Here is a 520841-nt window from a genome sequence, read left to right on the forward strand (position 1 = left end):
GTGAAGAAGTGTAGCCCACGAGTTTATTTGCCCAATATTTGAGAATGAGAGCACTTTATGGAAAACTTTAAACGTAGTATCAAACTTTTATTAAACTTTTTGTCGTTGAGAGCCTACACAAAATTACGAAAGTAAAATATTACCCCTTACTAAATCTCCGTAGTTCATGCAATAAAATTGCCACATGAAACATGATATTCTAGTTTAGTACTTCTTTACTACTATCTGTATTCGCAACAGATTCTACAGACAGTAGTCACATATACTGCTGAATGCATCAGCAAAATTAATCATTGCACGACAAATAATTCAAGAGCTATAACGTCGTAAATACTGAAACGCTTGGAAAGTTGCCGCACCATTTATGACGTTCAAATGTATTACTTGTTTGCTACTAACTGTATTCACAAAACATTTCGCAGGTAGTATGCGTATATCTCGCTCAATGTACCTACAAAAATATGTCATTGTACGACACATAGTTCCGGAGATATATCAAATACTGAGATGCGTGAAAAGTTGCCACATCATGCATGAAATTTTAATTCGCTTCTTCTTTAGAACTTACACTGTTCACAAGGAATTTCGCAGATAGTAGCCACCAGTAGATGTACCTGCAGAAATATATCATTGTACGACCCATAGTTCAGGAGGTATGACATCGTAAACGTTGAGCTGCGAGAAAATGAAACTGCAGGGCGGAATTCACTAGAGAGACAGGTCAAATATGTGTACCAATATATATGAAATAAGTTAAATACATGTGAAATATGTGCGTGAGCCGGCAAAGCCAAGGGTAGAAAGCTCATCCTAAACCCCTGGAATGATTTCAACCAAATATTAGTTACGATCTGGAAAGAAATACTGTGGTGTAACAATCACCAAACTCCTATTGAGGTGGAGTGATAATGTGGAGAGAGAAGGGCGATGAGGAGATGCACAGACAGCGAGAGGAAGAAGGAGATAGGCACAGATAGGAGGAGGAGGAGGAGATAGACATAGGGGAGGGAGAAATAGAGAAGAGAGGAGGAGATGGACAGAGAAAGGAAACAGGAGATGGACAAAGGCAGTGGTAGGAAGAGATAGAGAGATGGGAGAGAGGAGATGAACAGACAAATGGAAGAGGAGGAGATGGATAGAGGGAGGAGAAGGTAGGAGATGGACACAGAAAGGAATGTGGAAGAGATGAACAGGGAGAGTGGGTTGGTTGGTGGGTTGTTTGGGGGAAGAGACCAAACAGCGAGGTCATCGGTCTCATCGGATTAGGGAAGGATGGGGAAGGAAGTCGGCCATGCCCTTTCAAAGGAACCATTCCAGCATTTGCCTGGAGAGATTTAGGGAATCATGGAAAACCTAAATCAGGATGGCCGGACGCGGGATTGAACCGTCGTCCTCCAGAATGCGAGTCCAGTGTGCTACCACTGCGCCACCTCACTCGGTGGAGAGTGGGAGAAGGGGAAGGAGAGGGGGAAGTAGCAAATGGACAATGGGAAGGAGCATATTGACAGAGAGAGAGGAGAGGAGAAGACAGACAGAGAGGGAGGAGAAGGTTATGGACAGAGAGTGTGGGTGGAAGAGGTGGACAGAGAGAGGGGAGTGGGAAATGGGCAGAGAGAGGGGTATGGAGGAGATGGACAAAGAAAGGAAAGAGGTGGAAATGGACAGAGATGGGGGGAGGGAGGAAGAGATTAGGCACAAATATATGGGAGGAGGAGATGAATAGACAGAAAGGGGGGGTAGGGAATGGACAGAGAAGGAGGAGAGGAGAAGATGGACAGAAAGAAGGGAGGAAAGGGCACAGATATGAAAGTGGAGGAGATGAATAGGGAGAGGAAATGGATAGAGAGAGGGGGAAGAAGAGATTAGGCACAAAGATATGGGAGGAGGAGATGAACAGACAGAAGGGGTAGTAGGAAATGGACAGAGAAGGGGGAGAGGAGAAGATGGACAGAAAGAGGGGAGGAAAGGGCACAGATATGAAAGTGGAGGACATGAATAGGGAGAGGAAATGGACAGAGAGGCGTGGGAAAATGGACGAAGAGAGGTGGAGGAGGTGATTGACAGAGAGGGTGGAGGAGATTGACAGAGACAGATGAGGGGATGGTATTAAAGGAGTGAGAAAAGAGATGGACAAAAGGGGTGGAGCAAATTGACATAGAGGGGGGGGGGGAGGGAGAGGAGTAGATGGCCTAACAGGAGAATGGGATAAATACATACCAGCGCAACGGCAGGTAGTCGGCTAGTTGCTTTATAAGTAACTGTTTATCTGCGGGTAACACCGTGGGCGCACCTAGTTCAGCGGTATTCTTTTGTTTTGCGTTCTGAATGTATCCCATTCACAGTTCGAGTCGCTAACCTCTACGCTACCCCTTCCAGTCTGTCACGTCGTCGAAGCTGAGGTAGAAGTAATGTCGTCCACCGCAGAAGGACTTGTCCCGTTGTCCTCCCTCCACAAGGCGTCATATACGCAGCGACCCGGAGAAAGGGCTCTAATATTCCAGCAGTGCGCTACTGGTTGCGCTGCGCAGTAGCCTCGCGTGGCTCGGTGTGGCCGGGGCGGATGCGCGGACGGTCCAGCAAAACAACAGCAGGCAACAGAGCAGGCAGAGCGCGAAAGGCGGTCAGTTACATAAGGAGGCTGCGGCGCCGTGGCGCGTGACGGTCGGCCCGCGGGCGGCGAGGCCCACAGACCCAGTCAGTCGGCGCCTGGCCAGCCATGCCGCTGCAGACGCGCTGGCCCGAGGGCGCCGAAGAGGAGGAGGAGGGGCTGGCGCCGCTGGAGCACAAGGGGCTGTGCGTGGCCGCCGGCGCGCGCCCGCGCAGCCTCTACCTGCCGGGGGACGGCTCGCTCGAGGATATATTAGCCTCCGGGCAGTGCGCGCGCCAGTCGCTCGACGACTACACCGGCGTCCGCGCCGTGATGGAGGAACTGTACAGCTACCCCAGGAACCACCACCCCTACCACCGCGCAGAGGCGACGACCGGCGGCGCGAGCAGCGACAGCGACTCGCCACCCGGCGTCGAGGACTCCGATCACCGGAAACTCGGCACCGTGGCCGGCTTCTCCACCTGCTTCGCCGTCGGCAGTCTGTCAGACCCGACAGTGCGCGAGGTCTATCGTGCTGCTGCTCACCCCGGAAGAATCGCAGATGTGTCCGAATACACTCGACCAGCTACTGCCGACTACCGAGAGGCCTACGGCTACAACCTGTACGAGTCGCTGCAGTTTATAGACAAGGACCAGTCGTGGAAAGAAGCTCACGCGTACCCGGCTATAGCCGACGGCCGACGTGGGCCTCACTGCTACCTAGACGCGGCCGTGCAGACTTCCGACGAAGAGGGTTCCGTGCCGTCGGATGACTCGCGCAACCGATCGGACCAATCTTCTTCGAACGGGTCGAACCAGTCACTGGACTTCCCGGAAAACGATCACTCCGGCGACGGTGCTCCTCACGCGCTACGTCCGTGGTTTCCCGACAACCCGATGATGAGCATAATACACGAGGAAGAGGGCGAGTCCAACGAAAATCTCAGTTCAGATTCGAGTCACAGGTCGCACAGTTCTGTCGAAGTACCGGTGGGCGAAAAGCGGGAGACGGTGAAGCATGAGTCCGCTGCGCTGTACGAAGAAGTGAAAAGTCCTCCAATTTACGAGAACAACATGCAATCTGAAACTCCAAACGACGAGAAGAGGTACCCACTACCGCTGGATAAGCTCACATCAACAGGAGATGAGCAAGCTGCCTCCAACGGCCGATACTTCTGCCTGGTGTCCACGCCACCTCCACAGGAACCAGGTAAGGAGTGTCAGTCATGTTCCATCAAGAAATTACGCGCTGTACTTCGAAACATTTTTGAGTGTGTTTTGCCGAGAGCCCAGTAAACGGCGAACTGAAAAAGCAAAAGAGTTACGGTATTTCATAGTTTTGTTCTCTTAAATGATCATTACAGACATGGCAGTGGTAGGTCTACTTGAAGTATTGACTGCTTTCCCTGCATTGTTGTGTCATCGCAAAGTAGCGATTTTTTTTAAAGAGACAATTACGACGGTGTGCTGGCAGGTAGTCCTTGTTTCCGAATTTTTAAAGGTCAAAACTCTGAAAGCTTTTTAAGAAAAACAAACGTTGTTACCATTCTACATCTTTATTCTTCACGTCTACATTTATTTCTCAACGTAGTTACCATGGTAACGAATATAATTCTCCCAACGCGAGGGCAGCTTTTTGATACCCTCACTGTAAAATGTTTGATTTCTTTGACGGAGCGACAACCTGCTCGCACTGCTTCATCACTATCAAAGTGAACTCCACAAAGATGTTCTTTAAGTTTTGGGAACAAATAAAAATCGGATGGTGCCAAGTCGGCACTTTCCGGAGGATGATCGATGACAATGAACCAAAGGTGTCGGATTGTTGCAGACGTTGCATCGCTCGTGTGTGGTCTGGCATTATCATGCTGAAGAACAGGATGGTCCATGCATGGACGAACGTTTTCTGTGGTTAGAAACTCAATTGCAGCACGCTGTTTCTCAAGCGCCGACATAGTTATGCTACACACCGTCATGTTGCACGCTACGATTCGGAGCCATCTAGCGGTAGAGGACTGCTGTAGAAGATTAATAACGCTTGTTTTATTTAAAGAGTTTTTATGTAAAAGATTCGATGGCGTTACTTTTCAGCGTACCCTCGTGCGTTGTCACACAGAAGATGGGCTAATACGTTCAGCTACATATATTGACACTGGTTACGACGCCATGCTATAGTCTCTTTTTCTTTGTTACGATCTAGTTAAGTTTCGTGCATCCTCGGTTTCGAAAAAGAAGGAACGTGACTATGGTTTTATTCAAGTGATCAAGCGTTCAGTTATTAAAAAGTTAAACCATGTTTCTCCTATATCATAAATTCATATTTTCAGATTTCGTCGATACAACTAACAGTGGTGTTTTACCTTGTGTGATGCATATTAGTCTGTACACACATCTTCAGTACCGTACAAATATCATATTAGTCTGCGAGCTTTTTTTGTTGTTGGTTTATCTAAAGCAGTTAGTTTTCCTTTTTTAGATTCTTTAGATTTGGTTTCGTTTCGATTTTGTTAAGCTTTTCTCACCTGTTGGTTACATATAGCTGGCAATGTCATCTGTTTACTCATACTTTCCCGTCACCACTATAATTCTACGTGACTCTTTTGCCATTGCTTCCTTGCAAGGAAGGAATGATAGGTTACCTCCTCACAGTTGTCTAGGCCGCTACACGAAAGCGACGGAGGAAGTCGGCCACTTATTTTTAGGAGGAATCGCCCTCATTAAATTTTCAATGGTGTAAGGAAATTATGCTCAACCTATACGAGAGTAGTCGAACCGTATTTGAAACGAATTTCAACGGAATACGAATTTACTGTTTCAACCATTATTATTTGTGCTGTCAAGTAGCACCAACCATTTAGCGGGTTGTTAGCAGACATAGTTCAAGCACAAGATCAATCAAAACAAGAGGCCGGTGGGTTGAAAGAATTATCAAACCAGCAATAAACCTACGAAAGTATAAGAGATTTTATTTGTCAGTCCGGGATCGCTAGTTTCGTATTCATAATATTCTTGTTGGATGTGTTGCTTAGTAGAAAGATTAGGCTTCTAGATGGAGTTTTAGAAGTCGGAAAGAGATCGGTAATCCCAAAGCGGTAAATACAAACAGTTTTTGACACAGTGGTCGCGGTTCTCCTTCCGACATAAAATGTGTAACTTTTGTAGAAAGTACAAAAAGAGGGACAAGGTGATAAGAGAGAAACACTCCTTGGTAAAAAAAGACTACCAAGTGTTCCCAAGTTTTTGACGAAATACATAGCAATGAAAATTCTGACAAACAGATTATTTTACGAAAGAAACAGTTTGGATTTCTAAGCAAACAACGAAATGGTAAAATTCTTAGGTCTGGAAAATTTTACTCCAATGACACGGGACTTTTATGGTAACAAGAAACAACTGTTGATCGTTGAATCGACAGAAATTGGACAACTAAAATAATGGAAAGCAAAATGCGGATAGAAATCGAACTGTAGGCCATCACAATCCCTTAGACTGCGTGCTGTCTCAGTAACAATGCCCTGGATTTCATATCGCAGAGGCAGATTAGTACACACTGTATCATCTTGCGGTGAAATTTCATTCTCATTGCCGCAGTATTTCATTTATTGAACGACAACATATTTTTCCCTACCGAATCGAAGTCGCTTACCTGACTTTCGAATATTTTAGCAAACTTTTATCTCTAATGCACTGTAAGTTAAATGAATGAAACAAAAACTTCCAGTCTGTCAATTCCGTTTCTAGAAATAACATTGAGTTGCATTTCCTTGTGTGGAAATATTTCATTAAGGGTTGATGTTACTTCTTGCTTCATTACAGAGGATATTGGAGCTCAGATTATAGCATTTCTCCGTGGCTAGATCTACGAGTTCACTTTAGAATATTCTTATCACTCAGATGGACCGTTGTCCTTTTCAAATTTGCTACTTCTAACGTTACAGATCATTCTAAATCTGGCTTTACATTGTGTCTGCTGTTCTATTATGGATGTACAAGAGTATTTCTCTGTTTTGTGCGAAGACACAGTTTCATAATATACTAACTTACTCTTCTAAGGCAGTGACTAAGCATTTCTAAAAGCCCGAAATATCATTTTTATCATCTATCACGCAAGCAAGATAGTGTGAAGTTCTGTTTATACTTCAAGATAACTTTCTCTGCGAGGTTACACTATTCACCTAAGGTAACAAAAGACCAGCGTACTGAAACATTGCTGTCATAAGCCAATGTATCTGCGTGACGTCAAGAGAGAAGTTAATCTCCTTCGTAGGCACACTTTTGTCTCGTGTTCGACATTCTCTTGACCTAGGACGAACATTTCCTGAGCGCAAAGCTCTGAAGTGATTCTTCGTAGCGTATTAAATGCTGCAGAAGCCGATGCATGCGTCGGTTCTGCATCAAAGAATTTGAGTAGCCTCCCTCGTTCACCAGGACTTCACGAACTTAGCCGACACTCTGCGCCCTTCTTACAACTTGACTGCAAGTAGCACTGAGAATTTATGGGTGAAATGTACCGCACCTTCATAAGTTTGAATCACACACTTATCCGAAGAATGGAGTACTCATTTCCGGGGGCGCAATGATTACTACACAGAACTTCTATTTTGCAGAACACCTGTTCAATTCTCCGTCTAATCATGTAGAATTGGGGTTACCGTGCTTGTCCTAGATCGCTGAAGGCAAGTTCCGGAATGGTTCCTTTGAAATGGATGTCCTTCCTCATCTTTATTCTATTACAACTAATGCTCCGTTTCTAACGGTCACGTTGTCTGCGTGGTGTTTAACTTTAATTTTCGATTCTTTCCTACTGGCAGCAAAACTCTTGTTTGTTGAGAAATCTTGGCGATTATTAACCATGGTTGCTCACATTTTTAAACATTACCCCTTTCCAGAGCAGTCTTAGCTTGATTAAAAATAGGACCCACGCTGGAATTGTGCTGAAACTGTCGCAAAGAGGCGTTCCACCCACACACGAACTGGACGAGAGCCCCGCACCCGGTGGTGATTTGTGGGAAGCACGCGTGGATCTACTGTATTTAGGTGAAACACACAGGTGTTTGCGTATTGCAGAATACCATTTACATTTGTGAGCAAGATTTACTACCACAATGATTAAAATGCCCAAAACTAAAACGATAAACGTCTGTTGCTTACTCAAGTAAATTACTTAGGGACTTCAGAAAGTAAGTTGCACATGTTGTCCCAGGCTAAGACCCTTTTGCAAAGAGAATGTCGTAATGCCAGAAGAGAATAGGCCTACATATTCTGTGTTTCGTGCAGACACAGCTGTGCTGCGTTATGAATAATGAATAACAAGTGGTTTACAGTACGGGAGTGAAATGGCATGGCAACTGGAAGCGTACTCCAAAGATGAAGTACGCGGGACAGTACGATTTTTCCGAGCAAAATGTCTGAATAGCGCACAGATTCACTTTGTAGCGGTGCGTGGACCAAATACAGTGTCGGTTTAACCCGTAGTGAATGGTCATTTGAGCAAGGCAGCATAGAAGTGAGCGATGCTAATCGGGAGGGAAGGCCATTGTCACCGACCGCAGACGGCAATGTCCAGATAAGCAGCACGCTGAAAGAAAATCGTGGGGGGGGGGGGGCTTTAAGAGATTTTCAGACGCTGAGAACGTTCACATAGCGGTTGTCGAATGGGACTGTAACCAATGAGTGGATTTCTATCGTCAAGGTACATGGTTTCGACCGCAGATTACAGAGACTTGGCGACTATGATGAAAAACGTGTGATGTATCTGCGTCACTTCGTAGTGTAATGCAGTGTTAAAAAAAAGTTGGTTGGCTTGCCATAATACAGTAATGTGTAACTTACCTAATGAAGTCCGCTCATATATCTTGAGCAACAGTAATTTTCGAAGAATTTTCTTATTAAAAAGAAGTGAAATAAAAATGTGTCAAATGGAGGGTAATATCAAATACTTGGCCAATATTTAATAGTCGGTTAAAAAATAATAAATAAACTACATTTGGTAAAAAAAGATTTAATGAGGCTTAGACAATACACTACTCATAGTACCATGTAATTTTGGTGTTTAGTAAGCCAACCCTGTCTCTTTCATCTGCAAATACCAAAAATATAGTCTTCCTTCATTGTGCCAGTAAAATCGGAATGGGCCTACAGAGAGCAAGCCAAACAGAGCACACAGATATCTCGTCGTTCGAAAAATTCTCCGTCGCAGAAGAGATATTCGGCATAGTTGTCTCACAGTGCAATAGACGATACGATGTGCAAACATCAGAATGGAATGACTCATCACTACCTCTTCAGTCATCCCCCGAAATAAATTGTAATTTATTAAAGAGTTTTATTCCTTCTTTTGTTGAGAGGTTTCTGATTTCTTCCGTTTTAGATTGTAGCCGTTAGAATCCTTGGTGCCTTCGGGTTACTTAGCTCTTAGCCCGATTTCTAATTTGACTCTTCATGGACAACAGATCGGTATAGATGACGTCCCACCTGGACAGCTTCTTTTTCAGCGACAGTTATTGAAAGTGGAATCAAAGTTTTCAGTGCATAAGGAGCGGGCGCATAAGAACAATTAGAAGAAAGAAGAACAGTTGCTTCAGATCTCTTAGATGTTCCATGTAACCCAACATGCTAACTTGTAAAAATGTAAGTTCTGTTGATAAAGAGAAAGTTCCTAGCTAAAAAGTGGCCTCTGCATAATAAACTAATACTCTCTGAATGCGCATTGCACTTAATTATGGGATATAGGTTCCACCTTGTATGCAAAACATTGTTTCTTCTTGTTACCCAAACATATTTCAGTACCTCTGTGCCATCCTCAGTGGGTTTTGTTTATTGGACAACTGTAAAAATGAACAGATTTTAGGTTGTAACTGATCCAACAGAATGATGACTAAGGACAGTTTTTGTTCGTTTTTATTCTTACCTTGAATTACATTATATGGTTTTGCAGGACTATCTGTATGAGTCCTGCACTAATAGCTTATCATCTACAAATCAAAAGATGTATATGTGAATTTTATCAGTGAGTTAACCTAAGCCTTGATATTTTAATAAACGTGATTTCGGTGTGGTAACATGTTTTGTGTACTTATCTGTTATTACTCAAATTTTTTGTGGCTGATCCTTCTTCTTTCTCGTTCAGAGGGCACTGCACACTCATATTACACGTACTTTACGTATTTTCAGTTTTGCAATCGTTTTTCCACTTCGCAAAACACTGTGTACACGATGTTGTTGTGTGTCCTAACCCAGCCAGCGTTCATTTGTACCAATCTGTTATAAAAGATCAGTAATTAAGAATTTATATTTGTAGTTTAAACAGGAATTATTTGTGTGATATGTAATTATAAATAAGAAGTCGTGCGTGTTTCATAAAAATGACAATTACACATGTGTTAATTAGGATATATTTGATGAATTTTACAGTAGGTGTAACGGATATAAGCGAAGATATTTTTATGTATGGTACCTTAATATGTACAAATATCAGTGTGTCGGTATTCCTCTGCATCGAACAGTCTTCTCAGAAACACGTCATAAACTTCATGACATGATGTTTTCTGCATGGCCATAACTGCACCACTAAGTAAACCATGCCTATCAGTATGGAGTAATGGTTTTACTTCCAAGTGTCCACACTTCAGCATCTGACCTGCTGCCTAGGGAAAAATAAGCGTTAATGTCATGCTCTTGCCACAAGTGTTTGGAGATATTAAATAAACTAAAAAGTATGACTTTCAATATCTATAATTACTAGTTTGCAAATGAGATAGATACTGATGTATGTTGTGTAGTGCACTGTCCTCATTCACCAATAAAAATATCGGCACTTACTCCTGTCACCCTGTACTTAAATGACATGGGTTTTCGAACTGAAGGAAAAATAATGACTGAAACGAGACTCGAACCAACAATCCAGTGACTACCAGTCTCGAGCGCTACTGATTTTTTTTGTTTTTTGTGTAATATGCATCATGAAAATACTAGTATAACATGGACCTTTGTTCAAAAATTTGCATTTGCCAGGAATAGAACCCAGACCCTCTACATGGCAGCCGATCACTTTGCCACCTTTCTTTCTCTCTCTCTCTTTCATTTTGTTCGTTGTTGATCGTTGTGTTTGGTCGTTGCTGACGTCACATGACATGCGTTAGAGTTCGTTTGTTGATCCTTTCACTCAGTTTTTTTTATTACAGAGGCCAACCAGGTCTCTAACCGAACACGCTGAGCTACCGTGCCGACGTACCACCCAGCCACGCTACCTGTCGAAATATCAAACTTACCATTGGGCGTTTAAGTCGCCCTAAAAACTTCAAAGTCGATTTTCTCGAGGATTTTTGAGAGGTTCATCGAACTACTTTGTGATATTGATATTTGAGTTCTGATCTTCACATACCGTAAATACACTGTGTAACGGATATGAGTACAAATATTTCTACTGGTGACTGAAGACTGTGTACTGAACAATATTACTTCAGCATTTACGTCATCTGAGACTAATAATTATAACTTTATAAGTCGTTTGTTTTTAGGTTGGTTAGTAGCTTCAAGTAAATATGGCAACGACAACCCATCAACGCTTATTCTCCCCTGGGCATCAGGTTACGTGTTTAAGTGTGCACACGTTGATGCAAATCGATTAGTCTATACTGACAGATGTAGTCCATTTTGTGGTGCAGTTACGACTGTGCAGAAAACATCGGGTAGCAAACTGAGACTTGTATGGGGAAGACTGTTCTACTCAGATGAGTATGCATATTAAGGTACGACGTATAAAAATATATACACTTATACCCGTTACAACCTGTATAAAAATATTACAAAAATCCGATGTGGACTCCTTGTGAGTGCCAATCTCGATGCCCACTTTGTTCTTTGATGTTATTTTGTTTTTCAGAGCTCGTACTGATCTTCTCTGAAACGCACATTCTCTTAGCGGGCTCCTTGTGAGTGCCAGTCTCGATGCCCTCTTTGTCTTTTGATGTTCTTTTGTTTTTCAGAGCTCGTACTGATCTCTGAAACGCACATTCTCTTAGCGTTTACTAGCTATAGCGGCTGTGGTGGCCAGCGACGTTTTAGAGTGCCGGTTCAAACTGTTTGAAACTGAAACCTCCATTCCAATTTATTTCGATGTACTCCGTAACTAAGCTGTCCAAGAAACTTGGCTTTTGCACCATACTGGTGTCCCCCTATTTTTTTGTGGATTGTAGCGTCTACAAATGTCCGATTCACATCCTAGCTCGCTTGTAAAAAGTTCGTTTTGACGTGCGCCCGCGCAGAGGCGTCACGTCTCATGTTGTACTTTGTCCCTAAAACCGGCTTTCTGTTGTCTGTAAAAGGGGTAGATAATTTTCTAAAACCGACAATCTGGTGTCTGTACAAGCTGTAGATAATTAACTTTCTGTTATTTGTATTTTACCCTTGCTACCTTCAGAATTTCACCGTATTTTCCAGTCAACATTGTCAAACGCTTTCTCTACATCTATAAATGCAATAAACGTAAGGTTGCCTTTCTTCAGTCTACTAAGTTATGTCGAAGGGTCAGTATGACATGGCGTGTTCCTACATTTCTCCGGATTCTCCGGAGCGCAAACGGATTTTTCCCCAAGGTCCTACTTGTTTTTCTACCCTTCTGCAAATAATTCATAACAGTATTTTGCAGTAATGACTTATTAAACTAACGGTTCGGTAATATTCACACCTGACAGCACCTGTCTTGTTTATAGGACTTACTACATTCTTCTTGAAATTCGGGGGTATTTCGTCCGTCTGATGTATCTTGCGTAAAAGCTGGAATAGTTTTACCGTGGCTGGCTCTATCAAGGGTCTCAATAATTCTGAGGTAATGTCGTCTACTCCAAAGAACTTGTTTCCACTCAGATCTTTTGGAGCTCTGCAGTATCGTATCTCCCGTCTCATCTTCATTTACTTTCGCTTTTCCTTGTCTAATATTATCTTCAATTTGTATCCCTTATACAGACTATCTATACAGACTACCTAAGTATACGGACCACCACTCATCTATTCATTCTTTCGTTAATACTGTTTTGCCATTTGAGATCTTAATATACGCAGATGCTTCTCTTTCTTCCAAAAGTCTCACTGATTTCCCTGAACTTTGCATCTGTCTTTTTCCCTAGTCATGCATGTTTCTACATCCTTACATTTCTCTTTTCGTCAGTCCTCAGTTTGTCACGTTGCAGTTCCTGTAATTCTGATTTTTAGGCTCTGTATCCCTTTTTGCCTACTTCATTTGCTGGGATTTTATATTGTCTCGTTTCATCTATTAGACTCAATATCTCTTGCTTTATCCAAGGAATTCTCCTTATCTTTTGGCTATTTCAGCTTCTGCTGCCTTCACTATCGCATCTTTCAAGGCTTCCCATTCATCTTTTATTGTGTTCTTTACCCCTGTTTCAGTCAATCGGTGCCTAATACTCCGTTAGAAACTCTCAACAACCTCAACGTATTCGGGACCAGTCTTCTTAATTTTCTAATTTTCCGCAGTTTCTTCAGTTTTAGTCTGTAGCTCATAGCCAATAAGTAATAGCCAGAGTCCACGTCTGACCCTGGAAATGTTTTGAAGTTTAAAATCTGGTTCTGAAATCTTTGTGTTACTATTATGTAAAATATTTAAAATCTTCCTCTGCCTCCAAGTCTCTTTCACGTATACCACATTCTTTCATGAGACTTAAACCAGAAATGATTAAATTGTGCTCGTTGCAGAATTCGACCAGGCGACTTCACCTCTCATTCCTTTCTGCCAGTCGGTGTCTTCCCACTATTTTTCCTTGTCATCATTTTCTTCTTACTGAGTTCCATAGGGTGCCCCCGTCATGAAACCATACAATGGTGCTTCATGTCCCCGGAAAAAATAACGTCTGTAGCTTTCCCTTTTTTTCACTCGTTTGCAAGGCCATGTTGACTAATAAAAGTTACAAGGCCAGAATAATCAATCATCCAGACCAAGGAACCTGTAGTAACTGGGAAGGATCTGACCCCTCTTCGACAGTCTACTCCGACTTCTAGAATGTTATTCTTTATTGGTTGTTCTATCTTTTTCTCGTTGTCACTTCTTGGCAGTCCTTTGCCACACTTTAGACCGGAGGATTAGTCCAGAATATTTAGCTGATGGTGAAATCATTATGACACACACCTGTCCTTGGATATACATTACATGCTTTTAATGCAAAGTTTTCCATTGATTTCTCCTCATTCCGTTGATCACTGCTTATTCTGCCGCCTTTTAGGGCTAGTTTCCTACCCCAAGGACATGGGGATGTCCCGCACCTCTGTCTGTTCCTCCACCCTCCTTGAAAAGGCCGTCATCAGAGCGAAGGTGACACATTACACCAAAAGTCTGCTGCTGCCATTGCCGATGGCTTTATTCACAAATTAAGCAATGACTGATATCGAACCCAGGACCCAAACCGTTTTTATTACGAGTGAAAGACACTACCCTTAGACCCTAGAGAAGATATTGGCTGAAAATGAGAAAATCCATTGAGATAAGCGACTTTGAGAAAGGGCAGATTATTATCACCCAGAGCCTGTGCGCGAGTATTTCGAAAAAGATGAAGCTGGTCGAATGTTCACGTCTCTACTGTCGTGAGCATTTACGAAAATAGGGATATGACAGTGAAACTACCACTAGGCGCTAAACGTTTGGGGCTTGCCTGCTCTATAAAGGAGAATACATGGTGATCTGTGGCATATCTGCCGAAAAAGCGCAGTGCTGGTAGACTCCCAAGTGTTTCGGAGCGCACCGTTCATCATACATTGTTGAACGTGGAGCTCCGCAGTAGACTACCCCTACGTGTTCACATGTTGGACCAACGACATCGTCGATTACGACTGCAGTGGGCTCGGGACCAACGGGATTCGACGGTCGATCAATGGAAACATGTCGGCTCTTGGGGTGAACCATATTTTTGTTACACTAGGTCGATGGTCGCCTCCACAGACGCCATCATCGAGATGAACGGCGGCTCGAAACGTGCAGCGCAGCGCGCCACGGACGAAAGCCGGTGGGAGCAGTATTATGCTGCGGGAGACATTCTCCTGCGCTTGCACGGGGCCTGTGGTAGAAATTAAAGAGACGCTGACTTAACCACCTGCATCCGTTCATCCTTGATGTCTTCCCCGACGGTGATACCATCTTTCAGCAGTATTACTGCCCGTGTCTTGAAGCCGGAACCGTGTTACAGTGGTTTGCGAAGCAATACAGTGAATTCGTGTTGATGTTCCGGCGATTAAATTCAAATGATGTAAATGCCACGGAACCCATCTGGGTCGTTATCACACGCCACCGCAGCGCACTCAAATTAGCGGTCGGCTATTTATGAGAATTACATAACCTGTGTGTAGATACCTAATGCCACATACCTCCACAAACCTACCAACAAACTGTCCGATCCCCGATACGCGGAATCGGTGATGTATTTCGTTCCAAAGACGGACAAACATGCTATTAAGCTGGCTCGTCAGTGTATGTATATAGATAATGACAATAATTTCGTTTGGCTCAATGACCTGGCGCACTTCAACGACTTGCGAGTCACTAACTCATCCCAGTTAACCAACCGGGGAACGGAGGCCTGCAGCTTAACGTGGAATCCGAATCAGGTATTGTATCTGGAGACTTATCGCATCGTTAAGAGGTGAAAGCGAGATTGAAACGAAGTTTGAAAAACCCACGGTCCGACTGGGATTCGATCCCACGCTCTATCGGATGCCAGGCACACCCTTTACCTCTGGACCATCAGACCCGAAATATATATACACAGTTCATCTGTAACAGGGATGCGGCCCATCCCTTTAGCCTTCGTTCTCGTAAAGTGACAAACATTGTGCCAAACGTCACAGCAATTGTACAATAAGTGGAGTGTCATGTCACAAAATAATTGTCTAAATAACGTTTCCGTAATATAAATGTTTGTAACTTCATTTGTTAAATAAAGTAAATATTTGTGAAACAAATAATGTGAACTATTTCTTTCTTTCTTCCTTTCTCTGTTTCTTGCGGCCCTTACATAGCCACAGTGAGGGGTTTGTGACCCGCAGCACTAGAAAGTCTGTACACCCTGACCTATAGGTTCTGATGAGTGAGTTTGCAAGTTCCAAAATATGTGACATACTCGTATATGGTTGTATAAATGGCTCTGAGCACTATGGGACTCAACTTCTCAGGTCATCAGTCCCCTAGAACTTAGAACTACTTAAACCTAACTAACCTAAGGACATCATACACATCCATGCCCGAGGCAGGATTCGAACCTGCGACCGTAGCGGTCGCGCGGTTCCAGACTGTAGCGCCTAGAACCGCTCGGCCACTATGGTCGTATATTTTGATTGCTTTGACTTAGAAGCTGAAATTATTTACTCTACCAAGGAACCATAACCCTCGGAGTTTGACATGAATTTCAAATTCACACCTCTTCCTCTCCCTGGGATAAAGTGTTAACCGTCGGACAGAATGACAAACAGACATCCGAACAACAAAGTGGTCCTAGACGGTTCAGTCACCTAAATGTGACCACCGCGTATGTTCGACGTCAATGTGCAGTAACCACTCACAGACGGCAGGTGACAGCATTATGGTTTTAGGGTTTTAGGGCGGCAGGTACAGCGTTAGCAGTTCAGGGTATACAGGGTATAACAAAAACGTGCGGCGAAAATTGCAGGACACATTCCTCGCACGTAAACGAATCAATTATGCCATGTGCAAATAGGTCAGGAAACGTTTTGTTTCCACGTTAGATCTCATTTTCTCCAACTCATTAATCACGGGAAATTACGCTCGTAAATTTTCACGATCGGCGTATGTAGGCAGACGTCAATCCTCACGCAAGCGTTGAAGCAAGTCATCAACAAAAATTATCTGTCAGTGCTTGGGCCGGCATTGTTGGTGACGGTCTGGTAGGGGCTCACTTATCTTACACCCAGATTCAACGGACAAAATTTTCATAATTTCGTCGAGAATGTTCTACCTGAGCTGTTAGCAGATGTGCCTCTAGCTGTGCAACGAAACATGTACGGTACTTCATGCACGATACAACATCTCCTCATTTTAGTGTTAATATCCGGCGGCTTCTAAATATCAGACACGGTGACAGATGGATAGGTAGACATGGACCAATTGCCTGATCTACACGCTGTCTGCAGCTAAACCCACTGGACATTTATGTCTGGGGGAATTTGAAAGCTTTTGTGTATGGAACCTCAGTACAAGATTCCAAGAAGTTTCAGGTCTCAGCACTAGATGTTCAGAGTCTCCGTGACCGTACCATGTATGGCTACGAAATCATACGCAGTACCCCAGGCATATATCAGCACGTCCTGGATTGACGACGACCTCAGGTTGATGCATGTATCAATACCCACGGATGGCGTATTCAAACCTCCTGTGCAAAAGAGGTGCTTGTGGCAGGCTGATGCGTTCTGATCGTATGTGCTCCCAGAGAGTACGGAGTTGGAGAAAATGAGTTGTAACATGGAATCAAAGCGTTTCCAGACCCATATACATTTAACATAATTTGTTCGTCTACGTATGAGGAATGTGTCGTGCAGTTTGTGCCCTACGTTTTTGTTCCACCTTGTGTCAGGGGACGCGGAAAACAGCGCAGTCTTTGTCTTAATACAGAAGCGGAGCAGATTTATTTGAAGTCTAAAAGGGCATGTTCATTGGCTTTCCGGCCAAGGGTAGAGGCATTTCCGAAATAGCTATGTTTGTAAACTGTTCGTGTGCCGACGTGTTTAAAGTACACTGTGTATGGCAAAATGACGCTATCCAAAACCGGCGCCTTGGCCACTGTGGTGCACCAAGGGCAACAGATAAGGGATGAACGACGGCTGCGAATGTTGTAGGGGCGAATAAGTGAAACTGTTGAGCAATTGGCGGCCCACATGAATCAACGGGCGACCGTCAGTGTCTCCTCAATGACCGTTCAGCGAACGTTGCTGCGTATGGTTCTCCACAATAGGCGCCTAGTTCGTGCATCCATTCTGACTGCTGTTCGTCGGCGACGAAGGCTGGAATTAGCACAGCAATGCAACAGTACGTCTACTGAAGGCAACAAATGGCCTTTCCGTATGAATCACGCTTCGGAAGGTGACCGTTGGTGCGTACGTCGTGAAATACGAGTTTACGGAGTATCGGAGCAGACCTGCGATTGGGATCAAGACTTTCTCACAGGTAGAACTCAACACGTCGCTCTTAACGGAACTAAATCGACAGATGTAAAGGTAATATCCGGAGTACCACGGGGAAGTGTGATTGGACCGTCGCTGTTTGCATTTAGAGGGTGTTTCAAAATGAATATATGGGTTTTACGGCTTTGTAGCGCATGTTACATTCACCTTTCAATTATGAATAATACATCAAATGAAAGAGAAACACAAACAGTTTTTCTTAGAATTATTCAGTGTGAACACCGATCACACATCGAGTCGATAGGCGAGTTGTTCCGAAACCTTGATCAATTGTCAGGAGTAACTTTTGCAATAACACTGTTTCTAAAGTCGGTTGGATCAGCTGGCATCAGAGGCACATACACATGATTGCGTCAGATCGTGTATGAACGTGGAGGTCATGCATAAAACGCTGTGTCAACCGACCCCTTGCACCCAGTCCACGGGTCGGATACAACGTCGTTTAACCAGTCGCGTACTGAGTTATGCCAGTGAGACGGCGCACCATCTTGCTCCCAGATAAAGATGTGTTGTTCAGCTTCTTCCCATTGAGACATGGGCCATAGCTGTAGCACATCAAGATAAGAAACATCAGTTACAGTTGATTCACCGAAAAAGAAAGGCCCATAAACTTTCCGCGGAGATATTTCTTGGGTTTAAGCGTGAAAAACTCGCAATCGTTCAACTCGTTTTTCAGTCACTCTTTGTCATTCCATACTCTTCCCCTTGCGCAAGAGTATAGAAACAAAACAGTTTGAGTTGCTCTTCCATTTGCCGCTCGCGGTTAGCCGAGCGGTATTAGGCGCTGCAGTCATGGACTGTGCGGCTGGTCCCGGCGGAGGTTCGAGTCCTCCCTCGGGCATGGGTGTGTGTGTTTGTCCTTAGGATGATTTAGGTTAAGTAGTGTGTAAGCTTAGGGACTGATGACCTTAGCAGTTAAGTCCCATAAGATTTCACACACATTTGAACATTTGCTCTTTCATTTGGTGTATTATTTACAATTGGAAGTTGAACGTAATAAATGCTACAACGCCTTAAAACCGGTATGTTCATTTTGAAACACCCTGTATATAAATGATGTAGTAGAAGGCATCGGATGCTCGTTAAGACTGTTCGCAGATGATGTAGTTGTCTATACCAAATTAACAACTCCAGAACACAATAAGAATTTGCAGACCGACCTGCAGAGAATTAATGAATGGTGCAGACTCTGGCAGTTGACTCTGAACGTAAATAAATGTAAAATATTGTGCATACATAGGAAAACAAATCCACTACTGTACAGCTACAGTACTGATGAGAAACAACTGGGAGTAACTATCCAGAGCTACCTTATGTGGAATGACCATATAAAACAGATTGTCGGAAAAGCAGACACCAGACTCAGATTCATCGGAAGAATCTTAAGGAAATGTAATTCATCCACGAAAGAAGTGGCTTATAAAGCGCTTGTTCGCCCGATTCTTGAGTGTTGTTCACCTGTCTGGGATTCCTATCAGGTAGGACTGATAGAGGAGACACAGAATATCCAACGAAGAGCGGTGCATTTCGTCACTGGATCGATTAGCTGACGATAGAGCGTTACGGAGATGCTAAACAAACTCCACTGGCAGACGTTACAAGAGAGGCGTTGTGCATCACAGAGAGATTTACTATTGAAATTTCGGGACAGCACTTCTCCGGAGGAATCGGACAACATATTACTTCCCCCTCACATACATATCGAGTATTGACCACGAGGAGAAAATGCGAGAAATTAGACCCAATACAGAGGCTTACCGACAATCATTCTTCCCGCGCACTATTCGCGAGTGGAACAGGGTTGGAGGCATCAGGTACCGCAAGTACCCTCCGCCACTCATCATTAGGTGGCTTGAGGAGTATGATGTACACTCATGCTCATAAATAAAGCATAATGCTGATACATGATGAAACAACGCTCTGGTGGGCAGTTTGCTGGTTTAAATCACCTCGGGGTATGATCATGCGGTGCATTTGACTTGCGGTCGTCGCACTGTGGCGCTGGCAGTAGTCCACATACGCAAAGGTGTGTTGGTGCATGTCAGAGTACGGTGCAGCGAGTAAGTGTGCAGACGTTTTCAGACGTTCTAATGATCACTGTGTGTTGAAAATGGCTCAAAGAACACATACTGATGACGTTATGAGGGGTAGAATACTAGGGTGACTGGAGGCTGATCAAACACAACAGGTCGTAGCATGGGCCCTCCGTGTGCCACAAAGTGTGATCCCAAGATTATGGAAACCATTCAAGCAGGCAGGAAACGTGTCCAGGCGTTACGGTACGGGACGTCTACAGTGTACAACACCACAAGAATACCGATATTTCAACATCAGTGCCTGCTGACGGCCACGGAGTACTGCAGGTAGCCTACTCCGGTTTTTACTGCAGCCACAGGAACAGTTGTTTCCAGACACACAGTCTACAGACGACTGAACAGACATAGCTTATTCGCCCGGAGACCTGCAAGGTGCATTCCACTGACCCCTGATCACAGGAGATCCCGTAAAGCCTGGTGTCAAGAACACAGTACATGGTCACTGGAACAGTGGTCCCAGATTATGTTCACGGACGAGTCCAGGTATAGTCTGAACAGTGATTCTCGCCGGGTTTTCATTTGGCGTGAACCAGGAACCAGATACCAACCCCTTAATGTCCTTGAAAGAGACCTGTATGGGGTCGTGGGTTGATGGTGTGGGGTGGGATTATGATTGGTGCACGTACCCCCCTGCATGTCTTTGACAGAGAAACTGTAATAGGTCAGGTGTAATGGCTCTGAGCACTATGGGACTTAACATCTGTGGTCATAAGTCCCCTAGAACTTAGAACTACTTAAACCTAACCAACCTAAGGACATCACACACATACATGCCCGAGGCAGGATTCGAACCTGCGACCGTAGCGGTCACGCAGGGTCAGGTGTATCAGGACGCCATTTTGCACCAGTATGTCCGCCTTTTGAGGGGTGCAATGGGTCCCATCTTCCTCCTGATGGAGGATAACGCACGCCCCCACCCAGCTGCCATCGTGGAGGAGTACCTTGAAACAGAAGATGTCAGTCGAATGGAGTGGCCTGCCTGTTCTCCAGACCTAAATCCCACCGAGCACGTCTGGGATGCTCGCGATTAACGTATGACTGCACGTCTTCAAACCCGTACGACTCTTCAGGAGCTCCGACAGGCACTGGTGCAAGAATTGGAGACTATACTCCAGCAGCTACTCGACCACCTGATCCAGAGTATGCCAACCCGTTGTGCGGGCTGTGTACGTGTGCATGGTGATCATATTCCATACTGATGTCGGGGTCCATGAGCAGGAAACAGTGGCGTTTTGTAGCACATGTTTCGGGACGGTTTTCTCAACTTATCACCAATACCATGGAATTACAGATCTGTGTCGTGTGTGTTCCCTATGAAGCCTATGCTATTAGTGCCAGTTTTGTGTAGTGCCACGTTGTGTAGCACCACATTCTGCAATTATCCTTAATTTATGAGCATGAGTGTAGATGATATAGATGTATATGAAACGTCTGAAAGCGAACACCCTGCAACAATCGTCATAAAGGTCCAGACTGGACGATGGAGAGGTATGGTCTGTAGAATTTTTTCCCTGAGTGATCTCATCATTCTGAAAAGCACAGTGGATCAAAACAAGTATGCATCTATCCTTGTAGACCACATCGACCCCTACATTCAGTTCGTTTTTACTCGGCTCGATGGCATCCACCAGCAGGACAATGCAAACTCACAGTGTACCTACTTGTTTCAAAGAGCACCAGGATGAGTTTACCGTACTCCTTCGGCGACCAAACTCCCCGGATGTAAACCCATTCGAAAAACTGTTGGACCATCTTGATCGGGCTGTGCGCGCCATGTATTCTCAACCGAGAAACCTAGCACACCTGGCCGCAGCACTGGTGTCCCTATGGCTCCACATCTCTGTCAGTACCTTGCTGCGGCCTGCGCTGCAGAAGGTGGTTATTCAGGCTTCTGACAAGTGGCCACATTAATATGACTGGACGGTGTGCAAGAGTTTCGTTTCTACCGACTGTGGTAAGGAACCATGAAAACAGCCCTCGTATCTTGGCGTAGACAGAGGCAGCTCCCTGCTGGTGGACAAAGGTGTCCCATTCGCGGCTACCCAGCGTAGTGACTGCTGAGGAAGAGCGGAGGCGCCCCAGAGCGGAGCAAAGTGTTGCAACCGGCGCTGAGTGCCGCGCCGCGCACCGACCGCACTTCCTGCACGCGTCCTGTCCTGACACTCTCACCTAGCAGAGCTAACGCTTCCCGTCGGCGCATGTTATTCTGGCACGGCTTCAGGGAAAATGTGGTTCCCCACACAGGCAGTACGAGGTCTACCGCGTGTGCGTCTCGAAACGTAGCATAGTGCAAACGTCCGACAGTGGAAAATGAGATACACTACAGGCAATTAAAATTGCTACACCAAGAAGATATGCAGATGATAAATGGGTATTCATTGCACAAATATATTATACTAGAACTGACATGTGATTACATTTTCACGCAATTTGGGTGCATAGATCCTGAGAAATCAGTACCCAGAACAACCACCTCTCGCCGTAATAAGGGCCTTGATACGCCTGGGCATTGAGTCAAACAGAGCTTGGATGGCGTGTACAGTTCATCAAGAGTAGTGACCGGCGCATTGTGACGAGCCAGTTGCTTGGACACCATTGACCAGACGTTTTCAGTTGGTGAGAGATCTGGAGAATGTGCTGGCCAGGGCAGCAGTCGAACATTTTCTGTATCCAGAAAGGCCCGTACAGGACCTGCAACATGCGATAGTGCATTATCCTGCTGAAATATAGGGTTTCGCAGGGATCGAATGAAGTGTAGAGCCACGGGTCGTAACACATCAGATCCACTGATTAAAGTGCCGTCAATGCGAACAAGAGGTGACCGAGATGTGTAACCAATGGCACCCCATAACATCACGCCGGGTGATACACCAGTATGGCGATGACGAATACACGCTTCCTTGGGGAAGATCAGTTTGGATTCCGTAGAAATATTGGAACACGTGAGGCAATACTGACCTTACGACTTATCTTAGAAGAAAGATTTAGGAAAGGCAAACTTACGTTTCTAGCGTTGGTAGACTTAGAGAAAGCTTTTGACAATGTTGACTGGAATACCCTCTTTCAAATACAAAAGGTGGCAGGGGTAAAATACAGGGAGCTAAAGGCTATTTACAATTTGTACAGAAACCAGACGGCAGTTATAAGTGTCGATGGACATTAAAGGGAAGCATTAGTTGGGAAGGGAGTGAGACAGGGTTGTAGCCTCTCCCCGATCTTATTCAATCTGTATATTGAGCAAGCAGTAAAGGAAACAGCCGGCCGAAGTGGCCGTGCGGTTAAAGGCGCTGCAGTCTGGAACCGCAAGACCGCTACGGTCGCAGGTTCGAATCCTGCCTCGGGCATGGATGTTTGTGATGTCCTTAGGTTAGTTAGGTTTAAGTAGTTCTAAGTTCTAGGGGACTAATGACCTCCGCAGTTGAGTCCCATAGTGCTCAGAGCCATTTGAACCATTTGTGTAAAGGAAACAAAAGAAAAATTCGGAGTAGGTATTAAAATCCATGGAGAAGAAATAAAAACTTTGAGGTTCGCCGATGACATTGTAATTCTGTCAGAGACAGCAAAGGACTTGGAAGAGCAGTTGAACGGAATTGACAGTGTCTTGAAAGGAGGATATAAGATGAACATCAACAAAAGCAAAACGAGGATAATGGAATGTGGCCGAACTAAGTCGGGGGGGAGCAAAATAACTGATGACGGTCGAAGTAGAGAGGATGTAAAATGTAGACTGGCAATGGCAAGGAAAGCGTTTCTGAAGAGAAATTTGTTAACATCGAGTATAGATTTAAGTGTCAGGAAGTCTTTTCTGAAAGTATTTGTATTTAGTGTAGCCATGTATGGAAGTGAAACATGGAGGATAAATAGTTTGGACAAGAAAAGAATCGAAGCTTTCGAAATGTGGTGCTACAGAAGAATGCTGAAGATTAGATGGGTAAATCACATAACTAATGGGGAGGTATTGAATAGAATTGGGGAGAAGAGGAGTTTATGACACAACGTGACAGGAAGAAGGAACCGGTTGGTAGGACATGTTCTGAGGCATCAAGGGATCACAAATTTAGCATTGGAGGGCAGCTTGGAGGGTAAAAATCGTAGAGGGAGATCAAGTGATGAATACACTAAGCAGATTCAGAAGGATGTAGGTTGCAGTAGGTACTGGGAGATGAAGAAGCTTGCACAGGATAGAGTAGCATGGAGAGCTGCATCAAACCAGTCTCAGGACCGAAGACCACAACAACAACAATGTGCGTTAACCGCGATGTTGCCAAACACGGATGCGACCATCATGATGCTGTAAACAGAACCTGGATTCATCGGAAAAAATGATTTTTTGCCATTCGTGCACCCAGGTTCGTCGCTGAGTACACCATCGCAGGCGCTCCTGTCTGTGATGCAGCGTCAAGGGTAACTACAGCCATGGTCTCCGAGCTGATAGTCCATGCTGCTGAAACGTCGTAGAACTGTTCGTGCAGATTGTCGTCGTCTTGCAAACGTCCCCATCTGTTGACTCAGGGATCGAGACGTGGCTGCACGATCTGTTACAGCCATGCGGTTAAGATGCCTGTCATCTCGACTGCTAGTGATACGAGGCCGTTGGGATCCAGCACGGCGTTCCGTATTACCCTCCTGAACCCACCGATTACATATTCTGCTAACAGTCATTGGATCTCGACCAACGCGAGCAGCAATGTCGCGATACGATAAACCGCAATCGCGATAGGCTAAAATCCGACCTTTATCAAAGTCGGAAACGTGATGGTACGCATTTCTCCTCCTTACTCGAGGCATCACAACAACGTTTCACCAGGCAACGCCGGTCAACTGCTGTTTGTGTATGAGAAATCGGTTGGAAACTTTCCTCATGGCAGCACGTTGTAGGTGACGCACCGGCGAAAAACTTGTGTGAATGCTCTGAAAAGCTAATCATTTGCATATCACAGCATCTTCTTCCTGTCGGTTAAATTTCGCGTCTGTAGCACGTCATTTTCGTGGTGTAGCAATTTTAATGGCCAGTACTGCATAAACAGAGTATACCGATCTTCTCACGCAAATGAAGTTTTATTCGCTAATTGACATTGTGCAATTAGTTATTCGTCGGCAGGAAGCCATGGGAATATTACCTCTTGCACGTTTAGTTCATCTTTACTTTTCTACAAATTCTACTAGTTTCTACAACTTTTCCGAAGATTACAAAGTTCTGGTCGTTCTGTCCCGAAGACCATACATAACACAGACTGCTTATGACGTCATTTTACTGAAACCAACATCTAAGTCACGTGACACGGGCACGAAGCCGAGCATGTCATTACGCTTTTATAGCGCACAATTTATGCCATTTTTGTTACAGATCAAATGTTATGTTTTTTCCAGATGCATAAGCAAACACCTTCACGTAAGCACAGTTAAGTCTTGAAACTTCCTGGCAGATTAAAACTGTGAGCCCGACCGAGACTCGAACTCGGGACCTTTGCCTTTCGCGGGCAAGTGCTCTACCAACTGAGCTACCGAAGCACGACTCACGCCTGGTACTCACAGCTTTACTTCTGCCAGTACCTCGTCTCCTACCTTCCAAACTTTACAGAAGCTCTCCTGCGAACCTCGCAGAACTAGCACTCCTGAAAGAAAGGATATTGCGGAGACATGGCTTAGCCACAGCCTGGGGGATGTTTCCAGAATGAGATTTTCACTCTGCAGTGGAGTGTGCGCTGATATGAAACTTCCTGGCAGATTAAAACTGTGAGCCCGACCGAGACTCGGGAGCTTTGCCTTTCGCGGGCAAGTGCTCTACCAACTGAGCTACCGAAGCACGACTCACGCCCGGTACTCACAGCTTTAGGAGACGAGGTACTGGCAGAAGTAAAGCTGTGAGTACCGCGCTCCAATTGGTCGTGGGATTACCCTGTTGCCGTTTGTCAGTTGACGGACAGCGCTATGGTTGTCGGTTCACACATACAAACGTCCCTCGCCCCGTCACTGCCCCACCGTCATACGCTCACGTATCCAATAGGCCTTGCTGTTTGTCTCGACCCAATGTCAGAGGCATTCACACGTAGGCTCCGCTTCGGAGCACACACACTTTACCTGTGATTTAGTCATACAGTAAGCATGGCGGCACAGTATCCGTTTGAAGAACAACGAGATATGGTTTTTGTTTAAGGACCAGCCGACGGTAATGCGCATGAAGCTCGACGGTTGTACGAGGAACTGTACCCAGGGTAAAGCCACCCACGCCCGCAAACGTTTACAGCAATTCACCGGCGACTTGGCGAAACAGGCTCGTTAGCGGGACATCATGATGACGATGGAAAACCTCGAACACGACGGGATGCTGCATTTGAAAAGACTGTTCTCGAGCACTTCGAGGAAGCACCTACAACAAGTACTCGGGTAGTTGGACATGGGGGTCAGTCATCGGAGGTTTTGAGGGTCAGCACCCTTTTAGTTTCCACCCTGTCCAAGAACTAAATCCTGTGGTGGACTATGAACACAGGCTATAGTATTGCCGGTGGTTTCTGCGACGTTTTGCTCGACATCCTGTGTTGTTTACCGACGAGTGCACCTTCCATCGTGATGGCCTTTACAACACTCGAAACGTACATTACTGGACAAGGGGAAATCCTCACGTCACGTACGTCCACGGACACCAGGAACGATTTTCGCTCAACATTTGGACAGGCATTGTGGGTGACCATCTGACTGGGCCGTTTCGTCTACCTCCTCGACTTACCAGGGCAAATTACCTTCACTTTTTGCAAGAAACCCTACCCGGCCTGCTGGAAGATGTTCCCCTGAGCATACGGCTACGCATGTGGTTGCAGGATGATGGGGAGCGCATAACAGTCGTACTGTGCGCGGATATTTAAATGAACTCTTTGACGGCCGGGTAACTGGCAGAGGTGCTCATAGGACATGGCCCCCGCGATCACCAGACCTCGTGCTACCAGACTTTTTCCTGTGCAGATTCTTCAAGATTCTAGTTCACCCACCTGGACGCGAACCACCTAGAAACGAAGAGGAATTAATGGATCGCATTCAACATGCCGCCAATCACATCACGGAAATGCCAGGAACCTTTGAAAGAGCTCGTCAAAACACCATTCGACGTTACCAAACGTATGTTGCCTCAGAGGGTCGCCAGTTCGAGCACCTGCTTTAAGTAAACAATGTCCTAGCTATAAAAAAAGGCCCTTTTCAGGGCCGACACAATTAGTAAAAGACTTTCTGTGCGCGAGCTAACAGCTGTTGACAGGTTTGTTCTCGTTAATTCGTATCAAGAAACTAGAAACTACAATGGATGTGTCGGGACCCCGTCCCCAGACCCCCAAAGTGGAAGGCTGGTGCGCTACCACCGAGCGTGATGGCCGCCTTGGATACATTGCGATATCCGGCAGGCAAAGCATTCGCGGCCATGCGTTGTCCAGAGCATCCAGCAACAGGGCGATCCCGCGACCAATCGGAATGCGTGCCGCCAAGTTTCCATAGTTAAAAAGTTGTGCGTTGTCGACTACACAACATTAGTAATTTTGGTTCCTACTACCAGGAGCTATCCAGGGTTAAAATTTCGTGACACAATTTTTCTCCACCCTGTATATGGCCTATCTTCTCTCCGATTAACAGTGAACATAAATGTGATCTTGACTGATACCAATGATTCTAGTGATTCTAGGAACTAGGGTTTCATCATGTGTATCTCTTCCTTTCGATACTTTTTGTTTATTTTAATTTTTTATTTTTTTATGACAGCGCAGGTTACCACTTCATCTGTACATGCTCTCAGTCATAACTGGAAAATTATAATATTTTATTTATTCCGCAGACGATTTTTCTCCCAATTCAGAAGCATCTTTGAACGTAGCGATTGCCTTATTAGCTACGGTTATCTACTTCGAGCTCTCTGACTTTCTATCTTTGCATTGAGAGTCTGCAAGGAGTTAACACACTAATTCCCACAAATGTGACGTCATTTTGACGCCACGCGGCAATATCAACAACCGCATTATCGGTTATCGACTTTCGTTAGCATTCGATACGGGCCTCTCACAAGATTTCATGCGCGCAGCCTGGAGATTATTTAAAATTTGTCATTCTTGGAATGATTTGTTGTAACTATTGCAGTGATAAAATGTCACGTAGTGATTTATCGACGATTAAAGCCTTCATATAACAGAGCTTTCTTAGGACTAAGTCATTATCGTCAATAATTTACAAATTAACAATAAACATACTTGTTTTATAATTTGCAGTATGCCGCTTCAATGTAATGGAGCATTGAAAATTTATCACAAACGCATCACCATTATCATTAAATATCAATAATACATCAACGATACAAGCCTTCAAGATAACATACGATAACCAAGACCGGAGTCAAACATCGCATGGTTAATGAAGTCCTGGTTTCTGGAGTCGAAAGTTGTTCGTTCGCATCCCGTTACACGCAATTATTTTCTTTCATATTAGCGTCGTTAACATGTTCTGTTACTTTCTTATGAATGTAATAAAAGCATATGCTGCAATGTTAGATGTTATTTACATTCAATCTGATCTGAGAACGAAGTATGAAATAAATATTTGCCGATTTAGGAGTGCGTAGTTAGGCAGGAACCTAAGAGGACAGCTTAAATTTGTGCCACTGAAACGAGCAACAATAAAATTCATATGCTTCCTTCTGACAAATATTTGAGTCTTTACTTCCAAATATGTGCCACCTTGATTGTGTGGCTAGGCAGGAACCTAAGAGGACAGTTTAAATTGCTGTAGGTGAAATGAGGAACATTAACGTTCACATTCTTCTTCTCGCAAACATTTCACAGTTTATTTACGAATGTGTGATGTTTTCCAAGGCTATGGTTAGGAACGAACCTAGCGGTATAGCTTTAAACACTGCGAATAAAACGAGCTGCAATAAAATTTGTAATTTTTCTTCTCACAGATATTTGTATCTTTATTTCCGAATATGTAGCGACTTCCGAGTGTATGGTTAGGCAGCAACCTAAGAGGACAGCTTCAATTGCTCCGAGAGAATCGAGGCGCAATAATATTCATATTCTTTCTTATCATAAAATCGATAGCCGATCACGCCGTCGTCGATACTGCACGTGACGTCAAAATGACGTCAGATTTGCGGAAATTGTTGCGAAACGACCATTACCCTCTGCAAGATCCACCCAAAGATTCTCTTTACCCACGATAGATCAGCTAGAACTACTCAATCAGACTGCTGTAATCTGAACTCGAATTAGTTTGTAACATCAGGACCGCTGAGAGAGGAAACCGTGGACTCTTGCTGCACACAACTCCAGCTACCACGGGCAACGAGCTTTCTTTGTTGGGACCCTGTGGGCTATTGCAAAGAAAAGAGGCATGCAACACGGGAGAATCGGAGAGCATAAACTAAATAACCAAAGGTAAGGAGATCTTCACTGAAGCTGATGGAAATGGGAATTCCGTGTGGCAAGAGCTTCCCGTCGGGTAGACCTTTCGCCTGGTGCAAGTCTTTCGAGTTGACGCCACTTCGGCGATTTGCGTGTCGATGGGGATGAAATGATGATGATAAGGACAAAACTACACCCAGTCCCTGAGCGGAGAAAATCTCCGACCCAGCCAGGAATCGAACCCGGGCCGTTAGGTATGATATTCCATGGCGCTGGCCACTCAGTTACCAGGGGCGTACAGTTAAGCTAATGTTACGTTCAAAGATGCTACTGGACGAGAAGAATTGTTGGTAGAACAAAATACTATTATAATTTTAGTTTCTCGCGTGACCATGAGGGTGTATGGACAAAATGAACAACTTTAACACCTCATTTTCACTCCTGTCCCCAATCCTAGCGATGAAACTTAGTTTTAACTCTCACCAGTTACTGTAGCGACCTGACAACTATGGATTAAACACGCCGGTCTTTCTCGATTATCTATGCTAATCTAGTTCATATCCATTCTCTTATGAAATGTTTCGTGACTGTCACCAATTACTCTCAGTATCCCGAAAACTAAGAGATGCTTATGTCAGTCCTTTTCGAAAGCATTTTGACATACTATGCTTCCTTTTCCACTCCTCACTACCATTCCTGAGAATATCAGGGCTATTCCATCCCTACAGTAATTTATCCCCAAATAGTGAGTTCTATGTACATCAAGTTTATATATTCCTAAATTATTAGAGGTTACCACTTCTCTCTCGCACCTCCGGTCCTAGGAATACTGAAGGCATATTACGATACCTGCTTAGTATTTTTTTTGCGGTTAGTAAATCACAACGTAACACTTGCCTTTCCACTTGAAGTAAGGGGACGTCAGACAGTGCCGCACTAGATATCACGTGACCGGCGGAACACGTCCCTATAAAATGTTCACTGTGCCCTGTACTGGTACGTTGGTAGAAAAGGATTTGACATCATTAAGTCTTTGAGAAAGTCCGGTGGACACTTTAAACGTTCAACGAAGCGTCCAGAATCCCAAACATACGACGCTGTATGGTCCACCGGATGTCTTATCTTATTTGTCAAGTACTTCGCTACGCTTATATCAAATTTGCTCTCATCACTAAACAAAACTTCGTACCGTCCATTGCGTCTGTCTCTATACGATCACAGATGGTTTGCACACTGATGTTTGAGTAAGCTCACCATGCGACACAGTTGCTCGAAGCAAAGCTTCCAATAAATGGTTCCTCATGGCCACAGCTCACACTAAGGTTACGGTACCGCTATAATCTGAGCTTTGGTCTCCTTGCGATCACCAAATGCTGCTCCTCTATGCGGCGGTCCGGCTCCGAGCTGTATGCTGCCTGCATACGAAAACAGGAAGACCAGCATGTGAACCTGACTTCCACTAGCGACACCAACACTGAGATACCTCACGTCGGACGATCTTGGCATTTTTCAGAAGGATCGTACAATCTTGACAAAACCAAACGAATTGTGCTCTCCTATGTCGTCCTGACGTGCGAACAACGGTTCTAAAGTAGTCCATCTCCGCTCAGTTCGTCTGTTTAACTTCCCCACCCACCTCCACTTCGATTTCATTATTATTATTATTATTATTATTATTATTATTATTATTATTACAAACTCAGTTATTATTATACACTCACTTATTACACTAAAGAGCCAAAAAAACTGGTACACCTGCATAATATCGAGTAGGGCTCCCGCGAGCACGCATAAGTGCCGCAACATGACGTGGCATGGACTCGACTAATGTCTGAAGTAATGCTGAAGGAAATTGACGCCATGAATTCTGCAGGGCTTTCTGTAAATCCATAAGAGGACGAGGGGGTGGAGTCTCTTCTGAACAGCACGTTGCAAGGCATTCCAGACATGCTCAATAATGTTCATGACTCGTGAGTTTGGTGCCCAGCTGAAGAATTTAAAATCAGAAGAGTTTTTCCTGGAGCCACGATATGTCAATTTCGAACGTGTGGGGTGTCGCATTGTCCTGCTGGAATTGCCCAAGTCCGTCGGAATGCACAATGATCATGCTTGGATGCAGGTGATCAGATAGGATGCTTACATATGTGTCACCTGTCAGAGTCGTATCTAGTATCAGGGGTCTCATATCACTCCAAATGCACACGCCCCATACCATTACAGAGCCTCCACCCACTTGAACAGCCCCCTGCTGACATACCAGGTTGGTGGCTCTGAGCACTATGCAACTTAACTTCTGAGGTCATCAGTCGCCTAGAACTTAGAACTAATTAAACTTAAATAACCTAAGGACATCACACACATCCATGCCCGAGGCAGGATTCGAACCTGCGACCATAGCAGTCGCTCGGATCTAGACTGTAGCGCCTAGAACCGCACGACCACTCCGGCCGGCTTGACATGCCAGGTCCATGGATTCATGAGTTTGTCTCCATACCCGTACACGTCCATCCGCTCGATACAGTTTGAAACGAGATTCGTCCAATCAGGCAACCTGGTTCCAGTCATCAACAGTCCAACGTCGGTGTTGACGGGTCCAGGCGAGTCGTAAAGCTTTGCGTCTTGCAGTCATCAAGGGTACACGAGTGGACCTTCGGCTCCGAAAGCCCATATCGAAGATGTTTCGTTGAAAGGTTCGCGCGCTGACACTTGTTGACGGCCCAAAATTGAAATCTGCAGCAGTTTGCAGTAGGGTTGCACTTCTCTCACTTTGAACGATTCTCTTCAGTTGTCGTTGTTCCGGTTCTTGCAGGATGTTTCTCCGGCAACATCGATGTCGGAGATTTGAAGTTTTACTGGATTCCTGATATTCACGGTACATTCGTGCAATGGTCGTACGGGAAAATCCCCACTTCATCGCTACCTCGGAGATCATGAGTCCCGTCGCTCGTGTGTCGACTATAACACCACGTTCAAACTCACTTGAATACTGATAACCCGCCATTGTAACAGCAGTTTTATATGTGCAACTACAGAAGAATGTAAAACAATAAATGGCCAAAAAAAATATGTGGGATGAGAAGTGTATCAAAATCTTCCAAATAGAAGAAAATATTGGAGTAAAATGTGTCAAGGCATCGAGGTAATAAGGACTAAGGACTGGAAGAAGCAGCGAATAGTAAAAGTTGTAGAGCAAGACTTTGTTCAAATATATCAAATTTTCAAAGACGCATAACATGTTTTTGTTGTTGTGCTCTTCTTTGCGAAGAATGGTTAAATGCAGCTCTTCAAACTATTCTATACTATTCAGATTTCTTCATCTTTGCATAACTATTGCAGTCCGCATCCACCTGAGCCTGCTCAGTGCAGTCACGCCTTTGTAACTCTATACAGTTTTACATCCCCACACTTTCCTCTATTACCAAATTGACTATCCCTTGATATCTCAGGATGTGTCCCGTCAACTGATTCCTTCTTTTAGTCGTGTCGTAAATATCTTTTCTTCCCAGTTCGATTCGATTACGCATCACTTGATTTGTTATCCGATCTATCCATCTAATCTTCAGCATTCTTCCGTAGGACCACATTTCAATAGCTTCTTTTCTCTTCTTGTCTGAACTATTTACCGTTGCTTCAGGAAAATGCCAGGATAGTTCCTTTGAAAGACCACGGCGGACTTCCTTCCACATCCTTCCTTAACTCGATGGGACCGATGACCTCGGTGTTTGGTCCCCTCCCCCAAATCTACTAACCAACCAACTATTTATCGTCAACATTTCACTTTCATACAAAGACATACTTCATATATATATACCTTCGCAAAAGACTTCGTAACACTTAAATTTATACCAAGTGTGAAAAATTTATCTTTTTCAGAAACTGAGGAGGAGGAGATTAGTGTTTAAAGTCCCGTCGACAACGAGGTCATTAGAGACGGAGCACAAGCTCGGATTAGGGAAGAATGGGGAAGGAAATCGGCTGAGCCCTTTCAAAGGAACCATCCCAGCATTTGCCTGAAGCGATTTAGGAAAATCAGGGAAAACCTAAATCAAGATGGTCGGACGCGGGTTTGAACCGTCGTCCTCCGAATGCGTGTCCAGTGCACTAACCACTGCGCCACCTAACTCGGTTTCAAAAACGGTATTCTTACTATTGTCAACCTGTTTTTCATATCCTCTCTGCTTGGTACATTGTTAGTTATTTTGCTCCCCAAATAACGAAATTTGTCTCCTACTTTTAGTGTCTCATTTCTTAATCTAATTCCCTCAGCACCGCTCGATTTAATTCTACCACGCTCCATTGCCCTTCTTTCACTTTCGTTGATGTCCTCTTATAAAGTCTTTTCAATACACCGTCGATACAGTTCAACTACTATTCCATGTTCTTTGACGTCTTCGGTAAATTTATAATATTCTCCCTGAACATTGGTTCGCTTTAATACTTGCCCAAAGTGGATGACGAATAACATGCGAGATAGGCTGCGGTCCTGTCTCACTCCCTTATTAAGTGCTATCTCCCTTCTATGTCCTGCCGGCCGAAGTGGCCGTGCGGTTAAAGGCGCTGCAGTCTGGAACCGCAAGACCGCTGCGGTCGCAGGTTCGAATCCTGCCTCGGGCATGGATGTTTGTGATGTCCTTAGGTTAGTTAGGTTTAACTAGTTCTCAGTTCTAGGGGACTAATGACCTCAGCAGTTGAGTCCCATAGTGCTCAGAGCCATTTGAACCATTTGAACCTTCTATGTCCGTGAGTTCTAGCAACTGCGGTCTGGTTTCTGTACAAGTTTTAAATAGCCTTTATCTCCCTTAATCTTATCCCTAAGGCCTTCAAAATTTCAAAAAGTGTAATCCAATGAACATTATCAAAAGCTTTTACCTAAATTTATAAATGCTGTAAATTTACGTTGCCTCTCTTCAATCTGACTTCAGATTTACGGCAAGTGTTTCTACTAGTCTCCGGTATCCAAACTGATCTTCCCAAAGTTCAGCCTCTATCAGTCTTTCCGTTCTTCTTAAAATAAGAGATGTTTTGTGTGTGCGGTGCTAGACAGCTTTGATAAAGGTTAAAAATTGCGACGTAGAATACACAGCTGTACTTCATTATTTTTATTGAAGACTATAGATTTCAGGCATGAATCAGACCATCTAGGGATCACAAAAAGTTATTCAGCTATGCACTGCACAACTGAAATGCCCAATGAAACTCTTAAAATATTCCATTCTTAATATAGCAGCCCATGTGTAACAGTTATGTCATGTAAACATTAAACAAGCTTGTGCAGCACTATTTTGTTCAAGGAGATCCTTATTTGGTTCAAGGTGCGTGAAAAGAGCTGGCACAAGCATGTTCAGTGTTTACGTGTCATGTTACACGCATGCAGCTACATTAAGAATGGAATATTTTTATTGTACAATGCTTAGCTGCATACCATTTCGCTGCATACCTTTTTGTGACCCAAGGACGGTCAGATTCGTGACCTAAATCGATGGTCTTTAATAGAAGTAAAAAAGTGCAGCTGTGTATAATACGGTGCAATTTTTAACCTTCAGAAAATAATTCGCGTTAGACAGTCAGTTATTCACAGACGTCTTAATCGCATTTGGTGGGTTTATGACAGTTAATCGGTATGGACTCCAAAGAGTCGTGAAAGTAGCACGTCGTCATCTAGCGCTCACCGTCCTCGGTTAACATCAACTGATTAGTGACGAAAATGAGCGCAAGACGAGTACATGTTACTTTCGTAATAAGATACTCTTTCTGAGGATGACTTATTAGAATCAAAACTAGCCAACTGCCATAAAACTACCAAACACGGTCATTGAAAGGGTGTATTTCAAATAGATCACGTACTCTAGTTTTATGATGTCAAATTTCTTCGGATCATGTTAATATTTTGCAACCATGACCTACTAAATTGTTGAGTAGAAGGTATACAAGACTTATGAATAATGAAAAGCACCGCAGCTGTATTATTAATGAGCAATAAGTAATGAATATTAACACTCTGCTAAAGTGGTTTCCATTAATCGTTAACATTAGTGACAGCTGAAGTGCTCAACGTGGTAGAGGTATAAGAGGGTTATTGTTCTTTCTCTCTCTCTCTCTCTCTCTCTTTTTCCGAGCTCCGATCGGTCGCAAATTTAAGACCACAGTGACAATCCCGTGAAGCTTTGCACAGTAGCGTTGTGCAGTATCTCTACTATGCCCATCGCATAACGTCGCACTTTTCAACCCTGAGCGCACAGTGAGCATGTAAAGATGCCTACAAAATAGTGTCTCCCGAGGAAGTGTGAAGTCGTGCTGACGGATTTCACCTAATTTCCTGCAGACCACGTAACGTACCTACCATGCGTTTCTTTCTTCATGACATTTCTCTGCTGCATAGTGCAGGGGCAACAAAGACGCTACTGCAACGTTTACAGTGGCAACTGTTTCATCACCCACCATACGGCTAGTGCTTGGCACTCTCTGACTTTCATCTCTTCGCTCACATGAACCACAGCCAGTGAGGACAGCATTTTTACCCAGACAACAAGCTGCAGACCAGCGTAAGGAATTGGCGGAAATCACAGGTGGCTGCCTTCCGTGAAAAAGGTGTTGGAAAGTGGGTACCACGCTACAACAGATGTCTAAGTCGGAGCGGCGACTATGTAGGGAAGTAGCCAGAAGGTGTAGCTAAATGCTGTAAATAAAACATTTTTGATTTTCACTACCGGCCGAAGGTTGAAAAAGAAAAAAATAGCCCTCTTGTAATGAAAAAAGTCTATCACTAAACGGAAAAAAGGTGGAAAAACGCATAAAATTTCCCGGAAGATTTGTGGCTATGTATAAGATGGAGTGAGATAATTGCAGCCAACAAACGACAGTGGATTCTAAAAATAAGTTTATAGGTCAGACATACATTAATCATTACCAAGGTGTGCTATTAGGTGCATAATGGCCCACCTACACTCCGATAAGCAGCACCAGATACGGGAAATGAACACAGACCTCTATGTGGGAGTGGTGACGAGGGGCCACCAGTCGTAACCGCTGCATCGCATGTCGCGGGCGCGCCGCGCGACCTTTGCGCCTGCAGCCGCGTGGGTCGATTGCCCCGCATCGCACGCTACAACTCCTACCTGCTGGTTCGACCTCGGTACTGCGCGAGGCACGCCAGCTCGCAGATACACACAGACAGCCAGATAAGACCTGGCGTTGCCCATGCCTTGTATCTGACCCATCGCTAACAACGTGGTGTAAGTTCCAAAAACACGTAATACAAGCAAAGTTCGTTAGCTTCACGTCTGTATGGTTCTTATAGGCGTCGGATGAATTTAGAAAAGCGCGACCATTGCTCAGTTCTTCTTGGCAGGAGAGAAATGCAGCCAGCAGTGCATCACATTTACGGAGAGTCCAAAAAGAATTTATCAACTTGCCGATTAAATAAAAGGATAAAAGGTCACCGGACAAAATATTATTCACCCCATGAAAGAGCTCACTGGTTGTCGTCCTAGTATCGGGTGATCTTCCACTGGCGATGAAAGTCATAGCAATGAAGGAGTGGTGTGTGTGAGACAGTCGGCTGTATGGCGTCAGTGCAGTAAGATGAACCAACATGGCGAGGTGACAACATGCCAGAAACATACACTCCTGGAAATGGAAAAAAGAACACATTGACACCGGTGTGTCAGACCCACCATACTTGCTCCGGACACTGCGAGAGGGCTGTACAAGCAATGATCACACGCACGGCACAGCGGACACACCAGGAACCGCGGTGTTGGCCGTCGAATGGCGCTAGCTGCGCAGCATTTGTGCACCGCCGCCGTCAGTGTCAGCCAGTTCGCCGTGGCATACGGAGCTCCATCGCAGTCTTTAACACTGGTAGCATGCCGCGACAGCGTGGACGTGAACCGTATGTGCAGTTGACGGACTTTGAGCGAGGGCGTATAGCGGGCATGCGGGAGGCCGGGTGGACGTACCGCCGAATTGCTCAACACGTGGGGCGTGAGGTCTCCACAGTACATCGATGTTGTCGCCAGTGGTCGGCGGAAGGTGCACGTGCCCGTCGACCTGGGACCGGACCGCAGCGACGCACGGATGCACGCCAAGACCGTAGGATCCTACGCAGTGCCGTAGGGGACCGCACCGCCACTTCCCAGCAAATTAGGGACACTGTTGCTCCTGGGGTATCGGCGAGGACCATTCGCAACCGTCTCCATGAAGCTGGGCTACGGTCCCGCACACCGTTAGGCCGTCTTCCGCTCACGCCCCAACATCGTGCAGCCCGCCTCCAGTGGTGTCGCGACAGGCGTGAATGGAGGGACGAATGGAGACGTGTCGTCTTCAGCGATGAGAGTCGCTTCTGCCTTGGTGCCAATGATGGTCGTATGCGTGTTTGGCGACGTGCAGGTGAGCGCCACAATCAGGACTGCATACGACCGAGGCACACAGGGCCAACACCCGGCATCATGGTGTGGGGAGCGATCTCCTACACTGGCCGTACACCACTGGTGATCGTCGAGGGGACACTGAATAGTGCACGGTACATCCAAACCGTCATCGAACCCATGGTTCTACCATTCCTAGACCGGCAAGGGAATTTGCTGTTCCAACAGGACAATGCACGTCCGCATGTATCCCGTGCCACCCAACGTGCTGTAGAAGGTGTAAGTCAACTACCCTGGCCAGCAAGATCTCCGGATCTGTCCCCCATTGAGCATGTTTGGGACTGGATGAAGCGTCGTCTCACGCGGTCTGCACGTCAATAAAGTTTCCCCTTCCTGTGACAATGAATTCATGGTGTTCTTATTTCAATTTCCAGGAGTGTATATCGTATTTCGATGGGCCCATGACCACAGCGTGAATAAAGTCGCTCGACTTGTTGGCATATCAACGTGTACATTCTAGCGTGACTACAAGAAATGGTATATCACTCGCAACCACGCCACATGGAGTAAGAACGGTGAGTCGTGTCCTGAGACAGGATAGAGGGAAGACAGGGGCGTTTGAAATCAGTCTTCAATTTCCGAGTGGTGAGGAACAAATGCTGAAAGACAAACTCCCAGTGAAGGCAGGCTGATGACTTGGATCAGCGTCAAACACTGTCATAGGCATCTACGAGAGACGCAGATTCTGGGACTCGACAGCATATTTTCAGTACGAGACTCATGGAATTCAGGGGTCTGATTAACACTATTATTTGCGATCAAACTAACTACTACGCTGAAAGCTAATTCTAAACATTAGAAAAAGCAAAGGAGCCGACTGGTTGCCACAGCAAAGTCAGTGTCTGAAACCAGGTGGGTTGTTGCTAACAGAAGTAGCGAACAGTAGCAGCACGTTCAGTACAAACTTGAGAGCAGCACTCCAAGTGAGAAAAACAGACATGTCGGAGCTTACGGAGCGACACGAAGTCGGCGCCCCAGCGATCTGACTGAGTACTCTCTCTTACTACAAAAATGTGGCTTTTTAAAGAACCGTGGAGGTGCACTATTTCTCCCTTCCTATAGTCGACCCACCAATCCACCGGCACTTAACAAGCTTCGGCCAATCTGGCGAGTCGCTTTGCACCTCAAGGGCGCCTCTGGCCGACCACATTTAGATTTCTCCCCTACTCCTACTCAGCAGGTAGAGATGCTTCTGGATTTTTCATTAACAAACTTCAACTTTGCTATCATCAGCGTTCAGATGGAAACCTATTACGGCCAGCAACAGAAGTATTTTACATCAGTCGGCCCCGTCCTCCCTACTTTTGTGAATGGAGCCTTCTGTAGAGCACTCTAACTTGTGTAAACCCAGTGATGTTGCTGTTTTCAGGAGCAAGTATCATGCTTGCTGCCTCTGCTAAGACGTCCCTTTTCGTGGCCGTCTTCTACTGTGACACCTTACAGCAGCGTTTAGGTGGTGGATGGAGTTACCAGTTAATTCTCTGAAGTGAAACTTCTCCCCTGGGACAGCTGCCTAGAAGGTCTGCAATTTCCAGGGCTCTAATGTTACTATTTAGCTCCGATAACCTAAAAGCTAAAACTTTTGCTGCTCTCTGCATTGTGTCACTGATTTCCTATCGTGAAGCGCCCTTGATGGCTCCCAACAGCCTTACGCGTAACAACGTACAAGTAATTAAGTCGTCAACATTTGAAAGGTGGTGGTAAAAAGAACCTAAGCGACTGTGACTGGAGACGAGTGTCATTCACTGTCAATGACAGTCGGTGTCGATGAATGTGGGTCCCTCTTAACCAGTCTCCGAGCGAACATTACGAATGAAACTGCTTGCCATGGATATCTCGCAACAGGCCATGTCTGACAGCGGTACAGAAAACTGCTCGTCTGTAAAATACACAGAAATTGGCCAGTAGTTGACTGTACGTTTATAGTGCAATCCGATGAGTCTCGATTTTTGCTTCTTTTCAAATCATACAAGCCGCTGAGTGCACCCATTGAGAGTTCAACCCTCTGAGCACACGTGGTTTTTGCCTCAAACCACCATCTTATTATTTTTACTTTGAAATAGAAGTGTCTTTTCCATGAAACCATCGGTGCTGTTGTGAGACAGACACATCTAGAGGTACACTGTGGTACTTCTACGAATGTAGTGCATTGTATCAGTCACTTACCGCCGTTCAAATCAACAGTCGGCGTGGAGATGGTGTTACGTGACTGGAGGATGAGGGTTTCTTTTTTTTATATAGTGAAGAATTTGAGGAGATCATTGGCAGTGAAAGTAAGTACATCTAAAGTTACTATAATGCAAATCTGAATTTATACTTCTGCTTTTATGAGAAGTTTCGAAATGGAATCACTTGGGCAGAATGTAATACGGGTTGCAAAAAGTTTCCATTTCTGCATGTTGCTCTAACGTGTATGCAACGTAGCAAAACTCCGATGCGGGTATATAAGCACCGACATGTGGGTAAGAGATTGGTGAGGTACTTGTGTCTTTCCGATAGGTATGCGGTAAATATGGAAATGTGAACTATGGCGACGCTGTTACCAAATGCGTCCAAACAGGACCAACGTGCTATCAACCTTTTATTTGCTGCCGAAGACAAACACTGGTTGACATCCATCGGGGCATTAAGAAGTTGTATCAAGCAGCATGTCTGTCGAAAATCATTGTTGGGAATGGTGCGTCAAGGTCAGTGATAGCGTACGTTCCCGTATCGCAAATGTCGTAACGCAGAAATTAACGCCAACTCAACTGGGAGACTCTCTAGCACCCTTCCTATAGGCCTGATAGCTTCCCATACGACTTTCACGCCTCTGGTCTCTTAAAAAAAGCCTTGAAGGGTCGGTCATTCCTATCACACGAGAAGGCGCAGCAGGCAGTTACGGACTTATTCCCTAAACATAACACAGTGTTTTATCAAAAGGTTTATCTTCACGGGATGCGGCGGTGGGATAACTTTCTCAATGCTCACGGCGATTTTGTCTGACTCGCATACTGAATCTGGGCTGAACAGCCTTCGAACAGAAACTCTTTGATCGTCCGTTACATTTTTTATATAAATTATTAGATTTTAGAACAACTTTTGTTTGTTATTTAGAACTATAATTTATTTTAGGCATTATGAGTACATGGTAGTTCTGCAATGTAGGATTTCGTCTAGGAAAAATGAGAAATAAATCATTGAAATCATGGCTAGTTGAAAACTGTGTGTCCCAGTACTTCCAAAGTAAAACCACCTCCACAAAGTCCACTCGGTAGCTGCTGGGTCAGTGCGGCAGTTCCCTAACTGGAGGGGTCCGAGTTCGATTCAAAATCGGGGTGAATATTTTCTCTGCTCGGGGAGTGGGTGATGTTTTGTCTTCATTATCAGTGACACACAAGTTGCCTAAATTGCTTCGCGTAGAAAGACTTGCATCCAACAGCGAGGCCGGAATGCTACAGAGAGAAAAAGTGAGAGAGAGCGACCCCTTCCTATAACAACTGATTGTTTTCTTTCTATCACCTTCGTCTTGTAATAGTTCCTACTATGATAATAAAGGTTACATTTGTGAAAAAATTTTAAATTATATTCCAAATTGTAAACACCTCCTTAAAACAATTGTTTACTTTTTGGCGATTTCTTCTTATATTCGTTGTTTACTATGGTGGTAAAGGTTAATCTTGTGAAAAAATTTTAAATTGTATTTTTCCTATTGTTGGCACTCAACGAGTTAACCAGCAATGTATAAAGCGAGTAGTTCAGGGTGTTTCAGTACCACGACCCAGTCCCACTCGTTCAGTTTACCGTGAACGTGAATCATGGTGTATATCTCTACACTCTCGTTGGCCATCTGTTGCCCTTTCTACTGCGTCTTCATGATGAATATTCTGTGGCCACTGCCGCCTGTCAGAATGACAACAGCGGTGTTCAAGAGGATGCACGCTTGACTTGACGAACGAATAGGCTTACGCGTTTCTACCGAAATGTCTCAGGCTGTTTGTAACAGCTACAGCAGCGTAGCAGTCAACATCCACGCAGTCCTGGATATAACCCTCAATAAGTGTGTCCATCTGTCTATGGTATACCTGAACGAAGTTATGGACTCTCTTCCTTACTGAATTGAAGCCATTATCAAGGCTGTTGGGGGTACTACACCGTATTAGCGTGATGTCTGCTGGTACGATAAATTTTGTTCAGTGTGCTTGTAATATGTGTGGAAGAACACGCTCTGGTTGATCTGATGCACCAATTGAAAAGTGTGACTTTTTTTCTTTTTTCTCTCCGCCTTTATATATGCAACTCTTGCAGGACATGCAACATGTAATATTTCTTTCATACTTTCTCGAGATGTTTTCGTCAACTGCGGTGGTGTTGTGGTCTACTTACAGTTTCACTGAAATGGTAGGGAGCTAGGATCTGCGATTGGTAAAGTGCTGAGCATAAAGAAAATAATCTTTCAACATTTTTATTTATTTACCCCAGAAGCCAAATTTTAAATTACAGAGACAACCAACGCTTATTCGCCAATGAGACGAACCATAAGCTCAGAGGAATGCTCCACATAAGTGAGCAAAACTTTAAATAACAGTTTCTATAACAGAACACAATTCCTTTTTTAAATCAAAACCAGGCGAATTCTTTAAACTTTATAAACATTATAAAAAAGTCCCAGATGCATTTACTGAATTAAACAACAGTTTCACAATATGAAAGAAAGATCAATGGACACGAGATAATCGAGTATGTGACGTCTAAAGTTCGAAAGAGTGCAAAGAGAAATCATCATGTGTTACCAATTAAGTATAGAACAACAAAATTCAAGGCAATAAAGGTGTTGAAGCATATGAATCGTCTCGAACTCGGCCAACGCCCCAGGCAGTCGCTCGTTTGTTTCAGGTTCTACACTGAAAAATATACCAAATTTACATTACGTGAATGGGAAATAGCCAGCGGACCCCAAACATAACAGAGGAAATGAGGAGAGACAGCTGAGCCTCTTTTACCTGCAAGTACTTGTGATTAAAAAAGCAGACTTTATGGAACATCATAAATAACACCAAAGACATGGTTTTTTCAACCTTAATTGGCAATGAAAAATATTAAGAAAAACTTAAACCCGAAAACTGTATACACCCGCAGTGCACGTTAACATCAAAGATCTTGCAAAGAGAACACGATAAAATGCAAGCTCACTTACAAATTATTAAATTCTTAACACCGGTACGCCCTTATTACCGGGATGCAGATCCATGTTAAGAGCTCCTACCAAACGAGGGTAAACTGTGAAAGCCAAATTAGCTTACGGCAAGAATATAAAACGAAGTTCGGTAGCAGAGCACAGGGGTTTTCACGAACCGCAAGAGGACATTTAACTGCATGGTGCTCTTCCTGCATCGGGTCCAGAAGAATATGGGACGGTGTATGTAACAACGTCCACCATACAAGGGAACAAGAAACAGAGCTGGTCGAACTCCAGTGGATGGCTCAGCGCCGCACGGACTGAATGGAGCGTCGACTCTCCAGTAGACGTAAGCAAGCAGTCCAAAGGAAACGTCCAAAAAATGGTTCAAATGGCTCTGAGCGCTATGGAACTTAGTCGCCTAGAACTTAGAACTACTTAAACCTAACTAACCTAAGGACATCACACACATCCATGCCCGAAGCAGGATTCGAACCTGCGACCGTAGCTGTCGCGCAGTTCCAGACGGAAGCGCCTAGAACCGCTCGACCACAGCGGCCGGCAAAGAAAACGTTCACGAAGCATACCCGGCGTGTGGATGTCCACGACTAACAACCCCGGTCCGTGGTCCGGCCAGATCCTTCCAAATTACTCAACCCCCAGCAGACAGACTAATGATAGAGTTGCGCGCGCGCTTAAATGCCGCTCAAGGCGACGCAAAGGCGCCATTTCAGGAGCCACCAGAGAAAGTGTAGCTAAGCAACGAACTCCCAAAGAGGTTCCGCATGCGTAGGTGTCGATCACACTCGCTCAGTTGCTTTAAGTGACATTAAATCGGGCACCAGCTGATTACATAGATTGCCAAACTCGACTTCCTTGGATGTACTTACCTTCTTGTCCAGGACTGCAGGTCCGTGGCTTTATAAGTACTTTTGTGGCTTTATATGTATATTTGAGGTGGTCTTTTAACTTTATGAATGACAAAGATAAACTTGGAATAATCTCGGTTTATTATTGTTCTGAACATAAACAATGGAATAGACGCACTGAAATATCTTTTTTCCCGAGTCATTGTTGCCACCGTCACCATAAGAAAATGCAGTGCAGTGCAACCTTGGAAACATAGGCACGTATGTCGCCTGCTAAAGCGTCTGCCAAGACCCTCACGACAATAACCGTCTCATCGAGTAAAACAGAAGTAATATCCGGCGTTCCCCAAGGAAGTATTATAGGCTCTCTATTGTTCCTGATCTATATTAACGACATGGGAGACAATCTGAGTAGCCGTCTTAGATTGTTTACAAATGATTCTGTCATTTACCGTCTTGTAAAGTCATCAGATGATCAAAACGACTTGCAAAATAATTTATATAAGATATCTGTATGGTGTGAAAAGTGGCAATTGACCGTGAATAAGGAAAAGCGTGAAGTTATTCACATGAGTATTAAAATAAATCAGCTAAATTTCGATTACGCGATAAGTCACACAGTTCTGAAGGCTGTAAATTCAACTAAATACTTAGGAATTACAATTACAAATAACCGAAATTGGAACGATGTCATAGATAATTTTGTGGGTAGAGCAAACCAAAGACTGCGATTCATTGGCAGATCACTTAGAAGGTGCAACAGGTCTACTCTCGAGGCTGCTTACACCACGCTTGTCCGCCCTACTCTGGAGTACTGCTGTGCGGTGTGGGATCCGCATCAGGTGGGACTGACGGATGACATCGAACAAGTACAAAGGAGGGTAGCTCCTTTCGTATGATGGCGAAATAGGGGAGACAGTGTCACAGACATGCTACGCGAATTGGAGTGGCAATCATTAAAACAAAGGCGTTTAGCGTTGCGACGGGATCTACTCTTGAAATTTCAATCGCCATTTTTCTCCTCCGATTGCGAAAACATTCTATTGGCACCCACCTACATAGGAGAAATGATCATCACGATAAAATAAGAGAAATCAGGGCTCGCGCAGAAAAATTTAAGTGCAAGTTTTACCCGCGTGGCGTTCGAGAGTGGAACGGTAGAGATACAGCTTGAAGGTGGTTTATTGAACCCTCTGCCAGGCACTTTATTGTGAATAGCAGGGTAATCACGTAGATGTAGATTTAGATGTAGAGACCACATAAGTGCTTCTGCCAAAAAGTGCCCCATTTTAGTCGAGGTTGTAGTTTTTATTCTAGTTGATACTGACGTAATTCCCATGGCGGCAGATAAGCCGTACGTTAGAAGTACGACTTGGCTAGTGATTCAAATGAAGCATTGTGCAATTTTAAGTTATATTGATGGCTAACTACACAGATTGTTCAGCGCATCCAGCTCACATTAGAAGTCCCTTACAAATTGTTGGTTCTGATAATATGCAAATCGGGTTTATAAATAGCTGATTGAGCTATTTTGAAACGCGTGAAAATGGTTAAAAACGTACAAAGCAAAAATCACTACAAAATTTACAAATTAAAAATCAAAATGATAACTGGATGTACGTTAAACGGTTCCGTTTGATCAGAGGATTACAAAGCTGTAATCGAATTTCATATAGGCAAGTTACTGCCATGTCTTTGTTGATTTTTTAATTAAGTAACAGTGATTAAATCATCGCGATTTAAGTGACACTAACTGTCGGAATCGAGGTATTTTGAGTTCATCGCGCCACGGTACCGTATCACTTCGCTAAAGGAGCGAAAACAATTTCGCACTGATCATTGATAAAGCGGAATATAATGCAGTAATTCGAATCCAAATGACTTCTTTAGTCATGCTTTTGTTTTCTCTCCACGAGTAATCAAAAACCTAAAGAGGTCGGACATAGCCAGTAGACACTCGTGATGTCTGCTAAGTTTGAAGAGGACCAGTCCACGGGAGCAGTGGACTGTGACGTCTTTCGGAGAAATCCTACCAGCATTTCGTTTGACGCTTCAACTCCCAGACAGTTGCAGTCTTGACAGCAAGGCGGAGGGAAGACATAGACTAACCTGATCGACAAAATGGCCCGTGCACTGCAATGGATCCTCAAAGGGTTCGGAACACGTGTAGATTAACTAGCACTGTAAGCACACGGAAACAGTTAGCGGCTATGTCTTTAACACACACATTTTATAGTGATGTTTCTGTATTAGAAAATCTTTAGCCTCCGCCGGAACGTTATCTCAGTGGAAAGCAGCTAAAGGAGGTGTACATATCTGCGTTAATGAAGTTCATCAAAGCTGACTTGTCCCAACTTGCAAGCAGTCTCTGCAATAGCGGACGTAGCAGATAGGGTAACATATGCACTCCTTTCCCATAATGACACTATAGATAAAAGTATTTCTCCGTCCTCTTCTGGGAGAATTCTAATGTTAACGAGCGATTAATTTTCGTTACCGCCTGCCCCACGGGTCTAGCTGTCGAGGGCCTTGTGACTTGTAAAGCTCTAGGTTGAATTTTTCACTCTGCAGCGGAGTGTGCGCTGGTATAAAAGTTCCTAGCAGATTAAAACTGTGTGCCGAACCGAGAATCGAACTATGGACCTTTGCCTATCTTTGTAAGGTAGGAGATGAGGTACCGGAGGAAGTAAAGCTGTGAAAACAGTCTTCGTCGTGCTCGGATAGGTTCGAATGTTATTAAAAGGGAAACAGGGGAACCAAGAGCACAGGAAGACTGTATTACCGTCAAACTGAATGAAAAGTTTATTGCCAAAAAGACCGAGGTTGAAAATAATTTTAATAATCATTTTTAAAGGTGGAGGAAATAGGATCAAGCTGTTCATTACAAAAAGCAAAGCTGTGTTTGGAAGAGGCAATGCAATTTGATAAAGTTGAAAATCTACCCACCTCTCTTCAAAATGGTTCAAATGGCTCTGAGCACTATGGGACTCAACTGCTGTGGTCATCAGTCCCCTAGAACGTAGAACTACTTAAACCTAACTAACCTAAGGACATCACACACACACACGCCCGAAGCAGGATTCGAACCTGCGACCGTAGCAGCAGCGCGGCTCCGGACTGGAGCGCCTAGAACCGCACAGCCACCGCGGCCGGCTCTCCTTCTGAAGTTAGGAAAATAATAAACTCAGTCAAAAGTAAAAGCTAGCATAGAACTGATGGAATCTACATCTACAGCTACATAGATACTTCGCAAGCCACTGACGATGTGTGGCGGTGGGTCTCCTTTACCACTACTTGCCATTTCCCCTCCTGTTCCGCTCGCAAATAGAGTGATGGAAAAACGACTGTCTGTACGTCCTTGTGAGGTCTAATTTCTCGTATCTTATCTTCGTAGTCCTTACGCGCGATGTATGTTGCCGGCAGTAGAATCTTACGGCAGTCAGCTTCAAATGCCAGCTCTCTAAATTTTCTCAATAGTATTTCTAGAAAAGAACATCGCCTTCCCTTCAGTTCCCGATGCATCTCCGCAACATTTACTGCTGTTCGAACATACCGGTAGAAAATCTAGCAGCCCGCCTTTGAATTACTTCGATGGAAACTCCAACAAAGTTCCAAAAATTTGTTCCTAACAAATAAGTAGATTCTCAGCCACATATGTAATATCTCACTGAAACAGGACATTTTTCCCGATAGAATGAAATATACTATTGTTAAACCATTGTATAAAAAGGGAGATAGTCTAATGCCAAGAGCTACCACCTACTCTCACTTCTGACAGATTTATCCAAAATTCATGAAAAAGTAATATTTTCAAGAGTAGCTTCACATATTTGTAAAAATAAAGTACTAACAAAATGCTGATTTGGTTTTGAGAAAGGCTTTTCAACATAAAATGCTATCTAGATAGGCTTAAGCATTGTGGTATGAGCGAGACAGTGCACAAATGGCTTAATTCATATTTAACTGGGAGAGTACAGAAAGTTGAAATAAACAGTTCAAATAATGCGAAAAAGTTCAGCAGATTCTTCAGACTAGAGAGGTATCAACAAAGAGTTCCCACAAGCTTTATCTTAGGTCTTAATATATACACTACTGGCCAGTACAACTGCTACACCACGAAGATGACGTGCTACACACGCGAAATTTAACCGACAGGAAGAAGATGCTGTGATATGCAAATGATTAGCTTTTCAGAGCATTCACACAAGTTTTTCGCCGGTGGCGACACCTACAACGTGCTGACATGAGGAAGGTTTCCTACCGATTTCTCATGCACAAACAGCAGTTGACCGGCGTTGTCTGGTGAAACGTTGTTGTGATGCCTTGTGTAAGGAGGAGCAATGCGTACCATCACATTTCCTACTTTGATCAAGGTCGGATTGTAGCCTATCGCGATTGCGATTTATCGTATCGTGACATTGCTGCTCGTGTTGGTCGAGATCCAATGACTGTTAGCAGAATATGGAATCGGCGGGTTCAGGAGGGTAATACGGAACGCCATGCTGGATCCCAACGGTCTCGTATCACTAGCAGTCGAGATGACAGGCATCTTATCCGCATGGCTGTAACGGATCGTGCAGCCACGTCTCGATCCCTGAGTCAACAGATGGGGACGTTTGCAAGACAACAACCATCTGCACGAACATTTGGACGACGTTTGCAGCAGCATGGATTATCAGCTCGGAGACCATGACTGCGGTTACCCTTGACGCTGCATGACAGACAGGAGCCCCTGAGATGGTGTATTCAACGACGAAGCTGGGTGCACCAATGGCAAAACGTCATTTTTTTTCGGATGAATCCAGGTTCTGTTTACAACATCATGATGATCGCATCCGTGTTTGGCGACATCGTGGTGAACGCATATTGGAAGCGTGAATTCGTCATCGCCATATTGGCGTATCACCGGCGTGATGGTATGGGGTGCCATTGGTTACACGTCTCGGTCACCTCTTGTTCGCATCGACGGCACTTTGAACAGTGGACGTTATATTTCAGATGTGTTACGACCCGTGGCTCTACCCTTCATTCGATCCCTGCGAAACCCTACATTTCAGCAGGTCAATGCACGACCGCATGTTGCAGATCCTGTACGGACCTTTCTGGATACAGAAAATGTTCGACTGCTGCCCTGGCCAGCACATTCTCCAGATCTCTCACCAATTGAAAACGTCTGGTCAATGGTGGCCGAGCAACTGGCTCGTCACAATACGCCATTCACTACTCTTGATGAATTGTGGTATCGTGTTGAAGCTGCATGGGCAGCTGTACCTGTACACGTCATCCAAGGTCCGTTTGACTCAATGCCCAGGCGTATCAAGGCCGTTATTACGGCCAGAGGTGGTTGTTCTGCGTGAAAATGTAATCGCATGTCAGTTGTAGTATAATATATTTGTCCAATGAATACCGGTTTATCATCTGCATTTCTTCTTGGTGTAGCAATTTTAATGGCCAGTAGTGTATTAATGAGTTGCCACTCTACAGTTTATTCACGAAGATGTGAAACTAGTTCTTTTTGCTGGTGACACATGTACAGTAATCATACCCAACAAGCAAGAATTAGCTGAGGAAATTGTAAGTAATGTTTTTCAGAATATTATTAAGTGGTTCTCTACAAATGGACTGTCATTAAATTTTGATAAAACACAGTATATACAGCTTTTGCAGTAATAGGCACAACACCATTAATAAATATAGAGTTTGAACAGAAGTCTGTAGCTAAGGCAAAATATTCCAGATTTTTAGGCATGTGCATAGATGAGAGATTGAATTGGAAGGAACACATTGATAATCTGCTGAAACGTTAGAGTTCAGCTAATTATGCTATAATGGTTATTGCAAATTTTGGCAGTAAACATAGAATTAAATTACCTTACTATGCCTGTTTTCATTCACTGCTTTCGTATGGCATCATATTTCGGGGTAATTCCCACTAGGGATATTCATAGTTTCTTCGAAATACGTACATTCACCTATGAAATTTGTTATTAATAACCCCTCCCAAATCAAAAGCAATAGCAATTTGCATAGCTTCAGCACTAGGAGGAAGGCTGATCTTCAGTACTTCGGGTTAAATTTAACTTTGGCACAGAAAGGGGTGAATCATGCTGCCACAAAAACCTTTGGTCACCTACCAAATAGTCTCAAAAGTCTGACAGACAGCCAACATCATAAAAAAACAATTTAAAAGAATTTCTGAATAACGGCTCCTTCTACTCAATAGATGAAGTTTTAGATATAAGTTAGTAACTTTAAAAAGGTAGGATACCAGTGTCGGGTGTATACTGCGTTTCGTTATGGATAATAATAGTATCCTATTTTCCAGTTGAGCTATATAGGTAGGCTGAAGTGCAGGATACTAATGTTAGACGTGTCGTTGTTTTCTACGCACTAGGTAATATATATGTCAATTGAAACAAAGGATGCCAATGTTAGTGGTGTCGTTTTCTCTGCATTAGGAAATATCCGTGTCAACTGAAGTACAGGAGACCAATGTAAGAGTTACAGTTTTATCGCGACAGGTAATTACAGATCTACAGAAAAACATATACCAGTGTTAGGTATGTTGTATCTTCGACGTAGGTAAAACCAGTATTCTGTTTTCCAGTTGACCTACATAGCTCTCATTTACAGACATAAAGACTCAAAATGAGTCCGTGACCGTATTGTGGCACTTTATTTTAAAGGTCCGTCTTGATCTCACAAAGTCGGCCAGGGTGGCTGTGCGGTTCTAAGCGCTACAGTCTGGAACCGAGCTACCGCTCGGTCGCAGGTTCGAATCCTGCCTCGGGCATGGATGTGTGTGATGTCCTTAGGTTAGTTAGGTTTAAATAGTTCTAAGTTCTAGGGGACTGATGACCACAGCAGTTGAGTCCCTTAGTGCTCAGAGCCATTTGAACCATTTTTTCACTATTACCGGTTTCGATTACTGCCTACATAGGTCAACTGAAGTACAGGATACTAATATTAAAGTAGGCGTATGTTATTCATTTCACTGTTGATAATATAATATCCCGTTCAGTTGACCTATGCAGGTCATCTGAAGAAGAGGATACCGATGTTAGGTATGCTGTTCTTTTCGTCATTGGTAATGCCAATGTTTGGTCGGTTGCTTTATCCTTCGTGGGTGACACTGGCATTCCCTTCCTCATTTGAAGAACGGGATATAAATGGATATCAATGTGCGGTTTGTCATAATTTTCGTGTACTGTAATATGTTTTCTTGATACTTTTGTTAGTATTTTCTTTTGTGTTCATGTTTGTGGTTCTGTTTTTTGGTTGAGCCCGCCTGAAACCTCCTAATTCCCAGGCCTGTCTAATTAATTTAGTTTATTTTTTGGACTTCGATAAATCACATTTCCTTATTTTTCCTTTGCATAAGTTCCTTTTACAATTACACTGGCCAACTTCATGAGCCAATTCTTACTAATTTTGGGTCGAGAAAAATGAATATGACAGTGAAAAATTTTCCTTGCTCTAGTTTCTGTGATACACTCTAGGTGGAAGTATTTCATATTAACGGATTAAGAAAAAAAGAAACATATTAATTACTTATGCTAACAACATTGAAAGCGTATTTGAATTTTTCTAAATGGTAATTTACATTTTAAGAGTTCTAATTTGCTGGAAGAAGACCTCGCAGAGGGTTGGATCTGAAGAGAATGATGTGATGGCTGCATGAGAATGTCGTCTTTTAGTTTGCCTCTTGCAACGGAGTTCTGGAGCATTCCTACACAAAGACCAACAGCAGTCCGAAAGCATTGCTTAATTCCAATGGCCCTGATGTCTTTGTTCCATAACAGAAATGTCCTTATGGAATTTTTCTCCATTTTCATCACTGACAGATCCACAACTAGGAGGGAAAAAGTCCAGGTGGGGAGTGGAGAAAATGGATTTCAAGGGACTTGTTGCAGCCACCAACTGAGTGTAGTTATCATCTATTTTGTTGCCTAAACATTCACGAACAACTCCCTTGAAGGCCTCCCAAGCGTCCTTTTTTTAACCCCCAAAACTTTTTCAAATGCAAGATCCGTTACAAGTTCTCGAATTGTGGCCCAATAAAACACCTTCCTTAACTTTTTCATCACTTAATTTCTAAAATTTCTCTCTTATGTACTTAACCCTTTATTTGGCAAATGGTGAAAATAGAAAAAAAATTCAGTGCTTATTTATTATGCTTAAAGAAATACAATTCAGTTAGTTTTAGAAATTTTTGACAAAAATTATGAAAATTATGAAATTTTGCTTACAACATTTATACATATTATAGAAAAAAAGTGTTTGCCAATAACCTCAAGCAAAAGGTTTCCTGTACCCGAATAATTTAATTTATAAATACATTTATGCATTCTTGCTGTGTAATAGAACTGTTTCATTTTCCCTTCTAGTTCTTCTTGCAATTGAATTTTTGAAACAGTTCCTCTTTGGAACGAAGCACAATACTAGATTGCATTTTGAACACATGACTGTGGAATATCCAGATGGACAATAACGACAACGACCTTTGGGGCTGTATACAGGCCAGTGCTCCATATTATCAAATTGGACATATTGTGTAACAGTTGGAGCTGTTGGCTTCCTCCTCTTCTTTTGTGGTGGTGTTATGTCTATTGAGGGCCTTCCTACTTCCCTTTTCCCTGAAAACATCATACCGTTGGCAATATCTGCCCTGAATGACTTCAATGAGGTCCTCTTGTCCAGAGATTCTCTTCGAAATACCAGCCAGGCATTTACAACACTCAGATCTAGCGTAAATCCAAACAATCTCATGTACCAATGCCTAGTTTTCATTGGTACTCTGTAGAGCTCGATCAGCATACCAGCAAGATCAACTCCTCCCATATGCTTGTTGTACTGACGTACAATACTGGGACAGGACACATCAATTCTTCTTTTTTCATTGCTGTCCCATCGTTTTACTGTTGAGAGTGGCTGGACACCACAAAATGAGCTTGCAAGTGCACGATTTTATTGTCTGCCCACCTTACTAAAATGAGGTCTGAGTGACTGTCCTTCATGTAGTCATAGCTGCCGCGTCCTTGTTTCAGTAACTGCTTCTCGTCTTGTAGAGGACAGTTCTTTATTCGGTTCGTCCTTATTGTGCCCATGGACTCAATGTTTTGATTTTTTAAAATATGTTATAAGTTCAAGGCTGCAAAAAAATTGTCAAAATAAACTCTGGGAGAAATATCTCTTGGAATACTTTTGCAAAGTGTAGCCATAACTTGTCCTCCAATTCCAAATACTTTCTCGTCATCAGCAAGATCAGTTATCATCCCCTTGCCAGTATAGGGAAGAAAATCATAGGCAACTCCAGACACACCAGCACGAGCAAAAATCTTAAAACCCCACTTGTGTGGCTTGTTTTGAATATATTGGCGCAAATTACTTGCTCTTGTACCTTTATATGGAACCATCATCTCATCTATAGAAAATTCCGACTCTTGTTTCTGCTCAAGGCAGTTCTTTACAATTGACTCAAGAACAGGTCTTATTTTGAAAAGTCTGTCAGAAGAGTTCACAGCATTCTCATTGTTTGTAAAATGCAGGTATCGGCGGAGTTTCTGAAAGCGCTTCAAACTGAAAATGCTGGTGACTTTTTCACTATTCATTGACTGAGACCAATAGTCAGTGTACGAAGGCATAGAAACAAGAACCATGTATATCAGAACACCGAAAAATTGTTCCATTTCATTTATATTGGTGTTTACTGACGTGGTAGTTCGTTGCACAGAGTATAAGTTCGTTTCCTGCACAGTTTTGTCAGTTAGTTCTGAATCAAAGAATCTTCTGAAATAACCCACATGTAAGTGACTGTTTTTGTAATTTTCTTTTTCCATTGACTGGCACTTGCACTAGAAGGATTCACTGCAGAAGGTCCTTGCACATGTTCAGCTTCTGAGATTTCACTTTCTGAATCAGAATCAGTTTCTGGTATAACTAGGTTATCGAACTGAGATTGACGCTCTGGAATATAGTCTGGATCATCATCACTACAGTCTGCCAAAACTTCGAGTTCACAGTCTTCAGATTCGCTTAGATCAGACAAAGCCGGGTTTTCTGGTGGAACTACTATTCCTCTCGCTTTTTTAATTTCATGAAATATTCTGGAATCCATAGCTAAAAAGTCCCTGAAAATAAAAATGTCTACTCTGTCACACCTAAACATATGTAATATACTTAATGGCACATGTCCCAACTATGGGCAATGTTGCTCACAGGCAACATAAAAGTTTTATACTGTTTCAATAAATCAAAACAATATTGGATTAAAATATTTCTGCTATAAACTCACCTCTGGGTATTTCTTGAAGAAAATCTGCTAAGATTACTGCCAATTTATTGAAATCCACTCTTTCAGAACCAAAATAAGACACCCCTGTTGCTCACACAAGGAGATCTCTGTAACACCACTGCACAAACTGCCATCTCGTGTGGAAAACCTTGAACTATTACAACAACTGGCATTCGTAGTGTGTAAAGGAACGTTGCCTGGAGGCAACAATGCCAGTGAAGGCACTGGGAAATGTTTGTTACCCCATAAGGCCAACGTAAATTTGATGTTGCTTGAGAGCAATACTGCCAAATAAATGGTTAATGGCCCGTCCTTCTAGGTTCGTACCTTTGACAAAATTTTTCAACAAACCCAGCTTGATATGCAGGGGTGGAAGAAGAACATCTTTTGGGTCCACAAGACGCTCGGCAACGACATTTTTCCCGCTAGGTTTAATATAATGAGATTTCCTATCCCTAATGTCCCACATATTTAAGATGCAGCAATATTTCGTGTACCCCAGTTGCATTCGATTTGATTGATTTGATTTGATTTATTATTGGCTCTGTAGATCATACAATTTGTACAGCAAAGCACATCATGATATAGGACAAGTCAATTTGAAAATTATGTTAAGATGGTATATGATGCTTCCCCCATGAACCATGGACCTTGCGTTGGTGGGGAGGCTTGCGTGCCTCAGCGATACAGATGGCCGTACCGTAGGTGCAACCACAACGGAGGGGTATCTGTTAAGAGGCCAGACAAACATGTGGTTCCTGAAGAGGGTCAGCAGCCTTTTCAGTAGTTGCAGGGGCAACAGTCTGGATGATTGACTGATCTGGCCTTGTAACATTAACCAAAACGGCCTTGCTGTGCTGGTACTGCGAACAGCTGAAAGCAAGGGGAAACTACAGCCGTAATTTTTCCCGAGGACATGCAGCTTTACTGTATGATTAAATGATGATGGCGTTCTCTTGGGTAAAATATTCCGGAGGTAAAATAGTCCCCCATTCGGATCTCCGGGCGGGGACTACTCAAGAGGACGTCGTTATCAGGAGAAAGAAAACTGGCATTCTACGGATCGGAGCATGGAATGTCAGATCCCTTAATCGGGCAGGTATGTTAGAAAATTTAAAAAGGGAAATGGATAGGTTAAAGTTAGATATAGTGGGAATTAGTGAAGTTCGGTGGCAGGAGGAACAAGACTTTTGGTCAGGTGATTACAGGGTTATAAATACAAAATCAAATAAGGGTAATGCAGGAGTAGGTTTAATAATGAATAAAAAAAATAGGAGTGCAGGTTAGCTACTACAAACAGCACAGTTAACGCATTATTGTGGCCAAGATAGACACAAAGCCCATGCCTACTACAGTAGTACAAGTTTATATGCCAACTAGCTCTGCAGATGATGAAGAAATTGATGAAATGTATGACGAGATAAAAGAAATTATTCAGGTAGTGAAGGGAGACGAAAATTTAATAGTCATGGGTGACTGGAATTCATCAGTAGGAAAAGGGAGAGAAGTAAACATAGTAGGTGAATATGGATTGGGGGGAAGAAATGAAAGAGGAAGCCGCCTTGTAGAATTTTGCACAGAGCATAACTTAATCATAGCTAACACTTGGTTCAAGAATCATAAAATAAGGTTGTATACCTGGAAGAATCCTGGAGATACTAAAAGGTATCAGATAGATTATATAATGGTAAGAAAGAGATTTAGGAACCAGGTTTTAAATTGTAAGACATTTCCAGGGGCAGATGTGGATTCTGACCACAATCAATTGGTTATGAACTGCAGATTGAAACTGAAGAAACTGCAAAAAGGTGGGAATTTAAGGAGATGGGACCTGGATAAACTGAAATAACCAGAGGTTGTAGAGAGTTTCAGGGAGAGCATAAGGGAACAATTGACAGGAATGGGGGAAAGAAATACAGTAGAAGAAGAATGGGTAGCTCTGAGGGATGAAGTAGTGAAGGCAGCAGAGGATCAAGTAGGTAAAAAGACGAGGGCTAATAGAAATCCTTGGGTAACAGAAGAAATATTGAATTTAATTGATGAAAGGAGAAAATATAAAAATGCAGTAAATGAAGCAGGCAAAAAGGAATACAAACGTCTCAAAAATGAAATCGACAGGAAGTGCAAAATGGCTAAGCAGGGATGGCTAGAGGACAAATGTAAGGATATAGAGGCTTGTCTCACTAGGGGTAAGATAGATACTGCCTACAGGAAAATTAAAGAGACATTTGGAGAGAAGAGAACCACTTGTATGAATATCAAGAGCTCAGATGGCAACCCAGTTCTAAGCAAAGAAGGGAAGGCAGAAAGGTGGAAGGAGTATATAGAGGGTTTATACAAGGACGATGTACTTGAGGACAATATTATGTAAATGGAAGAGGATGTAGATGAAGATGAAATGGGAGATAAGATACTGCGTGAAGAGTTTGACAGAGCACTGAAAGACCTGAGTCGAAACAAGGCCCCAGGAGTAGACAACATTCCATTAGAACTACTGATGGCCTTTGGAGAGCCAGTCATGACAAAACTCTGGTGAGCAAGATGTATGAGACAGGGAAAATACCCACAGACTTCAAGAAGAATATAATAATTCCAATCCCAAAGAAAGCAGGTGTTGACAGATGTGAAAATTACCGAACTATCAGTTTAATAAGTCACAGCTGCAAAATACTAACGCGAATTCTTTACAGACGAATGGAAAAACTGGTAGAAGCAGACCTCGGGGAAGATCAGTTTGGATTCCGTAGAAATGTTGGAACACGTGAGGCAATACTAACCTTACGACCTATCTTAGAAGAAAGATTAAGAAAAGGCAAACCTACGTTTCTAGCATTTGTAGACTTAGAGAAAGCTTTTGACAACGTTAACTGGAATACTCTCTTTCAAATTCTGAAGGCGGCAGGGGTAAAATACAGGGAGCGAAAGGCTATTTACAATTTGTACAGAAACCAGATGGCAGTTATAAGAGTTGAGGGACATGAAAGGGAAGCAGTGGTTGGGAAGGGAGTGAGACAGGGTTGTAGCCTCTCCCTGATGTTATTCAATCTGTATATTGAACAAGCAGTAAAGGAAACAAAAGAAAATTTCGGAGTAGGTATTAAAATTCATGGAGAAGAAGTAAAAACTTTGAGGTTCGCCGATGACATTGTAATTATGTCAGAGACAGCAAAGGATTTGGAAGAGCAGTTGAACGGAATGGACAGTGTCCTGAAAGGAGGATATAAGATGAACATCAACAAAAGCAAAACGAGGATAATGGAATGTAGTCAAATTAAATCGGGTGATGCTGAGGGGATTAGATTAGGAAATGAGACACTTAATGTAGTAAAGGAGTTTTGCTATTTGGGGAGCAAAATAACTGATGATGGTCGAAGTAGAGAGGATATAAAATGTAGACTGGCAATGGCAAGGAAATCGTTTCTGAAGAAGAGAAATTTGTTAACATTGAGTATAGATTTAAGTATCAGGTAGTCGTTTCTGAAAGTATTTGTATGGAGTGTAGGCATGTATGGAAGTGAAACATGGACGATAACCAGTTTGGACAAGAAGAGAATAGAAGCTTTCGAAATGTGGTGCTACAGAAGAATGCTGAAGATAAGGTGGGTAGATCACGTAACTAATGAGGAGGTATTGAATAGGATTGGGGAGAAGAGAAGTTTGTGGCACAACTTGACTAGAAGAAGGGATCGGTTGGTAGGACATGTTTTGAGCCATCAAGGGATCACAAATTTAGCATTGGAGGGCAGCGTGGAGGGTAAAAATCGTAGAGGGAGACCAAGAGATCAATACACTAAGCAGATTCAGAAGGATGTAGGTTGCAGTAGGTACTGGGAGATGAAGAAGCTTGCACAGGATAGAGTAGCATGGAGAGCTGCATCAAACCAGTCTGAGGACTGAAGACCACAACAACGACAACAACGGTATATGATGAGAGATGACAGTAGTGGTACATAACTCACATAGCAGAATACATACAGGATATATAGACAAAATATAAAAAAGGTGGTGTGTGATGAGAGATGACAGTGGTGCATACTGCACATAGCAGAATACATATAAGAGATACAGACAGAATAGGAGTAACAAACAATAATTAAATTATCTTACTAAGTAGAAATATCTACCAGTGAATATACAGCTTATTACTAGTAATTAAAATATTGTGGTATATAGTTCACATAGCAGAATACATATATGAGATACAGACAGAATATGAGTAACAAACAATAGTTAAATTATCTTACTAAGTAGAAATATCTACAAGTGAATATACAGCTTATTACAAGTAATTAATTCCTAAGAGTATGGCAATAACTTTTAGATCACCACAGATTTTCTGTTTGTGTCCATCATATTTGATTCAGTCCGAGAGGGTTGTCGAATCTGCATTATCTCATTCATGTGAAAAGCATGACCAACAGGCTAACAGGATTAGAAGGAAAATGATTGCCATTGTGAAGTAACACAGCTTTCAAACGGTTTATCATTCAGTTGGATCATGGTTCAGAAACAAATATTTCATCAAGCCATTATGCCGCAGCAAACAACAAGATTGTTTTCCTTCTCTAAAAAGGGAAGCAGTTCCATGTGAAGTTTTCTGTACTGTGACACTGTGATATCACTTTCGAGGAGATTCCATTGCCTTAGTCGAGGCCCAAAAATTTCTGCTTTCTCCTTTCAAAAGTCAAGGTCTCTAATGAGACCATTCAATTCCACTTGACTCAGTCTGTGTGGTTTATCATCTTTTTCCTAAAAATCAGAATCACGGGTTGCGGAAGGCTTGTTTGGTTTTTATTCTTCTTCTTTTTCTTGTTCCACTCTGTTCTCATTTTCCACTTCAAACACATAATTTTCCGGTTGAGTAGGAACTGGTAAAGTATCTGAATTCTGAATGGGTCGATTAGCAGATCGAAGATTCGGGTACTGAACTGTTCTCCTTATCTTCATAGGGAATCCAGTTTTTATAGGTGGAGTCAAGCTGAAATAGCAAAAGCCATAGGTCGTTTGTTATTTTTCACCAGTTCTTACAGTGTAACTTGACATGCGTTGCAACATACACTGAAGAATCAAAGAAACAGCTGCACCTGCTTAACATCGTGTAGGACCCCCACGAGCACGCAGAAGTGACTCAACACAACGTGGCATGGACTCGACTAACGTCTGAAGTATTGTTGGAGGGATTTGACACCATGAATCCTGCACGGCTATCCATATATCCATAAAAGTATGAGGGGGTGGAGATATCTTGTGAACAGCGTGTTACAAGGCATCCAAGGTGTTGTATTGTATTGAAGCGAGAACCTAGAAATGATGCAAGGGTTTCGTCCCCACCGTAGCCTCAGTGGTACGCAACCCCACAACAAGAACAAGCTACAGCAGTCCACTCATCCCGCTGCTGCTCCACACCGAACCCAGGGTTATTTTTGCGGTTTGGCCCACATGTCTCACACCAAACGAGTGTAACCCCAATGTTTGCATGATAGGGTAATTATGGTGTATGTGTACATGGAGAAAGTAGGCAGTTGATATGTAGGCATGACTTTTAACATGCTCAGAGCTATGAAGGCTCACTATCTATATAAATACCGCAGGTGCCAGTAATTATCAAAAATCCTTCTTCTTTCCTCTTTGGTAAATTTTTGCCTATGTTTCAGTCTACATTTGTCAGGGCAAGTCTCTTTTAATTCCCTGTCCCTTACTTCTTTCTTAGTTCTGCGGGAAATGTATGGCTTACCAGTATTTGTAACCTTTTAGCTAGAATGAGTTAAGCAATTGTTCTTATTTTTTGTTTTCTTTTTCTCCCTGCTTTTATTGCCGTCGAAGTTTCAATGCTGTTATGATTCCTGTGCCTGAGATTATCAGATTCTGATGAACTTTCATTAGTGCTGCTGTTCTTGTAGTTAGTATCAGCGTCAGTAACATCTGAATTAAATTTTAATTCTTAATGTTCCTCATTTGCCAAGTGTTTATCCAAGTTGCTATTCTTGTTTACTTCTACCTTATTTACTATCACATCCACTGGCCCCACTAAAAATGAAATAAACAATGTTAAAACTATTTGTCACTTTCTGTAAAAATTCAAATAGTTGCTAACAATATAAATATGTGGATATGTGGAAAAAATTATCTTCTGGCATGTCATAATTACATTATTTTAGGCTTAACTATTTAGATGAATTACAGTTACCTGCCAGATTATTTTCACAAACATTTTTCCAGACTTCATTGACCTTTACATTGTCGTCTGGTACATTCTTATTGGAGAGTTTGCAAAGCTTTAATATTAATGGAGCTCTTTCTTGGGAAGACTGCATGCTTTCACTATCAAAATATATAAAACGAAAAATAGTTAATGAATTAAACTCAAATTAATTGTTATATACTGGCACAACTCGAAAATGATTCTAACAAAAGTTTCATTTAATCATTGGTAGAGGCACATTTCAGAATAACATTTTATTAATGATAAAATATGATATAAGAAATAATAGAACTTACCATGAATATCAGTGCAACTTGAAATGTCTTGTTTTCAAAGAAACGAATATAATGCAAACTCGTTGTAACAAGAATTGTGCTATGTTCTAGTGGTACAAGTACCATCTAGTTGCAAACCACAAACAACAGAAATATGACAGTTTACGTGATAAATCTTCGGTATGGAAGTACTTTTTTCCTCATTCTTTAATTTTTTTTATTTTTACAGAAAACACAAAAAGGAGTTTTTTTAAGTTGTGCCACTATCAAAGCAAAGTAGTGAAATGTTGTCTAGCTTCCAGGGACATACTTACTTCATTTTTGTATTTGAATTATACAAAAACAAAATGCAATGGTTGCTATGTTTTTTACTTGTAAATTAGTTTATTTTATTTCAATGTCTGGCATGAGATGTAGTCAATAGAAACTCTGAGCTGCTTCTCAGATATGGAAACTGAAAACTAAATATAGCTGAATATGGCTCATGTACAGTAGTTGTTGGTTGTGACAAAAAATAACTATCATCATGTATTAGGCTCTTGCCACTCTTTGCTCTACACTTAAAAAAGCTGTCTCTGACAGTTCAAAATAGAATTTTATTAAATTCTGATTTTTTTCTAACCATACCTACTGCTCTACATGTACTTCTACATGTATAATAATTGTGTAAATGTACTGATTAGTGCAGCATAACAGCTATGTGATGACCAAAGGTGTCTTATTGGCCGCACTATTTCATACAGAAGATCTCAGAGCATCAAAATATTTGAGGGCTTAGAAGTAAAATTAATGAACTACTTATGTGCATTGATGAATTAGAGTCATCAAGCCCAGTTGATATAATCTGCCTCTCTGAACATCATGTGATCACTGGTATAGATATGTTAAACCTTACAGAATTTAAGTTAGCCTCCTACTTCTGTAGACAAAAGCTGGAGAAAGGAGTAATTGTCACATTTGTTAAAAACAGTTTTAAATATAAGAATATGGACATTAATAAATTTTTGTTAGAGCACCACTTAGAAGCATGTGCAACAGAGATAGATGTTCATAATAAGTACTTTATAATAGTAGCCATATAGTATACCTGTTTATAAATGGTCTTGAAAATTTATTATCTCATCTAAAATTAAAAAACAAAGAACTAGTGGTTGCTGGTGATTTTAATATAGATGTCCTGAAAAACACTGTCAGTGAACAGTTATTGAAATCAGTTACATTGTCATTCAATTTAATTTCTACTGTAAATTTCCCAACTCAGGTATACAAATGTTCTAAGACTGCCATTGATAATATATTTATAGACAATTCGAGGCAACTAAGCTACATTACAAAACCAGTAGTAAATGGGCTATCTGACCATGACATGCAACGCCTAACATTAAATTTTGAAAATTGTCAGGGCAAACATCTATCAGAACTGAGCACAGAAGGCCAATAAAACAGTCAAAAACTGAGAAATTTAGGAGATTGCTCAAAGAAATTAATTGGATGGATGTTTACAGCATCCAAGACACAAATGGAAATTACAAAACATTCATTAATAAAGTTAGCACCTTCTTTGAAAATTGTTTTCCCCTGAAGGTAACTCAAATTAAGCTTAAGTCTAATAAGAAACCATGGATCACACAAGGGATAAAGATATCATGTGAGACAAAAAGGAATCTCTATCTGATATGTAGGGACACCTTTGATACTAGCATTATAGCTCATTACAAAAATTACTGCAAAATATTTAAGAAGGTTACCCAGAATTCTAAACACCTGCATTATGAAAAGAAGATAAATACATCCAGCAGAGACAGGTAGGACCAGAAATGAGAAGGAACAAATAGCTCTAAAAATAAATGAAACCCTGGTAACAAATGCAAGCTGCGTTGCAAACCATTTAAACAAGTATTTTGTGTCTGTTACTGATAGCATGTGGTGTCAGGTTCAGTAAATAATGCAATGGAATATCTGAGATCAGTGCACACAAGCAGTCTCAGTAAAATGGAATTGACATTTACTTCACCCAAAGAAATAGAATCCATCATAAAGTCCTTGAAATTAAAGCATTCTAGTGGTTATGATAACATATCAACAGACTTAATAAAAGAGTGTTCTTGTGAGCTTAGTCATATCTTAAGTTATTTGTGTGATCAATCACTTGTCACAGGAACATTCCCAGACTGGCTTAAATATGCTGAAGTTATACCTCTCCACAAGAAACGGGACAATGAAATGCCATCAAATTAGCAACCAACCTCACTTTTGCCAGCTTTTTCAAAAATCTTTGAAAAGGTTATGTTCAAGTGTCTACTTAAGCACCTTAGTGAAAATAACATACTGTCAAAATCACAGTTTGGGTTTCTTAAGGGTTCTATTTACACCTACTGTGAAAATGTCCTTAATTCATTGGACAAGAAATTATAGGCAACTGGCATATTCTGTGGCCTGTCAAAGGCGTTTGACTGTGTGAATCACAGCATTCTTTTAAGTAAATTAAAATATTATGGCGTCACTGGTAGTGCTGCAAAGTGGTTTCAGTCATATCTTACTAATAGAAAACAAAGGGTGTCATTACGTAACACTTCAGCAGTAGGCAATCAGACATCATCTGACTGGGAAGAAATTACATGTGGTGTTCCCAAAGGTTCCATACTAGGTCCTTCTTGTGTATATTAATGACCTGTCATCTGTTACATTACCAGATGCCAAGTTTGTCTTATTTGCAGATGATACAAACATTGCAATAAATAGTAAATCAAATATAAATTTAGAAAGGGCAGCTAATCAAATTTTTACTGACATTAATAAGTGGTTCATAGCCAATTAACTGTCATTAAACTTTGAAAAGACCCACTATATGCAGTTCAGAACTTCCAAGAGATTTCCTTCTGGTGTGTGTATAAAATATGATGACATGGAAATAGGAGAAGTTGAGAGTGTAAAATTCTTGGGATTTCAACTTGATAATAAATTCAGTTGGGAGCAACATACTAACAAACTGCTAATGTGCCTAAACAAGTCTGTGTTTGCAATGCGAATGATGTCAGACATAGGAGATATAAATATAAAAAACTGGCATATTTTGCTTATTTTCACTCCATTATGTCATATGGTATCACTGGCATATTTTGCTTATTTTCACTCCATTATGTCATATGGTATCATATTTTGGGGTGACTCCACAAACAGAGAAAAAATGTTTAGAGTACAGAAGCCTATAATAAGAGTAATGAGTAGTGTAAATCCAAGAATATCATGTCAAAACCTATTCAAAGAATTGGGCATATTAACCACAGCTTCTCACTATATTTATTCCTTAATGAAGTTTGTTATAAATAATATATCTCTTTTTCCAACTAACTGCTTAGTACACAGTATCAATACTAGGAATAAGAACAATATACATTATGATTTAAAATCACTTACTCTTGCCCAGAAAGGAGTCCACTATTCAGCAACGCATATTTTCAATAAGTTACCAGCAACCATTAAGACTTTAGTTTCAGACAAGGCACAGTTTAAACATAATTTAAAAGAATTTTTGGTGGCCAACTCCTTCTATTCCATCCATGAGTTTCTCAACACGTGCAGTAGACCATGTTAATGAAAATTTATTATAATTTAATTTTTGACAATACTTAGTTGTAACAGCCAAGTAACTACCTGCTGTGTGAATGATGGATGTATGGAAAGCAGATGTAAGTCTTAAGTCTGTAAATAGTGGAAGTTTAATTTTAAATCTAGTACATAATCTGACTGTTTTTAATGAAGGATCACTGAAATGATTAATGTACTTTAATTTTTGACAGTACTTGGTTTGTAATAGACAAGAAACTAGAAAATGTCTGAATGATGGATTTAATGAAAGCAGATGTAAGTATTAAACCTGTAAATATTAGAAGTTTAAATTTAATTCATGTACATAATTTTACTGTTTATTGACTGAGGATCATTAACATTAATGAAACTCAAGTTTTTCTAATTACATTTTTGTAATGTGTTTATGTGACATGTTCCACACTCAGGAGGATTTCCCCTTTTATTGGTCTATGGAATGGATAATTAATCTAATCTAATCTAATCTAATCTCAAGTGTGTGAAACAGTGAGTCTCTTGCTACAGGAATGTTGAAGCAAAACAATGGCAAAATCTGTATAACTATGTCACAGACTGAAAAATAAGTCATGTAGAAATGTACACAGAAAATATTCCAACTGAAATAAGACTGAACAGTGTCCAAACAATAAATTTGGAGGAAGAAGAGAGAATTCTCTTGGAATTAAAGTAACAAACAATTAACAGAAAAGGTGGCACAGAACAAAAAGAAAATGATGATTGACATGTGAAGGTGGGGCAGGTTGCTGCAGGGGAGGGGGGGGGGGGGTTAACATAAGTAAAGTAAAATACTCGAATGGTAATCATCAGAGCTTAAATCAAGAGCTTTCCATAATTGTGCTGCAGGATGTGTGAGTCAGTGTGTAAAAGTTTCTGATGCGAGTGGGTTGAGGGAAGGCTGAAGAGAGATAGGTTGGTTATTTAGTTTCATGTTCGATAGATCATTTGCATGGTAAATGATGTGTTACAAATCATTTTATATTCACATTGTAAATTAATTTGTAAATATCGCTCTAAAAGCACAACAAAGGACAAAACAGATAAGAAGAGAGAAGGCAATAGAAACATAAAGGGTATCCCAGGAATGATGTCCAGTATTGATAGATATGACAGGAATGCTCATTTGAAACAAAAATCTTCATATAGACATATGCCCTATTCTGAATGGTTTCCAGGTAAAACACATTTAATGTCACTTTTGTTCATTTTTCTTGAATAACTTAAAAACCACTTCTAGTGAAAATGTCATATTACAAACTTAGCCTATGTTCAGTTTTCTATGAGAAACGTCCTATTCATTTTTTTCTAGGATTTATAGTTTGCATGAATAGAGTGAGAGAATATTAAAAATCAAACAATGGAAAATCCAGAATCTAATAATCATGATATTATGGAAAGGATAGTTGCTACTCACCGATATAGTGAAGATACTGAGTTGCAGATAGGCACAACAAAAAGACTGTCAAACAAAGCTTTCGACTAAACAGGCCTTCATCAAAATTAGACAACACACACACTGACATAAATGCAACTGCCACACTCATGGCAGCAGTCGCTGGCTGCAAAGGCCAGACTCACTCTTTCCAATGAATGCCTTTTTGACCGAAATCTTACTTGTTTGATCATCTTTTTGTTATGCTACCTGTGACTCGGCACCTCCACTGTATAGTCAGTAGCAACTATCCTTTTCATAATATTGTCAGAATGTTGAAAATCTTATGGGAGGTGCAAGCACTGTAGCTTAGGTAGCTTTTGTAGGCCAGTTTGATGTAGTTTTCTGACTTAATATAACACAAATCTTTTGTATCTACATCTCCACCTACATCAAATTGTACGTCTCAACTTCCTCTACACTAGTGTGGTGTGTTGTAAAGAATGACAGTGTATTGAATAATACAGAAAATAAATGACAATGTACATTAAATGTGTTCCATCTCTGAAAAAATTCAGAATAGGGCATATGTCTATGAAGATTTTTGCTTCAAATGATGATTCTTGTCATACTTCTGAATAATGACCATTCATCCTGGGACACCCTGTCTAGAAAAAAACAACCACTAATCATAGTGACTGAATTCATTCTTATCTGTCAGAACTACTATACATTTTTATTTATTTATTCGCCCTTTGATCACTGTTCAGAGCAATACTGGGTACATCAGCATACATTTGAAATTACAGTTACTGAATATATTACAGTTTTAGCACATATATTATTATTTTACTATAAGTGTACACATATATGTATAGTAATTAATGAAAACATTAGCAAAACAAAACGTTTTATGTTAACTTAATCCACTAGATACAGGTGTGCAAATTTAATTTCTGCTGTGATGAAACACAAGAAAATTTTCATGTTTACTTTTCATTGACGTAGTACATATAGCACAGTTCTCAGGATATTGCTTTATTACTGCAAATTATTTCTAATTCTTTTGGACTAGTATCTGTGTATTATGGTTTAATTTTCATTTTTCTAGCTGTTACTCCATTGCAATCTCAAAATTCATTTACCATTTTTATGTGGGGTTTAACACTCTTCATGACAAATCTTTCAAAAAGATCAAACTTTTAAAGTGTTTAACTGGAACTGGCAGGTTGTTAGAATTCATATTTACCTCCTTAGAAGAAAAATCACTCTTAGAGGATGTGATAAACAGATAGGTACTCTGTCATAATATTCAATAAATTATGTGAAAAAGAAGAGGATAGTTTGCTCATGGGCTTATGAAAATCACTAATATTTAAGAGAAATCTCTGAAAGTGAAGACATAACTTTTTTTCAGCCTGTGGTCCAGAAGACAGCTGTGCAGATGAAGTTTGCACATGTACAGATGAGTCTTTGGATTCAGGTGTTCAAGAAGATCTAACTCCTGTGAGGTAAGAACAATACTTTCAAATTACTTAAATGGTGAAAAATGTAACTATTGTTTGGAAAAATGACAGGTTTTCATCATTAGAAGGTTAATGCCATTTACTGCAATCACCTGGAAGCATTTTAAAATCCATGTGTATTTTCAGCAAATTGCTAAATTCTGACACAAAATTACTAAATTACTTTTACTCAAATAGTTGACAACAACAATATATAGAATAGGCCATAACTAATGATAAATCTGGGTATAAGAAAAGAGTAGTTACAGTAAGTAATGATTGACAGGGCAGACCAGGACTCATTTTTAATGTGAAGTGCTGTGTGTCAAACAGGTAAAATAATATCACAGCTGCTAAGCTTTTAAAATCTCTTTCTGCTACATGCTACAGCAGCGAAGGTGAGGCTCATACTTCTGATTCCATCACTGACACAAGTGATAGCATATGCAGTATGAGTTACTGGAAGACTGCAGAAGATTGTATAAAGCAAGGGAGGAGGTGTATCAAGACAGGGAGATGAGAATACTGTGACAGCTCACAGATATAAATGAAGACACATGAGTATTTTCTGATTGAAGTTTTCTATTTTGATTTCCAATAGTTATTATGTACCTCAGACTTTCAGCTGTCACCAGTTCCTCAGTTAAATATGCAATATACCAACTAGCTAACCTGATAGTTTCAAACTTTGTAAACCTCACTAGTATATACCATCATTTGCTACAATCCACTTTTATGGCTGTTTTTTCTTTATAATTGGGACAATAATGATCATAATAATAACAATTACTAACAGTAATATTGTACACAAGGAATTACTGGTTACTATTTCCTCAATTCCCCCTTTTCTCCATGTTTCTTACTCCTAAATCACATGCCTGCTACCACATAATTTATTTTCTTTTTTGTCTTCACAGGACACAGTTGCAACATGACTGTGGTTCTAGATGACTCAGGTGGCTTCTTGTTCCATTTAACTCTTTCTGAGCAGCTGTGCTATCTTGGCCCTTAATTCCAATGCCACATACTTTCCTAAAATCTTGTCTCATTCTTTATGATGGAGGATTACTAGAAAAATTCACATGTCATGTTTGAATCTCTCCTTTGATAAGAATCTAATTGTTCTGATTCAAAAATGCAGAATTACTGTTAATTATATCCTACAACTTATGTTTGAAGACTGTGATGATACCCGTGCATTTCCTACACCCTGTATGCCTTATGCAAGCTTCTGCCCCTCTTTTCCCATTCTTCACTATTCCTGCCATCTACATCTCCTCATTCTAGATGAATGACAAATACCAGTAATGCAGTGTTATTACAAGTGTGAGTACTGTAAACTTCCTCTTCTGAAGAGCCATGAAAGATTGGAGGAATGATGGTTATCCTTATTTTTTATGCGCCTATTGACCAAACACTATTTTGCCTTGAAAGCAATTGGTGATCTGGCCTTCCAATTATTATTTGCATTATATTGAGAAGTTAACATTTTTGGAGCAGTTATGAAAAATATTCAGTCTAATTTGTATATGTATTGAACAATGGGAAATCCAGGATGGAATATAACAATACCAGAGAAGGAAAGTTGCTACTCACCATATAGCGGAGATGCTGAGTCGCGATAGGCACAATAAAAAGATTCACACAATTAAAGCTTTCGGCCATTAAGGGCTTTGTCAGCAGTAGACACACACACACACACACACACACACACACACACACACACACACACACACACACACACACACACATATAAACGCAACTTGCACACACATCTGCAGTCTCAGAGAGGTCTCAGGTGTGTGTGTGTGTGTGTGTGTGTGTGAGAGAGAGAGTGTGTGTGTGTGTGTGCCTACTGCTGACAAAGGCCTTAATGGCCTAAAGCTTTAACTGTGTGAATCTTTTTATTGTGCTTATCGTGACTCAGCATCTCTGCTATATGATGAGTAGCAACTTCCCTTCTCTGATATTGTTGTATATGTATTGTGTACTTATGGAAATATTTGGGTCTGTGGCAGTAACATACCTACTATTATTATTATTTTTATCGTATTTGTACCCTTCACATATTGACAGTGAAAGTGAAATAAGTTAATATTAAGTACAGGGCGTTTTTAATGACTTTACTAAGTATCTGATCCCCCAAAGCATTTGACTGAAACTGGATAATCTTTTTTTGAAATGACTGTTTACTAAAGCTTTGAACACCCATTTTCACAATTGTCTTGATAGCTATATAAATAAAAATCATCAAAATGCTCCTTGATTTCAGTGGTACATACAACAGGAAGTTGTTGTCATACTCACTATTTAGCACACTTATGGAAAACAATGGCAAACTTGTTTATTTGATCTGTTTTCTTTAATTGAATTAATTCAGATAATACAAATACAAGAAATATTAAAAGAGAACACTTACTGTCAAACTCAAAGTGAAATAATTTGCTGATAGCCAAAGGCTGCTGTGAGGACCATAGTGCTTCACCAGGTATAATCCTATTGTGTGTGTAAAATGCAAATTTTCATAATCAGAAATGGCACCTTGTTAAGATATTCTGGGATGTTATGCTGTGATTAAATGATTTTTCTACAGAAATAAACAGTTTTGTCCTCATCTGCAGAGGACATTTTCAGTGGCAGTTGTAGCATCTGTGAATGTGAGACAAACATCCTGACTCACTATCAACTTAGTTTTCTTCATGCTCTCATGCTTTAACATGATGAAACATGTTTTCAAAACTCTAGAGCAACTTGCTGTTGTTGGTTGCTGTCATCTGCTATTGCTATTGTTCCACATCTGAAAACTGGTGCACATCTACACTCCCTGACAAGAAAAGTGAAGCATCCAGAAGACATGGTCAAATGTCAATATAACTTTGTACACATACACACCAGAGTGCAATAGTGTTGCTCATGTTTTGTGTTGTTACCAGACCTGGTAGGGCATATAAGGGAAATGAACACTGTCAGATACTGAGTGATCACTGTGAAGAATGGGAATAGGCTGTGTTCTACTGTGAAACAGTGTTATCAGCACCTGACAGCATTTCAAAGGGACCTCATTGGGGTCTGCAGTTGGCTAGATGGTCAAATTGTGCAGTATACAGATTTTCAGGGCATTCAGATGTGACAGTGGCCTGATGTTGGACTGCGTAGGAGCCTGAAGGCAGACTCACTTGTACAGGTTCAGGTCGATCATGAATGAGCAACATAGGAGAAGACCGCCATATTGTGCACCAAGCGCCTTCCCATTGGCATCTGCCATCCAAGAATGAGTAGTGGACTCTCTGGAACATTTTGTGTCATCCCACATCACTGTTCAGAGACTAGCAGTAGCCAGACTAAAGAATTATTGTCCCAGGCATAGGCTACCCTTATAACTACAGTACAAATGGCTACATTTGGAGTGATGCCATATCTGTTTTGCTGAAGAATGGCATTGCATTTTGTTCAACAATGAATCAGTCCTGCACTGCCCTGTATGACCTGGAGAGAGAGATCTCATTTAACCAAGGTTTTGCAGAAGCACAATGTTGTTGCTCCTGGCATCATAGTGATGGGAGCCATTTAGTATGACTTCAGGTTACAGGTGGTAGAAATTGAGGGAACTCTGACAGCACAACAATATGTCACAGACATCCTGCTCCCTTATGTATTACAACTCATACAGCAATATCTTGGTACTATGTATGAACAGGACAATGTTTTTTCCCTTGCAACATGTCTCTATGGACTGTCTGTGTGATGTTGAGGTACTCCTGTGGCCAGCAAGATCTCCTGATCCGTCCCCAACAAGAGGTTTCCAAACAGATTGAACATCAACTCCATCCCAGTGCTAGTATCCTGGAAATCAAGAGGTAGTTGCAACAGCTGTGGACCAGCTTGCTTCAGGAGAGGATAAAATGGCTTTATGACATCCTTATTAACTGAATCAATGCTTGCATCCAAGCCAGAGAGGATGCAACATTATACTGATAAGCAGGCTCATACTGCTAATTCGATTTTGTTAGCACGTTAGTAGTATCACATATCCTCTGAACCTGTGTAGCTTGATTCCATTTATTACTCCCCTTATGTATCTTTGCCTTTTTTCCAATCAGTGTATTTCAGCACTGGAGTCCTGATGCCATTCAGCTGTTTTACACCCGCTTCCATTCATGGTAGCCAGATCTTGAGTTTTATCTAATCAAATGTGATGGTCTCCAGGCTGCAAAGCATGTTTCATAACACCTAATCTATTTCTTTTTCCCCTTCTGCAGTCTTCTGTACATTCTCTGGGCATTTTTGAGTGTTCTTTATGTAATGTATGCATCCAGGTTCCCACAACTACATGGTATTTTTGAAAATTCTTGCTTTTCCAGCAGTTTCCAAGTGTCCTTCACCAACCTATCTTTCAGGTAGGTTTGTAGACTGCAGTGATATTCCATTTCTCCAAGATCTACTCTGTCCAGCTAGTAACGTGTTTAATCAGTAGTAGTAAAATCTTTTATTTTGCAATTGACTGTGTGACAAAGCAAGCTGGGCTAATTTTAATTCCCCTCTTATTTTGCCATCTGTCACCTTAAATTCTTTTTATCTTTTTTTTTTTTTTTTTGGTTTAACTAATTACCATTAACATACATGAATATAATTTGCATTTTCATAAAAGAGAAGGATTGGCCCATAGTTTTAAGGAATATAACACCAGATCTAATTTTGTGCTTTTTTTATGTATTTAATTGATTTTCTAATTTTGACTTTTTCTAGGTAGTATCTTTCATTATAGAACAAAATCACTAATTGTTTTGTAACTTCAATTCTATTGTTGATGTATAAACAAATATAAATTCTGTAATAGTTATAAACATTTGGAAGATAAAATGTTAGTAACCTTAAAGTATCTATTTGACTCCCTTAATTAATTCCAAAGTAATTAACAATTTTGTCCAAAGTATTGTTTGTGTAGCTATATATGTTAATTTCATCATTTAAACAAATAATTCGGGCTAAACCTTGTAATAGAAGAAACTGTTAAAAAGATGGAATTTTTCGATGTACGAGGTGCATTCAAGTTCTAAGGCCTCCGATTTTTTTTCTAATTAATTACTCACCTGAAATCGATGAAACTGGCGTTACTTCTCGACGTAATCGCCCTGCAGACGTACGCATTTTTCACAACGCTGACGCCATGATGCCATGGCAGCGGCGAAGGCTTCTTCAGGAGTCTGTTTTGACCACTGGAAAATCGCTGAGGCAATAGCAGCACGGCTGGTGAATGTGCGGCCACGGAGAGTGTCTTTCATTGTTGGAAAAAGCCAAAAGTCACTAGGAGCCAGGTCAGGTGAGTAGGGAGCATGAGGAATCACTTCAAAGTTGTTATCACGAAGAAACTGTTGCGTTACGTTAGCTCGATGTGCGCGTGCGTTGTCTTGGTGAAAAAGCACACGCGCAGCCCTTCCCGGACGTTTTTGTTGCAGTGCAGGAAGGAATTTGTTCTTCAAAACATTTTTGTAGGATGCACCTGTTACCGTAGTGCCCTTTGGAACGCAATGGGTAAGGATTACGGCCTCGCTGTCCCAGAACATGGACACCATCATTTTTTCAGCACTGGTGGTTACCCGAAATTTTTTTGGTGGCGTTGAATCTGTGTGTTTCCATTGAGCTGACTGGCGCTTTGTTTCTGGATTGAAAAATGGCATCCACGTCTCATACATTGTCACAACCGACGAAAAGAAAGTCCCATTCGTGCTGTCGTTGCGTGTCAACATTGCTTGGCAACATGCCACACGGGTAGCCGTGTGGTCATCCGTCAGCATTCGTGGCACCCACCTGGATGACACTTTTCGCATTTTCAGGTTTCATGCAGGATTGTGTGCACAGAACCCACAGAAATGCAAACTCTGGAGGCAATCTGTTAAACAGTCATTCGGCGATCCCCCAAAACAATTCTCTCCACTTTCTCGATCATGTCGTCTGACCGGCTCGTGCGAGCCCGAGGTTGTTTCGGTTTGTTGTCACACGATGTTCTGCCTTCATTAAACTGTCGCACCCACGAACGCACTTTCGACATATCCATAACTCCATCACCACATGTCTCCTTCAACTGTCGATGAATTTCAATTGGTTTCACACCATGCAAATTCAGAAAACGAATGATTGTACGCTGTTCAAGTAAGGAAAACGTCGCCATTTTAAGTATTTAAAACAGTTCTCATTCTCACCGCTGGCAGTAAAATTCCATCTGCCATACGGTGCTGCCATCACTGGGATGTATTGACAATGAACGCGGCCTCGTTTTAAAACAATGCGCATGTTTCTATCTCTTTCCAGTCCGGAGAAAAAAAATAGGAGGCCTTAGAACTTGAATGCACCTCGTATTCAGTTAATTTAATGAGTTTAAGTTTTAAATGTAATTTCTGTAAATTTAACTTCAAACAATTTGTAGTTTCAGTACCTATTATTGTGATGATATATAAGGGCCCAATGTTTGGTCACGAGACAGTCAGTCCAAGGCCGAGTTTCAGACAAGGAATCTGTGTTGCTTAGAATGACAACAATGCATCCACTTAACAGTGAAATTAGTGTTACCCCTTGTAAGCCAAGACAGTTTTAATTATTTTCCAATTCAATTTTTAAAACATTATGTACAAAACTGTAACAGTTAAGCTTTTTATTCTTGTAAATATGCGTTTCTGTATTTGTTTATTCAATTATGTGTACATTGTCACTATGTGTTGCCAATGGCTAAATTGAGTACACACTCAAAGGCCAAATAAAAAAATAATTAAAAAAAAGTTTTACACCAATAGGCTGTGTGTTAAAGCACTGACAGTGTCTGCTCCATATGTACTTTCTATTCTTCAAGAACTATGAACCTTGCAGTTAGGTTTTTACTGCTCGTAGATGTTCAGTAGTAAACTATTGTAGCAGTATGTGGAGGTTTGCCTGAAAACTATTACTGAGGTTTATTGAAAGTTAAACAACAGTGCACTGGCCATATAACTGTGTACTGTTGGGGGGTTGTGAACAGTGAAATTGAAGTACTGTGAAGTGCAACTATGCACCTGTTGGCTACACTTTCAGCCAGCGTAGCAACACAGTATGTCGATACCGAGGAACTCAAATGAAATAAACAAAGCAGGCAGAACCGCTACAACTGTACATCACTGATCTTTTATATGTTTATCGTGAAGCTCTCTTTATTTCGGTGCAATAGACTTCTGCAATGGACTGCTGATATATCCCAATTCAGCATCAAGTGACTCTGGTTCAAAAATGTTTCTCACTCTATCCACTAGCATTTTAATAACACCACACTTTTCCCAAAGTGTGAATCTCAATGTAGATAATAGTCTATAACTGTGATTTTTCAGAGTACTGTGTTGCCGAAGCCACCATTTTCATTTTTGACAACAAGTTCATCCAAAAATGTAATCTGCCACCAACCTCCTCCCCCATCTTCAAATTAAATTTTTGACATGTTCATGAAAATAACCTAGTTCCTCTCTGCCATGGCCCCAAATCATGAACATCCACATAACAGAATCTAATTTTCAGTTGTTTGGTGGAACTTTCTAGTACTTGTTCTTCACATTTTTCCATAAAGAGATTTCCTACCATGGGCTTAAGGAGCTACCCATGGACAAGTGGTTTATCTGTTCTTACCTGAATTATGGTATGTCCATGCAGTGACCCTTAAGCGCAGTGGCATCAAGTTTCTTCATAGCCACTGTTTAGTAAGAGGCACAGTTGTAAATTATCATAGCTGTGTTGGGAAAGTACCAGAGCTCCAAGTGCTAATAGAAAGCACTGATGTTCAAATCGTTATAGGCACTGAAAGCTGGCTAAAGCCGGAGATAAGTTCAGCCAAAATTTTTATGAAGAACCTAACTGTGTTCCAAAAGGATAGGCTAAACATGAACCATGGACCTTGCCATTGGTGGGGAGGCTTGCGTGCCTCAGCGATACAGATGGCCGTACCGTAGGTGCAACCACAACGGAGGGGTATCTGTTAAGAGGCCAGACAAACATGTGGTTCCTGAAGAGGGGCAGCAGCCTTTTCAGTAGTTGCAGGGGCAACAGTCTGGATGATTGACTGATCTGGCCTTGTAACATTAACCAAAACGGCCTCGCTGTGCTGGTACTGCGAACAGCTGAAAGCAAGGGGAAACTACAGCTGTAATTTTTCCCGAGGACATGCAGCTTTACTGTATGATTAAATGATGATAGCGTTCTCTTGGGTAAAATATTCCGGAGGTAAAATAGTCCCCCATTCGGATCTCCGGGCGGGGACTACTCAAGAGGACGTCGTTATCAGGAGAAAGAAAACTGGCGTTCTACGGATCGGAGCATGGAATGTCAGATCCCTTAATCGGGCAGGTATGTTAGAAAATTTAAAAAGGGAAATGGATAGGTTAAAGTTAGATATAGTGGGAATTAGTGAAGTTCGGTGGCAGGAGGAACAAGACTTTTGGTCAGGTGATTACAGGGTTATAAATACAAAATCAAATAAGGATAATGCAGGAGTAGGTTTAATAATGAATAAAAAAAATAGGAGTGCAGGTTAGCTACTACAAACAGCACAGTTAACGCATTATTGTGGCCAAGATAGACACAAAGCCCATGCCTACTACAGTAGTACAAGTTTATATGCCAACTAGCTCTGCAGATGATGAAGAAATTGATGAAATGTATGACGAGATAAAAGAAATTATTCAGGTAGTGAAGGGAGACGAAAATTTAATAGTCATGGGTGACTGGAATTCATCAGTAGGAAAAGGGAGAGAAGTAAACATAGTAGGTGAATATGGATTGGGGGGAAGAAATGAAAGAGGAAGCCGCCTTGTAGAATTTTGCACAGAGCATAACTTAATCATAGCTAACACTTGGTTCAAGAATCATAAAATAAGGTTGTATACCTGGAAGAATCCTGGAGATACTAAAAGGTATCAGATAGATTATATAATGGTAAGAAAGAGATTTAGGAACCAGGTTTTAAATTGTAAGACATTTCCAGGGGCAGATGTGGATTCTGACCACAATCAATTGGTTATGAACTGCAGATTGAAACTGAAGAAACTGCAAAAAGGTGGGAATTTAAGGAGATGGGACCTGGATAAACTGAAATAACCAGAGGTTGTAGAGAGTTTCAGGGAGAGCATAAGGGAACAATTGACAGGAATGGGGGAAAGAAATACAGTAGAAGAAGAATGGGTAGCTCTGAGGGATGAAGTAGTGAAGGCAGCAGAGGATCAAGTAGGTAAAAAGACGAGGGCTAATAGAAATCCTTGGGTAACAGAAGAAATATTGAATTTAATTGATGAAAGGAGAAAATATAAAAATGCAGTAAATGAAGCAGGCAAAAAGGAATACAAACGTCTCAAAAATGAAATCGACAGGAAGTGCAAAATGGCTAAGCAGGGATGGCTAGAGGACAAATGTAAGGATATAGAGGCTTGTCTCACTAGGGGTAAGATAGATACTGCCTACAGGAAAATTAAAGAGACATTTGGAGAGAAGAGAACCACTTGTATGAATATCAAGAGCTCAGATGGCAACCCAGTTCTAAGCAAAGAAGGGAAGGCAGAAAGGTGGAAGGAGTATATAGAGGGTTTATACAAGGACGATGTACTTGAGGACAATATTATGTAAATGGAAGAGGATGTAGATGAAGATGAAATGGGAGATAAGATACTGCGTGAAGAGTTTGACAGAGCACTGAAAGACCTGAGTCGAAACAAGGCCCCAGGAGTAGACAACATTCCATTAGAACTACTGATGGCCTTTGGAGAGCCAGTCATGACAAAACTCTGGTGAGCAAGATGTATGAGACAGGGAAAATACCCACAGACTTCAAGAAGAATATAATAATTCCAATCCCAAAGAAAGCAGGTGTTGACAGATGTGAAAATTACCGAACTATCAGTTTAATAAGTCACAGCTGCAAAATACTAACGTGAATACTTTACAGACGAATGGAAAAACTGGTAGAGGCAGACCTCGGGGAAGATCAGTTTGGATTCCGTAGAAATGTTGGAACACGTGAGGCAATACTAACCTTACGACTTATCTTAGAAGAAAGATTAAGAAAAGGCAAACCTACGTTTCTAGCATTTGTAGACTTAGAGAAAGCTTTTGACAACATTAACTGGAATACTCTCTTTCAAATTCTGAAGGTGGCAGGGGTAAAATACAGGGAGCGAAAGGCTATTTACAATTTGTACAGAAACCAGATGGCAGTTATAAGAGTCGTTGGGCATGAAAGGGAAGCAGTGGTTGGGAAAGGAGTGAGACAGGGTTGTAGCCTCTCCCCGATGTTATTCAATCTGTATATTGAACAAGCAGTAAAGGAAACAAAAGAAAAATTCGGAGTAGGTATTAAAATTCATGGAGAAGAAGTAAAAACTTTGAGGTTCGCCGATGACATTGTAATTCTGTCAGAGACAGCAAAGGACTTGCAAGAGCAGTTGAACGGAATGGACAGTGTCTTGAAAGGAGGATATAAGATGAACATCAACAAAAGCAAAACGAGGATAATCAACATCTACATCTACATTTATACTCCGCAAGCCACCCAACGGTGTGTGGCGGAGGGCACTTTACGTGCCACTGTCATTACCTCCCTTTCCTGTTCCAGTTGCGTATGGTTCGCGGGAAGAACGACTGTCTGAAAGCCTCCATGCATGCTCTAATCTCTCTAATTTTACATTCGTGATCTCCTCGGGAGGTATAAGTAGGGGGAAGCAATATATTCGATACCTCATCCAGAAACGCACCCTCTCGAAACCTGGCGAGAAAGCTACACCGCGATGCAGAGCACCTCTCTTGCAGAGTCTGCCACTTGAGTTTATTAAACATCTCCGTAATGCTATCACGGTTACCAAATAACCCTGTGACGAAACGCGCCGCTCTTCTTTGGATCTTCTCTACCTCCTCCGTCAACCCAATCTGGTACGGATCCCACACTGATGAGCAATACTCAAGTATAGGTCGAACGAGTGTTTTGTAAGCCACCTCCTTTGTTGATGGACTACATTTTCTAAGCACTCTCCCAATGAATCTCAACCTGGTACCCGCCTTACCAACAATTAATTTTATATGATCATTCCACTTCAAATCGTTCCGCACGCAAACTCCCAGATATTTTACAGAAGTAACTGCTACCAGTGTTTGTTCCGCTATCATATAATCATACAATAAAGGATCCTTCTTTCTATGTATTCGCAATACATTACATTTGTCTATGTTAAGGGACAGTTGCCACTCCCTGCACCAAGTGCCTATCTGCTGCAGATCTTCCTGCATTTCGCTACAATTTTCTAATGCTGCAACTTCTCTGTATACTACAGCATCATCCGCGAAAAGCTGCATGGAACTTCCGACACTATCTACTAGGTCATTTACATATATTATGAAAAACAATGGTCCCATGACACTCCCCTGTGGCACGCCAGAGGTTACTTTAACGTCTGTAGACGTCTGTCCATTGATAACAACATGCTGTGTTCTGTTTGCTAAAAACTCTTCAATCCAGCCACACAGCTGGTCTGATATTCCGTAGGCTCTTACTTTGTTTATCAGGTGACAGTGCGGAACTGTATCGAACGCCTTCTGGAAGTCAAGAAAAATAGCATCTACCTGGGAGTCTGTATCTAATATTTTCTGGGTCTCATGAACAAATAAAGCGAGTTGGGTCTCACACGATCGCTGTTTCCGGAATCCATGTTGATTCCTACATAGTAGATTCTGGGTTTCCAAAAATGACATGATACGCGAGCAAAAAACATATTCTAAAATTCTACAACAGATCGACGTCAGAGATATAGGTCTATAGTTTTGCGCATCTGCTCGACGACCCTTCTTGAAGACTGGGACTACCTGTGCTCCTTTCCAATCATTTGGAACCCTCTGTTCCTCTAGAGACTTGCGGTACATGGCTGTTAGAAGGGGGGCAAGTTCTTTCGCGTACTCTGTGTAGAATCGAATTGGTATCCCGTCAGGTCCAGTGGACTTTCCTCTGTTGAGTGATTCCAGTTGCTTTTCTATTCCTTGGACACTTATTTCGATGTGAGCCATTTTTTCGTTTGCGCGAGGATTTAGAGAAGGAACTGCAGTGCGGTCTTCCTCTGTGAAACAGCTTTGGAAAAAGGTGTTTAGTATTTCAGCTTTACGCGTGTCATCCTCTGTTTCAATGCCATCATCATCCCGGAGTGTCTGGATATGCTGTTTTGAGCCACTTACTGATTTAACGTAAGACCAGAACTTCCTAGGATTTTCTGTCAAGTCGGTACATAGAATTTGACTTTCGAATGTAGTCAAATTAAATTGGGTGATGCTGAGGGGATTAGATTAGGAAATGAGACTCTTAAAGTAGTAAAGGAGTTTTGCTATTTAGGGAGTAAAATAACTGATGATGGTCGAAGTAGAGAGGATATAAAATGTAGACTGGCAATGGCAAGGAAATTGTTTCTGAAGAAGAGAAATTTGTTAACATCGAGTATAGATTTAAGTGTCAGGAAGTCGTTTCTGAAAGTATTTGTATGGAGTGTAGCCATGTATGGAAGTGAAACATGCACGATAACCAGTTTGGACAAGAAGAGAATAGAAGCTTTCGAAATGTGGTGCTACAGAAGATGGCTGAAGATAAGGTGGGTAGATCACGTAACTAATGAGGAGGTGTTGAATAGCATTGGGGAGAAGAGAAGTTTGTGGCACAACTTGACTAGAAGAAGGGATCGGTTGGTAGGACATGTTTTGAGGCGTCAAGGGATCACAAATTTAGCATTGGAGGGCAGCGTGGAGGGTAAAAATCATAGAGGGAGACCAAGAGATCAATACACTAAGCAGATTCAGAAGGATGTAAGTTGCAGTAGGTACTGGGAGATGAAGAAGCTTGTACAGGATAGAGTAGCATGGAGAGCTGCATCAAACCAGTCTCAGGACTGAAGACCACAACAACAAACAACAACATGATTGGCGGTGGCGTGTTTGTTGCTGTTAGAAGTAGTTTACCTTGTCATGAAATTGAAGCAGAGAGTTTCTGTGAGTTAGTATGGGCAGTGGTCATTGTCGGAAACTGGGAAAAATAATAACTGGATCCTTTTGCAGGCCTCCCAGTTCAGATGATACAGCTGCTGAAAGGTTCAAAGAATACTTGGGTTTGATTTCAAACACATACCTGACTCATACAATTATAGTTGGTGGTGACTTTAATTTACCCTCGATATGTTGGCAAAAATACATGTTTAATTCTGGAGGTATGCATGAAACATCATCTGAAATTGTACTAAATGCGTTCATTGAAAATTATTTCGAGCAGTTAGTTCATGAGCCCACACGAATAGTAAATGGCTGTGAAAACACACTTGATTTCTTAGCAACAAATAATCCTGAGTTAATGATGAGCATAAAAACGTATACAGGGATTTGTGAACATGGGATTGTAATAGTGAGATTGGGTATTGTAGCCCCCAAATCATCCAAAAATAAATGAAAAATTTACCTGTTCAAAAAAGCAGATAAAAATTCACTTGATGCCTTCCTGAGAGACAATCTCCACTCCTTCCAAACTAATAATGTAAGTGTATAACAGATGTGGCTTGAATACAAAGAAATAGTATCGGCAGCAATTGAGAGATTTATACCAAATAAATTATCAAACAATGGAGCCAATCCGCCTTGGTACACAAAACAGGTCAGAACATTGTTGGAAAAACTACGAAACAAACATGCCAAACTTAAACAGAAGCAAAATCCCCAAGATTGGCAATCTTTAACAGAAGCTCGAAATTTAGCATGGACTTCAATGTGAGATGCTTATAATAGTTTCCACAACAAAATTTTGTCTCGAAACCTGGCAGAAAATCCAAAGAGATTCTAATAGTATGTGAAGTATGTTAGTGGCAAGACACAATCAATGCCTTCTCTGCATGACAGCAATGGAGATACTATCAAGGACAATGCTGCCAAAGCAGAGTTACTAAACATAGCCTTCTAAAATGCCTTCACAAAAGAAGACGAAGTAAATGTTCCAGAATTCGAATCAAGAACAGCTGCCAACATGAGTACCATAGAAGTAAATATCCTAAGAGTAGTGAAACAACTTAAATCACTTAGTAAATGCAAGTCTTCTGGTCCATACAATATACCAATGAGGTTCCTTTCAGAGTATGCTGATGCATTAGCTCCATACTTAACAATCTTATATAATCGTTCATTCAACGAAAGATCTGTACCCAAAGACTGGAAAGTTGCACAGGTCACACCAACTTTCAAGAAAGGTAGTAGGAGTAATCCACTTAATCTTAGACCCATATCATTAATGTCAATATGCAGCAAGATTTTGTAACATACATTGTGTTCGAACATTATGAATTACCTTGAACAAAACGGTCTATTGACACACAATCAACATGGGTTTAGAAAACATCGTTCTTGTGAAACACAACTGGCTCTTTATTCGCATGAAGTTTTGCATGCTATTGACAAGGGATTTCAGATTGAGTGCATATTTCTGGATTTCCGGAAGCCTAGACACTGTACCACACAAGTGGCTTGTAGTGAAATTGCATGCTTATGGAATATCGTATCAGTTATGTGACTGGATTTGTGATTTCCTGTCAGAGAGGTCACAGTTCATAGTAACTGACGGAAAGTCATCGAGTAAAACAGAAGTGATTTCTGGCATTCCCCAAGGTAGTGTTATAGGCCCTTTGCTGTTCCTTATCTATATAAATGATTTGGAGACAATCTGAGCAGCCGTCTTAGGTTGTTTGCAGATGATGCTGTCATTTATTGACTAATAAAGTCATCAGAAGATCAACAAATTGCAAAACGATTTAGAAAAGATATCTGAATGGTGCAAAAATTGGTAGTTGGTCCTAAATAACAAAAAGTATGAAGTCATCCACATGAGTGCTAAAAGGATTTCGTTAAACTTTGGTTACACAATAAATCAGTCAAATCTAAAGGCCATAAATTCAACTAAATACATAGGAATTACAATTAGAACAACTTAATTTGGAATAAAAACATAGAAAATGTTGTGGGGAAGGCTAACCAAAGACTGCATTTTATTGGCAGGACACTTAGAAAATGTAACAGATCTACTAAGGAGACTGCCCACACTATGCTTGTTCGTCCTCTTTTGGAATACTGCTGCACAGTGTGCGATCCTCAGCAGATAGGACTGACAGAGTACATCAAAAAAGTTCAAAGAATATATTTTGTATTGTCACGAAATATGGAAGAGAGTGTCACTGAAATAAATGATACAGCAGCTGGTCTGGACATCATTAAAAGAAAGGTGTTTCTCATTGAGACAGGGTCTTCTCACAAAATTCCAATCACCATCTTTCTCATCTGAATGCAAAAATATTTTGTTCATACCAACCAACATAGGGAGAAATGAGCACCACAATAAAATAAGGGAAATCAGAGCTCGCACAGAAAGATATAGGTGTTTGTTCTCTCCACGCGCTATATGAGATTGGAATAATAGAGAACTGTGAAGGTGGTTCGATGAACCCTCTGCCAGGCACATAAATGTGATTTGCAGAGTATCCAAGTAGATGTAGATGTAGATGTGGAAACAGCAAAAAAAAAAAAAAAAAAAAAAACTGGAAATCTGGGGCTCTCCTTTACAATCAGAATCATCTGTTGCAAATCATTTTTCACTTTCATAACTTTAATTATTTGTTCTTGGTTCTATATATAACAGCTTATAAACTACAACAAAATACATTGGAATTGTCCTTTTCATGTTTTTTAATAGGAAAGTGTTTATAAATGTTATTTAAAATGTTTGTAATGTTTTCCTTCTTTGAAAAATATCAGTGTCAGTGTGCAGCTACATTGCCTGACAAAAAGAATGAAACATCTGGAAGGGAAGGGGGAAACAAAATGAAACTTCATGAGTTGGGAAGAACTGTGGTGTTATTTCACTAATTACAAACTTGAGTCAGATTTACAAGGAACTTGGCAGTATAAGTATGGAGTTTCACACCCCTGGCCTGGATACCTGCACTGATTGTGTTGGGAAGAGTCTCGTAAAACCATTGTATCCACCTCTGAAGAAAGCTGGTCCACAACTGTTGTAATTGGTCCTTGATATCAAAGATACTGTCAATGAGACAGGCATGATGTCAGAGCTGGTGCTGCACGTGTTTTATTGGGGACAGTTCTGGTGATCTTTATATTACAGAAGTACCTCAACATCATGCAGATAGTTCATAGAAATACATGCCATATGTGGACAAGCATTGTCATGTTGAAAAATGGCACCATAATACCGTTATGTGAGAGGTAACACATGAGGATGCAGGATGTCTGTAATGTACCAGTGTGCCATCAGCCAATTACAGTCCCCTCAATCACTGCCAGCCATTAGCTGAAGTCATACTGATTGGCTGCCCGCACCTAGATATGAGATGTAATAATGCTGTGCCTCTCCAAAACATTGGAAGAATAGTCTCTCTGCCCTAGTCACCCCATTCTCATCAATGATGGGCATCTAGGGTAGTGCAGAATTGTGATTCATCACTGAACACAATTGAGTGCCATTCAGTATAGTCAATGTTTCCCATTCAAGGCACCACTGTAAATGCAGCTGTTTGTGTTGTGGTGTTAATGGTGGCCTATGCATGGGATGGTAATTCATTAGTCTAGCTGCTAGTCTCTGACCAATGAGGTGGGTTACACAGAATGTTCTTGGATGGCAGATGCAGATGTGAAGGTGTATGGTGTGCCTCATGCACCATGTGGTGATCCTCCTTTATGGTAGTCAGATGCAGTCAACCACAATCTTGACAATGAGTATGCCTGACCTCATGTTCTCAGGCAATCCAACATCAGATCACTGTCACACCCAAATGCACCACAAATCTGGGTATTGCATAATTCAATCATCCAGCTGTTGTAGTCCCACAATGTGACCCCTTCCAAACTATATGACTTGCAGATAACACTATCTCGCATGAGCATGTGGCATCTCCATGTACTTCAAAATGATCACTTAACATCTGATGCTGTCCACCCTCTTTGTATGCCATACCCTGCCTGGTAATAACTCTAAATACAAACAAAAGTACTGCACACTGGTGGCTATTCTACTTGTCACAGAGAACTGAAACTGTAATCTTTTACATACCTGCTGCTGGTATGAAGTTAGTTAGTTTCATGTTCCATGGATCATTTTGCATGATAAATCATAATGATGCGGAATGAATCATACATGTATGAAGTTACATTGACATCCTACCATGTCTTTTGGTTGCTTCACTTTCTGTGTCTGGCTGTGCATTAATGTGAAATGCATAACAGCAGCTATTTAATATAATTATGAAGTAACAGCTTTTTTCTTCAAACTAGCTGTTTTTTAACTAATTGACAATGTGGGTTGTAAACAATGGTAAGGGACAAGTTGGTTGTTTTGAGGAGTTGTGCAGTAAAGTTTCAATAAAATCTCCTGAAGAAGTTACATCAAGTACATTCATTGTGATTTTTTTATTCAGGTAAGTTTTTGTTTCTAATTATCCCTAGAGCAATGACATATTTTTAAAATCATAAATTCTGTTCACAATTTTATTCTCAAAAATACATCAATGGATACCTCATATTATTTTACTTCAAAACTGAGTGCACTTAACTTGGGTTAGCATTAGCTTTCCACTGTTTACTTGCTTGGAGAGTTAGTGAAACATTACCATGAAGACTTTAAAAATGCAAATTTAAATGGTCTGGAGTGTTTCAGTTTATCATGTTAATATTTGCTTTGCTAATTTTTGTGATAATAAAGCATGACAGTCTCAAAAATTAATCTACGATACACCACAATATAAAATTAATTTTAATGTCACCTTCCTATAAATGTAAATGTTAAGGCCATGACATATTTGCCATTACACTGTCACATAATTTGATGTAAATCTTGGTGAGGAACACAGTTTAACTTTGTTTACTTACTCAAATAATTATTCACATATATTTGATTAGCAACAATTTTTGAAACACAAAAATGATCTTTATCTGAGTCATGGTTATCTAAATCATCCTTGGATATTTTTACTAATATTCCCTGAAAAGTATTTACCTGGCATGAACAGTGCACATGTTACTACTTTTGAAAGTCATGTTTTTGGCAGTTACCACTGTTTACATGCACACATAGTGACAGAGTTGCTATTGATGGGAATATACCAGAGATAGACCTGCCATTTTTCAGTTTATTGTTGAACTATCATCTAATATGAATAAAGCACACCACACATCACATTTTACATGTGATAACTTCATTTCTCATTGTCTGTGGACAATCTACCATTTGTACAGTGAGTAGATTTTTTTTATACCAGTTTCTTCTCATTTTACAAGGCATATCTTGAATTTTTCTACATGCCTACAGATTTTTCATCCTGGATGTGATCTATCAAACATGGTGAATGAATGAATAAATCTCATTATTTAATGAATTATGTTCATTATGTTATTAGGAAAAGCCCACATATGGTGCTCTCATCTGGCTCCTTCAGACAGGAAGATGGACCTGAGGCTTTCAACCATGTTGAAGAGATGCTTATATCAGAAGAATGCTGCATGAGATTAGATTCTTGCCATGTACAAGTTATTATTGCTGTTGATTTGGGCACTGCATACAGTGGATATGCATTTAGCTTCAGGTCAGATCCCACCAGACGAATCCACATCATGCGACGTCCACAAGGTAAGTCTAATTTATAGCTGTCCATTTTTATGATAAATGATATATACAGAATCTGTATTGTCAGAATGTTATACATCATGTAGAGCTTTCAGAATATTGTATGTTACTGTGGCATTAAAGTGAAGTGTTATGAAATGTTATTATTTAATTTTTCTAGTTTCTTTCATAGCTCCCTTTCCTGTTTATTTTATAATTGTCATGTGCTCTTATTTATGACTTTTTATTAAAGATTTTCCAAAAATATGAAATTTTATTTAAGTAAATGTACCTTACACACATGAATATAAGCTGCACCTAAATACTAAATATAAGCAGCACCCTTGACTTTGTTGAGGGAAGAGGGGCTGGGAGGAGGGGGGACTGAGTGGATAAATTGTTCATTATAACCATTTTAAAAAAAGTGTTCACGGTATGGTCTCTCTTAATCCATTTTAATGTTATAATGCAGATAAATAATACAGAAGTGCCAGCCTTCTGATCACAGTCTTCGTGTATATCACTGTTAACTTTGCCACCACTAATGTGTTCATCACTATCAGTGTTTTAGTCACTCTCTTCCCAAAATGTGTTGTCCATGATACCAGCCAGAGCACTGTACACACAAACTTCTGGAAGGCTTTGGTGATACAATGTGGTGATACTGTAGCTGTGAAGAAAGAATCTGCATGACACCTAAGGTTGACTGATAATTTTTTAGTCATGCCGCATGGAGTGAATGCATCCTCATCCCCTTCAAACCCCAATCAGAAAACTGTTTTTGGATACCATTCTTAAATCAATAGCTGCAGTTTTGAAGTACTATCTCCAGATCAGCCTCCGGTACAGGAACATCATTCTTACTTCAGGTCTGAGACAGCACTTGAAGGCGTCCAATACTTGTATAGATCTCTTACTGAACAACAATATAGGGACGGAATGCAACATCACATGGGATGCAAGCAGCTGTCTGGAGGGGTGGGGAAGGGCAAATGGAAGGGAAGAGAGAGATGAACACTGTCTGGTGGAGTGTACAGGGACTGACTGCTGACAGATGCAGTGTTAGGAGGTTTTGGGGCAGGGATGTGTTGAAGAAAAGAACGAAAAAGAAGAGAAACAGGGAAAGACAGGCAGATGCATTGGCAGAGGGCTGCAAATAAATAGGGTTGAAGACAAGAATGTAGAGGAGATGATAGGACAGAGGGGGTGGAAACTGTTAGACGGAGGTTATTGGGACAGTATGTTACCATCGGTTGAGGCCGGGATAATTACGGGACTGGAGAATGTGTTGTAAGGATAACTCCCATTTGCCCATTTCAGAAAAGCTGGTGGTGCAGGGATGGATCCAGGTGGCTTGGTAGCAAAGCAGCCACTGACATGAAGTGTGTTATGTTCAGCTGCATGTTGTGCCACAGGATGGTCTACTTTGCTCTTGGCTACAGTTTGGGGATGGCTGTTCATCCTGGTGGACAGCTGGTTGGTAGTCATAGCAATATAAAAAACTGTGCAATGATCTCAGCAGAGTTGGTAAATGACATGATTGCTTTTACAGATGGCCTGGCTCCTAATGTGGTAGGATTAACCTGTGACAGGACTGGAATAGGAAGGGCTGTATGGGAGGATTGGGCAGGTTTTGCACCTGGGTCTCCCAGTGGGCTATGATCCTTGTGGCAAGGGGTTGGGATTGGTAATGGCATAGGGTTGCACTAGGATGTTGTGGAGGTTGGTTGGGTGATGGAACACCACTTTAGGAGGGGTTGAAGTATCTCGGGTAGGATGTCTCTCATTTCAGGAAATGATGATAGGTAATCAAAGCTCTAGTGAAGGATGTTGTTCCAGTCTGTGGTGGTATTGGATGACGAAGGGGCTGGTTCCTGAGGGTTGTGAGAGGATTGGGGTTGTGAGGGGAAATGGTGTGGGAGATCTATTTGCTGACTAGGTAAGGGGGATAGTGCCTGTCTGTGAAGGTCTTGGTGAGACCCTCAGAACACTGAGCAAGGGAGGTTTTTTCACTGCAGATATGCCATCCCCAGATAGTCAGGCTATATGGGAAGGATATTTTGGTGGTTGGTGACTTTAATGTGGACAGAGGTGTTGTAGATGGAGCCATCAGAGATGAGGAGGTCATCTCATCTCTCATCAGAAAGGGGGAGGTCATCTCATCCAGGAATTTGTCACACTGGGTGGAGGAGGACCATGTGAAGTGGATGGGAGAGGTGTCGAGGTTGTGAAGGAACGAAAATAGGGTCTCTTGGCCCTGGGTCCAGATCATGAAGATATCATCAGTGAACCTGAACCAGACTAGCGGTTTGGTGGTTTGGGAGGTTAGGAAGGTCTCCTCTAGATGGCCCATAAAAAGGTTGGCATAGGAGGGTAACATGCCAGTGCCCATGGCTGTGCCGTGGATTTGTTTATATACTTTCCCTTCAAATGAGAATTAGTTGTGGGTTAGAAAGGTGTATGAGGAATGAGGTAATGGGTTTGGAGTCTGTAGGACATTGGAGAGGTAGTGTTCAATAGTGGTAAGACCATGGACATGACGGATGTTGGTATCTAGTGAGGTGGCAAGGACAATGACAAGTATGGATCCAGGAAGATAGTTGAGAGTCAGTGAAGGAAGTGACTGGTGTCTTTGGCATGGGAGGGTAGATTACAGGCAATTGGGTGGAGGTGTTGGGCAATTTGAGTGCAGAAATTCTTTCAGCAGGGACACAATAATCAGTCACAATGGCACATCCATGATTGTTGGGTTTGTGGATTTTTGGGAGCATGCAGAAGGTGGGTGTGTGGGGTGTTGTAGGTGTGAGGTGGAAAATGGATTCAGTGGAGATGTCCTGGGAGGCGCCTAAGCCTTTAAGCAGGGATTGGAGTTTGTGTTGGATTTCTGGACTGGGATCACTCTGGCAAAGTGTAGGGTTTACATATGGAGGAGTCAGACAATTGGCAGAGGTCTTCTGCCAGGTAGTCATTCTCACTGTGATTCATGACAGCAGTGGTGGAACCTTTATGTGCAGGTAGGAGATTAGGTCAGGATTTGTTTTGAAGTTGTGTATGGCTATTCTTTGAGCTACTGAAAGGTTGGTGTTCTGAGGGGGAGGGGGGGGGGATTTGGGGAAGGATGGTAAGGCTAATTTGGAGGTAAGGAATTCCTGGAAGGTGACCAGCAGGTGGTTAGGTGGAAGGGGGCAAGGATCATGGTTCGTTGGTAGTACGAACTGGAAAAGGCAGGGTTCATTGTTGGAATTAGGGTGACTTCGGTGGAGGGACCTGGGGCAAAGAAGTGCTTCCATTGCAGGGATCGGGAGAAGGAGAGCAGATCTCTGACAAGTCCAGCATGATTAATTTATGGTGTAGGACTGAAACTTCTATGAAGCTGAGGGCTTTGGTGGAAAGGTTAACAAAAATTTTACAGGAATGTTTTGGCTCTGGTTTTGGTAGAGGGTTGGTAGGTAGTTTTGGGGGATGTGGCAAGTTGAAAAGGTCAACTAGGCATGTTTAGCTACTATGAAGGGTGGATGAGGAAGAACACTGTGGGTACAATAGGGGTCGAATAGTGGGGCCCTGAGGCAGCAGTAGGATGTCAGCAGGTTGTAGAATTTATGGAGGTAGTGTCTGGAATGCTCCTCCCGGTGCTAGAGAGCAATGGAATTTAGTTTCACAAATGTGATGGATGAAGTAAGAACTGCAGAGTAGTAGTATCTTGCAGAGGAAGCAGAGGTGGTTGTGGGATGTTTGTGCCATGAAGATGTGGTTTTTTGTATTAGGTTTGTGAGGGCCAGGTACTGGAGGAATCTGAAAACTTCGACATCTAGCAGACACTGGTGCAGATCAGCATTCTTCCAATGCTAAATATCGTATCTGTTCTGATTCTCTAAGTACCCTTCACTTTCTTGAATGTTTGTACCTAGCAGATAAAGTAATCTAGAATATCCAGGGTGCCTTCATCCAACTACAATTACTGGGGAAGGAGAGTTCTTTCTACTGAGTACCAGGGCACTTTGATATTGTTGTAAATGAAAGGGTGGATCCAGCAGCCAAGAAGACATCTCATGATCCTCAGATATTTCAGTGTGCCATCCCTCTACATGCTATAACCTCACTTTCAGCTACAAAGTCATGCACTGATGGAAAGATGAGTGGTTGGAAGTGACTGACAATAAACTCAGTGTACTAAAGCCCACAACTTGGCCGTGATGTACTTCCTTCCAGTCATGTCGATGGGGTGAGATCCTTTTTAATCAACTTTGTGTAGGCCACAGCCCTATGATGCATGGATTCTTCCTCTAGCAAGAAGACCTTCCAATGTGTGGTGCTTGTGGCATGCAGTTCACTGTGTATCACATTTTTTTGGACTGTGTTTTATTTTCCGACCAGCAGGCCGCAGTTGATTTGCCAACAGATTTGCCCATTGTTTTAAGTAATGTTCAAATGAATGTGGTTCAAGTTTTAAAGTTTTGTGAACTATCCAAAAGTTTTAACAAGATTTTAGGGAGTTATTTTCAATGTGTTAACAAGGTGACTGGTTCACCCAAGTTTTTTGTAAGTGGTCAGCCACTCACATTTCCCTGCACTTTTCTTTTAGCTCTTTTGTGTTTCCTTTTCTTTGTGTTTTAATTTCACCTATAGCTACTTTCCCTCTTTCTAATTTGTTTTAGCACATGTGGTCATGTTGAGTGCACGAATGTGAAACAATTTTTGTGTTTATCTGCACGTTCATTTGTTTTGATAATTATAAGGGCATTATGACCTCTCTGTTGAGCGCCCATAAGATCCAAACACACACACACACACACACACACACACACACACACACACACACACACCGAACAGCACACCTTGTCTGCCATTCCAAAAAGTATCTAGCTTGTTCGTTATTAATTCCGTTGCATACAGTATTTCCTAGGACACAAATCACAGATCCCATAGAGAAATTCTGTTCTCTCCAAGGTCTTTAATTGGATTATTTGTTGTGAGACAGGTATCCCACACCTTGTACAAGTAAACAAATTCATGATATTTCGCTTGATTTTGGGCTTCTGTAGTATTTCTTCAATAAAAATGTAGTTTGCAGCTTTCCCTACAATATGATCTATTGTGTCTAGGAATCCTGCATACTTGGTTCACAAGACAAACTATCAAACAACTAATATTAATTAGTCTTATTACAACAAGACAATTACAATACTCAACTTTGATAGATATGTTGCAATCAAAGGGCAACATACAAAATAATCAGTCTCCTTCAGAACAGATAAACACAAATCTGTGCTATGTAGAGAGTACTAATGAAGTGGCTACAATGCGTCAGCTAATGAAGTGGCTAACTTTGAAGTTGCTATCAAAGTGGGCTGCCACCAGTCGGGTGTAACACTTATGTCCTCCTCCCCAAGGGCTGTTGCTGTCGCATTGTCATCCTGGAGGGAGGTGGATCAGTGTGCAATTGGCTGACCTCTTCCCACAGCCTCCTCTTCTCTGTTGTTCCTGACTGGCATACCGGCACTGACTTTACACCATAACATTAACATTCCTCCCCCCCCCCCCCTCCCCAAAGCAATGGACTGTCATCATATATGGAGCATGACAATGGGGAGGGGGGGGGGATTGGGGGGGGGGTGAGATGAGGAGGCACGGACGTGGATGCTCTGATGGACCAGAAGCTGTGGCTGGAGAGCATGTCAGACTTCTGGTCATATCCCACCATCTGGCCTTTGCTCTGGTGGAAACGTACCCCAGAAAATGACCAGAAGGGTAGGTGTCCACCTCTTGAGGCCCATACTATGATGTAGAAGATGTTGGACACTGCGGAATTGGTGGGTCCAGCTCTGTCGGTAGGACAGGAGGAGGCAGAGGAGGTGGTGGCTCCTTCTCCATGGGGTCATCCTGTGGTGTCATGATGACACCCTCTGGCAGCTGCTGTGGCCGTGCTGTCCTCAGGATCCATGAATCTAAGGGTAGAGATACAGAAATTGATGAAGGATCTTGCCTCGCGCCCACTGTCTGCTGCTGCTAAAAACCCCAAAAAACATAATATCATGTGGTGCAAAGCAATACTTGTGGCCTCCCTTTGGTGCCAGCTGCTGAAGAGGGTGGAGCAGTGTCCGATGGTGGTGGCCATGAAAGAGCATGTCAGACTTCTGGTCATATCCCACCATCTGGCCTTTGCTCTGGTGGAAACGTACCCCAGAAAATGACCAGAAGGGTAGGTGTCCACCTCTTGAGGCCCATACTATGATGTAGAAGATGTTGGACACTGCGGAATTGGTGGGTCCAGCTCTGTCGGTAGGACAGGAGGAGGCAGAGGAGGTGGTGGCTCCTTCTCCATGGGGTCATCCTGTGGTGTCATGATGACACCCTCTGGCAGCTGCTGTGGCCGTGCTGTCCTCAGGATCCATGAATCTAAGGGTAGAGATACAGAAATTGATGAAGGATCTTGCCTCGCGCCCACTGTCTGCTGCTGCTAAAAACCCCAAAAAACATAATATCATGTGGTGCAAAGCAATACTTGTGGCCTCCCTTTGGTGCCAGCTGCTGAAGAGGGTGGAGCAGTGTCCGATGGTGGTGGCCATGAAACAATTCCACCAGTGCTGGTCAATCTTGTTGATGCAAACAATATGAGGTGATAAACAGATGCTGTGCTTGATCCCTGGTGAGCAGTGCATAGTTTGGCCATTTACTGCTGGAAGGTTCTGGAAAAACATTACACTTCCCAGTTTCACTGTGGATGGAATGGTGCCCTAGTCAGATGATGTATGCCATTGTGTTCACAGAAAGTTTCAAATTCATTTGACATGTACTGAGGGCCACTGTCCAACACTATGACTTCAGGCAAACCTTCGAGACAAAAAATAGAGGACAATGCCTGAACTGTGCTATGTGATGTTGAGTTCATTGGCACATCAAAAGGAAACTTTCTGTAAGAGTCTACCACAATCAGCCAACGAATGTTCCAAAAAGGACCACAGAGTCTATATGCCCACGTTGTCATGGTGATTTTGACTTAGGCCAAGCAGAGAATATTTGTGGTGGAGCGGACTGATTTTCCACACATGTGTGACACTGTGATGTCATCTGTTCTCTTTGGTATCCATACATTGCCAAGTGCAGTGTCGACATGCTAACTGTTTTGTACAAACAATCCCCCAGTTCCTTGGTGAAGTAACTGCAACAGTTCTTTTTGCAAAGCTTTGGGGATCAATACACGGGACTTTCCATTGTCATTTTGAACAAGAATCACACATTTTTGTACAGTGAGGCTATCCTGACATGTAAAGTATTGGCACACCACAGAGTTCTTTATGCTACATAGTGAGCAAGACCAAGATGTGTAAATGTATTGTAGCAAAATCTTCAAATTTGAATCAGCTTCCATAGTCTGTGCAATTTTCCTACAGTTCAGAGGAAAGTATTAAAGCAATTCAAAATCGTGAGCATCAATGTGACAACAAGATACTGCAGAAGCATATGCAATTTTTGTGTGATTCAAACAGGATCCAGATTCATCAGATGACACAAAGACTGCAATGGCTTGTGATTCATAACTAAGTTGAATTTTCTGCCATACAAATAGTGGGGGAATTTGGTGACACCGTACACAATAGCCAATGCCTCTTCCCTATTAGATCTTATAATTAAATTTTTCCTGAGACAAGATCCTTTCTCTATTTGTGAATAGTTTCACTGAGCTTTGGGTAACACTTTTGATGTGAAAACAATAGGCCTGCTTTATCACCAAATCTGTGTGAAAGCATTTCTCTGATTCCATAAGAGGAAGTGTCAACTTGCAGCACAATTGGTTTGTCAGGATCACAGTCAACCAAGTATTGATCACTGAGCAAAGCATCTTTAAGTTTTTGAAAAGCTTCTTGGCACTCATCTGTCCAAACAAAGGGATGCAAGCAATGCAATGGAGCTGTGATTTGTGTAGCATTCAGTATGAACCAAATATAATAGTTCATTTTCCCTAAGGCTAACTGCAACTCTATGACACTGCAAGGAACTGATAGGTCACATATGGCTAACAAATGTGACTGAAGAGGATGTACATCTTGACTGTTTATGACATGACCAAGATACTGCGACTCGTGTTGAAGAAAATCACACTTGTCCAGTCTACACTTTAGTCCTGAATCAGATAACACACAAAAGGAAGCTCATAAATTTGCAATGTGTTCCTCAGGTGTATGATGTGCTATGACAATATCATCCAAATAGTTTGAATACCTTGGTACTTGAGCAGTCAGCTGTTCCAAATACCACTGGAAAATGGTGGGTGTGGAAGCACCGCCAAAAGGCAAATACAAATATTTAAACAAGCCCAAATGAGTGTTCACAACACACATGGTTTGAGATTCTGCAAATGGTTCAAATGGCTCTGAGCATTAAGGGGATACGGAATCACCTATCCCCGCAATGTTAATATATGTTATATACGATGCTATATCACACTATTCAAGCACTCGTTGGGGTTCTGCGTTTTTCCGTGAAGACATTTCATCAGAAGACTTCTGTCAGCCAGATCTCTGAAAATGGGCTTTATTTCTGCCATGATGGCTGATGGTAGACTGTGGTGGTGAATGTATTTCTCTCCTGTTGTTAGTCCCCTATTGTATTTACACCAGCTGTTTTCACCTTTGGGGCACAAACCATGTTGTGGATGCTCATCCGTGGATGCGGTGTGGAAATATAAAGCCCATATAGCTCTCCTCATTTCTTCAAGATTGCCTGTATTTTGCCTGATTGCAAGGCCATAGCAGTTCTGAATGTGGTCTATTATGGAATCAGTCAATCTTCCTCTGCCATCCACGGTTTTCCCATCATCTAGTTTTTTCCCTTTCATAACTGATTTTAACCTTCTCAGCCTGGCACCCATTCTCTTCTGCACATGTCCTATACATTCAAGTTTGCTTATATTTACACTGTTCCCATATGGTTTGCTTTCCAAAACTTCTTTGAATGCTTTAGAGTCACCATCTCCCAGATATTTGACATAGCGAACATTATACCACTGTGAAGAGCGATGAAAAATTTTCTTCACCCCAGCAACCTCCATGCCACCACTACTACCATAATAATTAGCAATACAGTCATCACTGTGTTCATTTTTCAGCCTGCCTGTGCACCTACAGTATTTAGACATTATTGCAACATCAATAACCTTGCCAGTATCAACACTAGTTGCTGTTACAACACCATTGTTGGAGGTGTGGCCCCTTTTCTGCCACGTGCCATCAAACGCCACTGTGAGGTCACGACTGCCGTCATTTTCTTCCACTGCTTCTTCCACAGCAACCTGCATTGACTTCTGTGCTACATCTTCAACTGCAGATCCTAGTACATAATTGTAAGCTTCAAACTTTGAAGGTGCACTTGGAAGATTTAGAACACCACATAGCATATCACCAGCTGCTTTGCCCTTACCAATTGCTCGCAATCCATAAACTAACCTAATATTTGCACTATAAAGTTCAGTTTTCTTGTATCCATTATTTACAGTTACTGAAACCGAACTTGGAAACTTACAGCTGTATTTACAAACACTGCATATTAAATTAAACTGGGCAGCCAGGCCAACATGGGATTCTACTTTCAGAGAAACGTTTCCATGACATTTTTTGCAGCACAAACTGTTTTCAAGAGCTTCACACAATATATTCGTATCAATGAGTTCAAAAACTTCATTCCCTCTATCAAGTAAATTATATTTCTCTTCCAAATCTCTTAGTTTTTTATGAGAAGCACTGTTTTCATTTGGTGTAAGTTCGTTCGGCAAATCAGTAATAAGTGGATTCACATTTTCCAACAGTGATGATGATGAACTGCTTTGCTTTGCTAATGAATCATTATTTCTTTTCTTTTGCCAGTTCACACGCTTTTTAAATACTTTTGCTTTAGCTCTAGGCATTTTCACTGCGAAAAATGAAGCACTAAATACGAAATAACTCAACAACAACTACTTTCTTATATCACACTGTTTACAAAACAGTCCCGCCACAAAGTCAAAGAGTAACTTGAGGAAACCAGAGAGAAACATTTTCGGGCAACTAGTGTATAAATAGTCGCTGGAAACCGGGATATTTGAATTCATGTCACTTTAAAGGTACTGCCAAAAAGTTCATGGTCAGCCACGAGAGACGTGTATAACTAAAGCGCAATACCCGATCTCACAAATATATAAAAATAAAATAGTTATAATTGTAGTAGAGCTATGTATGATACGTCATTTTAAAGAGGAAACATGGCAGAATATAATACGCCAATAAAAAAAAATTCGATTTTTTAACCCAAAATCCGATTCCGTATCCCCTTAAGGGGCTTAACATCTGAGGTCATCACTCCCCTAGAACTTAGAACTACTTAAACCTAACTAACCTAAGGACATAACACACATCCATGTCCGAGACAGGATTCGAACCTGCGACCATAGTGGTTGTGCTGTTCCAGACTGAAGCACCTAGAACAGCAGCTGACTTGAGATTCTTCATCTATTGGTATTTGCAGATATGCATCGTGCAAATCAATTTTTTGAAAAGTAGCAACCAGCAGCTATTATGTCCATGAGATCCTCTCAGCACAGCAATGAATAAGTATCAGTAACAGTTTACAGATTGACTGTAGACTTAAAGTCAACACAGAGGCGAATGCGACCTGAAAGTTTGGTGAGCAAAGCCAGTGGACTTGCCCACTGACTAGCTTTTGTGGGCACAATAGCTCAGCTGTCTTGCAGTTTATTTATTTTTTTTTTTTAAGTTCAGCAGCCACTTTGTCCTGTAATGTGATGGAACAGTTCTGGCCTGACAAAATTTCGGCTGAACATTGTCTTTCATAGTAATATGTGCAACAAAAATGTTAGCCTTGCCTAAACATTCAGAAAATAGTTCAGGAAATTCTTTCACACTGTCTTTGGCATTGAATGCATTCACTGACAGCACATTGTCCTGAATTTGAATCCCAAACAAATCAAATGAATCAAGGCCAAATATGTACTCACAATTGTGTAGGCAAAGTACATTTTCTGAGAATGTTTATTCATTAAAATCCATCAGCTGCATGCTGGTTTTAGACAGGCATGGGGAGCCTAATAGTTCATATGTGTTATGATTCAGCAATTTAAAGAGTCACCCATGTCCAAATGAAATTTCACAGATTTTCCACTAAGATGCAAATGAACAAACAGTTTGTTGGGCTGGTGTAGCACTAAAGAAACTGTTTGCTTGCTAGTTTTGCTAATGTCTGAAGCAGGCTTTCAATATACTGCATTGATTCCATGGGCCTTGTGACTGGATTTTTGTGAGTGGGTGGAATTCTTATGTTTGTTTAGTCGCAAACATGCATATTGTTTATGACCTTCCCTCCCACAAGTGTAACACTGTGCTTGTCTGAATGGTCAATCTTGGCATTTGTGCCACAAATAGCACCATGAGCATGACTTAATTCTTTTCACTGATGTAGCCACCTGTTTAGAGAACTGTTTATGTGGCATGATGCATGCGTGCTGTTGCTGCCTACTGGCCCGGTTGTGAGCAAAATATGACTCAACGTGACAAGTTGGTGGCTGCTCAAATTTATTGGCCACTATGCCACCCGAATCATCCAAATTTAGAATTTGCACTACATGATGAAATGATGGATCTGACAGTTTCAAAATCTGTTCTTTAAGGTTGACATCAGTTACACTGTACACAATCACATCACACAACATAACACCTGAATATAAATCACCACAAACACATTTGAATTTGCATTTCCTCATCATACCATGCAAATCTGTTACCCACTTGCAATAAGTTTGTTCTGACCATTTCTTGCAACAAAAGAATTGTTACCTAGCTGCCACCACATTCGCTTGTTGGTAATAATAGCTAGTTATAAAATCTTCAACCTGACCATAGGAAAGTTCACTCAGAGTGGCGTTAGGGAACAATTTTTGAATGAGGTGAAAGATTGTGCTTCCTACCATTGACAAAAAGTAATGTAGCTTCACAGTACCTGATAATTCGTGAGCAATTATGTGGGCTTCACACTGTTGCAACCATTCAAACTGTTCCTCTTCTTTTTTGTTAAACTGGTGAAAAGGCATTATGGCACTCAGAGCTACAGTTGTGGCAAGTTGGTCAGTTAGGCACGTGGCGTTGGTCACTTGGTTGGTGAGTAACTACTGTACCGTGTTTGGAAGGGTTGCAATATGCCAATATGCTGCATATGAAGCATCAAAGTCTGTATCAGGGCCAATTGGAAGATGTGAAAATGTGTCTGCATTACCATGTTGAGCTGTCAGACTGTACACAATATCATACTGGTATTGAGACATTGAAGCTGCTGTCAAAGTGGGCTGCCACCAGTCTGGCATGGTGCTTATGTCCTCTTCACCTAGGGGCTGCTGCTGTCGCATTGTCATCCTGGAGGGAGGTTGGTCAGCGTGTGATTGGCTGACCTCTTCTCACAGCCTCCTCTTCTCTGTTGTTCCCAACTGGCATGTCGGCGCTGAATTTATGCCGTAACATGATCCAGCAGTAGACATTAGATTTGTCTGGACCATACTTTTTGCCAGGCTCTCTATTAGATGTACTTTTTGTGTAATAAATAACTGTGAGTTTCAAATTTGCATCATAACTGCAACAAATTCTGAAGTTTGATGATGGTTTTCTTTCAATGTTACCACTCATTGGTCAAAACTAAATTTGACCCTTTACTTAGTGAAAACTGTGTCTTTCCTGTAGCGCAAAATAACAGAACTGTAAGCACAATATTAGTCACTATCTGAATGAAATTTAAACAAGACAATTACATTGTTAGCCTATATACAACTATTAATTTCCAAACATTAACAATATTTTTGCTTCATTTTGAGCTAAAGGGATGATCACTACGGTTGAAGTTCCTGTGGTATGGAACTGTACTGGAATTTGTAGGGTCTCATAGATGCTGCACCTTATTTTTGTGATTGAATTTTAGGGATAAATGGTTTGTATTTGGGCCAGTAGACCTACAGCAGGTATAAATTGGAAGAGAGATGCAGAAAGTCAATTTCTGGTAATCTTTAGAGATAATGCATTACAATTCTCATTTTGTAGGTGGTGATGCAGGAATTAGTAACCACAAGATACCAACAACACTTCTCCTTACTCCTAAAGAAGAATTTCATTCATTTGGTTTCATGGCAAGAGACTTCTTTCATGACCTAGATGCACAGGAAGCAAAAAGATGGTTATATTTTGATAAATTCAAGATGGTCCTTCACAACAATCAGGTAACATATTTGCAAAAACAGAAGCTCTACATACATTAATTAAATTATATTGTCAGGTTTAGACTATGTAAGACCATTAAAATATGCCCAAAATTTTAGTGTACAAATGTTGATAAATTTGATCAGTTCATTGCAGTAACATGATGTGGACAGATAATGTAAGTTGTGCCTTGGTGAAAAGTGATTTGCAAAAGAAAGCCTGAAACAATGCATTACAGTTAATTCAGATTTTTTTTTAAACTGTAAAGTAGAATAATGTAGGAACAGCCAGATTTAGATTTAAATTAAATGAAGAAAACCAAATGTATGTCAACAATTCAATTCCCATTTGTTTTACATGTACTGTTGGAAAGCTTATGTGTGGATGAATGAATACTTTGCTTTGAGAGTTATCTCAATCACTTAATGGTTATGTTGAGCAATTGGCCCATGGTGAAATATGTCTACTACCAGTAATCTCTTACTGATATGGGCATTTGTTTTTATTTCTGGCCATAATAGAGGTAAAGAAAGGGTGGTCTTTCATGTTATATTATAATTATTATAAAGAGTATCAAAAGGGAAATTAACTTGAAAAAAAAATGCAATAAAACCATGAAAGACATTTGCTGGTCAGTATAAACCATAGGTAAGAAAAATATTTAGAACTGCTGATATATAAGGGGCATTCAAATGACACCCAGTCACTAATGTATAATGGTAATGATGTTACTAACTCCAAAATGAGATTATACACAATATGCATACTCAAAAATTGTCACCAAAACTGTTGGCACATTTATTCCATTGCATCATTAGCCAGTTGATTCCATCCTTGAATAAGCTAGTAGGTTGCTGTTGGATCCACACCTGGACCCAGTCACACACTTCATTGTTCGTTGTGAATCAATGTCCATGAGTAGCTTGTTTTAGAAGTCCAAACACATGAAAGTCACATGGTGAAAGGCCAGGACTGTATAGTGGATGTTCTATCATTTCCCTCCAAAACTGCTCCAATGTCGTCTTCACCCCATTGGCCATGTGTGGGCAGGCATTATCATGCAGGAGGATAATACCATTGGACAACACTCAAACGACTCAGGCTGTACTCACCATACACAGCCTTCATCCGTCAATACATTTCACGGCCTCCGACTTCCTCTGCCACCAAAAATCGAATCACTCCTCATTATTCCTGCTTACTCTCCTGCATGTTCGGTAGTGGACAATAACTTGTGTCACCGCCTTCTCTTTGGCGTGAAAACACCCTGGCGCTATGCAACATCAAATGGTGCACATGTGTCAGTCTCTCTACCAATAGATGGCACCACCATACCCGCTGTTACGTGGTGCCACCTTATGTGTAAGGCAAAGGTAGATGCACTGACCAGGTTTCATTTGAATGAACCTCATACAAATATAACAGTGCACAACACTGTCCTAGCTTTTAGAACCTTAGTTCCTCCCTTAGGACAAATTCTGATGTTTTGATGGGTAGATTGGCTAATTAATGAAGAGGTATTGAGTCAAACCAGGAAGGAACAAAATTTCTGTTACAGCATGGCCAATTGCTAGGACACATCCCCCTGAGGCGTAAATGAATAAATTTAGTAATGGGAGGAAATGTGAGGGGTAAAAATGATAGGAGGCCTAGGCCTGAGTACAGCAAACAGGTTTAAGTGGAAGGAGGGTGCAGCAGTTACAGAGAGATGAAGAAACTAGCACAGGTTATACTAGGATGGGGCAGCTGCATCAACCCAGTCTTTTGACTGAAGATAACAACAACAACAACAACATTACCAACAGAAAACTAACACAAAGCACAGGTTATCACACATATTTGTTCCACCTTGTTCTGTACCATTAACCCCAATGAACTACTGGCATTTTGACTGTGTGTTTGATATATTTTGGTGTCACAGTTATTTTCCATTTTATGGCATAAGTGACTAGAATATTCCTTATAGTACATTTTACTTAGTGATATGAAATAACCGTTTGATACTGCAAATTTCTTTTTGCAGAAAATAGATCGCTCCACTTTGGTGAAAGCTGCTAATGGAAGGTATGTATCTGCTCTGACTGTCTTATCACATGCCTTGCATTACCTTGGAGGTGAGGCCCTGAGGGAGGTTGAACGACAGCAGCCAGGCATTGAAATGTCACAACAGTCAGTTCGCTGGGTTCTCACAGTGCCTGCACTTTGGCAACCACCTGCAAGGCAGCTCCTCAGGGAAGCTGCTGGTCTGGTATGTCATTTCTGTGAATTGCACTTGTTGCTACATGTTATTTTAGCAAAATTTTCAAGAAAATATATGTAATCCCGACAGATGACAAATATTCACAGCCACTAATATATATTGATAGCTTGTGGACTGTAACCATATAAGCAACAACATGGTTAACTGCTAATACCCAAGAAATAAAACAGACTAAAAATACAGAAAAACTGAAGTGAAGGAGATTAATTTGCTATCAGATGTTGTAAGGGTAAAATACCACCATATTTGTGTCATTTGCTTATTTACATTAGATAGCCAACTGACTCAAGGAAGTTGTAAATCTCTATGAAAAGATGCTATACTCTAATATTCTATGAGCTATAACGAACCAACGATGAATTATTGAGTACTCTTCCATCATGACAAACTGTACATGACTATCATCTGCATTAATAGAGATGTAGTAGTCATCCCATTAAACACTGGCTGTCAATAATTTCTTTGCTGATCTGCAACAGCCAATGCATCACTGATAGATTAGCAGTACAGAAATTGCTGATTCAGCACTCTACACTCATTCAGATAATGATACTTGTTTAAAGTTGAGAACAGTACATGTAGGAAAGGGTCCAGAGCATACAGGATAAGGTGTTACAGGCTCATCCTGTGTGGTGGTGGGTCCTACATTTGACCCATTCCGCCTATGCAGATTGTACTAGTGAGAATAGATACTCAGTATGTAAAAGTGGCATCTGTGATACCACTGTGCTCCCACGTCCTGGATCAGAGTGCAATTTTGTGTTAAACTCATCTAAATGAGTTTAGATTTGCTCAAGTTTTCAGAACAACTTCAAATAAAAATGTTTAATAACACCACAAAACTCATAACTCTTTTGTCTCCATCTTACATCTACGTAATCTACATCTACATCTTTACTGTGCATGCCATCTTGTGATGAGCATCACTGTTACCCTTCCCCACGCACCCCCTCCCCCGCCCCCTCTATTACTGCCTAATTCTTCTGCTCCACTCGTGAACGATGTGCAACAAGAACACTTCTGGTAAGGCTCTATATAGCCTCAGATATCTATAATTTTATGTTTATGGTCTTTTCACAACATATATGTAGGAGGAAGAGTATGCTGATCGACTCTTCTAGGAACATACAATCTGAAAATTTTTACACTAAACCACTTATTTCCTTTGTAACGTGCAGTAGTGTGCATCTGTCTGTCAACACCTCTTGAAAGTGAAAATGACCTGTGCATTTTCCAATCTCTTGGAATGCTTCATTCATCCAGTGACCCATGATAGACTGCTGTGAGATGAGGAGTAAGTTCTTTTGCATACTGTATATAAAACTGTAGATATCCCATCAGGTCCAGCTTTCTTTCATGTGGTGAAAAATTTTAACTGGTTTTCTATCCTGATATTTAGTTGTGTGTTCACGCAGTAAGTGAAAGGGGGAACCATAACACTTTCTTCCTCAGTGAAACATTTTCGGAAAATGGAATTCAGTATTTAGCTCTATCTCTGTCATCATCTGTTTTGGTATCAGTATAATCGCTGAGTGACTGAATAGATGGGGTGGGCCTATTTACTAACTTAATGTAAGAGTTAAATTTCTTAAGATTTTGCGTCAGTTAGAAAGATATAATTTCGTTTTTGAATTTTTTGGCTCACATTATTCTCATTTTGGTTCTGTTCAGCTTTTGTTTTTCAACAAGTCTTTGGTTCCAGTGAAGTTCTCATTGCTTTTGAAGCAACCGTATAACATACACTCCTGGAAATGGAAAAAAGAACACATTGACACCGGTGTGTCAGACCCACCATACTTGCTCCGGACACTGCGAGAGGGCTGTACAAGCAATGATCACACGCACGGCACAGCGGACACACCAGGAACCGCGGTGTTGGCCGTCGAATGGCGCTAGCTGCGCAGCATTTGTGCACCACCACCGTCAGTGTCAGCCAGTTTGCCGTGGCATACGGAGCTCCATCGCAGTCTTTAACACTGGTAGCATGCCGCGACAGTGTGGACGTGAACCGTATGTGCAGTTGACGGACTTTGAGCAAGGGCGTATAGTGGGCATGCGGGAGGCCGGGTGGACGTACCGCCGAATTGCTCAACACGTGGGGCGTGAGGTCTCCACAGTACATCGATGTCGCCAGTGGTCGGCGGAAGGTGCACGTGCCCGTCGACCTGGGACCGGACCGCAGCGACGCACGGATGCACGCCAAGACCGTAGGATCCTACGCAGTGCCGTAGGGGACCACACCGCCACTTCCCAGCAAATTAGGGACACTGTTGCTCCTGGGGTATCGGCGAGGACCATTCGCAACCATCTCCATGAAGCTGGGCTACGGTCCCGCACACCGTTAGGCCGTCTTCCGCTCACGCCCCAACATCGTGCAGCCCGCCTCCAGTGGTGTCGCGACAGGCGTGAATGGAGGGACGAATGGAGACGTGTCATCTTCAGCGATGAGAGTCGCTTCTGCCTTGGTGCCAATGATGGTCGTATGCTTGTTTGGCGCCGTGCAGGTGAGCGCCACAATCAGGACTGCATACGACCGAGGCACACAGGGCCAACACCCGGCATCATGGTGTGGGGAGCAATCTCCTACACTGGCCGTACACCACTGGTGATCGTCGAGGGGACACTGAATAGTGCACGGTACATCCAAACCGTCATCGAACCCATCGTTCTACCATTCCTAGACCGGCAAGGGAACTTGCTGTTCCAACAGGACAATGCACGTCCGCATGTACCCCGTGCCACCCAACGTGCTCTAGAAGGTGTAAGTCAACTACCCTGGCCAGCAAGATCTCCGGATCTGTCCCCCATTGAGCATGTTTGGGACTGGATGAAGCGTCGTCTCACGCGGTCTGCACGTCCAGCACGAACGCTGGTCCAACTGAGGCGCCAGGTGGAAATGGCATGGCAAGCCGTTCCACAGGACTACATCCAGCATCTCTACGATCGTCTCCATGGGAGAATAGCAGCCTGCATTGCTGCGAAAGGTGGATATACACTGTACTAGTGCCGACATTGTGCATGCTCTGTTGCCTGTGTCTATGTGCCTGTGGTTCTGTCAGTGTGATCATGTGATGTATCTGACCCCAGGAATGTGTCAATAAAGTTTCCCCTTCCTGGGACAATGAATTCACGGTGTTCTTATTTCAATTTCCAGGAGTGTAGTTGTTGAACCATGGCAAGTTTTTCCATCCCTTACAACTTTGTTCAGTGTGTAGCTGTCTAAGTTGTATTGTTCAACACTTTTGCATTTTTTTCATTCATACTAAAAACATTTTTAGTCTCAGAGGTGAATGACATTCAATGCTCAGATAATTTAAATACTGTTTGTTGTTGCACTTATTAATCAGAAATATTTTTCTTCCTTTCTTAACTTTCCCACTTACACCCTTAGTCAGGGATGCTATAGCAGAGCTATGATCACCAATTTTCCACTGTAGGTTACCTGAATAAAAAGTCAGGTCCTTTTGTAACAAGGGGATCCAAGCCATTACCCTTACGAGTGAGCTCTCTGATTAATTGGGCAAGGTAATTTTTGGATAAGGCATTTAGAACATCATCATGTAAGTCCCTGTTCATTCCACCCACTTTAATCAATTGAGTCTTCCAGTCTACAACTGGAAAGTTGAAATCTCCTAACACTATAACATGATCAGGAATTTTTCTGTGACCTTCTCCAAATTTGCCCTGTAGTGCTCCACTACAGCAGATGTTGAGATACCCATTTACTATGTTTCATTCATCTTTAAAAATGTACCTTCATCCAAATTATAATGCAGTTGGAATTTGTACTAACTTACTAGAAATTATTGTATTATTTCAATTTATAAATACCCCTCTACTATTGGCAACCAACCTATATTTGCAATATACACTCCAGTCAGAATTCAAATTCTCATTGCTCTTCATTTCTGGTTATAGCCAGCTTTATGTCCCTAGTACTAAGTGGACATTATAACTGTTCATAAGTGAAACTAGTTCTGGGACCTTTCCATTGATGTTCGTGCAGCTAATACTGTAGTAACATTTTCTTTATCGATCTTCAATTATAACTGCTACTACATGGAATTAGTGGGGACAATATTGTTCCCTCTCCAAATCCAATACATAATTTATCAGACCTATGGAAGAGTTACTCCACATTAAAAAAACCATCCCTGCACATCATACATTAAGAGGTTCTACAATTCTCCACTTGATAGTGGAGGTCAAGAAATCAACATCAGAGATCACCACAACATTATCTATGCCTCTTGGTTAAGCCCTCCAGTCAGCAGCTCCAAACCAGAGGATGCTGTTTGGTTTTGGAAATGATGCAGTGAAACACCCAGCTTCCACCTCATGTGTGATACTAGCTGGTTTCATGAATTCTGCCAGTTGCCTGTAGGAGGTGAGGATGGCCTGTGAACACAGGTGGCAAGCATCATTTACGCAGACCTGAGCTACTTTTTACAGCCACCTGCAGCAGATGCACTTAGTAGCCCACTCCACATCTCAGAAAAATGAAAGAAGGACACTAAATACTACTTTCAGATTAGGCACTAACATTTGCAAAATACACAAACTCTTATTCGCAACTCACAGTGAAGTCTTCAGATGATGGCAAACCAAAAAGTGTACATTAAATTGATTCTGTCATTCAAATTTAATCAAGCTGTCCTTTCATTTTTGTCAGCCACACTGTAATCACCATAGCATTTAGCTAATGAGTTGTTTTAGTTATTCATGACAAAGTAAAAACAATATGTATTATGTTGTTAATAGTTAAATTATTTTACTTCCAGGCAAATATCTATGACAAAGAACATCCAGAGAGTCTCATCATTGCACTAGAACCAGAAGCGGCATCTATATATTGCAGGACACAGAAACTGCATCATGTTGAAATTTCCTCAGATCTGCCTCTTTTTGAAGAACTTGAGGATTCAGGTTGGATTCATTATTTAATGGCTTAGTAGATGTAATATAATATAAATAATTTTCAATAGCATTCCTTATTGAGAATGTTGATGGGCGAAGCATGTTTAAAAAAAGTACTCTATATTATGTTAGCTTATATCAAAACTAGAAAAAAGGTTGTGTGAACATGGTCTGTGTCATAACTGTGTTGAGATAGGGATCATTTTAAATATGGAGAGTATTCAGTACTCAGTGGTATGGGCTGTGGTATGCTGTTGAGGTTCAGTGGTCATTTTGTATTGGTTGTGTTCCTCAATGTACTTAGTCCACTAACTGTTGTCACTGTCTCTTTCATCATCCATCTTATGCATGCTGTATGAATGTTGTGCTAGTAAGTAACATAAAAAGATTACTCATTCATGCAATGTGAACTGTGTAAACACTGAAATGGAGCCCTATTATTCCACTCATATTCTACTATGGCTTAGTTAATGGTATTAATCAAAAGGCAGTTGTCACGTACACTGATGCCATATATGTAATTGTAAGCATGCATTCACTGAAATATCTAGAAAAGAATGCTTTTGAGTGCATCAAAGGATGGAAATGTACGTCAATGAAAATAAAACAAGTTATACTAAATTTCTAACAAAAAACCAACAACACAGAAAATTATTATTAATATTAAGAACAAAGGCTTATTTACTCAAACATATTGTACTGTATACCAATATGGTACACAGTAGTTCACATGGATACACAATGAGATTTAAAATTACAAAAGAAAGCCGTCAGATGCATAAGGAAATGTACCATAGAAGTCTGTCAAAATAAAATTGAAGAACTCAAAGTATTAGTGGCACATATATTGTACATAAGCCTCTTTCTTACTATAAAATGTACAGCTCTGTTAAACAAAGACTTTCATACAGCAACAGTTACAATTGTAGTAAAGGCCTTAAAGGAACTGAAAGGACCTAGTAAAGATAAGAAGGATATGTTATAACAAACTCCCACCCAGCACAAACAGTTTAAAATGCTAATAATTTTGGAAATTACATTTAAAAAGTTGTCCCATATCTACATAATGACATTGTGAGAATGTATATTTACAGTAAAATTCATAGGCTAAAAGTAAATTTAAAGGGGAGGGGGAGGAGGTGAATGAAGCTCTTCCAAGAAATGTCTGCTCTTAAAAGACAGGCGTCTGGAAGGACATATTAGCGCAAACTTCTCACAGGCAAATCCTGCAAGAAATGGACATACTTGCACACATATAAGAAGTTGTAATAGCTGAAACCAGTATCATTCAAAAAATGAGAATATATGTATCCTTTCTTCAAGGAGTTTTATTTAGTACCATCAATTGAAAGTGAATTTGATCATAACTAGTTTTTTTAATGTAACAGTGCTTAACTTATTATTTTAAGGCACCCGTTACATGGTGGTGGATTGTGGAGGGGGTACTGTGGACATCACTGTACATGAACTGTCTTCAAGTCGAGGGACTTTGCGTGAGCTGCACAGAGCTACTGGTGGTCCTTGGGGATCCATAGGTAAGAAAGTTCATCTGAATAAACAGAAATATGTTGTTTATCTTAGCTTCCATAATGGCAGGTATATTATTTATAAAATGAAATGAATGTCTAAGGGGATGAAATCACCAATGATGCAACAAGATAACATGATATCAGTGCAAAGCATTCAGATTTATTTTATGTTCCACCTGAAATGTAAGGAATATGTACTGTCAGTTCTCGTTACATTAAATGGTTTTAAGTTGTTTCTTGTTTAAAATAAAACAAAGTGACAGATCTGTCACTGATGAATTAAAACTACTTTCAATGCTTGTGAGTTATACGGTCTACCATGTTTCTTGTAATACAAGATTTTATTCCATAAAACTGTTTCCATAAGTTTATTTATTAGTGTTATTAACATGACCCACAAAGTTTAATTTGGTTCAGTTCCCTTTCAGGAACAGACTTTTGTTTGTTTACTATTTTAGTTGTGAAAGCTGTAGATTTATCCAACCCTTTAGACCGCAGAATGATGATAAAATAATTATTTCAGTTAAAATTTTTTTATTATAACATGTTTGTAACATGAACTAAAGAATGTAAAATAATTTCTCCTGGGACCATACAGATTCCTAATCTTATACAGATATTCCCAGAAATTTTTGCTTGTGAATTTTTAACAACTATGACTATACTTGTAAAATTTAAAATGAAGAATGTAGGGTGCATCCAACGGATAATTACTTCATTAATAGTTCACCTAAGTCACTAAAAGTATATTGTACTGTAAATGATATAGTCACATAGAAGAAGGTGTAATTAGATGAATGACGAACACCAACTTCACTTAGCGAAGGTTTATTCAGCACTTGCACACACAAGAGCACGGAGTGAACTGTCTCCACCACGAACAAATACAGTATATATACAACTACAGAACATTCCAGTACAATATTCTTGACATCTACATCTACATGATTACTCTGCAATTCACATTTAACTGCTTGGCAGATGGTTCATCGAACCACAATCATACTATCTCTCTACCATTCCACTCCCGAACAGCGCGCGGGAAAAACGAACACCTAAACCTTTCTGTTCGAGCTCTGATTTCTCTTATTTTATTTTGATGATTATTCGTACCTATGTAGGTTGTGCTCAACAAAATATTTCCGAATTCAGAAGAGAAAATTGGTGACTGAAATTTCGTAAATAGATCTCGCCGCGACCAAAAACGTCTTTGCTTTAATGACTTCCATCCCAACTCGTGTATCATGTCTGCCACACTCTCTCCCCTATTACGTGATAATACAAAATGAGCTGCCCTTTTTTGCACCCTTTCGATGTCCTCCATCAATCCCACCTGGTAAGGATCCCACACCGTGCAGCAATATTCTAACAGAGGACGAACGAGTGTAGTGTAAGCTGTCTCTGTGGTGGACTTGTTGCATCTTCTAAGTGTCCTGCCAATGAAACGCAACCTTTGGCTCACCTTCCCCACAATATTATCTATGTGGTCTTTCCAACTGAAGTTGTTCGTAATTTTAACACCCAGGTACTTAGTTGAATTGACAGCCTTGAGAATTGTACTATTTATCGAGTAATCGAATTCCAACGGATTTCTTTTGGAACTCATGTGGATCACCTCCCACTTTTTGTTATTTAGCGTCAACTGCCACACCATACAGCAATCTTTTCTAAATCGCTTTGCAACTGATACTGGTCTTCGGATGACCTTAGTAGACGGTAAATTACAGCAGCATCTGTGAACAACCTAAGAGAACTGCTCAGATTGTCACCCAGGTCATTTATATAGATCAGGAACAGCAAAGGTCCCAGGACACTTCCCTGGGGAACACCTGATATCACTTCAGTTTTACTCAATGATTTGCCATCTATTACTACGAACTGCGACCTTCCTGACAGGAAATCACGAATCCAGTTGCACAGCTGAGACAATACCCCGTAGGCCCGCAGCTTGATTAGTAGTCGCTTGTGAGGAACAGTGTCAAAAGCTTTCCGGAAATCTAGAAATACGGAATCAACTTGAGATCCCCTGTCGATAGCGGTCATTACTTCGTGCAAATAAAGAGCTATTTGCATTGCACAAGAACGATGTTTTCTGAAACCATGCTGATTATGTATCAATAGATCGTTCCCTTCAAGGTGATTCATAATTTGAGGACACTTCTAGAATATACTCAAACTGAATATACAAATTAAAATGGTACAGTTCAGGTGAATTTTGAACTCACAACCCACAATCTGACAGTTTTGTATCATAACCACTACACCACAGTACTACTCAGCCTCTTCTGTGACAATATTAGCTGCTGTGTGATTTTTCTTAATGAAGGTTACTCTCTAGAATCCTTACTATCATCTAATACATGTGCTCCACATTTTCATGTTAAATTTTGCAAGTGTTGTCATAACTTTTAAAAGTTTACTAGCACAAATTTTCAGGACTATTTGTATGGTGTTAGGAATCTGTGTTGGACTAGGAGAAATTACTTTATACTCTTTAGCCTGTTTTAAAAATGTGTTATATTAAAAAGTTGTTTATTTAAATAATTATATTTTGATTTTAGTCTCGTATGTGTGTGAAATTTTTCAATCTATTTCCACATTTTGATGAGTTACAATAGACATGTGGTAAATTTCGCATTCGTTTCAGTTTCTCTTTACCTAAGTCAACCAATATATTGCTTCTTCCTATGTACACATCATGAAAAGACCATGCAGGTAAAATATTAGAAAGAATCAGGCACACACGGGGGCTTATCAGCAATCGTTCTTACCAAAAAACTTCCACAACTGGAACAAGAAAAGTAAAAAATAGCAGCAGTACACAATGCACCCTGCACCACATACCATACAAGAAAGTGAGTTAGTATTGCTTTGTCATCCAGTTCAGAGCTTTGTTGAAAGTTTCAAGTGACCAGTTCATTGAGAAGTTACCGTAGTTTAAAACCAATTGCAAAATTTGTACTGAATGGACAGGTAGAAAAAACAAAGGGTACATTAATATAATTTGGACAAAATATTTATGCTTTTGTTAGAAGATGAGCTAATGCTTGAGAGTAGAAATGGCTAAATGAAGAACTGTGTACTTCAAATTGTGTCAGGTTACTGATTTCTTACCTTTTTTTTTTTGTCATTGTATCTTTACTCGTTTTTTGGGCAGAAGTGGTACATAGTCTACAGTTGAACAAAAATGTCTCATTTAAGCTTAATTACTACACCTTACAAAATATTTATGTCTATTTCTCATAAATAAAAGTGGAAACTTCAGCATAACATGCCCACAAATTTAAGTAACAAAAATGACCCTTTTTCTATAATGCCATAATGAATCTTTCACAGAATGAGCTACAGAGCACTAGTGATGTTAGCAGTGAATTAATCTGCCCCTTTGCCAAATTTGAAGAAGCTATGTAGTAATTACACATATTGCTTAGAGAGTTTGACAGTTAATTTAAGTGGTAGAAAGATTGTTTGCTTTAACATGGACTTAGGTAGACAAAGTATAAATATTGTTAAGGATTGTTACTGATTTATTACAAAGGTGACAGAAAACATATAGGTCTATTGATTTGATTTGATTTAATCAGAGAGACAAAACAACAGTGGTCTTAGCGCTCTGTTGCCCATACCAAAACTACCTCTATTGTGCATTTTCTCTAACTGACTCTCTAATAAAGCCAACCAGTCCTGTTGAACTGTAGCAGGTGACCCTTTACTAGGTCTTTGTCAGACATAATTTGTTCATGAATTAATGACCCAAATTTTTGGGTTTTTTGGTGTCCAGTACTTCACTTTGGAAGATCAACAATGAAATTAAATAATCATGTGGCATTGTTGGCCAAGAGGTCCCATCCAAGGAAGTTTGGCTGTTGGGATGCAAGTCTTATTTCAGGTGATGCCACAGTAGGTGACTTGTGCATAACAATGAAATGATGATGAGAACAGCACAACTCCCAATCCATGAGCAAAGAAAATCTCCAACCTGGGCCTGCTGAATCATAGGCAAACATGGTACCACTCAGCTAAGCAGGTGGACTTCACAACACAGTTTGTACTTAGGGGCTTCTTTCTCTATATCCATCAAGAGCAGATGTTTCCTGAAAGCCCCATGGCCAGTCATCAAATTTTCTATGAATTTAATCTGCCTTCTGTTCAAGCCTGGGAATTGCATAACTTTTCTTAAAACCTGATCATCAGCTTGCCATATATGTGTTTTTGATCTTAGTCCCAGATTCTATGTGATACTTCCTGATGTAGCTGTATAGTTTAGATTTTACCACTGCTTTCAAGACAGGTTCAGGTCCAACAAATGGAGTCATCACTCCTGCCCTGACAAGTCTATTAGCTTGTTCATTACTATTAATTCCTGAATGACGAAAGACCCTCTGCAAGTTTACCCTCTTGCTTTCCCATAGCCTCACAAGGGAATCATGGCATTCTGCAATGATCTTTGATCCAGATGCATGGGTTGATCATTGTAGTAGCTGAGTAGATTCTAATCTGTGCATTCTCTGATATCGAATATCTCCACCTGGGATGCCATGGCCCACTTCCCTAAAAGGACTGCACTGTGTAGTCTAGACTGTACCCTATATATCCTGCATCAGCACCTTCATCTATTTTTGACCTGCCAGTAAACCCGACTGTGTTAGTCGAACAATATCATGGTACATTCTTCAACTGCTTCCTACCTCCAATTGTTACACTGAATGGTTTGCTGAAGCAGGTGGAAGCTGTTGTGTAGTCAGTTGGCATTTTTCAGGCCATTTCTACATTTACCAAATTCATTATATTAGTGTGGGATTCCAGACATCATAAAGGTTTCCAGTTTTTAATCTGTATTCCCCCTATCACTGCTTACATTGTAAAGATGTAGTGAGGGCATTTCCAGTGTGATCACCATTCCAGTGATGGGTGTGCTTCTAATTCTGCCTGAATGAATCTTGCATAGAATAAGTTACATAGAACCAGCAATTTTCCAGCACTGAATTAATAAGTTCTTTTGCCAAATTTGAAAAAGCTATGCAGTAATTACAAATATTATTTGGTGAATTTAGAGTGTTTCCATTAATCTTGTCATGTGCTGACAAAGTATAAATACTGCCAAGTTTGTTGTTGATTATTACAGAGTGACAGATAACAGGTAGCTCTAAGTAATAAATTTTACTTTACATGTCCGGGCAAATTCTCTTCCTCCAAAACTCTGCAGCTTTAACGGCCTTGTCATAGCACAAAAATAGATCTTCTGCTGTGCAGACAAACTCCATATGTGGGCACATGAGTAAATGTTCAGTCATCGCAATTCTCCACATTCACACTAGTCATCTTCAGAGTAGGCCCACTGAACCCTGTGTACTTTGCATTTTGCAACTCCTTCTTAATCTGTTCAGTGCTCTCCATGTACTATACTCTAGTTGTTGCCCTTGTGTGATTTCCTCTTTGGGATGCAAGTTTGTATTTTGCAGAGTGTCCTACCATAGAGACAGATGGTGGGTCTCAACTTGGCCAGCTAGTGGTACTCTCCAAAGAATAGAGCTCTTCCTTGGCTTAAGATGAGATGGAACACTTTGTTGGTTACACGTTAAGTGCCATGAGTTGATTTGCAGCTTTTTCTTCTTGTTTTACTGTTGGGAAATGAATGATCATTACATACAATAAAGGACTTACAAGCCAATGAGGAGTTAAAAAATTAAAAAAGTACATTGTGGATGTATGATGCAAAGTTGTGGAATGAGCCAAAATATTCATTTTTGAATTACATAGAAAATGAAATGAAACATGAAATAACCTTATTGAAAGATTTTAAGGGCCACTACAGATGTTGTGGCTGATTTAGAAGAAGAAGAAGAAGGAGAAGAAAGAGGAAAAGGAGGAAAAACAGGTTGAAAAAAAAGTACAAAACTAGAGCAACAAAGAAAGGGAAAAATTAGTAACAATAACTTAACTACATGGATATCATCTGCTGTCTAACTAATCAAAACATGAAGCTGTAGCAAACAAAGAAAGGAGAACCATCTTTCTCTCTTAAAAAAAAATCCAAACAACAAAATCTTACCAAGTTAAGCATTACAGCACAGAAGCACTGTAACAAATAAGTATGCAGAATCATGGTTTTGAGAGGGAGGGGGGGGGTCTTGGTGCTTGGTTCCTACTTGAGCTAGTAACATGGGGTATAAAGTTTTTGCCTTACCCCAGGCCAGTGGCAAAATGGCTCTAAGCACTATGCAACTTAACATCTGAGGTCATCAGTCCCCTAGACTTAAAACTACTTGAACCTAACTAACCTAAGGACATCACACACATCCATGCCTGAAGCAGGATTCGAACCTGCGACCATAGCAGTCGCGTGGTTCCGGACCGAAGTGCCTAGAATCGCTTGGCCACAGTGGTCGGCACCAGTGGCCTTTTGTATAGCCATTTGAACATCTGTCTTACTGTAGCTATGTTACGCTATATTAAGCAAGGTTTGAATGATGAACCACAGCTAGCACTCAGGTAAATTGTGGAACCTGATTAATTTCTTTTGCAAAAGATTTTAATTTGGCTGACATTAATGCTCACCTAATGGGACCATTTGTATGTGCTGTTAAATAGCTACAGATTGTATCAAGACTGATGATTCAAATTTGCTCTACCAGTGTATTGGACCTTGGTCTAAGGTAAGTTTTAACCATTTGAAAGAAACTTGCTTTATTTGGATTTTACACACAAGAAACATATTTTTCTGGAAGGTTTTTGAAGCATGCCACTTCTGTGTTTTAAACTTGTGCAAACCGATTCAAATACATCTAATTAATAGTTGCCCTGTTGTGTTTGTGAAAGCTTTTTCCATTGTCATGATATAAGCAACATTGTTTGAAAGACAATAAAAAAACCTTTACAGGATCAATCATTGCCAAAGTCAACAAAAATCTTCACTGGTTGCCAAGGTGTGGCTGTCTAATGTCAAAATTATGCTAGAATGAAAGTTGGGAACCATAATGAAAAATGCTCCTATCATAACACAAAAAAGACAAGTATGTCCTGAGCAGTGTTAGGGATGTAGAAGAAGGGTACTAGCTTTTTGACTTATCTGGCAGCTTCAAAGACATTTAAATCAAAACATCTTGACATATTTGCATTTTTTTTATAAGTTAACCTTACTTTCCCAGTGAAGTGAGCTCTCTTAGCTGCAAGTTGTTGGCACACCTGCATCTTGCAGTTTATAGGCTTAAGTCCCTGATCCGGTGTCCAAAATCCAGGAGATTCACCAGCCGTAGTAAACAATATATAATATCTTATGGCTGAGGGGCATACAAGCATACATGTAATAACTAAGAATGTTTTTCTGAGGGGGTGAAATTTTTGGAAGTGGATTTGGTCCTGGGAGGATGCTAAAATAATTTTTTTATTTCTGGGTGTTGGCGTGAGAGGGGGGGGGGGGGGGAGGGTGTTGATTTTTTTCCCTTGAAAAGAACATTTCTAACCAAAGCCTATGTCCTTTTACGTGTATGGTGAAGACTGTAAGAACAGATACACACAAATTTATGTGCTTCTAGAGAGTGGGATGCATCAACAGTTGGATGTACCTGAGAGTGGAGTTGCATCTGTACTGGGAAGTATCCCAGAGTGGGGATGCATGCATCCTAAGCTTTAATGACATGTTGTCTCACATTGCATGATGTGACAAATGCCATGCTGCATGACATGATGGCATATATCATGTCATAGGACATGATGTCAACATGATGTATCATGTTGCTTTATTTGACACAATACATTATATTACATAACATAGGTACTAACACTAACAAGTAAAACAGCACAAATATGTCAAGATGTTTTGATATAAATTGTTTGTAACTGCCAGATAAGTTGAAAAGGTAGTTTCCTTCTTTTAGCTCCCAAACTCTGCCCAGAACATATTTACCATTTTTGTGCTATGGTAGGAGCACTTTTCATTCTCGTAAAAATTTATTTCATTTTTAAACAATATCTTGTTAATTTGCAGACCTATAATTTTGTTTGGCTATAAGGTAAAGATTTCCATACCACTGTATTTTACACATTTTTATTCCGTCATGAAATTCTGTATGTAATATTTGACATCAGCATTTCTTTTTATGTTATAATCATGGCAAATCTTCTTAACTTCATGGTTCACAGGATTCTCAGCCACATAGAATCCTGACAAATTAAGTTTGTTGGAAATGGTAGTAACTAATGAAATTTCTTTTTTAGAAAATATATGAATTTCATGAAACAATTGTGGTGTAGAGCGCCATAAATATCGATATTTGTTCTATGCGTAAGTGTGCTATCTTTGAGGAGAGGGCTTTGGGGCAGGATGTTGGATGCTAACGGGAGTTAGCCTCCGGACTTGTATCTGTGTAGAAGCTAAGTGTGAATAAATCTGTATCTGAGTGAATTCTAGTTGTTTACCTACAACTATTGTATATTCCCTCACTGGTGACCCCGTTTTTGTGTAATACGTGTCCGAGTTACTGCCCGAAGGTTATTTACGTGCCTACCGCGTCGGGTTTCTCCGCGATCGCGAGGGCCTTTGTTCAGCTCCAGACAATGGCCTTTCAGTATTCACCGCCGCCAGGATTCCAGCAACATCTCTCCAGCACTCCTGCCGTTGTAGTGGACATGCCACAAGAATCTTCGGAATCCTTCAGCCAGAACATGCAGTGGAATTCATCGAGTGCCACCAGTTTCTTCCAACTGCCAACGGTCGTGGACTCTGGCTTTGTTAGCCTGGACCTTCCCACGTGTTCTCCACAGAGTGTTGGTCAGAACATTCCTACTCCTGTGTCGAACACACAATTCAATACAGTTCGTGGCGTCGAGCGAGGTTTTGCTACTTTGGAAACTCCAGTAGTAAATTCAAACTCGAATCAGTTCCCGCCATGTGTGTATCCTTCCGCACCGGTTAGTCAACAGGGGTTCAATGCTCGCCAAACAGCAAATATCACACCGAGTGTGCATCCTAGTGGATGTGTGTGGGATCCTTGTGTTGCTCCTAATCAAATCAACAATTCTGTGCTGGACAGTAATTACTCCGACATCTACAACCAGCCCCACCACTCACGGTCGAGTGAATACTGTGTGCATAACGGACATTCACCGGCGTACTTAAGCACTTGTGGCTTCTCTCCGAGCTACCACGTCAATGAGAATTCACATTTTGACTACGATCCTCACACTGTTCGAGCGTCCGTCGCTTCTCAGCCGCCCCTCCGGCGTCAAGTGAATTTCGCGATTCCCGCATTACGGGACACCAATAATTCGGACTAGCAATCTTCTGCATGCTCTACTTCCGTCCAAAGCAATAGGCGCACCTCCGCAGTGACTGCAGTGCCGAATCTGCCGAAATTACCAGACTTCTAACCTGCTCACCTGGAGTTCTGGTTTAACCTGGTTGAGCAAACATTCAATGTCTGCCTCATGAACCATCTTCACGACCGCGTCGATTTAATTTACAATCTGGTCAAAGCACCCCCCCTAGCAGGGAAGTATGCTGTGGCGAAACAGACGATACTGGAGCACGTCTCTAAAACCAGGAGAGAAAATGTGCAACAGCTCATCTATGAAGAGCGTCTCGGCGACAGGTCTCTGTCCCAGCTGTGGCGGTGCATCCGTCTTCTCGTCGATGAGCAAGTTATGCCTGATGACACGCTCGCAGAAATCTGGACTGAAAAGCCGCCTTTGCCTGTCCAGACTGCAATCTCTGCGTATGAAGATAGGCCAGTAAATGAACATTTACGCGCCGCCAACAGAGCATACTCCGACAGGCAACGTGAGCTCTGTGCACTGCATTCTGGACATGACCGCACTAAGATGCTTTCTGACGCCACGCCCTTGTCTGGTGCTGCTAATAACAAGTTTGTTAAACTAGCCGCCCCGCCTGCACCTTCAACTCCCCGCAACGACAGTGCATCGGCCTCTGTGGAAGACTCTGGGGCACATACTCTGTCACCTAGCAACTACCCACAGGAGCACAGACCCGCCCAACCTTACTGAGATTCGGGGAGCAAGCTCGCAAATGCCAGTCACCGTGTTCTTACCCAAACTCCAACCACAGGTAGGCTATGGTGCCACCTCCTGCGATGTAAACAACGGGCACCATCCTACGTTGCACTCCGTTTCGGACAATAACAGTAAGTGTGGTCGAGTCTATGTTCGCGATTTACGATCAGGTGTATGTTTTCTGGTAGACACTGGCACAGACGTCTCTTTGCTGCCGGTTCGCCTAGCAACCAATAAAGTGCAACCACACAAAACAGTATTTTGTGCAGTGTTCGGGTTACACTTTGTATACAGTGAAACTTTCGCCCGAGTGCAAGCTGGAGTGGACGTTTCTAGTGTCAACAATTGAAGAACCTATTCTCGGAATTGATTTCCTCAAGCACTATCAGTTGTCACTAGATTTTGTGCATATTCCTTTCGCTTCGCTGGGTGACAGTTCGGCTAACACCAAACATGTGTGCTGTGCTAAGAAGTGTGTAAACCTATCCTTGGAGCTGCAATCTTGGACAAACAAGTGGCTAGTGGAGTGCACCAAGTCTTCGAAGTTGCGGATGGAACGTACGGAAATGCTGCTGCATCTCCGCGACATACACCACGAGTTGGCCTCCACACAACAACGCCTCGCGGCACTACAAGCAGACGACTCATCGGCTACAGACGAGGCCAGTCCATGCCAATCTGGTGTTCCCGTGCCCGCACACTTTAACGACAATGTTGTGAACTCTGCAAACTGTGTCAGCACCCCCTTTTGTAATGATAGGGTATACCCGAGTGCTCATGCTCCTTGCGTTCCGAATGGACAATTAACTTGCCAAGCTCATGGCAATGAACTATGGCCATCTGCTGTTCGGCCACGCCCACTCGTGTGCTCGTAGTGGCACAGCCCACTACCAAGAACCAGTGTACCAACCTCGCCCATGTTAACACGTGTGCGGCCTTTACGCAGCCTACGAGCAGGTGGCACACCTGTACTTCCGTGCCCTCAGCGCCACAGCTTGGCCCGTCCGCCACTGCCTGCTCCACTTCACGGACATCTGACTGTCGTGCCGCGCCACGTATTGCAGTAGTCACTAATGGCACAGTTCATCGGTTACATCTAACCGATGGGCCACCCATATCGCAACGCCCACGCCGCCTCAAGCCGGAATTTATGAAAATAGCAAAAGAACAATTGGACGATCTGTTACAAAAGGGAATAATTGAACCTTCTTCCAGTTGCTGGGCTAGTCCTATCCTGTTTGACCAAAAGAAAGACGGTACTTGGCGTATGGTCGGAGACTATAGGCGTTTAAATGCCCGCACCATCATTGATAAATATCCGGTCCCACACATTGCAGACTTCAATCATGCGCTTGCAGGTGCAAAGTACTTCTCTGTTTTGGACTGTAAGCACGCATTTCATCAGATTCCTATGGCTCCGGAGGATATTGAAAAGACTGTCATAACTACTCCCTTCGGGCTGTTCCAATACAAATTTATGCCGTTTGGGTTGAAAAAAGCCCCCCAAACGTGGCAGCGTTTCATCAATCAAACTTTATCCCATCTAGACTTTTGTTTCATATACATGGACGACATATTGGTTTTTGCTTCTACTTTGGAACAGAGTGAGAAGCGTGTTCAAGTCGTGACAGATATTTTAGCAGCCGCTGGTATTGAACTGAACAATAAAAAGACTCAATTGCACCAGTCATCCATCACATTCCTAAGTTATGTTGTGTCATCGGACAGTCTGACACCACCACAGGACAAGATCAAGCCTGTTCTCGAGATGCTACGCCCTCAGACCTATAGGGAATTACGCAGGTTCATCAGAGCAGTTAATTATTACTGGAAACATTTGCCAGCTGCTTCTGTGGTGCAGGCTCCTCTCACAGATGCTCTCGCTGGCCCACAAACTTCTGGCACCCGCCAGGTACCATGGACACCAGACATGGACAAGGCATTTAATGAACTCAAACAGCTGTTGGCCTCCGCTGTCCCTATTGCTCACCCACAGGCGGACGCCACAATGTTTATCACTACTGACGCTAGTGACAATGCTATCGGTGCAGTACTAAGTCAGACATACAACGATGTTACGACCCCCCTGCAGTTTTTCTCAAAAAAGCTAAACAATGCGCAGAAGAAATACTCAGCATTCGACAGAGAATTACTTGCAGTTTATGAGGCCATAAGACACTTCAGAACTGATGCTGAGCGACGAGATTTCTGTGTGCTCACTGATCACAAGCCGTTGGTTCCTGCCATAAAAAATCCTGCGGCTGATCCGCCCCCACGACGCTTTCGTCACATCGATTACATCTTGCAATTTACAAATGACATTCGCTACATCTGAGGAGCAGACAATGTGGTCGCTGATTTTCTCTCACGTGTTGGTGCTGTCACAACCCTAATTGACTTAACGGACCTACCTCGGCTGCAATCAACAGACCCCAATACAATGCAGTTAATTTCAGACCACAGCTCCTCTCTCCAACCGGTACGCTCTACTTTCCCTGGCATATCTGACTTAGTGTGGTGTGATGAATCGACTGGTACGTTGCGGCCATTCATTCCTAAGCCCCTTCAACGCCAGGTCTTTGACAAACTACACACATTAGCACACCCCGGTGTCAAAGCTTCCACCCGTCTGCTAGCTGAACGGTTTGTCTGGAGAGACATGCACCGTGACTGTCAGTCTTGGGCAAGGGCATGCGTGGTGTGTCAACAGAACAAAGTTTCCAGGCATACTTCTCCACCCCTTGGCTGTTTTGCCCAACCGCCAGGCCGGTTTCACCATGTTCATGTCGACCTCGTAGGCCCTTTGCCCCCCTCCGAGGGTTTCCGTTACTTGTTTACAGCTATTGACAGGATGACTCAGTGGGCCGAGGCTGTGCCTATTCCAAACATTACCTCTGAGACAGTAAGTCGAGCATTCTTAGATTCGTGGATCTCTCGATTTGGCTCACCTGTTTACCTCACCACTGACCAGGGGCTACAATTCGAGTCTTCAGTTTTCTCTGACTTATGTAAAATGTGTGGTATTGTCAAAATTCATACTTCTGCATACCACCCCCAAAGCAATGGGCTTGTCGAGCAATGGCATCGCACTTTAAAGTCTGCCCTGCATTGCCATGACTCACTATGGACAGAGGCACTGCCCTTCGTGCTTCTTGGCCTTCGTGCCACTTTCAAGGAAGACCTCAAAGGTTCCGTAGCCGAGTTTGTGTATGGCCAACCTCTGGTTTTGCCTGGAGAATTAGTCACTCCGACCCCACTTCCACGGCCTCCTGAACTCCCTTTACTTCTCGAGCGGGTGCGCTTGCACTGCAGCAAAATTCAGTCGCCACCTCCGGCTGCTCATACACCTCCGCGTGTGTACGTACCACGCACACTAGACTCTTGTGAGTACGTGTTTCTCAGAGACGACTCAGTCAAAGCACTGCTTCAGTCGCCCTACACAGGTCCTTACAAGGTCATCAAACGCTCTGAGAATAACATGGATCTCCTCATAAAAGACTCTGTAACCACGGTCTCACTCAACCGAGTGAAACCAGTTTTCATTGTAGAAGCTAAGTGTGAATAAATCTGTATCTGAGTGAATTCTAGTTGTTTACCTACAACTATTGTATATTCCCTCACAATAATACATAAGTGCAGTGAACGAAGCACAGGAGGAGCCAATGCATTGTGTGCAAAGAGAGACAGATAGTACATTAGAAGATTTTTGTCTTATATATTTAATTTTGCCCATAACTTAATTCAATAATACATAACAGTAATAACACCCAAAGTACTTGGAGTTTGTTACACTGACACAACAAGTAGTTGAAACTGTCCTACAGACAAATGTAGCTGAGGAAAACATTTTTGAATGTTGGAACATATGATGTTCCTGATGAGCTCTCTGTCTATAAGGATGCTTAAGAATATGGTGCAGTAGACCCCTCACATCAGCTAACTGCCATGTAAAGTAGTAATCTGCTGTGACATTGTGCAATTAAAATCAACTTCATTTTGTAAGTATTGATAATTTTTACTGACAACTCACTTTAAATCAGGTCAGGAGCTCTGACATCAAATTGTAGGCATAAGCCTCCAGTTTGGTGAAAGTAGAATAAGAAGAAAAATAGAAATATGAAGTAAAGAAGAAATCAAATAAAATAAGACTAAAATATCAAAACATAAGTAACATGAATTCATGTTGAAGGGTTGTTTGACTGGATATGTAGATAAATAGCTGCACATGGATGCAAATGTTGACTAATGGAAAGAGTATGTACGGGAGTAGGACCACCGTAGATCTGAAAACGGAGGACATTTTAAGGAAATACTATTTGTTCCATTAACCAGGGTGGATATAGTACGGCTATTTTTGCTTATCATATATTATATCAAGTGTGTGGAGTTCTTGTTCAATACTAGAAATATTACCTGATTGAGAAATTAACGAAAAATTACAGTTGGTTGAAAATACTAAAAAATTGCTCAAAGTAATGTAGACAGCCTAATGGATAAGATGTGTTGGTTTCTAAATACAGTTGTGCACAAATAAATTAGACAAGATGATTAAACTTCAACTGTGTGCATTTATTACTATATGTATGCTACAGTTAGTAGATTACTGATTATTAATAACTAATGTGACCTCCTTTTGTTTTAATGAGCTCCTAAATATGTTGTGACATAGATTTGACTTCTTTTGTTGAACAGTCCATTTTATCAAGATGCCTTTTCGCAATACTCCACAAATTCTTGATGGAATTTAAGTATGGTGAATTACCGGGCAACTGAAGCACACTAATGTTGTTTTCTTCTGTTAATGTCTTGACTGCTTTAGAAGAGTGACATGAGGCCACATCATATTGAAATATTCCTCCACCACCTGCAAAAGTGCGTAGGAATGGCACACTCATGTACTTAAGGATTTACATGTACACTCCTGGAAATGGAAAAAAGAACACATTGACACCGGTGTGTCAGACCCACCATACTTGCTCCGGACACTGCGAGAGGGCTGTACAAGCAATGATCACACGCACGGCACAGCGGACACACCAGGAACCGCGGTGTTGGCCGTCGAATGGCGCTAGCTGCGCAGCATTTGTGCACCGCCGCCGTCAGTGTCAGCCAGTTTGCCGTGGCATACGGAGCTCCATCGCAGTCTTTAACACTGGTAGCATGCCGCGACAGCGTGGACGTGAACCGTATGTGCAGTTGATGGACTTTGAGCGGGGGCGTATAGTGGGCATGCGGGAGGCCGGGTGGACGTACCGCCGAATTGCTCAACACGTGGGGCGTGAGGTCTCCACAGTACATCGATGTTGTCGCCAGTGGTCGGCGGAAGGTGCACGTGCCCGTCGACCTGGGACCGGACCGCAGCGACGCATGGATGCACGCCAAGACCGTAGGATCCTACGCAGTGCCGTAGGGGACCGCACCGCCACTTCCCAGCAAATTAGGGACACTGTTGCTCCTGGGGTATCGGCGAGGACCATTCGCAACTGTCTCCATGAAGCTGGGCTACGGTCCCGCACACCGTTAGGCCGTCTTCCGCTCACGCCCCAACATCGTGCAGCCCGCCTCCAGTGGTGTCGCGACAGGCGTGAATGGAGGGACGAATGGAGACGTGTCGTCTTCAGCGATGAGAGTCGCTTTTGCCTTGGTGCCAATGATGGTCGTATGCGTGTTTGGCGCCGTGCAGGTGAGCGCCACAATCAGGACTGCATACGACCGAGGCACACAGGGCCAACACCCGGCATCATGGTGTGGGGAGCGATCTCCTACACTGGCCGTACACCACTGGTGATCGTCGAGGGGACACTGAATAGTGCACGGTACATCCAAACCGTCATCGAACCCATCGTTCTACCATTCCTAGACCGGCAAGGGAACTTGCTGTTCCAATAGGACAATGCACGTCCGCATGTATCCCGTGCCACCCAACGTGCTCTAGAAGGTGTAAGTCAACTACCCTGGCCAGCAAGATCTCCGGATCTGTCCCCCATTGAGCATGTTTGGGACTGGATGAAGCGTCGTCTCACGCGGTCTGCACGTCCAGCACGAACGCTGGTCCTACTGAGGCGCCAGGTGGAAATGGCATGGCAAGCCGTTCCACAGGACTACATCCAGCATCTCTACGATCGTCTCCATGGGAGAATAGCAGCCTGCATTGCTGCGAAAGGTGGATATACACTGTACTAGTGCCGACATTGTGCATACTCTGTTGCCTGTGTCTATGTGCCTGTGGTTCTGTCAGTGTGATCATGTGATGTATCTGACCCCAGGAATGTGTCAATAAAGTTTCCCCTTCCTGGGACAATGAATTCACGGTGTTCTTATTTCAATTTCCAGGAGTGTATTTGCTGGAACTCATCATACCATCGACTGGAATTAGTGCTTCAGGGGCACTTGCAGTGAAGAAATCCCAAAACATTTTTTTTGGGAGCGTATTTTACAGTCTGTTCAAGATGTTCAGCTCTCACTGCACCATGGGTGCTTCACTTGATAGTTCTTGTCTATATCCTTGAGCAACAGAACATGACTCATCACTGCAAATTACACATTTCCAGTCATTAGAGTTCGAAGACATATATTTTGGCCATGTCAACCAATTTTTCTTCATGGCAGCTGTTAAACTGTTTCTTTATTAGCTTCTGTGCCTTCTGCCCACATTCAAGAAGATTACAACATACCGTTGATGAGTCAGTTTCAACATCAGTAACCAATAAATCTGTCTGAATGTCTCTAGGAGTCTTGTGAGGATTAATTCTATTTTTGCCAGTTCTAGGGGTGGCTTTTCATTCTTATCCATATCTGCCTTTTCTCTTTGGAGACAATGGAATAATATCAGTATATGCCCCAATAAGTCTTGAAACCCTCGATTTTTCCACATCAACAACAGAGGCAATGTCTCTTATAGTCATAGATGTGTGTTCATGAAGAACAACTATTTTTGACTAGTTCTTAGGTGGAATGTCCATTTTAATACAAATACAAAGTTTTCCTGCCAAGAATACAGAAATAATACTCACCATTGCTACACATACGAGCACTCAGCTGAGCTGGAGGAGACCTATAATTGTTGTTCACAGTCAAGGCAACAACAATCCAGCAAGAGTCCAACAATTGGGCACATAAAAATGGTTAGAGCTAACCAACTTCAATTACTTGTAAAATATGAACTTTCCCTAGTTAATTTGCACACTATTGTATTCTAGGCCCACTCAGTTAGCCGTGTGGTCTAACACATGGCTTTCTGGATTGGGAAGGAGCGTCTGGTTCCCGGCACAAATCTGCCCGGCGGACTTGTGTCGAGGTCTGGTGAGCCAGCCAGTCTGTGAATGGTTTTTAGGCATTTTTCCATCTGCCTTAGTGAATGTGGGCTGGTTCTCCTTATTCCACCTCAGTTACACTATGTCAGTGACTGCTGCGTACAAAAGTTCTCCACGTACACGTAAACCACCATTACTCTACCACGCAAACATAGGGGTTACACTTGTCTGGTGTGAGATGTTTCCTGCGAGGATCCACCAGGGGCTGAACCACACAATAACCCTGAAAGAGTGGTTTGGTGTGGGGCAGCGTAGGGGTGAAGTGGACTGCGGTAGTCGTCGTGGTGTTGTGGACCACTGCGGCTGCGGCGGGGACGGAACCTCTCCGTTGTTTCTAGGCCCACGGTTAACACACAATACACTACAATTGTATTCTATAATAACTTTCATCTGTCCGCACCTGTTCATATGTCATTCCATGATTCCACGGAGCATAAACAACAGCGATTCGTTTTTATTTGGTTAGCATTCTGTCGTAGAACCTGCAAGAAACAAATATTCCATTACTATAACACTGAAATGTACAGTGACTTACTATTTCACTGAAATGTATAGTGACTTACTATACCACTGAAATGTATATTGACTTTAGAATCACCCTGTAGTAAGTACCAAACTAACATTGATTTGAAAATTGTTAGTAAATGTTCAACTCACATAACAGTATCAATGAAGCAAGTTAAAAGAAATTCATTAAAGAGATGATGGAGAAACAAAAGAAACGTGTTGAAATTTAAAAAAATTAGAATTAACTGAAAGATTTGAGAATGAGGAAACTACTGCAAAACTAAGTGCTGATTATGGTATTGGAATGCAGACTATTTAGGCACATTAAAAAGAATAAGCAGAAAATACAGGATTTTGTCTGGAACTGTGATTATAGTTATGGACCATCTGCATGAAAAAGCATGAAGAGAACAATATACTGAAAAGGGTAGTTGCTACTCACCATATAGCAGAGATGTTGAGTAGTGGAAAGGCAAAACAGAAAAACTGTCATAAAGTTAGCTTTTGGCCAACGAGGCCTTTGTCAAAAATATATCACACACACACACACACACACACACACACACACACACACACTCACGCAAATGCAATTCACACACGTATGACCACAGTCTCTGGCAGCTGGAGCCAGACTGCAAGCAGCAGGGCATTATGGGAGAGGCAATTGGGTGGGGGTAAGGAGGAGGCTGGGGCAAGGAGAGGGAGGGATAGCTGTATAGGAGTGGGGCGAGTAAAGTGCTGCTGGAGTAGCCTTCTATTCCACCAATGCACCCAATCTTTTTTTCTTTTCTGCTAACCTCACCTTTCACCCCCGCTCTCTGCCTTCCAACTGCACCTAGCTGCCCCACTCTCCATCTCATCCCTAGCGGAAAAGGAGAGAAGTAAAACGATTGGGTGCATTTGTGGAATAGAAGGCTGTGTAGTGCTGAAATGGGGACAGGGAAGTGGGTGAAGGGTAAGAACAATGACTAATGAAGGTAGAGGCCAGTAGGGTTACAGGAACATACAATATATTGCAGGGTGAGTTTCCACCTGCGCAATTTAGAAAAGCTGGTGTTGGTAGGAAGGATCCAGATGTCACAGGCCATGAAGCAGTCATTAAAATGAAGGATGTCATGTTAGGCAGTGTGCTCAGAAGCAGGGTGGTCCTGTTGTTTCTTGGCCACAATTTGTCGGCCGCCATTCATGTGGGCAGACAACTTGTTGGTTGTCATGACCACATAGAATGCAGCATAGTGGTTGCAGCTTAGCTTGTAAATTACATGACTGGTTTCAGAGGTAGCCCTGACTTTGATAGGATAGGTGATGTTTGTGACAGGATTGGAGTAGTTGGTGATGTGACGTTGTATGGGGCAGATCTTGCATCTAGGTCTATTACAGAAATATGAGGCATGAGGCAAGGGGAGCAGGGGTTGTATAGAGATGGAAGAGGATATTGTGTAGGTTTGGTGGGTGGTGGAATACCACTGTGGGAGGAATGGGAAGGATAGCGGGTAAACCATTTCTCATTTCAGGGCATTCTCTGGTGGAGAATGTAACTCAGTAGCTCCAGTCCTTGAGGGGAATGTTCCTCTGTAGCCAGTCAGTGGGGCTTTGGGAGATGTTGGGTGACTGGAAAGATAAGGGATGGGAGATCTGCTTTTGTACAAGGTTGAGATGGTAATTACGATCTGTGAAGGCCTCAGTGAGACCCTCAGTATATTTCGAGAGGGACCTCTTCTCACTAGAGATGTGATGGTCATTGGTGGCTAGGCTGTATGGAAGGGACTTCTTGTTATGGGACAGGTGGCAGATGTTGAAGTGGAGGTATTTCTGGTGTTTGGTAGGTTTTATATGGACAGAGGTACTGATGTAGCCTTCTTATCTTTGCGGTGCAGGTCAACATTGAGGAAGGTGGCTTGATGGGTTGAATAGGACCATGTGAAGCAAATGGATGAGAAAGTGTTGAAGTTCCGAGGGAATGTGAATAGGTGTCATCAAAGAAAGCGAACCAGGTGAGGAGTTTGGGATTCTGGGTGTTTAGGAAGGATTCCTCTAGATGGCTCATGAATAGGTTGGCAAGTGATGGTGCCATGTTGGTGTCCATAGCCAACACATATTTGGTTTTTGGTAATGCCTTCAAAGGAGAAGTAGTTTTGGGTGAGGATGCAGTTGGTCATAGTGGCTAGGAAGGAGGTGGTTGGTTTGGAATCCATCAGGCACTGGGAAAGGAAGTGTTCAATAGCGGTAAGGCCATGAGCATTGGGAATGTTAGTGTAAAAGCAGGTGCCATAAATAGTGACGAGCAAGGCACCTTGTGGTAAACGAACTGAAACTGTGGATAGCAGGTGGAGGAAATGGTTGGTATCTTTTATATAGGAGGGTAAGTTGTGGGTGATAGGCTGAAGGTGTTGGTCTACAAGACCAGAAATTTTTTCAATGGGGGCACAGTAACTGGCCACAATGGAGTATCCTGGGTGGTTGGGTTTATGGACTTTAGGAAGCATGTAGAAGGTAGGAGTGTGGGGAATGATAGGGGTGAGGAGAGAGAGATGGATGCTGGGGAGAGATTCTGTGCTAGGCTTAAGGATTTGAGGAGAGACTGGAGAAATAGAAATAGAAGTTTATTGTCTCGTAACATACAATTTCAAGCCACTGACTTAAAGTACAGGAGACGTGCCAAAACGCAAAAACTGGTTTACAATTTTCCTTATAATACCAGTAATATAATATACAGTACTGAATAATTACTTAATTAAGCAATTAATAATTTTTCTTCAAAAGTAACAAAGTTTTAAAATTAGCAGTCCTAAGTATTTGCTCTCTCCTGCTCAAATTTTCAGATCATCATTTATGAATTATTCTACTGAATAGTAACATTTCTGAACTAGTTTCTCATATAAGTATTTTTTCAGTATTTCTAAATTTATGCTGGGCAATTCTCTTCCTTTCACTTTTTTATAAATTTTCGTACCCATATAATGTGGAGTTTGAGTGTAAAGTTTTAACAGTGGGTGGGCGGCATAAAATTATTTTGATTTATGGTGTTGTAAACATACTGAAAATGATTTGCTACAAATATATCAGGGTTACTGTGTACAAAGATAATCAGCTTGTATATGTATAGTGAGGGAACACTTAATATAATTAGATTTTTTAGGAGTGGGCAACATGATTTTCTTCGCCCTACATTGTGCATATTTCTAATGACGGTTTTCTCAAGTTTTAGTATTCGACGCATATGGTTTGAGTTACCCCAGAACGCAATTCCATACCTTATTACTGACTGCTGGATTTCTGGAATGGGGTCACTGTGGCAGGGTTTGTAGGTGGATGAATCTGGAATCTATCTGCCAGGTAATCCTTGAGGTTCAAAACAAACCTGGTGGAACCTTTGTCAGCAGGTAGGATTATAAGAACAGGATCAGTTTTTAGGTGGTGAATTGTGGATCTTTTTGTGAGTGTAAGGTTAGTTTGCATGTTAAGGGATTTGGGGAGTGATGATGAGGGAAGGTTCAATGTTAAGAAACTCTGCAAAGTTAACAATGGGTGATTTGAGGGCAGCAGGGGTGGATCATGGTTGGATGGAGGGTGAACTGAGGCAGACAGGGTTCAACATTGGTCTTGCATTGAGCCTGATTGATAGGGTCGGTGGCAAAAAAGTTTCCACTGTAGTGGCCAGGAAAAGGAGAGACAGTCTTTAACAAGTCCTGCATGACTGAATTTGGGGGGGGGGGGGGGGGGGGCAAAAGGTGAGGCCTTTGGAAAGGACTAATACTTCTGCAAGGGTAAGGCTTTTGGAAGAAATGTTCAAGACTGTACTTTGGGTCTGTTTATGTTCTGGATTATATGTGGTGGTGGGAAGGAGTTTTGGAGGATGGGGTAGATGTAGTATGTCTGCAAGACAGGGTTTGTCAGCTATGAGGGGATGTGAGGGAGATTTGGAGATGGCTGTAGGGGTGGTTGGCAGTAGTAGTCCAAGATTAGACTAGGAAGTGACCAGGTTGGAGAGCTTTTTGAGGTGGCATTCTGCATGTTGCTTTAGTTCCCGGAGGGCAAGAGTTTCAATGTGTGTTATGGGATTCAGAAATTTGGGATTGCAAAGCAGGAAAGATCACAGATGTAGAGTAGGTATTGCAAGGAGGTTTGGGCCTGATTGATATGGTTTTGCAGGACTATGTTGGTGAGGAGAATCTGAACAGGTGGAGGTCATTGTGGAAGGACGGGTGGCAGCCGGAAATGGGTAATTTGATGTTAAGGCAATTTGGGGGATTTCCATGAGCTAAGTAACAATGCAGGAACAATACATCGTACTGGATTCTGGCTAGGGATAAGGAACCTTTTCTATATTGATGCAAATGGAAGAAGCAAGAATCCATGGTGGTGGAAAAACCCATAAAAATACATAAATAACGTAAAATTACATCCAAATAAATTCACAAAAATACCTTAAACATGTGGGAAAAATTACAAAAAGGAAGAAATTAATGAAATATGAGGAAACAAGATGAAATCAGAGGGATTAGGCTGATAGTGAAAGGTGAAAACCAACTGAAATTGATGTGAAGTCACAATGAGATAAATAGAAAAACAAAAATATTTGTAATGTGGGTTGTAAACCTGTGGGTGGATAAGTGTCAAAAGGAGGATGGCAGAAGTTACTAGATTAGGTGAAATTAATAAGTGTGAACTGGAATAGAGAGGGGAAAGAGAGGGAGTGGGTGGGTGTTGGTAGGATGAGATACAAGTTTGTGTGGCACCGGAAAGATGCAGGAAATAACATTCGAAAATACTTGAGGGTAGCACAGGGAGAGTGATCAATGTGAAGGTATAGATTTAATGATATTGGCAGGTGCAATGTGGGACATAAGATGCTGCACCAACAATCAGTGTGGTCTTGTAGCCATCTGTTGTGTGCAGCTGAGATGGTTGATACAATGTGACTCAGTAGAGTGTGCAATGTGGTTTGTAAGGCAACAAGAGAAACACAGGAAAGAAGAGAAAGGAGGATGGACACTGAGTATAGTAATGCATTATAAAATAGTAACAAAGGAAAACAGCATTGGGTTTGGATGAAAGCATGAAGAGAGCTGCATTTGATGAATTAGATGGTGCACTTTTGCACCAAAAGCTTGAAAATGTTTCTGAAGATATTTTTCATATGCATCCCAATCTTCCACAGAATCATCTCACAGAGGAAATGGTGGGGGTTGTGTCAATGGCAGTGGAACCTCCCGCATCAACAAGACTGCCAAATTGTTTAGTGCCGTGGAGAGAACCTGATGCTGGTTGATGAGAGCTGATTGTTGTTCAATAAGAGATTGAAGACCTGCTTCCACTGACATGTTGGCTGTATATCAAATCAAACAAACAAAACACATGGAGTAGAACACTGCATTTGTCACCAAGTATGTTGTAACATTGAACAGACACAGTATCAGAAGTAATCAACCAAGTTTTATTCTCCTTCCACATGAAAAGATCCACAATAACACTGAATGAAATATAGAACAGTACAACATCTCATAATCATATAACACATCAATAGACAGTCTTGTAGGTGAGCATACAATAAGCAAGTAAGTGTAAGTGAGACTGACAGCCCTGCATGCCGGCCTTATATTGGGCTGTTGTGCATAAGGCACAGCACTTGCTGTGCCATCTGTCCAGGTTTAAGGCAACCTCCCTAGGTCAATGTGGAGGCACTTGCATTGCACACTATTTGATTATGAGTGTTCAGACAACAGGGTTGCAACACTGGGCTGAATGGTGTGATTTATATGCAGAATTTTTGGGGACTTCTACTTACTTCATCCATTTTATTGAGTCTTCTCAATTTATCTGGTACAGCTATATAATACCTGTTAAAGATGTTTGTTATTTCTAGAAGATCAACATCACTAATGAAACAGGGTTTTGCTTGAATGACATTCTCTACTTCAGACAAGAGAGCATTTTGATTTTGTTCCAGTTAAATATGACATTGATACAAATGTTCTCATTGACAGAAGCTTAATTTACCTTCAAGAAGGAAGAGTGGCAGAAGGTGAAATAAGATAGAGAGTCTATGTGGGATCCACCAGAATTTCTCCAGCAATCTAAAAAAAAAAAAAAAAAAAAAAAATGTAAAACTCAGTAGCTAATCAGAAAGATGATGAGACTTACCAAACAAAAGCGCTGGCAGGTCGATAGACACACAAACAAACACAAATATACACACAAAATTCAAGCTTTCGCAACAAACTGTTGCCTCATCAGGAAAGAGGGAAGGAGAGGGAAAGACGAAAGGATGTGGGTTTTAAGGGAGAGGGTAAGGAGTCATTCCAATCCCGGGAGCGGAAAGACTTACCTTGGGGGGAAAAAAGGACAGGTATACACTCGCACACACACACATATCCATCCACACATACAGACACAAGCAGACATATTTAAAGACCAAATATGTCTGCTTGTGTCTGTATGTGTGGATGGATATGTGTGTGTGTGCGAGTGTATACCTGTCCTTTTTTCCCCCCAAGGTAAGTCTTTCCGCTCCCGGGATTGGAATGACTCCTTACCCTCTCCCTTAAAACCCACATCCTTTCGTCTTTCCCTCTCCTTCCCTCTTTCCTGATGAGGCAACAGTTTGTTGCGAAAGCTTGAATTTTGTGTGTATATTTGTGTTTGTTTGTGTGTCTATCGACCTGCCAGCGCTTTTGTTTGGTAAGTCTCATCATCTTTCTTTTTAGATATATTTTTTCCACGTGGAATGTTTCCCTCTGTTATATTCAGTAGCTAATCATATATGCTTGACATTGTCAAGCAGTAGCTAACTTAAACTATTAGTTTGCTTCTTCGGGATTATGTGTCAAGCATCTTAATATAGTGCTGCTTAGTCAACTCAATGGTAGCTTTTTGATGCAGTGGACGTAATTCAATGATCGTAAATGTAGATCAGTATGACAGATAAAATCTGCATGCTGGATCAGTTTTCAAAACTGGTTCTTTGCCTTTATGTGCAGAAATTTGATGAAAAACTTTATTCTCTGAAACTAATTTAGCTTAAACAGACACAAAGGTAATATTTCATCAGAAGTGAACATCCTCAAAAATAATTACTTGTCAAAATACTCACTTATTTTTCCTCTCTAAATATGGACAATGTACAATGAACTGTAACCATGCTACACAACACTGCATTTGAAGAAATCTGTTCTACTGTTAGCAAGTTAAATGTAAGCATTAGTTACTTACATGTTCTATCAAATTTCATTCTGTGTCTGTTGATCACAGGTGTAACTAACAGAAAAAATTTACTAATATCTATCATAGCTGATATTCTTTCCAAGTGTTGTGTCAGTTTCTGTGTACAGGTCATAAAATAAATTCTCTTCCAGGAATTGATCGTGCATTTGAAGCTTTGTTGGATGAAGTATTTGGTGAGGAGTTTATGGAACAGTTCAAACTGAAAAGGCCAGCAGCTTTTGTGGAACTGATGGTCAGTTTTGAAGCACGAAAGCGTGTGGCGAGCCCTTACAGAGAAACTCCATTTAACATATTCCCACCTTTCTCCTTTATTGATTATTACAGGAAGTACAAAGGAAAAGAGGTATGTTCAGATTTTCAATATTAATCAGTTAAATGTTGTGCTACATAAAGAGCACAGTGCCTTCTATAAAAAGTGTATCTTGTGCTTGGATCATAGAACTATACTTTATCTCTACACAGATTAACTTCTTAGACAGTTATCTTTGATAGTAAAGTAAAAGAAGGAGATGCCTAACCATAAGCAAAAATTAAGAATGCTCTCACAAGAATACTATGAAGTCCATTGCACCACACAGAATACAGAAAGCATATGCTATGCATAAAAATAAAACAAAACATCCAAGGATAAAGAGAAATGACATTCAGTCTTAGTGAACAGGTAACAATAATGTAAATGAAATTAACTGTCCCAATAAGTGAAAAAATTATGCTTCACTATTCTGGCTACAAACAGGCCAACTACAACTGACTGACCACCATGTCATCCTCTGCCATTCGTGTTATTTGGATGTGTTATGGAGGCTTTGCAGACACTGGAGCCACTACTTCTTCAAGTACCTCCTCAGTTGACATCATGAGGCTGAGTGGAATCTGTTCCAGTCCTCTTATGAGGAAAAATTTCTGGCAGTACTGAGAACTCAGGTCCTCCACAGGAGAATCAGATGCACTGACCACTCAGCTGTGGAGGCAGACAATGCCATGTCAATAGGAGCATAGTAACTGAAGACAGAGAAAAATCACTTGCTTTGAAATTAAATTCACTTAACTCTTTATGATGATGTCAGAAAGCATGGGGACTAAAACTAGTCCATTAAACAGTGATACATTTCTCTTAGTTCTATAGATGCTATATGGGGCATGAAGAGCTACTTTCCTCAGTAACATTACAGACAATATTTTACTAACAACTTTATCTTGGTTGTTGAAAATATTATTTATTGTTCAAAAGTAGGGTAATCTTTCATTGCTTTCTGTTCATTGCATGGTATGGTTCAGGTGACAGATAAGTGTACTCTATGTTGAACCCATATTTTCTGCTTACCCGAGTACGCTTTGGCATTGCAACATGATTTTTAATGGATTTTTCCCATTCGTTCTGAAACTAAGAATTGGCCTTCTTACAGTTTTTATGTATAGCCTTATGTAATTGTTATTCCTCACGTTCTGGTTAATATTTTGTACCAGAATTAATGTACAGTTTTGCATCTGAGACACTGCAAAGGAAGAATGGGGTATAACATAATGCAGGATGCTCTTCCATCTGTAAAGAGGATCTCAACAAAAAATTTCCAGAATGAATCACTCTGCAGCAGTGTGTGTGCCGATATGAAATTTTCTGGCAGGTTAAAACTGTGTGCCAGACTGAGACTCGAACTAAGGGCCTTTGCCTTTCGTGAGCAAGTGCTCTACCTACTGAGCTACCCAAGCTTGACTTACAACCCATCCTCACAGCTTTAATTCTGCCAGTACCAGTGAGGAGCTGTGAGGACAGTTGGTGAGTTGTGTTTGGGTAGCTCAGATGGTAGAGCACTTGCCCGCAAAAGGCAAAGATCCCAAGTTTGAGTCTCGGTCCAGCACACAGTTTTAATCTGCCAGAAAGTTTCATATCAGCACACACTCCATTGCAGAGTGAGAATTCATTCTGGAAACATCCCCCAGGCTGTGGCTAAGCTGTGTGTCTGCAGTATCCTTTCATCCAGGAGTGCCAGTTCTGCAAGGTCTGCAGGAGAGCTTCTGTGAAGTTTGGAAGGTAGGAGATGAGGTACTGGTGGAATTAAAGCTGTTAGGCAGGGTCATGAGTCATGCTTGAGTAACTCAGATGGTAGAGCACTTGCAAGTGAAAGGCAAAGGTCTCAAGTTCAAGTCTCAGTCCAGCACACAGTTTTAATCTGCCAGAAATTTTCAACAAAAAATTTGTTTGCAACATCTTTCAGCAGTGAAACAGTATTATGTTTCTGTTAGTTCTACTATTTTGACTCTCTCTGTATGAATGTTTATGTTCCCTCCTTTCTCCTATAGTTATAACATGTGTGCAGAACACACAACTGAGAACTGAGAAAGAAAATTACAAAGCAAGATAATGTGGTAACATTTTATGTATCTTCCCAGCCTTAATTAGCTTTATTATATTACTTACTGTTTCTTGATGCAGTTCTTTAATTAGGCAGTTTGTTTGTATTGTATCAAGTACCGGTAACTTAAAGTAATGCATCACAGTGTGTATCCACAAGTTAGACAGCACTCAGTGTGTGTGTGTGTGTGTGTGTGTGTGTGTGTGTGTGTGTGTGTGTGTGTGTGTATGCCTGTGTGTGAATAACACCTGTAACCCATGCAACAATGTTTAGCTGGTTCAAAGACTTACGAGAAGGCTGACTTGTCTGTGTTAATCAAGGTGGGCCTAGTATTTTTCCTTCTGATGTGACTGAAGTCAACTTCAAGACAGCTGCTGTGATTGTCTGCAAGGGTCAACAGATAACATTATGTAACCTCAGTGAAGTGTAGAGAACTTCATATGGCAGTGTCATCATGATTATGCATGATCATCTCCATATGACTTGTGTTTGTGCCTGTAATGTGTTGTATCTGTTGACTCCGAAACAAAAGACTGTATGAATGGAGACAAGCCATGAGGTGTTGCTTCTTTTTGCTGATACAGGATTGCATTTCTCAGATTGATTATTGCCAGTGATGAGTCGTGGCTGCATTATTATGATCCTGAAGAAAAATGAGTCAGTACAGTGTGGAAATCACAAGGTTCTCCAACACCAAAAAAGGGGAAAGTTGTTACACCTGCAGGGAAACTGATGGAGATCACATTTTTTGTCTATCATGGAATGATTTACCAGCATGCAGTTCTCCCTCACACTACTGTTACAGCAGCACACTGCATGTCAGTATTGGCTTAACTGAGGAAGCACATTGCAAGGAAGTGACCAGAACTGTCTTGTACTGGTTGGCGACTTCACCATGACAATGCATGGCCTCACATCGCACATCAAGTCATGCATCTCCTGCCTCAGTTCAACTTTACCTGAGTACCATATCATCTGTCTTATAGCCCTGATCTTGCACCCTGTGCTTTTTTTTTATTCCCGTTATTGAAGGCAAATGTAACAAATAAGAGGCAAATGACAGTTGCAGCAGAAGTTCCCTACACTGCAAATTGTTGGGTAGATAAGAAGGAAGGATATTTTTTTGTGTCTCTTTGCTGATAGAAGGGATGCATTTGTCTCTGAAGCAATGCTCAAGAAAACTGAGACAATTCTCAAGGACCTGACAGAGAATGTGTTCAAGGACTAGCAGAGGCACTATAAAAGGTGTATCTAAGTAGGGGAGGAGTGCTTTGAAAAATATCATGTAAACATTGAAATGAGTAATAAACATCGGTGAAAAAATCAACCTATCTTTGTTGATCAGTCCTCATGTAGTACCTTTTTTTCTCAAAGGTTATCTTATTATTCAAATCAGTCAATTAGACTATTAAATTCCCATCCATGCACACATACTCATTATCTGCCCAATGATATGTTGTGGAGGACACTTCTGACGCCACTGTCATTTGCCACTTACTTGTTACATTAGCAAATGGGTGTGAACTGGTAAACCTTCTTATTAGTTTTAATTCCCATCAAGGGCATTCGGCCAAGGTACATGTGGAATGAAGCAATATGTTTTACCTGTCTCTTCCTGGAATACACACTATGTGATCAAAAGTATCTGGATACCTGGCTGAAAATGACTGCAAGTTCATGGCGCCCTCCATCGGTAATGCTGAAATTCAATAGAGTGTTGGCCTACCCTTAGCCTTGATGACAGCTTCCAATCTTGCAGGGATATGTTCAATCAGGTGGTGGAAGGTCTCTTGTGGAATGGAACCCCATTCTTCATGGAGTGCTGCACTGAGGAGAGGTATCGGTGTCGGTCAGTGAGGCCTGGCATGAAGTCGGCATTCCAAAACATCCCAGAGGTGTTTTATAGGATTCAGGTCAGGTCTCTGTGCAGGCCAGGGATGTTATTGCCATGCACCCACTCTGCCACAGGCTGTGCGTTATGAACAGGTGCTCGATTGTGTTGAAAGATACAGTCAGCATCCCTGAATTGCTCCTCAACAGTGGGAAGCAAGAAGGTGCTTAAAACATCAATGTAGGCCTTTGATGTGATAGTGCCAGGTGAAACAACAAGGGGTGCAAGCCCCCTTCATAAAAAACTCAAATACAACATAACACCACTGCCTCCGAATTTTACTGTTGGCACTACACACACTGGCAGATGACTTTCACCAGGCATTCACCATACCCACACCCTGCCATCAGATCGCCACATTGTGTACTGTGATTTGTCATTCCACACAACATTTTTCCACTGTTCATTCATCCAGTGTTAACACTCCTTACACAAGCGAGGCATTATTTGGTATTTACTGGCGTGATGTGTAGCTTATGAGGAGCCACTCGACCATGAAATCCAAATTTTCTCACCTACCACCTAACTGACATATTACTTGCAGTGGATCCTGATGCAGTTTGGAATTCCTGTCTGATGGTCTGGATAGACATCTGCCTATTACACATTATGACGCTCTTCAACTGTCGGCGGTATCTGTTAGTCAACAGACGAGGTCGGCCTGTACGCTTTTATGCTGTACGTGTCCCTTCAAATTTCCACTTCACTATCACATTGGAAACAGTGGACCTAGGGATGTTTAGGAGTGTGAAAATTTTGCATACAGACATATGACACAAGTGACCCCCAATCACCTGACCACATTTGAAGTCCATGAGTTCCGTGGAGCACCCCATTCTGCTCTCTCATGATGTCTAATGACTACTGAGGTTGCTGATATGGAGTACCTGGCAGTAGGTGGCAGCAAAATGTACCTAATATGAAAAACATATGTTTTTGGGGGTGTCCAGATACTTTTAATCACATAGTGTATCTGCTCTTAGAGTTCTTACAGTAAACCCCTTGTAATGTTATGTGAGCCTCACTGCCCCTTTTTTTTAAACTAATTTGTGTCTGATTTTATTCTGAGAAGCTCAGTAATGTATTTAAATACCATAAATATAAATTTGATTAAAAAAGTACTTGAAGTGAAGTGAAGTGCAGCTGGACAGCAACAAATTCTTTAGCGAGCAATCCCCACAACAATAGTAGTTGTGAACCTTTGAGTATGGACTCTAAAAAAATGAAAATTGATTTATTTTTTAAAAAAAGAGAACTGTTAATTTGTATCTTGTGAAAGAGGATGTGTTGCTAGGCCATCACTCAAAATGTACTGTTACATTTAATGAAAATTGATATTTTAGTGATAAAACCAAGTAAAATATGTGTAAGAGTTGCCAAACATTTATGTATACAAATTTTCTGGAAGTGAAGAATAGAAATATCTTGTTTTTGGAAAAGGAGGTGGACTTCATTGTCGTTGCCATCTAGCAATCGACAGAATTGTAGGAGTACAAAGTTCACTAAAATACAGGAAAAGAAATACATTCTCTATAGTTTCCATTCAATGAGTAACAACCTCTCATAATTTCTTAATTATAGTTATTGGATTATGTTCTTGTACAATAGTATGGTGCTGAACTCCACTGACGAATTTCGATGTAGCAGGATGTGTAGTTTGAAGGAAATCTGTGTGCTAAGCAATCTCCTTTTCTCACAAAAATCAGATTGCTGTTTGATCTTATTTACTTACAACAGTGGTCCCCTGGTATGAAAAGCTATGAAAACTTGGGTTCAAAGCTATCCACAATATGGCCAAGTAACTAACAGAGTCAGATTTTAAACCTTAAAAAACAATAACTTCCTCCAGATTGTAATACATCACCAACTGGTGCAGAAGCTGATCATTCAAGGAGGTAGCAACCAAAATTCAGGTACCAGTTACGACTTAAAGTAAAAATCTCAATCAAAAATCAATCTCTCTCTCTCTCTCTCTCTCTCTCTCTCTCTCTCTCTCTCTCTCTCTCTCTCTCTAACTCACTCACTCTCTCTTCTTAGGTTATTAACATATATTCAATTTGCATTTCTGAGCAGTTGTCATAGACCCAAAAAAATTTATATGTGGAAACTCCCTAGGAAAGTGGGGCCTGTGTTTAAATTGATTTGATGTAACACTCAGTGAAATGATTTCAGATGTCACAAAATCATTAGAAACAAGGAAAAATAATATTGCCTGATGTGATTGATGAAATTTAAAATTTGACCAAACATTTATTGATAATAGTGAATGTTTGAGGTGATTGTCACACTGAAAAATATTGAGGGACATGAGGAATCTGGTCCTGTGGGATTGTAGATGCCATATCTCTTCAACATGAAACATATCAGCAAGTTTTGTCACAAGACTAAACTCAGAGAATTGTGACAAAGTTTCTGCCACAGTGATGAGGTGCATAAGTAAAATAGATGTACATATCCAGCAACTTAAACAATAGTTTTAAGGGATACCACAATTTTTTTAAAACTGTTGACAGATGGGCTTATGACTATGACTCTCAAACTAAGCATCCATTTTCACAAAAGAGCCCTTCTTCATGCCATCCAAAATAAAGCTTTTCGAATGAAGAGCATAGTTAAGACCATATGGATTTGCTTTTTTGAAAGTAAGAAGATGTTCATAATGATCTCTATTGACAGGTCAAACAATAAGTAAAGAACTTAATGGTGAAGTTCTATGACATATTATGAGGTAAAGAACAAAAAGAGTGCCACATAAATAATCAGATACTCCATGACAATGCATATGTGTTTTCAGAGTCATCATATGAAAATTCTTGGCTAAAAATAAGTAGTTCTCATAAACAGTACCCACCAAACTAACTTTTCTCATAGATGAAATTCGTGTTGAAGGGGCAGCGATTTGATATAGTTGTGAATATTCAGGGAGCAAATTCATGAAGTCAGACAGTTATTGCTATGGAACCTGTCCAGGGCCTCCAGGATGCGAATTTCAAAACCCAGCAAACTCCCAGGAATCTACTCTCTGAATATATAACCAAATAAAATATGTATTTCAGAATAATTTTCACACTATCTTGCTTGCAGTTATTGCTGAGAACTTCTATCATGTTCATAATTTGTAACTACCACACTTTTTTTATGATCTCAGTGTCGTAACTGCATGTTTATGAATAATATTGTGTAGTAAAAGTTAATACACTGACTTTTTACAGATTGATCATGCAATCAAGAAGTGTGGAAGAAAAGACATAAGCTGGTCATCACAAGGAATGCTACGAATAAATGCTAGCCTCATGAGAGAACTGTTTCAGCCAACTGTCTCTAATATTCTCAAGGTAGTCCATGCTCAACATCTTGTCTGTTTACATGGTCTAGAAAGTCAAAATAAAGTTTATGTATTATGTCTGTTTGAGCACCTCATAAATATTGGAATCCATATGTTAAATGTAGGGGATTATGAACTAGCAACCTATTTTTGGAGGGAAAATATGCAGAAAGGAGGAGTTGTCATGAATGTCAACAATATTATCAAGTTCAAAAATGTTGAAACCAATAGTTTCCACTCAGACCAATAACTGGTAGCCCATGCTTATGAACTGCCATTACTGGAAAGTTGTTCATAATTATTACAATATACAGATATCTGCTGGAAGTTTTTCAATTTATTTTGAAAAAAGTTACATAATTATACCAATTAGCAGGATAAAGAAAGTAGATAATAGTCTTTGGGGACATTAATATTAATTTTATGAAATATTCAGAGAAAATAAATGATTTAGAAATTACTTAACTCCTTTAACCACATCTGCTTTATTAATTTTCTTCATAAGAATCTCCTAGGAAAACTGGACATTAATAGACAACATATTTGTAGGTGAACATTTAATCAGTGATATAAATGTTTATTCAGTAGTGAATTGCCTATATGACAAAAAAGCACAGCTATTATTAACAATTATAACTTGCCTGATTACAACAATGTGGTATGGAAAAGATTAAGATTAATTAATGAGCAGGCAATAAAAATTTCCAAGTCAACTTTATAGGATACTGAATAGATGGATGTGTATAAAGTAATAGGTGTCAGTTCAAAATTTAATATATTTTTTGATGGTATTAACAGCAATTTTTAACAGCTGCTTTCCCAAGAAAACAATGAAGTATGGCACAAAAAAGAAATCTAAAAGGTCTTGGATTATCTAAAAGGTCTTGGATTAAAAAAGGAATTAAATATCATGTGAAAGGAAAGGAAATTACAGAAAATCATTTAGGTAAACAAATAAGTAGAATTGATTTCATATTATAGGAAAGACTGTTCTGTTTTAAAGCACAAAAATAAAACTGCATAATGAATGAATTTTTCACTCTGCAGTGGTGTGAGCTTTATATGAAACTTCCTAGCAGAATAAAACTGTACCAGACTATGATGTGAACCCAGGACCTTTGTCTTTCATGGGCAAGTGTTCTACTGACTAAGCTACCCAAGCATGAATCATAACCCATCCTTCTTCCGTTCTTCCAGGAGTGCTAGTCTCACGAGTTTTGCTGGTGAACTTCTGTGAAGTTTGGAAGGTATGAGATGAGGAATAGGCAGAAATACGGCTGTGAGGACTAGTTGCGAGTCATTCTTAGATAGGTCAGTTGACAGAACACTTGCCCCTGAAAGGCAAAGATCCCGGATTTGAGTACTGATCTAGCACACAGTTTTAAGGTGCCAAGAAGTTTCAGATCTGTCTAATATCTGAAATTAATAACCCAGACAAAACGGTAAATAATATAAAGAAAAACAGATTGCTACTCATCATAAAGGTGACATGATGAGTAGCAGACAGGCACAACAAAAAGACACATACAAATTAGCTTTCAGCCAAAACTTCCTTCAGAAAAATAAACACACACAGTCACATAAGCAAGCACTCCCCTTGCACACATGATTGCCATCTCTGGCAACTTGTACTGGAATGCATTCCAGTTCGAGCTGCCAGAGATGGCAGTCATGTGAGTGAGGTGTGCTTGCTTGTGTATATGAACATTCTTGTGTGTTTCCTTTTCTGGAGAAAACTTTGGCTGTTAGCTAAATCGTAAGTGTCTTTTCATTGTGCCTATCTGCAACTCAACATGTCATCATTATGGTGAGTAGTGATCTATCTCTTCCAGACAAAAAATTAAATTTATATAGACTACATTTAAAAGGGAAACCAGGAGATCAGTCAAGGAATGAGAGGACTTTGTTTTTATGAAAACAGTCAAACAATAAATTATAGTCAAGAAGGAAAACAGCCAAATAATAAATTATAGCCATGAAGTAGACAAAATGTTTAACAGCCAGTTCCTGGAAGTAGTTCAGAAGATAGCTGTGGACAGTACAAGGATAAAGCAACAGACTACATGTAAGAAGCTACAGTATATGACACTGGAATTGTTTCTTACATGTAGTCTTACATGTAGTCTGTTGTTTTATACTTGTACTGTCCACAAATCGAGAATGTAATTAACTTCCTCTAAAGCAAAAACTCTGACAAGGTTGAGAATGTCTCAGGTAAATTACTAAAATCATGTTCTTCACATAAGTGTAATGTATTCAGCCACAAATGCAAAATATCACTACCATGTGGTATATTTTCAGACAACCTGAAATGTACTGTTTTTAGGTCCCTCTACAACAAAGATAGTAAGACAGATAATAATAACTTCTGACTTGTCTTACTGCTTACCTCCTACTCGAAGGTGCTGGAATAGATTATGCATGCAAGAATCATAACACTCTTATCTTATTCAGTCCCAGTTGGGATTTATGAAGAGTTTGTATACAGAGCATCTCATTTTTTAATTCACGAACCAGATTAAACAAAATTCATATGACAAAATACTGCCAAAATACATTTTTTTGTTACTTGTCAAAAGTATTTAACTGTACAGTAAATAGTATTCACCTAGAGAATCTTAAATATTGTGATATTTGAGATCTTGGTGCTAAGTAGTTTTCAGACTAAAAGGATGCAGTGTCATGTTAAGAAACCTAGGGAATGTACACAACAGAAAGGCATCTCCAGTGTGAGGAATTATCACCACAAGGCTCTATTTATTTATGTATTTATTTACTTTATTCATAAGCCAAAATAGCACCCATGTAGTATAGAATTTGTCATTAGAATGTTACATATAACAATGATAACAATGCATAATATAATAAACGAGCAAAGAAAATTACGTATCCATAGTACACAGATGGAGAGTAACACTTAGTCCACAAAGAAACACAAGCTCATCACAAACATATGTAGGGCATTAACTGTGCCTCAAACAAAAATGTATTGGGAGAATTTAACAGAATTTTTATTAGTATTTCATAATTTGAAAATAAATCTAAATTCATTTAAATTATTGACTGCAAACAAAGGTTTCAATTTATTGTCTCAGACATATTCATTGACACTGTAGATGCATTTATTTTTTTGCTTAAAGCTTCAATTTACTTTTTTCTTCCAGTTATTTAATTTGGGTTGGAAGTGCTTGCAAAAGCCTTATTCCTAAGTGGTTCACATGATTCTGACATCTGATTTTTGCTACATGGGAAGTGTGGACATCTTTACAATGCCTTGCATTGTGATTATGGTAGCTAGCGTTGGTTTGAAGAATACAGTGATTTTTATTGATCAGTTCCAGGCATTTTAAAATATATACATATTAGTATCTTTAGTTGTTTAAACAAGGGTCTACAGTGTGTTTGTGGTGTGCTACATTGGGTCTGCTGTTGTTCTTGAAAATGTGGATAGTATTTTCTTGAAAATTAATAACTGGTTCTCTGAAAATGTACTGTCACTTAGTTTAGATACAATACAGTACATGCAGGTTTGTACTGCATAAGGCTAGACCAAAACCATTAGATTAATGCATTAGGATAAATCAATAAATGAAACAGAGTATTAAAATTCTTGGATGTTTATATTAACAGTAACCTGAACTGGAAGACAATATTACACATGTTAAACTCTGAAAACAATAAATTTTTGACAGTATTTTCATCTCCAAAATCTGATATTATGTGTAACATGAAAAGTAGCAGAGTTTAACATGTAATTGGATAGATAAAAAATCTACTCACCAAGCCGTGGCAGAACATGCATATAAAATAAGGTTAAAATTATGCAAGCTTTCAGAGCCAATAGCTCCTTCTTCTAACAGAAGGGTTGAAGGGGAAGGAAGAGTGGTGAAGGAAAAGGACTGGAGAGGTCTAGGAAAAGGGGTAGATTTTGAGGAAGCCACCCAGAACTACATGTCAGGGGAGACTTACCAGATGGGATGGGAAGGAAACACTTTTCTTAGACCTCTCCAATCCTTTTCCTTCACCCCTCTTCCTTCCTCTTCAACCATTTTGCCAGAAGAAAGCGCCACTGGCTTTGAAAGCATGCATAATTATAACCTTACTTTACATGTGTGTTCTGCTGCTGCTTGGTGAGTAGATTTTTTATCCATCAAATTACATGTTAAACTCTGATGCTTTTCACGTTACACATAATATCAGATTTTGGAGATGAAAATGTTGTCAAAAGGGACTTACTGTTCCCAGTTTCATTCAGTAACATCTTATGACAATATATTTTGGAGATTGGTCACTGAGAACAAAAATGTCTGTTGCACAGATGCATCTAATAAAGATAATATGTGATATCCACTTTATAACCTCTTGTAGACAATCCAGTAAACAACTGGATATACAGACTGTCACTCTTGAATGACATAGCAAAATCTATATGAAATGTTCTCTAGAACACACAAATGCAAAGCTTCATGAATTATCAATAGTTTATGGAGGTCAGTTATGGTTTGGATTGATATATTGCCCATTACATAGTCACACCATACGTGGTGTGGTCTGCATATGAATCTTCACATTATGATGTCATACAGCTAATGTCCACAAGCATTCAGTGTAACCAGGATGCTCTCCATACAATTATTGTTATTTTAAGTCTATTCACTTTGCCTTTTTTACAGTCTATGTATCTGAAAGACAGAGCTGCCAAATAACCATAGGCACAGTTGCAGCAATCAAAGGAGAAACAGAAAATGTTAGCTTGATCAATACAAGTAGTAACAGCCAAAATACATTTGGAATTTTCCATTAAAACATGAGAAAACCGTTGAATAAGAAAAATGGGCTTCCTGTATCAAGAGAGAACAGTGAAAGATCAAAATGTATTTCTACAGATGTTCTATCCATAACAGAACATCATTTGGAAGTCACAGAAATTGAACAGAAGAACCTATTTGGCCACAGGTTGGCATCACATTGCTGTAGTCATTATATGAGGAAAAGGGGAGTGGCTATTTACAAAAATAGTTTTTCACACTATAGATGTTAATGACCAGCTCCTGGAGTGCTGAACTTCAGTATTAGGCTCAAGCGCTATACTTCAGTAATAGACTCAGAAACATAAAAGCTAACTGTTCAGACAGTATATAGGGTCCCAAAAGAAAATTTTTAAACTTCATTAAACAATTAGATGGGGTGCTCATAAAATTCAGTTTGATAATCTGTGTACCTAAACATTATATCCAGTGTATTTAGCTCCCTTCAACCAATATAAAAAGTTTTCTTTGTAATGTTGAAGATGAGCTACGTCTCAAAAAGCTGGTATGTATTGCATTCCAAATGAATATAAAATGTTTTATGTGGGACAGGCTATTGGAACAGTTAAGAGCTGCTTGGAACATCAAGGACACACCACTGAATCAACCAAGCAAATCAGCTGTCAATGAGCACTGACTCAAATATAATCATGAAATGACATATAATAAGACCAGTATCATGGCACAGATGCCAGGTTTCTGGGGCAGTGTACTTAAGGAACCTATGGAAATAAAGATGACAGAAAACTTACCATCACATCAATCTGAACTGGAAAACACTGAGAGAATCCACATTTTGGTGAATATCAGTGCAAGCTCTGAAAAATAAAATAGTATCGAAGGGCATATTGGGTTCTGGGAATCCAACTCGGCCATTAATAGTGGCTTGGGACCAACAATAGTTCACATTCTGGTTGGAATCCAAACAGTGAGTACATATAACAGAAAAACTCGCTACACCTGTAGAAGGTGGGTGGTTGGGTCATTGAAATATTGTAAAGAAAATGGAAACAACTTTGTAGAACACCCATAAACACACTATTAATCATTTGAGCTGAGAAAACTTGAGAGCTCACAACAAATAGCTAATGTGTAATGCTGAAAACTGAACATATTATAGAAGACTCTTCTCATGTGGGCATTCTTACTTAAACATCAGTACATAAACTCTCTAACATTATTTTTGGTTAATAGAAAGAGTGAGTTTAGGAGGAACACAGCAATTTACAACCCTAATGCCAGAAGTAGAAATAATTCCCATATAGAAGTACGCATCTGTCTGTAGGATTCAGAATAAAGATTCTTGTGCAAAAACTCAAAACAAGTTACTGATGAATATCAGGAAGGAAATAGAAAATCTCCAAAAATATTCAAAAACATCCTAAAAGAATACATTGCTGACTCCAACAGTTTATCAGAATATGTGAACTCATCAATGTAAATTCTGCATAATTCTACATTTGCATTATAGATCCTGACTTTTCCAGTACACAGACACCTGACAGTAGTCAAATTCAATTCAATTTATTAGCGTCCTTGTAGTATATCATCGAAATGACATAGGACTTGTCAATAAACATTACAATTTAAAATACATATACATGAAAATTTGTAATTGAATTTACTTGTCACTTAGACATTACAATTTTAATAGAACTTTTAGAACATTAACATAAAAATATACAAGTAGGATAACAACGTACAAAAAAAAAAAAAAAAGTTAGTGATTCTCACATCAAAGATTATTTACATTCTTACATTAACACTGTTTCACACTTTCATAGAAACAGCTAGTATTTAAATGTGAGCAATTACACATATTTATTACGTCAGGGAAATATTAACTGCGCTTTTATTGTCAACGATTCATAACCTCTTCAATACTGTAAAAACTATTGCTCAATAACATGTTTTTTAATTCTCTTTTAAATATGTACAGTTTTGGTATTGTTTTTAGTTCTTTGGGGAGAGCACTGTAGAGGATTTTGGGTTGGTATAGTACACTTTTGTGATACATAGCTGTTTTATGAATTTCTCTGTGGAAATCATTCCTATTCCTTGTTTCATAGTTGTGAAATTCTCTGTTTAATTTCTCTGTTTAATTTCTTTTAAGAAACATATGCTTTCATATATGTATAAAGATGGTAGTGTCATGATTTTTAATTCTTTGAAAGCTTGCCTACAAGAGTCTCTATATCCTATACCTTTTATTATTCTGACTGCCTTCTTTTGTAGTCTAAATGAGTGTTTTGCTAGACTGATGTTCCCCCAAAACTGTACGCCGTATCTTAATAAACTGTGCATGAATGAGAAATAAACACATAACACTGTTTTAATATTACATGAGCTTTTAAGCATTCTAAGTATATAACATGTTTGACTTAATTTTTTGTTCAATGATATTACATGCTTTTCCCATCTTAAGTGTTCATCAAACCATACTCCCAGGAATTTAGTGTATGATGCTTGTTCAATCTTACACTTACCCAGTTCTACTGTAAGGTTAGTTATTATTTTATTTGTAATAAGTCTGAAGTTGATCCACGTTATTTTTTTGGCATTCACAATGAGTCTGTTTTCATTAAACCATCTGTCTGCTTCGTCTGTTGCTAATGTGACTTTTTCCTGTAAGTCAGCTTCACTATTTGCTTTAACAAACAAACTTTTATCATCAGCAAACAGTACTGCCTCTGCTTCAGATAGTTGACTTGGTAGGTCATTGATAAATATTAAAAACAGTAATGGCCCTAATACAGATCCCTGGGGTACTCCATACAAAACTCTCTCGAATCTTGATGAATATGTCCTATCTGCCTGGCATATCTCCACCTTCTGATACCTGTCTGACAGATATGATTCAAACCATTTGTGGGCAACTCCACGTATCCCATAGGCATACAACTTCCTAAGCAGTAACTTATGGTCGATGACATCAAAGGCCTTTGATAAGTCTAAAAACAATCCACAATTTAATTCCCTTCTGTTTATGGAATTTAGAACAAGTTGCAAAAAATTGAAGATAGCTGTTTCAGTTGATTTATTTTTACAGAAACCATTTTGCGCATTAACCAATATTCTATTCTTAATAAGAAATTTGTATAGTCTCTGATACATTATCCTTTCTATTATTTTTGAGAAACCTGACAACATTGATAAAGGCCTAAAGTTACTAACATCATATTTATCACCATTCTTGTAAAGTTGCTTTATAGTAGACATTTTAAGTTTTGATGGAAACACCCCTGTCTTAAAAGATTCATTTATAATTTCAGTGATATGCGAGGCTATGTTTCTTGCACTTTGCTTAATGACTTTGTCAGGAATCCCATCACACCCACATGACATTTTATTTTTTAACTTATTTATAGCATTTAGTACCTCTGAATCAGTTACTGGATAAAGGAACATTGTCATGTCATTCATGGGGATTTTTACCTTGCTGTGCAAAGATGCGCAGTTACTTAGTTTGAAGTATTAGATGAAACCAGCAACTGAGTAGTCCAGGAGAGGGTGCAGTGGCCTTTCTCAAAGTGGTTGCTTTTTTTAACATAGCTACTCCATGTAAAGGAATTTAGAAGTAATTACCACAGTTATCACCTAGAGTAGATTAGCACTAGTCATAATTTCTTGTTAGTGCAGTAACATTGGCAGCACTACAAGTGTTTCACTGCACAACCCACATCTCATCTATATCATGATGAAAATTAAAGGGAAACAAATTACTACATATTAATTTAAATAAATACAAAGGGAAAGATATGATCTGTATGTAACTGAGGTGCAATTTGTACAGCAAGGGTTGTCAGTTCATCATTTCTGGTACAGGAACAGTGACATGTTATGTTCATGGGTGGGAGCCTTCACAATGATTTAAACAAGTTTGAAAATTTAATGTAAACACTAAAACTTTGGCCCCAGCAGAGGCCCTGGGGAACAATGAATAAAAGTAAAAGAAACACAGTGATGAGGCACCATCATGCATGAAGGAAGAACCAAGAGTGTGTGAGAATTGAATGGGATGGTCCACGTGGGCACTTGGAACTCACATAAAGCAATACCATGTACAGGGTGTTTACATGTGGAATTAATGATTGTCTCTCTGCCCTAAGTAATACAGAAGGCCAACTGAGCAGTGGCCCCTGGGGTCCTCCTTGAAGGCATTGGTCTACAAATTAAAGCCCTGGTTCACAAACAGAAGCACTGGTTCACAAACAAGAAGTCTTGTTCCCCAACAAATGGAGAAGCATTCTTGCATACGCTACATCGAGCATTCACTACAAGCACATGCTGAAGGACGCCTGGCTCACACATGGACAGGAATTACAGGAAGAAGCCCAGGTAGACAAATTGTGGTAGTGGGGGATAAACATTCCTATTGGAAGGTATCCCCTAAGGCCTGGGTGCTGCGGAGAGCACCTAGTTGTGACTGCAAGGGGAGAGACATCTGCTACGGCAGACGGTGAGAGGAGGCTGAGGAGGCTATCAGGGTAACAATGCCGAATGCAGCTCCAGAGTGTAAAACACTAGTGCAGATGCCATGGCAGTGAGTGTTCTTGACAGTGGTGTGGGCAGGTAGTGGGTGAGGTCTACAGCACCTGACAGCTGCCATGTTGACAGGAGCACATAAAGGTATGGTATCCATTGGGGGAAAACAGCTGGCCACTGCCAACAGCCAGGGTGGAACACCAGTGGTGATGGCATACAACAGTGGCGTGCTGTGCATGGCGGTGGGTAGCAGTCTGGAACATACAACAGTCTACGGACAGAAAGGTGCACTGGACTGCGCAGCCAATGACACGCCTGATGAGGTGTGATGTGGGTGCACCCACAGCTTGAGAAAGGAGGTGCTGTGTGGCACAGTGTTGTGTGTGGAGGAGGCATCAGGCAGCAATAGGAGCTGAGATGCAGTGCAGTCTCACTGATCAGGGGTGGGTGTGGGTACTCAGGCAGACAGGACATATATGGCTATGCACTGTGTGGCCACCACATGTTGTGTAGCACACATCAGAGTGCGCAGCCACTGGTGAGTGCTTCTGCTGCTGTTGTTGCTGCTGTCTGCCAGACACCCTAGTAAGGTGCTCTGTGAAGTCATGGTCTGGTGTCAGCTCTGGCCAGCTGGAGGTTGTGTTAGCAATTGCAGTTGTGACCATGGTCTGCAAGAAGAATGGTGACTGTGACTTCAGTGGATTACAGTGGTGAGGTAATGGGCTCAATGTTGGTCACTGCAGGCTCAGTGTTAGACTCTGTGTGCTGAGAAGCTTGAGCAGGAGGTAAAGCGAAGGATAGTGCGCTGGCTGTGAGTGGGTCCCAGGTGCCGACCAGTATGTTAGGAGCACTGCTGAGGGCAACATCAGGGGTGGCACCAGTGGTTTCAGGGATAGGGGCTGCATCAGCAGTGTCAACAGTGTATGGCCATTGTTGAGGCTGTTTGTGTAAGCTGGCTTTAACTTGTCACTGGACACAAATGAAAGGGCACTGTGGAGATGCACTGAAAATGTTTTGCCATTTTGTTGCAAAATGAGGTCGTCACCTCATTTTACAACAAAATGTATTGTGGGTGTAGTTGTGGCTGGCAGGTATTGATGTGTAATATCATGTGTGTGCATGATGCAAGCTCATGGTGCACAAAAGTCTTGTACTTGCTATAGTGCTGTGGAGGCATCAGTTGCAGGAGTGTAATACAGGCTTGAAGCTGCTGGATGTAAGCTGGGCACAGGTAATTGGAGGAAGAGGCTGTGGCTTAATAAAATTGGATGGGAGGACTAGGGGCTACCTGTGTACCATATCAGCAGCAGATACCTCCAAGTCAGCCTTGGGAGCCACCTGAAAACCTAACAGGACCAGGAGCAGGGAGGTGGACCATTCTGTGATGTAGCAGATAAGGGTGAATTGTAATATACACTGGAGACGTTCTACCATTACATTGGCTGCAGGGTGGTAGCTAGTAGTTCAAAATGGTTCAAATGGCTCTGAGCACTATGGGACTCAACTGCTGAGGTCATTAGTCCCCTAGAACTTAGAACTAGTTAAACCTAACTAACATCACAAACATCCATGCCCGAGGCAGGATTCGAACCTGCGACCGTAGCGGTCTTGAGGTTCCAGACTGCAGCGCCTTTAACCGCACGGCCACTTCGGCCGGCTAGCTAGTAGTAAAATGTACAATAGTGCTACAAGTCTCAGACACAGTTCTGAATAAACAGGAAGTGAATTGGTACACACAGTATGATGTTATGTAGCAGGAGCCACTGAAACCCAAAATCCAGGCTTTGATGAATGCCACGGCAACCAGTTTGGCTGAATGTCTGGGATTGGGACGGCTTCTGGCCAGTGCTTAAAACGGTCTGTTATCATGTGACAATATCAGCAGCTGTCAAGGGGCTGATGATGTCAACATGAACATGAGAGAACCGGTATCCAACAGGGGGAAATGGGGCAGTGGACATGTTAGCATGACAGTCTACTTTACCATACTGACATGGGATGCAGGTGCAACAGTTCTGTTGGATGCCAGGCCAGAAGGAAGATTACTGGAAAAGGGCAGAGGATGTCCTGAGTCAGTCAAAAGCTGGTTTTGCAGAAGGCAGGGGAAAGGTAGGTGCTGATGCAGTCTTTTGACCCATCTTTATGTGTGGGGTCAGAAATGATTTTGCACCAAATGTGCATGTCTATGCCAGAGTCAGTATTTGGGTCCTGAAGTAATTGAGCTAGTATGGTATCAGTGAACAGGGCATCTGTGAGGCCTTCACAATTTAATGGAGTGTTGAGGGCACAGGAATATTTGAGGCAGTCAGGACTCCACCCTGGCATGGAGGAGGGACTTGCAATGTTTCACTACTTCCCAGTTACTTTTACTTTGGACTATTGCAAATATGACATGGCAAAAAGTCAGTGTCAGTTAACACCCATCTTAATTATAACTGAATAAAACTGAGTGTTAAAACTGCCCATCACAAAATTTTCTACCAATGTTTTAAATTTTCTTCCTTATACTTTACCTAATTAAAAATTGCACATACCATGCACACAGAATATGTACATTCATGCCCACATAAGACAGTCATCAAGTGATAATAATATAAAGTATAATAAACATCAAAAAGTGTTACATTCAGTCCACTGATTATGGCACTCTACTCACTCAATACAATGAAATGGTCCATCTGGCACACACAAGTCCTCAGTTGTCTCCCCTGCATAAGTAGTATTGTGTTGGTAGCTTCTTCACCACTGAATTTCAGCCTAGTACCCTGCCCATTGTTCCAAGAATGTGAACCACAACCAGTGAGATTGTCATTAGTATCAGATGCACACATCAATCCACTTGCACAGATATATAGAAACCTCCCTTGCCCTAGCCAGACATTTCTTAAACAGTGTTACTAGTACAGGGAATATTATAAACTAAACTTAACAAACTGGATCTCTTTAACCATACAGGTAGAGTGTAAATTCCCTTCAAATGAACAAATAAGTAAGTCTTCCCAATGAAGCTACATTTACCCATGAAATCCTCCTACAAAATAATTCATACATAACTTCAACCTCTCCAAATTTAGCAAAGGTAGCAAAATAAATGTGTGATCGCTAATTATTTTCCTACCTGTAGAAAAAAAAAATACCTTACAGTTTACTAAAGGAAATCATTGAGTGGATAAGGCAAGTACTATCATACTTATCCAACTATAAGGGTTCCTCTTAGGTATTTATGTGTGAGAATATGAAACACAGAAAACAAATACAGGTTGTATCAAAAAGAATCATCCAATTTGGCACTTCTATATTTCTGAAACTAATAAATATATACAATGAATTTTGTTGTTTGCTGAACACGAAACTCAAAACATTTTTTTTTTCATATCTTTTCATAGATGTTCAATATTCCCCGCCCCCCCCCCCTCCCCCCCCTTGAGACACATGGCATATGTTGATGCAGTATTCAAATTGTTCCTATGCTGCAGCGAGTGTGTCTTGAGTTACAGCTTCTACATCTGCTGTTATGTGATGTCTCAGTTCATTCATTGTTGTTGGTTAGAGAGGCACATAAACGGAACCTTTTATAAACCCCCACAAGAAATAAACACATACAGTCAGGTCCAGTGACCTTAGAGGCCAGTAATGTAAGGCTGAATCATTTGGACCAGTGCAAGTGATCCGTCATTCAGTAATCCTTTGATTTAAAAATTTCTGCACTGCCAGTGTGGCAGTGCCCCATCCTATTGGCAAATGAAGTCATTTGAATCAGTCTCCATGTGTGGGAAAAGAAAGTTCTCAAGGATATCTAGATAGGTGATAGACAAAACTGTCATTCTTACAAATATCCTCTACTATTGGTTCTTGTATAATAACTTCCTATCCTTGGTCTGTGTCATCCAAACAACAATTTCCATTTTTCACATCCATACTGACCAATCTTTGTGTTCCTGGAGCAACTACACACTGGTACGCTGCACTGCACCTCACTTGTTATTTATTTTCTGCCAAAACTTCACCCCGCATGTCAAAACAGCTGTGTGCATACCATGAGAAGACAAGAAGACATGTTCTTGTGCAGGTGTGACTCTGTTGCATGGTACACTGGCACCACTCACTCCATGTATGCAAGTAGACTAAGACTGCCTGGATTCAAAGATGATGGAGTTGTCCCATGTTTAAATACCTTAGTTTATTAACCCAAACTGCTTCGATCCTGGTCGTGGGACCAATTTTGAACTAGCCAGTTAGTACCAAAGCTAGTTTACTCCCCTTCAGATATAATTTCACCATTCCACGTTCACTCCACACTTGATGATGATATTGAAGATGTTCAATTTAAACTCAAGATATTTATCGATCACAATTCTTTAACACAGAGCTATGCACCAAATTATACAGCAACTTTGAAAAACATTACTTTCCAATTGTCCTTGCCATCTATGTACTTCAGCTCCATTCCTTCCCCGTTAGAACCTCCTGAAGACTATGATAACAATATGGCAGTGTAGAAAGTGTGGGAAGTCAAGGATCATCTTTAAACTTATCGGCTACTCACAGTGATTTTTCAAAAAGCATCATAGTTAATATATGCAAAGATTATTATTTGGGAGAGGGGGTGGGGGTGGATGATGGGGGGGGGGGGCACTTACAATGATTTAAGAGGCCATATTTTTAAGGAAGCAGTGAAGAAAATTAGTTATATCTAGGATTCTGCAAAGATGCTTATATGCCGTGAGATGTGGAATTTCAGAGATAGTGTGGACTTGTTTGGGCAGAGGTTCCAAGCCAGAAGCATAAATGATGCTCCCTAAGAATTCAGTTTCGGTTACCCTGAGAATGCATTGCTCTGGTTAAGAATTACCCCTCCTTTTTCCAATTAGGTGGAAATTTCCCTGAGGTGCTCATGGTGTTTAGCCATGCCTCAAGAGTAAATAAGAATATTGTCCAAGCGCCACAGAGGACACTGACTAAGAAATGTTGTCAGCCCTGTACAGCATTACAAAGGTCATGAAGAGGCTTTCAAAGAGGCCAAAAGGTGTGATGATAGCCGTTTTATCAATGTAGTATTGTGCTACTATTGTGTGTCTGAAAGCTTTTGTGCAGCCTTTCTTACTAATGACAGCAGAGGCAGAAATTTTGTCACTCTAGCTACACAAGAGTGGGTTCAGACAATGGTCTGAAACAGTTCTTGCATTGAGCCTCTGATAATCATGACAACTATGCTAAATCCTATCCTTCTTAGGTGCTAAATGAAGTGTGGAGGACCAGCAGCAGTGTAGGGCTTGGTTTCCGTCTGTGTAAACCTGTTCTTGTCCAGCAGAAGAGCATGGGCCTGAAGTGGTTGAAGTTTATTGCATCATATCATAGTGCAACTTGCAGTGGATGCTAGGAGGGGGACAAGAGGGGCAAAGAGCAGGAATTGGGAAAAGAAATTGGTGAAAGTGCTGGATTAAAGCCCATCGCTGACTGCATTTTGGTGTCAAGAGCGTGGTGGCCCACAGTTGGCGGCATCACTGCCAAAGCACTTGTGATACCAACACATGTACTTGGAATCAGGTGGTTTCTCCAGCCTCTTGGTGGTTTGGTGGGGAGTTATTAATGTGCCTGCATGGGCGTGCATGATGGTAGTTGTCCTTGGGCTGTATAGAGCTGGGGCAAATGTGCTAGGTCTAACTGTGCGCCCTTGGACACGGGCTATGGGGGCTCCACTACAAGCCGCAGCACTTCAGGGCAGCTAGGTGTCTTATTGCCACAGTGCGAGAGGGGGCCAGAGTGGAGTGTGGGGGATAGGGTGTCCAGACAGCGGTTGTGGCCAGTAACATAGAGAGTTAAACACCTGATCAGGTAGAATGATGACAGTGTCAATATCCCTACAGACTGCAGCAGGCAAGCGAGAATTCCACTTCTGGAATAAAAGCATGTCCAGTAAGACATGGGTTATGGCTAGAGCACAAAAGTGTTGCAGGAGCTGGGTAGGCCTCATCTCAGAACACTTCTATGAAGAAAGCAGCACCTGGGAGCACTGCATTTCTGATGATACCAATCGCACGATTAGGCACTCTTTTAATTTACAGTTGTTGTTGAACTGCAGAAGGTTGGTGATGATGTCGAGAGCCTCTGTCATGACAGCATGCTTGAGCACAGCAACAATAAGGGTGAACTTTGTTGTGTTGCTCATAATTCTGGACCCAGCAAAGATTGCCTCTGAGGAGGGAAACCATGGGCATGGGTCACAGGTGTCAAATGCACAGATGTGGGTGGAGGGTCTGTTCGACTGATGGTGGTGGGACCAATACCTGAGGCATACCAGCATTAAAGAGTTGTACAAACTGGGTAAGAGACTGATTTAAACTGTCTGCCTGTGCCAGTGGTTTTAACAGGACAGGTGCAGGGGCCTGACTGGACAAAGCAGTCTCTGCCATGAACAATATTTAAGGGGTCTGCTATGTGAGACTGCTTCCCGACATAGACTGCATCTCAGGCATGAGTGCAGGATGAATTCAGCCCAGGGGGTGGGGGGAAGATGTACACTTTACACACGAGAGAGTGCAGGTGTGGTGTGAAAACAGTGACCAAACACCAACATGGAACTTGTGAAGTGACAAGGAAGTGCACGTGTGGTAGCCTGACAGGGAAGGTGTGCTGCATGGAGCATGTAAGGAACAGGAATGATAGAAGAAGATCCTTGAAGTCAGGGTCACCAGTGTGGAATTGCTGGCAGTGCCATAAGTGTTTTGCTGCATAACACACACATCACAGCTACTGAGCAATGAAAATTAAGGGGGTCAAAAGGAGAAGGCAGGAAACAACATGGAACACGTTTTCCAGTGAAGCAACAAAAAGGTTTGTGGATGATTTTATTTAGATAGACAAACTACTACATATTGTTTAAAAAAAGATAAAGGGAAAGATATGATCTGTACACACACAATTGAGGTGTGATCGCACAGCAGTTTATCAGTTCCTGTACAGTAACATACATAAATGAAGTTCATAGGTGGGAGCCTTCACTAAGATTTACACAAGTTCAAAAATACTAAAATTTCATCCCAGCAGAGGCCATGGTAAATGGTGAATAAAAATAAAAGAGGCTCAGTGGTGAGACAATGTAGCACATGAAGGAAGATCCAAACCTTTGTGAAAATTGAACAGAATGATACATGAGGACAATCAGTGCTGACAAAAAGCAGTACAATGTACAGAGTGTAAAACATTTCTGAGTCTCATACTGTGTTTTAATAAAACATTGGTTTGTCCAGTATAGGTCTTTACATTATGGCATGGTACAATACTCTGAAAACTTTTATGTTAACTGATTCTGGCCACAGAAGCCTACACAACTATACACACAAGGTGTTTACATTTGTCATTGCATGTGGAATTATGGCCAGCTATCTGTCCCAAGAAATGCACACGGCCAACTCACCAGATTAGTCCTCAAATAACAATCAAACAACAACCCTTGTGTCCTAATTGAAGGCTCTGTTCCACAAACGAAATCTCTGGTTCACAAGCAAAAGCACTGGTTCACAAACAAAAGATGGAGCATTCATTCATATGCTGCATTGACCATTTACTACTTGAACTTAAGGATGCCTGCCTTCCGTGCTGACAGGAATTTTGGATAGAAGCCCCAGTAGGCAGACTGCAATAGTGGGGGAAAGATATTCCTGTCAGTAGGTGTCCATTATGGAGAGAGTGCTTTGGAGAGTATCTAGGTGTGATTGCGGGGGGAGATCGTCTGCTGGAGCAGACTGTGGGACGCGTGAATTTTTAGAATTTAGGGAGGTGCCACAGTAGTAACCAGCAGTGGTCGCATCAGCCTGATAGTGTATAACTTGACGCAGTGTATGGATTGATGAGCAGAGCTTAACAGGATATCTCATACCTCTTTACATTGCTATCAACAATCAATCACACTTTATGTATACTATCATTCACTCCACCCTAGTGTGGCACAGAAATCTTTGCCCACCTATGTACACAGTGATGTACAGTTTTAATAGATAATTAAATTAACTTTGAATGCAAACTGAAATCACACTTGCTTGACAATCCTTCTGATACACAGAAGGATTTCTGAATGTGTAATAATATACTCTGCATGTGTGTGTGTGTGTGTGTGTGTGTGTGTGTGTGTGTGTCAGAGAGAGAGAGAACACACTGAAGTATTAATCAAAAAGAAAGAATGTGGTTTAAGACAATGTTGTACATGGTCAGCACATTTCCACATATTTATAATTATAAAACTTACTTGTTCTACATCATAGCCTGAGATTATAATTAGCATCTGTGACAGGTATAAGTGACAAAACTGCAAATAACATGGTATTTGTTATCAGCTAGATATTAGTGGTTAATTGTCAGTTTCTTTTTACTTACAGTACATTCAAGATGTATTTGACAAGTCAACTGTGAGTGAAATAAAATATTTATTTCTTGTTGGAGGATTTGCTGAATCACCAATTTTGCAGAACGAAGTGCAACAGTCTTTTGGAAGCAAAGTTCATATCATCATACCTCAGGTATGTAAACATGAGAAGTAAAAACAATGGAATGAGTAGAGGTAGCCAGTCATGATAGAAAGGGACCATTCACTGAGAAATAGATGTACAAACAAGATCTTATAAGCACTTCATACCAGCAAAAAAAAGTTATTCATTTGAACTATCGTTGGTAACACTCAGTTGCTTCACAGCTTCTAATATTTGAAATTTTAAGGTGCATCAAAGCAGCATACTTATGTTGTCTTCATTTCATCATTTATTCTTCTTATTATTTTAATTGTGCCATTGCTTTTCTCAAAGTGTTTTAGCTGATCTGTTTTGTCACTACAATTAATTATTGTAGACATGGTATCAACATTTTCTTGGTGAAGTTTTGAGGGAAGTTAGGGACTGGAAGGAGAAAGCCCTGCATTTTAGAAGCCCTGTTAAAACTGAAGTCACTGTACATCTGATATTTTGTACTTTATACTGTATGCTGAGGTGGCAAAAGTCATGGGATAGCAATATGCATGTATACAGACGCCGGTAAGTGTCGTGTACACAAGGTATATATGGGCAGTGCATTGGCAGAGCTGCCATTTTTACTCAGATGATACATGTGAAAAGGTTTACAGTATGATTATGACTGCACAGTGGAAATTAACAGACTCTGAATGTGTAGAGGTAGTTGGAGCTAGATGCATGGGACATTCAATTTCGGGGATCATTAGGGAATTCAGTATTCCACACCCACGGTGTCAAGAGTGTGCTGAGAATACCAAATTTCAAGGCATTACCTCTCTCTGCGGACAACACAGTGGTCAACTGCCTTCACTTAATGACCGAGAGCAGCAGCCTTGGTGTAGAGTTGTCAGTGCTAACACACAAGCAACACAAAGTGAAATAATTGCAGAAATCAGTGTGGGACATATGAAAAACTTATTCATTAGGAAGTGCAGTGAAACTTGGCATTAATGGACTATTGGACTATGGCATCACCTGGGGCACCTCTTCTTGGCTTGTGACCATATTAGTTGGACCCTAGACAACTGGAAAACCATGGTGAGGTCAGATGAGTGCCAGTTTCAATTTGTAAGAGCTGATGATAGTGTTCCAGTGTGACATAGACCCCACAACATCAGGGACCAAACTTGTCAACAAAACACTGTGCAAGCTGGTGGTGGCACCATAATGGTGTGGGATGTCTTTAGAAGGACTGTATTGGGTCCTCTGGTCCAACTAAACTGATCATTGACTGGAAATTCATCTACTTGGAGACCATTTACAGCCATTCATGGACTTCGTGTTCCCAAACAACAATGGAACAACAATAGATGACAATGTGCCAAGTCACCAGGCCACAACTGTTCATGATTGGTGTTAAAAACAGTCTGGACAACTTGAGTGAATGATTTGGCCATCCAGATTGCTGAACATGAATCCCATCGAACATTTGTGGGACATAATTGAGAGGTCAGTCATGCACAAAATCCTGCACTGGCAACATTTTCACAATTTTGGATGGCTGTAGATGCAATATGGCTCAGTATTTCTGCATGGGACTTCCAACAACTTGTTGTGTCCATGTCATGTTGAGTTGCAGCAAGATGCCATGGAGGAAGAGGTCCAACATGATACTAGGAGGTATCCTATGACTTTTGTCACATCTGTGTATATCTGCAAAGTACATCACACAGACTGAATGAGTCAAAGTATAATAATTGGGGACACAATCGCTAATGTACTCCACACATTTTTCTTTTCCTTTGTTAACTCCTCCAGAAGTAGGCTCATTGTCTAACTGGATGCATCAAGATGGAAGATGCTGAGTAGGAGGTTATTAAGAGAAAGGTGGATAAAACTAAGTTTCAGTGAGTTGTCTTGTGAGAAGTTAGAAATTTTAAATTATTGGGCAAATAGAAACTGAACAGGTAGGTAGGTTAGCTGACGTTACTTGCAATATAAAATTATGAGACAGAACTGCTTCCCAGTACTTCTTGAGGCAAAATATTGAGATCAGCCAATAGACACATATAAAAGTACAAAAAACTATACTAGCTTTCAAAAGTATTAGTTCCTTCTTTGATAAATAAAGAATGGTCAATTGGCAAATGTTAAGAAGGCAGAGCAGGTCACTCAGATCCTGGGATGAGAGGGACCCTCTTGTTTTGAGGGAGAGGACTCCCATCACCTGCACAACAGATGGATCCCTCATATCCCTGTGTTTATGAAAACTAGGAAGTGTATCACAAGATCACTGGCTGCTGGTGTAATGTGAAGGAATACATGCAGACGAATTTACAGCAAAAATGTTTATTAAAATTAGGAAACTGAATAAACATTTCCTTGTCACAGGCTTTGGGTGCTGTTCAAGAGGTACTATGTTTTTATTTTTGTTTATTGTGAAGCTTTTTTGTTTCTGTATGAAAACATTTCTGTTGGCTTTCTGCTTGATGCACATATGTGAACCAGCATCCTAAGTTGTGTTGAAAGCAAGACCAATAATGGTACTGAAAAGATAGAAGAAAAGAATGTACAGTTCAGTGTAAAACTGAATATTGGACATTTGATATTTAGTGCTAATTCACTTAAAAATAGTGTACTTTCAGTTTATGTAAATTGTGCTTCTTAGTGTATCATGTAGTAGGGCATATACTTGTTAATGTCTGTAAGATATGTATTGTTCTTTATGTTGATTCCATTGCTTATCCATCTAAATTTATAGTCATTTTATTATTACAAGAGCTAATTCTTCTGTGTGTTCGTTGAACTAGCAAACAATCTACACATTTTTCTTAGTACTCTGTACACATGATCTAATATCATTATAAAACATGATCCATGGAAAAAATCAACAAACATTCTGCTTGATGAAAGACTGAATTATCACATACTAACTTCAGTGTCTCATGCCTGAATGCTGTTTAACAGAATAATACCCTGAGGAATAGAAAGAAAAATGGATGTGGCGTCAGATTGTAATCATTTCAGCTTCATTAAGTGGACCCTCCTGCCATTTTTTAACTTTGAGGAAACCTTTGTTTATTCAAATTGAGATATAACAAAAGCACAAAGGAAAATTATACCAGTGTTAGGGTTCAAACATCATTCCTCTCTGTTGTTCATGGAGTAAATATTCGGATATAGAAACTAGTGTTTAAATACATCTGAACTGTAGTTTGTGCCATGCCTGTTGCTGTTCCTTGGTAAGCATAAATCTTTTCTCTCCACATTTTATCAAAACATAGTGTTATTCAGGAATGGAAAAATTAATGCATGGAGTGGCTACCAATATCTAGTAATTCAATTCTTCAGATACATATAACTTGGTTGTCACAGCTTGTTTGTCATACAGTGCTGCTCCTTTGAATTCCTTGAAAAATTAAATAAAGATTTATGGGAAATGTATTGCAGAATAAATTAAGTAAAAACAGATCTTTATAATTACCCATAAACAACTGAAAGTAAAAATGAGGTACGCTGTTTTAATTATATGCACTGTGCACCCCCTATCCTAATTGTTGACGTACATGGTCTCAACCAGATCCACACATTGTAGACTGCTAGCCCACAGCAGCCCACTACAGGAGTGGGCTGGCTGCTCTTTGTCTGACTCAATCTCAGTCAGTCCTTCATGGCAGCAGGCTAGCCCAGACCAGGGTAGCCATTGCTCATTAGCCACACTCATTAGCCGGGACCAGACGCAGGCCGCATTGCTCACTCCATGAACTACATCTGCAGTGCCCATCTAACCTACACCTTGAAACTTCAAAATGTTCCATGCAGCCTTTCCTAGTGTGTAGGATAAACTAAAGCTGCAAGGGCTGTTTTGCCACAGCATAAATAGTCACTTGTACATTTCCATTTCCATGCAAGAGATTTTACAAAATACAGTGGAGCATTGCTATAATAACATCCAAAGGACATTGAAAATTATGTTGATATAAATGAGTGTAGTTGTAAATGAGATTTGTATTTTCGGTCTATTGTGATAGCAAATGGAAAAGAACAAATTTATTTAGCCTTATTTTATTTTACGTACAGTATTCACTCTTAAGCTCACATGAACACAGTACATGCAACAGTATGTCAAATATTCACCAAACGTCTTTACTTAGGAGTAAAGTAATCAGTCATTTTACTCTGCCCAATACATACTTTCAGAATTACATTCTATGTTCATTATTTCATTTTCAGTTTCACTGCTTCCTCTCCTCACTTCATAGAATACGTTTACAATTCTAATGGCTTTTAAAGTGTCCCTCCCAGTAGGGATAGGCACTTCATTTCTTTCTTCTTCCTCTTCTTCTTCATCTCCCTCACTTATTTCAAGGTCACTGTGGCCCTGATTCTTCACTTCATTTGCAATTTTGTCTTCAGTTTGCACTTTGTTTGTAACAATGTCATCATACTGTTGCATATGTTTAATAGTTGCACTGACTAAGAATATCACAGCTGATTTCTGGCAGCAGTGCAGATGGCAGCAGACATCAGAGTCATTGAACATGTCTTCAGTTTTGGTGGCATTTATTCCTTCAGTTGTGATTCCTCCCATGACAGAAACAGTTCTTGATGGTTTGGGCTGTGATCCAGCTACAGACTGTGGCAATGCATCTGATTGCTTACATAAGTGTGATAGAATAATTCTGCTTTTTCACTATGCATTGTATCATTTTCAATAATATGAGCTCATGATAGAGCATTTAAGACTCCTAATTACTCCTTGGTCTTTGGGCTGCAATAAGGTTGTCGTATTTGCAGGAAGAAAAATAAGCTTAATATTCTCCAAACCATAGAGTACAGGATGTGCTGGACAGTTGTCAACAAGAACCAGTATCTTCCTCTTCTGAATTGTGGGCTCCCGATCCCAGCACCTTATTTTGGCTTCAAAAAGCTCAAAGGTCATCCAGGACTTTTTACTAACCTTGTAGTGTACTGGCAGATGTTTTACATGCTTAAAACACCTAGGATTTTTTGATTTATCTATCACAAAACAATTTTTTCTATCCAGTTCCATATGTGTTAGCACAAACCAGAATTGTTATTCTTTCATTAGACAGCTTGCCACCAAAACATTTTTCATTCTTGAATTTCAGAGTCGTGTTAGGTGCCAATTTAAAGAAAATGCCAGTCTCATCTGCATTAAAGATGTCACAGTCTACATATCCTTCATGAATTGTAGGCCACATGGTAGTGAACCATTGTTGGATTGTTTCAGTATTCACACTGTTGGTTTCACCACTCATTTTGCCAAAAGTAATGTGCTGACATTGCTTGAATCTGTCAATCCAGTATTCGATGCATACAAAATTCCTCATCTTTTAATTTACTGGCAAATTCCTCTGCTTTCACCATAGGGAGAGGTCCACTAATGCTATTTAAACCACTTAAGCAGCACTTCATCCACATTCCTCTGTTCAGCTTTTTGTAACCACTTAATTTTGGGTCAATTTTCTTCAAATGCAGTAACAATTTTATCCTTTTCTTCCAAATCTTTGGGCTGTGGAATTTACAAGGCCGAATTGATGACACACGTCAACTTTTTTAACTCCATTCTCGATTTCATGAGTCACTTTCACTTTTTCTTCCACCATTAAAACTTATCTTTTATGGGCTGTGCTGTTTTAAAATGTGTGCATTTCATAACAAATTGCTATGGTAACTGACATCACGTGCACTGTTGATGAGTTCTATAATTGTCACCACTACTGTAGTATGAATACGCTAGGGTAACAATGAGATAAGGAATCTATAGTACGCCGATTGTTGATAGAAGGGAGGAGAGAATAATACACCAGGTTGCCATATTACAACAACAGATTTCATTCTACAGTATACTAATTCTTGGAAAATCTTGTTGCTAACTGAGGCTGAAAATTATGTTATATATGAGGTAGATGCATATACATTTGTTGTATTAAGCAGGGACGAGAAGTATGTTTCATACCACAGAAATAGCCAAGTTGTCATTGTAACTGATGTTGTTATAAGAAAGTTCAACTATATAATTGAAAAATACTTGCACTGCAAATGTGCTATCACAGAATATCTCATCAAGCGATTAGTCTCAACAAACAAGAGTCAGGAAGCTTATGTTTCTTATAAGTTCTGTGCATCAGCCTGAAAATAAATAATAATAATAAAATAAAAATAAAAAGTTATGTATGCATTCTCTAATATGATAGAAATCTATACAGTTATACAGTAAACAATTTCGTTGAGAATCCAACCAAATAATTACGTACAATTAGAATGTCATTCACATTTTGAACACTTGGTGTAGTTGTTTTCTATGAAAAGAACTGCTTGACTGAATTTAGGTTTTGCCAAGGCATTACATCCACATTTACAAGATTACTCTGCAATTCACACTTAAGTGTTTAGCAGAGGATTCATAGAACTACTTTCACACTATTTTCTTACATTCTGCTCTCAAATAGCATGTGGAGAAAATGAACCCTAAATCCTTCTGTGCAATCTCTGATTTCGCTTACTTCATTACGGTGATCATTTCACACTGTGTAAGTGGGAGACAATGAAATATTTTGGCATTCAATGAAGAAAGTTGACATAAGAAATGTTACGAAAACCTGATTGTGGTGGCCTTGAAGCTTTCCCTGATGCTAACATCCTGGCTTGGAAGACTTGGAGTATAGCACAGAGTACACGATTACTTGCTAAAGTTCCTTATGGGACACTTGTTCCAGATAGGCCATTTACTTTGTCTACAAGAAGAAAGAAGAACCTCAATGCAGATGAATATCTTTTTATCTGGGCTAAAGTTGGCCTCAGCAATGCCTTTGCAATGAGGCTATCACATCGATGGTGACACAGTGCTCCAGTGTATGAAACACTGAGAGCAATAGACATTGATTTGAGTGGACAGTTTAATAAACAGCAGCTTATGGGTGGCCCTAATGTTTTCCGTCGACTACGAATGGAGTTCACTCATGATATACAAGCTGTTTTTGGAGGCAGTACATGGCTGACCATGGCCGTTGTTTGGGGCAGTGGTTATGGTGGCTTTGAAGCTTTCCCTGATGCCAACATTTTGGCTTGGAAGACTTGGAGTATAGCAGAAAGTACAGGATTACTTGCTAAAGTTCCGTATGGGACCCTTGTTCCAGATAAGCCATATACTTTGTCTACAAGAAGAAAGGAAAAGTTCAATGCAGACAAATATCTTTTTATTTAGGCCAAAGTTGGTAATGGTAATTGATGCAGGCCATGTGGTTAAAAATCAATGTGAGATCCCCACAATGCACAAGGAATTATTAAGTCAGAGCTGTCCATTTGTCCATCTTGTTGCTTCATGACCATGAAGTACATGGTGCCCCATGGGCTGGGAAGATAGTTATCAGTTTCATCTGCTCAGTCAGCCATCATTCTCTGACAGTTACATGATTGGACATTGTACTCAATCACTGAGGAGTGTACACTCCCTGGGAACAGTGTTGAGCACATATATTGTGCAATGTCTCATTGTGCAGACATGTTTTCTGTCAATTACTTTCTGCAAGTCCTACGTCCTGGACACAGTGTGTGGATGTGGCAAAGAAACTGGCCCACCCAGAGTACCACTAACCTGTAAGCAGCTGCCACACAGATACCCTCTTGGAGAACGGGACTTGGGAGCTATAAGAAGGTGCCAGCAACCAGCTTGCAGCTAGCACACTTGGTGTGCCTATGACTGTGAGTTGCTTGTGGTGTATGAGGTAAAATACTTCCGCCCATCAGTAGAAGCCCTTTCCTTCATTATTTATACCAACCAGAAGCCCATCATTCATGCATTACAGGTGAACAACACCAAATATTTGCTGCAACAGCCCCGCCAGTTGGAATGTGTGTCATAGTTCTCCACAGACATTTGCCATGTTTCTGGGATAGACAGTACCATATCAAACTGTTTGTCCTGAGCTTGGTGCAGTTGTCTCTGCTTCTGTGAACTTTGGGGATGTTGACCAAGAACTGAAGAGTGACGATCAACTGGACAGCCTCTACAACGATGCCTCCACCAGTTTACGACTGAACTAGTGCCCATTCCAAGCTTCTCCCATAGGATTTGGTGTGTCATATCTCTAAACAACACAAGCAGGATGCATGAAACCCACACTACTGGGGAAGCTGTGTAAAGTAGCCAGATTCTCAGATCATGAATCCAAAAGAACTGCATATGAACACACAGAAAAATTTAACCATGCTTTTGATTAGTTGCACCCCATACATGGTGCTTGATATGGACTTTGGAGACTTAAATCCCACAAGAGGGTCTTTAGTACTGGCATGGAACATCTTCTACAGTATCCCAGCTGCTCCATGACGTGCACACTTGGTGATGTACAACTTAACAGGAAGGAAGCACTGGATGTGGCCTGATATTGCACTGGAAAATTTTAATAAGTCAGTTAAGAAGGCTAGGAGAGTGTTTCTGTTAAAAAGAGCAGATAAGCAGTTGTTAGAATTTTCCTTAGACAGTGAAGTGACATCACTTAGTTCCAGTAAGATCAACATAATTATGGACAAAGTTAAAGCAGATTGTAAATCATGGTCTGGAGAATTATTTGCTTAGTAAGTGGATTAAGAACAGAAAAGACCAACCATGGTTTAACAACATGATTTGGAAAATACTGAGGAAACAGAGGCTGTTGTACTCTCAGTTCAAAAGAGAATATGCAGATCACAACAAGCAAAGGTTAGTAGAGATGTGTGAATCTGAGAAAAGATCTGTGTGCGAAACATACAATTACTACCACCATCAAACCTTAGCAAAAGATATGGCAGAGAACCCGAGAAAATTCTGATCCTATGTAAAATTGCTAAGTGGGTCTAAGGCTTCCATCCTGTCACTTGATGAACAGTGTAGTGCATCAGTTGAAGACACCAAAGGAGAAGGATACAAACATGTCGTCATTTGAACATCAGACTCCCGTATGAGCGACGTATTAGTAAGTATCCCTGGTGTAGAGAAACAGCTGCAGGAGCTGAAATCAAATGTCACCAAGTCCAGAGGGAATCCCAATTCAGTTTTTCAAAGAGCACTCAACAGCATTGGCCCTTTCTTAGCTTGCATTTATGGTGGCTCTCTTATCCTTCACGAAGTCTCAAGCAACTGGAAAAAAGTGCAGGTGACCCCTGTATATAAAATGGCCAAAGAATGGATCTGCAGAATTACAGAACAGTATCCCTAACATCAGTTTGCTGCAGAATCCTTGAACATATTCTCAGTTCAAATATAATAAATTTTCTTCAGACTGACAAGCTTATCTTCATGAATCAGCATGGTTTTAGAAAGCATCACTCATGTGAAGCTCTGCTTGCCCCTTTCTCACATGATATAATGTGAAGGGCAACAGGCAGGTTCCATATTTCTAGATTTTTGGAAAGCATTTGACATGGTGCTCGATTACAGGCTGTTAAAGAAGGTACAAGCATATGGAATAGGCTCACAGATATGTGAGGGGATCAAAGACTTATTAAGTTATAAAATCCAGCATGGTTTTGTTGCTGGCGAGTGTTCGTCAGAAACAAGGATATCATTAGGAGTGCCCAAGGGAAGTTGATAGGACCGTTGTTATTCTTTATATACATAAGTGATTTGGTGGACAGGGTGGACAGCATTCTGTGGTTATTTGCTGATGATGCTGTGGTGTATGGTAAGATGTCAAAGTTGAGTGATTTCAGAAGGATACAAGATGACTTAGACAAAATTTCTAGTTGGTATGATGAATGGCAGCTGTCTAAATGTAGAAAAATGTACGTTAATGTGGATGAGGAGAAAAAACAAACCTGTAATGTTCAGATACAGCATTAATAGTGTCCCTCTTGACATAGTCACATCTGAGTACTGCTTGAGTGTTGGAATCCATACCAGGTTGGATTAAAGGAAGGCACTGAAGCAGCGCAGATGTGGGCTGCTAGATTGGTTTTCAGTATGTTTGAACAGCATGAAAGTGTTACGGAAATGTTTGGGGAACTCAAATGGGAGTTACTGGAGGGAAGGTGATGAACTTTTTGAGAAGCGCTATTGAGAAAATTTAGAGAACTGGCATATGAAGCTAACTGCAGAACAATTCTGATGCCTCCAACATACATTTGCGTAAGGACCACGAAAATAACATATGTGAAATTAGGGCTCATATGGAGGCATATAAAGAGTCATTTTCCCCTTGTTCTATTTGCAAGTAGAACAGGGAAGGAAATGACTATTAATGGTAAGGGGTACCTTCCACTAAGCAGAGTATTGATGCAGATGTAGAATGCAAGTTTTCTGCTCACAAAAAAGTGAAGTAAGTTTTGCTAAGATGTCTAATTGTCATCACAATCATTTACATTTTGTGTGGGCTCCTGAACTTATTTCTCAAAATAAAGTAGCAGCAGTAATGGCTAAAATCTTTCATGCCTACCAATAAATTTTTGGAGGGAATGATTTCCAGCAGAAAAGCTGTCTGGCTTGCCTGCCTTTTGGTGCAGTCTCACCTTATCTTCAAAACACATACTGACATTCTCAAGTGTGCCATTCTCAGAAGCCCAGTCGCCAAATTTGGTCTTCTTTGATTACAGGCTTTTATTCTTCGGTGTAGTTTCATTTTGTACATCTCAAACCAGGTAACTAAAAATATTTATAAGAAGTCATTGTAAAATGACTGGTACAAGAATTAAAACATCAAAGCTTGAGATTTTATTCCAATCTGACATGGAAAGTTAACCGAGAACATTTTATCCAAAAATATGTCTCCCTCCTGACCTCGTTCCTCTGAGTACTTTTTCCATTCACTATCTAAAAGTTCACATGTTGACACATTAAGATAGACTCAGCAGCTTCCCATTATTTTATTTGAGATGGAAGCATGTTCACAGCATTCATACAGTACCACCCTGTGGCTCTAGTGGCTCTCACTAGATTACATCCACATCAAAATAGTTCAAATTAAACAGTGATACTGTATCCACAACTGTAATGATACTTGTCCTTCTGTTCATTTACCAGATTCTTAATCTGACATGGATAAAAAGCTCTGTGGATGTACTATTTTCTCTGTGACTCAGAAAATACAATTTCCACTCCTGGGCTGATCATCAGAGTGCTCTTTTACCATGCTGGACCAAACTGCAATTGCATCTGAGGAACTGCAAAAAAGTGTGTGATAACAGTTCTTTTGTAAGGAAAAAAAAAAAAAAAAAAAAAAAAACCACTAAATTATGATGATGAATAACTTTAATTTCAAGTTAGCAGAACTACAAGCCAGTGTACACATAAGGTGATGTGTGGTGTTAGCTTTATAGGCTAACAAGTCAATCAGTTATTTCAGCCAATGCCACCCTGGTAAAGTGAAGCCAGGTGGGCCAACTAGGGTAGAGTAGGACCTGGCAAATTGAACCAGACTGTCTACTCGTGCTACATGAACCAGTGTAACTGAGGCAGGCTAATATGGGCTGGTCCCAATAGGTTTACCAGCAATTCATATAACATATTTGTAATACCATTCCATGATGAGCACTGCATGTACATTCTGAGTGTTCTGTGAAAATCATAGGCAATGGTGCCATTTACCAATACACCATTAGATCTTGACAATACCAAAGGAAAAGCTTCTGTTTGGAATCATAGCATCAGTTACTTTAAGCAATATATTTTCAGAACACCGTGCAGAAACTGCTGTACAGTGGCAGAATTCATCATTTTTATAACAGTTGTGCTGGCAGCATACATCAAGAAAGATGAAACAATGTAGTAACTTGCAATAAATGTAACATGCATCAAGTATAATGCCACAAGTGATTTCATTACACAATGTGATCTTATTACCATCACCAGAGTTTATTCTATCATTTAGTGCACTGTTTTGTGCCATAAGTGATGTTCCATTTATGCTGAAGTTAACTAATTAGATAAAAATAGAATAAGAAATAATTATCTACTTTCTATTTTTATTAAAAAAAAATGAGTGTTTTGAAACTAGATTATTGATGTATGAAGTTTCTTAGTTATAAGTTTTGATTAAACTGAGAAATTAGTTGCTTGATTATTAATTGCTATGTTACTTTATTTAAGGAAATGGGACTTTCGATTTTGAAAGGAGCTGTTTTGTTTGGGATGAATCCAGAAGTAATTACAGTCAGATATTCAAAGCAGACATATGCAATAGGTGTGCTGAAGCCATTTATACCAGGAGTACATCGGAAAGGTAAATATTTCCTAGTGGTGATATGTTTACATAATTTGAGGCCAAATAAGCTACTATAACCAGAACTATAGTTACAGAATCTGTGCCTACATCAATGATTTCTACATTTTTGTCTCATTTGTGATCTTTCATTCACACACACGCACGCACGCACGCACGCACGCACGCACACACACACACACACACACACACACACACACACACACACATATATATATATATATAACAGAGGGAAACATTCCACGTGGAAAAATATATCTAAAAAGAAAGATGATGAGACTTACCAAACAAAAGCGCTGGCAGGTCGATAGACACACAAACAAACACAAATATACACACAAAATTCAAGCTTTCGCAACAAACTGTTGCCTCATCAGGAAAGAGGGAAGGAGAGGGAAAGATGAAAGGATGTGGGTTTTAAGGGAGAGGATAAGGAGTCATTCCAATCCCGGGAGCGGAAAGACTTACCTTAGGGGAAAAAAGGACAGGTATACACTCGCACACACGCACATATCCATCCACACATACAGACACAAGGCTTGTGTCTGTATGTGTGGATGGATATGTGCGTGTGTGCGAGTGTATACCTGTCCTTTTTTCCCCTAAGGTAAGTCTTTCCGCTCCCGGGATTGGAATGACTCCTTATCCTCTCCCTTAAAACCCACATCCTTTCATCTTTCCCTCTCCTTCCCTCTTTCCTGATGAGGCAACAGTTTGTTGCGAAAGCTTGAATTTTGTGTGTATATTTGTGTTTGTTTGTGTGTCTATCGACCTGCCAGCGCTTTTGTTTGGTAAGTCTCATCATCTTTCTTTATATATATATATATATATATATATATATATATATATATATATATATATATATATATATATATATAAAGCTTTTTTTCCAGTAATTTTTTTATATAATTTTTCGATGATGTAAAACCTAAACCGTTGTTACTTAATCTTGCGTGCAAAATGTGATTCACCTAAAACTATCACAATGAACATTTCCTGAATGACATGAGTAACTGATAAGCAAATTTCACAGAATAAAAGTAAAAACAAACAGCCTCATTAAGTCAGCATATGCAGTGACTCCAGAAGTAATGGAAAATATATTATTTTGGTTGCAGAATGTGCTCATTTCTTAAATAGAACAATGACTATTTTTGCTATGAAGCTGAGTGCATAGTGATTTGAACTGGAATTATGTTTGTTACATGGTTCTAGTGTCATTAATTCAAAAGAAACTGTCTTTTATGCCCTATAGGTGTTGGCCAACAGTTAGAACCACTCATAGCATGGTGTATTAGAAGTAGAAGTAGAAATTTATTGTCTCGTAACATACAATTCAAGCCATTGACTTAAAGTACAGGAGACTCGTCAAAACACAAAAACTGGTTTACAATTTTAAACAATCCCTAGTACCTTAGACAATTGATATTTTGATTATTTATGAGTGTATTCCTTGGGCTGTATCCATGATATCTTACGATGAAGCTGAATGTGTTGGTTGGATTACAATTATAATGTACTTTCTCAGCAAAATGATTGCTGCTTCCTGACACATTAGAGGTCATTCTATTTCATACAAAAAGGAACATGTTCATTCACTCACTCACTCACTCACTCATTGATTCACACACATACCATTTTCCATAAATCCCTTCATGGAGGACAGCCTTCAGGGATGTAATGAGACAAGCTACGGATTAATAGGCAGAAACAGCCACTGCAGTCTGTTTCTGTAAAGCAAGTTTGATATTGTAACAGCTTGACCAGTACTTAGATCAAATCTCAGGAGTTCTACAGCTGGTCTTAAACAAATGTTCTCCCACACTGGAAAGGCCAAAGAGGATTTTTAAACTGGCTGGTTCATTCCTCTGATCTGCAAGCAATAAATATTTATCTATGAGGAAATTTAGTTGGTGTCATTTGTAAGGAGACCTAAATAATATGAAATGTTAGATTAGAGTAGCCTAATCTTAAATAAAACACAGTACCCAACAGTGTGCATAGCTGGAGGGATGTGTTGCAACTGATGGCCATCAGTTTGGACTTTCTTGGTAAGAGGACTCTTATGGCTGTGGCAGGCACAGGCAATAAGATTGTCAAAATTAAAAAAAAAATGATCTAGAGGATATCTTAGTAGTATACAGTTCAGAGTACTGTATTAATCCAAAAACAGTTCAGCTCAAAAAAATAATGAATTTCATTCTGTGTACTTACCACTGGAAAAAAGTAGCAATCTGGCTGGTGTAGTGATTTACAAAAGGGAAATGTTCTGGTTGATAGATTCATTCATTCATTCACATATTATGTTACGTAAATCCCATCATGGAGGAAACCATTCATGTATGGGGAATGAGTCATGTTATACATTAACAGGCTACTTCTACAAAGTACAGGCTACTATAGTCGTGACAATTAAGTAGATCCCCAACAGTTCATAGCACTGTTGCCAGCTTTTAACAACAAAGCACTAATGACTGCAGGTGGAAACAGTAGCCATCTAAAGAACTGCAACAACACTGAGGCATTGCCATAAAGGTGTTTACAAAATCACTCTACATTATCAGTTGACGTAGGCCCGTCAAGCTGCTGCATCCAGCCCATTGCAGCTATCAGGACTCAACTCACTCTGACTCAACTATAACAACAAATTATGACTAACATTAATCTAGTCACACTGATAATTATGGTAACTGCTTATACACTCCTGGAAATGGAAAAAAGAACACATTGACACCGGTGTGTCAGACCCACCATACTTGCTGCGAGAGGGCTGTACAAGCAATGATCACAAGCACGGCACAGCGGACACACCAGGAACCGCGGTGTTGGCCGTCGAATGGCGCTAGCTGCGCAGCATTTGTGCACCGCCGCCGTCAGTGTCAGCCAGTTTGCCGTGGCATACGGAGCTCCATCGCAGTCTTTAACACTGGTAGCATGCCGCGACAGCGTGGACGTGAACCGTATGTGCAGTTGACGGACTTTGAGCGACGGCGTATAGTGGGCATGCGGGAGGCCGGGTGGACGTACCGCCGAATTGCTCAACACGTGGGGCATGAGGTCTCCACAGTACATCGATGTTGTCACCAGTGGTCGGCGGAAGGTGCACGTGCCCGTCGACCTGGGACCGGACCGCAGCGACGCACGGATGCACGCCAAGACCGTAGGATCCTACACAGTGCCGTAGGGGACCGCACCGCCACTTCCCAGCAAATTAGGGACACTATTGCTGCTCGGGTATCGGCGAGGACCATTCGCAACCGTCTCCATGAAGCTGGGCTACGGTCCCGCACACCGTTAGGCCGTCTTCCGCTCACGCCCCAACATCGTGCAGCCCGCCTCCAGTGGTGTCGCGACAGGCGTGAATGGAGGGACGAATGGAGATGTGTCGTCTTCAGCGATGAGAGTCGCTTCTGCCTTGGTGCCAATGATGGTCGTATGCGTGTATGGCGCCGTGCAGGTGAGCGCCACAATCAGGACTGCATACGACTGAGGCACACAGGGCCAACACCCGGCATCATGGTGTGGGGAGCGATCTCCTACACTGGCCGTACACCACTGGTGATCGTCGAGGGGACACTGAATAGTGCACGGTACATCCAAACCGTCATCGAACCCATCGTTCTACCATTCCTAGACTGGCAAGGGAACGTGCTGTTCCAACAGGACAATGCACGTCCGCATGTATCCCATCCCACCCAACGTGCTCTAGAAGGTGTAAGTCAACTACCCTGGCCAGCAAGATCTCCGGATCTGTCCCCCATTGAGCATGTTTGGGACTGGATGAAGCGTCGTCTCACGCGGTCTGCACGTCCAGCACGAACGCTGGTCCAACTGAGGCGCCAGGTGGAAATGGCATGGCAAGCCGTTCCGCAGGACTACATCCAGCATCTCTACGATAGTCCCCATGGGAGAATAGCAGCCTGCATTGCTGCGAAAGGTGGATATACACTGTACTAGTGCCGACATTGTGCATGCTCTGTTGCCTGTGTCTATGTGCCTGTGGTTCTGTCAGTGTGATCATGTGATGTATCTGACCCCAGGAATGTGTCAATAAAGTTTCCCCTTCCTGGGACAATGAATTCACGGTGTTCTTATTTCAATTTCCAGGAGTGTATATTACTTTATGTGTGCATATATTATACATATGTATGCTTTAAGAAAAAAAACACTGCTCCTCTTCCTCTACTACTTAGCTGCTATCTTTATCTAATACTTCAAATAAAGCATTTATGTAACTTTACACAGACCACTATCAGCTATCTATATTCTGGGGGAGGGGAGTGGGTGTGATATGTCTAATACAAATATTTGAGCTAAGCAGTACTTACATTCCTGAGTCCAAGTTTTCTGATAAATTGCAGATGGAGTGGGGAAAATTTGTTTTTGAAAATTTTTGGGTTTTTCAATTTCCTGCCTGTTATCCTCTGGCAACCTGTTGTAGACTTGTGGACCAAAGTATAAAACTCCATTCTGAGACCTAGAGATGGATGCATTCTCTATATGGGAATTATTTCTATGTCTGGTATTGTGGTTGTGAACTGCAGAGTTGATTCCTAAATTCACTTTCATTATTAACACTTAGGAGACAAGCATCATACTCCTACATTGCATGGATTATATTCCAAAAAGGTAAGTGATGTGGCCTATGTGAGCCATTTCTCAGCTTTGTGTGTTACAACGTTTGTCTAAGATCTGTCATCTGTATAAAGATACTCTGTGGGGGAGGCAGGTGGGAGGGTGAACACACAGTTGTCACTCATTTTGGCGAGGAAGGAATACAGACAACATTGTGTGTTACTTGCTTTGCAGCTATCACATTCTCCATATCACCATGCACAATGCCTGTCAAGGTCACATGAAGTGCAAAGGGCCTTGGTTGTTACCTGATACATGTTTTGTATTTATTTTCAAGATGGCTTTGTGATTCAGTAATGAAAAATATCTAATTCTCGAAAAGCTAAACACAATGGACATTCATTTTGCAGATGAGACCTTTTGCTTTTGTGAAATCGAAAGGCATCACAAATGTATTTCTTTTGATGACAAAACACAGAATGACTGCATCCTATATCACTGTCAGTACTATATCAGGAATTATGAAAACACTGAAACATTACAGTAGTTTGAATTATGATAAAAACAAGGCTGGTGTGGACTACAGTAACAAGCTAATGGGCTACTACCCTTTTGAGAGGAAGGAAATAGCATGACTGAAGAAATTTTTTTCATATTTTTTGATGATAATTGTAAATTCATATGTTTTATATAAAAAAAGTTGAGAGCCACTAGTAAACATGCTCTTGAATTCATTACCAAATTGGCAGAGACAAGAAGACCTACTTGAGTTAATGTCCACTCAAAACAGTTCACCTGTGAACATACTCACTGGAAGATATTTTGGTAAATTGATTCTGGCTACTGAAATGTTCAAATGAGCATAGATGCAAGGTTTGCGTAGAATGAAACAATGTCACATCTGGGAAAGTGGCAAGAAAAGATATCAGGTACTATTGTGAAAAATGTCATGTAGGTCTTCCAAAATGCTTTGAAAATACTAAGGCAAATGTAACTAAGTAATTTTCAATAACAAAACTATGTTTTCATAGAGTTTTAATTTTAGCGCCAACAATTTCTGATCCTATCTCCTTTTATTAAATGAAAGACAAAAAAGTTGTAGTTATAATTAAAACAACAAAATTTCGATTCAATACAAAAAATGTCACTGGTGTAAGTGTTTCTTTGCAGTATTTCATAGAAAAAAAGGACTATTCTTCCAAATGTTATAAACTTACTTAAATTCAGTGCAGTAGAAGTGGCTCCATAAAATTCAGAAAAACTGTGAAAAAGTGCAGTATCAGCCAGTTGATTGAAAACCTAGCTGCCCAGTCCTCAAAGTGTTAACCATGAACAATATTTGGCAAAATATATATTGACATGTAAGTGAAAAATCCCTAGATTCCTGAAGAGGCTTCTGCAAGATGTTTGGTTATTAACTGTACATAAGATTCTTATTCTGTGTTTCTGTAGAATAAATATATTTTTCTCCTTAGCTGTAATCCCTCAAACTTTATGCCAAAGAACAGAACTGAGTAAAAATATGTGAAGTATGCTAACAATCCTGTCTGAGGATCAACACCGAGAGGTTTATGAGTGTAAAGCAGAAAAAATTGAGCTCATGGGTTGAATTATCCACATGCTGGTGCCACTTCATTACCCATCTGGGTGCCCTGTGGCTTCACACTTGGAGGCTCTACTTTTGGTACCGGGAAGATATATTTATTTGATTGAAATTGTATAGCATGAGGTTTGCAAGATTAAGGATTAAACTCCTGGTTGTGAATCAGATATAAGTGCGTTCTATTATTGTCCTGAGTGTGTCTGACATGTATGTATTTGGGCCCTTTATCAGTATATTGTGTCTTCAGCAAACAGTAAAGTTTCTTGATAGTCCTTTAATGTTCCAGTAAATCATTTATATAGACCAAGAACAGGAGTGTACCAAATTTCGAAGTTCAACTTAATTGTTGCTTCTGTTTACTGTGTACTAAGCCTTTCTTGAATAATTTTAATACTACGAACAAACGGAGGGAGTCATCATGGGTAGCCCACTCTCACCAGTGGTAGCGAATTTGTAAATGGAGAACTTCGAAGAGGAAGCCCTATTGTCATCCGTATGGAAACCTACTTGCTTTTTCCGTTACATGGACGACACGTTCGTCATCTGGCCACATGGTATGGATAAACTCCTTGACTTCCTTACACATCTAAACTCCATACACCCCAACATCAAATTCACTATGGAGACTGAAACGGAGGGTAAATTACCTTTCCTTGACGTCTTGGTCAAGAGAAGGGCTGACAGCACCCTAGGTCATGGGGTGTATCGGAAAACATCGCACACTGATCTGTATTTGCACGCAGACAGCTGCCACCACCCTTCACAGAGGAATGGGGTACTAAAAACTCTAGTACATAGGGCGCGCACTATCTCTGCGCAGAGAGTCTACCCCAGGAATTGGAACATCTGAGAACTGTATTTCGAAAAAATGGGTACTCATAGTGGCAGATTCAACGTACTCTCCACCCAACCACTGCAGCAAAACCTGTTGAAATGGATGAAGTCACGAGGGAGGAGGTAGGCACTGCATTTATTCCATACACAGGCGCACTCTCGGGGAAAATAGCCCGCATTCTGAAGAAACACCAGGTCGGCACTGTGTTTTGTCCTCCGAATAAAACTCGTGCACTGGTGGGGAGCGCCAAAGATAACCTCGGTTTGAGGAAGGCTGGCATTTACCAGATTCCGTGTCAATGTGGCAAGTCGTATATTGGTCAGACGATGCGTACCGTCAAGGATCGATTCTGTGAACACCAGAGGCACACTCGACTGATGTATCCGAGCAAGTCGGCGGTCGCTGAACATTGTTTGTCGGAAAATCACGCTATGGAGTATGACTGCACGAGGATTCTGGTACAGACGTCGAGATACTGGGACAGCGTTGTTAGAGAGGCCATCGAAATTCGCACCAATGACGACCTCATAAGCCGTGACTGTGGCTATGATCTTAGCAAGGCTTGGGAACCAGCGATTGGGTTAATCAAGAGTAAATCGAGCAAACGTATAGTTGTGACGACCATGGCGGACAGAGCCATCACACCGACGTCATCTCAGATGCCGTCGCAATCTGTTCCACCGCATGACCGTGGCGCGGGGCGCTGACGGCAGAGGGAGCGCGCCGCGGGCGGAGGGTATTTAAATCGGCCGCCGCCGCGACCGAACCCAGTTCCCTCTGAGCAGCCATAGCGTACGGATCTCTGTGCCGGCACGTTAACAGGAGCTAAGTCCATCAGTTCACCTGATGATGGTGACATGTATGATCGCCGAAATATTGTGCCCGTTGGACACTACAGACCGGCAGCACACCCGTGGATATTTTGATAATTTTAATAACTGCTAAACAATATAAATTCGCTGAAATTTAACATTAGAAGCTCCAGGTTGGACTCTCAACAATATTAGGGAAAGGATAGATTGTTACTCACTGTAAAGATGATATGCTGAGTTAATTGCAGACGGGCACAACAAAAAGACTGGAATGCATTCTGGTCTGAGCTGCCAGACATATTGCTCATGGGTGTTTGTGAGGTGTGCTTGCTTGTACGAATGTTGAAAATAGGCAACAGACACACATACACACACACTCATGCAAACATTCTGTGGTGTCACCGCCAGACACCACACTTGCTAGGTGGTAGCTTAAATCGGCCGCGGTCCATTAGTACATGTCGGACCCGCATGTCGCCACTGTGTGATCGTAGACCGAGCGCCACCACACGGCAGGTCTCAAGAGACTGACTAGCACTCGCCCCAGTCGTATGACGACGTTGCTAGCGACTCCACGTACGAAGCCTTTCTCTCAATTGCCGAGAGACAGTTAGAATAGCCTTCAGCTAAGTTAATGGCTATGACCTAGCAAGGCGCCAATTGTACCATTGCATGTACCTCAAGATAGTCTCACTTGTATCATCAAGAATGCTGTATACCAAAGGACAATATAAAAGTTAAGTGTTCTAGTAGCTACGTTCTTTTCTTTATCACATTCATAACTTATCCTGTTCCAGACTTCATGCCAGACGGCGTGAGTTGACGCGTGCCCTTTCGGCTACTTCACTGTGGACTGGCTGCCTTGTCAGTCCGCTACACATTCCATCATGGATTTTCCATTGTTGTTTGTGTATTTTGTCTGAAGAAGGCTTTGACCAAAAGCTAGATGTATAACAGTCTTTGTGTTGTGTCTGTCTGTAATTCAGTGTGCCTTTTTTTATGGTGTGTATCAGTCTAGTACCTATTTTGAAACTTTATGGAGACTTTAAAATTTACTTTGTTTTAAATATAGAGATGTCATTCTAAACTTTTCATCAATATGCAACATAAAAGCAGAAGCAGATGTTTCAATCTTAGTAACATGCATTACTGTAATATCTTTAGATAAATTCCAAGTTATGAAGGCTTCATTCAACAGATCACTAACAATTTTCAATGTGCTATTCATTACCAACTAGTTCAAGTGCTAAGCACAAATGTAAAAGGAAGTATTGGGAATTGAATTTATTTAAGAACTTTAACCAAATGCTGTAGTCAGAATAACATAATTTATGTCAATAACATGCTAAACAAAAGAAAAATTGCCAAACTTTTTCAAGCATTAAAAATCTACCCAAAAATTCAACACTTTTATTGATAACCCTCCACTTTCAAATTGTGTTTCCACTGAAAAGTGTTAACATAAGGAGCAATTTGATTTTTATTTGATTTTCATTGAACCCCAAAATGTGTTGTTACACTTGAATATGGCACAAGCCACCATCACAATTTGTATAGATATTATAGTTAACCTATAACAAGAGAAAACATCTGTAGAATGAAATAAATCAGTTGAACACTTACAGTATTCAATAAAAAGATTAACTTGATTGTTTTAGACTCATGATAAGAAAACATTTAACTCAGTTATTTTAGACTCATGTTGTTCTTGTGGTCTTCAGTCCAGAGACTGGTTTGATGCAGCTCTCCATGCCACCCTATTCTGTTCAAGCTTCATCACGAAGTATGTACTGCAACCTACATCCTTCTGAATCTGCTTAGGGTATTCATCTCTTGGTCTCCCCCTATGATTTTTACCCTCCATGCTGCCCTCCAATACTAAACTGGTGATCCATTGATGTCTCATAACATGTCCTACCAACTGATCCCTTCTCCTAGTCAAGTTATGGCACAAATTCCTCTTCTCCCCAATTCTATTCAGTATCTCCTCATTAGTTACGTGATCTATCCATCTAATCTTCAGCATTCTTCCATAGCACCACATTTTAAAAGCCTCTATGCTCTTCTTGTCTAAACTATTTATTGTCCATGTTTCACTTCCATACATGGCTACACTCCATACAAACACTTTCCGAAAAGACTTCCTGACACTTAAATCTATACTTGATACTAACAAATTTCTCTTCTTCAAAAATGCTTTCCTTGCTACTGCCAGTTTGCATTTTATAACCTCTCTACTTTGACCATAATCAGTTATTTTGCTCCCTGAGTAGCGAAACTCATCCACTACTTTAAGTGTCTCATTTCCTAATCTAATTCCCTCAGCATCACCTGATTTAATTCGACTACATTCCATTATCCTTGTTTTGCTTTTTTTGATGTTCATTTTATATCCTCGTTTCAAAACACAGTCCATTCCTTACAACTGCTCTTCCAGGTCCTTTGCTGTCTCTGACAGAATTGCAATGTCATCGGCGAACCTCAGAGTTTTTATTTCTTCTCCATGGATTTTAATTCCTGCTCCAATTTTTTTTTTATTTCCTTTACTGCTTGCTCACTATACAGATTGAATAACATCGGGGATAAGCTACAACGCTTTTTCATTCCCTTCCCAACCACTGTTTCTCTTTCATGCCCTTCGACTCTTATAACTGTCATCTGGTTTCTGTATAAATTGTAAGTAGCCTTTTGTGTCCTGTATTTGATCCCTGCTACCTTCAGAATTTGAAGGTGAATATTCCAGTCAACATTGTCAAAAGCTTTCTCTAAGTGTACAAATGCTAGAAATTGAAGTTTGCCTTTACTTAATCTATCTTCTGAGATAAGTATAGGGTCAGTATTGTCTCACATGTTCCAACATTTCTGCAGAATCCAAACTGATCTTCCCCAAGGTTGACTTCTACCAGTTTTTCCATTTGTCTGTAAAGAATTGTTAATATGTTGCAGACATGACTTATTGAACTGATATTTTGGTAATTTTCACACCTGTCAACACCTGCTTTTTTTGGGATTGGAATTATTATATTCTTCTTGAAGTCTGAGGGTATTTTGCCTGCTTCATACATCTTGCTCTCCAGATTGAAGAGTTTTGTCATGGCTGGCTCTCCCAAGGCTATCGATAGTTATAATGGAATGTTGTCTACTCCCAGGGCCTTGTTTCGACTCAGGTCTTTCAGTGCTCCATCAAACTCATCATGCAGTATTATATCTCACATTTCATCTTCATCTACATCTTTTTCCATTTCCATGATATTGCCCTTCAGTACATCACCCTTGTATATAACCTCTATGTACTCCTTCCACCTTTCTGCTTTCCCTTTTTGCTTGGAACTGGTTTTCCATCTGAGCTCTTGATATTCATACAAGTGGTTCTCTTTTCTCCAAAGGTCTCCTTAATCTTCCTGTAGGCAGTATCTATCTTACCCCTAGTGCATATGCTTCTACATCCTTACATTTGTCCCCAAGCCACAACCTAATTAGCAATTTTGCACTTCCTATTGATCTCATTTTTGAGACATTTGTATTACTTTTTGCCTGCTTCATATACTGCATTTTTATATTTTCTCCTTTCATCAATTAAATTCAATATCTCTCCTGTTACCCAAGGATTTCTACTAGCCCTTGTCTTCTTACCTACTTGATCCTCTGCTGCCTTCACTATTTCATCTCTAAAAGCTACCCATTCTTCTTCTACTGTATTTCTTTCCCCCATTCTTGTCAATCGTTCCCTAATTCTCTCTCTGAAACTCTCTACAACCTCCGGTTCATTCAGTTTATCCAGGTCCCATCTCCTTAAATTCTTACCATTTTGCAGTTTCTTCAGTTTTAGTGTACAGTTCATAACCAGTGAATTGTGGTCAGAGTCCATATCTGCCCCTGGAAAATTCAGAATTAAGAAGCCCACCATAATGGTGTTAATGCTGACTAAGGCTGACAGACAGTAAACAGCTGTCAACAGTAATATTTACTGGTCTGTCAAAAGCCTTTGACATGGTGGATCATATGAGCTTCTTCTTTCAAAGCTTTAACTGTATACAGTATTCAAGGCCTGTCTAACAGCTGGACTGGTTTCTTCCACAGTAATTGTAAACAAGCAGCCAGTATCACACACACTAACAAAAAACTTAAAACTATTACACATCAGGCTATAATTTAATTTAATGTGTCTTCTTGACACAAGCATCACTAAAGGGGCCATGTATCTTCCTTCTATACATCAGTGACATAAAGTGAAACATGGATGTGTATAAAACTATCATGTTTGCTGGTGACATCACAATTTTGCTAAGTGAAAAATCAAGTAAACTGAATTAATAGGTAAACAATGCCACTACTGTATCAATGATGAACCAGTTGATATCAGCAGAGAGATTAAATTCTTAGGCATATGGCTTAAAATCAATAAAATGAAATGAGCACAGAACATTTGAATGTAAAATCAAGTAAAATCTGCCACCACTCTGGACACTTAAATTATGCTGTAGTGAGTCAACAGTGTCAGAGTGGATACGGCAATAAGTGCCTGAACTACTAATGTGCATGTTTAGCTACATCAGTCATGATAGCACTCAAATTATTCAAACTTGTATAACTCCGAACAATAAACATTTATTTATAGATACTCATTAAAGATACATATGACATTGAAATTTATACATTGCAATAAATTAATGCTAGGCATGATGTGTCTCTGTTTTAACAAAGAAGTTCTCATTGCCTACCCTCCCCCTACTGTCTACCATCAATAACTGAAACAAGTACTGATGCTGAACAAACAGTGCCTCTGGTCACTGGCATGTTAACTCACTGTTGGCTACAAATTACAGTGGACAACAATTTTGTTCACTACACCACCCCTCTAGGGAGAAGTGGATTGTCATCCATGTACCTTGCTGGAAGATGAACTTTACAAAGAGAATGCATCTTCACTCAGATTGTACATCTGTTTTTGGTGGCAGTACTTGTGCTTGAGGCTGAGGATGGTTTGGAGGCTCAAGTGTAGGTAGCATTTCTGGAAATAAGTACACTACTTTTACTGTCAATTGAAAGAGTAGTAGTTTTATCATTTTGTGCTATATCCAGTGTTCGATCTCCTTCACTGATAACCAGATGTGGGCTCATATATGAAGTTTCTGAAGATGGTTTGAACTGTCTGTATGCAACATAACTTTGCACGTTGTGATGCACAAAGGTAGGTATTGTTCCATATCAGGAGGCTTCATGTGAATGGATGTGTGCCATGTTGTTCCTTAGGTGATAAATGAAATCTGATGGATCATGATCCGGTAGTTGTGCAGCTCTCATATCAATGAATTCACCGGGCAGGATTTCACCATATACAGGGTGAGTCACCTAACGTTACTGCTGGATATATTTCGTAAACCACATCAAATATTGACAAACCGATTCCACAGACCGAACGTGAGGAGAGGGGCTAGTGTAATTGTTTAATACAAACCATACAAAAATGCACTGAAGTATGTTTTTTAACACAAACCTACATTTTTTTTAAATGGAACCACGTTAGTTTTGTTAGCACATCTGAACATATAAACAAATACGTAATCAGTGCCGTTTGTTGCATTGTAAAATGTTAATTATATCCGGAGATATTGTAACCTAAAGTTGATGCTTGAAACCTCCGATGTCCAGTTGCGTGTTGGAACAAACACGGGCCACGGTCGGTGAGCAGCATGCGCAGGGACATGTTTACGATGACGACCGTGTTTACGAGTGTGGCTGTAGTGCACTGTTGTGGTTTGGTCTAGCTGTCGCAGTGTCTGCATGTAGCTCTTGCTGCTATAGTTATTCTGCATCCGTCTCCGCACGCAGACCAACTGTAGTACACCATGTTACCAGACATCTGTGATAGTGTAGTGTTGTAGGAACTGTGACCATGGTGTATTCAAACTCTGAAAAGGCGGAGATCATACTCATCTATGGCGAGTGTCGACGAAATGCAGCTGAAGCCTGCAGGGTGTATGCAGAATGGTACCCGAACAGAGAGCATCCAACGTGCCACACTTTGCAAAACATCTACCGCCAACTGTATGCAACAGGTATGGTCGTAGCACGCAAACAGGCCCGTCACAGGAGAAGCGGGTGCAGTTGGTGTGTTAGCTGCTGTTGCCATGAACCCACACATGAGTACACAGGACATTGAGAGAGCCGGTGGACTGAGTCAAAGTAATGTCATGCGCATACTGCATCATCACCGCTTTCACCCGTTTCATGTGTCGCTACACCAGCAATTACATGGTGATGACTTTAATCATCGAGTGCAATTCTGTCAATGGGCATTAACAGAGAATGCGTTGTAGTTCTACTTGTTTACCAATGAAGTGGGTTTCACAAACCATGGGGCAGTGAATCTACGGAACATGCATTACTGGTCCGTGGACAATCCTCGCTGGCTCAGACAGGTAGAGGGACAGCGACCATGGACTGTAAATGTATGGTGCGGAATCATTGGCGACCACCTCATTGGTCCTCACTTCATTGCAGGGGCCTAAATAGCTGCAACATACATCGCGTTTCTACAGAATGATCTGCCAACGTTGCCCGAAAATGTCCCACTGGAAACGTGTCGATGTATGTGGTATCAGCATGATGGTGCACCTGCACATTCCACAATTAACACTAGGCTGACCCTTGACAGGATGTTCGACGGACGTTTCATAGGACATGGAGGATGCATAAATTGGCCAGCCCGTTCTCCTGATCTTACACCTCTGGACTCCTTTCTGTGGGGTACGTTAAAGGAGAATGTGTACCGTGATGTGCCTTCAACCCCAGAGGATATGAAACAACGTATTGTGGCAGCCTGCGGTGACATTACACCACATGTACTGCGGCGTGTACGACATTCATTACGCCACAGATTGCAAGTGTGTGCAGCAAATGATGGCTACCACATTGACATGTCGGGACACACTCTATTCCACTCCGTAATTGAAAACAGAAACCACGTGTGTACGTGTACCTCACCCCTCATGGTAATGTACATGTGTGTCAGTGAAAAAGACCAATAAAAAGGTGTTAGCATGTGGACATAATGTGCTGTTCCAGTCTCTTCTGTACCTAAGGTCCATCACCATTCCCTTTGGATCCCTACGTAATTCGGTGCTCTTCGATACACACGATCGAACAGCGGAGGAGTGGTACTCAAGCGTCAACTTTAGGTTACAGTATCTCCGGATGTAATTAACATTTTACAATGCAACAAACGGCACTGATTACGTATTTGTTTATATGTTCAGATGTGCTAACAAAACTAATGGGGTTCCATTTAAAAAAACGTAGGTTTGTGTTAAAAAACATACTTCCGTGCATTTTTGTATGGTTTGTATTAACCAATTACACTAGCCCCTCTCCTCACATTCGGTCTGTGGAATCGATTCGTCAGTATTTGATGTGGTTTACAAAATATATCCAGCGGTAATGTTAGGTGACTCACCCTGTGTAAGCTCCACTGACAATCGATCTAAGTCCATTTTGTAAGTAGTGCAAAGTATGAGAAAGACCATAGGCAATACAGTTGTTCAGCTGATGGAGTGACACATTTATGCAGCCTTTAAAGAACAGTGCCATCATTCTTCCCTGTCATTGCTTAATGAGGGGTAACTGACTGTCTGGTAATGGAGAGCTTACAGAATTTGCTTAGTTGGTTAAATAATACTGATCCAAATTGTCAGCTGTTGTCCGTATTAATATGTACTGGACAACCAAAGTGGGAAACCCAATTTGAAATGAAGGCACTTCTATAGCTTCTGGCCAATGGATAAAACAGTCGACTGCAGTCAGTAGATAACATTAACTGTTAGAAACAGGATGTGGACCCAAAACATCACTGATGACAATTCTTCTGCAAACAAAGCCAGACAAAAAGTTTTGACACCAGGTGTGTCAATGATCTAATGACAGGATGGCATGGGTTGTGAAGGCTGTTAAAAGATGTATGCAGAGTGCAGGTGGCAGAAACAAGGGAGATCTTCCAATGGAAAGAATCAGAATCAGAATTTTTACTATCCCATAACATACAAAGTCAAATCACAGATCTGATGTACTGGGGACTCATCAACATTATGTTTACATTACACTTCCAATTTGTATATACAGGAAATGTCAGATATAGTTTAACATCAGAGCTAGGAATGTCAGAAAGTTGTAATTGAAGACTTGACAGTACATTGCGCAGCAGATTTGTGAGTTCATCAGATTATTGTGTTTCTGTGAGCTGAACAAAATCAGTAAAATTTGTTATGCTATTAACTCACAACAGACAGTTGTTGACAATGTTGTTTTGACTCAGAATGTGGCAGATATCACTACTGGATTGAGCAAAATAAATTCCAAGTGCTTGTACTATCATGGTGAACATTTGTCGATTTTCTGTCTGAAACCACAGATAAGCAGCTTGGGTGATTGGTACATATTGTAAATTCTTTGGCCTCCGACTGTGATTGAAAGTACTTGATTCCTTCATACACAGAGAGAAACTCATGACCATATCTCTCCATTTCCATTGAGAAGTGGGGAGCTTATACAAGAAGAAGGCAAATGGTTGCCAATCACCATTGACCTGTTGCTGCATCACTGCACCAATAGCATCAACTATTAACATGAATGGTGTGTTAACTGGTGGGTGCACCAGGAGTGCAGCATTTGCTATACTTTGCATCACTGCATTAAAAGCAGACTTCATTTCATCTTTCAATTGAGTACCGTAGGCGGATTCCCTTTAGTCTTGGCAGTAAGTGCTGAAGTTGGTGATTCTTGCAAGTCAGCTTAGTGGAGCAGATGTCAATGGTAAACATTCATCATCTCCAAGAAACGGCATTGCTCCTTGAAGGTTTCCAACCATGGGATCTTCACTTTCACTGGTAGCAGTCATCACCCTGCAGATGATCTGAGGTTTATTGGAAACATAATTAGTAGTGGTTAACACCACAATGTGTTGCTCATCTCCTCCAGGCGTTGCTAATGATGTCATGCTGTGGCTGAAAAGACAGATATATCATCCGAATATGCAAAGCAGAATGACAGTGCCTGCAGCAAAGAATCAGTGAACCTCTGGCATGACTGACTGGCACTGCCCAAAAAAAATGTCATTTAAAGACTTTCAATTAAGGTGAATGGAGTAATTATAGCAGTCTTAGGAATGCCTTTGTCTGCTACAGGAACTTGCGTAAAAGCCTTTGCACAGTCCAGAATGCTAAACACAGTTGCACTGCTGAGAGCAGAACTGTAGTCACTCAGTATTGGCTCTGGACATCTGTCCAGAACTGCTGTTGCATTCAGTGCAGGGTAATCACCACACAGGTGCTATGCACCACCCTTTTTGGGTACTGGGGTCATCAGTAGTTTTGATAAAATGGACAGTGTTCCGACTTATCCCACTAGGTTGCCACTGTGAATCACTGCACTTCATTGGAATCCAGCCTAGAAAGTGAGGTGACACTGATGATGAGTCATTCATTTGCTGCATGAGGTAAAGATGGCATTGAACCAGCAAGTTGGCTCTAATTATAGGCTCTGTGGCATTCATAACAAATGCCAGACAAAGGCACAATGCAGCCCCAAGTCCAGCTCAATATGATCCATTCCGTAAGTGGCTATTGATCGACTGTTAGTGGCGGAACGAAGCTGGTTGGCAATTATACAGAAAAATCCCTCGAAAAATGCACAGATCTGAGCCATGAGCCATGTTCAAAAGAAATTTCCATCTGGTCTTCCACCCACTAGCATAGAGATGTAGAGACCGTCTGGCATTAGGATGCATGTATGTGTTTGTGTAGATTCAAGGTGAGGAGAATGTGTGTACCTTATCACCAAATTTTTAGTGATACCAACATATTGTAGTTGACTACTCTGCGTAAATTAGAACTGATGAGTTCATTCTGGAACAAATGCATGACTTCCTGCAGTAACAACCTCTAGTCTTTCAGTAACTGCATCAAGTCAGCAACTGAGTCATTTGACTAGCCAGAGCATCTGCTTTATCTGACAGCCAAACATAATCCACCCGCCTCAGTGCCAATGATGAGGTACTGTTGCACAGTGCCATTAGTGTACTGACTGATGGCAAAATTATTGGGTCTTAAATCCTATCAGCTAGATCTGTGATGGCATCCAATGGAATTTCTGCCTGAGATGTTACCATGGCTTTAACCTGAGCTGGAAGATGGCTACCCCAGAGTTTACAAAGTAATGTGTCAGGTACCGTTCCTGCATTGACTTCACAGTATAGGTGCTAAAGGTACTAAGATAACTTCCTGTCTGCAACATCTTCTTGTGTTAACACTTGATGCATACAGTCCTCTTGTGATGCAGACACTCAGAAAATCAACTCCATCTGCAGCTTACTGCACAAATCCGGTGCTGTGCTTACATCTTCTGCTTTGGCCATATAGTGGTGGTTGAGCAGACTGACCACTAGAGAAAGCTTCATAGAATCTGTAGTTATTCCTGCATAATGAAAACTAACTTCCACCTGCACAAACCAGAGTGCCAGATTGTGAGTCTAGAATGACAGTAATTCATCAGCAAGTTGTAACACTGTCAAACTTTCAGTGCCAATGGAGCCTTCATTTGATTTCTTAAAATTCTGTGGTTGGTCACAACAGTTTATACTTCTCTAGTATCTGTAGGCTGAATATCTTGAAGTGCCTTTGGCAGTAACTATACAGACTACTTCTGTATATGTTCAGGTACATCAGCCATAACAGCACTAAAATTATTGATACTTGCATAATTCTGAACAGTAAACATTTACTTACAGATACATATTGAAAATAAGCAAGAGCTTGAGACTTATTAACTGCACTAAATTAACTCTAGACATGATGTGCCTATTAGCAAATGCATTCTCACTGTCTACTCCCATGGAGTGTCAATAAACAAAACTACTACTGGTGCTAATCAAAGAGTGCCTCTAGTGGCAAAAACTCATTGATGGCTATAAAACGATGGGTGACTGTTTTATGTGATACAACAGTAAAAAGTGCATAGTTTCATTGTTGTCCAAAATATGAGGTCTTATTTTAGGGAAATACAGCAATCAGTACTTTCAGCTTGTAAAACAGGCCATTAGAATTATGAGAAGATGCAAACCTGAAGTTTCATATAAACCACTATTTAAAATCTCAATTATTTCTCCTTTATCGTGTATCTACACTATGGAGACTCTTGCATTATTAAAAACAAATGTGTAGTTAAGGACAGAAGACTGTGAAGTTCATTATTGTAACATGAGACACAACAAAAATCTACATTTGACTTATATTAACACATCCCAATGCCAGAAAGGCACTTCCATGTGGAACTTAAACTTTTTTTACAAACTTTCTGAAAATATAAAACTAATTACTGAGGTAAAATCCTTTGAAAAATTTTAGCACTGTGTTTACAGCACTGCTTTCATTCTAATGATGAATATTTGAATGTATAAAGTATATTCAATAATGGCAACTCTAATTGCATACCCCTGTAACTGCACTTGGATTAATTTGTAATGATATATTCATAACATTGCATATTAGTGTTTCTGTGTGGTTTTCACTGATGCCATATCACGTCATTGCATCTTCCTTGGTTTTATCCCCCAGTGGGTCACATCATTTCATTTCAGCAATTTTAATTCAAGTCATATATCCCCTGTGGGAAGGTAGCTACAATCCTCTGCCACATCTGTTTCCCCATTGATGATACTCCCACATAGACAATAAGTGGATTGTATGATTTTCACCTTTAAGATGACTGTATAATTAACAGCTGAAAGATCAGAAAATAAAATATTGCTGTCACGGATGCACACCCAAATGGTGGAATATTTGGATTTAGTGTTTGTATACTGAAGGGTGACAAAAGTCATTGAATAGTGGTATAGATATATACAGATGGTGGTAGTGTCATGTACACAAGGTATAAAAGGGTAGTTCGCTGGTGGAGCTGTCATTTGTACTCAGGTGATTCATGTGAAAAGATTTCTGATGTGATTATGGCCACATGACAGGAATCAACAGACTTTGAATGTGGAATGGTAGTTAGAACTAGACACTTAGGACATTCCATTTCGAAAAGCATTAGGGATTTTAGTATTTCAAGATCCTGTGTTAAGAGTATGTCTCTCAACATGGACAATGCATGGCTGACAGCCTTCACTTAACGATGAGAGCAGTGGCGTTTGTTGCATAGAGTTGTCAGTGCTAACAGACAAGCAACACTGCATGACATACCACAGAAATCAATGTGGGATGCACAATGAACATATCCGTTAGGACAGTGTGGTGAAATGTGGCATTAATGGGCTATAGCAGCAGATGACTGATTGAGTTCTTTGCTAACAGCACGACATCACCTGCAGCACCTCTCCTGAGCTTGTGACAATATCAGCTGGATTGCAGAGACAGTAAAACCATGGCCTTGTGAGATGAGCCCCAGTTTCAGTTGGTAAGAGCTGATGGTAGTGTTTGAGTGGTACAGACCCTATGAGGCCACTGATCCAACATGGCACTGTGCGAGCTGGTGGTGGCTCTATATGGTGTGGACTGTGTTTACATGTAATGGACTTGGTCCTCTGATCCAGCTGAATTGATCATTGACTGGAAATGTTTATGGGCTACTTGGAGATCATTTTCAGCCATTCATGGACTTAATGTCCCCATGGCAATGCACTCTGTCACCTGGCCACAATAATTCATGATTGGTTTGAAGAACATTGTCAACAATTTGAGTGAATGATTTGGCCCTCCAAATTACCAGACATGAATCCCACTGAATATTTATGGTACATAATTGAGAAGTCAGTTTGTGCACATAATCCTGCACTGACAACTCTGTTGCAGTTATGGACAGCTACAGAGACAGAATGGCTCAATATTTCTGCAGGGGACTTCCAACGACTTGTTGAGTCCGTGCCACACAGAGTTGCTGCTCTACACCAGGTGAAAGGAGGTCTAGCACAATATAATGAGGTATCCCATGACTTTTATCACCTCAGTGTAAATTATAGCCCGTCAGTGACAATGAAAGCTTGAGGTTGGCTTATAGTTCTGCTCCGACAGCCAAACAGTTAAAGTGACTGCTTACAAAATGCAGAAAATCCAGGTTTCAGATTCAACCTGGCCAAATTTTGACAAATCATGACATATTATTACTGTATGAACTGTGTCTTCTCATGTACATCCAATGCATTTGTATTTAGTTGTTGGGCTGCCACTGTTAAGAAGTAATCATTGATATTGATATCCACTGATTTAATTATTTTCTCATTTGCTACTTGCCTTACCAGTTTTGTTTGTTTCTTGTCTCTTAACCCTCCAAGTTATTTTTGTATTGTTCTGTCAGTGTTTTATTTTTGTATGTATTACATGTGTTTTATTGGTTTGATAATAGACTGAAGGATTTTACAATATTTATGGCAACAGTATTAAATTTTGCTTATAATTTTCCCTCTGCATTAGGAAGAATTTTCTTGATAGCAAAGAAACTTGAATACCACAGGGTATCAGTTCCTTGTCTCTGGTTACACTTTATCCTTTAGGGAAAAACACATCTGAAGATGTTGAATAATATGTTTAAGAAACAGTTAAGTTACTCATCAACACTGTTTACTTTGTAAATCTCTTCCCAATGTTCTCCCTATAAATTAGTTCTAAATACTCTAACACAACCACTGGTTATGTTTCCTTTGCACTTATTTTGTATTATAAGACTCAATCTGCTTGATGTGATTTATTGTTAACCCTTTAACTGCTCTGGACGTGTTAACGCACACGCCTTTGTACCTGTCCCTGTGTACTCTGAACGTGTTTACGTGCTCCACCAGTCCTTCTACCTGGTACTCTGAATGTGTCTACACATAGACATGTTCAGAGTACCAGGTAGAAGGACTGGTGGTGCACGTAAACACGTTCAGAGTTCACAGGGACAGGTACAAAGGCATGTGTATTAACAAGTCCAGAGCAGTTAAAGGGTTAATAACTGACCATCATGGTCAGATAAATCATTTATTGTTACTGAGTTATGATAGGCACAGTAAAAAGATTCCCACAATTAAAGCTTTCGGCCATTAAGGCCTTTGTCAGCAGTAGACCCACATACACCCATGCACGCACGTGCACACACACAAACACACCCACACACACACACACACACACACACACACACACACACACATATATATAAATGCAACTTGCACACACATCTGCAGTCTAAGCTGTGTGTGTGTGTGTGTATGTGTGTCTACTGCTGACAAAGGCCCTAATGGCCGAAAGCTTTAATTGTGTGAATCTTTTTATTGTGCCTATTGTGACCCAGCATCTCTGCTATATGGTGAGTAGCAACTTTCCTTCTTTGGTTTTGTTACATTCCATCCTGGATTTTCCATTGTTTGATTTATTATTGCTTTTACTTTTAAATCAGCAAAGCTCTCTGGGTATTAGGAGCAACTTATTCTACATCTATACTCTGCAATCCACCACTAGGTGCACGTCAGAGGGTACATTCCATTGTACCAGTTATTAGACTTTCTTCCTGTTCCATTAATGTATGGAGCATGGAAAGAATGATTGTTTTGAATGCCTCTGTGTTTGCAGTAATTATTCTAATCTTATCCTCACGATCCCTTTGTGAACAAAATGGTTGTGTACATCCCTAGAGTAACCATTTAAAGCTGGTTGCTGTTGACTATGGCCTTCTGAACTTACTGTGAATTTTGTTGAAAGAACTAATGAAAAGCTGGTCATCAACAACTTTAGATGCCCTTGAACAGGACAATCAGGCAAAAAAGCAATGTTAAAGTCATTGGTAGCAAAGAGTTTCCAATCAGGTCCCTGTAATCTTTTTAATTCTCTCTCTCTCTCTCTCTCTCTCTCTCTCTCTCTCTCTCTCTCCCCCTCTCCCCCTCTCCCCCCCCCCCCCCCCTGTGTGTGTGTGTTTTCCCCTTCCATGGCATAAAAGCATAATTCCAACATTCTTTGTATTATATTTTGATTGGTCCTCTAACCTATAAAAGCAGTTTCTGGACCAATATTATATATATATATATATTGCCTACAAACACAGTATATAATTTTTGTCTACTTTGTTTTTGATCAGCCTGATTATTTATTTGTAATAATTTCTATTGCATTAACTCTTTAAATGAGTGAAAACTATCTTTATTAAATATACTTTAAAAATTTATGTAGTTTGTTTATGTTTTTGAGCTCTTTTTGCATTTTATCATACAGTTTGACTCATTGGTAAAACGTAATGGTTTGGGTCAAAACATTATACTTTCTGTCAAGGTACAAGCAACTTCTGTATTTGGTTTGGTGATAATGTATGGAGCTGTTCGTTGCATCTTGATCCATGTTTTTCTTTATAAAAAGTGTAGTTTAATAAAATGTTTTCACCTGATGTCAGAACCCCCAATTTTTTTAATGCAGTGGAGCCTTTTGTGACTTCCTCATCATTCTGATGGCCTGTTTCTGCAGTTTGAACTGCTAAGTAGTTTTGTAATTGTAATTTTATTAATCCTGTAGATCACACATTGTGTGCAGAGAAGCACATGATGATATAGGACAAGTCAAAAATGGAGATGAGATGATACATGGTTAAAATGATTAGGGCAGTTATCTTATAATGATATAAGTGTTCAACTAATACATTCACATTATTAAGGGAAAGAAACATATAAGCAAATAACATGGAAATTCAAAAGTACCATATCCATTACTGAAGTAAAACAGAAAAGGTGACAAACTTCCGTGTTAAGGTGTTCAGGTTTACATACAAAGTATAGAACACTGACAGAACAAATTTTTATGTTTCAGGATATTCATCTATACTATAACAAAACTTTTGCAATAAATATTTATGGACAGCAGTTTTAAATTTTGAAGTGTCTTTCATTGTTTTAATGTTATTAGGCAGCTTATTGTACAGTCTGTTTCCTGTTTGCAGTGGTCCATTCTGTTTTAGTGTTGTGTATGCATGTTGAACTTGTATATCCTGCTTTCTCCTCGTCTTATACAGATGGATACTCTGGTTAATCGATACAAGACTGTTGCTATTTTCTAAGATTTTCCTAACAAGTATTATTACTTGTAAGATATATAGACATGCTAGTGAAAGGATGTGATGTTTCTTAAGTAATGGCTTGCATTAGCTTCTTGTGGCAGAATTTTCTATGGTTCTGACAGTTCTCTTTTGGCAAATAAAACAACTTTTGCTGGCAGGTGCATTTCCCCTAAAGATTGTGTCATATTGCAATAACGATTCCACCTGGGTGAAGTATACATTTTTTAGTGTCTCTTTTGATGTGCAACCAGAAAGAATTTTGATAGTGTAAAATATGGTATTTAATTTACTTGTAATGTATTTTGCATGTTGTATCCATCTTAGATCTTCTTGGATCCGTATTCCAAGAAATTTTGTAGAGCTTACATTTTCAAGGGTTCTGGTAAACAACTGTATGTCTGGTGTTAGTGAGCATTTATTTTGCAGTGTGTGTAAGTATATTGTAACTGTTTTTTCTGTGTTCATTATTAAATTGTTTCCAGAAAACCAGTCTATAACGTGGGTGGTACACTTTTTAATCTCATGCAAAAATTCTTCTCTGGTCCTTCCTTTTACAATCACATTTGTGTCATCTGCGAATTGTATGTAGTTATGGTTTGGACTGCTTGGTCCAAAGTCATTTTCAAAGAGTAGAAAAGGAATTGGTCCTAGAATGGAGCCTTGGGTACACTGTACTTAATGCTCTGCTTTTCTGAGCAGTAGGACTTTATCTTGTTCCCTTCTTGGATTGCAATCTCAACTACTTGCTATCTGTTTTGGAGATATGATTTGTTCCATTCATAGTCTGGGCCTCTAATACCTACAGATTCAAGGTTCTTAAGCAAGATCTTGTGATTAATGACATCAAATACTTTGGAGAGGTTTACAAATATGGCTGAGATAAGTTCTTTGCTGTCCATTGCTTTTAAGTCTTCATTTAGGAATGAAAAAATAGCAGTCTCAGTAGATTTAGATTTTTGGAATCTGTGTTGTGTATTTGAGAAGTTATTACTTTTTTCTATGAAATTGATTAGTCTTTTGTAATAGAGTTTTTCAATTATTTTGGAAAAACCAGATAGTAGTGAAATAGGCCTGTAGTTTAATACTTCTGCTTTTATTCCTTTCTTGAAGAGAGGTTTTCCTTTTGTTGTCTTCAATTTTTCAGGGAACACCCCCTCTGATAGAGAACAGTTACAGATGTCAACAAGTTGCCGGCTCAGAGGGGAGCACATTTCTTCAAGACGTAGTCAGGGATATTGTCAGTACCAACAGAGAATTTGGGCTTCAGTTCTTTGATTATAGAAAGTATTTCCTTTTCAGTTGTGGGGTATAGAAAAATAGATTTATTATTTGTAGCACATCTGGAATGATTTCCGGGAGTACACTGTAAATTTTGATTTATAACATATTCAGCTATCTGTGTAAAGTAGGAATTATATTTATTGGCAGTTTTTGTAGGTTCAGTTATAAGAGCTGACTTCTCCATTAGGCAGTTAATATTATGGAAATCTGTCTGTTCTGCTCCAGTTTCCTTCCTTACAATGTTCCATATGGTCTCATCTTATTCGTGGAAGTTTTTATGTATGTAATTTGCCATTATTTTTGCTTGTTTGACAACATTTTTGAAGATCTTTTTATAGGTTTTGTAATAAGTATCAAATTCAGGTTACGTGAGCTGTTTGGACAATCTGTGTAGTAATCTTTTTTTGTTTGAGGATACTGGAATCCCAAAACTGATCCATTTATTTTTTGTTTTACTTGCATATATTTTCCTCTGTGTTGGAGGGAAGCTCAATTCAAAATAGTAGAAAAATAACTGATAAAGTTATTATATTTTCCATCTGTGTGTTTGCAGTTATAAATCTCTTCCCAGTTTTCTGTGCTCACGTAATAGAGAAGGTGATTTATATTTTCATTACTGTATTTTCTATTAGCGTGACGGACAGCCATCCTAAGGGGCCCGTGTTTGATTCCAGGCTGGGTCAGGGATTTTCTCCGCTCAGGGACTGGGTGTTGTGTTGTCTTCATCATCATTTCATCCCCATCCGGTGCACAGATTGACCAGTGTGGTGTCAAATGTAATAAGACCTGCACCAAGGCAGCCGAACCTGCCCTGTATTACTGAATCTCTTGCAAACGTTTAACATGAAGTCTACTGTAGAAACAGCAACTCATATCACAAAGACTTAATCCACCATGATTGATCCTGGCCAATGATGCCAAATGCTCATTTCCATTTACTGGTGGTAGTTAGGCAGTGTTTAAATTGCAGCTCAGTTTCTGTACTCAGAGAGAGTTTTTGAGCTGTGTGATCCCCAAAGTCCGTGTTTAGTGTTTCTGTTGTATAGTTCATTTCTACATTTACAAATATCTGATCAATCATGGTGGATGAAGTCTTTGTGATATGAGTTGCTGTTTCTACAGTAGACTTCATGTTAAATGTTTGCAAGAGATTCAGTAATTCATTCTTTTCTTTGGTGTCCTTTGCAAAGTCAATATTAAAATCACCACATAGAATAACTCTTCTATTTCTTTGTGTTAGCATGTTAACTGAATATTCCAAACTTTTTAGGAAAGTATTTATGTCACCAGTTGGAGCTCTGTATAAACAAATAATGGCTAGTTTAGTGTCCACTGTCTCAACTCCTGATAGCTCTACATCTTTTTCCTTCATTATTTCAACAGTAAATTTTATATTTACAAAGGTTATATTATTTCTTATGAATATACAACTGCCACAAAGCTTAAGAATTTTTCTACAGAAAGAATCACCTAGCACAAAGTTAGGTAGGGACACAATATGTAACAAGTCCTCATCAAACCAACATTCTGTTAGACACAATAATGAGTTAGTTTTTAATTTGTCTTCTAAGAGGATTTGGATTTCACTTTATTTTATTAGTTAGTGTCTGCTCATTTTGATGAAAAAGAACCAAGTTCATATTTTTCTGTTTTACTTGTTGTTGTTGTTGGTGTTGTTGTCTTCAGTCCTGAGACTGGTTTGATGCAGCTCTCCATACTACTCTATCCTGTGCAAGCTTCTTCATCTCCCAGTACTTACTGCAACCTACATCCTTCTGAATCTGCTTAGTGTATTCATCTCTTGGTCTCCCTCTACGATTTTTACCCTCAATGCTGCCCTCCAATGCTAAATTTGTGATCCCTTGATGCCTCAGAACATGTCCTACCAACCGGTCCCTTCTTCTTGTCAAGTTGTGCCACAAACTAACTCCTCTTCTCCCCAATTCTATTCAATACCTCCTCATTAGTTATGTGATCTACCCATCTAATCTTCAGCATTCTTCTGTAGCACCACATTTTGAAAGCTTCTATTCTTTTCTTGTCTAAACTGTTTATTGTCCATGTTTCACTTCCATACATGGCTACACTCCATACAAATACCTTCAGAAACGACTTCCTGACACTTAAATCTATACTTGATGTTAACAAATTTCTCTTCTTCAGAAACGCTTTCCTTGCTGTTGCCAGTCTACATTTTATATCTTCTCTACTTCAACCATCATCAGTTATTTTGCTCCCCAAATAGCAAAACTCCTTTACTACTTTAAGTGTCTCATTTCCTAATCTAATTCCCTCAGCATCACCCGACTTAATTCGACTACATTCCATTATCCTCATTTTGGTTTTGTTGATGTTCATCTTATATCCTTCTTTCATGACACTGTCCATTCCGTTCAACTGCTCTTCCAAGTCCTTTGCTGTCTCTGACAGAATTACAATGTCATCGGCGAACCTCAACATTTTTATTTCTTCTCCATGGACTTTAATACCTACTCCGAACTTTTCTTTTGTTTCTTTTTACTTGTAAGTTTGGAAATAAGATGTTACTATGACTTATTTCTAAGTTGGCAGGCTGATTGTTCACATTTTATTTCTTTCACGGCTTGAAACCATAAAAAATTGTCATTGAGTGACACAGATGTATTTTACATTTGCCTCCTCCTTAATCTGTGCTGCACTGCTGCTCCAGTTGTTGCGGGCCCTGCTACTGCTACTGTTGTTGTTGTTGTTGCTGCTGCTGCAGCTGCTGCTGTTGCTGCTTCTGATGATGGTGTTGCTGGTGTTTCACTTGTTGCTGGTGTTTGCTCTTACACAACAAATCAAAATCACACATTTGTCTTGTAGGGTTGTAACTTCACTAACAGCAGATTTCCAATTTGAGTATGCAGGTAACACACATTTCTTGTCCACGAGAGGTATGACTCCTGTACCATCACATTGCAAATTTGAGATTTTATTTACTACATCTAAAATTTTTGTTACTATAACTTTTCTCCATGTCTATTTAGATGAAAACCATGTGTTGTGTTGAACCTTTTCCCCAAATTGCTTATGTTCACAAATGTTACATTTTCAAACTGCCTGTAAATATTTTGCATCTCTGTATTTGTACTTTCAATTTCTTTGTTTCCATAGGATCATTCTCTCAAGTCATAATGATGTGGCACTGAAAAACCAATTTGTGACAGTGTTTACCTATTGCTGTAATTTTCCCTTGTGTACCCATGTTATTAGAACTGTTGTGTCCTCTGCATGCTAACTGGTTATCAAAACTGCACATTTTCCTGATCAAACACTTCTTTTATCTCAGCTGCAGTGGCTCACACATTTATTGGACCTGATATACCACAGTTTGATTTAGAGCCAACAAAATGAGACAAATTTCTAATTGCAAAGGAGCCTGAGCTGAGGTTTTGAACAATCCTTAAATGTATTGATCCAATTTACATTTTGTTTGTGTGAACACTTGTGAATTTTACACAGCAAGGCACATCATCTTTAGTAAAACACAAAAAATATTTATTTCTGGAACCTGTGAATCACTGTTATTTTTCTAGAACTGTTTGAGAAGATTGTTACATAAGGTACTTATTGCAAGCCACAAAAAATTATGTTTGGCTGACTGAGAAACAACAGTCTAAAGTAAATGAGAGCACATTCAATCAAATGAACACTAAAATCTATACTCATTGCTCCATAGTTCATTTTGGGGGATCAGTTCCTCATATTCATATGAACAACAATGTAAGAAATACTTTTTAATCCATATGAACATTAGTAGCTGAGTCCTTCAAACATGCTGTGAAATACTAAACAGAACTTTATGATGATACAACCAGCTCGGAAAATGTATTTATTTGGAAACTGTTTTGGAATATTCAACTTAGTTTTCATTGCATTTATAAATCAGTTTGCAATGAAATAGCTTTGGGTAAGTGCTTCGTGAAAACAATAGGAAGAAATAGAAATTTTTCATACATTAAAAAACACAGGTGTGAACCCAACTCACTGCCCATATATGGGAAGATCCTAAAATGCCCCCAAGTAATTTGTTAATGATATCTCTAAGGAAGTTTCTTACTGTCTCATTACAAATCCATGTATGCTTTTATTTCGTTCAAAAATTGTTGTAGCATATTATTTTGTGCTTGGTCTCTACAGAATATGATCATTAATAACAATTTTGCAATATTTGTAATATCATCTGTTCTTTATTTAATAATAAATACAGCTGTGATTTTCATTTGCTTAAATATAACTGCTTTTTCTTATAGAAAAACTCATTGAGAAGGACGGTGTCCGTTGGTGTGCTGATGTACTGGACAAGTTTGTTGAAGCAGAGCAGCCCCTCAACGTTGGAGAAGCAGTTGTTCGACGCTATACTCCTGCTAAATCTGACCAGTCTTCAGCAGTAATTAATATTTATTGTGTAGATTCAGAAGATGCAAAGGTAAATCACTTCATTAGTACTATTTAATAGTAAAGATAAAAAGAATAATCTCTGCGTGCGACAATATAATTTATGCATTTCATAAATTAAAAGCAATATTATGAAAATGCAAAAATAATGACACATTGAGTTGCAGATAGGCACACTGAAAAGACTGTTAAACATTTAGCTTTTAGCCAAAGCCTTTTTCAGAAAAGAAAACGCATACACGTTCACACAAGCTAGCACACGACATGCACACATGTCACTATCTCTCACCACTCAGGCCAAAATGCAGCAATGCCTTGAAGGAAAGCAGTAATCCGAAGTGGGGCAGAGAACAGAGGGGGACAGTAGGGTACAATAGGGGAGAGAGAAGAGTGCTGTCTGGTGGAGTGTGGAGGTATTAGATTGTGACAGCACTTGTAAGGATGACTCCTATCCATAGAGTTTATTTAAAAGACAGTGGCAGAGGTGAGGATCCAGATGGGCCTGGTTATGAAGCAGCCATTGAAACTGAACATGTTATATTCAGCTGTAGGTTCTTCCACAGCATGGTCCACTTTCCTCTTGGTCACAGCTTGGTGGTGACCATTCATCCTCTAAACAACTAGTTGGTAGTCATAAGAGTTGTGCAATGATTCCAGGACTGGAAAAGGAAGTGTTGGGTGGTGGATTTGACAGGTCTTGCAGCTGGATCTTCCACAGGGATATGATCCCTCTTGCAATAGGTTGAGATTGGGAATGGCATAGAAGTGGACTAGAATGTTGTGGAAGTTGGGCAATGGAACACCACTTTAGGGGGTATGGGAAGGATCTTTGGCAGAATGTCCTCCATTTCAGGCCATGATGATGGTACATCAAAGCCCTGACAAAGGATGTTGTTTCAGTCTGGGTGGTACTCAGTGATGAAGGGGCACTTCTTTGTACCTGGTTCTTGGGGGTGGTGGGCGGATTGGGGGTGTGGAGGTATATGGCATGAGAAATCTATTTGTGGACTAAGTTTGCAGGATGTTGCCTATCTGTGAATTGCCTTTGTGAGAGTTATGAGACAGACTTCATGTCCACTACTTACCTTCAGGAGGCACAATGTGTAGTTTTGCTAATAAGACATAAAAAAGTCAAAGGATCATACTACCTAGTTCTTGGAACTGATAGTTCTTTCATTGAGGAGAAGAGACGGATAGGATGGGGAAGGTTAAAAAGGAAAGGCAGGTCAATTGGACCCCAGAAAGAAGGAGATCCACCTGCAATGAGGACAAGAAGAAGTGGAAGATGTCAGAGAGAGGTCAGAGATGGTTCATTGGTAAGCACTGTGCCAACTGTAGTCCTGAGGTAAGAACTGTGTTTATCTCTGGACTGAAGCTGGCAAAGTGCACATGTATATAGTATATAAAATAAGGGAAAGACAACCACTCACCAAAGCACAGAGGTTCCCAAACTTAGCCTCTGATGGAACACTTTGAAACATGGTACTTCGATAAAACACCTTGTTTATTTTGAAGGTTAACGAAATTAATGACATTTTTTAAAAATGCAAAAAATGTTTTAGTAAGTGATTACTTCAGTTTTAAATCAAAAATAATAGCAGTGAGACCATGATGGCTCTGGTGATTATGGGTCCTTAAATTGCAAATATTCTTGATATCATGTACAATAGTAGAAAGTTGAATTCTAATACATCGTGCAGTGTCAGGCCTGTTCCTGAACTTTTTTTTTTTTTTATTGAAGCAATATAAGAAAATACTGCTTCACATAAATATTTAGTGATAAACAGAATAAAACAATAATAGATTGTTTTGATAAACTTAGTTATTCTTCTGATAAATTCACCCAGAAATTACATTATGGCTGATCTTTGTGCTTTTGCTATAAATCAGAGTCACCTACTAAGTCAGTTATTTTTGATAATCTCTTGTACTTAAGCCTGCTGACATAGTTATTATGGAAAATGGATTTTGAATGAAGGAATTATCCTGATTAATCTTCAGAAAATATTGCAAAAGAATTTTTTCCAAGTCATGTAAATGCTCTATATGTGTATTAAAATTTTCACATAAACTTTAACTTGCCCTTACAAGGAAACTGTTACAATTCTTAACACAAGAGACAAAACTGGATCTTTTGAGAGAAAATTGAAATTTTGGCTTTCTTCAGAAAATTGATTTCCTGATTTATGCGAAAATTTTAAAATACATCAAGAGCATTTACATGACTTGGAAAAAATTTGTTTGCAATATTTTCTGAAGATTAATCAGGATAATTCCTAGGTTCAAAATCCATTTTCCATAATAACTACACCAGATATGTGAGTTTTATCAACCACAGAGGATTTATTAAAACTTCAATAAAATATTATACTTAGTTATTTTGCACATTAAAGAATGTAAATAACACAGTACAAAGTCCATAAGGTCTCACTAGTGCTTTTCCTTTGGGTAGCCATCACACTTCTGTATGTACTAAAAGTGTTTTGTGTTCACTTCCCATTTCATTGCACAAAATTTTAAACAATCTGGCTTGCAGTGGTTGAGATTTTACATAATTTACGAGATGCTATCCAAAATTTTTGGGACTGGTGCTGCCATCTGTTGAAAACCTTACCTTTGGACTAATGGTCACCATCACCCTCAAAGTACACTCCTGGAAATGGAAAAAAGAACACATTGACACCAGTGTGTCAGACCCACCATACTTGCTCCGGATAATGCGAGAGGGCTGTACAAGCAATGATCACAAGCACGGCACAGCGGACACACCAGGAACTGCGGTGTTGGGCGTCGAATGGCGCTAGCTGCGCAGCATTTGTGCACCGCCGCCGTCAGTGTCAGCCAGTTTGCCGTGGCATACGGAACTCCATCGCAGTCTTTAACACTGGTAGCATGCCGCGACAGCGTGGACGTGAACCGTATGTGCAGTTGATGGACTTTGAGCGAGGGCGTATAGTGGGCATGCGGGAGGCCAGGTGGACGTACCGCCGAATTGCTCAACACGTGGGGCGTGAGGTCTCCACAGTACATCGATGTTGTCACCAGTGGTCGGCGGAAGGTGCACGTGCCCGTCGACCTGGGACCGGACCGCAGCGACGCACGGATGCACGCCAAGACCGTAGGATCCTACGCAGTGCTGTAGGGGACCACACCGCCACTTCCCAGCAAATTAGGGACACTGTTGCTCCTGGGGTATCGGTGAGGACCATTCGCAACCGTCTCCATGAAGCTGGGCTACGGTCCCGCACACCGTTAGGCCGTCTTCCGCTCACGCCCCAACATCGTGCAGCCCGCCTCCAGTGGTGTCGCGACATGCGTGAATGGAGGGACGAATGGAGACGTGTCGTCTTCTGCCTTGGTGCCAATGATGGTCGTATGCGTGTTTGGCGCCGTGCAGGTGAGCACCACAATCAGGACTGCATACGACCGAGGCACACAGGGCCAACACCCGGCATCATGGTGTGGGGAGCGATCTCCTACACTGGCCGTACACCACTGGTGATCGTCGAGGGGACACTGAATAGTGCACGGTACATCCAAACCGTCATCGAACCCATCGTTCTACCATTCCTAGACCGGCAAGGGAACTTGCTGTTCCAACAGGACAATGCACGTCCGCATGTATCCCGTGCCACCCAACGTGCTCTAGAAGGTGTAAGTCAACTACCCTGGCCAGCAAGATCTCCGGATCTGTCCCCCATTGAGCATGTTTGGGACTGGATGAAGCGTCGTCTCACGCGGTCTGCACGTCCAGCCCGAACGCTGGTCCAACTGAGGCGCCAGGTGGAAATGGCATGGCAAGCCGTTCCACAGGACTACATCCAGCATCTCTACGATCGTCTCCATGGGAGAATAGCAGCCTGCATTGCTGTGAAAGGTGGATATACACTGTACTAGTGCCGACATTGTGCATGCTCTGTTGCCTGTGTCTATGTGCCTGTGGTTCTGTCAGTGTGATCATGTGATGTATCTGACCCCAGGAATGTGTCAATAAAGTTTCCCCTTCCTGGGACAATGAATTCACGGTGTTCTTATTTCAATTTCCAGGAGTGTAGTTCCCATCCGCACATACACACTGGTCCCAGTGCTTCTGCCACTGGACAAACGTTTTCTAGAAGTCCTGTTCTTTGAGGGTGTTTATCACCACCAGCGATGGCTCTTGAATCCCCTCTAGAGTGTCGAGCCACTGGCCTTTCAATGAGTTTCAGTTTTGGGAATAGTGTGAAGTCGCAAGGTGCCAAATCTGGTGAGTATCGTTAGTGGGGTACAACTGTCATGTTGTTTTTTACCAAAAAGATCCTGGTGAGCAAGGACATGTGACAGGGCACGTTGTCGTGATGCAGCAGCCAGTTCTCTTGACACCAAAGTTTGGGCCATCGTCACCATACATTTTCACAGAGTCATTGCAAAATGTCACAGCAGTATGTGGAATTCACTGTTTGGTTGGGTGGCACGAATTCTTGCACAATTCCCTTGATATCAAAGAAAATGATGAGCATGCTCTTCACTTTGCTCTTCACCTGTCTCACATTTTTGGGTCTTGGAGAGCCTGGGCTCTTCCACTGTGATGATTGTTGCTTTGTCTCTGGGTCATAACCGTAAATCCAGCTCTCGTCACCGGTGATAACCCGTGACCAGAAGGTTGGAACATCAGATGTGGTCTGACGAAGGTCCGTGCCCACTTCAACATGCTGTGCCTTCCATCATAAATCACCACACACCAAGCACAGAGTATTATGGAAATGACGGTGGACACTCAACATGTCCTCCCAGCTGAACGTCACTCTACACACTGACTCATTAGATATGCAGCTCTCGCCACCTGGCAGTGCAAAGATCTACTACTCCTACTTTCCAGATGGCAGCACCAGTCCCAAAAATTTTGGATTCCACCTTGTATCATTTCGACCACTTCATCCATAACATAATTTAAATCAGTGGTCATTTTTTTGTTACTAGAGTTTGCTTATGCAAAGTACAATGGCTGCTGGCAGCTCTTGTAGCTACCTGCAGTATAAATGATACAGCTCTCTTGGTTTTTTTGGATCATGGTTGTAGCAACATCTGAGCAAATATCAGAACACTTCTTTTATTAATCATTAACATAGTTCAATATATCTTCTCTTGTTGTTTTTTCATATAAATATGCACTCATGAATAAATCTTCTACAATACTTTTATCAGATGTGTAGTGTACAAATACTAGTGGTAGAGCTAGTCCTGCAACTTCTGTGGATTCATCTGTTTGCTGTGCATACTCACTGCAAAGCCCAAGTTAATAAATCAACTCCTTTGCTATAGCAGCCAAAAGATTTTTGATACATCGTGAAACAGTATTGTTATATAAATGTACCACCTTTTTTTTTTTTTTTGCCTTTCTCTCATAAATAACCAATGGTAACATGTCTTCTACATTTGCCTTAATAAGGTTTTCTCCAATTGAAGGAGCTTCTTCATTAAGTACAGTACTGTAACTCACACAGTAAGATGCTTTGGTCACATCTTCAGTTTTTGAAAAAGTAATTGTTTGATATTTAGACTTTTCTGTTGAGTCGCATTATGTTTTTAAAAAGTGAATATCTTTTTCCATTGTGATCAGCACAATTTGTTTCTTAGTGCCCGTGAAGTTTGGCTGGGATAAAAGAACTGTTCACAAGTTTTGTTTGACACAAAACACACACAGCAAAAAGAGCATCTGACTCGCCAGTACACATGAATCCAGATTTTAAATAGCTTTCATCAGAATTTTTTTTTTTTTTTTTTTTGCATATCTTCTTTATTATTATATTTTGAAGGAATACCAGTTTGTGTATCCTTTTCTTCTTAAATAGTAGATGTATCAGTTTAATTACCACAACTTCCTTCCCTCAAAGTTTCCCTCTTTAGCCATGAATCCAAGAATACTTTTTGTGAGGTACAAATTCTGTAAAAAAAAAAAAAACAATTTTGTTGAAATGCCTTCTTTGCACTTTAAATTACATATTTACAAAAACAGGTAGTCCTCTAACTTGTCACTGTTAAGAGAAGGTTCAGCCTTAAGGGAGTGCAGGAAATGGAGAAGGAAGATATGGACTATGTGGTGCTCAGTTGTGCCAGGGGCACATTGCTATGTTTGTCTTTCAGTGGTGATGATTCAGACATAAAGTTGCCTCATAAACTGTGGTATAAGTTACGTATGAAAATAACAAATTTTGTGAAAGCCTATTACAAAGGTGTTAATGTTTAAACGCACCCATTACATTATTTATTCCTCAATTGACACATACAACATGATTTCAGCATGATAGTGCCATCTGTTAAGTCACTGAGGTTGGCAGCAGTTAGGAATTAAGACGATGAATGCTGGAGTACTGACTTGTACTGACATGTGCTATGTTAGAATTCAGAACATCACACACCACTGATACCTTTCTCACCATGTAAGGCTAATCACTTGCATGAACAAGCCTGTGTGAAAACCCAGTTGCAAGACACATAATTTGATCACATATTGTTACGTGTGTTATTACTTTAAAAGTAAATCCATTTCTCAGCTGAATCTAAATGCTTAATTGAATTTGGGAAAGAAAATAGGAACCAGTCTATTATGCAGTTCAAGTTATAAATAAAGGTGATCAGAAACAGCCTGGAAAGCTTGTAAGGTCATTGCACGGCAGGTTGTACAGAGAAATAACTGTTATGAGAAGCAGAAATGCACAGACATCTTTGGGTCCATGACTTACAACTTATTGGAATGCTTATTACCAGTTAAAATGTGCCTTTTTGGAAACAATAAATTAAATTTAAGGTAGGTGAGTAAAAACCATGTTTGTTCAGTTTGAGGAAGCCAAATGAAGAACACATTTGGCAACACCACCTCTGGCAGGCTGCTTCTTGAATTTGTGTGCACAATGATGTGATTGGCTAATTTCAATGCTAAATAACATAAAAGCAATGCATTATATTGACTATTGTGTTATTTACTGAAGCACACTCAAAACAATAAGCTGTTTAGCAGGTTGCACAAGGAATTTTGTTTAAGTGTTTGGTGCTTTATTTCTTTCTGGTTTTCATTTAGCCAATATTCAATTTGTTTCCAAAATTAATGAGCTTAGACTTGGGGATGTTAATCTTAGCACAAATTACTTTATTTAAAAAAGCTGTTGAAAGCATCATTCCAAGTACAAGTGTATGTGGGTTTAATTAAAGTTGCCAAACCTGATTTCAACGTATCGGTACATATTCCACCAACTTCTACAGTGAAGTCACAAGCAAACAGAAATTAATTAATACTGAAAATTGAAGATGTTCTGCTTTGATTCTCTGCATTGGCTGACCAACCAACAGTTAATTTTCATTATTTGATAGCATTTATTCAGAGTGATATGGTAGTAGTTTGCCATATTTTAATTTTATATGTTGCCAGTTATACTGAGTGATGAAAATTATCTGTTCCCAACCATAATCTCATATTGCTGTGACAGACACAATAAAAAATAGAAAGTGTCTCCTAATGGCATGTATGTATTAAAGCAAAAATATAAATAGCAAACATATATGTCTCCTGCCCATCCTATTCCATGTATAAAAGAAAAATAAAGTATGTAGCAAAAATTATTACTGCCTCTCCAATGTTAATTTATTTTGGTTCAGATGAGTTTATCAGCTCAGTCATTTCACATGCATCCCTCACAATCCTTTTTGTAAGGAATTTAAACTGGAAGAGATGCCTGATGTTATTGGAAATGATGCACACATGATGGCTATGAAGTTTTTCAAGGCAGAGTCCTAGAATAAAAGTTTCTCGGTTCACTTGTTGTGTCAAATTCAGATAAAATTCCAAGCTTTTGATGATGCCCACTGTTATCTTCATCAGGAACTAATACTGACTGTCTCGAACTGGCAAGTTTCCCTTGTTTATACCCACAGGATGACACCTTGAGGAGCTGCATTATGTCATGATTGTGTTTCCAAAGACAGTGCTCTTTACATCCATAGATTTTGCTAGCACTCTCTATCTAGCATTGCTTGCAGCACTATCCATCATGTTGGGCAGTGAAATGTGAGAAGTATTCCTCTGTGTTTTTTTCTTGTCACATGCACACTTCTGTGCATTGCTAAGTGCATAGCTGGTGTCTCTATTTAAGTTTTCACAAAGTTTAATTTCAACTTCTTCTCTCATCACAGTTGAACTTAGACTTTGTGACAACAGCTTCCATAGAAACACCATCTGTGCACTTACAAATGCATGGAAGCATGCACGTGACAAGCAAAACACACAGAGGAACACTTTTCACAGTTCACCATCTGATGCGATGGATGGTGCTGCGAGCAATGCTAGACAGAGACCGCAAGCAAAATCTATGGATGTAGTGGACACCACCCTTGAATGTGCTGTGGATATAAAAGAGGATACCTCACCAGTTCATGATGCTCAGTTTTAGTCCCTGATGATGATGATGATGATGAAGTATGTCATCAAAAGCTTGGAATTTTATCTGAATTTGATGCAGCATATTCACATAAAAACTGTGGATGTGTATCAAGAAAGTATGATGATGGTCACTACTGTTGGTGATGTATATTACACCATAATGCATCAGACATTGGCAGTTATACTGCCTTTAAATGTAGGAAGTTTAAAGTTCACACGTGATTACCAAAAAAAAAAAAAAAAAAAAAAAAAAAAAAGTGTTTCTAGTGAAAACTACAGGGTTAACATTCAGTCAAACTGGGCGTACACTGTCTGGTGAAAAGAATTTAGAAATCCCTATGTAATGCAGAATTGACGACTAGATGTCATGAGAAGTGGAGCCAGCAGTATAAAAGGAGGCAAGGAATATTGTTTAGTCTCTAGAAAAGCAGCAGCTACAGAATGGGTCACCAGAAGAACTCAATGCCTTCAAACATGGACTAGTCACTGGCTGTTCCTTGAGTAACAGATCAATTAGGGATATTTAGACTCTTCTGAAATTGCCCAAGTTGACTGTTGGTTATGTGACTGTGATATGGAAATGTGAAGCAATAACCACAGCTGAACCAAAACCAGGCAGACCTTATGTACTGGATGCACAGGATGCATTGTGGAGGGTGGTTGTAAAAAATCACATGAAATCAGTGGAAGGAATCACTCATGAGTTCCACAATGTTAACATAATCCAGCTGGCACCTTGACTGTGTGTAGGAAGTTAAAAGGAATGATGTACTATGGTCAAGCAGCTACTCATAAGGTACACATTTCTGTAAACGATACTAAATGACCCTTAGGTGGTGTAAAGAGCAATATCACCATACAATAGGCAAAATGAAGCAAGTCATTTGGAGTGATGAAGCACACTGTATGCAGGGGCAGTGCTATCAAAGAGTTTGGGCTTGGTGAATGACTAGAGAATGTCCCTGCAACCATGTGTATCACAAAGAGTGAGGTACAAAGGAGGTCGTGTTATAGTGTTGGGGTGTCTTTCATAGTTAGGGTGTAATCCCCTGATTGCACTTAATAAAACATCAAATGTGGGACAATATGAAGATACTTTACAATATTTTGTACCTTATACAGTACAAGAACAGTTTAGAGATGATGACTGTATCAGCCTGACAATGCACCCTGTCATAAAGCAGCAGCTGTGAGGCAACAATTTATGGACAATAACATTTCTGAAATGGACTGGTCTGCCCATTGTCCTGACCTGTACCCAGTGGAACACCTTTGGGTTGATTTACAGCATTGACTTCATCCCCAACATCAGTTTCCGTCATCCCTGCCTTCTCTGGTTTTGAATCATATGGAAGAATAGGCTATCATTCCTCCACAGACAATCAGACACCTTATTAAAAGTGTGCTCAGCAGAGTTCAGGATTTCATAAAAATGAATGGTGGACACGCCCCATATTAATTTCCAATAATAGGTGTATGGATAATTTTGATCAGATAGTCATAACTTGAACTAATAATAACACACATTGCATGTGTATGTGCATATGTGTCTACTGTTGACAAAGGTGTCTACTGTTGACAAAGGCCTTAATGGCCGAAAGCTTTAATTGTGAGAGTCTTTTCATTGTGCCTATCTGCTACCAGCATCTCCGCTATATGGTGAGTAGGAGATTCCCTTCCCATAAAATTGTTACACTCCATTCTGGATTTTTCATTGTTTAATAACATATAAAATAAGATATAGTGCTACCCACCACATAGAGAAGGTATTGATTAACAGACATATTGAAATGAGACAGTAGATATTACCAACTATCAGATTAAGTCCTTCATCAGTTGTAGACAAAACACTCACACATTCACATGCGTGTAACTCATGCTCACACAAGGCTACTGTCATCTCCAGGTGCATGAGCATTCTGACACTGTACCAAGCAGTAAACTATCCTGACCCAGCCACATCTCTGTACGTCCTACAAGCAACACCACAGCAACTTCCCCATACCTACCCAGCTGTTTCTCTACATTCCCACCCCACAGTTTTTCTGTACTCAAACTATCCATCGCAGCCAAGATTTCTGCTTGCTGCAGTTGCTGTTGGGTCTTAGCAAGTGGAGACGACAGTGGAGGTGTGTGTGTGTGTGTGTGTGTGTGTGTGTGTGTGTGTGTGTGTGTGTGTGTGTTTTGTCTACATCTGATGAAGGACTTAGTCCGATAGTATTTAGCAATCTTCTCTCTGCGTGGTGCCACTCAAGGCCACCTCTATGTAGTGAGTAGCAGTCTATCGTACCTTATATTGCTCTTATTCCATCTAGGATTTCCTGTTGTTCGAACTAGTAATACATGGATATATGGTCAGGAGTGATCATGAATATTTAGTTACACAAGTAGTGAACTTTGGTTTACTGAGGAAAACTACAGTACACTTATTGAGATATGACACTTAGGGAAAGGCTTTTTTTCCCATGTACACTTTATTTGGAACCAATTGCAAATGAGGTTGACAATAAGGAACTATTACCAAATTTGACTGTTAAGACACAATGTCTAATAAAAAAATTCTTAAGCAAGTTGCACTCACGGCTGAAGGCCTTATTGACCAGAAATTCAAATTATTTCTTGGCTGCAGGCCCCAATAGTAATAGCTCAAAAAACAATTTAATGGCTGAAGGCCTGGATAGAAAATTTTTAAAAACAGTTAAACTTCTCCAAGACATACTAAAATATTAAAAAAAAAATCATCATAATCTGATCAAACCAAGAGAGAAGTGGGACTCAGACAGTGCTCCAAGGATCAGCCTGGGAAAGTCACTTAACTTCGTAACCGATGAGACAGGCAGCCAAGAGTTGTATTCACTTAACCACATGGTCACTCAAACTAGTGACAGTTAAAACGCAGACCAATACTCTTGCAAATTCTACCTAACATCTGCGTCTTCAGAATCTGGTGTTTACAACATCCACAAGCAGAAGTAACCACTATGACCAAGGTAGTCCAAAAGAACAAAATGTCTGAACCACAATCAAGGAGGCTGTCAAACTACATGCCTTACTGGACAGCAGCAGCAAGGTGAGGAAAGGTACACTGCCGCGGAAATACGTTAACCCCCAGGGCAGGTAACTGGGGCGTTAGCGGCCACTAGGAGAAAAATACCACTGGTTGAACTTCATTAATAAACACAAGGAATTCAATGATTAATAATAATAAGAGGAGGACAGCTAATTAATTTTGCCAACTCCAATCACTCCACTCATTGCTCTTCGTCTCAGCAACCCTGCGAGCAGCAACGTGCGAACAAATGGGATGATCTCAAAATAGTGAAGGTTTCACTGCTGGTAAAATGTTCACTCAACTCAAACGTCGTGAGTCCGGTGGACAATGAGGTTGTAGCCCTTGCAACTACAGCCCCTCGATCCGCCAGTGCCTGCATGCCACCAGCGGTCCCGGCATGTCCTCGTGCTGCCGGACCTCGCTGCTGCTCTGTCCCAACTGAACTAATGACACACCTGATCTGGAAAACACTTGACATCCTTACAAAGGTAGTACCACAGTACTAGATATCGATAACCACTGCTGCTGCCACTCCCGGACAGATAATGCTAGCTGCCGGACCTCACTGCTGCTCTGTCCCAACCAAATTAATGACACACCCAACCTGGAAAACACTTGATGTCCTTACAAAGATAGTACCACAGTACTAGATATCGATAACCGCTGCTGCTGCCACTTGTGGACAGACAACACTAACAAACATAGTGGCACCAGTAAACACAAGAAGAAATAGAGATGCGACTAGCCCTATTACACGATGCCAACCTACCAACGGCACCAATGTGAGCTGCAACACAGCTCATTTATGAAAAAGATTTCTGTCTGACATGTGCTGGAATATTGCTCTAGTATGAAATGTATATCAGTTTATAGCGGAGATACTGAGTCGTAGATAGGCACAACAGAAAGACTGTCACAAATATAGCTTTTGGCCAGTAAGGCCTTTGTCAGAATTGGACGGCAAACACACATACACACTCATGCAAATGCAACTCACACACACATGCATGAGTTGTCTTAGGCAACTGAGACCACACTGTGGCATCAAGATATATGAGCAGTATCTAAATTCAAAAGCTAGTTTTTCGTGCATCTCAATGTCTATGGCACTATTTCTCCTACACTATGTGCCATAGAATGATATAATTTGGTAGATACCTTCACTATTATTTATGGATAGTGTCTGCAAAATGCATTGAGAATACATTCAGTAGTAAATAAGTAACAGATTAGAACAATATGGGAAAAGACAGATTGCTATTAACCGTGAAGAAGATACATTAAGTTGCCAACAAGCACAATTAAAAGACACAGTTTTCATCAGTGAAAGAGAGACACACACCATCCATATATACAAGCAAGCACACCTCATGCACACACGACAGCCAACCCCAGCATGTCAGGCCGGAATGCAACTATTACATGGGATACACGCAGCAATTTAAAGGGGGTGAAGAAGGGGAAGGGATAGTAGTGTATGGGTGGGGAGAGAGACGAAAACTGTCTGGTGGAGTGTGCTTGGAACAGGATCCTAACAGGCACAGCATCAGGAGGTTGTGGGACAGGAAGTTGGCAAAAAAAAAAAAACAAAATGAGCAAAAACCAGAAGAGTGGGGAAAGCCAGGTGAATGGCAGAGGGCGGAAAATAAACAGGGTGGGAGATGAGAATGGGGAGGAGATGATAGGACAGAGGGGGTGGAAACTGTTGGGTGAAGGGTGTGGGAAAGTATGTTACTGTAGGTTGAGGCCGGAATAATTATGGAAGTGGAGAATGTGTTGTAAAGATAACTCTCTTATGCACAGATAAGAAAAACTGGTGGTGGAGGGAAGGATTCGGATGACTCAGGTAGTGAAGCAGCTATTAAAATCGAGTGTATTATGTTCAGCTGCATGTTGTGCCACAGGTTGGTCTACTTTGCTCTTGGCCACAGTTTGGCTGTGGCCATTCATCCTGTTGGACACATGGTTGGTAGTCATACCAATATAAAAAGATGTGCAATGATTGCAGCAGAGCTAGGAAATGACATGGCTGCTTTGTCAATTGGCCTGACCCCTGATGGGGTAGGATATACCTGTGACAGGACTGGAATAGGACCTGCTGGGTGGGTGGATTGGGAAGGTTTTGCAGCTGGGTCGCAACCCCATCTCACAACGATCATATCCTTGTGGCAAAGGGCTGGGAATGAGAGTGGCATAATGATTGACTAGGATGTTGTAGAGATTGGGTGAGTGATGGAACATCACTTTAGGAGCGTGAGAAATGGAAATCTTGTGTATGATGTCACTCGTTTCTGGGCATGATGATAGGTAATCTAATGTTTTTTTGCATATTTGTGCATATTTTTACGTGGATTCACGTGTTTTTGCGTATTTTTACGTATCTGTGCGAATTTTTACGCATCTGTACCTGTCTTCACATATTTTTGTGCATTTTTACGCTTCTTTTCGCTTATCCAGCTCCTCTCACATCCATCAACACCTACTTTGCCCATTTCTGTGTCATTCACATTTCCTTTACACAATTCCTGCCACAGTGGACACTTGCTCCATCTTTCTCCACCAGGTCAGAAAAGTATCCACTCCCTGGCTAAAACCCAATCTTACTTCCTGTCTCTCAAATGCTGCCCATATCTTGGAATCCCCCCAAATGGTCTCACCCTCACCCTCACATACCTGGTACTGCAAAACTGCATTTGCATGGTACAGGCATCCCAGAACCACCTCTGTTCCCTCTGCAAGATACTATTACTCTGCAATCTCTACTCCACACATTACATCTCTGAAATTGAATTCCTTGCTCTTCAGCACCTGGAAAAGCACTCCAGACACCACCTCCATAAGTGATCCAATCTGCTGAAATCCTATTGTTGCCTCAGGCCACCGCTATCTAATCGCTATCATACACACAGTGTTCCTCCTCTTCCACCCCTCCCAGCAGCTAAACCATGCATGGTTGACCTTTACAGCTTGCCCATATCCCCAAAAAATCCCTACCAACTCTCCGCCAAATCCAGAGCCAAAATATTCCTGTAACACTGGTGTTAACCTTTCCACCACAACCCTATGTTGTTAATCTTCCCACCAAACCCCTCAGTTCCACAGAAGTGCCAGTCCTATCCAATAGCCTCACCTTCAGCCCCACACCCAAATTTAACCTTGCTGGATTTGTCAAAGATCTACTCTCCTTCTCCCCTATCCGCCAGAAGTACCCTACATATGTTTTTGTTTGCGATCTGCCTTTAGCAAAACACATTTTGTTTTCTATCACAAACATGTTTCACTGCAGCTGGAGCATCATCAGTGGGCTTTTATTTTGTGGCTGTTAAACATAAAGAATGTTCTTTACTGGTTGTACATATGTAAATATTAGTTTATGAAACTGTAATTACAAATTTTTTGAAGAACACACAAAGTTATCTGTTCATGTCTTTTTACCAAAAAGGTAAAAATCCTGCCTTAATCACCCTACCTGTAGACAAAGATTCCACCACTGTTGTTATGAATCAAGTGACTACCTGGCAGATATTCTCCATTAATTATCTAACTCCTCCACATACAAATTCTACCAGATTGATCCCAACCCAGAAGTCCAACACAATCTCCAATCCCTGCTTAAAGCCTTAGGCTCTTCTCAGAACATCTCCCTTAATCCATCTCCCTCCTCATCCCTGTGATATCCTACACACCCACGATGCCAAGGGCATTGACGGTGAGTCGCCAAAACCAACACATAAACAGCTATGAACAACAACAACAACCACAAACGGATATGGCAAATGATGACAACAACAACCATGAATGGATATGGCAGTAGACAAGTCCACGGAGTAAACTGGGTTACGGGCCAAGACGTAGCGAGATTCAAGAACCAACAATAATGCATACAGTATAGAACACAAGAGCACAGTCAGATTGGAACATGACTGACATGGAGCCCCTGCACTGCCAGGTTTATAGGGCCCCTAAGAGTGCTGTTAGGTTGATGCGGCAGGTGTGGCCCATGCACAGTGCTGTGATGGTGACAGCAGTGCTCACAGGTTATATGGGCACCACCTAGCAGCTGTTGTTTACATCCACACCTTCTGGTGGGCTGTCCAAATTATTGGACCAAGACACCATATCCCTTCCTCCCCCCTGAAATAGGCACATAGGGCATGAAACGCTTGGGTCGATGCTTTGGAAGGTGAACATGTGGTGTACCACCAATGGAAGCCGCCAGCTGGGAGAAGAAACACAGGACATCAGGCACTGCAATGGAGAAGTGCAGTATGGTAGATGACCACGGAGCAGATGGAGGTAGTGGTGATGTTTCAACCTACATACATGCACCTATCACCTATAGGAGCACAAATAGTACTCTTGAGCAGGGGGGATGTGTGAGGGCGTGGTCACCAACTGAGAAACTGAGAGTAATCCTCTGCAGGAGGGATAGGCTGGAGGCGGGGACGGAGTTACTTCGTGTTCCAACACATCAAACCTCTTGGGGTATCAAGCATCATAAGGCGCCGCCCATGAGTGGCTACCACCATAACGGGCATCAATGAGGGTTTTACCCCATGGGAACATGCCCAAATGAGTCAACCAGCAGGGTATCGTCCAATGTGTTGGGTCTGGGATTCCTTGGGTTGGGGTGCCAGGAGATGGAGAAGGGTACGAGGCTGTCAGCCATGAAGGAGTTCTGCTGGGCTGTGGTCACGGACAGGGGTGGACCTGTAGGTGCTCAGGAACATCATGAGAGCTTCTATCTTAATAGATAAACCCACAGCCTTCAACATTTATTGTGCACCATCCACTCTTCTTCTTCATCGGTGGAGGGGTGAAATGGAGGGCTACACATGTGTTCGAAGCCATTAGCAGTACAAAATTGTTTAAAGGCTATAGAAGTGAATTGGGGTGCATTATCAGTGATGATGGAGAGGGGGAGCCCTTCAATGGTGAGAATCTGTAAAAGTGCATCGAGCGTGAATGCAGTGGTGGTGGACTCCATGCTGGCCACGGAGAGGTAGTTTGAATAAGCGTCCACAACAATAAGCCACATCGAGCTGAGGAAACGGCCAGCAAAATCTAGATGGATGCAATATCAAGGAGGATGTGGAGTAGGCCAGGAGGCAAAAGACTGGGGGTGGAGCAGCCTGATGTTGAGTACAGGCAGAACAGCAGTGCACTGAGCCTCCACATCCTTGTTCAGTCCTGGCCAGTAGACATGTTGCCTGGCAAGGGCTTTCATCTGAGATGTACCCCAGTACCCGCGATGGAGTGGTTCCAAGACGTGAGTGCATAAGGTAGTTGAGATGACAACACGGTGGGTACCTGTCCCTGCATCCAGCAGAAGCACATTGGAGATGACGGACACATAATGAGATAGGCGAGCCCAGGCCCAGAGCTCGTGAGCAGCGAACTTGGAAATATAAGCTGGCCACCCTTGGAGGACATAGTGTGCAATGGCCAATGATAGTGGCACATGTCTGTCATCAGGTGAGTAGCAGTAATGGGAAACCCATCCAAGGTGTGCTGTCGTTTCATGTCAATGTGAAAACGGGAGAGCTCTAGAGGGTCAAACACTGGCTCTGGCCCTAAGGGCAAACAGGAGAGGGCATCGACATTTGTGTGTTGTGCAGTAGGCTTGTACTTGATGATGTAGTTGTAGGAGCTAAGAAAAAGAGCCCCATGCTGGATCCTCTAAGCCATCCACTCGGGAAGCCAACAGTGTGGCCCAAAGAGTACTAAGAGTGGTTTATGGTCTGTAATGAGTGCAAACTAAGACCAAAATAGATACACATAGTATTTATTCACAGCAAATATGATCACCAATGCTTCTTTCTTGATCTGGGAGTAACTGCACTGGGCAGGTGTCATTGTTTTGGATACATAGCTGATGGGTTGCTCCATACCATAATCACAGTAGTGTGCCAGCACTGCAGCCATGGCATAGAGAGAAGTGTCCACAGCCAAAGCAAGGGGACATGATGGGGATAAGGGGGAAAGGCAAGGTGCAGAACATAATGTGCATTTCAGCTGTGTGAATGCCTGCTCACAGGTCTCCGACCACTGAAAGGGAACACGCTTTCTTCTGCAATTGGTTGAGAGAATGCAAAATGTGTGGTGCTTGCAGAAGAATCTTAGAATCATAATTCACTTTCCACCCAAAAAATGTCCTGCAAAGTCCTAGAGGTTATGGGGATGTGGGAGAGAGTCAGTAGCAGAAAAATTATGATGAGTGGGCTAAATCCCGTCTTTGATGAGCAAGTGGCCCAGGTAGAGCACTTGTTCCTGGAAAAACTGGCATTTGTGCAAGCGGCACTTGAGCTCTGCATCACGCAACTTAGTAAATAGGGTACAGGGGTTACACAGGTGGTCTTTTCGCATAGCACCAGAAGCAATTAAGTCATCCAGGTAAATGGTATAAGCTGGGATGGACATTGTTAACTGTTCCAGGTATCTATGGAAGATTGCTGGAGCAGGTCCCAAATGACAAACGCTTGTATTTGTATAAGCCAAAAGGCATATTAATGACAACAATGCATTGCGATTCCTCATCAAGTGGAATCTATAAGTAAGCACCAGCAAGTTCTATTGTAGAAAAACATTCACCTCCAACAGGTTTTGAGAGGAGGTCTTGACGTGGTAGGGGATAGGTTCCACCAGAGATTGGGCATCGATCATCGACTTAAAATCTCCACAAAGCAGGAGGGAATATTTGTGCTTCTAGACTATGACCAGAGGCATGGCCCAAGCACTAGTTTTGACTGGTAATATGACCCCAGCATCTGAAGGCGATCAGGTTCAAGCTTAATGGCCGTCCGTAAGGAGACTGGAAAAGGACATGCATAACAGAACAGGGACACTGCATCTGGATATATGGAAATATGTGCCTCAGAATCAGTGTAAAGCCCAAGCATGGCTCAAAAATATGTGAAAGAGGCACAAAGGTCACCAATTTCCTGGAAGGGAACCCTGTCAGAGAAGGCCTGAACTTTGTCCACGATGGAGAACCCAAACAGCGAGAAAGCATCCAGGCCAAAAATGTCGACTTGGAAATGAACGTCCTGACAAACAATCAAGAAATGAATAAATAACTTGGGGGAACAAAGATTGCCCTGGGGAACTATGGCCTGAAGCTCGTGCACCATCCCATGACACAAGTTAGGAGTAGGGTTACTCTGACCTTACGGCCGACGGTAGACAGTTTGGAGATGTTCATCCTTGCCACAACGGGTGCAGTGTGCCCTTGATCAGGGCAGTCTGCCCATTGTTGGCTCACAAAGCAGTCAGGACAAGAAGGCAGATACCACTGGTTGTGCCGACGTGGCTAGCCTAGCTGCTCAGAGGTCATTTTCTGCCTGTGCAATCTCGAAAGAGTGCACGATTTTCAGTGTCATCCAAGGGGGGATTATTGAGCTTGAGGGCTGCAGAGGAACATCTGGATCAGGAGGCAATTGGACCACTACATTGTAACAACGGCTCAGACCTTGCAAATCCATCACCCACAACTGATAAGACTGGCCTGCTCACTTGTGTTACTGGTGGAACTCAAGGCATGATGCAACCACATGGAACCATTGTGAATCGTAGGTCGACAGCAATAAACACATTTTCTCAAAAGTGAGAGCAACCAGGTTTGAAAGGGGAGCCAACCATCTCTGGGGAAGCCCATGAGAGGAAGATTGACCATTGGAGAGAGTCATCTGAAAACCAAAAAGTGGCAAAAGTGCTGTTTCAGTCGCTGCAAATGCGTGTCCCAAACCTCCTTACTGTTGTTAAATGGTTGGAATGTGGGTGTACAGAACCCTGTCTGGGAGGTGACCACAATTGGGACAGGTTGTGAACTTTGTACCTGCAATCGGTTAGATAGTAGCTAAATTTCCTGACACAAAAGATCCGTTTGCTGCTGGAACTGCTGATGGAATTGCTGTTGCAATTGTTGCTACAGGAGTGGTTGTTGCTGTTCATGAGCTGTACAAGTTTCACATCTATAATGCACTATTAACATTTTAAATCATCTCCAATTCTAGTAACTGGAATGAGATCAGGAGCTACAGGCTGACCAGCCGAGGGCATTGACGGTGAGCTGCCCAAACCCACAGAAAGACAGTGAAGGATGACAACAACAACCATAAATGGATATGGAAAATTATGAAAACAACAACAACCATGAACAGATATGGCAGTAGACAAGTCCATAGAGTAAACCAGATTGAGGGCTGAGACATATCAAGATTCAAGAATCAACAACAATGCATACGGTATAGAGGATAAGAGCACAGTCGGAACATGACTGACTCGGAGCCCATGCACTGGCGGCTTTATAGGGCCCCCTTGAGTTCCAATATGCTGGAATGGCAGGCGTGGCCCGCACACTGCACTGTGGTGGTGACAGCAGCACTTGCAGATTATGGGGGGTTCACCTAGTGGCTGTCATCTTTGTTCATGCCTTGTGGCGAGCTGTCCAGATTGTTGGACTGAGACACCAATTGAACCAATCCTTTGCTAGGGCTTTGATTACCAGTCATCATGACCTGAAATGAGGCACATTCTACCCGATATATTTCCCACCCCTCCTAAAACAGGGTTCTGTTACCCACCCAACCTCCACAACATCCTAGTCCACCCCTACGTCATTCCCAATCCCAATCCCAAACTCTAACCACAAGGATCATATCTCTGAGGAAGACACAGGTGCAAAACCAGCCCAGTCCACCCACCCAGGACTTCCTGTAATGTCACAGGTTTATCCTAGCCCCATCAGGGGCTGGGCCAACTGTCAAAGCAGCCATGTCATTTACCGGCTCTGCTCCAATCATCGCACAGTTTTCATATTGGTATGTCTACCAACCAGCTGTCTACCAGGATGAATGGCCACCACCAAACTGTGGCCAAGAAGAAAGTAGACAACACTATGGTACAACATGCAGCTGAACATAACACATTTGATTTCAATGGCTGCTTTACTACCCAAGCCATCTGGATCCTTCCCTCAACCACCAGCTTCTCTGAACTGTGCATATGTGAGTCATCCTTATAACACCTTCTCCTCTCCCATAATTATCCTGTCCACAACAGACAGCCCCCCCCCCCCCCCCCCCGTTCTCTCATCTCCTCCCCATTGTCATCTCTCAGCCAGTTTATTTGGCACTCTCTGCCGATGCATCTGCTCATCTTTCCCTGCTCCTCTCCTCTTTTGCTCCTCGTTTCCTCAGCTCCCTGCCCCACAACCTCTTGACAATGCTGCACCTGTTGGGATTCTAGTCCCTGCACACACCACCAGACAGCGTTCATCTCTCACCCCAGCCGTACACTACTATTTCTTCCCCTTCCCCATCCCCTCTGGCCCGAGATGCTGGAGTTGGCTGTCATGTGTGCCTGAGGTGTGCTTGCTTATGTACATAGATGGCATGTGTCTCTCTTTTACTGATGAAGGCTTTGGCTAAAAGCTTTATGTAAGTGTCATTTAATTGTTGCTGTCCGCAACTTAACATGTCTTCTTTATGGAATGTAGCAATCTGTATTTTCGTACGTTGATGATATTCCTACCTAGAGTGTCCATTGTTTAATACATTAAAACATCTGTGTAATTGTGGTGAAAAGGGTGTGTGAGGGAGCTGGACATTGTCTGTAATGATCTTGATAAAGACGACGAGCAGTTTTTCCATTAGTGTGAGCTTTGCCATGCAGAAAGGTCATGTTGGTTTATTCTGCGAACATATATTCAACCATGTTGCTCTAAGCTTGCAGATGTAAATACATGTGAATTTGGCTCAAACCAGGTCAGAGAGGTAGGATAGATGTCAGATGGCATCAGGTGATCCGACATAAGCAGCTGCCCACCATGACTACCCTGATGAATGCCTATCTAGCAAACATGTTTTCAAATGGCTGCTGCATAGAAATGATATGTTTCTGGACATGAATTCCAATTCAGAATATTCTCTGCACAGTTCCCACTACAAGTTGTAGAAGTTTGTAAGGGCAATTTTAGAGCTCCCTGTATAATCAACTGTACTGTGTGTTCATTTATATACATATTTAATATCCCTCTTTATGTTAGGTGTGATTAAAAACTGTACTTTTCTGAAAAAACTCATTCACTAAGAGAGAAAAACTACTGTCTTTATCTCTGGATCTGAAGCAGGTGTAATGCTTACCCATGTACCATCTCTGACTAATTCTCTCCAATGCCTCCCCTCCCATCTTATTGATGATAAGATTTGGTAATGACAAAGATTTGGTAATGACACTTTAAATGGAATGGAGAGTCCAATGGCCGGTCCATGTGCTTTGGAATGGCTGTATAGTGTGTACTGATAAATGTGTGAACAAAATAAGTTACTTTGATCGTTTAACGAGCTTAAGTTAAACATTTTATGGTGTGTATATGCGGATTAGTAATTGTTCTCGGTGAGTAACTAAAAATACGGCGATCTGTTAAAAGAACAGGGACATATTGTGCTTTGAAACTAACTAGTGGACAATGGCCGCGACCAGTTCGGAAAATTTGAATTCTATTTACGAAATAAGTGAGGAAGCGTGGAATAAACCGTGTTCCTGTAACAAAACAGCAAGAAAAGGCGTGTGTTGTGTAAAGTGTAACAGGAAATTCCATTACTCGTGTGTAAATTCAACGAATAGAGTGAAAAGCTGGAAATGCAGTGATTGTTTTCGTACTGACGGTGACGATATGGACGAAAGCAAAACAGACCCGTTAAAAACGTGTGTGTGCGAAAAGTTACAGAATGAACTCAGAATAATAAGAAAGGAACTTAAGTATTCGAAAACAATTATATGTTTGTTAACAAACGAACTACAGAAGCGAGAATCAGGCAAGATAGAAATGTGCAAAAACTACAGATTTGATGCACCCAACATAAATCACGATTCACAACACAGTGTGCATACCACAACACAGAACGCAGTTCAAAAAGGAAATCAATCTATGGGTGCAGCAATGAAAATGCAAACCTTTGCTCCTGAGAGTCGGTCAGTGAATAGGAGACCCAAAATATTCGTTGCCTCAGATAGCCATGGCAGAGACTGTGCAAGAAACATTTTAAACTTAGCTTCAAATAAATATGATGTTGAAGGGAAGGTGATACCAGGTGCTCCCACTAGTGTAATACTAAAAAAATGCAATGACCTCCATAAGTTGACAAGTGAAGATTCTGCAGTTATCTGGGCAGGGGCTAACGATGTGGCAAAGAATGAAACCAAGTTGGCAATTCGTTCACTACATAAAGCCTTGTCAGCATTACAAAATACAAATACAAAAGTGATTTTAGTTGGTGTACCACATAGACATGACCTGCCTGAATGGTCTTGTGTAAACAAAGAAATTCAATCTGCAAACAGAAAGCTAAAAAAAATAGTGAAAGGCTTCCATAACACTTGTTTTATTGATACTCCTAGTAACAAGGAACTTTATACAGCACATGGACAACACCTTAATGCAACTGGTAAAGAACTAATTGCCACAAGGATTTATGAATCAGTGGAAACAAACAGGAAAGTGTACAAAACAGCAATAGAACTTAAATGGAAGGATACTGAAGTCTCAGATAAAGAATCAGTGAGAATTGTTATTGATACAACTCCAGCACAAATAACAACAAAATCCTTAAAAGTGAACTCTGTTTGTGGGGAGAGGACAATTACTCAAGCAATAAACTTACCCAAGAGGACAGTGCAAACGTTTGAAGAAGCAGCAAATAAGGGGGCAGGAAAGAAGGCACCATATAAGAAGAGAGACCTACTTGCAAAAAGAAGAACAGCAAATCAAGCTCAAGGGATGAGAATACCAACACGTGGACTACGGCAGTCAACCCGAAAAAAGAAACCACAACCGAGGGACCAGGATTTTTGGTGGGATCAGCAGTGGTTTCACAGACGAAAGCAGTTAACAAAGTGAGTCATCAAGTGGATGAACAGGTATGTGACTATCATAACACACATGATCACAGTGCATCAAGATTAAAGACATTAACGGAACCTATAACTTCAAATATAAAGTCAAATTGCTCTCAGAGGAATACAGACAGAGACAAACTACTTACTTTTCTACAAGTTAACATACGTTGTATTAGAAATAAAATTTTAGAATTAGAACATTTATGTAACACTGAGCATGTAGATGTTATATGTGTATCTGAGCACTGGTTAACACAAGAACAAGTAAATATGTTCATTCCCCAAGGGTATGTTGTGGGAGACATGATATGTAGAAAACAGAGAAAGAATGGTGGGGTGGGAATTTTTGTCAAAGAAGGAATAATGTTTTCCAGAATTGATGTATCTACATACTCCTCAGAGCTAGATGGGGAGTTTAGTTGTGTAAAACTAATGAATGAAAATATAGTGGTAGTTAGTCTATATAGGTCGCCAGATGGTGATGTAAATTTGTTTATTGAAAAATGTGAATTAATAATTAAAAAAATATTGAAGAGTAAAACGAGAATTGCTATATGTGGTGATTTCAACATAGAAATGGTAAACACACAAAGACCAGTTACTAGGACATTTTTGAATATGCTAAGATCATTAGACCTCTATTGCACAAATAAATGTGCCACACGTAAGAATGCCTGTATAGACAATATTATTGTGAATTTCCATAGGGAGGATTTTACAGTTAGACTTGCAGGAAGTGGACTTGCAGATCATGAGCCACTACTCCTTACCCTCTGTAAGAGGCAGCCAGTTAAGACTGAAGAATCTAAAGTAGTAGTGGTACGAAGACAGAAGGAAGAGTGCATAAATATGTTTGTTGATAGATTAGGAAGTGCAGATTGGGACTTTATATATAACTGTCAATCTGGAAAAAGGGAAGCTGAAATTAGCTTTGGTAACTTCTTTAAAAAGTACACAGATTTATGGTATTCCTGCTCACCAGTAAAAAAAATAAGATATCCAAATGAAATGAAAAAGAAAAGTCTGAACTGGTTCACACAAGAGCTAGTAGAAATTAGAGGAAACTTGCATATGCTGTACCAGATGCATAAACAAGCCTCTGACCAAGGGGCAGAACAGAGTGTGAACATTCATAGGTCATATCTGAAATGCAAAAAATACTATAAAGCTAAACTACTTCTGGCAAAAAAGCAAGCAGTGGAGAACTATATAGAAAGAGCTCCCAATAAATGCAAGGCAGCCTGGCAAATAATAAAACAAGAGAATACACCGAAACGCACAGAAACAGCTCTGCTTGATCCTGAAGAATTAAACGAGTACTTTTTAAACTCAGTTAAAGAAATAAGTAACAGTATCAAAGCAACAAATTCATCTGCAATGAACCTTGTTGGAACACCACTGCCTGTTAACCTGGCATTTCAATGGAGGGCGGTCACACCTGCTGATGTTATAAAAGCTGTATCCAAATTTTCAGGTTCTAAAAGTATGGACTGTTATTGGTTATCAAATAACATAATTAAAAAGACAATACACTCAATCGCCAAACCGTTAGCTTATATTTTTAATAAATGTGTAGAATTTGGAGTTTTTCCGGATGCACTCAAGGTATCAAAAGTTGTCCCAGTTTTTAAAAAAGGAGACAAACATCTCCCCCAAAGCTACAGACCAGTCTCCATTGTTCCAATATTCTCAAAGGTATTTGAGGCGCTGATACACACACAAATAAGCAACTTCTTTGAAAAACACAATATCCTATGTAACAATCAGTTTGGCTTTCGAAAGGGGAAGAACACAACAGGGGCCATCTTGGAAATCATTGACCAAACCTTAACAGCTTTTGAAAATAATAACATGGTATCACTGGTATTATGTGACCTAAGCAAAGCTTTCGATTGCATTCCTGTTGACATACTACTGGGGAAACTAGAGTTTTATGGGGTGAGAGGGAGCACTTTATCTGTGATAAATTCTTATTTAAGTAACCGAAAACAATTCGTTTCAGTCAGAAATTTAAATTCTTCCATCATGGAAATCAGCACAGGTGTACCACAAGGGTCTATCCTTGGACCCTTCTTCTTCATTGTCGCTATTAACGATTTACCTAAAAATATAGCTCACCCTGTTGTGTGTTATGCTGACGATACAACACTACTTACCACACATCAGAACATTTCAGATCTGAATAACCTAACAAAAGAAACACTAGATAAGGCCCTGGACTGGTTTGCAGCCAATAAGCTCCTATGCAACCCTGACAAAACACAACAACTTTTAATGGGAACATCAAATGAAGTAGGCAATAAGTCGGTAAAACTCTTAGGTATTCACATTGACTCAAAACTATATTGGGAGGAACATGTCAATCATGTATGTGAAAAAATATCTCGGGTGGCATACCTTCTCTTGAAACTAAGGGAGGTAGTGAGCTTGGAGTACCTTAGGGTGACATACTTTGGGCTATTCCAGTCACATATTTCATATGGTCTGATTATATGGGGGCACTCCACTCACATCAAAAACGTATTGAAATTACAAAAAAAAGTCATACGTATAATATGTAAAAGAGGTCATAGGGAGCACTGTCGTCCTCTTTTCTCCAGACTCAGAATACTTACAATTATAAATTTATACATCTATGTGTCTGTACTCTATATTAAAAATAATATTTCAGAATTTATTGCCAGAAATGAAATACACGAACACAACACCAGGGCGAACGGTAATTTAGACATACCGCGCCACAGATTAGCGAGAACAGGAAATTCCCACAAAGTTAACCCACTCAAAATGTTCAATAAACTGCCAATTCGTGTTCAGTCTATGGATACAAATTCTTTTAAAATTAAGTGGTACAGCTGGCTGTCAGATCATCCATTCTATGACATTAAAGAATTCTTTGAGATGCCTGAGGAGTATATAAGCATTTAAAAGTTGTCTGTAGTTAACATATTATTTTGTGCTGTGGTTAATAGTGTGTAATTACAAAGTTTATACTATAACCAATAAAATACCTTATTATATTAGATTATAAGATAGCTTGTTGCGTTAGCTTTTAAAAGCTATCCTTTGTAATTTGGTACACTGCCATGCTTCAAATGTATTTATAATGTATTGACAGAAGTTTATTTTGTTATTCTGTATGTACTAGTACATCTTGTATGACGAAGCCAATATCATTGTAAAATGATCTATGGTGAATAAAATTCTTGAAATTCTTGAAATGAGCACAGAATATGGACTAAGTAAATCAAAGATAGAATGTGGAGTTGCAGAAATTGCAGTAACCATAAAGGTAACATGAAACTTGAGGGGCAAGTGATTGATTAAGTGGAGCAGTTGTGCTATCTTGGAAGCAAAATAATGCATAATTAGAGATATGAAGTAGGCTAGCACAGGAACTAAAAGAAGTCTACTTGTATCAAACATAGGCCTCAATTTGAGAAATACTCTTCTGAGGAAGTACATCTGGAGCAAAACATTATATAGAAATGAATCATGGGCTGTGGAAAAACCAGAAGAAGATAATCAAAGTGTTTGCAGTGTTGCAGAACAATACTGAAAATTAAGTTGAATTATAAGACATGAAATGAGAAGATACTCCACAAAATTGACAAAAAAGGAATATATGCAAAACACTGACTGTACTCCGATTAAAATTACTTTGTTTTGAAGTTTCAGTGAGTCAAGTGGTAGGGGCCACCTGGCTTTCCTGAGTCGCACATGTTTGTTGTGTTGCCTGTTTTGTAGGTATGAACAGCGCCTTGTAGAGTGTGGCTGGCTACATAATGGCAACACTGCCCCCTGCTACTGCAATCTGTCTGTCACAAAGTAATTTTAATCAGCGTATAAAAGAAGGGATAGGGAGATAGGATGTGTGTTAAGGCACCAGAAAATAATTTTCATGTTACTACGGGGAGCAACAGAGAGCAAAACCTGTAGGTAAAGATAGAGACTGAAATACACCAAGTGAATAATTGAAAACATTGTGTGTTATTTCTACTGTTAAATGAAGAGGTTGGCACAAGAGGGGAATTCTTGCCAGGCGACATCAAACCAGACCAATGACCTCTGTGCCCACATGTTATTTCTGTTGACACAGTGTTACAGAGTGGATTACTTTGATGAGTGTAATTAAAACACCAATGCTTCTACTGTTTATTGCTATAATAACTTATATGTGGATCATTTTCATTATGAGAGGTGCTGCCTTAAGCAGAAAAAAGCATATAAGTAGATTGTTTCTCAGCCAATTTTATTGTAGTGCAAGCATTTACAGTGTATTGTAAATATTGTTTTTTTTTTCAGTATGTAACAGAGCCAGGTGTGAGACGATGTGGAACACTGAAACTTGATCTTTCACACACAGAGAGACCTGCAAGAGAAATTCAGATTTGCATGGTGTTTGGAGGAACTGAAGTAACTGCTAGTGCAACAGATATTGCTTCTGGGAATCGTGTTGACATTCAGGTTGACTTTCTGTCAAGCAGCTGATAGCTTTTCTCACTCTATTATACAAGACTGTTTTTGAGTCAATGTTTTTGCCTGTAATTATTATGATTGCACTGTGTAAAGGTAGTCACATAATGTGGATGTACTTCCATGTAATCCTGCCATGAAAGTTTGCTATTGATCTCATGTGACAATACCTTTAACAACAAAAATATACTAACTCCTGTTAGAATGTACATAATTTAATTTTCATGCCTGAATCTTCAGTGTAGTTCTATTCAGGCATATCTTCATAGTACAAAGTAACAGAAGTGTATATAAAAGAATTTGTTTTGTATATATATAAAAAATAAACATTGCTGCACATGTTTATAAAATTTTTATTATTGTATTCAAATAATTTGAAGTCATTTATTGTTTCACAAGTTTGTTCAATAAAACTGTGAGTTCTCTATTATGCTGAAACATATTAAAAAGTTTCAGTGAATTACAAATGCTAAAAAAGGAGAGAGTGAAAGGAAGATGAGAAAAAATGAAAAATTATGGAGAGGCAGAAAGGAGCTTTCTCTAGTAGTAGACAGATAATAATTTGTATGACTAGCTAATCGCCTCTTACCATTTAACATATATTTAACATGACAAAAGTGTAAGATTTGTTTTTGAGTTTAATTACTTCTGTTCTGTGCTTTAAGAAGCCATACATTACTGTTTATATTGGTGCTTTCAAGTGGTTTCTACTCAATGCTATCTCTGTAGCCATTCTAGCCCTTCCATATCATTTTCCTAACACATTTCATTTTTGAATTAAGGAGCTTTGAGTACAGATGCCAAACATTCTCTACCCGTTCCACTTTTTATCATTCATTCCGTAGTACAGTTTTCAATATTGGCATGATAATGTTTTCACCAACAGTTCAATTATTTCATTTGGATACTTAATTCAAAATTTGTACTTCCTATGACTATTATTGTCAAAATGTAACTGAGTGTAGTAAAATAATGTTATCCAAGTGATAATGATTACTGAGGTTTATGCTTAATTTAGAGGACATATGGTAGAACAGTCTATAAATTAAAGACATTGGGTATTAAGTATGTGTTCCTGAATTTATAAATGTGATTGTAATTCATGCTACAATTATTAGTTATTGTAGTTGAGATAAGGGACATTGGGCCCAGCCAACTCTGAGAGTAAACGATTCCATTGTATTTCCTTTTTGTCTGTAGCTCCAGTTTTGCAACAAATTGATACCACCTCTTTACATCCATTTCAGTTTGGAATCTTATGAAAGTATCCTGGACTTATGTCTCAAATTAGAGACTTATTTTTCACATTCATTAATAAATAAATCATACTCACTTCATCAGTCTGTAGTTAACAAGACACCTGAAAACCTTTTCACTCATCAAGGGCTCTAAAGAAGCACAACTGAATGCAACAAATTTTGCCCATCAGTTGATTACACAGTGGAAACATTTACATTTCAAAGTGTCTCTCAGTACCATTTATGCTTGCCCCCCCCCCTCCCCCCCTGCCCCCCTCCCCTCCCCCTCCCCACACACACACACACACAGTGATACACAGTATCCATTTTATATTAATAAGATTACTGAAAAAGCAGCACGCATTTCGAAGACACTTTTTGACCATACTTTTTTTCGTGCGCCTAATAACAAAATGTTGACCTCATTAGAGACTAGTTACTGTCATAAAGTGAATATATTTTCTTTTTCCGCCAACCTGACACCAAATGTCTCCCAAGAAACATTTATTTATGTTGTAGTATGTAGTATGTAGAATGTAATGAATTTTGATGTCATTACTGATGAGTGTATTAAACCAGGAGAACATTCTAAGAATTAGAAAACCAGTCTTGCTGCATGGAAGACTTGATTTAAGAATTGTAGCCCATAATAATTTGACAAAAGGAAATGCTGATGTCTATGATGTTCTGGTGATAGTTCTCACTGCCTGGACTCCAACCATCAATCAGTCATACTGTGGAAGCCTAATAAACAGTTCAAATGTCAAATTTAGCTTCATATTGTGGCAGTTACAGATGGTCATTCAATGAGAGAGAAAAAAAAACACTCAGTTTTTAAATAAAGTGCTTTATTTAAATTACAATTACTTATTACAAAATTTTGTTTCATGCTGCATGATGAAACAGGAAAGAAGATATACAAAGACAAATTCTGTTACTGTTTTTTTAATGCAGGGCAGAGGTCTCGACTAGTGGTCACAAAACCTGGAAACAGAAAAATTTTTACCATAAGAAAAAGCGTGTGTTTAAGCCTATACAAACCTGTGAAAGTACTTGTGTTTTCAATATTATTGTGTATATTAATACTGTTTTAGGTTGTGACATGACATCATAGAAACAGTTAGATGAGCTTTGGACGTTTGATAGACTTTTCACTATCATCACACTTTTGAGGTTTTAGAATAATTCTGTCAACATCATAGCAGAGCACAGCTGGTAACGTTTGCAGCCATACAATGTGACAGTCATCACTGGTCTGTATGATAACTTGATGTTATAGAAGTACAAAAGATGGTGCAGTGGCAGACAAAAGGTAAAAAAATTAAAAACTGCCTGGTGAAGAAAGTGGGAGAAACTAACAAATTATAATAAACACAGTCTTAGAATGTAATGAATTTTGATGTCATTACTGATGAGTGTATTAAACCAGGAGAACATTCTAAGAATTAGAAAACCAGTCTTACTGCATGGAAGAAAGATAATGGGAAAGCAAATAAATGCCTAATTTTGTTCCTTGACATAAATCCACTATCTTGACACCTGAGATATTTTGATCAAACCACATAAGATTTATGAAGTTCACTTGGAGAAAAGCATTGGTTTCTTTTGACACAAATTTCATAATATTTTGTGGATGAAAGTAATCAATTTCTGAAAGTATACAGTGTAATTCAACAGGTAAGAAACCCACTGCGCAAGCTGTGGCAGGAGGAGACATATGAAAAAGGTATCAAAATTTGTAAGCTTTCAGACTCAGATGCTCCTTCTGGCAGAAGGGTTGAAGGCTGGTGAAATCTAGGAAATTGGGGGGGTTCCTAAAATCATGATATGAAATGAGGTCCACTCTGTCCAACATTTTGTCCACGAGACCTAGAAAAGCTTCTTGTCGACCTCCCTATCTCCACAATATCCTTGTCAGATCCTGTGCTCCTTCTACATTCATTTTCCTACCCTATGGCTCCGACCCCTGAGGATCCCTGCTGTAAGATGTGCCGTATGCATCCTCCTACCACCTCGTACACCAGTTCTGTAACTGGCAATACGTATTCCATCAAAGGGAGAGCCCCCTGTGAAACGACACAGCATGTACCAGCTGTTATGTTGGTGGCCTGATTACCACCAAGTTATAATTAAGGATGAATGGGTACAGGCAGAAGTGTGCATACTGGCAATATATGATATCCTGTTGCAGGGCATGCCCTACAGCATGACAGTCGTAACCTTGGTGTCTGTTGTACCAGACTTGCCATTTGGATTCTTCTGCCAGACACAAGTTTCTCAGAACTCTGGGTGGGAACTAGTATTACAACATGTCCTTGGTTCCCGCCACCCACCTGGTCTTAATTTATACTAATTTCTTCTGTCCCAGCATTTCTTGTTAGTAACTATTCCTTTCTTCATGCCCTATTAGTTTTCTATATCTTTTATTTTATGACCTGTCTATTCCTCCCTCTTCTCCCCCCCCCCCCCCCCCTCAATCTCTTACCACATACAATGCATGTACCTTGCCAGTCTTATTAACTTGCACATGATGTTTAGTCAGTAATTTCTGTCTTCCAAGCACAATATGTTGTGTCATTTTAAATCTGAGTGTGATACTATTCACAGAAAGCTGGTTTCAAGAATCTTTTTTACCAATTCTTCTGCTACTGTATGTGTGCTTGAATTGATTACAATAGTCATGTCATCTGCAAAAAGAACAAGATCTGCTTGTTGCATATTAGACAGACGATCATTTACATAGATGAGGTACAATAGTGGACCTAAGATTGAGCCTTGGGGAATCCCATAATTGATTCCACCCCAGTTAGAATAATATCCTATTTTATGGGATTGATGGTACAGCAACCAACAGATAATGTCATATCACATAAAAAAAAAAAATGCAGAAAATTGTGCTTAGTAATTCAGCCATGTAATCACATGGTTGAATTACTAAGCACAACTTTCCGCATTTTTTGGTGAGATATGGCATTATCTGTTGATTGCTGTACCATCAATCCCATAAACCTTTTGTTTATCTTGGAGAATATTGTTATTCCCACAGTCAGAGGCCTTAGATAAATAACTGAAAATACCAACCGGCTCTGTTTTGTTATTTAATGCTTGTAACATTTGATGAGTGAACATGTAAATGGCGTCAGCAGTAGAGCAACTCTTCTGGAATTTAAACTGTGATTTACTGAGTATATTATTGTTGCTCAGGTGAGATACTATTCAAGAATACACCAGCTTCTCAAAAATTTTGGAAAATGATGTCAATAAGGAAATGGGTTGGTAGTTATTGACATCTCTCCAATCACATATCTTAAAGAGGTTTTTAACAACAACAGATTTTAGTTTCTCTGGAAAAATGCCTTGAATTAGTAATGCATTACATATTTCAGATAAGACAGAACTTACGGTATTTGGCACTCAATTGGAAATGCCATCAAATCCATTTGAGATTTTATTATTGAGAAAACATGTGATTTACTTAGTTTTTGAAAGAAGAAGTTGGCGACAGATTCATACTATTGAATTTTATGGAACTGATTTTTCAAAATACTACTGTGGTTTTCCTCTTACACTGTTTGTACCAGTCCTTTCTATATATTTCTGGAACAATTATTAAATGTATACCACATGTGACTCATTTAAAGTCCTTCCATTCAGTTCAGTAGAGATGTTATCCTGTTCAGTAACTGATTGTCCCATCTCTTGTTTCACTACATACTGTTGTTGGAATTACTGATTTCTGACATAACCTTTTAGATATGTATTCTCCTGTCACCACTTGATGAGTAGCTTTTTTATCTATCCAATTTTTTGTGGGAAGTGCAGTGTGGTGTCCAAGATCATCTAGCCAAATTTGATGAAATTTAAACTCAGTTGTCTTTGTTACATATGTCAATTGATGATGGCGAACTTTGTACACAATGTATGGAGCCCAAGGAGCTTCATTAAGAATGAAAATGTGCAAAATGTTTCACTGATTTGTCTTTCCCAAAAATCTGCCATTATTCCAAGTGCAAACATGGCAGAACTAAGTGGTTTTAGGAGTTCCAAAATGTTCTTTTTCCAGGTTAAAGCCTCATCATTATGGACACCTACATACTTTAAAGTTTCTGCTCTGTGTACTATGTCCTCACCATGTGTTACTATTATCACTGGTTATTGCCCCTAGACGTCACTTATCTAACCCTACAGTTATGTAGTGCTCAGACAGGTACAGGATGTCTATTTTTTCATCACTCTCTAAGTTCTCCATCATGCAGACAACAAGCTCTTCCACCTTGTTACTCAATTCTCCAATATTCTGATTAAATAAGGTGACCTTACTTTTCTGTACATTCTTAAGCATATTGTGGGCCTCTTCAGTTACTTTGATTTCTTTCAAAGCGGGGTGCCTGAATCCTGATTCTAACCTAAAAAAGGTGCTTCTCTGACACCAGTAACCACAGGGATCTTACTCTGTGTGGGGATGCCACTGCCCCCCCCCCCCCCTTTCCCTGTGTTCCATACATTTTCAGCAAGAAACTCAACCAGCTTTCTTGCCCTTTCCTGTTCTAGTGTAAGCTTTGTCTACACTATAATATGTCTAGTCTAGTCATATCCCCATCTCCCAATTGTAGCAACAGGCACTGCATTTATATGGGACTTCATTTTAATCAGCAGCAGCGTGCTCAACTCAGAGTTCACGTGGCTCACAGCATTGTTACCCAGGGCTGGTCATGGTGCTCTAGGACCTCCACAAAACTCATGTAACTGTGTGTAGTTGCTACTCCTATTTCATCCAGGTCACCCCTAATGCTGCAATTACCATTCTTGTTCCTTGCTCCATCTACAACAGTAATCTGATCCTTTGTCAAAATCTTTGCACATATTCCAATTTCCCTCTGTCACCTGGGCTAAGGCTAGCATTGGGCTTCACAATATTTGTGACCTGGAACCATGTTCCTAATCCATCTCGTACCAACTGGGCTACACCCCTCCCATGGCTACTACCTAGCACCAATACTCTTTCCTTCCTATTATTTTTTGGTACTGACTTACATTTAGTTTCTTTCATCTTTGCTAAAAGTCTGCTACCCACTACTGTGACCTACAGCTGAATGAGGCTCTACCCTTCTACTATGAGGTAACAAGTCCAATTTATTTGATATTGTAAGCTCAAATTTAAATGAAGAATTTGAGGAGCTGTTCCCTTTTTACTTTTACACAGTTACAATGATTTTTTTCCCCTTCAACATATCTAGTTCCAAATTCACATGTTTGAATTCAGCCTGGAGGACACAAATCTTTGCCTTCTCTTCAGTGATTCACTTGACTTTCTTGCAGAGCATACAGTTCCATGGGAGAGCCTCACTGAGTCCCCCAAACAGTTCCCCATACTCATCAATGAAGTGAAGCTCCAACCCACAATTGACATATACTACTCCCTCTCTGACTATCCTACAACATCATCCACACTTATCACACATTACCACAGAGGTTACACACTTAAAAGTAGAATTAAATCACTTAACACACTGTACACTACACAAATTTATGTTATTCATGAGCCTCAAAAATTAGATTACAGGTTTGCACTTCAGGCGTATGAGTTGAGAATAACACATCGTGATGATGAAAGTGTTTCTATAAGAGTGATGTTGAAAATGGAAGTCAGTAAAAAACAATCAAGGTCTAATAAAACTGCAGCTGAAGTAAATGTCACCAAAAAACCTTATTACAAAAGGAATGAAGATAGAAAATGCTCTGCACGTGGAACATTTTGTTACTTATGAAAACAATGCAACACAGGATAGGTTTCTTTTAGATGTAAGAAAAAGGGCTTACGATAAAATGAGTGCATAGCATGGATGAAAGAAAAGACTGTGCTATGTTGCCAACTTGTGACACCTGAACAGAAAGTTCAAGAAATGGTCACCATATGCACATTTTAAAAACTCAGAAGAAACTTTAAATCTTGGGATACACCAATTTTTCTGTAGGCATAAACAAAATGGACTGTGACGAGTCACATTTTGACAGTAGTGCAACACATCATATAACAAATGGACATGATTGGTACACAACACGTTAGCCAATTGTAACACCAGTGAAGATGGACAGTGCCAAAAATGATGTACAACTGCGGCATTTGATAAAGGTCAGAACTGATGTGCCGCTATTCAATGGACAGAAATAAATAAACCAGTATTTGGAAGATGATTGATTTTGTTCAGATGGATCTTGTAACTTATTTTCTGTTGAAAAAGCTGCACAAAAGTAAATAGTTCTAGTAACTGAAAATTATGGCAAATTGTGACTATTTTTAAAATCAAACGACGGAAAATCCAGGATGTAATGTAACAATATTGTGAAAAGGAAAGTTGCCACTCACCATATAGCAAAGATGCTGAGTAGCAGTGAGTCATGCGTGCATGAGTTGCATTTGCCTGAGTGTCTGTATGTGTGATTCTGTCATCTATTTTTGACTACAGTCTTACTGGCCAAAAGCTTTATTTGTGGCAGTCTTTTTGTTGTGCCTATCTGCAACTCAGCATCTCCCCCTGTTTGGTGAGTGGCAACTGTCCTTCACAATATTGAGTATTTTTAAAAGTAATATTGCACTTTCTGTATCCTGTGATGAAAATGAGCTTTAAAGTTAGGCTTTGAAGGATGTTCATCAAGAAAAATCTTGTACTGTTGTTGAGGCAGATGACATCTTACGTAGCTGACATGGAAGCTAAATTATCAAAATAAATGCTATGTACCCCAGTTTTTGGAATACTGTGGTGTAGGGACAACAACTGATGGTGTCTTTAGTGAGGAGTGCTTCTATGGTAAACATAATTGGCTAGTGTTTGGTGAAAGAGTGCAGAAAACTGCTACCTGGAGAATTAGTTTATATAGATGTTTGAAAACCAATGGAAGAAAATGATACATAGCTTCACTGATACTTTGCTGTTTTTGAAGATGATTTTTTTCAGCTTCATGATAAAATACCTTTTGTGACACAAAGTTAAAATTAAAGAAAAGTTGCCACTGCTTATTAAAAAGATAAAGACTCAGGCTGAAGTTACTGTGGAAGAATTATGTACAGATGATGTGAATGAGTTCCATAAAAAAGATGTACATGTACATCTACATCTATTCTCTGAAAACCAGTGCAAAGTGCATGGCAGAGGACACTTTCCATTGTGCCATTTAATACACCTTTTTCCTTTTCCATTCACATATCGAGAATTGGGAAAATGATTGCATAAATGTTTCTGTGCATGCTGTAGTTAGTCTAATTTTGTCTTCAGGATATCTATGGGAGCAGTACATAGTGGATTGTAGTATATTTCTAGATTCATCACTTAAAGCTAGTTTTAGAAACTTTACAAGTTTCAATGAATGGTTTTCATCTATTTTCAAGCATATACCAATTCCATTCATTCAACATCTTTGTGATACTCTCCATTGGGTCAAATAAACCTGTGAACATTTTTTCTGCCCTTCTTCATATCTGTTCAGTACCCCCATACACTTGCACAATATTTTAGAATGGGTTGCACAAGAGTTTTGTATGTAAACATCTTTGTAGACTGATTGAATTTCCTTAGTATTCTACCAACAAGACACAGTCTACCACCTGCTTTACTATCACTGAGACTATGTGATCATTCCATTTCATGTCCTTAGAAATTGTTACATCCAGGTATTTGTATAGGTTGACTGATTACAAATGTGCCTCACTGATATTGTAGTCGTAGGATACTATTCTTTTTTTATTGTTTTCATTTTATGAAATGCACAATTTTATATCTTGAAACATTTACAATTAGCTGCCAATCTTTGCATCACTTTGAAAATGTATCAAGATCTGAATATTTGTAGAGCTACTTCCTGACAGTACTAAGTGTTCTAAAATTCTACATCAAATGGAAGTCAAGGATGGTGGATAGGAGTTATGTGGGTCATTTCTGCTGCATTTTTTTGTAGATTGGTATAAGAATTCCATCATCCCCTAGAGCTTTGTTTGATTTAAATGACCCCAGCTGTTTTTCAATGCCACTGATATCTATTTCACTCATCTCTGCAGTGGCACAAGAGTTAAATTGAGGCATTACTCTTGGATTTTCCTTTTTCTGCTCTCGCATTGATACCTTCAATTTCAGTTCCTATTTCATCAGTGAGTGACTGGACACTAACTTTGGTGCAACTAACAGCCTTTACGTACAACCAGAATTTGTTCAGATTTTGCAAAACATCCATTAATAATTTTCTGCTACAAAAGTCTTTGAAGGCTGCATGCACTGCCATCTTGACAACCAAATACATTTCTTTCAACATTTCTCTATCCACAGCCCTATGCTTTGTTTCAAACTTTTTCTTTAGTGTCTTTAGAACTCTCTTCACAGTGACTACATACCATGGGGAATCCCTCCCATCATGAACTGTTCTACTAGGTGTATCATTCTTTTAAACTTGTTCTATAGTTCCTTTACATGCTCCTGCCTGAGCTAAAAGTTTCTGGTTCCTCATTATCTAGTTTACTGGATACATAAATCTTTGTACTTGTTTTAGTTGCCCTTTGTACTTTGGTAATCATTGTTGCCACAACTGCATCATGGTCACTGATACCAGTTTCTGTGTGAACATCTTCAAATAGGTCAGGTCTACTTGTTACCATTTGCTGCAATACATTTCCAACATCAGTCGTTTCTGAGGTATCTGTTCTAGGTAATTTTGAGATAGTGTATGTTCTTGACACCTACCCTAACATGGGAGATGATTGTAACATCCTGAGCTCTCCCTGGTCCCTGTCTCCCCTGTGCAGTGCATGAGATCTAGCATTGACATGCTACTCACAGTCCAGCAGATGAATGGTGGTAGATTCCATATTTCTTATAGATGTGACAAGAGCCACAGGAGAGAATAGTATCTTGGATAACTATGTGTCTCTGGTACATGACTCTTGGTAGGCCTTCCAACAGCACATTTGCAGCTGCTTCCAGTTGCTTGTGGGTAGTCAGGGTGATTTCCAGTTGCTTACGAACAGCAACTAACTCATCTCACATCTGAGAGCAGCATTGTGACAGGTGCAATATTTTATAGAACAGGTTATGTAGATTGGACTGAAACAATTACTGCCCCAATACTCCTCAGTAGAATGGATTTACTGAATGGGAAAATAGACTCCTGTGTGCGATGGCAAGTTTTTTGCTCTGCTTGGCTGAATATCTACCAAAAGCATTGTTGGGTGACACAACATTTGTTGCAGCATACAATCAGTTTGGTCCCAAGGAAATTAAATGGGAAACTCCAGTCAAGATATTTTTGAAGAAGGAAGATTGTTTTGATAATTTGCTGATATTTGGAAGGGAATGGTAAGCAAAGATTCCAGAGCAAAGGGAAAGTAGTTTGATGCCAAGTGTTCAAAAGGATATGTGGTTGGCTATGATATGATGGGCATCATATTTATTTTCCTTAAATAAAAGTGTATCTTTGTATGCAGAGATGTGAAATTCAAATGCAAACAATTACAAAAAATAGTGAATCAAACATGAAAAGAGTTGTTGAAATGTCACATGAAGGTGAAAAGGAAGAGGTTATAGAAAATGAATGTAAAAATATTGATTTTGAGGACGATAATCAATAGAATGAATGAACCATGGTGTGGGTATAAGTTAGAAAGAGGTTAGAAAACATTTCTATGACATGGAGGAGCATGCCAAAAAAATATTCATTGCCCAAAAGAGAGTTATTAGGATAATGAGCAGAGTCCAGCCTAGACATTCGTGTAGGAACTTTTTCAGAAAATTAGGGATACTGACAACTACATGCCAATATATCTACTCCCTGTTATGTTTCATTGGTAAAAATGGACAATCGTACAAAACCAATGATTCATACCATACCCACAATACCAGGAGAAAGATGGACCTCCCTTATGAATCAAAAAACCTTACTATTGTACAAAAAGGAGTCCATTACATGAGCTGCAAGGTGTTCAATGCTCTCCCACCATCACTGAAATTACTTATCCATGAGCTTCCGAAATTTACACAACAGCTCAAACAGTATTTATTAGATAATTCCTTCTATTCAGTAGAAGAATATTTCAGTAGAGTTAACTGTAATTGATTTTTTCATTTACTAATTTGATGTGCTATTGTGCATTACGATACTCACAATCACTGTTAACATTACTGTGTCTTTCATTTAGCTATTAAGATCTACCATTTTTTTAATGTAATTTTTTCTATACCTATTAATGTGTATTTTATCTTATACCAGATATCCTCTTGCAAGAGGTACTTCTATGTATTCCTTTTGTATTATTTGTAATAATTCTGACACGTCCTACATCCATGCGAATGCCTCACAGTATTGGATTTATGGGATATAAATAAATAAATAAATAAATAAAGTCAAGAGCAACTTAGAAGCAAGGAATGAAGACAAGGATGTTACAATTAATGTCAAAAGCAAAATTTGAAGAAACCATCATGTTACTGTGAAGATTTTGCCCATGAGTCATGACTGCTGCTTCTTGTGGGACACCAAGAAATTACAAAGAAGCAATGCGGTCAAAAATTTCCGAAGAAACGGAAAAATATGGAGGAAGAAATGAACTCTCTGAAGAAAAATAACACATAGTAATTAATCTATATATCTAAAACAAATAAGCTGATTGAAAAATGATGGATTTTTGCTACAGTAACATTCTGACAAAAGGATTACCATTTACAAAATTACAGGTGATGAAGGAACCAGCTGGTATTATCTACTTAAAGATATTCATCTAATGATTTTTCTGACGTTTCGCCAGCACGAGTGGCTGGCATTGTCAAAGCTTCACCCTCCATTGCCGGTGGTGAACTGGAGCCGAGCTCGCGGGCGCAGACTATATGTACCTGGCGCGCCAACGTCCGAGGGCTTCTCCGCGGTCATTTCCGGTGCGGTTCTCCTCTTGCTACCTGCGACGGTCGTTCGCTGCAGTACGGGAAGCCAGGATCCGTTGACCTTAAGGCTTTCCTCTTTCTTGTTCAAACTGTTCGCGTGTTTTTGTATTTCTACAGCTTCTCTGAACAAGCGCGTGTGATAGTGGTTCTCTACAGCCAGAACTTCCGTGTCGGCGAATTTTATTACGTGGTCGGTCTCATTCAGTGCGTGTTCTGCCATGGCCGATTTCTCCACCTGCCCCAACCTGCAATGTCGCTTATGCTCCTTGATCCTGGTGTTAATGGATCGTCCAGTCATCCCGACATAAACTTTTCCGCATGTGCATGGTATGCGGTATATTCCCGACATTGAAAGTGGGTCTCTTTTCTCCTTCGCCGATCTAAGACACTCTTTGATCTTCCTTGTCGGTTTGAAGATCGTCTTTACGCCATGTTTGCGCAATATACGGCCGATTCTGTCCGTCACTCTGGGAATGTATGGCAGAAAGGCCGTACCCGACATTTCTTTTTCTGGTTCCTTACTTCGCCGAGTGTTTGGCTCAGTTACACTTCTAATATAATTTGTGGAGTACCCATTGCTCCTCAGGACTGTTTCCAGGTGTTGCATTTCTCGTTTGAGGTGTTGCGGCTCACATATTCGTCCTGCTCTCGTTACGAGCGTACTAATCATGCCCCTTTTCTGGCTCGGGTGGTGGTTTGACAGTTTGTGCAGGTATCGGTCCGTGTGAGTCGGTTTTCGATACACGCTGTGTCCCAGGTTTTCGCCGTCCCTTGTGACCAGCACATCTAGAAATGGCAGTTTCTTGTCCTTTTCTACTTCCATGGTAAATGTTATGTTGGCATGGAGGCTGTTCAAATGTCTTAGGAAGTCACCGAGCTGTTCTTCACCATGGCTCCACACCACGAAAGTATCATCGACGTACCTGTACCACACCTTAGGTTTGCAAGTGGCCGAGTCCAGTGCCTGTGCTTCGAATTGTTCCATGAAGAAGTTGGCCACCACTGGACTGAGAGGACTACCCATGGCGACGCCTTCCAGCTGTTCGTAGAAGTCGCCATTCCACGTGAAATAGTTCGTGGTGAGACATGCATGCAAGAGCTTTCTGATGTCTAGCGGGAAAATGGAACCGATGTGCTCCAGAGCGTCACTGAGTGGCACTTTCGTAAATAACGAAACAACATCAAAGCTGACCAGGATGTCGTTTGGTGCAAGTTTCAGTTTCTTCAGCTTCTCAATGAAATGTCCTGAGTCCTTAATGTATGTGTCGGTCTTCCCCACGTGTGGTTGGAGCAGAGAGGCCAAGTGTTTTGCCAGCTTATATGTCGGTGATCCAGGAGCGCTAACGATCGGTCTCAGTGGAACGTTGTTCTTATGGATCTTGGGTAATCCATACAGCCGAGGTGGTAGGGCTTCTGTGTTGCGCAGGTTTCTCTGTATGTCCGCCGGCAGAGAAGACGCCTTGATCAATCGATTCGTATTCCGTGTGATCCGACGACGTACCGAAAACTAAGCGCAGATCCGACCCAACGTATCACACGGAATACGAATCGATTAATCAAGGCGTCTTCTCTGCCGGCGGACATACAGAGAAACCTGCGCAACACAGAAGCCCTACCACCTCGGCTGTATGGATTACCCAAGATCCATAAGAACAACGTTCCACTGAGACCGATCGTTAGCGCTCCTGGATCACCGACACATAAACTGGCAAAACACTTGGCCTCTCTGCTCCAGCCACACGTGGGGAAGACCGACACATACATTAAGGACTCAGGACATTTCATTGAGAAGCTGAAGAAACTGAAACTTGCATCCTGGTCAGCCTTGATGTTGTTTCGTTATTTACGAAAGTGCCACTCAGTGACGCTTTGGAGCACATCGGTTCCATTTTCCCGCTAGACATCAGAAAGCTCTTCCATGCATGTCTCACCACGAGCTATTTCACGTGGAATGGCGACTTCTACGAACAGCTGGAAGGCGTCGCCATGGGTAGTCCTCTCAGTCCAGTGGTGGCCAACTTCTTCATGGAACAATTCGAAGCACAGGCACTGGACTCGGCCACTTGCAAACCTAAGGTGTGGTACAGGTACGTCGATGATACTTTCGTGGTGTGGAGCCATGGTGAAGAACAGCTCGGTGACTTCCTAAGACACTTGAACAGCCTCCATGCCAACATAACATTTACCATGGAAGTAGAAAAGGACAAGAAACTGCCATTTCTAGATGTGCTGGTCACAAGGGACGGCGAAAACCTGGGACACAGCGTGTATCGAAAACCGACTCACACGGACCGATACCTTTTAACAGACCTCTTCCTTAGATTTCCACAGTTCTTTGAGTTGTCCTACTCCTTTGTCCACATGGTGACTTCAGGCACTACAGGAGATTCAAATTTATAGTCCGAGGTCGTTAACAAGTACGAACAGTTTGGTACTTAACTCATATCGATGGCTGCGTTGTTGTCTTCGTGAAGTCTAGAGGTGATTCCACTGCGATGTTCCCGCGGTTTTTCTTTGTGTTTGGATGAGACTAACTGGTTTGTAGGGCGACGTGGTATTTTGATTTTTAGAGAGCAAACGTTACATTAGTTTTGCACATCAGTATTTAATTCATTTATTCACATTTAACACTTCTACAAAAATATCAAATACGACATTGTTTTACACCACATCTGTATCATCACCTTCTCCAGCCCACGCTTCCTATCAAAAGCTACTCAACCACCTCTGCCAAAGATCGACCTCCTTTCCGCATGACCAAAGATAACTGTCTTTTAGTTGTTAAACTCGCAGTCAAAGGCTATATTTACATAAAACGTTACACGTAAAGAAATTACTGACATACACGATCTTACGTTCTGTTATAATACCCCCCCCCCCACACAAGTCCGTGCATGGCATGCATGGGATTGTGTGTCACTATGGAATAAAATATATCTAATACACACATCATAATAAAATTTCCCGTTCCGAAAGTCAGTAATAAAATTGGTTTCCCAAGTGATCTTAGTTATATATATATATATATACACTTTCCATGATATACAATTTGAAAGTTACATTGGCTGTATTGAGCAATAAGTGTAATGAGCTAATAACTAACAATAAAATATGGCACCTTATATTTAATTGATCATGGTAGCTGCAGAGCCGTGTTAAGAGGGGTACATAATTATATAGTATATGCATAAACTCAAGTTTACTTCAATACTGACTTAATGCATCTTAGTTAACCTCATTCTTCTGATTGTCAGTGGTTTCTTTAGAATATATTAAGTGAACTGTGGAATGCAGACATCTCTCACAATCTTTTAATATAAGTGCTTCAATCAAATCTTATGGCATGGCTTGTGCCCAAAATAACCATTAAATCTAAAGAAATTATTATTCTAAAATAAACAGGTTCTTTTAACCACATACATAAAATAGGCATAGTTCAAAATATAGTAATACTTATACACAATGTTAAATGGTTGTCTCTTAGGGAAAATTCATGTATACATGATGAATGGAATCACATGGTGAATCCAGTGCAAATTCAATTATGTGTGATCAGCACTGTATTTTCAGAGTCAGATTGGTTTACATATTTATGATTTAATGTTTCCTTTATAATGAGATAGCTGAGACGTTCCATATGATTGCGACTATAATTGCAGTATCCTCACATTGTACATCTATTTCAGCTTTATAGGTCAAATTATGACAAACTCTACACTTAAATTGTGTAAGATTGTTAGTATTTATACCTTAATTTTACATCATTATTAAGCAGTGTTTCATTTTTATTTACTCTCCTGTGCTCAACTAGCATATTGCCATGAATAGAAATTATTCCAAATTGTGTAACAGGGTATGGGATAAATTCCTAACAGCTCTTCATTCACTTTAACATTAAATTATCTAAACTATTACAAAATATTCTCCCACAATATAAACTTCAAAATTAGCATCACATAACCTTCAATCCATCACAAGTGTTTCAAAAGTAATACACCAACATCTGTTTCCATAATGCTCTAAACCTCAACACATTCTTAATTTGGATGATTAAATTTCATGACTACCCACTATATTTTTAGCACACTATAACATACCTGGTCTTTCAAAGTACACTCTCATAATCTGACAAGCACCTCCAGTTTGCTTTATCCATTAAGTAATGTTCCATCTGACATAGCTTAGAAATGACAAGGTTTTGTCTTCTTATACACAATCACTATTCATATCTTATTGCTTTAAAAGTGTCCACATCATTAACTTTGGTTTATGGTAAGAGACATTACTATGACACTGTAGAATGGTTCCTAGTCCGACACACTGATCTCGTGCCAAATTTAATGAATGGGTATACTAGAGAACAAAGAGAAATTAATACAGACATAATTCACATTAACACAAAATGTACTTCATACTTTTAGCTGACATAGTCCCACACTTTGGCATGAAGTTTTCCTTGAATGATAAAACAATAAAGTGATGTAGTTGGGCCAGTCAACTAGTTCTTTCTTTACTTATTAATGACTATTTTATGGGTCATGTTTGTAGAGTTTTAACTCTGTAACATTGCGCAGTCCAAATAACTTCTTGGATTTTGGGTAGATTAGCCTATAGGCATTAGGGTGTGGGTTTTCCTTGATTTCAAAGGGGCCTATATAGATGTCAAAAAATTTCTTTATTTCAGAACTCATCAATTTAGATTTTTCCTGTGTTTTTACTAAAACCAGATCTCCTGTCCTGAACTGTACTCCTTTACTTCTTGCATCATGTCTCCGTTTTCTTACCTCTCCTTGTCTTTTCATAGTATTCCTAACAGCTGTCTCTCTTTCCTGGGGTGTCATAGTTTGACAAGGTGGGAAATCAACATTCTCAGAGATCAAATTTGCAGGTCGTCTATTAAACATTACTTCGTAAGGTGAAAAACCAGTGGATGAATGCTGTAGGCTGTTCATTATATCCTCAAAGTCAGTAACATTTTCAATCCAATTAACATGATTTTTACTACAGTATGTTCTGCAGAGCCTTCCAATTTCCCTCATGTACCTTTCTGCTGGGTTACTTGATGGGTGACAAACTGAAATCAAAATATGTTTTATTCCTGTATCTTCAATAAAATTTTTCCATAATTTAGATGTAAACTGTGACCCATTATCAGACATGATGGCCTGGGGTATACCAACATTTGTGAAATAATGATTCGTCAGCTTGATGATAATTTGTTTACTGGTTGCTCTCTTTAATGTATACAATTTTATAAATTTAGAGAAAACGTCAACTATAACGAAGATGTAACTATACCCTCCCCTTGACCTTGGTAGTGGTCCATATAGATCAATAGCTGTCAATTCAAGGTTTTTATTTGGTAAAATGTTTTGCATCAATCCTTTAGATGTTTGGTTGCTCACTTTTACTCTCTGACAACGATCACAGGTTTCAAGTTTTTTCTTCACTCTCCTACTGATATTATAGAAGTATACATTTTCCTGTATCTTCTGTATACATTTTGTTGCCCCGCAGTGTCCGAAGCTTTCATGTATGTAACTGATTAACGTGTCAATACATTGCTCAGGCCAACATAGTTTCCAATTGTCTAAGTCAGGTCTAGGTCTCCTAAACAAAATCCCTTTTTGTACTTTATAATACTGATCTACCTTTTCTCCTCCCTTTTTCCCTATATAACTTTTAACCAACTTCCAATTTTCATCATGGTTTTGGTTTCTACGAATATCATTACAGATTTTCAGTATTTCAGCTTCATCTTTTACACCCTTTAAGTACATAAGTTTGAACTCTTTCTCCTCTTTTCCACAAGTATTTTCAACATCTGCACCTACTGGTAGTCTGGAGAGGGCATCTGCAATGACATTGTGTTTACCCTGAATAAATTTGATCTCATAGTCAAACTGTTGAAGGAATAAAACCCACCTTGTTATACGGTCATGATAGAGTCTGCACTCCTGAATGTACGATAGAGCTTTATGGTCAGAGAAAACAATTACCTTGTGCCCTAAAAGATAACTTTTAAACTTATTAAATGCCCAGTGGATGGCAAGTAGTTCCTTCTCTGTGACCGTATATGATTTTTCATACTTTTGTAAAACCCGGCTAGCAAAAGCAATAGAATGGTGTTCTAATTTTCCTTCTACTTCTATGTTTTGAAACAAGTGTGCCCCTAAACCTGTCTCACTACTATCTGTCATTATACAGAATGGTAACGACATAACAGGTCTATACAACATTTGACTTTGGGACAGTTGTTGTTTTATTTCCACGAATGCATCCTGACATTCTTGTGTCCAATCCCAAACAGTATTCTTTTTTAGTAAGTTACATAAGCAGTTTGCATTTAAAGCTTGGGTACTAAGAAATTTTCTATAGAATCCAGTGAGACCAAAAAAGGACTTCAGTTGTTTTTTGTTCTTGGGGGTAGGGAAGTTTACAATGGCCTCAAGTTTATCCTTATCAGGTAAGATTCCCTTTTCTGAAATATTATGCCCCAAAAATTTCAGTTCATTAACTCCAAAACAACATTTTTCCAATTTTACGGTCATTCTCCCTTCCCTCAATTTTGAACAGACTTGTCTCAGAAGGTTTAGATGATCTTCCCAGGTTTTTCCAGTTACAAGAATGTCATCTACATATACTATTAATTTTGAAGACAATTCATCACCTAATACAAAATCCAGTGCTCTGATAAATTCAGCCACAGATACATTCAATCCAAAAGGGACAACACAATATTGGTAACTTTTGCCACCATACAAAAAGGCAGTATACTTCCTAGAATCAAGATCAAGTGGTATTTGGTGAAAACCAGATGTCAAGTCTAGGCTACTCATAAATTTTACATTATCAAATTTGTGCAGGAGTTCATCCATATTGTCAGGATGGTCATTTTCTCTAATCAAAAACTTATTAAGGTGCCTAGAGTCAAGTACAAGTCTAACCCCACCATTTCTCTTAGACACTACTACTAATGGGTTGTTGTAAGCACTTCTACTTCTTTCTATAATTCCCCAAGTTTCCATTTTTTGGATCTCCCTTTCTACATCTTTTTTCCTGGAGAATGGAATGCCATATGGTTTTAGGAAGAAAGGATGATGATCTCTGAGTTGAAGTCTGCACTGATAGTCTTTTACCTTCCCTGGTCTCTCACTGAATGTATCCTGAAATTCCCATAACACTTCTCTTAACTGATTTTTCTGACTTTCTCTTAGATTTACAGCTTCCTTCAATTTTACTTCGACTAATTCTTCGAAATTTTGTTCATTTATAAGATCAAAGGATGTGTTATCACTTATGACTTGATTATCTACCTCGCTTACAACAGCTTTGATATGGTTGCAAGAATTACTACAGTTAAGGATGTACATTTCTGTTTTCAGAATACTATTTTTCTCAGGTTCAGTAATTATAACAGTCTTATCTTCCCAAGAGAAGCTTACACCTACTTTCAAGACCCAATCCATGCCAAAAATGATATTTTCTTCTAACCTTGGGACCACAAGGCAACCCTGCTCAAATTCCACATTTTCAATTTCAAATGTTAACAATACTTGACTCTTAACTACCTTACTTTGCCTACCAGTGGCACCTCTGATTTTTACCCCTACAACCGGCATTTCTACAAAGTTCTTACCATCTCTAATTTTATCTCTAAATTTTTCTGCTATTGCACATATGGGGCTTCCTGTATCAATAAGACAGTGCCCTTCCCACTGATTTACTCTTATTTTAATGTATGGACAGCCTAATTCCTTTTCATCTGCCTTCCCCTCGGGGACTTCATATAATAAATCTTTTTCAATTTCTTTATAATTTCCATCTACTTCCTCCCTTTCAGTCTTCATCAGGTTTACCTGATTTTCAGATTCTAAGTTATTAGTGTCAAGTTTACACTTTGGCTGCACACAAAATATCTCCCTACTGTTTATGTACCTTTCACTCAGACTCTTTCTTTTACTCTCCCACCAGCGTGGGCATAAAACTCTACTAATTATACTTAGACGATACCAAAACACTTTGCTACTACAACTCTCATTATACTGGTTCCACAGGATTTCTAAGAATTGGCTTCCTTTACTTTCAACAATATCACGCAAATCTAATTCTTTCACAATATTTTCACTTTTGTTATCACCACTTTGATTAACCATGAACTCATCAGGACAGACATGTAGCAATTGATTTTCAGCTGTCACTTCATTATTCTTATCATATTCCTGTGCTTCGTCACCACAGCTATCATCAAGTTCCAACACTTCATTATTTATTTCAATAAAAACATTGTACTCACTCACTGGTTTGCTTACCATACTTTTAACATCAAAAATACTAACATCACTACTATGGTATACTTTACTGCCAGTTTCATCTATTTCTCTCTGTTTTTCACTTTCTATGGTTGATTCTTTTTCCTGTTGCTTAGGTTTATCATCAGCTGATTCACTATTACCTTCTTGTGTGAACAACCCCCCCAATTCTGAACTAAAACATTTATTACCCTCTTCATTATTAGCTTGCTCTCCCCTTTTTGCCCAGCTGTAAAAATCATTTAACATCTCCTCATCCAGAATTGAGTCAGAACTTTGATCTTTCCTATGTTTATTTTGTGGTGGTCTACTCTGCCACATAGCATCCCAAAATTTTTTATCAAAATTTATATAATTCACTTGGTATTCCTGGTTTTTAACCTGTTTGTTAATGGTACAGTTATTTACAGTATTGGGTTTTGTGTGCAAGTTAGTGGTCCTATTATGTTTAAATCTGTTCGCCCCAAAGCTGTGGACCCTCATTGAGGCGGTCCGGAGTTTTCCGGATGTCTACCTCTATTGTCACTCCTCCAATTTGTATTCATTCTGTTGTTACCTTCCCATCTGTTGTTCCTAGTTGCACCATTGCTTTCCCAGTTACTCCCTCTCCAATTAGCATTGTACTCTCTTGTTCTATCATATTGGTGTTCATTCCGAAAATCTCTATCGTCCCTTCTAGGGTTCTCCCCACGGTAATCAGAATTCCACCTCCCACTGTAATGGTTTCCGTTACTAAACTGTTGCACATTTCTCTCCATTGCCCTGTCTAATTTGTCTATATATTTTAGAAACTGGTCTAAACAGTCGTCAGGTCCATGCACTAATTCCCACTGTATTCTTTCGGGTAACCTCCTTTTAAGGGCATCAATTTGCGTCATTTCGTCGAAAGGTTTATCTAGATGCACCAATTTCCTAAGTTGATCCCTGCAAAAGTCTTTCATTGAGTGGTTTCTGCCCCTGAAGATAGGCCCATTTAAAAATTCACTTTTTATTCTACCCTGTTCAGTCTCAGACCAAAACTTATTTAAGAAACTCTTCTTAAAATCATCAAACGTTTTCCACTCATCAAAATGTTGGTTTGCCCAAGACAAAGCTTCTCCCTCAAGAAATTTTTTGACAAATTTAATCTTTAGATTATCAGACATGCCAGGGACAAGGTTGTCAGAGTAGTGTTGTAAAAAATCTACAGGGTGTAAATTATCACAAGGAAAACTTTTTACAGGTGAATTACTCCACACACTTCCACCATTCATACATAAATTCCTAGACACAAAATTATCTTGCATTTCAGTGAATCTCTTGTCTATTACACTTAAATTACATGTTACAGACTCTTGTATCTTATTTAATTCAGCATCTAAGGAGTTAACTTTTGATTCTGTATCTAGACTTAATTTGTCTACCCTCTCCTCCACAGTTCTTTGAGCTGCAGTTAACCTTTCAATCTCTTTCCCTTGACTTGAGCTAACTGCGGCTAACTTATTTTCTAAGGTCACAAACTTATTTTCTATAGCTTCAATTTTGGAGTTCACGCCCTTCAAACTTTCTCCTAATTGAAGTTTTAAATTTGAGATCTCTTCTTTCAGTACATCCCCGTTGTTTTTCATTTTTGCTTCCAGCGATTCACTGGATGCATTTATTTTTGATTCTAGGAATTCACTATTTGAGTTCATTGCCCTTGTTAATTCGGACTGCATTTGTCCCATTCTGGCAAAGAGTAAACTTACCCAGTCCTGTTGATCCGGTTTTCTTTCGGTTTGTGAGTCATCTGGATCGTCACTTACACCACACACGTTCGAGTCTAACATTTCTCCAACTTCCTTTTTAATTTCTTCTGATAGCGTCATGATGACACCACGTGTTTGAACACAGTTTTGATGAACAGTTTAAAACAAAGCAGAATTGTGCTTATCTTTTCACACGACGACGTCGATCACAGGTCCACCTCTCCGATAAGCAAGCACTTTGTTGGTTCTCACACTACTTTTTCTGGTCCAGGAAACGTGTACAATGTTATTCACGTTTTACTAATTATAAAGTTTATAATGTTCCGCAAACGAAGCACAATTAGTCCCATCGCGTTTAACTGAAATATCCCGGACGAGCCCCCAAGTTTAACAGACCTCTTCCTTAGATTTCCACAGTTCTTTGAGTTGTCCTACTCCTTTGTCCACATGGTGACTTCAGGCACTACAGGAGATTCAAATTTATAGTCCGAGGTCGTTAACAAGTACGAACAGTTTGGTACTTAACTCATATCGATGGCTGCGTTGTTGTCTTCGTGAAGTCTAGAGGTGATTCCACTGCGATGTTCCCGCGGTTTTTCTTTGTGTTTGGATGAGACTAACTGGTTTGTAGGGCGACGTGGTATTTTGATTTTTAGAGAGCAAACGTTACATTAGTTTTGCACATCAGTATTTAATTCATTTATTCACATTTAACACTTCTACAAAAATATCAAATACGACATTGTTTTACACCACATCTGTATCATCACCTTCTCCAGCCCACGCTTCCTATCAAAAGCTACTCAACCACCTCTGCCAAAGATCGACCTCCTTTCCGCATGACCAAAGATAACTGTCTTTTAGTTGTTAAACTCGCAGTCAAAGGCTATATTTACATAAAACGTTACACGTAAAGAAATTACTGACATACACGATCTTACGTTCTGTTATAACCTGCACAAACTGTCAAACCACCACCCGAGCCAGAAAAGGGGCATGATTAGTACGCTCGTAACGAGAGCAGGACGAATATGTGAGCCGCAACACCTCAAACGAGAAATGCAACACCTGGAAACAGTCCTGAGGAGCAATGGGTACTCCACAAATTATATTAGAAGTGTAACTGAGCCAAACACTCGGCGAAGTAAGGAACCAGAAAAAGAAATGTCGGGTACGGCCTTTCTGCCATACATTCCCAGAGTGACGGACAGAATCGGCCGTATATTGCGCAAACATGGCGTAAAGACGATCTTCAAACCGACAAGGAAGATCAAAGAGTGTCTTAGATCGGCGAAGGAGAAAAGAGACCCACTTTCAATGTCGGGAATATACCGCATACCATGCACATGCGGAAAAGTTTATGTCGGGATGACTGGACGATCCATTAACACCAGGATCAAGGAGCATAAGCGACATTGCAGGTTGGGGCAGGTGGAGAAATCGGCCATGGCAGAACACGCACTGAATGAGACCGACCACGTAATAAAATTCGCCGACACGGAAGTTCTGGCTGTAGAGAACCACTATCACACGCGCTTGTTCAGAGAAGCTGTAGAAATACAAAAACACGCGAACAGTTTGAACAAGAAAGAGGAAAGCCTTAAGGTCAACGGATCCTGGCTTCCCGTACTGCAGCGAACGACCGTCGCAGGTAGCAAGAGGAGAACCGCACCGGAAATGACCGCGGAGAAGCCCTCGGACGTTGGCGCGCCAGGTACATATAGTCTGCGCCCGCGAGCTCGGCTCCAGTTCACCACCGGCAATGGAGGGTGAAGCTTTGACAATGCCAGCCACTCGTGCTGGCGAAACGTCAGAAAAATCATTAGATGAACGTCGGCCGAAGAACCCGAGACAGAAGCCAATAGGCAGTTTGTCAACAAGTGGCCACGAAAGCCTCAACAATTTTGTACTTAAAGATAAATATAAACATTCTGGAAGACTAAGAAGGCTCTTGTGGTTTCAGTGTTATTTTACATATTAATTTCCGACATTGTAGAAATTCTTAGTTAGGTGCACATTAGATGTTTTACAGACTTTTCAGTCATGTACTTTGATGATTTAAAATAATTTTCTTTTTTGGAAAAATGGCCTAAGGAATTTTATCAACAACAATTATGGGAGTTTACCATAGAAAGCTAATATAAAATCACTGTGCATACATTTTAAAAAGTTTAATGCATTTGTCTGAGAAGTGTGTTATGGTCAGCAGAAATAATTAGATGCTAATACTGAAGGTCATTGTTTCCTTCTCAGGTTACGTTAATAAATGAGTGAAGGTGAAACTTATTTCTAGTTATAGATCTACCTCATCACACTTGCAACTTAAAATATATTTTAAAAAAATATAGGATAGATTGTCTGAAGAAACTATCTTGTACAGTCATCTTTATTTTCATGCACAAGTAGTCTTGTACTGGGAATCCTGAATTGGATCACTTGGAAATTATGTGTTGGTAAAACATAAAATCGGTTATGGAAGTTCCAGTGCTAGGGGATTAATTGTATCTGTTTCCCATTTTTCATAGTCAGAGTTGAATTGGACAACAGAATTGAAAGATACATATTAGCAGGATGAGGGAACAGAAAATATATTATCAGCTAAGAATAAGTGTATCACAGTTTCCTCATTGTTTCTTTTTTTCTGCATATAAATTGTCATTAACACACACAAAAATTTGTCAGTACCTGTAACTTTTGGTAATGATATGAAAATTGTTAGAATGCGATTTGTGCCAGCAGACATATAAGTAACTAATACATTTCAACTCAATGCTTTCTGTGGTGAAATAAATATCTACTTCATCCTCCTCAGATCTACTGCCATGAACAGCATCCTGTATTCATCAGTGACACTATCTGAGATGTACTTATGCGTGCATGGTAGCAAAGTAACACATAAATAAGCAGAAAATAGACTGAAAGCATTATTTGGTTACCTTTTTAAAATATTAGATTTGGTTAAATCATAAGCTTATTCACTCATTGTTTTTGATACATCCTGTCAAGAAGGATATCCTAGGGAGATGTCAAATGATGTTCAAAATAACGAATTAACCAAGAGAAGCAGCTGCTAAAAATGGCATTAATAATTAAATAGAGTTTGTCCCCTTGCTGCTATTTTCTTCCATTAATAGTTAAATACCTACAATGAGTAGTTATCATAAAGTAATTTTTACATGTGTCATAAGGACAGATTTTTCTTATCTTCATGTTCACAGATGGATGTCAGTATTGTGTACCTACAAATGTTAGCAAATATGGCTTGAGTGACGGACTGATTACAAATGGAGTTCAAGGAAGATGCTACAGTCCAGATCAGGGTTTTAATATTGTTTTAGAAACACCACCAAAGACAGAAAAAGTAGCAATTTTGTAGTCTGATAATTTTTTCAATCTACTGGGGCTTGCATTTTTGGAAAGAAATGCCATCTATGGTGAAACAAAGTATCTGAAATTGTAAATTTAACTCAGACATAGTTAACCTTGAGAATGAATTGAAAGCATTTAGAAGATGGAAAATCTTGGGAATTAAGTTTCAACATGAATAAATCAGCCTTACTGTACTCACTTTTATTGTTTCTGCAGTTGAAACGCTGCATTTCACAATAATTGATGAAAGCAGATGTGGTACCAGTACCATAAGAGTCCCTTCCACATATGGGTGATACGTATTGTGGACAGTTATAGTCACAGGCACCATTGGCTTCTTTGAGGCAAGCCAGCACAGCCAGAACTGTCACTAAAAAGAAAAGTGATGAACATGTTACTAGAACGTTTTTTAATATCTTAAGATCACTAAATTTACAATGTACAAATTACACAGCAACACGGGATAAGGCGTGCTTAGATAATATTATAGTAAATTTTTCTAGAGATATATATGATGTCAGAATTGCCAGTGGAGCCCTAGCTGATCATGAACCATTGATTTTAACATTCTCCTGTGATCAGTTGCCGAAATCAGACAAATCAGTCAGAATCAAGTCTAATGCCACATGGGTAAGAGGGCAGAAAGATGAATATATTAATTTATTTATTGACAGAATGTCTGATGTTAACTGGGACTTTGTATACAACACACAACCTGAGGAGGGTGCTGGTGAAATGGTGTTTAACAACTTCCTGGAAATACTCATAGAGTTATGGTACTCCTGCTCACCATTAATCATAAGTAGCCCTAAGCATAAACAGAAAAACAAACAGCTAAAATGGTATACCGATGAGCTAGCTCTCACTAAGGAGGAGATGCTCAGACTGTACAGAATATATAAAAATTCTTGTAAACAAGGACCTGAGTTAGATAATACTTCTAATAGAGCTTATCTAAAATGTTAAAAAATCTACAAAGACAAACTGTCCTTGGCCAAAAAACAAGCATGTGAACATTACATTGAAAGTGCTCCCAACAAATGTGAAGCAGCATGGGATATCATCAACCAATATAATTCACAAATCCATACACAAGATGCAATGCTGGTCCCAGAAGAAGTAAATAATTACTTCCTAATTTCCGTGAGTGAGCTGAAAAACAAAATCAAGCAAAATGGCACTTGTGCACTAGATCATCTTGGTGCTGTGCCCCATAGGATGTATACTTTCCACTGGAATGTTGTCACCCCAGAGAATATTGTAATAGCTGTGGCAAGGTTCACCAACTCCAAAAGTATGGACTGTTATTGGTTTTCTAACTATGTAATGAAAAAAATAATACACCTTATCTGTCAACCTCTTTCGTTCATTTTTAATATGTGTTTAGAATCTGGAGTTTTCCCAGATGCGCTCAAAACTGCTAAAGTGATACCAGTCTTTAAAAAGGGAGATAAGCATCTGCCCCAAAACTATCGACTAGTTTCTATTGTCCCAATTTTCTCTAAAGTTTTTGAATATGTAATGTACAGTCAACTAAATAACTATATTGATAAGCATTATCTCCTCTCCAACAGACAGTTTGCATATCAACATGGTAAAAATACCACAACTGCTGTCACTGAAGTTGTTAACCAGGTGTTAACTGCATTCGAAAATAAGGATCTAGTATCAGTCGTACTTTGTGATCTTAGCGAACCCTTCAACTGCATACCATCTAACACCCTACTTGCAAAACTGGAATTTTATGGCATACAAAAACCATCTTTGGATGTAATCGAATCATACTTAAGTAACAGGAGACAGTTTGTATCAATTAAAACTAGATGCACCTCACTGAAGGAAGTCCTGACTGGAGTGCCTCAGGGCTCGGTCCTAGGTCCTTTTCTGTTCATCATTGCAATTAATGACTTACCTTACCATGTAGGAGCAAAATCAATTTTGTGTTATGCAGATGATACAACATTGCTCAATACACACCATGACACAACAGAACTGCATCAGGCAACACAGGAAAAACTAGAACTAGTAATGGATTGGTTTTCTTCTAATGAACTCCTGTGTAATACTGATAAAACACAAGAACTAATTCTGGGTTTAACTACAGCTGTTGAAAGCAAATCAATAAAATTGTTAGGATTCCAAATTGATTCAAAATTAAACTGGGAGGAACACATTAGCCATATCTGCAAGAGAATAGCAAGAGTGTGTTATCTCATCTGGAGACTGACAGATGTAGTCACTGATGAGTATCTAAAGGTGATATATTTTGGCCTCTTTCAGTCACACATTTCCTACAGCATATTGTTATGGGGACATTCTTGCTTTGTCAGTGAAATTCTGAAAATTCAAAAAAAAGTAATCAGAATAATGAGCAAAGTTAAGCCCAAGGAACACTGCCACCCCCTCTTTATCAAGCACATGATATTAACTGTTGTGAATCTGTACATCTACACAGCACTGCTTTGTCAAAAGCAACTTAAATGAGTTCGAGATGAGAGAGAACATACATCCCCACAACACCAGAGGCAAACTGGACTTCGACATACCAAGACACAGACTCACAAAGACTGCAAACTCACACAAAATAATGAGTTTAAAACTCTTCAACAAACTTCCAGCATCTGCTCGGTCACTGACCAGTAATATTTTCAAACGTAAGGTTTATGTCTGGTTACTCAAACACCCATTTTATAAGATAACAGAATATTTTGAAGTAATCATTGACATTAGTATATAAGAATATTCCTAAAAGAAAAGGAATTAAATTGTAAAAACTTTACTGTAAAGTTATTGTTAATTGTATATTTAATGTTCAGACCTATTCCGCTGTAAGTGGTCAATGGTGAATAAACTGAATACTGAATCACAATTGCTTCACAGTGCTAAGAATTCAGCTACTAAATAAATTTTGTTCTGTAATGTGGCAGGAAAACATGATAAATAAATTACCAGTTCATAGTAATACTTTGACTAATACAGCATTTATTTTGGGAATTATTTCTCATTTGTGCAACTTAATTGTGAATAATACTTGATTTACTTTGATAATAACCATTATTTATATAAGAAACCAAAAATTTATCAAAACTATTACAGAATAAAAACTGATACATTATCTGACAAAACACTTAGCTTCAAAATTTACATGTTTATAAAATGTAATAACCATCAAGAATTTATAGCTCATTAGAAAACTTAAGAGGACAGAATACTCACAATACACTTTAAATTTGTCAAACTTCGACATGCATACTCTGCAAGCTACCATATGGTGCTTGGCGGAGGATATTCTGTACCACTACTAGTTATTTCCCTTCCTGTTCCACTCACAGAAACATTGAGGGAAAAATGACTATCCATAGGCACCTGTATGAGCCCTGATTTGCCCCATTAGAGATAAACATGGATAAAATGGTTGAATGCATACTAAAAACACCTGACATAACCTTCTGTACTATTGTTGTATTTTAGCTGAGTTACCCAACACAATACTGAACAGAAACATATTGTAAATTTGGGCATAATACCTAAAAAAATTATACAAAAATAATACTTTGTTTTCCATGGATGGAGATTTAGTAGGGCAACCCGAAAGATTTCAGTTACTAAGACTAAGATAGATTTCAAGCAACCTGTTATAATTCTGCAGGTTTCATTGAGAGCTACATCCACCTGTTTGGCATTAGTTGATTTGTACCAAACAGGACAGGCATACTCTGCCACAGAATAGCATCGTGCCATTGCAGATGTTCGGATTGCTTCAGGTTGACTACCCACACTGTGAACCAGCCAGTTTCTGTAGGAGATTGTTTCTGGAGGAAACTTTTGACTTGTATTTCACGCAGTGCTTTTTGAAAGTGGGAAATCTGTTAAGTGTCACTCCTAAGTATTTTGGAGTCTTGTAGTGTTCAAGTTGGACTCCAGACAATACTATTTTCAACTTGCGAGTGTCTTCCTTGTTTCTCAAATGAAAGGAACACACTTGGGTCTTTGAAGGGTTTGGTTTAAGCTGGTTTGTGTTGCAGTATCTGGATAGATCTTCAAGGGCATTCGTGGAGTTGTTCTCCACTGATTCAGTATCTTTACTCTGGGGGCCTAGAGTGAGGACGTCAACATATAAGAAGCTCCTGGTGTTTGGGGCCATAGGTTGGTAGTTCATGTATATATTAAACAGAATTGCAGCCAAAACACTTTCTTGCGGGAGGCCATTCATCCATAATCTCCATCAACTACGCTGTCCTTGAAAGTCAACAAAGAACCTGCGATTCTGCAGAAGGGAGGCGATGAGTCTGGTTAGATCTAAATCTTTGGTCAGACTGTAGACCTTGACTAGTAGTAGCTGGTGATTGACCGTATCATATGCTGCTGATAAGTCGACAAATGCCACTCCTGTCACCTTCTGAGATTCAAAGCCATCTTCTATAAACTGTGTGAGATATAGAAATTGTACAGTACAGCTTTTACCTGGGCGAAATCCAGATTGCTGAGGTGAAAGCGAGGGGTCAATTGCAGGTGATAGGCGATTTAAACTCAGTCTTTCCAGCAATTTGTTAAGATGACAAAGTAGTGCAACTGGTGTAAAATTCTTTGGATCATTTCCTTCTTCTCCAGGTTCCAGTAAAGAAATCATTCGACTCTTCCGCTGCTTACACAGTTATCGAAAAGTTGGAGATCCATTTCTTTGTATTTAAGCTGAAGTGTTTGTTTTTCTCGGTTCGTTATCATCCAAGCCAGCTGATTTGCCATTTTTACTTTGTTTGATACCCTTCTGTAGTTCTTCCATGCTGAATGATAATGTAAGGTTATCATTCTCCTCTTCCTCTCCTCTTTGCAATCTCAGTTTTCGTGATTTGTGTATTGGCTTCCTGTTAATCAGTAACTGATGTGCTATTTGAGTGGCAGTGATATTATGATGTATAATGGTCTTAGTCGGATCATTGTTTAGGCGTCCCGATAGTCTCCAAGCATTATGGCTGTCTCTTTTCAGATCCAAGTTTTTTTAGTTTTTATCCACTTATCGCTTTTTGTCTCCCATATAGAGGAAATAAGCTTATTCTCTGCTTCCACATTTGCTTCACTGAAAGGGTTTTCATCAAATAAGTAGCTGTATTCCACTAGTAGGATAGCTTGGTCTAAAGTAAGCCTGGGGATATAAGATGTTCTACAGCCGCGAGGGATAGACATTCTCGAATATCACCTTACAGCCGCCGTGAAGGTGTCATAGCATTCGGGCATTAGTTATGTATAAGATACTTCGATGTCCAGTAGTTCCGCAAATCTTGACCAATCAGCCTTCTTAAAATTAAACCTCACCCGAAAAGGTACTTTCTGTGGTCTTAACGGTAGCAAATAACTGACGCGTTATTGGTCTATGCTGCGAGTTGGGTATTGGGGAGCAGACAGATTTTACACACTGTTGGCTGATACTGTTGCTACCAAAGATTAGCTCAGGACTGTAAGCTCGCCTGCACCTGCCGCTGTTAAAAGATCCAGGCAGTTTTGCATCATGGATTAAAGTCAGGTGGCTTGCTTCCGCCCATACTTGTACTGCTGTCCCATTCTAATCTTCATGATCCTAGCCCCAAGCGGTACTATGGCAGTTGAAATTGCCAATCACAACCTGCACATGTTTATTTAGATAACTGGGTGGTTTGTTAACAATGAATTCAGCACCAGGTGGTTTATAAAGCGATGTAATGGTGCAATTAACTGTTTCTAGAGTAAGGATTTCAATGTTGTTTTCCTCCATGAAAGCTGTGGATAAGATCTGGATGAACAAAGGTAGCACTTTCATATTTATCATGAAGTTTTTCGATGGCGAGACGCATTCCGTCTATTTTTGGTCTGCGCGTGTCATAACTTCTGTGTGTCTCCTGTATGCACAGTATATGGCACTGGTGCTAACTGCATAGTTCTCGTAGCGGTTCTTCGTTGGCTGGTGTTATGCCTTCTTTGTTAATACACTCCTGGAAATGGAAAAAAGAACACATTGACACCGGTGTGTCAGACCCACCATACTTGCTCCGGACACTGCGAGAGGGCTGTACAAGCAATGATCACACGCACGGCACAGCGGACACACCAGGAACCGCGGTGTTGGCCGTCGAATGGCGCTAGCTGCGCAGCATTTGTGCACCGCCGCCGTCAGTGTCAGCCAGTTTGCCGTGGCATGCGGAGCTCCATCGCAGTCTTTAACACTGGTAGCATGCCGCGACAGCGTGGACGTGAACCGTATGTGCAGTTGACGGACTTTGAGCGAGGGCGTATAGTGGGCATGCGGGAGGCCGGGTGGACGTACCGCCGAATTGCTCAACACGTGAGGCGTGAGGTCTCCACAGTACATCGATGTTGTCGCCAGTGGTCGGCGGAAGGTGCACGTGCCCGTCGACCTGGGACCGGACCGCAGCGACGCACGGATGCACGCCAAGACCGTAGGATCCTACGCAGTGCCGTAGGGGACCGCACCGCCACTTCCCAGCAAATTCGGGTCACTGTTGCTCCTGGGGTATCGGCGAGGACCATTCGCAACCGTCTCCATGAAGCTGGGCTACGGTCCGGCACACCGTTAGGCCGTCTTCCGCTCACGCCCCAACATCGTGCAGCCCGCCTCCAGTGGTGTCGCGACAGGCGTGAATGGAGGGACGAATGGAGACGTGTCGTCTTCAGCGATGAGAGTCGCTTCTGCCTTGGTGCCAATGATGGTCGTATGCGTGTTTGGCGCCGTGCAGGTGAGCGCCACAATCAGGACTGCATACGACCGAGGCACACAGGGCCAACACCCGGCATCATGGTGTGGGGAGCGATCTCCTACACTGGCCGTACACCACTGGTGACCGTCGAGGGGACACTGAATAGTGCACGGTACATCCAAACCGTCATCGAACCCATCGTTCTACCATTCCTAGACCGGCAAGGGAACTTGCTGTTCCAACAGGACAATGCACGTCCGCATGTATCCCGTGCCACCCAACGTGCTCTAGAAGGTGTAAGTCAACTACCCTGGCCAGCAAGATCTCCGGATCTGTCCCCAATTGAGCGTCGTCTCACGCGGTCTGCACGTCCAGCCCGAACGCTGGTCCAACTGAGGCGCCAGGTGGAAATGGCATGGCAAGCCGTTCCACAGGACTACATCCACCATCTCTACGATCGTCTCCATGGGAGAATAGCAGCCTGCATTGCTGCGAAAGGTGGATATACACTGTACTAGTGCCGACATTGTGCATGCTCTGTTGCCTGTGTCTATGTGCCTGTGGTTCTGTCAGTGTGATCATGTGATGTATCTGACCCCAGGAATGTGTCAATAAAGTTTCCCCTTCCTGGGACAATGAATTCACGGTGTTCTTATTTCAATTTCCAGGAGTGTAGATATAATCGTTAACTGTGGCCCTGAAAAGGGCTCAGGTATATATATGTTTCTGGCATGATAGATAAAACAGAAAACCATATATATAACCAAGAACAAATAAGACGAGTTAGGAGTGGTCTTGGAAAGAAGACTGAGAAAACCGTTGCTTCCTTTAGCGCTTCACACTGCTGTGCTAGTAGCTCCTACCCACAGAGATTGGCATGAACTTAAAGTGAAACCTTACATAGTAACGGTAGTTCATTGGTTGACACACATAGATAGTTGCTTGACATCAATTCTCCAACTGGTTCCAAGAACGTAGCCAGGATTTTGTCAAGGGGGAGGTTCCGATTTGTTAAAGACGATCTTACAAAGACTCATGTTTTTCATTTATTCCGAAAATTTCTAGAAAGAACAATAAACCATTTTATTCGAAATTGATCACGGAGTTTCCACTAAGCGAAAATATAATCTCTTTACTTAGGGGTGCTGTATTTTGGCAAACAACTAGGAAGCGGACATTCTCTTATCTCCTCTCACCATAGAAGGTCAATTTACACTCTTTTTCTTTCAGTCTGGATCTGAGCTGAGGAAGTGACTAGGAATGCACGAACACAATTTTTTTTGGGAAATTGTGATTATCATCGACAGGGCTTTTGGAATAGAGAGATCTCTGTTCGACAGAAAAGTTAGAATAACTTATGGTGGTGAAAATGCGAAGGATCTGGAACTATTCAGCCTTATACTTTTCCAAATTTCCTCATTTAGGTATGTATCTGTCATATCTTGCAATGTAAGAAACATCATTTTCTGCATTAAAGACTATCCCAGCAGACATATGCAGGAGCCTAAATGAGGAGCATTTGGAGCATTATTTATTTATTATATGGCTTTTAGTGCTGCGAGTCTCCGAAGAAATGCCTGACTCGCCTTCAATGCAGCTCTTTGCGTTTAAGCAGTGGGCCTGGATCTTGAAGGGAATTGGAATCCGTTAAGAAAGAAAGGCGTGCGGGAGGAATTGGCTGTGGCTTACAATAAGGGATCAACCTCGGTATCTAGCTTATCTGAAAATGGGGTACCACCGAAAATCATTTTGAAGGTTGCCGACGGATGGACTCAAACCATCTCGCCTCCCGAATCCAGGGATTGCTAGCTCAGCGGCTCAAGACACAGAGCTACCCGAAGTCGGTGGAGAATTTGGAAAAACTGGTTGTTGTACACAGCTTTAAAATAAGATAAGATACAATGCATTACAACGAATTCCGAGATTGCATGTTTTTCCTTTAATTGTGCAGTTTTATTCATTTGACAGTGCATGAATGCGTCCAAATTTTAAGATTTAATTGTGCATGGAATTGCTGGCTTCACTTATTATATTGTTACAAGAGCGCAAACAGATTTTGGATGAAATTGTTACATAGTTTAATTCTTAATTTCTTTGCGTGTTTTTGGTACTTGCATTGTTTAATTCATAAATTTCGGGCGTATTATAGTATTTGAGAGTTGTAGCATCGCGTTTTAGTACCTGAATAGTGTAAATTCGCGTAGTCGTTTGTCTTCTGTTTTTGTTTTGAACGGCCAGTGTCGGTTGGTCACAGTCAGTGTGCTCCCTGCCGCCGTTGGATAAGCAGCTGCAGAAGCAAGTCGTATACTCCTAGCTCACTCGTTTGTTACATAGTTTAATTCTTAATTTCTTTGCGTGTTTTTGGTACTTGCATTGTTTAATTCATAAATTTCGGGCGTCTTACAGTATTTGAGAGTTGTAGCATCGCGTTTTAGTACCTGAATAGTGTAAATTCGCGTAGTCTCCTTCCGCCGCCGAGCAGTGTGTCAGCAGTGCGCATGTAGCAGCATTACTGCATTTACTAGGTAATCTTGTATTTTAATAACCGTTTAAATTTTATGTCGATTTGTTTGCACTCTCTGTAGATTAGTTTAGACGTTCTTTGCACAACAGTTTTTAGCATGGATAGGGACTGCAACTGCTGTGTTCGGATGCAGGCTGAGTTGGCATCCCTTCGCTCCCAGCTTCAGGCAGTGTTGGCTTCGGTCACACAGCTTGAGGCTGTTGCCAATAGGCATCACTGTGGGGGTCCAGATGGGGGTTTGTCGGGGACGGCCAGCTCGTCCCACGCATCCCCAGATCGGACTACGACTGGGGTTGCCCGGGATACTGCCCGCATTGAGGCTGATCCCTCACCTGTGGTAGAGTGGGAGGTCGTCTCAAGGTGTGGCAGGGGGTGAAAGACATTCCGGAGGGCTGAACGGAAGGCCTCTCCAGTTTGTCTGACGAACCGGTGTCAGGCTCTGTCTCAGGCTGATACTGATCTTCAGCCTGACATGGCTGCTTGTCCTGTTCCAGAGGTTGCCCCTCAGTCTGCAAGATCTGGGCTGTCGCAGAGGGTGGGCTTACTGGTAGTTTGGAGCTCCAACGTCAGGCGCGTAATGGGGCCCCTTAGGGAAATGGCAGCAAGAGGGGAAGAAAACCAATGGGCACTTCGTGTGCATACCGGGGGGAGTCATTCCAGATGTGGAATGGGTCCTTCCGGTTGCCATGAAGGGTACAGGGTGCACCCATCTGCAGGTGGTCGCTCATGTCGGCACCAATGATGTGTGTCGCTATGGATTGGAGGAAATCCTCTCTGGCTTCCGGCGACTATCTGATTTGGTGAAGACTGCCAGTCTCGCTAGCGGGATGAAAGCAGAGCTCACCATCTGCAGCATCGTCGACAGGACTGACTGCGGACCTTTGGTACAGAGCCGAGTGGAGGGTCTGAATCAGAGGCTGAACGGTTCTGCGACCGTGTGGGCTGCAGATTCCTCGACTTGCACCATAGGGTGGTGGGGTTTCGGGTTCCGCTGGATAGGTCAGGAGTCCACTACACGCAACAAGTGGCTACACGGGTAGCAGGGGTTGTGTGGCGTGGGCTGGGTTTTTTTTTAGGTTAGATGGCCTTGGGCAAGTACAGAAAGGGCAACAGCCTCAACGGGTGCGGGGCAAAGTCAGGACATGCGGGGACCAAGCAGCAATCGGTATTGTAATTGTCAACTGTCGAAGCTGCGTTGGTAAAGTACCGGAACTTCAAGCGCTGATAGAAAGCACTGAAGCTGAAATCGTTATAGGTACAGAAAGCTGGCTGAAGCCAAATTCTCCCGAAATTTTTACAAAGGTACAGACGGTGTTTAGAAAGGATAGATTGCATGCAACTGGTGGTGGAGTGTTCGTCGCTGTTAGTAGTAGTTTATCCTGTAGTGAAGTAGAAGTGGATAGTTCCTGTGAATTATTATGGGTGGAGGTTACACTCAACAACCGAGCTAGGTTAATAATTGGTTCCTTTTACCGACCTCCCGACTCAGCAGCATTAGTGGCAGAACAACTGAGAGAAAATTTGGAATACATTTCACATAAATTTTCTCAGCATGTTATAGTCTTAGGTGGAGATTTCAATTTACCAGATATAGACTGGGACACTCAGATGTTTAGGACGGGTGGTAGGGACAGCGCATCGAGTGACATTATACTGAGTGCACTATCCGAAAATTACCTCAAGCAATTAAACAGAGAACCGACTCGTGGAGATAACATCTTGGACCTACTGATAACAAACAGACCCGAACTTTTCGACTCTGTATGTGCAGAACAGGGAATCAGTGATCATAAGGCCGTTGCAGCATCCCTGAATATGGAAGTTAATAGGAATATAAAAAAAGGGAGGAAGGTTTATCTGTTTAGCAAGAGTAATAGAAGGCAGATTTCAGACTACCTAACAGATCAAAACGAAAATTTCTGTTCCGACACTGACAATGTTGAGTGTTTATGGAAAAAGTTCAAGGCAATCGTAAAATGCGTTTTAGACAGGTACGTGCCGAATAAAACTGTGAGGGACGGGAAAAACCCACCGTGGCACAACAACAAAGTTAGGAAACTACTGCGAAAGCAAAGAGAGCTTCACTCCAAGTTTAAACGCAGCCAAAACCTCTCAGACAAACAGAAGCTAAACGATGTCAAAGTTAGCGTAAGGATGGCTATGCGTGAAGCGTTCAGTGAATTCGAAAGTAAAATTCTATGTAGCGACTTGACAAAAAATCCTAGGAAGTTCTGGTCTTACGTTAAATCAGTAAGTGGCTCGAAACAGCATATCCAGACACTCCGGGATGATGATGGCATTGAAACAGAGGATGACACGCGTAAAGCTGAAATACTAAACACCTTTTTCCAAAGCTGTTTCACAGAGGAAGACCGCACTGCAGTTCCTTCTCTAAATCCTCGCACAAACGAAAAAATGGCTGACATCGAAATAAGTGTCCAAGGAATAGAAAAGCAACTGGAATCACTCAACAGAGGAAAGTCCACTGGACCTGACGGGATACCAATTCGTTTCTACACAGAGTACGCGAAAGAACTTCCCCCCCTTCTAACAGCCGTGTACCGCAAGTCTCTAGAGGAACGGAAGGTTCCAAATGATTGGAAAAGAGCACAGGTAGTCCCAGTCTTCAAGAAGGGTCGCCGAGCAGATACGCAAAATTATAGACCTATATCTCTGACGTCGATCTGTTGTAGAATTTGAGAACATGTTTTTTGCTCACGTATCATGTCGTTTTTGGAAACCCAGAATCTACTATGTAGGAATCAACATGGATTCCGGAAACAGCGATCGTGTGAGAGCCAACTCGCTTTATTTGTTCATGAGACCCAGAAAATATTAGATACAGGCTCCCAGGTAGATGCCATTTTTCTTGACTTCCGGAAGGCGTTCGATACAGTTCCGCACTGTCGCCTGATAAACGAAGTAAGAGCCTACGGAATATCAGACCAGCTGTGTGGCTGGATTGAAGAGTTTTTAGCAAACAGAACACAGCATGTTGTTATCAATGAAGAGACGTCTACAGACGTTAAAGTAACCTCTGGCGTGCCACAGGGGAGTGTTATGGGACCATCGCTTTTCACAATATATATAAATGACCTAGTAGATAGTGTCGGAAGTTCCATGCGGCTTTTCGCGGATGATGCTGTAGTATACAGAGAAGTTGCAGCATTAGAAAACTGTAGCGAAATGCAGGAAGATCTGCAGCGAATAGGCACTTGGTGCAGGGAGTGGCAACTGTCCCTTAACATAGACAAATGTAATGTATTGCGAATACATAGAAAGAAGGATCCTTTATTGTATGATTATATGATAGCGGAACAAACACTGATAGCAGTTACTTCTGTAAAATATCTGGGAGTATGCGTGCGGAACGATTTGAAGTGGAATGATCATATAAAATTAATTGTTGGTAAGGCGGGTACCAGGTTGAGATTCATTGGGAGAGTGCTTAGAAAATGTAGCCCATCAACAAAGGAGGTGGCTTACAAAACACTCGTTCGACCTATACTTGAGGATTGCTCATCAGTGTGGGATCCGTACCAGATTGGGTTGACGGAGGAGATAGAGAAGATCCAAAGAAGAGCGGCGCGTTTCGTCGCAGGGTTATTTGGTAACCGTATTAGCGTTACGGAGATGTTTAATAAACTCAAGTGGCAGACTCTGCAAGAGAGGCGCTCTGCATCGCGGTGTAGCTTGCTCGCCAGGTTTCGAGAGGGTGCGTTTCTGGATGAGGTATCGAATATATTGCTTCCCCCTACTTATACCTCCCGAGGAGATCACGAATGTAAAATTAGAGAGATTAGAGCGCGCACGGAGGCTTTCAGACAGTCGTTCTTCCCGCGAACCATACGCGACTGGAACAGGAAAGGGAGATAATGACAGTGGCACGTAAAGTGCCCTCCGCCACACACCGTAGGGTGACTTGCGGAGTATAAATGTAGATGTAGATGTAGAAAAGGGGAGGGAGGAATGGAGGTCTCTGTCGGGTCGGACGAATGCAGGCAGCTCACTGAAAAAATATTTTAGAAACGAACGAACCATAGATTCTGCTGTCATCACATATCCCATCCCGGGTGCCCAGATTGGGCGATAGTTTGCCATTTCGGCTACTAATGATAGAATACTGAGCAAATTTTTAAAGAAATGCAACCATCGCCATTTGGGCGATATTTTTGTTGATCAACGCAGCCAAATCCAAGTGTATTTTTATGCACTGCTTTAAATTTAATGCGATTTGTTGTGATATTTACCGCTTCACTGCAGCATTGCAACCTCGAAGTTCTACCAGCCTCCAAATAACGACTCCAGTGCTAACATCAAACTTCTTTATATAGGTAATTAGACTAGAATAGTAGCGCGTACACATTTTTAATTTACAATAACGGTGGCGGACGAATCAAAACTGGTTTTCTTCTTCTTTCTTGTTACAAATTTATACGTAATTAGAAACTATTACAACGGCACATAACACAAAAACAATAAACGGTAGCACTTATATTAAATTCAACTGCAAGTAAGAACGGAACTGATCAGAAAAGAAACAACTGAGCTCAAACAAGGCCAACAATTCGTAAAATAGGGATGGGCGATAGCTGATAGTGCTATGGATGTATAATACTTCAAATCCATCGCTAGCCTCCTTGGCTATTGATAGTACATATCCCTTTTTCGTCATATGATTGAAAATCAAAATATCTTTCAGTTTCACTAAACGGCAACTAGGTCATGTGTAATTTCATTTAGGTGAGAGGGGGGGGGGGGGAGGTCCGCACCTCCTGGAGCTTTTCCCTCCCCCTCTGGCAACGTCCTTGCTGGTTGTACAATCTGTGCATTTTTGAGTGGTCGATCCTGAAAAACTTATTTTTTTTTCTGATTAAGAATAGCTCCATTTATTGCGATAAGTGAACTCGCAGGCAGGGCCGGTTTCAGGCCTTTGTGACCCCATTGGGCTCCAGGCTGAGAAGGGTGCTAAGTGTGCACAAGCCCAAGATTTCTGGACAGGATGCATCATAAGTAGTAGCGAAAATCACATGGGTGCAAGTATAAGATAATAGAAGCAACGCTCCAGTAAATATGGGTCTGCAAACAAATCATTTGCGAGATAATTGCGAATGTATGGTTACAAGCCGCTGATAACTTGATCATCAAATATTGTCCTAATTAGTAGGAAATGATTTGAAGTCTAAACTCTTCAGTCAACTCACCATCTCACTGGACTCATATCTCATCCAAGACCTACCTTAACAAGAAATGCAGTCCTACTCCATGCTTTACGTTTTACAGTTTGTTTCCCATGAGGAATTAGTTTCTTGTACCAACCTCTTCATATCAGAATAGCGCTTGCGCCTAGCATTCTGAATTATTTGTTGAATATATTTCAATCTCTGTCGTCCCCTGCAGTATTTGCCCTTTTTCAGGTCCCATTACATCACCCCCTGATGTGTTAAGGCATGTTATATCATCCTGTCTCTTTCTTCTTGTCATTGTTTTCCACATTTTCCTTTCTATATCTTTTATGCCGTTTCGCCGTTTCTAATTGTCTCATTCCTGCTATTCCTCATTCCTTTAATCTTTCTTCAGTATACTGTCAATCCAGATTCTGTACCATCAGACTATTCATTTCATTCAAAATGTCCTGCATTTCTTCTTCACTTTCACTGACGACAGTAATGTCATCAGTGTGTCATGTCATTGATATACTTTTACACTGAATTTTAATCTCACTCTTAAAACTTTTATTTTCGTCATTCACTCTTAGATGTATAGATTGAACAGTAAGGACGAAAGACTAAATTCCTGTCTTACATTCGTTTTAATCCTGGCACTTCATTCTTCGTCTTCTACTCTTACTGTTCCCTCTTGGCTCTTGTACATGATGTATATTACTCTTCCATTCATGTAGCTTACCCCTTTTTTTCTCAGAATTTCAAACATCTTGCATCATTCTACGTTGTTGAATACTTTGTAGGTCGGCAAATCCTATTAACGTGTCTTGAGTTTTCTTAAGCCTTACTTCCGCTATCAAGTGCAGCGTCAGAGATACTTCTGTGCTGTCTTAACCTTTTTGAAAGCCAAAGTGATCATCATCCAGCACATCTTCAGTTTTCTTTTAAATTCTTCTGTATGTTATTTTTGTCAGTAACTTGGATACATTAGCTGCTGATCTGACCATGTGATAATTCTCGCACTTATCCGCCATTGCTATCTTCGGAATTATGCAGATCCCCTGTCTTCCATATCTACTCCCATATTTTCTTCTATCACGACAAGACCTCCTCCCCCTCACAGAGGCCTTCGATATACTCTTTCCACCTATCCACTCTCACCTCCGCATTTAAAAATGAAATTTCCTCTGCACTTTTACAGGGTTTGTATCCATTGGATTACGATGAGGAATAATTTTATTTATTGCATCAGAAGTTTTATTCTTTGTATCATTCTTCTGATTTCTTTAGTAGAAAACTGCCACCAACAATTGTTTTTAATTCACAGATGGTTGTTTTGACTTTTCTATATGCAGAATTAGTCCCTCTGATCAAAATCTTTTTCTTTCTACATTTCTCTCATTTTTCCTGCAGCTATTTCCCCTAGGCTCCTCTGCACTTCCTGTTTCTGTCGTTTCTAACTGACTTATTTGTATATTGATGTGTTCCTGACTTCTCCTGATCTTTTTGTATTTTCTTCTTTCGGAATCCCAATGAAGTATTTCTTCCGATACCCAAGGTATCGTCGCAAATTCTTTCCTTGTAGTTAAATTTATGTGTCCGGCTCCTGTGATTGCCACTTTTAGAGATGTACATTCATCTTCTAATGGACTATTTATTGTGGTATTCATATCTATAGCCTTAGAGAACTTCAAACCCATCTCATCGTTTCTGAGTGCTTCAGTATTCCATTTCTTTTAACGTTTATCTTTCCGAACTGTTTTCTTAAACTTCAGTATACTGTTCATCATTACTAACTGGTGATTCGAGTCTGTATATGCCCCTGAGTATGCCTTAGTCTAGCTCACTGCTTCCCGAGCGATGAAGTCTTGCCAGTCCCCGGCTCGAATCCGCTCAGCAAACCCTGGGTTCGGTGTGGGGCGGCAGAGGGATGAGTGGAATGCTGTAGCCTGTTGTGGGGTTTTGAGCCACTGAGGGCTACGGCAGGTACGAAGCCTCTCAGTCGTTTCTAGCTCCCCGGTTCAATACACAGTGCCTTACAGTTCAATATCCGATTTCGGAATCTCTGACTATAATGTAGTCCAATTGGAATCTTCTTGTATCTCCAGGCCTTTTCCAAGTATACGTCCTCTTCTTGTGATTTTAAAAATTTGAGTATACATCGAAAGGACAGACTTATGAGAAATGGAGGTCTTGCATTTGTTGTAGTAGAGAAGAAACTCAAACCTACCGAGTTAGAAACTGAAGCTGCATACCAGATTGTTTGGGTACGATTAAGTATCAAGGGTGGGCATAACACTATAACTGGATCCTCCTATCGGTCACCAGACTCACCTGATGTAACCGAAAACTTTAGAGAAAACCCATTTTACTTGTATAAATGTTCCCTAATGATTCTGTAATCATCGAAGGACACTTTAACCCTCTATCAGTCCATTAGGGTGATTACAGTTTTGTTAATGGTGGGTGTGACAAGACACCACATGAATCATTACGAAATTCCTTCTCTGAAAACTACTTAGAACAGACAGTTCGGAACCCCACTCAAGAAGAAAGTACATTACAGCTAATGGCAACAAACAGGCCTGATCTCTTTGAGGATGTCTACATCGAAACTGGTATCAGTGACCATGACTTGGTTGTGACAGCAGTGATTACCAAAATAAAAGGGGCAACTAAAACAAGTACGCTCAGTAAATTAGATAAAGAGGCAGTAGTATTATGTTTAGTGGATAACTTGAAACTTTTAGCTCAGAACAAGAGTATGTAGGAGTTTAAAAGAACAGTTGACAGTTAGCTAGACAGATATGTAGTCCTGTCCAGTACAACAGTTCGTGATGGGAGAGAACATCCATGATCTGCAGTCACTATAAAGAAATTTCTAAAGAAACAAATTGTACTGCTTAAGAGCTAAGAAACAAAGCTTATGGCTGTAGATAGAGACGCTGAATGACACGCATTCAGCTGTCAAGAGAGCAATGCCTGAAGCCTCCAATGACTGCGCAGCAGAATATTTCGGATGAAGTTTCACAAACGCCAAAGGAATTCTGGTCGTATGTAAAGGCTGTTAGCGGCACCAAAGGTAGTGTCCAGACACTCACAGACGAGACAGGAACCGAATTTGTGGATACCAAAACCAAAGCAGAAATGCTTAACTCTGTTTTCAAATTCTTCTTTGCAAAGGAAAACCTAGGAGTACTGCCGCAGATTACTTCATGTACTACCGAGAAAATAAGTGAAATGGATATTAGTGTCAGTGGCGTTGAAAACAGCTGAAATCGTAAAAACTGAGCAAAGCTGTAGGGACCATGAAGCTCCTATCATATTTTATACCTAATTTACGGTTACGTTAGCCCTTTTGTTAACTATAATTTATCGCCGACCTCTTCAACAAAAAACTGTGTCCAGTATTTGGAAAAAAGCACAGGTCACAGCCGTATACAATGAGTGATCCACAGAACTGCCGCCCAATCTCCACTGTTGTAGGATCTTGAACATATCATGAGCTCAATCATAACGGTGTACCTAGAGCAGAACAACTCCTCCATGCCAACCAGCATGGATTTCAAAAACATAGATCATGTGAAACGCAACTCGCACTTTTCTCGCATGACATCTGAAATCCAAGGATCAACGCAGTCAGGTAGATGCAGTATTTCTTGATTTCCGAAAGGCATTTGACCCAGTACCACACCTACGCTTGTTATCAAAAGTACTATAATATGGCGTATCAGACGAAATATGTGACTGGATTAAAGATTTCTTGGCAGAGAGGACGCAGCACGTTATCTTGCATGGAGAGTCATCGACAGATGTGGAAGTAACTTCAGGTGTTCCTCAGGGTGGCCGTGCGGTTAAAGGCGCTGCAGTCTGGAACCGCAAGACCGCTACGGTCGCAGGTTCGAATCCTGCCTCGGGCATGGATGTTTGTGATGTCCTTAGGTTAGTTAGGTTTAACTAGTTCTAAGTTCTAGGGGACTAATAACCTCAGCAGTTGAGTCCCATAGTGCTCAGAGCCATTCGAACCATTTTGTTCCTCAGGGAAGTGTGTTAGGTCCCTTGCTGTTCACGTTGTATATTATTGATCATGCGGACAATATTGATAGTAATCTCCGACTTTTCACACATGATGTAGTTATTTCCAACGAAGTACAGTCTGAACGAAGCTGTGGAAATATCCAGTCAGACATTGCTGAGATTTCAACGTGGTTTAACGACTGGCAGCTTGCTTTAAATGTTCAAAGTCGAAAAATTGTGCACTTCACAAAAAGAAACACATCGTATCCTATGAAATAACACTAATGAATCGCATTTGGAATCTGTAAACTCATACAAATACGTGGGTATAGCATTTAGTAGGGTTATGAAGTGGAATGATCACATGAGTAAAGCAGAATAAAGTCTGTTTACTGGTAGAATACTAGGAAAATGCAACCAGTCTGTACAGGAGATTGCTTACAAATTACTTGTGCGACCGGTCCTACGATATTACTCAAATTTGTGGGACCTGTACCAGATAGGACTGAAGGGATACTGAACATATACAGAGAAGGGTAGCACGAATGGTCACGGATTTGTTTGACCCACACAAGAATGTCACAGATATGTTGAAAGAACTGAAATGTCAGACTCTTGAAGACAGACATGAACCATCTCGAGGAAGCCTACTTACAGTTCAAAAATGGATCTGAGCACTATGGGACTTAACTTCTGAGGTCATCAGTTCCCTAGAACTTAGAACTACTTAAACCCAACTAACCTAAGGAAATCACACACATCCATGCCCAAGGCAGGATTCGAACCTGCGGCCATAGCGGTCGCGCGGTTCCAGACTGAAGCACCTAGAACCGCTAGGCCACACCGGCCGGCGCCTACTTACAGTGTTTCAGGAACGATGGCTCTACGAATATATTCAAACTCCCTACATGTCGCTCACTTACTGATTGTGAGGACAAGATAAGACTACTGACAGCACGCATGGAGGCATTTAAACAATCATTCTTGCCGCGCTGTATAAGTGAATGGAACGGGAAGGTACAATGGGACGTACCCTCTGCCATACGCTTCAAAGTGGTTTGCAGAGTATCGATGTAGAAGTAGATGCAGCAAGCAGAAAGTACAAAGTACCGATTCCGGAAGATGGCAGAAGATTGCATAAAGCAAGGGAGGAAGGTGTATCAGGGCAGAGAGGAAAGAACACGTCGGCAACTCACAGAAGTGAATGAAGACACATCAGTATTTTCTTATTTAGATTTTTCGTTTTGATTTCCGGTTGACCCTGATCTCGTGTTTTTCATTGCCTCAGACGTGAAGAAGTTCTTTGTGCGCAACATAGGTACGAAAAATGCCAGTGTCCAACAGTGAGAAACACTTGTCGATTAGTCGAAGAATGCAATTGTTAATTCAGGCAGTGGAGAGGTTCCCTGTTTTTCGGGACGTGAAACACGTTGTGCGGCGCGGCATGTTACTTTTTACCGCCCTGCCAGTGTCCAGCAATGTTCATTTGTCTAGCTAAAAGCTGTAGTAGAAAATACTAGACCACTACTGTCTATTGCAGGTCGCAACATACATACAATTGTCCGGTAAACGGGATGTGGCTAGCTACTGAAATAAAAGTTTTAACTTGGCAATGTAAATTTTCAGGTGTATTTTTAGGATAAAGATCACAGTTAATACTGCCAAGTCCGTACTAAGTGGCAACACAATGTAAAGTTCACACGCTCACCACAATCACACACGTAGCCAGTTTATGGTATTTACACCCATTACCGAAGTTAATGGAGTTCACCGGATCGTTTAGTTATGAAAATGCTCGCTCAAATGTTGTGCAATCTGCTCTACACGTAATACCTGTTCCAGTCTTAGATCGCACAACACGCCACGCGGTTTTAACTAACACTCACAAGCAATAATTTTGATATTCCGTCCGAAATTCCACACGACTTCCACTATACCGTTCACTTAAATACACTTTGTACTACTTCGCGAACTCGTAATTACCATTTTTCCGCGATTTTACAGTACTTTCGTCGGAGTTGCTTTCAATGACACGTTACTAGTTCGAACCCTCAGATCCGAACCCCATAGATTGGCGCGAGCCTGCATTTTTCTGATTGGCTGATATCACAAACAGCAAATCAGGTTGCAGTATTATCCCGCGCTAACCCGCGCTTTACTTCAATGACCAATCATAGTAAAACATTTCTTTCTATGGCAATTGCTAAATAAATAAATTTAGAAAAGTATCAAGTATAAAATTACTCCTTCTGAAATTACCGATTAATTTGTGTTCTACTCACGATTTATTAGTACCATAAACTGACTGCACATTTAATTACAGTAAATCCCCTGTATAGTTTAACTGGTACTTTGTGAATAAACAAAACAATTTTCATTTACTTCTGTTCTTCTTCACTCATACAACACTTACACAGCTAATTACTACACATATAAAATAATTATAATTATGCAAATACATTAAATATTAATCAAACATAATTCTACACATTGTTTTGACTACGACTGCTAGCACTGTCCGTCAACTGCTGACCTCTGCCGCCTACTAGTACAACTACGTGCAGCTCTGTAACTCAGGTCCATGTCAGCTGGTGACATCTGTCGATGACTCATGCCTATAACGATGTCGTCCTTACAAGTGACACGAGCGATGCGAAGGCGCTACGCCTCAGTGGGTTTTAAGAGTAAGGTTATAAAGCAGAAAGCACTAGAGAATATTGTGACGCATTTTGAGATAACAGATACCTAAACATGAAAAAAATTACAAGCTGCGACTCACCACGAAAAAGATACTAATAAAGCATTTCTTGACAACTTAAGCATCCATTTCTTTATCCAAACACTTTCTGTTTTTCGTCACAACTTTTGTTTAGTATCGGGAATAGATTATCCACTCACATTAATGAGGCCACCTATCAATAGCCTGAATAGCCATGTCTTGCAGCGCGAGACGTGCAGGAAGAGAGTCAGTGATGTGGAAGGTGCCGACAGCTATGTGCAGTCATGCAGACTTTAGTGACGTGGCCGGCTGTGCTAGATTTCCCGCTTGAGGATCCACGGCGCGAACAGCCTGATCGAGGAGGGCCCATAGATTCCCGCGCCCCATAGATTCCCGTTTGGGTTTAAGGGGGGGTAGGACATCAAACGGACCGACTTGGAACAGGAGAGGCACCACAGGAAATTTTAATTCCCAGTGCCTATACTTTTACAAATAAATTCATGAAGCTTTGTCAGCACGACCAGGAAGGATTGAAGATTCACACTCATAACAGTGGAAGTTCAAAAACATAACAAAATAATTTTTTTTTTAGATATGAAATTTCATCATTTTTTCACTTACTGTTGGCTGCATTTGTTGCTATAGGTACATTTTTCTTTACAAGTAAGAGAGAATCTTTGATGAATTTTGCACAGCATACAACCCATACTTACAGGTGTATGAAACTCTAGAATTTTCCAAATTTATTAAATACTGTGGTAAAAATTGAGATAATTAACTACAAAATTTGATTTTTTTCTAAACATAAAGCTTAAAACTTAACAGTTCATTCATTTTTTCATAAGTTTAATAGATTGTAGAGTTTCAGACACCTGTAAGTATGGTTTGTATGCTGTGCAAAATTCATCGAAGAATCTCTCTTACTTATGAAGAAAAGTGTACCTATAGCAACAAATGCAGCCAACAGTAAGTGAAAAAATGATGAATTTCACATGTAAAAGAGTTTATTTTGTTATGTTTTTGAATTTCCGCTGTTATGAGTGTGAATCCTGAATCCTTCCTGGCCATGCTCACTAAGTTTACTTGTAAAAGTATAGACAGTGGAAATTAAAATGCCCTGTGGTGCCTCTCCTGCTCCAAGTCGGCCCGCTTGACGTCCTAGCCCCCTTAAATCCGTGGGGTTTGTTGGACAGGGAAGTACGCTAAACTCTTCCTGCTGCTCTTCGATCCACGCACGTACAGAGCTTGTTTTGCCACGTTGCATTGTCCTGCTGGTAGATAGCATCGTGCCGAGTGAAAACATTGTGCCTTCCAACATGGCGAGGTAACACATGGAATGCCACAAAAACATTCCCCAGACGATAAAGTTGTTTCAGGGTGTTTGCTTTCAGACGTTTCACGCCGTACGCGCCAACGGCCATCTGTCCCATGGAGCACAAAACGTAATTCATCTGAAAACGCTTCCTGTCGCCAGTCGGTGGGCGTCTAATTGTGGTACTGGCGGGCAAATTCCAGCTTTCGTCGCCGACGAACAGGAGTCAGCATTGCTCCGTCGGCGACGGTTTTGAATGGCGCCATTTTGCCATGAACGGTGTACTTAAACACAGCAGCACGCGAACAGTTTACAAACTCAGCCGTTTCTGAAATACCTCCACCCTTGGCCCGAAAGCCAATGCTCATGCTCTGTCGGACGTCACATAGACAGCTCCGTGCCACAATTGCTACCCCCCCCCCCCCCCCCCCCCCCCGATACTCTTTATGTACCCTCCACTGCTAGTGTTGCCACCTACCGTCTGTGAGTGCATGCATGATGGCGACGAACATAGGCGGTGGCCACATTAATATGACTGGACCGTGTAATATTGCAACACCAGTGGCAGCTACAATGATTTTTTAGCACGACATCGTGAATTTCCACTTTCCTGTCTCACGACGCTACTCTAGTGGAAACACTTCTGTTCGTTTTGTAAAGGACACCACGGTCGCTTAGTTTCGCTCTTGTCTCATGTAGACACACTCATGCAGATGACGACAGCACTCCCGCCGGAGGTTCGAGTCCTCCCTCGGGCATGGTTGTATGTGTTGTTCTTAGCATAAGTTAGTTTACGTAGTGTGTAAGTCTAGGGACCGATGACCTAAGCAGTTTGATCCCCTAGTAATTCACACACATTTTTGATAAAAACTTCGCATGATAATTAGTGCGACATGGATGTATGTCAGATGATTCTTAGGTTTTGAATTGTGCTAAAAGCAGAATTATTTCCATTGAATATTGGCCATACGGCTGGCAACAGCTTTAACTTCCGCCGTCTCTACTTCCATTTTCATTCATCTATGACACCACAAAAGCTGAGTGGATGGTTCAAATGGCTCCGAGCACTATGGGACTTAACAGCTGAGGTCATCAGTCCCATAGAACTTAGAACTACTTAAACCTAACTAACCGAAAGATCTCACACACATCCATGCCCGAGGTAGGATTCGAACCTGCGACCGTAGCGGTCACGCGGTTCCAGACTGAAGCGCCTAGAACCGCTAGACTACAGCGGCCGGCAGCTGAGTGGAGCATACAGTCACTACAGTTATCTGAAATTTGCATCTATTCACATGACATATCATCAACAGTCTGGTGTGGGGCAGAGGCAAACTACTTCCTCTACGGTCTTCCCAAAAAGCCTCCACGTACAGTAACTGTCAGCCTCTCTCTTGTCATCCGATTTCACCAACGAAAACGCAATATTCAGGAAGTATTCGTTTCAATACTTTATACAGACGAGAGACAAGAAGCAAACGAGTGAATACGCACAAATAAAGCAGCTCTTTCGATGTTGTCAGCGGAACAAAGCAGCTCTTTCGATGTTGTCAGCGGAACTCTCTCTGAATCTATTAGCCAACGACATATGCCTTACTTTCTAGAATGAATTTTCTTTTTACAGTGTCGTGTACTCTGTACTGGAACTTTCCGCTAGGCGGAGAGGTTGTACCAGATTGAATCCAGACGTGGGAAAGTTTCAGTGAGAATGTACGTATCTCCTACTTTTCGAAATCGACAGTGGCTCTGCTAGTGATAGTATTTGTGGCAGGCAGCTCAACTGCCAGCCATGGATAATTTCTATTTCTGCAGCAGAGTGTACGCCGCAGTGAAATTTTGTGATTGATTAAAACTGTGCCCAGGAGAGCTTCCCTGGTGTTTGAAATAGTAGTTGATAAGGACTGGAAAACTGAAGCCTTGAGACTGATCTTTACCTATTTACCAAGTTATTGTAAGGTGCACAGAGGAGGGCAATTCCTAACAATACTGGAGAGTTTGCCTCTTACCCTTGACGTGTGGAGCGAGAAAAATATGACTGTCTATATGCCTCGACAGGTTCCCTAATACATTGTGTGTTATCCTCTTGGTCTTAACGCGAAATACATGATGGAGGCAGCTGAAATGATTCATAGTCTTCCTCAAATAGCAGTTCTCCAAATTTCCCCGAGAGTGTTTCACGTGAACAAAGTCGCATTCTTTTCAAACATTCTCGTTTGGAGTTAATCTCCGTTACACTTCCGTATGGACTCGCTGAGCCATTACCATCAAATCAGAGCGTCTCTGAATTCCTACGATTGAATCTTGGACTTGACGAGTTGTCGACTGACGCTTACCTACTTGGTTAGTGAGCTACTGCCAAAAACAAAGATCTAGAGAAAAGGCTAATTACGAAGAATATTCATTTTAAAATCGGACAGAAACTGCACCAGGACCGCTGGCTTATTGGATTGGAGCAGTTTCAGTTGTTTTTCGACACTGACACTTCTTACTCCAATTTCACGCATTTGTAGTTGTATGCGCCTCTAAAAAATTGGCACGGTAGTTCGATCCTGGACGGAAGGTTGCGGACCATTCACTGGTTTTGTATAGTATCAAAATATCCTTGGATTTTATGATGGATCTACTGCCAAGAACCGACGGCGGCAGCTGTTTCACGTATCACGCACAGTCCTACTTACGGACCCGCAGGCTACCATTCAGTTTTCTCTGTCAGTTTCCTATATTTTCCTTTGTAGCGAGAATGTACCTTTTTCTGTTTTCGTCGTTGCAACGTACTCCGAACAGCACCATTAAATCAGTGTAGGTTTTTCGCTGTCTTTTACTACCTTACTTGATACATATTTAGGACGCAATATATGTTGGGTTTGAACTTCGACCACATTTTTTAAAATTTAGTTAGAGTTAGAGGTTGTTCTAAATTTTTTAAATTCATCCTTTAAGTAGAATGTTATTGGCCGTATATCTCTTCTACTATACATAAGCGTGTGCGCTAATGGACTAGTTGTTCGAAACAAGTCTGGCTACTTCGGAAAACCGTATCTCTTTAACGCTGATAATGTATACATATTAGTATGGCAAATAAGTTCCTAGAATAAATCCGCAGTCATTATGAACTTAAACGAATAATACTGCGTAGACAGATGAATGATTTTTTAAATTACATTTTATCATGATATATTTAGGTTACTGTCATCTTCAGAGCCAGACTTAGAACTTCTGGAACTAAATCCCATTTCAATGCGCAGTAAAACCTGTGTCAAAGGTGGTCTTCTCTCTGACTGCTTCGAAGACAATAAACTCAGAGGCACTAGCGTATGATTATTTTCTAATTTGCTATGAGATGACAGAAGAAATTACAATCTGGAGAACGGTAAGACAAGGATGTCATCTTTCACCTTTTCTTCTCTGTCTAATATCTACTTAGGTGATGTAATTAAAAATTTCGTTTCAACACAAGAACGATGTGATAGTAGGAGGAAGATTAATCAATTGCACAAGATTTGCTGTTGAGTTGGTAAAACTAAGTGAAAATTAAAAGGCAGTTTTCAATATGTTGAAAGAACTGAACAGCAGCAGTGAGGAATATAGAATGGAGATAAATTTGAAGAAGACTACGGCGGTGGTTACATGAAAACAAGGCTAACTATTGCAAAATAAATGTTTTACAGAAGGAGAATTATTTTCTGCTCTACATTGAATAAAAAATTAAGAAAAAGCTTAGTGAAGTGTTTTGTACAGTGTTGCCCTGTATGATAGGCTTAGAGAAGAGTGTAAGGCGCGAAATGGACGGGTAAACCAAGGAATAGAGTTATGTTACATAGGGTGAACGAGAAGAGACAGATACTGGAAACAACTAAGAGTCGATAAAGATATTGGCTGGATACAGCACTGGATGAGAAGAGGCTACAAAATTAAGGACGCACTAGAAGGTACGGGCCACATGACTATCGTCGAATTTTTGTAATTTTTGTGTTCATGGTTCTGAAAATCATAACTCAAGTATCAATCTCCAAATAAGTTAGCTGCAATTCTCCAAAATTCTCGAGAAAATAGACTTTGATGCTTTTCTGAGCGTCTTTAATAACATAACGTAAATTCGATTTTTCGACAGGCTGCGTGATTCTGTGGTAGAAGTCTGACATATCGTGTGGGGGGGCCTGGGTTCGATTCCTGATCCACGCAAATTTTGTAAGCAAAGGTGTATGATCTACGAACATTTCTTTCGTATCGAGAACGTACCAATTTCTGTTTGTGCAACATACTGTTAACAGCACCATTAAACCAACGTGTATTTTACTATCTTACTTGATTAATATTTAGAGCGCAATTTACCTTTTTGTTTCAACTTCGGCCACAATTCGTTCGTGTAGTTAGGATATGGTCAAAATTTTGTTAATTCAGTTTTTAAGTAGCGTGTTAGTGATGACTGCATATCGCTTCTACCATGCAAAACGAGTGTGGACTGACGGGATAGTTGTTCGAAAGAATTCTGATTACTTTGGAAGACCGTATCTGCTTAACGCCGGTAACGCGGAAAAAACTAATCTGTCATGGTTTTTCAATTAAAACAATCATTATTAACAATCTTTTATGAAAGCATAATTAATAATTTATATTTACACATAAAACTGGATTTTTTTTGTGCGATATGATATTTGAAACAGGAAGACGTACATTTTTTGCGAAAATGACATTTACATACGTATTAATTAGTATATATTTGACGCATTTCATATTTGAATGATGTAGGTATCAGAAATGAATGGAAGTAACGAAAAAAGTCCGAAGTGAGTATCGAACCTGCGAGCCAGTGAATACTAGTCTCGAGCGCTAAGGATTTTTCCCATCTTTTCGCGTTTTACGCTTTCATAGTATATGTTGAATCCTGCTTTGACGTCAAATATGTAGGGTCTAGGAAGCCTGCGTTCTCGGATCGCTGGACAACATTCAAACAAATCGTATAAACGAGTTTTAATACGAAATGAAAAATGATAATTTTTAACTTTGACAGTAACACGCAAGTTCGTAGCAAAGGGCGACATGCAAAGAAGAAATCTCTTCAAATTATACAACTCCTCATACAAGTGAAGAAATACAGTTGATTCTTCTATTCAGGTCGCTAGTCATGAAGCTTCTGTAGAACTGGGGCGCGGCCAGCCGGCAGCGGCGCCTATGTCCTCTGCGTATAGAGGCCGCTGTTGTCGTCCTGGAGAGGGGTCGGTCAGCCTGCAATTGGCTGACGTCTTCTTCACAGCCCTCTCTTTCCCGAATGGCTTGCCGGCGCTTGACGTTACGCCCTAACAGTACATGCACCTTTGTTTGAAAAAAAATAGAATCAACCATTAATCGAACCTTTCGTCCCCCATGTGGCAGGCGAGCATTCTACCACAGAGCCACACTGTCTGTCGAAAAAGTGATCCTACTGTAGGGCGTTAAAAACACGTGGAAAACTTCGAAGTTGATGTACTCGAGAATTTTTGAAAGTTGCGTCGAATTGCTGGGAATGACTGATATCTGAGCTCTGAACTTCGCGTACCATAAGTATAAAATAATTAAAAAATTCGATTGTAATGTGGTCACATTAGGAGAAGAAGACCAGAGGAAGGAGAAGAGTCATTCCATGTCAAATCAACACACATATTTTACCTCACCCTCTTAGATTTTGCTGAAAGTTGGTCTACTTATAGCGGGCACTGAGACTAAGAAAAATACCAAATTTCAATTTTTTATCTCAAACCATTCCTGAAATATGGCTATGTAAACTTTCAGAAACCAGCCAAAAATGTGTGAACGGACTTTTTTAAAATTGTTCTAGGAGCTGCCCCAATTGAGCTAGAGAACTGGGAAAGGTGTCATTTTTCAGAATTTTGCATGCTCTTTCCAGGGATCTACAACAAAACATAGCTTCTAATTAATAACCTTTTCCAAAATACTAATTAATATTTTGATTTAATTTTAATTTTTTTACAAAAAGTACATAATTGAAAATTTTCAAAATATTTCCATAACTACTTCATACTATTGTAAATCACATGGCAAAATATAAATCTGGGATGAAGATGGGTTCATTGTTAAAAAAATTATTCCGGACTCTTGTTTTTCACTAACGGCCCTAGTTTGACCAAATTGACCTTTAACAAACAGGAATTTCTTTAAAATATACTGAAAGGTAAGTAAAAAATTATTAGAAATATCAAAACATTACCTTATTAAACCAAAACTAATCAGCATATTTTATAATTAAGTTGATAGCTTATTTTAATTTCATACAACTTCACTAACAGTATATTAACCGATATAACAAAAACAAGAAATTGAGCATTTAACTACAAACTGAAATAAAGTATGAATAAGTACAAGTATTTACAATGTAATTAGGAGCATTAAATTCCCTCATTATTTTCCTGACACTCCACTTTTCAGGTAAACTTGTAAGAATCATTAGTTTTTTTGCACTACTTATAGAATTTTCAAAGCTTCTTTTAAGACTTTCAAGAACGGATTCATCAATATCAGTATCTGACGAAGAAGTTTCAGGAGCAACAAAAACTTTTCGTGTCATTGATGAGATTTTCTTCACTTTTGATTTGGCGTAATGCCTAGATGTTAGTTTTCTCTTGTCAATTGGGGACTCACCTAGTTCTTGAAGTGTTGTGTTAAATGTTTTAACAGCTACTGAAGTTGGAGTGAAGTCAGGGTCTTGGCCTCGGGTGATTTTCTCTGATCCAGAAGATTCTTCTTCAACACTTTCATCACTGATGGGCTCTGGTGTATTTTTCAATTTGGTTACATCTTTTCTACATTTATCACAAATCTTGAGACCACTTGGTATTTGAGGAAATAATTTGGGCATCCATGTTGTGACATTTCTCAGTTTTTTTCTGTCTCTAATAAAATGATTTGACTTCTTCAATGCATTACAACACTGCACTCTTACAGCACTGCACTTTTTACTTGGTTCCATATTTATACAAAAACCACTTATAAACTGTCCTTCAATGTATAGATTTACTTGAAAATGAACTATTAAATATAATAGATACAGACTGGTCAACACAGAGGTAACAATTGATTTGCACTAAAACCACAGTGCACAACAATGCTGTAGGCACACAAAACCTTAGAAGGTAACAAAGCAGACTACATCACCTCAACAACGGCTCCAGTCTCTGAATTATTGTACAGACATCAAGCCCTATGTATACGGTCCTCTACTGACGTACTACCTTTAAGGTCAGTTTGGTCAAACTAGGGCCGTTAGTGAAAAACAAGAGTCCAGAATAATTTTTTTTAACAATGAACCCATCGTCATCCCATATTTATATTTTGCCATGTGATTTACAACAATATGAAGTAGTTATGGAAATATTTTGAAAATTTTCAATTATGTACTTTTTGTAAAAAAATTAAATCAAAATATTAATTACCATTTTGAAAAAGGTTATTAATTAGAAGCTATGTTTTTTGTCTATCACTGGAAAGAGCATGAAAAATGCTGCAAAATGACACCTTTCCCAGTTCTCTAGCTCGATTAGGGCAGCTCCTAGGGCAATTTAAGAAAAGTCCATTCACACATTTTGCCAGTTTTTGAAAAGTTTACATGACCATATTTCAGGAATGGTTTGAGGTAAAAAATTGAAATTTGGTATTTTTCTTAGTTTCAGCACCCACTATAAGTATACCAACTTTCAGCAAAATCTAAGAGGGTGAGGTAAAATTATTATTTAAAGTGTGTTGATTTGACATGGAATGCCTCAGAAGGTACCAGCTGAATGAAACACACGCAGCTGCAGGAAGGATGGCGCAAAAACGGGAGGACTGGGAATGGCCGAACTTGCGGTCATGGACTTGGCTAATGGGCAGGACAGAACACATCATCATCATTGTCATCGTCATCGTCATCATCATCATTTCAGGATATGTTGTCATCAGAAGCAAACGACGCTCCAGGTTTTCGAGGTACTTCATGTGCGTTTTAACGAGTAACGTTTTCGACCGAAGCGGTGGCACAGTGACTAGCGTCGTGGCTTAACACTTTTGCTCCATGTCTTCGAAATCAGGTTTTTATTTTTATCTTTTCATTTACCTACCCATATCCGTAGAAAACTACTACACGAATGTTTTCCAATGTATAGTGCAATAACGTTCTCCTTATTCGTCTACTAATTTTTTGTAAATTAATAAAAAACACAATAAATGAATGGAAAACTAGTTTGAAATTCCAGAATGAGATTTTCACTCTGCACTCTGCGCTGATATGAAGCTTCCTGGCAGATTAAAACTGTGTGCCGGACCGAGACTCGAACTTGGGACCATTGCCTTTCGCGGGCAAGTGCTGTGAGGACGGGACGTGAGTCGTGCTTGGGTAGCTCAGTTGGTAGAGCACTTGCCTGCGAAAGGCAATGGTCCCGAGTTCGAGTCTCGGTCCGGCACACAGTTTTAATCTACCAGGAAGTTTCATATCAGCGCACACTCCGCTGCAGAGTGAAAATCTCATTCTGGAAACATCCCCCAGGCTGTGGCTAAGCCATGTCTCCGCAATATCCTTTCTTTCAGGAGTGCTAGTTTTGCAAGGTTTGCAGGAGAGCTTCTGGAAGGTAGCAGACGAGGTACTGGCAGAAGTATAGCTGTGAGGATGGGGCGTGAGTCGTGCTTGGGTATCTCAGTTGGTAGAGCACTTCCCCGCGAAAGGCAAAAGTCCAGAGTTAGTTTGAAATTGTTTTCGGTGAAATTCCTGTAGGGCAACTTTATTCATAATCAGCTGTGAGCGCCAGTTTTCTGAAAAGTGATCCATTATGCGTGGTTTGCCGCGAAATTATTGCCAACGCTAGAAATTTTCAGCAGTATTAACGACGTTTCTTTCCCGAGTGAGAGCTATATGAAGAAATGCCACTGTGGCAAACGTGCCTTTGTGCGATGCTTGTGCTGTTCGTAATTTCTGTGTTTCGAATGTTTCTACGACCGGTACCATCTGAGGGAACGCACCAAGTCTTCCTGAAGAATAAACCTACGAATAAAATACGTAAATTAAGAATTGAAATAGGAATGAAATACAAGAATATGAGAATTTAAAAAGATTGTAAACCTTGAAAATGCCGTATGCACATATACTGTGTAATAAATGTATGACGCAATTTTGAAACACAATTGTAATTTTACACTTAATATAACGCCGTTGTATCCCCCAACGTCATAAGAAACATTCGTGTACTAACCTTCTATGGAAATGCGTAGATAAATGAAAAAAATAAAAACAGTTGTTGGATTTCGAATACAGAACGCGAAAGTGAGTGACCCCGACGCTAGCCACTGTGTTACCCGTTTGGCTAAACTTACTGCCCTCTAAAAGGCATATCAAATTGCGTCGAAAACTTTGACGACCGTTTTCTCGGAAATGATCGAGCGCCTACGGATAGAAGGAGACACTTGGTCGTGTATTTTGAGTCCTCTTCCACAGAGCGAAGTTTCTGGGAAATCAGATTGTGGCACTTGTCTTGCTCTCCTCGTTAGAGGACACAGAAACAAGTGTATTTTTAGTCGCACGTATCGAACTTCAAACTGTGTTCATCAGGAATTCCTTTAACCGAGTTCAAGATGACTCACCTGCCAAAAGGAGCGCCATTTTCCCTGCCATGCTGACTGCCGAGCCCTGCTCCTCGCCGACTGCCTGCAGTCCAACGCTCTGCCCCCCATATATTGCGGCGACCACAAGGACACCTGCCCATCCGGCAGCTATACATCTTCCGGGAGCGGCGCAGCAAAATCGCTAATAGTCGCAACTGCTTGTCAAAGCGTGATGGCGACGTTAAAGCGAGAAGAAGGGCGGCAGCAATGGAGAATTAATGGCAGTGCTCGTCCGATACCGGATGCTGCATAGTCGAGGTCGTTCGTTCTCGTAAACATTTATCAGTCAAATCAAACGAAAGAAGTAGCAACTTTCATCATCAAATACATTTGCATCTCCAATTTCCTGGCTGTGGTGAACAAACACTCACCTTCTTTTGGCGATATTACACTACTGGCCATTAGCATTGCTACAAAACGAAGATGACGTGCTACAGACGCGAAATTTAACCGACAGGAAGAAGATCCTGTGATACGCAAATGATTAGATTTTCACAGCATTCACACAAGGTTGGCGCTGGTGGCGACACCTACAACGTGCTGACATGAGGAAAGTTTCCAACCGATTTCTCATACACAAACAGCAGTTGACCGGCGTTGCCTGGTGAAACGTTGTTGTGATGCCTCGTGTAAGGAGGAGAAATGCGTACCATCACGTTTCCGACTGTAGCCTGTCGCGATTGTGGTTTATCGTATCGCAATATTGCTGCTCGCGTTGGTCGAGATCCAATGACTGTTAGCAGAATATGGAATCGGTGGGTTCAGGAGGGTAATACGGAACGCCGTGAGGGATCCAAACGGCCTCGTATCACTAGCAGTCGAGATGACAGGCATCTTATCCGCATGGCTGTAACGGATCGTGCAGCCACGTCTCGATCCCTGAGTCAACAAATGGGGACGTTTGCAAGACAACAATAATCTGCACTAACAGTTCGACGACGTTAGCAGCAGCATGGACTATCAGCTCGGAGACCATGGCTGCGTTTACTCTTGACATTGCATCACAGACAGGAGCGCCTGCGATGTGTACTCAACGACGAACCTGGGTGCACGAATGGTAAAACGTCATTTTTTCGGATGAATCCAGGTTCTGTTTACAGCATCACGATGGTCGCATCCGTGTTTGGCGACATCGCGGTAAACGCACATCGGAAGCGGGTATTCGTCATCGCCATACTGGCGTATCACCCGGCGTGATGGTATTGGGTGCCATTGGTTACACGTCTCGGTCACCTCTTGTTCGCATTGACTCTGAACAATGGACGTTACATTTCAGATGTGTTACGACCCGTGGCTCTACCTTTCATTAGATCCCTGCGAAACCATACATTTCAGCAGGATAATTCACGAACGCATGTTGCAGGCCCTGTACGGGCCTTTCTGGATACAGAAAATGTTCGACTGCTGCCCTGGCCAGCACATTCTCCAGATCTCCCACCAATTGAAAACGTCATGTCAATGGTGGCCGAGCAACTGCCTCGTCACAATACGCCAGTCACTGTTCGTGATGAACTGTGGTATCGTGTTGTATCTGCATGGACACATGTACCTGTACGCGCCATCCAAGCTCTGTTTGACTCAATGCCCAGGCGTATCAAGGCCGTTATAACGGCCAGAGGTGGTTGTTCTGGATACTGATTTCTCAGGATCTATGCACCCAAATTGCGTGAAAATGTAATCACATGTCAGTTATAGTATAATATATTTGTCCAATGAATACCCGTTTATCACCTGCATTTCTTCTTGGTGTAGCAATTTTAATAGCCAGTAGTGTACAAATTTGAGTTGGGAGGAGTTATTGCTGCTGTGCCATATGGTTCAATATTAGGTCCAATTTTTTCTTGTTGCATATAAATTACCTTCCAAATTACACCCAAGAAGCCCTCTTGCTTCTGTTTACCGATAATTTACAAATTAGGATGAAATATAGTAAAAACGTTCCAAACCTGGGAAAAGAAATGAAATTATCTTTACAATTTATTAAGGTATTCTCTGCTGGCACTGAATCCAGACACAGGACACTCAAATCTACAGTTTGCAAGACAACACCTCCATCTTGATACGAGGTAATCCCAAAAGTAAGGTCTCCTATTTTTGTATAAGGACATAGACCTGTTTATTTCTACAATGGTTTACATCAGTATACAGCTTGAACATTTAGCTATTTTTCGTCATAATCACCATTTCTGTCGATGCATTTTTGTAGACGCTGTGGTAGTTTTTGCCTGCCCATATCATACCAGCTCGCCGCCATGCTTTTCAGAAGGTTATGAACCTCTTCTTTCACCTCGTCGTCGGAACTGAATCGCTGGGACCCCAATTAATGCTGACAGGTACTGTGAGACTCTGAAAAAACTCAAACGGGCATTTCAGAACCGGAGAAGAGGAATGTTGAGCAAGGGCGTACATATTCTCCATGACAACGCTCGCCCACACATCGCTCGGCAAACTGTTTCTCTCCTGTAACAGTTTCAGTGGAACATAATCACCAACCCACCCTACAGTCCTGACTTGGCGCTCAGTGACTATCACCTGTTCCCTAGGTTAAAAGAACATTTGGCCGGAAAGCGATTCAGCTCCAACGACGAGGTGAAAGGAGAGGTTCATAACTTTCTGAACAGCATGGCGGAGAGCTGGTATGACATGGGCACACAAAAGCTTCCTCAGAGTCTACAAAAATGCATCGACAGACATGGTGATTATGTCGAAAAATAGCTAAATGTTCAAGCTGTAAACTGATGTAAACCATTGTAGAAATAAACAGGTCTATGTGCTTATAAAAAAATAGGAGACCTTACTTTTGGGATTACCTTCGTATTAATGTACGATGAAAAAACCATAAATGAAGTTTATTGAAGTTTTGGGATGGACACTGATAACAAGTCGAGCGTGAGATAAGGCATTTTTTAAGCATTCATCTCCAATACTTTTATTTTATGAGTAATAGTGTACATTGCATATGGCAGAAGGGTAACTTATTTTCCTAATTTTCGTCAACAAAGTCTTAAGTTGCAATATTTTGCCACAAAGTCTTCGTCAACAAAGGAAACACCTATTGTACAAAAACCTGAAACCAACACAATATCCTATTTCTATTCTTGAAATTTTTGTAGACAGATCTGAAGACAGGTGAACGTACTGGTGCAAGCCTGTATCTCGAAGATCAATCATCTTTCAAAAACAAAGCTATTGTTCATTGACAGAATGTTACAAGAAAAAACTGCTAATTAGATTTAACAAGGCGCAGAAAGGAGCTAAATTAGCGAGAATAATCTTTGACCATTTACGTAGTGTACTCGTAGGGCAAATTGTTTTAAATATAAGGTAAAAATCAAAGCTGCTGGAACATGTGTGTTACTCGATGGTATAAAAATACATTCCACACTGTATCAACTGCCTATGCTACAGAGGAAAAGTAAGTCACTTATCTCCACCATCTTGTTCCCATTTCTGTTCCCGTGATATGTAGCCATTGCTTAATGTAGAAACATTTTGTCAGATAGTTAAATCTAATTAAATGCCAATTGCCCTGACGATCATGCACACACGAAGCATAAATTTTAGATAATTTAAAGCTAGTTTATGATTTTTTCATAATGTGGGGCCACAGTCATAATATACTCCTTTAAAGTCAGTACCGCCATTAGACTGTTTTTATTTGCAGTGTTACATTTACACGATCATGATTTCGGCTTTACGGTGCTATTATCAAGTGTTTTAATGTTATACAGTGTCTAAGGTGGCACACTGTCGTATTTAAAATACACTATTACACACGTTGTCTAAGGGTCAATGTTTCTGGTAAAAGCCTACTGCTTTGTTTTATCACTAAGTATACCATTGTAAGTAGGCTGTTTAGATTTTTTTTATTGGTAACTCCACCTCTGTATGAAAATCACTGGCTGTGCTGTGTGCAGTCTGTGGCTGCTTTGCATTGTTGTAATACTCGCCATTGTAGTGTTAGGCAGCTGGCTGTGAACAGCGCGTAGCGTTGCGCAGTTGGAGGTGAGCCGCCAGCAGTGGTGGATGTGGGGAGAGAAATGGCGGAGTTTTGAAATTTGTCATGTACTACTATATATAGTATGACTATTAAGGTAAATACATTGTTTGTTCTCTATTAAAATCTTTCATTTGCTAACTATGCCTATCAGTAGTTAGTGCCTTCAGTAGTTTGAATCTTTTATTTAGCTGGCAGTAGTGGCTCTCTCTTTATTGCAGTAGCTCGAGTAACCAAGATTTTTGTGAGGTAAGTGATTTGTGAAACGTATAGGTTAATGTTAGTCAGGGCCATTCTTTTGTAGGGATTATTGAAAGTCAGATTGCGTTGCGCTAAAAACATTTTGTGTCAGTTTAAGCCCAGTCACGTGTATAATTTTTCAAAGGGGACGTTTCATATGTCGACCCTTAGCCGAGGATACCTCACTGGAATCTTCTGATTTTTTTCTTGTAGTTTGTGTAATTAGTGTAGCTTTTGTTTATTGCTAGCGCGTAATTATAGAGAGAATTTCCATTGTAGTTGTAGTTTTTCATTGTTGTACAGTAAAACAGTTGTGGCATGCATGTAGATTTGCACCAAGTATTTCGCAGCTGCGCTTGCAACTAAGTAGACATTATTTCCATTGCTATGTTATTTTATTTTGCTCTTCAAATTGTGCTTTTCTGTGTTATCGTGTGAAATATTGTGACAATTATGGCGTGTGAAAAACGTAATACTAGGCTCCAAAGTAAACTGAGAAATGACAGTGAAGACGAAAGCAGTGTGTTAGCGCCGCAGAGTAATGAATTAACTAATGTTCAAAGTAGTAATTTGGTAATTGCGCATAGGGAAATGGAGCGGGTTGCAAATAATGGTGTACACAGTGAAACAATTAGTGAACAGGGAAGCATTATCGATCGATCGGTCTGCAACAGCTCGCCTCAGAAATCCGAAATGACAGGAAACAATCTCGCAAATACTGTAGATTCAGGTTTTGGGTCCTCACCGTTTTCTCAAATGAGTCAAGACACATTTTCTGCTTGTCAAAATGTGAATGTTGCCGGTGAAAATGCACTGCCAAAAAGCATAGAGAAACAGATTCCAGACACTAATACATTATTATTGCAATTAATGCAACAAATGGAACAAAATCAGAGACAAATGGGACAAAGGCTTCAAAAGTTAGACACAATGGAACAACACCAGAGACAAACACAGCAACAGTTAGACACAGTGGAACAAAATCTTAAAAAGTTAGACACAGTGGAACAAAGTCTTAAAAAGTTAGACACAATGGAACAAAACCTTCACACCACGCTTGAACAAACACGTGAAGATTTAACTACTGAGTTACATAAAATAGAATCGAAATGTCAAAAAGTCTGTAATGACGTAAAAACACAAATTTGTGAGCATTTCCAACCTATTTTTTCGCGTCATGAAAATGCATTACAGAATCACGAAGCAGCCATAAAAGAACTGCAAACTATTGTTCATGAAAATAATGAGACCCTGCAAGCTAAAATTGACTCAGTTGCATCTACCGATTCGGTTACGCAACTTGCAAAAACTCAGGAAAACTTAAAGGACACAGTAGATACTCTGAAATTTGGTTCAGAAAGACACATGGAGGAAATTAGTTCATTATCAGAGAAAATAGTTGAACTTTCGGATCAGCTAAATAATTTATCTACGAAGGTAGATGATAATCTGAATGACACAAAACCGGTAGTCTTTAATGACACAGAAGAGTGCGAACAAATTAGGAAATTCAAACAAAATCAGAATCAAATTAATACGCAACACCAAAGAGAAATCCGCGAAGTACAAGATCAGCTGACACAGGTAATACAAGAATTACGTATTTCAGAGGACACTCGCGCCCCAATACGGGAAGAGGGACATAGAAATACGGAACAGCCACAAAATAATAACACAGCGCATTTCGGAAATTATGGAAGAAATTGGCAAGGTGCACCGAATTTTGAAATGGAACCGCCGAAACGACATAACAATGACCTGTATGCGACTCGCCGACATGATGACTTTGACTATAAGCTGTTCATTATTACACGTAAATTCAAAACATTTAAGAATTCTGGCAACGAAATTCATCCACAAGCATGGCTCCATCAATTCTCTCATTGTTTTCCTCCCAACTGGTCGTTAGAACACAGATTAGAATTTATGTGTGGCTATTTAGAGAATGAACCAGCTGTAAGAATGCGATCGGTCATTCACGATTGTCACAGTGAAGGAGAATTTTATCATGCCTTCCTCTCAGCATATCGGTCTCAAGCTACACAAGACCAAGTAAAACATAGCATCATGATGATGAAACACTTTGAACAATCTGAATTTTCCAGTCTTGTCAAATATTTTGAAGACATGTTGCATAAGAATCAGTATCTTTCAAACCCATACAGCCACTCAGAACTCATCCGCATTTGCTTAATCAAATTGCCTGAACATTTACGACATATTATTTTAGCAGGACGTTGCAAAGACACACTGAAGCTTTTCAGGGACTGTTACAAGAACTGGAAATTGACACTGACAATCGCGGAACGCGAAAACAGGAGCACAACAATTACAGGTCACATCTGTCACAATTCCGCGACGAAAGAAATAATAACTGGACACGACAAGGCTATTCTCACAACACAAATCGTGACCAAAAGAGACACCATCCGTATGACAACCATTGGCAGAATAATAGTTACAGAGAAAGATCGCTTTTCCATAGTAATGAATGTGACAGAGACAACCATAGAAACAGACAGTATGGGAACCAAAATAATTATTATCAAGGGAGACAGAATAACTTCAGACGCAACGGTCCACCACGCAGTTACTATTCTGGGAGAAATACTCCACCACATGACCGACAAACAAGAAACTATGTAAACTACCGACATAACGACAGACCTGAATTCCATCAGAACTGGCGAGCTTCAAACAGGGCAGGGCCTTCTCATCAAGGTGAATTTGTAGAAGTTAGGTCTCCAAATCCCAATAACGACGCGCGCCAACAAAGAAACAGACAATGACTCGCACCGCAGGCAGCCACCTGCGCCGGCTGGCTCAGGGAAAAGTAGCATACAGGCTAACCTTGAGAAAAATTTTAGCATTCCTTACCGACGTATACAACATGATAATTGCATTCAAATCAAACTGTGAGTACTATGAAGAGTAAAGGATAGCACCACACTTCACATGGGAAACCGTTTATTGAAAGATAATCTGCTTTTTAACTTAGTCTTTGCTATAAAATTTTTCACTTTACATTACTAGTATGCTTTGTCAGACTTAGAATCTGTTAACATGCAACAATGTTTGAAGTTAAATATCCGGTCAAGAACCAAGAGAACTTATTTAAACAGAAATTACGAATGCATTGTTATAGTGAACAGACGACACAGTGTTGTTATTTGTACATTCTTGCTTGTTAGTTGCACGATTACGTAACGACTATCAGGCTTACATACTTAGAACATATACTGGTACTGCTAATGAGATTTTAATGCAACATTTTGGTTTACTTGAAAATACATTCTGGATTTAAAGTACTTTCTGTGAGATACCAGATGATACAGTGGTTAGTTTATGTGACAGCTACACGATTTTATCACGACGCTACTAATGAGTGACAATTCACAATGTTGCTTTTGCAGTGTTTCTGTTTTATATCTCCACAGTTTTTCTGTATTATTCTGGAAAGTAAAACATGTTTTAGTAGTAACTTTTGTGGTATAGCTACAATGAGACTGCCTTTTCCGTAGGACAACAATACGTTACAGCACAGTACTTTCTTCATCACGCCAATAAGCATAATAACTACGATATCTATACGCAAAGCATTTCACTTTTGTTTATCATGAGGTAAGTACATTGACTTCTGCAGAACTTAGCTTTCGGAGGGCGATAACTACGACACTTCCACAGAGATTTTCTTACAACAAGACGCACAGTTTAGCGCTACAGTACACGTATTTGAGTGATTAATTTAGTACTTAAAACATTTATTTTTTAAAGATATTTGAAGTACAATGATACAAAGGTTTTCCGTGATACATTTCATTCCATCGCTGTAATCTGTAACACCTGAGGGTATAATTACATTAATCCTCAGGGGGGTACACGCCTACTTTGTGTACCATGAGTTTGGCAAGCACAAGGAGCCCTAGCTAATATGGTATTTGCTTATACAACTTTACACATCGGTACCATATTTCTCTAACACACAAATTACACAGCTATCTGATCATTTAACTGAGAGATAAACTTTTTTTTACTACATCAGTGACACATGTTTACCCAAGTACACAGTTGGGTAACTTCACACTTACGAAAATGTATTTTGTCTGTACTTTGTGAACTGTTCATTTTTTTTCGGATCCATCATGATACTATGAGAGCTTTGAATGATGTATTTGGTAAAGGAGCATGATTGTAAAGTACGTTTGACGTAGATGACACTTTTGACATGAGCAGAGAATTTTTTTTAGGTTTCGAAATTATTGGAGGAAGCTACGACGATTTTGAGAGTTGATGTTATTACGATGACTATGTGTATTATGCTGTTGAAGTATGTTTATGATCAATAAGTTGATGCTATATGAGTTATTTGATTATGCTACATATGTTATGATGAAATATTGAACAAGTGTCGACGAATAAGGTAAGGAATAATGAGTAGTGGTTAGGGACTCTGGTTTTTGAAAAAGGTTGTTGGAAACCAAGAATCGTACTTTAAGAGTTATGAAATGTATGTAAATGTGTGAATGTATTACAATGCCGACGAAAATTTTTTGGACACTATTATATCAATAGGATTTTGTTTCTACAGATTTGTAACTCAAATTCTTGACCTGTGAAATATTTTTATATGAGACTGTCATTGTAGCGGAATCTGCCATCATAAATATTTCAGTAAGAAAGGTAAGTGACCTTGGCGTAATACGTTTTGGGCGCCCAGCTGAGAGGTAGATGTCTGACAAAAGAAAGCCATTAGGTGAAAAAAAAAAAGAAAAAAGAGGCCATTATCCTCACTATTGACATTCCTTTGTAGAAAGCATCGCAAATACGACACGCTCGAACTTGAAAACATATGATTACACTGTGGAGCTCTTAATTTATCATATTTACTAAAATACCTAATGAAACGATCAGAAACATTTCATGGCTATTGTCTTGCTAATTGAGAGAAATGCCATATGGCTTGCTTTATGTATTTATTTACTCATTTTGTTTAATATCTAGTTTCTAGCTGCACTGCAGCATTGGTTAAAATAAAATTTTATAGATGTGCTAATATAAATATTTTATGCCTACAGACCCAGTAAAGAATAACTTTATGATGTACTTCAAAAAACGAAGGAGCACAAAAAGACATTTCCCTTCACAGGAATTGCATACAGAATTTTCTTTTCAACTACTTGGTAATATTTCTCGTACAATAAGTTGTGGTGCACCACTTTAATTACATAGACATTAAGATGTGAACAGACATTTACCGAGCGAGGTGGTGCAGTGGTTAGCACACTGGACTCGCATTCGGGAGGACGACGGTTCAATCCCGTCTCCGGCCATCCTGATTTAGGTTTCCCGTGATTTCCCTAAATCGTTTCAGGCAAATGCCGGGATGGTTCCTTTGAAAGGGCACGGCCGATTTACTTTCCAATCCTTCCCTAACCCAAGCTTGCGCTCCGTCTCTAATGACCTCGTTGTCGACGGGACGTTAAACACTAACCACCACTAACCACTGAACAGACATTTCCCTTATCTGCATTGTTGTCTTTAGTGTACTATTTTTTTCTGCTTGAGCTTTGCCATGTTTAGATGCTGCTGCTGTTTGCCAGGCATAGTACTACTAAATTTTACTTTACATTACTCTGTTAAGCCAGTTTTACTACTGATTTATTTTTCTTGTTTGCTGCTCATTGCGTAATATTAGTTGTAATATTGCTGCTTGCTTGGCCAATTTGAATATTTTGTCATTGCTGTTTGTGTTAATTGTTTTGTACTGCTGCATTGCCTCGTCCCTTAGTTTAGCATCTGAGCTCAGTAGATTTAAGTTAGCTTAAGAGGGGGTAGACTATATAAGAGAATGAGTTGCGATGAATTGGAAGAAATGCATTGAGAAGTCATACGAAAAAAAGTAGAGAAAGCAGGTATAGATAGGACTTTTTGGAAATAATGAAGAACGAAGGGAGATCTCGGAGAAGTAAAGAAAGTTTTGTTTGCAAAATACTGCAGTAAAACAAACCCTGTCCTTTCCTTGTGTTAGCCCCCTATGTACTTGTGTACTCTTGTGTATTTGTTTTCTTCCTGTCTCTGTGTACTGTTTCATAGAATTTTTTTCTCTTCTAATACTAAGCTACATTCACTATGATGAGGAATACTGTTATCCTCAAATATAATTTGCATTAATAATATGTTTTTTACTTTGTAAAGATGTTTAGACATTATTTATTCTGTTTTGTTTTAATGCTCATGTGTGAAGTTGATGTTTCGAAAGTTATTCTGATCTTTTATGTATGTACTCATGTCATAATTCCTGTAAGACTGACGTATATGTTATTTCGATTCTTTTGTAAAGCCTGTACTACAAATGTTCTCTGTATTGTTATGTTCTTTAATGATGTATTTTGTACCTTTGTAATTGTATTCTCATGTTGTAAATTTATAATTGTATAGACACCAGTTCTTCAAATTAAGTTACATTTCACTGCACATGTTTCTGTTGGTCATAGTATATGGACAATATGTGAGAAGTAGGGACTGATAGTGTTTGCACGTGTGTTAATAATTCAGCAAGGGACTGGATAACAGCATTGCTGGTACTAAGGACATTTCAAAAAAATTTTTCTGTGCGTGCAGAAGTGGTGGTTTATGGACTTGCTATATTCTCTGCAAGACTCTTCGATGGTGATTGTGCACCTGCACAGTCGCAACGGATGGCTGCTAGCCGTCTCTACAAGGACTACATTGGGGCTGTATCTTTGATGGCCCACCAATACCATTATCTCTACAAGGACTACAGTGGGTCTGCACCTCTGGTGGCCCACCAATACCGTAATCTCTACCAGGACTACAGTGGGTCTACTCTGTGATGACCTACCTACCAACATTCTTCAAAACTTCCATGGCTCTGCGGTGGGTTTGCTCTGTTGTGGCCCATGACCTGTCTGCATGTCGAGAGTCAGCACTGTCTTTCCGTTGGAAGGACAACGCTACTTCTTCAAGACTGCATGGAAATCCACTACTTCCATGTGCATTTTCTTTTACTGCTCAGACTTTGAGAAAAACACTGCTATTTTACTGTGATGAACGATTAGGACTGTCTTTATGGACTGTGAGAAAGTTTAGCTTTTGACCAACATTGTATCAATAAGTGTGTGCAATTGATATCTTTGTTATTGTAATTATAAAAAAATTTTATCAAATCATTATTGGCCACTGTCCAAAACAATTTGTAAAATTTTTTGTGGGGAGCATGGGGGCTATGTAAGTAGGCTGTTTAGGTTTTTTTTATTGGTAACGCCACCTCTGTATGAAAATCACTGGCTGTGCTGTGTGCAGTCTGTGGCTGCTTTGCATTTTTGTAATACTCGCCATTGTAGTGTTAGGCAGCTGGCTGTGAACAGCGCGTAGCGTTGCGCAGTTGGAGGTGAGCCGCCAGCAGTGGTGGATGTGGGGAGAGAAATGGCGGAGTTTTGAAATTTGTCATGTACTGCTATATATATTATGACTATTAAGGTAAATACATTGTTTGTTCTCTATTAAAATCTTTCATTTGCTAACTATGCCTATCAGTAGTTAGTGCCTTCAGTAGTTTGTGAGGTAAGTGATTTGTGAAACGTATAGGTTAATGTTAGTCAGGGCCATTCTTTTGTAGGGATTAATGAAAGTCAGATTGCGTTGCGCTAAAAACATTTTGTGTCAGTTTAAGCCCAGTCACGTGTATAATTTTTCAAAGGGGACGTTTCACCATCTTGACTCGAGTCTTGACAATGTGTCAAACAGTGTATTTTAAATACGACAGTATGCCATCTTAGACACTGTATAACATTAAAACACTTGATAATGGTACTGTAAAGCCGAAATCATGATCGTGTAAATGTAACACTGCAAATAAAAAACAGTCTAATGACGGTACTGACTATAAATAAAGCTAGTTCAGTCTCAACCTTGATTTTGTACTTTTTGATAGTCTGGTGCCTAATTTCTATGGATTGCACTTATGGTGCTTTTTACTGGAGCATATACTTCCGGTCGACGAAGAACGGTTTTTACAATGTAAATTTTCAGAATAGTTGATTTTGAATTTCCTGGTATTTTACTGGCAGCATTAAAAATCGGAAATACGATCCTTTGTACTGGCTTGTTAACATCGGAAACATACTTTAATATTCAGCAAGTATTAATATTTTACTTTTATCCATTGGCTGATGGAAGCGAACTAACGGTTGTGATTTGGCAACTGAGGAAAATGCATTAACAGAAAAAAATCTGAACAGTAAAGAATAATTACTGTATATTAATGAAAATTCGGGATTATATTTGTCTAGGTAACATATTTAAGTGATGAACGAAGCAAGATCACAAGTTAAGGTGAGTGTGAGGTGTTGGTACATTAATAACCAGTGTAAGCGCCAGGATATTGACTGCAAGCAAGCAAACGTGTACCAGTTGTGTTGTACAGGTGCCGCATGTTTGTGGGATGAAGTTCCATGTTTGTTACAATTGTTTGGTGATGATGAGGTCCCATACTCCGAGGAGCGTAGGGGATGATGCGGAAGACCCGCACCGCCGTACTAGGAAAAGTCCTAGCGGAGGTCGTTTGCCATTGCCATCCTCCGAGCGTAATGTGGATGAAGACGACACAACAACACTCAGTCATCTCGAGGCAGGAAAAAATACATGACCCCGCCGCGAATCGAACCCGGGAACCCGTGCGCGGAAAGCGAGGACGCTACCGCAAGACCACGAGCTGCGGACTTGGTCAATATAGGGACGATTAATGCTGTTTGTGGATGACACTGGAGTTTTCTTCCGATTGGAGACAGATGTGGTGATTGAGCTGGCCATGGCAACACGTCGACACTCTGTAGAGCATGTTGGGTTGCAACAACGGTATGTGGGCGAGCGTTACCCAATCGGGGAAACATTTCCTGGGATACTGCTCATGAATGGCAGTTCAACAGGGCGAATCACCCGACTGACGCACAAATTTGGAGCCAGGGTGTATGAGATAACGACTAGTATGGGATAACGACGAAAGTGCTCCTGGTGTCATACGAAATTTTACTCTAGATCTTAACCCCAGGTGTAGGTCCAGTTGTCTAGCATACAGATAGGTTGGTTCGAGGTCCTCTGCTGGTTTCCTTGGTTGATTGGTTGATATGGGTGATGGGATCGAACAGTGATGACATCGGTCCCATAGGATTAGGGAAGGATGTGGAAGGAAGTCGGTCGTGCCATTTCAAAGGAACCATCCCGGCATTTGCCTGAAGCGATTTATGATAATCATGGAAAACCTAAAACAGGACGGCCGGACGCGGGTTTGAACCATTTTAACCACTTATTTGTTGCGTTCATCGTTACAAAATTTAATAACTTCAGGGTACATGTGACATAGGAATCGATGTAAATTACAGTACACCCTAACCCACGATTGAGCCCTCAACCACATGCATGCTAACCCAAAACTCTAACCACTGCTCCAACTTTTTTTTTTATTGGCATTCTATTTGGATACAAAATTAGGCAGTTCACAAACACTAAATAAAATGCATCCTCTGGAAAAAAAAACGCATTGTAAAACAAATCACAAATTTAAAGGAACAGGGATGTTTTGTTTATTTATTTATTTATTTTCAATAAAGATCACTCTGTTAAAAGGAACATGTAGATCATTACATATGTGCATTACATATTGAGTGGTGAGAGAAGCGTGAGGTTCATTATCAGCTGTCAAATGTGGACATCGACTGCACCTGGCACATCCCAACTGCGTGGTGGGTCGAGGAAGACAGCCTGAAGATATTTTGCAAAGGTTTTCCTATAGCGTGACCATCTGTGAACCTCATTGTGGGCTTGCTGCAAGAGATACCAAAAGTAAAGTCGCGACTTGGCAGGATCCCCATAGAGGTACGCGATCGTCCAACCTTTGACCCAGATGATCGACTGTGATTTAGTCACCTGAAAGTAGTCACTCTCCGGATGTAAGAAGGAAGCAGGTGTAACATGTTTCGGGGTCATACGGAGCCAGACGTCCTCCACCGCGATACAAGTTGAGCGGTGATGGTCGTCATCCACTTGGCGACATTTCGGGCATAGTGCAGTGTCCACTAGTCCAACTGCATGGAGTCGTTGGTTGGTGCTTAACTTGCCACAGGCGACAGAGAACCACAGTGCCCGAACGAAGGTAGGAAGGAATTTTTGGTGCACATGTCTCCAAATCTTCGGCCAATGCAACCTGGCGTGTTTGAATTCAATGACAATCCGTCTTAGCAACCAAACATAAAAATCCTTTGTACATGGCGGTCTCATGCGCGGAAGCTCGTCTCTGATATAACAAAGTTCCACGATAAATGCTGATACATGCGCAAAATGTGCCGTAATGTTGCCCACCGCCACCGGAGGTGTGAGGGACGCTGGAACCAGGAGATCCAGTAGGCGGGATGTAACGGAATCACCCCCGATACGCCATTGCTTGTACATCGTGGCTAGAAGGAGCACCGTCGCTCGGCAGTGAACACTCGTAAGTCCGAGTCCCCCGTTGTCTGTAGGGAGCGTGAGCGTTGCGTATCGCACCTTGAGGGGCGATCCAATCATCACAAAATAGCCTAGTGCTGATTGAAGTCGACGTCCGAGCGTGAGTGGTAGGGGCAGGATCTGCGAAATATGCACCATTCGAGAAACCACATAAGTGTTCACATATTCGACTCGTTGCAAAGGATCAAGGTGCCCTAGGAGATATCGGACCATGGTACGTGTTGTCTGTAAAATACGTCGGTAGTTAACTGCCGCAGTATATTTTACAGATGAGGTAAAGTCTATGCCGAGATAGCGGAATCGTTGCACACAAGGAAACGGACTGATTCCTTCCGGCGTAAGGCCCCTTCCAACCGGCATTGCCGCTGATTTGTTCATGTTCACTGCACTGCCCGCCGTCACACTGTAGACCAAAAACCATCGTCCTCCCGAATGCGAGTCCAGTGCGCTAACCACTGCGCCACCTCGCCCGGTCTGGTTTCATTCTAACCAACACAAAGCTAACACTGGCACCCAGGCAGAAACGACTTTCATCAGAAAAAACAACAAAACTCCACCCTGCCCTCGAATGAGCTCTCGTTTGACACCACTGAAGTCAAAAATGGCGATGGTTTGGGGTCACTGGAAAAGCACGCAAGGGGTGTCTGGCTCGGAGGTGTCCTTGAAGTAACTGGTCTGTAACAGTTGGTTGTGTCACTGCGGTGCCAACTGCTGGTCAAATTTCTGCTGCTGCAGATGCAGTACGATGCGCCAGAGCCATACGCCGAACACGATGGTTTTCCCTCTCGGTAGTACCACGTGCCCGTCTGTGCTTGCGACCGCACGTTCTCGTCACCAACACTGCCAGCAGTCATGTACAGTGGTTACATTCCTGCCAAGTTTTCCTACAACACCGCAGAAGGAACATCCAACTTCTCATAGCCCTATGACACGACCTCGTTAAAACTCAGTGGGATGCTGATAACGTCGTCTTTGTAGCCTTAAAGCCATTCTTAACTAACATCAGCGCACAACGTCCAGTCTCAAAGGTAACTAACGCTCACGACCGTTACACCATTTATTTAAACCAAACCTTATTTGTATCCTCATAGTGGCGCTACGTGCGCCACTTTTGCCGTTGATGGAAATTTGAATACACACCTTCTTTTGGATGGAGAAACACGCCTACCAACTTCCGTTTTATATTGCACACCTCCTTTTTGGTGTTGCGATTTTTTTTTTCCGTGAGTAAACTTCCACTCATCTTAAAGCCTGGTCACATTAAAACTAATGGATTTTAGTAGAGTAAAAATACATTATCACAAAAATCACATTAGGCTTCCTGCATCATTTGGTGTGTCTCTGTAAAGGTTTTTCTGAGTTTCACGCAGAATTTAATGCAGACGCGTTGCTTCTTCAACTCCGCCATCTCGAAATTACCAAACTCTACGACACTACGTTCTACTCAATACAGCACTGAACAATAACTAACAAGACATACAACAATGAAACTTCCGGCAGTTACACATAAAATACATGCGTGTACAAGGATACAAACCGCATTTCACTCCTACACACGCACGAAATTACGAATGTTCCGGAATTTTTAGAACCGACTTCGTTATTTTCGAACTTCTATCTTACACTATAAAAATTAATTGGAAAATAATAAAAAGCAAATATTCTCAAAACAAATCTACATTATTTTTGCTATTTTTATCATTCAGTTTTAGATGCAGATAAAACATACGATCCTATTTATATCAAACACATATAAGTAATCGGTAATAAACTATAAGAGGTAGTTTCTAAATTTTATATTTCTGAAGTTTTTAAGCTTTGTCATCTGATATTATTACTAAAAATCTGTACATTAATACATATCTCCGGAAAACAGAATTTAACTTCAATCCGTAAAATAATCTAGAAACAGAAGCTTTTCTGTTATTAATTGATCCACAGATTGTTCCGAAATTTTCAAAACAAATGTATGTTTTCTATCATATTCGTTTGGCACCAGTTTCACCGTCTTGCTTCAGTCTGGTTTCAGTCTGGCGTCATTCAGTTTTTGGCATGTTACTATCTTTGGCGTTGTGTAATTAGCACAGCAAAGAAAAGATCTCCGTACATTGTGTTTTGATATTTGCTTGTGAGTCGTTAAAAATACGTGAAATGTTATGTGAAATGGTGAATAAACAAAGATTTATAACTTCAAAAATATAATACACAGCCCGAGTTAATGATGAACCCTCGACCTGGATATTACGCAACAACATTATTGCATACTACTAGATACTAAGGCCACATAAAAGCTAAGTAAATTTTCATATATATATATATATATATATATATATATATATATATATATATAGAGGGATGCATTATCTCTTGAACTTACACTTATATTGCTATACAACTGTTTTAGCTCAGAAGCGATATTAATTAGATTTGTTTTAATGGATATACAAAGAGACGAGTGCGTCATAGAAGTGGACGTTAGTCTAGATAAATAATGTCGTATCTGGAGTTTATCAATTTTGCTACGCTTTTGTCAGTGTGTGGTTACTTAACTATAGCAAGAGAAGTGCGTCATACGAGGAACTTGGACATGGTACGCAACTAACATCTTACCCTCTCGTGGGGAAATAAAAATAAGTTTCTTCAATGGCTTATTCGTTATTTCTCTTCCGCATGTCATTAAAATTATTCATTATCCTACGATCACTAGTATTTCATAGGACCCCTCTCAAGTGTTATTATAACGACCCTGTGCTGCGACCAGCGCGTACATCACACGGAACAACTGCAGCTTCTGTAATTTTTTCCCCTTAGGAACCGATTTGTAGGTAACGAGATATTTTAACTCTAGGGATGACGTATGGTTGCAGATGGAAGCTTTCTCTTCAGGCTGGCCTTTGTGACCGAGCGGTTCTAGGCGCTTCAGTCCGGAACCGAGCTGCTGCTACGGTCGCAGGTTCGAATTCTGCCTCGAGCAAGGATGTGTGTGATGCCCTTAGGTTAATTAGGTTTAATTAGTTCTAAGTCTACGGGACTGATGGTGTCAGGTGTTAAGTCCCATAGTGCTTAGAGCCATTTGAACCATTGTTCTCTTCAGCAGTGTGCCAGTTTCGTGTGATCGAATTATAAGTTAACTGACATACTCTCATAGCGTAAAGCGCAGTGCGCTAACTTGCGAGACCAGGAGGTGAGCCAGATGGAGGGAGGTCAAATGATATTTTACTTTTGTGGGAAAATGTTTTCGAAACTGTCGTGGGTGTGTCGGGCTGCCTTTTACAATGTTTTGTGGCAAGCGGGGTAAGAATTTGACCAATAACAACCTTTATTTTATGTCTAAAATGAACCCACAGTTTTTAAAGTAACATAAAAGTAAATTGTTCCCTGTTGATATTTACATGTTGTTATGGGGTTGTTTAAGGTTTACTAAAACCATTGCGCAAATTTGCGAATTAAGATTAAAACGCTGTTTCTGCAGAATTACTCCTGACTTTTCCTATCCGTTAAATAGTTTAATACGAAGTATCACGTTTTCTCTTCACAAATTGTATGACAGATAGCACAGAAGCACAAAAACATAGCAAGCACTTTCTAAAAATCATTAAACATTGCTAAATTACGAATTAATTTATCTTAGCACTATTTCATGACTCTATGCTTGGTCTTCTCAGTAATGCAGCAGGATGCGTTGAGCTAACAGGCCGTCGAAGGCGGCTAACGGTTATTTTAATGAACAATTTGTTAGCTCCACACTGGGAAGCCATTTCATATGGTGTACTTTGTTAAGCACATAAACGTGATGATTGACTTACTATCCTGACCAGGTCGGGAAAGTAATTTACAGCAATTTGTTAATAATATATAATGAACTTAAGTTAAGCATCTGCAATCATAAAAGGATCAGGTGACCAGCTGCAGATATTTAATTAAAGGACACCATATCTGCTTTTATTCCCACGTAATTAATATATGGAGAACAAAGCTAAAATATTTAACACTTTCGTCCGAAATGCTCATACCACAACAACTAACAGCAATTAACAAAAACATGTTTTAAAGACAATACCGAGCCCATTCTACATTACTGGCCATTAAAATTGCTACACCAAGAAGAAATGAGGATGATAAACGGGTATTCATTGGACAAATGTATTATACTAGAACTGACATGTGATTACATTTTCACGCAATTTGGGTGCAGAGATCCTGAGAAATCAGTACCCAGAACAACCACCTCTGGCCGTAGTAACGGCCTTGATACGCCTGGGCATTGAGTCAAACAGAGCTTGGATGGCATGTACAGGTACAGCTGCCCATGCAGCTCCAACACGAGACCACAGTTCATCAAGAGTAGTGACTGGCGTGTTATGACGAGCCAGTTGCTCGGCCACCATTGAGCAGACGTTTTCAATTGGTGAGAGATCTGGAAAATGTGCTGGCCAAGGCAGCAATCGAACGTTCTCTGTATCCAGAAAGCCCCGTACAGGACCTGCAACATGCGGTCATTCATTATCCTGCTGAAATGTAGGGTTTCGCAGGGATCGAATGAAGGGTAGAGCCACGGGTCGTAACACATCTGAAATGTAACGTCCACTGTTCAAAGTGCCGTCAATGTGAACAAGAGGTGACCGAGACGTGTAACCAATGGCACCCCATACCATCACGCCGGGTGATATGCCAGTATGGCGATGACGAATACACGCTTCCAATGTGCGTTCACCGCGATGTAACCAAACATGTATGCGACTATCATGATGCTGTAAACAGAACCTGGATTCATCCGAAAAAATGACGTTTTGCCATTCGTTGTTGAGTACACAATCGCAGGCACTCCTGTCTGTGATGCAGCGTCAAGGGTAAACGCAGCCATGGTCTCCGAGCTGATAGTCCATGCTGCTGCAAAAGTCGTCGTACTGTTCGTGCAGATGGTTGTTGTCTTGCAAACGTCCCCATCTGTTGACTCAGGGATCGAGACGTGCCTGCACGGGCCGTTACAGCCAGACGGGTAAGATGCCTGTCATCTCGACTGCTAGTGATACGAAGCCGTTGGGATCCAGCACGGCGTTCCGTATTACCCTCCTGAACCCACCGATTCCATACTCTGCTAACAGTCATTGGATCTCGACCAGCGCGAGCAGCAACGTCGCGATTCGATAAACCGCAATCGCGATAGGCTACAATCCGACCTTTATCAAAGTCGGAAACGTGATGGTACGCATTTCTCCTCCTTACACGAGGCATCACAACAACGTTTCACCAGGCAACGCCGGTCAACTTCTGTTTGTGTATGAGAAATCGGTTGGAAACTTTCCTCATGTCAGCACGTTGTAGGTGCCGTCACCGGCACCAAACTTGTATGAATGCTCTGAAAAGCTAATGATTTGCATATCACGGCATCTTCTTCCTGTCGGTTACATTTCGCGTCTGTAGCAAGTCATCTGCGTGGTGTAGCAATTTTAATGGCCAGTAGTGTATTACTGTTAATCTCAGAGTAACTTTCCTGGCTGTTTATAATCAGTCATTTTGACTAGAGCCAATGATCACAGATTCGAACAATGGTTTTATGTCATTTATAGACTTAATTATTTTGAGACTATCAGATCATTTGCAGGCAGCCTTTTACCGGACTGCCTTAGTACAGTGTGTGTGTGTGTGTGTGTGTGTGTGTGTGTGTGTGTGTGTGTGTGTGTGTGAGGCGGGGGGGGGGCAGTGTTTTTGAGCAAACACGTTTTTGACCACTATGCTGCACTTTTCTGAATGCAGACAGCATCTGTCGCGTGCGCTACTGCGGTCTAGCAGGACTGGACCAGCCGTTTCGCGCACCGCCGCAGGCAAGCACAACTAGACTAAGCGTTTAACAGCACTGACTCTGAATGATTACGTACACGGATGAGCAAAGTCTTGAATGGCCTCACAGCAGACGTTGACGTCTCTCGTATCATGTGTGGCAGCGAAGAGTCCTGCAGTAGGAGTGTACAGAGCTCTGTTATCTTCCATTGTGATCTACAAAATTAGTGCTGGGTGCCTTTTCTTTCGGCTGCTCCGCTCGAGTTCTTTGTTCCACAAATCTAAATATTTCTTAGTATCTTTCGTTGCTCCCAGTTTCTAAAAAAGTTCCCTCTAAAAATGTTGCTCATTTTACCAATATCTTTCCTGTAATTAGAAAACTCTGAGATTCAGTCTGGACCCTGGCTCGTACATTATGCGCTATCATTGCTGATCCTGCCAGACAAGTGAGGGTTGTCCCTCTCAGCACAACAGCGTCTAATGTGCCAAACTTTCTTCAGCCCTATAAAAAGCGCATCACTTGTTTGTATCGCCTCAGTTTGCTATCGATTGTTATGGTGAGGAGAATGAAGAGTTTGTTAAGCTGTTTACAGAGTTTTCTTATGTTTTTGTGTTAAAATGTTGTAGATATGTGACACCTGATGGTCGAAAAAAGTTACCCTGTCAAGTCAGCGGGTCTGCAGCGCCCAGCCAATTTCTGAATCGCGGCGTGCGGCAAAAATATGAACTACTACACAACTGGCCTCTACCAACGTTTGCCGGCAACGGCTAAGCAGAAACACTTTTGTTAAAGAGAGTATTAGCGTGATATGTTTGTTCGCAGATAATGATTCTTGGCTTGTCCTTTTATAATTTCAGTAGTAGTATCCGAGTATTGTTCGAGCAGTGGGCCTCGAGAGAGATTATCTCAAGAGCGTGATGATATCGGCTCACACGCACGATACATGAATTAGTCTGCAATGGGGATAGAACTCCAATGTGTTCAAAGCAGTTCTAAGTCGTTTAGAAAGTTATTTTGAGAAGATTACCGGATTGTGTAGAAAATGATTATTTCGAGTGTTCACTCGCCAAGTATAGGAAAATCTCTGATTTATTGAAGTGTGAGATTAGTTTCTCCGAGCTGTGATTAATCGTGTGTTGTGCGGCTTAATAGCCACGTGATTGTAGGCAAACCGTGTTTCAATATTTTTTGTGAGATTTTCCTTTGGATGGTGTAAGTGGAGAGTCGTCTTCACGATATGTCGTTTAGTTATTTTGTGGTTGAGGATTAGAGCGTACACTTAGGCATAGTAGGGTTGCTTTGTGTTATTGTGGTTGTATATGTGTAGCCAAGCACTGAGGAACAGGATTTAGTATGTGACCTCAGTGTGAGCGTCGTAATACAGTAAATTTCTTAAATATTGTTGGGTGCACTGAATGTGTAGTCTACATTAAAGAGAACGGTCGTCCCACGTAATTGTTATTTATTGTGAAACAGTCGGAAGTTTGTTGAGAATCTGATAGCTTTACCGCTTGACCCCAAAGGACAAATCTGAGAACACGCTAATTCTCTCTGAAAGAGATCATCGAGTGCTGTGTTTTGAGTGTTAAACATTAGTGGGTCGCGGAAGTCATCGCCTGAAGTGGTTGAGCTTGTCTGATTATCTGAAGTTCATAGTTCATATAGCTGAAAAATGGCAGTGACACTCAGGATTTTTGTTTTATTCTTTTAATTAAATTTCCGCGTGGTGGGGTTTCGAATAGAGAATCACCACTCGTAAAATAAAACGCTGACTTGTATCTGTAAATGATTTAACTGCAGGAAATAAAGAAAACTCTTTTAAAATGAAAAAGTCATTATCCGACTTGTCCTTTGTCCCCAAACCATTAAAAGAAAAAAAAATAATCAATGGCTTATTTGAAAGCAGACTAATATTTTGTTGTTGTAGAAAGGCGCTACTTATAGAGGTTATCATTGATTAACAACAAGAGCTAAAAAATATAAAATCATATTTTCGCCTTGTGAACGTATTCTCCAATAAACGTAAAAAAAAATGTAAAACGTTCACACTGAATAGTGTATATACGATTATTAGTTGAAGTTTTAAAGCCGTCCTCGGTGGACGAGCGGTTGTAGGCGCTTCAGTCTGGAACCGCGCGACTGCTATGGTCGCAGGTTCGAATCCTGCCTCGGGCATGGATGTGTGTGATGTCCTTAGGTTAGTTAGGTTTAAGTGGTTCTAAGTTCTAGGGGACTGATGACCTCAGGTGTTAAGTCTCATAGTGGTCAGAGCCATTTGAAGCTTTAAAAGAGGAGCAACTTCATGAGGCAACGAATCTATATCACGTATTCATCAGTTATATACGAAAGCTACTGTTCTGGTACCTACGTTGTTGAGAAAGTGTTTAGTTGTGTTGTCAGAGTACACAGAGTAAGCTTCACTGTAGGTTGCTGTTATTGGTTCAGTAAATAGATCATTCCTACTCCTCGTAGACTCTCGCATTTAGTATTTTTCTGCTGACTTATACTAGCTTTGGTGGTAGTTTATCTTACGAATCTAGTGAACCATGATAGATGCGTTCTTGTAATTAATATCCAGATAGCTACCACTGACCCCATTATACGACGATAAGTGCTACTGAGTCCATCCCTTTGCACATAGTGATGTCGTAGCGAGCTGTGATTTATAACGTGAGAAGATGAATATCAAATCTTACGTGACGTCGTTGTATTAATACAGACGATTATTTCAAGTCACATATATTTAGTCGTTGAGTATTGTCTTGTCAGGACAAGTTATTATAATCTTACGAGAGTGAGCTCCATTGACGTTGCTTTTCACCTACGTATTGCAGTGCTATTAGAGCCTGTTGCTACAGTGCATCTCCTATGAGTTAGTGGTACGTAAAGGGTGGCGTAGTAGAAGCGCTCTGGGAAATAACATAAAACTATTTCCTTTTCTGTGCGTTCCTGTTTTTCCGACGTATCATAACACACACACACAAATGTGCAAATTCGAAAACTCACGTCTCTTGGCCGCTAAGATAAAGCGAGAAAATGTGACTCTGCTGCCATCGTCAAAGAAATGTCTTGTGTTCCTCCCGCAATTGTTAAAGGTTCAATAAGGCCCAAAACTCATCCACCACGCATCCGATTGTAATCCCTGACACAGTACTCGTTAAAGCCTGTACTATGGTAAGTGAGCGGGATTCACCTTATAAGAATAGATTTTCGCATAGATATCGTTCGCGTGTACCTGAATGGTGGCAAATACGGTCGCCAGCCTAATTAGGCATTAACTGAGTTTCTTCCCTGTACAAGTTGGTATATATTCATGCAGAACAACAAGTTGTAACACTGCATAATATAGTAGAATTTTAGAACCAGAAAATCTATCGAATTGATAGTTTCACGTTCTGTACTGATATGGAAAATCATGAATACACAACACTACACTATAATGTTTACTACAAAACTTTATACTGTCTATTAATCTGATTAAAATCGGGCATAGGTTACCCTAGAAATTGTACTTTCATGCCACACACAGAATGTCAATTTTGATAAAGATAAACACTGATAAATATTGACTTATATATTGACTTTAACTTTTGCTGGTCAAACCAATTCAAATGAATGAGGGGGGGGGGGGGACCCTGAAACTGTTATGATCGCTGTATTTAAAAAAATGATTACTGAAAAAAATGGTTCAAATGGCTCATCAGTCCCCTAGAACTTAGAACTACTTAAACCTAACTAACCTAAGGACATCACACGCATCCATGCTCGAGGCAGCACTCGAACCTGCGACGTAGCAGTCGCGTGGTTCCGGATTGAAGCGCGTAGAACCACTCGGCCACCGCGACCGGAAATGATTACCGAATGTATTATTCATTCAAGATTTCCAGTGTATAAGTTACTACTCTTTTCATCATATTTACTGCTCATTTAAATGCCTTTAAATCTGCCTCGAAATAATAAACTTCATTACTATATCAGTACTGAAGTTAACTTTCGACTTCGTTAGACCATCGCTATTCAGTTACTGGTTCATTAACAAAACATTTCTTTAAACACCATTCTAATATAGCTAGTTATGCAAATAATTATTATTAACACAATTTTTAATTTTCATTTCGGAACACTCGGATTGCACAACGTTTGGAAAGGACCCTGTCTAGGTTAGTTGTGAGGATAATTAAATGATGGAAAAATTCTGGTAAAACTTAGGTTATTATTGCATCAAACAAACACAGTTCACTCTCTGATCCATACGAATACCGTACTAAAAGTTTCAACCTGCTAGTATCGATGCGGCGGTTGGCGGGCGGCAAGATGGCGAGGCACAGAGCACACATACAACCACAGCTATGGCTCTTGACGTATAGGCACTTTAATTCTTCTTATCGTCGCAATACTTTTCCATTTAGTGCCTATGGATTTTTGCCATGCTGTGTGGGCGTTGGAACGGCATACCCGAGGTTCAGTGAAGCTATGTCTTCCAGGAGAGCCTCCTCGCTCCAGAAGGTGTTGCTCAAACCACTGCCAGACTCCAACTACTACTGTGCCCGTTGTGCCGTGCAGTGCCCGCGTGCATTTTCCCGCGCTCGCCTGCCATCCACCTTTTACCGCTCCCTGACAGACCGGGTATTCACCCGAGGTTTTGCATTCTACATATCCTAACACATTGCCTACGTATGGACCAGACGCACAGTTACAATTTTAAACATCTTACAACAGTTTCAACATTTGTTACATTTCAATTCTGTTACAATATTTCTTGACCTAAACATTAATATTCACATCGAAACTTATTTAGTTTTCTTAACATAACGGCATGAAACAAAAAGAAATGAAATCAGAACATCAATTACACATGTTTATCGTAAGATCAGATGAAAAGAATTACTTATATGTACAATAGTACAGAGGCGTTGTTGTTACACGATGACGTTACTGGTGACTTTATTGGTTGATGCAGATCTTTCGCGGAAGCAGTGCAGTATATATAGTCAGCGAAGAAAGAAGAAAATTGGAAGAGTATCATTAAGTTCAAAGACACAAAAAACTTTGTTACCCTGTAAATGGAAAAGTGACAAAAACATAATCTGAGATGCTAATGTAGTCTTTTGGTGGACATACTGTAACTTTTAGTTGCAGTGCAGTTCAGATAGGCCGGCCGGTGTGGCCGTGCGGTTCTGGGCGCTTCAGTCTGGAACCGCGTGACCGCTACGGTCGCAGGTTCGAATCCTGCCTCGGGCATGGATGTGTGTGATGCCCTTAGGTTAGTTAGGTTTAAGTAGTTCTAAGTTCTAGGGGACTGATGACCACAGATGTTAAGTCCCATAGTGCTCAGAGCCATTTGAAGCCAGTTCAGGTAGTTGTTGTTGCGATCGTCAGTCCATAGACTGTTTTCATGTTTTGCTCTCCCTCTATGATTTTTACTCCCCACAATTTCCTCCAAAACTAAACTGGTGTTCCCTTGATGTCTCAGATGTGTCCTGTCAACCGATCCTTTCTTTTTGTCAAGTTGCGCCACAAATTTCTTGTCTCTCAATGCTATTCAGGACCTCGTTATTAGTTACGTGATCGACTCATCCATTCTTCAACATTATTCTCTAGCACCACATTTCGAAAGCTTCTTTTCTCTTTTTGTCTTTTTGTTTAAACTGTTTATCGTCCATGTTTCACTTCCATAAATGGCTACAATCCAGACAAATACCTTCAGAAAAGACTTCTTTACACTTAAATCTATAGTAGATGTTAACAAATTTCTCTTCTTCAGAAATGCGTTTTTCGCTATTGACAATCTACATTTTATATCCTCCCAACTTCGACCATCGTCAGTTATTTTGTTGCCCAAATAGTAAACTCGTCTACTACTTTTTGTGCCTCATTTTCTAATCTAATTCCCTCAGCATCACCTGATTTCATCGCGTGTTCCCAAGTTTCTCCGAAATCCAAAATGATCTTCCCAGAGGTCGGCTTCCACCAATTTTTCCTTTCTACTATAAAGAAGTAGTGTTAGTATTTTACAACCATAACTTATTAAACTGATAATTCGATAATTTTCACACTTGTCAGAAACTGCTTTCTTTGAAATTGGAATGTCTACATTCTTCTTAAAGTCTGAGAGTATTCCGCCAGTCTCATATATCCTGCACACTACATGGAAGAGTTTTCTCATGGCTGGCTCTCCCAAGCTTATCAGTAGTTCTGACGGAATATCGTCTAGCCCCGGAGCCTTGTTTCAACTTAGATCTTTCAGAGCTCTGTCAAATTCTTCTAGTAGTATCATGTCTCCCCTTCATATACGTCCACTACCCTTTCTATAATATTGCCTTCAAGTTCATCTCCCTTGTATGGGTTCACGTCCAAACAAATTTTCTGAATGATAACTATCTGCTGTACAGACTGTCGTTACTTGGGTTAAAGTATCCTTTTATTTTGTGTTCTACAATACTGCTGAGTTTCGAATGTGTAGCTGTTTTCAAGCGAGTTTAATATTACCAGTCAAGGGGACATATTTTGGCTACAATCTAATCGTTAAGCTCTAATGTAAATGAATTGGATGCGAGCTGGTTTATCAAGATATTTCAGACTGCCATTTACAGCCAAACTGAATGTATGATATATACTAGCTTTGATCAGTGATCTATACCCCATCAGTAAATGTTAATACGAATTATTTCCAGCATGGGCAATATGTAACGTCAACAGAATGTCAGGATTTCTCCCTTCCGGATTTAGGACTAATCTTTGTGAATTATTGGTAATTTATCTGCTGCTTTCATCTGGTCTCAGACAGAATGAACCCTATTTCACACTACACGAGTACCACAAATGTTTCCTGAGTTAGGAAGTTGTTCATTCAACCAAGAAATATACTGCCTAGAAAGAAAAAAGTAAATCACCCAGAAGATATGGTCGGATGGCAATGTAACTTGGTACATGTACATACCATAGGCCATTACGTGCATGATCAGAATTACAGTTCTCTGAGACAGGTAGAACGGCCGACAGAGTGCGTTCGCGCTGTTCGTGTTACGTTTTATTCTCAGACTTGATAAGGTACACAAGGGGCGTGAAAGCGTCTGACGTTGAGTGATCACTATGAAGGACACGGATGTGCCACGTACTCTTATGAGAGACCGTTATCAGCACCTGACAGAGTCTGAAAGAGACCTGACAGTCGAATGGTGAAATATCTAAACTTGTGGGGCATTGAGATGTGACAGTGCCCTGATACTGGGTTGCATGGGAACTTAAGGGAAGGCATACTCATCGTCAAAATTTCAATGGGCCATGTCTGACCACTACGACGGTGGATTGCCGTATTGTGCATCAAGGACCCTTCAAATGTGGGCCTGCCATCCAAGATCATGTAATGGGCTCCCCACAAAACTCCGTGTCATCCCGCACCATTTGTTGGAGGCTAACAGCAGCCAGACTAGGGAATTATCGTCTCAAGCGTAGGCTGCTGCCAACACCACAGTACAAACGGCTCCGTTTGGAGAGGAGCGGTGACTGGAAAGCATGGACTGCTGAAGAACGGTGTCGCACTGTGTTTAGCAATGAATCGCGGCTCTACACTTCAGTGGATGACTGCTGTCGACGAGTATGGCGGCGAGGTGCGGAGTGGTCCTTTTTTCAAGTGTTTTGAAGAAGCACAGCAGTGTTACTCGCGTCATGTTGTGACGACGGGTGTGACTTTGGGTTACGGCTGGTAGTGAGAATGCCTGCCCTCACGTACCCATACATTCCAACATCGAGCCACTGTCACATCTGAATGCGCCACAAATTTAGATATTTCACAGTCCCCGGTACGTCACTGAAACCTGAGTCCTCACGTGTTACTTCTCACGCGGTAGTATCGCCATTTTTCAACAGGACAATGCTCATCCACACAGTGTACGAGTCTCTATGAACTGTATGCGTAATTAATTACTAATTAAAAACAGTCTTGATCACAATTTATTTAACAAGGTGACCGGTTTCAACCACTACTGTGGTCATCTTCAGACCATTGAGTAGGAACCTCTTTCCTTGAAGAATCACTACTTCAAGGAAAGAGGTTCCTACTCAATGGTCTGAAGATGACCACAGTAGTGGTTGAAACCGGTCACCTTGTTAAATAAATTGTGATCAAGACTGTTTTTAATTAGTAATTATTTATGACATTGATCACTGTTGTGCCCATAATGTATTCAAATGTATGCGTAATGTTGAGGTATTCCTGTGGCTAGCAGTTTGCCCAGATCCCTCCCCAATAAAACCTGTTTGGGACCAGCACACACGTCAGTTCTGTCCCAGTGCCGGTATCAAGGATCTGAAGGACCAGTTCCAACAGCTGTGGGCCAGCTTCCCTCAGAAGAGGAAACAACGGCTTTATGATATCCTTTCTAAACGAATCAGTGCACATTCCCAGGTCAGAGCGGGTGCAACGTCACACTGATAAGTGAGTTAGTTCTGTCAAGTTCTTTGTATATTTGACTCGATATTTTAATCACTAGAATAACATAAAATACCCCCTCAACCCGTGAAGTTTCCTTTTCTGGGTGCCTCACTTTTTTTTGTCAGGCAGTATACTACGAACTGTTTCAGTATTCTAAGGTCACAGTAAAGAATTGTTTAAAAACCCATTGCCCTGAATCTACTTGCACGACTAAATACTTACTCCGTATTTACAGAGTGATTGTAAAATAATTTTTTAGAATAAGGGAAAAAGGAAAGACGTTTAGGATTAAATTTCGCATCTACAACGATTCCACTTGAGACGGAACTCAGGCTCTATGTGGGGAAGGAAGTCTGCCATGTCCTCTTTAAACAAAACAAGCTAGGCAGATGCCCGTAGGGATTTATGGGAACCACGGAAAACCCGATGGGGATCTGAACCGCCATCCTCCAGAATGCGACTGTAGAGTACTAACCATTGTGGTACTCGCTCGATGCTTTTGGATTCGGACGTATGTTCTTTGAGGTATCCTGACGATGTCACTGTTTGGAGCGTTACGTACGTGTCTCGTACTACGTGCTAGCAAACGTCAGGTCGTAAAGTTGCTTTGCATTGCCGACTTCTAGACACCGAGAGGTAAACTATCTGATCAAAAGTATCTGGACTCCTGTTAGTGGACATTAATATGGAGTGTTTCCGTCCTTCACCTTTATGACGACTTTAGCTCTGCAGGGGACACTTCCAGCGAGGTATCTGCATGCTGTGGAGGAACGGCGGCCCATTCTTCCTCACGAACCGAAACCACGGAAGAGATAGATGATGGACGAAGGTGTCTGTAGCGAAATCGACTTTCTAATTCATCCCAAAGCTGTTCAGTTGGACTCAATTCGAGACTCTGACCAGATCAGTCCGTTTCAGAAACGTTATTGTCGATGACCCATTACCTGACATTTCCTCTTTTATGGCAGGGTGCATAGTCTTGCTGATACAATCCTCGTCTCCGAACTGTTCTTCTACTGCACGCAGCACACATTGCTGTAAAAGTTGTCCAAATCCTTTGGCATTTAGCAATAAGGGAACCACATCCTACCGATGAAAACATCCCCAAACTGTTACACAACCCCCTCCGTTCTTTACTGTTGGCACCACACAGAATGGCAGGTAACGTCCCCAAGCCCATAACCCTCCATTAGATTGAATAAGGATATAGTGTGAATCATGGCTCCAGATCACTCGTTTCCAGTCATACACTGTACAGTGGTTCGCGTTTTGTACCACCTCAAGCGTCGCTTAGCACAGACTACAGAAAAGTGTGGAGTATGAGAACTTGTATCAAAGTTGTTTTTAAATATCTGCGGACAGTCTTTGTGCTAGATGGACTACTGGTAGCACTTTGTAACTCACGGGTGATTCCTTCCGCCAATTTCATGCGTTTTTTTACAGCCACCCTCTGCAAAGCTCGATGGTCCCTGATGGCTAGTCCATGAGTTCTGTCTGGTCTAGTTTTATCTGTGGTTGTTTTCACTTTGTAGTCGCACAGCCAACAGTCGACGTGGGCATCTTTATAATGCTTACAGTGTCCCTGATGGAGTCATTACTCAGGTCACATCACATGACTAGTCCACATTCGAAACCGCTGAGCTCTCCTGACGGACCAGTTCTGCTGTTACTGTCTCTGTACTGACAACACATCATTCCCCACCTCATATACTAGCGGGTTCTCCTCTCAAGATATCTAGTGGTTAATTCCACATTACAAAGGGGTGTCCAGATAGTTGAGCCACATGACTGGAAGGATTTTATGGCACGTGCACGTGATTGCGTATAACCGTTCACACCGCCCCTGGCAGCCCGCTTGAATGTGAGCGCGCGACGCCCCGATTGGCTAAATTCTATGCTAAGTAACTCGGAAACGGCGCAACGTATCGCATTTTTTTCTTAACATTTATGTCTCAGTACAATCTGTCCTACAACATCAGGACAAGCGTTTCAAACATTTCCTGACCACCCTGTATATACTACAGATATATACGCTACAGAAGAATGTTGAAGATTATATGGGTAGATCACATAACTAATGAGGAGGTATTGAATAGAATTGGAGAGAAGAGAAATTTGTGGCACAACATGAGTAGAAGGAGGGATCGGTTGGTAGGGCATATTCTGAGGCATCAAGGGATTACCAATTTAGTGTTGGAGGGCAGCGTGGAAGGTAAAAATCGCAGAGGGAGACCAAGAGATGAATACACCAAACAGATTCAGAAGGATGTAGGTTGCAGTAGGTACTGGGATATGAAGAACCTTGCACAGGATAGACTAGCATGGAGAGCTGCATCAAACCAGTCTCTGGACTGAAGACGACAACAACAACAACAACATATATATAATTAATCAAATTAATTATACTATTGACATATTTGATTTTTGTCCATTTTGCAACGAATAAATTGTCTTTTCTTTTAATTCACAAGTTTCGTAAATCGTGAGCCAGTGATGTCGTGAACTTACGTCGAATCTGGTATTCTTGGTTATATTCGTCTTCTTCTGCCATAAGGTTTTCTCTTTCTTGATCGTGTGTATAATATTAATTCTTAATCGGACTTCCTCTTCTGATGCAGGCAACTTGTTAACATGACACTGGGATAATGCGCGAAAGAAAAGAAAACTTTCGTGGTTTTGCACAAAAACGAACTCTCAGACTTCATATTTTCATAGGATTATTATTCAGACAACACATTGTATTACAAGGAATACGTCTTCTCGCCACGAGAACTAAAGACAGAGTCTCTCTAATGATTGACAAAAAATTGAGTGAAGTTTTTATCATTTGTTATTCGCCTTCCAGCGTAGCAAATTACATCTTTTCCGGCGCTTACAGCGGCCGCGCTAATGATTATTATCATTCGTTTTAAATTTTTGTCGTAGCTTGTTGGGGCTTTTCCTTATGGAACTATACAATAGTCAATGACTTCATGGAAGAATACTTGCAGTTGCCTAAGGAACCATGATTGTAGCCAGCCTTGCAGCTCTACGTACGAAGCAAATCGACGGCCACGAATGTCTTTCTTTCGGTTTCCAAAATTATGGAAACCACATGGGGCGAGAGCGGAACTATATTAAGGATATGTAAGGGCTTCCTAGCGAAACTTCTGCAGCGTAGTCGAAGCAACCTTGGCAACACGTGAGCCCCGATATCTCCCCATGAGATTTCTATATTTTTGGAGCTCTGAAACTTTCGAGGTCGTTGATTTGTTGTGGACGAAAAGGTATATGTCTGGATGAAATCGTGATTCCACAGGTAACTGCAGATTTTTTCTAGAAGGTACTGACCATCTGTCTCACAGTGGCATAAATGTGTTAACCGTTATGGCGATAATAAATAGTTTATTTACTTTTTTCATCAGTCTCTTTTTCATTTGACTGCCTCTTATAGATGCTTCTGATCAATGCCAGTAGACCGTAAGAAAATGGTTCAAATGGCTCTGAGCACTATGCGACTGAACATCTATGGTCATCAGTCCCCTAGAACTTAGAACTACTTAAACCTAACTAACCTAAGGGCTTCACACAACACCCAGTCATCACGAGGCAGATAAAGTCCCTGACCCCGCCGGGAATCGAACCCGGGAACCCGGGCGTGGGAAGCGAGAACGCTACCGCACGACCACGAGCTGCGGACAGACCGTAAGAGATGTGATTGTGTCAATGGTGCTAATACACTCCTGGAAATGGAAAAAGGAACACATTGACACCGGTGTGTCAGACCCACCATACTTGCTCCTGACACTGCGAGAGGGCTGTACAAGCAATGATCACACGCACGGCACAGCGGACACACCAGGAACCGCGGTGTTGGCCGTCGAATGGCGCTAGCTGCGCAGCATTTGTGCACCGCCGCCGTCAGTGTCAGCCAGTTTGCCGTGGCATACGGAGCTCCATCGCAGTCTTTAACACTGGTAGCATGCCGCGACAGCGTGGACGTGAACCGTATGTGCAGTTGACGGACTTTGAGCGAGGGCGTATAGTGGGCATGCGGGAGGCCGGGTGGATGTACCGCCAAATTGCTCAACACGTGGGGCGTGAGGTCTCCACAGTACATCGATGTTGTCGCCAGTGGTCGGCGGAAGGTGCACGTGCCCGTCGACCTGGGACCGGACCGCAGCGACGCACGGATGCACGCCAAGACCGTAGGATCCTACGCAGTGCCGTAGGGGACCGCACCGCCACTTCCCAGCAAATTAGGGACACTGTTGCTCCTGGGGTATCGGCGAGGACCATTCGCAACCGTCTCCATGAAGCTGGGCTACGGTCCCGCACACCGTTAGGCCGTCTTCCGCTCACGCCCCAACATCGTGCAGCCCGCCTCCAGTGGTGTCGCGACAGGCGTGAATGGAAGGACGAATGGAGACGTGTCATCTTCAGCGATGAGAGTCGCTTCTGCCTTGGTGCCAATGATGGTCGTATGCGTGTTTGGCGCCGTGCAGGTGAGCGCCACAATCAGGACTGCATACGACCGAGGCACACAGGGCCAACACCCGGCATCATGGTGTGGGGAGCGATCTCCTACACTGGCCGTACACCACTGGTGATCGTCGAGGGGACACTGAATAGTGCACGGTACATCCAAACCGTCATCGAACCCATCGTTCTACCATTCCTAGACCGGCAAGGGAACTTGCTGTTCCAACAGGACAATGCACGTCCGCATGTATCCCGTGCCACCCAACGTGCTCTAGAAGGTGTAAGTCAACTACCCTGGCCAGCAAGATCTCCGGATCTGTCCCCCATTGAGCATGTTTGGGACTGGATGAAGCGTCGTCTCACGCGGTCTACACGTCCAGCACGAACGCTGGTCCAACTGAGGCGCCAGGTGGAAATGGCATGGCAAGCCGTTCCACAGGACTACATCCAGCATCTCTACGATCGTCTCCATGGGAGAATAGCAGCCTGCATTGCTGCGAAAGGTGTATATACACTGTACTAGTGCCGACATTGTGCATGCTCTGTTGCCTGTGTCTATGTGCCTGTGGTTCTATCAGTGTGATCATGTGATGTATCTGACCCCAGGAATGTGTCAATAAAGTTTCCCCTTCCTGGGACAATGAATTCACGGTGTTCTTATTTCAATTTCCAGGAGTGTAGTAGCGAAGAAGTGTTAAGGTGAAGCCATATGCTGACAAATGCCCTTCTCCTTTCGAATACCACAGTAACCAAGGCTGATGTGTGCTTCCGACAAGTGGATCATTAATAATAGTGTCTCCTGCTTTCACTAAGTGAGACACAGAAGAGGTTTTTGTAATTCTTCCCCGGATATCAGCATACACTTTATAATCATGAAGTACACACCCCATCCGACCTAGTTTTGATAGGATACGGAATGGCTACAACCACGATGAATGTCATTGCATTAATTTGTCTGAGCCATGGAGAAGGATGCATGTTACAACTCACCTTGGACCAAATGATAATCGAGGGCATTCTTCTCTATTATGATGGACGAAATAACAGCAATTGTGAATTTTAGCTATTGAGGTTCACATTCCGTTCCTCGCTTGATCAGGGTGAAGTCCATATTATTATGAAATTATCAGAATCTGTGAATTTGGCACTTTTTCTTCTTGTGTTAATTGTATTGTGAAATGTAGATTTTGGAGCGAATAAAGATTTAGCCATAAATTCGATGAAATGCATGTGGATAATGCCGTGGCGTTTTGGGTTCCACGACTCGAAAGATTACGTCACACTTTCCTAATGTTGGAGACGAAGATGCTGTTTGAAATACGCAATAATGACTTGCTAAGAGATTAGTCTAAAAAATTTGGTGTTAGGCAACTGCGCGTTACGAAAGTGGGTGATGGGATTTCTCGAACACAGGCGACGTAGAATCAGTGAAATGAGGTGAAACGTGAAATGAGTACGATAAAGTGTTCTTGTCGGCGAGTGAAGCCACTGATATGATGCAGAGTTTCGATGAGTTGCTCAATCGTCATCTTGGGGTCTCGAAATGATGAGCAAGCAACTCTCTCAGAAGTTGCATCATGTGGACGGCTTGAGTCGGCTGGCGCGGCTAGCGAACTTTACCATATCAACTGCTGAGAAAGCTTGCGAACGAATGTTTTATCGACTCGTGACAACCTAGAAATTGTTATTTCAGAGACTTACTGCTCTACTGAACGGTATCCAGACGGTTTAAGAAGTTCTCGCTGATACGGACGTAGTTACCCACGAGAAAGTAATGTCATGTCAGAATTTATCACAATTTTTTGTGTTGACGCATTTAATCAATATTACAAAGGAATCACTCGTTTAAGGTCTTAGTTTTCGTGGTAGAATTTGGGCAACCCGAACAAAGAAGTGAATGTGACCATGATGCAATAGCAAGAAACTACAAGCACAAAAACTCAGCACGTAGGTAGCTCAGTACAGCTATATGTCAAATAGCGTCACTACACTTTTACTAAAAAAAAAGGTCAATAGTCTTCCCTTTTGCATCCGTCTACTTCGTAAGAGAATTCTTCACTTATTACTGCTTGAATATTTACTCCTTGTACAGCAACTTAACGTCATTGCGTTAATTTCTCATTGTTGTCTCCTCCGTTTCTTTTTTCTTACCTTTCCTTCTCCATTCCTTTTTTTTTCTTCAGTACGATTTTGTTTCCCTTTTGTTAATCATATTTTCTCTTATTCATTTCAATTTCATTCCCTTAAAGGTTATTCTCATTTCTCGTTGTCACATTATCTTTTTTTACTGTAGCAAGGCTGACATAACTTAATCACAACGTGTACACGTTACCTCTTTACTCCTGGTGGGATTTCTTCTATAGTATCCCATGTTTTTGACTAAGTTCTGCAAAATGTGGGGACTTGCCTGATAACTTCCTGTCTGGTCCGTGATAATGAAGCATCAAATTCGTGTTCCTACCAGTAGAGTGTAATTAAGTGCAGTTTTTCTACACCATCACATTTAACATGATTTTTTTTTTTTGGGGGGGGGGGGCACTGGTCAGATGAGAGTCGTATTTAGAGACGAACATTACGGTTCTCAAATTGCTTACAATTAGAGCACACCGATTGAATAATAAAATCAACACTAATAATGTGGCAAAGAGTGCTTAAATTATTAAGTAAGGACAAATGTAGAATACATTTTTTGGATAACTGAACAAAACTAAAACCGAATTTATGTGTAATAAGAAGTATTAGATAAAAAGGCGAGTGAGATATAGACGAGTAATGATACAACAGCAGTTGAAGGTTTTGGCGTTACCTGAGCGTGAGTATGGTTGATCTGGGGACTTGGTTGCAATGATTCACTCGTGTTACCACCACGACTCGCAAGTATCAAAACGACAGAAATGGTTGCCCCTCATAGTAATTCCTTTCATTCTTCTTCCGAAGCATCAGTATTCATTAAAAACATCTGCTAAAATGGTCCATTGACCTGAGATCCAACCGGCATGGCTCCAAACAGTAACAATGGCACATCTGTGTTTTGTCTACTCAACGCCCAGGTAAAAAGTGACAATGGCTGTTCTGACTATGTAAAAAGTGACAATGGCTGTTCTGACTATGTCCTATTTATAGACTCGTATCCAGATAAAAACAGTTAGCTGTGCAGATGGAACTAATTTTTGTGACCAACCTAATTTGGTCTTTTTGCAGGAAATTGCGAAGGGATCGCTCTGTGCCATTTGGTTGCCAGTGTGTGGCGAATTTTTACTGATAATTTCATCTTCCGGGAATATTCAAGATCGTGCGCACAAAGGCTCCTCTGCCATTGGACTCATCAGTTTGGCGATAATTTGTAAGTAATTAATGTCAGTATTTACAGAAACACAAAAATACGGAAAAATATCTCTATTTTTATCGAAGATCATTACGTTATCGTAATCTCATGGGAAGATAAAAAAATTAATATTCAAATTACCATAATAAATAATAAAATCCGTGAGTTAAAATTTAGCTTTGATCACTTCTATCTATTTTCACTATACACGTTTTTCAATATTAAAATGGTATCGCCACTTCTCGAGGATATGGCGTCATCACTGCGCACACTCGTTTGTATTAATTACAACATAAACCAACGACTTGAAATCCCCAGACGTCTGTAGTGGCTGTATATCGGTCAATGGGCTTGTGGAGCAGTGATTTCATAACTGTGGGACCTGCCGCGTGAACAGCCAGCCTCTCTGTAGGCTACTTGCAATTTATGGAATGTTTTCGGAACCAGTGCAATCCTCCTGCACAGAACACTGAGTTCAGCGTTCCTTGCCAGACCAACTTGCTCAGTAAAGGCATACAACAGTCGCAGGTTAAGCTTTCTCGCGTATACCAATGCAACACGGTGGTTCGCGTTGTGGAAGCCACGTCTGTGCGAGAACCCCTAAAGCAGATCTCGCCAAGAGCAGCCTCCTTCCCAGTGTCGTGTTTTTGAATCAGTTCCGCAAATGGTATATCACAACACTGAACTGCTCTCACTAACAAGGGGCTACGCAACATAGATATGGGTGATAAAACAGATTTTACGGTAAGCGTTTGCCAATTTTATTACATCGTTCAGTAACGTTTAGACAGTGACAGCAGTTTGACGATCATCATTACTATCCAACACAAAAGCTACTGCCAGGATACGTTCTCTGGCTTGTGTTACTATACATTTGAGAATTCTGTTGCTTTGGTGTCGTTTGCAGTTATTGACGCTACGGCACAAAAAGTTAAGGTTAGCCATGACAAATTTTACGTTCTTAGCATTATGATATCTGACTCAAAAGAATATTCCTTACGAGTAAGTTCTGTAGCTACTTGTAACAAGACAAAAATTTTTCGAGGTGGTATTTTCTGAAGGAGAAGTCCTCATATCACTTCTCCATCCACCGTTAAACTTTACATTATTAATACATGTAGCAATCATATGCGGCTTTTCATCACTGGATGTGTCTCCCAAATGCCATAATTTTACTTTAACCTTTAGATGCATGTTACCTGTACTCGTGAAAACGCGTGTGAGAGGTCCCCTACCTTAGAACATATATAAAAATCTATTTATTCAAGCAACATTATCAAACTATTATGAGTTTTGATGACACAGAATGAAAAAGGAAGTATTTAACACGATATTGTGACCTTCGTTTTAGTTCTTGAAGTGCAATATGATACATTACGTTATTATTTTTCCAACATTAAGCAACAAGCACTAAATTTTACAGGGCCTACACCAGAAGTTCTGTTCCTAGAAAATACCCACTTTACAAATAATTAGATTATGTTTTTGTAAATATTTTCTGTGCAGTTGCTGTATGTTTGATCACATTTTCTCTGTAATCTATGTGCGACCATGGAATACGATCTTTCCGGTAATCTTCCAGTTGGCAGAAACTTCGGCTGTTGGCGAGTGATGCCTCAAACATGCCACGGCTTGTAGAACATTCTTTGGAGGTGTGGAATATTGACTGTCTTCCCCAATGAGTATGTATCAAAAAATGGTTCAAATGGCTCTGAGCACTATGGGACTTAACATCTGAGACCGCTACGGTCGCAGGTTCGAATCCTGCCTCGGGCATGGATGTGTGTGATGTTCTTAGGTTAGTTAGGTTTAACTAGTTCTAAGTTCTAGGGGACTAATGACCTCAGCAGTTGAGTCCCATAGTGCTCAGAGCCATTTGAACCATTTTTTTGTCTCCTTTCATCACGAATAGCGCGATTGTAAAATCTAAGGCTCTCCAGAATAAATTTGAAACGTTTTATGTTCATTTGCGAGGTGAAATTTTTCAATGCCATCATCATCAGTTCCACACAGATCTTCCAGGCTTTATCTGTTACTTTTGTTAACAACAATTAAAAACAAGAGACTGATGAAGGCTTTCAATTCAATATCATCTATTGATTTTACCCCTCTCTCACGCTGAAATGGAGTTTTGATGCTCTCAAAATTCTGATTGGAATACAAAACTACAATAGATAAATATCGTTATTTATGAGGTAATTACAGCATCACAAATGCTGCTTTGGCTGCATCTATTGGTACAGGTAAATTTCGAATAATATTATGCTCTTCGAACAATATGCTTTGGATTTCTTCAACATTATCTAGTAATTCCCATTTAAACTAATAAAATTGCTATAAAATAATGCAACCAGGCGCAGTGTATTAATCTGATATTTAACGTTCAGACAGCGGACACTGACGATTAAACAGTTCAAACAGAATTTAAGTGCAGTTTACATTCTGGATTAGCTTTGTACTACTTACTACGTTGATAAACAAATAAATTAATCGCTGAAATAAAATACGAAAGGGCACAGTGGATAAAAACGAGCAATCGGCTCATATCTCATCAAGAGAGCATTAGCGTCGATACTGAATCATACAACAATGAAAGGCATACATGAAGTGTATATTTTTAGAATCAGGAAGAACCAGATGAATTTCATTACGTAAAACAGTAATTGTTTTGAGCTCTCATGACATCCAGGACCCACTAACAACTAAAAATATGCCCAGGACCCTCATGGATGAAAGTTGTGTGGCAACATAGGATACATAAAAACATGTGCTGTCTGTAACGAATAAATTTGAAATTGCTGTCGTTAATATTGTTGCAAACATTTGTCCTAGTTAGAAAGGAAGTGTGGAAGTTTGATGAGTTACACTAAAGCGAGAGTTAAAAGTCTTTACAATGTATAGAAATGTAAGTATATTTACTGAATATATTGTACAAACGAACTAAGTAGTATGTTTAAATCCTAATTCAATACATGACTGATAGAGGTGATATTATGTTGAGGGGATACAGTATTAAAGTTAATAAGAAGTTCGAAATTTGTAAATAAGAACCTCGTTTATTTGGTCCTCAGTAATCCGGATTTCCGGTTTATACGGATTCATATTTTGTGTCCCTTGGTATTTTTCTCTTTTTTTTCTTATAACACGAAGATGTGTAGTCGGTGAGGTACATAGGCTGCTTATCACTAGGCCGATAATTTAGTCTAGTACTGAGTGATAAGGAACTCAGAGTGTGTGAATGACATTGTTTCTCAAGTATTGTACATTAATATAACAGTGTATTGATGCCCATCAAGTAAGTTGCATAGTAACCACGCCAACAGCACTCCACCACAGCTCATTGTACCTCTGGTGCGATTCTCGACAGGTGTGACACCATCTGGTTAGTGGCGCGTGTGAATGTATCTGCTCTCTCAGCCATCTGTTTGTTTTGCACTGACGAGCCTTCTCTCCTTGAATCATCTAAGCGTGCACATCCCACGCTTCCACCTACAGTTACTACAGTCAGTCTTAAGAAGGTGTACTGGCATTTGTATAGTGCTGAACATTTAGACTTTTTGTATTTAGTAGAATATACATCCGGGTTTTCGATTTTCGGTTTTCCAAAATAAAAGTGAGAATTTACGATCGTCCTCATAGCTGTACTTCCAGCAGTACTTCATCTCCTGCGTTCCAATTTCGTAGAAGTTGTCCTACGAAAATTGCAGAAGAAGCACTCCTGGACGAAAGGATATTGTGACGATATTCCTTCGTCATAGCCTGGGGTTAGAGACCCGGTCCGGCACGCAGTTTTTATCTGCCAGTAAGTTTCACATCGGCGCACACTCACTGCAGAGTGAACACACAATCTATTTCATAATCTACTGGCACCATAAAAATGTTATGAGGGTTTTTAAACGAACTCTTTCGGTGCTATCCAGAACTGTCAGCAAAATGGTTGTGCCAATTTATTATAATGTAGACCAAGTGGGTCTCTCGAAAATGCTATTATCTCATTAACTGCTATCCCCACAAAAAATGTTATTACAGTTGTCGGTAGAACCTAAGGGTCGTATTAAGAAATGCCATCTGATCTTTTGTACGAATTTACTACTTTTACATGACAAAAGTGAGTCCCACATTAATTATCTCATATAATGTCATCGTCACAAATAATGTTATTATAGTTTTTGGTAGAACTCTGTGGGTGATATTCAGAACTGTCATCAGAACTATTCTACGAATTTTGCTATAGTGGAGAAAGTGAGTATCAGATTAAAACAATTATTGTATAAACTATTATCGCCACAAAAATGTTCTTATCATTTTCAATGCAACTCTTCCGGTGCTATCCAGAACTGCCAACAGAACTGTTATACAAATTTATTTTTTTCAAACTGACAAATAATTTTTTACCATACCAAAATTTTGCAGAGTTATTGTTTTCTTCCCGAAATTCTGCAGAACTATTCGTGTTTTGAGCAGGGAAATCCAGAACTATTGCATATATATCAAGAACTATGAAAAAAATGTATATTTATCGTAAAAGGGGTTCAAACTTCACGGGAAATGCTCATAAGCATTCCTTAATAAAGGCGGTTACTACGTAAACAATTACCTGCACAGAATATGTTACTAGTATTTTCGATAGAACTCTTACAATGCTATCAGAACATACGAACAGACATATTTTTTTTTTTTTTTTTGAGTAAGCGTACCCCACAATTAATCAATTACCATACAAACTATTATAACCACAAAAAATGTTGTTATGATTATCGATAGAAGTCTTGAGGTGTTAACCGGAACTGTCATCAAAACTGTTGAACGAATTTACCTTTTCTGTGGAGAAAGTGGGTCTAACATCAAAGCAGTTACCGTATAAACTATCATCGCCACAAAAAGATATTATTAGGATTTCCGATAGAGCTCTTGGTGTTCTGTTCAGAACTGTTGTACGAATTTCCTTTTTGCGAAAATTGACAAAGAATGTATTCGATACGAAAATTTTTTCGAGTGTTGTTGTTTTTTTCGCTAAATTCTGCAGGACTATTCAAATTTTGCACAAATAACTCTAGAACTATGACATTTCTATCTAGAACTCTGAAAAAATATATATTTCTGAAGAAAAGGATTCCAACTTCACAGTAAGTGAAGAGGTTCCCTCCTTAAATTGCAATAATCTCGTAACGTGTTAGCTGCACAAAAAATTGTAATTAGGATATTCGATAGAACTATTGGGGTTCTGTTCAGAACTGCCCTCAGAACTGTTACCCGAATATACTTTTTGCGAAAATTAATAACGAATGTTTGCTATACGAAATTTTTTTCGAGTATTGTTGTTTTCGTCGTTAAATTCTGCAGAACTATTCAAATTTTGTACAAAGAACTCTAGAACTATGCCATATCTATCAAGAACTCTGAAAAAACTACATATTTCTGAAAAAAAAGGGTGCCAACTTCACAGTAAGTGAAAAGATTTTCTCATTAAAATGCAATTATCTCGTAAAATATTAGCTGCAGTAAAAAATGTTACTGGGATTTTCGAAAGAACTCTTGGAGCTCTGTTCAGAACTGTGCTCAGAACTCTTGTACTTATTTACATTTTGCGGAAATTGACAAAGAATGTTTTCGATACGAAAATTTTTCGAGTATTGTTGTTTTCTTCGCTAAATTCTGCAGAACTATTGAAATTTTGTACAGAGAACTCTATAACTATGACTTATCTATCAAGAACTCTGAACAAAAAATATATTTCTGAAAAAAAGGGTGCCAGTTTCACAGTAGGAGCTCTTATGGAATTCTTAATTAAGTTGCAATTACCTCTTAAACTATTACCTGCACAAAATAATTCCACTAGGATTTTCGATAGAACTCTTCACGTGGTGTCCAGAACTGTCATAAGAACTGTTATACGAATATATTTATATTTGCCGTAGAGAAAGTGTGTCCCATATTAAATCAATTTATCTCAAACCATTATCGCCATAGAAAAATGTTGTTGGAATTTTCGATAGAGCTCTTGGGGTTCTGTTCAGAACTGTCCTCAGAACTGTTGTACAAGTTTAATTTTTGCGAAAATTGACAAAAATGTTTTCGATTCGAAAATTTTTTCGAATATTGTTGTTTTCTTCGTTAAATTCTGCAGAACTATTGAAATTTTGTACAAAGAACTCTAGAACTATGCCATATCTATCAAGAACTCTGAAAAAAATATATATTTCTGAAAAAAAGGGTGCCAACTTCACAGTAAGTGAAAAGATTTTCTCATTAAAATGCAATTATCTCGTAAACTATTAGCTGCACAAAAAAATGTTACTGGGATTTTCGAAAGAATTCTTGTAGCTCTGTTCAGAACTGTGCTCAGAACTCTTGTACTTATTTAAATTTTGCGGAAATTGCCAAAGAATGTTTTCGATACGAAAATTTTTTCGAGTATAGTTGTTTTCGTCGCTAAATTCTGCAGAACTATTGAATTTTTGTACAAAGAACTCTAGAACTATGCTACATCTATCAAGAACTGTGAAAAAAATGTATATTTCTTGAGAAAGGGGTGCTAACTTCACACGACTGTCACACTGCCAGGAGCCACGCTGACACACTCCCCGTCGCCTCTGACGCGTGCAGATGCTGTGCCGACTCCCAAGTCGGCAGTTGATGCCCACGGCGCTCGGCAGCCATCGACATCACCGAAGTGCAGTAGTCTGCCGCCTGCTGTAATCTCGTCTCTCCACTAAACTTTGAGTAAATGACTGTCGTAAACAGGGGTGTTTCACTAACGGCTCGCCGAGCGGTTCCAGCCACCTCCACAACCCACATCCCATCGAGGGAGCACTTCCTCCTGACCTACAAACGGCCGATTCCTCGGCCGCCCTGGGGTCACAACTTGACCTGTACAATGCTAACACTTCCTCCTTGTTTTTCATTATTATTGTTCCCTCCTGCTTCTTGTACATACAGTATCACCCATTTTTCCCTATTGCTTACTCCTAATTTTCTTAGAATTTCGAACGTCATGCATCATTTTACATTGTCGAACGCTTCTTCTAGGTCGGCAAACCTTAGGAAGGCGTACTGATTTTTCTTAGATCTTGCTTCCATTATCAACCGTAGCGACAGAACTGCCTGCATGGTGTCTTTACATCTCCGAAAGCCAAAATGATAGTCATATGACACGCCCCAAACTTTTTTTTTCATTCTTCTGTACATAATTCTTGTCAACAGCTTACTTGCATGAGATGTTAAGCTGATTGTGCAATAGTTCTCGGATATACCTGCCTTTGATATCTTGGGGATGGTTTGGATGACGTTTTTCCGAAAGTCTGATGGTACGTCTCCAGCCTTATAGATTCCGCAAACCAATACGAAAAATAATCGTTTCGTTACTGCTTCCCCTATTGACTTCATAAATTCCGAAAAGAATATTTTCCTTGCCTTCCATCTTATGAGATCTCAAATCTACTAAAGTTCTTGAAAACTCTGACACTAATACTGGATCCCCTATATCTTCCACATCAAGTCCTATTTGACTTTTATCATGTTATCAGTTCCTCCTCTTCGTAGAGACTTTCAGTATATTCTTTTCATATATCTGCCCTCTCCTCTGCGTTTAAAATTGGAATTCCTCTTTGAGTCTTAAAGCAGATGCAGTTGCTTTTAAATTCACTAAAGGCTATTTTGACTGTTCTGTGTGTTGAATCTGTCCTTCCGATAATCATTTCTTTTCCCATTTCTTCACATTTTTCCTGCAACCGTTTCACTTTAGTTTTTCTGCACTTCCTAGGTATTTCATTCCTAAATGAGCTGTGTTGATGTATTTCTGTCTTTCCATGAACATTTTTTTACCTCCTTTCTTCACTGATCAGTTGAAGTGTTACTCCAATTACCCAAGGTTTCTTTGCAGTTCCTTTCTTTCTACCTGCATTTGTCCGTCCAGCTTCTTTCTTGCCTTTGTAGAGATGTCCATTCCTCTTCAACTAAGATCCTACTGTGAATTTCATTACTACGACCTCTGACTTACAGGATTTGCAACGCACATCATCACTGTTCAGTACTTCCGTGTGCCTTTTTTTCCAATACTGATTCTTGTGAGCAATTCTCTTGAACCTAAGCCTACTCTTTCCATCATTACTAAATTATGATCTGAATGTATCTGGATACGCTTAAAATCTAATATGTGTTTTCGGAATCTCTGTCTGACAAGATATAATCCGACTGGAATCTTCCCGTGGCTCTAGGCTGTTTCCACGTACGCCTCTTCTTGCAATGATTTCTGAACAGTGTATTCGTTGTTACTGGCTGAAATTCGTTGCAGAACTCTATTAGTCTTTTTCCTCTCACAGTCATACGGGAAAGTCACCTAATTTTGGGAGGTTCTTTTAAGTAGGTCATAGAAGAAAATGAAACTCATTTATGTTAGTACAAACACTAAATATATTTTATTTAACACGTTACAATAACGATGCCTCTTCAGCTTCTCCCCACGTTATACATTTAAATTGGATATGTTACAAAACAAATAATGTTTGAAAAACAGTCTCTCTTAAAAATGGGCTCCTAATGTTGGGAGGTCTTATGATCATTGCATATAAACCAAGTAATCAGACATTTGGCACCTGCAGCGCCTTTAACGACACCTGCCACAAATAATCTCTTGTCTGTAGAGCCAGTATATGCTTTATGTGCCTACTCAGGCATTTTTAACACCGAATCCAGTTCTCTCCATTGTGATCGTCTCAGAAGAGCCCTGCACAATAGATGTACTCCGCATATTCACTGTCTTCGCTGTCGTCGCTTTCATCAGACAGTTCAGTTTCATCTGCTTCGTACTCCGATGAAGATTCAATGTTCTTCCGTTTCTTGCCAGTCTGTTTGATACGTCTCGGTGCCTGGTTTGATGATTCGCACTTAAAACGTCCTGCGTTCTCAACTTGCTTCGGTGGTACCACCCTTTGTTTTGAGTCCACTAACCGATACTTATAAGGATACCCAGTGATCAGCTGAGCAAAACCACTGTGAGATCTTCTGGAACCGTTTGAGGAACGGCACTTTCTTTCGATGCCAGTGTTTCAGGAATGGAATTTTCTTCTATCCCCGTGAAGTTCCTTCTTGTGGGTCCTCATTTGCATATAGACTATTCTCAGGAGGATCAGCCAATTCTTCTACAACAGTAAATTCATGGTGTCGGAAATTCTGACGGTTCATGCGAACAAATCTGCCTTCCTGAAACAGTTTGCTGCTATTTATACTGTCGCTGCCTGCACGTAAACTTTTTGAAAAATATCGCTTACCTGGTATACCTACAACATGACCAACATGACACTCGATTCAGCTCTCAATCTTTTGGATGCTATGAGGCGGCAGGGACTGAGTGAAGATGTGGTTGTCCGTGGTCGAATTGATCACGTCAGAATTTCTGATATGGGCGAAGTGTCCATTCACGACGAGAACCACAGGATCATCCTTCGTTGGTTTCACGCGGAACAAGAAGTGGCGAAGCCATTGTGTAAAAATGTCTATCCTGTAGGCTGGCATGCATAAATGTAACATAGAGGAGCACCATCCATTAACTCCATCTTCATATTATTCCGTGGGGAGATCATCGGAGACGGTATGAAGTGTCCCGAAGGACTCATGCATGTCACTACAATAATGAGTGCAGCCCCTTTGAGCAGCCTGTAGAGAAGCGATTTGCTTTCTCCCCTTCACATAGCAAGCTGATAGGCAAGTCTTTGGACACCTTTCCTAGAGAGACCATAAAATCGCCGTTGCATTTCTTCAAGTTATCTTCCAGTTCTCGAGGGTGTTCATAGATTCATCTGGACATTTGTTGTCTTTAACACTGCGTTACAGTGATGTTTGAGGAACATCGAAGATGCGAGGTGCTTTATAGCGCCCTATTACTTTAGTGCGCAAAAATGCTAAAATTACAGCCTTCTTTTGTTTGGGGTCCCAACCTTTTCTATGTGTCATCTACAAAAGAAACTTAGACTATTGTTAGAGATACTTTCTCTGTTTCTATTAAAACACTTTCTTTGGTGGCCATTCAGTACGCAAAACGAAAACAAGTTTACAGATACGTAAGTAGGATTTACCTAAAATTAATATTTTAGAAAGCAAATGTGATTAAAGATAAATAATTTGGGATCCCAGTTTGGGGAGCTCCATATCAGGAATCCCAGACTTCCCCAAATTCAGGCACCTGCACATGCTTACAAAACGTGTTCCATTAGTGAATTTTGCAGTTCGTCTACAACGAAACTACTTACTTCATTGCAATCTCAAAGCGATGTAGATTTGATGTATGCCTAATACACTACTGGCCATTAAAATTGCTACACGGCGAAGATGACGTGCTACAGACGCGAAATTTAACCGACAGCATTAAGATGCTGTGATATGCAAATGATTAGCTTTTCAGAGCATTCACACAAGGTTGGCGCCGGTGGGGAGGAGAAATGCGTACCATCACGTTTCCAACTTTGGTAAAGGTCGGATTGTAGCCTATCGCGGTTGCGGTTTATCGTATCGCGATATTGCTGCTCGCATTGGTCGAGATCCAATGACTGCTAGCAGAATATGGAATCGGTGGGCTCAGGAGGGTAACACGGAACGCCGTGCGGGATCCCAACGGCCTCGTATCACTAGCAGTCGAGATGACAGGCATCTTATCCGCATGGCTGTAACGGATCGTGCAGCCACGTCTCGATCCCTGAGTCAACAGATGGGGACGTTTGCAAGACAACAACCATCTGCACGAATAGTTCGACGACGTTTGCAGCAGCATGGACTATCAGCTCAGAGACCATGGCCGCGGTTACCCTTGACGCAGCATCACAGACAGGAGCGCCTGCGATGGTGTACTCAACGACGAACCTGGGTGCACGAATGGCAAAACGTCATTTTTTCGGATGAATCCAGGCTCTGTTCACAGCATCATAATGGTCGCATCCGTGTTTGGCGACATCGCGGTGAACGCACATTGGAAGCGTGTATTCGTCATCGGCATACTGCCGTATCACCCGGCGTGTTGGTATGGGGTGCCATTTGTTACACGTCTCGGTCACCTCTTGTTCGCTTGGACGGCACTTAGATCAGTGGACGTCACATTTCAGATGTGTTACGACCCGTGGCTCTACCCTTCATTCGATCCCTGCGAAACCCTACATTTCAGCAGGATAATGCACGACCGCATGTTGCACGTCCTGTACGGGTCTTTCTGGATACAGAAAATGTTCGACTGCTACCCTGGCCAGCACATTCTCCAGATCTCTCACCAATTGAAAACGTCTGGTCAATGGTGGGCGAGCAACTGGCTCGTCACAAAACGCCAGTGACTACTCTTGATGAACTGTGGTATCGTGTTGAAGCTGCATGGGCAGCTGTACCTGTACACGCCATCCAAGCTCTGTTTGACCCAATGTCCAGGCGTATCAAGGCCATTATTACGGTCAGAGGTGGTTGTTCTGGGTACTGATTTCTCAGGATCTATGCACCCAAACTGCGTGAAAATGTAATCACATGTCAGTTATAGTATAATATATTTGTCCAATGAATACCCGTTTATCATCTGCATTTCTTCTTGGTGTAGCAATTTTAATGGCCAGTAGTATATTTAATCACGTATTCGCCTCTTCGTAATATATTTCCCGCTTTCTAACAACTAACAAAACCTTCAGGTATGTGAACAATGCTGTCCTGCGTATAGCAATACAATACAATGGCAATCTGTTGAAAACGTGAGCTTCCAAGGTCAGTCACATGCCTGCCCTCTAGTTCCAGTCATTATCACATGATGGGATCGCCTTCTCGTTAGAAATACATGACCTTCCCAAACTGAGGAACTTCCCCAAAATAGGGGACTTTCTCCTACTATTGCTCTTGTTGTTGTTGTTGTCTTCAGTTCGATGCAAATCTCCGTACTAGTCTATCCGGCGCAATCCTCTTCACATCTGCATAACTATCGCAGTCTGCATCCATTTGAACCTGCTTACTGTGTTCAAGCCTTGGTCTCTCTCTATAATTTTCACCTCTACACTTACATCCATTATTAAACTGACGATTTGTTCATGCCTCAGTATGTGTCCTACCAACTGATTCCTTCTTTTGTCAGGCTGTGGCATAAATTTCAATTTCCCTCATTTCGATTCAGCACCTCCAAAATTGTTATTCGATCGAATATCCAATCTTCATAATTCTTCTATAAAACCACATTTCAAAAGCTGCATCCGTCTTCTCTGAACTGCCTATTGCCCACGTTTTTCTTTCATACAAGGCTACACTCCAGACATACTGTCACGAAAGACATCGTAACATCTACATTTAACAATTCCCAGTTTTCAGAAATGCTTTTCTTGCTAGTCTGCATTACATATATCCCATAATTCGACTATCATCAGTTATTTTGCTGCCAAAATAACAAAGCATACCTTTTGCTGTAGTGATTCCGTTAGTGGCTCATTTCTTCATCCAGCACCCTCAGAATTACCACCCACACACCGCCGTAACGCTTTCTACTATTCCCTCCCCCAGGGTTATTAGATTTTCATCTCCCTTCCCTTGTTGTACACTGAGGTGGCAGAAGTCATGCGATATGTCCTAATGGCATTTTGGGCATCCTTTTTCATGGAGCAGCGCAGCAGCTCTACTTGGCATGGACTCAGCAAGTCGTTGGAAGTTTCTTGTCACGCTGCCTCTATAGGCGCCAGTAATTGCGAAAATATTGCCAGGGCGGGATGTTGTGCACGAACTAACATGTCATGGTGCATAGAAACTTTAACAATGTATCCACACCGCTACGCAATTTCGACTCAACTTTGATTAGAACTGAATTAATTATAGTATGTTTCACGAGGATGAATTGATTTCGAGCTGCTGAAGAGTCTCTCGCATCATCTACTATTTACTCTGCAACCTAGTCTAAGTTATGTGCATCAAGAGAGAGAGAATTAGTGTGAACTGGCAAGGATGCATTTATCTTTATCTATATATGTGAGAGGATAACTACGCTAATGAGGTACGTTTTGTAAACATGAAATAAGGTAAATACAACACCGTCTACAAATAAGTACAAGGTCAGTTACAAACGCAAATCTGGGGAGAAATACTAGCTAAACCGAGTCATACACAATTGTTTATGGGTGGTGCCCGTCGAAATTCTACAAGACTTCATCCATAGATATAAACAGTAAAGTTGTACAGACGTCACAACTATTTCAGGCAATGTTGTAAAGTTTATCACGAGCATTGGCCGCACACAACATGCTGCTCAGCAACGCCAGTGGAAACATGTGTTTTACGTCATGAAAACATAATATGATTACTGTTAATGAAAAAACATGTACATACTTCGAATTTTCTTATATTTATAATATTTTACTCAACATAGGTGGGAGATATTTTACGTGTGATGAAAGTTGAGAGGTGACAGAGGTCACGATGATTATTAAAACATGAACATACTAGTGCAGCGATGAAGCAAGCACAACACGAGACATGTACAGTACACTGACACTCACTCAGAAAAAGTCTCGCGCACAGCGACCAAGCTTCATTACTAATGTTATTCGTATTACTTGTCAGGTTATTCTTGTTTGTTTTGTATTTATATGTGATTTTAGGTATAGAGATTTGTTCTGTTTGAGTGTCATTTATTATTTTCTTTCTTTGGTGCTTGTAGCCGGCCGGTGTGGCCGAGCGGTTCTAGGCACTTCGCCGGCCGGGGTGGTTCAAATGGTTCTGAGCGCTATGGGTCTTAACATCTGTGGTCATCAGTCGCCCAGAACTTAGAACTACTTAAACCTAACTAACCTAAGGACATCACACACATCCATGCCCGAGGCAGGATTCGAACCTGCGACCGTAGCAGTCGCGCGGTTCCAGACTGCCGGCCGAGGTGGCCGAGCGGCTGTAGGCGCTACAGTCTCGAACCGCGCGACCGCTACGGTCGCAGGTTCGAATCCTGCCTCGGGCATGATGTGTGTGATGTCCTTAGGTTAGTTAGGTTTAGGCAGTTCTAAGTTCTAGGGCTGATGACCTCAGATGTTAAGTCCCATAGTGCTCAGAGCCATTTGAACCATTTTGGTGCTTGTATCATGCGTTGTTACATAGGTTTGTGGGTTTAGGTGACGTAAACATGAGACTCTTCCCCCCCCCCCCCCTCCACCCCACACAGTAATCGTTGGTAGTTAAAGCACAGATTTTGCCTCAGTTTGAGACAGTTTCTATAAGCAATTTTCATGCATTCATTTTTTTGTACAGTCGTTTCGATGTATAAGTGCATCAGTAGCACGATCCTAAGTTAGGGATGTGCTGTTGTTCTCGAAAACGTGTTCTCTTATGGCTTGTGAGATATGTAGGATAGTATCGCGAATTGTAGTACTAGAGGCACGTATTTTCTAAGAGCACATTCACCTACCAACTTGTATAACGAAATATTTTGAGCTGTATGTTCACAGATAAAGTTTAGAAAGATGATACAGGAGCACATAATGAACGTGGGGATAAACTACCAAAACCTAGCCAGTGGTCTCATGAGATACAATTTTTTGAACAGTTAAAATAAACGGAACAGTGTACGGTTACCCAATGACAGTGAGTTATTCAGTGACGGAGTTATATGCATAGAGGCAAATCAGAACAAGTTTTATACCACGAGCCTTCTACTTCGAAATAAATGAGACTTGGTGAATCGAGGAAACCTGCTACGGTACGAGTGTTTGTGCACTAAGACAGTATGCCGTTGGTAAGCTAAATAATAAAGTGCAGTACTTACCTCCGTGCAGTGAACGTAGGAGGTGCCCTGTTGTCTCTTGTCACAGCCAAGGCGTACGACGAGTTGAAGCAGGTGCAGCAGTTTCATAAAGGGTGCGAACGCTGCACAAAGAACTTCATAAAGAGGCACTGACCGGCACGCTCGGTATCGCTACCTGGCGGTGGGTGCGCGGCTAATGGAAGCCAAACAGTGCGTAGCGTGCTCTCAGACTAATTGTTGCGTGTGTGGTTACTTGTAACTGACGAATTATTGACTGACGGCGTGATACAGGAGGACAATTTGAATGGAAAGCAAATTCTATCTTCAAATTGGACACTCACCATAGTGCAAACAGATGTAGAGGCACGATTTCCTTATCCACTAAATAAAGTCTTACCACTACAATTCATGATTTAGGTCCCACGTTTCAAAATAAAAACGACACCCATGTTCATTGAACTGCACCTATGTTTATGCATATATTAGAGTTAAGCTAGACTAAGTACTAATCTCTGTGAAGGTCTAGCGGTTCTAGGTGCGCAGTCCGGAACCGCGCGACTGCTACGGTCGCAGGTTCGAATCCTGCCTCGGGCATGGATGTGTGTGATGTCATTAGGTTGGTTAGGTTTAAGTAGTTCTAAGTTCTAGGGGACTGATGACCACAGATGTTAAGTCCCATAGTGCTCAGAGCCATTTTTCGAATCTTTGTGAATTTTGTTACATGTTTATCTTACCCATGAAGAGACAATTACAAATCCCAGAAAGGAGATATATTGGGACGTTATGAAATAGATCTTGGTACAAAAGAGGGAGGCAGGGGAGAGCAAAAGTAACTATAAGGAAGTATTTACCATACTTTCCACATCAGATATCGTTGCAAACCCCACAGCCTGGATCGGCACACAAAAATATACGACGTGCTTGTGAATTTTTTTTTTATTTTCAAGAAAAATGTAATCGTAGAATCATAGAAAAGACTTGTGAAATGTAATTTTGTTGTCAACGTTGTCCTACGTACGCAGGAACAATGACGCTACAAACCAATCATAAAGAACTGAACTACGGCCTTGTGTAAGATGTAATATTCATGTATTTTATGTAAAGGACGATGCAGTTGCTTTTGTTTGTAGTATGTAAGTTAATGCTTTCATTGCTAAAAAATGGTTCAAATGGCTCTGAGCACTATGGGACTTAACATCTGTGGTCATCAGTCCCCTAGAACTTAGAACTACTTAAACCTAACTAACCTAAGGACATCACACACATCCATGCCCGAGGCAGGATTCGAACCTGCGACCGTAGCAGTCCCGCGGTTCCGGACTGAGCGCCTAGAACCGCTAGACCACCGCGGCCGGCTTTCATTGCTAAAAAAAAAAGCCATAAATGTACAGTATACGAGAGTAACGAATGTTACAAGTGATTAGCTAAGTGCCAAGGCCGGCAGCATAACTATATAAGCAAAGTGGTAATGAGAAATCCCTTAAAAGCAGGAACAGTGCAATTCAAGTACGCGTGTAAAGGAGTGAAAGAACTATAATCCGTTCATCATAAGAATAAACCTGATGTAAACATTGCACTATGTATTCTTCCGCGTTTGCTTGAACCTCATTGGATTTCCGTTTCACGTGGGACTGCAGCCATGTTGTTTCGCGTACTGTCAAGTACAATAATACAGTTAGGTTTTGTGCTGTGCATTACGCGCACATCGACTTAGCGATAATAGGGACAACAGCTTTACCAGCGCATTTAAATAGGACTGCAATCGCCGGTCAGCTGGTACAGCTAGCCTGAAGTGACGTGGCCAGCTGCAGTTCACACGTAAAAAGAGACGAGCAGAGGAGCAATACAGTTTCGAATGTCATTTAATTTTTTAGCAGAATGAAATAATACACTGCAAATCTCCCACAATACTCTTCTAAGACGACTAGGCGAAAACTGAACAAGTTATCGTTTTTCGGTAACGTGCTATTGTATTTAAAAACAAGAATGATGAAAATTCCTGACTTAACCACAGGGTATTTTCTGCATAAAGCGGTATGTAACCTAAGAGAGCATTGAAGGATTTCACCGCGTAGTTAAATATTGAACCACTGAAGGTATTACTTACAGTCAGTCATCTGGTAATCGCTTAGCTCCTTCCTTATCCGAATCCGAGAAATAAATTTCAGTTCTGGAAGTGCCACCTGCTGCGTTGATAACGATCTTATCAACAACAGAATCGAGGAAGCCAACCAGACGCTGCATTTTCTCTTCTTCTTTTATAACGATTCGTTCTATATCCCGCCAGAGTTTGGCAGTGACGTGTGAAGAAGCTGCGTGCGTTAGTTCCAGTACGTCTGGCAGCTTAACAGTCTTGTTATTTCTCACGACAAATCCCGCAGCTTGGCTCCAGATCAGTTCTGTTGGGTTCATATTGTAATGATACAGTAGCAAATGTAAAGCTGCAGCATTTGTATGATGTATTCGATGCTGTGAAAATGATTGTTTTCCATGTTTCTACGATATTTATCTACCTCTGTGGTATAAAACGATGGACACAGTCTTTCATAAAACATCGATAATTTAGAAATTGTATATGAAACAGAAAAAGGAATTTCGCGTCCAATTGTAATTAGAAACAAGAAGACGCACATTATTCATAAAAAATTATGGTGAGTTTTATAATTACGAGATGTAGGTATTTACGAAATGTAGGTATTTCAAATTGAACGAGGAAAAACTTATACTGGGGAGATCGAAACCAACGCACCAATATCCGCATTTTGTTCCCATTCCATTACGCTACCGACTGCGCCGGAAGTACAATGAGGACTTCTCAATCAACTGCATTATGTACAACGCTGGGAAAACTTCAAAGACGATTATCTCTGTAAGTTTATGAAAAACATTAAGAACAGCATATTTATCGGTACTTTTTAACCGTGTTCCACCCGCGTGTTTCACTACGGAACAGAAAGCAGCCTCAGCCACTTTCATACTGCGCATTAACAGCGTGACTGTACACGATTTTTGAAATAAAAACTACGTAGCTAAAGAGTGATTAAGAAAAACGCTGATGGCTGTTAATACATTTGAGTATCTTAAAGTTTCATTTATCGTAACTTAGTAATAAGATATCTAATACGCAAGTAGGACCTACTTCCAAGAGCGTAACAACGTTAGCGTACGTGTGCTGCGGCTTCTGACCAATCATCGCATTTGTGTTTGTTTACATCATGTTTATTCTTATGATGAACGAATTATACCAGTGTGTACAGTGGTTGGCTCATTACCCGGAATTTGAAATTTCTTCGGACATTTCGCCCAAGGGGAAACGTAAAGAAAGTTAATAACTTTTTCTTATTGAGCAATGTATAGATAATTATTCGACTCTCATGCCAAATATTCAATTGAAGTATTTAACACAGACGGACAAAAGAAGATTTACGCTCTTCCTTTTATTACAGTAGTTTTAGTAATAGTTACTTTCTGTGGTTCTCATTTCCTGGTGATACGACGTATAAACGAAGTAGTGTTACTTATAATCCGTCTTGATTGCAAATTTTTTATTCATATGACCGGTTTCGGTTCATTCAGAACCATCTTCAGATCTGATATTTCAGTTACAGGAGTAACCCGTCCAAATCCAGCAAATTTCACAAGCTGCGTCACTTTTTATGATGATGTACGAATTATACTAGTGTGTAAAGTGGTTGGCTCATTGCCCGGAATTTGAAATTTCTTCGGACATTTCGCCCAAGGGGGAACTCCCAATTATATTCTCCTCGTGTTTTGATTCAAAATTGTTGGAAGGGGTGGATCCGTTACCCACTTATCCACCAAGCCAGTAGGAATTAAAGCAGTGTATACAAAAACGCCAGACCCTATTTCGTCGTGTTAGATAATGTGTTAATCTCTGTCTGCAAACCTTCGTGGCGAGAAGACTTTTGCAAAATTTTTATGTCGCCCTTTTATCCCAAGAGTAGGTCGATCATATTGCGAGGTACGGAGGAGTCGTCTTTCCACGACAAGAAACTTCATAGCAACTTTTCCCTGGTACCCACATGAATTTCCGTCTTCAAGAATATTTTTTATGGCTAATTATGCAGGGTGTATCGGATAAAAGAGCAGATATTTTTGTATGTGTATGAACACCCATCAGTGTGTTGGTTGGTTTTCCTCTGCGTCGAACAATCTTCGCACAAACACGTCACATACTTTATGATTTGACGTTTTCTACACGGTCGAAAGTGCACCACTAAGAGGTATAGACTAACCGGTTTAAGTCCATATGTACACAGTGCTGCGCCTTATCTGCTGCCCAGGGGAAAATATGCATTAATAGCTTGATCTTGCCACATGAACTATAAGTTACTCGCTAACCCCAGAAACATACTACTCCTAACAGCTACAATTATTACCCTGCAAATGACGTAACTACCGATGTAATGTTATTCAGCACACCGTTCTGTCGCCACCAGAAAAAATCTGTACTTACACCCATTAGACGCTGTTTCCACCAGAAAAGAGTCTGATATTCAAAATTAGAAGCTCTGAAGAGTTTTGTGTGAGTATATGAATCACTGGCACCGTTGGTGTCTAATAGGTTCTCAGTTGGCTAATCTTACCATAAGATTACAACATAAATAGCAAGTATTGCGGGAAGAATTGGATTTCAAGTTAACAGTTAACACATGCCTTTGTCTGTAGCTGTAAGTGGATATTAACTATAATACGATATGAGACAAATATCTGTCATATATTCCTCACTGCGTTTTCTATCTCTGTGGAGATCGTCCAAATTAAAAGGTAACCTTGAGTTTGCCTTTTCAAGATGTTGAACGTTAGTTCGAGAAAGCTTGGATGATCGAGTGTGTCACACCAAGTAAAGAACTGTGAAGCTGAAAACATGAAATTTGACTTCAGACGACGCTCAAACAAAATAGACATTGATGTACTCCTAATACGAGATATTAATCAAAAATTCCCCAATTTGAATTATAGAGATGTGGCAATCGGAAACCTCCCTTGCTGCCCAGTCACAAGAGAGGCAGTCGTATAGCCTTAATTACCATCTCGAAAAAATACAGTCACAAAATTAATTTTCTGTTTCTTTGCAGGTACACGTCTGTAGTTTGGTGCACTTTGAAATAAGCTGCCACAATATCTTAGACAAAACAAGACGGTGCAGACCATTGATAAGCGGCGTGCTGCGGTACTGCAGCGAGGGGATTTCATTGTTTACGAGGACTCACGCATCGACAAACAAACAGAAAGCCAGTGAAGCAACTTTTAGTTTGTTGAAATGATAATTAAAGCCTTAAGACTACACGTGATAGAGTCGTAAGTGACTAGCAAGCGGCTCCGATCCGGCTGGATGGGAATGAACGTTCTGACTCTTAGTTTTCGCGATCTTGCGTTTCTTGACTGCTGACCGTGAATAGCAACTATTGCGTGTAAGTTTTTGTTTTCAATTTTGGTAACTCAATGCAGTTGACTGTAATGTGTCTTGACGTTTAGTACAGTAATCAAAACATTTTTGTTTCAAAGACTGTGAATGGTGTTATTTGCTGTGTCGTGGATTATGATTTCGAAAATGAAACCGGTTTTTTATTATGGGGATTAATGTTCTTGCGACACGCTACCCTCTATTCATCGAAATCCGTGTAAACGCTTGGTTATTCTTGTATGAGTTCATTCTGTTGATTTACATTTGAGCAATAATCGTAATATGTACAAGGAGTTATGAAACGAAGCCGGGGTTCGGAAATCTACCGCCAGAAAATGAAGGTGTTTTGGCAGCAGTGCCGATGAATTAGAAATGAACATAGAATCACGTTGTGTTTGTAGCGACTTGCATCTCAGCATTGATAGTTCGGACAATTGTTGGAAGTGACTGCTTGTCCTTATTTCGTGAAGGTTTGTGGCTTGTGTTTTGTGATAATGCAGAAGAAGAAATCGTACGTAGCTGTGTAATTAGCGCAAATTCGTTTCAGTGTGACAGTGGATAGTTAACTCAGAAAACGTAAAAAGGGAAACCCAATCCTCTCGTAAATTGGGCTCCACATACATTAAACCACTGAAAGAAACACATTTTAATTTCCACATGAGTGGGTTCAAATCTGCTGAGCTTGGTGGACACGCAATTTGGAACAATCGACTATTTATTCCGTTTTCTCCAAATGTGTTGTGGAGTAACCGAGTAACCTCAAGAGCGATGTGAGGTGGTGTCTCGTCGTGCATCAAAACTGTTGAGTCTCAAGCACCTTTTCCTACAGAGCTAGGATCACACGTTGGCGAAGCAGATCACAGTAACGTGTACCGTGTACGCTGCGTGTCTTTCGTCCTTAGCGTCCGAGATTCTGTAAGAAAAATGGACCAATCATGAACTGTGCCGTGAGGCCGCATCACACAGTGACGCGTCCACTTTTCAGGGGACCTGTATGAAATTTCGTTGGCTTTGTCGATACCCAAATGCGACAGTTGTGTGTTTACTGCCCTAGTGAGCGTCAAGTGTGCTTCATCACTCGACAAAATATTCCAAGGCCACATGTCGTCAACTTTGAACCTTGCGGTAAACGTAAAGGCAAAGTCTACTCGAAAGTCTGCGTCACGTGGCAAAAGTTGATGAATAATGTGAACATTGTATGGATATCAGTTGTGAAATGATATCCGTACAGTGCTCACATTATTCATCAACTTTTGCCACGTGACGCAGACATTCGAGCAGACTTTGTATTTACGTTTACCGCAAGGTTCAAAGTTGACGACATGTGGCCTTGGAATGTTTTGTGGAGTGATGAAGCACACTTCACTTCACAACTGTCCGCCCAGATAGCTGAATGGTCAGCGTGACGGAGTGCCTTCCTAAGAGGCCCGGGTTCGATTCTCGGCTGGGTCGGCGATTTTCTCCGCTCAGGGACTGGGTGTTGTGTTGTCTTCATCTTTATCATCATTTCATCCCCATCCGTGGCGCAGGTCGCCCAATGTGGCGTCGAATGTAATAATACCTTCACCAAGGCAGCCGGACCTGCCCTGTCAGGAGACTCCCGGACAGTGACGCCAAATGCTCATTTCCATTTCACAACTGTCGGCAGCACTTTATGAACGGTACACCACGAAATGTCCAGCTGTCGCGACACAGCTCATGTACCGCTTGCAGATTGCACACTGCGTTCAGCTGTGGCAGAAGCGACTTCTTCAATAATTTGCGGCGCAATTGCGTGTTGGGCTGTCCCAGGGGCCGTTCCCAAATCGTCAGTTATTTGTAACTTCCGAGTCATGTTCAACGCCGGTGTGGAAGATGACTTCTACGTATTATTTTAAGGGGACCATCCCTGCCTATCTAACCCATGTTAATTCAGGCAAGTATTTGACCCGTTTCTGAACTATTTGATGCAGGACCTTAATATTTTTACTGTATGTTACATGATGCTAATAGAGTCAACTGTACTAAAATCTACCTTATCCAATTTATAGTTTTTAAGAAATACTTTTTTAAATTTATTAACAAAAAAATATTGTTTTTTCTGCTGAAAATATTTTTTTGCAAACTTCCTAATGGGTGTATTTTAATGAATATAGTACCAGAGGTGGCTTTTTATTTTATGCAGAGTCTCTGATAATTTCATTCATTTATCTATGATAGTTTCTGATATAATGGCGCATATGTACTGAAAATTTTAGTTTGCGGGAAATTGACTTTATAGAAAAAAACTTTTGAAATTTGTTACTTACAGTAATCAAAACTGTCCTGCTGCAAATGATGGCCCTTCTTTGGCCTCTAGCAGGTCTTCCAGCTTCTTTTTCACCTTCCTGTATGTTTGTCTTGCTTTCTTGGCCATATTAGATGCAGACATGTCTGCATCGGCTATCCTCATTTTATCGCAATGTTGCAGCCCAGTGATCATATTTTCACCAGCATTAATTCCCAGCTTTTCAGTACCCAACACTTTCCAGTATTACTGTAATTGAATGTAATAACAGCATCATAAACTCCTAGTTTCATTGTATGCATGCCTACAAATACAGTTTTAGAAAGGCGGTTCCAAATTATGCTGTTGAAACATTCATTTGGGTTCTGTGTCTGCCCATGCAGACATTTCCTTAGAAGGTCAGGATGAGCCAAGTCTCTGAAAATAGGTTTAATTGCTGTAATAACAGCAGCAGGAAGAGAATGCTTGTGAGAATAAGATTTTCCAGTTGCCTGAGCTCTATTGTATTTGCACCACGAATTTTCTCCTGATGGACACAATTCATGACATGGCTTATCAGTAGTAGAGGACTTATGGAAAAATATGGCCCGGACATCTCTCTTCATTGCCTCCAGATTTTCTTTACTTCTAATTGCCTGACCATAGTATACACAACAAAACACACGTAAACAAGCACTGCAAACGTAAGTATAGCAACTACTTGCAATCGCACTTGAACAAAACTAATCGCGTGTTTGAAAGCATGTTGTTTACAAACAGCAGAAACAAAAGAATACCGACCGATGCATTCCAAGAACAGCCAACACACTCGGGAGTAAAAAAAAATCCCTAACCTGCAATGTAGGGGATATACAGCTCTAAAATATATGCAGAAAATTGGGGGACAGAAAAGTGGGCGTGGCACATAAACACACGTGGTAGGAAAATGCTCTTTAAATGCTCGAAAAAAGTTTTTTCAATAAAATCCTTTTCAGAGTACTTAAATAAAACCTCAATCTATCGAAATATGATGAAAACCGAAAATAGTTTTTTTTTTCGACGGTGTGGTCCCCTTAATGCGTCGATAGTCGCGAAGTGCAGCAGCACTATTACTGTTGTTTTGATAATTTAGCCTTACGAGTAAAGCTGTCATCACCTTATCCAGGGCCCTGTCTGCAACTGTAATTCATACTGATGCTTCAGTTCCAATTCTACACCGCTGTACCAGTACCACCGGCTAACGGAATGTCATGACACTAACACTGGTAACAAAGCAAATCCTGCAGTGCACAATGAAGGTACTGACAAGATAAATAGTTTTCGGTCTACACTGGCTCAAGTAGCGAAAATTTTATTGTAACCACTCTGTATTACGTTCCTCATAGACTGGTTAAAAGGATTACGTGGAAATTGCCATTACCGTGGTTTGGAAGGAACCAACTGGCCACCCAACGGACTCTTATTTTCGCCTGACAAAAACGGATAGTCGTTTTGAAAACACGGAAAACTGTGCGATACCAGAATTTATCCTCTGCCTATAATGCCCGTATCTCACAATGAAGAGCTGCCAATATCAGTAACTCTTGAGAATGAGACAGTGAGGGAAGGCGAATACAGTGACGAAAACGCAAAAAACAGAGAATTACACGTGTGCCTCTTGTTGACAGCGAAATTGGTATCTACCTCCGCTGAGCTTTGTGGAAGCCAAGAACAAAACGTCAAGTGGATTCATGTATCTGCGAGAGAAGTTTCCAAGGATCAGTGAAACAATAATAGAGGAAGGAATATTTGGAGTATTTCAAATTAGGTAACGTTTCCTTACTTATTGAGCGATGACGAAAGAATGATATGGTTGTATTTCACAAGGGTCTGTAAGATCTTCTTGGCCATCCACGCGGCAGAGAACTATCGCTATGTTATACAAGAACTACTGAGATCACACCATCTTATGGGACTGTACTTAAAGTACATTTCTTGAACGATCATGTGTACTTCTTCCCGGATAATCTTGGCGCCGCTGGTGACGAACGTGGAGAGCGGTTTCAACGGGACATTTCTCAATTGGGAAAGCTTTATCAAGGCAGATGTTGTATTGCAATGTTGTCCAGCTAATGCTGCTCCATAAGAAGCGACATTTCCGAGGTAAAGAACCGTAGGAAATCGGAAAGGAAATATTCTTATACATGGTTTTTTATTTTTCTTCGCTCCCGTTTTACGCATTTCTTTGATTCCTTTGTGTATTTACATATTTTTGCTGTTTGAAGTCTTGCTTCGAGAAATTGTAATTTTTCCAGATACATCTGATACATAGTCTACTTGCTCTAAGCATTTACAAAAACCATTATTACATGACAACTGAGGCCGGTTCAGAAAGTTTGAAATTAGACCTATATTTAGTGGCGAATTATTTTTCAGAAAAAGTCTAACTGAAAATACTGCTTTATTAAAATTCCTGTTTTGGACCAGAATGTTTATTTTTAATGAGGTTATTAATTTCGGTTGCTAATGGCCTTGCTCAGAACTGATTAGAAACGTGTTGCATTACACATATCACGTCATTATGTGTGATATGTGTAATGCAACACATTTGTACACAGGCCTGAAGATGGTCATTGCCGACCGTAGTTAATAAATTGACTACAAATAAACAAGACTGGAACTATATTACAGCAAATATTTTCTTGGATCGCTAGAAACATTTTTTGTGACTACGTCACAACTTGAAAAAAATTGACCAATTTTATTAATATAGTACGGGAACAGCATCTGGTGGGTGAATCGTGTGGAAATGTCTGCAGTGGAGCGAGCAGCATAGCCGCAGAGAACCGGCGACGCTAAAAATCTCCGCCACAGGGCACCGCTACAATTCGCCGCTACAAGTCACCGCTACAAGTCGCCGCTACAAGTCGCCGGCTGCCACCAGCGTCGCGACGACCGCCGCCACTGCCAGGACGGCGCCGGGCGCGAGACCCGCCCCCGCAGCTGGTGTCGCCTTCGTGGCGTTCAGTATCCGGATCTCAGGGTCGTCGTCTGCAAACCAGTATACACAGTAGCATCCTAGTCCTCAGTCTTCGTCTTAGGTTACTGCCCAATACTCTCCACAACGGGAAACTTCTTGCAACGTTTCCTGGATTTTAGAACTTCGGTATTTCTACAAATCTTCAAAAACTTGAACGACTAGTGCTCCCCTCCCAGGCCACGAAGTCGATCCCAATATCTACCAAACTTACCCAGTCTAACAGACTATTTTCTCCTCAACACACAGAGACCTAGTCCCACTAGCTTTCACATTCAAAACTGTCTATTGGGAACCTTTTTTCAAATTACTATCTATTCTATCTATCTATCTGTCGCTTGCGCCTTGTCCCGCAGTTACGCAGGGTCGGTCATGGTTAACTGGATTTGGCACGTATCCCCCAGGACGGAATTAGTGTACCCCAGCTGTCTGCGTCTAGTGTAAATGGTGAAATAGTGTGAATGTGATTCAAATGTCTGTGAGTCGTGTAACTGAGGCGGGACGTGGGAACCAGCCAGGTATTCACCTAGTAGGATGTGGAAAACCGCTTAAAAACCACATCCAGGCTGGCCGGCACACCGGCCGTCATTGTTAATCCGCCGGGCGGATTCGATCCGGGGCCGGCGCGCCTACCCGAGTCCAGGAAGCAGCGTGTTAGCGCTCTCGCCTATCCTGGCGGGTTATTCAACTCCTACTCTAGTCCTGGTAATTCATATAATAGAATCCACAACCAAGATCATCATAACTATTTCACTCATTATCTTTGGAACCCATGTATTTCCAATCTTTCTTCAATTATCGCCAATTGAAGAGCTCAAAAAGCGTGACCACGGTCCACAGCGAGAATTAATGCCACCTGGTGGCGTTGTGGGCACGTGATGCAGTGAGAGAAGACTAGAAGTGGAGGAGAGAATCTTTCCAGCGACGACACGGGCCGTAAATGGGAAAATACGTAAACATAAGCGACACTGACAAATGGAAGATTGTTATGGCTGTGTACCTTGGGAACGGCGAAGCTGGTTGGCTGTTCGCGTACTGCTGTAATGAGCGCTCACAGATAGTCTTTGAAGGACGGTGAAACCACGGGTGGGGGACTAGGTTTAAACATCTGTACCTCACTTAAAAGACGTGGAGGTTACAGGTTCGTCCACTCTGTAAAACAGGGTAGGTAGCGATCTGTGGTAGATCTGACGACAGAGTACTATGGAGGTGTAGATACAAGTGTTTCTGGGCACACAGTTCAGCGCGCATTGTTGAACGCGGGGTTCTGCAGCAGACGATCTCCTCCGCGTTCGCCTTTTGACCGAATGGGATCGTCAGTTGCGTTTGCAGGGGGCACATTATCATCGAGATGGGCCGTAAATCAAAGGAATATGCTTGCATGGTAGGATGAATGACGTTTACACTAAGTCGATGGTCATGTCTGGAAATGCCACCATCCACGCGAACAGCTGCGCAAAACATGCACAGCGCCATGGATGCCGGCTGGTAGGGGCTGTGTTAGGGTATGGGGGATATTCTCCTGGTCTTCCATGGGACTTGTGGTCGTATTCAATGGCACAATGACAGTCGTGGACTTAGAGAACATTACTGCGGACCGCCTGTACCCCTTCACAGTTGGCGTCTTCCTCAACAACGATGGAATTTTCCAGCAGGATAACGGTCCATGTCACAAGGCCAGACACGTAGCAGTGAACTCTCATTGATGTCTTGGCCACCAAATTCGTCTGATCCTAACTCCATGGAACATGGCTGGAATGCTATCGGGTACAAGATCCAACCCCATGAACCACCAGCCCGTAATTTATGGGAGTTGTTTAAATGATTTTATACCGCCTACAGCTGTCATTTTTTCCTTATTCGTTGTATTATTGCGCAGTTTTTGTTGTACATCATTTTCAAGTATCTGTACAGAATTTCAACTATGGTACATTATGGTGTACAAGTCTCCGCACATCCTCGTATTAACGTTTGAATGACGTCCACTTCATTGTGCTTCTGAGTGCGGGTGTTGTTATCACAAAACCAGTATCACTGGTACCGTTAGTACGAGTGGATATCAGAGTTTAAAAATTACAAATGTCTCCTCACGCCATCGCACTAGAGTTACACACTATGACGCCACATTAGTTAATATAGGTATGGGACTACAGAAATTCTGCTACTAAGACCTTACGCTGAAGTATATGATGCACACGGGTGTTATGAATAGTTTTGCTACTTGGGGAGCAAAATAACTGATGATGGTCGAAGTAGAGAAGATATAAAATGTAGACTGGCAATGGCAAGGAAAGCGTTTCTGAAGAAGAGAAATTTGTTAACATCGAGTATAGATTTAAGTGTCAGGATGTCGTTTCTGAAAGTATTTGTATGGAGTGTAGCCATGTATGGAAGTGAAACATGGACGATAAATAGCTTGGACAGGAAGAGAATAGAAGCTTTCGAAATGTGGTGCTACAGAAGAATGCTGAAGATTAGATGGGTAGATCACATAACTAATGAGGAGGTATTGAATAGAATTGGGGAGAAGAGGAGTTTTGACGAGAAGAAGGGACCGGTTGGTAGGACGTGTTCTGAGGCATCAAGGGATCACAAATTTGGAGGGCAGCGTGGAGGGTAAAAATCGTAGAGGGAGACCAAGAGATGAATACACTAAGCAGATTCAGAAGGATGTAGGTTGCAGTAGGTACTGGGAGATGAAGAAGCTTGCACAGGATAGGGTAGCAAGGAGAGCTACATCAAACCAGTCTCATGACTGAAGACCGCAACAACAACAACATGTCTATGAACTTCCATAATGTAGAATTACAAGTGATGCATTATGTTATAAAGTAGCCTAAGCATATAATATACCAGTTGAGCAGAATGAAATACAATAAATAGTTACTGTTAGGCTTATGAGGACTACGACACCGACACTCACAAGTGCAATCGCAGCGGAGACCGTTCAAATTTGACATTTTCAGAGATTTGTATAGCACACTGTGCTATCACTGGATTTTTTACGGATATTTGAAATAAGGTTAAGGTCCAAGATCGAACTTTTCGAATAGTGCAGCGAATAAAGAAAAATCAAAGCTGTAGGCGATATCGAATGACTTAAGCAATTCATCGCAGCTATGGACCAGATTTCAAAGAAGATTACGAAAATTTCTTGACTTGTGGGTAGGCATCCGGTGCTACATACTTCCTGAAACCTACCAGGGACTTGTTCAGTCCATGTCACGCACAATCACAGACCTGCTGCGTGCCGATGGTGGACTGTTACGCCATTAAGCAGGTAGAAGTAATACTCCGGCTTTTCACTGTGTGGTGCAGGGCCTTTCCATAAAAAAGACACCGTCTGCGTAACATCGACGATCTCTTCATGATAAGTGAAACGTCATCTGGGAGACGTTCATTGTCAGGGACGTAGGACCATAGCCTTCACAGCCATGTACACACTAGCAGCCTAGCATCCTACCTTTATTTATGTTACTGCTCAGTATTCTGCGCAATAGAAAACAATCTTCCAACTTCACCTGGACTTGAATACTCCATTAATTCTACAAATATTGAAATCCTTTAGCACCTAACGCACCGTTGCGCTTACGAAATGTCCCGAAACATTTGTTTTCGTTCCATCTAGGTCACGAAATATTTCCCGATATGTAAGCAACTTACTAAATGTAACAGACTGACCTCTTCCCTTCAGACACCCCCCCCCCCCTCCTCCCACTTTCCCTTACGATTCTTTTATTTAGGAAACTTTTTCTAAGCTAATCAGCTTCTATCCTATTCCCAACAATTTATCTCCTAAAATCTTTAACCCAGGTCGCCATAGCTTCTTCGTTCCTCATCTTCCAAATCTACATATTCCAACTCCTTTTACCATTCTAATCACCACACACTGGTACAAGGTATTATCATAAAGACGTAAACTTACTTACTTACGTGAGACGTCATTGTTAACGTGTATTCACAAACTCATTACTGTATTTAAAATAATGTATCTTAATATATGCATTAAATGTTTATCACAATTGCATCTATTTTTATGAAAGTTTTTGCTGAAAACTGGCTATATCTTAAACCACTGACATTCCAACCAACACCCATGTATGGCAAACGGAATTCATGACAATAAGTAGAGCAAGCTTACTGAAACAAAAGCTGGTGCGATCTCTTTGCATGTAGAGAAAATTATCTGCAAATTGTAATGTTAATGCAAACACTTATATTTTTGATGATCATGTAATCGATTCAGAGGTTATGATATGTATTAGCAAGTGATGTTAAATGATGAACTTTGACTAGCGTAAATCATACTATATTATAATTATCAGTATAAAAAATATAGAAGGCGAATGTATCGATAGGCCATAGCTGGAACGCAATACAGCAGTCTGTTGGAGCATTCCGTTCGATAGATACTTGGCTGCGTAGTTACACGAAGCAGCCAATGCACGTCCAAAAAAATCACCGGTTTAGAATACATTCAGTTACCAAGCGATGTGTATCAAGTGAAGATAAGGACATGTAGGTCGGCTTCCTGATTTCTGTGAATGGAGAGATTTTTTTTAAGGCAATGAATGCGGAGATGAGTAGTATACAAAAAACTTCACTCACATTCCAGGCCAGAGAGGAATAGAAGTTCTGGGGTAAAAAGTATTAAACATAGGTTAAACAGAAGATGGATGAAATACCAATACGTTTCTCTTTTATTTAATACTTTCTAATTCCTACAGTGTCCAATGCTGTTGGAAGTTGACTGTGTGTTGGACATCTCCCACATTCACATATCTGACAAACAACTGATTTAGTTGATATGTTTCGGCTCTCTGTACAACGCATCTAAAATTGTAGGGTGACTCAAGGTAGCGCTTATTTTACATCACATCATACATTAAATCCAAAAACCATCGATTTCATTCATACTGTCAGCGTAACTTTGTAGCTCCGAGTTTCTTCCATACTGCTGTTATAAATGTTTAACCCTTGAGAAACATGGCATCTTCATTTCCTTCGCTTGTCTGGCAAGATCCGTCTGGAGCTTGTAGAGATATAATATGTCTACTGGATAATCTCAGTTACTGGGACAAAGGCCTGAATAGATCCTAAACTGATGTGAGTGCGTAGGCTTCCGGAGCCAGAGTCAGTTAACGTAAAATTTTTCTGGGTGTTGAGCCATGTCATGTAAAAAATAATCTTTAGCAATAAAAGAAAGCAAAACAACTGGGACATGTACAAGCAATGCGCTTACCGCATGTGAAAAGTTCATTGATCGAATAAGAAAACATCTTAAACGGGTTGGTGTCCAGTACGTCTTCTGCAGGACTCGTTCACCAACGACAAGACAGATGCCCTGCACACTGCAGCCCTGTACAGAGTGGACTGTGAGAGTGGAGAAGTCTACACTGGGGAAACCAGCAGGCCAGTCGTAACACACATCTAGGAGCACGAGCGCCACGTTCAACTTGGGCAGGCCAGAAATGGACGGTGACCAAAGAGAATACCACTAGAAAATAAAAATAAAGTCAATCGAAACTTGTACATTTGCCAAGGATCCAGGGATGGCGAAGCGCAAGATCACAGTCCACCAGAATACTGAAACATCCTAATAATGTGAATAGAAAACGTGAGTGTTGCACCATACTGGCTACCAGTCATCTGAGGCCGCAGGCCTACACAGCAATTTGAGACATGAGCGTTGCCAACGAAAAACTGGGACTGCACGACCACGTGAAGAGCACCCCATTCACCCGTGATTGCCAGTCATCGCTGATAATACACTCCTGGAAATGGAAAAAAGAACATATTGACACCGGTGTGTCAGACCCACCATACTTGCTCCGGACACTGCGAGAGGGCTGTACAAGCAATGATCACACGCACGGCACAGCGGACACACCAGGAACCGCGGTGTTGGCCGTCGAATGGCGCTAGCTGCGCAGCATTTGTGCACTGCCGCCGTCAGTGTCAGCCAGTTTGCCGTGGCATACGGAGCTCCATCGCAGTCTTTAACACTGGTAGCATGTCGCGACAGCGTGGACGTGAACCGTATGTGCAGTTGTCGGACTTTGAGCGAGGGCGTATAGTGGGCATGCGGGAGGCCGGGTGGACGTACCGCCGAATTGCTCAACACGTGGGGCGTGAGGTCTCCACAGTACATCGCTGTTGTCGCCAGTGGTCGGCGGAAGGTGCACGTGCCCGTCGACCTGGGACCGGACCACAGCGACGCACGGATGCACGCCAAGACCGTAGGATCCTACGCAGTGCCGTAGGGGACCGCACCGCCACTTCCCAGCAAATTAGGGACACTGTTGCTCCTGGGGTATCGGCGAGGACCATTCGCAACCGTCTCCATGAAGCTGGGCTACGGTCCCGCACACCGTTAGGCCGTCTTCCGCTCACGCCCCAACATCGTGCAGCCCGCCTCCAGTGGTGTCGCGACAGGCGTGAATGGAGGGACGAATGGAGACGTGTCGTCTTCAGCGATGAGAGTCGCTTCTGCCTTGGTGCCAATGATGGTCGTATGCGTGTTTGGCGCCGTGCAGGTGAGCGCCACAATCAGGACTGCATACGACCGAGGCACACAGGGCCAACACCCGGCATCATGGTGTGGGGAGCGATCTCCTACACTGGCCGTACACCACTGGTGATCGTCGAGGGGACACTGAATAGCGCACGGTACATCCAAACTGTCATCGAACCCATCGTTCTACCATTCCTAGACCGGCAAGGGAACTTGCTGTTCCAACAGGACAATGCACGTCCGCATATATCCCGTGCCACCCAACGTGCTCTAGAAGGTATAAGTCAACTACCCTGGCCAGCAAGATCTCCGGATCTGTCCCCCATTGAGCATGTTTGGGACTGGATGAAGCGTCGTCTCACGCGGTCCGCACGTCCAGCACGAACGCTGGTCCAACTGAGGCGCCAGGTGGAAATGGCATGGCAAGCCGTTCCACAGGACTACATCCAGCATCTCTACGATCGTCTCCATGGGAGAATAGCAACCTGCATTGCTGCGAAAGGTGGATATACACTGTACTAGTGCCGACATTGTGCATGCTCTGTTGCCTGTGTCTATGTGCCTGTGGTTCTGTCAGTGTGATCATGTGATGTATCTGACCCCAGGAATGTGTCAATAAAGTTTCCCCTTCCTGGGACAATGAATTCACGGTGTTCTTATTTCAATTTCCAGGAGTGTATATGGAGCGATAGGAAAGAGCAGTCCCTCTACTCTTTCTGCGAAAAGAAGCTAATGTTATAAACTTTTCCACTCCTTTCACCGTAGGAGACCTATAATGTCATCCGTTCTTCAAACTGTGACGTAATGTCATGTTCAGTGGAGGGCTCATAACGATATATGTAAAAGGTACTTCCCAATTAATGCGAAAACTGTCTCGGGGGAAAGATAGGGATAACGGAAGCAGAAAAGTTCCAGTGGAGATGTATCCACAAATGAGTGGCCATGAGCTACTCCTGATTCAATATGACACATTTTACTAGTTTGTACAAATGTATTTGAAATGTACACTGAGATGACGAAAGTGGTGGAATAACGATATGCACGTATACGGATGGCGGTAATATCGCGTTCACAAGGCGTAAAAGGCAGTTCATTGGCGGAGCTGTTATTTGTAGTCAGGTAATTCATGTGGAAATGTTGCCGACATGAGTGTGGGCGCACGACAGGAATTAACAGACTTTGAACACGGAATCGTAGTTGGGGCTAGGCGCATGGGACATTCTATTTGGGAAATCATTAAGCAATTCATTATTCCGGGATCCAAGTGTCAAGAGTTACCGAGAATACTACGTTTCAGGCATTATCTCTCACCAGGGATAACGCAGTGGCCGACGGCCTTAACTTAATTACCAATAGCAGCGGCGTAGAGCTGTCAGTGCTAACAGACAAGCAACACTGCTTGAAATAACCGCAGAAATCAACGTGGGACGTACGACGAACGTATCTGTGAGGACATTGCGGCGAATTTCGGCGTTAATGGGCTACGGCACGAGACAAACGACGCGACCGCCGTTGCTAGCAATACGAAATCGCCTGCATCCCCTCTCTTGGGCTCCTGACCATATTGGTTGGGCCTTAGACAACTGGAAAACAGTGACCTGGTCAGATGAGCCCCGATTTCTGTTGGTGAGAGCTGATGATGGGGGGAGGATGGGGGGAGGAGGGGGGGGAGGGGGTGGCGGCGTTCGAGTGTTGCGCAGACCAAAGTTGTCAACAAGGCAATGGTGGTGGCTCCATAATGGTATAGACTGTGTTTACATGGAATGGACTGGGTACTCCGGATGTTCAGCTACTTGGAAAACATTTGCAGCCATTCATAGACGTTATGTTCCCTAGCAACGATGGGATTTTTAGGGATGGCAGTACACTATGTCTCTGGGCCACAATTGTTCGCAATTTGTTTGAAGAACATTCTGGACAGTTTGATCGAACGGTTTGGCCACTCAGATCACTCAACATGGTTCCTATCGAACATTTAGAGGACGAAAGCGAGAGGCCAGTCCGTTCATAACATCCTGCACTGGTAACACTTTCGCAATTATGGACGGTATAGGGGCAGTATGGTTGAATATTTCTTCAGGGGACTCCGCATGACTTGTTGAATCAATGCCTCGTCGAGTTGGTGCTCTACGCCGGGAAAAAGGAGGTCGGACACGATATTAAAAGCTATCCCCTGACTTTTATCTCATCGCTGTAAACTTTCCAAGTAAGTCCTTGTCCAACAGAATTTCAGCTTTGTAAAATGTTTGGGAAATGTGGTAGGCTCATCAGAGAGCTGCAGCACATTTTGCTCCTAATGTAAGGCGACATCTAACAGACCAGTATGGTCCCGGAGAGATAGGCCGATCAGGGCTTGTACATAGACGTCCAATATCAGCTGACTTAAATTCTTATTTATCCCTGTGGGGTCATTTCAAGAATGATGTCTACAACAGTGTCCTTCATAAGGTCGGAGGACAGGAGCAGCTAATTTTTCAGTCTTGTCAATATGTATGAAGTGACTCGATGATTATTTGAAAGAATTTTTATCTCAATGCAGAAATGACAGCATTACCGCATCGAAATGCGAGAACAACATGTGGAACACTTTTTTTGACACCACGAGCCTGCAGTAAACTGTACCAAGAAACACTCTGTAGCGGTGTTGGTAGCGCCGTGCGCACTGGATCTCTTTGTTGCTATCGATTCTGCCCGCTCTAGCTTTCCCTCTGGCAGTTGGGTTAGGGGACGACGCTTGGCCGGGAGTGTGCGCATGTGGGCGGCGCCGCGGAAGGGATATATTCCGATGCTCGGCTTCCTGTGGGGGAGGGGGGGGGTGAGGCGAATTGTTGGCTCGCAATAATGGTAGTTTAATGTCCGTTTTGATGGGGGAAATGTGAGTGCTATGCGTAGGTCCAGCATTGGTCGAAGGCGGTGGCCTCGCCTATGAAGAGTTATCGGCTCCGTCACACTGGCTGGGTACTTCTGACCGTTGAAGGAAGCGAGCTTCCTTGGGAATTATAATAAATTTCGTTCAGACCGAGAAGCTTATGTCCATGAACCAGTACGGGTTTAGAAAGTATCGCTAATGAGAAACTCAGCTTGCCAATTCGTCATATGATATACTGAGAACTGTGGATGAAGCGCAACAAGCAAATTCTATATTTCTAGATTCCGAAAAGCATCTGACACGCTGCCCCACAGCACGCTGTTAACGAAGGTACGATCATGTGCCATAGGTTCCAAGATAAGTGAGTGGCTCGAAGACTTCTTAAGTAAGAGAACCCAGTATACTGTCCTCGACGGCGAGTGTTCTTCAGATACAAAGGTATCGTCCGGAGAGCCTCAGGGAAGTGTGATATGACCGCTACTACTTTCTGTGTACACAAATGAATTGACGGACAGGGCGGGCGGCGATCTACGATTCTTTGCTGACGATGCTGTGGTGGACGGTAATGTGTCGAAGTTGAGTGAATATGAAGGGATTCAAGATGACTTAGACAAATTCTGTTGTGGGCATGATGAATGGCAGCTAGCTCTACATGTAGAAAAATATAAGTTGCTGCGAATTAGTATTAAAAAATCATAATGTTCGGTTCAAAATGGTTCAAATGGCTCTAAGCACTATGGGACTTAACATCTGAGGTAATCAGTCTCCTAGACTTAGAACTACTTAAAACTGACTAACTGTAGGACATCACACACATCCATGCCCAAAGCAGGATTCGAACCTGCGACCGTAGCAGCAGCGCGGTTCCGGACTGAAGAGCCTAGAATCGCTTGGCCACAGCAGCCGGCTTAATGTTCGGATATAGTACGAGTAGTGTACATCTTGACACAGTCACCTCGTTTAAATATCTGGGCGTAACGTTGCAAAGCGATATGAAATGGAGCGAATATGTGAGGACTGTGACAGAAAGGCTAATTGTCGTGTTCAGTTTATTGCGAGAATTTTAGGAGAAGATATGGGACGCTAGTGAGACATGCTGTTGAGTACTGCTCGAGTGTTTGGCATCCGCACCAGGTCGGATTAAATGAAGACATCGAAGTAGTTCAGAGACGGGCTGCTAGATTTGTTACCAGGAGACTCCAACAACACGATAAATATCACGGGTTTGATTCGGGAACTCAAATGGGAATCCCTGAAGAGAAAGCGACGTTCTTCTCGAGGGACACTATAGAGAAAGTTTAGAGAACCGGCATTTGAAGCTGCCTACAGAACGATTCTACTGCCGCCAACGTACATTTGCATGTGGACCACGAAGATACGAGAAACTAAGGCTCATACGGACGCTTAATGGATACCTGTTTTTAGCTTGTTCTGTTTGTGAGTGGAGCAGGAAGGGAATTGACTAGTAGTGTTGCAGGGTACCTCCCGCCACGCATCGTATGGTGGCTTGTGGTGTATGTGTGTTGCCTGCACATATTGTGCACTGTGGTGTGGTACGTGATTACCGGCTTTAAATTCATGTATCCTGGTTCATTATGCGCCTTCTTCGTAGTTGTGACATCGTTTCCGTCTGATACTGTGTGCCAAAGTCACTTGTTTGTTTTTGATATCTAAGAGCGGACTCGAGGTTTGTGCAAACGTGTGAACGTAAATGTGGAAAATTGAGTTTGTGGCAAGCATGTGAACGTAAATATGTAAAACTGTTAGTTATTGAGCAACGTGGCTGTCTTGTGGTGTGTGTAAAGGATGGCTTTCTGTTACGTACCTTGGTAGATTATCTGCCCTGTTCTCTGCCGCAAATTGGCAGTGTTTAAAGGTGTTTATTATTTGTTTGAACTGTGTTCTAGGTGGATAATGTCAAGCTTACCCATAGTTTGCTTGCCTCACATGTTATCCAAAGTATGATTTATGAAAGCAGCGTTAATTCAGTTTGTTTTCCTGGTGCTTTAAGTGCTTGTTAGTCTTACTTTACACACTGGCTTTGCAACTTATACTGTTTGATTATTTGTATATGTAGCAGGACACGTGACCCATTATTTGAAGCTTTACTATCACGGACTTCACTGTATGCACTAGTGCTGTGACCGACGTCAAACAGAACTGGTAATACTTTCATTAATAGTGGTCTATTTTTGTAAGATAGCTGGCCAGTTGCGTGCCTTAGATCCATATTAGTTCCCATTTATTATTTTTATGAGCTAGTTCTCTGCCTGTTAATTACTTGCCAATTGTTTATTTGATAGTGCTGTGTGGACCCTGCATAGTCTGTCTGTAGATTTGAGCGGCTACTGCCTTTCTTTGGTGTCCTGGTGCTAAGTGTTGGTTTTGCCTAAAGGCGTCCTGTAATAAGAACTTATTGTTTAATTATTTGTGGAATTATTGTGTTTTCATCAAATTTCAGGACAAATCCGAAGGCAACTCCGCAAACTGTAAAGCTTGCTTCAGCACCCGTCGACTGTTAACGCTGAGTTAATGGCCCGCAGGCGATTCTTTTAAACCACTATTAAAATTCTTAGTAAACCTTAAAATTTTGTTCTGGTTACAATTTTAGTTTTAGTATTCATGTTCTTAAGCTGTAATTGTTCTTGCTACTCTCACTGCAACAGGTACCTCACTTGAATTTTTCAGTTATCGAAATAGAAAATATGTTTCTGTAAAGAAAAACCTGCAATACAAGCTTCGGGTACTTTTTGGTTGGCCATTGTGCTGCAAATCTCACAACAGTTGGTTACTAATGGATTTCTTACATTTTACGCGAATTCCAAGCAAACCTTAGAACGCCTTCACCTATTGTAAACTTATTACTCGTGGCCACGTGCCGCTAATTTAGTTAACCTGTACGTGTTTACTACTGAAGCTCAGTGTTTGTAAGTGTTATAGACCCTTTAAAATTTGGTGTTGCCTTCATCGCAGTTAGTAAGTTCAATGAGCCATACGGTCATTTGATGAAACTTCCAAGTGTTAATCAATGGTTTCAGCTTTTAGGTCTTTAATCTGCAATTATTCTTTGTATTTGCAATCTCATTATAATGCGCTTTTGTCATTGGGCCTTAAGCCGTTGGTGCAGTTGTTAAGAATAATTTTTGGATTTACCTACCTGATAATAACATTTTGTTTGGTTTTCCTACGAAACTGCCATTAATTGGACCTTAAGCCAATGTTGCAGTTGCTAAACTTATCATTTGGTTTCCTTTACCTCCCACGAACAAAGCCACAAGGCGATTAACTGTTTGGCATCAGTTTGATTTGTTCTTCTATGTTTGTCACTATAACAGTTCAAAATAAATTTTTGTTGTGCGAGGCACTTGTTATTTACCAATGAAACTTTTATTTAATTGTAGTCGGTTTAATTTCTTGTTAACTACTTGTAATGGGGATTCCCTTGTTGGTGTACCGTTTACTGTGTGATTTTAATTGTTTGAAATAAACTATTGTTTGAATGTACTTTACTTGGAGGCCCCAGTACCCTTCCAGTCCGCAAACAGCTCCCTGCCTCTTCAAATGTATTCCTTGTTACAGTAGGCAACGGCTGAAATATGAGACCAGTTCCTCGACTTACCGAAAAGTTTTATTTCAGATACACTGCTCTGCAAAACTTAGGGACAAGATAAATTAACATAATTTGTTAATGAATGGAAGTGCGGAGCATGTTGACAGTGGTCTTCCAGTCGTGCACAGAAAGTTGAACGTCGCAAGGTATGAGGTCAGCGTGACCATAGCGTCAAATGGGGCTGGCCCCACAGCACGAGTCAGTTGAAGGAACGGAAAAAACAGTTTGTGTCAATCAGCAACCAGTTACTGTGCACTGTGGTGGCGTTCTGTATCACAACATGGCTCGGGGACACCTTTTGGATGACTTCACACCAGGAACAATCATTGGCAAACAGGAAGATGGACGGAGTGTGACGAATGTCGCCCAGGAGTTTGGTATTGGCCACAGCACTGTTTCACTTGCATGGGGAGCGTTCCGAGCCACAGGCACTGCTGCAGGGCACGTTATCTCGCCCTGCACGGCGATTGCATGGGGATGGTCTCTCTGCCCGACTAGTGCTCTACGGAACATCAGCAAATCTGCAGCACCCTTTGCAATAGTGCTAAGAGGACAGGGACTGGACTAAGGAGAAGGTGGGTCGCGTGCTCTTCTCGGATGAGAACACGTTCAGTTTGAGTGGTGAACCAAGACGTACCGTGATATGACGAGAGGTGGGAACATGTAATGCACCCAGAGACATTGTCGAACATGATCGTTTTGGTGGTCCAAATATTATGGTGTGGAGGGAGGGGGCATAATGTTGGATTTCAGTACTGACCTCGAAATCTTTGAACATGAACATTCACCGTTCATTGTTATCATGGCTCTGTACTCCTTCCTCATGTGCGTCTTTTCAGGGGTGCATTCGGCCCTGACTTCATTTTTATGGACGACAAGTGCGTCCGCATCGAACGGCGCAGGTGTAGAAGCTCTTGAAACGAGAGGATATTCGGCGAAGGGACTGGCCTGCCCGTTTCCCCGACTGAAGTCCCACCAAACACGTGTGCGATGATTTGAGGAAATGTGTATATTTGTACTTAATAGGCCAGTATTTCAAAGTCAGTAGCGGCTAGGAGCCACCCATTGTCGAACGGTTCGTTTGTGAACCCCTATTTGCTGGAACGTTTCTGCTTCTACTAACGTATGTTTTCTACTGTGTCAGTTTTCGCTGTGGATTATGGTACACCTTTTGAATGTGGACCCTGGCTAATACAGAAGACCAGCAGACCCACAGGAATGCAGCTGTAACCGTGGCTGAAACATATTCTTTTGGAGGGGGAGGGGGCGCAGGTTAACGTGATTCATCAGTGTTCTGACCGGGCCCACATCTCGTGGTCTTGCGGTAGCGTTCTCGCTTCCCACGCCCGGGTTCCTGGGTTCGATTCCCGGCGGGGTCATGGATTTTCTCTGCCTCGTGATGGCTGGGTGTTGTGTGATATCCTTAGGTTAGTTAGGTTTAAGTAGTTCTAAGTTCTAGGGGACTGATGACCATAGATGTTAAGTCCCATAGTGCTCAGAGCCATTTCTGACCGGTCTGATGCGGTCCACCATGACTTTCTCTCTGGTGACAACTCTTCATCCCAGATTAGCACTTGCTGTCAACGTCTTCAGTTACTTGTTCGATACTACCCTCTACAGCTGCGTCTAGGATTCTCTAAAAGTCATAACACATGTCCTATTATCATATTCCTTCTTCGTTTTGATGTTTTCCAGATGTTCCTTTCCTATCCCATTCTTCGGAGGACATCCTTATTTCCCGTTTTATCAGTCCATCTAATTTTCAAGGTCATTCTATGATACCACATCTCGTACGCTTCTATTCTCTTTTTTTCCTGTTTTTCCTCAGTGAACGATTAGCTTCCATAAAATAATGTACTTGAAACGTACATTCTCAGAAATTTCTTTCTCAAATTAAGGCTTAAGGTTGACACAAATAGACTTCTTTCGGCCAGGAATGTTCTCTTCGCCTGTGCTAGTTTAATGTCTGTGTTCTCCTCCCTTCATCCGTCCTTTGTTATTTTCCTTCAAAGGTACTTCCTTTGCGAACTTTATTCTCCTCAATTTTGTTATTAAGTTTATTGCTATTCTCATTTTGGGTAGTCCGCTGCTTTCGCCTTCCTTTGGTTTACTCTGAACCTATGGTGTGTTCTCATTACATTGTTCATTCCATTCAAAAAATGGTTCAAATGGCTCTGAGCACTATGGGACTTAACAGCTGTGGTCATCAGTCCCCTAGAACTTAGAACTACTTAAACCTAACTAACCTAAGGACATCACACACATCCATGCCCGAGGCAGGATTCGAACCTGCGACCGTAGCAGTCGCGCTCATTCCATTCAATAGGCCCTGTAATTCTTCTTCACTTTCACTGAGGATAGCAGTTTGATTAGTGGATCTTATAATTTATATCCTTTCAGCCTGAACCATTATCTTATTTCTTTCATTACTGCTTCTATAACTGAACAATAGGAACGAAAGACTGCATCTCTGACTTGCACTCTCTTTAATCCGAGTTCACCACATTTTCTGGGTCAACAAAAACCTATATATGTACCTCGACTTTGCTGAAGTCTCGCTTCCATTAGCAAGCCTCTACCTCTCCTATAGGCGACCTGACATATACACTGAAGCACCAAAGAAACCGGTATGAGCATGCATATTCAAATGCAGAGATACGTAAATAGGTAGAATACGGCGCTGCGGTCGGCAACACCTATATAAGACAAGTGTCTGGCGCAGTTGTTAGATCGGTTACTGCTGCTACAATGGCAGGTTATTAAGATTTAAGTGAGTTTGGACGTGGTGTTATAGTCGGCGCACGAGCGATGGGTCACAGCTTCTCCGAGGTAGCGATGAAATGGGGATTTCCCCGTACGACCATTTCAGGAGTGTACCGTGAATTTCAGGAATCCGATAAAACATCAAATCTCCGTCATCGCTGCGGCCGGAAAAATATCCTTCGAGAACGGGACCAACAACGACTGAAGAGAATCGTTCAACGTGACAGAAGTGCAACCCATCCGCAAATTGCTGCAGATTTCAATGCATCAACAGGTGTCAGCAATCGAATCATTCAATGAAAAATAATCGATACAGGGTTTCGGAGCTGTAGGGCCACTCGTGTACCCTTGATGACTGCCCGACACAAGGCATTGTGCCTCGGCTGGCCCCGTCAGCACTGACATTAGACTGTTGATGACTGGAAACATGTTGCCTGGTCAGACGAGTCTCGTTTCAAATTGCATCGAGCGGATGGATGTTTTCGGGTATGGAGACAACCTCTTGACTCCATGGACCCTGCATGTCAGCAGGGGACTGTTAAAGCCGGTGGAAGCTCTGTAATGGTGTTGGGCGTGTGCGGTTTGAGTGATACTGGACCCCTGATACGTGTAGATACGACTCTGACAGGTGAAACGTACGTAAGCATTCTGTCTGATCACCTGCATCCATTCATGTCCATTGTGCATTCCGGTGGACTTGGGAAAATTCAGCAAGACAGTGTGATACTCCACACGTTCAGAATTGCTACAGAGTGGCTTCAGGAACACCCTTCTGAGTTTAAACACTTCCGCTTGTCTCCAGACTCCGCAGACATGAACATTATTGGGCATATCTAGGATGCCTTGCAAACGTGCTCTTCATAAGAGACCTTCAGTCCTCGTACTCTTAAGGGTTTATGGACAGCCCTGCAATATTCATGGTGTCAGTTTCTTGCAGCGCTACTTCAGACATTAGTCGAGCTGCGGCACTTCCACGTGCTCGCGGTGGTCCTACACGACATTAGGCAGGTGTACCAGTTTCTCTGGCTTTGCAGTGTAATAGTTCCTTAATTTTTTTTTACATTTTTTCTGTATACTGTCCTTGTCAAAAACTTAGATGTATGAGCAGTTACGCTGATTGTGCGATAGTCCCCTAACTTACCTTCCCTCGCTATCTTCGGGACTTTGTGGATATTCTTCCGAAAGTCTCATAGATTCCGCTCACCAACTTAAATAATTTTTTGATTGTCATTTCCCCCAATGATTTTAGAACAGCATAAGGAATGTTATCTACCCCTTTTGCCTTATTCGATCGCATGTCTTCCAAAGCTCTGTTAAACTCTGAAACATGAATGACATGACTCGATTCTACACCTAGAAAAATTTTACGTTAAGATCGGACACTTTCTCTCTCGGGACTTCGAACACTCCTAAGAGGACGAAATCGTAGTGTGTTTAGCGTTTCCTAGCATATTCACAACAGAGTTGGTATGAAGGCTAGTCTCAGCCTGGAGAAGTTTTCCTGCATTCTCCGACGGACAGCCTGCATGTCTGCCGTGACCATGCGGCGCAGCTGCCGGTCTATGGCGACCAGAGACAGCCACGCGCTCCTTCTCGCCTGCGACAGCTCCACCACCACAGGGAGGGCCCACGGTCCGTGACCAGGGTGCACCTGCGCGCAGGCAGAACCCGGCCCGCAGCCGCCGCCGTACACACCTGTCGACTCGGTGGTCGTCTCCATCTCTGGGAAGCACTCTGGTATTTCCGTCTCGTTAGACGGGTTTCCCTCGCAGCTGCCGGACTTCAGCTCCTTGAATTCTGAAACAAGGAAAACGACTAGCTCACCAAACAGAAAACTACTCATCATGCTGAATGGACACACTGCTGCAGGGGGTGGACGAAAATATGAAAGCACCAAACACTCATTACCGTACCTATCACGGTATAGGAAAACCGATGAAATTCAAAACAGCTTCCAATTTTCTCGAAAGGTACACTACTGGCCATTAAATTTGCTACACCACGAAGGTGACGAGCTACAGACGCGAAATTTAACCGCCAGGAAGAAGAAGCTGTGATATGTAAATGATTAGCTTTTCAGAGCATTCATACAAGGTTGGCGCAGATGATAAATGGGTATTTATTGGACAAATATATTATACTAGAACTGACATGTGATTACATTTTCACGCAATTTGGGTGCATAGATCCTGAGAAATCAGTATCCAGAACAACCACCTCTGGCCGTAATAACGGCCTTGATACGCCTGGGCATTGAGTCAAACAGAGCTTGGATGGCGTGTACAGGTACAGCTGCCCATGCAGCTTCAACACGATACCACAGTTCATCAAGAGTAGTCACTGGCGTATTGTGACTTGCCAGTTGCTCGGCCACCATTGACCAGACGTTTTCAGTTGGTGAGAGATCTGGAGAATGTGCTGGCCAGGCCAGCAGTCGAACATTTTCTGTATCCAGAAAGGCCCGTACAGGATCTGCAACATAATATCGTGTATTATCCTGCTGAAATATAGGGTTTCGCAGGGATCGAGTGAAGGGTAGAGCCACGGGTCGTAACACATGAAATGTAACGTCCACTGTTCAAAGTGCCGTCAATGCGAACAAGAGGTGACCGAGACGTGTAACCAATGGCACCCCATACCATCACGCCGGGTGATACGCCATTATGCCGATGACGAATACACGCTTCCAATGTGCGTTCACCGCGATGTCGCCAAACACGGATGCGACCATGATGATGCTGTAAACAGAACCTGTATTCATCCGAAAAAGTGACGTTTTGCCATTCGTGCACCCAGGTTCGTCGTTGAGTACACCATCGCAGGCGCTCCTGTCTGTGATGCAGCGTCAAGGGTAACCGCAGCCAGGGTCTCCGAGCTGATAGTTCATGCTGCTGCAAACGTCGTCGAACTGTTCGTGCAGATGGTTGTCGTCTTGCAAACGTCCCCATCTGTTGACTCAGGGATCGAGACGTGGTTGCACGACCCGTTACAGTCATGCGGATAAGATGCCTGTCATCTCGACTGCTAGTGATAGGAGGCCGTTGGGATCCAGCACGGAGTTCTGTATTACCCTTCTGAACCCACCGATTCCATATTCCGCTAACAGTCATTGGATCTCGACCAACGCGAGCAGCAGTGTCGCGATACGATAAACCGCAATCGCGATAGGCTACAATCCGATCTTTATCAACAACGTAAACGTGATGGTGCGCATTTCTCCTCCTTACACGAGGCATCACAACAACATTTCACCAGGCATCGCCGGTCAACTTTGTATATGAGAAATCGGTTGGAAACTTTATTCATGTCAGCACGTTGTAGGTGTCGCCACCGGCCCCAACCTTGTGTGAATGCTATGAAAAGCTAATCATTTGAATATCACAGCATCTTCTTCCTGTCGGTTAAATTTCGCGTCTGTAGCACGTCATCTTCGTGGTGTAGCAATTTTGATGGCTAGCAGTGTATATTCAGGCATGCATTTCTCGCGGTGTTTCAATACTTTAGCCCAGCCCCTGTGGCTTTACAAGATTTAGATGATGCAGAACTGGTACCAGGTGGTCAGGTGAGCGTCCACTGCTGACGCCAGTCACGGCACTGAAGTGTGAGGTTGTTTGGCATGAGTGTAGTTAGATGCGTCAAAGTGAAGACAGAATGGCAGAAATGAGCTATCTTGCTTTGACATGCACATGACTAAATCGCGATTGAAGCTGCCCGATTTCTTAGTCCATCAACGCGAACTTTCTGTACGTGTCTGCAGGGAATGGTGCTCCATTCCCAGCCATACAGAGCGGGTGCTTGTAAAATGATACTTACCGACAGTGGCCAGAGACTAATGTCACGCCTAGTCAATGACAATAGGCTCCATGAATTTCTGCTGTCACCGAATATAGGCTCATCTCAACCATTTTCCGACCGAACATTGTAAATGGAGTCTGATACCTCGCAAGATGTCATTTCTTGTGGCGGCAGAGAAAACTGTACCTCTCCGGTGTGCAAAACAATTAACAAACTAGAAAGTAGATGACTGGAGACGTGTGGTCCTACTAGTAACTGTTTTTAAACGCCGCAAGGCATCGAGTACATTGATGTCTGACTGGTGCTTTTAAATTGCAGTGTATGGACAGTTTGCTGTGTGGGCACTTGTCACGATCGTAAAATATTCGAGTAACTTAACATACAGGGTGTTTCAAATCTTTGGTCGAGTTGAAACAGGTGACAGAGGGTCCACATTCGATTATATTGAGATGGGGAATCAATGGTCAGAAATGTATATTTCTTGTGTTATTTACATACACAGCGTACAGCGGTGTACGCTGACAACAACAAAGTAGCTCGTAGTAATTTGCATGCATGGCAACGGTGCATGAAGTTCTGTCACACTCCCCAAAGATCCCTGTCTGTTGTACCAGGAGACAGCCAGCATGGACCCAATCAAACAGGTCTTCAGTCGTTTGCGTGGGGGTTCCACGCATCAGCGTCTTGAGAAAACCCCAAAGTCCAGACGCGTAGGATCTGACGTTCGAGCTGGCCATAGGACAGGACCTCCCTTTCCAATTCAACGATGAGGGTACGTATCGTTCAAGTACTCACAGACATTATCATCGAACTGGGCTGGTGTACTGTTGTGTTGAAACAGCATCCTTTCGTGCACAAAACTGTGGCAGCACATCTTGCAGAAACACAAGGTAACGTGGACCAGCCAAACGGGAAGGCAGTAAATAATTAGGCGATCTTGGACAAGTCCCGCCTATTAATTGACAGAGAATCGTGGCTGGTGGCCACTGATATGATTGTCCTCACTCCTGACATTGCTGTTGCAGCAGTTGAAAACACTATCACTGGTGTACGTAATTCGACACTGCACCACCAGGGCGTATAATCCTTTTATAGAAGTGAACACGGGGCTCAAAATCCGTTGGTACCAGTGCTTGCGTACGTTCTTTATGTTACGTGTGTAATACCTGTTCTAGCGGTACTATTATAGGGCTGAAATGCCTGTTCCACCAGTACACTCCACACTGTACCATTCGAAGTGTGCATTTCATGGGCGAATTGACGGATGCTGGGTGGCTGGACACACTATCTACTTAAAATCTAGTGTCCGGACAAGTCTCTACTGGGAACCTTGGCCGGCTCTCTGTGGCGTTAATGATCCTGTCTCTCGTAAGTTGGTATCCACGGAGATAAATTTCCTCCAGTTAGGATGACGCCTGGTTGGAAAGTGTTCTCTGTTGATTCGTGCTGCTTTGTTGTTGTTGTTGTGGTCTCCAGTCCAGAGACTGGTTTCAAAAAATGTTCAAATGTGTGTGAAATCTTATGGGACTTAACTGCTATGGTCATCAGTCCCTAAGCTTACACACTACTTAACCTAAATTATCCTAAGGACAAACACACGCACCCATACCCGAGGGAGGACTCGAACCTCCGCCGGGACCAGCCGCACAGTTCATGACTGCAGCGCCTGAGACCGCTCGGCTAATCCCGCGCGGCCAGAGACTGGTTTGATGCAGCTCTCCATGCTACTCTATCCTGTGCAAGCTTCTTCATCTCCCAGTACCTACTGCAACCTACATCCTTCTGAATCTGCTTAGTGCATTCATCTCTTGGTCTCCCTCTACGATTTCTACCCTCCACGCTGCCCTCCAATACTAAACTGGTCATTCCTTGATGCCTCAGAACATGTCCTACCAACCGATCCCTTCTTCTAGTCAAGTTGTACCACAAATTTCTCTTCTCCCCAATTCTATTCAATACCTCCTCATTAGTTATGTGATCTACCCATCTAATTTTCAGCATTCTTCTGTAGCACCACATTTCAAAAGCTTATATTCCCTTCTTGTCTAAACTATTTATCGTCTACTTATCTATTTATTTATATATTTATTTATTTATTTATCTTGTCTGAACTATTTATCGGCCATTTATTGTGCTGCTTTATGGGCATTATATCCTGCCACATCATACGTTAAATGCTTGTCAGTCAACTCTCGTCACGAGCAACGTTCCATCTTTGACTGCATGCCATGTACTGCACACAATAGCACACCTCACCATGGACACATCACAAGCTGTCTGATGCAATGAACAACTGATACCAGGGATACTGGTGTGCGTGCGGCACAGATTAATACGCCGATGCGATGCATAACACACGTGATATGAGCTAAGTTGTGTACAGTATGTCTGTTTGGCGGTCAGGGGTGTATTCTGTTTACCACCTGGGGCCTGTTCCAGTGTACAACAGACACCCTGGATCTTTGCGAGAGTGCGGCAGAATTGCTTGCGTCTTTGCAATACCTGCACTGAGTCTGGAGGTCGTCGCTTTGAACAATTACTGTGAGCTACACTATTGTTATGCTGTGTACACTGTGTATGTCCAAATATGCATTTCCGACCATTTGCTCCCTGTCTGAATGAAATCGGTTGTGGACCGACTATCACCTGTTTCAGTCTGATTCAAAAGATTTGACACCCTGTATAGTTTGCTGGATCTGGTAATGAATTCTAGGTTGAGAATAATGTTCCCTGCTTGTGGTACGTCTGTCTGAGGTCACTCAGACAACAACAACATAGGTGATAACTGGTATGTGTCAAATTACAATAATGTAGACGCTGCTCCGTGAAAATAAGGTATGTGCTTGTGGTCCTGGCGAATGTTGCAGCATGTGATCGTGTTCTGTATTGTTACCAAGCTGACACTACGGTGAACGTTTCTGTTATAATGGCGGATACAAACAGATTCACAACTGAAGGACGTCTTTTTCTTAGCGTGTGGGTGTGTAAAGAAAGGCCTTTGCAACCAGTTCTGTGATATCTACATCTACATCTACGTGATTACTCTACTATTCACAATAAAGTGCCTAGCAGAGGGTTCAATGAACCACCTACATGCTGTCTCTCTACCGTTCCACTCTCGAACGGCACGCGGGAAAATTCCTGTAGGCAGTATCTATCTTACCCCTAGTGAGACAAGCCTCTACATCCTTACATTTGTCCTCTAGCCATCCCTGCTTAGCCATTTTGCACTTCCTGTCGATCTCATTTTTGAGACGTTTGAATTCCTTTTTGCCTGCTTCATTTATTGCATTTTTATATTTTCTCCTTTCATCAATTAAATTCAATATTTCTTCTGTTACCCAAGGATTTCTACTAGCCCTCGTCTTTTTACCTACTTGATCCTCTGCTGCCTTCACTACTTCATCCCTCAAAGCTACCCATTCTTCTTCTACTGTATTTCTTTCCCCCATTCCTGTCAATTGTTCCCTTATGCTCTCCCTGAAACTCTGTACAACCTTTGGTTCTTTCAGTTTATCCAGGTCCCATCTCCTTAAATTCCCACCTTTTTGCAGTTTCTTCAGTTTTCATGTACAGTTCATAACCAATAGATTGTGGTCAGAGTCCACATCTGCCCCTGGAAATGTCTTACAATTTAAAACCTGGTTCCTAAATCTCTGTCTTACCATTATATAATCTATCTGATACCTTCTAGTATCTCCAGGGTTCTTCCATGTATACAACCTTCTATCATGATTCTTAAACCAAGTGTTAGCTATGATTAAGTTGTGCTCTGTGCAAAATTCTACAAGGCGGCTTCCGCGGGAAAAACGAGCACTTAAATTTTTCCGTGTGAGCGCTGATTTCTCTTATTTTATCGTGATGATCATTTCTCCCTATGTATGTGGGTGCCAACAGAATGTTTTCGCAATCGGAGGAGAAAACTGGTGATTTAAATTTCATGAGAAGATCCCGTCGCAACGAGAAACGCCTTTGTTTTAGTGATTGCCACTCCAATTCACGGATCATGTCTGTGACACTATCTCCCCTATTTCGCGATAATACAAAACGAGCTGCCCTTCTTTGTACTTTTTCTATGTCATCCGTCAGTCCCACCTGATGCGGAATTCACACCGCACAGCAGAATTCCAGAATAGGGCGGACAAGCGTATTGTAAGCAGTCTCTTTGGTAGACCTGTTGCACCTTCTAAGTTTTCCGCCAATGAATAGCAGTCTTTGGTTTGTTCTACCCACAATATTATCTATGTGATCGTTCGAATTTAGGTTATTTGTAATTGTAATCCCTAAGTTTACTTGAATTTACAGCCCTCAGATTTGTGTGACTTATCGCGTAATCGAAATTTAGCTGATTTCTTTTAGTACTTATTGTGAATAACTTTGCACTTTTCTTTATTCAGGGTTAATTGCCACTTTTCACACCATACAGATATCTTATATAAATCATTTTGCAAGTCGATTTGATCATCTGATGACTTTACAACACAGAAGGACCACACAAGACACAAGAAATATGACAACGACAGTGAAGTCACTGAACGCTTAAATACATCACTGCATCGCCCATCATTAAAATCGACAAGGAAGCGGTCAGTGGAGAACATTTCCAGAATCTCCATGCATCGCTGGATAACGAAAGAAGGTTACCGTTCATTTCGGCCTGGCAGCATCAATGAATTGACTCCGATATGAATACGCGACGTGATTCTTGTGCATTGCAACATTAGCGGCTCGCCGTAAGATTATGATGACAGATGGACGTTCTATGTTTCCTAGAGCCCAGCCTCGAAATGTTTATAGTAGTAGCTGGGCAAAAGACAACTCTTATTACTATGAAGAAATTAACCAACTCTGCACCGAGAATAGTGGTCAGTTTATAGGGAAAGTTTGAAATATGTAAGGAGTATGTAAGAACATTAGTTTCTATATTATTCCATTCTTGCAAGTAGCTTTTTCTGTTAAATACAATTTCTGCTAGAGCCAATGAGTATTTCACGTAGCTTCTTGTTTTAGTACATTTCAGCTAGTCTTCACAGGACTTTATGCAAAAGCTCCTAGATTTACGGATACGACTAGCCCACTAAATTACCCGGTCTTAGTCCCCTAGAAAAAAGTCTGAGTCTGTTTCGAACAGCGGATTAAAAGTAGCAGTCAACATCTCCATAGGTTATTATACAAGGTAAAGGCGTTGTGATTGTTATTCGTCGGTAAATATGGAGTACCTATTAAAAGTATGGTAATGAAAAAGTGATTTCCTTAATTCTACCATAGCATCTACTTCCAAAATTAATTTAGGAGATAACTTGCCTTATATCAGTGTCTCCGTGTAGAGCTTTAATCTGGGTGTTAATAAAAGCATACAAACCAGAATTCCTAGAAGTATGTGAGTGCAGTTTTGTATATTTAACTAGAACAGGGATATTAACGATTCTGAAGGAGACGGGCGTGACATTCTAAGCGTAGTCGAGCTGAGACAAATATAATGCAAAAGAAAGAAAAGTGTGTTGTTGCGTAACAGCATTCGAGAGCTATTCGTTTATTAAGGTCCGGTCGGTCGTGAAATGGAAAACATGGTCAAAATGAAATATGCTTTATTTCCAACAGTTAGGTACACCTTGTAACTACTTCTCTGCGTAGTCGCCTCTCCAACTTTGACATTTGTCGTATGTTTGTACGAACTTTCCAATACGCTCGTCGTAGAAGGCAGCCGCCTGTGTTTTATGCCAACTCTCTATGCTGGCTTGCATCTCGTTTTCTGTGTCGAAATGCTGTCTTCACAGCCGGGGGTAAATGAGAGCAGAGATGAAACTCAGAGGGAGCTAAGCCGGGCTGTATGTTGGGGAATCAAGCACTTCCCATCGGAAAGGCTGCAGGAGCATTTTCATTGCCCTTGCAGCGTGCGGCCGAGAATTGTCACGAAGAAGGAAACGCATGACAGTTACGTCATGTGGGCTGCATGAAATCAGGCGAATTCTTTTAGCAGGCACTCGTACTTGCCGGGAGACACTGTTTTATATGCATCTTTATGTGCACACTGTGCACCAATAACTGAAAACGACGTGACGCGGTCGATGGGCATACTAGAGACACTGCTCAACACATCTCCATAAAGCCTCGTTGGGTTTTCATTGTGGTTTCCATTTCACTACCAATTCGACTTTAATAAACGAATAGCCCTGAATAATGAGAAGGTCAGTGAAAAAATAGTTATGGCTGAAAATTAAAAAAAAGTGGTAACAAAACGAGCTAGAAGTGCATATTCGAGAATTAATTAAATTTCTCGAAATTAGAAGCAAACCCACACGATCAGACATCACACATTAGAGTCTACTCATCTCAAACACAAAAATATCATAAAATATAAAAACAAGAAAATATTCAATAGGTAAAGATACGCTATGTGATCAAAAGTATCCGGATACCCCCAAAAACATACGTTTTTCATATTAGGTGGATTGTGTTGCCAGGTGCTCCATATTAGCAACCTCAGTAACCATTAGACTTTGTAAGAGAGCGGAATGGGGCCCTCTGCAGAACTCATGGACTTCGAACGTGGTCAGGTGATTGTGTGTCACTTGTGTCATATGTCTGTACGCGAGATTTACACACTCCTAAACATACCTATGTCCACTGTTTCCGATGTGATAGTGAAGTGGAAACATGAAGGGACACGTACAGCACAAAAGCGTAAATGCCGATCTTGTCTGTTAACTGACAGAGACCACCGACAGTTCAATAGAGTCGTAATGTGTAATTGGCAGACATCTATCCAGACCACCACATAGGAATTCCAAACTGCATCTGGATCAAAACTTCCTGGCAGATTAAAACTGTGTGCCGGACCGAGACTCGAACTCGGGACCTTTGCCTTTCGTGGGCAAGTGCGCTACCAACTGAGCTACCCAAGCACGACTCACGGCCCATCCTCACAGCTTCACTTCTGCCAGTACCTCGTCTCCTACCTTCCAAACTTCTTTCGAAAGGCAAAGGTCCCGAGATCGAGACTCGGTCCGGCATACAGTTTTAATCTGCCAGGAAGTTTCATATCAGCGCACACTCAACTGCAGAGTGAAAATCTCATTTTGCACCAGGATCCACTGCAAGTACTATGACAGTTACGTCGGAAGTGAGAAAACTTGGATTTCATGGTCGAGCGGCTGCTCATAAGCCACACATCACGCTGGTTAATGCCAAACGATGCCTCGCTTGGTGTTTGGAGAGTAAACATTGGACGATTGAACAGTGGAAAAACGTTGTTTGGAGTGACGAAACACCGTACACAATGAGGCGATCCGATGGCAGAGTGTGGGTGTGGCGAATGCCTGGTGAACGTCGTCTGTCCGCAGCTCGTGGTCGTGCGGTAGCGTTCTTGCTTCCCACGCCCGGGTTCGATTCCCGGTGGGGTCAGGGATTTTCTCTGCCTCGTGATGACTGGGTGTAGTGTGACGTCCTTAGGTTAGTTAGGTTTAAGTAGTTCTAAGTTCTAGGGGACTGATGACCATAGATGTTAAGTCCCATAGTGCTCAGAACCATTTGAACGTCGTCTGCGAGCGTGTTTAGTGCCATCAATAAAATTCGGAGGCGGTGGCGTTACTGTGTGGTCGTGTTTTTCATGGAGGGGGTTTTCGCCCCTTGTTGTTTTGCGTGGCACTATCACAGCACAGGCCCACATTCATGTTTTAAGCACATTCTCGCTTCCCACTGTTGAAGAGCAATTCGGGGTTGGCGATTGCATCTTTTAACACGATCGAGCACCTGTTCATAATGCAAGTCCTGTGGCGGAGTGGTTACACGACACTAACATCCCTGTAATGGACTCATCTGGACAGAGTCCTGACCTGAATCCTATAGAATACCTTTGGGATGATTTTGGAACGCCGGCTTCGTGCCAGGCCTCACCGACAGACATCGATACCTCTCTTCAGTGCAGCACTTTGTGAAGAATGGGCTGCCATTCACCAAGAGACCTTCAAGCATCTGACTGAACGTATGCCTGCGAGAGTGGAAGCTGTCATCAAGGCTAAGGGTGGCCCAACACCATACTGAATTCCAGCATTACCGATGGAGGGCGCCACGAACTTGTAAGTCAATTTCAGCGAAGTGTCCGGATAGTTTTGGTCACATAGAGTATATGTAAAAGAAAATAACGAAAACGTGAGCAACAATCGCAACATGGATATCTGACCTAGGGGAGGGATAAGTGGGCCGGCCGCTGTGGCCGAGTGGTTCTAGGCGCTTCAGTCTGGAAACGCGCGACCGCTACGGTCGCAGGTTCGAATCCTGCCTCGGGCATGGATGTGTGTGATGTCCTTAGGTTCGTTAGCTTTAAGTAGTTATAAGTTCTAGGGGACTGATGACCTCAGATGTTAAGTCCCATAGTGCTCAGAGCCATTTTGAGGAATAAGTAACGGCAATAATCAACTGTCAGAACTAACGAGTGGCATAATGTCACTTGAGAGGGAAGTTTTCTGACGTGTTTGTATATTTATTACTTTTTCTTAATTAATATTATCTTTTTATCAGAAATGGACTGGCTGACAAAACAACTGAAGCACTCTGATGACATGGTCAGATATCAAGGTAACTTCGTACAGGTGGGCACCAGCGTATGGGAATGATCACATGTTGGACTGCATGGCAAAGTGATGACTGGAGTACACGTCGTCAAGGTTACAGTCGATTACGTCTGAGCACAGGAAGAGGATCGCCGTACTGTGCACCAAGCTCACCGTAATACCCTTACATCTTCACCTGCCATCTGAGAATAAGAAATGGATTCTCTGCACTATACTGCGTTATCCCGCACCTTTGGTCGGAGGCTAGCAGCAGCTAGTCTAGGGAATTATAGTCGCACGTGTAGGCTGCTGGTGACACACACCACAAATAGTTGCGTTGGAGTGGTACTGGGACCTGGAAGCAAGGACTGTTGATGAATGGCCTCTCATTGTGTTCACTGATGAATGACAGTCCTGCACACCCTGGATGACTGTCGTCGGCGCGTATGGTGGCGCCCCGGAAAGAGGTCCCATTCTAGAATGGATTTTCTCTCTGCAGCGGAGTGTGCACTGATATGAAACTTCCTGGCAGATTAAAACTGTGTGCTGGACCGAGAGTCGAACTCGGGACCTTTGCCTTTCGCGGGCAAGCGCTCTACCAACTGAGCTACCCACGCACGACTCACGCCCCGTCCTCACAGCTTTAAAAAGTTTCATATCGGCCTTTGCATAACTGCGCGGTCTATCCAGTACACCTCCCTTGTCAACACAAATTTCCATTGACACCTCAGCCCACTTGGTAATCCCCTAAAATCGAGCAGTATTGCTGAGGCTCTTCAACCGTATTCGAATAGCATGTCAGAAATGAAATTATTGGGTTATAAGTAAAGGAGGGCTTTTATCAAGTAATTGCAATGTATAGAGCATATATAACTGTAAAACTATGAAATAACAAAAACTTTGTTATATTTTAGGATGCAAATGTGAATCATTTTGTAAACTATACTTCACAAAAACTTTGTTATATCTTAGGGCACAAATATAAAACTTGCAAGGACGTCCACCCTACCATTTGACGATGGGCTCAGGCCCAAAACTACTAATGGTACAATAAAATCATTTTTTTAAAAAAAACTTGTGGATACTTTCAGTATTTCCTACGGTGTAAAATAAAAGGATGTTTATATCACAAGTCCTACCGAGTAATCAAGACAATGTTAAATGATTGTAGATCCCCAGTTTTCTGTATTATCGCTCCGTTAAATGACGGGACCCCCCATGAACCATGGACCTTGCCGTTGGTGGGGAGGCTTGCGTGCCTCAGCGATACAGATAGCCGTACCGTAGGTACAACCACAACGGAGGGGTATCTGTTGAGAGGCCAGACAAACGTGTGGTTCCTGAAGAGGGGCAGCAGCCTTTTCAGTAGTTGCAAGGGCAACAGTCTGGATGATTGACTGATCTGGCCTTGTAACACTAACGAAAACGGCCTTGCTGTGCTGGTACTGCGAACGGCTGAAAGCAAACGGAAACTACGGCCTTAATTTTTCGAGGGCATGCAGCTTTACTGTATGATTAAATGATGATGGCGTCCTCTTGGGTAAAATATTCCGGAGGTAAAATAGTCCCGCATTCGGATCTCCGGGCGGGGACTACTCAAGAGGATGTCGTTATCAGGAGAAATAAAACTGGCGTTCTACGAATCGGAGCGTGGAATGTCAGGTCCCTTAATCGGGTAGGTAGGTTAGAAAATTTGAAAAGGGAAATGGATAGGTTAAAGTTAGATATCGTGGGAATTAGTGAAGTTCGGTGGCAGGAGGAACAAGGCTTCTGGTCAGGTGACTACCGGGTTATAAACACAAAGTCAAATAGGGGTAATGCAGGAGTAGGTTTAATAATGAATAGGAAAAAAGGAACGCGGCTAAACTACTACAAACAGCTTAGTGAACGCATTATTGTGGCCAAGATAGATACGAAGCCCACACCTACTACAGTAGTAGAAGTTTACATGCCAACAAGCTCTGCAGACGACGAAGAAATTGAAGAAATGTATGATGAAATAAAAGAAATTATTCAGATAGTGAAGGGAGACGAAAATTTAATAGTCATGGGTGACTGGAATTCGAGTGTAGGAAAATGGAGGGAAGGAAACGTAGTAGGTGAATATGGATTGGGGCTAAGAAATGAAAGAGGAAGACGCCTGGTAGAATTTTGCACAGAGCACAACTTAATCATAGCTAACACTTGGTTTAAGAATCATGATAGAAGGTTGTATACATGGAAGAACCCTGGAGATACTAAAAGGTATCAGATAGATTATATAATGGTAAGACAGAGATTTAGGAACCAGGTTTTAAATTGTAAGACATTTCCAGGGGCAGATGTGGACTCTGACTACAATCTATTGGTTATGACCTGTAGATTAAAACTGAAGAAACTGCAAAAAGGTGGGAATTTAAGGAGATGGGACCTGGATAAACTGAAAGAACCAGAGGTTGTACAGAGTTTCAGGGAGAGCATAAGGGAACAATTGACAGGAATGGGGGAAAGAAATACAGTAGAAGAAGAATGGGTAGCTTTGAGGGATGAAGTAGTGAAGGCAGCAGAGGATCAAGTAGGTAAAAAGACGAGGGCTAGTAGAAATCCTTGGGTATCTGAAGAAAGGAGAAAATATAAAAATGCAGTAAATGAAGCAGGCAAAAAGGAATACAAACGTCTCAAAAATGAGATCGACAGGAAGTGCAAAATGGCTAAGCAGGGATGGCTAGAGGAAAATGTAAGGATGTAGAAGCTTATCTCACTAGGGGTAAGATAGATACGGCTTACAGGAAAATTAAAGAGACCTTTGGAGATAAGAGAACCACTTGTATGAACATCAAGAGCTCAGATGGAAACCCAGTTCTAAGCAAAGAAGGGAAGGCAGAAAGGTGGAAGGAATATATAGAGGGTCTATACAAGGGCGATGTACTTGAGGACAATATTATGGAAATGGAAGAGGATGTAGATGAAGATGAAATGGGAGATACGATACTGCGTGAAGAGTTTGACAGAGCACTGTAGGACCTGAGTCCAAACAAGGCTCCCGGAGTAGACAACATTCCATTGGAACTACTGACGGCCTTGGGAGAGCCGGTCCTGACAAAACTCTACCATCTGGTGAGCAAGATGTATGAAACAGGCGAAATACCCTCAGACTTCAAGAAGAATATAATAATTCCAATCCCAAAGAAAGCAGGTGTTGACAGATGTGAGAATTACCGAACAATCAGTTTAATAAGCCACAGCTGCAAAATACTAACACGAATTCTTTATAGACGAATGGAAAAACTAGTAGAAGCCGACCTCGGGGAAGATCAGTTTGGATTCCGTAGAAATACTGGAACACGTGAGGCAATACTGACCTTACGACTTATCTTAGATGAAAGATTAAGGAAAGGCAAACCTACGTTTCTAGCATTTGTAGACTTAGAGAAAGCTTTTGACAATGTTGACTGGAATACTCTCTTTCAAATTCTAAAGGTGGCAGGGGTAAAATACAGGGAGCGAAAGGCTATTTACAATTTGTACAGAAACCAGATGGCAGTTATAAGAGTCGAGGGACATGAAAGGGAAGCAGTGGTTGGGAAGGGAGTAAGACAGGGTTGTAGCCTCTCCCCGATGTTATTCAATCTGTATATTGAGCAAGCAGTAAATGAAACAAAAGAAAAATTCGAAGTAGGTATTAAAATCCATGGAGAAGAAATAAAAACTTTGAGGTTCGCCGATGACATTGTAATTCTGTCAGAGACAGCAAAGGACTTGGAAGAGCAGTTGAACGGAATGGACAGTGTCTTGAAGGGAGGATATAAGATGAACATCAACAAAAGCAAAACGAGGATAATGGAATGTAGTCGAATTAAGTCGAGTGATGTTGAGGGTATTAGATTAGGAAATGAGACACTTAAAGTAGTAAAGGAGTTTTGCTATTTGGAGAGCAAAATAACTGTTGATGGTCGAAGTAGAGAGGATATAAAATGTAGACTGGCAATGGCAAGGAAAGCGTTTCTGAAGAAGAGAAATTTGTTAACATCGAGTATAGATTTAAGTGTCAGGAAGTCATTTCTGAAAGTATTTGTATGGAGTGTAGCCATGTATGGAAGTGAAACATGGACGGTAAATAGTTTGGACAAGAAGAGAATAGAAGCTTTCGAAATGTGGTGCTACAGAAGAATGCTGAAGATTAGATGGGTAGATCACATAACTAATGAGGAGGTACTGAATAGGATTGGAGAGAAGAGGAGTTTGTGGCATAACTTGACCAGAAGAAGGGATCGGTTGGTAGGACATGTTCTGAGGCATCAAGGGATCACCAATTTAGTATTGGAGGGCAGCGTGGAGGGTAAAAATCGTAGGGGGAGACCAAGAGATGAATACACTAAGCAGATTCAGAAGGATGTAGGTTGCAGTAGGTACTGGGAGATGAAGAAGCTTGCACAGGATAGAGTAGCATGGAGAGCTGCACCAAACCAGTCTCAGGACTGAAGACCACAACAACAACAACAACAACAAATGACGGGAAGTTACGAACATCTATTCAGGAACCTAGGGTTCGTTTCTTACAAGTATGAGCGAAAATGCTTCAAGTTTTAGATTGGCTATAACTGCATGAAGCTTATGAAATAGCAGATAGTGAGATTAATTTACCATTCAATAAGTTTTCCACTTTTGGTACTTGTTTAATATTTCCTGGCACACATTCTGCGTTTGCCTTTTGCGACTATTTTTCTGTGTTTAGTTTATTTTTGTGTGGCATAATTTTATCTGTCTTACTTTCCACAATTTTGTCGTACGTTTCATTCAGCTAGCTTGCAATTGAATAATTGTAATCGCCAGTATACATTGAACTAGCCACTTCATTCTCACATTTTTCTTCTAAGAACAGGGATACAGAGTCGTTATGAACATTATTTTCTTCTTTGAAGGCATTATGCAGGCAACGTTTTATCACATATTTGACATCATTTAACAGTGCAAACACAGCATTACCCTGCAAATATCGGTTTCTGTATGGGAGAGCTACACTAGCGCCAGTGAGCGGTCTAGTTATTTTTAATAAGTCGGTGACTTATGCGAGTAGAGATTACACTTCCCAAGTGAATGTCGCTCAGAGTCAATGTTAGAAATGGCTCAGTGTTAAGAAGCAAACCCGCATTCAGGGAGACGTCCGATGAATTCCCCGTCCCATTAATTAGGATTTAGGTTTTCCATGGTTTTCACCGAGCAAGGTAAACCACCGGACCTGCATTCAAAGTTCTCGATGATCTCATTAAATCGCTTAAAGTGAATGCAGGGATAGTCTGTTTCAAATGGTGCGTTCAATATTCTTCTATAAGCCCCCCGCCCCCCCCCCCCCCCTCGAAGTCCGAGAGCGCGCTCCGACTCTAATGATCTGGTCGACGGGACTTTAAACCTCAGTCTTCTTCCCAAGGTTTCTCTGAACCACTTAAGGGGAGGTTTACTATCTTTTTGTTCAAAAAATTGATTTGCATTTTTGGATCCATAAAAGTGTTTAGAATCAACCCCTGAAACTGTTTTTCCGAATACGGAACGGAAATGTTTGTTATTCGCAGTTGAGCAAAAGATGCACCTGCCTGAAATCGACCTTTTTCACGCACCAGTTTTTTTTTCTTTCGGAGGACGAGTTATTGTACCGTTGCTTGGGAGTAAACACAAAATTCAAATGAAAGTCTGAACGCGTGTGTTTGGAAGTTATCCCCCAAGCATTTGCATTCTTGTGCGAAGACTGTGGAGATTGCGAATTTCCTGGCAGTGAGCAGCTTCAACGAAGGCTATTCAGCAATTCTGAAGACCATGACAACGATGGACGTCACCCTGGAACTCTATTCGACGCAGTTCGCCAAGCATTCGGACGACCACCGGATGGATTCAAGCGGCCGAAAACCGCTTGTCACCGGCAGTACGAGCGGGTCTGGAGCGGCGCAGGATGGCCCAGATCGAGCAGAACGCCATCTATGAGGAAGAGGAAGGGCTAGTTTATAGTCCCGGGATAGTAGATTGAACGCAAGTTGCATAATAAATGAAAATTTATATGTTGTCAAAACTTCAAACGCGTTTTTCTGGAAATGACATTTTTTATCGCGCGATATGCTAACTTCTAATCTACTTAATGTTTCCGACGAAGCTAACTAAATTGTCTAGGAGTTGTACCACTTCTATTCCGATCCATATACTATAAATATTTTTACTCGGCCGACGAAGTCGAAAAATCGATGAAAAATCCCTATTTTTTCAAATGGCCGCCATTTTGTTGTTTCCTATGGTCCAAATAACTTAAGCGAGGTACAACTCCTAAAGAATCTTATATACTTCGCTTACGTCAACTCAATTTTGATTTCAGACGAGCCGGCTGACCTGTGACATACCGCGCGTGGAGGTCTACATCGAAATTTTGTTTTGTTCCGACGGCACTTCCGCCTTTGCCCTTCGACATTTCCGGTCGAAAAAATTCCAGTTTGTAGAGAAAATATCAATAAACATTTTGACCAAAGCTGACATTGATATCTATATCATATCCCGGGAAAAAAATTCTCAAAGATCATGCTTTTTTCGGGCCAGAGATAGTAAACCTCCCCTGAGAGCAAATATCTCGATAGTTCCTCGTATGCTTCCTAGACATTGTAAGGATGTCATTTCTTTCAGGTAATGGTTCGCTAATTTTAAAGGGTACGGTCACCGTTGTTGGAGTTCCTGGATTTCCCACAGTTTTTGTGAGGCCAAACCTCTGTCATGGAGTACCTTGTTGGTAGAGATACTGCTTTAAATTTGCACTGTGTCAACCATGAGACAGCTATAATCATAGAGAACTTAAACAAAGGATACCCATTAGCATCGACTGCATCCTCAACACAAGCAGGACACAAAGGTAACGTGACATACTTCGAAGCGAAATAACCAGTTGTGAGTGATAAATGTCTTGTCAAACCTGTCTTATCTCCTAGCTAGAGATAGTTACGACCGCGTACACGAAGCCCGAAGACACGTTGCGCAAAAGTTCTCGGTGCGCTTTACCAGCCGCGACGTGGGCTTTTGCCTTTCGCAAGTACGTACTTCTGTCGGAATCGGCGGCACGCAGCATGCAGTTGCACCAGAGCATGGTGCAGCTGTTGGGGAACGTCCATATCTCCCCATCCTCGTCGACGCCGCACACGGGCAGCCGGATCTTGGAGCAGGGAGGGCAGTGTGCCGTCGCAGGGGACTGTGCGCCTGCCATCATGATCACACCTGTAACAAAGGAAAGCAGCCGCATCTGTAACGCTTGCTGACTGACTTGCCGTCTCCGCAGAGCCTTCACACTTCTCTCGTTGGGAAATGATATTGTCTGTTACTGCTCCTTACCGTCCACCTGTTGACTGTAGGTAGCAAACACCTAAAAGTGTGACCGGCCAAAAATCAAACTTGTTAACAATAGTTTTGTTACCAGAATCGATAGAAAGGCAAATACACAGACGGTAATGGACAATGAAATGGCCGGCCGGTGTGGCCGTGCGGTTCTAGGCGCTACAGTTTGGAACCGTGCGGCCGCTACGGTCGCAGGTTCGAATCCTGCCTCGGGCATGGATGTGTGTGATGTCCTTAGGTTAGTTAGGTTTAAGTAGTTCTAAGTTCTAGGGGACTGATGACCTCAAAAGTTAAGTCCCATAGTGCTCAGAGCCATTTGAACCATTGAACCACAATGAAATGCTCCTGTCGGAGCACAAAAAAGGCGATTACGCTCCTCTTTAAAAGACTTCCAGAAAAGCGAAGAAACAGCTACCTCATTCCTCATTCCACCTTCCACGACAAAAATTTTGGCATGAGACCATAGTCGCGCTCTTTTGACACAGAATCCTTTTACCCAGTCTCCCTTTGTTGTTAAGTCTTCATAAGTACCTACATCTAAATCTACATACATACTCCGCATGCTACGTAGACTACATTGCGATGGCAACCACGTACCGCTTCTAATCATTACAATTTCCGTTCCACTTGCAAACAGACCGAAGGAAAAATGACTAAATAAAAGCCTCCGTGCGAGGCGTAATTTCTCGCATTTTATCTTCATGGTCGCCACGTGAAATGCACGTTGGCGGCAATAGAATCTTTTTGCAGTCGGCCTCAAATGCCGCTCCCCTAAATTTCCGCAACAGTGCCTCGCGAAAATAGGGTCGTCTTTCTTCCAGGGATTCACATTTGAGTTCACGAAGCATCTCCATAATACTACCGCGCTGATCGAATCTACCAATAACGCATATAGCAGCACGTCTCTGAATTGCTTCGATGTCTTTCTTTAATCCGACCTGATGGGAATCCCAAACGCTCAAACAGTATTCTAGAATGTGTTACATTAGTGTTATATACGCCGCCTACTTTGCAGATGAACCACCCTTTCTAAAAATTCTCTTAATGGAACGAAGTCGAGTATTCACCTTTCCTACTACCAAACTGACGTGCTCATTCGATTGCATATCGCTATGCAACGTTACGTCTACAGATACACTGGTGTCCAAAATTAAAGCAACAAAAGAAAATTGTGCAAGGTTTGCGTTTATTTTGCCCCAAAATAATATAAATAGGTGATAGCAAAGTAGAAACAATGTAGAGAATACAGAACGTAAAAAATTGCAATATGCGTAACAGTAGACGAAAATGTTCTTCGTTTTTTCCAACTTAACAGATTTGCACACACACTATGCGACAATTGGTTAATGTGCCCAGTATTGGGCGTGACCACCTGCGGCACCAATAAAGGCCTGACAACGACGGGACATGCTGTGCATGATGTCATCAATCTCATGCTGAGGCAATAAAGCCCATTCTTCCTGCAGAGCTGCTGGGAGTCTTGGAGAGTGGTTGGTGGCCGCTGACGTGATACAAGCTATCTCCCTAGAGCATCTCAGACAGGCTCTATGGGATTCAAATCGGGAGAGCGAGCAGGCCGCGCCATGAGTGCAATATCTTCCGTTTCCAAGAAAACATCAACCACCCGTGCTCTATAAGGTCGAGCATTATCGTCCACCAATACGAAGTATGGGCCCTCAGCACCTCCCAACAACCGCGCATGAGATCCCAAGATATCCACCCGGTACCTGACAGCGTTTAGGTCTTGCTGATTCACTCATACAATTTCATGAAGAGATGTTCGAGTGGTCAACACAATCCTTGCGCACACCATTAGGGATCCTCCTCGATATCGGTCTCTTTCCACAATGTTTGGGTCCAGAAATCGTGTTCCACGTGCCCTCCAGATGCGAATCCGCCGAAAATCATTCTGCAGGCCAAATCGCGACGTATCTGTTAAAAGAACATTGGTCCACTGTACGGGTGGTACGTTGACGGCTCCGCTCTAGCCTTCCACTTCTGTGAAGACACGCCAGAGGTAAACAGACAGAAGGTCCTTGACAATAAAGGCCACTCTGCTGAAGCCTTCCGTACACCGTTTGCCTCGATACAACACGTCCAGGGGATGCTGCGAGGTCAGATGCCAGTTTCAGTGCAGTAGTAAGACGGTACCGTGGGGCCCTTACGGCCAAATAATGGTCCACTCTGTCTGATGTCACACGTGGTCGGACCTGTCCTGATCTCTGGGATACAGTTTCGGTTTCTGTAAACTGTCATCTCTTCCGAGACACAACAAAACGATTCAAAATTGTTCAAATGGCTCTGAGCACTATGGGACTTAACATCTGAGGTCATCAGTGCCCTAGACTTAGAACTACTTAAACCTAACTAACCTAAGGACATCACACACAGGCAGGATTCGAACTTGCGACCGTAGCAGCAGCGCGGTTCCGGACTGAAGTGCCTAGAACCAAAACGATTCACATTGAGCCATTGGACCACATCAGTTTGCGACTCTCCTGCTTCCACTCTTCCTGTGGACATCCACAGCAGAGTCTGTAGGCGTCTGCTCTGTGCCATACTGCACCGTATATAATGCACCGTCTGTAACTGTGTGTACAGCGATTGTGGCTGTGAGACTACCCTGCAAATGCTACCCCGCTTGATAGGTGTCCTGAAATCATCACTGTTCGTTGATCGGAATGCTATCTTTGGTGCAGAACACGATCGTAACGACGTCTGTTGACAGTTTGTATGATTATATCGTGAGTTAGACGCAGGACGGAGAAATAGCAGTTTTTTGCTTTAATTATGGACTCCAGTGTATAATCGCTGTGACTGTCGAGGAGCATCATAGTTATGGTGAGTTCGAACGTTACAGGATTGTTTTTGCTACTCAATAATTTACATATTTACATTTTTATACATTTAGAGCAGGCTGCCATTTATTATACCAACTAGTGATTCGGTCTAATTCGTCTTGTGGAACACGTGAGGCAATACTAACCTTACGACTTATCTTAGAAGAAAGATTAAGAAAAGGCAAACCTACGTTTCTAGCATTTGCAGACTTAGAGAAAGCTTTTGACAACGTTAACTGGAATACTTTCTTTCAAATTCTGAAGTTGACAGGGGTAAAATACAGGGAACGAAAGGCTATTTACAATTTGTACAGAAACCAGATGGCAGTTATAAGAGTCGAGGGGCATGAAAGGGAAGCAGTGGTTGGGAAAGGAGTGAGACAGGGTTGTAGTCTCTCCCCGATGTTATTCAATCTGTATATTGAGCAAGCAGTAAAGGAAACAAAAGAAAAATTCGGAGTAGGTATTAAAATTCATGGAGAAGAAGTAAAAACTTTGAGGTTCGCCGATGACATTGTAATTCTGTCAGAGACAGCAAAGGACTTGGAAGAGCAGTTGAACGGAATGGACAGTGTCTTGAAAGGAGGATATAAGATGAACATCAACAAAAGCAAAACGAGGATAATGGAATGTAGTCGAATTAAGTCGAGTGATGTTGAGGGTATTAGATTAGGAAATGAGACACTTAAAGTAGTAAAGGAGTTTTGCTATTTGGGGAGCAAAATAACCGATGATGGTCGAAGTAGAGAGGATATAAAATGTAGACTGGCAATGGCAAGTAAAGCGTTTCTGAAGAAGAGAAATTTGTTAACATCGAGTATAGATTTAAGTGTCAGGAAGTCATATCTGAAAGTATTTGTATGGAGTGTAGCCATGTATGGAAGTGAAACATGGACGGTAAATAGTTTGGACAAGAAGAGAATAGAAGCTTTCGAAATGTGGTGCTACTGAAGAATGCTGAAGATTAGATGAGTAGATCACATAACTAATGAGGAGGTACTGAATAGGATTGGAGAGAAGAGGAGTTTGTGGCACAACTTGACCAGAAGAATGGATCGGTTGGTAGGACATGTTCTGAGGCATCAAGGGATAACCAATTTAGTATTGGAGGGCATCGTGGAGGGTAAAAATCGTAGGGGGAGACCAAGAGATGAATACACTAAGCAGATTCAGAAGTATGTAGGTTGCAGTAGGTACTGGGAGATGAAGGAGCTTGCACAGGATAGAGTAGCATGGAGAGCTGCATCAAACCAGTCTCAGGACTGAAGACCACAACAACAACAACACTTCTACAGCACTCCCGTATACCCTGTCACCGTTGGGTGGTGGTACGGGACTCCGAATGCCATTGCCACATCTACATCTACATGGTTACTCTGCAGCTCATATTTAAGTGCCTGGCAGAGGGTTCATCGAACCATTTTCAGACCTCTACCATTCCACTCTCGAGTGGCGCGTGGGAAAAAGGAACACCTAAATGTTTCCGTTCGAACACTGATTTCTTTTATTTTATTATGATGATCATTTCTCCCTACGTAGGTGGGTGCCAACAAAATATTTTCGCATTCGGAAGAGAAAGTTGGTGATTGAAATTTCGTAAATAGATCTCGCCGCTAAGAAAACCGCCTTTGTTTCAGTGACTGCCACCCCAGCTCGCGAATTACACTCCTGGAAATGGAAAAAAGAACACATTGACACCGGTGTGTCAGACCCACCATACTTGCTCCGGACACTGCGAGAGGGCTGTACAAGCAATGATCACACGCACGGCACAGCGGACACACCAGGAACCGCGGTGTTGGCCGTCGAATGGCGCTAGCTGCGCAGCATTTGTGCACCGCCGCCGTCAGTGTCAGCCAGTTTGCCGTGGCATACGGAGCTCCATCGCAGTCTTTAACACTGGTAGCATGTCGCGACAGCGTGGACGTGAACCGTATGTGCAGTTGACGGACTTTGAGCGAGGGCGTATAGTGGGCATGCGGGAGGCCGGGTGGACGTACCGCCGAATTGCTCAACACATGGGGCGTGAGGTCTCCACAGTACATCGCTGTTGTCGTCAGTGGTCGGCGGAAGGTGCACGTGCCCGTCGACCTGGGACCGGACCGCAGCGACGCACGGATGCACGCCAAGACCGTAGGATCCTACGCAGTGCCGTAGGGGACCGCACCGCCACTTCCCAGCAAATTAGGGACACTGTTGCTCCTGGGGTATCGGCGAGGACCATTCGCAACCGTCTCCATGAAGCTGGGCTACGGTCCCGCACACCGTTACGCCGTCTTCCGCTCACGCCCCAACATCGTGCAGCCCGCCTCCAGTGGTGTCGCGACAGGCGTGAATGGAGGGACGAATGGAGACGTGTCGTCTTCAGCGATGAGAGTCGCTTCTGCCTTGGTGCCAATGATGGTCGTATGCGTGTTTGGCGCCGTGCAGGTGAGCGCCACAATCAGGACTGCATACGACCGAGGCACACAGGGCCAACACCCGGCATCATGGTGTGGGGAGCGATCTCCTACACTGGCCGTACACCACTGGTGATCGTCGAGGGGACACTGAATAGTGCACGGTACATCCAAACCGTCATCGAACCCATCGTTCTACCATTCCTAGACCGGCAAGGGAACTTGCTGTTCCAACAGGACAATGCACGTCCGCATGTATCCCGTGCCACCCAACGTGCTCTAGAAGGTGTAAGTCAACTACCCTGGCCAGCAAGATCTCCGGATCTGTCCCCCATTGAGCATGTTTGGGACTGGATGAAGCGTCGTCTCACGCGGTCTGCACGTCCAGCACGAACGCTGGTCCAAGTGAGGCGCCAGGTGGAAATGGCATGGCAAGCCGTTCCACAGGACTACATCCTGCATCTCTACGATCGTCTCCATGGGAGAAAAGCAGCCTGCATTGCTGCGAAAGGTGGATATACACTGTACTAGTTCCGACATTGTGCATGCTCTGTTGCCTGTGTCTATGTGCCTGTGGTTCTGTCAGTGTGATCATGTGATGTATCTGACCCCAGGAATGTGTCAATAAAGTTTCCCCTTCCTGGGACAATGAATTCACGGTGTTCTTATTTCAATTTCCAGGAGTGTATATCAGTGACACTCTTACACCCATTGCGCGATAACACGAAACGAGCTGCCCTTCTTTCTACTTTTTCGGTGTCCTCCGTCAATCCTACCTTTGAAGGATCCCATACCGCGCAGCAATATTCCAGCAGAGGACGGACAAGTGTAATGTAGGCTGTATCTTTAGATTATCACCCAGATCATTTATGTAATTCAGGAACAGCAGAGGGCCTAAGACACTACCTTGCGGAACGCCAGATATCACTTCTGTTCTACTCGATGATTTACCGTCTGTCACTACGAACTGTGACCTCTCTGAGAGGAAATCGCGAATCCAGTCACAGAACTTACACGATACTCAACAGACCGAAGGAAAAAATGACTAAATAAAAGCCTCCGTGCGAGGCGTAATTTCTCGCATTTTATCTATTGCTGTCGCTTGTGAAGAATGGTAACAAAAGCCTTCTGGAAATCTAGGAATATGGAATAGATCTGGGATCCCTTGTCGACAGCACTCATTACTTGATGGGAATAAAGAGCTAGCTGTGTTGCACAAGAACGATATTTTCTGAATCCGTGTTTGTTCTGTATCAATAAGTCATTTTGTTCAATGTGATTCATAATGTTCGAGTACAGTATATGCTCCAAAATCCTACTGCAAATTGATGTCAGTGATATGGGTCTGTAATTTAGTGGGTTACTCCTATTCCCATTCTTGAATATTGATGTGACCTGTGCTACTTTCCAGTCTTTGGGAACAGACTTTTCGCCAAGTGAGCTGTTGTATATGACTGCTAAGAAAGGCGCTATTGTGTCTGCATACTCTGAAAGGAACCTGATTGCAATACCATCTGCACCGGAAGACTTGCCTTTCTTAAGTGATTTCAGTTGTTTCGCAGCACCTAAGACATATACATTTATGTCACTCATGCTAACAGCTGTTCTGGTTTCGAATTTTGGAATATTTACTTCGTCTTCTTTTGCGAAGGAATTACGGAAAACTGTATTTAGTAACTCCGCTTTAGTGGCACCATCATCGGTAACACTTCAATCGCTGTCGCGCAGTGACAGTATTAACTGTTTTTTGCCACTGATGTACTTTACGTACGACCAGAATCTATTTGGGTTTTCTACCATATTTTGAGACAATGTTTCATTGTGGAAACTATTAAAAGCATCTCGCATTGACGTCCGTACTAAATTTCGAACTTCTGTGTAGCTTAGCCAGTCTTGGGGATTTTGCGTTCTTCTGAACTTAGCATGCTTTTTTTGTTGCTTCTGCAACAGTGTTCCAACGTGTTTTGTGTAGCATGGTGGATCAGTCCCGTCTCTTATTAACGTATGCAGCATGAATCTATCTATTGCTGTCGATACGGTATCATTGAATTTGAGCCATATCTGGTCTACACTTACATAATTAGCTTGGAAGGAATGGAGACTCTCTCTTAGGAAGGCATCAAGCAAATTTTTATCTGCTGTTTTAAATAGATATAATTTGCGTTTATTTTTAGTGGTTTTGGTTGATATGGTTTTGAGCCTCGCTACAATGACCTTGTGTTCACTAATCCCTGTATCCGTCATGACGCTCTCTATTAGATCAGGATTATTTGTGGCTAAGAGGTCAAGTGTGTTTTCGCAACCATTTACAATTCGTGTGGGCTCATGAACTAATTGTTCAAAGTAATTCTCAGAGAAAGCACCCAGTACAATTTCGGAAGATTTTTTCTGTCTACCACCGGCTTTGAACATGTATTTTCCCCGACAAATCGAGTGTAGATAGAAGTCTCCACCAATTATAACTGTATACACCTCCAAAGTGTATTGCAGTGACTTAGCGGCACTGCCCTGTGGTTAAATTTACTGCCGCACCAACACAGTTAGACCGCGAAGAACCGGTGATGCTGTATTGTACCGTCTTACATTTTAAAAAAATCCTGTATACCACAGCATCATCAGTAAACAGCTGTAAATAGCTGCTTACTCTGTTCGTGAGACCAATTATGTATATAAAGAATAAAAGCTGTGCTACCGCACTTCCCTGGGACACTCCTGAGGAAACCTATGTCTCTGATGAACATTCGTCATCGAGGACAACGAACGGGATTCTATTACTTAAGAAGTCTTCGAGCCAATCACATATTAGAAAACCCAAACCGTATGCTCGGACATTCGTCAGCAGTCTGCAGTGGGGCTGCGTGTCAACCGCTTTCCAGAAATCTAGGAATATGGAATCCGCCTGTTGCTTTCTATACACGATTTGTAGGATATCGCCTCCCTCTCACTGCCAATATCTATATAAATCTCTGTCCCACTGTCTCCTTTTTCTCCCTTTGGCCCATCCTTCTGTGTCTTTCCGATTATCATTTATTTCATCCCTTTCTCTCTCCCTCTCTCTCTCGTCCGTACCACTGTCTCTTTCTCCTCCACTTTCACTGCCTTTCTTGTGCCGTTGTCATTGTCTTTGTCCCATTCTTTTCCTTTTCCATTAGCACTCTTTCGTTCTCGATTACAGTCTGTTGTATTTAGTTTCAACCACCATTGTCTCCTCTCCAGAAACGTGCTTGGAAAGCGTGTGCTCAGATTTAGACTACTAGAGCGGGAATCCTTAACGCATGGGTATAGGCGATGAGAGAAATTGAGCAAATTTTTTAGCACGTGGGTGTAGAGCGATGGAGGAGAACTGGCAATCGGTAACTCCTCTTTCTTCCTCCCCACCGCTATTGCCTTCATCTATCTCTCTTTCTCTTCCACTGCCACTTTCTCTTCCACCGCCACTTTCTCTCTCCACAATGACTGTCTCCTCTCTCTTTTGCTCCCACTGGCAATCTCTCCTCTCTCTTTCACCGTTACCGTCTCACTTCTCCTCTCTTTGAGCACAAAAAAGCGGGAATATATTCGCATGCTAAAATTTTTATTAAGAAACTTGCAATGAGGATGATGACTGCTGGTTTCCCTCTTTTCTGTCAGAGGCTTTCAAACTGGAACCTATTCATCTTTTTTCTTGTGCTCCTTTCTTTTCCCGCTAGAGCAGGGTGTCCTGTTCACATAAAGCGAATTTATAAGTCAGCAAACAATTGCCGGTTTGTTTATGTGGTCTGATACTTATTTACTTTGGCACATATGAACAACAAATAAGCACACATAATAAAAGGTTAACACAAAATTATTTGCTTTAGATCTTTTTCTTTATACTTTGCGCAGCTATAGCAACTCAGCGAAAGCGCCCGGCTTATGATTTGTTCCTTAAATGGGAATCAGCGTTCGTTTCTTCAAAAATACAAATTGAGTCCTACATTAAATTAATATCCCAACCCATCGCCTGAGGAATAAAAACAAAAGGTTTTAAAGGTATAGTACAAATGTACTTTGAACAGCGTAGCGAACGCACAAACATCACAGGACGAAATAGAGGATTCCTCTAGTTTAAAGTGAGTGGGTGACACCCATCCAACTTAAGTTCAGAACAATGCACAATATTTACAGAAGAATGCAGTCACTGAAATAAGGCCCCAGCGCGGCTACGCCAACTCTGAATTTAGAATATTTTCAGGGCGCCCGTTACCTCACAGAGTGTAGTCACGGTGTGACAGTCCATGGTGCTTCTGACATCGTCACACTGTCCGTATCGATACTTATCTTGCTCCAAACAACCCCGTTTCTTGATTCAAGAGGTGTGATGACCAACGCGATCAGAAAAATCGCTGAAGGATGAACCATATTCTCGAAATTTTTCGACCCTGCAATTTTGGAATTCCGAACGTGCTGGTAGACGTTTGTTCTTCTTATACCAAACATAAAACGACTTTCTTAGAAAAAAAACAAACATTAAATGCAATTTCTGCAGCTAAAGGGTTTCCTTGTATAAAGAGTGTAGAACACGTTGCTGCTACCTCCTTTGTGCTGTAGTGGTCGCCCACAACCGTGCTGGAAACTCCTACTGTTTTGTCAGGACGTAGACCGAGGGTCTGTGTGACGCTGTTAGACGCAGCAAAACATTATTGAAGATTATTCCATTTATTACTCAGAACACCAATCGTCTGCCGTGTCTCCTGTGATGGCTGGTGGCTGCGTAATCCGGAGAGGCAGCCGTTGAACTCAACAGCAGACTCAGAGCTGCCGAGGGAGGTACATCAGCTCGGACTGGAAGTCGATGACAACTTGCTACGGTGGTTTGCGCCCGCTAGCGAGGTAGTCACGCCACATCGGCAGCCCTGCTTGGAGATGGCGCTGACAACGTGTGTGAATCACACGCCATTTCGGGGAGTACTCAATCTTTCCCAGATTACTGCCCGAGTTGTCCTGTTAGGCGGATCGCGATGTCGGACCCCGTGACGTCGTGCTAAATGCTGAACCTGACTCGCCGATACGGTAGACCGCCAGACTTGTACGACGGTGGAGTTTTAGAGCAGCTTCTGCCCTGGACCGAAGCGATGTTGGTAGACCTCTGGACTACCTATCAGGGCTTCATTATCTGTGGTTACGGATCGCTGATCTTCTCCAAAGGCAGCAAGTGTTAAGACCTACTTTACAACAATCTCACATACAAGATGTTACCATACCATAAGCAGAAAATCGAGGGCGCACGACATGAACGCCATCGGTCCTACTGATAGGGTGCTCTAGGCTAGTGGGGGAGGAATATTTATGTCGTCGACGGGCGGCTCAACTCTGTGACGTCATTCATAATAACAGAATCGCTTATGCTCTTCTCGAGTCGTCAGCGGTCTTCAGTTCCGCTGTTTAACGAATTTATTACATAGTCGTTACTGCTTAGTCAAACCCCTGCTAGGCGATGTTATGTCCTCCATAGTGTCTCTTGCATAGCTTTACGAAGGCAGTCGTTCTGCATTCTTCACACGATTTTCTGCTGAGCTCACTCGCAGTCTCACCCCCATCAGTCTATTTTTGTTCATTTTCTAATCGTATTTTTGTAGTCTTTCGCTAATACAGTTCGCAAAATTGTAGCAACTGGATTAACAGGTAATAGGAGATTATTGAACAGTGTTTTGGATTGAGAATTCAACTACAGATCAGATAGTTGCTGTGAGGCAAATTTGAGAGAAGCACTAACATTTTAACAAACACCTTTTGGCAATATTTATTTTTGTAAGGCTTTTTAACGATGGTCTTAGGCTGAGTTTGCTAGCATCTGGAGTGTATATCGGACTCCGAGGAAAACTGGCGCATGGTGAGAATATGCACAGTGAGAACAAGAGCAAGTGTCAAATTCTGCAGACAGACGGGCAATGAGTTTGATATATGGACAGGTATACAGCGAGGTGATATTAGTGCCTGATAGTGGGTAACATGGTACCTGCGAATGTCTCGCGATAAATAGACAGAAATGAGATGGGGAAAGCGCCATCTTGAGTGAGAAAAACATTATGGAACCGCACTCAGATGAAATCGTAGGTTTGTCATAGTCGGAAGCGGTATGAAGATAGAGAAATAAAAGCCATGTTAGTCTGAAAATCAGTGCTGAGAAGACGGTATTCAGTTGCGTTGGAGAGAATCGTCATAATGTTATCTGCTGCAAGCAGGAATTTTGAGATTGTCTAGTTCAAGAACAACTGCATAAAGCTGTAAATAAAACAACATGTTTACAATCGACCCAGAGACCACTTCTGAGTTAATCTGTATATGATTTAACGCACTACCATTCTTACTGCAGTAGGTGTGAATAATTCAATAATAGTTGCAAAGGTGCTGTACATATCAGAGACGTTGGATACCACAGATCTTTAGCCTAGTCGCAGATATAGTTGGCTGGAATAGAGGGGACCAAGAATTGTTTGTATGACTTTGTGCGACAACTAACAACGTCCGAAAATTGAAGGCGAGAAGACTTCTATAAGGAGAACTTACGGCTGTCAAACTGGAAGACTTTCGGACCTTAGCTGTTATTTTGGGAATGCCCGAGGGAACTTGCTTGCTTCGGAGTAAATAGGTGAATGGAGTCATGAAAATGAATAGATGGAAAAAGCATAAGAACGCTGTTTCTGGGGGAAGACTGTGAGTTAGGTATATACTCTTAAAGGTCGGTAAACGTCGAGAAGTATGTAAGGGTTCTTGGTTCTTAATTCAGACTAGGGTCTATCTAACACAATAACCATACTGTGACATGTCAATGTGTGGTTAATGTAGCAATTGTACTAAAACTCCGAGGAAGATTTACAGTGTTGACAGTTGCCTCCAAGAAATGCTATTCATTTACTTAAACTACCAGGGTAACACTCGTTTTGCAGATGTCTGTCGTTCTCAGTAATTTCCAGAATTTTTCATTTAAGCTGAAACCCCACAATGTTTGATGAAACGAACATTACCTATACCTGGGTGGCGTCCAAGAGTTCTCGTTGCGCCACTGATAAAATAAGTCGAAAAGTGGTAGAGGAATGCTTGGTACGTCTTCTTCCCGTTTTCTAAAAGCCATAATTATAGGCCCGTATTGCAGACGTTCTACCCTTTATGCAACTATGGAACCTCTTTACTCTCGCGTGTTGTAACATTCAATTTATTTAAACTTTTTACCATTTATTACAAACATTAATTTTGTTGCTGAATTTCTTGCGACAAATATGTCGGCAGTAGTGACAATCGGTTTAACTTGCGACAAACACTCGCGTAGGAGCCTTGTGACCGTTATATGATAACTCGGCACGACGTTAATACTGCTTCAGGTCGCTAAATAAGATGAATCCACTGGTTATAAAAACTTCATTGACGCATTTGGAGCATGATGCACCATCAGAATATCAGAAATAAACTTAATGCAAAATATAGCGTCAAGCACAGACTGTGTTAACTTCGGTCTGTACAATGTCATCACATTCTTCTTGAACGAAAATATTCTCTTTAGGCACCAACATGCATTACGTGGGCAAAGATCTTATAAAACTCAGTTTGCTCTCTTCATCCAAGAGTACTAGAGGTCATTAAACATATGCCCCCAGGTTGACCCTATGCTCCTTAATATCCTGAAGACAATCAATAAAGCTCCAAACTGATGATCAGTAAACAAAGTATGACCCTGCGGAATATCAGCCCAGGTCTGTGATTAGGTTTAGAACTTCTTAGCTGATAGAACTCAACACAGCGTTCTTAACGGATCGAAATCAAGAAATATAAAACAGGTTTTTCGGATACCATGAGGAAATGACTTGAAGGCAATATTATAGAAAGGAAAGAGAAAGCCGAGCGGTCTGAGGCGCTGCAGTCATGGACTGTGAGGCTGGTCCCGGCGGAGGTTCGAGGCCTCCCTCGGGCATGGTTGTGTGTGTTTGTCCTTAGGGTAATTTAGATTAAGTAGTCTGTAAGCTTAGGGACTGATGACCTTAGCAGTTAAGTCCCATAAGATTTCACACACATCTGAACTTTTTTTTTAAAATAGAAAGTAGACGAGTATGAGCAAGGAAACACGATACAGCGGGAAGAATTTGGCAGACCATTGAAAGTCTTAAACAAGACCCCTGGAGTAAACGACATCCCGTCAGAACTACTGATATCCTTGGGAGAGCCAGCCATGAAAAAGCTGTTACAACTGGTGTGCAAAAAGTATGAGACAGGGGAAATAACGTCAGACTTCAAGAAAAATGTAGTAACTCAAATTCCAAAGAAAGATGCTGTCAGGTGCGAATATTACCGAACTATCAGTTTATGAAGTCATGGTTGCAAAACGCTAACACGAAAAATAACTGGTAGAAGCTGGCATCAGTGGAGATCAATTTCGATTTCGGAGAAAAGTAAGAACACGCAAAAAATACTGACCCTACGACTTACCTTAGAGGACAGGTAAAGGAAAGGTAAACGTACGTTTATAGCTTTTGTAGATTTGGAGAAAGCTTTTGACAATGTCAACTGGAATACATTTTTTGACGTTCTAGAGGTAGGAGGGATAGCATACAGGGAGCGAAAGGCTATTTACAACTTGTACAGAAACCAGACAATAGTCCTTAAAGTCGAGGTGCTCAAAAGGGAAAGCAGTGATTCAAAGGGAGTGAGACAGTGTTGTAGCCTATCCCTGATGTTATTCAAGCTGTACACTGAGCAAGCTGTAAAGGAAACGAAAGAAAAATTTGGAGAAGGAAATAAAGTTCATGGAGAAGAAATAAAAACTTTGAGGTTTGCCGATGACATTGTAGTTCTATCAGAGACAGCGTAGGCGTTGGCAGGGCAGTTGAATTTAACAACGGTATCTTGAAAGCAGGACATAAGATGAACATCACAAAAGCGAAACAAGGGTAATGGAATGTAGTCGAATTAAATCAGGTGTTGCTGCGGAAATTCGATTACGAAACGAGACACTAAAAGTGGTAGATGAGTTTCCTATTTGGGCAGTTAAATAACTGATAATGGAGGAGGCAGAAAAAATGTAAAATGTAGATTGGCAATGGCAAGAGAAAGTTTCTGAAGAAGAGAAATTTGTTAACATTAAACGTGAATTTAAGTGTTAGGAAGGCTTTTCTAAAGGCATTTGTCTGAAGAGTAGCCTTAGGCGGAAGTGAAACGTGGATGACGTAAACCTCAGAAAAAAGAAAATATTGTTACAGAAGAATGCTGAAGATTAGATGGGTAGATGGTGTAACAAATGAGGAGGTACTCAATTTCAGTGGGAAGAAAAGAAAGTTCTGGCATAACTTGACCAAACAAGGTTGATAGGACACGTTATGATACATCAAGGGATCGCGGACTTACTGTTGGAAGGAAGTGTTGAGGGTAAAAACATTAGATGGGGACCAAGAGATCTATATAGTAAGCAGGTTCAAAAAGATGCAGGTTGCAGTCGCTATTCGGAGATGAAGAGCCTTGCACAGGACAGGGTAGCATGGAGAGCTGCATTGAAGCGGAACTGTTAGTACACTTCACCGCTATTGCCGATATGCAAATGATATCAGAATGCCAGTTAGGCAATGTTTACAGTCGTCTATGACATGAGAAGAGTGCTTCTTGTCTTGTAATCATAAACCTCGACCAATGGACATGGAAATGTGCGCCACTGTGTTTTATTTCGACAAGTACGCCTACGTGTCACACTTCCTCGTCCTGTCTGTACTTATCCTACAGTGTATGAGGGCAAGATAAAAAAAAAAAAAACGGAAACCCCGCGATCAGGTCCTGAAGACTACGCGGTAGTTGTCCGTCCGCCGTGTCATCCTTCATTCATATTCGGATGTGGTATGGAGGGGCATAAGGTCAGCACACGTTTCGGCGTGGGAGCCCCTACCTCTTCTCAATTGTCATCACGAGGATGAGTGAACCCAGTTCAGTCCTCTCACCAAAGAAAAATCCCTGGCCACACCAAACATTCTAGTCCGCTTTCTATTATCTTTCTTGAAAGTTCGCTACCATTGATCGAGTTCACACCTATGTATTTTCCGCAATTACTGTACCATACCAGCAATGGCGCTAGCCGGTGCCCAACATCCCAAAAAAAGGTTCAAATGTGTGTGAAATCTTATGGGACTTAACTGCTAAGGTCATCAGTCCCTAAGATTACACACTACTTAACCTAAATTATCCTAAGGACAAACACACACACCCATGCCCGAGGGAGGACTCGAACCTCCGCCGGGACCAGCCACACTGTCCAGTCTTCTGGGTACCGGTTGGCCGCAGGCAGTTGTGTCTCCTACAATGTTGTAACGTGTGGACACTCTCATTCGAGGAAATCGACGGATTAGAAACGAACAACTTGCTGTACAACTGGACGTCTCTGTTGGTAGTGTTGACACAGCCGAAGGTATGTGGCCGCTGGAACCTCGACGCCTAACAGGAGACAATAAAGAACAAGGATGGACCATACGTGTCGATATGCTTGACCATCACGAGGCTGATCGTGATAATTATTTGTCGATCATCGTCACAGGCGATGAAAAATGTGTTCATCACTTCGACCCGGAAACAAAACACCAATCCCTGGAGTGGCTCCATACCACCTCTCCTCTGAATAAAAAGCTCAAAGCCGCACCCTCAACCGGTAGAGTAATGACGACGGTCTTCTGCGACTCTGAAGAGGCTATTCTGTTCGACGTCCTCCCTCATGGTGCAACGATCAACTCTGAAGTGCATTGTACTACTCTCAGGAAGTTAAAGAAACGATTTCAGCGTGTTCAAAAATGTGTGTCTAATCTTATGGGACTTAACTGCTAAGGTCATCAGTCCGTAAGCTGACACACTGCTTAACCTAAATTATCCTAAGGAAAGACACCCACACGCATGCCCGAGGGAGGACTCGAACCTCCGCCGGGACCAGCCGCGCATTCCTTGACTGCAGCGCCTGAGACCGCTCGGCTAATCCCGCGCAGCTTCAGCGTGTTCGTCGTCACAAAACTGCAAACGAGCTTGTCCTTTTCCATGACAAAGCATGGCCTCACACCAGTCTCCGCATTGAGAGGAGTTGAGAAAACTTTATTGAACTGTTCTTTCACATCCATCCTACAGCGTGGATCTCACACCTCCCGACTTTCACATGTCTGGCCCAATGGAAGATACACTGCGGGAAGCAGTATGTGGATGATGGGGAAGTTAGCTATGTAAGGCGTTGCTTCAGACGTCGACCAGTCGATTGGTATCATGCGGACATACAGGCCCTCCTAGTAAGGTGGCGTAAGGCCATCGCAATGAACGGAGATTATACCGTAAAATAGGATTTTGTAGCCGAAAGAGTGGGGAAAATATGGTGTACTGGAATCCTGAATAATAAAAAAAAATGCTTTCAGAAAAAAATGTGTTGCGCTAGTTGCTGGGCGCCCCTCTTAGTTAAAGGAAAAGTAGAATGTCAGACTGAGATTCAATACAAGAATCCTAAGCAAATGTAATTAATCAACTAAAGAAATGGCTTACAAAATACTCGTCGATCGATTCTTGAATGCCGAGACCCTGGCCAGGTAGGATTAACAGAACAGACAGAGAAGATCGAAGAAAGAGTGGCGCGTTAATTAGGTCTTATTTTAGTAAACGCGTGAGTGTTATGGAGCAACAAACTCCATTGGCAGGCGCTATAAGAGTAGCCGTGCACAGCTATAAGAGTAGCCGTGTACAGTGGAAAGGGCAAATGTTAAAATGCCTGAGTATGCGAGCTAAGAAGAGTCGGGAAACATATTACTTCCTGCCACCTGCCACCGTGAAGGGAAAATGAAATTTGAGCTCACTCAAGGACTTTAGACAGTAGTTTTTCTTGTACACCATTCACGGGTGGAACAGGAAAGGGGAAAGTAACAGTGGGTAGGGACCTTCTCTAAGGCAACACAATGAAAAATGGCTTGAGTAGTATAGTTGTAGAAGGAGAGATCAACGATGTGTAAGTGCTATACTGCGTGGCAGTGCTAGTGTGGTGCGAAAGCAGTGGCGAAGTGCGTGGTCAGATACGGAGGCGCTACTTTACCGAGTGCGACGAGCGCGGAGAGAACCTTTGCTGGCGCCATGGCTGTGGCGGCGGAACTCATACTAAACGACAGACAACTAAGCCGCTCGCGCGGCCCGGCTGGTACGAGCGTCGTGGCCCTGCGATAGCGGCAGCGCGCATATCGCCCGTCGTGCAGCCTGCCACAAGTCTCATGCGTCGCGAGACCCCTGCAGTACAGACATGTTCAAGGCTTCATAATGAAACGCACTTCTCTAGTAACTAAGTCAGAGTCTGCAGTGTATATCTGTATCCAAGGGAATTGGCACTTCCGTAGTGAAAACTGATACAAAATAGACACGTGTTTCAAAGTTTTATTGTCGTTCAAAGTAGTCAGCACCATTATATATTTCCCACTGCCAGCGATGTGAAACTCGCGGGATACCTTTAGCAACTCCAGTTTTGCTGATAGTTCAAATAGAGGAATCTTTGGTCCGAAGAATCTCTCTAACCGTTCTGGAACGAATTCCACAAAGTTCTTCCGTTCGTTTTAGGGATCCAGTCGAAGTCACAACGACTTAATTCCGGGGAATGTGATGGGTAGTCAGCACTTCCCAGCCCCACCACTCGAATAAATCTGTCACAAATTGCGCCATATGTACCCGAGCACTGTCCTGCAAAATGATTGGTTCGTTCTGTGGAGAGTGTTGGCACACCTTTTTCAAAGCTGGTTGCAGGCTGCGTTCCTAAAATGAACAGTATGTATGTATGGTATTCTGCCTTACGGCAGGTCTTGTCATGCGTTAAGCCTCTTCCACTTTTGCCTGTCCCTAGCCAGTCTTTTCATTTCTGAATATTTGTCTCCTTTGATATTGTCCAGCATTTTCCTCTTCCCCTTTTTCCCTCCACCATTCCTTCTATTCCTTCCTTCAATAAACAGTCCTTCCTCAAACAATGTCCAATTCCGTTTTCTCTTTCTGATGATTTCCAGCATGTTTCTTTCTTCTCCAATTCTTCTTAATACTTCTTCATTCCTTGCGCGGTCTTCCCATTTCACTTTTTCCATTCTTCTCCATATCCACATCTCTATTGCCTCCAGTCTTCTTTCATCTTCCTTCATCAATGTCCAGGTCTCCGCACTATATAGTGCAACGCTTCAGATGTTACAGTTGACAAGTCTTTTCCTCAGATCTTTGTTTAGTGGTCCACAAAGTAATTTTTGTTTCCTCTTGAAACCTTCTTTTGCCGTTGCAATTCTGTTTCTAATTTCTGCTGATCAATACACATCATCGATTGTTACACTTCCCATGTAATTAAAGTTAATCACTTGAGCTATTTCCTCTCCCCCTATTTTCATATCGCTTTTTCTCCCCTTTCCTCCAATTACCATGCTTTTCGTTTTCTTCTTGTTAATCTTCATTCCATATTCTTCTAAGTTTGTGTTTAGGTCATCTAACATTTGTTCTATCTCTGTTGCACCCTCTGCCATCACAATCATGTCGTCTGCAAATCTTATGCGCTCCACTCTCCGACCCCGTAAACAAACTCCTCTCCTTCCATCAAAACTTCCAGTAATAATGAACAGTAATACAGCAAAATTCTTTGATATTGTAAATGGGGCGGGGGGGGGGGGGGATAGGGGGATAGGCGATCCGTTAGTTTTAAACTTGTATCGATAAAAATCGTATCTCAGGATCGGAAATTTTCTTGCTGACTACCCATCTTGCTGACTACCCATCTTCGGATCAATCTAAAATGATGTTCAGTGTATGACACTCATTATATATCGTCGTATTTTCTAGAACTCAGTCGCCCTAATTCAATACAACATTCTAAAGAAAAAATCTCAATTGTTTATGTAAACTGATTAGTGATTAACGTTATCAGTTTACATAACCAACCAAGAGGTTCACTTTAGGATTTTTTAATTAACCAGGGCTACTTAGCTCTAAAAAAGACGACGATGTGTAATGCGTCTCACACACTGCACATTTTAAATTCATCTGAAGATTGGGGTGGGGGGGGGGGTGGAAGTGAATGTGTTAGAATAACACCATCACAGTTATACTCAAGAACCGCCATAACTTTCACATTGCTCGTGTCCTAAGTCTACGTCTACGTGACTATTCTGCAATTCACACTTAAGTATCTGACAGAGGGTTCTTCCAGTCACCTTTAGATTAATTCTCTACCGTTCCACTCTCTAATAGCGCGTGGGAAAAAGGAAATACTTAAATCTTTCTGTACGAGTTCTGATTTCTCTTATTTTGTTATGATGATCATTTCTCCTTATGTACGTCGGCGACGGTAACACATTTTCGCATTCAGACGAGAAAGCTGGTGATTGAAATTTCCTGAAAAGATCCCGCCGCAACGAGAATTGCCTTTGTTTTCATGATTCCCATCTCATTTATCATATCAGTAACTCCCTCTCCCCTACATCGCGGTTATACAAAACGAGCTGCCCTTCTTTGAACTTCTTCGTTGCCTTCCCATCAATCCAATGTGGTAAGGCTCGCATGTAGCACAGCAATACTATAGCAAGGACAAACAAGCGTTGTGCAGGCAGTGTTTTGCCAATAAAAACGTAGTCTTTCGTTCCAGCGTAAGTTGTTCGTAGTTGTCTCTTGTTAGGAAAAAAATTCGGTATTCTTAATGATCTGTAATGAGACCATTCGTTCGACTGGCGTTTCAGTTATGGCTCTTACGTCTTGGCCCACGTCTCATCAATCCTAATGGTAATGCTTAAGACAGCCTCTTTCTCACATCCATATCGTTCCTACTGGGTATAAGCAGCCCGTCTTATCGTAGCTATTTCTGCAGTTCTGCGCAGTCCATCCTTATGCAGTTTTCCTCACGTTCAGACGTTACTTCAGCATGCGAAGCACAGCCGTATGCACTAACCTTGTGTCTCGGTTCAGTTCAAGAATCGTTCAGCACTGATCACTATCTAATAATGCGGTAAGAACAGACAACCCTTGATGACACCGCTCTGCTGAACCTCTTCTAGCACATTTTTTTATCTAACTCCGTTTTTCTTACTTCGAAAACATCGTAACAGCAATATATTAGACAGTCTGCAACACGAGGTTCTGTTTTTCTTGTTACTGCCCATGCGTGTTTATGATGTCATATCTCCTGAACTATGAGTGCTACCACGACATAATATTGTATGTAAATTTGGCGGCATATGTGGATACTGTCCGCGAAATTTATTGCGAATAGAACGAATAGCAAAGTAGTAATGAATTTAAGTTTCACCCATGATGTGGCAGTTTTTTCGCGAATGTCTCTGTTTCTGACGTCACATCTCCTGAACTGTGATAGGTAAGTGGTTCTTACCCTGACAGTGATTGTTGACTGACAGTAAGGGATATGTGCACCAAGTTTGGCTGAAATCGATCCATTGGTTTAAGAAGAGAAGTGGGACGTACACACACATACACATATATACATCCAATTTTATAATGTGTATGGGTAATTTATGTTTCTATATATAGACTTCTGATAGCTGGTATAAGCTGTACAGGATAACTTCTGTGCTCCATTATTCTCCATAACTTTCCTCTAGCCACATTATGGCAAGCCTGAAAATATTTTCTTGTTTGCTACAATCCAGTGAGGCACATCCATTGTTTTTTTTTTTTTCTTACAGTTAGGGTAAGGTGTTGTTGGAGCAATGCTACTCGTAACAGGGAGAGAGTCGGAGAGCGAGCAAATGCAATTGTCTCTTGGCTAAGAATGTTGGCGTGGTACAATGTATCTATTGAACAATTTTCTGTGACTGACACAACAGGGCCTTAGAAAATGACGGAATGTCGAAATGCGTAAGGCAGTTTTGGAAATAATAAAAAGTGTGATCAAGACATCTGAAAGTTATTAAAGTGCAGATGTTAACAGCAACGAAAATGTGAATTGTGACTGGAATGTATGTCGAAAAGACACATTGAACGCAGAAGAAAAAGGACCATATATAGCAAGAAATAATGTGGTGGTAACTAGTGAGGTTGATTAGGATTCTGAATGCGAAATAATTTGGATTCAAATAAGTGTTAAGATATCAGTGATAAGGTGGGATGATGAAATTACTGTCCACACTGAAAGTGCATAAGGAGTTGACAGGACCTTTTGAAAGGAATGAACAGTCTAGTGAGTAAACAATGTAAATCGAGAGTAAGCCGCGAAAAACGAAAATATTAAGTAGTAGTAGAAATTAGATTAGCGATAAGCTTGACAGCAAGACGGAGGACCACGAAGTAGTCAGATTTAAGTAATTCTGCTGCCTTGGAAGGAAAATAACACATGGTGGACGAAGCAAAGAGAACGTAAGAACCAGATTAGCATAGGGCAAAGAGGGCATCCCTGGCCAACAGACGCTTGTTACGATCAATCGTTGGCATAATTTGAGTCGAAATTACTCAGTATGTACAGTCAGAGACAGAATTCCTAAGAACCTTCACCTTTTCCTTATGCTAACTGTAAAGCATTACTGTCTGTTGCACAGTACAACAGGCAAGGAGACACAATGCTACCGGCATATTGCCACCGCACATGTGTCCCTAACTGATTTACAGTAAACAATATTTGAGATACGAACTGGACAGAAGTTCGAAGAAACTGAGATATTAGATTTAATGGAAGAACAGCTAATTTTCAAGATCAGTTTTCTTATGCTACAAAACATGGAAGAAAAATAGTCGTCTACAAACATCACAGCCATTAATATCAACACTACTTGTGACGCGTCCTATTTTGTGTAACGTGATATAGAGCTCGTAATTTTCAATTCACACTGAGACTTCCTTTTCTACATCCCTGTCATCTTAGTTTCAGTGTAAGGGACAACAATAACATGAGTTGCTGGAATTTGAACATACTCAGTAATTTCTGAGCCATTAGGATAAATCGGTGCCTACGTTATATGGAATCCTATGCATTAGATTGTGAACAGCACACATTCCACAGTAGCTAATACCTCACTTCATGACAACAGACCTACTAGATCACCATTCGATGGGTATCTAATTCACTGATAGTGGTAACTTCAAAGGAGGATGATACGAAAGCTGTATGTATATTTCTTTATCGGTATTTACTTGATTTTATGTCTATATGGAATCATGTTATATCTTAAGGTATTCGTTGCAATAGTAGTAAGAACCAGATGAACTTTTCCTGTTGTTTCTGATTGTCGGTTAACTAAAGTAAAAGCCACTAAAAAGCAAGTGTACTTGGGTGAGTAGAGCTAATGACCAAGACGCACATTCGGGCTGGCTGGCAAATCAATGACGTGGATATAGAATCCCAAACGGATTTCGCCTTCACAGCCCGACAGAGTGCCATATTAAATGACGTGACGACACCAGCATGTGTCCGTAGCTGTGGTTCTTCCTTTTTGATCGCAGCACATGCCCAGTTAACTAGCATGTGCTGCATTAGCACCTTTGCTGGATAAGTATTAACAACACTAATTCATAGCGGAACGGACAAGAGGGATCCAGCTATATACCCCTGTCACGCAGAGTCCCACCATTTTGGAACTGGCACATGGCGGTTTGCACCTACGAACTCTGTCAAGCACTAGGACGGGGACAGCTGTTTAGTGTGTCAGGTCACTGGTGGTTTTTTCTAAAGTGAAAATTTCATTAAAATTTTCAACACTTGCTGTAGACATAGCAAATAAAATATTAATTTCAGTGTAATTCAAGTATCATCTAGCTGTGATGTGAGTGATGACAATTTCTTTTATCGATGCACTAGCCTTTTCCCCATATCTTCACTCATGTACGCATTCGACTCATATATTGCATGCATCTCCTCTTTCTCTGTATCTGACTCTTCCTCCCAGTGTCTAACTGTCCACCTCATCCTCCATCTATCTGTCCATCTCTTCCTAACCCACTCTCTCTATCTATCCATCTCCTCCTTTACCCTCTGTTTGTCCTTCTCCTCCACCACCGCCCTCGAACTATATCTTCCACCCTCTCTGACCATCTATATCCTCCTCCCCTTCTCTGTGCTCATCTCCTCCTTCTTTTTCTTTTCTACCTGCCAATTTCCAACCTACACCATCCACTTACCTACTCCCCCTCTCCATCCATCCCCTGCTGCCCCACTCACTGTATAACCATCCCCTCTGGCCCGTCTCTCACTCTTCATCATCTCTTCCATCAATCTCAACCGCTCCCAGATGACCTCTGCAAAACAGGTTACCGAGCGAGGTGGCGCAGTGGTTAGCACACTAGCATTCTGGAGGACGACAGTTCAATTCCATGTCCAGCCACCCTGATTTAGGTTTCCTGTTATTTCCCTAAATCGCTCCAGGCAAATGCCGGGATGGTTCCTTTGAAAGGGCACAGCCGACTTGCTTCCCCATCCTTCACTAATCCGATGAGACTAATCTGGTCTCCTCCCCCAAACAACCCAACCCAACCCAACCCAAAACAGCTTGATACAGCAGGCCGATACTACTCCCACAATACACCTGTTTTGCTGGGCACCATACATGTTAGGGGCCTAAAAACTCTTTTTACCTGTGATATGTAGGCGCCCTCATAAAACAGGTCGACTAGGCAGGCCAATAATACTCAACACAACATGCCTGTCGTGCAGGGGAGCCCACGCTTCAAGGGCTGGAAAACCATTTCTTGTCGCTGACATGCTGGCTGACCTGCAAAGTCGGTCGATAAGGCAGATATAGTAATAATTGCTATAACCTGCAACTCAATGAGCTATGTTACTTTGGTTATTGTTAAACCTATCTACTCCACATTGGCAGATGGGTCAGCTGTGGAAGAAAATTGGTTGACATTAGAACTCTGTTGTCCACATCACGATATGTAAAAAGGAAAAGTATACTGTGAGGAAACGGAAGAACTGAGTAACAGGCAAAAATAGCGTCTCTAGAAAGCGCATTAAATGAGGAAACGAATTTTCTAATTCCTGAAGTGAGAGTTGTAAACTTAAGCTCGCAGCTCATTTGTAAAAGCCATGCATAATTATCGACAACTACATTGTTAGTCGGCGATTGTGTATCTTTGCAATCACAGATAATTAATCCAAAATCGGTATTTTTTAAAAAAGTCAATGGTAAGCATATGAGAGTATACTGAGACCTAATACCAGCACATACAATTATTTGAAATGACAACTCAAAGCAACGAGATAAGTTTATGTACTGATTCTGTCTAGCTGTCATAACATTGTCAACAAACGCAATCATTAGTGACTCGTGTTCTGCCCTTAACATGTTTTTGCATTTCTGTAGACTGTTATCTACGTTTTTGTCATCACAAAGGAAACTGCATATCTGATTTTAATAATATTGAAGGATCGCAAATACGATGAAGAAATTATTCAGGTCATTCACAGTCTCGTTCCGCAACCTTAAAAAACCTGGAGTATAAGAAAGTAAAGAGCGAACTGCTTAACTGCAAACGAATTTCTCAGAGTAATTTATTTGCTACTGGATAGTGACAATTTTTCTTATTTTTCTATAACGTTTTTGTGTGTAAGTAACAAATAGAGTGTTCATTTGCTCTGCACCCTGTCATTCCCCCCCACCTTCTATCTACTGTCCAAATTAAACAATGCCCAGTCCAAGTAACTAATAAGCAAAATCTTTTATGAAGATTTGAGAGGAGCGAAGATTACAATAAACTTTCAAGTTTACTTAGTTTGTCATGTTTAGATGGCTCCAGTTCTTCCTGTCTAGGGGTCTGATTCTTGAGGCTGGAACACTGACATCAGGTTCTCACGGTTGGCTTGAACTAAATAAATTGGAAGATTGTAGTTGCAGAATTTCTTTTACTTAAATATATTTTCCACTGATTTTCTTAAATTTTAGTACATCATACAGTATTTTGATTTTTCACATTAACAAAGCAGAAATTACATTGTTCGCACCTGTTATACAAAATTACATCCGATCACATCAGACGCAAGCTTAGGACTCTCTCACTCTGCGGAAATTAACAAAATTCCAAAGGGTACACAATTTATCTTAACAAATGAATTCCTCATAGTTTTCCTTACATGATAAATTTAGATTATTATTTCATAAATGAATTAAGAAATAAACATATTAAACAGTACAGGATTACAGAATTAATAATAGAAATTTGAAGTGTGCAAATAATTCGTAATCTCAAATATTTTTAGAAAAAATGAATTTAAATGTACATTCAGAACTAGTGCTTATCGATTATAACTGCGAAACTAAGGTAGTTTATAAAATAATTCCTTTTCATAAACTTTAACTTGAACTATAACACACTGTGCGTAAAATTATATGAAAATTTTCAGAAAAGTAGCTGAGGTAATACTGACTAGTCCAAAATTATAAAAATAATATTGGTGTCGACAAGTACAGTTGAGTAAAGCTAGAGGAGGATGTCCAGTTACAACGCTCTTATGTCGTTGTCGAATCTAAACTGTCTACATTCAAATTGGTAGTTGGAGACATCACCTTGAAATGTGCCTATTACCACTTTCATAGTAAATTTTGTGTTCTTATGTATCCTATCGTAAAATTTATATTTTCTCTGCTGATCTATGAGATCTTTATGTAATCAGTTTCAAAAGATCTCTTTGGCAGCCTCTTCGCTTGATCACTGTGACAAAAATATGTCATCGGTGAAACGGTTTTGCTGTCGATCGACTGTACTCATTGTCTGTTAATAATTCGCCATTACTCTTGATCGCTTTTGTTTGGACTTGGAATGGTTAAAGCCGAATTTTTTTTTTTAAACTGGCCTGTTTAGATCAGTGTTTGAGCAGTTTTTGACGTCGTCCTAGAGCTGTTCATGTTCCGTGCCATTAAGCATGTAGTAGCGGTGTGAAGATGATCAAACGCTGGTCGGAACTGATCGAAACCAGTCGCCTTCTCTAAAAATAAAATTATTGTATGCGGTCTAGACTGTTTTTTTTAATAAAAGTACGCAAGTATTGGGCGAGACTAACTCAATTTATTTGCCATGATGAAGGCTAGCTGGAAATGTTTGTTGTATTAGTCGGCACGTAGATGTCCGATCGCATGTTTCCGCGCACTGCAATAGGTGTTCGAAATTTGCTGTCAGACAATGTTTGGGAGTTCGTTAGTAGATCATATATTGCTTTACGTCGTTCGGTGTTAGATAAATTCAAAGATGTTAACCACTTTCAAAACATAAGATTAATTTTTCAAGGAATCAGAATCACGTATTTCAGTCTGTAACGTGGTTACTTATTCTATGATTGAGAACAACTGTGTAAGGTGAAATTACATGTTTAATGTCACAGCAATTTTAACACAAAATTACACGCTTTTAGACAGTTTTCAATTTGACAACATAATAACAATTGTCATGATAACACATCTCGCCAACATCAAAAAGTGAAATAATCCTACACACAACAATATTAAATATTAACTCTCAGAAAGAATATTAATCCTAAACACAGCAATATTAAAGTTTAATTAGAAGTTTCTTTACAAAACTGTTCTACACATACGTTATGTTGTTGGTCAGTACTACGAAAATCGTCCGATTCCGGTTCAAAGTTTGGTACTATTTAGGATGGCAATCACGTCTACGGTGGATGGTTAGTTATGTGAGAAATTGAGTGAAAGATTACCCAAGGCCACTCGAGTTTACAGTGGACGCAAGCTGGTGAACCAACAAAGTTTACGCATCTGCACACGGCATTTACCTTAAGCTGTGACGAGCTGCTGTCTGCTAGGCCGCTCTCTTCCGCTGAAATTCCTATAAAACTAATCGGACCTTTGCTGAACTTTCCAGCAGAAACTTTCCCTACGTTTCTCGTTATGCGAGAAAACATGTACTCAGCCCTAGTCTTAGTATGTTGCGATATACACGCGCATGGTTGTAGCAGCATGCATATTATTGTGCCCTCTCAGTTCTCGCAAGAACAATTAACTAATTGGCTGGTTCGTTTCTCCACAGTTGGAGCTAAACATTGCTACAGCTAATTTCTAGCTGGATTGCACCTGCTGTGAAGGCAGTGTTCACACAAATTTCTTCTCTGCGTCGTACAGAGCGTTAAGCGCTCTGTTCTGCACTTGACGCCAGTTCAGAGAAGAGTCCCCCAAAAATTTCCCTCTTGTCTTACTCATGGCCGAACTGCCTCCCCCACCTGGCCTTTTTCGACCAATAGGAGCGTTCATCTTATTTTGTGGAAACTCTTTCTACCAATCACAATGTCCCTTCTATTGGCTCTGAGCACTATGGGACTTAACATCTACGGTCATCAGTCCCCTAGAACTTAGAACTACTTAAACCTAACTAACCTAACTCAGCCCTAGTCTTAGTATGTTGCGATATACACGCGCATGGTTGTAGCAGCATGCATATTATAGTGCCCTCTCAGCACACAACACCCAGTCATCACGAGGCAGAGAAAATCCCTGACCCCGCCGGGAATCGAACCCGGGAACCCGGGCGTGGGAAGCGAGAACGCTGCCGCACAACCACGAGATGCGGACGTCCCTTCTATTGAACTGCATCGAAACTTCAGTATTTTTCTCCTTCCTAATGCATTTCCGCCAATCGGACGTTTTTCCCGTTCTCGACGTCAAAAGGCGTACATTGACCTTCACGTGTGCTGCACTCACTGGACACGTGGTCGAAATGCGTCACTGGTTTTCTTCGTATCCCTATGGAATTCCGAAATGCAGCTTTCTGAAGCTTTTTTCATGTCCCTCTGCAGCTGTGCCATTGCATGCGTTTCTCCCGCCTGAATCACCTGGTCGGGTAATTGACTTTCCACCTGTCAACCCCTTTAAGTGGTTCCTGTGGTAACCCCTGCGGCATGACTTCGCTTCTGCCCTTGTCCCTCTGGCTTTCAAACGAAATCCCCTCATGCTGCTTGTTCCACCTTCCCCTAAAAGACAAACATTATATAGAAACGGTGTGTTAATTGCCGTTGATTGACTGTCATCCCTTTTTGCATTACATACTGACAGGAAAATTTGCTCATAATCGCTGAATTGCGTTAGTAGTCATATTCACCTTATTGCGATGTATAAAGCTCTCATGCGATCTGACCTTCATTTATTCTGGAACCTTACAAGTCGATGTTGTTTTGTTTTATAAAGTTGTATCTTGGAATTGGTTGGAATTTCCCTACGGGGCTGCAAACTTTTCTTTTGTCTTTGAAGTATATATATTGCTAGTTAAACTTACATCTTAGGAATTAATTTACCAGAACCATGTCATTCTGTTCATTTGATCTATTTGAATGTGCCACATTGGTAGGTCGCCACTTTATTGTCCCACGAAAATTAACTACGCGAGTCACAGACACTCTAACGAATCACCACTCAATTACATAGCTGGCATTGAGAATTATAAACAATAATAAAACTTCTCTGCTTGCTAAGGAGGTTTCAAGCGCTGATAAAAGGTAGACCGTGTTGTGCTGGGCTGCTGTGTGCTGCTATGAGACAAGTTGTGTCACCTCACTTATCTATTACAACGTTAAGTAGAAAACGAGTTAGGATTGCAACTAATCACTGTGGTAACTATTTTCTGAATTCTGAATTCGTGTATACACCAAAGAGGTGACAACCTCATTGGACAGATGGATGCTGTAAGCGGAAAGGTTCATAGTAATCTATTGCATTCATGGACCTACTCGTTTTAAAGCCACGTGCTGATGAAATTGTGTCATTTTTAACTATTTTCTACTTATTGTCGAGTCAGATCGCAATGGTAAGTTTGTGCTCCTCGTCATTAGACATGCACATTCTGCATTTCTTCGAAGTATGAGCGCTTCTCTTTTAATGCCTATGAGGGCAGTCTATGATTCATTACACACACACACACACACACACACACACACACACACACACACACACACACTTTTCAAAGTTTATATTGGATTCAAAACAGCGATGGAGCTCGGTGTATTTCACTTGGCTTACCCAGAGCTGGAGGACATCTTCTGGCGTACGTCGTGCGAATAGCGGACATGAGACCTTCGGTTTACCTACCCATCAGGCCATATGAAGCCGCAGAAATGATGTGGAGAAACACAGACTTCGCAACTTACGACGATTTTCGAAATTAATTTAAAAAAATTTGGAAATTTGTGGTAAGTTCTATGGGACCATACTGTTGAGGTCATCGGTCCCTAAGATTACCCACTACTTAATCTAACTTACGCTAAGGACAACAAACACATCCATGACTGAGGGAGGACTCGAACCTCCCACTGGGGATTGAGGGGGGGGGGGGGAGCCGTGTGAACCGTGACTAGGCGCCTAAGACCACGCGGCAGTTAATCTAGATTTCAAGCCCACTATATATACAGCTGCAGAACATTCCAGTACAATGATTCTGGACATTTGTGGATTCTTCTGCCATGTATTCGAACCGAATATAGAAATTAAAATTGTACAGTCCAGGGAAGTTTTGAACTCACGAGCCTCCATGCAACAGTTAAGCATCATGTCCAATACACCACGGTGCCACTCAACTTCTGCTGCGACATTGCTGAGATAACGTCTCGGTGTTACGTCCTCCTAGTCCAGAAACTGATCATCGGTCCTGCATACTCCGGCTCCTGATGACTGATTCTCGCCCTGGCGGTGACCTTCTTAGAACGTCTTTTGCCGCTACGCTCTTCGTCACCTTTCCGCTTGTTGCCTGTCGCTGGAGCTTCGAATTTACCCTTGGTTGCAGGATCCTTATAGGACTTCATTCGAAGGACATGGACCGTATCTCTGGTCTTTCGTCGTTTTGTGTCGGGGTCGAAATCTCCATCTTCGTAAGTAACATCAGACAACTGTCATATAACTTTATAAGGTCCAAAGTAACACTTGAGGAGCTTCTCAGAGAGACCAACCTTCCGAACATGAGTGAAGATGCTGACGAGGTCACCAGCCTGGTATACAACATTACCTTCGGCGACCGTTTTCTTGAGCCTGCAGCGTGCGGAGTCGAGCTAACTGCCGAGCTTCCTCAGCTCTGGTTAACACCTGGCCGATGTAGTCGTCGTCCACGTCATCAGGATGTAACGGAAACACAGTGTCCATCGTCGTAGTCGCCTCACGCCCATGCACCGGGAAAAAGGCGTAAATCCTGTGGTATCTTGTTTGGCGGTGTTGTAGGCAAACGTCACGAAAGGTAGCACCTCTTACCAAATGCTCTGCTCAACATTGATAGCATGTCGGCCAAGGTCTTATTAAGGCGTTCAGTAAGCCCGTTAATTTGCGGATGGTAGGCAGTCGTCATGTAATGAGTAATGTTGCACCGAGGATTTGTCTCTGTCAGAAGATTCGATTGAAAAACTTTCCCTCAATCCACATTAACTACCTTGGGGCGCCGTATTTTAATATAATGTCTTCCACGACGAATTTGGCTACCTCGGATGCTTCGGCTGTTTTCACGGCTTTTGTACTGGCATAGCGTGTCAGATAATCGGTACAAACAATAATCCATCTATTGCCACTAACAGACGTTGGTCAATCCCAACACGCTGGAAAGGCGTTCCGGCTGGTGGAATTGGTATAAGTCGGCCAGGTGGTTTCTGAGGAACTGCCTTTCTCCTCTGGCACTCTCGTCAGTGCGACACATAGTGACGGACTCTCCTAAACAAACCTGGCCAGAAAAATCTCTTGCGGATTCTATCGTACGTTTTAATAAATCCTAAATGTCCGGCCTCAGGTGTGTCGGAATTTCTGTCGAACATCTAAGCGAATTTGTTTAGGAATCACTGGTAGCCACCTCTTTCCAAACGGATCAAAGTTTTTCTTGCAAAGTAATCCATTAACTACCTTAAATTGTCTCGAATGAAAAACAACCCACAGTTGCACTACATTATATTTATTTTAAACCTTGACCCTTGATTCAGCTATAATAATATCGCCTTCCTCAGAAGTCATATACACTAATAAATGTAGTGTATATGACATCTGAAGAAGACTATATTATTATAGCTGAAACCTTGGTCAAGGTTTAAAATAAACATAATTCAGTGCAACTGTTTGCTGTTTTTCATTCGAGACAATTTCGATTGCTGTTGTCGCTGCCACGATGGAAATTGTCCTTCCGCATCCTCTGACCGATTTAAGGCAAGTATAATTTGAGATATGTTGGCGCCCTTCTCCTGCTCAGCAGAGAGATCCTGGAGTGCAGCGAGACATTCAATATCTTCATCAAAGTCTTGATGGCCTTGCACAGGGTTTCTTGAGAGACAGTCGCAACTTGGTGTTTTCTTCCACTTTTGTACACTATGATACTGTCATACTCTTGAAGACGTATTGCCCACCTGGTGAGTCGTCCTGTTGGATCCTTAATACCTGTCAATCAACAAAGTGAATGATGGTCTGTAACAACTGCGAATGACCTTCCATAGAGATACTGTCGAAATCTGCACAATGCCCAGACTACTTTCTGTAGTTGAGTAGTTTCTCTCGGCTTTTGTAAGTGTCCTAGAAGTGTAGGCTATAACCATCTATTTTGCATTCGAAATTTGCACCTGAACTGCACCGATCGCATACCCACTGGCATCTGTGTATAGTTCTGTAGGTGCTCTCTCATTATACAGACCAAGTACAGGGTCAGAAGTCAGAACTTTTCGCAGAACATCGAAAGAATCTTGTTGAGCACCACCCCAAACAAATTTAGAATGAGCTTTTAACAGCTCTTGGAGTGGCCTGGCTTTAATACAAAAGTCTTTGATAAAACGACGGTAATAAGAACAAAATCCGAGGAGGCTTCTCAAATCTCTAATACTTTTAGGAATAGGAAATTCCTTTATGGATCTCAACTTTTCTGGGTCTGGCCGCGCACCTTCGTTTGACACAAGGTGTCCAAGTATTTTTATTTCTTTTTCTCCAAAGGGACACTTTCTTGGATTACCGCCTTATTGGAGACACTTAAGAACGGACCTCAGTCTTCTTACGTGTTTATCAAATGTCTCTGAGAACACTACAATGTCATCTAAATAACAAAGACACATCGTCCACTTCAGGTGCCTCAGAAGACTATCCATCATCCGTTCAAAAGCTGGTGGTGCGTTACACTAACCAACCGGTTCAAAAATGGCTCTGAGCACTATGGGACGTAACATCTATGGTCATCAGTCCCCTAGAACTTAGAACTACTTAAACTTAACTAACCTAAGGACATCACACAACACCCAGTCATCTAACCAACCGGCATTACCTTAAACTCATACAGGATCTCAGGGGTGAAGAATGCAGTTTTCTCACGATCAGCCTCATCCACTTTGGTTTTGCCAGTATCCCGAGTACATGTCCATGGTTGAGAAAAACATAGCCCCCTTCAGACAATCTAGTGTATCGTCAATTCGTGGAAGAGGGTTAACGTCCTTTTTTAGTTATCTTATTAAGCTTCCTGTAATCAACACAAGGCGCCAACTGCCATCCTTCTTCCTGACGAGGACCACTGGTGACGACCATGGCCTCTGCGAAGGCTGAATGATGTCATTCTTCATCATTTTCTCTACCTCGTCGCGAATCATTCAACGTTCCGTTGCTGACAGACGGTATGGTCTCTGGCTTATTGGTTGATGGTCTTCAGTGCGAATCCGGTGCTTCACCATCGGTTTGTCTAATTTGCTCTTCAGCTGTGGATTGAAGCATTCCGAGAACTATTAAAGAATGGAAAGTAGCTTCTTCTGTTGCTCCTTAGTGAGGTCTGGTGATAATCGAGCTAGATCTTCTAGTGGTAGCGCTAATTCCGCTCACAGACTCGTCATGAGAGGTTTCTATGACGCTCAGCTGTTCTTCAATTAACGGCCCAGCGGTTGCTGCGCACATGCGTCTTGGAAGGATTTGCGGTTCTCGGCGACAGTTAACTATCCAAAATTCACCGAGTCCGTTCTTAAACGAGACGATAGAAGCTGGGATGACCAAGTTATTCTTCAGTGGTATGCTTCTCCTACATTCCAATACAAGATCCATGGGTTTATGCATGGTTTGACACGTGACAGTTACCTTTCTAGCGCTGACTGCAGCAATGATCACTTCATCCAGCACAATTAGTCTCCACACTCTCGGACGCGCATCTTCCTGTCCACAGTATCTCATCTCGTCTAGCATAATCTTCGAACGACCACAATCTATAATTGCCTGAGAAGCTTCCAAAAAGTCCCATCCGAGAATGACGTCACAACTGCACTCTTGTAAGACGATGAATTTTAAGGGCTGTGTATGGCCACTTATACCCCCACGAATTTTACAAAAAAATGGCTCTGAGCACTATGGGACTTAACAACTGAGGTCATCAGTCCCCTAGAACTCAGAACTAACCTAAGGACATCACACACATCCATGCCTGAGGCAGGTTTCGAACCTGCGACCGTAGCGGTCGCGGGGTACCAGACAGAAGCGCCTAGAACCGCTCGGCCACAACGGCCGGCTTCTGCAACTGGCGACGGTACTTCTCCGAAATGACTGAATATGATGCTCCAGAGTTCATTAGAGATAGGGCTGGTCGGCCATTCATGAGGATATCGACGTAGTTTCCAATCATTTTTGTAGTGATCGACGGCGAGGATTTTTCTCTTCGGCTGCTTCAAGGAAGGTCGCACCCTTTAGCTTTCCAAGTTGTGGCGGCTAGATCATCGGCTGGAGCTTCTAAACGGTGATGGATACCTTGATCGGCGTGTTTAATGTCTGTTCCACTTCCTCCCTTATGACCTCTTGAAGCGTCTCGGGTTTTTGCTCGCCGTGCAATCCAAGTGCCTTCCGAACTTGCTCTCTCACTATCTGACGAAGAACACTTGTGAAATCAGTTGCTTCCTCCATCACAGACATCGATACGACGTTTGGAAGCCGTTCAAACTTCTTGCTTGTAATTCTTGTTTGATGCATTGTCTCGATATATTCTCACCATTTTATGAAGTCGTCTGCTGTCGAAAACTTTTCAGGAGCAGGACTTGATACATGTCCTCAGCAATACCCCTCATTAGATGTGCAACCGTATCTTCCTCCTCATTCTAGGATCCACTGTTTTACACAGCTCCAAGACGTCTTGAATGTAGGATGCTGTAGTTTCTCATGGACGCTGTGCCCTGCACTTAATATATCTTCAGCCTTGCACTTCTGTCGTTGTGTGTCGCGGAAATACTTGCGCAGTTCCGCCTGAAATACTTCCCAGTTAGTGGACTTCTCCTCGTTGTTCTCATATCCCACTTCTTTGCGCACTGATTTTTGCTGATTAGTCTCTTCAACTTTAGGTTATTCTTCGTCGTTACTGAATTATTATCTGAGCCTTTATTTGCTCCTGGGTACATCTTACAATGCAATATCCGATTTTGAGTCTCTGTCTGACAATGATGTTGTTGTTGTTGTTGTGGTCTTCAGTCCTGAGACTGGTTTGATGCAGCTCTCCATGCTACTCTATCCTGTGCAAGCTTCTTCATCTCCCAGTACCTACTGCAACCTACATCCTTCTGAATCTGCTTAGTGTATTGATCTCTTGGTCTCCCTCTATGATTTTTACCCTCCACGCTGCCCTCCAATGATAAATTTGTGATCCCTTGATGCCTCAGAACATGTCCTACCAACCGATCCCTCCTTCTAATCAAGTTGTGCCACAAACTTCTCTTCTCCCCAATCCTATTCAATACCTCCTCATTAGTTATGTGATCTACCCACCTTATCTTCAGCATTCTTCTGTAGCACCACATTTCGAAAGCTTCTATTCTCTTCTTGTCCAAACTGGTTATCGTCCATGTTTCACTTCCATACATGGCTACACTCCATACAAATACTTTCAGAAACGACTTCCTGACACTTAAATCTATACTCGATGTTAACAAATTTCTCTTCTTCAGAAACGATTTCCTTGCCATTGCCGGTCTACATTTTATATCCTCTCTACTTCGACCATCATCAGTTATTTTACTCCCTAAATAGCAAAACTCCTTTACTACTTTAAGTGTCTCATTTCCTAATCTAATCCCCTCAGCATCACCCGATTTAATTTGACTACATTCCATTATCCTCGTTTTGCTTTTGTTGATGTTCATCTTATATCCTCCTTTCAAGACACTGTCCATTCCGTTCAACTGCTCTTCCAAGTCCTTTGCTGTCTCTGACAGAATTACAATGTCATCGGCGAACCTCAAAGTTTTTACTTCTTCTCCATGAATTTTAATACCTACTCCGAATTTTTCTTTTGTTTCCTTTACTGCTTGCTCAATATACAGATTGAATAACATCGGGGAGAGGCTACAACCCTGTCTCACTCCTTTCCCAACCACTGCTTCCATTTCATGCCCCTCGACTCTTATAACTGCCATCTGGTTTCTGTACAAATTGTAAATAGCCTTTCGCTCCCTGTATTTTACCCCTACCACATTCAGAATTTGAAAGAGAGTATTCCAGTTAACGTTGTCAAAAGCTTTCTCTAAGTTTACAAATGCTAGAAACGTAGGTTTGCCTTTTCTTAATCTTTCTTCTAAGATAAGTCGTAAGGTTAGTATTGCCTCACGTGTTCCAACATTTCTACGGAATCCAAACTGATCTTCCCCGAGGTCCGTTTCTACCAGTTTTTCCATTCGTCTGTAAAGAATTCGCGTTAGTATTTTGCAGCTGTGACTTATTAAACTGATAGTTCGGTAATTTTCACATCTGTCAACACCTGCTTTCTTTGGTATTGGAATTATTATATTCTTCTTGAAGTCTGTGGGTATTTCGCCTGTCTCATACATCTTGCTCACCAGATGGTAGAGTTTTGACATGACTGGCTCTCCCAAGGCCATTAGTAGTTCTAATGGAATGTTGTCTACTCCCGGGGCCTTGTTTCGACTCAGGTCTTTCAGTGCTCTGTCAAACTCTTCACGCAGTATCTTATCTCCCATTTCATCTTCATCTACATCCTCTTCCATTTCCATAATATTGTCCTCAATATAAACCCTCTATATACTCCTTCCACCTTTCTGCCTTCCCTTCTTTGCTTAGAACTGGGTTGCCATCTGAGCTCTTGATATTCATACAAGTGGTTCTCTTCTCTCCAAAGGTCTCTTTAATTTTCCTGTAGGCAGTATCTATCTTACCCCTAGTGAGACAAGCCTCTACATCCTTACATTTGTCCTCTAGCCATCCCTGCTTAGCCATTTTGCACTTTCTGTCGATCTCATTTTTGAGACGTTTGTATTCCCTTTTGCCTGCCTCATTTACTGCATTTTTATGTTTTCTCCTTTCATCAATTAAATTCAATATTTCTTCTGTTACCCAAGGATTTCTATTAGCCCTCGTCTTTTTACCTACTTGATCCTCTGCTGCCTTCACTACTTCATCCCTCAGAGCTACCCATTCTTCTTCTACTGTATTTCTTTCCCCCATTCCTGTCAATTGTTCCCTTATGCTCTCCCTGAAACTCTCTACAACCTCTGGTTCTTTCAGTTTGTCCAGGTCCCATTTCCTTAAATTCCCACCTTTTTGCAGTTTCTTCAGTTTCAATCTGCAGTTCATAACCAATAGATTGTGGTCAGAATCCACATCTTCCCCTGGAAATGTCTTACAATTTAAAATCTGGTTCCTAAATCTCTGTCTTACCATTATATAATCTATCTGATACCTATTAGTATCTCCAGGATTCTTCCAGGTATACAACATTCTTTTATGATTCTTGAACCAAGTGTTAGCTATGATTAAGTTATGCTCTGTGCAAAATTCTACAAGGCGGCTTCCTCATTCATTTCTTCCCCCCAATCCATACTCACCTACTATGTTTCCTTCTCTCCCTTTTCCTACTGACGAATTCCAGTCACCAATGACTATTAAATTTTCGTCTCCCTTCACTACCTGAATAATTTCTTTTATCTCGTCATACATTTCATCATCTGCAGAGCTAGTTGGCATATAAACTTGTACTACTGTAGTAGGCATGGGCTTTGTGTCTATCTTGGCCACAATAATGCGTTCACTATGCTGTGTGTAGTAGCTAACCCGCACTCCTATTTTTTTATTCATTATTAAACCTACTCCTGCATTACCCCTAGTTGATTTTGTATTTATAACCCTGTAATCACCTGACCAAAAGTCTTGTTCCTCCTGCCACCGAACTTCACTAATTCCCACTATATCTAACTTTAACCTATCCATTTCCCTTTTTAAATTTTCTAACCTACCTGCCAGATTAAGGGATCTGACATTCCACGCTCCGATCCGTAGAATGCCAGTTTTCTTTCTCCTGATAACGACGTCCTCTTGAGTAGTCCCCGCCCGGAGATCCGAATGGGGGACTATTTTACCTCTGGAATATTTTACCCAAGAGGACGTCATCATCATTTAATCATACAGTAAAGCTGCATGTCCTCGGGAAAAATTACGGCTGTAGTTTCCCCTTGCTTTCAGCCGTTCGCAGTACCAGTACAGCAAGGCCGTTTTGGTTAGTCTTACAAGGCCAGATCAGTCAATCATCCAGACTGTTGCCCCTGCAACTACCGAAAAGGCTGCTGCCCCTCTTCAGGAATCACATGTTTGTCTGGCCTCTCAACAGATACCCCTCCGTTGTGGTTGCACCTACGGTACGGCCATCTGTATCGCTGAGGCACGCAAGCCTCCCCACCAACGGCAAGGTCCATGGTTCATGGGGGAAGACAATGATGTTACCTAACGGAAATATTCCCGTGTTTCCCAGTGTTTTCCAAGTATTCCTCCCCTTCTTGTGATTACTGAACTGGGTATTCTCTATTACTAACTGATATTTATTGCAGAAATCAATTAGTCTTTCTTCTCTCTCGTTCTTACTACCAAGCTCATATTCTCCCGTATCCCTTTCTTCTCCTCCTTCAACCACGTTCCAGTCTCCTATGATTAGTAGATTTCCGTCTCCCTTTACGTACTGAATTATACGTTCAATATCCTCACATACTTTCTGAAATGTTTACAGTAGCTCACTCTCTCGTCTACGTTCCAATTCACAGCGAATTCTACTTCCGTTATACTATTTTCTGTTGCTTTTGATATTACCCTATACTCATCTGAGCAGAAATTCTTGTCTTCTTTCCATTTCATTTCCCTGATCCCCCACCATATCTAAAGTGAGACTTAGAATTTCCCTTTCAGATCTTCCAGCTTGCTTACCATATTCAAACGTCTGACATTCCTCGCCCCAATTCGCAAAATGTTATATTTTCCTTGGTTATTCAATCTTTTTCTAACGTCACCTCCGCTTTGGCAGTCCCCCACCGGAGATCCGAATGGGAGACTAGTCCCGAACCTTTTCCCAGTGGAGAGACCACATGACCCTTTTTCAATTGCAGGCCACTTATCCTGTGAATAAACATTACGGGTCTTTAATGCAGTGTCTTCCATTGCCTTCTGCGCCCTCAGGCCGTTGATCATGCTGATTCATTTGCGTTTTAGGAGCAGTTTCCCACCCCAACGGCAAGAGAGTGCCGTGACCTTTGTCCACTTCTCCCCTCGCTTTGATGAGGCCGTTAGCAGAAGGAGGCTGACTTCCTATGTCGCAAGTCTTCGGCAGCCGTTGCTGATGATTTTTATTCACAATGTAAGTACTGGTGCGATTCGAACCCCAGCCCGAGCGCCATTTCACTACTAGTCAGAGACGCTACCACTATACCACGGGTGCAAGTGAATGCAGCAGAATAATTCTGAGAGACCCCACGAAGTAAGCAGACAATCTTGCCCGTCCGGCTAGCCGCGCGGTCTAACGCGCTGCTTCCCGAGCGGGAACGCGTGCTGGTCCCTGGCACGAATCTGTCCGGCGGATTAGCATCGTTGCCTGATGTGCCGACCAGCCTGTAGGTGATTTTTAAGGCGGTTTTCCATCTACCTCAGTGAATGCGGGCTGGTTCCCCTTATTCCGCCTCAGTTACACCATGTCGGTGATTGCTGCGCCAACACTGTCTCCATGCATGCGTATACCATAATTACTCTACCACACAAACATTTAGGATTAACCCGCCAGCATAGCCGAGAGCGCTTACTAGCTGCTTTCTGGACTCGGGTGGGCGCGCCGGCCCCGGATCGAATCCGCCCGGCGGATTAACGGCGAGGGCCGGTGTGCTGGTCAGCCTGGCCGTGGTTTTTAGGCAGTTTTCCACATCTTGCTAGGTGAATACCGGGCTGGTCCCCATGTTCCGCCTCAGTTACACGACTTGCCGACATCTGAACACGTTTACACTATTCGATGAACTACAATAGACGCAGACAGCTGGGGTACACTAATTCCGTGCCGGGAGGTACGGGGTGGCGGCAGGAAGGGCATCCGGCCACCCCTTCATCCTAACCTTGCCAAATCCGTTCCTAACAATGCCGACCCTGCCCCAGTGCGGGACATGGCAGCAGTGAAAGAAAGAAAGACAAACATTTGGGATTACTCCATCTGGTATGAGACGTTCCCGTGGGTGTGTGTGTGTGTGGGGGGGGGGGGGATCCATTGGGGCTCGAACCGCACAATAACCCTGGGTTTGGTGTGGGGCGGCGGTGGGGTTGGTGGACTGCTGTGACCTGTTGTGGATTTGTGAGCCACTGAGGGCTACGGCAGGGTGAAGCCTCTCCATCGTTTCTAGGTCCCCAGTTTAATACATACACACATGCTGACAATCAAAGAGATGCCAAACATGTTCTAGGATGTTGCCTCATCTGAGTTACGCCGATGAGAGGGAGAATAAATTTTCACAGGTGGGCTGTTCCTTGAGCATCTTGTACTCACATTCTGAAGATGCGACCAAATGATTAGGCCAGTGAGTTTCATTCGTACTTCTGTAACTAGAGGCTGGCGCTAATGTGCAGCTGTAAATAAGAGTTGGATTCGCTGAGTGCATCATGCGACCGTAAATTAAGAGCAAGGGGGGGGGGGGGGGACTATCTGGGATCTGGGTGGCCGTTCTCTCCAGCAGCTTTAAACAGAAAAGTTCATTCAGCCAACGTGATTTGATTTTTTTTATTTTCCGGCATCATCAGTAGTTGCACTCTAAACATTGTGAGGAGATAACTCTTTTCGTTCTTTAAACCACTATAGTCTAAAAAACAAATTTTCTTTAGAATGATTTCATTGACGCTATGCAGAACATTATGAATAACCCAAAGTTTCAAATCAAGAAAGTAAAGTGAGGTAAAATATTGCAATGAAATGAATGCAGCGAGTACGTTCATTACCAATTCGATTCCAGCCTCTCCTAACTTGAAGAGAGATACAACTGTCAACAGAACTTGTCAAAAGGAACAGAAAGCACTGACAGTTTTGTCTAGAAAATGTCGTCACGAAAGGAAAGTACTACTCGCTCTGTTGTTGTAGTCTTCAGTCCGAAGACTGGTTTGATGCAGCTCTCCACGGTACTCTATTTCGTGCATGCTTCGTCGTCTACAAATAAGTTCTGCAGTCCACATCGATGTGAACCTGCTTACTGTATTCAAGTCTTGGTCTCGCACTACAATTTTTACTCCCCACACTTCCCTCCAGTACCAATCTGATGATTCTTTGATGTCCCTTCTTTTAGTCAAATTGTACCGTAAGTTTCTTTTCCTCCCATTTCGATTCAGCAGCAACTCATTAGTTCTGCGATCTACCCCTCTAATCTTCTGCATTCTTCTGTAGCACAACATTTCGAAAGCTTCTGTTCCCTTTCTTTTCCGAACTTTTTGTCGTCAATTTCTCACATCCGTACAAGACTACAAAAATACCTTCAGGAAACGCTTCGGAACACTTATATTCGATGCTAACAAACTTCTCTTCGTCACAAATGCTTTTCTTGCCATTGCCAGTCTCCATTTTATATCCTCTCCACTTCATCCATCATCAGTTACTGCCTGCCAAATAACAAAACACATCTGTTACTTTAAGTGCCTCGTTTCCTAATCTAACTCTCTCGAAATCACCTCAGGCGGGCATGATTGTCTGCTTACTTCGTGGGGTCTCTGAGAATTATTCTGCTGCATTCACTGGCACCCGTGGTATAGTGGTAGCGTCTCTGATTCGACTACATTCCATTATCCGTGTTTTGCTTTCGTTGATATTAATTTTATATCCTCCTTTGAAGACGCTTTCTATTCCATTCAACTGCTTTCCCAAGTCCTTTGATGTCTCCGAACAAACTCCATTTTTTTTTTTTTTTTTTTTTTTTTTTTGAGTCATCAGTCTCCTGACTGGTTTGACGCGGCCCGCCACAAATCCCTCTCCTGTGCCAACCTCATCTCTTATACTTGCAACCTACGTCCTCATTTATTTGTTGGATGTGTTTCAATCTCTGCCTTCCTCTATATTTTTTGCCCTCTACAGCTCCCTCTGGTTCCATGGAAGTAATTCCCTGATGTCTTAACAGATGTGCTACCATACTGTCCCTTCTTCTTCTCACTGTTTTCTATATATTCCTTTCCTGTCAGGTTCTGCGCAGAACCTCCTCATTATCTGTCCATCTAATTTTCAACATTCTTCTGTAGCCCCACATCTCAAATGTTTCGATTCTCTTCTGTTCTGGTTTCCCCACAGTCCATGTTTCATCACCATATAGCGCAGTGCTCAAAACGTACATTCGCAGAAATCTCTTTCTCAAATTAAGGCCTGTGTTTGATACTAGTAGACTTCTTTTGGCCAAGAATGTCATTTTTACCATTGTTAATCTGCTTTTGATGCCCTCCTTGTTCCGTCAGTCGTAGGTTATTTTGCTGCCTAGGTAGCAGAATTCCTTAAGTTTATCTACTTCGTGACCGTCAATCCTGATGCTAAGTTTCTCTCTGTCCTCATTTTCTGCTACTTCTGATTACTTTCGTCTTTCTTCGATTTACTCTCAACCCATATTCTGTACACATTGCACTGTTCATGTTACAGAACTCAATTGGTCTTTCTCCTCTCTCATTCCTTGTCCCAAGCCCATATTCTCCTGTAACCTTTTCTTCTGCTCCTTCCCCTACAACTGCATTCCAGTCCGCCATGACTATTAGATTTTCATCTCCCTTCACATACTGTATTACCCTTTCAATATCCTCATATACTTTCTCTATCTCTTCATCTTCAGCTTGCGACGTCGGCATGTATACCTGAACTATCGTTGTCGGTGTTGGTTTTGCAGTCGATTCTGATAAGAACAACCCCAGAACTGAACTATTCACAGTGAGACACTCTCTGCCCTACCTTCCTATTCATAACGAATCCTACTCCAGCTACACCATTTTCTGCTGCTGTTCATATTATCCTATACTCATTTGACCAGAAATCCTTGTCTTCTTTCCATTTCACTTCACTGAGCCCTACGATATCTATATTGACTCCTTGCATTTCCCTTTTCAGATTTTCTAGCTTCCCTAACACGTTAAAATTTCTGATATTCAACGCCCCGACACGTATAACGTTGTCATTTCGTTTGTTATTCAGTCTCTTTCTCATGGTCAGCTCCCCCTTGGTAGTCCCCTCCCGAAGATCCGAATGGGGGACTATTCCGGAATCTTTTACCAACGGAGAGTTCATCACACTTTTTGAATTACAGGTCACGTGTCCTGTGGATACACGTTATGTGTCTTTAATGCACTGGTTTCCATTGCCTTCTACATCCTCATGCCGTTGATCATAGTTGATTCTTCCGCCTTTAGTGGCAGTTTCCCACCCTAAGGACTAGAGAGCGCCCTGAACCTCTGTCCGCTCTTCCACCCTCTTTGACAAGGCCGCTGGCAGAATGAGGGTGATTTGTCATGCCGCAAGTCTTCGGCCGCCAATGCTGATTATTAATCAGAATTTAAGCGGTGGCGGTTTTCGAACTCGGCACCGAGGACGTTCTGATTACTAATAAAAGTCGCTTTTTTCCAGCAGTCTGCTCAGTTTCTTTTTTTCTTTAAAATAAAGGGAGCCTTTCTGGTGCCGAAAGTGAGGGGAGAGGGCAAAGTGGGCAGGGGTCGCTACCCGAGGCCTTGCCTCTATGTCCCGTTCCCACCCTCAAGGAACCAAGGAAAGCGTAGTGAACGTGGAGCAGAGGTACATTGAACATAGTTTATTTATTTATTTATTTACCTTTTCCTTCTTTTTTATTGTTTTTAACATTAATACCACCGAGAATAGCAGGAAACCAGCATCGCGAGGAGGAGGACGCAGCAAGACATCAGACTCATTGAGACTATCAACGTATAGTTCGTCCGAGAAGAACATTCCGATGACCAGAGAATATATCGATTCTAAGTGTGGAAGAGGTGGGGATCAACTCTTCATCACGGGAGAACCCCAGATGTGGGGTAGGTTAAGAAAGACAACTGCACAATGGTGTTCATTAAGGATATGTCAAAAATCAAAGATACTTTTCTCGCCATCGGAAAACAAGTAGTGAGCTGCTTGTCCACAAATCCACTTCACAGAGTTCGCCTTCGCTTGCGGAAGGTATCCCACGTCTGGAAAGAGGAGCAGTTGAGTAGGTATCTGATGAGGAGCCGTACGGGTGATTATGGACAACATTCTACCTCTAGACCACAGGTGCTGCATTCATTATACAGTGATAAAAAGAAGAGAAAATGTCATCTACTCGTGATGACTGCAATAAAACCACTGCCACTGATTTATGAATAGTACCGAAATGCAGCTGATGAAGGAGCTTGTCAACCTGCGGTACGATTAAGACGGAGATAAATCAAGGTAACAGTAAGATTATGTGAATCCGCGTTATCTGTTTTTTCTCTCTCGGAGACGTCACAGTGGTCAAAGCTGGTTTCCTTGATTGTTTTAGTCGGGTGTGTTGCTGATATTTCTTGCAGCTTTCCTCGACTGTTCTGATAGCCCATCCCACGTAAGACACTTCACATTCGCATAGAATGGAGTGCATACCCTGCTTCCGGATCCTTTGATCGTAGATACGAGGGCAGTTCAATAAGTAATGCAACACATTTTTTTTCTCGGCCAATTTTGGTTGAAAAAACCGGAAATTTCTTGTGGAATATTTTCAAACATTCCCGCTTCGTCTCGTACAGTTTCATTGACTTCCGACAGGTGGCAGCGCTGTACGGAGCTGTTAAAATGGCGTCTGTAACGGATGTGCCTTGCAAACAACGGGCAGTGATCGAGTTTCTTTTGGCGGAAAACCAGGGCATCTCAGATATTCATAGGCGCTTGCAGAATGTCTACGGTGATCTGGCAGTGGACAAAAGCACGGTGAGTCGTTGGGCAAAGCGTGTGTCATCATCGCCACAAGGTCAAGCAAGACTGTCTGATCTCCCGCGTGCGGGCCGGCCGTGCACAGCTGTGACTCCTGCAATGGCGGAGCGTGCGAACACACTCGTTCGAGATGATCGACGGATCACCATCAAACAACTCAGTGCTCAACTTGACATCTCTGTTGGTAGTGCTGTCACAATTGTTCACCAGTTGGGATATTCAAAGGTTTGTTCCCGCTGGGTCCCTCGTTGTCTAACCGAACACCATAAAGAGCAAAGGAGAACCATCTGTGCGGAATTGCTTGCTCGTCATGTGGCTGAGGGTGACAATTTCTTGTCAAAGATTGTTACAGGCGATGAAACATGGGTTCATCACTTCGAACCTGAAACAAAACGGCAATCAATGGAGTGGCGCCACACCCACTCCCCTACCAAGAAAAAGTTTAAAGCCATACCCTCAGCCGGTAAAGTCATGGTTACAGTCTTCTGGGACGCTGAAGGGGTTATTCTGTTCGATGTCCTTCCCCATGGTCAAACGATCAACTCTGAAGTGTATTGTGCTACTCTTCAGAAATTGAAGAAACGACTTCAGCGTGTTCGTAGGCACAAAAATCTGAACGAACTTCTCCTTCTTCATGACAACGCAAGACCTCACACAAGTGTTCGCACCCGAGAGGAGCTCACAAAACTTCAGTGGACTGTCCTTCCTCATGCACCCTACAGCCCCGATCTCGCACCGTCGGATTTCCATATGTTTAGCCTAATGAAGGACGCAATCCATGGGAGGCACTACGCGGATGATGAAGAAGTTATAGATGCAGTACGACGTTGGCTCCGACCAGTGGAATGGTACCATGCAGGCATACAGGCCCTCATTTCAAGGTGGCGTAAGGCCGTAGCATTGAATGGAGATTACGTTGAAAAATAGTGTTGTGTAGCTAAAAGATTGGGGAATAACCTGGTGTATTTCAATGCTGAATAAAACAACCCCTGTTTCAGAAAAAAAATGTGTTGCATTACTTATTGAACTGCCCTCGTACTTTAAATAAAATGTTGTAACGCTAATGACACGACACACACAGAAGACAGCTTTGGAAACATCTGGAACCTTACCGTTCGAAGACCACAGCACAATATAAGTTGACATAGACCGTGGGGTATTCAGTCGAGTGCTACAGACATGAAAGATTTATCGCCTTCTGGAAGATAATTTGTCATCGAAAGGATTGTGTTACATACTAAAGTTTTTTTGTGTTAGAATATGTCACGTTATGCCGTTATTAAATGATATTTGGGAAAGTACAAGTTGTACAACTTTGCTTCCGCCGAGATTTGAGGCTTTAATAAAACAAATTGGTTACACATGTATCATTCGAAGTATTTTCTATCGCTGGCCACTACTTTCTCCCATCTTTCGGGCAGTGTGCGAATCCCGCGTAGAAAAAATTGTTTATCTTTTGAAGCGATCCACGAATCGATCGAATTTGTGACTTCTTCATGACATCGTAAGTGTTGGTCAGCCAGGCCAGGCAACAGGTGGTAGTCAGAGGGCGCAATGTCTGGAGAATACGGCGGGTGGGGTAGGACTTCCCATTTTAACGTTTCCAAGTACGTTTTGAGCTCTTTCGCAACGTGGGGTTGAGCGTTGCCATGCTGCAAAATCACTTTATCGTGCCTCTAGCTGTATTGCGGCCGTTTGTCTTTTAATGCTCTGCTCAAACGCACTAATAGCGTTCGATAACGAGCACCTGTTTCACTTGGTTTTAACACCTCATAGTACACGACGCAGAGCTGGTCACACCAAATGCAGAGCATGATCTTCGAGTCGTGAATATTCGGTTTGGCCGTCGACGTGGGAGCGTGGCCGGGATATCCCCATGATTTTTTTGCGTTTTGGGTTATCGTTATGAACCCATTTTTCGTCCCCGGTCACAATGCGATGCAGAAATCCCTTCCGTTTTTGCCTCTGAAGCAACTCTTCACAAACACACAAACGCCATTCAGCGTCTCTTGGTTTCAGATCACAGGGGACCCACGTTCCTTCTGTCTGAATCATGCCCATAGCCTTGAGACGTTTTGAAGTTTGACGCTAGTCTTTACTCAGCAGTGTCTCCAATTCTGCAACTTCGTAAACATTCTCTCTTCCACCACTATACCGGTCTACGACGTTAAAATCACCGTTCTTGAAGCGTTGAAACCACTCGCGACACGTTCTTTCACTAATAGCATCCTTACCATAAATACTTGAGAGCATTCGATGAGATTCGGCCGCTGTTTTCTTCATATTGAAACAAAACAGTGACACCTCCCGCAAATGATGAGAATTAAGCTCGTAAACTGACATTTTCAATCAAGAACAACTTTGTGATGCAGACACAAATCGACCAATGTTTGAATGAGGTTATGTTGACCGGGGTCCAAGCTAACAAACTAGCTGACGTCTGTGATCTGTTTCTTTCGACCGCTACTTACCGTTGGCGCCACCTATCGGCAAACGGCGGAAGCAAAGTTGTACACCTTACACATAAAAAATTTCGTCTGATTTCCTCGACTTCGGCACCTTCACGAAATTTTTCGAGTCGCTTTCGTTGGATGTTTTCTTTTTCCTTAAACGTGTAAAGGAGTAAAGTCAGTGATCTCTGGTAATTCTGACACCGAGGAAAGAATATCGCGTACTGTCAATTACGTTCCACTATACAACTGTCACGGAAATGTATTCTAGTATGTTCTTTTGTGGCAATGCCTTCCATTCTTAGCCATTAATTAGTTTTTCGGCACGAAAGAGAAGGCTATGCGATAATTTGAACAATGAGGTGTGTCATTTAGGTTGGTGTGAGTCAGTTTTATCGTAGTATGTTCTAGTAAAGTTATCTTCTTACCTTGAGCTCATAAACAAGGAGATAACAAACATGTGTCGCCCACGTCGCCATGCAGGTTTATTTCCTCATCCTCTCCACATGTACATACCGCCACATAAGAAAGTTTCACTGCATTATAACACGAACGCAACTAAAAACTTCTTACATCGACTTTGGACAGTGACTCAGGCAGTCCCATACTAGACTTTTTTTATTTAGTTTTGTTTATATTTAGTTAGTTTTATGAGGTTATGGAATGATCATTCATTAGTTTCGCGGAATAGTATGATACTGTGGAACGACTTTGGTTACGGGCTATCAAGACAATTGAGTTTCATTCACGATTTCTGCACAGTTGCAGAAACTCCTGTACCTAGAATTGAAACATATAATGTTTGCTGCCTGGCAGGGATTTCTTCTTTTCATTATTAAGTGTTCAAAGATTTTTCTTATGCGTAACTCACACTTTTTTCAGCTATAAGCAAATCTGGAGAAAATTATATTGGCAATTTTTGACGGCATTTACATTTAATGTATTTATTTATGTGAACAGTTACGCATTGTTTAGAAGAAATTTCATTTAGATCGTGTGTTGCTCTGGTTAAAATGCTTAATAGTTCGAAGTGCTATCTTAACGATAATTCTGAATGAAGCCAACAGTTTATTTTTATGGTAATCGGGCAGCAAAATCAGTTTTCTAAAATATACGTTATCGCAAAAGTACTGTTTCGTGTAATTTAATCACAATTCTACTCACTAAAATATTTCTCCCGGGGACTTGTAACATAACGATGTACGGAAGATAATGAACATAGCTGATCAATATGGCACATAAGATTTTTCTTCCATTTAAAAATCTCATGGGAGCAGCGAAAATGAAATATTGCAGCTATGATTTGTGAAACCAACGGGTTTGCCGCAGTGGTAACACCGCTACCCGTCGGATCACCACAGTTAAGCACTGTCGGGCTAGGTTAGCACTTGGATGGGGGAACTTCCGCTCTACCGAGCGCTGTTGGCAAGCGGGGTGTACTCAGCCTTTATAAGATGAACTGAGGAGCTACTTGGTTGAGAAGTAGCCGCTCCGGTCTCGTAAACTCACAGTGATTTTTGTGTTGTGCTCCACAAACCATGTAGACAGTAAGATGTAACATAAAATACAAAAAACTACGTCTCTTATTTATAATTTTTTTCAATTGGTTAAAATAAACTTTGGAAGCAACTGAAACAGAAGAGCATTTCAAACAGAAGTACAAGCAAATTATGATGTAGTAAAGAAAGAGCACCTAGTAGTTTTCAGACACTATCTTGTCCTTAGGATAATTTAGGTTAAGTAATGTGTAAGCTTAGGGACTGATAACCTTAGCAGTTATGTCCCATAAGATTTCACACACATTTGAACATTTCAGACACTATCTTTGTTTACAAAATGTGACAGTTTATATGAGATTTATTACGGCAGAGAAAGGAGTCTATGAGCATTGTAGACAGTGTCGCAGGTTACCACAAAGTTGTAACACAACACACACATGTCGCATTAACGCATGTAAATCCACCTAATGATGGCGGTTTAAAGCTTTAATACGCGTCGCGGATATAAATAAACAGTCACTAGTAACAGTAAACTTGTCATTTAACTCGATACTAATAACAGTCACGAAAAAAAGCCGAAATTAAAATGTTCGCCTTCAAAGAAAAAGACTGATAAATATTCAGATCTTTATTTTTGAAAATTTAATGTCTTCATCAGTTTGGATTCCGTAGAAATGTTGGAACACGTGAGGCAATACTAACCTTACGGCTTATTTTAGAAGTAAGATTAAGAAAAGGCAAACCTACGTTTCTAGCATTTGTAGACTTAGAGAAAGCGTTTGACAATGTTAACTGGAATACTCTCTTTCAAATTCTGAAGGTGGTAGGGGTAAAATACAGGGAGCGAAAGGCTATTTACAATTTGTACAGAAACCAGATGGCAGTTATAAGAGTCGAGGGACATGAAAGGGAAGCAGTGGTTGGGAAAGGAGTGAGACAGGGTTGTAGCCTCTCCCCGATGTTATTTAATCTGTATATTGAGCAAGCAGTAAAGGAAGCAAAAGAAACATTCGGAGTAGGTATTAAAATTCATGGAGAAGAAGTAAAAACTTTGAGGTTCGCCGATGACATTGTAATTCTGTCAGAGACAGCAAAGGACTTGGAAGAGCAGTTGAACGGAATGGACAGTGTCTTGAAAGGAGGATATAAGATGAACATCAACAAAAGCAAAACGAGGATAATGGAATGTAGTCAAATTAAATCGGGTGATGCTGAGGGAATTAGATTAGGAAATGAGACACTTTGAGTAGTAAAGGAGTTTTGCTATTTAGGGAGTAAAATAACTAATGATGGTCGAAGTAGAGAGGATATAAAATGTAAACTGGCAATGGCAAGGAAAGCGTTTCTGAAGAAGAGAAATTTGTTAACATCGAGTATAGACTTAAGTGTCAGGAAGTCATTTCTGAAAGTATTTGTATGGAGTGTAGCCATGTATGGAAGTGAAACATGGACGATAAATAGTTTGGACAAGAAGAAAATAGAACTTTCGAAATGTGGTGCTACAGAAGAATGCTGAAGATTAGATGGGTAGATCACATAACTAATGAGGAGGTGTTGAATAGGATTGGGGAGAAGAGAAGTTTGTGGCACAACTTGACTAGAAGAAGGGATCGGTTGGTAGGACATGTTTTGAGGCATCAAGGGATCACAAATTTAGCATTGGAGGGCAGCGTGGAGGGTAAAAATCGTAGAGGGAGACCAAGAGATGAATACACTAAGCAGATTCAGAAGGATGTAGGTTGTAGTAGGTACTGGGAGATGAAGAAGATTGCACAGGATAGAGTAGCATGGAGAGCTGCATCAAACCAGTCTCAGGACTGAAGACCACAACAACAACAATGTCTTCATAAGGTCAACTGAAGAGATGTACGTTGCTACTTATACCAGCTCTATTCGTCAATTACTAGAGTAATTAGTTAAAAGGTGAGAGTGGTGGTTGTCTTCGTTCCGCTTCCGCCCTTCAGTAGCAGCCTCACCGCTGGTTTCTTACATCTGCGCATGTGCATCCTGCCTACCAGGTAACGCCATTCCGCCAGTATAAGTTGGAACACAAAGAGACTTGACCCGTACATTTACTAGCTTGAACGTTGCTAGAAAGGAGGCCAACCTTTGCTCCCGGAAGACAATCTTCTCATGAGGAAGAAGATGGTGAGCAGTCTCGCTGTCATTTTTCAGCATCATATTACTCGAAATAGTGTGATTCCTTCTCAGCTTCTAAGCTGTATCGATTACTTTGCCTTAGAGATGATTTTCCACTTATCGATAATTACCGTCCAGCGTATGGAGGAATTCGTAGTAGCTGTCTGTTAATGCAAATGTTTTCCAAAACTTATATTTTAGGGATTTCCTCTTGTATTTGACCTGCCGACATGACACACATATAAAGTCTTTTCCCGAAGCGCGTCTGACGAAGATTGGGAAAAGTGTATGAATACGAATTAAGAAAAAATTTCAAAGCAGTTAATGTCAATTCGATGTTAACAATTTAAAACTGTAATTGAACACGATGAAGTTAAGGAGTATTTGGATACTGTGGACTACTTCGGGCACGCTGGCTGTTTTATGTAGGACGTTGGCCGCGTGGAATGGTCGCATGGTTAGAGGCGCTATGTCACGGATTGCGCGGCCCCTCCCGCCGGAGGTTCGAGTCCTCCCTCGAGTATGGGTGTGGTTCAAATGGTTCAAATGGCTCTGAGCACTATGGGACGAGAACTTAGAACTACTTAAACCTAACTAACCTAAGGACATCACACAACACCCAGCCATCACGAGGCAGAGAAAATCCCTGACCCCGCCGGGAATCGAACCCGGGAACCCGTGCGTGAGGCATGGGTGTGTGTGTTGTTCTTAGCATAAGTTAGTTTAAGTAGTGTGTAAGTCTAGGGACCGATGACCTCAGCAGTTTGGTCCCTTGGGAATTCACACACTTTTTTTTTTTTATTTGTAGGTCGCTGTCAGTGTGGGCACGACTTAATTTATTGGATAAGCTCGTTGTTATCAAAGGGGCAGGTCGTACCTCGTCACTTGAAGCCCATACATTTAACCAGCGGAAAAATGCTCCTATTGGAACACAAAAAATGCAAATATTTTATTGCTTATTTAAAAGACTCTGATTGAAAATGGGGTACCAACTGCCTCATTTTATATTACACAGAACCTCTAAATATTTTCCGAAAAATTATAATTAAGAGACGTGGTTTTTTGGTATTTTATGTTACCTTTTACTGGCATGAGAACATGTTGGTGTTTTTTTTTTTTTAACAATCAACTCACCTCAAACTCCCAAAAGCTCCCCTAACTCACCCACACCCACTTGTCCATCGCTGTAAGTATCTTATACTCATCCATTCCCCAAGTTTCCATTTCTCAGTCAATCATTCTGCCCAACTCCAAGTCGTCACCTCTTTGTTTCTCTTTGCCATTGTCTCCCTGCCACAGCCACAGCTCCCTTCGTTCTGTCCTACTATTACAGTTCTTCTCTCAGTGTCATTGTCTCCCTCTTGCTCTCTCTTACTGCTAACGCCTCATTCCTTCCTTCCACTGGCGCTGTCTCTTCTCATTGTCACTATCTGTCTCTTCCTCGTTGTCACTTTCGTATAATCTGCGTCTCATTATGACTGGATCTCACCCACTTCCACTTTCTTTATCTCTTTATTCCTCTCCTTCTGGTACTGTCGCCATTACTTTTTTCCTAGCACTGTTCTGTCACTGTCAACTGTGTTCCACTCCCACTGTGTTCCTCTCTTTCTCTCACACTGCTGTTGTCTCCTTCACTCTTCTTATGACGCAATCACCGTCTACTGTCTTCCAGTATTTATTACTTTTCCGTCTCTTTGCCAACGCCACTGTCTTCTTCCCTCTCAGCAGAGAAAAGCGTGAATATGTTCGCAGGTCAAAATTTTTGGGAGAATTTTTAAAGATGTTGAGGAAGGTAGAGAGGCAGCTGGGACCCTACTTTTCAGTCAGAGTCATTTGAATAAACAGAAAAATATTCGCATTTCTTTCTTTCGGTACGAGCATTTTTCTGCTGGTTCTCCTCTTTTCCCTGCTGCAGCAGGGCATGCAACTAATATGATAAGAAATGTATTGGTCAGTAAAATTTAGACAGTTTACTTCTGTGAAAGTGAAATGACGCAAAACTAATTTTACACCTCAGACCGGTTTTTGCGGACAAAAATAAAACTATGCGGCCCAGTAATAAGCATAGGGTTCCCAGATGATAACGAAGACGCTTTACAGCACACTTATCCGTGATAGTCACTTTATAAACCATCAATCGACTCTCACCGCATTTTACGTGTGTATTTTACGTGTGCAAGTAGGGCAACTTTGAACCTCTGTACCACGGAAACGTATGAAGACATGAAGAAAATTCTCGAAGTTATTCGAGTTGGGGATCTTAGGAGTACGTCGTAAACATTACAACCATTTACTCTTCATAACCGTCTTGGAATACGCGGCTCGGTTTTGCACTGAAAAAACAAGTTTCTAGGATGTTTCTCGATAACGGATAAAAAGTTTTGAAAACGGGGAGATGCATCTTCTAGATAAATGCCTGGAAAATATACCGTTACAAACTGAACAATTTGCTGCGGTTATTTATTATTTAGATTTTGCCTCACACCGGATTTTACATATAGAAGTAGGGTAAATATGAACCTCTGTGTTTTGGAAACGGATAAAGATGTCATGAAAATTATCAAGGTTGTTCGAAATCAGGATACAATACATCGTAGAAATATCAGTCATTTGTGTGAATAGACATCTTGGAATCCTCTGCTGGGTTGTGATCCACTGGTGACGGGGGAAATATAGTAAAAAACCTTTTTATGGGATTTTCTGAAGAAACCGCCAATGGACTAGTTATGCCTCCATAAGTCCCATCGAGACCTCTGTAGACCATATCAAACGCAGAAAGAACTAACGGATTTACTCAATTTCCATAAACAGGAGGAAATGTTTGATGTCGGTACTCTGACTCCATACTTTAGGATAGTAACGCTAAGACGAGCCTTTTGTTTGGTACACAAATGGTCCGTAGCCCAAGGGCTATCTAAAAGACGACCCTACCTTTTTATCACCAATAGAATCCGAGGTATGAGCATCGTAAAGTCCTGTTTTTATGCGTGGTGCTTTGGAACATATTATGTACGCATGCTGTCGCATGCATACCGATACAGAATTAATCCTTAGGATGGAGGAAAATCGGTTATCCAGACTGGCAAGATCTTATGTACCAAAGGGTATAAAAGACTTTATTCGACGAAGCAAAAGATAGAAGAAAACCGATATGAATCAAAGGCCCAATTCTTGAAAGATGAAATAAAGGGATATAGTTTAAGCCAAATAAATGTTAAGTAATATGTAAATGGTGACCTCAGATAAACTGCGTATTTGAATTAAATAAAAGAAACGTTTAACAATAATTATAGAACCAGTATGTAATCTGAGCAGAAAATCGAATATAGACACATGTGCGAACAAAGCATAGAATACAGAAAAACGTGCGAACAAAGTTCATGTAACTGCACATTAACTCACGAAAATCAACAGCAAACATTCGAAGACCAAAAGCGCAGTTTCTCGCTGTCAATCGTGACGTAAACTTAAGTTCGTTATCCCGAATAACCATTGTGAAAATTACGCAGTAACTCTGTCATAACGAATATAAGTCTCAACTGCCGCAAATAATTATAGTTCACAGCTGCCTCAAATTCCGCATGCAGCGTTAAATCTCTTATAGTCGCGTAAAATCAGTCATCGAAATACAGTCCAGTAATCTAAATCTGTTGAAAAGCGGTCTGTAACTCACTCCCACAGAAATATTCACGGTCCAGTAAAAAGTTTAAGTAACTCACGTGGCTGCTCGGCGGCACAGCCACACAACGGTCTCCCCATTGATGACTGTATTGTATGTATTGTATTGTATGTTAACCGGGGACCTAGAAACGACGGAGAGGCTCCGTCCCCGCCGCAGCCGCAGTGGTCCACAACCCCACGACGACTACCGCAGTCCACTTCACCCCTCCGCCGCCCCACACCGAAGCCAGGGTTATTGTGTGGTTCGGCCCCCGGTGGACCCTCCCCCCCCCCCCCCCCCCCCCCCGGGAACGTCTCACACCAGACGAGTGTAACCCCTATGTTTGCGTGGTAGAGTAATGGTGGTGTACGCGCACGTGGAGAACTTGTTTGCGCAGCAATCGCCGACATAGTGTAACTGAGGCGGAATAAGGGGAACCAGCCCGTATTCGCCGAAGCAGATGGAAAACCGCCTAAAAACCATCCACAGACTGGCCGGTTCACCGGACCTCGACACAAATCCGCCGGGCGGATTCGTGCTGGGGACCAGGCGCTCCTTCCCGCCCGGAAAGCCGTGCGTTAGAGGGCACGGCCAACCAGGCGGGCCATTGATGACGGACCAACACACAAAAGACCACGCGCAATCTTCCACTCGCCGTTAAATCCTTTCTGTGACTTCACACACTACTGAATAGATACTTAATGACTACCACACAATTTTAAAGTCAATTCAACATGTTTGTAAGGTAACAGAAAACAGTAAAAATTATTGCAGTTACTTCATGACCTCTTATCAAAATAAATGACACAGTACTAATCAAGTTATTAAAGTTCACAAAGTATGCCTACATTCATAATTACAATGTGACAAAATCTACGTAAAATTATAAACGCATTTTAAACAGCAAACTGTGGCTACTCATTCACTAGGAAGGTTGAGTAAGAATACAGAAAACCTAATTTTGCCTTCATATTACGTGTAACTCTGAAGAATATATGGTATTGCAATGTTTGTATATCAATTTTTAACAAAGTAATACACCTATGCAAAAATGGAAGAAAATGTCTAAAGAAATTTTACAGAGACTGTTTGAGCGAGGGTGAGGTAACAGCAGATTTTAAGATAGCAAAAACCCTTCCAATCTTCAATCTAGGGAAACAGATAGATGATCATCAGTGTCTGTTATAAGCTGCTAGGACGGCTTATCTACAACAGACTTTACCGATTAGTTGAAGTAATGTATCAGTCTGGAACCGCGTGACCGCTACGGTCGCAGTTCGAATCCTGCCTCGGGCGTGGATGTGTGTGATGTCCTTAGGTTAGTTAGGTTTAACTAGTTCTAAGTTCTAGGGGACTAATGACCACAGATGTTAAGTCCCATAGTGCTCAGAGCCATTTGACCCATTTGAAGTAATGTACCTTCCTACCAAGTAGGTTTCAGGCAAAACTGCAGTTACTATAAGTACTGGCGCTCACATTTTACATCGAAGCTTGTTTCCAGAAAGGACTAAAATTTTCAGTAGCGTTTGTGGATCTAATTGCTTCTTACGATACATGGTGGCTGGAGGAGCTAATGCTAAAACTAAAGGAAATTGTACCTTGCTTAAAGCTAACAACACTGTTGTCCAACTGGTTGAAAAAACCGGTATTTCCGAGTATGCCCTCATTACAAAACGAGCAAGAACTGTCTACCACGATCTGACCTGATCCCAGCGTCCTACCTGTACCTAAGAGATGCGCCAGAAACTGTATTAAAGAATATGTGAGAATATATGAGAAAAAGTACCACTACAGTTGTGTCTTGAAAATGACTATTGTCTTAGACCACTAGCTTCGGCGTCACATTACCGCCATCCTCAGGCCCCACCACTGACAAAAAAGTATTAGATTTCCTTGGCCCATTTACTGTGGAGTCCTCGTTACTAGCACACATGTGCTGGCCTTTCCTTCAGGAGTCTCTACTCGACACCGTCCATGTAGTAAGAAGGACATCTAGAAATTATATCGAAGAAGTTTCGCTACGCAGATGATACTCCCACTGCATTTCAAAGTAAGCACCTAGAGGACGGAGAAAATGTGCACACGCAAGACCTGAGAGTATTTAGTGATAGTCACAGAAATTGGAGACTGCACCCTAACCCTACAAAAATAAATTGAAGTGACAGTGTAACATTCCCTAGGCCGATGTACCACTTTGTAGCGTCCTCTCTGCGCTATGACAAACCCTACATCTAATGTCCTGGACGCATTGGACTGTCTGCTACGGTAAGCGGTAGATTTACAGGGGTGCGTGGAAGGTCCTCTTTGTGACTTACCTGCGTGGTGGCAGCATAGTCAGCCTCCGCGCTTTCTCGACCTGCCCTTACCTGCAGTTGAGGTGCTCGTAAGTTATGCGGCACCATGTGGATTCTGGACTTAGCAAACACGTAGAACTAAGGTTCTGGAGAGGAATTCCGGTGCTACTAAATAATGCAACGCAGCTCTGATGAGAGTAGTTACGAGGGTTGGAACTTAAATAGTGGCAACTATTTATTCACAACCGGTACAATAGAGTTACATGTTTGCACCTGTTACTGTCCTTCAAAGTAGTCACCAGCGTTGTGTAGAACTCGTTGCCAGCGATGTGGAAGGCTTAGTATACCGTTAGCAGAGCCTGTTCTGTTGATGGTGCGAATGGAGCGGTCTGCTGCCTGTCGAATCTCTGGCACAGTTCTGAAGCGAATGCCACGAAGTGGTTCCTTCATCTTCGGAATCAAACTTCGGAATCACACTTCGGAATCACACTTTCTGTGCAGCCCACCCATTATTTTGTACGACAATGCGCGGGCGCATACAGCTCAAGCTGTGGCTGCTCCTTTCGGTCGGTGGGACTGGGAAGTACTGTACCATCTAGCATACTCCCCGGACTTAAGTCCTTGTGATTTTGATCTGGTTCCGAAGAGAAAGGAACTACTTCGTGGCATTCGCTTCAGAACTGTTCCAGACATTCGACAGGCAGTAGACCGCTCCATTCGCACCATTAACAGAAGAGGCTCTGCTAACGGTATACTACGCCTTCCACATCGCTGGCAACGAGTTCTACACAACGCTGGTGACTACTTTGAAGGACAGTAACAGGTACAAAAATGTGACTCTTTTGTATCGGTTGTGAATAGATAGTTGCCACTATTTAAGTTGCAACGTTCGTATCTTGATACTCGCAAACTCGCTCATCAAAACCTGTGGGAAACTTCCCGTCGATGTAGACTCATGAAACTTGGCAAGAAGCAAAGTTTCAGAGAACAACCAAAGGATAAAAATCCAAAAATTGTTAACTTCTAATTATATTACATGAAAACAGATTTTTTTGCCATTTATTAACAGACTGTCTGTCTGTTTGTCTGTCCACCTTTTAAGAACCATTTTCCTTAGCAGCGGTCAGACCTATCAAGTTGAAATTTATGTCACATACTGAGGTTTATGGGCCATTGGTGCTGTAAAAATGTTAAGCTTCTAAGTCAATGCAGTGAAAACATACGGCCATTTATCTCCTATATTTTTATACTTGCAAACTCCCTCATTAAAACCTATAGGATGCATTCCGTTGAAATACAATCACTAAATTTGACAAGAAGCAAGATTTCGCAGTACAAGTAAAGGAAAAAATTTAGACAGTGTTATTCTGCAATTACACCACACGACAAAAAATTTCTTTTGTTATTTGTTAACCGACGTCAAACTTTAAATTAAAACATTCTCGAAAGTCTTGGAATCTCTGGAACTGATGTCTTGCTGTGTCAACGTCGATAACTGGCAAAAATAATTTGTATTCTCAATTACAGGAATGGATGAACTGTCTATACACGTAATTAGCTTTCACTCGGTGTGCGAGACCTACTCGTACCAGACCATTTTTTTTTCTTTTATACCGTAAAAGGATATTTACACATAACATGTGGACACTTATTGCTAGAAAAGTAATTATTTACCTTGGTTGCTATTTTCGTGAGTACAGTATTCTCTAAATAATACCAGATGTTACATTGATTACCTTCTCATCTGCAAAACAAAACACATTTTTTGATTATGAATGTATGGTTTAAAATACATCACAAGGACATTACCTTCTGTTTGACTAGAAAATACGTACTCTCTATGCATTTCTGCCGCCATTTGTTCAGGTGTTGCAGCTTATAGCTTCCTGCATTTCTCAATACATTTTTCTGTTTTCCTCAGTGATAGGTGTGATTATGAATACGAACCACCCAGTTTTACTCTGGCAATAAGTAGTGGAGTGTTTCGGTGTGTTACATATGGAGATAAGTGTTGTATAAGGACCTTCTTCAGTGGGCACTTATGTGTTTAGTCCTCTCACCTCCGGACTGATGGTTGTACTTTACACGTGAAGACATAACAGATTACGCTTTAACAGGAATCGGCAGTAGCTCATACACAAAAATTGTAGCAGATGGGTTTCAGATGGTTCAAATGGCTCTGAGCACTATAGGACTCAACATCTGAGGTCATCAGTCCCCTAGAACTTAGAACTACTTAAACCTAACTAACCTAAGGACATCACACACATCCATGCCCGAGGCAGGATTCGAACCTGCGGTTGTAGCGGTCGCGCGGTTCCAGACTGAAGCGCCTAGAACCGCTCGGCCCCACCGGCCGGCTGCAGATGGGTTTCTTTTTAATTTTTTTTTAAAGCGAGATGCATGAAACATATTGAAAGTATTTTACTTAAGAGCCTTGGTTGCGTTTTGTTAGTGCAGGTATAAATTGCAGAAGACAAAAACACACATTTCAAAAATATAGAATAGAGATAACATTTATAATGAACATTTTTTCATATGTTTCCTTTCATATTCAAAAGTATATTGAATAATAATAGTAATATAGTACCATTTTATTCAAAATATTGTAATTTACATATGGAGTGAAAACAACAAGAATAAACTTTTTTCTATTTAACAAAATTTTTGCAGATGGTCTGGAAAGTACAGACAGGTTTTTTTACATTTCTTACAATGTTGTGCTTTCGATGGGCAAATGCAACCCGTCTTCCTTTTAGACCTTTCAAAGTATACTTAGTCTTAAATGGTGTAGTTGTGAGACTCCAGTGGACAGTCCTCTCTCAAGATAGCATTCATTAGGGTTCTTCGTAAAAATGGCATTCCTGTGTGATGAAGACGCCGCTGAACGTCTGGCAGTACAAGTCTGCTTGCTAAATCTTTCCCGAAGGTTTTTTTTTTCAATATCCATACGATCTTCCTTGCTGTGAAAGAGTATACATGAATGCACTGCAGCCACATCTAACGTGTCGTGAAAGATGAGTTCCTAGCAGTGCGCCGACTAGTGCTGTAGTTTGCGCATTTCTTATCTAAAGAATCCACATCACCTTTTGTCACGTTACTGAACTAAGCTCTCTGGCTTATTTGTATCTGGATTACCCGCTGAACAAAAATGCGTATATTTCAGCATAATCACTGCATTCCCTTCTTAGGAACGTACGACAACCAAATTACGTCGGATGTATAGCTATATATTGGAGTTTCAGGAAGACTGTATTGGCTTGTTTAACTTCCGTGCACTTACGTCTTTTCTTTTCCATTAGGTCCTTTACCCGAATGAATGTATGCATTGTAACAATAGCTATTCCTGGCATCTGTCATTATCAGTATTTTAATATCGTATTTGTCAGGCTTAACGGAATTTGCAGGGCCCTCTGTACCATTTCACTGAATACATGTACTGTCCAGGCGTAAAACTGTTTTGAACATTTTATATTAATTTATCAAAAATACCTAAAATTGCTGCTGCTGGATCAACACCTTTTCTTTCTTCTCTAGAGCGGAGTCAACAAAACCCAAGTATGATGTCAATAACAAGAAAAGTTTGATAGATATAACACTATGAAATATGTCTCAGGCAGTGCCGTTTGTGGTAAACATTGATAAGGCATCAATATGTAAGGATCTGACTACTCCAGATACAACAGGAGATCAAGGAATGCTTGAAACTCCACTCGACTAAGATTCTGGAGACGACTTGTACTGATCTTTATATTTTTCTCTAGGTAGAGAATTTTTTTCATAAGCTTTCGTAACAATTTCATTTTGGATAGCTTCAGAGAAGAGACTGCAAAATATATCCTTAGAAGAAGGCACTAAATTATGTTAAAAAGTCCACGCAGCCCTTAAAATTTTGTAATAACATTGCAAGTGTGAGCTCTTATTGTTTTGTTTCCAACTATCATTAACTATACAAATTCATTTTTGCCACAGTAACGTCTCTCACTATTTAATTCTCCTTCTGACACATCCAATTCAGTTCGTTCTGCTTTTGTATCAGAAATACTCACACCTAACCTGGAAATCATTGCTACATTACTATTTTCTATGTGCTGATCACTGACTGACTCATGTTCACTTTCAGCTGCAAATTCACTTTCACAGTCATCAATATAACTTGATAATTTCTTTTTAAGTGTTATCTACAAAATCAAGGAAACGATGGTCATTCACTCATTTTTCTAATGTTTTCCAAACTGGTCATTGTAGCCTAAAATAATGTAAACTAAGGCATTATAATATACAATTATGTTATTAAAAGTTAAATAATGTTGCCGGCCAAAGTGGCCGTGCGGTTAAAGGCGCTGCAGTCTGGAACCGCAAGGCCGCTACGGTCGCAGGTTCGAATCCTGCCTCGGGCATGGATGTTTGTGATGTCCTTAGGTTAGTTAGGTTTAACTAGTTCTAAGTTCTAGGGGACTAATGACCTCAGCAGTTGAGTCCCATAGTGCTCAGAGCCATTTGAACCATTTAAATAATGTTATATAAATAACAAGAATAGATACTTAGGTTATTTACAATTCGAATACATTGTTGTTGTTGTGGTCCTTAGTCCCGAGACTGGTTTGATGCAGCTCTCCATGCTACTCTATCCTGTGCAAGCTTCTTCATCTCCCAGTACCTACTGCAACCTACATCCTTCTGAATCTGCTTAGTGTATTCATCTCTTGGTTTCCCTATAAGATTTTTACCCTCCAGGCTGCCCTCCAATGCTAAATTTGTGATCCCTTGATGCCTCAAAACATGTCCTACCTACCGATCCCTTCTTCTAGTCAAGTTGTGCCACAGACTTCTCCCCAATCCTATTCAATACCTCCTCATTAGTTACGTGATCCACCCACCTTATTTTCAGCATTCTTCTGTAGCACCACATTTCGAAAGCTTCTATTCTCTTCTTGTCCAAACTGGTTATCATCCATGTTTCACTTCCATTCATGGCTACACTACATACAAATACTTTCAGAAACGACTTCCTGACACTTAAATCTATACTCGATGTTAACAAATTTCTCTTCTTCAGAAACGATTTCCCTGCCATTGCCAGTCTACATTTTATATCCTGTCTACTTCGACCATCATCAGTTATTTTACTCCCTAAATAGCAAAACTCCTTTACTACTTTAAGTGTCTCATTTCGTAATCTAATCCCCTCAGCATCACCCGATTTAATTTGACTACATTCCATTATCCTCGTTTTGCTTTTGTTGATGTTCATCTTATATTCTCCTTTCAAGACACTGTCCATTCCGTTCAACTGCTCTTCCAAGTCCTTTGCTGTCTCTGACAGAATTACAATGTCATCGGCGAACCTCAAAGTTTTTACTTCTTCTCCATGAATTTTAATACCTACTCCGAATTTTTCTTTTGTTTCCTTTACTGCTTGCTCAATAAACAGATTGAATAACATCGGGGAGAGGCTACAACCCTGTCTCACTCGTTTCCCGACCACTGCTTCCCTTTCATGCCCCTCGACTCTTATAACTGCCATCTGGTTTCTGTACAAATTGTAAATAGCCTTTCGCTCGCTGTATTTTACCTCTGCCACCTTCAGAATTTGAAAGAGAGTATTCCAGTTAACGTTGTCAGAAGCTTTCTCTAAGTCTACAAATGCTAGAAACGTAGGTTTGCCTTTTCTTGATCTTTCTTCTAAGATAAGTCGTAAGGTTAGTGTTGCCTCACGTGTTCCAACATTTCTACGGAATCCAAACTGATCTTCCCCGAGGTCCGCATCTACCAGTTATTCCATTCGCCCGTAAAGAATTCGCGTTAGTATTTTGCAGCTGTGACTTATTAAACTGATAGTTCGATAATTTTCACATCTGTCAACACCTGCTTTCTTTGGGATTGGAATTATTATATTCTTCTTGAAGGCTGAGGGTATTTCGCCTGTTTCATACATCTTGCTCACCAGATGGTATAGTTTTGTCAGGACTGGCTCTCCCAAGGCCGTCAGTAGTTCCAATGGAATGTTGTCTACTCCGGGGGCCTTGTTTCGACTCAGGTCTTTCAGTGCTCTGTCAAACTCTTCACGCAGTATCGTATCTCCCATTTCATCTTCATCTACATCCTCTTCCATTTCCATAATATTGTCCTCAAGTACATCGCCCTTGTATAGACCCTCTATATACTCCTTCCACCTTTCTGCTTTCCCTTCTTTGCTTAGAACTGGGTTTCCATCTGAGCTCTTGATATTCATACAAGTCGTTCTCTTATCTCCAAAGGTCTCTGTAATTTTCCTGTAGGCAGTATCTATCTTACCCCTAGTGAGATAGGCCTCTACATCCTTACATTTGTCCTCTAGCCATCCCTGCTTAGCCATTTTGCACTTTCTGTCGATCTCATTTTTGAGACGTTTGTATTCCTTTTTGCCTGCTTCATTTACTGCATTTTTATATTTTCTCCTTTCATCAATTAAATTCAATATTTCTTCTGTTACCCAAGGATTTCTACTAGCCCTCGTCTTTTTACCTACTTGATCCTCTGCTGCCTTCGCTACTTCATCCCTCAGAGCTACCCATTCTTCTTCTACTGTAGTTCTTTCCCCCATTCCTGTCAATTGTTCCCTTATGCTCTCCCTGAAACTCTGTACAACCTCTAGTTCTTTCAGTTTATCCAGGTCCCAGCTCCTTAAATTCCCAACTTTTTTCAGTTTCTTCAGTTTTAATCTACAGGTCATAACCAATAGATTGAGGTCAGAGTCCACATCTGCCCCTGGAAATGTCTTACAATTTAAAACCTGGTTCCTAAATCTCTGTCTTACCATTATATAATCTATCTGATACCTCTTAGTATCTCTAGGATTCTTCCAGGTATACAACCTTCTTTTATGATTCTTGAACCAAGTGTTAGCAATGATTAAGTTATGATCTGTGCAAAATTCTACAAGGCGGCTTCCTCTTTCATTTCTTCCCCCTAATCCATATTCACCTACTATGTTTCCTTCTCTCCCTTTTCCTACTGACGAATTCCAGTCACCCATGACTATTAAATTCTCGTCTCCCTTCACTACCTGAATAATTTCTTTTATCTCGTCATACATTTCATCAATTTCTTCATCATCTGCAGAGCTAGTTGGCATATAAACTTGTACTACTGTAGTAGGCATGGGCTTTGTGTCTATCTTGGCCACCATAATGCGTTCACTATGCTGTTTGTAGTAGCTAACCCGCACTCCTATTTTTTTATTCATTATTAAACCTACTCCTGCATTACCCCTATTTGACTTTGTATTTATAACCCTGTCATCACCTGACCAAAAGTCTTGTTCCTCCTGCCAACGAACTTCACTAATTCCCACTATATCTAACTTTAACCTATCCATTTCCCTTTTTAAATTTTCTAACCTACCTGCCCGATTAAGGGATCTGACATTCCACGCTCCGATCCGTAGAATGCCAGTTTTCTTTCTCCTGATAACGACGTCCTCTTGAGTAGTCCCCGCCCGGAGATCCGAATGGGGGACTATTTTACCTCCGGAATATTTTACCCAAGAGGACGCCATCATCATTTATCATACAGTAAAGCTGCATGTCCTCGGGGAAATTTACGGTTGTAGTTTCCCCTTGCTTTCAGCCGTTCGCAGTACAAGCACATCAAGGCCGTTTTGGTTAATGTTACAAGGCCAGATCAGTCAATCATCCAGACTGTTGCCCCTGCAACTACTGAAAAGGCTGCTGCCCCTCTTCAGGAGCCACACGTTTGTCTGGCCTCTCAACAGATACCCCTCCGTTGTGGTTGCACCTACGGTACGGCCATCTGTATCGCTGAGGCACGCAAGCCTCCCCACCAACGGCAAGGTCCATGGTTCATGGGGGGTCGAATGCATTACAAATATGAAAACTGAAAACTTACATAATTAGAGAAGCTGTACCCTCAGGTACCTTTTCACAAACCGACAGTGATGTAACTGTTTTCAACAACGATTAACGTGTGGTCTTAACGGTCACATAAGATGCTGGATCTACTGACAAACACATAGTGCTAATAGTATGGGCAATGAATACATTATTTATAATCTGCATGTCAGGTCCCCTTTATCCGGCCTGCAACAGTGAAGACTTAGGTTACTTTTTGACATGGTAGCACTTTTATGAATGCCGTACTAGGGTTCACACTAATTTGTACCAAAATCTTGTTTTTACACGCCTACATCGGAGTTTCTAAAGTTCAGTATGCAACATATGCTATTTTCAGTATGTGTGTGTATGTGTATTTTATGTTTGTGTGTGTGTATGTGTGTGTTTTTTGTATATTTTTCTGTGTTTGCCCCTGCTCCTAAAAACTGATACATACAGAACTGAAGCGCTGTGGAATAATAGGTTTGGCACACTTAATTAAAATACTGACGCCTTCCTCTGATAGAGCAAGAGGCGAGCAAGGCAGGTCAAATGTAACAGCTGGTGGAATGCCATCAAGGAATAGCCGCTGATGCATGAAGAACGGCCGCAGGGTAGAATTAACTGCTACACACTCTAAGACCTGGGTGTCTAAGACACCACTGCAGCAAAACATCATAGGGAGAGAGGGTCGCCATTATTGTGATGAATACACAGAGTGGAGTACGAAAGCGTAAATCCGACGCAAAAGTAGCTATTCAGTACAATGACTTCACAAAATAAGAGCACCACTGTTGCTGAAATGCAGAGTTGCGCCACTTTTCAATTCCAACTAAGGTGACCAGAAAAGCTGACTGGACAAGCAAAGCAGGACAAGTGATATAATCGCCACCTCATCTCACAATGGCAGAGCGCATGGGGCAGTCATTCTCATTTTTCTTCTTTTATCCATCATACTTCTGTTTTGATGCACGCTATCACAAAAGCCTCTCCTGTGCCAATCTTTTCATCTCAGAGTAGCACTTGCTCTCTGCATCCTCAGTTTTTACCCTCTACAGCTTCCTCTAATACCATGGAAGTTATTCCCTGATGCCTTAATAGATGTCTTATCATTCTGTCTCTTCTTCATGTCGGTGTTTCCCTTATATTCCTTTCTTAGCTGATTCTGTGGAGAACCTACTCGTTCCTTACCTTACCAGTCCACGTAATTTTCCACATTCCTCTGTAGCACCACATGTCAAATGCTTCTACTCTCTTCTGCTTCTATTCTCTTCTGTTTTTTTTTTTTTTTTTTTTTTTTTACAGTCCTTGTCTCACTGTCATACAATACTAAGCTACAATCGTACATTCCCAGAAATCTCTTCCTCAAGTTAAGACATATTTTTGATATTAGTATCCTTCCCTTGGCCAGGAATGTCCTTTATACCAGTGCTAGCCTGCTTTTTATGTCCCTCTTGCTCTGTCCGTCGTTAATTATTTTGCTGCCTAGGTAGAAGAATTCCTTAACTTCATCTGTTTCGTGATGACCAATCTTGATGTTAAGTTCCTCATAGTTCTTATTTCTGCTACTACTCATTACTTTCGGCTTTTTTCGATTTACTTTCAATCCAATATTCTGTACTCACCAGACTCTTCATTCTCTTCAACAGGTTCTGTAATCCTTCTACACTTCACTGAGAGTAGCAGTGTCATCGGCGAATCTTAACAGTGATATCCTTTCACTTGAATTTTAATTCCTCTGTCGAAATTTTCTTAGATTCCTGTCATTGGTTCTTCGTCGTATAGATTGAACGACAAGGGTCAAAGACTACATCCGTGCCTCTTTAATCGGTGTACTTCGTTCTCCGTTTTCCGCTCTTCTTGTGCTCTCTTGATTCTTGTGCATATTGTATAGTACCCTCCTTTCCCTATAGCTTACCCCTACTTCTCTAATGATTTAAAACATCTTGCGTCGTTTTATATAATCGAAAGCTTATTCCAGGTGGACAAATCCTATGAACGTGTCTTGATTTTTCTTCAGTCTTACTTCCATTATCAACTGCAACGACAAAACTGACTCTCTGTGGTCTTTACCTTTTCTAAAGCCAAGCTGGTCGTCATCTAACAGATCCTCAGTTATCTTTTCCATTCTTTAATGATTATAAAACTCCACCTCGATTGTAAACAAAAAAATGGCTCTGAGCACTATGGGACTCAACTGCTGAGGTCATAAGTCCCCTAGAACTTAAAACTACTTAAACCTAACTAACCTAAGGCCATCACACACATCCATGCCCGAGGCAGGATTCGATTGCAAACAGAAACAGGATGTTGACCTAGGTTTCGGCGCGGATAATCACGCCTTCTTCGGAACACACTAAAACTATAAACTGCCTAAAGAGGCATGGTCCAACATTAATACAGAACGCCCAAAAGGGCAAAAGACTCGCACAAAATGTAAAATAAACGGTACGTGTGTACCATGTCAATAGCTGTACTTAGCTCAAACGTCAGAAGCGTGCTTCCTCAGGCCAGCCAACGTTTGGTGGGCCGCGGGCTCCTCATGTAAACTGAGGTGGTGCCGGCATCTAGGCCGTAAGAATGTCGGAAAGGAACGCGCATGCGCAAATTGAGAAATCGTCTTCTACCATGTGATTGGCATAAAAAGTGTTACGAAAATGATCCGATGACCGGGTCGAAGGCGCAGGGAGTTAATGGGTATGTATGTATAATGTCCTAGCTCGAGGACGATTTTGTAGAACTATAGAACGTGGATAGGCTGAACCTATAAATGTGGGAAAGCAAATTCCACGGATGGTCACAACGTATGCACGCAGGAAGGACAAAGCAGGCTAAAAATATGTGGGATGAATAACCCATTTTTCAATTACTTCGGGTCAGTGATACACTGCTGACCATTAAAATTGCTACACCACGAAGATGACGTGCTAAAGACGCGAAATGTAACCGACAGGAAGAAGATGCTGTAATATGCAAATGATTAGCTTTCCAGAGCATTCACACAAGAATGGCGCCGGTGGGGACACCTACAACGTGCTGACATGAGGAACGTTTCCAACCGATTTCTCACACACAAACAGCAGTTGACCGGCGTTGCCTGGTGAAACGTTGTTGTGATGCCTCGTGTAAGGAGGAGAAATGCGTACCATCAGGTTTCGGACTTTGATAAATGTCGGATTGTAGCCTATCGCGATTTCGGTTTATCGTATCGCGACATTGCTGCTCACGTTGGTCGATATCAAATGACTCTTAGCAGAATATCGAATCGGGTGGGTTCAGGAGGGTAATACGGAACGCCGTGCTGGATCCCAACGGCCTCGTATCACTAGCAGTCGAGGTGACAGGCATCTTACCCGCATGGCTGTAACGCATTGTGCAGCCACGTCTCGATCCCTGAGTCAGCAGATGGGGACGTTTGCAAGACAACAACCATCTGCACGAACAGTTCGACGCCGTTTGCAGCAGCATGGAATATCAGCTCGGAGACGATGGCTGCGGTTACGCTTGACGCTGCATCACAGACAGGAGCGCGTGCGATGGTGTGCTCAACGACGAACCTGTGTGCGCGAATGGCAAAACGTCATTTTTTCCGATGAATTCAGGTTCTGTTTACAACATCCTGATGGTCGCATCCGTGTTTGGCGACATCGCGTTGAACGCGCATTGGAAGCGTGTATTCGTCATCGCCATACTGGCGTATCACCCGGTGTGATGGTATGGGGTACCATTGGTTACACATCTCGGTCACCACTTGTTTGCATTGACGGTACTTTCAACAGTGGACGTTACATTTCAGATGTGTTACGACCCGTGGCTCTACCCTTCATTCGATCCTTGCGAAACCCTACATTTCAGCAGGATAATGCACGACCGCATGTTGTAAGTCCTGTACGGTCCTTTCTGGATACTGCAAATGTTCGACTGCTGCCCTGGACAGCACATTCGCCAGATCTCTCACCAACTGAAAACGTCTGGTCAATGGACGCCGAGCAACTGGCTCGTCACAATACGCCAGTCACTACTCTTGATGTGCTGTGGTATCGTGTTGAAGCTGCATGGGCAGCTGTAACTGTACACGCCACCCAAGCTCTGTTTGACTCAATGCCTTAGCGTATCAAGGCCGTTATTACGGCCAGAGGTGGTTGTTGTGAGTACTGATTTCTCAGGATCTATGCACCCAAATGGCGTGAAAATGTTATCACATGTCAGTTCAATTATAATATATTTGTCGAACAAATACCCGTTTATCATCTGCATTTGCTATTGGTGTAGCAATTTTAATGGCCAGTAGTGTAGTATTTGATGACTACGCTTGGATAAGCGTGTAAAGTTACTACATTAAATTCTAAGCGCTATTGACCAGAAAGGGGTCAAATTAGTATGACATGCTTAACGTATTTGCGTGAAAGGACGTTCGACGTCGCTTTCATCGCCCTTAATGTCTAATGACCGACAGAGGTAATTTTGAACAGTGCTATCGGATATGTACCAAAATAGTGTAAAAAGAACCTAAAGTTGAACTAGTTTCTTAACATCAGGTACTTGAGGTACTGAACCATGAAGCTTAATGAAGTGAGGTCTGTGAACACATATAGCGTGGATCAGAGAAACTACCTTTGTGTTCTAATAGCTGTTGACGTGAAAAGTCCAATAATGTGAGGGACGTACTATACAAGCGTGAAAGGACATACAACGTCGCTTTGATCGCCCTTATTTTCTATTGACCGACAGAGGTCAAAGTGATTAGTGCTATCAGGTGTTGCCAGAATGGTATGCAAAGTTATGTGTATATGCGTGAAGAGACGTACGACGTCACTTCAACGTTTTTTTAAAAAAGTTAATGATTTATTTCCTAATTTTAAACCAGAGCTCGGACTTGGTATGAATATGACTAAAAACATCCTTGCATCGCCATATTCAACTTGGATGATTATAATTAAGTCGGTATGGCTATTTGGACGATATTAAAAATATTGGAGCTTGTAAGAAGTGAGAATACTGTGAACATGTACAAGAATCATTCATTATAAGGCGTTAAATGAAAGAAAAAAGCATGTGTAGTGTATTAGTATGCCCACGTTTGTAAGGGCAGCTGTCATAACTACAATTAAGGGAACCTAGAGCGTGACTGAACGAATTGAACCTCCGTTACACCAAGCGACCGCATGAATGCATCGGCTATCTTCTATGTTGTATGGTAGGATGTGAAGCACTGAGCAAGAGGATAAAACCTTCGAAAAAATTTTTGTTTTTTAACTGGAGTTGGTCGTTAAGGTTGCAGTCTTTGTCATACCATAGATCTTTAAAAATCTCAATTTCTTCTAATATGTCTAATTTCATACCTTTAATTATTAGAAAATAAAGGTAGTTTGTCTGTTCCACACTATATGCTTTTACAGGCCTCACTTGATTAAGCTTCATGGTTCAGTGCCTTAAGTACCTGATTTTAAGAAACTAGTTTAGCTTTTTACACTATTTTGGTACATATCCGAAAGCACTGTTCAAAATTACCTCTGTCGGTCATTAGATATTAAGGGCGGTGAAGGCGACATTGTACGTCCTTTCACGCAATTACGTTAAACCTGTCATACTAATTTGACCCTTTTCTGGTCAATAGTGGTTAGCTTTTAATATAGTAACTTTACACGGTTATTCAAGCGTAGTCATCAAATACTATCACTGACCCCAAGTATATGAAAAATGGGTTATTCATCCCACATATTTTGAGCCTGCTTCTAGCTGATGTTATTTTGTCTTTCCTGCGTGCATACGTTTTGACCATCCGTGGAATTTGCTATCCCACATATATAGTTTCAGCCTATCCACGTTCTATAGTTCTACAAAATCGTCCTCGAGCTAGGACATTATACATACATACCCATTAAATGGCTCTGAGCACTATGGGACTCAACTGCTGTGGTTATCAGTCATACCCATTTACTCCCTGCGCCTTCGACCCGGTCATCGGATCATTTTCGTAACACTTTTTATGCCAATGGTAGAAGACGATTTCTCAATTTGCGCATGCGCGTTCCTTTTCGACATTCTTACGGCCTAGATGCCGGCACCACCTCAGTTTACATGAGGAGCCCGCGGCCCACCAAACGTTGGCTGGCCTGAGGAAGCACGCTTCTGACGTTTGAGCTAAGCACAGCTATTGACATGGTACACACGTACCGTTTATTTTACATTTCGTGCGAGTCTTTTACCCTTTTGGGCGTTCTGTATTAATGTTGGACCATGCGACTGTAGGCAGTTTATAATTCAAGTGTGTTGCGAAGAAGGCGTGCTTATCCGCACCGAAACCTAGGTCAACATCCGGTTTCTGTTTGCAATTCAGGCGGATTCTTTATAATCATTAAATTATTCACGATTACTGACGCGCTGCAATGTTAAAAGTTCTTATTTTCCGTTCTTCTCTGTATTGTTCTTGTCAGCATCTTGGATGCATGAGCTATTAAGTGGACTCTACGATAATTCTTGCACTTGTCGGCTCCTGCAATCTTGGGAATTGTGTGGATGATGTTCTTCCGAAAGTCAGGTGGAATGTCGCCAGACTCACACATTCTACACACCAGTTTGGTTACTGGTTTTGTTACATCACCCAACGATCTTATTAATTCCTATGGACTGTTATCTTTCCCTTCTGTCTTATCTGGTTTTAAATCTTCCATAGCTTTTCTAAAATCTGATTCTAATAGTGGATCCCTTATCTCTTGCCTTTCGACTGCTGGTTCTTCTTCCATCACGACGCCAGGTAAGTCCTCCGCATCACAGGGGCCCTCAGTGTACTCTTTCCACCTACCCGCTCTCTCCTTTGCGTTCACCAGTGGAACTGCCATTGCACTCTTAACGTTACCGCTCTTCCTTTTACTTTCACCGAAGGCTGATTTGACTTTCCTATGCTGAGTCAATCCTTCCGACAATCATTTATTTTTGGATTTCTTCACATTTTTCATGTAGCCATTTCGCCATAGCTTCCCTGAACTTCGAATTTTTTTCATTCCTAAGTGATTTGTATTTCTCTATTCCTTAACTTTTCTGAATATTTTGTAGCGTCTTCTTTCGTCGATAAACTGAAGTTTTACCTATAATTTCTTCGCAGCTACCTTCCGTGTTTTCCTCTCCAACGTCTGTGATTTCCTTTGGTTCAAATGGCTCTGAGCACTATGGAACTTAACATCTGAGGTCATCAGTCCCCTAGAACTTAGAACTACTTAAACCTAACTGACCTAAGGACATCACACACATCCATGCCCGAGGCAAGATTGGAAGATTGGAACCTGCGACCGTAGCGGTCGCGCGGTTCCAGACTGAAGCGCCTTTAACCGCGTGGCCACACTGGCCGGCCTGTGATTTCCTTTTTTTTTTTTAGAGATGTACATTCCTCTCCAACTGAACTCTGAACTGCCTGGTGATCTATTCATTATCACAGTATTTATGTCCTCAGAGAACTTGAAGCGTATCCCTTCATTCCTTAGTACTTCCGTATCCTACTTCTTAGCGTATTGATTCTTTGCGACTAGTGTCTTAAAATTCAGCCTACTCTTCATCATTATTAGATTGTGATCTGAGTCTATATCTGCCTATGAGAACGTGTTACAATCTAATATCTGATTTCGGAATCTCTACTTGACCATGTCATTATCTAATTGAAAACTTCCAACGTACCCCCGGCCTTTTCCGCATATTGTGATTCTTGAACAGGGTATTCGTTATTACCATCTGAAATTTATTTCAGAACTCAGTCATTCTCCTCTCTCATTCCTAGTGTCAAGCTTATATTCTCCAGTAATTCTTTTCCTATCCCTCCCCCTACAACCCGCCCTCCATTCCCAAATGACTGCTAGATTTTTATCTCCTTTTACGTGCTGAAGTACTCTTCATCTTCTCTTTGTGACCTCGGCATGTATACCTGAACTATTGTTGTCGGTGTTGGCTTGGCGTAGATGCTGATGAGAATAGCCCTATCACTGAAGTATTCATAATAACGCACTCTCCATCCGCAATTCCTATTCATAACGAATCTTACGTCCATTATACCATTTTTTCCTGCTATTGATATTACGTTATATTCGTCTTAGCGGAAATCGTTGTCTTTTTTCCATTTCACTTCAGTGACCCACACCATATCTAGATTGAGACTTATCATTTCCTTTTCCATATTTTCTAGCTTCCCTGCCACGTTCAAACTTCTGACATTCCATGCCCCGACTCGCTGAACGTTATCCTGTCGTTGGTTATTCAGTCTTTTCGTATGGTCACCTCTCCTTTGGCAGCCCCTCCCAGATATGCAATGGGGGACCAGTCCGGAATCTTTTGCCAATGGAGAGACCATCATGACACTTTTTCAGTTACAGGCCACATACCCTGCGGATACACGTTACGTGTCTTTTTCATTGCCTTCTGAATCCTCATGCCGTTGCTCATTGCCTATTAGACGCAGTTTCCAATCTGAACCTCTGTCCGCTGCTCTGCCTTCTTTGACAAGGCTGTTGGCGGAATAATGATGCCTTCTTATGCTATAAGTCTTTAGCTACCATGGCTGCTGTAAATGTAAGTAGTGACTGCATTCGAACCCAGGACTGGGGACGTCTTGATTACTAATCAAAGATGCTACCCCTAGACCACAGGTATATCCTATATAAATATAGGTGGGGCTCTATATTCACTCTGCAGTTGTCCAATCTGGAGGCTGGATCTACGTCGGTCTACCCTTTGCTCGTCTAACCATCTTCACTCTTAAATGCAGTAGCAAGTTTTGTCTTGGGGGGGGGGGGGGGCGGGGCATAACTGCTGTGCGCCGCAAAGACGCCACCCATGTCTGATGGGAAGTGGTGGGCACCAACATCCAGGGGGGCCTTCTGGTGGCCTAACCAGCGGGTATACGGAGCAGACCATCATTCATTATCATATTAGCATTCACCTGTCATTGTCTGCCTTCTGTTTGTGTGGGGAGACTTCGATGCTGCCAGCTATTTTTCTGTCGACTGACCACAGCATGGCTCCTTACGATTTCAAGCATTTCGTGCAGAACTGGTGGTACCTTTCCAGTAGGCAGTCTACAGTATGATCAAATATGCTCTGGTCACCTACTTTCAGGAGCTGGCAACGATGGTAGCCAGCATGGAGATCACCACACACCCATCATGGCCAGTTCCTCCTTGAGGTAACTGGGCGCTGGCGCTTCTGCTTGTGCTGAAGCTGCATGCTGCTCACTGGAGTCGGCAGTTACTGGTACGGTGCACATTCCCTCTGCCGCAGGTGGCATGATAATTAAGATAACTGTTTATCTTTGAGAAATAATGAGTTACTTCCTTAATGGTGTTTCACTAGCGCCTTTGGGGCACTCAACGGACATTAACCCATTCCAAGCTGCACCACTGCAATCCACAGCGGAAGGGGTCATAGCCCTCGTCTCTACAGAACAGTGGATTACACACGTAAGATACTGTACCACCGCTGTTTGTAGTTTGAGCAGAACATAACACAGTGCTACAGATACATCACAGCCGAGGTCGACCGCATTCTCAACTGAGTATGATGTGCCAGAAAGTGTTATTACAAGACTTGGGGACGATTGTGAGGTGCAAGAGGAAATGCTTGTTGTGCTGCTAGCCAGGCACTGGTTACCACAGCATGTCAGTTTTTTCATTTAATTTTACAGATTACTGTCTATTAAAAAGCACGTGATCTGATGTTGAGTGTTTAGTTTGGATGTGTCTAATACCTACTCTCGTGTGGTGACAGGGGAAGATACCATCAAGATAGAGAGCACTAGGTGCTGTCTGACGCATGTCCAACATGTGAACCACTACTGCATTCGTGCCCATGGGCGTCCGCAGATGTGTAACTAGGAGTGAGATAGGTTCTAAAATGGTTACTTTTGTGGAATTAATTCGGAAATTTCAAGACTGATGTAACTGAATGACCAAATTTGACATCTCAAAAGATTAAGTTACATACTCAAAATCTCTTGAAGATAAAATGTCGAATTAATACATTTGTAGCCGTCAACGACCAGTTTCAGCGCTACGTTATCTTCAGGCCCCTGTGTAAAGACAACAATCATAACAGTGTCCAAAACATAACAAAAGGGGCGTTGTGGGTGTTAGTAATATGTAGAAACGTAACAGTACCGAACTGTACAGCGTGTAACATCAGAGTTAAAGATAAATTAAGGAATTAAATGAGAATACAGTTGCAGACTGGGTTAATATAAACTGGGGAACATAATATATATGCCATATAATCGTAAAGAGGAGCCTGCTAAACAAAGGTCAATACTGCATCTTATGCATAGATAATCATGGTGTAATGCTAATGTCAATGCCCTTGAAACATCTGGAGCAAAACAATCACAGTCATATAATGATGAGTGTAAACCGAAGGTAAACTATGTGTTTATATGTTGTCATATACTAGCAAAACAGGAAACCACTTACTTGAGGTCAGCCCCACGTTCCACATACTAACCCCATGTGCTGTGTACTAATAATAACTAATGCAATCTGTCAATCACAGATTCATTAAGTGCTACCTCTTTCATAAAAAATATTTTAATGAACCAAACTGTGAATAATGTTATGTATCGTAACGATTTCCGACCAAACAGGGAGTACCAAAGCATATGGAAAAGGTCATAACCAAAATTAACACGAGAGTGAGAAATCTGCTGGTAGGAAGGCGTGTTGCTAAGTTACGAAGTAAGTCTAAAGCAGAGGTCTGGAATACATATGCAGTACCGAGTGGTCATAAATAAACTTTCCCTATTCAACACATTGTAACACGGAAACTAAATACCGTTTGAAGACCAAACTTGGTAGCATTAATGTCAAGGACATGGGGAAGAGAAATAATGCATAATGGGCTGCTACGGTACATCATAGCGGTGCCATGCTGCTACAAAAGGAGCTCAGTACGGCGCCCATCAGTGTCCAGAAGAGTCTGAAAGCGCAGGATTGGATTCTCCTCAGCAGAACGAAGCATGTCCGTAGGTATGGTGTTTATCTCTCTTGGCATGCTTTCCTTCAGGTATCCCCACTACCAGAAATCACAGGGAGTGAGAACACGTGATCGCACCGGCCCTGCATTTGGAATCGATCAGCTGATAATTCGATCATTTCCAAATGTGTTTCGGAGAAGCAGGCGAACTTCACTAGCGATGTCCGGTGGGGACCTATCTCTCTACTGTAGAGCGGGTACGATATGTTGGCGAAGCATATCGCAGTAACGCTGACCAGTTACACTGCACGTCTTTGGTCCTTGGACGACACCCTGTTCAAAAAAGAATGGGCCAGTGCTGAAAGTAGCCGTGAAGCCACACCATACGGCGATAGGGGCATCATACAGAAGAATTTCATACACAATGACTGGAAGTGAAGAACCGCACCTTAGGCAATTCTGTGTGTTCACCTCACCCGTCTGTGAAAAGTGAGCTTCGTCTGCCCGTAGGATGGTTCAGGCCAGCCCTCGTCGACTTCCACACTGGACTCGCATTCGGGAGGACGACGGTTCAATCCCGTCTCCGGCCATCCTGATTTAGGTTTTCCGTGATTTCCCTAAATCGTTTCAGGCAAATGCCGGGATGGTTCCTTTGAAAGGGCACGGCCGATTTCCTTCCCAATCCTTCCCTAAAACCGAGCTTGCGCTCCGTCTCTAATGACCTCGTTGTCGACGGGACGTTAAACACTAACCACCACCACCACCTCGTCGACTTCAATCCTTGCGAGAAAGTGGAGAGCGAATTCAAAACGTCGTTGCGCGTCCTATGGTGCAGGCTGGTGTATGAAATGGGTCTTGCACGGATACCATTTGAGAACGGTTCGAAGCACCTTACGTACAGTAGACCACGGGATGTTCAACTGTCCTGACACAGCACGCGCAATGACTGACGATCAGGAATCGTTCGCAGAGTTGTCTGCCATAGCACAGCGATTTAATCAACCAACTGTGGTGCGAACGATCATCGGCCTTTTCCCGGAACGACGCCCAGTTCTGCAGTTGATTCGAACTTCTTCATCATGCACCGCACATGGGGTGGAGAAAAATGACCCTTCCGTAATCCTATCAGCCGGCGATATTCTCGTTGTGCAGCTGCAGTATCACCGTTGGTTTGATAATAGAGCTTCACCAATAGTGCCCTGCTCCTTTTCTCCAAGCACATGTTGACACGTCAACAAGTGCACTGCGATTAGTCAGGTGTGTGAGACTATGAATCACGATGACTGATTGCGGCACCTGGTGATCGTAATTGGAACTAGGCGGCAGCGCGGTGATTCATGGAAATTATCCACCCCATACTCTGGACATTAATGTTACCGAGTTTGGTACTCGTATGGTAATTAGTTTCTATGTTATAACGTGATAATTGCGAAAGTTTAATTATAACGACCTGATAAATTAGAAAGATATTCATTTCAGTCAGCACAACCAAAGATGCGTACCTCTACACTGATCAGCCAGAACATTACGACACCTATCTAATAGCCTGTATATCCACCTTTGGCAAGGATAACAACGGGGACGCGTCGTGGCGTGGAAGCGATCAGACCTTGATCTGCATACACAAGTCACCTAATTCCGGTAAATTCCAGAGAGGCTGCTGGTGAGCTCTGACACCACGTTCAATCACATCACAGACGCGTTCGATCCGGTTCAGAACTGGCGAGTTGGGGGGGGGGGGGGGGCAGCTCATCAGTGGGAACTGTGTTGCTCGAACCATTCCATCACACTGTTGGGCTTGTGACATGGCCCAATATCTTGCTGAAAAATGCCTATGCTGTCAGGAAACACGATCGTCATGAAGGTGAGTTCGTGGTCTGTAACCAGTGTACGATACTCCTTGGCCGTCATGGTGCACTACACGAGCTCCACTGAACCCATGAATGCCAGCATTAATGTTTCCCAGAGCATAATGGAGCTGCTGCTAGCGTGTATCCGTCCAGATGTCAAGGAGCTGTTCCCCTGGAGGACGAAGGATTCGCGACCTTCTACCAGCATGATGAAGATATCGAGATACATCAGACCATGCAACGATCTGGTACAGCACCAATATCCAGTGGCGATAGTCACTTGTCCATTTCAGTCGTAGTTACCGATGTCGTGATGTTAACATTGGCTCATGCCTGGGTCGTCAGCTATGGAGACCCATCATTAGGAGTGTTCGGTGCACTGTGTGTTCAGGCACACTTCCACTCTGCCCAGCATTAAAGTCTGATGTTACTTCCGCCACAGTTCGTCACATAACCTGTTTTACCAGTCTGCTCAGCCTATGACGGCCGACATCTGTAATGAGAGGTGGCCGCCGAACCCCACGACTTCTGAACGTGGTTTCATCTTGCTTTCGCCACGCGTTGAAGACACCCATCACAGCACTCTTCGAACCCTCGACAAGTCGTGCAGTTTCCGAAACGATGTTGCCGAGTCTCCGGGCCATCACAATATGGCCTCGGTCAAACTCAGATAGATCGCGTGCGTTCCCTTTCTACACAGGAACAGCACATTCCATATCAGCTTGAGAACACGTATAAACAGGATACCCGTGTTGGAAACCACTAATAATAAGTTAACACTGCAAAGTGAATAGGTTGAACCAGAGTCATGAGCCTCATGTTGTCGACACGTAAAGTGATAAAGACATCGCATCGCAGTGTTGTCTAGACGAAAACTGTTAATAAACCTTGCGAAACCCGGGCCATGGCTATTTGAACTCTGTTAAAAAAGAGGGGGAGCACACAGCATGAATACTGACATTATACACTGAAGGACCAAAGAAACTTGTATAGGCATGCGTATTCAAATAGAGAGATATGTAAGCAGGCAGAAGACGGTACTGCGATCGGCAACGCCTTATAAGACAACAAGTGTCTGGCGCAGTTATCAGATCGGTTACGACTGCTAAAATGTCAGGTTATCAAGATTTATATGAGTTTGAATATGGTGTTATAGTCAGCTACGGGACACAGTATCTTCGAGGTAGCGATCAAGTGGGGATTTTCCCGTACAACCATTACGTGAGTGTACTGTGAATGTTAGCGTGCGAACCATTCAACGAAATATCATCGAAATGGGCTTTCGGAGCCGAAAGCTCACATCTGTACCCTTGACGACTGCACGTCACAAAGCTTTACGCCTCGCCTGGGCCCGTCAACATCGACACTGGACTGTCGATGACTGGAAACTTTGTTGCCTGGTCGGACAGAGTATCGTTCCAAATTGTATCGAGCGGATGGACGACTACGGGTATGGAGACAACTTCATGAATCCATTGACCCTCTATGTCAGCAGGTGACTGTTCAAGCTTTTGGAGGCTCTGTAATGGAATAGGGCGTGTGCAGTTGGAGTGATATGGGACCACTGATACGTCTAGATACGACTCTGACGTGTGACACTTACGTAAGCATCCTGTCTGATGATCTGCATCCATTCATGACCATTGTGCATTCCGACGAACTTGGGCAATTGTAGCAGGACAAAAATGCGACATCTCACACGGCCAGAATTGCTGCAGGGTGGTTCCAGTAACACTCTTGTGAGTTTAAACACTTCCGATGGCCACCAAAATCCACAGACATGAATATTATTGAGCATATCTGGGATGCCTTGCAACGTGCTGTTCAGAGATCTCTACCCCCTCGTACTCTTACCGATTTATGGACAGTCTTGCAGGATTCATGGTGTTATTTCCCTCCAGCACTACGTCAGAGATTTGTCGACTCCATGCCACGTTGTGTTGCGGCATTTCTGCGTGCTCATGGAGGCCTTACACGATATTATGTATGTGTACCAGTTTCTTTGGCTCTTCAGTGTATTTCAAGAAGGAAAAAGAGGGAATTTGAGAGAAATGGAATGAAAGACATCGGCGAACACGGAAGCCAAAAAGAATGTTCAAAGGATTAAAAAAATAAAATGAGGGCGCCAGCCTCGGACAACGATATGCAGTAATCAAGAAGGAAAGTTAATGGGAAACGAGAGTGAAATCATGGAAACAAGGGAAGAATATTCTAAAGAACTATTGAAATCTTGTGGAAATCCAGAGATTTGAAGAAGAGGAACAGGTGGAACATGGTGAGGGCAATGATGACGAAGAGGGTCCAACATTGATAGAATTGGTTGTAGCTGTTAAGGAGACGAACTACAGGGCTGTGGGGGAAGATAAGGTACCGAATTGAATTTTCACGTATAGTTGTATAGAGCTATAGAAGAAAACGCGTGAACTGATTCGAAAAACATGGAGAATTAAAAAAATACCAACAAAATGAAACACATCCATTATTATACCAATACATAAAAAGGGCGATAGAACAATCTGCAGTAATTATAGAAAAATAGCAATGGTAGATGCTGCCTACAAAATACTTGATAGGATGCTGAATAAGGAATTACGACCATACGGAGAGTACACAGTTGGGAAATACCAGAGCGTGTTCTTGAGAATTTAAAGAGCAACAACAGATCAAATGTTCTCCCTTAGATTAATGATGGAAAAGTGTTAAAAGTTGAACATAACAATGCATCGACTGCATGTGTATTTGAAAGGAGTTTATGGCAGTGTCAATTGGAACAGTCTTTTCAAGAATCCGCATCTGTCCCTGAAAATATTTCATAGTCCAAAATCCGATTTCGAAATTTTTTTCTTTCTTTTTCTTACGCCTTTCTCTATGGTGCAGGGTAGGCATGTTTAATTTAAGGGGTGGCGAGCTGACCTTCCTGTAGCCACCCCATCCTCCGGGATGAAATATGTCTACCCGAATAGCTTGTAGTGTGATGAATTTGGAAGTGAGCGATAATTTTCGAAATGTTTCCGAATCGTTTACCTGAGGCCGGAACTAGTGCCCCCAGGGGCTCGGCATTCATTTGCTGGGTACGGGCTTGGCGACTCCGGGGTTCCTGAGCTGGAGACTGGTAAGTATTGCCAGTCCACTGTCACCATAAGCTCTGGGCATGCTCCAGCGACCACCTGCGGAGCGACGGTGGAACGTTGTGTGCCTCAGGGAATGGGGATCTTGGTTTGACCACTCAGATCGTGAGGATGGAATAAACCTCTATAAAAAAACTCAATCTCAAGGTGTGCTGCGCGCTGATGAGATGCATGGCTGTTGAAATGGAACAGTTGTTAGCGGGCAACCTCTGAGGAACCTGCCACACCTCAGTTGTATAGGGCTTACTCAGGCACGTGGGGCTCTGTCTGAGTGGACCCTTATTTCCCTAGCTACTCGTGGGACCGAGATGGAACCCTCGAAATCTTCTTCTTCTCCTCCCAGCGGGAAGGGTGTACTACCTGGGAGTTCACACGCCCATTCATCCAAAAGAATGAGGGAGGCCAGTCCTCCTGATTTTCAACTTGTTATCAGTAATGGGGCTCAAGGAGTACGAATCAAAACGTCTTTGTAGTGATCAAGAGGAAAGAGGGGACGTTTGAAAAAGTGTCCCCCTTCCATATCCATAAAGGCTTAGAAGGGCTGGCTGGTACTCTATTATTTATTCGTGTCAGAAGTACCAGTACACAGACCGTGCTGATTTAAAAATATACGTATTTGTATACATATTTGTATACATAACATATAAACGTAATAAAATGAACACACAGGGAAAAGAGAGTAAGAAATCAATATTTACATAATACACACCATAGTAAGAAATCAATATTTACATAATATGTACAGGAGTAAGAAATCAATTTTTACATAATAAACACATTTACACCAGTTGTGTCCAGTATTTGGCAACAATGACTGTGTTGCTATAAGCCAACGCCAGGTCCAGTATTGTACAAGAGTATTGGCAGACACGAAATTTCAGGAGATGGCTTGTAGTTCATCTCCACATTCACACAATGTGTCTCCGCCTTGTGCGATGCCCCATTTCTTCAAGTTGTCCTTCGTTCTGCAACGCCGGAGCGCAGTCTGTTCAAGGACTTCCATGTGCACCATTCTTCTTGGTGACCATGTGGCCGAGTTTCTTCAATTACGTCTCGCTCTGGATGGACAGGATGTCTTTTTTTCCACAGTTCAAGCCTAGCTGTACTTTGATCTCTCTCAATTGGAACAGAAAACTGTAGAAAGTTCTTCCTGGACTTCAGTCGACATAGTGGTGGCTGGTGTTCGTGCAGGGGTTGGGCCAGGTTATTGCAGACCTTTTGTCTCTCGTTGTTAGCAGCTATCTCGCGTCTAATATCGGGCTATCAAAGTATAGCCAGGCTTGAACTGTGGAAAAAAAGACATCATGTCCATCCAGAGCGAGACGTAATTGAAGAAACTCGGCCACGTGGTCACCAAGAAGAATGGTGCACATGGAAGTCCTTGAACAGACTGCGCTCCGGCGTTGCAGAACGAAGGACGACTTGAAGAAATGGGGCATCGCACAAGACGGAGACACATTGTGTGAGTGTGGAGATGAACTACAAGCCATCTCCTGAAATTTCGTGTCTGCCCATACTCTTGTACAATACTGGACCTGGCGTTGGCTTATAGCAACGCAGTCATTGTTGCCAAATACTGGACACAACTGGTGTAAATGTGTTTATTATGTAAAAATTGATTTCTACTCCTGTACATATACCCGCAAGTGTATACAGCTTCTGTATTGGCGTTGGCTTCAGACAGCCCGTGATCAGCCAGCAGGTTTCATTCAGGGTGGTGTCCACTTTTTTTGGGTGTGCAGAATTGTACCACACTGGAGCGGCATATTCGGCAGCGGAGTAGCGGAGTTCCAGGGCAGTTGTTCTTAATGTCTGGGGATGGGCATCCCATCCAGAATCAGTCACCTTGCGCAGTAGGCAATTTCGCGATCAAATCTTGGTTTTAAGGTTGGTGCCGTGTGCCTTGAAGGTTAAGGAGCGGTCCAGGGTAACACCAAGGTAAACTGGAGCACTGCAGTGTTCCAACTCCTTTCCATTCCAGTTCACATGCAGCTGTCGAGAAGCTTCTCTGTTCTTCAGATGAAAAGCACATGTTTTAGTTTTTGATGGGTTTGACTTGAGATGATTTTCCTCATAATAATCTGAGAGAATCTTCAGAGCAGCAGTGAGATTTTCTTCTACTGTCTCAAAATTCTTACCCTGAGTTGCCAATGCCAGGTCGTCTGCATATAGGAAGCTTCCTGTGTGGAGAGGAAGTGATTGGTCATTGGTGTAGATATTAAACAGCATTGGTGCCAAGACACTGCCTTGCGGGAGCCCGTTCTTTTGTATTCTCCATCTGCTCCGCCTGCCTTGAAATTCTACAAAGAAACGTCGATTCTGCAACAGGGTGGCAGCGATTTGCGTAAGCCTGAAGTCCATGCTAAGGTCGTAAATCTTCCTTAGGATGATATGATGTTGTACAGTGTCATAGGCTGAAGAGAGATCGACAAAGACCACTCCAGAGATAATTCCGAGCTGAAAACCATCTTCTATGTGCTGTGTCAGGTTAAGGGTCTGTGTACAGCAGTTCTTTCCTGGCCTAAATCCAGCTTGCTCTGGGATGAGAAGAGGTTCGACCAGTAGTGTTATGCGGTTCAATAACAGTCTTTCGAAAACCTTGTAAAGATGGCACAGAAGTGATATTGGCCTGAAGTTCTTTGGGTCTGTCAGCTGCTTTCCAGGTTTCATAACAGCAACAACTTTAGTCTTCCTCCAGATTTTAGGGCTTCGGAGACTTACAGCCTCTTGGAATTGACTTACGAGAGCATTCTTGCACAGCAGTAGTAAAAACATCATATTTCTCTGGAACAGGTTGGATGTCTGCTATCATTTCACCTAAGCGTTTTGTGAATTTCGTCCAATCCGCTTTTTTGAAGTTATATCTTCTCCTAAATGGGACAGATTGTGGGCGTACTGCTGATACAACCTGGCACATGATGGGTCTGTGCTGTGTATTGGGTAAACGTTCACAGACATTCTTCACACACTGCTATGATACAGCCCCACTAACAAAGATTGAGTCCGGATTGTATCCGCGTCTCCATCGGCCGCAGTTGAAAGATGCACGTAGTTTGCTGTCGTGTATTAGAGATAGTTCATAAGATTCTACCCATGTAATGACGTCTTCACCATCTTCGTTGTCTTCACTGTATCCCCACTGGCACCTATGGCTGTTGAAGTCGCCCACAATAACATGGATCTTCTCTCACTTTGCGTCTGGTTCGGGAAAGTGGAAGGGAATAGTCGGTGGTTTATAGACAGATGTTATTATACAATTAGATAGTTCAACTGATGATATTTCGATGTCGTTGTTGTCTGTGTTAGTGATAGATATTACTTGTAGTTCTGGCTTTATGAAAATAGCGCTTCCGTATTTATCATGAGGTCTCTCAGCTGCTAAGCGCATTCCTGGGACTCTTGGTCTCCTTTGATTATCATTACTCCTGAGTCTCTTGAACACAGAGAACACCGCACTTATTGGTTTGACACAGTGGCTGTAGCAGGGTTTCCTTGTTTGAAGTTATGCTTTCTATGTTAATTGATATGACTGTCAGCTTTGGCCCCGAGAGGCGTCGATTGTGCGGGCTATTAACCATTTTCGTTAACTGTTGGTACTTCTGGATTCGAAAGATCTGCCGGTTCATCACCGTTGCTCTGGGGACGCCCGAGTGTGGGTTATACACTCTTTTGGGAGGCTCATTCCGTGTCCCCCTGAAGTCTATTAAGCGGTTGCGAAATGGTTCCTTGCTTGTCGAAACTAACTGGGCAAAGGAGGTGGAACTTCTTATGAAATCACAGAAAGTGGGTGAGTACGACATCATTGTTAAGTTGCATAACTCCCTTAACTCCAGCAAAGGTGTGTGAACCTGCCGTGATATTATGGACATAGACGTTTCTGAACTGAAACAAGAATGGGCACCACAGGCGATCGTAGATGTGGAACAAAGGGCACGCAAGACCAATGGAGAGATTGAGAAGACTGCTTCAATTCTCCAACGCTACCTGAACACATCATGGCAGGTTTCCTCCGACTTAGGGTTCGGCCCTGTGTACCTAACCATACACGATGTTTTAAATGCCAGCGTTTTGGCCATATAACGCTAAGTTGGAGAGGCGAAGCGACTTGTGGGAAGCGTGGAAAGGCAGCCCACGAATTTGGGACTGACTGTCTGTCTCCAGCAGTCTGCATCAACTGCTCTGGGAGCCACCCAGTCTGGAGCCGAGCATGTCCTGTTTTTGCTGAGGAACACAAAATTCAGGAAATCAAAGTGACCAATCGGATCCCCTACGCAGAAGCCAAAAAGGACTATCAGGCAATGAAAGCCCCTGTCTTTGCCACTTCGTATGCTTCCTTGGCGCAGAAACTTGTCATTAAGGTCGACGTTACGACCCAGACGACATCCAGTGTACTATTATCTACCACTAGCACGTGTACTTCCACCTGCATGTACCAAAGCCGAGTGAATCACATAGCAATCCAGGCAGCTACGATGGAAGGAACCAGTAATGCTTCCGCAGCGCGCAGCCCAAAGGCAACCCAAAAGCAGAGTGCCTCTCGAAATCAACGTTCTTCAAAGAAAGGTGGTTCTCTACGCCCTATTTTCCCTTCAGCCTCCGAATGCGAAAATATTTTGTTGACACCGACCAACATAGGGAGAAACGATCACCACGATAAAATAAGGGAAATCAGATCTCGTATGGAAAGATATAGATGTTCGTTCTTTTCGAGCGCTATACGAGATTGGAATGATAGAGAATTGTGAAGGTGGTTCGATGAACCCTCTGCCAGTCACTTAAATGTGATTTTCAGAGTATCCATGTAGATGTAGATTAATGCAAGGGCGCTGATGACCTAGCTGTTTAGCACCGTCCGCCATAAATCTTCTTCATCACCGGACCTAGTGGGATGTGGGAAACCGCCTAAAAACCACATGCTGGCTGGTCGGCACATCGGCCCTCGCTGTTAATCCGCCTGGCCGATGCCACCCAGAGGCAGAGACGGCGCACCTCCCTGCCCCGAAAGCGCCACTTCAACACACACGGTTATTTGAAACCTTCCGCTGTCTCCTGGTCTCTTCACGTACATAATCTTCTTTCCTAAGTCTTAACATACACGATAGTTCATTCATTGAGCACGTTGCTTATTTCCTCCTACATCTTCGCTACATCTGTAATGAGTTCGGCGTCCACGTGAATTTAAACTTTACTTCACTTTTTCGCATTCTGTCTTTTACTGAGACAGCGGTATATTCTGAAGCTGGTTCAGCGATTGCCCATTAACGTCATACTCGCTATCGGTGTTATGACGTTACAGATAACAACTGACTTGTGAATAGTATAACGACTGAGCGAACTATTGTTTTTAACAGTAAATCACAGCACATCTACATCTACATTTATACTCCGCAAGCCACCCAACGATGTGTGGCGGAGGGCACTTTACGTGCCACTGTCATTCCCTTCCTTACCTGTTCCAGTCGCCTATGGTTCGCGGGAAGAACGACTGTCTGAAAGCCTCCGTGCGCACTGGAATCTCTCTAACTTTACATTCGTGATCTCCTCAGGAGGTATAAGTAGGGGGAAGCAATATATTCGATACCTCATCCAGAAATATACCCTCTCGAAACCTGGACAGTAAGTTACACCGCGATGCAGAGCGCCTCTCTTGCAGAGTCTGCCACTTGAGTTTGCTAAACATTTCCGTAACGGTATCACGCTTACCAAATAACCTTGTGACGAAACGCGCCGCTCTTCTTTGGATCTTCTCTATCTCCTCTGCCAACCCGACCTTGTACGGATCCCACACTGATGAGCAATATTCAAGTATAGGTCGAACGAGCGTTTTGTAAGCCACCTCCTTTGTTGATGGACTACATTTTCTAAGGACCCTCCCAATTAATCTCAATCTGGCACCCGCCTTACCAACCATTAATTTTATATGATCATGCCACTTCAAATCGTTCCGTACGCATACTCCCAGACATTTTACAGAAGTAACTGCTAGCAGTGTTTGTTCTGCTATCATATAATCATACAATAAAGGATCCTTCTTTCTATGTATTCGCAATACATTACATTTGCCTATGTTAAGGGTCAGTTGCCACTTCCTGCACCAAGTGCCTATCCGCTGCAGATCTTCCTGCATTTCGCTGCAATTTTCTAATGCTGCAACTTCTCTGTATACTACAGCATCATCCGCATGGAACTTCCGACACTATCTACTAGGTCATTTATATATATTGTGAAAAGCAATGGTCCCATAACACTCCCCTGTGGCACGCCAGAGGCCACTTTAACGTCTGTAGACATCTCTCCATTGATAACAACATGCTGTGTTCTGTTTGCTAAAAACTCTTCAATCCAGCCACACAGCTGGTCTGATATTCCGTAGGCTCTTACTTTGTTTATCAGGCGACAGTGCGGAACTGTATCGAACGCCTTCCGGAAGTCAAGGAAAATTGCATTTACCTGGGAGCCTTTATCTAGTATTTTCTGGGTCTTATGCATAAAGCGAGTTGGGTCTCACACGATCGCTGTTTCCGAAATCCGTGTTGATTCCTACAGAGTAGATTCTGGGTTTCCAGAAATGACATGATACGCGAGCAAAAAACATGTTCTAAAATTCTACAACAGATCGATGTCAGAGATATAGGCCTATAGTTTTGCGCATCTGCTCGACCACCCTTCTTGAAAACTGTAACTACCTGTGTTCTTTTCCAATCATGAGGAACCTTCCGTTCCTCTAGAGACTTGCGGTACACGGTTGTTAGAAGGGGGTCAAGTTCTTTCGCGTACTCTGTGTAGAATCGAATTGGCATTCCGTCAGGACCAGCGGACTTCCCTCTGTTGAGTGATTTCAGTTGTTTTCTATTGCTTGGACACTTACTTCGATGTCAGCCATTTTTTCGTTCGTGCGAGGATTTAGAGAAGGAACTGCAGTGCGGTCTTCCTCTGTGAAACAGCTTTGGAAAAAGGTGTTTAGTATTTCAGTTTTACGAGTGTCATCCTCTGTTTCAATGCCATTATCATCACAGAGTGTCTGGATATGCTGATTCGATCCACTTATTGATTTAACGTAAGACCAGAACTTCCTAGGATTTTTTGTCAAGTCGGTACATAGAATTTTACTTTCGAATTCACTGAACGCTTCGCGCAGTTGTTACAAATTCAAAACGCTCTAGAACCGCGTTTCCTGCTGTATTGGGGTGATAAACAGCATAACTGCAAGGGAAATGCAAGAGAAGCGGCAGTTGCAGCAGATTTACTGCCTGCGCCGTGGGCGGCGCATGACGTCATGGGACACAGTGGCTGTCCCCGAGGGCCCGTTGCCGTCTCTCCTTACCCGCTCCGCCGCCGTCGATGACGCAGCCGGCGCTCTATGTACGATACCCGAGGGGCACCAGCAGACGCCAGCTGCGCAGAGCCCGGCGGGGCACTGCCGACCAGCGCATTTACGGAGTGATTAACGTGATGCGATGTACCGCTTCTCGAGCAAACAGCTGCTGCCTATGAGGTCACCGCGAGACACTTGGCCGGCTTGTGTGTTAAAGTGCGCGAGCAGTCTACCTCCGTGACTGAGGTCACTACATCTCCGGTGGTCGCTATAGTCCACCACCCGCATCTGGCTACTGTGAATACCAGCATTTATGCAGTGTATCTCTGATATTTACAATTTGTACAGAAACCAGATGGCAGTTATAAGAGTCGAGGGGCATGAAAGGGAAGCAGTGGTTGGGAAGGCAGTGAGACAGAGTTGTAGCATACCCCTGATGTTATTCAATCTGTATATTTAGCAAGCAGTAAAGGAAACAAAAGAAAAATTCGGAGTGGGAATTAAAATCCATGGAGAAGAAATAAAAGCTTTGAGGTTCGTCGATGACATTGTAATTCTGTCAGCGACAGCAAAGGACCTGGAAGAGCAGCTGAACGGAATGGACCGTGTCTTGAAAGGAGGATATAAGATGAACACCAACAAAAGCAAAACGAGGATAATGGAATGTAGTCGAATTAAGTCGGGTGATGCTGAGGGAGTTAGATTAGGAAATGAGACACTTCAGGTAGGAAAGGAGTTCTGCTATTTCGGGAGCAAAATAACTGATGATGGTCGAAGTAGAGAGGATATAAAATGTAGACTGGCAATGGCAGGGAAAGCGTTTCTGAAGAAGAGAAATTTGTTAACATCGAGTATAGATTTAGGTCTCAGGAAGTTGTTTCTGAAAGTATTTGTATGGTGTGTAGCCATGTGTGGAACTGAAACATGGACAATAAATAGTTTGGACAAGAAGAGAATAGAAGCTTTCGAAATGTGGTGCTACAGAAGCATGTTGAAGATTAGGTGGGTAGATCACATAACTAATGAGGAGGTATTGAATAGGATTGGGGAGAAGAGAAGTTTATGGCTCAACTTGACTAGAAGAAGGCATCGATTGGTAGGACATGTCCCGAGGCATCAAGGGGTCACAAATTTAGCATTGGAGGGTAAAAATCGTAGAGGGAGACCAAGAAATGAATACACTTAGCAGATTCAAAAGGATGTAGGTTGTAATAGGTACTGGGAGATGAAGGAGGTTGCACAGGATAGATTAGCATGGAGAGCTGCATCAGACCAGTCTCAGGACTGAAGACCACAACAACAACATCTCTGGTGTCATACTCGACACTTCTTTATTGGTCAAAAATACAAGCACTGCTGAGATGCGACGGACAGGTACAGTAGACTGAGGTGGCAAAACTCATGTGGTACCTCTTAACATAGGTGTAGTTTCGGACGTAGTGCAGCATCTGGACGTGGCCTGGACTCAAGTCCAGAAATATTGAGCCAAACTGCCTCAATAGCCGTCCATAATTGCGAAAGTGCTACCAGTGCAGGATTTTGTGCACGAACTGATCTCTATATTATGTCCCATAAATGTCCAAAGGATGGCCAAATCTTTCATTCGAACCGTCCTGAATGTTATTGTGGCCTGGTGACATGGCTCATTGTCATCCATGAATGGATGCAAATGGTCTCCATGTAGCCAAACATATCTCCAGTCAATGATAGGTTCCGTGTGTCCAGGAGATACAGTACATTCCATGTAAATACAGCCCACACCGTTACGGAGCGACCAGCAGCCTGCGCAGTGCCTTTATAACACTATACTGCATCGCATATTGTTTCAACATACAACGTGTATTACCAAATATGGTATTATGATGCAGTAAATGTTACCCTCTGGGAGGATTTAAGTAAAAATGAGCGTGATTTACCTAATGGTATTGGCTTCTCGAACGTGAATTCAGTGATACAGTAGAAACCAGAAAGCTAAAGACTGAAATTTGGAAAATGTTTCAAGTAACCAAGTTTACTTAAATGAAATAAAATACGGTCGCCAACCTAATTAGGCCTAGTAATATGAATCATTACTTTTAAGGAATCTGTACTGAATTTTGGTAAAGGAAGGCTACCATTATTTCTTTCCCAGAGAAGTGCAATGAAACTCTACTACAATAAGATAAATGATACAGTGAATACTAGCAGTCATAAACAGTATGTGCAACCTCTCACAGGAACAACTGACACTTTATCTCTTCTCAACAGTAATACTTTGTCGTATATAAACTATCTCATCATTAAATGTTGTTAAAGGCACTGCTAAACCAAAAATGGACATAGTCCTGTTTCAGTAGTTACTTTTCATATAGTACAAATATAACTAAAAGTCACTGGCAATAGGATTTTTACACTCACTATGAAGCAATCTTGTTACTATTTTTATGAATAAAAGCAATTACTTAACTTTATTTTTTATAGGCCAAGACTTAAGTGGGTCCTCGAACTATCTTTCCAATTTTTACTACACAAAGGACACACAACTCAAAATTTACTTTAACTGCAATTAATATAGTCATTATTCAAGTCGGTTTATTCATTTTGAGGAACTCCAAATTGGGGAATCTTAAAATGTTCATTACCATACATTAAACTAAACACACTTTCTGAGACAATTTGTAAGGTGCAAATTTTGGTATTATTGTTTTATTCAAATTTCACTCACCTTGCAGGACTTTTAAAACAGTTAATCCCAGTGATTTTTCATACAGGTTCTTAAGTATGACTTTAAATGTATTTTACTGTAACTAACCTCAAAATAACTTGCTTCCTTTTGTCATTAGCACAACCTGTAAGCACAAATACTTTTAATTAAAAACAAATCAAACATTATGGAAGTTTTCATAAATGCAATACTAACTACCTCCCTTGATTTTGATGAAAGACACAGTATTTCTATATCTCTTGCTGCATTCAGTATTGTGCAAATAATCAACCATTTATTTTCATTAGATTTTAACACACAGGGTACTCAGATGTCAGTATTTGTGTGGAGTGGATCCTAAGAGGTATCATGAGAGGAACCAAATCCAGGATCGGACACAAGTTTCACATAATTTGCCTGATTATTACAAATTAAACAACACTGAAATGTACTGGTTCAAACTTTGACAAAATTCTGACCTCTTATAAGTGCCGGAGTGATTGCACAATATCGGTGGCGAGTACATAACGGCTATTGGTCTCTCCTCTGGATGTAATTGGCTCTATTATCTTCTTGGCGACGACATTTCCAACATTAGAGCCTTTTCCATTAACAGAGCGCCATTTTATAGCCGTACACACATCTGAGGCCTTTCCATATTCCACCTAGGTACTGGAAGCCTCACCCGACACCTGCGCAGTTCTTCTATTGCTGCTCAGACCAAACTGTCCAGTGGCTAGCTGCCAACTAACTCTCTCTCACATGTCGCCCTGACTGAACGCCACATCCACCTTTTTCTAGAGCGCCAACTCACTTCCGTAGCAAATGGGAAGTACTGTTGCTTTTCATTTTACACAATGCAAGTCCCTAGGTATGAACCAGCTTATACATAGTTGTAAACAAACATCTTTTAAAAAATCTTAATATTTAACCCTTTGTTGCCTGACGGTACTTAAAAGTACCAGTAAGTTTTGACTCTCATTATTTTCTCGTGGTGCAGTTTCGTAATCTGAGAGCTTGTTGGTACGTAACAGTAACTCTGCTCTACTGTTTCATAGATGTTATTGTGCAATACGTAGACCTCTCTGGCGGTCAGAGATTGAAATTGTTTTTCGCGCGCTGCTGTTAAAACAGAAGATTTTATGTGCTTGTTTCCATGGTGTTGCCTGAATTTGTGCGCAATTTATTGAAACTTCCGTTGAGTTTTCCATTGTACGTACTTAGCTTCTTTGTTTTTTTATAATAGTTTGAAGCATTACGTTACAAGTGAATGAGATAAAGTGGAAATATAAGGCGGACTTACTAGTACCGTCAGGTTGTGCGAACACTTTATTGTAGCAGCAATGCGTTACCTCTCACTCGTTGTTCTGTCCACTTTTTCTCACACAGAAATCGGTAAATACATTTGCCTGTGGAACAATTAGAACAAACAGGAAAGGTTTGCCAGGGAATTTACCTAAAGAAAAATGTCTTAATCAAATCACAGAGTGTCATCTTTAGACCTAACAGTATTTCAATGGAAGGAAAATAAAGTAGTGTATTTTGCGTCAAAATTCCATGGCACTGAACAGAGCGTAGTGACAAGAAAACAGATAGATGGAACTAGTATGACTATACCATGTCCAGTTATTGTATGTGATTACAATAAACACATGGGTGGTGTGGATTATGCAGACAGTTTACGTTCAACTTGTGGTCTTGACAAGCGATCAAAGAAATGGTGGCACCGTCTCTTCTGGGGAGCAATACAAATTGCTTTTGTCAATGCTTACGTCATTTTCAGTGATCTACATGGGGCACTGCCACTGCTGGAATTCAGGCGTGCTGTGGCACTAGGGCTAATGAATGAACAGCAAGTGCCAAATCTCAAAAAGAGAAACTCTGGTAAAGATGAAATAACTCTCCCTAAGAGAAGGAAGGATAACTTTTCTGTTCCGAAGGATGCACGTCTTGGCAACCGAGGAAAAACCATTTTGTAGTGTTCAGTTGTAAAAGAGGACGCTGCGAAATGTGTGCGAAAAATAAAATTCAGTCGAGACCACATTCACAATGTAGTACATGTAAAGTGTATTTGTGCTGCAATGAGAAAAAGAACTGTTTCATACAATTTCATGAGGTATCAGTAAATATGTGATATGTATATACTGTCAAAAATGTCTAGCTAAATTACTATGTATTGTGAAGTTGCTCTAGAATAAATTTATGCGAAATTTAAAAAAAATCAGAAATATCATATTTCTGTTAATTACTTTTCTAATGTAAAAATATTTAATATTTATGTGGAATAAAGTACAAGTTACAAAAATTGGAGCATTTTTCTGCGCATGTTGTGATTCTGTCCGTGGAGTCTGACGATACTTCTGAGTACCAGGAGAGAAAAGAGTTGTGAAAAATAAAATAAAATTTTACAAAAAATCCTACCGTCATTTAAGGCACAATAGCATAAATTCTGCAAAGAAAATATTAAAAAGTAAATTTTTTCTTATGTCAGGAAACAAAGGGTTAAATACACTAACATGTCGTCACAAAAGCCACATAATTGTATAAAATTTTCCCCCAAATAATACAAAGAATTTAAATAGTAAAGAGAAAACATTTTACACAACTTTCCACTTCATTACAATAGGCCAAAGAGATTACATAGGGAAAAATACATACTTCACATTGAACAGAATTAATCAGTAAAAAAAAATTACAGTATTAATTATGGTGTTACACCTTGTTGGCAACTTGGGCCCATGTCTTCGTACGGTCTGTGCCACACTCGAACCTTACCGTCAGCTCTTAACAACTGAAATCGGTACTCATCTGAGCGAGCCACAGTTTTCTAGTCGTCCAGGATCCAGCCGATATGGTTACGAGCTCAGCAGACCACATTCACAATGTAGTACATGTAAAGTGTATTTGTGCTGCAATGAGAAAAAGAACTGTTTCATACAATTTCATGAGGTATTAGTAAATATGTGATATGTATATACTGTCAAAAATGTCTAGCTAAATTACTATGTATTGTGAAGTTGCTCTAGAATAAATTTATGCGAAATTTAAAAAAAAATCAGAAATATCATATTTCTGTTAATTACTTTTCTAATGTAAAAATATTTAATATTTATGTGGAATAAAGTACAAGTTACAAAAATTGGAGCATTTTTCTGTGCATGTTGTGATTCTGTCCGTGGAGTCTGACGATACTTCTGAGTACCAGGAGAGAAAAGAGTTGTGAAAAATAAAATAAAATTTTACAAAAAGTCCTACCGTCATTTAAGGCACAATAGCATAAATTCTGCAAAGAAAATATTAAAAAGTAAATTTTTTCTTATGTCAGGAAACAAAGGGTTAAATACACTAACATGTCGTCACAAAAGCCACATAATTGTATAAAATTTTCCCCCAAATAATACAAAGAATTTAAATAGTAAAGAGAAAACATTTTACACAACTTTCCACTTCATTACAATAGGCCAAAGAGATTACATAGGGAAAAATACATACTTCACATTGAACAGAATTAATCAGTAAAAAAAAAATTACAGTATTAATTATGGTGTTACACCTTGTTGGCAACTTGGGCCCATGTCTTCGTACGGTCTGTGCCACACTCGAACCTTACCGTCAGCTCTTAACAACTGAAATCGGTACTCATCTGAGCGAGCCACAGTTTTCTAGTCGTCCAGGATCCAGCCGATATGGTTACGAGCTCAGCAGAGGCGCTGCAGGCGATGTCGTGCTGTTAGGAAGGGCCTTCGTGTCGGTCGCCTGCTGCTGTAGCCCATTTACGTTCGTCGCCCGCCCCACATTGGTTTCTGCGGTTATTTCACCTGGTGTTGTTTGTGTGTCATCAATGACAACTCTAGGCAAACGCCGCTGCTCTCGGTCGTTAAGTCGAGGCCGTCGGCCACTGCGTTGTCCGTGGTGGGAGGTAATGCCTGGAATGTGGTATTCTAGGCTCACACTCTGACCCTGTGGACCGTCGAATATCGAATTCCCTAACAATTTCACAAAGGGAATGTCCTGCGCGTCTAGCTCCCAACTACCATTCTGCGCACAAACTCTGTTTATTTCCATCGTGCGGCCATAATCACGTCGGAAACCTTTTCATATCAGTCACCTGAGTACAAATGACAGCTCCACCAATGCACTACCCTTTTATACCCTGTGTAAGCTATACTACCTCCATCTGTATATGTGCATATCCCATGGCTTCTGTCACCTCAGTGTAGGTACAAAGCATGGTCGTCGGAATCACAGTAACTGTCCACTCACAGTAGCATACCCCAGGGTATGGCAAACGAGCAACCGATGCGCGTGTCCTGGGCATTTTTTTTTTTGAAGGGTCCTGTTATGTGTAGAAAAGAAATCGAGGAAGAGTACATTTAAGGGGAAGAGGCAAAGAGGCAGTACGGAGGAGGAGAAGAAAAGAAAAGGCGAAGGAATGCCAAAATTAACGGAAAGTACTCCTCATTGAATGAAACGCACGAACAGTTCGGGTTCCTTAAGAACTAAAGATGACATATTTTCTGATCCCGCACCTGTACTCATACCTTCTCTAACGTGCAAGGTGATCCGTGATGCTGTTACAAACTTTCACAAAAGATGGAGAAGGTTGAATGTATCAACTGGGGGAAGGGATCATGGTCCGGAAACGACCAAATCGAAAATTGTTGTGATAGCTCTGAAAGGGAATAGACGTATGAGATAGTCGGACAAAGTGGCCATTGCGCTGCCGGGAGCTCATGAGCACGGGAAATGCCTCAACTTATTTTATCCGGCGGGGCTCAGTCACTCCGTGAAGTCTGACCTGTCTGCTGTGCCGCTCCTTGGGGTTATAACAAGTTTTTGTGGATTTTTGTTTTCCTGGTGTAAGGTGAGTGGTCTCTGTGTATGTATTGTTGAGAGAAAATATAACTTACGCCTTTTTAATGAAATTGTGTTGCACGTATGATATCTTAACTCCATAATCCTACTTAGTGATTGAAAGTTCGTTCATCCTTTAGTGTGTGTACAGAATTTGTGTAGAGGCGTTAATGCGGCAAAATAACCATCTCGGCGGTGGCTTCTGACCACTTTGTGTAGGGGGCAAAATTAAAAGCAGCGACCGAAGGAAAGTTTCCGCGGCCTTTAAGCGGCAAATAAAGAGAGGTAAAAATAAAGAAAAAAACGAAAGCTGCCGAAGAAAAGACACGTAGTAAAAAGAAAATTACGAAGAGCAGCAACCAGTCCTAAAAGAACTCTTTTTGACGACAACGATGAAGACACAAAATGCATATACTGCTCAGAAAAAGTTTAAAATTCAAGGCCAGTATAACAGTGGGTTAAGTATCAGTTGTACGCCCTCTGTGCTCACGAGCGCTGTACTGAAGCTGAGGCACAAATTTTGACTTTTATTTGAAAAAAAATGTAATCCGAATCATGTTTTACAGTAAAATATATTTTTTCCTTTGTTGGGACAGTTTTTCCCCCTTATTCTTGGGTTTAAAGCTAAGTGGCTATTTTGCCCGCTCATTCCGGGTGAAGTGGCCGTTATTTCACTTTGTGAAAATTAAGTTGTTTAAAGTACTTAATTTGATCTTAAGCTGATTCATCCGTTGTATATTGCACTTGAATAGTTGTAGACTGTAATCACTGATTTCTAACCATTTTAGTCTATTCCTACTCAACTTACAATAGGAGCACAAGAGCCTGGCCACATTTGCCCGACTCTCCCTTACCGATACTGTTGCTGCTAACATTGTAGGATAGTCACCTTCAGATGTGGTAGTATGGACCAAAACAAGGAAAAAATACCTGAGAAATAAGGGCACTAAAATGCATACCTTAAGGGCTATGAGCACTTATTCATAGTCTGGGCAACGTCTCTTCCCCTGCGAACTCTTTGGTTCCCTTATTTTTGGAGGAGATAGAATGGACCAACACAAGAAAAAAGGTCCAGTAAACGTAGACTCTAAAATGGCATACCTTCATAGCTATGGGTCCATTGTTCGGTGGAAGAGATGTTTCACAGTAGCGAAGATGAACAAGTGCTCATAGCTCTTAAGGTAAGCATTTTAGTGCCCTTATTTCCCATGCATTTTTTCCTTGTGTTGGTCCATACTACCACTTCTGAAGATGCCTATCCTACAATCTTAACAGCAACAGTATCGATAAGGGAGAATCGGGCAATGTGGCCAGGCTCAGGTGCTCCTATTTTAACTTGAGTAGGAATAGACTAAGGTGCATAGAAATCAGTGATTACAGCCTACAAATATTCATTTGCTCATAAAGCTTAAGGTTGCCAGAAACCGGCTGTGTCGTGGACACCACCACTTGCTAATCAGACGCTCCGTGGATGTGCAGAATAGACTGTCAACACAGATGGAATAAAATGATAGATTATCCCCATGATGTCAATAGGCTACTTGAAAAACCAACTGCCGTGCACACTGAAAACGTTGTTTCATAGGATCCTGAACTCGTCAGGGGCCTCGTCTGTTTGCTTATGGTTGGAGAACCAGAGCATTTCAGTAGACTAATTTGCTGAAAAGTCTCTATATAAGCTCTTTCACAATATTTTAAACAAGTTTACTCAGTTTCAAATCTTGAGGATCTCACATTTAATAAATCATATAAGGAGAAAGGGTGAGCAGCTGGGTGTGGCGTTGTCAGCCACAATTTATTCATTTACACTTTCATGTCTGCGTCACCAAACGGCGGCCGGACGTAGTAATACCTCCCGGCCCTCACAGGCGAAGTTACGCAAGAGAGCGAGACAAATGCCTCAGTTTCCCCCCCGGAGCCAAGTGCGTGGACGAATACGTATATGCCAAGTTAACATAGAAGGATACACGAGGACAAAAGGAGACATCCTCACAAAGCTACTAACAGAAGAAAAAATTGATGTGCTGACCTTGCAGGAAACACATCTATCAGAAGAAAATATCTCGAGACTTCTAATACCAGGCTATGAAATTGTGGGCTATAAAGCCCATAATAAACACGGTATTGCAACACTGATCAAGAAAGAACTGGTTGATAATATTGAGGAAACTATGCACCACGATTTTGCCGTGGGAATCAAACTAAACGATATGACTGTGTATAACGTGTACAAGCCACCTTCAGAAAAATGGGAACAACCTGTTTTACCTAACCCACAACACCCTGCAGTCATAATTGGCGATTTTAACTCCCACCACCCCAGATGGGGCTATCAGTCTTGCGACAAAGAAGGACTCATGCTGGCAGACTGGGCAGATATAAATAATTATACATTAATATACGATGCAAAAGATACCCCCACCTTCTGTTCAGGAGCGTGGGGCACAACATCAACGCCCGATCTTTGTTTTGTCTCATCTGGAGAAACTGGAATAGCACTTCCGTCTAAGAGAACTGTACTGAGCCGTATTCCTCGGAGCCAACACAGACCAGTTATTATAGACCTTGGGATCCAAATACCAGTAATAAAGAGCCCCCCTATAGCCCGCTGGAACCTCAGGAAGGCTAACTGGGTTAAGTTTAAAGATACCATTGAAAATAATGTAAACAGAATTCCCCCAATTCCAGAAAATTACGACAGATTTACGAAGTTAATTATTAAAGCGGCACATAACTCAATACCAAGAGGAGCGCGGAAAGAATACATCCCATGCTGGACAAAGGAGTGCGAACAACTACTCGATGAATATAACAAAACAGAGAATCCAGAACTAGGAGAACAGCTCATAAGAGCTATGGACGAGGAACGCAAACAGAGATGGCAAAAGCGGATGGAACAAATGGACTTTACGCACTCCTCACAGAAGAGCTGGAGTCTACTGAGGAAACTTGGCGGAGCACAATTCAAGGGACGGAACATCAATAATAAAATGACCCCTAACAAGATATGCTCTTCTATACTACAAACATCCAGAATCCATGCCTCCGCCTCGAAGAAAAAAGAACTGCACCAACTGATGAACGAAGAGCTAGATGCAAGCGAGGAGGAAGCAGGTTTAGCGAACTGGGTAACACAAGAAGAGATAAATATAGCACTAAAGAAAATGTCACCTGGTAAAGCAGCTGGCTGCGACGGCCTTCTTCCAGAATTCTTGAAGAACTTCGGGCCAAAGGGAAGAGCATGGCCGTCTTCTCTTTTCTCTCATATCATAGATACCAGCCGGTTACCAAAGCAATGGAAAAACGCACAAGTCATAGCCATCCAGAAACCAGGGAAAACAGGAGAGAATGCTAAAGATTATAGACCGATATCTTTATTGTGCACCACTTACAAGCTGTTTGAACGAGTCATCCTAGGCAGAATAGAAAGTAAAATAGAAGCTGCTCTTCCCCCAGAGCAAGGCGGTTTTCGAAAAGGAAGAGATTGTTGCGACCAAGTTCTCGCCCTAACCACTTTCATTGAAAGAGGTTACCAAAACAAAAAGAAAACGGGCATGGTATTATTAGATCTCACCTCAGCATACGACACCGTATGGACAAAAGGGATACTGTATAAACTGTCAAAAGTCGTGAAATGCAAGAAGATCATAGATCTAGTCAGAAATATGTTGATAAACAGGAGATTCAAGGTATCTCTGAATGGGAAAACAAGCAGCTACAGGACACTACAAAATGGCCTCCCCCAAGGGTCTGTGCTGGCTCCATGCCTTTTCAATTTATACATAGCGGACATCCCAAACCTGGAATCTCGTTCTTTTATGTATGCAGATGACATCGCTATCGCGGCTCACGCCAACACTTTCGAAGAACTGGAAGAAATTTTAAACAGGGATCTGGAACGACTACAACAATATTATGACAACTGGCACCTCAAAGTAAATCCGACTAAATCCGTGGCATCAATAATGCACTTGTGTAACAAAGATGCAAATCGTGAGCTAAAAGTGCAAATAAAAGGTAAATTGTTGAAAAACGATAGAACGCCAAAATACCTGGGTGTTAAGCTAGATCGCACTCTCACATATAAGAGCCACCTGTACGAAGTCGCCCAAAAAATGGAAACAAGAAACAACATCATAATGAAACTGGCAGGAACAACCTGGGGATGTTCCACTGAAACTCTACGCACATCAGCACTGGCACTTCTGTATAGTGTAGCGGAATATTGCGCACCCGTCTGGGCCCGCAGTAGGCATGTCAGATATATTGATGTGCAACTTAACGAGACAATGAGGCTCATAACAGGAACAGTAAGACCCACCCCGAAACTTTGGCTGCCCGTCCTTGCCAATATCGAACCACCCTCGATTAGACGTGAAAGAGCAATCCAGAGGTACAAAGAAAAGTTCAGGGACCTACCTCCTCCCCCTGACAGATTGATGTCAAGAAATCCCTTCTGGAAAGAACTCAAACAACAGATTGATATCGATAACCTGTGGAAACAGCAATGGCAGGAAAGCAAAGTGAATAACAGTTTCCTTATTGAGGACCCATCTCAACGAGTTCCAGGCTTCCAACTCCAACGTAGAGTGTGGGTAACTCTAAATCGTCTGCGGACAGGTGTTGGTCGGTGCGGATATTTGTTGAAAAAGTGGGGTTTCTCCCAGGACCCCAATTGTGAGTGCGGAGAGAGTCAAACCATGCAGCATATAGTTGAGTGCGACGTACACGGACTTAAGGGAGGAAATCTGATGGACATACATGTGATAAGTGACCAAGCACTTTTGTGGCTGGAAACCCTGAAAATTTTATTGTAAATCATTGTTAATGTTAATTTAAATTTTTATGTTGATGTTTGTAAGTGTATCACGCTTTGCCTGTAGCTGAACGAGAAATAAATAATCTAGTTTTTTTATACACAAGTATATGTAGGTTATAAAGAATCTGTGCTTTCTTTAACTGCCATGCCTTATTTATAACGTTTTGATGTCGCATTACTATTTTCCTTCCCTGTTCCTTCCCTCTTCAAACGCCAGAGTCAGTGAATTTTCCTGTATTGTGCTCCTGAAGTGTTTGGCCTTGGCCTCATATCCGTCTGCTGGTAGGGCAGATTCACCAAGTAGTCTTAGGGTCAGGCAAAGAGGTTTGCGATTCCCTGCTCGGGACGCTGTTCTCCTTGGCAGGAAGGAGTGCGCTACGTGGGTGGATCCCGATTGGATCGGGGGCTGAAGCGGTTACTTCTCGAGTGGGGTTAGGAGTTTGAAGACAGTAAGAACTCGTCTGTAGTACATTCGGTACGCTGTTAAGACTGTCCAAGAAGTTCGAGCCTAGCTGAAGTTTTAATTTCTTCATTGTGCAGCTTTATGCTTTCATTATCATGTTACATCAGTCATTTAGTACACGAAGCACTAGGACTTTTATTACCATTCGCTTCTTGTAGGGAGTTTGCTCTTCTGCGTCACGTCGTTGAGTGTGGAAGCGTGGTGGACAAACGTTCCTTGCTCTGGTCTAGTACTCGTGTTTTCTAGTGTGAATGTGCATGTGTTTCTTTTATTATAATTTCTTTCTTTTCGTCATTTTCATTTTTGTCTCATATGGATATATTTGTTTGTGAGATCCACGTTTTCGCTTATGAATGCTTTTCGCGGCCGGCCGGGGTGGCCGAGCGGTTCTAGGCGCTACAGTATGGACCGCGCGACCGCTACGGTCGCAGGTTCGAATCCTGCCTCGGGCATGGATGTGTGTGATGTCCTTAGGTTAGTTAGGTTTAAGTAGTTCTGAGTTCTGGGGGACTGATGACCGCAGCAGTTAAGTCCCATAGTGCTCAGATCTATTTGAACCATTTGCTTTTCGCGGGCAAGTGCTCTGCCCAAGCAAGTCTCAAGATTCGTCCTCACAGCTGTGGTTAAGCCATGTCTCCACTATACCCTTTCTTGCAGGAATGCTAGTCTTTCAAATTTCGCAGGAGAGCTACTGTGAAGTCTGGAAACTCGAAGACGAGATACTGGCTGAAGTAAAACTGTGAGGAAGGGTCGTGAGTCGCACTTGGGTAGAGTATTTGCCCGTGAAAGGCAAAGATCCCGAGATAGAGTCTTAGTCTGGAACACAGTTTTAATCTGCCAAGAAGTTTCTTTACGTAATAATTCTTTACTTACTTTACGAAAGTAAACACCTCAAAACTAAAGTGGTCTCTAGTGAGTACGAAACGAGAACAAACCTTTTTAAATTAAGGTTTAACGACGACTGTGAGTAACTCAATGGGCTATAAGCTGTCGCCTGTCACAAATTTAGAGGCACTGACTCCAGGGAAGAGAAAGAACCAGTACCTCTAGACAAACACAACATCCATACGTCATCGGGGTTCGTACCCTGACCCATCTCGGATGAATAATCCGAAGCCAATCTCTTAGACCGCTGCTCCATCAGGGCGGCTTATAAAAGTTGTAGAACTCTTAACTGAAAACGCAAACAAGACATCATTTATTTATTAGCTGTTTCAATTATTTTGGGAAATTTTAAAAACTGAGGTCAAAAAATAAGAAACTGAGGACATTAGTTGTCTTCAATTAGTTTAAAGGACAAAACATGAGAACTGAGGATTGTCCCCAGGAAATGAGGACGACTGGTCACCTTAGATTAGCGATTAAAAGTGTAATAGGAAACTTGCATTGTTGTGCCGCTGGGTGGTGGTGGTGGTGGTGGTGGTGGTGGTGGCGGTGGTGGAGGAGGAGATGAAGGGAGGGGGGATATCGGGGAGACCGAAGGCAGTAAAAAAGAGGGGGCGTCATTTTTCAACTCTCGCCTAGGACGGCAAGACAACTGACAACAGCCTGGTTTTTGGGACCGTCACCAGCACGATGTTATTAGGATCGCCACAAACATGATGCTGGCCAACTACAGCTGACATGGTATCCAGACGCATAAGTTTCCAGCCGAGGTTGCAAAACTTTACAATTATGTAAAAAAGATAACGAACCCGATCAGAGCATATAACAGATCAAAAGATAAACGAAGGAACAGAAAGAATCATCACCACAGGGGTGAATTGCAATGAAGTAACTCAATATTGAAGTGAAACGTGAGTGGTTATGGAAAAGGATGTTTTTTGAAATAGGGCTTAGATTGCAGGAAACATGCATACTAGCATGTGACGCGTTTAGAACAAATTACGAAAGCTGAAAGTGGAAAAACCGGGATGAACTTTTCTCCTTTTATTATGACGCCATCACCGAAGTCGGGAGTGTGTATTGCAGATGCGGCCTTACCGTGCCTGCGGTTGATATGTCTCAAGACGAGTCACTGTGTGCTGTGCTGCAGTGGCTGCCAACTGTTGCTGGCCCGGGCCGATGAGGAACGATCGCGAGTGGTGGATTTAATCATCTTCCTGATTACTGATCGCGGATGTCAGTAATTAAAGGTAGAACTTCGAAAACTTGGCAGAGAGCCGAAGTCATGAAAACGGGTGCAAGCACGGAATCCGATACAGAATGAGCATCTGAATGAGAATCCGAAAGAAAATAATTTCTCTAATTCTGATAGTCTCCCATCATACCTCGGAAAGGCGTCCAGTAGAGACTTTCTAGCTAATCCTAGAAAGGGCCTAAGCGCTTCTCCAATGAGGGATCTGGAAGTCCATTCGCTAGCTCCTCCCATCACATAAAAATGTATGTGCCAATGAGATTCGTGTTTATGTAAGGGAGAACCGAGCGTCAACCCGTTCCATCGGCCTGATTTGTTTGTTGGAAATTCTGGAAATATTGTAGAGCTTCGCAGAGTGTTCTCACAGAGAGGGTGGAATTTGGATATTTCGCAGACCCACGTGCGACCACATACGTAGCTTGTGGAAACAGTGTCAGGAAACCAAAACACATGGAATAACGGCAAGAGGACAACGGAGGACCCCACCGAAAGTTCGACAACTAATGGAGTCCTCACTGTGGTGTCACCGCCAGACACCACACTTGCTAGGTGCTAGCTTTAAATCGGCCGCGGTCCATTAGTACATGTCGCACCCGCGTGTCGCCACTGTCAGTAATTGCAGACCGAGCGCCGCCACACGGCAGGTCTAGAGAGACTTACTAGCACTCGCCCCAGTTGTACAGCCGACGTTGCTAGGAAAGGTTCACTGAGAATTACGCTCTCATTAGCCGAGACGATAGTTAGCATAGCCTTCAGCTTAGTCAATTGCTACGACCTAGCAAGGCGCCATTTATCCTTTGCTATGTATCTAATGAAGTATGTACAGTAACAAGACCAATGTTCACCAATTGTGGATTAAAGTTAAGTATTCCAGCAGCTACGTACTTTTCTCTATAGTATTCATTAAGTATCCTGTTTCAGACCTCACGCCATCCTGCGTGAGCCTATAGCGTGCATTTCGGCTTCCTCAAACAACACGGTGTTGGCACTTCTGCCGACACATCACTCACATCTCTCACCTCTGGTTTCCTGTTCAACTACAGTTCGACTGTTCCATCATCCATTGTTCGATGTACCTGCAGAAAAATCCCTGAAAGGCTTGCTCTGCTACCAACAAGGTTCGCTGATGTGAATCCTGCACTTTGAGTGAAAGGCAGCTTCTAAAGAGCAGGCGAAACGTTAAGTTGTTCCTTTCCTCGTTGAAAACGAGTTTCCTTGACCAGATACATTAAAGAGAAAAACTACTGCAAGAATGAAATTTCAGTTTAGGTACAAGCTACACCCTAACCACTCATGTAATCAGCGTGAATAACAAGACGACAAATAAAAACGGAATTGGAACGCACAAGTAAATGTAACAAGAAACTGTTGCATGCAAAATAAGTATGCCAACAGGACAAAGTGTGAGGCGAAGGCCTGAAACTGGGTGCCACCTCACAAGATATGCATTTTATAGCCCATGTTTTTGTTCCTTGCTTTGGCCTGTACTAACACGTCTGAAAGTTGCCTACCGTCCAGTCGCAGCAACAACAGTACAGCTACTTTTAGCCAATTGTCAGAAGTATCAGAATGGTTTTCACTTACGACCAGCGACTTAGACGTTTCTGGACCAGGGTTCCTTATCGCAGAGTGATTCATTTGCTCTCCTCCATCATCGCTGAAAGTTTCTAACATCATCATCACGAAATCTCCCTATGTATGATACAGCCATTTACCACTATCCAGAGGAAGATGGTTTCCTCCAGTCTGGAGGGAATGGGTCAGTACTTCCCCAATACTCCTAAATGGCAAACTATCTTATAAATAGGGCATCCACAGCTAAAACAATAACACATTCTGAAAGGAACATTCAAACATCCTATGTAGTTTCGGGCTTGCAGCCAGATCATGTTGACTTCTTGCCACTATATTCCAGCTGGCAACCGTTCAACTATCTTCAGATGAATGTCAGTCACTGGAGACTGCTAGTTTTTATTTCTTCCTTGTTATTTCATTCTCCTGCCCCATATGGGCAGCGGAGGGCTGTCAGTGCCACAATCCGCCGCTCTTCAGCCGAGAGATAGCGCAGGTATTAAAAAAGATGACACAAAACATAAAATAAGGCAATAAATGGGGAATCTATGAACATAATAAGGGGGGAGACAATGGGCGTTAAAAAACGCGTACATGGAGACGTTAATTGCGGGAAACAGTTAAAAGAGGTTCACATAAAGATAAAAACACAGTTGACAATGTGTGTAGCACGTGAAATAAATTGGCCACAGTTTTAAAAATCTACACCAGAACAACGGCACTTCAAAAACAGTACACGAGAAGGAGCACACATGACAAGGAGTAAAACTGCCCAGAGGGACCTGAGGAGGAAGGGGAGGCCTGAGAGGAGAGGGGAGAGGAGGGGGCAGCAGGGAAGGAGGCTGGACAGGGTGGGATGAAAAAATGGGGTTAGGTGGCACACCAAGGGGCAGGAGACAGGAGGAGTGGGAAAAGGAGAGCAAGCCAGGATGGAGCACAGAGCTGTGAAAGGGGTTCGCTGGAAAGGTAGGGGGCTTAGAAGGGAGAAAACAGCACTCAGGGTAAGGGAAACGAGCGGAGAGAGAGCTGTGAGGAGGGGGAGCGGAAGGGGATTAGAGTTGGTGGGAGAGGTAGATATCAGGACGAAACTCGCGATCTGGGAGGGTATGGAAGCTGCATTGGTGAAGGAGGAAGAGGGTGTGGAGATGAAGAGAGGGTGGGACACAATCATAAAGGCATGGAAACAGGTGGGAGCTAGAGAGGATAGGAAACACCTGGGGGTGAGGGGGATTCAGTCTGCAGATTATGTACAAGATTTGGATGCGTTTGAGGAAAAGGAGAAGATGTGGGAAGGGTATGAGATCATATAGGATCTGTCTGGGGGATGAGAGGCAGATACAGAAAGAGAGGCAGAGTGCATGGCATTCAGGGATTTGGAGGATGTTACAAAATCTGGGTGGGGTGGAAATCCAGGAGATGCTGGCATAGCAAAGGATGGGATGGCTCAAGGATTTGTAGGTGTGAAGAATGGTGGGAGGATGCAGTCCTCATATTTGGTCATACAGGAGCTTCAGGAGGCAGAGTATATTATGGGCTTTGTGTTCGATCATAAGGAAATGGGGAGTCCAGGTGAGATATTTCAGGGTAGAGAAAGTTGAGTAGGATGACCATAAACAGTAAGATAAAATTCGTGGAGCCAGAAGGATGGGGTGGTATGACCTATGATGATTGCCTGGGTCTTGGAAAGGTTGATGTGAAGGAGCCACTGGTTGCATCAAACAGTGAACTGGTGGAGGTGGGTTTGAAGGATATGTCGGGACCATTGAAGGGTAGGATAGAGGGCCAGGAACGTGGTGTCGTCAGAGAATTGGATGGGACAAATTGGGGGGGGGGGGAGGTTTGGGCATATCTGCAGTATACAGGAGATAGAGGAGATGCAAAAAATGCAGCCTTCGGGCATTCCCACGGTGGAATAAAATGTATGGGAGTTGGTATTGTGGGTAGTGACATAGGAAGGACGATTGGAGAGGAAGGAAGTGACGAGATGGACCAAATTGATAGGAAGGACATAGATCTGGAGTTAAAAGAGGAGCCTTGGATGCCATACATACATGGTCATAGGTGTTCTGGAGGTTGGAGAAACAAATATGGCAGGCAACAGGAGTTAAGTTGGATGGAAAGAAGTTTGGTAAGGTTAAGGAACTGGCCGTCGGCAGATAAAGAGGGCTGGAAGCTGCATAGGGTAAGGGGAATGAGGTGGTGCTGGTGAGGTGGTGATGAATAGGATAGACTCGAAGACCTTACTAAACATAGAGGTGAGGCTGATGAGACAATAGGAAGAGGTGTCAGAGGGGGGTTTGTTGGGTTTAAGAGACAACAGGCTGCAGGAAGTCTTCCACAGGTCAGGCTAAAGGCCAGTGGAGAGGATGACATTATACAATGTAGCAAGTACAGCCAGGAATGAGTGGGGGGGGGGGGGAATTCCTTGAGGTGATGGTAGGTGATGCAGTGGTGACCAGGGGCAGTGTTATGTTTGGAGTAGAGTATGCGTTTGATGTTGTGTGCTGTAATGGGAGTGTTTAAAACTGATGGGGTAACTGATCCAAGTACTGGAAACTGGGGGCAATTGGCAGCATGGAGGTATCGGTGAGGTCAAGGACTATGGGGAAGAGGGTGTAATCAAAGTAGGAAATGTGAGAAATGGAGAAGACCTTGGAGAAGTGGGAAGCAAAATGGTTAGCCTTACTGAGGTTGTGAGGGAAGGGATGGTAATCATGGAGAAGGGGGTAACATGGGGCAGGATGGCTACCAGTAAGGCGGTGCAAGGCAGACTGGTACTTGGAGTAGTTGATATGGAGAATGTCATGTACATGTCTGGTGTACATGTCTGGCGCCAGTCCCAGCGTTTCTTTACTGTTAAAAGGTTGAGTATGTGTCATTGTAATAGCCTATGGTGGAGGAGTGTATCCTTGTCGCAGGTGTGGAGGAAGCAGTGGTAGACCCTGCAGGATTTGCAGAGAAGAATGGGGTTTGTGGTAGAAGAGTAGGGCGGCGAGGGCGGATAATTTTGGTAGGTATGAGGACCTCCATGGCGTCACTGATGGTCTTCTGGAGGAAGGGCGAGGTATGGGTGATGTCAGCGGATGTTGAAAGGTAAGTGGGTGGCTTTTGACCTGAATGGCAATGGATTCCTGATAGGCATCCCAGTCAGCTGGGTGGCAGTCATGGATGAATTTCAGAGGAGCAGCAGGGCAGGGGCAGGAGGTGGCCAATGGGCTGAGGAGATGGTGAGAAAGACTGGGAGGTGGTCGCTGCCAATAGGGTCTAGGACTTCCACGCCGATATGACCAAGGAGGTTGGGGAAAGTGAGGACAACGTCAGGGCTGGATTCACTTTCGGGATGGGTGTGTTGTGGGAGGGGAACAAGCTAACCTTGGAGGTAGCAAGGAACTGATGCCACTGCTGAAGGGTGGCAGGGTCGTGGCTGTGGATATTGAAGTCTGCAGCAATGATATAGGTGGAGATGGTGCGGTCAACAAGGGAGATGAAGTCGTAGGGGAGAGGAGACACTGAACAGGTGTAGATTGCAATACAGGTGACAGTGAGGGAAGAAAGAAAAGAGACTGAGGATAAGGCATCCAGTCATGTCATTGAGCAACAGTTCTGACTGGACAGGAAGATGCTTGAGGTGGCCAATAGCGACTCCACCTCATGCTAGGGAATGGGGATTGTCAGTGCAGTGAAGGAGGTAGGAAGAGGTGTGGACAACATGGTGAGGTTGTAGGAACCTTTCATTAGGGATGAAAGAGTCGACCTGGTGCTGGGACAGGGTCTGCATGAAGAGGTATTTGTTGGGAGAGAAGGAGTGATATTTTGATAGAGGAGATGATGCAGTTGGTGCACCCTGGTGGGGAGGGCGGAAGCGAGAGAGGAGGCTTAAATGAGGGTGTTGTGGCAGGTAAAGGTGAAGTGGCCTGATTGTGGGAGTAGGTGGTATGGGTGTTCAAATGGAAGACAAAGTGGGCGGAAAAGGGGATCTGCTGGTGGGTATGGAGACATTGGAAGTGGTGGATGGAGGACGATGGTGAAGAAACAGATGGTGATTTCACCTATAGGGGGCGGATGGGCTGATCAATGGGGAAATGGGAATGGTAAGCTCGGGGTTTATTGGGAGGAGGGGGTTTAGGCCTTGCATTTGTAGGAGAATGTGGGATGGGATTCATTGCAGGTATTGCAGGAAGGAGGAGAGGCAAGGTTAGGACACTGCTTTAGGAATTGAGAGGCCTTGCAGTGAGGGCAGGGAGAGGGGGGGGGTGTTTGTGTAGTTTTGGGTGAGGTGATCATTGTAGAGGAGGCATTGTTGGCAGTGATAGGATTGGGGAGGAGAATGGGAGGGGTCAACAGGGCAATAATGATTAAAATCAGGGCTCCATGAGTGAGGTGACTAGTAGAGGAGGTGGACTCAGTAAATACATGCATCAGAAAGGTAGGGGGCGCTCAATTCCTCCACCACCTCCGTCTCTGTGACCACAGAGCTAAGCTTTGTGATCATTGTGGTGAGAGTTGGAGGACAATGAGGGGATTGGCGCTGACAGGGAGAGTAGGAGGTAAGGAAAGGTGTGATTGACACATGGGGGGCCAAAGGTGACACAGGGGAATATCCAAAGTAGGTCAGTGTGGAATAAGAGAGAGGGAGACTCGATAAGGATGGAGTCTCAGTAGGAATAATCTGAGCAATGGGGCACTGGGGATAAACTTGCGTATTTCTAGTGTGAGGGTATGGTCATCAAGGAATTTGGGATTGGGGTTGGAAATGACGAATGTATGCAGCATGGGGGCTGGGGAAGTGGGATGAAGGGGTGGTGTCCATGAGGGGATCGGAAGGAAGAGGGCTGGGTGGTGGTTTGTTGGAGGAGGGGTTGGAGGCGAGGTCAGCATTTTGGGATTTGGGGAGCATTTTGGTGGGGATGGCCTGGAAGGGGGGATGAGGGACTTTTGGGAGTGGGATGTGACAGCAGGCAGGCCTCTCGTGTGAGGTGGAGGCACTTGGAAGTGAAGGTGAGTGCTTTGTGGTAGTGACTGTGCCGCAGGAGGACACGGGTGGAGAAGGAAGGGTTTTCGTGGCAGGGCGATGGGTAGTGGTGGCAGGAGTGGGGGCAGGAGCAGGAGCAGGAACTGGAGTGGAGTGGGAGGAGGAGCAGGAGCCAGACCAGGAGCAGCAGTAGTAGCAGTAGCAGGGATATAGCACAGGCGAGGAGATGGGAGGGGAGGAGACTGTGAGGGGCAGGTGGAACATAGGGTAGAAGCCCAGAGGAGGCAGTCCAGGAAGTAATGTGGGGTCAGGGGAAGGGGAGGTGTAGATGATTGTGCTTGTTGGGTTGCCCATAGTGGACTGTGCGGAAGCCTACCAGCGACAGGTCCCTGAGGTAGGGAGAGAAAACGAAGGTGCAGCTAACCAAGAGACAGGGACGGGAGGACACTATGGCGATGACAGTGGCGGGCAGCAGCAGGCGGCGACGGGTACGAGCAGCAGCAGGCAGTAGGAGTAGGCGGCGACGGACGGCAGCAGCAGACGGCGACGGATGGCAGCAGTAGACTACAGGGGACAGCTTCCAAAACGTCGATTTTGCCCTTGAGAGTAGCCCCAGCAGGGAAAATCTTCCGGATTGGAAAATGTGGGAATCCACCCCACAGGCTGGAGACTGCTAGGTCACGGTGTCGGCTCTATATAAAAAATTGGCGCGGAGATGCATGTACACTTGTGCCGGCCGCGGTGGTCTAGCGGTTCTGGCGCTGCAGTCCGGAACCGCGGGACTGCTACGGTCGCAGGTTCGAATCCTGCCTCGGGCATGGGTGTGTGTGATGTCCTTAGGTTAGTTAGGTTTAAGTAGTTCTAAGTTCTAGGGGACTTATGACCTAAGATGTTGAGTCCCATAGTGCTCAGAGCCATTTGAACCATTTTTTGCATGTACACTTGTGTTCGTCACAGGAGCGTCCTCTGTAGAAATCAGCGGCGTCTGCAAATACTTTCCATCTGTGGGTGCAGACGCACGCGTAAAGGTGAAAATACGAGCGCCCTCTGTCGGAACGCGCACTCGCGGCGCTACAAGCAAACGTCAGATGTTGACAGATATTTCATCATGAATAAAATGTTTTCTCTCAGAAGAAATTAAAGAGATCACCGGGTCCCAAAACTGTTCACGTGAAAGCCGCCGTCACGATTACTCGGCTGCTAAACGTGTGTTGAACATGAGCGTCACACTCGCCGTCAGCAGCGCAGTAAGTTGGTAAAATGTAAATGTTATGTGACTAGGGTCTCCTGTCGGGCAGACTGTTCGCCAGGTGCAAGTCTTTCGATTTGACGCCACTTCGGCGACTTGTGCGTCGATGGGGATGAAATGATAATGATTAGGACAGCACAACACCCAATCCCTGAGCAGAGAAAAATCTCCGTCCCAGCCGGGAATCGAACCCGGGCCCTTAGAATTGGTATTCTATCGCGGTGACCACTTTTTTATTTTATTTTTTTTTTTTTTTTTGGTTGATCGTTGTGTTTGTTCGTTGCGGACGTCACATGACATCCGTTCAAGTTCGTTATTGATACTTTCACACAGTTTTTTTATTACAGAGGCCAACTAGCTCTCTGACAGAACACGCTGAGCTACCGTGCCAGCTGTCCACTCAGCTCCCGTGGGCAGACAGTAAGTTGGTCATAGCTGAGCATTGTATTACAACAGGATACTCTATGGATTATTCTGCCACAAAAATCTATGTCCCGGCGAGATCCTTTTGGGTTTCAGCAATTAAAGAATTTGTAGAAATAAGTCTAGCACAAGATGTTACAAATCTGATAAAATTTAACCTTGCAAGGCAGATACCTAAAATGCCAATCAGAACTAACTGCTCTTAAATCCATACAAGATGATCAAGTCTCCAATGTTACAGAAGTGTTAAACAATTTTCACTAAAGGACATTAACAATATTTGAGAGCCTCACTCGCGTTGCCTAGTGTAATGATACAATAAATTTCCACTAACAGAAGCTATTACAGTGGGACAGACAACCAATAACCAGACCAACCAAGAGGGGCTAGAGTAACAACAAATACACAATGAAGGCGGCTAGCCCACCAGCAGTATTTGAAACGATGGGTTCACTTTACATTCAGGGACTGAAGCAGCAATGTTCAAGATAACAATCACACCAAAAACAAGCTTACAAGGTGAGACAGTAAATCAGATGGGCATCACACAACTCACATGGTCGCTCTCACCGTCAGCAAAGCTAGGGGTAAAAGAATGCCATAGCAACAGGAAACACTCGGATGGGTCGCGCCTACATCCACAGCGCAGTCCAAGAGACTCAGTAGCGCAAGAATTCTTCACCGGCTTTGGTTACCTTCGCCGCCACCCCGCTAAGAATCAACACCCACACTTTATCGAAAAGAAAGCGTCCGCTGCTCACCGGTATCCGTTCCTAACCACTCGTGACCCAGTCACTCCTTTGAGCTGCGCGGGAAGGCCACCGGGGGGCGCTACGGCCCAAGCCAAGCGCGCATCAGAAAGATAGCACAGAGTGGCCGCAGCGAGATTACGTTACGCGAGCCACACGGCTCAGAACTACTTCTCATGTTTCTACTCGCTTGCAGGCACAAAGCCATGCGTCACCATTATCATTAATCAATGGAAAACGTTACCTTTAATTTTTTTAATTCAGAGAAAATATTCTGATATAAATTTACAAGGGTTGTCCAGAAAGTTAAGAACGTAATGGCAAAAGTAAATAAAAGCAAAACATATCGGAACAAAACTTTATTTATAAAGTTACAGTGCCTTACTCAATTTTTCAATGCAGTTGTCATAACTGTCAAGGCACTAATTGTAAGATGAGAGCAGTTTTTTAATTTCCATGTTGCAGTCCTCTACCGCCAAAGATTTGACCCAGGATGTTACTGCTTGTTAGAGGTTTTTATCGTTTGCGAACTGTTTTGCACCCAAAAATTCCTTTAGTTGCGGGAATAGGTGAATGTCTTTTGGTACCAAGTCAGGGCTGTATGGAGGATGTCCAAAAATTTTCCATTCAAGACGTTGAACTTCCCGCTGCATTTTAGAGTAATGAAATTTCTTGAATAATTTGTCTAGGTAACATATTAAAGTGATTAGTATTGCCAGATCACATATTAATGTAAGATAAGCCATTGCAAATGCGAAGTGCTGGTACACTGAATGCTGAATGCAAGCATGCAAATGTACATGCAAAGTTGTACAGTTGCTGGATGTCAGTTTGTGGGATGGAGTCCCGTGCCTGTTACACTTGGTCGGTCACTACAGGAACGGTTAATGCTGTTTGTGGTTGAAGCTGGAGTTGTCGTCCGATGATGTCCCATATGTGTTTGACTGGAGACAGATTTGGTGCGTTTGATATGTCATCTAACTTCACACGATTGTAGGGACGGTTGACTGATATTGGCACCAATATGCGTGAATGTAAATTAATTTACGTTCTGATGCATTATTTATCGACCAACACCGCAATTGTTTATTATATAATCATTTTTCTGCTGCAGTTGATATAAATATGCGCGTTCAGAATGAGGAGTACTGTTGTACGTTGTGAATGTAGAGAGTAAAATTGCCGGACACTATATTATTATCTTACGAAGTTCTTCTTACTTCATAGATTGTATTTTGTACCCTTCCTTTCCGCCTGTTTCTTTTGTCTTTCTTCAGACCTATTATTGTAGTATACCATAGATTAATTCCACACTTGTTACCTTAAAGTAATAACAGCAACCGTAAAAATCGTAGAAATATCCCTATTCGTCAGCCTAAATAAGACTGTTGCCTCATTCACCTAAACAGTAGTTGTTACTATTTCTTTTCTTAATATTAACAGTAAAGGTTCCCTTTAACTTCTTCTTTCTCTTCCTCTTTATGAATTGGATTTAATGCCTGTCCCATCTTCACCAATTACCTGACCTCCTCTTATTGGTTTATTCTTCATATCCTTATCTGCCGTTTTATAAGCTAATACTAGTTTGTAAAGTCGAATAGTGTTCATCTCAGGGACAGGATGGGCAGCAACCTGCGGTTGTCTGGTGACGATGTTGTGGTGTACGGGGAGTTGTCAAAGTTGAGTAACTGTGGGAGGATACAAGATGACTTAGACAACTTTTCTAGTTGGTGTAATAAATGGCAGCTATTTCTAAATGTAGAAAAATGTAATTTAATGCAGGTGACTAGTAAAAACAAATTCGTAATGTTCGGATGCTCGTTATTAGTGTCTCACTTGACACAGTTACGTCGTTTACATATCCAGGCGTAACGTTGCAAAGCAATATGAAATCGAACAAGCATGTGAGTATTGTGGTAGTGAAGGCAAATGGTCGACTCCAGTTTATTGGGAGAATTTTGGGAAAGAGTGGTTTATCTCTAAAGGAGACCTATTTTTGAGTACTGATGGAGAATTTAGAAGACGCTGCTGGTCGGACTGAAGGAATATATGGAAGCAGTACATAAGCGGGCAGCTAGATTTGTTAGCGTTAGGTTCCAACAACACGCAAATGTAACGGAATGTTTCGGGAACACAAATGGGAACCCCTGGAGGGAAGGCGACGTCTTTTTTGAGGAACACTAATGAGAAAATTTAGAGAACCGGCGTTTGAAGCTGACTGCAGAACGATTCTGCTGCCGTCAACATACATTTCGCGTAAGGACCACGAAGATAAGATACAAAAAATTAGGGTTCATACGGCGGCATATAGATTGTCGTTTATCCCTCGCTGTATTTGCGAGTGGAACAGGGAAGGAAATGACTAGTAGTGGTTCAGGGTACCTTCCCCATCGCACCTTATGGTGGCTTGCGAATCGTGTATGTATGCTGATATACGTGATGCGGTATTACTACGTATTCAGTTTGCTCCACTTCTGCCTCCTTTCAAAAGCCTTCAAATGGCTCTAAGCAGTATGGGGCATCCGAGGTCATCAGTCCCCTAGACTTAGAACTACTTAAACCTAACTAACCTAAGGACATCACACACATCCATGCCCGAGGCAGGATTCGAACCTGCGACCGTAGCAGCAGTGCGGTTCCGGACTTAAGCGCCTAGAACCGCTCGGCCATACCTTCTTTCTCACTATTCATTTTTTATTTGATCGGATTTTTAATACGATCTTGTTCTTTTCAGATTTTTACATTTACATATATTTATGCTGAAGTTCATTTCGTCTGTGTCCAGGATTCATTCCCATGAAAAACTGCTGGAAAATCCACAGTTACGTAATACTGTTAACATGTTTCTCGTCCTGGTATTATTTTTTAACTTAGTATGGACGGAATCATAAATATTTCAAAATCTAGCGATTTTTCATCCAGATCTTTATTATTGTCTGCACCAATTTGAAAGCTTAAATAGCTGAAGGTGATACTCGTACCAAAACGATGATGTCAACAGGGATTTTGAATCGAACTGGAATAATGCCCAGGAATGCCTCACTTTTGTCTCAGTTCTAGAGATCGCAACGTCGTGTTGTTTAGGATGATTCAGACGGTGAAATGCGTATTCTGAGTGACATTTTACTCCTACTGCATTAAGCTGCAGTTTAAAACACTGTGTTTTAACAATCTTATATCTTTGTGTACATATTGCTTCCAATTTTAGGCGATATCTTCAATATATCTCTATTTTATCTGCGCTATACTTTGAATTAGTGTTATCATGACTTTTATTATACTTCTTATTCTGTATCGAGCGTATCAGAACTTGCGAGGGATACTTGGTGAGACGTAATCTCATTTTGGCAAAAAACATAAATACATTAATTAATAGAAATAAATAAATATTTAACAGTTAGTATGAGTTACGTTATTAAGGAGGCAGCTACTCCGGAATGGAACAGTATGTCGGAATCAATTACCTTCTTGCAGCTAATGTTCCACTTTCATTAAATAAACTACTCTTCACTAGGTTTTCTTTCGGTCTGCAGTACCTTCATTTATTACACTACGTTGAAAAGTATCTAAAACCTGAAGATGGCACATGTAGTACCGTTCAACAATGTGCGATAAATTTAGCCATGAAATGATAATGTAAAACATAGATCATTACGTGCTTTCGGTATCAAAAAGAAAATATCGTTTTGACTCTCGTTAGTGAGAAAAAGAGAATAATGACTGTAGTTCGATACCAGAGAATTTTAAGACACTAGAGAGACAAAAATTCATTCATGTTATCTCAAAAGTTACATAAATTTCATGAGGCTCACACATTTTTTTGTCTTCTCTCAGCTTCGGAAGCTCTTGTGTCAGTTTCCCCTCTTTTTCACACAAGCGATTTCTCATTTTTGTCTGAAACCTAAGTGAACTCCATGGCCATTGGGAATATAATCTTCGATCTCGACCTTAGAGTTAAGGATGTGCAATAATTGGTTCAAATGGCTCTAAGCACTATGAGACTTAACATCTGAGGTCATCATCGCCTAGACTTAGAACTTCTTAAACCTAAGGACATCACACACATCCATGCCCGAGGCAGGATTCGAACCTGCGACCGTAGCAGCAACGCGGTTCCGGACTGAAGAGCCTAGAACCGCTCGGCCACATCGGCCGGCTGTGCAATAACTATTCCACAAGGAAATGTTGCTGAGTATTCGACTCCCGATATTCACAAAAACGTGTAACGTGCCCAGATGGAGATTCCTGGACTTGAAACGGGCTGTGCATAGCTTTCTGACTATGGGTGAGAAAACGTATAACATATAACTGTGGTCCACAAATTTTCAATTTTCATTTTGTGCGCAAACGAAAGTAGCCGTGCTTTATAGATTTAGATGTCAAATGGTTCAAATGGCTCTGAGCACTATGGGTGCTTAACATCTATGGTCATCAGTCCCCTAGAACTTAGAACTACTTAAACCTAACTAACCTAAGGACATCACACAACACCCAGTCATCACGAGGCAGATAAAATCCCTGACCCCGCCGGGAATCGAACCCGGGAACACGGGCGCGGAAAGCGAGAACGCTACCGCTCGACCACGAGCTGCGGACAATTTAGATGTCCTGAACAGAAATATCATTGTTAAAATTGTCTCTAGCTCAGGGCTACAAATAGTCTCACTTATGGGACATTATGAGAGATACATGCAAAAGGCATAGTGACTAGAAATTGTCTGCCATAAGTGAGAGAAATGAAGACTTCCAGTACAATTTGGCAACTTTGCTTTACAGCACGACTTAAGTCCACACAATGCAGTCTCCTGAGAAATGTCGAATGTAGAAGCTAGAAGAGACTGATTTGCACCAATAACGTCATCTAGAGAACCACAGAAAATCACACAGTGTGAACTCAGTGATCTGATTAGAGATTATAATAGCTGGTGTGGAGATTTCAAAGTCATTGTTATGCTGTTGGGTCTGCAAGGGGATTACACTAGGTATTGCTACTGCTTGTGTGAGTGGGACAGTTGTAAAAGAGAAAAACAATGCACACGCAGGGAGTGATCTCCACAAGCAGGTCTGGTACCTGTGTCAATAAGTATTTCCGAAGAACCTCTAGCGAATCTGAACAAAATTGTTCTCCCATTATTGCACATTAGGTTGGTACTCTTGACAGTAGTTTTTAGGGCTGTGCCCGGGAACGAAGCAGCACTTCAGTGTTTGTGGAAGAAGTTTCCACGACTCAGCACAGAGACCACAAATCGGATATTCATTGGTTCCCAGATACATCAGCTGCCGGGGAACACACACTTGGAGTCCACTCTACCCCTGATCAGGTGCCTGCGTGGCATTGTTTTCTTAACATGACAACATCGTTCTTGGGAAAGAGGAGAGTCAGAAGTTACAGAAACCTTGAGGATGAAATCATTCGTGCTTATAAGTCACCGGCTGTACAATGTCCATGAATATGCAATTCCTTTATTTCCAACTCGACGTGTTTCCAGAGAACTGTGGTGCATTCAGTGAAGAACACGGCGGGCGGTTCCACCAAGGCGTTTCTCCCACGGAACAGCGGTACGCAGGACTGTGGACTGTGATATGTTGGCTGATTTCTGCTGGACGCTACAGAGAGATGCTCCAGACACCACGCTTAACAGGAAGGCAAAGAAACGGAGCGAATAAACTAGGTAAGTTCAGTTAATGTGTATGTACTACTGATTACGGCACCAATATATGCGAAACGTAAAATCCCAGTTTACTTGTAACCTTGAGTTAGGAGGCAATTTTTAACGTGTAATTCGTGTTCAAGGTATCTAAATCTATAAAGACTACCTACATTAGTTTCTGCAAAAAGGTCGACCGTGGACCAGTGTAATCAGACATAAAAGTGACAGCAAATTAGAACTCCTACTCCGCCAGAAGAATACAATTTCATTTTATCACCGCGATCGGCCTTAGATGGCTGCAGTAAGTATGCTACCGGAATGCGAAGCCTCAACAGATAATCTTTTAAATCAGAAACTAATAATCATAGTCTTTCTTTAAGGGAATGACTGAAGACTCATTTTTTAAAAAATTCTCCTATGTCGTCTTGACATGTAAGAGAGAGATCAGACTCCTAGTGACTGAACGTGCTTCGCGGAAAAGACTTAATTTTTAGTCCCGCAGCGCACCTATGCCGGAATCTACACAACGACCCTTCTGAATCTCCACAACGGGCCTTCAGAGGCTGGCTGAGTCGGCACCGCTTTGAGATTTCCATCGCACACGCCGTCTGCGTCGCCGTCTTTAGCTTTTCCGCAGTCTCTAGTTATTAAAAATACGGCGGTTGAAGAGCAGGATGTGGTAGCCGGTTTGAGACATCCTCCCAGCCTTTTTGCACAAAGGGAACACAGAGTATGAAAATAATGGCGGCGCCGATTAGAGAAGTTTGCAGCTGCTACGATCGGCCGCCGTCCACGTCTCGCCGCGCTTATAAATAATGTCCCTCAGGCCTTCTTTGTCACCCGCCGGCACCAAGCTCAAAGGCACCGGGAGCGACAGCAGATAAAGTGCAAGTTTTATGTCGGCCGAAGGTCTGGGCGACGCGATCACAGACAGCTGCTACAGAGGACGCAAGCGGGCACTGTTCTAAAGCCATAGATATCTTCTATTTGACGGTTTCTAAGGAAAGGGGCACCAAGCTAGGTTAGTCACCGGAAACCATGCCGCAGCTGGAATGCTGGGCTATAGAGAGCAAGGACGAAAGAAGGATACTTCAAAACGTGACATGGATGAGCCAAGCCAGCTCCCTGCTGCGAAAAAGCAATAATTAGCAGAGGAAAGAAGTGTGACTGGCGTTTATCAGCGGCGCGTAGAAGACTCGAAAACCCCCAAGGAGGAAAAAAATTCCATCGTCAGAATAAGACGAGAAATGGGACGAGCATTGATCATGTCAGTGCGCCAACTTCACGGATTAAAGTGTGATCGTTTACACCGTTTTATTCTGGGGTGATGGCAGGTGACACTGAGATCCTTAAGTCAGCTGGGGACATATTTGTTATCACTTACGTGTACAAGACTGTGGCTCGGCATTCTTTTCCTTCGCTTTATAATTGTCGGCAACACACCAATATACAGTGTACCATAATTAATAGTGAAAACTGATATGGGTGAAAGTATAGGAACGTACATAGGGACTTCAGAAAGTAAGTTACACATGTCGTGCCATGCTATCACCGTTGTGGAACAAGGGTGGTGCGTTTTCAGAAGTGTTTCCTGCAGACACAGTTCGCCTGCGTTATAACACTTGCATCACAGAGAGCATCTCGAAACGTACTCCAAAGTTGACGTACACAGTAAAGTACGTTTCTTGTGGGCAAAATATTCAAACTGCTCACAGATTAACTACGAAATCTGGCAGTTTATGTACCAAATACAATGCCGTGTCGAGCCGTAGTGAAATGATAACAACAGCATCACCAACTAAATCGGTCATTTCAAAAAACTGGTTCAAATGATTCTGAGCACTATGGGACTTAACATCTCTGGTCATCAGTCCCCTAGAACTTAGAACTATTTAAACCTAACTAACCTAAGGACATCACACACATCCATGTCCGAGGCAGGATTCGAACCTGCGACCGTAGCAGTCGCGCGGTTCCGGACTGAGCGCCTAGAACCGCGAGACCACCGCGGCCGGCTCGGTCATTTCAAAGAGACCATGAGCCACAAATGTAAAATTTTACAGGAGAAGGCAAAACCTTCCTACAGCATAAACCAGCTATGTATGTATTGTTATTTCGATGTCAGTGGTTACTGAGCCTTCAAGGATTGTGTAGCGATGTGTATTTTTGTTTTGTATTTTATAGTTTCATGTAAAAGTAAGTGCAGAAATTGCTAACTCATGATCTTTTTTGCAATGAACAACTATTCGCCAAAATAAATGAAATCTTCCAAAAACATGTTGATTACAAGAACAGTAAATACGGTGAACTACAAACTCATATCCGGCTACTACTTTATTCACACTTTTAGCTGTGGCAGCACTTCTTATAACAAAGCGGAAGCGAAACATAATGAAACAAATTAAACTTTTTGATCATCATCGTCATTGTTTGTTGCCCTTGATATTGTCTGTTTTTGCAGTTACTCGTAAAATGTCGCATACTCGGTTGGAATATATCTTTTCACTTTCAACATATCTTGTATTTTTCTGTCGTTGATGGGTACTCATTTTTCTTGATATGCTATCTCATTGGGATCCTTAGTGAAGCTGCAAAGGAGCTGAAATATCTCTGTGACAGTACCATCAATAAACTGCTTGGTTTCCACTTGCCCAGGATAATACGCATCATACTCAAAATTCATCCATTTAGAAAGGGGAAAAAGGAATTTTATGTTTCTTAGGAAATTTCCCTCCACGTGATCCAGAGAGGCAAAACTGTTTATAATAGGCAGGCACCAATTTTTAAATGCTGATATTTCAACATCGTCAACACGTTACACTGATATTTTACTTGATACCTTTTTGATGATTGAGGTATATTCTTCAAGTATACATGTCCTGTCATTATGGCTCACTAACATCTTCATAGGCCCATCTCTATCATTTAGGAGAAAATTATGCCCGCGTATAGGGAAGCAATGTTCCATCCTCCTAGTTGATAGAAGTGTTAAAAAAAAGTGAATCGTTGTGTTGTTCTTATTCTAATCGGCACACTAGTTTGAGAACAGCTGAAGCTCATTCACATCCTTTGGGATATGTTTCTGGATACAATGGTACACGAATGAGTATAATTCATTTTCACCTTTCTTGGCTTCGTCTTCATGGAACCCCTAAAAGTGTGAGTGCTTACGTTTCATATTATCTATGTGAAAAGCAATGACCTATATTTTTTCCAAATAAAAGGTGTCCTGAACAGGAATATTTAGTAATGATAAGTTTTGCATGCTGTCAGACTTCAGCCTACAGACATTGTTTTTCTTTTCACTGTCTTTACAAACTTCATTAATTTTACTGTAAACTTTTTTGGATCTTCCATGATGAAACACTAACGGGATTGTTGCAGTTCATCAAACTTAACAAGAAAAAATAGGAATGAATGTAGCAACAGGCCATCTCTGTCATTTGCTTTCAGTTGAACACTCTTCCATACAGCCATTGTAAAAAGGAGGAGGGCGAGTGATTGGCGACCTTTCTACATGGAGTGAAGATTTCTAGCTCCGATAGTGACGCCATTTGATGGTTGACTAATGCCCTTCTTGCATGTACTAATCTGGCTTCCCTTCGTCACACATTTCCAATAGATAACTCATTTTTGTAAGAAAAGTTCATTCATTGCCTTTCTGCAATAATCAAATTGTGCACAGACGTGGATGACGGTGGCCGGAAATTCCAGATTTTGCTCCTAGCGATTTACATTTTTTCGACAAGCTGAAAGAACATCTGAGAAGGAAGGGAAGTTGAAGACGATGAGGACGTTGGCACAGAAGTTCTCAAATGGCTCCTTGACCAAGGAATGGATTTCTGTCATCGAGGGAGTGAACGATTGGTAGAACATTCCAGCCGTTAGATGCAGACACTTGGTGACACTGTTGAAAAATGGTGTCAGGTTCTGTGTCACTTTGAAGTGTAATGCAGCATTCAATAAAAGTTACTTGGGCTGTCGTAATAGTCCGCAAATTACTTTTAAAAGTCCCCTCGTAGAAAGCAAAAGCGTACCAGCCGTTTCCGAGATAATTTAGAATTTCTCATTACCAGCGACCACTGAGTGTACTATGAAGGATTGCCCTAGTTAGTACACATGTACTTGAAATGTAAACTTTTCGGTTAAATTTACAGTTAACCGGACTCAAATTTCTGTTTTTAATGGCCTGGTGGCATGTATGCATTAGAGTTCATAACTCTTGGAGGGCACTCTAAAGCTGCAAAAACCATAAAATAATAGCAGAAAATTCTTAGGAAAATATATGAGTCCAAACACGAAATTGGAGTTTGGATGAAGAGCACAACATTTGATATCTACACGGCAATACGTAAGTACACAAACACCGTGTGCAAGAGACACTTGAATTCTGATGAACATATTTGTAGAAGGAACAACAATTCACGAAGCAAAATATTGAACATTATCGTTTCAAAGAAGATCAAAATTAGGTGGTTAAAAGAAACTAGGAACGTTTTACAAGACACGAATATCACAGAAAACAATAATGACGAATCGTGTAGCTTTTGGAACACTAGTAATGGAGAAACATAAAGAGTAACAAGAAAAGTGTAAAGAAAGGAAGAAAAACTACGTGAATTCATGAAGAGAATTTTGGTGAATGTGAAGGTACAAAACCATTAAAAAATTAACAAGTTCAAACGCACTCTTTAAGTCAGCAATAAATAAATAAATAAACACGAACAAAATGAGATTAACTATTGGAAATGGATATCAGTATGATACTTAAACTTTATGTTAAAACAACACGACTTATATTTACACTGTGGCCAATTTTACTTGCAAGGAATGGAGTATCATTTTCCGTCGGTATTTGACAGAAGGTGATAGTAATACACTACTGGCCATTAAAATTGCTACACCAAGAAGAAATGCATATGATAAACGGGTATTCATTGCACAAATATATTATACTAGAACTGACATGTGATTATATTTTCACGAAATTTCGGTGCATAGGTCCTGAGAAATCAGTACCCCGAACAACCACATCTGTCCGTAATAACGGCCTTGATACGCCTGGACATTGAGTCATACAGAGCTTGGATGGCGTGTACAGGTACAGCTGCCCATGCAGCTTCAACACGATACCACAGTTCATCAAGAGTAGTAACAGGCGTATTGTCACGAGCCAGTTGCTCGGCCACCATTGACCAGACGTTTTCAATTGATGAGAGATCTGGAGAATGTGCTGGCCAGGGTAGCAGTCGAACATTTTCTGTATCCAGAAAGGCCCGTACAGGACCTAAAACATGCGGTCGTGCATTATCCTGCTGAAATGTAGGGTTTCGCAGGAATCGAATGAAGGGTAGAGCCACGGGTCGTAACACATCTGAAATGTAACATCAAAGTGCCGTCAATGCGAACAAGAGGTGACCGAGACGTATAACCAATGGCACCCCATACCATCACGCCGGGTGATACGCCAGTATGGCGATGACGAATACACGCTTCCAATGTACGGTCACCGCGATGTCGTCAAACACGGATGCGACCATCGTGATGCTGTAAACAGAACCTGGATTCATCCGGAAAAACGACGTTTTGCCATTCGTGCACCCTGGTTCGTCGTTGAGTACACCATGGCAGGCGCTCTTGTCTGTGATGCAGCGTCAAGGGTAACCGCAGCCATGGTCTCCAAGCTGATAGTCCAACAACAATATCCTAATCGCCGGTTCCAATTCCAGTTGGTAAGAGCTGATGGTAGGGTCGAGTGTGGCGCAGACACCACAAATCCAGCGACCCAAGTTTACAACAAGATACTGTGCAAGCTTGTGGTAGCTCCATGATGGTGTGGGCTGTGTTTACTTGGAATGGACTGGGTTTTCTAGTCCAAAGGAAACGATCATTGAATGGAAATGGTTATTTTCGGCTGCCTGTAGACAATTTGCAGCCATCCATGGACTTCATGCTCCCAAACAACGATGGAATTTATATGGATGACAATGGGGCAGGTCAGTGGGCCACAGTTGTTCATTACTGGTTTCAAGAATATCCTGAACAATTTGAACGAATAATTTGGACATACAGATTGCTCGACTTTAATCGCATCGAACATTTATGGGACATAAATGTTCGGAATTATGGACGGCTATAGAGCCAACATGGCTCAATATTTGTGAATGGAACTTCCAACGACTTATTGACTCCAAACCACATCGAACAGATTCACTACGCCGGAGGTCCGACATGGTGTTAGGTGGTACTCCATGAATTCTGCCACCTCATTGTATATATTTTCTAACACAATTTTGTGAAAACTTACTCTGCTTGCTGCAGATAAGAGTTTTCGTCGAGTTAGCATCACAATGAAGGTACACGTGAAGCCCTGAGTATGAAATTTTGCTTTGAAATTCACATTGGAAAATAAAACACAGACGGACATTATTATAAAATTTTCCATTCATTTTACTTTCTCGATTTTGTCTGGTTAGCTCCGATGGCTACTTCGGAAACAATTCTTTATTATTTTGCTTTGTACCGTGTTTTAAGTTTTTGTTGCATACTATCTGATCAAAAATATCCGGAAACCTGTTAGTGGACATTGATATGGCAGGAGTAATTCTTTCGCTTTTGCGCCAGCTTGAACTCTGCTGGAATCACTTCCGGTTGTATATGTGAATGTCCCACGGAGGAAAGGCAGCTGATTCTACCTCAGAAACTGAAACCAGAGAAGGTAGTGACGTTGGACACTGGGGTCTGGAATGAAGTTGGAGGCTCTAACTCATCCCAAAAGCGTTCCATTGGGTTCAGGTGGTGGTTAGTGTTTAACGTCCCGTCGACAACGAGGTCATTAGAGACGGAGCGCAAGCTCGGGTTAGGGAAGGATTGGGAAGGAAATCGGCCGTGCCCTTTCAAAGGAACCTAAATCAGGATGGCCGGAGACGGGATTGAACCGTCGTCCTCCCGAATGCGACCATTGGGTTCAGGTCGGGGCTCTGGGCAGCTGAGTTTAGTTCAGGAAAATTATTGGTCACGGACCATTGCCTCCACGTGCTGCTTTGCAGGGGGTGGATTGTCATGTTGATACTATCATCGACTTCGAACTGTTTCTATACTTTACACATTACCCAATGCTGTAAAATGTGGCCATATCCATCTGCATTTAGTGTTTTCTTAACCACAGTAGGAGATCCATACCATAATTACGAGAAAAGCCCCCTTACTGTAACTGCACCTTCTTTGTGCTTCACTGTTAGTGCTACACATGATGGCCGGTAACGTTCTCCACGCATTACCCCAAAACCCAAACACTTCCATTGGACAGCCATAGGCTGTAGCGTGATTCATCGCTCCAAATCACTCTTTACACCACCTCAAGTGTCGCTTAACACTGGCTATAGACATGTGTGGCTTATGAAGAGTAGTTCGATCATTGTACATCAGTCTTTTAAACTCCCTTCGCGCTGTCTTTGTGCTAGCTGGACTTCTGGCAGCACTCTGTAACCCACAAGTGGTTCCTTCTGCTGTTTTAGTGCAATTTATTACAACCACCCTCCACAATGCTCGACGGTCCCGAGTAAGATGCGGTCGTTGCTTAGCTCTTCAGTTCACAGTCACAGCATTAACAGTCAACGTGGGAAGCTGATGGATTTATTAGTAGATGTAGTCCAGCGATAAGTCCATTTTCGTAGTCACTGAGGTCCCCTCACTGGTCCATTCTGCTTCTACTGCTTCTCTATTAACAACACAGTACATCCCGCCTCCTCTCACATTAGCGGCTCCACCTCTCGTGACATCTGGTGGTAATTTCCGCATTACAGAGAGGAGTCTGGATACATTTGATCAGATGCTGTACGTTCTTGTACACGAGGTCATACCTCTGTCTGAATTCTAGAATGGGGGGAGGCAATAGAGCTCTGAACTGCATTGACAGTAGCGGACACCGTGTGTCAATGGAACTGTTTTCTTTACGATTACGCCTCTCACACCATTTTGCACGAATTTGCACTTTTGTGCAGACATTTGAATGTAACAAAGTAGGGTAACGAATTATAATAACACGAGGATGGAAGACTAAACATTCAGCAAAGCACAACGCTCAGTGAACAGTTGTGACCCTGTCTCAAACTGAGTTCCTACCCATACTATATATGCACCATAAATGCGGGAGAGGCTGATTAATTTTATCCTTTAATGTCCCCCTATCGAAAAGTCACGAATTGGTAGGTCTACAGTGGATGCTATTTATAGTACCTCTTCAACTTACCTACTGCCTATGGGCGCACATCCTGATATCTTGATTGTGTATGGTTGTGATCCATCTTGTTATAGGTCAGAATTTCTCATCTCTAAAACTCTCGAAAGGCAGAAACAACGGACATTTGAAGAATATCCAGATACGCCAGACAATTTATGATTGATCAAATCATAGCGTGACGGGCGAAACTTTATATTAACGGCAGTTGTTTTCTTTTTTTTTTTTGAGAACGTGTGAATTTACAGGAACCAAAAATGGTTCAAATGGCTCTGAGCACTATGCGACTTAACCTCTATGGTCATCAGTCCCCTAGAACTTAGAACTACTTAAACCCAACTAACCTAAGGACATCACACAACACCCAGTCATCACGAGGCTGTGAAAATCCCTGACCCGCCGGGAATCGAACCCGGGAACCCGGGCGCAGGAAGCGAGAACGCTACCGCACGACCACGAGCTGCGGACTTACAGTAACCGTGACACAAAACTTACCTTTTACAGCAGAGTTCAGCCTGAATTGTATCTCGTACGCTTGGATAACATCCTTGTGAACACCACATTCTCACAAACTTTACATTCCAAAAACATGGTAGTACACATGCAAAGCACGCAATAGTCTTGGGGTTTACGTTTTCCACTTGTTAGCTTTCACAGTCCGTTGACTGATCGGCTTTGTCTGCCAGTTTATTTACAGATTTTTTGTGATGATCACTTAACGAGTTGCATCACTGTTACTAGAACAGCTGGACTACATGGTCTTCCAGTCCTTCGCTTATACCCGCCATACCACCGATGTCTATTTCATGCGGAATACGAGCTATTGATCAATATGCTCGTGCACAGAATTTAGATTAATTGTGCAACTGTCATCGTATCTTTGTAATATGTTGTCCATTTTCACATCTAATTCAAAATAGTATTGTAGTGCACAAAAGTTAATTAGAGTAAGTTTTTCTGTACCATCTTTTGCTCGCAAAAAGCTTGCAAAATTCGGTAGCGTTTTAGAAAATGAGACAATATATACATTGGAAATTGTGAAAACTTCAATATGCAGAACAACTGTTCTAAATCAATTGAAACTCGGAGATCATGTAGAAATGTGTTTGGATATATGTTCGAGCAGCAAACAACGTGTATATGTAGGTCGCTAACTATGCTCTTTCTACATCTACATCTACATGACTACTCTGCAATTCACATTTAAGTGCTTGGCAGAGGGTTCATCGAACCACAATCATACTATCTCTCTACCATTCCACTCCCGAACAGCGCGCGGGAAAAACGAACACCTAAACGTTTCTGTTCGAGCTCTGATTTCTCTTATTTTATTTTGATGATCATTCCTACCTATGTAGGTTGGGCTCAACAAAATATTTTCGCATTAGGAAGAGAAAGTTGGTGACTGAAATTTCGTAAATAGATCTCGCCGCGACGAAAAACGTCTTTGCTTTAATGACTTCCATCCCAACTCGCGTATCATATCTGCCACACTCTCTCCCATATTACGTGATAATACAAAAGAGCTACCCTTTTTTGCACCCTTTCGATGTCCTCCGTCAATCCCACCTGGTAGGGATCCCACACCGCGCAGCAATATTCTAACAGAGGACGAACGAATGTAGTGTAAGCTGTCTCTTTAGTAGACTTGTTGCATCTTCTAAGTGTCCTGCCCATGAAACGCAATCTTTGGCTCGCCTTCCCCACAATATTATCTATGTGGTCTTTCCAACTGAAGTTGTTCGTAATTTTAACACCCAGGTACTTAGTTGAATTGACAGCCTTGAGAATTGTACTATTTATCGAGTAATCGAATTCCAACGGATTTCTTTTGGAACTCATGTGGATCACCTCACACTTTTCGTTATTTAGCGTCAACTGCCACCTGCCATACCATACAGCAATCTTTTCTAAACCGCTTTGCAACTGATACTGGTCTTCTGATGACCTTACTAGACGGTAAATTACAGCATCATCTGCGAACAACCTAAGAGAGCTGCTCAGATTGTCACCTAGGTCATTTATATAGATACTGGTCTTAGCAGTTTTTTAACTTAACTTCACTGGTACAGTTAGGCTTACAACAAAGTCACTAACAGCAATATCGATGTGTATGACTGATGCGTCTAGTATGTGCTTTGGACAGTTCTCGTTGGTCCAAGTCTATGTGAAGTGACGTGACTGTTTTCGTCAGGGAGAGTGAGTCACCGTTCTCATAAGAATGAGATTTCTTTTGGAACACAGCGGCAAGACGATCTGTATGTGAGGAATAAATAACCTGTGGTAGCACTGTTATATGTTAGTCCGGTATCCATCTACAGCGTGTATTCTACACCAATCCAGTATTTATGGCTGGTCGCTCCATAGTTGTTGAAAAAAGACGTCTGTATTTTCCTTTTCTTTGAAAGAGATTGGTGCTGCTTCATACTTCCTGGTGATTACGTGATTTACTTTATTTTCTTGGTTTATCTGGCGCTGGGAGCAGGGCCAGTGTATTAGGTCAGTATTGACAGACGTGTCTGTCCCGTAGTTTGTATTAGTCGTGCTGTCTCTGTCTCAATCTTTTTTCCTTTCTATCTGCAGTCTGGCCTGGTTACCTAGACGCGAGTAGATGGACTGTTTCACACCGGCTGAGAGGTCATTGCTACCGTATCATAGGATATTTAAACACATTTATACATAGGCTATTGCTCATGTTATTAGATAGCGTAAGCATTCAGCTCCTAGTTTATCAAGCCTTTTCATAATATGTATTGGGTTGGTTTGCATCATTTTTCTATAAGTTTAATAAACACAACACGTACACATTGTTGTTGTTGTTGTTGTGATCTTCAGTCCTGAGACTGGTTTGTTGCAGCTCTCCATGCTACTCTATCCTGTGCAAGCTTCTTCATCTCCCAATACTTACTGCGACCTACATCCTTCTGAATCTGCTTAGTGTATTCATCTCTTGGTCTCCCTCTGCACGTTTTACCCTCCACACTGCCCTCCAATGCTAAATTTGTGATCCCTTGATGCCTCAGAACATGTCCTACCAACCGGTCCCTTCTTCTTGTCAAGTTGTGCCACAAAATCATCTTCTCCCCAATTCTATTCAATACCTCCTCATTAGTTATGTGATCTACCCATCTTATCTACAGCATTCTTCTGTAGCACCACATTTCGAAAGCTTCTATTCTCTTCTTGTCCAAACTATTTATCATCCATGTTTCACTTCCATACAAATACTTTTAGAAATTACTTCCTGACACTTAAATCTATACTCGATGTTAACAAAGCCTCTCATTTCCTAATTTAATTCCCTCAGCATCACCCGAATTAATTCGACTACATTCCATTATCCTCGTTTTGCTTTTGTTGATGTTCATCTTATATCCTCCTTTCAAGACACTGTCCATCCCGTTCAGCTACTCTTCCAGATCCTTTGCTGTCTCTGACAGAATTACAATGTCATCGGCAAACCTCCAAGTTTTTATTTCTTCTCCATGGATTTTAATACCTATTCCGAATTTTTCTTTTGTTTCCTTTATTGCTTGCTCAATATACATATTGAATAACATCGGGGAGAGGCTACAACCCTGTCTCACTCCCTTCCCAACCACTGCTTCCCTTTCATGCCCATCGACTCTTATAACTGCCATCTGGTTTCTGTGCAAATTGTAAATAGGCTTTCGCTCCCTGTATTTTACCTTCAGAACTTGAAAGAGAGTATTCGAGTCAACATTGTCAAAAGCATTCTCTAAATCTACAAATGCTAGAAATGTAGGTTTGCCTTTCCTTAATCTTTCTTCTTAGATAAGTCGTAAGGTCAGTATTGCCTCATGTGTTCCAACATTTCTACGGAATCCAAACTGATCTCCTCCGAGGTCGGCTTCTACCAGTTTTTCCATTCGTCTGTAAAGAATTCGCGTTAGTATTTTGCAGCTGTGACTTATTAAACTGATAGTTCGGTAATTTTCACATCTGTCAACACCTGCTTTCTTTGAGATTGGAATTATTATATTCTTCTTGATGTCTGAGGGTATTTCACTTGTCTCATACATCTTTCTCACCAAATGGTTGAGTTTTGTCAGGACTGGCTCTCCCAAGGCTGTCAGTAGTTCTAATGGAATGTTGTCTACTCCCGGGGGCTTGTTTCGACCCAGGTCTTTCAGTGTTCTGTCAAACTCTTCCCGCAGTATCGTATCTCCCATTTCATCTTCATCTACATTCTCTTCCATTTCCATAATATTGTCCTCAAGTACATCGCCCTTGTATAGACCCTCTATACACTCCTTCCAACTTCCTGCTTCCCCTTCTTTGCTTAGAACTGGGTTTCCATCTGAGCTCTTGATATTCATGCAAGTGGTTTTCTTTTCTCCAAAGGTCACTTTAATTTTCGTGTAGGCAGTATCTATCTCACCCCTAGTGAGATAAGCCTCTACATACTTAAATTTGTCCTATAGCTATCCCTGCTTAGCCATTTTGCACTTCCTGTCGATCTCACTTTTGACACATTTGTATTCCTTTTTGCCTGCTTCATTTATTGCATTTTTATATTTTCTCCTTTCATCAATTAAATTCAATATTTCTTCTGTTACCTAAGGATTTCTACCAGCCCTTGTCTATTTACCTACTTTATCCTCTTTTGCCTTCACTACTTCATCCCTCAGAGCTACCCATTCTTCTTCTACTGTATTTCTTTCCCCCATTCATGTCAATTGCTCCCTTATGCTCTCCCTGAAACTCTGTACAACCTCTGGTTTAGTCAGTTTATCCAGGTCCCATCTCTTTAAGTTCCCACCTTTTTGCAGTTTCTTCAGTTTTAATGTACAGTTCATAACCAATAGATTGTGGTCAGAGTCTACATCTGCCCCTGGAAATTACTTACAATTTAAAACCTGGTTCCTAAATCTCTGTCTTACCATTATATAATCTATCTGATACCTTCTAGTATCTCCAGGATTCTTCCATGTATACAACCTTCTTTCATGATTCTTGAACCAAGTGTTAGCTATGATTAAGTTATGCTCTGTACAAAATTCTACCAGACGGCTTCCTCTTTCATTTCTTACCCCCAATCCATATTCACCTACTATGTTTCCTTCTCTCCCTTTTCCTACTCTCGAATTGCAGTAACCCAGGACTATTAAATTTCGTCTCCCTTCACTACCTGAATAATTTCTTTTATCTCATCATACATTTCATCAATTTCTTCAACGTCTGCAGAGCTAGTTGGCATATAAACTTGTTCTACTGTAGTAGGCATTGGCTTCGTATCTATCTTGGCCACAATAATGCGTTCACTATGCTGTCTGTAGTAGCTTACCCGCATTCCTATTTTTTTAATTCATTATTAAACCTACTCCTTCATTACCCCTATTTGATTTTGTATTTATAATCCTGTATTCACCTGACCAAAAGTCTTGTTCCTCCTGCCACCGAAATTCACTAATTCCCACTATATTTAACTTTAACCTATCCATTTCCCTTTTCAAATTTTCTAACCTACCTCCCCGATTAAGGGACCTGACATTCCACGCTCCGATCCGTAGAACGCCAGTTTTCTTTTTCCTGATAACGACGTCCTCTTGAGTAGTCCCTGCCCGGAGATCCGAATGGGGGACTATTTTACCTCCGGAATATTTTACCCAAGAGGACGTCATAATCATTTAACTATACAGTAAAGCTGCACAGTACCAGCACAGCAAGGCTGTTTTGGTTAGTGTTACAAGGCCAGATCACTTAATCATCCAGACTGTTGCCCCTGCAACTACTGAAAATGATGCTGCCCCTCTTCAGGAACCACGCGTTTGTCTGGCCTCTCAACAGATACCCCTCCGTTGTTGTTGCACCTACGGTACGGCTATCTGTATCGCTGAGGCACGGAAGCCTCCCCACCAACGGCAAGGTCCAAGGTTCATGGGGGCGGGGGGGGGGGGGGGGGGGGGCACGTACACATAGCGAAGACTTTAGTCGTCAGTAATATATTCTCTTTCACTATTTACAACTGTTCGCCAACGCTTGGATGAATTTTCGATTCCGCCCTGTACAAAACATGTGGTTTTGAAACGAAGAGCCATGTTCGGAGCGCATTTTCATCCGGAAATAAAGTTCCTCGAAGGGTGTTGGATAGAGAGCGGTGAATGTGAACATCTGAGGGCACAATATCACGTGAATAAGGTGGGTGCAGGATGAGTTGCCAGCCTACGTCCTGTATAGTGTTTTCTGTCAGTCTAGCATAATGCGGGCGGGCGTTATCGTGGAATAGCATCACTTCACGCAGTCGTTACGGTCGTTGTTCTACGGCTGCAGCTCTAAGACGTCTCAGTTGTTGGCAATAACTGTCAGTAGTGATGGTTACATCTCAGGGAAGCAATTCGTAGTACACCACACCGTCGCTGTTCCACCAAATGCATAGCTTATCTTTTGTGGATGGGCGTAGTTTTTTGTACGAAGAGTTGTTGCTTTGTTTGGACTTATTTTAACATAAAGACACCATTTATTGTCACCAGTAACGATACAGGATAGGAATGGTCGGCGTTCTTCACGAACCAGTTGATGACGACCAAGCAGATATCCACATATGGCCACCCGATGATTTTTGTGATTTTCGTTTAGAGCATGCGGTACCCACACATCCGATTTATGAACCTTCCCCATTGCACGCGAATGTCACACGATGGTGGAATGATCACAGTTCATCACATTTGCCAGTTCTCGAGTATGCAGAGGTAGATCATTCCGAATTAATGCGTTTAAAATATCTACATAAACTCCGAAGGTTTTCGTGAAAGTGGAGGGTTGCCAGTGTCAAAACGACCCTCCTTAAAACGAGAAAACCTTTTTCTTGCCGTGCTGTGTCCATGACATTATCCCCATACACGGCGCAAATGTTTCTGGCAGCCGCCGCTGCTGTCACTCCTCTGTTGCTCTCTTAGAGAAGAATATGTCGGAAATGTTCAGATTTTTCCACTTCGCTACAGCTCCAGTCACTGTCTCCAAATGACAAAATGTAAACTCAAGTTGCAACAGTGAGCTACAAATAAAAAATGATGATCGATAAACAAACCCGCGGGAACCGGAATACCAACATGCGAAACAAAATCGCAACGAACATCTGGACCAATCTAATAGCTCTGAATCAGAGGTCAGAAAGATTCGTAATGTTCAGCGTTGTTATGAAATGATGATTAAAAAATTAAATTTATGGTGCCACACTGAGTCAAATGGGTGACTATGACCTATTTCCCTCCTTTCATAACATCTTCGATTTTTGAGCTCCGTTATTTCCAAAATATTTAGCACGTTCTTAGCAACACGACGTAAAACAATTCACGTGGTAGCAGCATCGTTGCAGAAATATGATCAGTGAACAAGAGCAATATCATTTCCCATGTAACTGACTTTTCGTTTCCGTTGCTTAGATAAGGCTTACAGTCGCAGTTGTTGTTGTGGTATTCAGTCCTGAGACTGGTTTGATGCAGCTCTCCATGCTACTCTATCCTGTGCAAGCTGCTTCATCTCCCAGTACCTACTGTAGCCTACATCCTTCTGAATTTGCTTAGTGTATTCATCTCTTGGTCTCCCTCTACGATTTTTACCCTCCACGCTGCCCTCCAGTTCTAAATTGGTGATCCGTTGATGCCTCAGAACATGTCCTACCAACCTATCCCTTCTTCTAGTCAAATTGTGCCACAAACTCCTCTTCTCCCCAATTCTATTCAATACCTCCTCATTAGTTACGTTATCTACCCATCTAATCTTCAGCATTCTTCTGTAGCACCACATTTCGAAAGCTTCTATTCTCTTCTTGTCCAAACTATTTATCGTCCATGTTTCACTTCCAGTCGCAGCTAAACTCTTTTAAAAGTAGGTGACCCCATTTTAAGTGCACCAGGAAGTTTGAAAAGAAATTGGGGAAATGAAAGGAAGTAAATGTGTGCTCTGCCGACGTCAAACTGCATAATATCAGCACGGGAACAAGCAAAACAGACTGATCGGTCGCTGCCAAATTAATTTGTTATACAGAGTCAAGATATGATGTTACTACAGTAATGAGTGAGAAAAGAGATTTGCACATTGTGACGTGCAAGAACTGGACACGACAATATCATTATAGCACTAGATGGCCAGCAACTTCCCATCATGGCTGTAACGAAATGCACAGCTTGCTTCAGTGTTCGTCCAACGCTGGAGCAGCACAACAGGTGTACACGGAAACGGAACCCATATGCTCATGAGATGTCATACAGGTGGAAGCTTGTTGTGGTATTCAGTCCTGAGACTGGTTTGATGCAGCTCTCCATGCTACTCTATCCTGTGCAAGCTGCTTCATCTCCCAGTACCTACTGTAGCCTACATCCTTCTGAATTTGCTTAGTGTATTCATCTCTTGGTCTCAGATTTTAAGTGTTGGTTCGGCTGAAGCGGCCGAGGCGAAGGTTGATAAAAAGACACACACGGCGAACTACGTGGTCGCCGACAAGTGAGCACCCAGCGGCAACTAATCAGCGATTACCCAGGAAGCAGGAATTTGAGACGGAGGAGGGCCAGCAGTGATCCTGGTCTAGTGTGATGTGTGAGTGAACTGTATAACGGCGGCATTTGCAACGTGGTGGAATATGGCTACCTTGAAATAGTTTACAATTCAATAGTAATTTTATCTTTCATCTTAGCGCAAATGCAACATATCAAATTATTCATGGCAATGAGATGCGTGTGTTAAGACATTAATATTACAGTTATTACAAAAACTACAGAAGTTATGTGATCACAGTAAATTAATGCTATTACGAGAATATCATCGAAACTTATTAAATAGTGAACAATTCACACGGTCGTGACAAATAAGGGTTTGAATGATTACTGCTGTCATCGCTGAAAGTCAGACATTGTATTCACTTTATTTATTCCACTATTACGTATTTTAAGTATTTTTAGTTATGTGAATGTGGCAGATCACCGTATTCTCCACAGTCATACAACAAATGAATGCAGTATGGCATTTATCATAGCACTCCACACATAACCATATTTGTCTAGATTATTCTTTACTGATTTATGTAAGTAAAAGTTAATTCGTCCAGTATTAAGAGCGCATGTAATTTAAAGATGATAAATGGTCCATTAGATTTGATAACTTCATCAGATTGATTGTGAAAAGACACATCACGTGAGCAGGCTAAGTTTACTATTTTATATATTTTAACATATATTTATTTGTCATGTCATGAGCGCATATGCACTAGACCCACGTTTTAATAATATATGTCTAAATTTTTATATATATTGTGTTTGGTCTTAATGGAACCGGAAAAGAAAGGACCTTTATTTATGTCACATGTAAAATTTGTAGCTTTATTATTATTATTCAGTTGGGGTCCATTATCTCTATATGTAAGTAAGTTGTTGTTCACTTTGGTGGGGGAACGCGAGATCTCACTGGCCGCAACCAGACAGTCGCTCAGGCATTGTGGATGGGAAGGACATTCAGGAGTGGGTATCGGTGCAGAACAGTCATCAGTAAACGCGCCAGGGAGCTGACAGTGCGGTTTGAGACTGGTAAAGTGTTCGTTTTCGGACAGCAAGCTGCCGCACGAATGCTGTAAAATTTACTCATATTTAGCTAAATTCTAATGTAGGTGGGATTTTGATTCTGGGAGTTATCTGAAACTTTGACAGTTCGTTAGCATCAAGGGACGTGCATTATGGAACTTTATTTATTTGCCAGGTTGAAATTAATACTGAACAGATAACGTGAATCTACTCATACTTTGGCAAACTTTAATATGTTGATCGCCGTAGTGGCCAATACAGTTATGAGCTGGCGATTATTTTGCGTCTATTTCAAATGTGTGAGACTGTTCTTTTCAGTGACTAGTGATGATTCAGTGATACGTGGGGAATCTGCTGCCATTATAATGACACATTCACACAAGCTTTACTTCTTGTTAAATTTAGGTATTGTAGCAATAACATTTCTATGGTTTCCTTTGATGCGACTAACTAAATAAATTATCAGTTTGTTCAACATAAATCTTGTGGTGTCATCTACATCATCTTATGAGTAGATGATAACCTTATTATTATTATATAATCCATTGCAACTTCTTTTTATTTAAAATTCGCAAAGTTAACAATGCTCAGACCGTTTGACCAAACAAACAGAGATTAAAAACGTTTCTCCACTTAAATTAGTTAATAGGCATAAAAGTAGACGTGTACGACTCGACTTATGGACCATATCGAGTCACAGTTCCAAATACAGCCGTGCATATTAATAATGTATTGTATTGGGCGCAAAACACTATCCCAGGTATGGTCGCAGTTGGTTGATCTCGCCAGGGGTCAATCAGCGACAGAGGGTGGTGAAATCGCACCATCTGTGCACATCGTTTGCTGGGGGTTGGACTGCTAGTACAAATCTCGTGTGTCGAGAGCAACTACCCAGAAATCACAACCATCTCAGATTTCAATGGGCTCGTGAACGCCATCTACATCTACATTTACATCTACATGGATACTCTGCAAACCACACTTGAGTCCCTGGCAGAGGGTTCATCGAACCACCTTCTCTATTATTCCAATCTCATACAGCGCGCGGAAAAAACTAACACCTTTATCTTTCCGTGCGAGCTCTGATTTCCCTTATTTTATTATGATGATCTTTTCTCCCTGAGTAGGTCGAAGTCAACAAAATATTTTCGCATTCGGAGGAGAAAGTTGGTGATTGAATTTTCGTGAGAATATTCCGCCGCAAAGAAAAACGCCTTTGTTTTAGTGGTGTCCACTCCAAATCCTGTATCATGTCAGTGACACTTTCTCGCCTATTTGGCGATAATACAAAACTTGCTGCTCTTCTATGAACTTTCTCGATGTACTCCGTTAATACTACCTTGTTTGGACCCCAGTCTGCGCAGCAGTACTCCAGAAGAGGACGAACAAGCGTAGTGTAGGCAGTCTCTTTAGTGGATCTCTTACATTTTCTAAGTGTTCTGCCAATAAAAGGCAGTCTTTGGTTTGCCTTCCCCATATACTTTCCTATGTGTTCTTTCCAACTTAAACTGTTCGTAATTGTAATTGCTAGGTACTTAGTCGAATTTACGACCCTTAGATTTGAGGGATTTATCGTGTAACCGAAGTTTAACAGATTCCATTTAGCACTCATGTGGATGAACTCCCACTTCGAGTGATAAAAAATAGCGTTTCTGACAAATACATCTTAAACTACCCTACAATTGTGGCTGCGTACGTGTTAGGCACCACTTTTATTATTGTAATCTAGCACAACGTGTTGCTGAGCTGCATAATGTGCAAGCATCAATAGTGATACTGTAGTCTGAGGCGTGCATTCGACACAAGATGTGAAAGTAAGTGCTACATGTCACAATGTGAACAGCAATCACTATAGTAGAGAGAGTTTATAGCCCAACGTTATGCTCTATCTCGAAAAACTCCCCATGCGTTGTCCCCGGGAAAGGACTGGACAAAAGAATAGAGAAATATGTAAAACTTCTTGCTGATACTTACCACTGCGTTTCAGGACTGCATAACTACGCTCGCCCATCGACATGTGCGGATAGCGTTTTGGTTGGCAACTTGTTTGTGAAGGTCATCCGGCAAGCGATGTCGGTGTTTTAGGGACTTGCAAACAAACTAGGTGAGGAATTCCACAGGAAGAAAAGCCCTTTGTGATTTCATGAGAGGATGCTTAGAGGCTCTGATTGCAGCAGATGGTGGATTAAGTCCGAACAAAATTCTCAAAGTCAGATGTCATCTAAACCTCCGCGATCATAATCCTACGTCAATTGTCATGCATCAACGGTTAGAAGTGGAATGAAGTGCATTTTACTCACCTGTGCGTCCTGCTGTGTTTGCTCAATGCAGAATCTTTTTCCAAAACGTATTTACTTGAAAACAAACAAAGGTATAAAAGGTGAGCTGTAACCTCAAGACGAGTGGTTACTGTTCCTGCAGCAACGTGCTCGTATGACAACGCGCTGCGAGCTGGCATGTGAGACAAGGAGTTGAGCTACAGCAGGATCGAATGTGTGGCGTAAATCGACCAATACTGCGTTATACCAGCCAAACAGGCTGTGTTTTAAGACCGTAGTCCACGCTAGTTTGGAATAAAGCTGGTCTGGTCCCCAAACAGGGTCTCAGAAAATACGGTGAGTAAACAGTTAAAATACGATAACACACGGAATAAAGTTTGAAATATTCAGACAGATGACGTGCACGACTACCCACTCCTTTCCCTCTTAACTGATGACTGTAGGACAGGAAGGGCATACGGTCTCAGAATTAAACATTACGAAGTAAAATTAAAACAGTGGAAAGGGTACAACAAGATAAACATTAGATAAGACTTTTTCTTGTGCGGTGTAAAACTGCTCAAGAACCAATATACACATACAACCAATACAATCATGACACATCTGGTATTTAACTACTGACATGCCAGGACTGCAAAACAGCTTACATTGGACAGGAAAGTAGAAAGCTTAATACTAGATATTCACAACACAGAAGAGCAATAAAAAAACAACAGCTGTTATTCTACGTTTGCTGAACATGTTATGGACATGAAATTCAACCAGACAGACATCAACACTGATATGAAAATTCTCATGCGCAGCAATAGCCTCAACAAAAACTAATAATTGTAGAAAGCTACCCAATACAGAAAGGCATAGTCAAAGGAAAACAAAAAATAAACGAATACAGAGCTCTCTGCAACGGAACTCTCCCTCTGCAACGGAACTCTCTC

General features: G+C 41.6%; 3 protein-coding genes and 1 non-coding gene across 4 annotated transcripts; 2 read left to right on the forward strand and 2 right to left on the reverse strand.

Annotated features, from left to right (window-relative positions):
* The first annotated feature begins 2716 nt into the window (after positions 1-2716).
* Positions 2717-227793, forward strand: LOC126242367 (heat shock 70 kDa protein 12A-like). The gene is made up of 13 exons (XM_049948085.1): positions 2717-3797; positions 66875-66968; positions 85430-85659; positions 98706-98881; positions 100885-101109; positions 105903-106047; positions 107448-107573; positions 132751-132962; positions 140077-140199; positions 157858-157998; positions 170012-170144; positions 199590-199765; positions 227403-227793. Exons 1-13 carry the CDS (start codon positions 2717-2719, stop codon positions 227586-227588), a joined length of 3048 nt encoding a protein of 1015 aa, XP_049804042.1. The 3' UTR covers positions 227589-227793.
* A 1870-nt stretch (positions 227794-229663) lies between these two features.
* Positions 229664-285217, reverse strand: LOC126247888 (Kazal peptide Pr13a-like). Its single transcript, XM_049948517.1, has 3 exons — positions 285168-285217; positions 253338-253508; positions 229664-229795 (listed from the first exon to the last, which is right to left on the reverse strand). Exons 1-3 carry the CDS (start codon positions 285196-285198, stop codon positions 229746-229748), a joined length of 252 nt encoding a protein of 83 aa, XP_049804474.1. The 5' UTR covers positions 285199-285217; the 3' UTR covers positions 229664-229745.
* A 9465-nt stretch (positions 285218-294682) lies between these two features.
* On the forward strand, positions 294683-294755 carry Trnaa-cgc (transfer RNA alanine (anticodon CGC)). Its single transcript has one exon. It is a non-coding gene; the product is annotated as a tRNA-Ala (tRNA).
* Positions 294756-346775: 52020 nt separating this feature from the next.
* LOC126235379 (uncharacterized) lies at positions 346776-400217 on the reverse strand. The gene is made up of 4 exons (XM_049944105.1): positions 400092-400217; positions 382519-382692; positions 364820-364921; positions 346776-347382 (listed from the first exon to the last, which is right to left on the reverse strand). The coding sequence occupies exons 1-4, from the start codon at positions 400150-400152 to the stop codon at positions 347252-347254; spliced, it is 468 nt and encodes a 155-aa protein (XP_049800062.1). The 5' UTR covers positions 400153-400217; the 3' UTR covers positions 346776-347251.
* Positions 400218-520841: the final 120624 nt, after the last annotated feature.

This window comes from Schistocerca nitens, chromosome 1, assembly GCF_023898315.1.
Source record: "Schistocerca nitens isolate TAMUIC-IGC-003100 chromosome 1, iqSchNite1.1, whole genome shotgun sequence".
Classification (NCBI taxonomy): Eukaryota; Metazoa; Arthropoda; class Insecta; order Orthoptera; family Acrididae; genus Schistocerca; species Schistocerca nitens.

What these genes read in the sequence shown, in the direction of transcription:
- LOC126242367 (XM_049948085.1), top strand. Translation starts at nt 2,717, where the DNA reads ATGCCGCTGCAGACGCGCTGGCCCGAGGGCGCCGAAGAGGAGGAGGAG. An exon ending in CATCATGCGACGTCCACAAG is followed by an intron (nt 85,660 to 98,705) that starts GTAAGTCTAATT and finishes CTCATTTTGTAG; the next exon opens with GTGGTGATGCAGGAATTAGT. An exon ending in GGAAGTACAAAGGAAAAGAG is followed by an intron (nt 132,963 to 140,076) that starts GTATGTTCAGAT and finishes GACTTTTTACAG; the next exon opens with ATTGATCATGCAATCAAGAA.
- LOC126247888 (XM_049948517.1), bottom strand. Translation starts at nt 285,198, where the DNA reads ATGGCAGGGAAAATGGCGCTCCTTTTGGCAG. An exon ending in AATGGCGCTCCTTTTGGCAG is followed by an intron (nt 253,509 to 285,167) that starts GTGAGTCATCTT and finishes TTTTCTTTTTAG; the next exon opens with TGACAGTTCTGGCTGTGCTG. An exon ending in CAACTGCAGAAACAATAAAA is followed by an intron (nt 229,796 to 253,337) that starts GTGAGTACAGTA and finishes TTCTGTTTCCAG; the next exon opens with GTTTTGTGACCACTAGTCGA.
- LOC126235379 (XM_049944105.1), bottom strand. Translation starts at nt 400,152, where the DNA reads ATGAGTTCCGCCGCCACAGCCATGGCGCCAGCAAAGGTTCTCTCCGCG. An exon ending in TGCCGCCGATTCCGACAGAA is followed by an intron (nt 364,922 to 382,518) that starts GTACGTACTTGC and finishes TCCTTGTTTCAG; the next exon opens with AATTCAAGGAGCTGAAGTCC. An exon ending in GACGACCACCGAGTCGACAG is followed by an intron (nt 347,383 to 364,819) that starts GTGTGTACGGCG and finishes ACTGGTTTGCAG; the next exon opens with ACGACGACCCTGAGATCCGG.